Source organism: Cyrtonyx montezumae, unplaced genomic scaffold (assembly GCF_038088225.1).
Source record: "Cyrtonyx montezumae isolate F1298 unplaced genomic scaffold, pur_monq_1.0 scaffold_10, whole genome shotgun sequence".
NCBI classification, from domain to species: Eukaryota; Metazoa; Chordata; class Aves; order Galliformes; family Odontophoridae; genus Cyrtonyx; species Cyrtonyx montezumae.
Window position 1 is genome coordinate 52,664,682 of NW_027071826.1, and position 576,716 is coordinate 53,241,397.

Here is a 576,716-nt window from a genome sequence, read left to right on the forward strand (position 1 = left end):
AAGGGCTTCCTCTCTGGGAGAGGCAAACAGTCACTTGCATGACCAGCTGCTACCTTGTGTAGTTTCCTCAAGTTCCCACAAGGTCATAGGCAGCCTGCCTAGTTCCCCTCCATCCAAGGGTGCATGGCAGCAGAAGTGAGAAGCGTAGCAGCAGAGCTGCCATTCCTGTTGGGATTTTAGGGGTTCTAAGTGAGTTAATTGTGCCTGTCCTCATCCCCTTAACGGTGTAGGGAAGGAAGACGCAGAGTTACTGTTCTCACAGCCATGAGCTGCTTCATCAGGGCAGCTCGCAGCCTGCTGAAGGTACTAATGAAGCCCACATAACAGGTACAGGATCAGGGACTAAATGTTGGACTGCCTCTTCTTTAAACATTCAGCTTTGGCAGTAGTAAGGAAGACTGTAGTCTCCTTGCTTTGCAAAGTGCAGGTGAAAGGAAACACATGACCACAGTGTAATAACTCAAAAATTGCAGTTAAAATGCTTTCAATTAAGTTGTTCATAAGTGGTGAGATTGAAATGCTGCTTACTAAATAGGGCCTGTGTCATTCCAGTTCCTTGCTGATAAAACTGTGTGAGGAGGTATTGGTGTAGCACAACAACAAATCACTCAGTATTCTGTAATGCTGCACTGCCGCCCTGCTTTTGGCTGCTCTCAGATCAGTTCGTTGCTAAGGGCCCAATTATTTTCTGTTTTCTCATATCTAAATAAAGGAACTTTTACTTTCTCTCATTTTGTGGTTATCTGCTACTGCTTAGGATAAAAACGCTAACTAAAGAGACTTTGTGCAGGGAAGCTAGATTTTACTGCCAGAATCCTAGAAGGTTTATTTAACAGAATGACAGTGTTAAGAACAATGTATTCTTTAGATGTTCTTTCAGTTATTGTATCTGAGTACTCCCATCTTTCCTGTGCCCTGCACCTTCCCTTACCCAGTGCTTTTTCAAATGTTAAGCTGACTGGATCAGAGGAGAGCAAGCTGTTGATGGAGTGACACGATCATGATGGAAAATATTACCCCCAGCACACGGTGTTTCTGATCAGTGCCCGCTGTGTGCAACTTGTAGCTTTGCATTCTGTTCAGACTGCCTTTGGTGTTGCGCTTTTTGGAGCTGCCCGGTGCATTTTCTCATTGCTGTCGCCGAAGTTGCATTGTTGGCACTCTGGGAGAGAGAGTCTTGCATTTATTCTATCTTGCATCATCAGTCACACAGAGTGATTACTCCAGCTGTACAAATAATGTAGGAAATGGATTTTTTTTGCTTTGGAATTAAGCAAGCCCAGCAAATACTCTCAACAATTGCTTCTTAAGTCAGTGAAATTTAAAGCCATTCAGTTTTCTTGTAAGGAGCTCTCGGCCTCTTTGATGATGAGGTTTGTTAAGACCAAATGTAGAGAACTAATAAAATAATAAAAAGGCTCCAGAGGTGTTTATAGATTCCAATTATCTCCCGCTTTCTCTCCCAGGGTTGGGCTGGGCAGGATTGTGCTGCCCTCAAGTAGTACTTGAGCCCAGGCTGCATTTTCTGCGGGCTGTCGCCGAGGTTTCTTCTTTGTGGCTGAATCGCCTTAGTGCGGGCAGTGTACAGAGGTGCTAAGGGCTCACGCAGACAAAGCAGGCATGCTTCACAAAGGCGAAGGAGCAAAAGGAAGCAAAATTGAATCTCTAGCACCCAGCTCCTGGGCAAACAGACAAAACTAATGGATCCACTCTTGCTCCTCCCATCCAATTACTGTGATCCAGTAGAGAGAATATGACAACATCGGTTCACACAAACTCTAATGCTCTTAATCCCTTCCATACACATAAACCTCACATTCACCACCATTACTTCATTATCAAGCCACCCAGGCAGACGGAGTGTCGGAATGGACCCACCGGCTGCAAAGACCTGCCTCCTTCAGGTTTTAATCAGCTAATGAGGGGTATGCAAATGGCAAGCTTATGGGATTACGGCTGGTCTAACAGCAGTCCTCCCCACCGCGATACAGTACTAATACAGGTGTTAGTAAACTGGTTATTAGGCGCTGGCTAATGTCGGGCCATTCGCGCTGTGATTGTGCTCCCGGCCCTGCCATTTGTAGCGGTGTTTGTGGCCCAGCAGGAGATCTCTTAGTGCTGCGGTGGGTCTGACACAAACGCCTTGCTCTTAGGTATGAAGTTAATAAATCCGTTGGTTTGGTGTTTAGCCATACGTGGCAGCGCATGACTGAAATGGGGATTGCTCCTCCGCCCCTAGTGCCTGGGAAATTGCTGTGGGAGGGCAAAGGGGGAGTTTAATTAACAGCTGCTTAACATTTATATGGACCGATGGCATACTTTTGAAGGAAGCGCAGAGCACAGCGATATGATTAACATATATTTTCTCTTGGTCACAACTAGCCCACTGTCATTCGTGAAAGAATGGGCAGCCTCAAAGTTTGCAGCGAGAACAAAATCTGCTGATTCTAGGGATGAGCAGTCTTTGGGGCTCTGGGTGGTTCAGTGCCACTCTCTGCTTTTTCATTTTCCTCGTCTTGTAGTTTTTCTTCAGAGCGTCCTTTTATTGCGCAAGGAATTCCACTTCACAATCCATTTGTTCCCTATGTCAACTATGGCAAAATTTTCTAGCATCGGGTGCTCTGCTTAAAGCGTAGTGACATCAGTAAGGTGATCACATACGAGAGCATGCCGTGCTCTCAAGTTCTATAGCAATTTTCAGTATTTTCTCAGAGGACTTTGGTGCCATTTTACACAAGTCTACAGTTAAAATAAAGGTAGGATCAGCACGTAATTTCAAAGATCTAGGCATCATGGACAATGAGATACAGAAGCACAGATGTTTCCATGCATGGGGGACCCAGAGCAGTAGAAATTTCCAAGTGCATCACTTGAGGAGTGCCAAAATCGATTAAAAAGAGGATGTCCAATGAATGAGAGCTTTCATTTTCTCCTGTCAGCTGATGAAAATAGGTATCTTTAAGGTATCTTAAGATTTTGTCAGAAATCTTACAGCAGTACCTGTAATTGCTCCTCACTTGATTTAAACATTCCCTAAAACTCAGGGACCTTGCTAGGCTGTTGAGCTGTCCTAGGAGAAGCTTGATATTCAGGTAGCCTTTAATGAGTGAGTAACTTGGAGTTCATCTTCAAAACTACCAAGTTGGAATTATCATCATACGCAGGGATATCGAGACAAAGGTTTAAAGAAGGCATTAAGAAGTGAGTCTGTGAATGTAAATACACAAAGTCTCTTAAATTTCATGCATACATATCTATTGTTCCTCTGTTTGCTCTGGCTCACCATCCCTCAATGTGTATCTTTAGAAGAAGGTTCTGCATCTGCACTATGTGTGTCCTTTTACACATTAAGACATTTCAAAATCAGGCAAATTTTGACTTGTCCAAAATCTGTAGATTTTGATCTGCCTCTTGAACCCGAGGCTTTTGGATGACTGAGGCTGGCTCATCTGCTTACATGGCACCAAATGAGGTAGATAAAAGGAGGTTTGATATAGTGCAGAGATTTAATTGCTTGTCTTTTATGCAAGGTTTCTTATATGCCTGTAGCTTTAACGTTTGGTGCATTTGTTCTAGATGTTTGTTTTGTATCGCATAAAAACGTAACGGTGCCTATCCATGTTACTTGGGCTGCTTTTCGGTTGCATGCCTGAAGCAGGACTACTCCTGACTCTTCACCTCTCCCAGTCATCTATTCTGGCCACTTGGGATAACTCTATTATCTCTAAGTTCTGTTGTCATAGAGAGTTTGCCCTCTGTCCTAGGGAAAGTAAATATGGCTTCTTTCTTAGGCACTTGTGAATCCTAATTTTTTTTTTTGTTACTTCGTATTTTTTGAAGGAATTCTCAGTTGTCTCATGGCTAAATGGGAACACAACATGGAAAACAAATGTACCATGACAAGTTGTTGAAAGAATTATTTGTAATTGCAAAAAGATGTGAGAAAGTTCCATGCAGAAGTTACCTTCAGAAAACTCCGAGGTCAAATAGCAGTAATGCTACTTCTTGTGTATCTTTACAATGAGAATTTTAAGCGGATTCCTCCTGCCTGGCGATACACAGGGTTAAAGGTTAACAACTGACCAATTCCTCGGACAAGGTGTTATTCAAAATCAGGTACTTAAGACATTTGCTGGAGGACTTAGCCATTATGGTTGTTTGGAATCAGTGCATTTTCCAGCAGGGAAACTATTTAGGGGAACAAAAAGGATGTGGAGATGTGGAATTCCAGAAAGCCTGTCAACACATAAACTAAAAACCACTGTTAGGAGATGAGTTTTCTTTGCAGAAATCTGACAGTATCCAAATAGGTTGTGTGGAAATCGTGGTTGCTAGAAGAGATGAGAGCTTTCTCTGCAAATAGTTCAGCTTGGCTGTATTTAAGCTTTGTCTTCCATGTACACACTGGTTCTCTCTTCCCATGTTGCTTGCCTTTGATGTAGTTCTGCATCTTGAAATGTTGGGGGGCTTTTTGTTATTTTTTTTAGAGCTCGTAAATTTATTGGTAATTTGACCATCAGATCTGACTCAAAGGAAGAAAACTTATTGGAAGCTTGTGATTTCACATTATTTGTAGCAGTGTCTCATCCAGCATTGGAAGTCTTCTGGAAGAACCCTGAATTAACAGAAATTACCTGGATTATATTGTCCCATTTTGAAGAAAAGGTTATAAAGTGGGGGGCCAGAAAATAGTCGCATTGTTTAGTCAGAGAGTTCAGCTGCTGGATCTCCTTTCTGGTCTGGGCTGAGTTTTCTCTTTTGTTCTTGTATGCGCTTCTGAATCTTCTGAGTCTTGAGGTGGTTGGGCATTACAGCATGGCCAGCTCCCTTGCTGGGTAGGAAAACATGCACAGTGATTCTGGGCAGGATTCAGAGCTGAAAAGATGGATGCTTTATGCATTCTTAAAGAAGTAACAAAACTATCAGGACTAAGCCATTGCATAAGGATGAGCGTCTTGGATTCCCATAAAGTGTACGCAGGAATATAGTTACTGTTTGGATAAAAACTGAAATACGAATAAGTAATAGTAATAGAAGTCAAGTACACATCTGAGAACTGAATGGTAACTAAACAGGTTCTTACTGTGCTTGCTTTAACATACTTTCATACTTGGAGGAATTTGAAAGCACAATCATGCGTCTAATGCCAGGATTAAAATTTGTTCCCTTTGTTTGCACATTTATCATCTAAATACCTGCTCCACTGATGAAGCAGATGCGTTGTTCTTCAACTGTTCTTTCACAAAGTAACACTGTCACTGCTCCGTGTGTATGATCACAGACAGGCAGGACACTAATAGTTTTGTGTGCTTAGAACAGAAACTAATCAAAACTAAATATTATGTTACTGTTCTCATTTGAGTGAGATTCAGTTAAGACCTGGTTCAATAGAAGTCTCCAGAGCTTTGGTCTGTGGAGTTTGAACTGGGTGATCTGTGAGATCCCTTCCAGCCAAAGCTGATCTCTTGAGTCTGTGAATATCCTCCAGGATTTAACTCTCATTTAGGTTATTCCTGGCAATCATATTAATCTTTCACACATAACGAGGGTAAAAACTGTGTGGTACACCAGCTCTATTCAGAGCTGGTGTATACTGACCTCAGTAGGATCTGTCTCCCAGAATAAGGCACAAGACTGGGACTTCTCTCACTGTGTTTAATTTAAGTAAGAAGAAATAAGCATTACATTCACTTGCAGGGATGATTTTAAGCATGTAAAACTATTTCAGCATACAGCTGTGAAGATAACACATACAGCCCAAACTTCTGCACAATGGAGATGGGCAACCCCAGTCAACATCCAGATCCTTCTGTATTTTCTCCTAAACCCCCATCAGCCAGATCCTCCTGACCCTGTGCTTGTGGCCGTGGTCATTGATTTCAAAAGTCTACTTGTGCGAGTGCATTGGTGATGTCTTTGGTTCAGGTAGAGCTGAATGTTGGGATGGTTGGGCTGGGTGTAACCTGCAGCCGGAGCACAGTGTGCATTTAGATGCTGTCTTTGCCCACAAAACAAAAGGAAAGTTTTCTGCTTGTAGTCATCATCAGTGTTATAACAAAACGTGTGAGAAAGTGGCTGTGGTTGGGTTGTGGCTTGGCAGTGCGCTAAGAGCACTTCCCCATTTGGGTCTTGCTGGTATTGTGCCTGCATTCAGTATTGTTCTTCCCCATTATTAAAGGTATTTAAATAAGTTGGTGATTTTTTTTACTCCTGCAGCTCCCCTACTTCCTGCCAGAGCTGCTAAAATTATGTATTCTTTACTGCTCGCTAAGAAGATTACCGAGCCAGCTGACCCAAACAGCAGTGGCACCAATTAGACATCATTCAAAATTAATAACCACTATGATGATAACAAATAAAAAGATTGATTCTTCTGATGCAAGAATCATTTTAATTAATTTAATCCGTGTTGAAAGATCAGCTGTGCCCAATCCGGCTCACCAGCGGGGCCCATTTGTCCCTGTCTGTCCCCGTCACCTAAAGCCAGTGAATATGATCAGTAGCCAGCACTTAGGGAACAATAAGAAGCAGATTGTACTGTCAGGCTTCATTAAAGATCATCATTAGTATTCCAATTTGGAAACAGTCAATCTATCGCAACCTTTTACCAATTCTTTTCGGCCGCTTTTGTGAAGTTTGGTTCAGCTGCTACATGTAGGAGTGCAGCGCAGGGCCCTTTTTAAAGAGCAGGCTGGTTCTGGCTGATGCCTGTCAGCCTGCAGCTTAAGGACAAAGCTCGGGGGAAACGCGCGTTACGCAACCGCGCTCTAAATGATATCATGTGCAGCTGCTTATGATTTGAGCATTTATGGGCAATGAAACTTTCTTAAAGTGCAGCTTAACAATGATGAATGGCAATGAAATGGATACGGCACTCGCTTTCATGCCCTGGCTGGGGCTGTGTTCGCAGAGAGAGTGCTCACCGCTGTCCCAAGCAGGACACAGAGGGCATTCCAAGCATGCTGCTGAGGGAGGGGGGGATGCTGGAGCTGTTTGCAGTTCAATTTATCTTTTCCGTGAAGGTCAGATTGCTTTGTTTGTTTGCTCTCTCAATTCTGACGACTGGAAATAGTTATGGACAAATGGATTATAGGATTTCAGGGTGTATTTCTGTATGGCCATCCCTTGATCTTGGCCATATCTTCTGGTTGTGTATCTCGGATCTTAGTTTTCAAAACAGTCTGCCTGCCAGGTAGTGATCTCATTACTTCAATATTCTTAACGTTTATTGGTTGCAAACCATCCCAGTTGTACACACAGTTGAAGGTGGTGGGAGAGCATGGCTGCTTCAGCATTGTTCTTCCTAAAAGCACCATGTATCATGTTGTTTAAATTCACTCTAACAAGGTGGCTTTAGTCAAAATTGAAAGGAATTAGAGAGTTCATAGGTTAATACTTATTAACTGTGAAGGTGTAGGCTATGCAAGTAGCTGCTGTAGTTCATTAATGAGCAGCACAGAATGCAGTGGCAAATAGCATGGATAGTGGTGTGAATGCAGAGTGAAGACTTGTAGCATCCCACTGAGGAGTAATGATCTTCCTCCTGGTTTGGATAACTACCTGGATAGCTACTCTGTTTATTTGTATTTCTGTAATGTTGCTTTGGGCTGGAAACCAGGAGCCATGTGTTGGTGTGATTTCTTGGCAGCCCTTCAGCCTAAATACTTAGTAAGCTGAAATTAGAAATACATGCAAGGTAAATGCAGAAGTATGCATTAAGTTATAACATAGCTTACGTCAATATTAGCTCACAAAACAACGATTAAAACTGCAAGTATCACTGATCATTTCTGTGCTGATGTGGCTTGAGAGAGCACGTGGGCATTGTACAGCAGCACAGCGTGCCAGGTGCTGTGCTGTTAATAGCATACCACACATCCACGGAGGCCTCCAAGTGTTTCCCAGCACTGTGGGATGTGGCAGGACCCGGGCCAGGAGCAGCAGTGTGGAGTTTTGAAACCCACTGCATTCCTCAGGTTCTGCAGTCCGTCAGTGGGGTCTCCCACAGAGCCTGGTTCAAGTCAATATCCTGTGAACAACAGACTTTTGTTAGCAGTAAGCAGTTAACTTTGCTGCAGTGTTCTTGGGGAAAAAAAAAGAGTGCTTAGCACTGATTTTTTCTTTTGCACCAAATGGGACAATCTTCATTGCCCCAATCCACCCACCCAGTTGCTTCAGTAACTGTGTTGTTTGGGTAGCGTTAGTCATTTACTTTGCAAAGTGCCTTTTCACCAAAGAGTTTGGTTGGAAGGAAAGTGGACGAACTAAAATAAATGTGACAAAAGATAGTTCAATATCTTTTACAGGGGAAATGTGAACTCTCCAGCTGGCCCAGCAGAGCAGAACGAATCTGCCCAAAGCACTACTAGGAAAAAGCACTTTGGTTTTTCAGATGGTCATCCCCTTTCCTTATGCCATACTTCAGAGCCTTTCAGACTGGCCGTTGTTGATCTGTTCCTCTTTTTTGGCCTGATTTGCATTGTATCTGTCCAACCTGCTGGTTTTATGTTTTTTTTGTTGCCCTCTTTATTTTGTTGCTGCTGTAATTAAAAATACATATTTTAAAAGAAGTTTTGATACCAATATACATTAACTGTATTATCTGTGTTATACGTGGCCCACGACAGTTTCTCCTCACTCAGTGTGGGAAGCTCTGCCTATCGTGAGTTATGCAATAGTGTTTAAGATATTGAAAAAGACCAATGTGAGCAAAGGAGCCGATGGTTTTCCCTGTCACCTCACCAAGCTGCAGGTCTAAGGCCCCTGCAATGCCTCTGTTGCTGTAGTCCAAGGGAAGCCTAAAGAGCTTCATCCTGCAGAGCTGCTACTAGGAACTGCTGAGATGGATTTCGGGCACACTTGGTCTGCTCTGGGGCTGAGCATGTGCGATGTGGCACTGCAGAGCAGTTGTGTATGATCAGCACACACAAGGCTGCCCTTGTGGTTTTCTTCCATTCCTTCTTCCTTTTTTGTCCTCTTCTTTTTTTCCCCTTTGGCATTATAGATACTTGATGCTGGAGGCGTCAGAGGAAGACATCTCTGATTTGAAGTGTGTGACTGCAGGTGGGTTGCTGTGTGCAATAAGGAGGGAAATGGTAGAAATTAAAGCGTTCTCTCCCTTGTGCAGATCATCTGCCCGATGGCTTCTGGATCCAAATTAGAGCTGCACTGCCCCCCGGTGTCCTCTGCTGACAAAGGTTTTGTGTGGAATGGAAAAGGATTCACCCAAGAAACGCTTTCATGTTGCAGAGGAAGAGACTAGTTTTGCACAAGGTATGCTAGTAATAAGTACACGAGGCTGAGGAGGAGAGATACATAGTGGACATGATGGTGATTTGGTTGGATTTGATGATCTTAAAGGTCTTTTCCAACCTTTCTGATTCTATATAACCAAACCCATTTAGTCTGCTGTGGGTAGACCATGCTCTCCGTGTTACACACACCGCACAGGAGATGAAAAGAATCAAACCTGACTGTTAGGAGTGCTAGCTCCAAATCTTGTTTTCCAGTTCTGAATTCACTGCCTAAGCAATGTGTAAGTTTTTCAAGATGCCCTGCTTTTACGGGCAGCAAATTCAGGCTGCTATAGTCAAGTCCCATGTGAAGACTTGAGGTATCTAGACAACTCCGTACAATTTGTCAGATTCAGAGTTTTCCGAAAAGCAGTAAAAGTTCAGGTTGAAACTTCAGAAACACAGAATGTCCAGCACAAAAGTGGGTGCCCACAAAGCATCTATGCCACCTTTGCCAGAGCTGACAAAGCATGAGGTCTGGCCAAAGCAGGAGCGTTCACAGAGTCGGGTGTGGCTGCTTTAAGCGGCCCCGAGGCTAATTGTGTCACTAGTTCTAGCTCTGGGCAGAACTGCGTGAGGTTGTGAAATGCTGGTGGCACAGTGTGTCTCTGGGTTGTGGCAGCTAGGTGTGCTAGCAGCCCCTTCCCCTGTCCTCCCCTCTGCTCTGTGTGCATACAGCTGCCTGCTGGGCAAGGAGTCAAACAGTTTGAGACAGAACAGGAAGATCTGTGCCCATACACGGAAGACTGTTGCTTGTTATCTAGTGCCCTCTGCTGCTGTATACAAATCAGGGGTTCACTGGAGGGTCACTCCCATTCTCCATTAAGCAGCTCAAGCTGCATATTGAGCAGGGCTCTCCTCCCTCCTCCAGTATATTTTGATAGCACCTATCAAAATATTTATCAAAATACCAAAAGAGGAGTTATACCTAGAAGGTAAGCACAGAGATTTGTATGTAGCAAAATAGAAATAAGTAAGCAGTGAAAGCAGGGAACAGGAGATAGAACGCATAGCTTTAGTAAGGGGCGAACAGAGCAGGCTGCTGGGATGGAGGGGCACAGAACTGGAATAAGATAGCCAAGTATTGGCAGCTAAATAGCACTATACCCACTTTACTGTAATGGTTACATTAAGTGGCAGTTCTCGTTCTGCTGTTTTTTAAAGGCAGAATCTTTTGTGCTTTTGCAATCACAGATTTTTCTCTAGGAGACAAAAGGGAAAAAAGCATCAATAGAATTATCAAAGCATGGAAGCTGAAGGGCAAAATAAGCCACTGCTTTTAAAGTCACTGAGACTCAGTTTTAGTTGTATTGGATTACTTTGCATCCTGGGAATTGCATTTGCTGCTGGCTCAGTGTAATTCTGCCCTGGGTCCGGGTCTGCATTTGGTCTTCAGCTTCTCTGAGTGTCACATTGTGCATTTTTGGACATTTAAAGTTCAGGAGGCAGAACTTTGGCACACAAATCACGTGGCCATTAAACAAACCAAGTAGCATCTACCCAAAACCGTGGTTGAGAAACAAAAGTATCTGGTCAATTAATAGGAAAACTGTATAGCTGCAGTATGCTCTGTGCTCTGAATATAGCCAAGCGAACCAGGGGGCTGGACAGCCTGAGTAAAGCAGGCTCCTTCCTGCCTCTGTAACTTGGACAACATCTGCTGAGCATCTTTCTTGGCTTCCGGATGCATGACTTGGCTACCAGTCAGGTTTCCAGTAAACATGCAGGATGACCTGGATTTGTACTGGTGTGAGCATCCATGAACACCAATGGTTGGTTTGTGGAGGCAGGCAACCCCTAGCACCAAGAGGTGAATCAGCAGTGACAGTTCACAGGTATTATTTCTCTGTGGAAGAACTCCTGAGGAGCAGTGTTCTCAGCCTAGCACCAGAAAATGTGATGTTTACATTAGTAAGTAATTTGTTAGGGATGGATCAATAAACAGAACTGAGATGCATAAGGCCTTACCTCTGTGTCACACTGAGTTACCCGCCAGATAAGATTTCAGGCTGCTTCCCTGGATTTACCATCTGTACCACATAAGTGGTCTGAGGCTGTCTGAGGAAGCTGTTGTTGGTTCAGAGCCTGGCTACTGCTTCTGGAATGTATTTGCTGTGCACCTGGATTAGTGGCTCTCATTTAGCTGCTTCTTTTTGTCCTCCAAATAGTCTGCGTTTTGTTTTTTTCAGTCCAGTCTTTCAAGTCATGCAAGAGGACGACTCAACTTCTACTGGTTTTCTTGCACTGAAGAGTAAAGTCTGCCTGTTCCAGGATTTATTTTGGGTGAGGTATGCACAGTCATGCATACAGTTGTAGAATCAGGCTGGCTCAAATTGGAAGTGATCTTAAAGCCCCCCAAGCATAACCCTTGCTTGTGGGCTGGTGGTTCCAGCAAGTCAGGCTGCCCAGGGGCTCGTCCAGCCTGGTCTTGGGCATCGCCAGGGATGGGGCACCCACAATCTGAGCAGTCTGTTTTGGTGGCTGTCCACCCTCTGGGTGAAGAATTTCTGCCTAACATCTAAGCTGAATGTCTCCTGTTTTAGTTTAAAACCATTTTCCATGTCCTGTCATTATCAGACTGCATAAAAAGCCAGTCTCCCTCCTGCTTATAAACTTTCTGTAAGTACTGGAAGGTGGTAATGAGATCCCCTCCAGAGCCTTCTCTCATCCAGGCTCCAGGTTCCTCAGCGTTTCTTCGTAGGGCAGATGCTCCAGCTCCCTGATCCTTGCGTCCTTCCTCTGGACCCACCGAGGTGTCATTACTGAGGTGCTGTCTTGCAGTGGTTCCTCTTTTCCTGTTGTCACAGGGAGCATGTCCTACAGAAACAACAGAAACGTGCAGAGGATAAACCAAATGTGCCAAAGTCCCCAGGCTTTGAAACTCAGAGTCTGTTTCCAGGAGCTTTGTGTGCTCAGCGTGTGCCTCCCAGCAGAGCCCACCTGCCTCAGCCTGGTGATTTCCACCACAGTCAGTGGGCCATCGTTATGTGACCAGCTGTCACGATCAGCGTTTCTGGGGTGAAGACAGGGAATAGTAGGCACAAGCAAGGATGGGTAAATCCAAGAGGAAATGTGTTTGTGATGCTGCTCCCCTCGTGCCTCACAGAAGACACATCCAAATGCAAACAAAGGATTGGTCGGAGTACATCAGGCCTACCCAAGCGTCCTGTCCAACTTGGACGTGTGCACTGTTCAGTGCATCGTTCGGTGGTGCAGTGTTCAGCTTTGCTACCATTTTATATATTGTAAGCTGAAGAAGCTTAGTTCCCTCTCTCATTTCTTGTTCCATCAGCCCACAGACTAAGCCAGAATTTGCTGTGTTGCTGTGAAAGCGAAAGGAAGGCTCAGCAGCTCTCTTATTGAGTTTCAAACAAACGGCCAGAAAGCAGAGGAGCAAGGAAATCTGTTGATCACCACCACAAGACATAGTTTTGATCAAATTTAAGCTGCAAGAAACTTTGACAAAACTTTGTAAATGTTCAGTGAAAGGCGTCATTAAAACAACAAACCCTTTTTTTTCTTTTTTTTTTGTGTGGCTTTACTTACCAGCTACAATGTCCCATATCAGAGCGGGAGGGTCAGGAGGAGAGGAGAAAATCCATCTGAAATTTAGCAGCTTAAAAAAAGAAAAAAAAAAAACCAAAAAACCCCAAACGTTTCTAATCAGCTTGGGAGCTCAGTGGATTTGTGAAATCGTTTGGGATTAACAGGCTATTGATTGCTAATAAAACAATATTTAGCTTTGTCTGATGAACAGCAATGGAAAAAGGTGTGGGCACCTTGTCAAACAAGACCCATTGAGGACGGATGATGGGTTAAGTGTGGGGGTCTGAGTGGCAGCGTGGGTGCCCGTTCTTCAAGGAGGACTTGTCAGTTGTTAGTGAGGCTGGTGAAAGGAAGGACGCCAGCGCCTGATGGCTGGGGTGGTATTGATGCAAGTTAGCTGACTAATCAGATTGAAAAAGTCCCATGGTATTTATGTCACTTTAATTTTCATCAAACAATTGGAGACGACAGCACTCTATTAAGGAGAGGTTGATCCAGAACTAAAGCTAAATAAATTAGGGTCTCAGTTTAATCAAATTATCCCTCTCCTGGCCTCCTCCTAGCCGGGGGAGACAGCGTCAGTCTAGGCACTTCTGATTGGCTGATTTATTTTTTTTTAAAAGAAGCTGGTGCGAAGAATGGGAGATTTAACACACATAGCTACTACTCATAATACCTCAAACAAGCACCTTTTTTAAGAAAGTGGAAATTAATATTTATCAGAAGAACTTGCAGTTTTACTGAGGGATATTTCCATTTTCCTGTTAGTTTTGTTTGGTGAACTGAAAATGAGGCCGAAATCCATCAAAAGACAATCTAAAACTTGGAAAAAGATGGCAGAAAAGCCTGAGTACTGGATTAATGCCTCTTAATATCTTCGATCAGCAGCAGATACCTTAGTTGCCCTGCTTTGTTTTGATTTGTTAGCTCTTTTGGTAGCCTAGTTCCCCTAAGGTGTATTGTGAAAACACTGCAGAAGTCATTGCTGTTTTCCTAGATATGGAAGCACAATTGAAACAGTATATTCCTTGCTGCAGTTAACTAACTGGATTCAGGCTGGTTTGCTGTGAAACCTGTTCATAAAAAATGCAGTATGATCTATCTCGTTGAATAAGCAAAAATGATTTTGCAAGAAAAACAGCGTCAGTGGGTCTAATCCTACACTTGATTCTACTTTCTGATTTTGTTCTCTTTCTCTGACATTTAAGCCCCTGTCGGTCATCGAGATTGCTCCCCACACTGCTGGGCTAGCCACAAATTAGGGAGGGTGGAACTGGAGAAAGAAATAATTGTATTTTTGGAGCATCCACCACAACAGAGAGAAGGATCTGAGCTGTAATCTACCACACCTTAAAGACAAATCACTTGCACAGCCTAAGTAGAAGACTTGAGAAATGCAACTGTATTGCATTGCTCCCTGTTACTTACTTTGTAACCTACAAAATTTCACATTCTTCATCTTCTTGCCTCTCAGGTGAGCTTTTAAGGATGTGGAAATCTAGGCACTAAGCTCTAGGTTTTCTTAGTGTCAGTATGTACCAGTGCTCTTTTAATGTATTATTTCTGTTCTTTAATTTCCTTCTTCAGTACTGTAGGTTTGCCCCTCAATGCAGCAACTGTGTATGAGGGGAGTGCTGCCCCTTTGCAAGCACAGGTGTGTAGGTGCAAACACGACTGGCTTTCTGACAAGTTAGAAAGACTTATGATCCCCCTTTCAATACTGCTGGCTTTCCCTGAGGATAAAGAGTGTATTTTTTTTATCTTGTTTCTCACTGTATTCTAACTGGCACTGAAGTGTTCTGTTTTGTGCTTCATTTCGATCTTTTTTTGTTCTTAATTAACGGAGTCTAAACTCACTCTTCAGCTGAGAGGCAATAAAGGTGTAAGGAGTTCACTGGCACTAATGATGCTTTACTTGCAGTGATGCCTCTCTGCAACACGTGTTGGCTGTGCCTCTTTTTGTTGCATTGATTGCTGCTGTGCTTTACGTTGCTGTGTAGTGTTGGGCAGTGACAGAGTTGTAGGAGCCTCCTTGTTGCTAGACATCATAAAGTCACGTTGGAAAAGCCAGTATCTGCTTAGAGATCAAAGGCTGCTTGCTCCGAGGAGTTTCTGTTTTTAATCAGAAGTGCAACAAACTGGAATGGGAGGGCTGAATATAAAACTGATCGTCATGGTACATGTGATTTTGGGAGTACCATCCTTAGCACGTACACGTAGCTGGGTGGGTTTGGTATCAAAGCAGTGTGCGATAACTTCCTGTTGTTTGGGCCTTTCCAGAGAGGCAGTGCTTCCCGTTATTTCCAGTCCTGAGCTTCGTGGTTCTGTGTAGTTGTCTGTCTGTTGACATACTTTCTGTGCTTTTGGGTAATTGCAAGCATGGTGGTGGCACAGGTAGAGAATAAATGTACGTGGCCTACATTGCAGTATGCTGACACTGCATCTGGTGTGTGAACGCCCTCGGACAGCCTCCCCAGAGCTGTCTTTCTAGAGCTGAAAAACAGTTTGAAATGCAGTCCAAAAAAAAAAACGGTAAATATTTGAAGTTTCTTCCCCTTGGCCCGGATTATGGAATAGTAATCCATTACATTGTAAATCTTCCTGTACCATGCAAATCCCTTTAGAAGGATTAGGAGATGGTAACAAAGATGATCATATTCCAGGGGGCTCTGGCGTAAGCCGCGTACTTCAGCTGCAGGCCTTCACCCAATGACTTACAGACATTGTTCCGGATGAACAGGTGCTTTACATTTATTGAGAATCCTACTTCAAGCAATTAAAAAACTAAAAAAAAAAAAGAAAAAAGAAAAAAGATTCAGTTGCAAGGCTGGGCAGCACATTCAGCCTGTTGCTCTCCCCGAGTGGGCTCAACAATAGCTGGGGGTGTGCAGTGAAGCAAAGACTATGCAATCAGTGACCCCTCGCCCCTTCAGTGGGGGAGAATTGCAGGGAAGCACAAAGAAGCTGCTGTTCCTGCCCTGCTGCTATCAGCCAGGGACTGCTTGCACTGCAGTGGCTACAGGGTCTGTTTCTGTGTTGAGCTGCTTGAGTGAGAGGAGAGGAGAAGTGTGTTTTATCGCTCTGCATCCGTTTTTATGCTAGGATCAGGAGTAAAGGTGGCAGTGTCCGGCTTGCTGAGGTTTCTTCTGTGCTTTGGGGGCAGGCAGTGCTTTTTAACAGCACTTTGTGCTGCTTTCCAATCAAGGAGCAGTGATGAATCACTTTGTAAGGAAAACGCTATCAGGAGCAGCTTTACACCCCATGCAGACTCAGTGCCACATACGTTGCCCTGCCCAAGCTGCGTGCACACGGAATTTTAGAAGCAGGGTTTGTGAAGGCGGCAGATTCCAAACTCTGTCATTCCGGTCACATCCGCAATCGAGTTCTGTGTTTGGGTTTTCTCCCGTAGTAGCGCTGCCTGTTATTTTTATGCCCGCTCCTTGCTGCTCGCTTCAGGCGCTTCCCATTTCTTCCCGCCAGGTGGCGCCTGGCGGCGGGAAGGCGTTTCCGCGGCCTCCCCGCTCCCGGAGGTCGCCGCTAGGGGGCGCACTCATCTCTCGGTGGCGCTGAGGCCCGGAAGCGGCGCACGTGGGGCCGGCACTCCTCCACGGGAATCATGGAAGCTCACTGCTCCGTGCCCTCGCGGGACGCCGAGATGGCTGAACTGCCCGACGGCGAGGAGGTCTGGGAGGAGGACGAGGAGGACGGCGACGAGGAGGAGCAGGGTGTCAGCGAAGGGCTGCGAGCGCGCTGCCTTTTCTGCGATAGGTAGGCCGCACCCGGGGCCGGGCTCACTGTGAGGGAAGGGGCGGGCATGTAGGAGTGCGGCTGCGGCCCTTCAGTGCCGCGTATCTGCAGGCGTGGCTGCGAGCTCTGCGCCCCACGGCTCCGTGTGCTCAGTCGCTGTCTACTTGCAGGTGGTTCCGATCACCCGAAGAGGTGTTCTGTCACTGTAACACGGAGCATCGCTTTGACATTCGCCATGTGCTCAGTAAGCACGGTACGTTCATCTTCTGATGTTCCTGTGGTGCCCGGGGCTTGCTCTGAGTCTCGGCTGTCTGCTCCTTCTCCCTGGCGCTGCGTGCTGGAGTAGGAGTGTGTGGGCATAAATAGAGTTGAGCTGTTTCCCTGCCTTGAATGGTGACTGTGTGATACTCTGAGCTTGCCATAGCAGAGCTCTTTGACACTTGGTTCCTTCTTCCTGACTGAAGTTTAAGGTTTCTCAAGACCCTAGAGTATTCATGGTAAGCTGATGACAGAAGCAAGGAGCATTGAGGAGGATGCACGTGAAGCTACGGGGCAGTGCTTTGTGTTCAAGTGCTGAACTGCTGAATTCCTGTCCTGCTGCTGGTAGAGGAAAACTGGATCACAGAGGAAAGGGAAAGAGGGTCAGAGGAATGCTGTTTTGGGAGTGTGTAATTAAAAGTGGGAGAGAGAGGTGAGGGGGTGGGAACTGCCTGAAATGCTTAGAAATCTGCATGTAAAATTCTAACATCTGGTCTGTTTTCAGTCTAAAACCTAATAGAAGATATTTTGGGTTTACGTGGTATTCTCTCTGTCCTTGAGGAAGGTACATAGCTGTAGTAAGTTGATCTTTTGTAGTTAGATGGCAGTTTTAAATCAATATAAGCATGTGTTCTTGATAAGTGGGATCAGTTTACCTGTTTGTATGCTTGTTTTGTTTTGTTTTGTTTTAAGCAGATAGCTGAACATTTTAGGAGCACAGCAGCTGAAAATATCAGCAGGGTGGTCTTGTAGGAGGCATATATGGCTGATCTGATGTTCAGCTGCTTGCTAAACAAAGGAAATACTTGTTAGTGAGATGAGCGTGCATGTTTTCTGTTTTGACACGTGATAGGAGTATCTGCACCAAACATGAGAATGTTATGGTTTGGTCCTAAAAAGAGCAGAGTTGTAGGTGGCAAATCTAAGATAGAAAGGCTGTACTAGGTAATGATGTATGTACACCCTAAGGGGAAGCTGGCTGACTGAACAAGTAATTTCTAATCACATCACTATAAAACGTGTGGATTTTCAGTAACACAAGCTGTCTCTGTTTTTCTTCTTTCCAGGACTTGATTTTTATGGATACGTTAAACTAATAAATTTTGTCAGGCTGAAGGTAAGTGTACCGTGTAATATTTCTGTAGTTGAAAATGGGAAATTAAGATACCATGCCTTCCGTATTCCTGTCAAAATAACTGTGTGGAACCTAGGATGCTATTTCTATAAATAAGAACTCCACAGCTATTGATTAGTTTACTTAGGTGTGAGCATTTTAACTGTGAAGTTGTTTTAACTTTAAAGGTGTATGTTAGGCTCAGCTAGCTTCTGTGTTTGTAGTGACTTGAACGTCCTTCTTGTCCTTTTTAAAGGCTGGAGTAACATTGGCTATCCTCCAGTCTTTAGGCACCTCTCCCATTTTCCAGGACCTTTCACAGATAATAAAGAGCTGTTCAGCGATCACCTCTGCCAGCTTCCTCAGCGAATGTGGATGCATCCCATCAGGGCCCATGGATTTGCATACATTCATGTTGCATAGATGCTCTTGGAGCATCTCCTCACTTACCAAGGGGGAGTCTTCCATTCCCCATGCCCTCTCACTTACCTCCGCAGTCCAGGAGTCCTGAGGTGGCATTCCCTCAGTGAATACAGAAGCAAAGAAGGTGTTCAGCATTTCTGCCTTCTCTGCGTCCTCCATTATTAGAACATCCCCCTCATTTAGTAGGGGACCCACATTTTCCCAGTTTTTTTTTTTTTTTTAAGTAGGTTAACAGTAAAAAAAAAAAAAAAAGTTTCCTAATTGTCCTTAATCTCCTTTGCCAGATCCAGTTCCAGGTTGGCTTTGGCCTTCCTCATCACATCCCTGCAGACCGTGACAACATTGCTATATTCTTCCCAAGTGGTCAGACCCTTTTTCTACATTTCATGGACCCTTCTCTTTGAGTTTATGCATGAGATCCTTGCTCATTCACACAGGTTTCCTGCCACCCTTGTCTGATTTCTTATTCACATGGATGCACTGATCCTGAGCTTGGAAGAAGTGCTGTTTAAACGCTGACAGCTCTCACAGGCCCCCTTACTTTCTAACACCCTCGACTGTGGGATAGTTCCAAGAATATCCCAGAAGAGACAGAAGTTGGCTCTCCTGAAGTCCAGAGTAGCAATCCTGCTTTTTGGTTTGCTTCTTCCACTCATGATCTTCAACTCCATCATCTTGTGATTGCTGCATCCCAATCTGCCCCCAACCTTCACTTCCCTAACAAGCCCATCCTAGTTAGTAAGAACAAGGTCCAGCGACACCCCGCTCCTCGTTGGCTCCTCCACCACCTGTATCAGAAAGATGCAGGGTTGAACCAGAACTGGGAATTTTTTGATGATGTCCCTAACCCAGGTCTCAGGAAGGCAGCACATCTCACTACAGGTCTGGTCTACAGAGGGTGAGGCATTCCATTTCTCTGAGAAGTGAATTGCCTATCACAATTACCCTTTTGTCTTTCCTGGCAGAGGCAGTCTGGCATGGGGATAACTGCCTCACCCTGGTGCCCCTAATAGGTGGATCCTCCCTGTTCTCCCCACTCACCTCCTATTCAGTTTCCAGCACCCCACACCTGTTACTTAGGGGGACTGCTGCCTGCTGCTGCAGTGCTGTATAGGCAGTGTGGGCTGTGCTCACACTGACTTCCCGCCCCCCTGGAGGAAGGAGGAGCACTACAGGCAACAGTCGTTTCTCACTGGATGTTCTAGCTTCTACCCTCCCTGTGGCTTTTGATAGCTTAAATGCTGTTCTCCTTTCCTCTAGAAACCCATGCCAGCATATTTGAACTCAGTCAGCAGCCCTCTGCCTTGGGATGGAGAGGAATATCTGAAACCAGAGCTAGAAGATGATCTGCTGCTTCAGTTTGGTAAATAATCTCATTTCAGCATGACTGTATACAGTGTTGTGGGGTGAATGTGATATTCACAGAATTTGCATCATACAAAGTGGCCGTTGCTGTACTGAAATGAACCTGGGCACGTTTAAGGAAGTCCAAGTCAGGATGTTACTTCATTCTCTGAACACTGTCTGTTAGTTTCTAATGGGTGGGATTTCTGTAGCCTTGTTTGTTGTCTGCATTTGCTTACCACAGCTACATTCATAGTTGAGATGCAGTCTGTAGTAATTAAGCAGATCAAAGGAGTATTCCACCTAAATTTCAGTGGGACTCCCATGAGATTTTTAAACTTTCTAAATGTAGATACTTAAAACTAAGTGGCTTGAATAAAATATCCACAGGAGAATAAAGGAACAAGCAGTTGGTTGTGTTGAAAGGATCTTCATCCTTCTGTATGGATTATCTTTGGACAGAGGAAGTGTAGGATAAGAGCTGTGCTTTCTAGTGGTTCTAGCAATGTGTTTGATAGAAACCTTGAAGGAATTCAGTTTCACTTTTGAACTTGCTTTTGCAGCCTGCGATCCTCCTTACTCTCCTTATTTGGCGCTTGATTGTGCATCTTTCTTTTACCTAATCTAGAAGATATTTAAATTCTCCTGGAGTTTTCCCACTCCATGCAGTCTGTCTGTTTCTAAACAAGTCCTGCTGCTTGATAGCACAGATACAAAGTCCTCTAGCATATATTTAGTTTGCATTTCACTGGTTATGCTCCTTCCCATGTGTGCTCTTTACCCAAGTTACGGACTTCAGAGCTGCGTGGTTCTTTCAACTTCATTTGTAATTGCTAGGACTCTTGGATTAAGTGAGTGTCTCCAAATTGCATTTGTAGTATCTGTTTGTCCTTGAGGAACAAATAGTTGTTGTGCTATCATTAGATGAAATAAACACAGACGTGATTTATTTCTTTTTGTTAATGAAGTCTTTTTTCTAACAAGCTGGCAATTGCTCCTTCCTACATCCAGAAATGCAGTAGAAGCATTAAGAAAAGTAGTAGCTTTTCTTAAGCTCTGACAGCTGTTTCAAGAAGTCCCAGTTCAGAGAACTTGTTTACTTGTTCTGCTAACTTAGAGCTGACTTTTAGCATCTTGCTTTTACTGTGTTTCTGCAGTTAGTGCTGTCAAATTCAGCGGTGTTCCTTGCAGAAGGTGGCTACACTTACAAATTGTCCGAAGGTAGAAGTAGCAAAACTGATAACATGTGAAGTTTGTGAGCAGGTTGTTGTTTATTCTTCTCTCTGCTTCGACAGATACAGAAGATCTGTGTGAACCTACAAACACCTTGTGTTCTAATGGTTTAAATGATACCACAGTGCTCCTTAAACAATTAAAACAAGCGGAACACAGAGCAGAACTTGCAGAAGCAGCCTTGGCCAGAGCACACGAGGATCTTCAGAAAATGAAGTACGTGCTTGAGCTGAGGCGCTTTTTTTCTGATGTGTTTTAGAAAAGATGAAACTTTGGTTTCTAGGGCCATCAGAAAGGAGTGGTAGAAAATAACTGGAATAAAACTCCTATCTTGTGTGGGGAATATTGGTTTAGTTTTTCTCTTGTTGACGGTCAGTAAAATTCTGAAAAGAGCATAAAGGAAATCTGCTGAGGAAGGCTGTATGAACAGGCAGCTTAAAAACAGCTTGGCTTCAGAGCCCTGTTTTTCAAACACTTTCCCACTGGCCCTTTAAATCTGAATTGAAGTGTTGAAGATGTATGCAGTGGAGAAGAGGGAGGTATTTGGTTTTTTTTACATGGGATCCAGTTCCTTCAATAGCTGTACATGATGCTTATAAATCTTGAGGCCTTCAAACTGTAGGTTAAGAATGCACGTGCATAAAAACAGGACTTTGTTTCTTTTGAGATCACACAAGATTAACTGCTGTATGGAAATGTTATTTCAAGATAACTACTATGATCAAGAACTGAAAAAACTGTGTTGACCAAACTTAATCCCAACTGCTGTGACAAAATAGACGGTTTTGTTTTAAGCTGGATTTAATTTTTGCAAGTGGTACTTGGCAGCATACAGCACTTTTCTGATAGATTTCTATTTGTTACACACTAGTTCATCGTAAAACATGAGAATGAGAGCAATTTTTGGCAGACTTGTTTGTTTTGGCTGTAGGTTTTCCTGCCTTACTCTTGTTCCCTTCTTTCTTTTACGTTCAAAGGAAAGAAGATCAATTTCAGATTTTCACTTGCAATTTTATTTCAGCTCGCTAAGCTTCATTCAGCCTTACATATTCCTCTTGAGGTTTGTTTATCAAACTCTCTGTTGGTATGAGAGGGTGCTTTAATCTCTTTCAGTGCGGGCTTTGCAGTTCAGTGTGGATGTGACAAAGCAGCCTGCTTTGAAATTAAAGATGGGTGAACCAGTTGCATCACTGTAGCCTACTTTCTATGTCATTCATAGTTTGTGGTGTCAGTTATGACCGCGTACAAGTGTTTCAGATACATAATGTAAAGCTTCCCCCAGTGCTGTTAAAATAGCCCGGAAGTCAAATGTGGTGTGGAATTAGCATAAGGAACCTTAAGCTACAGCAGCCTGTTTTTCCTCTTGTCTTTGGTCACTGAAATTGTTTAGCAGTGTTTAGAAGTCTGGTTCACTGACTTGAACTCCTGGAATAAAAAAGCAAGTTAGAGGGGCTTCCTCATGCTTTACCTGTCTGCAGACACTTCCTGGGAAATGAAGCGGCTATAATGTGCCTGAGTTGCAACGTGATTGTATTATACAGATTTTGCTGTCTAAAATTGGGGTAAAAAGTGTTAGGTGTTTTAATGCCTGGCAGTTCTGGATCAGTCACGTAACTCCCCAGAAACTGTTGCCTTCTGAGCATGAGAATACAGAATGCCTGTTAAGTATGAAGTAATATCTGTGGACATGTTTTTCCAAGCTTGCCAGGCTCTGCAGTCGTTCATGATGAAATTGGTTCCACCCTTGTACTTCAGTTTTAAAATGTTTTCTTCAGCTATCCACGAGTTATTCAGCGATGTATGCTGTGTAGTTCTAAAGTGTTGTTTGTTTACTGACTCCATATGTACGTGATGTGACCTGTGTTGTTGCCCTGTACCACTATGGTACTGTCTTTTGTGCTAGACTAGCAAGCACAGAGCAGATAATTCCTACATAAAAATAGAAATGAAATATGAACTGTGGCTGGCACGTACATAAATACAACGTGTGTTTCAGTGCTGATATTTACTGTTTGAAGTGAGAGACAAATGTTGATGGGTAATGCACCGTGGTGGATCATCGTGCAGCAGCCTCCAGGCGCCAGCAGAGGGAGATTGTGCACACTGAAAGCCTGTGCCAGGCCCATTGTTGCAGAAGCCCCCGTGCAGTCTGGTTTCCTTATCTCTTTCAAGCCCCTGACCCCGCCTCCCATTCCTAGTCTCATAAGCATGTCTCAAGAGTGTATTTCAAATTGATTCCAGACAATTTGCACAGGATTTCGTGATGAACGCTGATGTCGGAAGCAGCTCGTCATCCATCACCATTGCAGACCTTCATGAGGATGAGGATGGCGTTTACTTCAGCTCCTATGGGCATTATGGGATACATGAAGAGATGCTAAAGGTTAGAAAGTGATCTCGACTGCATCTTAGTGGGACTAAAGAGGAAAGGCAGAATGAAGTGGGCTGTGTGCCTGTAAATATACTGCAGAGCAGCTGCATTTTTAACCCTTTCCATGCGTGATAGTTTTTTCCCTAGGAGATTGGTTGAGTTCCCTTTATCAGTTTTATTCCCTTTGTATAAATTCTGTTTACTGTACAGGAGGCACTAGGTACATAAAATCATTCGCTACGGAGACGTGATTTGAAGTGTTGCAGTTTCCATACCACAACTCTTATCTTGGCAGACAGCTTTTCATGTAGGCTTAAAAGGTGAATGAAACAATGTGATACATAAAATGGTGTTGGGTTTTTTTGAGTTTCTATTTTCCAAACAATTGGAATTTGTAAGGCAAACTCAATTATGAAATATTGTAGTTTTCTGTTGCAGTAAGTAAACTGAAATTGTAGCTATTTGTGCACCATCCCAATGTACTGATAATACATGAACATAATATTACATACGTAACACTGAACAGCTGGAAATATTGTGTGCATCTTTTATGTAATAAAGATGATGGAAAGCAGTCTGAATTGTTCAAAGGGAAACCTGTATATGCCCTTTTAACTTCAGAAACGAGAAGAGAAAGTTATAATCAGCAGGCAAATCAAAGTCCCTTAATTCTTCCTTGCAGAGAAGAGGTCGTAGTTATGAGCGTTGTAGGCAGATTTATCATCTTAGGGCAGAAATAAATTAAATTCTTGCCTATCTGTATAGATAGAATATGAAGTTGTGGATTAACTTGGTTCATATGGGGAGTATATGTATCCTGCTGTGTTGTAGACCAGTTAGTGGCCCCACTGTAGAAACACTCATGAGTCTGTATCAGCAATAGTATAAGCACGAGGTAGATGTTAAGGGGGATGGAATGTTGTGGAAGAACAAACCACTTCTGCAGAGGAAATGTTCTCCAAAATATGTAAGCTAGGGAAATGTGTTCAGAATCTTGAAGATAAAGAATAAAAGTTGGGTTTGGCAGTCAGTTGTATTAAAAATTATAGTGTTAGAGATGTCACAGGGAATGGATGAGGAAGCTTTTGTTCGCTACTAAAGTTCTCAGCAATTCTGCATCTTTGCAGAAGATTGGTTTAAAAATCATACTGTGTTGATTTGGGGGAACATTTGTCAGAATGCCTTTGAGAAGACTGACTTCTTTTCTAAACAGGAAAACATTGATTTTTAGCATGTATCAATGGGATGTTCTGGTGTGTGCCTGACGTTTACTTTGACTTCTGTGCATCAACCTTATTTATTTAAATCAGTGAGTTACTTGCTACGTTTCAAGTTTCAAGAATGGGGGCTGTCTGCATTTTGTGTCTGGCAGCATTCTGTGCTGAAACCTCTTCTTCTGTATGCCTTCTAGTGACAGCATAAAGCATGTTTGTTACTTTTACTGCATGTATTTCAAATACGGGGAAGATAACTGCTGCATTACAGCAGTGAAATGGCTACTTGTTTCTTTATTTCTTTTATTTTTTTTTTCTTGAGAAAGTCTTTAAGATCATCTTAGTAACATTTTTAAACAAAACAAAAAAGCAGGGCCTGGATGCCTACCTGTGCAACCTGGGCTAGGGGACTGCTTTGGCAGGGGGGTTGGATCAGATGATCTCTGGAGGTCCCTTCCAGCCCCTACAGTTCTGTGCTGACATGGCAATGGCAAGTGAAAAAACACAATTCCTAAGCAGAAAGACCTGAAAGTGAATGGCTGTGGCTTACTCAAGCAGCAGTGCACATAGGAGAGACAGGAGCTAGCGTTGTATTGATTAAGCTGGGGCAGTGCTGAGGCAATGTGAGTGTGCAGGACAGGATGTGAGGCTGAAAGCTTTCCAGCTGACTGCATTACTGACTGATGCTGAACCTTTTCTTTTTTTTTTTTTTTTGTAACCTTATTTTGGTTGTTTCAGCAAATACTGTGATAGAAGTGAACTACTGAAAGCAGTTGCTCTTGATATATAATGTTATAGTAATCAAAAATAATTTTGAAGGATTCACTTTTTTATTCATAGTTATACGTACTTTTAAAGCACAATTTTCTGAACCGGGCCATACGTGTGATGATCCTTTTAAGCTTTACCTGGATTTTACGGTTTTCAGGACTGAGAATAGCTGAGTGATCTTTGTCATTTTTATGAATGCATCCTTTGTTCTCAGCCTGATCTTTTTTTCCCAATAAAACACTTTATCTTCATCACTAGAGGAAATATAATTGCTGCATTTTTTTTAATTATCTGCCATAGTACAAGAATGTAATCTTGATTATTTTTCTACTTATGTCTTATTTGTAGGCCATATTTCCTGGGTAAAGGTGACTTTTGTGAGGTTTTCTTTGCGTTGCTCTAACATTTGACTTACAGCAGCAATTCCGGATCTGACTCCTAGCTGTAAATTTGTGTACTGGCTGATGCATATTGAACGGATTCCTATATCACCATGCTGTGCCACTAGCTTTCATACACTAAGATAATATAAATGCTTAGTTAGACGCCTATTGAGAAGTTTAAAGCATCCAAAAATCAAACACAGAAGGTCAGAATGGTGTTAGCTGTCTTTTTTTTGGTTTTTTTTTTCTGTTTTTTATCTATTTTTCATCCACTTCTAGAGGTTCAGCTGACTTGATTTGCTTTGGGAATCCATTTTAAAGAGTGGCTGTAGAGAACTCAGAGTCCTCATAGATGCAGTAGTCACAAAACATCTTTATTAAGCCAGTTGCTCAGCATTTTTCAACAGTATCTCGTATACATATAAGCCAAGTAAACATTATGTTGTTTTTTTGCTTTAAATCACAGGATAAAGTGCGTACAGAAAGCTATCGTGACTTCATATATCAAAATCCACATATCTTCAAGGACAAGGTAGGTAAAACAGTTCAGATAATTCAGTGATTTCTTGTTGTTTTCTTTTGTTTTTGTTCCTTGAAGTGGTAGAAGCAGTACCAGACCAGCTACTTTGTGGCTTTGGAAATGGAGTATTGCACTGACAAGATTTGATTTAATGTACTCAGCCTTTATTAGACAATAGAATGTTATTCAGCTGCTGGGAGTGGATAGTACTGATAACAGAAGTGTTGATTGCTGTTGTCAGTGTTGTGTGTGCCATGTCAGGATGTTCATTAATTATTTTGGCAGGGTTGGGCTGAGCCTTTCTTGGCTAGTATATTAAGCAGAATCAACCCTAGAAGGGCTCGACCAGAATTTAAGTGTATTTCAATCTGTGCATCACTTCCTTGCTGAAGTGATGCACAGATCCTAGGAACACTGAGTAATTAGAACTGGGGAATAATTCACATGCATCTGACTTGTGGAATTGTTGTTTAATGTATCCAGACTAGGGTATTACTAAGGGACTTAGAACCAGCAGCTAGTATTTCACTTGCAGAGAGGAGGAAAAAAGAGACCTACCTTCATGATCCTACTGTGTTTCTGACCTCAATGCAGTTGTAACCTGCTTGTCTTCTGTGTTTCGCTTGGCTGTTTCTGATGAGTTTGAAGTCTTCTGAGTTATGCTACACAGGCTCCTGTTCTGGAGTAGCTTTCATCTCCTTACTGCTTAACTTTTTCAGCTGGCAAGTTTATGGAAGCACGTGACTTCCAATTTTTATTTGAATTTTGATTGATGTTTTGTTAATTAGCAACACTTGAAAGCAGCTGTGGGGGAAATGACAGCATGTCCATCTGATAGCTGCTCCTCATATTTCTTACATCATGTTTCTTTTAGGAAATTTAGGGTTAGGATTTTTGGTTCAGCTCATATTGTAAGCCTGTGCTTACTAAATATGGCTAAGCTTCTCATTATGATGACAAAGGTAGAAGTGTCTCTAAAGCATGATGCTGCCAGTTTGTTAAAAGATATTGGATTAGCTGTCAAGCTACCTGATCATTCTCAAAGCAGAAAAATTCAATAAAGAAACAAGACTTACTTCTTCGTAGCTAAGTTCACAGATGAACCCTGAACTGATAACTGGATTTTCACAGAGGATGGCTGGTTTTTGAGTTCCCAGTTGATTTGTATCCAGCTGAACAGTGTCCCACTCTGCATCTGACTAAATGCTGATGTAGTTATCACTTGGTATAATGTTATGGAAAACATAGCGGTTTTCTTTTTACAGACAAAAATCTGTTGCAGGTTTTTGCTTAAGGAAGCGTTCATGTGCTTTGTCTGATTTGTGTCATATGATGCCCTCAGGATCATATTACCGAGTGAAACTTCCAACTTGAGAAGATAGGTTGATTTTTCTTAAAAGTTCATTTACAGTTATTAAAGAAGTGATAGCGACAGTCTGATACTGTGTTTCCAAGACTCCTGGAATATCTGTAGAAATCCCCTATGGCATTTCTCTTTAGAAATTACGTGGCAATGCTTTTTGTTGTTTCCAAAAGGACAGCTGTGGGAGTGGTTGGGGACGTTTATTAGAGGAGTTTATTTAAGCTCTTATTGCCTATATTTATTAATGCACCCTAAGAGGTGTGTTTGTGTGGGTTGGGTGAAAATGGAGTGTATATATGTGTCATTAGTGTTCTACTGAGGAGAAAAAAATGAGGTTTTTAAACATCCTTTCTGCTGAAAGTTCATCAGTGGAACTTGTTTTTCTGTTTTTTTGGAATTTGAAGTACCTTTTTCTGATAAGAAAACAAGAATATCAGTTCTGCTTCAGCTGCAGAGAAGAAAGTGATGCTGCAGTGTGTTGTGGTATAGTCAGTTCACCAGTCCAGCTGTTCCAGATCCCTGGTGAGAGGCCATATGTGATCACTGCAAGAATGTGTTGGCTGCAGACCCTTGTCCTTAGGCTAATTGGTGATCATTCTGCTTGTCTTTCCCTTCCTCAGATGTGTTCCAGCTTGTACATATTCTCTCCCTTGCCTTTTTCTCCATCCCTGTCCCTAGCCTAAGGCTAGATGAGTTCCATCTGGGTTTTTAAGTGACCAGGGCAGCTGTCCAAATGTTGTCTGTTTTGATTTTTTCCCCATTTGTAGTGATTGCTCTCTTTTCATGCAACTGCATGTCAGGAGCGTTCTTCTGCAGTGGTTTATTTTTGGCTCTGACTTCCAGCTATCATGGCTCAGCAGTTCTGTTAACTACCATGGTCAAGTACTAGAACAGATGATTCTGGGGGCATGAGATTTCAGCAGCTGCAGGAACATTGTTTTTTTTTTTACTTTTTATAACTGTCTCCAGAAGATTTCAGCCTGGGCACTTCTGTAGCCTGTGCTACTCGTGCGTAACCTGTCACAGATAGGTCGCAGCATAGATTCCCTTTGGAAGAAGCTGCAGAGTTCAAGAACAACTAGCTCTGTCTGCTGCTTTTGTTGCCAGCCTCCAACCTAGTGCTGTGATGCTGATGGTTCTCCAGGCTGTTTCCAGAAAGGAAGTTTGTTTATGAAGACAGGTGGCCTTCATTATATCAGTTACTGCTTCTGAGTACACTGCAACAGAATCCAACTTTACACTTGGTTGCCAAGGATAAAAAGCTACTTTAATTCCTGTTGTCTCCAGTGTTGCTACTCTATATCCACCATCAAAATGTGTGGGTTGTATTACACAGTGCTAGACAAGTGTACTGTTACTAGTAGTCCTGGTAGGTAAGACACACTTGTGTTATAAATGACTAGGGGTATTCTTCTTTTGAAGCCTATGTACCTCTTAAGTATCATATTGAGTTTTTGTAGTTGAAGAAACTCAGAAGCATGGAATTATGATTTGAAGCCAGAAGTATCAGACAGGAGTCGTTGTGTGAATTCACTTTGGAATGAGAAGGACTTAGCCAATGAAGAAGATAAATATTGATATAGTAAGAACGTTGACAAAACGTATCTCACTGAAGTAGAAGAGCATGTAGAAAAATCAGAGGAAAAGAAATAAAAGGAAGCAAAAATACATTGCTTACTCTCACTCTGCAGGTTGTTTTGGATGTTGGCTGCGGAACTGGGATACTGTCCATGTTTGCTGCCAGAGCGGGTGCAAAGCAAGTGATTGGAGTAGACCAGTCTGAAATCATTTATCAAGCCATGGACATCATTAGGTACGAAAGCACTGAGAAACATGTATGCTAAGTATTGCTGTAAAAAGTTCTTATTGTTCCTAATTAATGATCACATATCACTTGGTTCATGTCTTACTGAGGTCCTTCTTTGATCTCACGTTAGGCAGGGGCACAGTCATCAGATACCCACCTATTATCCTTCCTTTCTTAAAGCTAAGGAAGCCCTCTTCTAAGCCGCTCCTTGAGTGTCATGTGCTCCAGCCCCTGCTTATCCTGGTGGCCCATTACAAGTGTTGCTGCAGTCTGTCACTGTCCTGTACTGCAGGTCTCCTGTCTGTGTACTCCAGATGCACATTCACAAGAGTTGAGTAGTAGGAAGCAGCCCCTCCTTGACCTGCTGCTGCCATCTTGTGTCTATGACATAGCTGGTTGCTTATGTTCAACTTTGTTCATCAGCATCCCTCTTTAGAACAGGTGGAAAAAAGCAAGCAGAGTTAATTTCTAATCCTCAAGAACTTGTTCTGTGGGATTATTCCATCTGGGGTGGTTTTCACCTTCGCCAAGCTGAGGTTCCTGTCAGTTCATTTCTACAGTCTCTACCCCCTAATTTATCAAAATTCTTTCTTCAATTGAGGGCCACCATAAATTTTATAGGGGTGCATTCTGTCTCATCATCCGGGTCGCTCACTAATAAGTGCTAATTGATATCAGATCCATCTCTGAATTTAGAGGGACACCTCTGATACCTGGCTATCACTTAGACTTTGTATTGCTTATTTATTTGGAGCATCTGTTTGTGGGATTTTAATGGTACTAAAATATTGTTCTCGGGGTGTAATGCTGGGGGCACAACTGTCACACTTGGATGCTATAACCTTTTTCTGCTAAATAAATACCTGCTTAAGAGAAGTGCTATATTAAGCATTGGTTGCAACATCAAGTGCAGTGCTTTTATGGCACAATAACTTGTATTCAAAAGAAAACTTTTCCCAGGAATCCTTGACATCTTCAAAATGATTACACATAAGAAATGATTTCCTATTCCTAAGGTACTCTGCAGCAAGCCCAGGACTGTTCATCACTTGCAACAAGTGCACAGAAAGTCTTTTACACATTAGTTATACTCGGAGAATGATAGAAGTATCTGTTACATGTGTATTTCCTTTGGTGAGGGAAGGGGCGAGCCTTTTAAAAAGAGAACACATCAAAACTCCTATGAGCGATGAACGATGTCTTGAAACACACAGCAAATCACAACTACAGCTATGCATTTATAGGTAGCTTCTGCTGTAAAAGGTTCCGTTCACTTTAAAGCCTTCAGTCCACATCGGCACAATTTACATTTGCCTTGTTAAACCTCCTTTTCCTAAAGGAATAAAACTGACAGACTTGCAGTGGAATACCAACTACTTATTGGTTGTTCTTCCTCTTATCTGTAAACCCTTTATACTTACTTTCAATTGTAATGTATGCAGTAAACCAGTATTTTTCCTCAGTGTTTTTTGATCACGTCCTTGTACAGGATCATTAACGATGTTATTTTTGCATCCCATTTGCTCTTAGAATATTGATATGGGTGGTAGCTCTTGAACATTTTATTTTTCCCTTTGAACTTCCGTTTTGACTTCTGTTCACAAAACAAAGTATGATATTAGTGGTGGACTGCTACCCTTCTGAGGGAAGGCTGTCACATGCAGAGTATTTAATTGATGTTTCCAGCAGCCCACATGTTCAAGCAGCCCTTTGACCCTTTCTCTCTTTTTTTCCTGATCTTTCTCCTATTGTCTTTGAGATGGGATTTTTAATGTGATTACCGATCTGCATTGAGAGTCAGACAGCATGAGAGAGTAAGATGTCAGGCCATGGGGGGAAGGGGCAGAGATGGGAACTGCAGTGGATAGATGCATTTTTGGGGGAATACTTTTTTGCTCTCTGTAACAATAGCTATGGGTATCTAACAATTTATCAGTCATGCAGTTTTTGTTTCAGAGGTACCTTCCTCCTTATACAGGATGCTGGTGTCATTCCTTGCATGTGAGGTAATACTGGCCATGCAGTTACTGAACATTGCAGATTTTGACAAAAATCACAGGGAAAACAGTGCCTGCATTGTGGAATAACTGATATTCTCAGTGACTTTACAGCTGGTTTCCTCAAATTAAGGAAAAAGAAAAAAACCAAAACCAAACCATAACACAGTTGTGCAGAAGAGCTTTGTATGAAGTTTGATTTCTGTCCTAGTGTTATGAGTAGGCTCTTATTGCTCCACCCTACAAGTGTCAAAGGAGGAGAGCTAGAAACAAGCAACTCTAAATAGAAAGGAGTATCATTTTAAATTGGCTTCTTTATCCTCCTGGGTTGTGAAGTCTGCACGTTTGCATGCAGAAGGCATTGGAGGTACACAGTTCTACTGTCAGCCACCTTTGCCTGACACAGTCTCCTGAGATTACTGGAAACCTAGTAACGTTCCCTCTGAAGTATGCCTAACAAGTATAATATTGCCTCTTAGTCCTTCTATGATTTGTTAAAAGATAAGAAATGATTTGGGGGAGGAGGGAAAAAATGCAAAGCAGAGACATCAGTGTATCTCTCTTGACAGCATCAAATGGAAATGTAAACTAACTGGCTTATGTTCTGACTTGCAGATTAAATCAACTTGAAAATACCATTACATTAGTCAAAGGAAGAATTGAAGAAGTAGATCTGCCTTTGGAGAAAGTGGATGTAATTATATCGGAATGGATGGTAAGGTATATGAACATTTTTTTCAAAGCATTGTTATTTTTCAGAAAAAAAAATGCATTGTTTCAATGTAAAAGTCTGAGATATTATTCTTAAAGGAATACTTTTTAAACCAACAAGACCTTGTGCTTACAGCAGTGTTTTTCATGACCTGGGAGGTGGGGTGACAGTCTGGATTACATGGTGTTCAAATAAAATTGTTCTCCTCTCTTCTTTGTGCTCTTTCAGGTTCTCTAAGTACAGCTAAGCTGTTCTGGGTATAGCCAGTTAGTTGGTGTTATGTAGTGTGTGTGCAAATCTACACGAGTGTTCTGTATTCATGAATAATAATATTACAGCTGCTCTTATGGTAATAGTTGAGCCATTTTGTATCAGTCATGTAGCCTAGATCATTTTGATAAATAAAATACCTGTAAGTCCATGAAGACAGTTCAAGATTGTCCTGACATTGCAGGAAAAGCGACTTAGAAAAGTGTATTGTGCTGGGAAATCTGCAAATAGAGAGAACTTGAAAACAGCATTGCTACTGATTGCAGAGTTCTTAGTGCAAGAGTGAAATAACTGCTAGTAAAAGCCCATAACGATGATAACAGCTCGTTTATATGCTGCTTAGAGCATTTCCCGTTGGTTATTTCCTGAAATGTTTTGTTTCAGGTGTTGGACTGCTATCGTGTGCTTTCTTTCGAGCACGATTGTGCTTGCTGCCTTCCATCGATACTAGTAAAGAAATCTATTTGACAAGGCCTAGGGTCAGGCTGATTTACGTAGTGGCTTAGTCTGTTCAGTGGCAGAGGTGTGGTAGGAAACACCTTTTGAATTTTTTTGTGGACTCCTGCAATTCAGACTCCAATGTCACAGACCTTGAAAGAGCTCTTAAAATATGTAATTTTTTTCTGTATCGATTGCCACCGTTTGGATTTAAAGAAGAGCTTTTCTTTAAGATCAGTAACAGAACCTTATGTTCTTTTTTGTTGCTGTGGACAAATGGTTCTATGTGCAGAGAGGCCTTTGGGCATGCTCACTATGCAGCCTTAAATATTTCAACATAAGGGTGAAAACAAATCATTCTTTTATTTGTGTTTTTCTTAAGACTGTTTTCATATGCTGACAAACTGTGTTTTTCACTCCACTGCTGTGAAGAGTGTTATGTAAAGTGTGAGCTGAATCTAATGCTGTTTCAAAGCAGATTTAAGCTACTGGTAGTAGTGGATTAAAACGTAGTGTGCTGTTGATTGGTGATTTCTGGCAGCATAGTGACTTCACTAGATAGCTGATAATAATAATATCTTTTCCAAGGAAACTTCTCTTTAGTTTCCTATTTGTGTGCTAGAATCATATTCCCAAAATCACATCTATTGGAGGCCAAGATTTGATTTTTGAAAGTGATTTGGGCACTTCAGAACCTAAGGGTTGTAAATGCGTTCAGCTCTAAGGTGAAATAGAGGACTATGTAAAGCACTTCATGTAAGAAATCAAGTAATGAATGTTCTATGTTTCCTGTTCTGGTGCTAATTTACCTTTTAATGTTAGGATTATATAAATGTGCACTTGACTTAATGAGGTATTCTAAACATCTGGGGATGTTAGCATTTTTATAGGTTGCTGCAATACAGAGATAAAGAGGACAATGCTGTGGGAGTAAGATTGATAGCTGGACAGAGCAAAGACAGTTCCAACACTGTCCAGAGAGGAGTATTGTGCTGCCTAGATGCAAATGAAGATCCCTCTTTGTCTGGCTTTCTCACGTTCCCTGTTTTCTCAACTGTGTGAACTGGCTTTTCCTTTTCATCCTCCCATAGTGAGCATTGTGAGATACTTTGTGTCAACAGGAGAACAGAAATGCTTAAAAAGTGGCTGACCACGTGCTTGAAGATCTTGCACATGCTAAGTAGGGAAGCAAAGAGGATCTCAGTATGTTGTTTTCAGTTCTTTATGGAAAACTTCAATGGGAACAGTATTTTTGCTTTGCAACTAAAATTGGGGCAAATTGTTGTTTCTTGCCCTCCCTTGGTTTTGCTTGTCAGAGAACAATACTGAAGACCAGTCCTGTGCAAGCATTTTAGAGCTATACATCGGGCATCAGAAAGCTATAAACAGTTATGCAGCAAGACAGCAGAGGCTGAAGATAGGAGAAGATGCCGCGTCCAGCAGAAATGTTTCTAGAACATTCTTTCTGAGGAAATTGTGTGTGTTATCAGAAGTACAGTACTGCTTTACGAGTGCCTGCAGCGTAGTGGTTTCTGGCAATCATTCCACTTGTGTAAGTGACCAGTGGCTTTCACACACTGCTATTCCTACCTCTTTCGTCTTTACATTTACTCCCTTAAAATATGCAGAAACAGGAGAACCATCTTAAATATTGTCCAGCGAGTAGGCTGGGTTTGTGTATCAAGTATAGATAAATCCAAACTATATTTCAAACCTGTACTTGTCATCTTCCAAAATAATGTTTTTCAGTTGAAAATTTGCTTGGATCCAGTTTTATTTGTTCAAGTTGAAGAGAATGAACGATGAGCAACTGTCTCTGGTGTCTTCTCCAGCCCATGAAAGAAATCAGTGGACAGGAAATGGTGATCTTAGTTTTGATGTAATGACTAAATGATTTCTTTGTGGCTACTGAAGTATGCATCTTAGAATCAAAGTCAGGCAGTAAGGACATCTGTGTAATTGTGATTTACTAAAACCAGCATGCAAACTGTTTGGCAAGACAATGGAAGGTGTTTTAAGATATGAGCTCTTCTGATGTATGAAAGAAAGATTGCTGAGGATTGAGGGCCTCTTGGAATACTGAATACTTGGACAAATCCACCTATTTAGACATCTGCATTCCAGAGGCCACTCACTATGGATTCCTTTCAGCAGAGCACTGGTGAGCTATCGACAGCCACACTCATGTAGTGTCTGTAGGCCAGGAGGACCAAAAAGACAGTTGATCTGATGAACATCTTACAGATAAGAATGGCTAAGTCACATTCTGTTCTGCTAGCCAAAGTGATTCTATTAGACCAAGGTCTTCTGGTTGGTGGGGAGAAACTGTTTGAATGTACAAATAGGTGAATTTTGTACCAGATCTCACTGCTGGCCTTGTTTGTACAGGTAAGGATTGCCCAATGGTCTGTCCCAGGTCTGTAAGCTTCTGGTGCTCCATCCTGCTTAATTGCCTGGAGCTCACATGTGTGAAAGCTTGGGAAGCCTTAAGCTATGAAACCACCAGTTGTGTTTTACTGGTTACATTTTTGCTTAACTGCTTTTAGCTTAGGGAACCTACGAACAAATCTCTTACCCTCTTAAGCAAATTGTAGGTTTGCATGAGTTACACTTCTAGGCAAAGATGCAAATAAAAGTATAAATAAGTTTGAATGAGGAGCTGCTGTGCAGAGTGGAAAGGTGGAAGTACCGGAGCCAGAATGTTGCCCCACAGCATCGTGGGGACAAAATGGGTATAGTTGTCTCTTTTCAGGTGGCACCCCTACAGGTGAGGCAGCAGCCTGTGAAATTACATTCTAAATTACACTGCAGGTGAACACTGCACACAGAGCAAAATGTTTTGGTGTAAGGTAATAAATGACTTGATTCAGTACCACTGATAGTTTTTGCAGTTTGCAAGAGTGCTCTGCGGAACTGGAGGTGAGAGGGGGGGAAGCAACAGCTATGGCAGAGTGGGAAAAGGACTGTGTGAATTTAATTGTATTGCTGGTTAGAAGATGCATCTTCTGGGCGTTGCAAAGAACAGGCATTTCAGGGAGGACAAAATAAGTGAAGAGTTTATCTGCAAAGTCCAACTAGCAATCCGTGTTAACTTATTCATCAGATATGTCCTTAAAAGCATCTGGAAAGAATATCTATGAACCAAATGCATCGTATTTTTAGCAGTGCAAGAATAAAGGGAGGGATGTGTGGTTCCAGTCTGTACTTTCAGCTTGCTGGAAGCACGAAATCATCTGATGCAGTAGGAGCTCCTGGCATTTTCAGGATAGGATATTAAAAAGCAGAGTGGATATTGAAAAACAAATCGGGTGCTGCTGAGCGACGGCAGTCATTCAGAGAACCTGTGACTTCTCAGTGTGATTCATTTCCACCTGTCTCTGTGAGCACTGTCCAGTCTGTCACGGGGTACCACTAGGTTGTGAATGTCAAGAAGCAGAGATACATTCCTTCTGTGTTTCAGTGATTTCCTAGGTAGCAATAATTTTAATGCTGCTTGCAGTTCTCAATAGGAAAGGATTTTCTTGTTGCGAGTTATTACTGTAAAATAATACTTAGAGCTTTTCACTTGGGATTTAAGGCGAATCTGGTGTTTTGGAACTCAGATAATTGGTGTAGGTGGATATTTATTGTCTACTAATTTATTAGATGTTAAGGTATGTGTAGTGTGGGGATGCTTATCTGATGAGTTTTGAAGTAGCAATGCTATTGAGAAATTCTCTAGGTGCTGGTTCTTAGTAGGGAGCGTGGATGTGTAAAGCTATTAAATTGTGCTGGTAAGTCTGTCTGTATACTTGTTTAATATGCTACATAAGAACTGTAATGACTTTTAAATTCTTTCCCTTGTGTACAAACAGGGTTATTTCCTTCTCTTTGAGTCTATGCTGGATTCTGTCATCTATGCAAAGGACAAGTACCTGGCAGAGGGAGGCTCAGGTTGGTGTGCATAATTCTTTTAATAAATTTAGCTCTGAGGGAAAACTAAATTAACTCAGAGACTTGGAATAAGCTATGCATGAATGAGAAAGTTGCCAGTCTAAATGAAAAATGTTTCCATTAGCACGAGCTTCGAGGCATTCATTTACTGTGTGGATAGGAGAAGAGCATTAGATGGGGTATCAAGGTCTCAGATGCTAATGGTGTTTTTAAGAATAGAAGGGGTTATTTATTCTTAAGCCCAACCTATGTTTTTCCTCCCTACTTCTTTCCACACATACCCCTGCAGATGAGGAAGAAAAAACCACAATTGCAAATAAATAAACTTCATTTTAAGGGTATGTTTTATGTTTTAAGACATTATTTTCCTTAATTGAAGGATTAAAGCTGCTACACGTAAATGAGGAATGCTGTATTTTTTTCCTCAGATCCTCTGCTTTGAAGAATAAGTGTTGCCTATCTGGGCAAATACAGACATATGAAAGTCTTCTAATCAGATTAATTACATAGGGTTTAAAACTATTAAATAGGGTTTAAAACATTTCAAAAGCTGAATAGCAGCAATCAGAAAAGCTTGCATTTGGTTTCCTTTCTCTAAATATCACTTCCCGCAAAACTACAGAGGAAGAGGAGTTTTATTCTTTAAGATGTCGTAGTGCTGTTCAAGTAAGGTACATCTGAGATGAAGAATTCATAATGATGAATTAGAGGAAAAGTGGATAGAAGTGCTTTCTTAGGACAAAGGAAGTTGTCTGGAGAAGACATAATTGCTAGCATAAGAAACCATATGCATTAACTACTGGAATTCCTTTGTTTCTGTTCAAAATGTTTATCCTGTGCCAGTAGGAATATACTTTTTTTGGTTGGAGAGGTGGGGAAATATCCTTTAAGTAGATTAGCAATGTCTGAATGCCTGTAAATATTCATTTTGCATGTGATGCAATCTTGTGCTCTGCGTATGCTTTATTCCCTTCAGTGGATTCCTTTGTCTGTATTGTATTTCACATTGACCTTTTCAATTGTAATCATCAGTCTGGTTTTTATTCCCCCTATTGTGCTAACCATGCACATAGTTAGTTTCGCTACACTGCCTTAATGATTGGATTAATGACTATGTAACAGTGCTCACTGCAGTGCTTTGCTTTGATTGCAGTGAGCTTTTGTATGCTACAGAGCGCCGAAGAAAAGAAGCATTTTTATGCAGTTGTTCAACATTTGGTTGAGATTACTGTTCATGTGTTAAAATAGGAGCCACTTGAACAGCTTGACACAGAAGCAAGATCTGGAGCGGGTTGTTATGTGCTCTGTATAGGTATATGCTAATCATTTCACATCACAGTGTAATTATTAAGTTTGATGGCATCTAAGATGGCATGGAGTCATTTTATGCTTAGCTGGTACTTCCACAGACTTCTGAATAGAGACAGAAATTGACCTCTGTGGAAACTGCAATAGCATCTTGTTCTCTAGGATCATTCTATATTGTCCACATATTTGTCCAGTGGCTTGAGCTTCACCAATTGGACTTTGAGGGAGAAGGTGTGGTGGTTTTGCAGTACACTTAACCTTTGTGCTCTCAGAATGATTTTGTGTTCTTAGTTTCTTGACTTGTTTCTTAGTTGACTTTGCTAGGTGTGCTATATTCCATTACCAGATTGGCTCTGCCAGGTTTTAGACAGAACACAGTTACTGATTTGCCAGCTTGCATAGCAGGTAAATGGCTGTGCCCAGGGTGTGTGCCAGAATTGCTTAGTGTGGATGTACAGCAGCAGCAGTGTGGACACATCCACATTCAAACGAGCTGCAAGTGAAAGGTCAACCTGAGCTTAACATCTTAACAGAGAAACTCCTGAGTTCTGCCATAAAGGTTAATTCTGTCTGAATCCTCTTAGTGTTGTTGAACCCAAAGTGCTTATTTATAGGGGCTGTTTTTAGCTGAGAAAAGCCATAGGAGCAGCTGTGATTTGACCGAAGTGATTGAGGCAGGAAGAGAATCCAAATTCCCAGATATGTGTTCAGTCAGTCATATCGTGGTTACTTTAATTTAGCCTACTGGCATACTGAGGAGGATTATGCCAATCTGTCTAGGGTAATGTGTACAGTATAGCTTTATTTGGGATCATAAAATTCTTGCTGCCTGCGACCCATCTGTTCTTTGAAGCTGTTATTTGCTTGAGTGTGTATTTTAACACGTGCTCGAGTGCTGTGCACATCAGTTAGGAGTGACATAGGTAAGGAAGGCAGAGTTCAAAAAGTAATACTGTTCTCTCATTCACGTTGGAAAGGTGGTGTATTCACTTGGAATTATTTCTGCATAGCCAGGGGAATACTGTCTTACCCTTCAGTGTCCTGGAGTTTGTGAGGCATTGCTGAGGGATAAAGGATTTCCCATTGTGTACTGTTCACCACGTGAGCTGCTGCTAGTGACAGATGACTTTGAGGCACTGAGTCGAGAAGGACACAGATGTCAAAGCAATGAATCTGAGAGCGTTGTGGAGCATGTGCTTTTGTCCAGTCAGCATTTTGGTCATTTCATCTGAGAGAAGGAATAATTATTGAATCATAGCCTTCATTAGAAAAAAAAAAAAAAGACAAGTCTGTCAGTAGTGCACAGGAAGGTGTTAGGAAGCTGCAGAAAAAGCAGAGGGCTTTTGGAGGATCAGGGCTAACGTTTGGGATGCAGGTTGAAGCAGGTGCTTTTAAACCTTGACAGAACTCCACTGCTTTTGCCTGATTTAGGCTGATACTTGGATAACGTGCCTTCGTTTCCAGTCAAACTTGAATACAGTGTATGCTTCTGGATGTGACTGGCTTTGCAAATTGAGCAGTGAATGTATCACTGTAACCCTTTTGCCCGTGTGTTGTTTATGGAGCTCAGATTTATTTTTCTGTAGTTGGGAACAGGCTTACTCTGCTGTTTTTTCTTCTGTTGGTGGAATAAACAAGAACTGTAAATTAGGCTTGGGCAGTAGTTCTGCTTGTTTTGAAGCACTTTGTGTGATCAAGCGAGTTCCACTGCTGATTGAAGGATTTGCTGTGTGGATGAAGAGATTTTATCAAATCTAATCATGGTTCCACTGAAATATTTCACACTCGAAAGGCTTAGTAAACCTTTTCCCTTAACTGAATATGCCAGAAATGTGAGCTAGTCTAAGGAAGAAATGTTAGAGTGGTTTTCACTTTTCGCTGTCATTTTTGTATGTGGTTTCTCTACGTTTCTGTATTTCCTGGTTTCTTTTGAGAAGTTGTCTTTAGAGATTATTAGGTTAAACACACTCTTGCTGGATGATTCCAGTTTACTGTTTCTACCCTCAGTATTTTACAAAGCAAAAAACTACAGCCTTTCTGACCAGTGCTTTCCCTGTGCTCATTTGGATAAGCTACAATTTCAAGCAGAGCTGAAGACGAAATTAATTTTACAGTTCACTAGATTTTGGGGAGGAAAAGAGAAACTTCGCTTTAGTTTTATTAACACTGTCACGTTGATGTATCAGTAAAAAGTAAAATCAAGTGCTTAATAGGAAGCTTCTTGCTCTAAAGCTGGATTTAAAAAAAAATAGCTTGTGTGACTTGAAAACCTTTAAAGCTCTAATGGAAAATGGGAATTTTCTTTGTGGAAAGAAGCCTAACTTACTACAAGCTTTAAAACAAGCTCCTTTTAGTATTTGGTAACAGTGTAGACAACCATATTTATAGCAGCTGTTCTGTCTGTCTTTTCCAATCAGGAGTGGATAAGGAATTGATTAGCTTTCCTGTAGGAAGCTCTTAGAAAGGCAAATGTCAGCTTTCCACTACTATGTGGATAAACTGTGAATAGATGGCTGTTCTGAAAACATTCTTGCAAGATGTGATGATAATGCACGAATCATAGGTATCAACCTAGAATTGTGGGAAAGGATTGATGAGAATAGAATGTCGTTTGGGTTCCCATCCTGGGGTTTGGATGCAGGCAGAAGTTTCTCATACTTTTGGGTACCTGGAAATCATTTTCAGATTGTAAAGCATATATCAGCTAAACACAGTAGGAAACAGGAACCAAAGACCCGAATGAGAATATTTGCTCTTCTCAGAAAATAAGGTCTTTTCTTGTTACTGCAGGTTCCTCACTTGAATTATCCTTCGGGTATCTATCTGGATATTATTAGATATGCTTCAGGGCAGGCTCTGTATAAAAGCTTGAAAAGGATGTTCCAGAAGATTTTCACCAAATGTGAAAATTAACAGTCATGGAAAGTGGGGTTCAACTAAAAGAGATCTTCTCGTGAGCAGTAAATACTTTTACCAGAACTGAATCGTCTGTCTTTTTAATCGTTAATCACTTAGAAAGAAAGGAATTATGCATGCCTAAAGATAAAATTTAACTCATTTGTTTGTTGTTACAGTTTATCCTGACGTTTGCACCATTAGTCTAGTAGCTGTAGGAGATATGAATAGACGCACAGAGAAGCTGCTTTTCTGGGAAGATGTGTATGGCTTTGATATGTCTTGCATGAAGAAAGCTGTAATTCCAGAAGCTGTTGTGGAGGTGTTGGATCCAAGCACACTTATATCTGAAAGCAGCATCATTAAGGTACCGTACCAGACCCTTCTTAATATCACTAGTCAGACTAGAAGTTTCATTTTATTGTTTGTGGGGAAGAAAACAGAAATACAACCATGCGTTGTCATATCCAAGATAGTATAATGCTATAAGATTCTTGATGTTAAGACTGTAAGACTCACATTTATTGCTTTCTTGCTGAGTTTAAACAAGATCATAAAATGGTCGTGTAGGACAGAACCATCTAAATGACATTTTTTTCTATCAAAACCAAAATGTACCGGCATTTCAGTAAGTTAAAAGTTGCAATGCTCAAGTGGAAACTATTTAAAAGCAAACAGTAAAAAGCCCCAGATTTGTATTCTCCTTTTCTTCCCTCTTCACCGTAGTTACTGCATGGAGTTACAGGATGGCTCCTTAGCTGTGTTTGTGAATGGTTAGCTGGCTTTGAACATCTTGAATTGCAGCACTGTTCACTGTCACCTATGGCTTTCTTCAGCGAAAGGAGCAGTGCTGAGACAGATAACCCCCCTAACATGAGTAACTAATTTGACCTTCTTCTGCATCTCTATGTTTATTTATTGTTTTTAACTTCAGGATTCTTTCTTTGCACATGTTAGCTGTTAAGAAAGCTTGGATTTTGTTAACTGAGCTTGTTTTTACCAAACTACCTTTGCAGTCTGGATGCGTGTTATTTTTAATGTATGTGTAATACTGAGCAGTGGCCAGCACAGTTGCATAGGCTTAGCAAACTTTCTCATTGTGCAGCATTTAACCTAACAGTTCTGCTTAATGACTTTGTGCTTACTTACCTCAGTAACATTGTGGTTTTTAAAATAGACTAAAGTCAATATATGAGCATGTTTGCTGTAATTCCTGTACAGAATAGTAAAATTAATGAGTTGAGCAACAGTGGCATTATAGGTAAATTGCTTTTAATCAATAGCCATTGCACAAAACAAATAGATTGTATTTTTGAGGGAAAGTTTAAAAATGTTCCAATTCATCATGTGATTATTACAGACAGTATCTTCATGTGCTTGCTCATACTAGCGAGATCTTGTTTTGTATAGTTCATCATGTAGTTTTCAGGAAGGAAAATGTTCCCTAAAGAAAGACAAAGTAACACAAATTAAAACTGACTAATAGTGTATGAAATGCTTCATGTCAGCAAGATATGACATTCTTGGATAAAGCGTTTTAGTTGATTATGTAAACTAACGAACTTCTTACAATGAGGGATTTTTTTATTAACTAAAAACTGACATTTTTTTAACTAATAATGTATGATAGATATTTGATATATATTTAAAATGAGAAAAAAATGAGGACTTGGAAATGCAGGTTGCAATTGGATCTGACAATATCATCGTTACCTTGGGTGCTGTTGTTTTGTGAATATTTGGAAGCAGGGATGCTGTTCTCTGCCTCCTGTGCTCCTTCTCCTCTATCACACCTGCTTCATATCCTGATGCTCCCATGCTAGTGCTGTTGTTTTGCAGGACCTTCACAGACTGCAGGAAGGAGCCAATGGGAGTTCTGTGCAGTTCACCAAAGGACCATGCAAAGTCCTGCAGTGGGGAGGAGTGACCCCTACAGCAGTACAGACTGGGACTTACTGGCTGGAAATGAGCTTTGTAGAAAAACAGTTGTGTGTCTTGATCCCAAGCTGGTCAGCACCACACCCTCTTGCAGCAAAGGCAGCCAGACAGCCTTGCAGTCTGCACTAGAAGGCTGCTGGCAGCAAGTTGAGGGGAGGGAAGCCTACTCTTCTCTTCAGTCCTAGGGAGCTCACTGGTGAAGCACCAGCCCCAGTCCCAGCTCCTCAGCATGCAGGCACACTGGGTGTACTTGAGGAAGTCTAATGATGGGCTACCAAGAGGATGAAGTTGGCTGGAGCTGAGTCTGTCACAGAGGGATGCAATTCCATGTAAATATAAGGGAATTATTTATTTGTTTTTACTGAGAGGACAATTGAATGTTGGCCCAAATAGCCCAGGTGCTGCTCAGGATACCCATGTGTGCACTGAGCTAGAGTATCTAGTGCCAAACTATCACTCCACTTGTCTCTTGAATTTGACGTTTTTGGAGAAGGGATCTTTAGATGCTTGGACAGCATGCATGTATGATAGGTCGCATTTAAGTTTTTTCCCATTTTTAAAGAGCTGTGTTAATGTTACCCACAGAGGTCACCTTTATATGGGAAGTAGTTGAACAACCTGTAAAGATCATCCAAAGAGGTGTCTCAGTTTCCATAAAGCACTGTTACTGACAGAATTGTTTTATTCCTTTCAACAGCATATCGACTGTAATACTGCATCTACTCCTGATTTAGAATTCTCATCAGAGTTCACCCTAACAATTAGAACCAACACGAAGTGTACAGTAAGACAGTTTTAATTTTTTTCATATATGGAACTGTTAACATGCTGTCTGAAATTAAGCTTCACTTTTCACCGTTCCTTCCCTTGAACCTTTAATTTCTGCATTAGAGAGGTGTGATGTGAGCCTGCTTCTTAAAAGGAGTTGAAACTCCTATAGTATGATGATATAGTACAGTACGAAGAAGAGAAGTATAATGGGTCTTAGCATTGTTCTTGCTGTTTTCTAAGCCATTCATTTACTGAAACAAGTTTTCTGTTCAGATTGTTACCATTATACTGAAGAATTATGTGGTCACTCTTCACTGAAGAGCTTTTCTGAGTTTAATAAAAATAGTAAAAATAAAATAGATAAACTACGTACATTGAACTACTTAAGTTCATTTTTTGAGTTCTTTTCTTGTCCATTCAGTATCTGTTAATGAGTGTTTCTGTTTTCTCATTATTTTTTTTTATTATTTGGAAGCATCCCATATTTCCTTCTGGAAGTGCACTTGCAGGTTTTGTTTCGTGTTCTCTGTTCCATTTTTGAAATGAAGGAAAATATTTAGATATGTTTATTCAACAAATTTTTTGCATGCATCTGAGTGACTTTACATCTGAAGACACTGCGAATGTGCTTAAAACAAATTAGGTATTCCAACCATAATTCCAACTGGTTCACAGTCTGAACCAGCGAATGAGCATCTGAGTGACCTGAGTGGAGGAGCCCAGGTCCATGGGTCCTCCCCCTCTCTCCCTCTCCGTGGTGCTTCCGGAAGCACAGATACGCTCAGAGCCTGCGCGGGTTGCCCCCCTCCCCGGCTCCCATCCTTCCGGCGCGCCTGTGTTCAAAGGAGAGGCGGCTGGTTCCTTCTCTAAACGTTCGCCGGGAGGGGTGAGTTCATTCCCCTTATCTCTGATATCTCTTTCTGTAGCGCCTCTACCTCAAATAAAGGCTCTGTCACCGCCTTTGCTTGCTTTACAAACATCTTTCTTCCAAGAGCTAGGATAGAGTGAAGTTGACTGGGAATTTCTTGGGGAACCTGACCAGCAACAAGAAAGAGTAGAAGTTTTGGCACTGAAGTGACTCTAATTCTCTTTGTTTCTGAGATTGGGTCTTGTTACGAAGGAGTGGTTATAAGGGTGCAGAGTTTTACTGATTCTTCTACCGTCCTCCCTGTCCTGTAAGACTAAAATAGACTCCAATTACTTCGTTTTATATTGTACATTTGGAATTAATTGGGTTAATTTACTTAACTTGGCCACTTCTTGAATATGTGGTCAGCAAACGGAAATTGACCCAAATCTTTGGTCTTTAATGCTTGGATACAGTGAAATAGTTTATTTCTTAAAAAATCATTTTCCCTAGCTGTAGACGTTCACAAAAACTTACACTTTTGTTCTTCTGACAGATGTATTGCTAACGTGTAAAGCAGATACATGTGTACCTGCATTTTGCCACTTCTGGGGAGCAGGTGAGGGAGTAGGTGGAAGAATGGCATGCTTGAAGTTTTGCACTGAATGCAGGTTCTAAAAAATGATCAGAACTCTGTAAAGTATTCTGCACTTCATCATTTAAGTTTATTGACGCTTAGAGAGAAATTTCCACTCTTTCTATGATGAATTGTACAAGTTTAGTTGGGGGCTGACAGTTCATCCATCATATCAGGCTGCCTAACCTTGCAGCAAATGAACAATAAAAGTCCATTATTTATCTTGAGAATTTTGGGGGAGATGCTTTAGGATTGCAATTTGTCCTTTGAAAATAACATTTGATGTTTTTCTTGTTTGCATCTGCTTTTTATTTCTTTACAGAAAGAGAAAGCTGTTTATAATTCCCCACATCCTAGCTTTTTTAACTCGACTGGGCTGGGGTTTCTTTGTTTTTTTTTTCTTTCCATTTTTTAAATACAGATGTTTAAAGCATTTTAACCCTTGTTTACAGAACAAATTTCACGAAAATACTTGGTTAATTTGTCATCATACAGCAGAGAAATACACCAAGCAGACGTGTGAAAACACATTTGATTGTCCTTTGATTGTCCCAGTGCTGCTATCAGCAACAGTGCAGAATTCAGACGGGCTTTACTGTGTAGACTTGGACTCCTACTTTAGCTTGTCTTTAAAAACCAAATGCATGAAAAGGTTAGGTGCACTGGTATGCATTAATGTTTTGGGAATCCTCCAGCTACTAGTTTGCACTGTCATCTGGGCTATGGGGACTGAGTTTTCATGTTGCACTGTTCCAAGGTATACTACAGTGGGTGCGCAATATTATTCTATAGAAGAGTCTACACATTATTCTATAGATATGTATCAGCAGCATGGAAAGCATTGTTGCTTTTGCTAAAATTGTTTTTGCAGAAGCGTACACCAATGAGAGGTAATTTAGCAAGCATACAGGACAAGGAATTGTAGCCTCACTCAGTTGCAGCTTGAAACATAATGCTAGTCATTGAAGAAGTGAACTTTTAGCTGGCAGTCTGCTGCTTCTTTCCCTCAACCTGTTTCCATTTCTGCAGTAACAGATAGTAAGTAGTAAAAAATTGACATGAATCAAACTAATAAGTCTTTTTACCAACTAATTAGCACATTTACTTTCATTATGTCTTGAAACGCCCTAAGGACCATAAGGAGAGACTGCCATTCTAATTTCAGTGGTAAGGTGTAAGATCTCTGAACTCTAACCTTAGTTTCTTCTAAGGTTTTTTTCCCTATTAGTATGGGGAAAGAGTGGAAATTTCTCTCTAAGTGTCAATAAACCTAAATGATGAAATGCAAAACACTTTATAGAGTACCATATTTTCTTTTTTTCCTCCTACGGTTTGCCATTTAATGCTATCTTCTTAGTAGTGGTGTCCTAGAGGTAGTAAGATTTCAAAGACTGAAGATAATCAAAGCATGAATCGGTTGCTTGGAGTCATTGTATTTGATAGACTCAAAGCACTTTTAAGTGCGTGTTGGCTTTATTTCAGTCTCACAAAGATTATGGCCAAAAATAAATTTAATTAGCCTGCAAAAGTGTATTTTCGTGCTAAAGAATTAGCGTTTGTCACTGCTGATTTTAATGAGACATCTGGCTAACATCAGTTAGTAGACGCCACTAGGAAAATACTGCATGAATTGTATTCTGAGTTGATCACTGTGTGTGCTTTTGAGATAAAATATAATGGTGATTACCCTCAGTGTAGAAATCAATTTACAAACTTACTCTTTTGTTTGTGAGTGTCTCCCCTATGAGTCCATCATAGTTGATCTTTCCTAGCTGAATAATGATATCCCTTGGGAGGAAAATGGCAGTGTCTCTTCATTGCTCCCGGGAGATGTTGTCAAAGAGCAGGCGATGTGTAAAAGAAGTGGGAGGGAGGAAGGGGGTGAAAGAAGGGTAATGAACCACGGGACGTGACTGATGTGTTAAAACCTTCAGGAGAAAAAGGAAATTTAGCTGCTTTGAAAACTGTTTTGAGTTAGATATGTTTACATTTAGGTCTGTGTTAGACAGTTGAGTCCCATTATGTCTTGAACTTGGGAGCCAGAGATGGGCATTAGCATCTACCTCATAAGCAAGGGAAGAAGTTTTTTAGTTGAGAGTTGGAAGGCTGGTTTTGGGTACTGCTGCAAAACACACCTTGAATGTCTGATGCCTATTTCAAGAGAGGACTACGAGATCCTGTTCCAAAGCAGGATTTGGCCTTGTGATCTGTTCAGTTATTGTTAATCTCTTCAGTGAGGTCCAGATTTGTGTGCTTTTTAAAACAACCAAAAAATATTTTTAATAGTGGTTTTATTATTTTTACTGTGATAAAAAGGCAGCAACTCTGCCGCGTGGATTACGAATGTTCCATCTCCATGCTTGAATAAACTCCATCAAAAGCACATTATCTCCCACTTCTGTGGCCAGCTGTCTAATTGTATTTGTTGTAGCCACTCACTGTTGGAACATGATACTAGTGAAGAGCAAGAATGATAAATTACTCACTGTAGGTGATAGCGATGATGATAATTTTTAATTTCCTTGTTCCTAAGTGAATTGGTAAGGTTGCCATTGAGTTCCCATAAGGAGTCAAGTGATCTCATTTGTTTTATCCTGTTAAAAAGCTGCACAAAGCAGACAGCCGTTATGGAAAAAACCTACTGTTCAGATATATCTGAATTAAAATTTGGTCTCGTCTTCCCATTACAGCTGAGGGCTGTAAACTGAGGAGTATAAGTGAAGAATATGGACTAATATTCACCTATTACAGCTTTTAAAGCTTTTATGATTTTAATATATTTTGTACATCTTACATGAATAAAGGAAAAATAAAGCTCAGGATAAATCATCTGTGAGGGGAGAAAATCTGTTGAAGAAATGAGTCACACTGAGTGGAAGTGCTTCGTTTACAGTTCTTATACTTGCATGAACACCTTGGAATCCCTCGGTGATGGATGAAGCCCTTAAGTTATTCTGAGAATTCTTTGTCAAAATCTGGATTGGATGAAACTGAGGACAGGTTTCTGGTTACTGTAATAATTTCAGGAACACTTTTTAAAAATGGAGTAAACTTCTGCCAGCCTTTGCCATCTCAGGAATGCAAATCTGTTCCTAATTTTTTTCTTAAGCTCTATAGTTAACCTTCTTAGTTCCCTGGCTAATTGTGGAGAATTTGTTCTGAGCTTGAGGTTTTTGTCCTCATGGCTCTGCTGTCTTTGTGGCAATATATTTGAAAACAGGAAGAATAACATTTCTTCATATTAATATTTAGCATCCTTTGAGGCTAGAACATGTGTAAGGGTAGAGTTTCAGTTACTTACTACCAGTTTAAAAGTCATCATTTTTATTGCATGATATTCAAGAGACTGGTCTAAGTGTCACCTGATGTTTAGAGGGGCATTATTATCTTGTTCCATTTTGTTAACTTGACTGCTGATCTTTTTTTAAATTGAAATTTTAAAAATATTTTTGCACTTTTCATTAAAATCTCACCAGCCCTTTATTTCATTTTAATATGCCCTTGTCAGAGAGATTACTGTCTGTGCCACTTTTACGTGATTTTTTTCCTTGCCTTTTTGCTACTTAGCTCCATGTGCTTAAATTTTACTACAAAAAGGGAGGACTTACTCTTCCTTCAATCTGTAGGCACTGAACATTGCTTTCTTTGTAGTAAGTGCATATTTAATAGAGGCTTATGATTAACTGTTGTAGCTACTGCAATTTATGGTAATGATTTAAAGTAAAATCACCTGAAAGTGTTTTGAACTTTGTATTTTGAATTATTTCAGTGAAATGCACTTAAATGCAGAATGTATTTATTGTGCATTTCAGTAGCAGAGTGCCAACCTCTACTAATAAATAATATAAATTAAAATGTGAGAGAAGATATGTTAGTGCCTAAAAAGATGGTCATCAAAATCACAGTTAGTTTTGCATTAGTGGCTATTTTGACTTGGTGGTCTCTGCTCTGGCTACCAGGTTATTGAGGTACTTATCAGAAGCATGAAGTGAATTTGGAAGTGAATTTCCAGGACTTTGACTTTGCTGTGAGGAACAAATTGAGAGGAAAATGGGAGAAAATAGATCAAGTAGTATTTTAAATACAGTGTCGTTGTTTATGAAAATGCAGTAAGGGGAAATGTTTCTCTATAAGCAAAGACAAAAGGTGTTTTGATAAAGCCTGCTTTAGAAGTTAATACTTTTATTAGTAGTAATGTAATTTTATGGACAAATGAGTGCAGGTTTGAGAAGATGCCATTAGTGATGATAATTCATTTTGAGCTATTTTCCGTCATAGATCAGTGACTTATTTAATAAAAATAATGAAAGTGCCATCATACGGTTTCATATAATGGATTTGTATTCTTGTTCTCAGTTTGTTCTCTGAAGTGATTTTTTTTTTTTCTCCAGACGATTTTGATAGAGTTACTAATTCTAAGACCAATGATAACAAACATTGGTTTGTAACACATATACAAGTTCTAATCCATGGAAAATAAACCAAGAAACGAAATGTTACTTTGAGTCTGGCTCAGTAGTTGCAGGAAAATTCAAGATGGAAGCTGTTAAGCATTTGAGAAAAGAATATTATCTATTTTGCTACTTATCAAACCTACATACTCAAATGCTCTGCGTACTCCTTTTTTTGGTATGAGGCCAAGTGATTTCCGTGAAGTGCAAAATTAAATTATTCTGCAAGTTGGATATTAAAGTTGGTTTCACAGTGTTAAACACACACTTTCTAGATCAATGGCTTTGTATTCCCAACCAAAGCCTTATGTAAAAACTGCCTAAGAAATTTATAACGCTTGAAAGCTAAGTTTTAAGATAAATTTTAGTATGTATGTTACTACGACAAATGTGCTTAAATTTTTCTCACACAAACTTAAAATGTTTAAGACATTCAGAACAATTAAGTTTCAGAATCTCAAAGAAACCAAAAGGTTTGCTGCTTGTTGGCATCCAGAGAGTTGTTACTTGTTAAAAGCATACTCATGAAATTTCTGAATTATAGTATCTGCTCTTCAAGTTCTTCTTTTAATGTGATTGGGATTCTCTCTGTATATTTAAGCATACAGTTACTATTTAACTGTGCAGGACTGGGATCTCTGTCATGCCTGTTGACATAAAATGACAATGAGGTCATTGGTGTTTATTTTTGTTTAGTTTCTTCCTGGAGGCAGTGCCTTAAAATGGAAGGATATGGAAGAATCCCTGGAGCTGTTTGCTAGAACATATCTCTAGAAACTCAAGGAATTAGTTTTGGTAGAATATTGATCTGTTTGGGTTTTTTTTCTTTTTTCCTGGCTCAACAATTTTTCAGTTTCAATATTGAAGGAAACTGATCCATTTTAGAATGCTGCAAAACAAACTAAGTGAATCAATGTAGAAAACTAGTGCAGAATCCCTGAAACTCTGTACATGGTAGTTTTTGTAATGTCTAATCATACCGCTTGATTTTGGTAGTCAAAGTCAGTATTCCGGGTTTTTTAGTTTGGGAGCACATTAATAATGCAAGGAATTTAGCTGTTATTTGTCCTGATTTTTTACAGAAGGTGTACAGAGTCCTCTGTCCCTGAGCACAGGAGACAGGCAGGTTGCAAGGGAATGGTTTCTTTGCTTATGACTGAACTCTCCTTTCAGACTGAACGCCCTAAAAATGTTTTTCTGGGGATATTTTTGTAGAGTAGCATGTCAGATGTGACTTCTTACTGCCAAGTGCCTAGCTGTTTGCATCCACCCTAGCTGTGATACGTCAGCTTGGAGGGAGTTGGAGGCAGTGTTTTTGCTTTCTGTTCAAAAAATTAACTTGATAGTATCATTTCCTCTGTAAACCAGTTTGTTTGTTTGTTTTTCCCTTCAGTTCTTAATGTATTTTTGTTATGTCAGCCTTCATCTTCTTTTATCCAGTAATTACCTCCTAAGTTTTATTTGCAAGCATCCCAACAGTGTTGATATAATGATCAAGAGGTATTTTTATGGCTTAGATGTCTGACCAGTATCCAAAAAAGATTCTGCATCAGTAAAAGCAGTCTTGATGAGTCAATAAAACTTCATCAAAACTTCTCAATCTTCGCTGAAAAAGGCATATTAGAGACATGGATATAATTCAACTGAGAATGAGATTCTCAGCGTTGGATGAGTGATAGCACCTTTTCCTTAAGGGATGGAAGAGTCAAGTCACCAGTTCCAGTGTCTGGTAGTCATTTGTCATGAAGGTCTCATAGCATCTCCTTGGTTCATTTTTGAGCTGTCCAAACTTCTCCAGAGTGACATTAGTTGAAAAGGTGAGGCAGGTGATTTAACATAAATGTTTTTTTGCTTTAAGATATATTTGCCACCATGTTGTCTGTTCTGCATTTAGACTAGAAAGAAAAAAATACAAGAATGTGTTAGCTATCATTCAGATTAGCCATCCATATTTTTAATATGTTTATGATAGGTTTTCTTTGACTGTTATTCCTTATCTCATTCATGTTTTCTTTACTACAGGCAATTGCAGGTTATTTCGATATATTTTTTGAGAAGAACTGTCACAACAAGGTATGTGGTGGTATGTGTTGTAAAAATAACTTCAACAGAAAATCCTTTTTGTACTCTTTCTACATCAAAGTGTTTGGCTGCAAGTCTGTTTTGCTGTAGCAAAAACTCATATGCATGTGTGTTTGGTAATTGATTGATGTAGTCTGATATTAAAAATGTTGTTCTCTAATCAAACTCTTGAACTCTTCCAATGCAGGTCTTGTTTTCAACTGGTCCCCTGTGTACCAAAACACACTGGAAGCAAACAGTTTTTCTTCTGGAGAAACCAATTCCTGTAGAAGCAGGTATATTTAAATTCAGTCCATGTGCAGCAGCGGTTGTGCTACACTGGTATTGTCATTAAATGTAAATCTAAAGCATTTCAAGAATTATGGAAGCATTGAAAAGGATTAGTAATAGTCTTTCAGCTACTCCCTATGTTCATTTTTTTTTCTTAAGCAAAGCAGTGGGCCATATCTATATATTCCACAAAATTAATGGCAAATGTGTACATAAATGGGCATATGTCCAGTACTTTCTGAGTACCATACAGTGCTTTTAATGAGAAATCTTACTTGTGTTTCAAGTGATTTTTTTCTCTGACACAGGAAAAATTTATGACCAGAGCACTGCTGTTAATGTTCTCTTAATTTTAATGTTAGTTGAGTTCATATGTATCAGTGATTGCATAGAATTTCTTGTACCACTCATAAACTTTGCTGTTCTTGTTTACATTAATCATGAGTACGTGGATGAGTCCTGTACCTGGAGCTGTGACATTATTCTTTAAGTAGAAAATGTTTTTAGAGAACTCACAGGCAAGAGTATGATCCATTGAAATATGGAGGATGTCATTTGGATATGCTGAGCGTTGTATTTATAAACTTTTGAAAGTAACTTTCTATGCAAGTAGTCAAATATTCTTTGCTTTATAAGCACAACTGTGTTCATGACCATCAAAGAATAGTTATGCAGCAGAGAAACATGCATCAGAACAGTATTACTCATGTTGAAGGCCATGTTTTCTTACAGGCTGTCAGGGGAGAGAGGAACTGGCAGTGGGGTAAACTCATGGTGATACACAGCCTCAAACTGAAGTTTATAAACAGACCAGACATATTGAGGGAGAACTATGCAGAAACTTACGTGGATTCTGCAAAATTAACTGAAGTCAAGAGGCTTAGGAATGATTTGGAAGAGTACTGGTAGCTTGTTACCATCAGAGCTTTTTACCGGGTGCTCCATTCCTAAAGGCACAGTGATCTGTGTTACATGGCAAGTCATTTTTGTCATGCTTGGATTTATGTTCTTAAATAATTTACCTTTGGATATTCTTAAATCCTTTTGCTACTTGAGATGTACAAGTACTTGGGTGCTTTTGTACTTGGCTTGTGTTCTGTTCAGCTTCTCTTTCTAGAAGAGGATGGATAAGGTCTCTGTGCTGCAATTCATTACATTTCAGTGTCATAGAGTGTGAAGGGAATTTTTTAAAAGTGCAATGACATTTGTTGGAATATGCTCATAAATTAATATTACATAGATCATTTGACATTTACAAAACTTCTGAAATGACTGGGAGGTGTGTCTGGTTCCAGAATTCTCATCTACTTGCCGTGACTTTCTCAAGACAACTGCAGAAATGAAGCATTGAACGCAACCTGGTTGACCTTCAAGATCACTTTTGTCATAACTTTTTCCTTTGTCTTTATTAGGTCGTATTTCTTTAAGTTATTCCAGTAACTAACCTTGCTACTGCCATGTTTCTCTTCTCTTTCTGCTTGCTTCCTTCTCTTTATTGCTAAAGCCCCCTTTCCCCTTTATTCATTCCTTCTAGTTTTATATCTTTAGAATTACCAGCTTTGCTTATGGAGCTGTCATTTTTAGTACAAGTTTCTGAGAGAAACTTGGACATAACCTCCTTCTCCTTTGTAATGCTGTTATTAATTTCTGTGGGAAATTTGTTGGTCATGGAGGATGCAAGTCCAGCAGGGCAGAGAATGTTCCCTTATACTTAGCAAAGAATGTTGCTTTATTTGGAAGATTTCTAAATAACTGTTGTCTTCTCCTTTAGCATTCCAAAAATGTTCTCTTCTTTTTGCAAGTCATGTTTACTTTAAGAGCCTACTTAAAAAATAGCCAAGTGTAGTCCTTTCTCAAGGAAGGCAGAAGGGGTAAACCAACACATGGAATATGCCAGGTGGTCTTAATCTCAAATTTTGTTCAATCTTTAAAGCTGTTTTAAAGACGGAGTTGCTTACTTAAATATTTGGTCTAAATACTGATTTACTTTGATGCAGTGGTGACGCTTGCAGTATTTTAATGGGCTATGAAAGAGAGATCTGTTGGTATAAGATACATGTTAAATGTTCTCCTGTTTGATAAATGTGTCTTTTAGGCATCGTGGTTTTGTTTTGTTGTTTTTTTCTTTTCCAGTAAAGAAAAATGGTTCCTTCAGATTTCCAAATCTGAACAAAACACTAAAGTTGACTTTAGTTCTGTCAAATGCTTTACAGCTTCTGGGGATAAGCCTGAAGTAGTTGTAAAACACTGTGCTTGGATTTGCCCTGCAAAATTGCCTGAGTTTACAGGTATCTGGAGCTGTTGGTGTTTATCAGAGAAATGCTGCTTCATGCCGAGGCACAATTCTTTTGTTCTGCAGTGTTAACCATCTTAATTTTTTTTTCAGTTCTTTGACACCAGGTTATTTGTTCTATAAGTAGATCTATTTTCTCAGCCTTAAAAACATCTGAATATTTTGGTATTGATCCTAATGGTAACAGAGTCAAGCCATTACAAGCCAAATGATGGGGCTTGTAATTAACCCTCCCTCCCCCCTCCCCTGCTATGCTGCTCCTGCTGCAGCCTGTGCTAGGTGTGCAGTGTTTGCATATCCTCTGAGAGGGGAATAAGAGGGGCTTAACCTAGATCCAAAGGCATGGAGACAGGAGAAAAAAAAATTAATTCTAATAAATCTGTTTTGCTGCTGAATTACAGCTTGATAAGTAAATATGATGAGTGTTTTGTGTATAGTTTTAATGGATAATTTCTGCTGATTTGATTTAGTTTAGGAGTGGGGGCAGTTTCTTTCTAGTCACGTATTCGAAGAGCTAGTTTTCCTCCTCTCATAGCAGCTTTGAAAGACTTGGAGCTGATGTATGATGAATTAAAAGAAAAAAAAAGCATCAGCTGATTGGATAGACTTTAACTGCTTAGCGTGCAGTTGAAATAAAGAAGCCACGTGATATTTTATTGCCAGAAAACTGTTTTTTTTTTCCTCAGACAGGAGTATTGTATTGTGGACTCCCTGCAGAGTACAAGGCTTCACTTAGCAGCTGTTTTAATAGCTTGAAGAAGTCTTTATTATCAAAATGGAAATTCAGATGGCACAGCGTCGTTCAGATGCCTTCTCTTACCAATGTTCCAAACGTGAATCTTGTCCTTTCATTGCTTGTTGAGATATTCCTACTACGTCTTAGAAGCAGAAAATGATGTACAGGATATCATTTTCATTTGGTTATCCCAAGCATTTACAAATAAAAACCATTTTTGTAAGCTTTTTATTTAAAGGGGCAACAGTGCATCCAGTAACAGTGCACTGAGTTAAAACCCATGTCTGTATGCAGGCTAATTCTATTAGCAGTAAAACAGCATATTGTCGGCATGTTGTGTTCTTGATATTGGCTTGCAGTGCAAATAAAGCCTTGATTTGTTTATCAGTGGAGCTAGAAGGGGCTAGCACAGCAAAATAGAAGGGCCTGCATGACCAAGCCCCTGTAAAATCTTTGATTGTCTTTAGCTCCCCAGTCTCTGTAACTGTTTAGCTGTTCGTACATTTACAAACTGCAATACATAAAAAGAAGCACGAAACCAACACTGGCACAGTTTGTCTGATGTTTAGATGTTATACTGAAATACTTCAATATTATGTATCCCAGTTGAGTAATTTGGTTCTTAATTGGCACTTCATTGTTTGTTTTGCCTGTCTCCGGTTTCAGTGTGGTGTCTTTAGAACAGTCGCTTGTTTACTTATGGGTAATATCTCCAGAAATGATGTTTGCTTTTGATATCTAGCAATTGTTAAAGCTTGCATCTTGAGACCAGCCTAGGTGTTCCATGTCTTACAATGTAACTCATGAAATCTGCTGCTTAAAATCATCCTGCTGACTTGTCAGAAGAGTCTGTAATGATGTATGTCAGGCACAAAGTGGACAGAATCTCTTCTCACGGAGTGATAATAGAAGTTCTGTATCTGTATGAGAAAAGTTGCACAGACTTCTTGTGTCACACTGTGTTTCCTTTTGCAGTGTGAGATTGCAAGGTGATGTAGTGAGCTGGGACTAGTTCTAGGTGAGGTTGGCTCCTACAGCTCCACTTTTTGGTGAACTATGTGCGTGGTGTTCACAGTTCTTTGTGGCAGAGTTTTTCTCGTGCCTGATCTACATTGGCAGTCTCTCCTCAGCCAGATGTGGGTGTGAGACATTAGGCGATCGTACTAGCATGTCTTAAATTACTCAGCAACTTCTTTAGAGCTGCCTAGTTTCTAAACTAAGCAGACCATGTGAGAAGGGTTTCACAGAGGGGATGAATAACACTGGAAGTCAGTGATTACTGCTCAGTTTAGAAACTGCTCATTGGAGGTGGAGTTGGTGATTCAGTGAGTGACCAAATGGGAAGGTGAGAGTTCATCTACAGCCATAGGTGCCTGTGAATGAATTGGATGAATGGGGAGATAAAGGACAAGTTATTGAGCTTAAGGGAAGTGCTCTTGGTTCTGCAACAGATGCTTTCTGCCTTTCGTTGTTCCTGTTTGTTTTCAAAAGATGGATGATATGTGGAAGCTGCTTTCTAGCCAGATCTTCCGAAGTAATACTTTTAAAACTTGCTTTTTTCAGTTATTTGCTTAGACCTTAGTGTTGCTTAATGTAGTGATTCCAGTCTGTTTAAATTAGAGTGGAAAACTTGATTGTGTTTAAAATACACGTCTTGTTTGAGACCTCATCTCTAAGAGAGGTGTCAGAGCTCACTGATCTGCAACTGTTAATGCATATATGGCTACCACTTACAAGCCTGTGGTTATTGCTCTGTAGGGGATCATCACAGCCTTAGAGCAGGGATTTCTAGAGATATTTCTCAATGGCAATTGGGTTGATAAGGTGTCTTTAGCACAAGTCTACTGCAGAACTCATGCTTTAACAGGGGGTCAGAATCAAGAATGCTTTGAGAACTACTGTGTTCATACTTGCCTCACCATTAAGCTCTTCCACAGGAAGAAAAGAAAGAAGCCTTGAAAGATGTTGATTGCTGCCTGCCTTCATGAACTCATTCCATCTTCTCTGTAATCAAAAAGTGAGAGGATACCAAGCTTTATTAAGAGACAGGGAGGATCTTCACATTGCAAGCTCATTGCTTGTGGATTGTTTAAGCTTTATGTAGGTATTGTGGATATGAATGCAGAGGATTGCATGAAATCTGGTTGCTTGGCCTAAGTAATGGTAGAGAATCTTGCACTGAGAAGTAGCTTACCTCACAGAATTGCTGTATAGGTGGTTTTGTTCCACAGACATGATTAAAAGTCAAGATTGTTTATGATTTCACTGGTGATGGAAGTCAGAACCAGAATAAACGATTAGCAGTGTTATGAGTTAGTGTGTGTACAGAGTGTTCTGTGGAGCATGTAATGAGATGTGTTACTTGGTAGTGGGTCAGTACAAAAGTAGGGATGCATTTGTTTTTTCTGTTCTTGTGCTAGCAAGCTTGTACGGCAGCTCTGCTGAATTCTTTTATTTCTTTTTGGACAAATCTCAGGACTTAGCAAAGGCTAATAAAAATGCTGGGAGGGGATCATAATGCATTCAGCTTTGTCCTAATCACACTGCAGTGGCACTGTGTAGTTTACTTGCATTCAGCTAAGCATGATAAGAGCAAGGTAATGCAGCTGAGTCCCACGGACAGCTTCCTCCAGGCAGCCTGTAGGAGGGCACAGTGGTGAAAATACATCAGTCATCTTATATCTGTGTGACATTGATTAATTGTTCAGAACTACCTTTCCGTTACTTGGTTGCACTGCTGCTGCTTGGTTCAGCCCTCAGAAAGGATGGTTTAGAAAGGCAAATTTAGTGTGGTTACTCCATAAAAGATGGCTGAGAAAAATGTTTTGTTTCAGGAATTGCTGTATAAACAGAATCTGAGAGTTCTGTCCTGTGAAGCAGGTTTTAGTTTTGGAAATTATACTTAGACGTTTACTTCATCTGTTGTATTGCTTTGTATTAAAATGTTTTATGTGATAGGACTGCAGTGTGGGATGATTTAAGTCATAGAACTGTAGTTCTGCTTGTAGGGATTCTTTACTTCATTCTGTACAGTTTCAAAAACATTCAATATCAGAGAATGCTAACGTGGAGTGATTCATTTTGCAGTGCATTAATTGAAATGTTTTTGTGTTCAAACTAGGTTAGACTTTCCCACTGAAGAGCTACTAATGCATTTTTTCTCTGACTTGCCCTTCTACCTGGCAGATCTGTCTGTGCAAACTATGAAACCATTTTTGCAATTCTTTTTGCAGCTTGTTAGCAGGTCACAAACGAGCTTTTAAAGTCACGTTAAGAAAGTAACCATAAGTGTGGTGGGTGTGAGGCACAGAAGTGAATGGAGCGAGGCATAAGAGTAGCAGAGAATTTAATGCTGTAGACCTTGAGCATTTCTTCTGTCCTGTATTGAGTGCAGTCATAAGCTTAAATGCAGCTCTTGAGTTTTACAGATCACAGTGTGAAATGTGAAATGTCTGAGTGGATTTCCTACATGCTTGCTAACATAACTGAAATTACATTCCTTGTTAAGCACCAAAAATAAATCAGGATTAGTTTTTACTAATATCCAGAAGCAGCAATCTTCACAAAAGTATTGTGAAATGGAGGTATCTGCTTGGTAAGCAGCAACTTCTCATGCAGCTTAAACATACTTAATGCACCTGTCCTGTTAGTGTACCTGATTCAGTAATGCAAGCATGTTAATTGAATTATTTGTTTTTACTCTTGCAGGACAGGCCTTGAGAGGAAAGATAACAGTCTGCAAAAACAGAAAAGATCCCCGGTCCCTCTTTATAACCCTCAAGGTCAAGGACATAAAGCAGACCTACAGTCTTCAGTAAAAGTTCTATGTGTACAGCTATGGAAAATGTCTGATTTTACTGTTAGATTGAACTGTTGGTATCTGTTTCTGAAAGCCAAAAACAGTAAACTCCTGGAACTTTTCATACTCTTGTGTGCACGTACATACAAAGTGTACCTAGAACTGAGAGAGAGAGAGAGATTGAGTATAACTGGGATGCTCTTGCACTTGCATGTGGCAACTAATGACAAAATGAGATTCTGCTGTGTTTCACATAATGTGGGGAAAAGAAGAAGTTGGGTTTGAGTTAGATGAGACAGCTGAGGGGGAAAAACCAGTTTAAAGTCTTTCTGTGAAGAAAAGTAAGTACAATCTCTGAGTATTACTTTATTCTCCAGCTGGCAACATTCATGTTACAGAATAAGAAAAATCTTTGTGCTTTTTTCTTTTTTTTTAAATAGGGGAAAAAGAAGTTAAATGATGTAAAATCCCAATGGGAATAAATTTGGAATTATTGGAATCTTGAAAATTATTTGGAATTATTGGAATCTGGAAAATCCCAATGGGAATAAATTTGGAATTCCAACTGCAGGCTTGCAGCAACAAAGTTTTTATTTTTATTACAACTCTGTAATTAAAAAGTTTTATGGCATTTCAGTTTCATTAATCGAAATAAATGATGCGATTGTGTTTTTTAATGTGGTTGCCCATTTCCTGTTTATCCCCTTTAATTGGATATTCTTTTATCTGTCCATTGATGGCTCATTTATCTGTGACTAAGGTTTTTTTTCTGTATTAGCCTACTGGAACATGGGTGTGTGGAATTGTATACAGTAGCAGCTTTAGGAAAAATGCTAAAAACAAATAGTAGCAGTTGCTGCAACAGTACATTCAGTTTGGCTGGTTACAGAGACTGAATGTGAAGTCAAAGATTGATGTGTGTGTCATGATGTTTAAACACACTTGGTTCAAACTTTAATGTAGCTTAAGCTGTTAATGTGCTTGTATTGTACATCTATATTGATACTGAATGTTGATTCAAAAACCATTTCAAGAAGCAGGGTGACTGCTAGTCATCCTAGTCATCTCTGAACTGCTGTTAAAAAGTGCTTGTTTTATTTTTATTTTATTTTTTCTGTTTCTTAGTCCTTAAAGTTCTTCACCTTGGACTCTGCTCCACACAGTTTGAGTAATTAGATACTGTAGTATGGGGAATTTTTTTTCTTTTTGCCTGTAACTAAGGATTAGTAGAATGTTATCAGCAATTGTGCCAATTTGGCAAGAGAGTAGAAGGTGGTCTTACAAAAGCTGAAATTCTTTTGCAATGCAGCTCTTTTTTTCACACAGTGAAATGTGCTTTGGGAGGAAACCACAACTATTACAGTGCTGCCACACTGTTAATTGTAAACAGACTTGTAGATTTCTGAGTCATCTTAATGCTGTTTTGATCTCTCTTGGGGAAACACACAGCTTACTCATTTGCATCCAAATCATTTTGTTTGCTTGGGAGGACTGCGGACTTTTTCCTGTGTGAAAACTGATGAATTACTGTTAAGCCTTTAAATGTCCTCACTTAGATGTTCAAGATCTCAGTTTGTGTATGCAGTGTAATGGGGGTGTTCAGTATGTTCACTTAGTCTGGTTAATTAATTTTAATGGCCTAAATAAGGGCTTGACCACAAAGGATTTAAACCCATATTGACACCGTGGTTATTGTGTTCATCTAGTAATGAATGCATTACTTCCACTGATGTTTAGATCTCTGTTTTATGAGATGAGATGGCACACAACGGACAAATTGTTTGTACTTTCAGAGTTTTGTTTTCAAGATAGGCTTTTCTGTAAAAATAAATGAGACAATTGAATAGAAAATAAAGATGGATGGTTTACTTCACAGTAGTATTTGACAAGTGTGAACACACAACAGTGATATAGTTGATACATAGGTTTCTGTGACCTGACAGCATTTTTCTAGCTTGGTAGCATATATTCCTTTCAAATATAAGTTGTTTATCTTTGTTAAAATGTTTATCTTTCTTGAAATGAAACTCACGCTGTTCAATTATGCATAAAAGTTGACCTTGCAGAGGAAATTTTAGCAGTTAGCTTTGAACTGATGGAGTTTGTGACATATTTACTGCTTAACACTGATAACTGTGAGGGGTAGAAGGTGCTGATTTTGTCCTTTGCTGCAAGGCACTGTAGAAATGCAATGTATTGATAGACTACATGAAACTGTTGTAGGGTGGGTGTTCACAGCACTGTGGCCATCAAGCTGGAAGTATCTGCATGTGCATTAGTTTGTCTGATACATGATTGACTGTGAGAGTTTCACGTACTTTAACTGCATTTTGAGATACTGGACTCCAACTTTATGAGGTTCCTTCCAACTTTAATTTTTCGGTGAGTCTCCAGATGTTATAGAAATGTAGATTGTGTTTGTATAAATGTTGAGATAGAGGGCAAGAAAGAAAAGGCATGGAAATGGAGAGCAGTATGAAGGCCTCTGAAGAGCTGGCGGTCTTTGGTAGCAGGTGAGCATAAGTGAAAAAGTGGTTGAAAACTTTTAAAAGGAAAGAGAAAATGCTAGCTGTGATTTAAAAATAAATAAAAGAATAAAAAGCATCAAGATGAGATTTGGTCCTTAAGTCTTCCAGGAGCAGAGTGGGAGATGAACCAAAGAGGAGTTAGAGTGATGATACAGGGTGACCGGCGCGTGTCTAGATAGCCAGCAGAAGCAGATAAAGCTGGATGCAAATCACTTGGAATGCAGAGATGGAAGACTTAAGTGGTAATAAGTGTTAAGAATTAGGGCGCTATTTAGTATTTAGATTTGAAAAACTCAGATCTGAAAGGTAGTCTTCTCGTACCATTGTTTCTTGTCAAATTTGGGGCAGGATGGAAGGAAGAGGTAAGTGATGTTAATGAACGTAGCATGACTAAAAGGAGGAATGATGCTACTGTGATAAATGCATGGTTGTTTCAAAGAGCTTCCAGTGCATGTGGGTGAAAATTGATCCAATAGGCAGTGTCTTGCATCTTGTGGAAAGAGCCAATCAATTATAAGTGGCTTTTCTCAACTTGGGAATTGGGTACTACAGGATTTATCTGAGAGCACAGGTATTTATCTTATCTAATTGTAATTCTGAGAATTCAATCATTTAGGAAATAGGATCAGAAAACGCTCTTCTGAAGAGACTAATACACAAATCAGAGACATGAAAGTGAAAACTAACTGCTGAGAGCAGAATTCATGCAGCCCAAGATGATAATGTTTCATGCAAGATGTCCTTTATCCCCAGGAGTATGGTCCAAGGTGCAAATAAAGGTGTTGCTCCTTGTCATAGATTTGTCTTTTTCTGGCAAGACTGCTTCCATTCTCACTGTACCCTCTTACATACTGAAGGGTCAAATGGGCTAAACTGCCAGAGAGATGCAAAGAAACTGTGTACAAACATAAGCTTTGCTTTAGTGTTCAGCAGTACTGATTCCATCAGTACAGACTGTTAGATTTGCAGCCACGACAGAAACAGAATCCCAGTGCAAAAGTCAGGTACAGACAAGGGTTGTTGGTACAGGTTTTGGCCCTGGAGCATATGAATTATTGTTGGTGAAATGTGCTGAAATGCAGTAGTGATTTGGTCTGTGATGTGCGGGTAGGAGGATATCAAGAAAAAAGACAGTACGAAGATCCGTAATTTCAGCTCAGTGATCAGACGTATGAGGTGATAGGAAAGAGTGTCATACTTGTTTCAGCACTGGCATACAGTGAGGGGCAGGCAAATGCATGATGGTGATAGCACATCTGTTTTCCAACAGGATGAAAGTTGGCCTTTCCCTGTCAGTGGCTGTTGTTTGGCAAACAAACCATCTTTTCCAATTTAGTTTCCTCTAGGAAGGGCAAGTGTCAGTCATGAAGCTGTTTACATGTATAAGCGTAATATACATGAATATACTCTTAGTGTTCTGAAACCTTCAAGCTTGCACTATGTGTTTTCAAAATACTATATACTAATAACAGTGTTTAATAAACAAGTGCCCTATTCAGTGAATGTTTTGAAGTTAAGATAACTTGTATCAAGGGAAGCCTGTAATGAGGAAAGCAGGATTTACACGTGTCAATGGTTTACGGGCAGGTTCGGCCCGGTTCCGTGACGATTGGTGCAGGGGACCCACAGACCCACGCCCCAGGAAAGGGGAAGGGGAAAAGGGAGATGGGCCTAGAAACAAAACAGCGGCAACGATCTGAGGAGGAAAGCTAATTTACTAAATAGATATCGGAAAGCAAAATAATATAATACAATATAATTGGAATTAAAGCTAATAAATCAAATAAAATGAGCAAGAGTGTCCGACAAACCGAAGGCCTTACGCTAACGCTGAAGGCGGACGGCAGCGAGCACCCACTGCTGAGTCCATCCCAAAGGAAAGAAAGTGTCCCGTGACCGCAGACAGTTTTTATCTTTCCCTCTGAGCGTAAACACGTAAGAACGCAAAGCATCACAAAGTCCTCTGGGGAATGGAGTTCTTCTCTTCTGAGACAGGTGTACCTGGAACTATCGATGATCCACGGAGCTGGAGCATTATCTCTTTAACTCTAAATGCACTACATGATGTTATGATGTGGAATACCAGTACCAAAAATCATAAAACCATGACAACATGTTAGGGAATGCTTTGTTCTGTGTTAATTAGTGTGCAGCTGTTGCATTTACCTTGAGATCCCCTACCACCAAGAAGATAAGGGAGAGGTGTGTATATCTGGAGAATTGTAATGGATTGTTCTTAGTGTTGTGAACAAGTAGACGGTAACTGAGATCATAACCTCTCAGCACTCTGATCTGCTGACTGAACAATTAAGTTCACAATTCATCTTGCTTATTTCGTGTTTTCCTGTGGTTAATACTGAACATCAATAGTTGTAATAATGCTTTAGTGTTTTAGTTGTTGTCACGGTGTTATCCGTGACAGTGACCCAAGGGAAAGAAAGAAGGGATTGAGGAGAGGAAAAAAGAAAAAAAGAACTGTGCCCGAGCAGAGCCGCGCTCCGGGGGGAGGGGGAAACAGCGGGAAGAGATGGGTCTACAAGAGAACAACGGCACGATCTGAGAAGGAACGGTAACTTTACTAAATCTAATAAAATTGAACAATTGAAAGAGAGAGAAAAATTTCCAACCCAAAAGCTGTGAGCTTACGTTAAAGAGGACCTGCAGGGGAAGCACACGTGCTGAACCTCCACGGCAGCCCAGAGCAACGCGCCCAGACCGAGCGCCGCCTGCATCCGGTGCGGAGCTCCGCCCCTCTGCTGCTCCCACACCATTAACTCCTTCACTGCTGCGTGATGCTCTGATGTGGAATACCGGCATCAAAACCACAAAACCACAACAGTTGTGTATTTGCCTTTTTAAAAGTTGGCTGTACCTTTTTTTCTTCAGCTGATCAACACACAATCAGTGTCTGTGAATGGTTCGTGTTTTTGTCCACTGTTAGATGAGTGTTAACATTCAAGGAGAGTAGTCTAGCATTTTAAGCAAGATTCCTGAAAAATTGATCATTTCTGATATTTAACGATCAGTTTGCAAGTTAATAACTCAAGAAGTGCTTTGGGCTATTTTAGCTTGCTGGTAGGCACCGATATTGAGGGAAATATCACCCTGTTGGAACAGCTGTAATAACCCATAGTTATTCTTGTGCTTACTCTACTGAATGGGAAATTACTTGGGGCGTGGGGGTGGAAGCTTGTTTGGCTATCAGTAGCAGAGGTGGGATTTGTTTTAGGTCAGAGAAGTATGTTTTCATCCTGTTTTTGTAATGAAGTCCAGGAGCCCTGAAGAGCATTGAGGACAATGAATCCGACATTTAACCTTTTTCCCCAGTAAAAAAAACCCTCAACTATCAATCTTTATTTATGCTTTAGAAGTTTGTTATACTTAGCCCAAGGTCAGACGTGTTAAATTGACCGGTGATTTTTAAGTTCTTTTAATATTCAAATGAAACTGAAGGTTGACTTACCTTCTCTTGCCTATCTGTGCCCTGAAACGTAAATAGTAAATAACTCCATCTGAAAGCACTGTGGATGCTAATGGCTCCATTTCACATGTAGATGCCAAACTACAGGTCTTTCCCATTTTGTTGATTTGTAGTTTATTTAATGTTCCTTGTTTTCTGTAATGCTTCTAAGTGTTTATTTAGCTACAGTGTAAAGCTCATTCTGTTTGTACCTGTCAGAGAGCAGGTAAGCAAGAAAGATGATCTTGAAAGCTCCTGGTCCTTAGGTACTGAATGTCTCCTCTGTGTGCTTTAGTTTGACCCTCTAAATCCTCTTTGATGGAGCATACTATAATGCAATAGTTCCAGCTTCTGTGATCCAGATAAAAGCAAAACTTAAACTGCAAGTAGATAAAGGTCTACAGAGGATTTTGAGAGCTGATTTGGGAGATATACCTGCCAACTTAAAAAGCTGTTAGTTTTCAAGACTTTTTTTCTTCCTGTAAGTTTTCTATGATCTATTTAATAGTGCCTGAAGTTTCCTGTTATTACTTCTAACATTTCTTTCTCCTTGATTTAATTTTTTTTTTTTCAAGAGAAAAAAGAAGTGTACTTATCAAGCTTACTGGAATGTTACAAACCTAAGTATGACTTTCTGGAAAGTTCATAAGTTCATAAGTTCATAAGGTTGGAAAGGACCTATAAGATCATCTAGTCCAACCATCCTCCTATCACTATCTCTACCCAACTACTAAATTAAGTCCTTTAGCACCTCATCTAGACGCTTCTTGAACAGCGCTAGGGATGGTGCCTCAACCACCTCCCTAGGCAGGCCATTCCAGTGCCTGACCACTCTTTCAGAAAAGAAATGCTTCCTGAGGTCTAATCTAAATCTTCCCTGGCGCAACTTGTGGCCATTCCCTCTCGTCCTGTCATTACTTATCAGGGAGAAGAGGCCTACCCCCTCCTCACCACAACCCCCCTTCAGGAAGTGGTAGAGTGCAATAAGGTCTCCTCTGAGCCTCCTCTTCTCCAGACTAAACAATCCCAGCTCCCTCAGCCGCTCCTCATAAGACTTGTGCTCCAGGCCCCTCACCAGTTTTGTTGCCCTTCTCTGAACACGCTCCAGGGCCTCAATGTCCTTCTTGTAGTGAGGGGCCCTAAACTGAACACAGTACTCGAGGTGCGGCCGTACCAGAGCTGAGTACAGGGGGATGATCACCTCCCTGCTCCTGCTGGCTACACTATTTCTAATACAGGCCAGGATGCTGTTGGCCTTCTTGGCCACCTGGGCACACTGCCGGCTCATGTTGAGCCGAGCATCAACCAACACCCCCAGGTCCTTTTCCTCTCTACATTCTTCAAGCCATTCTGCCCCAAGCCTATAGCATTGCATGGGGTTATTGTGGCCAAAGTGCAGGACCTGGCACTTGGTCTTATTGAACCTCATCCCATTTTGCTCAGCCCAGCTGTTCAGCCTATCCAAATCCCTCTGAAGGGCCTCCCTACCCTCAGGCAGTTTGACACATCCTCCCAGCTTTGTGTCATCTGCAAACTTACTGAGGGTACACTCAATTCCCTCATCTAGGTCATCAATAAAGATATTAAACAAGATGGGCCCCAAAACTGACCCTTGGGGGACACCACTCGTTACAGGACGCCAGCTGGACTTAACTCCATTAACCACTACCCTCTGGGCACGGCCCTCCAGCCAGTTCTCCACCCAGAGAAGAGTGAACCTGTCCACACCACGGGCTGCTAGTTTCCTTAGGAGAATACTGTGGGAGACCGTGTCAAAGGCCTTGCTGAAGTCCAGGTAGACTACATCAACAGCCTTTCCCTCATCTACCTGTCTGGTCACCCAGTCATAGAAGGAGATGAGGTTGGACAAGCACGACCTGCCCCTGGTGAACCCGTGCTGGCTGGGTCTGATCCCTTTATTGCCATGCACGTGTCGTGTGATCTCCCTCAATATCATCTGTTCCATAACTTTCCCTGATACCGAGGTCAGGCTGACAGGCCTGTAGTTCCCTGGGTCTTCCTTACGGCCTTTCTTGAAGATGGGAGTCACATCGGCAAGCCTCCAATCTTGTGGGACCTCTCCAGATAACCAGGAATGCTGATAGATGGCAGAAAGTGGCTCGGCAATCACCTCTGCTAGCTCCCTCAGCACCCTTGGGTGGATCCCATCTGGCCCCATGGACTTGTGGCAGTTCAGATGGAGGAGAAGATCTCTGACCGTCTCTGCTTGAATCACAGGGGGTGCATTATGCACCCCGTCCCGGACTTCCAGGTCAGGGCAAGTACCATTTGGATAACTGTCCTGTCTATTAAAGACAGATGTGAAGAAGGCATTGAGAACCTCAGCCTTTTCCTTATCATCTGTGGTTATATTGCCTGCCTCGTTGAGTAAAGGAGGGAAATTTTCCTTAGTTTTTCTCCTGCTGTTAATATATTTGTAAAAGGGTTTCCTGTTCTCCTTTACAGCATTAGCCAGCCTAATTTCAAGCTGGGCTTTAGCATTTCTAATTTTCTGCCTGCAGATCTTGGCCAGTTCTCTGTAGTCACCCCAAGTAGCCTGACCCATCTTCCAGAGGACATAGACTCTCCTTTTCTCTCGGAGTCTCAACAAAAGATCCCGGTTCATCCACACTGGTCTTTTGCTCCTCCGGCTTGACTTACAGGACTCCGGGACTGCCTGCTCCTGTGCCTTTAAGATTTCCATCTTGAAGAGCATCCAGGCTTCCTGAACCCCTTTACCCTTCAGGAGCAAGTCCCAAGGGACCCTTGCAACAAGTGTCCTGAACAGGTCAAAGTCTGCCCTCTGGAAGTCCAAGGTAATAGTTTTGCTAGTCACCCTCTTGACGGCACCCAGAATAGCAAACTCCACCATTTCATGGTCACTCTGGCCAAGACAATCTCCAACCTTCACATCCCCTACTAGTCCTTCCCTGCTAGTGAAAAGTAGGTCAAGCAAGGCATCTCCCCTGGTAGGCTCTTGCACCAGCTGAGTCAGGAAGCAATCATCCACACATTCTAGAAATCTCAAGGACTGCTTCCTCTGCGCAGTATTGTATTTCCAGCATATATCAGGGAAGTTGAAGTCCCCCATGAGAACGAGTGCTGGCCATCGTGCAACATCTACGAGTTGTTTATAGAACATCTCATCTATTTCTTCATCCTGACTAGGTGGTCTGTAACAGACCCCCACCACGATGTCACTCCTAAGGACTATCCCCCTGATCCTTATCCATAGACACTCTACTTTGTCATTTCCAACCACTAGTTCTTCAACATCAAAACACTCTTTGATATAGAGAGCTATGCCACCACCCTTTCTTCCCTGTCTATCCCTTCTGAAGAGCTTGTAGCCATCAATCCCAGTATTCCAGTCATGGGAGAGGTCCCACCATGTTTCTGTAATAGATACAAGGTCATAGTTAGCCTGCCTCACAATGGCTTCAAGCTCTTCTTGTTTATTGCCCATGCTGCGTGCATTGGTATAGATGCACTTCAGCTGAGATATCTGCCTCACCCCTTTTTTCAGCACAGCCTCCTTAGGCTTTTTACTGGAGAGCCCTGTTTTATCCCCTTCCCCCGTCACAGCTAGTTTAAAGCTCTCTCAATGAGTCCAGCTAGCTCCTGTGCTAGGATTCGTTTCCCCCTTTGGGATAGGTGTGTCCCATCAACAGATAACAGGCCAGGAGCCGAGTAAACTGTCCCATGGTCAAAAAACCCAAAGTGTCTATCTCTACACCAACCTCTCAGCCAGTTATTCATCACTTGTGTTTTCCTAGCCCATTCTGTGTCCTTCACCGCCCCAGAAGGTATGGAAGCAAACACCACTTGTGCTCCCACCCCTTGAACTAATCGCCCTAATCCCCTAAAATCTCTTTTCATAGTTCGCAGACTTCTCTGAGATATTTCATTGCAGTCTGCCTGAACTACTAGTAATGGGTAGTAGTCGGTGGGGCGTATCAAGTCCGGGAGTCTTCTAGTAATGTCCCTGATTCGAGCCCCAGGGAGACAGCACACTTCCCTGCGGTTTGGGTCTGGTCTGCAAATGGGGCCCTCAGTTCCCTTTAGAAGGGAGCCACCCACTACGATCACCTTCCTTTCTTTCTTAGTAGCAGCAGTCTCAATGCACGGAGGTGACTGCCTTGCCATTGGTGACCTCCTGCGGGAATCTTCCTGCACTTCACCCCTTATCACCTCTTCAACTTCCAATGCTGCAAATCTATTGCTTAGGGGTATCTGGGGGCACTGGGGAGGCAGAGGGGGAGTTCGCCCACGGCACCGAGTAGGGACTCTCTGCCAGCCCTCCCTATCCCTCAGATATCCCCCTTCTGCCCTACGGGGACAGGTCAGGGAGTCCACCAGAAACTGTGGGGGATCTCCCTGGTACCTTTCTCTCTGGCACTCTAGGGAGTTACTCCACCAGTCAATCTCCCTCTCACAGTCCCTGATGGCCCTCAGTCTCTCAACCTCCTCCTTCAATTCAACCACCATGTTAAGCAGATCTTCCACCTGCTCACACCTTGCACAGGAGAACTGCTTAGCACCCTCATCTAGTAGTAGCAGGCTCTGACACTCCTTGCAACCAGAGACCTGTGTAGCCACACTTCTAGGTAGACCTTCTGTCTGGGTCGCCACAGCCTTCTTAAGGCAAGCCCTCTGTCTTGTAGAGACCATGACAGAAAAAATAAAAACAAAGAAACGAAAAAAAATTGAGAGTAAATAAATAAATAATGGTTTATAATAATATATATATAGATATGAATTGTAATGTGATACTTCGCGGCCCTCCCTGAGCCCTTCAGGGATATACCCCTTCAGCCCTAATCAGCTGAGGAGTGTGGGCGAGGGCGCTGAAACCTTGGCAACGCCTATGCCTCGTTAACACCTACCTCGTTAACACCTGCGCCTCGTTAACGCTTCGTTAACCTCTCGCGAGAACAGCCGTTGGGACTGCCTGCTCTCACTCGGTTCCCGAGAGACTGGAACCTCCCGAAAACCCACCCTGTACCTCAATCAGCCACTGCAGCTCCGGCTGTGCCGACTCCAAAGCAGTTGATCACGAGGACTGAGCGGTACTTCCGGGTTCTGATCGTTTTAAATCCCCCGCCGTTTCCCTGGCAACGCCTACGCCACGTCAGCCTCTCGCGAGAGAGAGCTGCCAGGGTCTGCCGGGACTAGCTGCTCTCACTCGGTTCCCGAGAGACTGGAACCTCCCGAAAACCCACCCTGTACCTCAATCAGCCACTGCAGCTCCGGCTGTGCCGACTCCAAAGCAGTTGATCACGAGGACTCGTGTAAAAGTAGGAAGAGCCCACAGCTGTACTGGAAAGGAAGTTGGAGATGAAAAGTTGAAACTAAAGGCTTGCATGAAGATGAAGGTGATGATGAACTGCTCTTTAGAAATTCAGATTTTGTGTGTGGTTTGTTCCTGTTTTTACAACACAGATGGCATAGCAATGCAATTTAAGGGTTTTTGAAGGCATCCGAAAATAAATTCCAGTCCTGTGCACATCTCCTGGTATACAGGCTTTGAAAGAAGCATCACAAAGATGCTTTTCTCTTCTGTTTCTGCAGGCTTTAATAGGTGTTAGGACCAGTAAAGGGCAATACCTAGTTAAAACACAAACACTGTATTACATGATAAGACATAGGAAATAGTTCATGTTCAGTGCTATGACCTTGAAAGAGTTGGCAGAAGGATTTATGTGGTTAAAAGGTTTAAAAAGCTTATTTAATTGGTCTGAAGAAGAACCTGAGTATGGTTCAGTTTCCAGGTTCTTTAAGAATTTTGAGTATTTAGTATTTGATATATTATTTGACCTTGTATAAAAGTCACAGGTAGATGATTAACTTTGCAATTAAAACCAATGTTTTTAATGGTGTTATTTACCATCATAGACAGGAGAGGCAAAGAGCACATGTCCTGTTAACATGGAGATTGAGTTCAGTTAGTGGAATATTTCAGAAGTTTCTCCGTGTGCGAATCTGTAAGTAGTGATCTGTTACTTGGTGAGCACCAACAGGTTCCTAATTTTTATTTACTTGGCTACCTCTCATATATCAAGATAGAATCAGATTTTGCTTATATTTATTTCTAAATTGCAAGGGTGTTACTCAGTTTCCTTGACTTCAGTATGCCTGTAGGTTCCAGTACTCCCCAGAGTCCACCAATAAATGAAAGACTCACCCAATGAAAAAATTGTACTGTATAGCAATCAACTTACAGATTTATAACATTTCTATTCTCTTCCTGTAACAATTAGCTGAACTAAAATAAAAGACTCCTAATGACAGCAATTACAAATTAAAGAGGAATAAAGCTTACTCAACACGTTAATTCTATTTTCCACTTGGGTACTACTCAAAACATATTTGCTAACACAGTTTCCACTTATGTCCCATGGAAAGTGAGCAAAGTGAAGTTATCTTTCCACAAGTGAGAGCTACGACCCAAATAAAACAATTCTCCTTGGATTCAGTTGGCAGATGCCAAAATAATCCTGCTTTACAAAGTGGTTTGGAGACTATTCCAAGTTCTTCCTCCCTCCCTCCCTCCCTCCCAAGAAAGCTTGGCAGAACTGAGGATGCACATTTTTGTTTACCACGCTAGCATCTTGAGATGTGTTGCAACATACATGAAATGATTGACGCATTTTTCAAAAGCAGCTTGCATTAACTGAGAGATTGCATCTTTATGCTATAGTAATCTGCAGTGAATAATAGAAGATGATGATATGGGTGATTCAAGTACCTAGAGGATGCCCATATTTGGGTAATTTCCATGGGTGAAAACACATCTTGTATTTAGTGTAGTGTTACAGAATGTGGGCTGTGCTATGTAGGCTTCTCTTTGTATCTTCCAGCCTGGCTTTAAATTGTATCCATGTCAGTGGGTGATTTTCACACTATATAAAATATTATATGACCTATTAATATGTGAGATTTAAAAACATATCTATAAAATGGGGTCAGTGCCTTTGGTACTGTCTGAACCTATTATGAATTTGCAGTATCTCTTTAGTACCATCGCTCTCTGGTACTCCTGTTAGCAATAGTTCTCATTAAATTTTAGTTTAGTGAAGAACTGTTTTTAATTATCTAGTGTGTTGAAGTGTGCTTGGGTGAAAGGTGTTGGAGGTATGCAAGATATGCTGGTGAGAGGCACGCTGCATCTGCACGCCTTGGGTGGCACGTACCAATGAGAGCTCCCTTAAAGTAGTGTTGCTCCGGTCTGGATAATGATGGCTTAGATAATTAAGCCTGAAATACAAGTAGGATTCACTAAGTAGAATTGAACTTTGATTAAACCATCTGATGGGTTATGCAAAGAGAGGAGCAGTGCAGAGAGGGAATTTCCTAATAATATTGACTTCTGTCACAACACTGGACATTGTTGAAACAAAGTCTGCTCGACTGGAAAATTGGATGTGAGGAGAAGGACTTCTCTGCAACTCACATATTACAGTGGCACTGTGCTTGCCTGCTTGAGTTAATATGAAGCCTGAGAAGGCAGTAGGAGACACTCATGCATTGCTATTCATTTTGAAATCTGTATTTGGAGCATTCGCAACTGTTTCATCTATTTGAGCCCTAAAGTATATTTAGTTTAGATGGTAATAAATACCGTGCAGTGTCCCCAGGGGGAAAAATAATGCTCTTGGAAATAGATTTGAATGTAATTTTGGTAAATTCACCTTCACATTTCAGATAGCAGTGTCATCAGACTTTGCAACCTAGTTGGTACTTGATGGCCTCTTTGTTTCTTTTTCCCCTCTGTTACCTAGAGCAGATGAGGATCTCTTGGCAGTGATAGCAAGGAGCAGCAGACAATGCTGCCATCTGAGGAAAATGGAAGGAGAATGGTTTCATGAGAGTATGCATGTGCCAGGAAAGTTAATGATGTCAGAAGTAAAGAATATTAAAGAAAAAAAATAAATCTCTTTTACTATCAAACTGTTCAGCTGACCTAGTTAATATGGCTGGTGATTTTCATTTTTTTTATTGCTCTGCTGAAACAGTTTTTTTTCAAGAGTTTGTCTTTCTGAAATGCCTAAAGGAAAACCCCATTGTGGTGCCTTAAGTGAAAAACAATGATCAATCTCTTTTGAGATACAAGGTAAATAATTTTCAATATTTTTTATTGGTTTTGGACTCTTCTGCTTCTCTGATATCTTTGTATGACAACAGTTTGCTATTGTTATGAAGCTGACGACAGCTTTAAAAAGAAAGAATGAGGTGAGAACAGCTGCAATTTGTGGGGTAAAATAGTTATTTTTTGTTATTCTTCCAAGAATATTGAAAAGGGAAGCCTTTATTTTTATATACCCTTTAAGATTGTTTTCTCTAAAATAGATTTTCTGAAAATTATTTCTTAAGAGTAACTCGATCTGTGCTTCAATCATTCAAGGCATCGTGCTGTTGCTCATCTCCCTTTATTAAAATAAATACATAAATACAGACAAGGTGAGAGGTGATGTAATAGCTATACTAACATCTGAATTTGTATTGCCTTTTACAGCGCGTTTTGGTTTCAGTCATCGCTTTTGAGTTGAAGGTTAGGTGCAATGTCTGGCAGAGGAATCTGTCGTGGAGTAAGGGTTGTGGTTCAGACCCTGCTTTGGTGGAATTTGGTTGTTCACACACAGGTTTTTGTTTTGCTTCTTTTTTTTTTTCCAAATCAGACGTTTCGTGCCTGATTTAGTCACCCATATGACAGTTAATTATTCCTGAAGTAATTGAGATGTTACTGAGGGCAGAGAGCTGTCGACAGAAAAATCTTAACGAAATCAAGCCTGTAAGACCATCTTATGATCAGTTTATTTGTTTGCAATCTGAAATCTCTGCTTCATTTACTGGAAAAATTAAGCAGTATTATGACCATCTCATTGTTTCCCTGTGCCACTTGAATTTATTACTAGCGAGAAGTTGTCTTTGTAGCCTGCAGAGTTGGGAAAAGGCATTTAATAAGTTTGTAGGAGAGTTTAATGAGGTTTGGATAAAATTTACTCTTTCATATGCCTGCCACAATCTGGCTGTTATTCCTGAGTTCAGCCATTGATCCTCTGAGACCACTCTGTGCTTGAATGTTTTCAGTAACTTCATGTGTTTATACATCTTGTTATAGCACTGCAAACAAAATGGAAGTCATTCCCATTAGTCAGTGTGCCCAGCTAATAGATTACCAGTACTGAAAGCCTTTCTTTATAATAAGCCATTGCCTATCAATCTGTTTTTCAGCAGGTTTGGTCATTGCCAGAGGTATTTTCAGAGCACTGGGGCGTGCAGATCTTCTAGAAAAGGACAAGTACATATTTTCAAATGATCTTCCTCATCAGAATTCACTCTGCTTGATATGTGCAGCTTTACACTGTTTGAGGAAGAAGAGGCAGTTGTCTGTAGTCATACTGTTTGATTTATTGGCTGGGCATTTATTCTGTGTTAGGAAATATTTAATCAATCTATTCGAAAACATAGTGGAAGGAATTCCCTTGTTACCCTGGCTTGGCTGCTGAATTTGGGATTAGGAGAAGCCAGACCCATTCCTGAGAGCAAGTGAGCAAGCCCAGGTTGCTGTATTTTGAGGAAATTGGTGCATAATGATGAGGCAGCAGGGCATAGAGAGAGTTGTCCCTGCCTACAGCAGGGGGTTGGAACATGGTGGTCTTAAAGGTCTCTTCCAACCCAAACCATTCTATGATATGATGGGAAGCAGAGGACCTTCCAGTCCATACAGGACTAGCTTTGTTACTACTGAGGGTGGGCTTTTAAGAAACACTTTGCTCTATGTGGTAGGTGTTGAGGTAGGACTTTGCAGGCATCTTTCTTTTAACAGTGGAGTCAATTTAAATTCTACTGCTGGATCTAAGCATCTTCCCTTTCAGGATTGCTTATGTATGCATAATACTACAGAAGAGCCTCAAGCAGTTCAGGAGTTTCTCAGCATATAGAAATTTGAGCTTATGAAATGTTTTACAGTAGAACCTTCTGCTCTGCAACTGACATAAAAAAGTGTGAGAAAGCTATAACAATCTATCTGAAATTATAGGGGCATATCAGTTTCAGTAACTCAACTTTAGCTGTGATCTGAGCGTTAAGCTGAGACAGAGACACAGTAACCGAGATGAGTATTTAGAGTCTAATGCACTGCAGAAAAATTCAGAGGCATCAAGAGTGGAAGTGTGGTGAGATTCACCGAAACAAGCAGTTGTATGGTCTGGAACTTACAGATCTGTATGAGATGAGGGCAGGCTGCCACAAGTGGCCTTTACTCACAGCAAAGCCTAGTGCAGAAGTATGGAATCAGAGTTGCTGATACTAAATTATATAGTACAGCAAGGGTCAGAATTTTTTCTTAAATCTGTACGTCGCTTCTCATCCTCATCAGTGTGTCTAAACATTGATCATAAGAAGATACTTGATCGTAAGAATATAATGAAATGAGAGGTGGAAAAGGCCAAAAGCACACTAATCAATCAACAGGAACAGTGATAAAACTGGTTCTTGAATGATGAAAGGATTGGTAGGGTGATGAAAGGACTGTGTGTAGCGAAAGAACAAGGTTGGGGGACTAAGTGGATTTGTTGCATTGTTTAGTGTGTGATATATTTTCAGTAGATGGCCTATGTCCAGAGCACCTCTCCTCTGCTTTCTTCTCCCTGCTTTATGTATAGAATAAAATCCTGAGTCAAGTTGGTCAAGCGCAATTTAGCTTTTCTATTGAATTGAAGTTGAATTAAGGAAAGGGGTCCAGAAGCCAAGCTGGTAGCAAGAGCATAGATAGTAGGGAAAGTTAACGGGAAGGAAAAGCAAGCAAACAAACAAAAAACAAACAAACAAAATCTACAACAGAAACTCTCTGCTGGAATTTGGTATAGTAATTTTCTCAACTTAGAACTCAACAGACCCTATTACATTATCCACTCCTTCACAGATGCCTCTACAAGTCTAATTTCTTTCCACTCCCCTGCAGCTTCATGAAGAAGCTATTTTTCATGATCAATAGCACAGAAACAGAAGAGAAAGTATGAGCTATCACCTGAAGGATTTCTACAGGGAGTTCACATGCATCTGATGAAAGGCCAGCTGTAGATTGTATGGATCACACTTAATCTTTGTAGTACCCTTTCTGGACTGAGGTTTGCACTAATGTGTTTTCTTCTCCCTTTCTTCTAGTTTTACGGGATTTGAAAGGGATATAAATAGTTGCCTTAGGTGTTAGTAGTTTCCTGGTTCTGCTTGTAAGCTCTCTAAACTCAATGTTCAGTGAAAGTACCAAGCAGATATATGTCACTTTCTTGCTATGTGTTGTGTCCTGTTGCCTCCTGTCACAAGGTCTGAGGTTTGCAGCCGTTCATTATTACCTCACTAAGTTAAAAATCAGCTTAGGAGATCCTGGATGCCCTGATTGAACACTGCTGACCGCTAGCTGACATAGTGGGCTGGTGGTAGTTTCTAGAACATCTGTTCAGATAAGAACAATGTTGTCTTACAAATCTTTTTGCTCCTCCTCCTCCTTGCACAGCACATTTGTTTCCAGCCTGTATTGTTGCTCTGGCTTTTTTTTCCCCCTGTATCTGACATGTGCTCCCAGGCTTGTCTCCATCAAAATTGCATTGAATTGTGTGCTTTGTGTGTGCCTTCACTTTCTTCAGAGGTTCTTTGTTCTTCCTCAGCAGCAGGGCTGTGTGATACATCGAATTTGCCTCTGTCTGCTACAGACCAAATGTTTCTTGATCTGAAGTGAAACCAGTAATAGTTGTCACTCCCAGCAGGAAGCTGGAGGAAGAAATGTCTGGTCAAGTTCTGTGAAATTCTCCAGGTTCAAGTCTTCAGACATCAAAATCAATTTTGTCTGTCTAGATGTTATTGCTCAAAGTTGAGTAATGATGTGTTTCCTGAGGCTGAGCAAATTGAGTGGAAGGAGATGGGAGTCTCGCTCTAGATCTGAGAAGTCTCTGTTTATTTTGTTTCAATTATAAAGTAACAGCTATTCCTCTGAAAAATTTCCTCTGACATAGCAGAGATGAGAATAATGACACTGAAGTAATTGGTTTGTCCAGGTGGATATATTGCATACGTCTGTACAGGCATGAACAGTCTCTGGTCTGTGACCAAATAGCTCAGTACAGCGCAGTACTCAAGCTTGAGTGGCCCTGTGGCCATTTTGGATTTGTCGATGGGAATTGTGACAGCAAAAGAGAGTCAGTAGCCCATCTCTATCTCCTCACCTAGCCAGATCCCACACCTATGTTGAGGTGACAGAACTAGCACACCTTGACAAAAAAAAAAAAAAAGCATCAATTTCCATTGTCAAAATGTCTCTTCCAAGTATATAAAATGAGTAAGTGCAGAGTTTCTGTTAGTTTGCCCAACTGCAATTAGGAGAACAGGGGGATTAGTATAAAGCTAGCAGAGAAATAAATAGTATATTGGGAGGGGACGAGTTGGGGGGAAAGTCTTTACAGTATTACTTAATGAACCACTATCATTGAAGTCTGTCATCCAGAAAGTTCCAATTCTGTAGTAAGAATATCTGGACGTGTTTAGACGCTAACATTTAGCATATGTTCTTAATGTACGCAGTCTCCATCCAGCAAAGCATAATTTAATGTGGTAGCTTGTTTGCTTAGAAACTGCACAAGAGTGGCTGAAAGTAATCATAACCTCTTTATTATGCAATGAGTATGTTAAATTAGGCTGTTGAGTTGACACTTGTAGAAGTCAGAGGGTTGTCTCTTATCAGAATAGTTCAGCTGAAATATCTAAACCATTTTAAAATCTGTTGCACATTAAAAAGAAAAAGGCATTTATAAGCATCTACTTCTGTCTTTCATGAGTAATGTGATTTTGGTTTTCTTTCATGGACGTTTGAAGTGGAAAAATATACATATGCAGAGGTATGAAACAAAAATCAGTGATATGGTGATTGTTTTTTTTTGTAATTGGGGTACATCAAGAAAAAAAATGGAAAGAGGGAAACAACAGTGTCTGTTAGCTCTTTATGGAAGTTCTAAAAGTAGTAAGCTCTTTCATTTGGGGAAAAAAAAAAGAAACACAATGAAAACTACCTATAGCTTGGTGTTATTTTCCACTGCTGCTGTTAGAATAAAATGCCACTTTAAAGGAAAAAAATAAAAGTAAAAATGGAGAAGCAAACAAAGAACGTAGCAAAAACACCCACAGGGGGAGGGAAACAAGCCACGAGCAAAGATTTTCAGGGCAACTTCTTTATCTTCTGCTGATTCATGTCTGCAGTCTTAGCACTGATGGCATGGACCAGTATGCTGTCATGCATACTCTGACATGGAAAATATCAAGTGTCTTAGATAGTGTCCCTTTCAGCTGCCTTTCTGTGCATGGCAGTGGTCTACCAGCCAAGCCTGAGTCAGTGGGCCAGGTGTTTCAGAAGAGGATAGCAAAATACATAGGGAAACAAGAAATGTGTAAGAATGCAGTCTGTATCTGGTGGCTTAAGCTGCTGTTCAGACACTTAATGACTGGCAGAGTAATTGTCAAGCCTTTGTGAAAGTGGCTTGCAGTGTGTCAGGTAGCGAAGAAAGCAAGAGAACTATACAAAACAATACAGAAAATACTGTCAGACAACAACAAAAAAAAAAAGCCACACCAAGTTGCTTTGCTCAAGCTGCTGGAGCTGAACTTGTTGCCTAGATCTGTCCTCTCTATCTAGGACATAACTTCCCATTCCAGACGAAGATCTGAGGCTCTAGGTTATGGAGACACTAGTTGCTGTGATGCTGTCTTACTCTTGTGATCCCATTTCTCTCACCCTGATGTCACTCAACTGAGTAGGCAATTAAAGGCCACAAGCAGAAGTGGATGGCAAATGATTCTTTGACTGCTAAGATCTAATATCCAGTATGACAATTTCTCCATTAATTCCTAGTAGGTTTCTAGGATGAATTCTGTCCTTCAGCTGAAGAACACTGTTCACTTGAAAGTAAGTGCATGTAACAGGTCAATTTAGGCAACTATTACCTTGAACAAACTTCAAGGGTTTTTCTGTCTGGGAGTGCTTTGCACTCAAGATGACTCATAACCTGATCTTGGGATCTGTACAGAATTGGCTCTTGGAATATCAGATACTTGGGGTTATTTTATCCCCTGCAGCTCTGATGAATCTGACTGTATTGATTCTGATTGCTTCCTAATAAGGTCCATCTATTTTTGGATCAAGTGTTAATCTCTGATGTCATTGTAAAATGGTACAGTGAAGGGAGAATGCCAATAAAGTCAGGTCAGCTGATGTTCTGAACAAGGGACAAGAAGTAAATGAATTACCAGTTTGGAACAGAGGTGTTCAATGCCAATGTGCTAAAAGAAAGCTGAAGTTTTGAGGAAGGTTTTCTAGCCCTGTGATGCAGTTTGAAAACCATAGTGTGGATTAACCATTGCATGGTGGCCTCTAGACAATCATTTGCCTTGCAGTGTTGTCATTTCTAGAGGCATGAGGGTATGTAATAAGAACTGATTCATACATGGGTTTAATGCCTATTTTTGTTAAGGCTTGAAAGAAGATTTTCTTTGGAGCAAGTGGAGAGGGTTGAACTTGCTTCATTAAACTTGTGAAACCTTATCCTGGTCGTTGGCGTAACAATAGCTTTTACTCACGCATTTGCCACAAGATGACTAATACCTTTAAAAATTGCTTGCATAAATTTTTGTTTGTTTGTTTGTTTGTTTGTTTGTTTTGTAAGAAGAGGAGGAGAGAGAGCAGAGAGTACTGCCCATGTTCACTCGGATTGAGGCTTGTGGCAGAGCTCATCTCCAAATTCATGCTGCCCTTAACTTTTTCTCTGGTTTTATCTATCTGCTGCATATACTAGGCCCGTTTTGTCTGCTTCTTTGGTTGGAGGAGAGAAACGATGGTACATATGTTTTAAGTTCCTTGCAGTGTGGTGTAGAAACATCAATAGAATGGACATGTGAGTCTGGCTTCTGGATGCCATCCTTCTAGATAGTGGAACACTTTGAATTTTGTGTATGACCAAGGCATTCAGTATGTTTGGAGCTCAGCGCTGAAGCTGTCCAGAATTCTGGATGGATGTTGTCTCTGTTTTAAATCAAATTCCCTAAATTTAATGAGCAGATTATCTTAGGGGATGAATACTAACAACTTTTTTATGGCATATTTTTGGAGTCGTCACCTCAGAATTGAAGCTGAAGGTATGTTGCAATTCAAGCCTAGTTCAGCATGACCAGAAAAAAAACACTGCCGTTAGAGAACATGGATCTGCTCTTGGTGAAGTGCAGATGCGATGGGCTTACGTAGCTTTGACTAACAGCTGAGAAGCCTGTGAGTAACAGCCGCATGTGTACAAGCTGTAAGCCAGATTCTCTGCTGCGATGCCAGCCCCTTTGAGCCATCTGACAGTGTAATGAAGCTGAAAAGTGGTTGTGTAATATATCCCTATCTTCTGTTCCTCAGTTGTAGGGCAGTTCCTAACTGCCACTGCGCTGGCATACCTGTCTCTCATCCAAGGCTTACCCCCAAACTGGCTCTGTCTGACCTTACACTGGCAGCCTACTAAGGAGGTTGTGATTAGGAAAGTGTTACCACCAGTATATTCCTGTAGAGCTGTTTCAAGTAGTTCAGGACAGGGAGTTTTTACTACATCCTTTTAATGGAGTAGCTCTGTGTGAAAATCTGCCCCTAATTTTTATTCTTCCTTCAAATTGAAGGGAAACTAGATTTAACTTGCAGCCTTGGAAAATCACTGCTCTCAGCAGAGTCTTACGGACTACTTGCTGATTCACACTTACATCCCAACGTGGTGTAAATCTGGCTGTAAGTCAGCATGGTGAACAGATGGATTTCTTCATTTGGTACCCCTAGAGATGCCAAGTGTAGGGTTTTTTTCCCCCTGACATACAGGGATCACAGTTGACTCATTATCTCTGTGTGAAAATTGCTGTGATCCAAATCACTGTGAATTGGGGGATTTCTCTTGCGGTCAAACAAAACTTTTGAGAGCTCCACATTGTGTCTCTTTCTGGGTTGGTTATATTTCTGGGTTATTTTTTTCCCCTGCAGCTTTCCCAGCACGGAGCTAGAAGGATATTTCAGAGGTCTGTTCTCTGCACTTAACCCTACTTAATGTGCATTTTGCAATTAACAGAAGCTTCTGATCCCAGGTGTTAAGCACCATTAGTTCCAACAGAGGTGTTTTTATCTTCTTTGTCATGCAAGTGAGGGTTGTTCTTACCTGGCCAGGCTAGGGATGAGCCTGGAGGCCACTGCTGGCACTACAACAACTTGATTGCACTTAGGTGGAATCAAGGGTGGAATGTATTTAGAGCTCTAAACAATGTCTGCTCGTTAGTTTCCATTAAATACATGTTTGTCTCTTTTCTTCTTTCCGTGATCTTAGTGTTTTCATTAGTCCTTTTCGTTTTGTTTGTATATTTTTATGTTTTAATAGGAGATTGGTGGGCTCAAAATAGCGTTTGTTATGCCCTAGAGTGTGATGATGCCCCGTGGTTAGGGAGAGTGTCTGGACAAATGAAGAAACGTGCACATACGGGTTAAATAGCTGTTAGGAGCGTCAATGCCTGGCCAGTGGTGCAGAAATTTCCTCCAGATGCTTCTGTTACCCCCCCCCCCTTCCTCGCCCCCCACCTGATCCCCCTTTCTCTTCACATCGATTATATACAGTGATCGCAGTTGAAGGAGCGAAATCTCTCTGGAAGCTGATTCCTTGTCGCAGTGAGGATGCCCGACTTTGACAATGTGCTGAAAACCCGAGGGCCATCCGCTGAGTTACCCGGGTTAAAGCGAATGGAGAGGAGCGCATCACAAAGTGTACAGTAGAGCCGGTAAGCAGCAGGATGAGCCCAAGGCATATCGCAGGAGAAAATTAACAGGTAATTATCGCCTTAAAGATTTTTACAGTCTCTTCATTATTTGTATGTAATTAACTGAGAAAGGGGAAATATTGCAGCCTGATAAGGTTCTTTGGTTTGAGGAAGGGTTCATGGGAAGGGTTCTGCATAGAGGACGGTGTTCAGCTGAATTAAGGCTATAAAAATGATCTACATCTGGTTAGAACTGAAAAAGAGGACATTGGCAATATATCACTTCACAGAACCCGGCAAAGTGGTTTGTTTGTTTTCTTTCTGGATTTCATTGCTCACAGCTGCAGGAATGCAATGCCATTTTGGCTTTGCATTACGCATCGTCATAGTTAAATCATTGTAATGGTTACGACCACTGCTGTTAAATGTTCGTGTGTATATATACATATAACGCACTCAGACACATCAGCATCGTCACGTTGCCCAGAGAGGGGGAACATCTCAAGATTTGGGTACAAGAAGGCAGGTTAACTTGCAAGGGATGGGTGCCAAGGAGCGGGTGCACGCACACGGGCGCGCTTGGCACTGCGGCTGCTGCCGTTCGACGGCTGCAAACTTAGCAGCGGGCAGGAGGGGGGAGGAGGCAGAGGGCTGCAGCAGGAGGGGGCTCAGAGCGGAGCTGGGAGCTGTTTGTTGTCCGCCCGGTTGAGGAGGAGGGGACCGAGGGGGGTGGGTTTTGCCTCCGGCTTTCAGTGGGACTCTGTAAAGGAGTACGCAGGGAGCATCTTCCCTTCGTTTGCGCGTTCGTTTATCTTTAAAGGATGGGGGAAAAACAGTCAATCGCTGTTCTTCTGTCCTGACAAAGTGAGACGGAGTTGAGACGGAGGCACTCCGTCGGGACGAGGTGGGGAAGGGGTTGCACTGCGGGTTTCCCCCTCCAAACCTTCGCTGCAGAGCTCGGTGGGAGCATCCCGGCGTCCCCACCGAGCGAGGGAGGAGGTGGAAAGTGAGTGAGGGGGCTGGGGCCTCCTAACGGGAGCGGGACCGCCATCTCTCGTTGCAATGCAGATCATCGAGAAGGGAAAAAAATGTCGTTTAGAAGAGTGTGGATCAATTACATCAAACCGTCTGAAAAACAAACAACTCAGACTTGTGCTTTTAGCAGAAGTTTGGAGCTGCTGCCTTGTCTGTTCGAGTTGGCTCCGTGCCTTTAGAGATGCGAAGGGCAGCATCACTCCGTTCCCCTCCCTAACAACGAGATGCTCCCCCTGCCCAGCACAGCTGCTAGCTGTGTGCCCCTAGTGCCTCCTGCATCTGGGGGAGGGGAGGGTACAGGAAAACGGAGAGGCAGGTGAAGAGAGCAGCAGAAAGCAATGCGTGAAAGTGTATATGCATAAAAATACCTCTAGATACGTGTTACGCTTTTTATTTACTTATTTTTCTCCCGGGAAGCACAGTGCTCCTCCTTACAATAAACAATGTTGTCACGTTCTGCTTTGCTTGCCCCGGTCTCCTTCGCCTTCCTGGCTCTTGGAAGAACAGGGCACAGGTAAGCTCTTGCTGCCATCCGCAGTGGCCAGGTGCTGCCCCTCAGCCCATGGCGGTGAGCCATGGGACAGAGGGATGCGTTTTGGTACAGGGGAGCGCCTTGTTTTTGTCATGCTGAAAAGGCAGATAAGAGTCGGCAGAAGCTGACGCTAGCACAGTGCGTGCGGAGGGATGGCAGCTCTCCCTCTGACGTTAAAACAATTGAGAAGGTGGCTCAGGGAGTGTCCTGATTTGCCTACGCTTTTTTATTTCTCCAGTGTGAGCAAATAACACGAGAGATGGTTACGGGTGGATTACTTCGTTGGGAGAATGATTGCGGCTGAATTCCTGGCTTAGAACGATGAGCAATCATCCCCCAGTACTCAAACTCAAAATGCTTTGATGGGTGCGGAAGAACACCGCCCACCTGACTGCAGTTGCTTTCACCTTGGCTCCCGCTTAAGTCTGATCAGGACAGTTTTGATGAAGGAGAATGTGAATACAGTGTGAATTGTTTTCATTTATTTAGGGGTGAGGGCTTCCCCCCCGATGTGTGGTAACAAAAAAAAAAAAGAGGCAATTCAGTGCTGTGTGATGGTGCAAAGAGTCCAGGGAGGACAATCAAAATGTTTATATGCTACATACACAGTGAACACCTCTCTCTATAAATAGATATGTGGCTATATATATAACTTCCATATTTGTAAGATATTTTGATTTCAACAAATGGAAGAAAAAAAGGAAGAGAATGGTGGATAGGAGGAGAGGTGTAGTAATAGATGGGTTTTCCCCCTTCCTTCACACTTCTGGGTGCAGTACTGCGTGTTTCTCATGTTTCCCCTAATTACCAGAAAGAAAGTTCTTCCGTGCTCTTGCTGCTGGATTTGGTTTGGTGATCAGCCCCCATATGAGTCACACGGAGCACGCAATCCCACTGCCGCATGAGTGACAGCTAGCCGACGCTCTGGCTTCTCGTTGTCCCTTTAAAACCTGAATCCAAGGGTAATGATTTATCAAACTCTTATTATCACGAAAATGTCAAACGAAGGGCACCTTGCTATGCACTGACGCAAACCCAGTCTTTCCCACGGAAGTATAGAAGCTTTGCTCTGGACTGGGCAAAATCCAGTCCGTCAATTGCCTGTACTGCAGCTTTTACCTCTACCAAGTCGACCCGTTGCTATTTAAGACATGGTAAGCGCTCGATTTCTCGTCTTTGAAATTTAGAAGGACCGGAGGGGAGGGTTCGTGGTTGAATTTGGTGCTCGTGTTGGTTCTCCTCTGCAGTCTTCCTCGTCCGTTGTAGCCAAGGAGCGGTGCCGCGGGAGCTGTCCGCGGTGCTGTCCGCCGAGCCGCCGCGGGGTGAAGGCTGCTGCGGGGCGGTGGGTGGGCAGGGGGGATAGGGGGAACCGTCGGTGCCGTGCTGGGGCAGGGAACGAGCCCTCACCCGCCCTGCCCTGTCGCTGTGTGTCGGGAGATGGGATTACGGCGTGGAGAACTTGTGACAGAAAAGGCGGTGGGTAGCTCCGTGAGAACTCGCTGCGAGAAGGTCCGAAAAGAGGGTGCGTTTTTTAAAGATAATTGTTAACAAAGGGAAAAGGGAGGGACTGTCTGCGGGCCCGATGAGCTAAAGGAAGAGATGGCATGTTTTTAAGTGTAATTGTAGTCTGATGGGGAAGGCAGGTGGATGGGAATGTCAGCTTAGAAGGATCATTTAAAAATAACCTTTAGAGATGTGTGAGTAGAAAATGTAAGAAAAATAAGAAGGAAAGACAGCTGTTGCTGGTCATAATTCCTGTGTGCTGGGGCAGTTATTTCCCTGTACCACTGCTTTGCTGTTGGCTTTTGGAAGGTGGCAGCCGGCTCAGCAACACTCACTAGCACTATTTCACCCTTTTTTTTTCTAGCATCCCTGTCTGCCTACAGGGCAGCTTGCCTATTGCCTGTATAAAAAAAATAAAGGGGGTCGAGAAAAGCCAATGTGCATTGTTGAATGACAGAAAGGAAATGGGGCGTAAAATTAAAGAATCTTTCTACACTGGTGATAGGGAAGGGAGCATCCTACACTCGTGATATGAAACCTAACGAGGTCTGGTGGTGCAGTGCTGTAGAAACATTTATCTAAAACTCGAATTGCGGGTTTCCTGCTGCTGTTTTTCGTTTTGTTATCATTTCTATTTTCTTCCCCAGAGTGTTAACGTTGAATGAGAGGGCAAGCAGGGGAGCTGGGGCACCTCAAAATTCGCCAAGGCTTTACAGATTTTCTAGTGGACACATTTTGTGCACGAGGAGAGAAATCAGTAAAATCTCTTCCATCTGAACTTCCTTTTTTTTCTTTTTAGTAAAATATGTGCCGTTGTTATTTCAGGATAACACCAGCCACAGGGATATGAACAGGCAGGTTGTGAACAGTCCTGAAACAGTTCCTCCTGGACCAAATGAAGGTGCAGGAGTTGCAAGGATCAGCCCCGAAAACGAGCCACAGAACGCCCTGCTGCAACCCCCTGCCGCCATGGCCAGGCTCCCACGGTCACTCTCCAACGACTACAAAACACTTCTCTCCGAAGAAGCCAAGCCAAATGATTTGGAGAGGACCAAAGTCGGGATCTGCAAGCTCAGCAGCACCCCGGTGCAAGCCAACTCCACGCTCCGGAGGGAATCTGTCGAGACCTTTCCGTACAAACAAGCGGCCGGGGCAGGGGCCGCTGGGCAAGCTGCAATCCCTCACTGCAAAATTGCCGCGTTGCAAAGCACGGATGGGGACGCTAACCCAGCCCTGGGTAAGAGCACGCTGGAGCAAAACAATGCCAAAAGCACCTGGGTGACCTTGAACCAGAGCACCGTGGTACTGGGTACAGATGGCAACACCTCTGTTCTTTCTGGCAGAGTGGAGGGGGTAAGTTCCTTCTTACGGGGTTTCTCGCCTCCCTGTGGGAGTAAGAGATCCTTTGGGGCTGAAGCACTAATGGGAGCAGTCCTGACAAGTGGGGGATGGGGCTGCGATGCGGGGAGGGGGAGGAAGAAAGGGGAGAGAGGCTGTGCTGCTGGCGGTCTCTTATAAACGAGGTATCAGTATAAACACCAATCAATAGCTTCCGGCTCTTTCCCGTGTGCTCCGTGAGCCGTGCCCTCCAGGCACCGATGCGCCCTGGGACCAGTGGGAAAGAAGGTCCACATGTTTGTGCCTGAGAAAATGAGTGGAGAAGGACATTTGGGATCCTTGGGTACCCCTTGGCTCTCTCAGTAGGTTCTGCAGCCTTCATGGGCTGTGCTTTCTGCGCACGAGGTGCCCCCACCTGTGTCCCTGGTGGCTGAAAACCCCGGAGGCAAAAATAGGGCCAAATCAATCAACTGTGCTCCCAAAGTGTCAGACTCTGCCCCTGCACTCTGAGGGGGTTGACATTGGCAGGATGGGATGCTGGAAAGGAGCACCCCACACCCATTCTCCCTACCGACCCACGATTACCAGCTTTATGCTGAAAGGAGGAGAGGTAGGGAAGATTCGTTCTGTAAAAAAACATTTTTAGTTCTCTTGGGGAAAAAAGGACTGAGCCTGTGGAGATGAGCACGGACCCCTTTGAGTGCCCCAGGGCATCCGGGAACTGCAGCCGTGGGGGTTTACCCCCCCCACCCCCGCCTCCACCAGGGCTGGAGATGCGCATTGCAGGGGTTGGGGCTTCAGGAAGGGAAATGTTGGGCTGAGACCTGCTCCCTTTGCCCGAGGGAGGGCACAGGGGGTGGGGTGGGGGGCGACCGGGCAGGGGACACACACACAGATGCAGCCCGACACCCACCACTCCCTTCCCCTGGGGGCAGCCGTTAATTAAAAGCCCACGGCTAATTGTGATGGTTGTTTGCCGATGTGGCTGTTGTCCGATCTGCCCCCTTCGTTTTGCTTTTTTTTTTTTCCCTTTAGGAAGACGATGTAGGGGATGAAAACAAAGCCCGAGGGAACTGGTCCAGCAAGCTGGATTTCATCCTCTCCATGGTGGGTTATGCAGTGGGGCTGGGCAATGTCTGGAGGTTCCCGTACCTGGCCTTTAAGAATGGGGGAGGTAGGATGGCTTTTTCCTGTCTTTCTTCCTGCAGTACCGTGCATGGCTTAGCTGGGAGCTGCCCCCGTCCCTCAGTGGGGAGAAACCTGGCGGGGGAACAGAGGTTGGGGCCAGGCAGCCCCATACGTATCCCCCAGCAGCAGATTGAGCCAAAGTGCTTTCAGTTTGGTTGGTTTTTCTATTGTTGTTATTCTGATCAAAAAACCGTTGGAACTTCCCTGCTGACCAGCAACATTTCGTTTGCATGTGGTGTTTCTCTTTAGAAATAATAAAAACGAGCAAACAAAACAAAGCCGAGTGGGTGAGTGAGGGGAACGAGGAGCAGACAGGTCGCTCCTACTGCATCCTTCACCCCGTGGTCCCTGATGGGAAGGATGGGAAAGCAGCCGGGGAGGGGGGCGGAGGAGGATTCCAGGACGCAGTTGGAAGCGGTGTCGGTGTTCGTCTTGTTTTGAGCTGTCTGAGAACTGGTCTTAACACGACACGGGTTGGAAAATAATCCTCGGAAATGCTGCTCAGCCGAATGCAATCCTAGGATGTGATTGTAGGGTAGAAGAAGATTTGGAAAGAGGGGTTAATGGTTCGAGAAAGGTAGGAGCCGATGAGCAGGAGCTGTGTGAAGTGGCGGCAGGCGTTCACGTTGCACACCCTCTGCAGCTAGCTGCAGCGCTATGGCACGGGGCTCTTGGTGCTGCAGCGGGGGTATTAAACAGCTGCATCGCCCCCGTGAGGGCTGCGTTGTGCCTGAGGTCGCAGCTTAGAGAAGATGAATCTTTAAAATGTAGATATACTAAGAAAAACCCTCCCGGTGCTGTGCACTGCCCGGGTTGGTGCTGCCTCCCCGTGACTCACGCTGTGCTCTGCTATCCCCCTCTTTCCCCCAAGGTGCGTTCCTCATCCCCTACCTGATGATGCTGGCTCTCGCTGGCATCCCCATCTTCTTCCTGGAGGTCTCCCTGGGGCAGTTCGCTAGCCAGGGCCCTGTCTCTGTGTGGAAAGCCATCCCTGCCCTGCAAGGTGAGCGGGGCATTTCCCCCCCCAGCTGCTTTTGGGGAGCCCTCCCACTTGTACCCGTTGGTTATGATGATGATTATTTTTTCTCTCTCTCAGGCTGTGGCATTGCAATGCTGATCATCTCTGTTCTGATAGCCATATATTACAATATTATTCTGTGCTACACTCTTTTCTACCTTTTCGCCTCCTTTGTACCTGTGCTCCCTTGGGCTTCCTGCAACAACCCCTGGAACACGCCGGACTGTAAAGACAAAAACAAACTTTTATTGGGTAAGTGGGGGCTGACGGGACTTTCTTGGTCCAAAATCCACATCAAGCAGCAATGGATTTCACCTTTTCCCGTGCTCTGTTGCTGGCACTGTGTCCTTGTGAATACATGTGGTGCAGGGGTAAATCTGAGCCCATCCTGCTGCCAGTAACATGCTTCCCTCTTGGGGAGCAGAGCTCCTGAGCTTGTCTCCATCAGTGCATGAAGGAAGACGCTACGCTGGACAGGCCTGTGATGAGCTTGATGCAAGCCTTCCCTTCAAATTTCCTTTGGTTCAGACCCTTTTTATCCTTTGGGCTATTGGCTGTAAGGGGGAAAATCATCAGAGATATTGAGACCTTCTGCCCTTAGACCCTTCTGCAAGCAAAGTGTTACAGAAACCAAATGCGACTGAATTTCGAGTATTGTTTTTATTGTCGTTTTACACTCAGATGATAAAACAGTCCAAGCAACTTTTCTTCTTTTCCTTTTTCTTCTCCCCCACACCCCAGATTCGTGCATCATTGGTGACCACCCAAAAATACAAATCAAGAACTCCACTTTCTGTATGAGTGCCTATCCAAACTTGACTATGGTTAACTTCACCAGTGAAGGAAATAAAACGTTTGTCAGTGGAAGTGAAGAGTACTTCAAGTAAGAGCTTTCCTTAGAAATGTTATGTTGCTTACTTTAAAATCTGCAGCAGTACAGATAGTCCTCAGTAATGCAGGGATGAACTGTTTGGAAGACTGGAAATGTCATCTTTAAGGACGATAAATGATACCCGCTTTTATGTGTAATAACAACAGAAGCTCATTTGTAGAGATTGTATCATTTTTGTCCTGTTCCTGCGGTGCTTAGCACAGCTGGGGTGTTGGCCTGCGCTTGGCATTTTTATCTCCTACTGCAATGCAGATACATAAAATAATACGTGGTGAGATTCACTGGAACCTTCTAGAGAAACCACTGAGGACGCAAAAGCAGAATAAAATACTGTAGGATTTTGCACTGAATTACTTTATGCAGTTACATTTGTTTTTCTATTTTATTTAAATTTCCTTTTTTTTTTTTTTAATTATTATTTTAGGTACTTCGTGTTGAAGATTTCAGCAGGGATTGAATACCCTGGTGAGATTAGGTGGCCCTTGGCTCTGTCCCTTTTCCTGGCCTGGGTGATTGTGTATGCCTCCCTCGCTAAAGGAATCAAGTCGTCAGGAAAAGTAAGAACATTACCTGCAATCACACACTTCCAGGAAATCAGTGCACTGCTTTGGTGGAATCATTCCCCTCTGTAGGGCTCTGCAAGCTGATTTCAGCAAATGTCTAAGTACTAATGAAGTGCCTTTTCCTTTCCAAGTTTTCTTGTCTGGCCATGGTATTAAAAAGGGAATTCTGGGTTAGCCTTTGTTCTCTAATCTGCACTAAATGTAGAATGAGCCCTTTTGCTGCATGTAGCACTTGCATGGCAAAAACAATGCCTTCCCTTGTTCTGTGTGTGGTGTTCATCAGACCTTCTGCAGTCGCCTCAACTGTCCCTATAATTAGGGAAACTGTGATGTAAGTGAAGATGGTATGCAGCGTGTTTTAAACCAGTACTTGGACCTGAATTGTTGTGTGGTGGATGTGAGCAGTAGCAGTATGTATCTATTGTCCTGAGTGTTGGTGGCACCTTTCTAACACCTCTCCTTAACCCAGTGTGATCTGCCTTTAAAAGCCAAGTGCAATTATGTTCATGTTGCTGTTTCCCAGGAACAGTGCTTAGATAGAAGCAGATTTTATCACTCGCTACAGTTAAATGAAATTGCATTCACCACACAAGGTGCAACTTCTTGAAACACCCCTGGAAACAGCAGAGTGAAAGCTGGAAAAGCAGTTTCTAAAGTCACCTCAGCTCAGAGGATTCCAGTCCCTGTGGGATCCAGAGGTTAAAGTGTAAAAGGGTTTTAAATGCTTTTGGGTAGAGAGTACAGCCTAACGGGTTGTAACTTCACCATTTTATTTGACTGGGGAGGGCTCTGCTCTGTACTAGATAATTATGAAGACATTAAGTGTACAACCTCTGCTGTGTGTTTAGACCCAGTGATTATTATGTCTATCTGGATCATTCTACTGATGTGTGGTTTTTTTTTTTGTTTGTTTGTTTTTTGCTGTGAGCACATGAATATTTTCATGCTGATAGGTAATTATTAAGAGGTACCAATTGATAGGATATTTTTTAGGCTTAATTAAATAAGGAGAAATGCAAAATACATAGCAAAAAGCTCGGATTTTTAGGTAGTATTGGTTGACATTGCTCATTTGAATTCCAGTGAGCTGTATTAGTTTTCTCTGGGTAGGAATCAAACATGGTGTTTCCACTTAGCTTTAAATTACTGTTGCTCTCCAGGCTTTCTCCTTTTTCTTCTCCTCTGGAATCCCAATTGTTACCATTGATGTTATTCCTGTTTCCAGAAGTAAGAAAGGATGTAAATAAAATAAAATAAAATCACAACTCTGTGAGATTTCCTGAGAAATAACTCTTTTGCCTTCCTAGTCTTATCCCTTGGTTGTTGTCTCTGATCCCCAGTAATTACTTCTTTAAGGCAATAGCATCTTCTTTTAAGGCCTCCTCTTCTCTTAGATCCAAAGAATCCCTTCTAACAGTCTTTTTGGTCTGTTCAGGTGGTGTACTTCACAGCGACGTTCCCCTACGTGGTTCTCATCATCCTCCTTATACGAGGTGTGACACTGCCTGGGGCTGGAGCTGGGATCTGGTACTTCATCACGCCCAAGTGGGAGAAGCTCATTGATGCTATGGTGGGCCTCTTGCTGCACTTGTAACTGATAAGGATGAATAATCCATGCAGATTTCTTTCTTAATGGCTGTTGCAAACATTTTGTGTGTGTGCAGAGGCAGTATTGTCATCTGGGTTATTGTTTTCTTTGTATGGGAGCATTTTACTGTGGATATTTGTGATTTGCGTGCACCTAACTTATATAATATTTATAGGTATATACAGAGGGTGTTTATTTGACATTGGATGTTTCACTCAAATCTCAAAGTAGGTACATTTAAAATGGGGAATTAAAAAGCAGGTAGAGAGTTTTGTATGCTGCTATCCGAGCAGGTGCTGCGTTGACTTGAACAAACACGTGAAGCTTTAATAGGTAACGCATACTGCATTTCTCTCTTAATGTCTTTAGAAATTCTGAGAACACTTGCCTTTTTCTCACTGGACAAATAAAATGGTTCTGAAAAATGAACCTGAGACATGAAACAAATCATACTGCTTACTCTAACACTCAACAGCATTTATGCTTACACACAACAACTCTGATGATTGCAGTAGTTAATTTATAAGAAATAATGTTATTTTCCATCAAGCACAGGACAGAAAAAAAGGACTCAGTACCTGGCTTTGCTCTTTAGAAAAGTCGGGCAGATCTGAATGCTTCAGCTCTGCTTTCTCACTTCAATTTCAGCTGACCTCTGTGATGCTGTGTGCTGCTAACTAAACCAGTAAAACATGCTGCAAAAATACACCTACTCTGTATTTGTGCAGTCATGAACCCACACGTGGATTTGGATTGCTTGAAATGGCACGTGAGCACCTCCTTCTGTCAATAGCAGTGTGACTTTGGCAGGTCTTCATGTCTTTATAAACAATGAGTATTGCAGTCCTTTGGTGATGGTTGCATTAGTGTCTTTCACAAACCTACATGATCACATTGCTTTCATTAAGAAGGTAACAGTCACAGCAGTGCCCAGTGCAGATTTTTTTCCCCTTGATTTGTGTTTCTTTTGCTGAACATGTTTAGTTTGACACACACCCGGCAACATAGTGTGCTGAATACTTGTGCCTTTCATCCATGGCAAAGATGTTATATTATTGTTTCGGTTGGGCTGAACAAGAAGAGTACTCCTAATAAAATGAACACTGTATTTCAGGGCAGGATTTAATTTGTAAATACTGTTTTATTCGCATCCACTGCTCTGAAGGTTATTGGAACTACTTGCTTGTTAATCCCCTGCAGTACTTCTTAGTGTTACTGATCTCACTAATTCTTTCCTGAAGCCAATGTGATTTCCTCTCCTGTCTGTTTTGTTTAGGTTTGGAAGGATGCTGCCACTCAGATTTTCTTCTCCTTATCTGCAGCATGGGGTGGTCTAATCACTCTCTCTTCTTACAACAAATTCCATAACAACTGCTACAGGTACGTGAGAGTGAAATCCATCAGACAACCCAGATGTAGAAGAAGCTGAAGTTTGCTACTGTTCATATGAGTTCACTGTGCAATTTCTGTGTGTGCTTCTCACCTCTCTGAAGTATTTTTTTCCCTAATTACATTTATTGTGTAGTTATTTCATCTTCCAACACTTAAAATTACTTTTGCGAGGGGAGTAGTTGTTTTAGCAATGTAGTATAGCTTTGTCATTAGGAAGTGTGCAAGATAAATACCTGCAGACAGGAAAAGAACAAAAGCAAGAGGAATTAGCAGAAAGCTTCACTGATGCTTTATGTTGTCTTCAGGATCAGTCTTGTTTTCCTTGAAGCAAACCCACCCTGATCCCTGTTTTTTGGGTCCTGCTTTTGAATAAATTTGTCCCGTGCTTTAGTTTTTTGATGATGAATATGTTAAGAGAGTAAGGGAAAAAAATAGGTTCAGGTGTCATACTGTTTTTCTACACTAATTTAGCAGTGTTTTGCAGCAATTGAAAATATTAATGAAAAAAATTGAGTGTAATAATGAAAAAAAAATGTGTAGCTCTTATGCATGATTAACATATGCTAGGGATGGGGAGAGTGAAGGAAAAATAACAAGAAAGACTTAGTTCAAATCTGGTTAATTTTACGGTACATCTTGAGTACTGAAATGAAGCTTGACAATTCTTTCATTTTTTACACCTGTTATAATGCAGATGGAATTCTAGTTTTGATTTAAATATACAATTAAAACATTATTAGATCATTATTAAATCTAGGATTGAAGCTAATTTACATAAATTAACTTGGTGGTACGTACATAAAATGTTTGCTTAAAGCTTACCTGGCTTTAGGAAGATTATTCCATTATGGTTAAAAAAAAAAAGACTTTTTTTTTCTATAAGCCCAAATAATTAACCTAACCCTCCCTCCTAGTGATACTCTTTCAGCATTTCCAAGCATGTGTCAACTCACTGAAGTTCTTTGCACCTTTTCAGTTTGTATTTCATTCTGTTCCTGACAAAGAAATAGCAGTAAATCAAAGCAATTAAAGCAATTATAGCCACATTTGGAAGACATTCAAAGAGAAAGACTTGTTTCTTTTTCAGTCTTAGTAGTTTAAGGGGAAATATTTCAAACTCTTACCATGAAGATGAAATAAAGATCCTATAAGGAACATGCTAATTGTGGACAGAGATGGCTTGTTTCCTGCCAGACCACACGTACTTAGCCAGCATAGCATGGAACTCAGGTATGGATTTCTCCAGATTCCCATTACAACACCAAAAAATGAGGACAGGATTGGAGAATCCTCCACAGATGGGTATGTTGTATGTAGTAATATTTAGGACACAAATGGTCTTGTTCTGGCTGTGCTGAAATAGTCATGTAAGAATCTTGAAATGCATACAGAACCTTGCCTTTCTGTGCTTTCTTTCCAGGGACACACTGATAGTCACATGTACCAACAGTGCCACAAGTATATTTGCGGGCTTTGTCATCTTCTCAGTTATTGGCTTCATGGCAAACGAGCTCAAAGTGAATATTGAAGCTGTGGCAGACCAAGGTATGATACACTGCTGATTTGTGAATTAGACCCAATTCTGGTGACACCTTCATCTCTACTGTTGGTGATGATGTTGGCAGTGAAGGTGGGAATCGCTGTCTTATTTTCTGCCGCTTTGTTACATCCTGGTCAGTGTATAACTTGTTCTTGATAGTGGGGATCGTGAATGGGAAGCAGTGAGTTTTGCAGTGTGGAGATGGAAGAAATACAGCTTGAGAGGTGGATTGAGCTTCTGAACTGTGGGGAGTAAGGAAATGCTTCTACAGCAAAATGAAAAAATTAGTCTGGAATGTATGATAGTGATACAGATTAAGAAAGACACAAATAATGAAGAGAGATGACTAGAAATGGGTGTCTGTGACATCTTAATTGTCAGAGCTGAATGTGAATGAGAAGAGTGTGACTGACAGAGGTATCGGTGCTGTCATGTATGATTTGATATGAAGTAGCATGATGGAAGAATTGTTAAGAATCATGATTTGGAAATTGAATCAGTGAGTTGATAAGGGATAGAAACCAAGAAGAGTTTCCCTCATTTATGTATGGTTACATTAATATGCATTTGATAATGTTATCAGAGCTGAATGGGAAACAGAAATCCTGTAGTTGACTGAACAAGCGACGGTAAAATGGATTGTTAATTTTTTCTTGACTAATACCTTTTCTCAGAGCCCTAATATTTCTCACTGCCTGTTAGGAAACTGCTACTGAAGGTGGAAGGAGAGGGACAACACTGAAGGGAACAAGGTGCTTTGCCAATTTAGAAAAATAAAAGGGTCTTAGTTTCCTTCTATTTCTTCCTACTTGAAACTGAAATACTTATAATCACACAGACTTTGCAGTACTTCTGACCTGACCAAAGAGGATGACCAACTGGCAAACTGGTAGGAAGTAGTAGGGGTTAGAACTCTTGCAGGCTATTGCCATGTCAATTAATTCTTTGGTGCTTCATCTCTTCTTTTTTGTTTACCCCTCAGCTAAGTAGGAATGGAAAAGTTTCATTGTAGTTCCCATCTTCTGGATGGATTAGACCTTTGTATATGGGGAAAAACCATATGAATTTAGCTGAGGGTAAGTCTTCATCTCCAAGCTGTACTAAACTTGTCTTGGCTAAGTGTCATTTGAGTCCAGTCTAGTGACGGGGCAGTAAGACAGGTTTTATCACTGTATGTGATCATACGTGCCTTCTGGATAACACATCTGCATTACGTAGTCCTTGTATAAAGGTTCTGATTGTAAGATGAAGAACTTCTTTATGGGAGTAAATTCTGTCATTTCAGTGGTGAGCTAAGAAAAGGACATAACGTAAGAGCAAATATATCCATCTCTGTTGTGTATATTGCTGTTGGTTAGGAAGAATTCAAGGGCAACCATTGGATTTTCATCCAGCTTTTTATTTTAGACCAAGACCAGGCACCCTGCAATCCAAACCACAGAGCAATCAGATTACTGTAAGGAGCACCGTCTTTAGGTGAAGCTGCAGTGGAAGCTCTGAAGGGACAGCTGAGGAGAAAACAAGAGGATCTGGGTGGCAGGAATGGTAGAGGAATCACTTGGTTCAGCTGGTTCATCTCCCTAGAGATGACATAATACTTAGCACAGTAAATATCCGGCCCCTTCCTGCAGTGTGCTTGTTGGTGGTCTTTCAGTGAGTGACTAGTCACAGGCTTGAGCTCTCTGTTCCTGGTGGTACAGCAGATGTTAAAAGGAATGTGGAAAAAGCTGTGGCAAGACAATCTTATTGTCATGTTGTCGTGGCATTTGTAAAACCTCACTTAGGCCATTTAAAACTCTTTCAGAATGGCAAGGTGCCTCTACTCTCCATGATACACAAAGCAAATTTTCATCTCAGAATGGAAGATTGCACAGTGGGAAGGCAATGAAGATAGGGAAAGATGGAGGACTGAGCACGCTGAAATAGCAGAATTAAAAAGCGGAGTCAGCAAGTAGGATAGGAGCCACCCCTTGTCCTTGCCTATTTTTTCTTCTATTGTAAATTTGTATTTCTTTTTGTGGCGAAGAAGAAAATAGCAAAAATGATGGATGGTGCTGCATAATCTGTCTTCAAAGCATCCAATAACCTGAATGCAAATGGTTGATGGGAATGGGAAGGAGCCTGTATTTTGCTAAGATATAATTCTGAACTGCTATGTATTTTCAGTTAGAATCTGTCTTTCTGGAAAAAACTTCTGTTCCTCATGAGAAAGTAAAAGACTCTTCACAAAGGGAGAGGCAATCTGTTTTGGTTCTACTCTCATGGTTTTAGTAAGAGCATACCACCGCTACTGAAAGGCTTTTGCAATTTAAAATGGAAAGTTCAAGGTCATTTGACTTCTTTCATTTCAAGACATGCAAAACCTTTGGAGTGTTCCTGGCTTTAACAGCCAGCATAAGTATCCACCTATATTCCTGAAGGGGGATGGGATGGGATGGGATGGGATGGGATGGAATGGGATGGGATGGGATGGGATGGGATTGGATGGGAGCATGTCTCCCTCTGATTCTTCACTTGTGCTTGGCTGCTGCCAGGCACGCAATATCTTGGGAAGTTATATATTCACATACTAAATCATTTTTCCTAGAAGTGTGATCAGTGGGAAACTGTTACTCCAAAACTCAATTTGGATTGGTAAATGCAGGAAGCTAGCATGAGCAGATCTCTTATCTCTAAAAGGCAAGAAGAAATATTTAATCAAAAGACCAAAATTATTTGTGAATACTTGATTTTTCTATGTGCTCCATCCTATTCCAAAAAGCCATCTTTTTGCAGCACATTCTAAAGGCAGTGCTTACTGAGTCAAGCACAGTGTTTCTTTTTTATGCTGCCCTTTCAATTTCGTCTGTCCTTTGTTCAGAAGGAATGTGAAATGCTTTGTGAGTTACCTGTGTAGGTTATTTCATGTGCTGCTAAAACAGAACATCTTTTCCAATATGTGAGAAAGAAACAGCCTTAGTAGATGGGTTTGTTTATTCTTATTTGGATCAGTGTGTCAGCATAGTGGTTACAAGTGTGTTCTGCAGCTTGGGACATAGGAGCACGTAAGTGTCTTGAACCTTAGAGCTAAAATGGAAGTGAATCGTGTGAGGCTGAATCTTGCAGTGGTGAAATCTTTTTGTATACAGCAGAGACTGACTTGGATCTCTTTTACTTTTATCAAGTACAGTAACATAGAATCGTAACTTGGAAACATTATTTTTTGCTTCTTCCCTTTTCTCCATTGAGTCAACAAAGTTAGTGCTATGAGTTTGATCACAGACTTTATTTTTATAATTTCCAGGTCCTGGGATTGCTTTTGTTGTGTACCCAGAAGCCTTAACTAGGCTTCCCCTCTCTCCGTTCTGGGCTATCATATTCTTTTTGATGCTTCTGACACTTGGATTGGATACTATGGTAAACTGCTTTCATTTTCTGTTCTTTTCTTGGTGCTTTTCCTATCTGTGTTCTGAGGGCCAGGATGTTGCTTGCTGTTTTCTGTGTTGTCTGTGTATTGCCTTACAAAGAGAAAGAAGAATTCAGGCCAGCAGTGCTGAAATGATTTGTGCAAAACTTTGGCATTGGGATCCAAGTGTTTAACACCAAGGGTTCGCAATATTCTGTCTCACTTCATAGTATATCAGCTGGACCATTTTATGTACGCTATGTGTATGAAAATGAATCTCTTCCTTTTGTCTTTCAGTTTGCCACTATTGAGACTATAGTGACCTCGGTTTCAGATGAATTCCCCAAATACTTACGTACACACAAGGCACTGTTCACTCTTGGGTGCTGCATTTCCTTTTTCATCATGGGATTTCCTATGATCACTCAGGTAATGATACTGTCTTTGAACATTACTCTCTGCCCCCAGTCCCCCTCTGGTGGCCGTTCTCTGTTCTTGCAAGAAACAGTTGCAAAATAGGAAGCAGAATTCTCAGTGTCTCAGAGTCGAGACACCAGATGAGACTGAAAGTTTTGTGTGGATGCTCTGGCTGAGATGCATTTGAGAGAATGGGTTGCTCAAATCTTCCTGAAAATCTGACTCTCCTAATTCCCAACCAATCATCTCCAAATGTAAGTTTGGTATTTACTTAAAAATTATCAGTGCAAAACAAAAAGCCCCAACCATTACTATGCCATCTAAACCTTTGCATTAGTTTGGGTGCCTTCCCTTGTGTGGATAGAACAGATACGTGCTGATAGTCCTGGCAAGCAGGGATGTTAATAATGAAATTCTCATCTAGCACAGACAAAATCCTCACTGTTTGTTTTCCACTGGTTCCTCCAGCCTCCTCCATCTGAAACTGAGCAGTTTCAAAGGTGGTGTGCGGACTCTATGTTACTCTGTTACCCTTATCCTCTCTCTTTGCCTCACTTCACCAGCTACCAGCACAACTCTGTGATGGTGACCTGTGGAGAGGCACGTGTGCCATGTGTTACTGCTTTTTCTTTTTCAGGGTGGAATGTACATGTTACAACTTGTTGACACTTATGCAGCTTCTTACTCTCTTGTCATCATTGCCATATTTGAGCTGGTTGGAGTGTCCTACATTTACGGTAAGAATACTGTTGCTGGACAGCCTGTGTCAAAGCAGTGTTTCAGTACGTGGCAAAGCTTGTCTTCAACAATCCTGAGGTTTTCTTTTGGAGACGTGTACACAGCAGGATGATCTTATGTCCTAGTGTTGTGCACTGGATACTTAGATCTACTTAGGTTATGGAGTCCACTCTAAAATAATCATGTGAAAAATCAGGCCTAACTCAAAAATCTTGCTTGAGAATTGGATGCTATAGAAAGGACAGGCAATCCATCCTGCTCTGTTCTCTCTCATTTCATGGAAATAGAGCAGTGTATTTCAGCTCGAACGATGCCCACTCCAGTGAGCAGTGAGCTCTAGTGGTTGTAAACTAAGTCAGGTATGGTCTATTGGAATCTTACTGAGCATGAAAAATATCAAAAACAACAGGTAAAAAGGTTTTGATTGCTCAGAATGCTTTTATTTTTATATTAGTGTCCCTGAAATGTAAGCATGTTGATAGAGCTGGTTTAGAAGTGTATCTCAGAGTGAGATGATAATGGTAGCTGCTGTCAGCTTTGCATGCAAACAGTCTTCTCAAAGGACTTGACAGTAATGCTTTGAGATACTCCCTGAGGTCAGTCGAGAGATGGATTTGGGGAACTCCAACATATAGCAGAACTCCATGTCTGAAAATCAGTGCTGGCAAACAGTCATTTCGCCATGCATCAGTTTCCACGAAGGCATGCATGGTTTGCACATTCTGTCCTCCCAGTTAGCACTGTGTTTAGCACTTGGTTTTGTTTCCCCTTCCTCCTTGTCTATTTGCTGAGGGCAGTGCCATGCTGAAAGCACTTTGATGTTGCTCTTGTTTGCCAGCATTATGACTAGTGTCACTTGGTCTGTGCCATGATTGCACCCTCTAAGTCATTGCCATCAGTGCACAAGAGAAAAATTCATTGCACAGAATATTTTTCAAGAGCTCAAAAGCTACTTCAGTCTGTGGAATTCCTTTGCTCTGCATGTTCTGAAGTAGACATGAAGTTAAATAGGAAGGAAATAACTCTATCTCTCCTTTGAACACTGAGTGGCAGAAGAACTACAAGCCTGCCTTCATGGTACGTTTCATTAGATTTGCTTGGCTTTACTCAATACATCCAGTATCCCTTAAAATAATAGTTTGTATAAACAATGTAAATTAATACAGAATAGCTACAGTGCTGCTAAGGAAGGATTTTGGTAGAGGAGGTCTTTTGGTTCCTTATTTCTTTCAAGTAATCAAATGTGCAAAGATCTGACAAGTGGTGAATCGTCTGCTCTGTGCTTTCCATACCAACTGCCTGGTAATCAACAGATGTTAGTCATGTATTTCATGTTACAATTTCAAAAATGATTACCTGGAATTGAACTTGTTTTTACACTGAAAATCTTCCACTCTCAGCACGAAAAAGAAAGGATTTATTTTACAGTCATCATTCACTCCACTAATGCACCATAACTACTTGTGCTGCATTAAATCTAAATATGGCTTGTATCTTTGTGATTTGTGTCTTGCAAACACAAGTGAGGCTGCTGCCCATGTTAAATTCCTTCAAGCAGTGCTTAAAATTGGCGTAATATATTTTCAAGCTCTGACAATTACTTGTTTTACACTCTACTGACACCTTTCTCTGTACACTTGTACTCTTCATGGCAAGTGGGCTGGCAGAACAGTGGCAGGTGCTTTTATGATGAAATAAATCTCTCTTTAGTTCTTGTTACATGTTCTGCTTGCTGAGCTTGTTGAGATTTTTAATTTAAAAAGAGGCACACTTGGTTATTTCCTTGCAATCACTGATTTTTTTTCAGGAGAGCCTATGTTATCCTGTCAGGTGCAGGTTTTTATTTCACTTGCCAGCACAGATGTTTGCTCCCCTCTCGTCTAGATGACGATGCATGACTGGTGAAGAATAACTTAAAGCTGTGGGTGTTAACTTAGTCATCAGTATTATTCCCACTGTAGTGTATTGTAATGCAAAGCTAAGCACAAAGATCTTTGTGATTGAGCGAAATGCTGTAGGAAATTGCTTGGAATTGAACATGCATTACCTTAACTTGATTCAAGCTCCTTCTAGACCCTTTATTTTTTTTTTTTGGCAAGGTGTTGTGAGGAAGTTTCATCATCAGAGCGATGTGTGTGTTGGTAGGAAGTATGTTGCTCTTTCCAAACATTTTACCTGCTGAAGTTTGAAACAGACTGTCGTTAGCTTGACTGCACTTTGTAATGGATTTTATGCCTGCAGCACTTTGAATACAGCATTCTACTTTAGAGGGTGGAAACTGAAATACAGAATATGATATACTGTTTATTTCCCAAAGTCATGCAGCAGGCCTGATTGATCTGAGAGAGAAACCAGGTGCAGTAAGATCGAATCAGTGCTTTACTAACTACAGCATCCTTTACCTATTTTCTATGATTCATTGAGATGCCTTCTGTCATCTCTGCATCTGTTTACATGCATTGGCTCCTGAACTGTAAGTACTTCAAAGCACCTGAAACTGAATTTTTGCCAACCGTTCCAAGAGGAAGCTCATCTTTATTTATTTATTCAATTTTATATTGAAGTTTTAAACAAACCTGTTGAAATCTGCGTGAAGCTTGCTTAGATTTTGGAGGCAGAATCCTATGGTAGCTGTGTCATGAGGCAAACCTCCGTTGCAGTTCCGAGTGTGGCCGAAGTAGGGATGCTCGGACTAGCTCTAAATTGCATGGACACTTCAGCCTATACTTCCTGTTGGTGCAACCAGTTTAACCAGCTCAGCTCTAGGGGTGCTGGAGCAGCCCTGGAGGCGCATCAGAAGATGCTGAACAGTTGAGCCATTGCTACTTTTTATATGCTGGGCCATCCATTCTTAATTGTTAGAAGTCAAGTAGATAGATTAATTTCTCCTTGATATCAGCAGAAAAGCTTCAAAATTAGAGGGATAAAACCTGGGGATTATCCCTTCTTATGTCAGCAGCTGCAGTGGCTGGCTATAAGGGCATTAAGAACATAAAGCAATTCATTGCTCTTCTGAGAATTTCCTCCTTTGCTGAGCTCCCATCCCTGTCTCCATGTCACAGAAATGAGACTAAATGGTGTAGAATAATGCTTTCTACAATGTAAATGGCAGAGACAGTCATCTGCTTATCAAATCAAACTGGCCCAGGTTTGAAACTTAGAGGAGGACCCCAGACTTCCTTCTTCTCATCACCATTAGACAAGGTGGAATGTGTTTCAATCTTGATTTTTTTTTTTTAATTAATTGTGGTCAAGTCTTAAACAGCTGTGGAAGTAAGGAGAAACCATTGATGTGAACAGCGGTGCAGAGCCAGGCTGAGATGCAGACTGGCTTTGATTGGGTGGCATGGCCAAAGTGTGGAAATGACTCGAATGGCATTTCCCAATCTTCTGCATTTTATTAACTCAACCATATAAATGCAGTCAATACAATAACCTGAAGGCTCAACATGTCACTCACTCTGTTCAATTGAGTGACACTGAACAGAATTTTAAGGGTTTACTGGTGCTGTCTAATAGTTCTAAGCATTGCCAATGTATCAGTTGAGAAAAAACAGGTGGTGATTGGTGTCAAAGTTCAGTGATTACATCACACATGAGCAGCACAGTAGGTACACACAGGCTCAGATATTATCTGTACAGATACAGGTATGCAGCTGACTGGTTTCACTGGCTGCATGTCATGCCTTACCTAAAGACATGTCCTAACTAAAGTAGTTTATTGTATTATTTTTATTAATAAGATATTATTTTTCACAGAGTTGAACAGATAGGCACAGAACTGCAGTCGGTCAGCATGTGCTCATTGTGTCTCCCTCTGGAAGGTTCTAACCTCAACACTTCATCTCTGCCTGAAAGCTCCAGTCTTGTTTTTAATCCTTAGGAATCGAGTTGTTCATTGGAACTGGTGTCTCTTCTGACTTTGTGGTTATGGTCCTTCAGCTACAGATTTCAGCTAACATGTCACCATTCATTACTGTCGTAAAGAGGATCACAAAAGCTGTACTGCCAATTGCAGTTGGTTTCTTTCAGCCTTAATTGCATTTACCTTGCAGGATTGCAGAGGTTTTGTGAAGACATAGAAATGATGATTGGATTCCAGCCAAGTAAATTCTGGCGAGTCTGTTGGGCCTTTGTGACCCCAACTATCTTAACAGTAAGCAAGAACTGCTTGTGCCTTTTCCTCTGGTTTTGTGTTGCTGCTTCTCGTGCTGGTGGGTCTCCCAGTGATGTTGTTGAAGCCTTTCCCTGCTTATACCAAATGCTGGCACAACATGCCATGGCATAGATGCATGGTTTGGTTATTCTGGGCATGTGTATTTGGGGATGTGTGTGTGTGTTTATACATATATATATACAGAGAGAATGACATAATCCCTTTCTCTTCTCAGGCCGTGTTGGGGAAAAACGTTTTCAGCATGTTGCATGCTTTGGGAAGAGTTTCATGGAGAGTTCAGTGACAGCTGCTCTGCAAAGATGCAGCTATTTTTGCAGAGGCTGAAATATGCATGCCCTTAGTATCAAATATAACCTCCTTTGATGTTTCCCCCCTCTCTAAGACAAGGATCTCTGGCTCCCCTAAGGCACGCCGTGCAGGTGGCAGTGCAGAACAGCAGGTGGCAGCAATGCCCTGCAGGAGTGCATCCTCCTCCAGGCTCCTCCACCTCCTCCTCTTCCTCCTCCCCCAGGCCGCTGGTGCTGCTGCCCACCCCCCTGTAACAGTGTTTCAAGATGGAACATTGCCACACCAATACCTAGAAAAGGCCTTACTTCAAAGTAGCATCTCCACTTAGTTTAAACGAGGATGTGTCCTTCATTGTACTATTAGAAGTATGGTTTTTTGGCCTTTTTTTCAAGTCCAGGGCTCAACGTATAGCAGCTCTGATGTCTGTCTGACACAGTGTCTCTAACACAGTAACTTTTATATTTTCCTTAAATACAATAACACCTTTTGAGAGCATGCACCAGAAGTTTTGGCACCAGAATGAAATCACACTCAGCTGTTTCACAAACCTCAGTACCTTCTGGCGGAGCTAAGTATTCTGTACAAGGATTCATAGATTTATATTATAATTCCTGAAAGGGCTCATGTTGGGAAACATCTACTGCATGATGCAGGGAGGCAGAGTGGTGCCTTGAGAGTCATGTGGGAATGAGAGTGTGAAGGGACTGGTTGGCTTTAGTTAACTCAGCAGAACCCTGAGTTGTGAGATGAGGAAACATTCTACACTGAGAACCATCTTTCCACTGGGCACATCGCAGGTGTTCATGGTATCAGTTGAGGTGGAGGTGTTCTGCCCTCACATGTAGGTTTTCTTGACTGTCTTCACCCAAGCACAGGGTTGTCGTACCTCAAGAACACATAGATCTGGCTCACCTGCCTGGGGGCAGCTGTGCTTCAGCTGTAGCAGTGTATGGACATACTTTGGACTTTCATGTTTGAAAAGTTTGAGAGCATAGCCCAGTTCAGTTAACAGTATCAGTGTGAACATACGTTTCCTCTGGGTGTTATTAAAAAAGATGTGCACACGTTTTCTTTTCTTTTTTGCCTATTTCTTCCACTGGCTGTTCTCAAGATCCTGCTTTAGAACCATTATTATGCTTCTGAAGGGAACTACGAGGCAATTTCTGCAAATTGCTTGGTTGCTTTACTGGTCAGACTTGCAGGCTTAGCTGCTGCCAGTAATAACAACAAGGGAATAGGAAATTGTGTTGTCTCTAACGAAAAGCAAATTTGGAAAGCAGGTGAGGTCAGTTGAGGCTTTCACGTTCTGCTGCGGTTCCCTCCAGCTGTAATGTTTAGTGAATTCAGAGTGAGAAATAATTGGAGACTGATCAGTCATCCTTCAGTTTTTGTGCTGTGGAAATAGAAAAAGCAAAAACAAGGTTTTTTTTTGTTTGTTTTATTTTTTTCCTATTATGGCTTCTTTAAAACTCATATTTGATGCATTTGAATAGTCTAATATTAGGCTTTCAGCTCCTCCACATCTCTGGAAATAAAACCAGTCGTTTTATATGCGTCCTCACTTAGTTATGCTGCTATAAATCTTCTGTGTGCAATTATTGTAAGCACAGGCATTTCCCAAAAGTTACTGAATTATGCACAAATGTAAGCAGACGTATTGCTATTCATACCATAAATGAAATGGAGTAACTTAGCATAATCACATTAGGTAAAACTGCCAATAGAGCATGTAATAAAGACTGTTACTATTGGGGCAAGATTCTAATTTCAATTCTCCTGGCATAAATACAGAGATTTCTGTGGGATTTTGCGTGATTTCCATGAAACTCATTAGATTCAGGCTCTGACCTGTTTGTTATGTTTTGTGTGAGCCCTCTGCTTGGCAGCACATACTTGTATCTGTATCCTGTGCAGACCAACTGTGTGCACAGATACCTGCCTTTGGCTGCATAGCAGGCTCGTTTTACTTATTCAAACCTTTTCCTCCCTTGTTTCCAGTTTATCCTTTGCTTCAGTTTTTACCAATGGGAACCAATGACTTACGGAGCTTACCACTACCCCGGCTGGTCTATGGTGCTTGGGTGGCTGATGCTGGCCTGCTCAGTTATTTGGATCCCAGTGATGTTTGTGATAAAAATGCACCTAGCCCCAGGCAAATTTATTGAGGTAACTCTGCTGTCTTTTTGCTGCTTAAAAATTTGATTGCTGTGATATTGAATGGCTGATGTTGCTAAGATTTACTTGTTGGTAAGCCAGTCATTGTATTACAAAGAGACTAAAATGTAGACCTTCTATTCCTCATTCCTCAACAAAATGCTCCTAAACTGTTAAGTGGTGGCTTTCATGGGAAGTAGAAGGTGTTACACATTTCATAAGCCCTCGACATGGTGTCAGTGGAAGGAAGTTGTTTGTGGTGCATCAAAGCAGTAAGCTTTGCCCAACCACTGGTACGTGCAGCATTGCAGAGAGCCCCATGGCCTCTGAGACATGAAATCACAACATACCAGGTTGTGGAGTGATAGGCTGTGGTACCCGAGTCCCACAGGAGGGAGTGTTCTAGAAGGTTGTGCCCATCCCTGAAGGCTAAACGTAAGAGACAAAAAGACTTCATGCTCTACAGCTCAACTAACTTTGTGTAAACCTTAGCTAACTGAATAGATTCTTCCACTGTGGCATCTGAGCTTAAAAAACACCAGGTGGAACTTGATTTCTAGGCTGGTTTTTTAGGCTTTATTTTGTAAATCAAATAGCTGCTGCTTCCCCGTATCGCTCTGGAAATGTGGTGGTTCCCTTCTGTTCTGTGTCTTTCTCAGTTCTGCCCTTTCCTCGCTGTTACTGCTTGTGCCATTCTCTCCTTGGGGAAGTAACTCATCTCCCCTTTTTATAGCAGCTTTGTCAGTTTGGCTGTCCTGCAAAATCCATCAGGTCTGTTATGCACCTAAAAAAAAAAAATGAAGAAGCAAAATTTATTGAGGTAAAATATTCACTTGGTCTCTCAATATGCTACACTATATGTGGCCGAGGGAAAAGATCACGTTTTTACATTTCTTAAAGAGCCAAGGAATTTAAGATGAAGAGGCAGGACACCCCAGGGAGAGCATCTGAGTACACAGCTGGCACTAGGCAGCACAGCCACTTGTCTAAAGGGCTGTTCAGCCCTTGTGCAGCGCATGTTCGAGCACAGAGGTCAGGATAGAGAACTACTCCTACTGGGGATGAGCTAACATAAAATTAGATTTGCTTGTTCATTGCTTTTCAAGTTTCTCTTGAGACAAATAGCTATGCTTCTTCTCTTCTAACTCACCTGTGTTGTACTAGAGTACATGGCCTGAAAAAAGTAGGGTGCTACCCTTGCTGTCCTTCAGGTAGCATGCCCAAAGAAACATCAAAAAGTTGGATCCGTTCTGAAGTTATTCCATCCCTAGCCCAGTATTTTGTGAACATTGGGTCTGCATAAAATTATTATGGTTGATCTGGGAGGTAAGTGTTGCAAACTGGTAATTAAGCAGATATTAAAATAACTGATATATAGGTCTGATTCACTTTATTGGGTAATAAACATGTAATTGCTCCCTCTAAAGGCATCAGAAATATGTTTTCTTTCCTTTTTATCTGTAAATAGCCAATCATATTATATATTCAATAAGGAAATCAGCAGAGAGAAAAGTTTGTTGTTTGCCATGTTAACGTTCTCCTCTTTCTTTTCACTGCGGATTGAAGTGAAATATTTTGTCATCTCCAAATGAGAATCTTGGTTCATTCGTAGCAATGTACTTCTTTTTGGTCATTTGTATGCTTTGGGGAAATATGCTAAACAGAAATCCAATTATTTTAATGCAGTTATCCACTGCTTAGATGATTGGGCTTAAGTAATTGTGCACATGTCCTTCAGTAAGTGAGCCTGGTGATCTGTAGCAGTAGGTCTGAGCTCCCCTCATATGGTACAAGGGAGAATGTATAATTAAAATCCAAGAACTTTATCCTCTATTAATCTTGCAAACCTTGTGCAAAACTAACACTGAACAGTGAAGCATCACCAGGCCACTGACAATAACCTCAAATGATCCTGCTCTTCTTTCTTCTGCACTGTGTTCTGCTCCATAACTCCAACTGAGACTCTTCTTTTCTCTCCCCTGCATTGCAGCGACTCAAGTTGGTGTGCTCTCCACAGCCAGACTGGGGTCCGTTTTTGGCCAAGCACCGTGGTGAACGTTACATGAATATGATTGATCCGCTGGGAACCTCTTCCCTGGGACTTAAACTGCCAGTGAAGGATATAGAACTGGGGACCCAATGCTAATGGTTCTTACCTTGGTGACAGTGACATTGTCAGCCTTGTCAGCTATTTTTTTCAGTTTTGTTTCCCCATATTTTTTTTCCTCCCTGCAGTGCCTGAAAGTGGTTGCTTAGAGAAGTAGGATTTACTGTTGCATGCCATAGGGGAGACTGAGCTAGGCCATTTCCAGGGGTAGGTGATGCCCATGATGTTTCGGCTGAGACAGCAAAAGCATGTTGCACAGTGGGTTACATCCCAGGGTTTGTTAGGTTGTGTGGGAATAAAGAAAAGTTCCCTTGTAACAACCAGAGATGGGACTAGGATTTTGTTAGCAATGTAATCAAAGGGAAGGATGGAAGTGAGCGTAGGAGGGGACCTCCTGCAGCCCTGCTATCAGTCCGGCGTGAGGCTCTCGTGATTTGTGGAGTCATGTTGTCTACACTGACAGCGGTCTCACCTCGTCACACAGTTCTTGTATGAGTATGAAGTATGCTAACTTTGAGGACTTGCTATCAAAGCAAGCAGGGACCCTTGGAGGATCAGAGCAGAAACACCGATCTGTGTTCATCTGATGTTTTCAAGTAGAAGCAAAGTTGAGGAAAAAAATATATATATGTATCATTTGAGATTGGAGCTAAATAGTGTTTGAGTCAAGAGGTGGTTTGGGAGTAGTGCTGGATTGAGAAGCATGGGCATCCCAATGAGAGTGCTGTCATGCATTTCTTTGTGTAATTTGCTCTCTTGTCATTTCTGTTGGAAATAACTCAGTTACACCATGCATCTGAAACCTGGCTGCTCTGGCCAAGTGCATATCCGTTCCTCCTGACTGCGGTTCTGCTCTCTTCAGTACTCTGAACACAGCTTCCTTGTTTCTCTGCTTTTGTTTACAGTATCTCCTTGAGAAGCCATCATATAATTTGTGCCTAACTTTGTATTCTTATGGTGGTAAGCGTAGTCTTGTTATCACTCAACAACAGTTATTAGAAGTTAGATGTGCTGCTCAGCCTATTGGGTCCCCCTTCGTTCTCCTTCTTTATAACAACTTGCAGATGTATTCTTCTCTTTCAGCCAATGGGGAACAGCAAAACCCCAGTTGTCTATATATTATATATATAGCACATCAATACTTCACAGTGGTATTCTCTGGAATGTACATAGTTTACATGGTTTTCTTCTCTCTTCTTTTTTTTTCCCCTCCTGTTTAGAACGTTATCATGACAGAGAAACGAAACAAAAAAAGCAACAATTAACCACTGCAGTCATCCTCAGGGATGCAACAACAGATGTACAAAACATGAGGGCTGGGGGTAGGGGGAGTGATAGGACATTCTAAATCATTACGTTTTAGGCATCAATTTTGTGTGGCAATATGAGTGCTAGACTTAAATAATTGTTAACTTATTGAGCAGAGTAAAAGTAGAGCTTTTTAGGAGTACATTTATTTAACTGAATAGAAAATTAGCCAATTTTATTGTAAATGCACTAGAATGAGGGAGAAAAATATATCTTCACTAATTGGCAAAAACATAATAACCTTTATGATCTTGTTAATATCCTATACATACTTAGATGATATTTTTTAAGAGTGACCAGTGTTCATGTAATGTGAGCTAGTGATGTTTTATGTCCCTATAAATATCTTATCGACCAGTGTAGAGGTGTGAGCTTAGAGTAGTTTAGCCTGTTTTTCCCTCCCCACACACACTCCTGTAGTAGCCAGTGAATGTTCTTTCCTTTCAGGGGACCGTTTCTCTCCGGTTCTTTGTCAGCCTGTCTTCATATTACAGGGTCTCAGGTAAATCCTCAGTTACTGCGTGTCTGTAGATCAGTAGACATGTCTTTCCATTCCTGTAGAAGAAAACAAGGCAAAACCTAAACCTTGACGTAACACTTCTACGTGTTAACTTGTTTTCTTTGTGTGTGTATATATATATGTATATGAAATATATTAATCATTTTGCTGAACTTCCTCTTCCATGGGGCAGTTAGTGTTGCTAATTGTAGGCACTGCTGGAGACCCTTAATCCTTGTGCAGGACAAGCAAAACGCCATCAGTGTTGTCACTGAGGATGGATTTAGCTACAATCTGTGCTGGCCCCTGAATCTCTGCTCCACAGGCTCTGCTGGTCCCCATCTCATGGGGCAGAAGGATGGGACCCCGCTGTGAGCTTCTCTGCCTTAAAGCTGTGCCCCTCCTTTTCAGCTTCTCCGGCTATTCCTTAAGGGAGTTTCTATTCTTACTTCTTGCTTTCATTGTCTTGGCAGAGGCGGGTGTGAGAAGCCACGCTGATGCAATGGAAATTTAGCCCCTACGTCTGCTTGGGGCTGAGAGCATTTTTCTGGGTGAAGAAAGGAAGCTAAGTCACTGAGACTTAGGCTTTTTGGTCAGGATATAGCTCTAGGCCTCTCTTTACCAATAATATCTAGCTTCTTGGTTTGATTTTTGGAGTCTAGTCCAGTTTGCTTTTGTTACTGTTGCGATAAAAATTAATAAATCTATAGGCTTGTTCCTCTTAAGGAAAAAACAAACAGCTCTCCAAACACGTAATAGTTCTGAATCCTTTCACATCCTGTCTTTCTCTCAGGACATGCATTGGAACTGGAATTAACTAATTGCAATAAAATTGTCTTGGTATGAGGAAGTCAGTTGCTGTCTGCCTTAAGAACAAAAGAGATATCATTTGAAGGAGTATTGCGAGGTGATGATATCTGTCCTTCGGCTTGGGTTGCCAAAATGAAATACATACGAAAAATTGCCTTCCATGCATTCTGTGATTAATCTGTGTGATTTTAATTTGTGCTGTTCCTGTGCTGGTCAAGTCCTTATCACAGGATTAGGCCTGACTTTGAAACTGAAGGCAGAGTGATGTCCTTTGAGTTGATTTTTGTCTTTGGGTTTGACCTTCAATAGTAGGTGTGCAAAAACACGAGGAGAGGGTAGAGGAAAGAGGTCGCCAAAGACAGGAAATTTTCAGTGTATATTAAAGGCAGAAGTTTGTCATACTAGGCTTCTAAAAGAAGGTATTTCACTGCCCAAATCTGAATGTTGAGATTAAATTGACCAGCAGTGTCCTCTTTAAATGAGAAGTAACCTTGCAGTTTGGGAATGCACTTTGTTTAGTATGTTCTAGAAAAGTTTGCATGTACTTTGATAATTTTCTAAAAGTAAATTTAGTAACTAATTAGTACCAGTAAAGATCTTTAAAAGAAAAAAAAAACAAAACAAAAAACAAAAAAAAGAGGGGAAAAAGCCATATTAGTAAAAATGCGTTGTACGTACTTGCAGATCTATTTATCTTGTGAGTAAAAATGTTCAAATCTGACGGGAATTAGTTTTGTTGCATATATTTTCTTTGAAATGAAATCAAACTTCTAAATGAGCCGAAATGCACTGTTGTACGCATTAAAGATCACAACGCCATCTTCAAATTCTTTGGGGTCTTCCTACTAGCATTTTCAATATGCAACGTTCAGAACTCGTGTTTCAGCTAGCCGTGGCAGCACTTTGCTCCCGAGAAAAGGGTTTAACAAAATGACCTTTAATTGAGAGGCTTGGATTGTCTTCACGTGACGCTCAATTGGGTTGAAATATTTTTTTTTTGTTAGGTTCTGCTCCGTTTTGATCCCTGCATTAGATGTGCCTCGGCACTGAAGGTCATTGCTTCTGATGCACTGTGGCTGGCTGTGGAATTCAAAATGCTGGTTTATTTCAGTTGCCTTTTGGTCTTTTTTTGATTATACGTAGAGTTACGTGGATAATACGATTTCTTGCTGCCTGCGACAAAAGCGATTGCATATTTATGACTGAGATTGATTTCCTGTTGTTTTCTTCTTCTGCAACTCCACTTTTTCTTGCAATCAGAGAAAGACTGGTATGGAGCGTGGGTTGCAGGCTGCAGAGCTTTTGGCAAGAGGCCTCCCAGAAGGCGTCTCCGTTTCGCCACGAGCACTGCTGTGTGTGGTGTGGTGACCAGGCCTGTGTTTGTTCGCTGGGAGTTAAGCTGTTTGCACATCAGATACTCGTAAAATGGCAGGTCTTGGTATTCCAGAGGGAATCGGGTTAATGACTTTGAGGGAGAGTGGGTGGGTTATTTATGGTTTCTGCCTTCAGGCAGCCTATCACCAAAGAGGGAAGGTTTTCCCTGATGGGTTTAACTTAAGGGGAGAACCGGGCTGGACCTTATCGCTTGCAATATTATTATTTGCCCATAATACCTAAATGCATCTTCAGGTAACCATTTGCCTTATCGCTACCTTCCATTCTTAGGGAAATTATAGATTGACTAAAACATATTATCTGTCATTTATATTATGTAGTAGTACCTTGTGAGGTGGATGCTTAGGTGGTATAAATTGTCACAGCTTTGTTTGGAGCTGTGACACTTTACACCAGCTGAGAATTTGCTCCCTGTGTCCTATGGCACTTTACTACAGACCCATCACTGATGGGTTAAATCTTAATTACTTGCGTAATGTCATATATAAATATATATATATATATATATTTACAGGCGTTCTATGGGGTACTACTGCCTATGGATAAAGATATGTACCCTAACCAGGTCGTTGATTTATTTTGTTTTATTTTTTTCATTGCTGTACGTGGAGAAAATGTATTATGTTACTAAGGTTGCATCACACGTTTCTCATGTAGCGCATAATATAGTGCTGTATGTTATTCGTTAAAGAAGTCATTATTCTTGAGGCCCTACCTCAGATTTTGTATTTATGTCTACAAATGCAATTTATTGTATTATATATTTGCCTATTATATTTGGATGTGATGAATTAAAATTATTCCATAATGTATGGGCTCTAAAGACTCTAAATAAATATCAAGTGTTTAAAACAAAAAATTACTTATCATTTTCTGGTGAATAGATTTTCTTGTCTGCTCTCTTTCTCCACCCAACACACACTACAGACATCATTCTTACTTAACGCACAGCCTTAAGGTATCTGCAGAATTGATCCATTTGATTGTTAGAAACCTTGAGCAGCAACTGGAAACAGCCCTCTTGGGAAAGGGAGATATTGCACAGCTGCAGAAACAAGAATCAATTAAATGGCTGGGTTTGTAACTGTGTGCGTGCTCGGGGGCCTGTAGAATAATTGATTGCTTATCAGAGGACCAACTGGCTTTGTTTAAATCCTTTTTATCCCATCAATTAAGTCACCCCAAAGATTGTTGAATTGTTGCAAACCGTGGAGGTTCTATCAGATGGAGGCATAAAGGGAAGGTGAAAGGGGACAGAGTCAAGAGCAGAGTGAAGGTGTAAGCCCGTGTTTCCCGATGCTATCGCACCTTTTGTTTAAAGCTGAATCCCTGCAGTGTGCTGAGTGCAGTGCCAAGCGGCGTGCGCCACAGCGCTGCCCTACTAATGATACTTAATGACATTAATGATACTAATCTGACCTATTCCTCTGCTGGGAAACAAGAGCTTTTAATAAGCATTACAAAAATACAAGAGCTGAAGTGTGATATCTGATGGTAACGTGGGCATCAGATATGGTGGCCAATGATACACGATTGCTCTGCTGAGAATGTGGTGGCAGTTCCAAGCAAAGTCTCATCCTGAGGGTGATTCAATGGCACTGTGGACTGCTCCAGCTGTTCTGGTAGTCAGTTTCCCTCAGTAAAGCATTATTTTTTTGTTTGTTCGATTTTTTTTTTTTTTTTTACCTATAAACTTACCTTTCTCCGAGTAGTGTGTGTGAAGACAGAGGAGGTGGCAGGACCTAATGACTGAGGACTGCAGGAATTCTTGGTGCATGTAGGACAGATTTCATCTTGGAGATAGCTGCAGTTACCAGCAAGCAGTGCAGGAGCCCTGAGTGGCAGGTGAGTGTCATTGCTCTCCTGTTAGAAGGAAAAACTGAGGCACGAAGAGTGGCTATTGTACATTGTTGCCCCCTACTGCCTGCCAGGTTAACTTTGTCCATATGAATCGCCAGGCTTCTGAGGAGCATGAGCCTTAGCACTAGTGAAACTGGGGGAGGTTTCCTGCTCAGTGAGGTAGGAGGTGATTCTCCAGGTGCAGACACTGTCATCTCTCCAGTGTCTGCACATCCGCTGGCAATTGAGCCCACGCTTGGCAGTGCTGTAGGCAGAACTTAGCACTTGCATGTGTCTGCTGTCCGAGGGCTGCAAACTGCATTAAAGAAAGGCCAGGCTTAGTCAGGAATGCTCCGTCAAACGACAGAGTGCCACTAGCTTTGTAGCTGGAAGAAGTAGCAGCTTAACACCTCACAGCTAGCAGTGTCACAGTAATTTAGGTCAAAATCAAGAAGCATTCGGTGTCCAAGTGGCAGTGCAAGAACTGTCTTTCACAGGAATATTATCTGAGCTGATATCCAGCTAGCTTGCCAGGAATAACACTTCATTCTTGCTGAAGTGCCATGACATCAGATATTTTTTTTTAATTGCTACGAATGTTCAGGAACACAGCTCTAAGTCTTATTTGAATGTCACGCTTTGTGGCTATTTATATATATTTCCAAGTAGATCATACCAGAACATCAGCTTTTTTTGTGATGATGAAGGAGGGGAATTTGGTGCCGAGTAGGTGTGGGGAACAGTGTTGGTGGGGACAAAGCTGTTTTTATTTTTGGCCTTCTTTGCTACTCTTCTTCAGTGTAAAAAAGTAGGAGTGTGTGCGAGATAACCAGTGCTCAGCCAGTGTGTGCTCTCTGAGTGTAGGGCTGGGAGAGGATCCATGTGAATCTCCCTGCTCTTTTCAGAGATCTTCTGCCCACTGTTTGCTGTACTGCTCCGGCCAGCTGAACAACCCAGTGGTGGTGAGAAGGGAAGTGGTGGAGTCACTGTCCCTGGAGGTGGTTAAGGAACGTGGGGATGTGGCACTGGGGCAGTGGGCACGGCGGGGTGGGCTGCAGTTGGACGTGGGGATCTTAGAAGTCTTCTCCAATCTGTATGTTTCCATGGCCATCTGCTCACAACAGAGATGAGAATGTTCCAGGGCAAATTAGATTTGATTTTGTGCATAGCTAAACCCTGATTTTGTTATTTTGTGAGCACACATGTAGCTGAGCTACCATGAATTGGATGTATGGCTGCATTTCTTAGAAAGAAATCTCTTAAATTGTGAGTATCCGGATGGGATAGAAAGGTGTGTCTTCACCTGAAGGTGTGCCATTGCCTTGGTTTCTTTGTTGCTATGGCTACGTAACATATACACATCTGCATATACAGTGTACACCTCTCCATGCCTCAGGGCTAGGAGCAGTGCTGATAACACGCTAAATAAAAGCAAGAATGTACAGAGCTACATTTGAGCAAAGGCTGTTTGCTGGCACTGGAGGTGAACGGCTGAGGTGGGGTGACCAGCCCGAGGTTTCCTGGAGAGCACACCCTGCTAGCAGCCACGAACAGCTGCTTGCAGTGATCTTACTAAATTATCTGTTCAGCAGCCACACTGCATTCTGATCGTGCTGTTGTAAAGGTGCATGAGCACAACTGCCCCCTAAGATAAGAATAGGTTTATTATTTCTTTTTCATAGAATCGTTAGAAAGGACCCATAAAGGCCTCCACGTCCAGACAGTGATCGGGGGCACCCACAGCTCTGTCAGGTGTGCAGAGCCCCGTGCACCGTGGTGAAATGGCAGTGACGAGGGCCCAGACGGGGCTTGATTGGATCTGCAACGAAGCTGGGGCAGCTGGGCCGGCACTGGATGAGGCGGGGGCTCCAGCTGCGGCTCCTCATCTCTAACACAGCTTTAAATCAGGCGTGCAGGGGTGGGGCTGGGAGCTAGAACGGCTTTATTCTCCAAGAGTGACCCAACTTCAAGGCCTGAGGGGGATAAAATGCGGGCGAAGCGATGCTTTAAAAACAGCAGCTTCGAGCAGCTTCTGCGCTGCCTTGAGAACGCGCTGAAGCGCTTTCCCCTTTCTGCGCTTGGCAGGCGCGGAGCAAAGGAGAGCAGCGAGGCGGCTCGAGCGAGGACAGCAGCAAGGTACGCGTCGCGCGGGGATGCTCGCGCTCGGCTGCCGGGCGGCGGCGCTGGAGAGGCCCGGGGGGGCCGCGCGTCACGGCGGGGGGCGGGCGGGGAGCCCCCGCCGCGGGGGCGTCGGGGCCGCGCCTGGGCAGCGGGCGGAGCCGCCGCTGCCGGAGCCGCTCCGCGCTTCGGAGGCTGCGCTCGGCTCGGCTCCGCTCCGCAGCAGCCGCCGCCGCCGGGGAAGGGAGGGAGGCGGCCGCCGCCCGCGCCGCGCCGATGGGTCCGCTCGTGTTCCTCTGGGCGTGTGCGGCCGGGGCAGGTAAGGGATGGGATGGGGCCGCCTCCCCGGGGAGAGCGGGGCCGGAGCACGGCGGGGGGAAACTTTGCGGGGAGCTCAGGGGGAGGGAAAGTTGAGGGGTGGGGATGAGAGGCTGCGGTGGCTTTGTTCTCTCGGCCCGGAGGATGTTGTGCTCGCGGAGAGATGCGGCGGCGCGATTAGTGAGGAGAAAGCGGTGCTCTGATAACGGTTCTTAGGGTTTTCCCGTTGAAACTGGTGGGGTGTGGGATAGTTGGGAGAGCGCGCCGCTTGTCCTTACAGCGTTCCCCTCCCTCCCCCCCCCCCCGGCAGTGCACACAGACGCTTGCGGTGGACCCCGAACGCTCCCACTCGGGATGGCGAAGCCGCTCGGAAAGTTCTTTGTGTGCAAAGAGCAGCGGCAGGGCCGAGCAGAACGGTTCGGGTGGAGGTTCCCAGCAGCACCTGGATGACGGCGTGTGGGTGCAGCTGTGCTATGCCCTGAAAGTTTTCCGTCCCCAGGCAGCGCACGGGCAGGCGGGGTGGGGAGCAGCGAGGAGCGTGCTGCGCGCGGCAGGTGGGACGCATCAGCCAGCAGGAGAGTGCCTCGATTGCCGGGGCTCGAGTGCAGCTGATAGCGGCTTAGGCAGAGCGTACGAGCTGTCGGAGCTGTGAGGGGGAATTAATCTCTTTTCGGGATTTCCTCGTGACATCATTCGTAATTATATGGCTTAATCCTCTAATCTTACCGTTGCGCCTTCAATTTGCGTTGGGCCAAATCCGCCGAGTACTGAGACGCTTCCCGTGCCAACCCTCTGAGTGAATTAGTTGGGAGTTTCGCTTGTGTAAGCCGCTGATGGGAGGGAAATGGCCCAATTACTTTAAATAGGAACTGTAAGCTCCGTCGGTGGGGATGGAGCCCGAGCTTTGCACGACTCTCCAATATGGGCTCATGGGTCGATGGTTAATTTTCACTTCCAAAAAGAAGTAGCGTTTGCAGCCTTCCCCCTGCTGGAGGGAGGCAGCAGAACATGCTAGATGTGGTCAGTATGCCTGTGGAATCCTTCCTATAGAGCCTGAGAGACCATGGGGGGAAAAGGAGACTTAGTTATGATACCGAAACTGCTGATTTGTTGTTTATTAATTATTAACCAGGCTTCTGAGTGCTTGCTGCGGGCTGGGGAAGGTGACTTAAAAATGACTGTGTGTTTAAAGCAGCTTTCGGCAGTGTCTGTGGCATGAGGAGGAATCTCCTTTATTTTTGTAAGCATTTGGAAAGCTGGGAGGGGGCACGCTGAAGTTGTCACGCAGGATCCTTCCCTGGCATAAATTGAAGCCTGCGGAGCTGCAGCGATCTGTACTTGTTGAGCCCTGGGTACTCAGGCTGGAATAAACAAGCTTAACAGAGCAGTGGAGCTCCTGTGATTTATGGGAGTGTCTATACGTGCTCGATGTGGTTTCTTGTCCTCCCCCTCTTGATGTCAGTGGCAGAGCTTTCGCTGGCTTGAACATGGTCAGGATTTGTCTTGCTGGATGTGGTTTGTCTTTTCTATTGGGCAAGTTTTAGTCTCTGCCCTGTCTGCCCTCGTAGCGGTAGATTCTCGTGGCTCCAGACACATCTAACCTTATTCCAATAAGGAACAGTGTACTCTGCTCTCGGTAGGGAAAGCGGAGATGGTCTGATCAGTTAGCTTATGCAATCCGTAGTGTGTGGCTTTTCTCCCGAATAAAATCCTTTAGAAGAAGTTATAATTCTGTTTTTCTTCCTGAATAACCTTTGCTATTATGGTTTTGTCCAGAGAGGCTTCTCCCTCTAATAATATTGTATTACCTGTGTTTGTGCCTGGGGTTCTCTGGTTGCAGCCTTCACGCTGGTAGAGTTGCAGTAGGTTGGGAATGGATAGGTAGAGAAGTTCTCCCTTGATTGGAGGCAGGTGTGCTAAGTGCAACTAGTCACTGGCTGATGCTGCCTATAGCAGGACCCCAGCTTGGCTTCAGGAGCACCTTGACTGCTGTGTGAGAGGGGTTTGGGAGCAGAAGAGCGGGCTGACCGTGTTTCCCATGCCTGGGTTTCTCTCAGAAGATGTTTGTGGTCTCCCAATATGCACAGCATCAGTTGTAGTCCTGTAGTGTCTGAGCATCTGGGGCGGGTGAAGGCACAGATAGTCCCAAAACCTGAGGGTGCTGCAGACTACCTGTGAAGCTTTACTTGTGGATAAGTTTACCTGGGTTCGTATTCCCTGGTTTCAGCTTCCTACCAAGTGGTATTTATCCCCATGTCCTCATGAGAGCACTGTGTCCGTACGCAACATTGGTACGTTGGCACTTGTGGAGGTTCAGTTCTGCCGATGCCTCTGGATCTTGGATCTCATTGTAGAGTAAGGTCGTTAGAGACCTTTTAAGAGCTGTCTTCCTGAAGTTTTTTATTGCTCAGCTCACTGTGCAATAGCATCCTCTGTGTTAGCGCAGCATGTTATCAAGGGAAGTTTTAATATCCCAGTAAGAGAAAGGAGAAAGTACTGTGGTACAGATGATTTATGAGTAGAATATGTAACTTGTTCATTCTGAATACCTCAGTAATTTTTTAGAGCCGTTCAAAGAACCAGATGAGGGGATTAGCTGCTTAAATGATCCAGCAGCACGGTCCTGGAATGCTAAATAAATCAATTTAGACTTGAACGTGGAGTCCACTCAGAGGAAATCCATCTGGATGTGTTTCACAGCTAATGTTCTTGCCCCATGGAAGTCAGTGGCAGTTTTACCACTGACTTTGGCTGCATCAGGCTTTCATTCTCAGAGCCTGTTTCCATTACTAATGACGTTAGCAAAGATTTTCATTAGGAAAGTGCTTGAATCTTGCGTGAGGTCATTTGACCTGTGTCTCGGGCACAGGTCTTGTGCTATATTTATTGCTTTGTTGAGGAATTTACTGAGATGAGGCTGGCTTCTTGCCATCCCTCGAGAAAGGAGATAGGTTTAGAAATCTGCTGTGCCGTAGCTGTTAGGTTGCCCTGAACTTTTGAACGCAGTAACTTCGAACTACTTGAATGTGCATCTTTTCTGCCCCTCCCTATCAATCAGAGGGGTGATCAACCTTTTTCTCGGGTGTGAGCCTGTCTAAATCTTAGGTCTGGATTCATCCTTCTATCTTCAGGAGGCACTTCTGCAGGTTTAGATTTCAGTAAACGAATGTTTCTACTTTGTAGGTTGGCTTTGGTGTGCTCTATGGGAACTGACTGAGCTTAAATACAGAAGACAAGCTCCATAAGCTTTATGAACCCAGGGCTCTGTGATCATGGCATCTTTCATCCTGGTACCGTATCTCCTCTAGGGTCATTCTGTCCATTTGGGAAAATAGTTTATATTTAGACTGATCTGTAGGGCCTGATCTGTTGGTGTAAGCCAGGTATGAAACGTGAGAGGAATTTCCAGCCCGTGTGTCTCCTTGAGAATTCTGAAGCCAGTAGTTGTATGCTGTGAATCTCTTTCATCCTTTTGTGCAGGTGCTTACACTTTTATTTATTACTTTTCAGCCTTAAAAGAATGCTGGACGAACGTATCAGTTTTGTGATGTTTAAAGTTGTGCATAATAAAAGCTGTGGAAAGGAAACAGCTTGACTGAAAGAATTGGGGAAGAATATCTTCATTTTGCAGCAGAATTACTGCGTCTTCTAAGTAATGACCATATACCTTGTGTGTCTGTGAGGATACTGGAAGTACCTACACTAGATATTCTACTCTGTTCTTTTCATTATCTGGTTTGAAATAAAAATTGATCTAACTCTCAGTCTCTCTCCCTCTTTTCCAACAGCTGTAGGATTTGGAATGGACCCTGACTTACAAATTGATATCATCACAGAACTGGATCTTGTGAATACAACTGTTGGGGTAACACAGGTCTCAGGACTGCACAATGCCAGCAAAGCATTTTTATTTCAAGGTAAGACGCATGTTCTTGACTCTCATTTTCCAGTTCTGCCTGCGTGAGCTTTGATGCTGGATTCCCTGCAATGATGGGCTTACCTGTCACTTTCTTTAGCTGAAATACCAAATAGTTTGGGTTGTTTTTTTTCTATTTTTGTGCGTGTGCTGCCAGGTCACTGAGGTTAGCAGTCTCTAGGGAAGTTTTTTTTTGTTAGGTTTATGATACTCCCCAGTATTTTTTCCAATTAAACATGTCAATATGGTTCCTAGACATAGGCTGTTGTATTCTTGGGTGCTTTTTCTCTGTTATTGGACACATAAAAGAGACTTGCAGAACTGAAGCTGTGTAGTTAGGAGAAGGCAGTTAATGTCTTGACACTGGTTGGTAGCATATAGCAAGTCTTTCATCAAATCTGAGAACTGCTAAAGTAAGAAAGTCAAACTGCATTGTGTTCAAGTGTCAGAGCTGAGTACCAGGAAAAGAATAAATGGCTTGAGTTGTAATGAAATTTTTCATGCAATATTCTCAGATAATGCTTGAAATGTTTTATTATTTTCTTTTTAAGTGAGTGAAATGTAGGATGAATGGGTAAGCTTTACCATCAGCCCAGATTAAAAGAGAAAGTCTCATGGGAAAGGCATTTATATCACTTGAGATGAACAAATATTAAAGCATGGGTAGCAGCACTTCAATTGTGGAGGCTCTCTCTGTTTGTTTCTTCCTCACTATGCTTTTACTATGCATTAAAGTGGGTATATTAGGGTCTTAATTTTGATATCTTTCTCTCTCCCCTCTGTAGATAATCCTTAGAGGCAAAAGATGATGATCCCATTTAGTTTTTCCTCTGGATCTGCGCTACTGTGGACTTTCTTGCAAATAATAAAAGAAGCAGATCTGTGATCTTAGTTCATTTGTGCCTGGTCAAGGCCAGTTTGGGTGGTGTAGCTGACACTTCAGGAGACTTTCTTGGGTCTTGTTAGTCATATTTCCAGTCTTCTATGCTACATTGAGCAGTGAATTCTCACTGTTTGCCAGATCAGTGCTCAGAAGACGGGTGTTAATTTAATCGTTTGAAGTTATCAGTAGTTTTTCATCTGATACACTTGACTATGGGTTTGTGTGTTACGGATGAATAATACTGAAGTATTACTATGATGTTCCTCTGAAGATAGCAGTGGCCTGTCTGACTTAAATGGTTTGGTAATTTCCAGTTGCTGTTCTGCGCAGCACCTGTGCTGATGAACCCTCCTGGTGATATTTTGCAGACTGGTAGTGGGAGCTGCAGGGGAGGTGGTTCAGATGTGTTTTTCTGGGACACCGCTGGAGTCCCTTGATGCTGGAAGTTTGAAAGACTAATGGTGAAAATCTTAGGTGTATTCATTCCTTTTTCCCTTGGCTGTAGTTTTCAAATGTAGAGAAGACTGATGTAGATAATGTACAGTTTGTAAAGTTCACATGAGCAGACATAACAAAAAATAGATGTTCTGCAAAGCCTTGAACAGAAGTTCACGATATGAAGTGAATATACAACTCAGAGTCTGTAATTAGCTAAATAAAGCTTTTTCAATTCCCCCAACAAAAAAATCTTCTTTTAAATATACACACACAGGAGTAGTCTTGTTTTTGCATATTGCTTGTAGCATGAAACTTCTAGGAAGATGGCGTGGGAAGTTAGTGTCTTCAGTTAAGCTCGTCAGCCCTGGAGCTAGGAGAGGACTCAAGACCTTTGGAGTGTTGCTCCTTCCTGAGAGAGGTCTGTGAGGGCTCTTCTGCTGCTGTTGTCAGATAGGATGGAAGTCTGAGGCCGCCCGCTGGCTGCTTCCCTTCTGATTCCTATCTGTTATTTGTTAAATGTCAGCAGCTGTATGAAGTCTCATTTAGCAATGGAAGTGACTGACTTTACAGCTACAGTTAGGCTATTTGCCAGGTCCTTTGGCTGGAGCCAGAAGATACTTAATTTTGATTTTTATCATGCCATGTGCTAAAACTAGTACAGAACCCGTGGGAATGTATGGGCAACTGCTGTGTCAAAGTTGGAAGGAATTGTACTTTCTTTCCCCACAGTTTCACAAAAATCCAGCCAACGTGACAGTCCTGGGGGAGAGAAAAGATTTGAAAATTAGTGCTTAGCTGAGAAATGTCTGTATCCTGTTGGACTTGCTGCTCTCTTTCAGCAGAGCTTTGCTTTGATTAGCTCTTATCGGGTGCCAGTAGCTGGCGTGTGCTGTGCCTTGCTGCACTCCAGGCAGGAGAGATCCCACCACACCTAGCAGGCTGATTGCTGATCAGGGAGCCTTGTTAGGAGACCACTTCTGTGCTTTCACCACTCAGAATCCCCTAGTTTGGGGAAAAAGCATGTAATTTTGTGAGCTTGTTTTTTGGCGTGTGGTTTTCACAGGGGAGGTTTTGTCTGCTCCCTGCCTCCACCCCCACTTTGCCTGTGTCCCTACAGCAATATAATAGGACTCTGAGCTTAAATAAATGTTCCCCTGGGAATGTTTTCTGTCTCGTAAGATTCCTGAAATGATTTCACTAGAGCTATTCAAACTGGAGGTGTTACTTTGTGCATCCCTGAAAGTCTACATCGGTGAGGTATAGAAGTAGTAATTTTGCCCCAAACCAGAATGCATACCACTGTAGTAAAAATGTAAATCATTTTCCCTAGCAAGATTCTTTTTGTGTAAATTAAGCTCTTTGATGCTGAAGGCTTTATGAGTTTTGGACACTCAGTTATATTTAGAAGCAAAAAGATTTAAAAAACGAACAAGTAATAGCAGTGATAGGAAGATAAAACTACTATTTTTAGTGGGACTTCTTTCATCAGTGACATTAGCTCTCTTACAGAGTGACTGTTATGAAATTTCTGGGGATTAACATCATGATTTGATGTATTGCAAAGGAAATGTGGAAGGACTTTTTCCCTGAAGTCCAGAACGTCCTCAATTGAAGCCAGTACAGTATCCTGATTTTATAATATTGGTAGTAAGAGCTGAAACTTGGGTTGCTGTGTGAAACGGTTTTACAGGCAAAGAATGTAACTCCAGTCCAAATTGTGTGACAGTGTGATAGAACCAATGCGGCAATTGAGAGATGCGGGTTGCCTTTGGATGAGTAAATCTGTTCCTAATTCAGAAAAGCATAGAAATCTGTAATTAAGTGCAGTCATCTGAGCAGTCCTGTTGGGATTTTTCTTTAATTATTGGAGTATTTCAGCTTGAATCTTTTTTTTTTGATTGATCAGTCCCAATTCTTGGATGTTTCAGTCCCGTTATCTGTGAAATAGGGATGAGGGAATCAGAAAAGTGGTGTAAGTGCTGACAGCAAGAATTAGATGAAATTTACTCATGTATTAGGCTGTTTGCATAATTCCAACTGTCAGATATTATCCCTAACACTGTGGTGTCTTATTTTATCATTAATAATTGAAAGAGGAGGGGGATTAACTGTTGCATCCAGACTGTTCATTCCAGCAGGAAAGGACAAGAAGAAGGTGAGGGTAAACTCGTGAGTAGGGTGCTCTTGGAGAGTGGGATCCCATGGTCCTGGTGTCCAACCCCATGTCTCTTTGCCTCCAGCCATGAGCCCAGAGAATTCAGGGAATCAGTTAGGGGAGCATGTGGGAAGCCTAACTCAAAGGAGTGTATTGGAAGCATCGTTCGTCCAATTAACGTATTACAACATCTTACAAAAATTGCATGAGACATGTTTGTGAATCCTATCTGAACACCATGAGAAAATGATACTGGAGTTCCTGGAAGAGGATTATGGTATACATTTCACTATGTTAAGAAGCTTTGAGCAGCAAATGTCCTGCTCTATGGAGTTCAGTCCCATCCTGTACTTCAGACAACAGAGAAGCGGGGCTTATTATGGCCCTGTAGGCAGAAACCTCAACCTGCCTGAGGAGGCACTTATTTGGTCAGCATTTTTCTAGGCAGAGTGGGCCTGTTTAGGCCTTTAACCTGTTACCTTATGCGATTACCTTAAACAGTGACTTTTGTTCAGCACTCAGTTCTCATTGTGGAAGGAAAATTTTACTCCTTTTATGACCCATCAGCTATGCTCATTTCTTTCTAATTCCTTTTCCCTCAACATATCTCTTGAAGAGAGGCTTTAAGCCTTTAGCTGCAAAGCAATTCCCACAAGAAGTTGATTCAGGACTTGTCATTCCTCTTCCTACCAATCTGGCAGTTATTTTTTCAAGTTTGCCCTTAAATTAGGAATTATCCTAATTTCACCCTGTGTACTACCTACAGCCTGCGTGAGGGTGATGAAGGAAAGAGCAGCTTCTCCAGTTCGTGTCTGTCAGCATGATGGGGAGCAGGGACTCTGTCTCTTTATGAGATTGTGGTTGTTCTCATGCTTTCCACCCCAACACCAGTTGGATGAGATGAACTGTGATAGGCAGGGCAAGAAAACTGGGACTCCCAGGGAGATAGATGGAGGGGAGAGAAGAGAAGCAGCTGTGGTGAGGAGGTTGAGGCCAAGGAAGTGGTGGCTGGGCAGAAAGCAGGGTGCAGACACAGGAGTGCAAGGGTGTTGAGATGGGCATGGGGATAAGGGTGGTCACTGGAGCTGCAGGGACAAGCAGTCTGGACAGAGAGGGGAGCAGCTGGTATGGAGTGAGAAACTTGGGCTCTGTGGTCTTCCACTGGGTGGGGAGGGCTCAGGTGAAGGTTTGGTTGCAGTAGGATCTGCAAAATAGGGAAAAAAGCACTGGTAGCTCAGGTTTAGCCGTGCTGTAGGGTGTCTGTGCTGTGTGCTAATTTTTAACATGCTTTTGGAGGATAAAAACTTGGATCGTGTGTATTTAATTAGTGACTTGGAACCTTAATTTTCTCTGCTTAGGTTGTTCACCTGTAAAGCTGAGGTACTAATACACGTTCCTCTAACAGCAGTGGTGTGCAAAAAACTAATTAATTGTGGAGTCTCAGATATAATTAACTTGGTCATGGTTTTGTCTTCAGAGAAGGATTTGAATACGGTAGATTTACTGTTTGAGGCGCACCTTGAACAATTAAAATAAGACCTAAAATCCTTGTTTGTTAACAGATGTTGTTTGCTCTTTGCATGCTGACTGAGGCAGGGGCCCTCTGGAAAGCAGTGTACATTGCTGCCATGGAGGACAGTGTTGTAACACGTGTCCATGCAGGGCTGGGGCTGGGTTTCCTCTGGGGCTTCAACACTGATGCCTGCCTAACTTCTTATTTATATTTGTCCTTTCAGTGTAGCTCATGTTTTAGTGTGCTTTGTGGTAAGCGATGCAGTGGTTTCTTTTGTTGCTGTTTTCTTTTTGTGGAGATGAAGAGATGAGCCTGAGGGGTTTTTATTCCTGCAGAACTGACCATTTGCAGCAGAGGGAGATGATGTGGAATCAGTTATGAGCTGGGTGGGGATGAGTGAAGTGAGTCATCAAGAAATAAGTGATGACTTGAGTGCTCTCCTGCTCTGAAGATAGGCATACTGCTATTCCCTGTGCCAGAGCCCAGAGCTGGTTTTTAAGACACTTGTCTATACTCAGCTAGCGTTGGCTGTTTCTGCTCCTGTCTCCATTTGAATTACCCAGGAGCCCTAAGGCTAAAATGCATCCCACATACTCATGTAATTTGTGAACCCTCACGGATTTTCTCTTTAATTTGTATACCCTTTTTACCCTGCTCATCCTTCTAAAAAGTAAAAGTTAAGCATAGATTAAAATAGAAATGTGGCCGTACAAAACTACGGTGACTAATTTCCAGGTTTTTTTTCCATCCTGGAGGTTGTTCGTGCTGCCTTCTGTTATACTTGACACTTCTTGGGTTTCCCATCATGTCTTTAATGACAAGGAAAGAATTCTGAGAATTCGAATTCTGTTGCCTCTGCTCTTGGCAGTTACTTTTGCTTTGCTGGGAGACAATAATTGTTCTCCTTGTCTGTCTTCATTGTTGCTGTGACAAGTACAGAGAGATGTGGGAGAAGCACTTGGGTATTTCTGTAGTATGCTAAAAGCCTGGAATGCTTCCAGCAACCTGTTGGCAAAGTCCTGTAATGAAGATAAGCAGGAAGAAAGCAAAAGGTCTCTACTCTTCATTGGGTGGGGAGGGAGAGTGGAGGAATTAGTTTCTGATGTTACTGGTAAATGTAACACGCTTCCCATACTACATGAGCAACTAGGTCCTTAAAATGAGGGGAAATGAGTTTAGATAAAATGAGAACAGCAGTTGGAGTTTCTTGTTTCTTCATCAGAGCAGAAACACAACAAAAATGTCTTTTTTCCCCACAGACAATGTTAGTGACCTGTTACTCTCAAGTCTTATTATACTGCATGTGATCACGTTTTATTAACTCCTTATTTAGAAGGAGAATTACAGAATGATACTCTTACTTCTGTCTAATATCTCACAGAGCAGGTGTGTGTGCTAGTGCGAGCCCTGGGACATTGAAGCAGTGCAGTTGTGCCTCTGTCCTGGGGTGTGAGTCCCCTGGGTGGAGAGCTCTGTGCCCGGTGCTGTAGGTCTGGCTTATGGGATGAGTGCTGGGATAAAAGGGAGCAGAATGGGAGCACTGCTTGGTAAAATGGTTCGCAGAGCAGAAGCACTGGGTTCTCACTGTAGACAGTGAAGCCAGGTAGCCCTTTATGGGTGCTCTGAACCCCAAGAGGGGACTTTAGGTTTTCAAAACTGTTCTGATGGAAACATGTTAATGTCTGATCAGAATATTTCTGTATGTTCTGCATAATTAAATGAAGAAAGACACATGATAATGTTTATTTTTTACGGTTTCATACCTTTGGAAGGTACACAAAGGCAGATACCGACTTAATGCAAGAGGCGGGCATGGAAAACTTCCTGCAGTGAAGAGCCCTGCTGCCTTCAACTACCTATCAAGAATAAAAATTAGATGCTACTCGAGACCTCAGCCTACTTCTTCTATGCCAAACTCTAGATTAGTCTTGCCACCTGCAGTGTGGGTGTATAAATGACATGAGGAGGATGTTTTTTCCCTTCATTTTTCATTTTTGCCACATAAATGGTGAGAAGTAATCATGTCATACTGTGCTGGTTTATGGCATTATATCATGTGATTGCCTTTCCTTTTGTGACCTATTCAGTGATACAAAATGCAGAGTATTTTTTCCCTCTTTTCTTTTTTGTCCATTTACTAAAAAAAAAAAAAGGTTTTGACACCTGGTGTCCACTGAAACATTCAATCAGTAGTTACGTAGCCTGCATACCTGCTGGAATCGGCAAGTTGATTCCGTAATTGTGAGTACAGAGGGGTCTGTGAATCACTGATTTGACACAGTCAGTACTCCAGCTGGGTGCTGGCGTTCTGGCTTCCTGAAATCTCTCATTACAGTCTTCCCATTCCCCATCCTCCTACCCTCTCTGCTGATGTTTCTGGATATCCCACTGATCCTCTCTATCTTAAACAGGAAAACAATAAAAAGTAGTACGGTGTGGCTGCAGCTGCGGGGTTTGCTTTATGGGGTTCGTGCCCCCCTCCTGTGTACTGGTGGCTCCTGTTTGAAGCTGGAAGCTCTCCAGTTGGCAGCAGTGGGAGCAGATGGTTCCTACGTCGGATGAGTCGGTGGTGTTAAGGCAGCTGTGCTTCTCACTGCTCCTCCTTCCTCTGACTTCTATGTTTTGTAACCTGTGAGGTTGCACAGATGCCCTGAGAGCACAACAAGCATGAAACTGGTCCTTGCAGGTTAAATACTCATTGCTTCTCTGATGAAAGGCTGCCTACAGTTGGCACGCAGACCTGCCTCTGCTCCTCTCTGCTCATTGCGTGTGTGCCAGTGTTGGAATTTCAGAGCCTGTTCTCGGGACTAGGGAAAACAAGCAAGCCAAGGTGTGTGGGAGGAGTGTGGGCTTGATGCGTGTGTCATGGCTTTTTGTGGTCTATGGAGATATTTGTCATGCTGTTTAGAAGATGAAGCAGCGTAGCCTTAGAATGTGACATTAGTAGAATAAATTGGGAGATGCTGGTGATTCAGAAACCTCATGCACCGGCCTTTTTCTCCAGCCTTCCTTTTAAAGGAGTTTGACTGAGGAGTTGTTGATGCAGGACTGCAGTATTAGTTACAGCAGCCTTCTTAGCGAAGCAGGGGAAGTTGCTTAGGTTCACTTCACTATAATTAGTCTCAAAACCAGAGCAGAACAAAGTTTCTTTTTTGTGATAGCATTGCTCACGTGTTTAAAAGTTGCAGGCCTCTCTGTGAGTTAGCCCTTTGTTCTCTGAAGCTGGCAGTGCTTTTAATGGTTTTTGATGTTTTGTGAGCACCAGCTTTCAAATGGTATATTCCACTCCTCTAGCTTTATGCCATCCTAATTGTTTCAAAACGTAGTCATTAAAACAAAAAGTAAACATGATTGCTGGTGTTATTGCTAACGGCAAGAAATGCAAAAAAGAGGGACACGTGCGGTGGTTCTGTTTAAATAAAAGCATGTTTTTCTGAAACAAAAGCTTGTGGAGTGAGAGGGAGCGCTTAGTACCCCAAGCACGTTTGCTGTTACGGATGAACCCACAGCATTGGATGCTATCAAAGTTGTCATATTTTATTCATGAGTTGTGGCGTGCTTGGATGAAATAAGAAAAGCGATGCTCCAAATCATAATTACGGTGTAAAAAGATAAAGCAGTTATTATTGTGGCATTTTAGAAAATGGTTAGGTCTCTCCAATAATTGGTTTAAAAGTTGCAGGGAATGGCTCGGCATGCTGGCCTTGCTCGTGCCTCTTTACTGGGGCTCAGCGCTTCACAGAGGTGAAATTGATACAGATTTGGGTATAAATGTGCTCACGTGTGTTCCACAGAGCAAAGGCAGCCAGAATCTTGACTATAAATATAACTGTGAAGAAGCTGACAGCAGAATTGGTTCTTCAGCAGAGAGAGGCCTTGACGAATACATCATGCCCTGTGCCTTTATCACACGTTCCATAAATAAAACAGACAGCTAGGAGTTAATTTTCTTCAGGAGCGATGTGTGAGTGTTTTTTCCTGAGGTGAAGAAAACAGAAGGGAGAATGAATCTGTGGCATGTGTTTGTTTACAAATTGCATAAAGAAAATGAAGGAAAAACACAAGGTTTTTAGTAGTAAACAAGTGAAATGCTTTAAAAGTAATTAAGTAACTGAGTGCTACCGTTGGAGCTTCTGACTGCGACAGCATGTTGGCATATACTTACTTTGAACTTGTGGGATAATTCCACTGCCTTTAGTTGGATTATTCCTATGATGAAAAGGCTTTGCTGGAGATCAAAACCTCTGTGTGGGTGTAGGCAGGTCTGTTTGCTGCCAGAAGTAGCACTGGGCACTGTAATCTCTCTGCGAGTGAAGAAATTGAGCCAGATTCCTCTGTTTTAAGGAACAGCTATCAGCTGCTGAGTCCTGGTGCTCAGATGTGCATGTAAAGGATGCAGGCCTTCACTGAGGAGATGAGAGCTGCTGTCTGCGTGGCCCTGCTGGGGTGAGGCTGGGGTTCTTTACACAGTTGGTGTTTTTGGCCTCTTCTGCTTTGCTGGGATCTTGGTATTACTCTGAAATTCTGGCTTATGGGCTATCTCTGTCAATGAGAAATCAGAATTTGAGGTGGTTTGTTGTCCTGTGTGGCACTGGCACTTAACATTCTCTGAAGCAGAGCCCTGGAGTTGGACTGTGTCAGTTGTGAGGCCTGGAAATGAGTGCTGCTCACCAGAGCTGCTGGCTCTGTTCAGACTGCTCCTTGGGACCGTGCTGCTCGTGCAGTCCATACTCTTTTGAACTGCTGTTATTTTCCAAGTTGGCTGACAGCAGCCTTTATCTCGGTCTCAGTGATGGGGTACGTTAGCTGATGTAGATCAACAGCGGAGAAGAAGTTATAATCAGTGACTCTTGCACTAATTAACTAACAAGGCATGTAATTCGATTAACTCACATGATTTAAGAACAGATGATGCACTGTTAGCGGTGGCGTAACTTCTGGAGCATTTTTCCCAGCTCCAGAGTAAGCAGTTAATTTAAGGGATCATCCACTTGTAAATAGCGTTCATTTCAGCTTGAGTCCCTCGAGGACAGAGCTAAGCCTACTTGCAGATGAGGAAAAGGAGCTGCCTGAGCAGCAGGCAGTGCACAGCAAGGTGAGCACTGCTCTCAGCAGCGAGCTTGTTGCAAAGCTCTTGGGCTCACTCAAGTTTCCTGCTGGTGCTACATACCCACCAAATGCCTGCAAGACGGTGTCATCACTGCGTTGTGCACGCACTCAGACCTGCTACTCGTGCTTCTGTCATGGGAGGAATGATTCTGGTGCTTGCCTTCAGTGTTCTGTCTGTCTGAGGGGAAACCAGAAGGGCTCTGGAGATGGGAAGCCCAGCTGTAGGAATGTAGGTGAATTGATCAGCAGTGGTTTCATTTCAGTGGCTCAATTCCACTCTCCCTGGTACTCTCCCGGAATTTTAGGATTGAGTTTGCAATAGCTTCCCAAAAGGAATAATACATATCTATGATTTTGAATGCTAGGTAAATTCTATTAGGTGAAACTTAGTTGTAAACTAATTGACAAACATACATCAGAACGACAGCAATATCTGCGCGTTTACTGCCAGGGTGGTTTTACGTCGCACAAAAGAAGAGTTTACATTGCATTATACTGTTTCTCCACCTTCTTTAGCAGTACTGCCTTCACTGTATAGTCATGGGAACTTACCTTTGTAACATTAGCTATTCACCCTGATAATTGCTCCTTCCTCTAATTTAATGAAAACCCATTAAAGCGAAAGAATAATTAAAATGAGACATCATCTCTGTAGGAGGTTTGCATATTAAACTCACCAAGCATTTCACTGCAGATGGATCTTATTCTTGAGGAACGTTGTTTGAAGCAACATGTAAAAAGTGATTTATAATGAATAATCATAATTTAGAAAGCTGTGCTGTTGAACAAGATTTCCTACTGTTTATTACTTGGAGCTAGCAAGGCAAGAGCGAATAAAGCAATTAGAATGTCTTTTTTGTGCTGGTGAGAATACCTCGCAGCGGAGACATAATTGAGCAAAAACATCACGACTTTAGCTGAAGGAGAAGGGAGGTGTTCTGACACCCTCTTGTCTGGACTGAGGAATGGTTGTAGAGGAGCAGGAGTGGATGGGCAGCAGGGGCACCTGGCACCAGCGCTGTTTGGTACTGTTATTCTTTGTAAGGTGGTCTGTGGGACCAATGTGGAGAAAGCAGTCTGTGCACTTGGACACAGAGGTTTTGGTGATCACTTGCCTTCCTTGAGAAGGGTTTTGAGGCACTGCCTTCTGTTTCCATCCCAGGCAGCTCCTGGTTGCTGCCACATCTACTCTTGATTCTGTTTTGGAAAGATGGTGTCTTAAATAAATAAATAACTCAGCACTCCTTTCTTATGTATTTTCCTCTAAAGAGAGATATAGGTCTTATTGGATTTTGCCCGTAGCAAGGTAAAAGCCAATGTGCTGCAACATTCGATTCTTTAATTGCTGTCACTGAGATCCAGACTCTCTCTTGTGGGATTAATTTCTACGTGCTTGTCTGGCATGATTGTGCAAAGGGTGTCCTGAAAGCACATTTAAACAAATAGCTTTGCAATGATTGATGTTACCAATAAATGCTCTGCGTTCCCTGCTGAAGTAAGGAAGTAAAACAAGAAAGACCTAAGCAAAGTACTGAGTGACTAAGCATATCTTTTACAGAAGACCCAGTTTGGTTTAGTCCTGTATTTTTAGTAAGTTTTTCTGATGGGAGTATTTAAGTGAAGAGGAAGAGTGAAGATTTCCCAGATGGTTTGGAATTCATCCCATAAGGCCAATTGTGTGATCTTCATGGCTTCAAACTCCAGTCCAAACGGTCATGTAGTTCCCTTCCCTTTCGTACCGTGGGTTATTGACTCTGAGAGCTTTGCCTTTTTAATGTAGTGGTATCTAGTGTATCTTGTGCTTCTCTGTTTGGCTGAAGGAAGAAAATTCGCTTAACACTCCAAGATGATTTCTATCTGTTGCACTTTCAGACTTGTGTGAGCTTCTTTTTTCTTTTAGAAGCATTCTAGTATATTTAAAAAGCCCTCCAGACAGTCAGCATTTCACGTTAAGAAAATATCTTCACATAGAAGGACATATGAAAGTTGCATCTGCACTTATTTATTTCACTTATTGCTGAGATTGCATTATCATTCAGGCATGGAGCGATGTTTCACTGAAGATTACTGTATAGGCCTATATTGCTGTATATTATGTAGAAAATATGGCATTTCATTACAAGCAGGCAGTTATTTTTATAGAGAGCATAAAAAATATTTTCCCTTCAGGCACCTGCAGTGAGGGGGTGTATATATGTTCAGGGTGTTTATTATTATTATATTTTTTTGGAGTGAAAATCAGCTTGCAAATGGAAAGCTCTTACTCCAAGTGGATTGTACTCCCATTTCATTAGTATGGTACTTCCTGCAGAAGTGATGCAGAATGTGAATTGATGCCTCCACAAACATGGAGTTCTTGTAGCTCTGCCATGCCCCGTGTGCCTCCTTCCTGTGAGCCCCCAGCAGGCACATCATCATTTTTTGCATCCATTTAGGTGTTTCTACACCTGCAGGTTTGTCTTGGGCTGTGCAGCGAGAGGATGTTCCTGTGCACTGGTACCTCTTGGCCTGGAATTGAGCAGGTCTATGCTGAACAAGTTGCAACATCCTTAGAAGTGTGTTGACAGAAACTGAGTAACTTCCCTGTTAGGGGTTACTTTAGAATAGGGTTGCAAAGCACTACCTAAATAATGTTTGTTATCTTGCAGTTTTGAAACCACATCTCTGCAACTTCAGGATTTTCTATCTATGGCAGGTATTGCTTTTAAGCAACAGAATTAATATGAGGTGCTGTGTGTGTTAGTGTTTTTATGTAATGAGAGACATAATGAAATCTTGTAGGTAAACACAAAACCCACTCCTCTTCTGTGCTCTGTGCTTTCTTCTTTTGTTCTCCTTTGGGTTGGCTGTGGAAGCTGCTTCTATTCTTTGAAGCTTTGTTCTCTTATGATGGAAGTGGCATTGGACAGACAAATAGCTTGATGCTGTAAAGCAGGCCTTATATTTAACAGGTGAATTTGAGCCTCTGGCAACGATTTTTAAGTGATGAGTTGATTTTTGATGTCTAATTTGCAATGCTTTTCAGAGGTGAGCTTTTCAAAGTGCGAGTGTGTTATGCATTCTGAGTGTGTAGGCTCATTTGGAGGGCTTTAGGCTGTACAGGAGAAGTTGAGACATCCAATTACAAAACATGCTTGAATACCTCTTCCTTAGAGTTCCGTTTCAGTCTGTGGCGTTCCCTCTATAGTGGATGTTTCTGAGTTTCAGGTTGTTTTCAAGCCAGCCTCTTCTCTTTCAGTTAGCGAAGCCTCAGTTAATGATGCTTTTTTTTCCTTCTTCTTTTACAATTTAGAATTTCACTGCAAGAAAATCTCATCACTCCTTTGTGTATTACAGCACTCATGCTGGGCCAGATTCTCAGGATTCAGTAGAGCTATATGGTTTTCTATCAGCTGAGAATTTGTGTTGGCATTTTTGGCTTCAAAGTAAATGGTTTCTAAAGGACGCTCGCCAGGCTTCTAATTGGTTGTGACACCCAGGAACCACAAGCAGCACAGGTCTCACAAATGTGTGACAAAGCCCCATTGTGAGCAACATGACAAGGGGTGGGAAGGTGAAATGCCACAATTTCTCCGTTTTGACATTTAATCATCTGTGGGAGTGATGATGTATTGCGAGTACAAGGATGAAACAAAAATGAATGTGTTGAGAGATGATGCGCTTGTATCTTAGAAGATGAAATAGGGGAAGATGTGCTGCTGCTTGGGTGTGGACAGGATTAGTGAGGCTGAAATATTTCTGGATCTGCCTGGTCACACTGTAGTAGAATAAATATTGCATGAGCTGTCATGCTTTGCTTGCTTAAACTGAGGAATCCCTGAAACGATAGCATATTGCAAGTATGTCTTGTATTTATTTCTAGGGCAGAAGTGCAGCCATATAGCATTATTAGCAATAATACATCTCTGCCTTACGCAGTGCAAAGACAGGTTCCCTCTGATGTACAATAGGAAGGCTGTAACAGAGCCGATGGTAAAAGCTGAAATTGGAGCTTGGTGAATTGTGCTGGGAGAGGCAGCGCTTGAGATTCCTCAGAATTTAGGAGCCTATTTATCTGACTGCAGCACACCTTATTTACAGCAGCTTAATCTGCTCACAGCAGACACAAATGGCTCGGCATCCTATTAAAAATTGTCAGAAAATCAGTAGCTGGCCACTTGTGAACTTGTCAATGTGACAAGTGGGCATGCTGACAAGGTGCCGTTCCTTTGGGGTTTTTTTTTGTTTCCACTGAAGAAATGCAGTGACAGCATGTGGTAGGTGTCCCTTGAAAATGATAAGTATCCATGGGGTAATGAAAAATGAAATCTGAATCTTTCTGACAGCATTTTTACTGTACCGTTGTTCCTCTTCCTCCCTCCTTTTTTTTTTTTTTAATAACATTCTTAGATGTAGAAAGAGAAATCCATGCAGCACCTCATGTAAGTGAGAAGTTGGTTCAGCTCTTTCGGAATAAAAGTGAGTTCACGTTTTTGGCTACCCTTCAACAGAAGGCATCGACTTCAGGAGTTATACTGTCCATCCGGGAGTTAGAGCACAGGTAAGAGGCAATTTTCTCTCTTGTAGTCATACTGGCATGAAAAGTCCTGAGTGCTCAGTGGCCCATTGTGACAATGTGTTGAAATGGTAGCTGTAAAATCTTTCGTGTAAGTTAAAGCCTCTCGACGTAGTTTGCAATTGCAAGTTTGTGCTGTTCTTTATTTAAAAAGGAGGAGTGCATTGTTACGTGTCCTGCTCCATAAAGTAACTTCATTTAGCTTTGTTTTTTTATCCTCTTGTTTCTAATGAGGCATAGACAAAATGTGTTTTTGGAAGTTGTAAAGCAGTTTCTGCTATTAATCATGTGCACTTGGAGTTTGCTTTTTCAGGGAAGTTAAACTCAAGTTTTCTGCTTTGCTGTGTTTTAAAATATCTTAAAATAATACACTTGCTTGTTTGAGATTCAGCAGTTAAGCTGTTCTTGAGAGGTGTGCTTGCATCCTGCCATGTTTGTTTATTTTTTCCTGGCATTAATATAGTGTATTCCCATTTCTTGCCTGCGTTTCTTGGCTGTGTAGGAGGTAATGAGGAGGTCTCTTTCATTAGCTGCTACAGTAGCAAATAGCAGTTTATGTAAAAAAAAAAAAAAAAAAAAAGCAACAAAAGCACCTTGTGGTATTAACAGTATGAATTTCAGTGATGTTGTAAGGAATGTACTGTGCCACACAGTGTCTTGCAAACTTGAACTATTTGTAACTTAAGGTGGACGTGTATATATCTCTTAGAGCTTGAAGGCTCTCTGCAGCTGCTTTGACTTTCTGTTGTAATACAGGTAATACCATGTATTTTTCGTTTACTCCTGTTTCACATTGAGTTTGCCGTGTTTCTTTTAAGTTCCTATTGGTATTTAATTTTGCTAATGATATATGTATATGGCACAGAACTAGTCCCATTTGTTCCCTTAGGTGAGGCAGTCTATGCAGGAGAAGGCAGTGACTTTTTTTTGACCAGTGATGACTTTTTGCCTGTTCAGCAGCAGATGTCTGAACAAGGATAACCAAAAGGAGGACTCTAATTCTTCCTTATTTGATCATAATACTGTTCCATCACTTCAGCTTTCATACTGATCTCTTACTTTATTCCTTCTTTCATTTTCGGGGCTGTTCTCTCTCTATAAGAATATTATTTCATCGGATACAGAAATCCATCTCTCTGTCTCTTCTTTTTTACCTCCTCTCACCCCATCATTCGTTTTGTCATTACGTTTTATTTCCTCCAAGCTTTTTCAGGCAATTGTAGCTCTCTGGAGTTGTGGTTAACAAGATCAGCTTGCTATATTAAGGGATTTATTTTACTTTTCATTTTTTATTTGAGAGAGAGGATGTGGAGGACAGACACTGACACGGGAACATCGTCACATTTAGGGACACATGCATGTACTCAGTAATCCAAGGTCAAACCAGACAGGCTGTAATGATTATTATGAAAGACACGTGGGGTTTTCGATACAGCCTCTACTGAATTTAGCTACTTCTCTCTCTTGGCGGTCAGAGGCAGCAGCTGGTAGAGAGATGTACTGTGCAGGAGTAATCTTGATTGAATGAAATGTACTGCTGCTGTCCTTGGCCCTGAAGTTATCTCCAGTACTCTGAATTAATACGCACCTGTTTAAAACGATGTGTAGTTGAAGGATTGGATGCTAGCCTCCCTTAAAGCTTTGTACTTTTGTGCAAAAGCCAAAGTAGTTTGTCTGCCTAGTTCTGTGTAATAGCCAAAACAGACACGTCCAGTGTTGCTAATGAGTTCTTCTACATTCTGCAATTCAGATGGATTACTGCAATTATCCCTCTTTTCCAGATGTATTGTGTATCTGATAAAATAGACTCTGTTTCTTTCCCTAATGTCTTAAGTTGCTACATGGACCTTGGTAAGGATAATGCTTTAAGACCTTTAGGTCTACGATGATAGAAACAAATAATGTGGATGAGAATGGGGAAACACTTTGTAATGCTGGTGTACTGCTCAAGAGTACCCTGGTTAGATTATAACGAGAGAAACAGCAGAATGTTCAGCTTGATATTGTTGTTTTGTTTGTTTGTTTTTGTTGGATGTTATACCAGCTGCTCAGACTGCTACTTTTAGCTTGATATGTGAACAGAAAATATGCCACAGGTCCTTGACGCACCAGTAAGGCCTTGTAAAAGTTGTTGCTCCTGACAAGCCTTTGGTACTTAATATGGTTCTGTTTCTGTTTTTATTTCATTAAGCTATTTTCAACTTTAACATGTCTATGAAAACAGACAATACAAAGATATTAGTAAGAAACGTTGTTGAATTTGTGTGATTAAGACAAGTCTTAGGGGCATCTTATTACCTACCACTATAGCTTTTGACTGTGGAAAAGCCAGTAACTTCCTCTTTATGTAGAATATAGGAAATAGTGTACTTATGGCATAGTGTTTTTGACTTGTCAGCAAACCAATATTGTTCAAAATGGAAAATTTGACGCTTCAGAATGTGCGGGTCAACAATGAAATAATAAAAGCAGCATCTGTATTGGTTACTGGTAGAGGAGTTTATATCTTTGTTGGAGACCTTTTGTTCCGTGCTTGTTTAGTAGATGAGAAATAGATCTTGTTCTAAGTTACATGTGTGAGCATAGCTAGTACAAGAGGCTGCTTTGCATAACGTCATGTAGCAGAGACAGTGTGTGGAAGGTACAAGTGAAAATGTATGAGGTAGTAACACATTGATTGATGGTTTATATTGCCTTTCTCTAGCATGTTATTTGCAGGAGTTTGTTCTTGGTTAACAACATGGAACTCTGAAACCAGGAGATCTATAATGTCTTAGAAATACGTAGGTAAATGGATCTTAAGTCTGTATCAGCAAACAGAAATTGAATACCAAAGGTACTAAACTAACATGAATACGACTTTCCCTGAAGTCAGTTGTTCAGAAATGCTGCTTTGTTATACAAAATGGATATCTCACAGCGTTTAGAGATTAGTCACTAATTTATATCAACATTTGACAGACAGGATTTATACTGCAGAGAAGGCGATAAATCCATCTTTGTTAATATTTTATCTTGTTGAATCAACTTGATGATGATAAAGATTCTGTTTTCATGATCCAAAAGTATTAATACACAGCTTGGAAAATTGGAAGATTAATTAGCACAGATTAAATCTAAGTGAACAGTTTGGTGCGTGCAGACTACGTGCAAGTTACTTGTAATACAAAGGTGAATCTGCAGATTGATTTTTTTTTTTCTGATCTTTAGAGGACAAAATAGAATGAGGGATGGATGAACGTGGAACTGGTGGATGCAGAGCTGAGGAAACTATTTTCTTTGTTGGAGAATTATGCTAGCCCCTTTCATCTAGATCTTTGTAAGGTGTTCATAGCTTTTGAGTCTTTCAGCCATGAGGAGGCTTGGAGAAGGCCATCGAAATGCTTGAAAACCCGCCCAGAATGAGATTTTATTTCAAAAGTGATTTAGTAGAGCTTCACTTGGAGTTGTCTGCTCCTTACCTGCTTTGGCCTTTTATGATCCAAAGCCCCTTAATGTAAATTTAATGGGAGTCAGCACTGCCTTTTTCTCTTCTCTCCTTGAGTTGGAGTTATACTGCTAGCTCCTTCCCAGTACTGGCCAAGATCAGCCTCTGGAGAAGTCTGCCAAGGATGCTCAGGTACCCAGGCTGGAGTTAGAAATAGTGACTGTCACCAGAGGAGCCGACTTTGACTGCCTGACCACTGGAGGGCACTGTTTATAAACAACTGACATCAATAAGGCTGTTTTTGCTTGAGGTGGATACTTGTCCCCAGATCAGCCATAAACTCTTCCTACAGTACTGTAGTATTATGACTGTGAGTGGGGGAGGAAAGCATGTATTTTCTTAGCATGTATTAAAAAACGTACAGAACGTAGGGTTGTGTTGCTTGGGAAGGATGGGTAAGGCACCTGGAAGAACAGTGAGGGGTACACTACTACTGGCACACCACTGACTCACACATTTATTTACTGAAATAGCTACTTTTGATTTACTACTCATATTGCAGTGTAGGTCTGTTTGGTGTAAGATGTCACAAAGCATTCAGTCCAGGAAGGAACCTGAAAGGCAAAAAAGGAATCAGGGTTTTTATGTTATGGGTAGGCTCACCATCTGTGGAGGTGCGCAAGAAAGGTTTGAATGTAATATGGGATATGGTTAGTGGGTATGGTGGGGATGGGTAAACCATGGAACTCAGTGGCCCTAGAGCTTTTCCAACCCTTATGATTCTATAATTCTACGATACAAGGAGGCAGATGGCAGACAAGCTGTTGTCTGGTTAGGATGTGGGAGTTAACAGCTTCGACTCAGGTTTTCTCACTTCTCATCGTGCAAAATTCCCTTTGATCTTTTGAAAGTAACCTGTTGGTTATTTACTTGCTCTGCAACAAGTTGCCCCCTATGCAAGACTTAATTGATAACTGGTTATTTTTTGGGACAGCAGAGAAATTAAGCATTGTAATGCCGAACGAGTGAAAACGAACTAGTAAACAGAAGAGATATTATCCAGAAGTTACTCCTGAGAAATAAAATTAAACCTTCTGACCTTCTCTTCAGGGTCTCATTATATGCCTTTTTCAAAGCTGCTGGAAATGGCATCTGGTGCCATTCTATGTTTTGTTCTGTTGGGCTATTTGTGTGTGAGTCCTGAATTTGTCCTCTGTGCTAAATGCTTATTAACACTAACCTTCTACCCATGTGTTGTCATTCTTTCTGAAGAGTATTTAGAAGTGGAAGATCCCACCGGGACAGAACTAAAAAGAGATGAAATTAATATTTCTAAGGTTGTCTTACAGGAAGCACTAAAAACTATTTTTGAGGTTTTTTAAATTTTTTGAATGTTTTTATTCTTTTAGCATTTAGCCCTGACCTGTGTCTAGGACCTGTCCTTTGTCATGCCTGGTAGTTGGAAGCTTGCAAGCTAATTTGCACTGCTGTGGTAGAGTAGATTTATTTTATTCAACTTGTCCCTTTGCTCTGCAGCAGCGAGCTGTGTTGGTAGAAATATTCAGAAAGATGTTGATCAATGTTAGGCTGGTAGTGAAAGTGAGTCAGTGAGTTTAGGATGGGGAGAGGGGACCTGGCTGGAACTCTATAGGAAGCTGAATACTTTTCCAGGCTACCCACAAACAGGGTAAAGGTCTACATATAAATTAATATAAATTAATATTTATATGTGGAACTGCTAAACTGACAAGCTGTTTAGAGAATGTAAAGATGCAGCCTTACTTCTGTCTCTCTGCACCAGATGAAATATGAGAGGCATTGAGACGTCTTCTCCTCCCTTGACCCTCTGCCTCCTGTACGCTTTTCCAAAATGCTTTTAGATGTGCAAGCCAAAATAGAGTTCTGCCCTCCTGCTTTCCAACCTTTTGATTCAGATATGCGGAAGATGAAAACAAAGCAGAAGTGTTATATTCCATCTCCCACTGGTTTAAATGCTCTGAAAAACGAGTTATTGGTCCAAGAGCATGCCTTCCATTTTGTCTCCCCACTGAGACCAGGTGTTTTATGTACACTAGGTTGGCAATTGTTGTCTCTCTGAAGCATTAACATGCTGCTGGTTGGTTTTATGGATTGGATTTGGGGAGTCCACTGAGCTGCAGTGGTTATTGTGAGGGATGGGGTGAGACTGGATGGGATTATGCTCTGCATTGGTTATAGCTATGCTGGGGGCAATGAACTGCACATGATCCATTGGTGCACCCGGGGAGGTAACCCTTGTTCATGGTTTTTTTGGTGATGAGCTCTTTGAGGAACACTTGAGTAATCCAGAGTTCAGCTGTAGTTTGTGTTCCTTGCTATAGAGACAGTAATGAGTACAGGATGGTTCAGAGGAAGCATCTGAGAAGTGGTGTCATCCTTCCTTCAAATAATGGGCTCTTTTCTAGGTTCCCTGTGCATCGGGAGGCTACACATCTTTTATCTTTTTTGAGCAGTTGGGTAGCATCCACAGTGAAGACAGATGTTTAGACATGAAATAGAAGCACGTAAGCTCAGCCATTACAGCATGTGACCATGAAAACAAGTAGCTGCTTTGTACCAGCTCTGACTCAAGCTGTATTTCAGCCAGCAGGCAGATTCTGGGGTCACATTTTGTTATTAATATCATCAAGGAAGAAAGAAAATTTGTATGTGGATGACCTTTGCCTTGTTGCAGGTACACAAATACATGTTTTGAGCATCGTAAGTGCTTTAAAGCCTTGCAGCTTGCATGCCCAGTTGCCTAATAGAAGATTTGTAGAACCGAAGATAAATGTTTATTATAGAAAATGTCACTTGTGGGTGGTGATTGCTATGTGTTTCAAGGTAGGAAGACACTGGCTTGAGTAGGCATTGTCCTCTAAGTCATCAGAACAGAGAAGAGAAAGATGTTAATTGATTAGGTTTAGTTCCTGTAGTTTGAGGTGAAACGATTCAAGCGTTTGAAAGAATTACGTTTAGGTAGACGGTGGCACACTGAAATTGAACTCCTGGGCACTGATTTTGAAGATATGAAAGAATTTAGTATTTTAAGTTTTTCCTTGCTTTGCATTTGTATAGGAGGAATATTTTGGAGTTGCAGTTTATCCTAGAGAGGAGCGTGTGGGATTCGGCTTTTGCATTTGCTTTTGTAGGAAGTTAATCTGATTTTTTTTTCAGCAAGATACCTTCAGTGTTACAGATGATCCTTCTTCTAGTCACTGTACCTTTTGTGCTACCAGATGTCAGTCTGATTTTGCTCAGAGCCTTTGATATCAGTGTGTAATCTCTGCAATGTCAGGAAGTCTTTAATGCCATGTAAGTGAAAATTTGCTATGTATGGTTTTGCTGTGCAGCTGTTCAGTCTGTCCATATTTAAAGTAGCTGCAGAAGGTAGCTCTGCATGGTTTGTAAGTATGCTCATGTGGCGGAGAGCTGGATCTGCACACTTGAGCACATAAGAGCAGTTCTTCAAAATGTGGTGCTTGACGATGTTTCAAAACTTGGAATCTTTATCCTGTCACTCTCTCATAGCTCGGGGTACAAGAATAGCTCCTGGGGAAGCAGCTGAGATATTTACCTTGTCAGCTGTAACTTGTTCCAGTTTTGCATCCTCACAGAACTCTGGTAACAACTGCAAAGTGAGTGTTTACTTTGGTTTGAAGTCAGTTGCCTCTTGTTTCAGAGGCATCACTTTTGTTCCATTTGGCTTCAGTGAGCACGGTGATGATGGTTGTGAGTACAGGCCTACCAGTTCAGCTGCAGAATTTAGCTTAGTGTTCCCAATGTACGCTCACAGCCTGACTTACTTTCCATCAGGAGAGCATTAGAACACAGTCTCAGTTTCTTTTCTGTTGTTGTCCAGGCTAAACCACTTGGCAGAACCAAGGCAACAGTGTGCTGTGTGTACCACTGTGCACACAGATTCAGTCAGTGGTGAGGAACAGCATTAGGCTGAGAGCATAATGATCTGTGATTTGTCACGGAACCTGTGCAGATTGAATGTGCTGCAGTTTGCATGGTAATGGCCTCAGCTGCCTTGGCTCTTGTTTCTGAATACATCCAGTAGTGTTTTTGAAGTAGATTTTTTTCATTAACATCTTTGAATGATACTCTGCTTGATGTGATGCTATTAAATGAAATCTGTCTGTAAACATGTGCAAAGAGACAAATGTGTATAGAAGCTTTCTGAATTTCTAGTTGATAAGATCCAGTGGTCATAGAAGTTTCCTTGAACTTGTTTCACTCTTTAAAAACAAACAAGTGCCTTGACCAGGCTGACAACTTTCCAGAATCTTGTGTTCAACGCCCTTGTTGAACAAGTCTGATTCTTACTGTGGCAATTATTTTTTTCTAGTCAAGCGATCTGCTGTTGTAGTGTTGCTACAGCTTGTGCATGGTGAACAGTGCTTCCATTCTTGAACTCATTGTGACCTTAACTTCATATGGGGTAAGCAGATGAATGAGTGTTTTGACTAGATGGCAACCCCAAGTTTGTACATGTTCCCAGGGATGCCATCTGTGCCTGCTGCCTTGCCCTGGGACATCTGTTTAGTAGCTCTACAAACATCTGCCAAAAGTGTTGATGCTGCTTCTTGAAAGAGGCTGTAGGGCTTTATTTGGCACTTGATCAGGGATCAGAATTTGTCAGGTCAGAATGGTTACTCTGCTTTATTTATGGTTAGATGTGATAAAGGGGATGATATCTTGAACAAAGTGCAAAGTGTAGTTATGCCTTAGTTCTCTGGACTCTTATCGAAGCCTTTAATTGGGACTGTCCTTACCAGATGGTGCTCTGTCATTGTGTAGTGTTTTAGTGTCTCATAATAGGTGTTAGCATAGTTAAAATGAGGAACAGGAAGTGCTGTACACACAGATCGTGTTCACAAGAACGTTTATCCCAGAACTGTGCCAGAGATTGTGGCTTGTTGTGTGATCCCTCCCTCTGGCCACTTTCACAGTATCTGAGCAGTAATTCCTCTGAATGAAATGTGCCATTTTGTCCCATGTTAAGATCACTGCTGCGTGAGCTATTGTGAGTGCATGAATATGTTTCTTTAATGCAAACATGGATTAAGCCAATTCATCTTAGAAAAACACTTTGGTCTTTCAACTTCAGGCGTCTCGTTTTTATTCCATGTTGATGCTGACTTCTCTATTTTTGGGGGTCATAAAATCCATAACACCCATATTTCCCGCTTACAGTATGCTTTCAGGAACTTGAAGAGTAAATGCCAGTAAGCCAGTCATTATGCTTTCACAACTGTACCCTTACAGGTGGTAGATGTGAGTTGTCAAAAAGAATAGTAAAGTTAATTGTGGTGTAGTACAGTCCATCTGTAAAGGATATTCCTCAATCTTAAAACAACACAACTTCTTTGCTGTGCATAACATTAATCTGAATTTAGAAACACTTTTTTGCTTTTCTCTCTTTTATGCATAGGGATTTGAATGAGAGGGACAGCTGTCACGTACATAGAAAACGTATTTGAATTCAGTATCTGTGAATGAAGCCAGTAGCAACTTATATGCTTAGCAAATATGGAAATTATAGCAGTGGAATAATTTCAGCCAAGGTCATGTAATGCTTTTTATTTATGTTCTGTGAACAGCATGCTTTCTTAATGCATGTGTTCTAAGAACTTAGTCTGTCAAAATGATCTTGTCTGTCTAAAAAGAAAAAAAAGCTTACTAATTGAGAAAGAAATAAAACAGGAAAGCATCAGTTTGTGCTAACAAGTTGACAAATATGCAACTGACATGTCTCTTGGAAGAAGTGATGAGGAGGACAGCAGAGGGCTAACTGTAGCAAGGAGCTGATGCATGTGTATCTGAGATCCGTTCCAGTCAGAATTCATGCAGCTGTAATGTAGCAGCAGAACTGGTTGTAGTACTCAGCAGCCTCCCTTGGGCTATTGATGTGGATCTCATAGCAAGATTGAAAGTTCACGCTTGCTGTTGATGCATTTATTCAGGCAGTACAAGTGCGGGAGGCCGGCTCATTTTTAGCAGATGCTGTAGTACTTTAAGGAACCCTGTCTTGTTCTGTTCAAGTGTTTTATTCTTCTTAAAATATTGGAAAGAGCATATTAAAAAGATATTCATGTTGGAGACCAGTTGATTCTCATTCCTTTTGCACAGAAGCTTTTGTTAATTTCCCCCCTTGTTTACCTGTAAAATTGCAGTAGATAAAAGCCTGTGCAGTGCCATGTGAACTCAAAGGCGAGTTGCTTTCAAAGAAGCTTTCCCCTACAGTCTAGTTGGAGGAGGAGAGAAAAGATGTTTGCTACCAACAAAGCTACTTGCGAATGAATTATGCTCTGGTTGAGAAAAGACAGCTGTACCTTCTGAGCTGTGAACACAGCCCTGTGTATGTGCTTATCTAGACAAGGTGTCTGAATGTGCAAATCTTGAAAGGAATTAAAACATTATGCAGATGTGCCGGTTTAAACTACCGTGCCATGTTTAAGTATGGGAGATGTGAGTTGGGCTTAACCAGCCAGTTTCCACTGTTGGAATTCTGTTGACTGCTGTTTGCTTATGTCTGAGTGTAACCACCTCTGATTGGCACTCATTGAAAGGTGGTGAGAAATAGGTGCAGAATTTGTTTGCTGTTGTCCTCTTTTCAGCTAACAGAAGAGGTGAAACGTTGTGTACAGTCCTGTGGCTCTTGGCAGTGCAGCAGGTATATGTATATAGTTAGTGCTGTCTGTCACAGTAAGTTTTAACAAATCACTTCTGCTTTTTTATGAAATTAGTCAGGGGACAGACTGCAAGCTGTTTTTAGTTCAGAAATAAGAACTGAAGCTAAAGCTTATCAGATGGAAACTGCTGCTTTGCCGCTCCCTATGCTGTTCTAATAATGCGGCATAAATGTGAGTAAGCGTGATATCTGACTGCCATTCCCAGAGCTGGAATATTGCCTTTTTCAGTACCGAACAAAACATTGTGTAGTAAGCGATTAGCTCCATAGCAGCAGGGCATTGTGAACAGTGACAGCAGTAGCTTGACCTAGAATCATAGAATGGCTTAGGTTGGAAGGAGCCTGGAAGATCGTTGGGCCCAACCCCTCTGCCATGAGCAGGGTGCCAACCTCTAGACTGGCTGGCCCAGGCCCCATCCAATTTGACTTTGAGTGCCTTCGGGGATGGGCTTCCACAGCTTCTTTGGACAACTTGCTCTGGTCCTTCACCACCTTCTGAGTAAAGAATTCCTCACTGACATTTAAATTTCCACTCTTAATTTAAAGCCTTTCTCCCTTGTCCTGTCACCATTAGACTGTGTAAGAAGCAGATCCATCTCCTGATTGTAAGCTCCCTTTGCGTACTGGAAGGCTGCAATGAGGTCTCCCCAAAGCTAAACAAGTCCAGCTTTCTTCAACCCCTTCTTCATAGGAGAGGTCTGCCAGCCCTTTGATGACCCTCCTCTGGATCCATTCCAACAGCTCCACATCCTTTCTGTCCTAGGGGCTCCAGACCTGGACTCGGTGTTCCAGATGGGGCCTCAGAAGGACTAAGTAGAGGGGGATACTCACCTTGCTTCTTCCTGCTGCCACCTCTCTTCTGATGCAGCTTGGGGTTCAGTTAGCCTTGCTATCAGGCTCTTCTGTGATCAACCATGAAAATATATCTATATATGTTTATCTATATATATATGTTAGATATTATATATAGATTATATTTCCCACACACAAGGTGTGTGGGAAAGATGCATCACTCTTTTTCTATTCTTTGGTATTTTTTGGATGTATTTTTTTTTCCTCTTTGCTGCTTATCTCATAAAGAGTGGGAGTTTCTTTAGTGACTTCCTATTGAGCTTTGACAGAAGATGGCAGTTATGAAACCTTTCAGTTCTCTGATTGTACTTGCCATAGTACTTTCCATTGTCTTCTGTAGGTTGACTGCGTTTTTACCAAGTATCAGAATAAAATAATAAAAACTTCCTCCCCGGATTTCTTATGAGAGTTAAGGTATTTAAAGGGGGTGGTGATGGTAGTTAGTCAAGATTCTGCCCTTCTGTTTAGAGAAGCCTTGTTCCTTTGCCCTCCTCGTGCTTTTGTGTGTGTGAAACTGGGCCGTTTCATTACAGTACCAACCTGTCTTAATTTTTCCTCTGTACTGTGTGTCTTTTATTCGTATGTATGTCTGTTCTGTTTTCATTTAGTTTTAGTTTTGCCTCTCTGCTTTGTTCTTGATTATTTCTTTCGGGTAACCTGATGATGTTTGTGTTCTACCTGGAATACAGTCTTGTGACTGTCTGAACCACAAGGCACTGTCAGTATGAAGGAGGGTTGGAGTTTCTTTTTGTCAGGCACTGCCTTGCTGTTCCCCTTCTCAGTCTGTTGTTTTATCTTACAACATAAAATCTCAAAAATTGAGTTGTTTGAGAAGGGACTTGGTTCTGAGTAGCCTCTGCTTCACTGATGAGAGTAATTCCTACACACACCTTGCCCATACTTGTCCACACCAGATGATGAGGTCTGTGCGCAGACTTTGGTTAAAATAAAAATGGATACCTAGATATTTATTATTTCATCTTGGATTTTTACTTTTACTTTTTGGAAAGAGTCTTTATTACTGTCTCTTTGGTTGTTTTGTTTTTACACTCCAGATCATCCATATTTCAGCTGCAGTGTTACACTGGTATTACCTAGCTGGGAGAACGTGACATTGCAGAGGCAGACAGGGGTAGGGACTAGCTATAAAACCTAACATCTGCTCTTAGTTGAAGGAGTTTTTCTGCTGAAAACAGAGGTCTGTGTCACCTTTCTACAAGCAGGCCATTGTTTTACAAGAAAAAAAGACCAACTTGATTTGATATGCTGTAAATACTCTTTGTGATCTGAGGTCTGAGATGAGGTGTATAATTTATGCTGCCAATGCATTGCTACTGGTAAGGTCTAAATTCATCCTAGAAAAAGATCTGGCTCCTCTTGACAGTGTGGTGCCAATTAATAGCTTTACTTTGTTAACAAGGCAGTACTGCCCAAAGACTTGTCTCTGTGATTGCTTAAGCCAGATGTTGAGACACCTAATCTAGCCAGGAGGCTTTGTTCCCTTGTAAAATTGAACAATTACAACTGTAAAAATAAAACTGAGAAAATGAATTACGTGCAATCACATGTAAGGGAGTCCTAAAAGTAAACAAATTTTAAACTACATTTGCAAATAGTGAATATGAATTCAATGATTACCTGAAGCTTTCTTACCTTAATGGCTTTTTGTTTGTTCATTGGTAATGATACATGTGGTACTTTATTTTGGCGTTGCCTACAAATCCTGCATTTATGGAAAGCATCTCGGTGAGTAGAATAGGGATTGTTTTCTTGTTGTAGAGCCTGTTCTATGGATAACAAGAGGACTTCAGTGTCTAGGACAATGAAATGGTTTTGAGCATGAGCTGTTTTTGTGTAAATGGTACTCCTTTTTTTTTGTAATGCAATGAGCGTGTACTACTTGTATCTCTACCTCTTTTTAGAAAATGAACTTGTAGCTGAACTATAATGAGTAACATCCTCAATTGGTGACCTTCCATCTAGTGTTTGCCTAAGGAGTTCTGTGAATTAAGAAAGTGACAGAAGCTTTGAATAGACCAGAAATGGAACTGATTCTTCTTCATATTCTAAATACAGCTATTTCGAACTGGAGAGCAGCGGCTTACGGGATGAGATTAGATACCACTACAGGTTTAATGGGAAGTCAAGGACAGAAGTGTTCCCCTACCGTCTGGCAGACGGACAGTGGCACAGGATTGCAGTGTCGCTTAGTGCATCCCACCTTCTGCTCCATGTGGACTGCAACAGGTAAGAAAATACATTCAGTGTTTTATTTCTTTAAAAACGCTCTCTGCTTACTGCCCGAGAATAACATTGCAAAAAGGAGATCTAAAAAAAAATACTTAGTTTTTCAAGTACAGCGAACTGCAGTAGAATAAGAGAAGGGAAAATAAAGCATTCAGCTGAAACAATACATTGTAATTATGAACGAATGTGGAAATGGTTGATTGCTGACTGGAGAGTATTAAATGCATCTCTGTAGTTTAGGCACTTGCTGATGTTGTTTGACTATGATTGCTTTTAAATGTGATAGATGAGTGTGAGATCTGAACAGCTTCAGAGTACCTGAAAACTTGAAGAGCAGAGAGATGTGTCAGAGGCTTTTTAATTTCCTTTTAAATAATCAAGCAGTGTACATTTTATTTTGATTTCCACCCACTGCTCCACTTGGAAACTTCTGAGAGACGTGAAAGCTGCTTTTTGCATGTGTGGAACTGGATGCTGTTTATTTTCTGAGGAGTGTTCTGTCCATCATTTTACTTGTTTGCTGAAGAAGCTGTGAAGAATGCAGTATGGCAGATTGTCAGGATTTCAAGGAATAGAAAAGCAACAAACCTAGAATCTCTCTTCCCCAGAATCTCTTCCTCTGGGTTATGATCTCACAACACATTGAAGGCTGGCCTTTGCTAATGTGGTGATTGATGGGGAAACTCAAAAAAGTCAAAATTGGGACCTTAATAAGTCTTCAGGAATGAGGAAAACAAAGTATTCCTTTCAGTTATTCTGGTGCTGGAATGAGTATCAAAATAATGTTTTCCTTCAGTGAGAAGATCTGCCACAGCTCCAAAACCCATGTGCTGGACACTTGAATGGATGGAGTGACAGCTGATATATATTTCTAAAATCCTTGGTCCATGCAGGTGGAGAGAATAAAGTTATGGGGCTATTGTGGGGAATAATGAGTCACTGGAACATCTGGAAAAGCTTCAGTACTGACTGAAGTAACTATAAGGTACTGTTCTGACAAGAAAGTTGCAACCATTTTCTGCAACTGCATTAGTTATTGACAGTAAGAACTTGATGTCAAGCAAGCTTGTTTATTAAATCCTTTTGTCTGGAACCTAAAAGCAATTATATGCTTAAAGCAGTTTTAATTTAATTTAGGCATGGAATGATTGTCTTCATTTCAGCCTTTTGATTTACTTAATACTGTTATTTGTTCATCTGTTATATTATTTCTTGGCTTACCGCAATGTACTTTTCTGTTGATGTAATAGGTTTTGGGATGGATTACTCATCATGTCCTATGTTGTGTGTTTTGTTTTCGTTATGAATAGAAAGTGTGTTCTTGGAAGACCCCCTTATGAGGTTTTTTTTTTTGTTGTTTTGCTGTCTGCCTTCATGGCTGGAAGACAATGCAAAAAGCATGTCTTGTACAGAAGTGTATCCAGGGACGAGAGAGCTGCAGAGAATCGTGGTTGATTTTCTTTACAGTAGCAGGCAGCAGTAGATAATGAAGGTTATGGAATAAGGTATGCTGTCATATGAGGAGATAAAAGTGCATAGATATGTCTACCAGGTAGCCCTGAACAGGGCTCATGCATCTGTGAGTGTCCTTTAGACAACTTCTAGCACAGATCCATACCTAGATGCCATTTGGCTATGCGTTTGTGCTTGTTTATAACTACTCGTGAATAATGTGTTGAGAATAGTTTTCAAAGCTTGACTTGAGGGCAGATGATAGTAGAAGCTTAAATGGAAAAACAAAAGTGGGTTCCTGACTCAGCTGTGATGCCTCAGTTTAGTTATTTAGGGATCTTTGTGCATGCTGCTGTTGTAACTTGCTTTACATTTTAACCCCCTGCATCTTTGTGCTCAAAGAAAGAATCCCCATCTTTTTCATCTTGGCATCAGCATTTCTGTCTGACGCTGCAATAAGTGTTGGAAGAAGTTAAAATGAACTGCTTAGCCTAAAGAAGGGGAAGTCAGTGAGGACTAATTCTGAGCTCTACCAAAACCCCGAGGCTTTCCTAATACTAGTCAGGAAAGCTGTAGCGGAAGGTATGCACAGAATCCAGTTTTAAAGACTGTAGACTTCACGTGTAAATGTCACAATTTTAGGCTAGTGTGGTGCTTTGGCTTTTGGCAAAGTTCAGGTTGCCTATTGAGAATTGATGCTTTGGCAGACTTCATTCAAGGCCACAGGGAAGGAGGATACAATTGCTTCACCTGTCCCACATCCTGCTGTGATGGACTCTTAAGAGAGTTCACTATAACAAGAGTTTAGGTTGAAGAGTATCTATCTAGAGAGAGGTCTGTGCTTTGTTTCTTACTACTCCCTGCCCCTCGTTTGTTTTTTAAGAAAAAGAAAAAATTGACAAAGAAAATTCACCCCTTGGATTACTGCTGAATTTCATCAATGGAGCTGCAACTTTATGTTCTTTCCAATGTGCGTGGATTTGTGTAAGAGCATTACTCCTTTTTGGCTACTGGAACGCACTATACATTTGGAAAACCATTCTTGAAGAGTGTTATGTGAATGTAGTGCTGTTAAACTTAGCATGTATGTGAGATTGCTTTGAAGGTATTTAATTGGGAAAAATATCCAGTCTCCTCATAGTTTTGCGACAGGATTTGCTTTGATACTGAAATGTAGGCTTTGGCCTCTAAAAACTGAGGTGAATCAGAAAGCATTGGAGAAGAAACCTTTAAGCTGTAAACAGATAGTTCTACATTTATTCTTCACAGCCCTACCACCCACATCAATCTGATTTGTAAAATTGCTTTGCAATTTGGTGTGTGATTGCCTTCTGGATTCAACTCAAAGCTGATTTCTGTTTTTCAGACCTGTCAGGGTTAGGGAAAGCTACCTGAGACTGGTGAAAGAGCTAAGAGACCAGTAAGAGTCATCTGTAATTGCTGCTACTGTAATGATGATGTATGTGAGGTGGTGGGGAAGGCATACATATTGAGGGAGGTATATTTGTGTACAAGTACAATATTGGTATTTTGAAATTAGTCCCTACTGTGCCTCACTCCTTTTGGTGCTTCTTCATGAAAACAGAGAGCAGGAGTTGTTGCTGAGTTTGGTGCTGGAGCTTAGAGCTGCTGACACAGGAAGATAATGAAAGTCCAGACTAAAAACTCGTAAATGTCACTGGATTTGGAATGTTTTGAAAAGGTTCAGAAAGTTCTGTAAAAATGAGAAGACTATATTCATTATGAATGTCCAGCTGATGCATAAGTAAAACCTATGCTGAAAGCAATGTGCAGATTAATTACAGTGCTGTTCAGCTCCTTCCATCCCCAGTGCTGAGTCCACTAGTGGCATACAAATTATGTTTTAAAAGATTTGTTCTGCTTAGGATCTGCACCTCCCCTACTGTAGGGAAAAGGAAGTTGTCAGGGGCTGCCTTTTTGATGAGTACTTGGGCTAACCTAGAGTGACTGTCAGAAGATTGTTAAATAAACTGGCCCTAAAGAGTTACTCTGTAATGAAATAGGCTCAGTCAGGCACCTTCCCAGATTTGTGCTCTTTGGAGAGCAGAGGTAAAGGATCCTGCAGTGCATGGCTGCGTTGTCAGGAGATTTTCAACCCCAGGAGATTGTCAGTGCCTGTAATAGCTGGCATTTGCTTTCAGTTTGATGGGAATTAGTTTCAGCTGCACAGAGTCTGTAATGTCACCAGTGACTGAAGTAGCAGTGCTGGGTCTATGGTTTTAAGAGGTGGTATTAACTGTATTAAAATGCTTTTACTGACAACTTAAGAAATATAAATTCAAAATTGTTTTCTGTGCATTTAATTGCTCTAGGGAGGTAAGCTGAAGGCTGCTTGCTTTTAATTTGTATTGTTTTATTTCTCACCAGCCATTTTGCTGCAAAGGTACTCACTTGTGCAGAGAATACTGGGGCTCTTTTCTTTGAACTCTGTCTGCAGGTGTAAAAGGGAGAAGGCAATTTTCTGAGAAAATTAATGCTTTCCAATAAAAACATGTTAGAGTGTCTTCTATTATGAATCTGGGCTATGGTTTTGATGGATACTCTTAGCTGTTTGATGGGGGAGGTGGTGAAGTACAAGAGAATAGGTAATAAAACTGGGGACAGCTGAAGCATTTTTCATCTGAAAAATGTGTATTTGGCATCTTTTATGTTTCCCCTGTTAGAACAGAACTTTAAGGAATAAAATACGCATGAGCAGTGAGATCTTATTAATTGGAAAAATAAATAAATTAAAGCAACATAATCCAGATGAGGGAACACAGTACCCCTGAGTCCTTACTGCCAGCCTGAAGTTTTCAACTTCTCCAAACCGAATCCAATGGCTTTGATTGAAGTAGGCATGTCCAACTTGCAGTCCATTGGGCCAGGCAGCGTGAAGCTGCCTCACAATGTGGCTGCCCCTTGTGCCATATTGTCACTGAGCAATGACTAAACATTGACACGCTATTAACCCTAGCTGAGCTGAAAGCAGAGCCAGGAAGGAGGGCTCAGTGCATTGCCGGCTCAAGGTAGGGCAGGAAATTGCATGTGTTTCTGTACATTAAATATGCAGCTTTGCTTTCTGATGTGGTAAAGGTTTCAAGATTGTAAAAACAATTGCCAATATTTTGTTATGCTTGTGATTCTGTTTTCAGTCAACATAAAAACATGACCTGCAAAAATTCAACTGGAGTACATGGAGATCTATGATTCCATGAATTGCAATCAGGTATTCAACTCAAAAATCTGATCATGTCTCTTTACCAGGCTTCTATTTAGCAGAGAGAAATATCCCTTACCTGGCAACCACACTGTGTTTGTATCATCGTTTTTTAGCAGCACACACATTTGTGAACAGTTATTGCCAAGGATGAAGCTCAGGAGAAATATTTCATTAAGCATCTCTGACAAACACATTGAGAACTCTAAGAATTGCCCTCTGCTGCCAGATGAGTCTGATGCAGTAGGAATTTGCTCTATCAAACAGTGCTGCCGGTGCTCACTGTATCAGTTGTAGTTTCCATGGAAATAAATAGGAGGCATTACTTTCAGAGCTACCTGTGTGCCTCCCAAGGCCATTCCTTTTCACTCTGCGCAGCCTGGGCCAGCCGAAAGATCAGGCACCCATGGATTATGCTGTTCTTTTGAGTGCCAGGGGTTAATACTTGCAAGTATTTCTGCTACACCTAAATAAACCAGAAGTGGAGATTGTGCCAAAATGCAACTTGTAGAAATAGCTGTTCAAATATAAATATTGGAAAATGAATAATACTATGTAAGTATAGCAGTTTGCCTATACCAATACAGTCCTCTACAGATTCATTCACCCAGGCAAAATACATAAGTAGTTATACTAATGTCAAAATACTTAGTAGTTATACTAACGCCCAGACGCCTACCTGTGTGACCTGGTGTAGGGAACCTGCTTTTGCAGGGGGATTGGACTCTATGATCTCTTGAGGTCCCTTCCAACCCTTATGATTCTATGATTCTATACTACGTATAATAAATTACTGAAACATAAGAGATCCATTTCAAGAGAGAATTATTGCTTGACTTTTGACACACTTTCCCTTGTCCCTTGGAGGGGGAGATGGCATGCTGGTAGTGTTATGGAGCTAGGCTCTTTGCTCTCAAATCTTCTGGTGTCTCAGGTTGATTCTCCATTCTTTAAACTGTAACAAAAACTGGCACAGAACCAATTGCTTAGGCAGGGTGCTCTAATTGTGCATTACAGGTGCACACAACTTGTGATGTGTGGTATTCTGGGTTGGGAGTTAATTTTCACCTACTGATTGTTCCTTCTGGTTGACAGAAAAGCAATAACCTCTTTAGCATAAGAGAGATCTCCAACTGGCTTTGTGTCAGCTGCTGTCCATCTGGTATTGTTAAGAGTTAGCCTAGTTAAGCTGCAAGGAAATGCTAGGATGCAATTAGTTTGACTCATTTTTTTTCTATTGTTTTTAATTTTTTTTCTTAATAGCTGGGGTATTTCATTAGTAGAATGATAGTATGGATGTGACTGCTGGCATGTCTTAACCTGCTCTACATTGAGAATTTATTTTAATTCTAGATGAACTGGTTTAGTTTTTCCTTTTGTTTACTGCATTGATAGTGTGGGGAGAAGGTTGGAAGTATTTATGCAGCTGGCTGCCTGGCGAGGGGCAGTGCTGCAGCAGGGAGGCTGTGTTGCTCCTGCTCTGAACAGACTGTGCAGCCCCTTTGGTTGCCCTTAGGAGTTGAACCAGGTCCTGCTGATGCCAGTTAGTGAGGAGCAGAAGGTGACCTCCAAGAGTCCAGTTAAGGGCCTTGAATGGGATCTGCGGAGCCAACATTGGGTAGCTGCAAGCTATTGCTGAATGTGGACTTAATGATGTTTCTAAGTTTTTATCACTATTTTTTTTTTAATTTAATTTAGGCTTGTGAAGTGCCTTCGGTCCCCAGTGAGTTGAAGTTGGTGACAGGCAGGTTTGTGGCTTCAGCAGAATGGGAATAATGTGTTATACTTCACTACTAGCATCTTGTATTCATTATGTCTGTATGCTATGGATGTGTCAGAGGGGCTGGAGAATGGTAGACAAATGACATTAAGTCAAGACTGGCAAGTTTCAGCTGAGTTTGTCATTTCATAACACGCGTGAATTCTCAGGTTTTTTTTTTTAAATGTTTTCTAGGTATATGCTTTGATTTCTTTTTTAAGTAATAAAGTAGGAATCACTTAAATTGGGATGATTATTTACAGGAGCAGACCCTGAAACATTTAGCATGCATGATTTGAAATGTATGTGGAGATTAGTTTCAGTGGATCATTTTCATGAGAGCTCTGCTGTTGCTTGTTTAGGTTTTCATTTGCTGGAGTGCTAATGGGTCATGTGGACAGAGATAGTCGTAATTGGAGAATCAGCTACATGAAGCAAATAGTTTGGGATCTTCCTTTCAGATTGCAAAGCCAGTTATCTCCCAGCAATGGAAAGGAGCTCTCCCTTGTGAAATGGTTAGCTGAAAGATGTCTGAGTTTAGAACTGGATGTCATGCAGAGTAATACTGGAGCTGAACTGAAAAAAAAAACATAGTATAGTTTTAGCTGAAACTTTTATGGAGTGCCTTGGGCTTGTGCCAAACTGCAAATGAGAACTCTCTGCGCTATTCAGAAGCAGACTTGAGATCTGAATCTCCATTCAGCAAATAATCCAGAGTCTTTGCAAATGATTTGAAACCTCCTGAGCGCTGTGGGGTGTGAGAATGACCAAGGAAGTGCAGCAAGGCTCCTGAAGGCTGCAAAACCAGCTGAGAGTTTTTTGAAGTGCTCTAGTTAATGGGAAATCTTTCTTTGATGGCTTTAAATAGGAATGATTCCTGAAAAGTACTTGGAAATCAGGCAAGATATGGAGGCTGCTTGAATCATTTATTGTTACCCAAAATCTGACGTTGCCCATCCTAGCACTACTTTGTGTCCAAGCAAAATGAAAGTAGGTAGCGGTGCAGGAGTGATGGCCTTTGTTCCCTGGTTGTGGGGAGCTGACAGGTGCTCGGGGTGGAAGGTGTCAAGGTTTGGTGACAGTGTGTGCAGCAGCAAGGTTCCTGCTGCTGTGGTGATGTGTTGTTCTCTCTCACTTCATGCTTCGTGCAGAGCCCCCTGGTTTGCAGACTACCTGTGTGTGAGAGAGCCCTGTCAGTCCTCTGGTATATTTGAACAGTTCTGCTGGGTGTTGGGGTGCAAGTTGGCCCAGTACCCAGCATGTGGGGACAACAGAGTGCCTGCAGGGTGAGAGCTGCCTTAGAAAAGGGCTGAGGGAATAGTAAAGGAAATCCTGTGTCATATTTCAGGTAGTGAAGGTTTTCTGACAGTTCAGGAAATACTCAATTTTTTTATGGGCTTACTGAGGTGTATTTTTTTTTTCTTAATCAGTAGGTATTGACTACTGTCTAGTTTTTAGTGATGTGAAGAACCATTGGAATGGGTAGTAGTAGCAGCAGAATGATACTTTGAAGGGGCAGTACCCAGCATAGCAGTAAGGTCATGAACCACTTCTAGTTCTATAATATTTTTTGTACCTGAGACCAGTCACTAATGAAAGAATCAGTGGAAGCTGCATTATATAATTATGCTGCAACGCTAGCAGCTTTCACATCAGCACCACAAGAATGAAAGCACATCACTGTGCCAACTAATGCAACCAAACTTCCTCAGCCCTAGTTGACTTCTTCTGTGTAACTCCAGCCACTTACCTTCAACTTGTCTGAAGGATGTGCTGTACAGCATCTCCAGGGTGAAATTCTGGCCCCATTGAAGTCTGCAGTGAAAAGTCTTGTTGACTTCAGCTGAGCCACGCTTTCACCTCTAGAGCATGTCAGATGCCAAGAGAAATGAGCTCCAAACCTGAGTGCTGTCCCTGGGTAGTGCTTTTCTGTCTGCTAGCCAGGCAGTTTCCATCAAAACTTAATTTCAGAACCAATACAATGGCTTGTTCTGTGTTTTCTGTATGTTTCATTCTCAGTTGTACCCAATTAGTTATTATGAGCTTAATGGTGGTTTTGAAAGACAACAGGGCTAAAATGGGCTGTTGACAAATACTGTGGGAAAACCAATGAGGGTCCCCAGTGAGAACTGGGGGATGTGGAATTGAGTCATCCTTGTGCCGGGTTACTGAAGCAGCAGCTAACAGGGAGCACTGGCAGCTCTGGGGAGTGCTATGTGCCATTGTGTGGTGCTGAGACAACTAATAGTGGGGCTCTGGTGGGAGCCTCACAAATGCCCCATTTGTGGCTGTACAGAAAGGACTAGGAGTTGAGGGCCTGAGTCTTCTCCAAGTCACATCTGTCTTACCCGCACTAGGTAAACTGACCTTGGGGTTTAGAGTGGCCTGAAACAGAAAAGAGGTTGTTCCATGTGCTTTGTGAAGATGGGTTGTTTCTGGGCTGTAAACTGCAAACTGTGGAGTCCTGTATGCTGCAGTGTTGTGGTTTTGTGGTTTTGATGCCGGTATTCCACATCAGAGCATCATGCAGCAGTGAAGGAGTTAATGGTGTGGGAGCAGCAGAGGGGCGGAGCTCCGCACCGGATGCCAGGCGGTGCTCGGTCTGGGCGCGTTGCTCTGGGCTGCCGTGGAGGTTCAGCACGTGTGCTTCCCCTGCAGTTTCCTCCTTAACGTAAGCTCACAGCTTTTGGGTTGGAAATTTTTATCTCTCTCTCAGTTGTTCAATTTTATTAGATTTAGTAAAGTTACCGTTCCTTCTCAGATCGTGCCGTTGTTTTCTTGTAGACCCATCTCTTCCCGCTGTTTCCCCCTCCCCCTCCCGGAGCGCGGCTCTGCTCGGGCGGCCGCGCGGCCACTGACGCAGTTTCTTTTTCTCTCCCCTCTCCCTTCTCGGTTTCCCTTGAGTCACTGTCACGGACAACACCGTGACATGGAGTTCTTGGGCCAGGGACCAGCATGGCCCTGCATAATGCAGGTAGGCGTAATGGAAGCCAAGTTTCTGCGCTGCCAGTTTTCACTTAACAAATGTTTTATGTAGAACACCAGCAGTAGTCTGAACATTGTGTGACAAAATGGAGATAAGCCACATAACCAAGGTTTTGCTTCTTTGTTATAATAGAATGTTATTTAAGGGTTGATATTGCTGTAAAATCTGAAGTAACAGTGATGTTTTGTGCCATGGTGATGAGCATTTCTACCTTTGCTTTCCGATGCTAGGTAGACTTAATCATTTACTACTCTTTTAATGGATACTTTAATAGAGTTTTTTTTTTTTAATGTATGTAGGGTAAATAACTCCTAATGACGATACTCCACCAGGGAATAGTATAGAAGATGGTATATTTTAAGTAGTTCTATATAAACAGTTATACAGGTAATACAAAAGAGAAGATGGCTCACCTTTAAGATGACAAGGCTCGCAGAGGACTCCACATGGGAGGGATCTCCAAGAAGAGATCCTTCCCTGGTGGTGGTCAGCCCTTAAATGGGGTTTGAGAGAGGAGGAACTAGGCTCCACCCCTTCCACCCACACAGGTATATCACCTTCACCTGTGCCCCCATGGCTGACTTGGTGCTCACCTCAGGTGACCAATCAGTGGTTCAGGCCGTGATTCAGCAGTTCCCATACAATGTATCTCTGTTAATTTATCTACAGGCTTTTTATTTAGTTTGTGGTAGAGTTTTTCATGTTATTATCTCTTGGAAGAACCTGTTGAATTCATTTCTCCCTCTTAGGATCCTGTAGGATCTTTTTGATTGTGCAGTCCTGGTTTACTGATGCTCAGCATCTAGGATGTGCAAGAATTACTGGAATGGTAGCAAGTGAGAGCTATGTGCTTTTGGCCTTGTTAGCAGTCTACTTGAATCAGTGTTCTGGTTTAGAGCCTGTTTCAAAGCTTGCTGATGTTAAAGGGTGTCTTTTATTGAACCTGAGAGCTTCAGTCTTGTAATATAAGTGGAGTTGTCTCTTGTCTAGTAGATATTTGTGTGTATTATATAAACCCCCTAATGTTTTATGCTCTGGAGCTCAGCTGTAGTTGCAAGTGGTAAAATGACAGCCAAGGTATCTCTGGCAAGTTGGATAATTTGATAAGTTCTATTTGAGCGATGTGGCTCTCCACTCCTGTATTGAGATGTTTGGAGATAATTAGCTAAATTTGCATGAGTTTGAGTTGGCCTTGATTTTTCTAAGAAAAGTATGTATGATATCTTCTGCACTCAAGGCTTTTTTTTTCTTTTTTCTTTTTTTTTAACCCAGACACTGCCTGTAGCTCTGCTGTGGCAAAACAGGCTGAATATGGTAAAAACTGGTATCTTCACCAGTCAAAGTGATGTGTGTTTATCTTCTACTTCTGCTACCTGCAGATTACATGCCAATGTTATGCTCAAAGCCTGGATCAGAGCCTCAAAATGTTTACCTCAGATGAAACAGATCAGAATAGACTTTAAGCTATAAGAAGTCCAAGTTTAGATGTGCACTAACCACTTGGGTATGGAGCCCAACTGGCTTGATGCTGAGAACCTTATAATTTTATCTGGGGGAAAAAATAAAGCCAACCCCAAAAAAACAAAAAACACAAATAGCGCATGTATTATGAGGTGATCAAGTGCTCTGATTACATCATACGTAAAGTAGTTGACCTTGATGTTTGTCCTGTTATTTTTTTCCCCGACTCTTGAAAATTCAGATCAAATGGCCAACTTGCTATTTCTGACTGGGGTGAACTTGTGGAGAACGAATGTACTTGCAGTCTCAGTGGAGGGTTTGCTTTCTTTATGCATTGCAGGCATTGGCACATTTTTGCTATGCTCTGCCTGACTAGCTGTTTTCTGAGTTTCTCATACTTTCAGGAGTGCTATATGAAAACAGGTAAACACTGCAGCCTTCTAGACACGCTGTTAGCCTCCCACAAGGTATTCTGGAGGCTATCAACAGGAGCCAATTTGATCTTTTTGTTCCTTTCAAATCAAAGTTAATTATATTGATCTCGTTTATAAAGGTGTTTGAATGCTCCTCGGGGTTTTCAGCTAAAAGACACCCTATAGTGTTCTGAGAAAGATGGCTTTCTGCCCTCTGTGGGGCTAATGTCCCATCATTTACTGGGTCTGGCTCTCTACTTTGAATCAATAACAATGATTGGTTTTAGTTGAATGCCCAAGGAAAGCTGCTGTAAGTCATCAGTAGTCCTGTTATAGTTTTGTAGGAAACTGAAAAGCTTGAACAGCCTAGTCTTCTTCTCTTTCTATTTTTTTTTTCTGTTAAAGAAAGCCCCGCAAGGATAGAAAACATCTGTGAAGTTTTGTGTGGAGAATCAGTCCCCAAAACCAGACAGCGAAATGTGCTCTTCTGTTTTTCCTTACATTTGTTTCATTGCTTCCTGTTGCAGCACCAAATTAAAAGTTAATTTGCACGTCTTGAATGAAAAGAGAGGTTGCTTATAGAGGTTTAGTTAAGTACACTTTTTAGCTCTGCATTTAGATTTAATAGTTGAAGTAATTAAGCTGAAAAGTAGAATACATTCACCTCATCTTGGTGATTATGCAGAAGATCAGTGAAGTCCTTTGTGTGACAGAATTTGAAAAGATTTTAACTGAGCGGGCAATCTTGATTGAGTCTTTACCTAACAATATACAGTTACTGTATAGCTATTATTTTTTCTCCTAGGAGTTGAGCAGTTACTTTTGATTAAATAGTTTGTGGTTACTGTTGTACATTCAAAATTTAATAACCAAAAGCTTCCCTCAAAACTTGAAATTTTAATCTAGATTGTTTTCCTGTTTTGGGTGGCTGTGAACTCCTGTGACAAATGAGATAACTTGAGAAATCAGAATTTCCCTCAGGAAGATTATTTTTCTGAAGCAAAATGTTGGAAATGAATAATTCAGTTGAAGTTGCTCTAGAACTGAATGTCTGTCTAATAGTGCATGCTATTTGTAAATGCTATTAAAAAAAATGTTTGTATTGGCACATTTGCGTGGGGAAATAAATAGAAAATGGGTTGAAACAAAGGCGTACGATGTCTTGGTATTTCTTTTCAAGATTGATTCTTAATCCCTTCAGAAGAACAGACTCCTAAGATAGCACACCAGTGTCTTAAAGATAAAGATTGATATGATCATCAGTTTCTTCATGTAGCTGGGTTGCAGAATCATGTTGGACAAACTTGTAAATGCGGCCTGTGCAGTGGGCTGTGTTACGAGGCCTGATGCCTGCTATTTCAGATGTACTGAGCTGTTTGCAGCCTCTGTTGGAGATGGTAGCAATAGTCAATGAGGTCAGCATTCCTCTGAAATAGATCAGGGAAAAACTGATGCAAAACATGGGAGGAACTTCCCCCCCTCTCCTGATCGATTTACTTTTTTCAAATTAAAAACAGTTTAGGGTGCTATAACATTGCATTACTTTGTAGGACTTATCCATACCCTTTGTTTTTTAAGGGATCTGAGAATACAGGTATGTATAAGGTAAGGAATGGTCGCAAGAGAACATCAGTTTTGAGGATCAGGTTTTGAATTACAAAAATCTGTTTTGATAGCTCACCCTGGTGTCAGAAAGTGCTCCTGTGCAGTCATTGGAGAGGCCTGCAGAGAGTGATTAATTTACTGGAAGATGAATCATAGAATCATATCCTAGAAATGCTTATGACTCTTCATTAACAAGAGTTTGGAGGACTAGCTTCTCTGTAGGTGTAAAGTTTTGAGACGTTTAACATTGGATATGATGAATTCAACTCCTGGTTGCTACATGAGAATTTATAGCTTCATAAGAGTAAGTGTGGCATCCAGATCACGTAGGCCTGTTCTTTGATTAAGGGAGATAAGGACTGAGAAATGAGGTTCTCTCCATGCCTCAGCCACAGCAATGTTAGACTGCAGCTCTTAGTTTCCTAATTATACTAAATGTCTCTAGTTCGAATCTAACCTGCAAATATGAAGACAATTATTTGTATTTTAGTAACCTACTTTCACTTTAGACCTGAAAGAATTTGGAACTTTCTTGATGTGACGTGCTACTTGTTAACTAACTGTTGCAGTTACAGCGTATTTTATATTGCAGAATTTTAAGCAGTTGCATGTTGGTTTGTGCATTCCACAAACTATTACAAAGGTGATTTTCTTGTTCTAGTAAGTGTTTCAGCTACTTCCTAAGCTGCTACTAACATGGCAAATATTATATGCCTAGAGCTGCTTCAGAACAGAATTGGACCTACTGTCCAAGTGTTAGCTTTGTCATGTTAGTTTTGTGTAAGAAATGATGCTGGTTCAAGAGTTAGTCTTCCTATCTTTCAGTTAGCTCATGTGTGAAATGAGGGAAACAAGATTTCCCTGTTCTACTGGAGCATGACTAGGATTGTAAAAATAGTTTCAAGTGAATTGTGTGGAAAGGAACTGTCTCCTTGTCCAGAGGTGGATTTTTAGAGAGGGCCTTTCCCTATGCAGTAAAAAGCATGTGCCTGCCTGTTTGCATGCGGAGGTTTTTTTAGAAAGGACTCCTTTTACTGATTCTGTAAGAATCCACTGATGCTTTTATGTATTTGCTGTATTACTGTGTTCTACTGAGTATACTAACAGTCACAGATGCCTTTGAGTGTATCCTTGAAAAATGTGTTTGTTTCTAAGGATTGGTTAAGAGTACTTCATAATTCAGTGAGTGCAGATAGGGCAGATATGTAGATTAAAGCAAACAAAAGACCTGAAAAAGAAAATAACCATGAGAACATCATAGGTCTTCCTGAATTAGCGGGTCTTTTTCTTACACTGTTTAGCTAAATGGGTCAGTGGTTAATGAGTGTGTTGTGAGCATGAGTATTTCATGAAAGATTGGTTCACAGTTGTATTATTTTGAGTTTATGGTGTAGCTCCTTTAAAATATGTTGGCATAAATTAGATACAAATCAAGCTTTCTCATGGAAAGTGAACACAGTAGTCATAAATCTGAAAGTCTGAGGCATGGAGTAGAGCTTCCATTAGCCTGTAGACCTGGTCTGCCAGTGCTGGAGGGGCTATTAAACGTGCAGCGGTTTTAAAGACCACTGTTCCCTGGAGTTCTCTTTCCAAGCATTCCTATTCTTGCAAAGCATACTGTGCTCTGTTTGGCCATCAAAGCAAAATGTTGGCTATCAAAGCAACTGATCTCCAAGGAGCTTTACAGAGCTGTACTTCATAAAGTTGGAAGTCTGGTAGATACAGCTTAGCTCCTCAAATTCTAAACACCAAGTGCACTCAGATGTGGATAAAGCTGTGAAAGAAGGTCCAGAAAAACTGAGCAAGGAAATGTGAATGAAGTAGAATCTTTATGTGCCACTGTAGCTGGGAAACAAAACAAAACACAACAATGGAAAAAAAACTTTTGAGTCTATTCAGTAACATTTTTCAACCTGAAGAACTCTTCCTTTCTTCCACAAGAAAATCAACGCAGGGAGGAGGAGAAGAGCAAAGGCCTTTCCCAATTTAACAAACAATAGTTAGAATAGAATTTCACCTTTAGAGAGTAACTTTTGTCATTTCATCTTGAGATAGGTTACAAAATATTCACGCTCTACAGGTTTTTTTCAGTGTAGAAAATAACCTGAATAATCAGTAGCTCTTGTTAGGTTTGTAAGTGGTATATGCATGTGGGTAATCTAAATGTCTGGGTGAAACACTGTTCCTTGCAGCTGTGGGTGGTGTTTTTTTTTCTGTAGCCTGCAACAGGTTTGTTGCTATTCTCATAAATTCATGTGTACTTTTGACCTTTTCATTTGCCAAGAGTGTGAAGAGTATTACAGTGGTAGCATTAGGCTGACTGCATGCTTGCTGATGTTTAACAGCAAGCAATAGGAAAGTACATTAACTTTGCTCCTGAACCAAATAACAGTATCCAGCATATCTTATTGCACAGGGAAGTACCAACCTACTTCTTATGCCTTCTTTTGAATCCCAACTTACTTAACAGGCAGAACCATGGAGATTAGTTGTTTTCTATACAGCCATAACAGACAGATGTTGATATTGTTCACATCAATACCATGCTTTGCTACAAGCTTGGGGCAGAGTGGCTGGAAAAACTGTGTGGAGGGAAAGGACCTGGGGGTGTTGATTGATACTTGGCTGAATGTGAGCCAGCAGTGTGCCCAGGTGGCCAAGAAGGCTAATGGCATCCTTGCTTGCCTCAGAAGTAATGCAGCCAGCAGGAGGTGTTTGATTATCCCCACCCTTGAGTGTTGGGCTCCTTGCTACAGGAAAGGCAGTGAGGCCCTGGCGTGTGTCTGGAGAAGGGTAACGAAGCTGTGAGGGGTCTGGAGCACAAATCTTATGGAGAGTAGCTGAGGAAACTGGGATCCTTCAGTCTGGAGAAGAGGAGGTTCAGGGGGAGACCTTAACCTTCCATACTGCTGCCTGACAGGAAATTGTGGCAAGGTGGGAATTGGCCTCTTTTCGTATGTAACAGCCATAATTTGAGAGGTAATGTCCTTAAGTTGTGCAAGGGGAGGCTCAGGTTGGATGTTAGGAAGAATTTCTTCTCAGGAAGATTAGGATTTGGATCAGGCTGCCCAGGCAGGTGGTAGAGTCACTATCCCTGGAGGTGTTTAAGGAAAGGGCAGGTGTTGTACTTAAAGGCATGGTTCAGTGGGCAACATGAGTGGTAGGTGGACAGTTGGACTAAGTGATCTTAGAGGTCTTTTCCAACTTCAATGACCCTATGGTTCTATTCTTTGGTATTGTACAGTTACTCTGTAACCTATGACTTGTCCAAGTAAATGAAAATAAATTATTATTGAATACTCAGAAATTAAGAGGAGGTGCTATACTGAAGAGAAATTCCCACTGTAGTAGTGTATCTCGGTGACAGGCTTTCTTGAGAACCTCAGTTCTTTGTTTCTCGTTCAGTATTTTACAGCAGTTTTGCATTTGAGTAGATCTTTAATTTTACATGAAGCTTGGCAGAAAGGTTCTGCTTATGCTTTAAAATATTGATAAAGATAGCACTTGTCAGATTCCTATAATTCTCAGAGCGTTATTTAAAAGAATACTGTCTTGTTTTGTTGTTTGAGCAGATAAAACAACTTAGCATAGGCCGTAAGGCTTTGCCAAATACATGAAGTTCCCATTCTTGATCAGATCTGTGCCACTGATGTGGGTAAGTTGGCTGTGCAGTAGTGGCAGGACACGTAGAGAATACATGTGCAAGCCAAATGAATTCTGTGACAGCAGCGAATGGGAGAAGTGGATAAACTGAAAGGTCCAGGCACAAGGATGGATAAAATGGATGTAGAACCTTAAAAGCTTTGGGAGTACGAGGTGGAATAAATGGTCTTTGCAAAGTCCATTCAAAAATTGAAACTGTGGAAATCCTGAGATGTAATTTCTCTGGTTGGATTTAGTTTGTCTGCTCTTTTTCCTCAGAACTGGTAGCTGAGTTTGAAGTACACTCCTAAGATAAGATGGTTCCCCATGTTATTGTTTTTCTGTGCAGGGTGGGTTCTGGCATTGTGCTCCTTGGACTTAGCACTGCATGGTTGCACAAGGGAAACTGGATTTTCTCAAGTCTTCACGTGTTAATGATTTTCATAGTTCTTCATTCTATTTACTTCTTGCTTTTAAGGTTATATTAGACCTGCTAAACCATCAGTGATAAACATTAAGTGTTTAATAGAGGGATTAGTTTTTGTTCTGCTTTGTATCTTTTATTGCCAATTGAATCTTACTAGGAATTTTTTAAGAGGAAAAATTATATTTGAGTAATGACAATGCTTTTCCCTCTGCAGGATTTATGAACGCATTGTTGATCCCCCAGAAACAAGTCTGACACCTCAAAGTAATTTATGGCTTGGACAGAGAAACAGGAAGCATGGTTTCTTTAAGGTAAGCAGATATGAAATAGCACACAAAGAAGGAAACTGGGTAGGCAACGAAATACTTCAGATGAGTTATCTTACACTCCTGAAATGTGATTTGTATGAATTACAGTTGAAACCACAGGCCTGGGATTTGAGAGAGGTCCAACACAGAGAAGAATCTGTTTGTATAAGGTAGAATGTTGGCTGAGACTGTGTAGGCAGCATCGGAGAACGATGGCTTTAGTCTTCCAACCTTCCCGAAGCAAAGGCTGTAGTTTCCAGTTCAGGCAGTAGTGACCTTAATTGCTTTTGGAGACTTGTCTCTCCTTGATTTTGCTAGCAGAATCTTCTCACATGATGCTATTTGCCTGAGGTGGCTCTTCTTTGTTGCCTTTTTCAGTATTGACTTTGAGGTTAGGGGATGTCTTCTAGGCTGTGTTCCTGCGGATACTTGCTGTTGTGTGCAATGTGCGTGCCTTGCTGTAGAACAGTAGATTTTCTGTTTCTGGAAACAATATCCTTTCTCTATATTTTTCTCAGATAATCACGTCACATTTCTCATTAGAGTGGATAATGGGTGACTGGATTTTGTTCATAAGCTTCTTTGTCCTTTTGGAGCTTCTATTGCATCTAAATAGCCTAGGCTACTTGAAAGGCTGACTAGCTTCCCATTTATAACTCTTCCCAAGATACTGTCCTTGAGTATGCCAGTGTGTGCGTGTGAAATAAAGATTTGCTAAGGAAAGATAAATGACTAAAGGCTTGAAAAATTCTCTCGTGTGTGTGTATTTTTTTTTGGCTCTTGGTGATCCTCTGTAATTTTGATTGATTTTCAATAGCAGAACAAACCAAAAAACACCTCATCTGCCCTAAAATTAATACTTTCACTCCAAAAGCAATCTACAGAAAAGCTGACAATATTTTGTCAGGTTTTGGTTAACAAACCATGGAATACCTATCAGTAGAAGAGCCTATATAGTGTATTGATAGGCCAATCTGACTGTCCTTGATATTGGCATGGATTTGTTGCCAAGGCAATTTACTGCCCACTCAGTTCACTTTGAAGCAGTCAGTTCCTAAGGTAATTCCACAAGTCACTGCATTTTTGGGGACCTTATGTCAAAGTCTCTACCCTTGGAGAAGCTAGGAATTTATTTTTTTATGCTTAAATTATTTAGGGTAGGATTATTGTAGCAAACAATGCTTTTAATTGTGACACAGAGATTAAAGCTAACTTTTCTTTTGAGTTAAATTACAGTCCAAGAGTTGCTCTGAACCTGGAGTTAATTTCATCTTTGAGCAGCTCAGCTGTCACTGTAAAGTGAAATTGATAGCATTATTTTATTTTACAGCTGTTGGTTTTTTACCTCATCTGCTTCCCATAATTCCACAGATGGTAAACATATGTTTATAGGTACATAGCAAAAAAAAAATTGTATTGGATTTGCTCGCCTTAAATTCTCCTTTTATGCAGATGTTCAATGCCTCAGAACTCTGGGATATTATATGTTTGTAAATTAATATTTCCATGCATTAACACTTTGGAAACAGCAGGGTAGCTAATGATATGCTAATGAGCTGACAGTTTTTATTGATCATAATGAAACTCGACAAGTGCCTTGCTTTGCTTCATGCCTGCTTGAATATTTCTCTAACTTTCTTCGGGGCAGAATTATAATTGGTTGTATTTTTTTTAATCCTGCTTGAGAGTTTCAGAAATCTTGCTTTTGTGTGTTACCCATACCAGGAACTTGGGATTTTGCCAGTTTGTGAGGAGTACACATCCCTTTCTGTATATTTACATGCTCAGCAGGACCTCCAATTCTTTTTTGGAGCAATTTGTTTCACTGTTTTAGCATATAAATAAATAGATCTGTTTTCCCTAGTGTAAACAGTGATCTGCAGGGAAATAAGAGCATTAAAGAAGAATTAGTATTTTGTGTGCATGTTGGAGCTATGGCAATATGTGTCTGTATGGAAAAGCACTGGATACTGTTCTGAGCATCATCTTTGCTGTTGCAAAAATACTCTTTTAATGGTAGCTAGTTAATTACTTTTTATTTCTTTCACTGTAAATGGTGTTAGAGCACATGTTCTCATGTTAATTTCAAATAACGACTCTTCAGTATATCGGAAGAGAAAGAGGAAGGATACGGTATTCTAATACAGTACTTTTAAGGCACAGCTGCTGGTCTGTGGCTGCCATTTTCCTTCTGTCCAGTTTTGTTCCCCATCCTTACTCTCCATGATTGTTCCTCAAGTAAGCTTGCTGGGGAATCAAGTGCAGTATGGCATAACCAAGGGAGCGGAGGTCTCAACCCTTACAATTAGGATCTCTTACCATGTATCCTGCCTGTTACAGCCAAACATTTGGAATTCAGACAAGGCTGAATAGCTGTAGCATAGCACTGATGGGAGCTCATGCAGACGAGATAGCTTGATCTGTTTGGTTTGAAGGGAAGCTCAAGAATTACTTCCTTTAGAAAATACACGCAAACCTTTCGGGCTTCTTTGTGTGGCCCAAAAGCAGGGTGTTAAAGAATACTCTTATAATGAGATTGGGAAATCAAAGGAAAGTGGGGTTTGCTGTAGCACTGCCCAGACATGGGACTTAGGGAACAGCTGCTGGGACATCTGTGCAGAGTCTATTACCAACTTTAGCCAATGCACTTTACACATCTGTGAGGCATACATCGTCTGAGTCTGAAATAGGTTTTAAAGAGGGTGAAAAGCAATGGGGGGGAAATGAAAATGTAGAAATGAAGAACTTGTGCAATATGTGGCTCTTTTCACAGTATGTGGGAGAAGTCCTCTATATAACACAGATGTGACAAGTGCAGTAAACAGGGTTTTTTGTATTTGTAAATCCTCATGGAGGGGTCTTGGTGTTTAGTGCTGCAAGCCTGAATTTAGTCTTAAAGCTGGTAATCAGTGCAGATGGAGGATCATCACATCTAGTGCATCCTGAAGCTTTGACTGTAGTTAGTCAGTCAAAAAAGTCATAGTGTGAAAGATAAATGATGATGTCTCCTTGGGAAAAGAAAAAAGAAGATTATGACACCTGACATCTCCCTGTCAAGGCCAAATCCTTCTGTCTTTCCACAGAATATGGATTGAGAAACTGAGTGCTAAACTAAACCGGGGATCTGGACTTGCCTGCTGGGATCTGTGCATGCCTAACTCTTCTGGCTGCAGCCATAGAAAGCTTTAAGCAGCCTAGACTTAATACAGAAGGAGGAATAGTCGAAGTTTCTTCATGTGTGTTGCAGTAATTATGGCTGTAATAAGTATTTGCCTGCAATGAAGTCTTCGTATTAAAAATATACATCAGCAAAATCTGTGCTTGTTCAAATTTAAGGTTCACTTCTGTATTTGATTGTGGCAATTGTCTGTTTCAGGAGGCATCTGTCCTGGTAAATTGGTGCATCAATCCACAGTAACGTGGTTTCACATAGCCAGAAAAAGACTCAAGTAGACATGTTTTCTCTTCAGGTTGTTTGCACTGTTGGGGCTGCCAATGAATGCAGAAGACACATAGCCTCCTCTCCCCTCCTTTTACCTGTACTTAAATGTATATCTATCCAAATGACAGTGGAGCAGAGGAGTTGTACTGCAATAAACATAATGAAAATTGCATATGCACTTACTGAAGGGGAAAAAAAAAAAGAAAAAGCATCACTGTTCTCCGGATGATGTCTTGTTAGGTTTGTGTTGTGGTACAGTGGGACTTTGTAAACTCATTTATTTGTGGTTAAGCCTTTCAGTGGAGAGTCTTGAGCGCTGAAATGTGTTTTTGTACCTCAGCTTCTAATTTCTCACTAATAACTACTAGCAGAAAGCAGAAAAAATGACTTTCAGGATGTTTCCTGTGACAGCGCTGCTTCTTGTTACTATGATGGTTTAATTATTCTCATAGTTGAGAAGGTTAATAAATGTATACACATTTTTTAGAAAGACTGTGATCTGATTAAGTCTATTAATATTTTCAGTTAATATTTCTTCATAAAGCGGTAAGTGGGGAGCAGGGCTGCTGATTACCTTCTGCTCTTTTAGAAAGTAAATATGTAAATGTGAGATGCTGCATTTGCAAGACTTCAAGCATGAAGGCCTGTATTTTATTTATTGATTGAAATGAGCATTTTGAGCGAGGGACTGCCCTTAGTCTGCAGAATTTGCTTCACTGTGATCTGACCAAAAAACTATAGTGATCTTACGAGTAAGTAATTTAGTTAGATAATAACTGCTGTGGTTTTTAATTTGAAAGGGAATGTCTTAAATTCTGTGTCTGGGAGGAGACAGTCATGTCACTCAGATGAACAGCCAGGGTAAAGCAAATTGCAGTGCTTGCAGTCCCTTGTGTGCCCCTACTTAATGACCATGTATTTATTAAAGGTAGCAGATGTGGGGAAGTAAGCAGGCTAAACACGAAACAAATGCAGCAAGAGCTTTGCACTGAGTGAATGTGAGCTGAAATATTTTAGGCTACTGGATGAATTTAAGGTTCCTCAAGGCAGAGGTGTGCAGGGAATACTGTGTGGCCCTGTGAGTCCCCTGCTTCTGCTTTGCAACTTGCAGGGTGGTACTGGACCTTCTGGTACTTTCTCTCTCCTTTCCTGCTTGGTCTGATCTCTGAGCCTCACATGACATGCACAGTCTGTTCCTGACCTTAGAGTCCTGATTTCCTCTAGCCCTGCACAGGGGATCTCTCCATCTGCCTGGGTTAGAGAACGGATTTAATTCTAACTGATGGTGTGATTACATGAACTGCTTGCTGAGATACAAAGCCAGCAGGTTGCACTAAAGCAAACAAAATATAGATGCTTGCCTCTTACCCTTTGTACTGTTCTTTGCATGGTGATAGATTTCACAGTCTTGTTCGTCTAAATCACTAGAGTAGTGCTGCGGTGGTGGTTCTTTTTCTTCTTGTCATGGGGTATCTCATGTAATGGGTGTTACTTAATACGTTTTCTCTTGTTCAGTTTCATTTTGAGATGTTTAAGCAGCTTACATTTGTTGATTGCAAGAGATGAAACTAAAAATAGCATGGTATGATAATGACACAGGAAGTTAGGGAGGAAGAGTTGCTGCATCTGCATCATCTTAAGTTATATTCCACACATGAGCAGACTGAACTGTCACTCCTTTGTACACCATCAACAACTGACTTATGAAACAGGTCAGTGTGAATGTGTTCTGTATTACCAGTTCTCTCTTCTTTTACAAAGGGTGTTATTCAAGATGTGAAAGTGGTCTTCTTACCTAATGGATATATAGTGCAGTGCCCTAACCTGAATCGCAGTAAGTACTGTTTTCTCAATCAGGCTTGGTTTTTAAATATGTATGATTTCTTTGTTTTGAAAATAATGTTTTCAGGATTGTCATTCTCGCATGTGCTGACATAGCGTATATAAACAGATTGCATTTTAAGTTCAGATAAGTGGCACGTGACATTTTAGCTGTCTGACAGACTTGATTTATTTATGGGTTATAATGTCTTTCCCTCTCTTCCTTTCCTTTTCTTTTTCAAATTCTGTTATTGAGCGTGCCCAACCTGCAGTGATTTCTTAAGCCTGGTGCAAGGAATAATGGATTTACAAGAACTCCTGGCAAAAATGACTGCAAAAGTAGGTTCCTAATCTTCTTTGTCAGTTCCCTGTTTCCTTCTGGGCTCCGACCATCATAGAAGTATTTACTCCTTTTGCAATTATTTTATGTTTTCACGGTAGAGACATTTTTTTTTTCCTTCCTCCTGCCAGCAGCCCTATCTGCAGTGGACTGAAGGAGGTAGTTTCATGGATGTCACTTAATTCTCATACAGCTTCTATTGTCTGGCTCACCATTTTCTAGATAGTGACAAATGCCCAGGGTTTGATTTCTGTAAGAAGCCTTAGCTTGATTTTCCTTTCCATGCTGAGGGATAAATGCGGAAACAAAGGAGCAAAATCCCTCAACAATTTCCTCACCATGTGGTTCTGTCAGACAGTGTGTTTTTGCCTGTGGGGAGTCCTGTGAAATCTTCACAACTGGCATTGTTTCTCCTTGGGAACTGAAATGAGGAAATGCCTTATAAAGCTGCTGGCTGTGCTGATCTCAGCGCCTTTGATCAATGATTTTTTTTCACAGTGTAAAAGCGAATCTAGCTGCAGGTTAGGTGGTGCAGTGTTTGTTTTTCCCTTCTGATTTGGATTGGGAGTATGGTGAATGGGAAGCTATAGCGATTTTTGTTGGGGGATTTTCTTTAGGCTCTGCTCCCACACTGTGCTGTCAACCTCTGTCTTAGCTGAAGACTTTCAGCTCAGGCTGTGGTCAAGATCCAGGTAAGGAAGCTCTGTTTTTAAGGTGGATGATCCCCTGGATTGTGTTATAGGGTACTCTGGGAACACTTCTTAAGGTTGATGTCAGTGAATCATCTGTTCTTGGTAAGAATTGCTTCTTCACGTGTTAATTATTTGTAGATTTAAGCACAAAAAACCCCATCCCATAGATCCTTTCAATCTCAGTATTTTTACTGAAAAGGAATTTCAAAACCGAGATCCCCATAGCAGTGCCACTAGCAGAAAAACATTGCTGTGATACTTTTTACTCTGCTGCTTCTAAATGCTCTGTCCTTCCTAACGGGAAAGGGGGAACTTCTTAAAGACAGTGTGCATGTTATACTGACAGTCCGCTTACCAGCTGACATGCTTTGGACAAGCTGACTGAATAAGAAATGTGAAGCTTTTAGTTGAGTTTGCTGCTCATAGTGTGAAACAGAGGCGATTATTTTGAGCCCTGCTGTTGGCTTGAGCAAGTTCCATTTATGCACTGTACTAAGTAACTTGCTTTCTCTGCTGTTAATTATATTTTTGCTTGCTAGTACTTTACAAGAGGAAGCAAATAACGCAGCATTTGTATTGCAAATTCTCCATACTTCCACAACACGCTGCTGAGATAATCCTTCATTATGAGTTCCTTTTCAGTTACAGTAGTGCTCAGACTTTTTTGTAGCAGTGTGTGCGGGAATACTGTTAAGGAAAAATACATGCAGCAGAAAAGGAAATGATTTCGGTACACAAATGCAAATCAGAAATATCGGAATGTGAGAGAAGCATTAATATTTGCATCTCTCTTTCTAGTCCTGGAGGTCCATAGCCACAATTAAATACTAGAGCAGGTGCAGGTAATATCATATGGGGTGTCTGGCAGGCGAAGAGCAGGACTTGGATGGATGTGCAACATCCTGCAGAGATCCTATTTGTCAGGGCAGGTGGTCAGAGGACGGCCTGCTAACATGCGTTAGCAGTGACACCTGGCTTCTGGCCCTGCACAAGGAGGTGCAGAGAACGAGCACGATGATTTGGAAAAGCAGGCCCTGTGGTTCCAGGTTCAGCTGTAGCTTTTAGGATGGCTAGGATTTCCCTTACTCCCTCAGTCTGTAATTGGTTACAGATGAATTACAGCACCAGATAACCCACTGAATGTTGTTTGCAGTGAACGTGTGTGTGCTGTTTATATAACACGAAACTGAAGATGCAGAGGGATGGATTTGTGGGAAGAAAGCATCAGATTTAGTGACTTTGGGGCCCTGTAACTCTGGTAGCACTGCAAATTGTGCAGTGGATGGGAGAGGAGCTATGAGAAAGCTCTCTTTTGAGCTTTATTTCAGGGCTCCATGAATCTTATGCTGGCACAGAGGCAAAGCACTGTCTACAGCAAGTTGTTTTGTAGACAGTTGTATGATGACCTGCAGCAAGCTTACTGCCATTGTCCTCTTCATATCAACGCTTGTGAAGGCATAGTTTTTAAAGCCTATGCTTATTTTGTCATCATTTGGATTGTCTGAATCTTTCCAGTAAATAAGTTTAAGTAATTTAATCTTCTGTCTGCACTGTAGACCAGTGTATTAGAAATCCAGCTAACATGTTTATTTGCTGCAGGTGAAAAGGTATGTGCTGAATTTCAGCACTCCCAACTGACATGCTGAAATACTGCTAGCTTGTCTTTAAATATAGGTAAAGAAGTTTGGGCAACTTTAACACTCCACTGAAATTCATGTGGACATCGCCTGCACTCATTAGAATGGAATACGTATTTCTGTAAATTATGTGAGGGTGTGCTTGTTACTCATTTATTTGTCGCTGGGGCTGGAAGGAGATTCTGAAGATTTCCAGTGCAAAACGTTCCAGTGAGTCCTTCCTTCACTGAGGTCAGAAAGGCTTCAGCATGGGTATGATACTGGCAAACAAAACCAAAACAAAAGAACAAACTCTTGAGTTCATGGAACAGTTAATGTGATTTGTTAGTATCATGAATTTATATGGCCATGGATAATTCTGGGAACGATTTTTTCCTGGTTACATTTGGTAGGTTGTTTTGTGAGACACTTTTTTATTAACTTGCCCCAAAATAATATGCTTTAAACAGAAATCTGTCCATTCAAGTAATTGAAAAGGCAGAATTGAAGCATGGAAAGTAATCAATGTGAATAGCAAATAGCCAAACATTCCTGAATGTTAAGAACTCAGGATTTGGTTAGTGTATGGAAAAATGTTTGGTAAGGTATGGGCTGCTTCTTCAGTAGTATGTTCCCATTCATTTCCTAGAAAATATATTTGAGGATCCATTATTTAAATGTCTAACAGATGTTGTCAAATGCACAGAACTGTATTTGATAGGATATTTTAGCTAATTTCATGGAATAGCAGGTAGACAGTAGTTGAACGAATAAAGCTTACAAAGCAAGATAATACAAACAATATAAAAATCTAATAGGCAGGAAATATTTATTTTCTAAGCACTTTCGTCTCCTCCTGGAGTTATTAATAGTACTGACAAAGGATGATACTACATACCATTTATAAAAGATATATTCCAAAAATAAATAAATCAAATAAAAGCATGTGAGTAGCAAAATTGTATGGGAACATTCATTTTTAATTTGTTAAAAAAAAAAATACAGGATAGATCAAACACCTTTTAAACACAACTAAATATGGCATTTACTATTAAATATACTGACTAAACAGAATAATTAGAAAAGAGGATCTGATGAAAACAAGTGATGTAGAAACAAGACCATCCATTTAATAAAGTGTGAATAGCAGTTTTGAAATGACCAGATTTGAGTTTCAGGGAGATGAGTATCAATCCCAACATTACACCAGATCAACAATTTAAGTTCAGAGCTTTTTCTCTTGAAGACTGCAGAGAAAAAGACCACAGGAACTTGCCTGCTATTTTTTCTTCTTTTTTCCCCTAAGAATCTTGCTCATTTTCTGGTAGAAATGAAAAAAAGACTTCTTAGAATATTTTCATGTAAAGTGGATGGAGTTTTAGAGGATGAGAATGTGCGAATATCACATGCATGCCATTATTTAAAGAAGTCCATAGTGCTGCATGTTTGTCTTTATCAAGCCTATAATGCAGAATTATAGTACTTTTGACATCCTGGTTCAGTGTTTCAAATGTTGTAAACTTGGTTCAGACAAAAATACATGTAATGTTTTACTGTATTTGCTTTTTAAAAAACATGTGTTGGAAGAGATCTCATCAAGTTACTTTCATTTACAGCTAAATTATGCAGAAACAAGGCTGAGTCAATTGGAAGACTGTCACTGTGAGAAGACTTGTCAAGTAAATGGATTGATCTACAGAGACAAGGATTCATGGGTTGAAGATGATCACTGCAGGAATTGCACATGCAAAGTAAGAATTTCTTGAGACTTTAAGAAGTAGGACCTAATTAAAATGTGAAAATGGTCCTTGAATACATAATGTGAATGCCAAGAATTGTTACGTTTTTAGCATGCATCTAGTGGCAGAGTGAACAATAGGGAAGAAGATGGTAAAATAAATGAAAATCCCACCTATCTTATGTAGAAGCTTTAAAAATAAAATCTGCCTTCCCTTGACAATCACATCTTATTTGTATTCATTATATTTGTAAGGACTTTATGGTTTTGGGGTGAATACAGATCTTGTTGGTATTTGATTTGGAATTGTTTTCACAGTGGGTTATTTTTTTTTTAATGGAGGTGCTATCTTAATAGTATTCATAGTTGCATCTTGAATGGTAACAACATGCAGATCTTGTTTTCTGCATTTATCACTTTGGAAAACAAAGGAACAGAAGAGTATTAATATGTAAATCTTGTCTTGAATTTATTTGATAAACATCTGAAGAGAATCTGTGTTTGCTCAAGAAAATAGAAAACTGATTGTTAAAAATCTCAGAAATGATTGGCACGGCTTACAGAAAGTGGTGCTTATGTTGTTGTAAAGGTGAGCTTGTGTTCTCTCCTTGATGTGTTTTACTCAGGGAAAGTGGAGTAAAACCAGTACTAAGTACTGACACGGGAATGGTTCACCTTCAGTTGTGTTTGGATTCAGAATTGTAGCTGGACAGAATTAAACCTGTTAATGAAAGATGGGTGTATAATGCACAGTGCTGACTTCTTTTACCATAATAGTATTCTGCGTTATCTGTTTTGTGTATAACATTCACTAATTAATGATTGAATTTGTTCTTAAAAACGCTTTAAGAGTGGAGTTGTGGAATGCCGAAGGATGTCCTGTCCTCCTCTTGATTGTCCTCCTGATGCTCTCCCAGTGCACGTGGATAGCCAGTGCTGTAAAGTATGCAAGGGTAAGTAGATCATAAAGATGTTTTTCTTTCACCCTTCCTTTAGCAGTTAAACTTGTCCTAAATGCGGGTGCATTTTACAACTTTAGTAGCTCCTGATAATTCAGGTAAGGTGAGTCACAGCAGCTAATTTGATTTTCTCAATAATTTTCTTCTTCTAAACGAACAAGCCTGGCAAATTTTTAAGGTTCTCTTGCTACATATTGTCAGTATAAAAATTTTGTGAAAAAAAACAATAATTAAAAATATCCTTCAGCTTGTACCTCCTGCTGATGAAACCTTTGGTCTGAACTTCTCATAATGACAAGTAATAAACCCAGGTGTTATCTTTTTGTCTATCTTTTATATCAGTTTGGAAGATTTTCATTAAACGTAACAATTTCAGACCTTGAGTGAACATTGCTGTGTAAAACAAGTGTTTGTTTTCACTCATTTCAAAATAAGTTCACGAAAAGAAAGGAGTAAATTTAGTGGTTAGTCTTCTGGAAATGAAAGCTGTAAGTAGCATTCTTGGTAGAAATGGTCAATATTTGGTACCTTAATGGTACTGCAAGGGACAAAGACAAATTACATATGGGAATTTTCGCTGAGTACTGATGCCAGTCTTTCCTTAGGAAGCAGAAAAAAAATGTTTTGGCCTCTTTCTTCTTGTAGAACGTCAAATTTATTGCATGATTTTTTTTCTAAAAGTTATAAGACAAAGCTGTTAAATTATAAGATTTATTAGAAGATGAACATTCTTCTAGATTCTTCTGGCTTGCTGTAGTCACTGAATTTATTAGTCCCATACAAAAATCTCTCCGAGGTCACTTGCTTTTATCTTGTACTCACTTGCTTACTCATGCTGTCTCGTTTCTGTCTGTCATATTTTGTCCTGAGCATTCTACTTACCAAAAGACTCCTATGAACAGGGTACTCAGGTGAGAAGGTGGTCTTGCCTGAATTATGTTTTTTGTGTCTCGGAATTATTTTTTTTATTTGCAACAGTGAGAGTCTAGAAAGTTCCTTCATGAGCCTGTGGTACAGGATGCTTCTCTTGACGTGTGTTTGCTGACACACATGTATGTGCAGTTAAAATTGGACATGAAGTAATTGCAAGGCACCAAACTGTAGATTCAGCTTATATCCCCATGAAAAACTGCTCCTAAGATTTGTAATGGGAAGCTGAACAATCAAACTTGTCTTTTGTCAGTGATTGGCACAAACTTGACTTGCTATTCTGACAAGAACTCAGCTTGTCAGTCAGTGGTAAGGGATGTGTGGAGGTTGATTGAAATTGATTGCAAATGCCAGCTCCTTGACAGAATGATATACTAGGGCCACAGTCAGTCACTTTTGGGTATATAGTAGTAATTGCAGGAGAATTCCAAGGGGCTGCACCACAGGTGTTAATTTCTTTGTGCTTTTCTTATTTAGCTCTGATAGAATCAGCGCTTGTAATTTACTGTTTCTAGGGATTATTGAGTAGCTGGATTATTGAAGATTCCTGTCTCAGCTGTGGGTTAACTAACAAAGTAGTTCTGGTGTCTGATATGTTAAGGGTTTTAAAAGTGAGGTGATTCTGTTTTGATCCCTGCCATCTTGTGTTGGCTTTAGATTACTATCTGACAGAAGACTATAATTGTGTTGAAAATCTCATCGTTTTTCTCAGTCGTGGTTTAACTTGACTTGCTGTCAGGTGTGTCTATTTTTGAGTATATTTATTTATTTATTTTATTGAAAGCAACTACATCAGGAGGAAAAAAAGAACAAAAATATTTACTAGAATTAGTCATGTAAATCAAACTTCCTGACCTGAAGTTTTTTCTCGTGAGATTGCAAATTAGCTGTAGAAATGGGGGCAATTTTAGAAAAAAAAAAACACAAGAAAACTGAGAAACCAAAAGAAAGAAATGTGATTTCCAAATACATAATGGAAGGGAAAACAGATTTTTTTTTATTGCTTTTATTGAAAAGAGCATTTATACACAAGTTTAAACTAAGGATCCTTAGAAGCACATTTATGCAAGAAAGATTATGATGACTGATCTAGTATTTCTTTAGTTTTAAGTTGTTTGTAATCAAATTGGCTATGACAGTTGCTGTTGTGGAAAACTGCCTGTTGGCATCAACCTAAGAGTTGTGCACTCAGAGCTGTATGTGCCTGGGAGAGAAAGTGGGATAAAACAAGTTATTAGGTGGCTTCTGATTTATTCTCTGAGATGAGTGCTTTGAATGCTACCACTTTCATGGTGCTCTTGCTGCAATTGAAGAAATGTTTAAAGCCCTGTTCACTTACATCTTATAGCTTTCCTTTCTGTGTAATTGGCCAATCTGTTACTGGTCAAGCACAGAGATAGCAGAAAAATTGCAAGAAAAAGTTGTGATATCAGTGTTCAGCATTGAATTGTTAGTAATATAGAGCACCTTTATGATGGATACTTGATTTATGGAAAGTAATAATAGACCAGTTGTTTAGTTAGTGTACTTGCTGTCCTTTGATGGAACTTGAATGTAGATATTTAGTTCCAAAACTGCTGTGAATAGTTATGGTAATATGTGACCAAGCTGTTGACTGCCATAGCTTTGCTTGAGTTTGTTTTCTTTGTAGTGGTGGTAATTCTAAGCCAAGCTAGTTGAGTTTTCATTGATTGAGGTAAGATAATCTCTTGGTTTGATTGTGGAGATGGTAGTCTTTAGCACAAGGGTCAAAACTTAAGGCAATCATTATTTTAGTAGGACCTTTCAGTTTCCTGGGAAATCTGTTTCTTTCATGTGCACTTTAAGAATATTTTTTCTGAAATGGATTTCTTCAGTTCACTGATTTAGTAGAGTCATTTGCTACATCAGATTCATTTGCCGATACTCCAGCAAGCTGAAGAGTTCACCTTTGTGCCTGAAAAAAATTTGAAGATTTAATTGAATACTGTGCTTATATTATTCTTTTGATGTCCACTAATAAACATGTCCATCTTCTTGAAACAAGTAATGAAGACTTCTAGTAACATATATAGTAGCTAATCGATGTGTCAGTAATGAAAATATTTTCTAATGAATACTAATGAATTGGGCTCTATTATTTATTCTTAGGCTCTTATTCTTCTTCAGTTGAGGTAAAAGTGCTACTTGCTCTTAATGAGTTTACTGTTAGTTACTCTATTTGATATTATGTATCAAACTGACTTCTAATGAAAGAAAAATGTGTAGTATTTTTAATGTAATTTGAGTGTGATTACTAGTTTTAGTTTAGTGTTATACTTTTGCTTTTATTTATTACTTAAATGCTGGTTTTATTTATATGTTTTTTTCCCTCACCACCTTCTCTCAAATTACAGCAAGGTGCATCTACGGAGGCAAAGTGCTAGCAGAAGGTCAACGAGTACTAGCTAAGAGCTGCAGGGAATGTCAAGTAAGTTTAAGTTGTATAAACTTTACCCAATTTTAACTATGTATGGTGTTCAAATGCAGTGATGATATGGTGTATTTTTCAAGTCTCTCTTCATGCAAATGTGGTGTCCGTTGTCTTGAAAAATTGACCTTGAAGCTAATGAAAGCCACAAACTTGTAAATAAAGCAGGAATATGATCTTTGCAGTGTAATAAAAATGTGTGAAGTGACTTGGAAGGATGTTTCCTCTCTCATGTCTTGATTTTATAAGGCTGACAAAGGCAGTAGCATCTTGAGCCAGTTGCAAATTCAAGCCACATGTGCTAAAATTAGTAGCAACTTAGCTTTTATTGTTTGAACTACTCTAAATTTGCCCTAGTGTTACTTAATTAGTAGTGGGGCTAGATAGTTTAAGGTAAATTTTGAAGAAATGGGCCGAGGTCTTTCTCTGTCAAGTTCATAACTCTTAGGCAACTAGGGATACAGAGAAGGCTGAAGTGCAAAGTGACTTCTTTGCCTCAGTCTTCACTGGCAAGAGCTCTAGCCACACCACCCAAGCTGCTGAAAGCAAAGGTAAGACTTGGAGAAGGAAGGAGATCTGCCTGTTGTAAGTGAAGATCAGGTTTAAGACCATCTAAAGAACTTGAAGGTGCAGAAGTCCATGGGACCTGATGAGATTCATCCGTGGGTTCTGAGGGAAGTGGCAGATGAAGTTGCCAAGACGTTATCCATCTCATTTGAAAGTTCATGGTAGTCTGGTGACGTTCCCACTCATAGGAAAAGGGGAAACATAACCCCATTTTCAAGAACTTTTCCGTTCTTGAAGACCCAGGGAACTACAAGCCAGTCAGTTTCACCTCTGTGCCTGGTGAGATCATGGAGGAGATCCTACTAAGGGATGTGGAAAATAAAGATGAAGTGATTGGTGGTAACTAACTTGGCTTCACAAAGGGCAAGTCATGCTTGATGATCTTGGTGGCCTTTTAGATGGACTTACAGCAACAGTGGATAAAGGAAGAGCAACTGATGTCATCTACCTGTACTTAAGCAAAGCGTTCAACACTGTCCCGCACCACATCCTGGTCACCAAATGGGAGAGAAATGAATCTGATGGATGGATGGATCACTCACTGGATAAGGAATTGGTAGGATGCTTGCACTCAGAGAGTTGTGGTCAGCAGCTCAGTGTCCAAGTAGAGACCTGTGAGAGTGACGTTCCTCAGGGAATTTCCACCACTGTAGAAATAACATCTTCATAGAAGACATGAACAGTGGGATCGAGTGCACCCTCAGCAGCTTTGCAGACAATACCAAGCTGAATGGTGTAGTTGATGTGTTAGAGGGGAAGCAATGCTATCCAGAGGAACCTGGACAGGATTGAGAGGTGGGCCCATGCCAACCTCATGAAGTTCAACAAGGCCAAGTGCATGGTCCTGCACCTAGGTCAGGGCAATCCCAAGCACCAATACAGGTTGGTTGGAGAGTGGCTTGAGAGCTGCCCTGAGGAGAAGGATTTGGCAGCATCAGCTGATGAAAGATTAAATGTGAGTTGCAGTGAACTCTTACAGACTAGAAGGCCAACTACAGGTAAATGGAGGCTGTGTTAGATGAAAGCATTCATAACAGGAAATGTTAATGAATATGTGAGTGCTGCTCATTGTGTGTAAGTGTAGCAGAAACCAGTCCTCGTCAAGACTTGCCTTAGGAGAAGGAAGCAGTAGATGATTATAAAAGGCCATTTCTCTGCTGAGGAGTGCATTTGTTGTAACTAGAATACGCTTATGCATTTAGTACAAGTTATCACTTCAGAAAGGCATGGCTATTTGAAACACATTTGCTCCCACATGTAATTTTCAAGTATTTTTGATTTGTATGTTTTGTTGAATTTATGGAAGGGAAGGTGATACAGGGAAACATTATATGTGTTATTAATAGATCGGTGTGTTGGAGCAGTTATGAAAAACATTTAGAAAAAAATGACAGTGAGCTGGTAATTTGTGCTTATGGCTGACTGTATGGAGCAGCAATTTTGTGTTCACTAATGGAAATGGACAATAACTGGTTGTAGATGTGAAAGCAGCTTGGTGTGCAAAATTACTTTGCTGTTGTTAGTGTTTGGCTGCATGGGGGTGCTCAACACTGTATGTTAAAATGCATGGGCAAGGTCCTTGCCTTGAAGATGAAGGTGCCTGCTATATTTATTAGAATAGATTTAGAATGTTTATCTGGGAGGGAAAGTGACTGTATGCATGAAGATGAGGAGAATGGGAGGATTTTCACATTAAAGTGAGCACTAAGTGATCTGAACTACCTCTGGAACTCCTCTTGCTCTAAATAAGTATATTCATTATTACGAATATGATAATATGTTTGTAAAGTTGAAAAGCACATACCGACTGTAAAACATTTCTCATATTAAGAAGGATGGAAATAATAATGAAAAGAGCTTTTGCCTTTTATTTACTGTTAAAGGAAGTGGGTAAGTCGGTGTTTGTTGCAATTTGTATTACTTCCACCTGAATGAAGAGTATTAATACGTTCATAGGTTCATAGGTACATTAGGTTGGAAAGGACCTACAAGATCATCTAGTCCAACCATCCTCCTATCACCATCCCTACCCACTAAGCTACTCAATCAAATCCCTTAGCACCTCATCTAAACGCTTGAACAGTGCTAGGGATGGTGCCTCAACCACCTCCCTAGGCAGGCCATTCCAGTGCCTGACCACTCTTTCAGAGAAAAAACGTTTCCTCAGGTCTAATCTAGATCTTCCCTGGCGCAACTTGTGGCCATTCCCTCTCATCCTGTCATTATTTATCAGGGAGAAGAGGCCCACCCCCTCCTCACCACAGCCTCCCTTCAGGAAGTGGTAGAGTGTAATAAGGTCTCCTCTGAGCCTCCTCTTCTCCAGACTAAACAATCCCAGAATCTGTTAATGTGATACCATGAAAAAATGAGCCTAAAAAATAGGGGGGAGGGTGGCTTTCCACAGCTGTGTTTCAAGATGTCAAACCTCGCTGGCAAAATTTGTTATTCTGACTCTGCAGAGTATTTAAGTGGGTGCCTACCTCTGTTTCTACAAGGGAAAGTATCTGCTGATGGGGATTTCATTCACTGTGTCTCAAGCATGACCTTGAGTGAAACACTAGCTTACTGACTGCCTCAACTAGCAACGCTTGCTAGATAAAGTTGGAAGAGTCACAAGTTGAACTGTTGCTATAAATGATCATTTTCTATTCCATGCAGGCCTGCTGGTGGACAAGGTGAGGAGGTAGTTGCTGCTTTTGCCACTTGTGTTATATGACTAAAACAGGAAGGACTTTGTGTTTAGGGAAATGACTCCATAGGAAAATAAAAAATACTGTGTGTGGTTTGATTCCCAGACTGAAAAACAGATTTTGAGTTTGAAGAGCTGTTGATCCGTGAAAGGCATGCAGTAGGAGGTATGGGTCAGCTGCCAGTTTGTTAATGTAGAATGATTTAAAAATACTGAGGGGAAATAAGTCTTGGGGAGTAGCTCCTGTGTCTGTAAAGGAAATGTGTTTGTAGGTGTGTTAATGTCAAGAAGTTGAAGTTAAGATTTGATGTTTCAATTTTTACTTTATTTCTTGCCTAAGAACTGTTTTAAGCTTATGAGGCTTTTACCTTAGATTTATTTAATCTTGCAAAAGTTATAATACTGATGGATCCATATGGACCGAAGGTTTTCTCGATTGGTCTGCCAACAGTTTTTATTTCTGAAAACTAATCCAGACTAAAAAAAGTATTTATGTTGCACATCCTCTTAACCATAAGCACAGATGTTACTGATAGACAGCCATTCACTCATCTCCAGCTGGAATCCTGCCTGCAAACACTCTCTAGATTAATCTACAAAGAGAAAATGGCAAAGTCAGTGCACAGGCTGGTTGAGATTGCAGGTGACCTTGGGAGGTCACCTGGTTCAGCCTCCCAGGTGAAGCAGGGGTGCCCAGGACCACATCAAAGTGGCTTTTGAAAATGCCCAAGGCCAAAACTTTGCAGCATCTGGGCAGCCAGTGTGTTCTGTTACCCTAACAATAAAAATAGTTTAAAAAAGGAAAGTTTCCTGATGTTCAGAGAGATACTTTTGTGTTTCCTTTCTGTGTTTCCTTTTTGTGTTGCCTGTTGTCACTTGTTCTGTCATGAGGCACCACTGGAAAGAGCCTAGCTCTGTCTTCTTCTGCCCCCCACCCCACCTTGTTTTCTGTAGTCTAAGTAGTCCCAAATCTCAGACTTTTCTCATATGAGAGATGTTCCAGTCCCTTAATTATCCTAGTGACCCTTTACTGGTCACTCATTAGTTCTTCTATTTCTCTTATGCACTGGGGAGCCCCCAGCTGAAATTCCAGGTATGGTCATCAGTGCTGAGCAGAGAGTCAGCTCTTCCTACCTGTTATTAATACTTTCCCTCCTGTTAGCTTTCTGTGCAGAGTAGATGCGTGCCCGGCTTGTGTTGGACTTGGTGTCCAGCAGCATCCCCAGGTCCTGTTCTGCCTCGCTGCTTTGCAGCCGGGTATGCACGTTACTGGTGCCGGGATGGAACCGTTGGGTCACAGCTCGAGCTGCTGATTGAGCACCTGGTGAAGGGCTGTGGTTGGCCCAGGGAGCACGGGCACATTGTTTGCAGCTGTGCTGCTCGTGTGATCAGAAGGGTAGAAGCCAGGGTGAAGCCACCTGGGCTCATAGGAGGGCTGGCCAGCGAAGGGTAAAGCATCTTTTGGACCTGGGCTGTTTTCAGAGAGAAGTGCTGCACAACCGGAACTTTCCTCCAGAAGTTGGGTGAGTTGTGTTCTTCTTGTTGTGTATGGCTGTTGGCTTACCCGTGAGTGCTGTGCCTGGTATCGCAGGAGCCTGTCACAAGTAATGTCACTGCTTCGTGAGCAGGACGCTGGGGTTGTTCCTTCTCAGATGCAGGACTTGGCAGCTGTTCCTGAGGTTCCTGTCTTCAGAAAATGCAAATGCGGCTGTGGTTCTGGAAGCTTTTACTGTGTGCGTTCAGTGTTTGTCGTGAGAACTGGGCTCATTTGAAGACAATAGAAAGAGATCTGTAGCTTTTGTTGGAGTTTACTGCTGATCGGCTGTGTTCTGGGTTAATGCTTGTGATTGACTTGAGTTAAATAACACAAGGTACAAGAGGACATTAATCCCTGGTAGGAGTGGGGAGTCAGAGTGCCATTGTAGTTCCAGGGAGCTCAGTAAGGCTTTGTTAACTTTCCAAAAGCTTGACCTACAAGTTCCTTGTAAAAATGAGGAGTAATGTATTATCTGTAGTATTAACTGAGGACTCCATGTGGAACTGAAAGGCTTATCAGGAAGAAAAGGGATAGCTCTCTTTCAGTAAAAACAGCAAGAAACAACCCAAATAATCCAGACACCTTGCTGTTGTTTTCTGAAGTTAGTTACTGGACAGGAGCTGCCTGTAGTTCACATTTCCATTGCGTGTCACTGATCAGGGTTACACCCGATTCTTTTTTTCTTTTTAATGTACTTAGCTTTGTAATTAAAGAGACTTCATTATCTTGTAAGGATATTATTTATTCCAGAGAAAAACGAGGGCTTTTTGACATCTGTGTCCATCCAGACTGTGTGACTGTATGTGAATTGAGCATAAAAAGTCAGTTATTTGCCTAAGGCAGCCTGAAGCAGTAATTCTGGAGGGTGAACTATTCTTACTTATCCAAGTCGATAAAATCTGAAATCTAATGATGATAATTCTTATAATGGGATCTGTACTAGCTCATACCAAATTGATCGTAATCCCAGAATACTCAATGAAAAAAGATCTTTACTTTTTAAAGCCTCTGAATGACATTTGTTTCTCCCAGAAGCAGATTTTGAAGCAAATTGGAAACTTTGGGAAAATAGGGTCTTAATGACAATGAAGTTAGTAGAAATCTCATTTATTTTTGCTTTTTATCTCCTTCTGATTCATTAAGGCAGTGTGTTTTTTGGAGTGGATTTTTTTCTGTTTTTGATTCATCCTATTATCTGATTTGACTTTAACGTTGTTCTTAATGATTTCTTACTGCTTGAATGGATCGATTGTCAGCACTTTTTGTTCATATGATGAGACACTGCACCCCTTCTGCAATCGTCTTGTCTGAGCTTTAGTTAGTGATGGGTAATAGCAAGAGCTTTTCCAGCTGGTAATTTGATAACATGATGGTGACTGATGGCTCACTGTGTCTGGTTCTTTTATCACCTTTGTTACTGCAGTTGCACAGGCAATTGTGAGGGATTCCTGTCTTTCACTTACGGAAGTCAGAGCAGGAAATCTCATACTTCCACTTCCATTAATGTTTCTGCTCCTGTGGGTGCTTTCTTTGGTGATGCGTGCTCTATGATTCTGTAGGGAGATTTTTTTTTTTTAATCAAAACCATGACACATGCAAAACCAAAGAAAAATGAATATCTGTTTTCATTTGGTTTATTTTTCTTGACATCAAGTGATGCACCTTGTGGTAAGGACAGCAGGGAAGCGAGAGAAGTGGCTTGACTTTGCTTACAGGGAAGATTGCTAGTTTCACTAGCAGTGTGTGTAGAATAGTCACTCCCTTTGTTTCCTGAAGTTGCTGGGTGCCTTGTGCATGGTTTGCACCTTGCAGAACCAGTAGGCATTTCCATGTGCATAACTGCAGAACAGCTTGATGCTGTGAGAGCTAATTCTAGAGTCTGAAGAGATGCAGCTGAAGCAGTGTGGCCTCGGTGATGTTAATTAACAGCAACAAGTTCCACCTGCACTGTTTCTGACACCTGAACTGGTCCTTCAGCATGCTAGCTTTGGCTAGCAAGAGTGTCTTGCTTCATACTGAATGGGCAAATAGGTACTGCCAATATGTTGTGGTCTACGTTGTCCCTTGGATTATGGTATTGTTGGTTTCAGTAATATGTTTTCTTTCTATAGGGTTTTCCTTTGCTTTCCTAGCTCTAGATGCATGTAGGTAATATTTGATGTATTCCCTGTGACTGTGATTTTAAAACCATCTTTTTGTTCTATTATGTAAAGCACTGTGGAAAACGTTTTGAGAGGAGTGGGGCTAGGTTCATGTTAAAAAGGTGTTGGCAATATAGTAGGCCATCTGCTTTGTTAGTGGAGACTTGAGTCGTTTGGAGAATGAGATTTCTTGAGAGTAAACAGTTTTGTGGGATCGCTGGTGTTCATACTACCAAGCAAGGCTAAGTGTGCTTGCCAGTACACCTGGTAGTGTGGCTGTAGAAGGCATGCTGTGAAGTAAATGAAGACACAGAGAAGGATGGAGTGGAAGAAGAAAAGGCTGCTTTGGGACAGGACTATAGAGTTGGGTCTGTGGAAATGATCAGGCTGATGATTTTGAATGGAAAGAAGATGGAGTAAAATTATGCTGCAAAATCTTCCCACATCTATTTAATGTCAAGTATTTCAGAATGTTCCTACCAGCAACCGCATCCCTTGTGTAGTCTTACTCCAAATACTCCAAATCTAGTAGAAATCACAACCGCGGGACTATCTTAACCTCGATTAACATTTTATATGGGTATTTCTGTATGGTCCCTCAAGATGAGATTACTGCTTTGTCACACCTTTGAAGGAAGTTTTGGAAATTGTGTGGTCGGTATTTCTACAGAACAAGCCCTTTTAGTTGGACGCAGCAGAGCACTGCTTGGCACCTGAAAGTGTTGATCCTCTGTAGTCTGTGAGCACTCAAGTTGAGTAACTTAGCAGTGAGCATGTGGATATATGGATGAGGAGGAGTAAAACTGTCACGGTGTTATCCGTGACAGTGACCCAAGGGAAACCGAGAAGGGAGAGAGGAGAGAAAAAGAAAGAAAGAAAAAAACTGCGTCAGTGGCCATGCGGCCGCCGGAGCAGAGCCGCGCTCCGGGGGGAGGGGAAGCAGCGGGAAGAGATGGGTCTACAAAAAACAGCGGCACGATCTGAGAAGGAACGGGAACTTTACTAAATCTATTAAAATTGAACAATTGAGAGAGAGAGAAAATTTCCAAACCAAAAGGTATGAGCTTACGTTAAGGAGGACCTGCAGGGGAAGCACACGTGCTGCACCTCCACGGCAGCCCAGAGCAACGCGCCCAGACCGAGCGCCGCCTGCATCCGGTGCGGAGCTCCGCCCCTCTGCTGCTCCCACACCATTAACTCCTTCACTGCTGCGTGATGCTCTGATGTGGAATACCGGCATCAACACCACAACAAGAACATGGACTGTTGTGAAGCTGGAAGATTGTCTTTAGCAAATACCTACAGTGAAGCTCTTTAATTCCTTCGAGTACTTAAGTGTCGAGTCTGTGTTTTTTTTTTTTTTTTTTTTTAATTTCAGTTGTGGGCAAAGAAATGATCAACTGGATTGCTTTAGATTCTGTGTTAGACTTAAATACTTATATGGTTTGCCCCCTGCTAGTTTGCTGTAGTTACTAGAGATTGCCAGAATTGTACATGGAACACTGTGATCCTTCCAGTTGTGTGGGTTTTTTTTCCTATTTTCATTTCTTTAATCGTTCTTTTAAAACTATTATTTATTTTCAGAATGGAGTTTTAGTAAAAGTAACAGAGACTTGTCCACCACTGAACTGCTCAGAGAAGGATCACGTTCTTCCAGAGAACCAGTGTTGCAGTGTTTGCAGAGGTAAGTGAGCAACTGCGTGTACTTTGATGCAGTGTGTGTCCCTGATTCAGTAAGGGGGATCCATGGGTGGGAACAATTCCTTTGTAATGACATACTGGGTACCTCTATAAACTGAGTCTGTAATTAGCCTTTGTATAATGCAAATTGTGATGTTCCTTTGGGTAGAAGACTTATGGGATACATGGCTGTAGTTGCTGTGAATTAGAGAGGGAGAAGAAGGAAAGGAAGAGTTGAGGGAGGAAAGTTTATCTCTTAAGAATTCCCATTAGGAAGGAACTGTTTTAAAAGGAGGCCTTTATGTTGTGTGAACTTGGACCTGTACTGAATGCACAGGACTATAAGCTTCTGGGGAGTGATGTTTTGAGCTCTTTCTGTGTCCAGTGACAGTCATGGTAGGATTTGAGTTTGATGCGTGCTTTGAGGCTGATGTAGTTCTGAACTCCGTGAGGACTCATTTATGAGATGAGCTGAACAGTTATGAGTTCAAAATGTGAAAATAACCCTAGAGTGCAGAATGCCCCAAAACACAAGTTGCACGAGGCTAGAGAACTCAAATAACTTCTTCTTCAGGAGTGTTGTAAGCAGCGACCTGCTGGGTGCAAGGTGTCAGAATAATAATTCCTTGGATGTGTCTGTATGCTACCTCTGTTTCACACCTCATCTTTGGCACTGAGACTCAGCTCAGCTTAAGGGAATCTGGTCTCTGAGGGCAGGACTTAGTGATGCGCATCTGAAGTGCTGAAGCAAGAGGTGTGCCAAGTGAAGATGAAATATTTCCAGGCTTGGATGATTATCAGGGCCTTCTGGGCTACTTTCTCACCTGTGTGTACATTCCTCCAGCGTGCCATCCTAGATGTCAATGGAGGAGTTCGGAATCTGCCCCTTAGTCACTAAAAAGTAATTATAAAAAAATTGTAGTTAATTATTTACTATGGCTTTGAACTTACAAGTTTATGCATGCGCTTGCAGGGGCCTGCTGGTGGGAGACAGCTCTCTGAATGATGGACTAAGAAAATACACTTTAACTTTTTAAAGTACTTTTTAGACACATCTGTAACTACTTGAGCACTGAATGTTTCTTCTCCGCCCCTCAGAGGGCTCAGTGTCATAATGATGCTTCTTAACAGATGGCCCAGCTTGATGTAATGTAGCACTGAAAGAATTAGCTTTGGTGCTTTTAGAAGTGCTGCAAATCTGTAAGCTTCAAAGTTGATGAAAGATGAGTTCTAGAGTTATTCAATTCTATATATATTACTGCTAATGATAGGTACTCCTTCTAGATATTCATCTCCAGACTTTTTTTTTATTATTTATAAAATAACATGAATGTCTGTTCTTGTGGGATGGTCTCCAGAAGCAGAGGACGGAATCGTACTTTTGTTTCTTCTGAATTCTGGTAGACAGTGCTTTCAGAATGATTTATCCATCTTCCACACAGGTTCTACTTGAGCTGACTACTAAAGCAAATCCTTACTTTTCATTTCCTCTTTGCTTTGTGAAGTTCTTTTCCAAATTATGCTTAAAGATCAGATTAACTTTGCCAATTTTATAAAGCAATGAATCTAACTTAGCACTCCTAAGTGGGTTTTTGATATAAATATATACATATATATATAGTGTTAGAATATGTGCTTGACATTTTTATCTCTGTTCCATGTGATCCACATTGGTAGTAAATGATTTTATTATATGTAGGGCATGGAGATCTATATGGAATTTTTTTCTTTTTTTCTGAGTGTATTTTCATAGAAACAAACGTACCCTGATATGGCAAACAGGGCAGAGTTGAGAAAGAGTAGAAAGCTTCTTAGTTTGGGAATAGTGACTTCCTTAAGAGATAATATTTGTCTTTTACTGCCCAAGGAAAAGTAGCGAGGAAGAATTGCAGTGGTAAATATAGCAATGAGCAGTGAGTGCTGCTTGGAGCATTTGCAGTTAACGTGCAGATTTCACTTTGTGTGAGTGATGACAGAGGTAATACTTTGTATTGGCATTTAGTGATAACAGTCAGCAGGTGATGAACAAATCTTTACTAGTAATGGTGAGTTACACGACTAATAATTCTGTAGATAATTCATCAGTTCACACTATTTTCTGGCAGGCTTTGTTTTGTATCCTTTCTTTGTATCAGATTCTGCTCTCTAATCATTCAGTTGTTGAGAAGTGGAAAGCTTCTTCTGAGATTGTGTTCTGTTACAAAGTACCTTTGCTGAATGGAATTTGGGCAAGAGTAGGGAGCAGAGGCATTTCCATTTAATGGGAGAAAAAATATAGAGGACCAACAGAAGGAAAAAACAAGAAACAAATATGGGACCTCACAATGCTGTGGTGTAAGACTACAGTCTTCAGAGATCTCTAATATCAACTACAGTAATGGCTGAGTGCTTAAAATAGAGTATACAAGAAAAAAAACAAGTGAACAAACCCAGTATAAAAGCCTGTGATGGTTATGGTGGTGGAAGTCATAAATCAACAAAGGACTGAGTGGTGTTCTGTAAGTAGATGCTTAAAATATGTGGGTGCTTCATACTTCTTAGCAAGACAGTGTGGCATTATGAAGCTCTGTTTCAGGGTAACAGGTTAGTTAATTGTAACACTTTAAAAAGTGTATTTGTGTGCTAAAATGTGATTTTTTTTTTACTACTTTTTTTTGCGAATCACTTTTTTTTTTCCTTATAGCATGCCAACTGTGTTTTTTATGGCCCAGGGACAAATGTAATACCAAAAATAGTGTCATAAACATGTTTTATTGTTCCCTTCAGCTGTTTTTTTCCTTGTGAAAGAGTGTGTAATTCTGAAAGTGTTTTGTTTTTTTCTCCATTGAATGAATGATTCAAATAAATTTCATGATATTTTTTCTGTTCTTGTGCTCATGGTTTTGATATGTTAGAACAGCCTCAGTAATAGCCCTGTCTCCTTCAGTCAGACTCCCTAAATGAGAGGGTGTGAGGAAATAATGAAGCAGCGAGAGCTGTTTGGTTTCCTGGAGGAAGGAATGCTTCTTTACTGTTCTGTAATATGCTGTGGCTGGTAGATTTAGATTGACTGCTGCCACTGATGAGCAGGAGGTGGAGAATCCTCCAGGTGAGCTGAAGTGTGTGTTGTACTTCAGAAACAGAACTGTGCTCTAAAACTGGGGGCTTCTGCCATCCTCGCTTTGTTTTAAGGGGATTTCAGTTCTTTCATTTCAGGCATGAGAGGACTCTTCAATGAACACATTCCTTACTTCTCTCTGTCTAGCTGCAAGCTTGGGTTTTGCTTTTTCAGAAATCAAATGTTTCTGTTGCACTGCTGTGAGGTCTGTGTTATTTCCAGGTTTTATTTTTAGGAAGGTTTAATGGAGGTTGTTAAATATGAATTAGTTACTTCCTTTACATAATTATGACAGTATTTGGCATTTAAAAGACCATTGTGTTTGCAAAAGAGGAAAAAGATTTAGTCTTGCTAGGATATGCAGTACAATTATTCTAATGCAGAGAAATAAGCAGTGCTCAATAAGATCTGCAGTCATACTGCAGCTTGAAAAAATTTATGAAGTTGCTCTTTCATGTCAGACCACTGAGTTCTGGGACCTCAGACTCTGAAGGCATAGAAACTGCTGTTCAAAGTGCTTCCTTGCTCAGGACTTGTTTGAAAACCGTTTCAGAGTGGGAAGGGATGTAATAGCTACTGCATATTTTATGGCACTTCCTATGAGGTGTCTCCCGGATTTACTTTACATATTTACATAGCAACTCTGTGACTAAATCATAAGAATTGAAAAGATTTTGAGGGTAAAATGACTTTGGATCTTTTAAATGTAGCTAATGCTATTAATGGAGGCAAGTCTGTTCTTTTTAGAGCAGCACGAGGGCAGAGGATTGCAGTTTGTCAAGTGAACAGCTAGGGGAACTGGAAGGAGCGCGGAAAGTGTTACAGATGTTACAGGGAATCCCTCAGAAATCTGAGATGCTCATCAATGGGAGGATATGTGGATAGGGTATGTTTATTTTTTTGCAATGCTTCTGAATGAATTCTCATATTCTTCAGTCAACAATTAAACCAAATCACCAAACAGGTTTGGTACGTAGGAAGACAAGCAAACCTTGATGTCGACACGGAGCAGTTTAGCATACTGCTTTGGAAAAGCAGGTTTTGGGAATTGGGATGTGAAGATGTTGATATGCCTGGAAAAATCAGAGCAATGTTTGGTGGCCCCGGAATGGAATTAATGTCCCATTGTAGATAATCTGACTTGGGAGCAGTAAATTGTGCAATTTCTGGTGGTGCACGAGTGATAAATTTGTCAGGCATTGTGAAAACTCACCTCTTTCACACTTGTTTTTAGTACATTTCTGCAGTCAAATATTGCAAGTGAAAAGCTGTAAATGATGTTCTTAAGAAAAATGAGTGCAAACATTTCTGCAGCCTTGATAAGGAGGAGAGTGATGTTATTAGAAATGTTTGGGAAGGGAACAGGTCATAGTGCCCATAAAAAAAAATCTCAATGTGCTCTTCAATGTTTAATTCCCTTGTTGGTAGTTTTTGAATGTTTTTGAAGGGCTGTTGTGAACATTTATGACTGTGTAGGGGGTGGGAATGGTTTCTGGCATCTGCTCTGGATGCGTTGATCTGTAATTTTAATTGGTGCTTGTTTGTCTTGTCAACTGTGTTGGGCTGAAATTAATTTAGATTATCAGAACTATTTTAGATTTTCTGTGCTTCTGTCAAATCCTCTCTAATTGCCTGCTTGCTCACATGTGATAGTTGTACTGTAAGGCTTTTCTTGTATTTAGAGAGGGGCTGACTGTCTCAGATAAGAGTTGGCTGAGTATTCTGCAGTCTCAGTAGTTCAGTTGTTTTCACCTGGGCTATAGCAACGTGTGCCCTCTGCTAGCTGCCATCCACTACCGGTTGGCATTCAGACATCCTACTGCAGTACTGTTGGGTGCTTTTACTGTTGATGTAGGTGTTACAAAGGAACTGTATAGTTCATGTCCTGGCTGAGAACTAATAAATATCAGATGTTGGCATTCTTTTGCATTCTGCTTGCTTGAGGGTGAGTCGTTGCTCCCATCAATAGATTAACATTTCAGTCAGTGCTTAGTCAGGAGTATAAGCACGGTGTTAGCCAGTCAGCAGCCCTAGACACGTTCCAGACAGTTTTGCTGGATATGAATGAGTTTACCTGAATTAGACATTGAACTGGGATTGCTAAAGGTGTGAATGAGATGAATGGCTTATATATTTTCACATTAGAGTCCAAGTACAATGTGGTCTTTATTTACTAGAAAAGCAGGACAGACACTCAGACCCAATATAAGCTGCCAGGAATAGAGATCATTTTATTCCTTCATTGCCTTTGAAACTCGAGTTGGGGAGAATGCAGAGCAGGGTCTAAGAAATAGGACAACGCTTCCTGGGTGTGTGCCTCTCAGATCTTTTGAAGTGCAAAATGTGTCTTCACTGTGGGGAAAAAGCACTGCAAGAGCCTCTGATTCAAGGGTATGTGTGTTATGTTGGAGGCAAGGTGGAACTTTACAATTCTATACCATCGTGTACATTTTTCTGCTGGTTAACCTTAAATGACATTTGTTTTGTAAAAGCTTGAGAGCATGTAGCATCGAAGCACCGTGCGTGCTTGTAGAAGAAAAGGTTTGCTGCTTTCTTTTTCACGGAGTGAAAAGTTTCTTAGAGCCTCTAGTCACACAACTTATGTGTAGAACTCTGGAGTATTAGTTTTTTTTTTTTCCTTGTGTGTTCTTTAAACATAAATCTTGTATCTTGAAAACAAAAGGAGTCGTCTCACTCTGAGTGGAGAATCAGACTCCAGACTGAGACAGTTAATCTCAAAGCAGAACCAGATTCTCTAGAGAGTTGGTATCTTTGTTTTTAAGGAAAAAAAAAAAAAGGTGGTAGATCTATGGAAACTGGATGGGTAGTTAAAGTAATGCCATGTTCTGCTGAATTTCAAAGGTGGTAGATGAGCAATGAGGAATTCTCAGGAGTACGATGTGGTATTGTAAACTAAACAGGAAACTGTACCTGAGAGAATGTCCCGTCAGGAATGAGTGGTTGATCTGGGACTTGGAACTTGTGATGAAAACTTAACAGGAGATCATCCCGTTGGCTACTTACAAATGTTCAAATGTTGAAGTTGACAAGAAATTGTCACATGATTAAAGATAGGGATAAAGAGAGCCCAGAATCTTCTTTTTTTTTTTTTCGGTGCAGGAAATGACAAAAGGACAATTTTAATGAAAACACACTGAGAAAAACTAAATCCTTTTTAGAGGTTTGGATGAGAAGGAAGGAGGTAGCTGTGTGTATTTTTATCATGGTTTAGCATTGTCTGAAGTTGATTAGCTACATCTCAAATCCCAGCCACAGTAGTAATAATCCAGGCTAAATTGAAATGTGGTATGTTATAGTGACTAGTCTGACTCAATGATGTGTTATATAGGCTCTTAGTTGAAGTATGTACTACTAATAATTAAACGTGTTCATACTGTATGTGAGTTCAAAGGATGATTATTATTCAAACAGAGTGGAAAATAGACTGGGAAGTGTGGTGTCATGGTGTCAGTGGAAGTGGTGACAAAGTAAGCATATATTAAAAAAAAAAAAAGCCAACTTGTTTCTTTGGTAATATCCAGTATGTGAACAGAATGGAAATCTTGCTTAGAGAGGATAAACTGGATGCTGAATAGAGAAGTTTGGGAAGATGGGTTCCAGTTGTCCATTTTGATTATGAAGGCAAAAGGAGAAGTTGGATACTGTGTTAGCATAAATGGCCAAAGAAGGGTGTAACTGCATCTTAATTTTTAAATTAATTTCATGTAATATTTTCATACATGTTAGATTGAGGTAAAAAGTGCATAGATTCTGTAACTGAGTACAGTATTGCCATGGCTACCTCGTTCATAGTTGTCTTCTTTTCTTACTGAAGCCAGCCAGGCAACTGCCTGCTTGGAAAGAAGATCATCTTTGAGTACAAATTGATGGAGGAATCCAAGAAGCCTGAGTGTACCAAATTGTATTATTGAGGGGGTTTCTAACATACAGCATGCCAAAGCTTTTGAGAGATTGATATGGTTGATGCAATTATTAAAACCTAATAGCTGACATAAGCATGTTTCAATACCTGTTTGTGTGTTCCTTGTATTTCAGGCCATAACTTTTGTGCAGAAGGACACAGATGCGGTGAAAATTCAGAGTGCAAAAACTGGAACACAAAAGCTACCTGTGAGTGCAAGAATGGCTACCTGTCTGTGCAAGGGGACTCCACATACTGTGAAGGTAAACCAAATGATCTACCCCTTTAACAATGTACTCAGAAAAAGAATAATATTAATGGGTGATAGAAGAATGAATTCCATTGCAAGGTTTAATTTCGCGATAATGAATATCACTTTTCAGATGGGACTTTTTCTGAGTGTATGAATGTGAGGTAACCAAAAAAAGGTGGTACTGATGCTGGGCTGTTCAGATTACCCACCCATGGTTCTTCGCTGGTGCATTCTTGTTCTGGCGTGCTATGGTTACGCTGTCATTACAACTTCCAATGCACCATTTTTCAAATGCTATCACCTACTCTGTAAAATGTTCTTGAGAGAGTGACATCTGTGTAAGAGGTATTAAACTTGAGAAGTATGTACTCTGCTGGCAATCGTGAGAAAGGTAAGTGTGAAGGGATGTTGAGACTTGAGTACAGAAATAGTGATCTGCAGTACCTCCTGTCGTACTTCTGTGGGCCAGATACTTGTCTTCCTGTGATACAGGAGGTTGCTGTTTCTGAGAGGACTGCAGATGAGATACTGTTGGCATATTATTACATCGCATGACAGGATGCAATGGGGCTTTATTCTCCTTTTTGTTTTGTTGAGTTTTCTGTAGCTTTCTGTTATTTTTAGCTATGATGTACATAAAAGATAAATTGATGAATCTATACCACATTTCTAACTGCCTTTGCCTAGAAGGCTTCTTTGTGATGCTCTTGTATATTAGACTGTGATATTTAATGTTTCGGTCACCATAGGAAGTTTTAGAGCTACTTAGTTAAAAACAATACTCTCCTGGGTTTTTCCTTTAGAGGTGCAAGTTTTGGGCTGGACACTTTTGACAAGCTATTAAAATCAAGCTATTAAAATAAGTGAAGGACTGAGAGACAGGATGAAAGGATTAAAGAGGCATGCATGGACTAGGTTCAAATAATCTTATGTTGTTGAAAATTAACCTAGTAGCATATTGTCCATTTTCCCTTTTCCTCTATAGTAGAAGTTTAAAAAGGTTGAGCCAACTAACTTTGGGGTTGCTGACAGTACATTAGTAGTGTTGTTGGTGGAGTAAGAAATGAGCTTTCTGTGGAACTTAGCTTGAGTTTGTGTGTGGTCTGTGCTGCATTGAATTTTGGAGGGGCAAATGAAATCCCTGACTTGTGTATGTATGAGTGAAGTGCAATGAAACCAAAGAAATCCAGCTTTCTTTGCCGTCTGAGACAGTGATAGAGGAAAGAGAGGATTTCTGGGTGTTGCAAAATGGTAAATTTGCTAGATGAAGAGCAGTTCTTAGAAGACAATATCTGGAAGAGAAGGGTCTTCAACGAGGGCAGCTACAGAGTGACAAGCTGGTTAGCCGAGAGCTAACTTCTTCCAGCTGTGCCTTTCACTCCTTAGCATGGTTCTCAGTAAAACTGCTTTATATGCCCCTCTAATTTCACTTATCTGTGTTTAATCTGCTAAACAGAATATTTCATAGTTGGCTGTATAATATTCTCCTAGACACAGTGAAGCTGTTACTTCTGTCAGAGTGTTGGTGCAGCACAGGTTTGCTTGTGGAGCAGTGGATTTGTGTGTGTACTGTGTAAGAACTGAATGCACAGATCACCTGAACAAGAAGTAAAACATGTAGAAACCATCTGTGGAAGGAAGATAATGCTCTTCCATAATTCTGGTTTTGTTTTTGTCATTCTTATGCCCCTTTTAATTTTAAGGGCATGAGATGTCCGTTTCCTTTGAGATGATGAGAGTTAACTAGTTTGTGCTTTCAGTGTATCTCAGAATGCTCTGGGTCTTAAAATGTTCCAAGTTTCTTGTATTTTCTTTTGTACTTGGAGCACTCGTTCCTGTGAATTCTAATGTCTGGTGTTATTGTATAGTTATTCCTGCTTGCTGTTACTAAGTTTCATCCTGGTGTACTGTTGAATCTTATGGCACTATTTTGATCTTGCATGAACTCTGTCGACTTGCATTTGAGTTAGCTTTGCTTTTATTTATTTATTTGGAAAATAAATTATAAAAGTAATCCTGAGACACTCTTACTGTCCATTCCTAGTAACTGCTCTTCAAGCAGTTATCAGCTCTTCATGTCAAAGCATGCAGGTGAATGGTTATTCACTGTTAGAAATAATAAAAGTATTTTTAAGGAAGGTAGTTTCTGAAAATGAATGCAGGAAGCTTGTAGAGAACAAAGGTGCAGGGTGGAGACTGTACTCTATATAAGCAGTGCATTTAAAAACAGGAAATTTGTTTTTCTTGATCTGCTTGCGTGTGTTGTATACCTGAGATGTAATTAGAGCATTTGCCTTTTGTAGAAAGATGTATAGAGGTATTTTTATTAACTCTTTTGGCTGAGATTTAACTGCAGATGAGATACTTAAGCACACTTGTTAAACCAGTGTTCTTTTACTTCAGCTACATGAATAAATTCTGGTAACTGTGCAGGTGAGCAGAGCCCCTGGTGACTGCTCTGAATTCTCAGTGCACCATGTGGGTCTGTGTCACTTTGGTTCTTTTAGACATCATATGCGACGTGTAAAGGAGATGAGCAAATAAACTTCTTCATAGCCTGGGACTGCTTCACACATACCTGCAGGACTGTCCTGGAAGTGTGAAGTAAGAGATGGGAAAGTGTTGGTAAATGAGGAGTCTGGAAGCTCAGGGAAAAAACAGGGAAGATCAAGCCACGTCAGTTGAAGTTCTTGTTTGTAACTAGCATGGCTGTCCTTACCTTCTAGATGCTGAGAAACCAAGAGTCATGTCTTCTGAAAAGAATTTGCTGAGATTCTGTTACATGTTTCCCAGTGAAGAGCAAAAGCAAGGATTGCTTTTTACTCCCTCAGTGTTTCAGTTTTGTGTTCTTTACTATCTTCTAGCTTGAAATGCTGACAACCCTTTTCTGCCTGCAAAGTTAGGCTGGTACAGGAGTGACTATTACCTAATTGTGGTTGAGCTCTGATTCATTGTGAGAGCTGCTTAAATCTTAAGTGGGTTGAATCTCCTAGTTAGGATAAGGGCGTGTCTATTCTTGCTGACCAGAGTGATACAGTAACCACAAGATGTCTCCTCATGATATGAAGAAGTATTTTTCCCCTTTCTAGCTCACCAGTGTCACCCCATAACATTCTTGTTGTAATGGATACAATATAGAGAGGGATCTATTGACTGAAGTGAGCCTATAAGATTAATATTCTCAGTGTGATATTGTAGTGCTTTATCTCCCTGTATGCTGTAGTAGGATTACACGTGCTCTCTAGGATATTTTCCAGTTGTTGGTGTGATGAGTATAAACAGGCTGTGTCAATCTGAGTTGATCTTTTAGGAGCAGCTGACAAAATAAATCTGTTTTACAAGAAAGTAAGGACAACTTACATGTCAGAAGCAGCCTTGTAGGTGGTGCTTAGGACAAAAAAATCTTGGGTAAGGCTGCTTGGTCCCTTAAAGAGGCCGAAAATTCTGAGGCCAGATATACTGTACTTTAGTGTAAAGAGTTAGCAAGGTAAATGCCTCGGTGTTTGTGAGAACTGTTCTTGTTTTTTGTCCTGATAATATGCTCTAGGATCTCTCTTGACCTTTATTTGGAAGGAACTTAAGACTTAGTTATTCATTCCCTTCCTCTGTCTCAAACATTTTTGTCTTAATTTGTCATTGCAAAAAGATTGAACGTTATTGCTCTTTTCAACAATCTCTTGTAAGCTTTGAAATCTTATCTGCAGACTAAGTACGTCACTGAAAACGCATTCATTTTGTAGCCACAGGGATGTCATTGGGCCAACAGGTTTTGATGAGATGATATGAAGGTGAATAAAATAGCTTTGATAGTCTTCATCAAAGAAATCTTACTCTATTAAAGGAGTGGCAACCCAGAGTATTACTTGACTGATATGTATTATACAACAGAAGGTAAAAACTATGTTCTTATCAGCTTCTCCACCAATCCAGTCTGGCTGGTACGTTCTAACAGTAACTGGCAGAATCCTAGGAGAATGATGCAAATTGGGAAATAGGAAAAAAATATGTATATACAGTATGTTTCATTTTTAATTTATAAGCGTTTAGTACATTAAGATCACTTATCTACCTGTGCAGTGAATCATTAAATATTTAATTTTGAAAATTGAGGATTGTCTGTACTTAAGTATACGTTGTGTTCTGACTGCACATCACGTCTTTTGTGATTAGTGTGTTCTTCTATATGTGAGTTCATAAGGTTAGGTGTAAATAAAAAATTTACCCTACTCTTAATGTGTAATGAATCATTGTTATTGTTAGGTTGATTAGTCCATTGTGACTCACTGCATACAGTAGCATTTCCAAAGTGCTAATCCTTTCACTCCTGTCTTTCTCCCTTTTTGTGAGCAGGCAGACCAGAATTAGAGGATGAGTGAGAAACTTCTGTCCTCCTTCATTCTTGTTGGCTCAACTCAGTTTCACAGTAACTTGTTAACTTTTGATTTTCAGCAGTGCTTATTGTACAAGAGGAATGAATCCTACCCACTTAACTTGGTCAAAATTTGAAAAATTTACTTAGAATTATTGGCCTAGAAACCACAGTTGTGTAGTTAATAAGATAATGTCATGAAACAGTCTAAATGTCCCGAGGTTAGTTTGTTAGCATTTCCATGTATGATCATTTTAGCAAAATATTACTGATTTGGCTGTACTTTCTATGATCAGATATAGCAATTCTTTGTTTGTTTTTATCTGTTTCAACTTCACCGACTGCAACATTAGTAGCAGTGCCCATTATGTATTGCTGGGTCTGAGAGGTTGACAGAGGAGGATGAACTGAGGTCATCAACTCCTCGTTCTTCTTTTCCCATTTGACATCAGAGTAACAGAACTCCCAGTCTCGTTTGAAGTTCATTCAGCTTGAAATGAAAACAGTTGAAATAAATTACTATTTAATAATATTATTTACCTTATTAAATAATTTAAGTCTATCCAGGTTTGTGGTAAATGAAAAAGATGGAAACTGACAGTGATCTTGAGTCCTACTTGTGAAACCCAAAACTGGATGGTATAAAGCTCTCTTCAGACAGAGTGGTTGATAGAGGTCAGGTGTTTGGGGTCTTATAGCACAGCCAGAACAAAAGCTGCTCCAGTGTATTAACAGGCAGGGGTTCTTGCCCAGCACAGGCACAATAGTTAAGTCTGTGTCCAATGTCTACCATTGTATTGAGAAAGGCTGTATTTCAATTTTATGGCTAAGCAAAAGTTTTGGAGTCAGTAGACCCTCAAAAACATGAGTGAATGTCTGAATTTAATTTGCTATTCTGGATTTACATCTGTGAATGAGAACAGGAAGCGCTTCTGGGGCTTCTAAATCTTTCAGAACTTATCACGTAAAGCAAGACAATCCCACTGACAAAATATATCCAGTAAAGACTAGATCAGTCTACTCTTAGTTGTGCTAACTTGCAAATAACATTTTTCAAGGGAATATGATTGTTTTTATGACAGTTCAAGTCTTAAAAAATGACTGGAAGTGACTAATGAAGTATGGCTGTTCCTGGAGTTTCTAACAACCTAAATTGCTGAAGACCTTTCTTATTTTATACTGCAGTCTCATCAAAATGAGAGTGCTATATATTGCAGTTTTAATTTGTCCTGCAATAAGAACACATTGCTGTAATCCCATTATTCTTGTCAGTGTTGTGTTTAAACTCATATCTGAGTACAATTTTATGAAGATTGAAGTAAATATAAGAGAAATATGAAAGCTTTGGAACCAATCATGAAATCCTTTCCAGAAGGGTAAATATGTTGAAAAATTCAATTCCAAGATACTTATATTTGTGTAGGTTTGGCCGGAAAACGCCTGCTTTCTGAAAGCTATGTAGAAAGAAAAGCAAAATGTAGAAGGCAAATGCTAGCTTTATTTTTTTTTCCCACCTATCCTCACAGAAGTCAGGAGTAAGTAGCCGTATAAATTCCTGGTTTAGTTCCAGAGGTAAAGACCAAATGATCAGCACGCTTCGTATGCAAAACAAAAAGAATTCTGTTGCTATACAGCCAGAAAGGAGAAAATATTTACCTTAGAGTGTGACTTCTGTTAATTGAACTCTCTCATCCTAAGTACAATAAGGTTACCTCTTACTAAACTTGTGATCATTTATATCTTATCTGTAGGTGACTATTTGGTGTACAGAACTTCTCACAAGCAGTTTAAACCGAGTTAGAAGCAAAACCAGTCCTGTACATGGTCTTTAAAGAGCAAATCAACCAGCAATCCTTAGCTGATGTGCTTCTTGCTGTGTGAAGTAAATTCATGGATAGTGAAATTCTCCTCCTTTGATACCACTTTCAGAATTTTAGTTGCATGCGTCTTAATTTCACTGCATTGTTGTTTGGGGAGAGTCATTATGTAGTAAAGAACAGAGCTTCTGTGTGGTGGTGATATGACTGTGGTTTTGGATAGTCCCCGTTGGCTTGACTTCTGGATCAACCTGTGATGATTACCCTTTTGTTTGTTGTCTACTCAAAAAAACCAAACAAACCAACCAACCAAAAAAAAAAAAAAAAAAAAAACCCAAACAAAAAAAAAAAAACAAAACAGAAAACCAAGACCTTCCTCACAAGAGGTCACTTTTTCCTGCAGTCATTAACCACTGCATGTCATAATAAACTTACATTCTGTACCTCATTGGTGTGCTTATATGCTTAACTGTATGCGCTGGATACTTCAGCAAAATCAGTGACTGTTAAGAAGGTGGACAGCTGTTGGTAGGAAAGAATTGGGCTCATTGCAGATGCACTGAAATTCTCTGTTGAAAACTTAACAAAGAGAGAAGTGGGGGAAGAAGATAGAACTGTTCTAGGCAAGTACACTATATCTGTTTCAAAGTCTCACTCAGTGGCAGTTTTTCAACCAGAATCTAGTCCTCTCATGGCAACTTAAAGATAAAAATGAATAAAATATAACAGTGAAAAAACCTATCCTCATTTCATAAACACATGACTCTACCATTTTTTGAAATATTTTTTTCACAATTTTTTTGAAAGGTGCCTATTGACTTACTGTTCGTGACTTGAGTTACTTGGCAGTGGCAGCTTCCAACTTCCACTCAAGTACGTTTATCAGTGAAAGTCCTTTCTCTTGTTAATTTAACCCAAATAATGCATTTGTACGTTGTTTCTGGGCTTTATTGAATGAGACTGCTCTTTCCTTGTACTATGACTTGTTAGTGGAGGAGATAGAATTAAAAATAAAACAGACCTCCTTCCTGGAAGTAATTACCTGGATTGAAAGATGGGGATGATGTGCTTGCTAGTGGGCAGAAAGTTTTCACATCGAAGATTTTTTTGTCTGTTTCAGGGCAAACTGTCCTGGTTTTATTAAGAGGCACTGAGCTTTTGACATAATACAGATGTAGTCAACTTAACACTGGTACAATCTTAATACATCTGTTTCTCTTCACAACTGAAGGTTGAGACATATGTTTGTATTATATATGTGCATGAAGTGGTGTTCTCAAGTGAGCAGTTCTCTGCTTTTCCAGTGTAATTAATTGTTGGAAGTGTGTAATTTTAATGAAGAGAAAACCCAATGTGTTACTGTATCATTGTATTACGTGAGAAGCTGTATTGGAGTTGAAATTGAAAATGAGATCACTTTGTTGGACTGCGCTGTCCTGCAGAGAAAAGGAAGTTGGAGTTTTCAAAGATGTAGGATCTGCCTGTTTCTCAGTATATCTGTGCAGGTTTTTCTGTTTGGGTTTGCTGTCTGGAAGCTCTGAGAATGGTGTTAACAAAATCTTCCTTTGTCTTGCTGGGGTGCTGTGGGACTTAGTGGCTGAAGGTGATTGATAAGGAACAGCATGATGGTGCAAGAAAATAGACTGAAGCAGGTATGGAAGAGTAAGCAAGCTGCTTATACAATAAATAGTATTTTTTATATTTGTTTTTATTTCTTTAATGCTACTGTTAGCTGAGGCAAGGTATTCAATGTGCATATTTAATTTCTAGAAAGATAATTCCTCTTTCTGCCAGAAATCTTACAGAGTAAGGAGTCAGTTTGATTTGGGTGTTATGGAAAATCTCTCAGGTGTGGTTTTTGAAGACACCTGCATCTATTTAATAATCAACTTCTTTCAACCTGGGGAAGAAAAAGGTCAAAAGAGAGACATTGATTCAAGTAATTTGTTGCAACACACTTGACCAGAGTACCTGCTAATAAGTGTAGGGAAGCACAACCACTCAGTGTGAGTGAAGCAGCTTCAAATTTATTCAAGTGGTTTATATATGGTTTATATATACAGGTTTATATATGTTATGCAGTAGTCTAATTTTAACTAGTAAGATACAACAAGTTAATCAATCATATCTCCCCACTCCACATGACACTACAGAGATCAAAAGAATACATATGCTAAGGAACACAGATCAAAGGATATAGTTAAATCATCTTATGTACAATGGTAATTGTTATCTTCCCACGAGACTTAAGGCAATGCTTGGTTACTGAATCATCTTATACGTGACCAATTACTGGGGCAGAGGCCCTATTGTCCTATTGTTTTCCTACATAATTGAAGTGAGCACAAAAATGTGTGCAGCATCTATGAAGATGACTTGCACTGATGCTAGTTTCCTATCAAATTGGTGACTCTTATGGTTGGTTTTGTTTCAATGCTCAGAAGTTTTTCCAATAAGACACCCTGCTGCTCTTCCCAGTGAGCATAACTGTTCTTCAGATCTGAATGGTAAACTTCAGAATACCCTTTGGTTATCCTAGGAACTGCTTCTCTGACTGCTCTCCTAAGTTACCTTTCTTGTCTTCATTTTGTCCTGCATTTTCTAGTTCAGACATCACCGCTTTCCTTCTTGGTCTTTCTGATTGATTCTAGGTGTTGTTTTGCTTTCTTCTGTTGAAGATTTTGCTGTTTTTGTGTTATCCTCAAATCCCTCACTGAAGCTGTATATCTCGTATGTCAATTGTCGTTGTAGAGATTACTGTGCTTCTATAGTAGAAATTGGATTTTCTGTCTACTTACAGGCTTAAGAAAGCTCTTGGAAATTATTAGGATGAACTTGGTTGTATTAAATGCATGTTAGGTTTACATATTCTCAGTTCTAATTGCTTTGTTTCCTTGCTTGGATTCCTTTAAAGATGTTCTTGTTTTGCTTCATGTGCTCTAAAACGAACAAACAGAAACCTTTCCCCTGACACGCTAACTCCTTTATCTTTCTCATCTTCCTTAGGACTGTTTAACTGTCATCTTTGTCTTCATTATTTTGTTAGCCTACTTCTTAAGGCTTGTATTTTTCCCTCAAGCTTTCACTAGAGAATGCATGTGTACATACTGGTAGCTTTATGTGGACACCAAATAACATCTTCAGATGTGAATGTGAGTTGGTGTTAGCTCAGAAACGCACTACTGATATTCAGGCTGAATCACTCTCTTCTGATGCCAACCTTAGAGAGGCCAGATTTATGCACATGGATTTTCCACTAAAAAATGACTTCTGGAATTATAATCTCTGTGCAGGAACAACTGCATTGGCAATAAAAAGTTTCCTTCATTTCCTTGGGCACCACTGACACCAACCTTTGAAGGTGGTGCCTTCTGCTCTGTCCTGCAGCTTGCTTTAACCCGTTACCCCTTAAGTGACTGTGTTTGCTGTTTGGCTTCCAGTCTAGCTGGCTGAATCAATGCTGCTGTGAAAAGGTCAGCAGTAATCTGAAGTGCAGCTGGTTTGTGAAGGAATGTAAAGCATAATTTCTAGTCTTACTTTGCTATGGGGATAAGTTCAGAACCTGGCACTACAGCTGTGTGATTTTCATGTATTTATTTTTCTGTTTGAACAGTAATATTTAAAGTTGGGTAGAATGTGTCGTATCTTTTTGTCTCCTAGAGCAGCTGATGTCTGTCAGTGCAAGCACTGCACCAGCAAGACTTAATTATTAGCACCTTGCTGGGTTTGTTTTACTGTCAGTGCTGTCCCTCCTAAAAGGCAGTGAAATATTGGGTTGTAGAAAGATGTACAACTGTCGTCGGTATAGGAAACCACATACTCTGTGCAGTCAGCTCGAACACTTCTGTGCTGCAAATATGCAGTGGAAGGAGCAACTTGCCTCTGTCAGAGTGCTAACAGATTCTGGCAGCTGTTTCTCAGTTAGTATTGACATTACTGGATATTCATTGATGTGCAACAGATGATGAATGTGGAGGCAGAGTGAACATCATCTCCCATTAAACACAAGAAAACAAATGAATTTCCATTTCAGGTAAGTAGAATTATTTTTTTGCTTAGTTTACACAAAATAAATAACTGGAACTAGTTACATCTATTTTGCAATTCTCATAAATCTTGAAGTGAACTAATAAGAAGATGGGAAAGAGAAATGGGTCTTGGACTTTATGGGAATCTAATCATTGTGTATTCCCCTGAGCTGTATCTGTTTGGAGCTAGGGTGCCATTGATTTTGTAAACATTTCAGTGTTAGCTGTAATCCCATTTGAATATAAATAATTCCCTGGTAGTTTCTTCTGTATTTGAATTAATTCTAAAATGTCTGACTTCAGAACTCTTTCTTTGGTATTATTACTAAAGGAGAGAAGTTCTTACTTGTTTTCCCAGCCCTAATCTTTGATTAAATCTGTGAAATTAATCTAAAAAATCTACTTCTGTGAAATCAGGAAGCATATGGATTCTGAGCAGTTGGTGGTGCTGAGAAAGCCTCAGAAGCTAGAAGGTGTCCAAGTTGGACACTGCAAGAAAAGCAGAAATCTGGAGGGAAAACCAATGCATTTGGAGTGAGATATTTATTTTATTAATTAGTACGTTGGTTACAGTTGGTAATTCCCTGAAGAAAGACATAAAGGAGTCTGAAATCAGTCATCTAGTCCCATCTGAGACTGGAGAACTGAGGTGTGGGCGCTATACCTGTCTAATTTAGGATTGCAAGGGTCTTGAGCTCTCTCCTGATCTAGCTGAAAGATGTTTTGGAATCTATAAGCTGCTTGATTGGTGCGATTTCTTTGACTTCAATGTCTTCAAAAATATTATTATTTAAGTTGAAGACACAATACTGAAATTGTTTTGTTGAGGCAGGAAAAGCAAGCATCCAACAGCTAACCGAAGTTGTTGGTGCCGTTATTGCTTGCAGTATATATATGGCAGTAGGCAGTATTTTGACCTGTAGGTAGAAGAGCTTTCTAATCTGTTAAATAGTTTGGAGCTACAAGGGATAAAATGAGTTAGGGATGATGCAGCAGTGTTAGATGGTATTCTTTGATATTCTTGATTGGGGCATGTTTAAACTCTGGGGGAAATGTGTTTTATCATGTTAGTTTTATGTCTTATCATGGGAAGTTGGGTTTATGTAGTAGAGCATATCAGATGAATGTGTGACTGTACCAAGAGAAAATCCTCACTTCTCTGAAAAATTGGGAATATGTTTCAGTTTGAGTTGTTTAACCAACAGCGGAACTGAACTGATGTGTAATGCTTAGCTGAATTGTTGGGATAATGTGACGTTTTGGTAAACATATAGGCAGGAAACAGCATATATGTATGAATCTGCATATTATTTGACATGGTCCATCACCACATCCGTATCTGTAAATAGGAGATGTATGGGTTTTTGAAGGCTGGATATTTGGTGGATAAGGAATTGGCTGGAAGGACGCAGCCATAGGGTTGTGATCAGTGGCTGTCTCGTGGTGGATGTTGGCCACGAGTGGTGTTCCCCAGGGGTGTGTCTTGAATCTGGTACTCTTTGACATCTTTATCGGTGACACATAGATGATGGGATTGAGTGATGAGTGTTCTGTTCTCATGTTCCTGTGCACTCAGGGGTCAGTTCTTCTAATATTTAACTGTCACAGCTCGATTGAATGATGTCTGAATGGAGAGATGTGAGAGTGAGGATAAATGTCAGTGTATGATCAAACTGTTATGTACTTATCAGTTATCGTGTTGCTTGCTTCCATGTAATGAGTGCAAGTGTCTCACACCAAGTTTCACGTGTCTATCACCTCCCCACTCTACAAACAGACAAACAAAAGGTTACTGATGTTTTTCTGTTATCTTAAAGTCACTTTCCTGTGAATGGAACAGTTCTGAAGGAAGTTTGTTTGCAAGCTAAATGTGAAGGTACAGGAAATGGTGTTTACGACAGAGTTCTGAGCTTTGACTCTAGGAGTCCCTTATTTATGAAAGGGAGCAACATCTGTAGCTGCGTGTACTCATACATTTGAAGACTAGTGTTTTTAAGATGTTAGATACATCTATACCTTGTTTTGTCTCTTACAATCACATTGCAGAAATTAAAACATCAGCGGAACAAGCAAACGCTCGTTTTAGCACCACAGAGGTTAGGATAGCTATCAGAAAGAACTGTTATGTGAAAAGCATATGATAGAAGTGCAGTCAGAACTGATGTAACTGAACTGTGCTGAGGTGGTGCTAAATACACTTGGACTGCTTGGAACTTACTGGTACGGGGCACGTTTGACTTGTGTGTTCCTTTCCAGTGCTGTGTTGTGCTAAGGGGGCTGTCTTCGGCACTCTGGGCAAAGCTTAATACTGAAGCTGAGAAGTGTGACAAAGGAACTTGATAGCTTTGTGATGGACTGCTATTTGTTTGATCAAATTACCTGTTAGATTTCCCATAATTCTGTGTATGTGTATATATAAAAATATCTATTTATTGGCTGCTTGATTCGGAGATCCTGTTGCTCTCTACAACTACCTGACAGGAGGTTGTGGTGAGGAGGGGGTCGACCTTTTTTTCCCATGTAGCTAGTGACAGGGCGGGAGGGAATGGCTTCAAGTTGTGCCGAGGGAGGTTCAGGTTTGATCGTAGGAAAGTTGCTCTGAAAGAGTGGTCAGGTGCTGGCATGGGTTGCCCAGGTGGTCACTGTCCCTGGAGGCATTCAGAAAGGTGTGGATGTGGTACTAAAGGCCATGGTTTAGTGGGAAATGGTGGTGACAGGTAGTTGGCTGGACTAGATGTTCCTGGAGGTGTTTTCCAACATTATTTTGCTCTTCCTCCTCATTGTCTGTGCGTTCACATTATTTAATGTCTGATTTATTTGTTTTTGTTTTTATTTTTTTTTTTACTGAAAAGACCTCATAGTTTCCTATGGGTTCCTTAAATTCCACTGAAAGTGGAAAGGGAACTTGGTGTGTTCTAACAAAAGCAGCAGCTGATTTCCAGGGCTTGGTGGTGTTGTGTTGCCACACTTCACCTCATAGTGGATCCCAAGAACATGTCTCCCCAGATACGTGGAGCTGTTTTTGGGGAGCAGTAATGGTGCAGATACATACTGATTGCCACAGGGACAGGGGCAGTGCTCCCAGCCAGCGGCTTTAAAAAACACAAACTAAAAAGTCTCTGCTGTTTGCAGGGCAGATGAATACATTAAATAGATTCAGACTAAATGGTACATTCTCACAAAGCAAAAGCTGTGCTTAGGAGTACAATGGGCAATTGCAGGCACGGTATTTTTTCTGGTGGAAACTTTAGGCAACGTTTCATGAGCTATTTGGCATGGATAAAAAAAACCCAGCATGGTTCTTCTGAGTCAGTAAGGCAGACTTGGATCAAGTTCTCCGAGCTTTATTATGATGCTTTAAATGACCATAATCTACATGTCTTGAGTAGGTGACAGCCTGGGTCGTCAAGTGTTGCTCTGTTGATTGAACTTAAAAATCACATGAGGTACTGTTGTTGAGGTCAGGAACTAAAGCTTCATCAGGACTAAGAAACAATTATTTGTTAAATACTTAGTAAATACTTGTTTTAACAAGTATTTACTAAGAAACAATTATTAAACTCATAACAGGGCTTGTGTGTTGAGAATTTCCTGATGTGGCAACTGAAACAATGTCATTCTCAGTTTCATAATGTTTCTTACTCTCTTATCATCTCTACCTTATTCTAGTATTTTCTGAATGTGGGTCTGGATTTTTAAAAGAACTTCAATGGGAGATTTCCAGGGGTGCTCAGCTAGGCAATCTCTGCTTTTGTCTCTGAAACTGATGAAAATTAATATGAATGCTCATAGCCCTCTTAGGACCAAACTTTTTGTATCCAGAATACGTTGTATCATATGGAGGAAATGGTGGAGATATGTACACAGATAGTGTATGGGTTACAGCATGAGTGCAGCATGAAGAGACTGTACAGTCCTCATGCTAGACAACAGCTGTCAGCGCTTTTCTCTTGCCTTGGTTAAGAACCTGGCCATTAGCCCTACAAGGGAAATTTCATTCTCTCCTGATTAATTTTTTTTTGAGGAAGCGTAAAACAACTTCAGGTTCACCGGAAAATGAGTTTATTCTGATTTTTGGGATGGTGACCAGGGAAACAGTGGTGTAAATCCTCTGAAGCGTAGGAGTGACCCGGACTTTCAGTGTGTCTGAAAACATTTAATGACCAGAGTGCTACAAAAATAAGCTGCTGCTTTTCCCAATGAAAAGAGGAGGGGAGAGAGAAGGTTGTCTCTGTTTGGAGAGAGAGAGAGAGGAGGGAAAGAAGGATCAAATCCTAAAGATATTTCAGATCTTAATCTTCTATTTAAATCCTTAAATTCTTATGACTTTAATGGGTGTTCTAAGTGCTTTAGGAGGAATAAGAAGGAATTAAGAGCCTACACCTTTGCCCCTTTTGCTTATATTCTTGGGAAAATGTGGAGCATCCCCTGTGGAATGGAGGGGGGGCCTTCTAAGCCTTTAACAGGGGTGGGATTTAAGCCAAATTCCTGCTGTTGTGGTGGGTGATGGTTGTTTTTTTTTTTTTTGTCAGCTAATACAAGCAGCTTCCTACTTAGTAATCTGAATCCTGCACCATTAATCACCTGTGTATTATGTATGGATACCTGGGTACCTGTTTCAAGGCTGTAATTTTGATTTAGGAAACAGACACCCCGTGGATCTTGGGGAGCTAGTAATAGTTAAGTGACCACTTTCTGTCTGGACATAAGCATGTCTACCTCTGTTATTTGACTCAGCAACATTGAAATTTGGAAAGATTGCGTGTGTGCATCGAGTTGGGAAAGGTTGTGTTTATTAATACTCCAAGGAGAGAACGCTTGCAATAATTATCTCAAGTGTCAGTTGGGCAGTGCTGTTGGTAAGTTTAACATAAAGATGAAAATTAGGGCAGCGAGTTAGATAAGTGTGCATTTTTTCCCATCCTTAAATATAAGGGAAATTAAGTAGAAACAAGCCAAGTTCTTCTGAGATGTGTTGGCTTCTCGAATAAGTCACTCAGTCCAACAAAAAGGATTTGATTTAGATATCTCAATTAGTACAATTAATAGGTGTAATTGATGCTTGTGTTCTCCTTAATTGACTGTGCATCAGTTTCTTTCCCAAAATGAATGAGAAAGGTAAATGTCATAGCTGAAGACCTTAAATTTAATGCACAGTATGAGATCCTTAAGTTCTGGGAGATATGGTGTACATGACTGTAGAATTTGGTGTCATGTGGAATGATGTTAAGGAGATGTGGGAGACTTCTGCATTACATTTGAGCAATGGTTGATGTAGCTGAGTGAATAATGTACTTGAAACCTGTGTAACCCGTCATCTGTACTGAGTGGAGTGAGAGAAAGAGGACAGGAAAGAAAACCACAAAGAATAAGCAAGTGTTTAGGTGAGTGCCCTGTGCAGTGCTTGACTGCTGTCCTTAATAGTTGTACTTAATTGCTCATAATAGTGATGCCACACCCGGAAAAAATGCCACAGCAACACAAAAAAGCCAGCAGAAAGCCTGTAGTGAAAGAAAACTAGAGAGGTACCTGTAGGAGTGCTGGCATTTCTTGTCTGAAGGGGTGTGATGTTTCAGTAATCTCCACTGATGGTGTGAACGTTAGTTGAGCTTTCTGACTGGTAGCAGTAGAAGCAGCAAATGAGAGAAAGTAGGAAATTAGTTTTGAAACATAAGCGAGAGGAATCTGTTGTCTGTTCAAATTCCAACTCCAAAGTCTCTAATATTCAGCTGTTTTGTGTCCTGTGTTTCATTTACTGCCTTCATTTAAAGGCTGAGTAAATTTGTATCCAAACTTGAAAAAATTCACAGAAATAAAAACAAAGTTTTTTGGCTTGGAGTGTTTAGAAGCTTGATTGTCTGAGTTCTTCTATTCCCTTTGAGTAAAGAGTACTCTCTTCTTAATGCCAAGTTTCATGAGCTGGATTTAAACGTGCTCTCCTTTACCACCTACAGAGATCCAAGGACCTTTAGAAGTCCTTCCAGATTTTTGTTTTTGTTTTGCACATCATTTGAAATATTCTATTTCTGTTTTCTGATCATCGTCAGGGGAAATTTACAGAGAATCTTGTGTAGGAGAGGCAAAAACACTATTTGCCAGTATTTTATAAAAATATATTGCCTTTTCTGGTCTGTGCTAGCATAGACCCTCTTTGCTTATCTTTTAAATGTTGATGAATCATACAAGCTTTCAGGAGTTGATTGTATGAACATCCCCTCTTCATGCTGTGAATTCTCATGTGCACTGGCAGAGTCTTATAGCCATGAAGAGCAAACAAAAATATTCATCAGCCTCCCTTATAATTTCTTTCACATTTTTGTACCTCCCTTTACAGATAAGCCAGTGCAGAAAGTTAGGGAACTGATCTAAGAGATCACTATTAATGTGCTTTGCTTGCTTGACAATGGAGAGCTGGATAAAAACATTTTCTGACGTATGTTTATCCAACCTTGTCTTCAAACACCCCTGGAAATTGAAACTATACAGTTCCTCTATTACACTGCTTTTGATCTATTAGCATTTGGAAACCTTTTCTAATAACTAACCTGTGATGCAGTATCAATCCCCTAATCATCATGGATGCTTAAAATTGACTGTTTAGTGAGTAGGAGCAGCACATAAAAGTTGTTAGGATGATTTCTCTTCATGGCCTAACATCCCAAGTAAATAGCAACTGAGTGTCAGGGTAAACCCCGTGTAAACTGTTTTTAATATCAAGATTTATTAGTAAATCAAACACAAACCTCCCAAACTGATATTAGAACCAAGTGTATGTCACAAGAAATCCTTAGCCTGTTAGTTCCCAGTTATTTCAAGACACTTCAGTGGCAAATAAAAGAATAAAAGGCCCCAAATGTCTTGGCTTGGGGGTTCCCTGTGCTGTGGTGTTGATGTAATGAGAAATTAATAAAGAAAGTAATAAAAATGCTTACAAAGCACTTCATTCAGACATCAAGGGCTTTGCTCCAGCTCAGTGTTCAATCTTGTGTACTGCTTAAGCTTTTCTCATTTATGAATTAAATGAAAAAAATTCAAAGCCTTGATCAATACCTGATTCAAGAATTATGTACTAACATCTATTTGGAATGATGCATTTGATTTAACTGCAAGTTTTTGACCAATGATAGGATAATTGTCAACATGTTTATTGTGTGTATTACTCATCTTTCATGCGTGGTACCTGCTAATAGTGAATGTCTGATGATGTGTCACTCTGTGGTTTTTATGTAAGCTGAAAAAAGAGACGGAAAAAAAACCCAACAAACAGAAAGAAATACTTTTCCCATTAGGAGTAAATGTTATTCTAGTCAGTGAAGTCAGTGACTTCCACGAATTGCAAGTTAAAAGCACTGGAAGCTTCTCTGGTATCAGAAACATAAAATAATCGGTGTCTGCCATTGCCAGCAGTATTATTTACTTGCAGTAGTTTCCTTTTTTTTTTGCTTGAGATAATCAGTGTAATTTCTTTCTTCCCTTAGCCTTGAGAATGGAGAACATAAGGAAAGCCAGAAGAACAAGGGAAGGGAAGCTTTCTTTGAGCGGTGTTATGACTCAGTGGTGGTGCTTAATATAATGTTTCAGAAAATGGGAGTTGAGATGGCATGTACTCAAGAGTCATGCATTATAAAAACTTAGTTTGCAGGATGATGTGAATCTTGAATTGCCTCAGAAGATGTCTCGATCACTACATGCAGTCATCTGTAGAGAAGAGCTGAGCTGAAGCCTGTGCAATGTTTGTGCTGTTAGTCAGTGCTGCAGAAAAAAACCCCTCTATTTACAACTGTTTTTATCATTGCAGGAGGATAATCTTCCACTCACAACGATCTGTAGATGAGTTTTTCCTTTCCTTCCTCTGTCCCTCACTAACTCCATTAAGTTAGGCTGTTTCTGGGTATGGATCTTTGAAATGAGATCGGAGTGTCATTATTTCAATAGCGACTGCACTGACAGCGAGGAAGTGAGGCATTAACTTCCATGTGCATTTGAAGGAGTGTTCGCCTCAGTGCCATGGTTAGGAACTGGGTTTGGCATCTGGTGGTGGCCCGACTCAGTTCTGCTTTTGAAATGGAAGCAGCATCTAGTATGACTGAATTCTTTCCAGAAAGCATTAGGTTGTCATAGTGTTGTGTCATTCTGAATGAAATTAAATATGGAAGAGGAGGATGATGTTTGATGGTTAAAGCATTTGTTCATGCATGTGGAGGTGTCCCTGCCTGTAGCAGGGCCATTGGAACTAGCTGGTCTTAAATGTCCCTTCTAACCCAAACCACTCTATGATTCTGCTGTGCTGTGTAATTGTAGCTGAGTTTGATCTGGATATTATTGGATAAAGAAACAGAGTTGAGGAGCTCGGTCCTGGAGTATGGGTGACTGTAATGGAGTTCCTTATCTTGTTCAAAACTTGTTTTTCTCTTGCACCTTTGCAAAATGTTTGATTTCTCAAGAGAAGGTGTTTTCTTCCTTGGGAGAACTATGTACCCCAGGTGCTGTTGTGGTTGCCATGGCAGTTTGCTGGGAAGCATCCTCTTAAATACATTACTGTGAGTGAAGAAATAGTGTCTTTTTTGATTGCTTTGACAGATACTCAATGCTTATTTCATAAAATATTTTCAGCTGTGTAGTTTGATTTTTGGGGGGATAAAATAGCCTTTCTTTTTTTCCTAAAAAATACTTACTTTTGGATAAATTAGTTTTGGAGTTGGCTTTCACATGCTTTTATTCAATAAAGATAGAAACCTCTTATTCCCTCTTTCCTGGTCTTTGTAATTTTAGAAGCTGTTTTAATAACTGGTATACAAGTGTGTGATTGAGCCAAGCTGGCTTCACTTGCATAATCTGACTGGGAAATGAGATTTCACACCTGTGACTTGCTTTGCCGTGAATACCTGCTTCATTTTTTCCCTTCTTCCAATCTGCCCTCCTTCCCTGGTTAAGTTTGGGGATGCACAGCAGCCTCTGTGTGTATGTATATGTGTCTGTGGGAGGCGGTCGGGGGTGAGGAGGAGGAGGTGAGCTGCTGCCTGTTTTACAACTGAGACAGTTCTTTTTCTCTATTGAGCTGCTTGAAAACAAAAAAAGAAAAAAAAAAGAAAAAAAAAAGTTTTCTTCAGACCAGAGTCATAGGATTGTATCTTAATAGGCAAAGAAAGAAATGTGGGTATTTGTGGGTATTTTATTTGTCATGCCTAAGCATCCAAGGTAATAGAATTAAAAGGAAAGGACTTAAGGCTGAACTGTTCCTTTTGACACTTGCCTGAACAAGCGTGGCTTAAACTGAATAGGTAAAGGTTATGGCAGAAGGTGTTGTGACCCAGGAACCTCTCTCCCCCCGAGACCCTGTTCACATGTTGAAGGTTTTGCAAGGAACAGAGAGGTGGTGGTACACCTGCAGCAGATTGTGAGGGTTGTGCTGGCTCATATGTGAAAAGACAAGGACGTGGGATATTGTCTCTGTGCCTTCTTCACATTTATAGTCCACCTGCTGTAGTTGGGGAGGCATTGGCATCTCCTGCAAGAGTGGATTTATTCTGCTATATAGCGTGAGTCGAAGTCACAGTGAAGCCCTTAAGCAAGCTTTGATTTAGCTGGTCATGGTTTTTTATGAGGGCTCTAGTGAAACTTATTCAGAAGGTTATTGTAATCCTGTTCCACCAGCTGAAAAGAGAAGCATAATTTAAAACAAATGGCTTGCCAGACGCTGAATGCCTGGTGAACTTGTGCTGGTCCCTTGTACGGGAGGTCATCAAATCAAATATTGTAGCTGAATTTTTGAAAGGCTCAGATAATTTTGTGAGCAGTAGTAGCATTTGTAGTTATGGAAGGTAAGATAAAGATCATCAGCTCTCGTGCTCCATGGGATAAGGCAATCACCGTGGTGTTATGGGAGGGATATTTCCCTGCTGAGCTGTATTACACAGTTGGTTGTGTACATAGTGATGTGTGCCCTTTTTTTTCCAGCTAAGCCATTAGCCAATGAGGTGACACCTGATGTGTGAGCAGGTCGCTCTGACAAATCTTCTGTTTGCCATAGAAGGGATATGTTTTCATATGAAAGGCTTCTGTTCCATTCCGTCATTCAAGCCATTGCTTATGGGAATGTTGGCTCACTGGAGATCTTACAGTGACAAGGGGTTCCCATTTTGGGCTCAGTGATGCTGTAGCTGCTGTGACATGCTTACTGTTATGATATATATAGGTGCCTTGGCTTGTTGTCTGAGTTGGTACTCTTTCCTGTCCTACCCCCCACCTGAAGCCAGCTTCAGATCGCAGTCTGCAGGCGTTCAGTTGTTGAGTTCCTGGTAATGGGCAGGCAGTCTTTAGGTGAGCCTGAGAGCAAAACCCAATCCTGACTCTGCGTGTGGCCATTGACAGGGTTATCAGGTGCTGCAGGGTCCTGCCTGAGGTCTTCTCTGCCCTCACAGATTAGAGCTGGCTTACAAATGTAATCCTTTTGCATTCTGCTTATATTTAGAGTCAGTCATTTTTGAATCTAAATCATAGACTAAAATGTGTAGTAGCTCAGGGACTGGGACTCTAGGCTTCCTCTTGCTAGCATTTGGCTTACAGTTTTTACCTAAACTTTGCTCACTGCTCAGGTATCGCCGTCCCTTTCGTAGTTCATGCAGAAATTTCGACCGTTTGATTATGTGCTGGAATGACCCTTTGACTGTCAGTACTTCTCTTATTCCTGTTTTCCTCAGAATTTATCCTTAGGCACAATAATAACAAAGAATAATTGTATCTGAGTCTTTGTTTAAGTGGGCTACCAGGGTCAAGGTTTCACTGATTGTTTTCCTGAAAGTTACTTTGCTGTTGTTGCAGTTTCCTTAGAAGCCCTTTCTAGGCACATATACAGTAATTGTTATTTATTACAGTTACTATTACCTAATGGTAGTAAATAATAGTGTAATTACAAAACAGGTGATGAGAATCTCCACTCTGTATGAGAGCTGATCAGTCCTTCTCAGCTGCCTGAAAATGTCTTACACATCCCAGGATTTCATTTGCAGCTGCAACACATCGGTACCTGAAAATCATTCAATTAATCAGCTTACTTCTTCTCCATCCCTTAACGTTTATGAAGCTACGGTTTAAAGCAGCAATTCTTGTTTGTTAGTTTGAGTTGTGGTGATGTTGCATTTTTTTGCTTTTCATTTCTGTCCTATTCGACTTTCTAGACCACCAGGTCATCTCATTTGTTCTGTGTGATGATTGTGTCCTCTTCTGTGCTGATAACTTTATCGTCTTTGCACTTCATAATGTAGTCCTTGAAGCAAGGTTACTCTGGAATGTATTGGGCAGGATCAATCCCAAGAGCGATTCCTGAGAAATGCTGTTAAGTTTTGTCCTTCCTGAGACCTGCTTTGACAGTGTGGACCATTGCAGTGCCTCACATCGATGATTTTCTATCTGTATTATGATGTATTACAATTATTACATCATTTCCAATAACCTGCATTTTCAATAGTAATTTCTTATGGGACACTATCAGATGCCCGGTTTAAAATTGGATGTGTTAGATTCCCTTGATTGCTGTCTTTCCTAATCGCTGCCACATTGTGTCAAAACTCATGTGCATTTACCAAGATCACTTTTTTTTGTCCTTGAAATGTAGGTCCTGTATTTGGTTTTCTCCAGTGTTACTGTTGCTTTAGAAATGATGATCTGGGATGTACAAAGTGTTCAAGTGAAGGTTTGTGAGTCTAACTGGAATGATGGGAAAGCTTCAAACCTTCTCGGTTTTCATAAAAGCATTCTACTTAACTGGAATTCTCATAGTCTGAGAATGCTCCCTTCTAATATTATCTTTAGAGAAGCTGAGATATTCACGCAGGTTATAAGCAGAACAGAGATAGGTTTTAACTGGATCTATCTCTTGCTAAATAGTTGTCCTGTTTATTTTCCTCATTTTTTTTCTCCTTGAGTGAAAAACAGCCTTTTCACCGTTAGTTGTGTTTCCCCTTGAAAGGTCCAACTCAAGTACTGCTTGTACCCTGTGGCTAATTTAGGAGGCATGGCATACCTTTTAGTCATTCTTTCCTGTTCCGGTATGTTTTTTGTGTACTCCTGAAGTTGTCTTTCAAGTACATTTGTAATCCTTTTTTTTTTTTCCCCTCACTTTTATTCCAGATAATTGTAGACTTTTATTGAAGTCATTTAATTATATTGTCCTTGTTCAAATTCTTGACCTCATTGCACTCCAATCAGTTGTGTTAACTTTCTTAGGCCCTCAGTTAAATCCCCAATTTTTTTTTTTGCTTTGCAGACAAGTTTTTATTTACAGAACCAGAGAATGGTTGGGTTGAAAGGGATCTTAAAGCTCCCTCAGCTCCAGCTCCTTCTGTGGGCTGGCTGCCTCCCAGCTCATCAGGCTGCCCAGGGCCCCATCCAACCTCTCTAGGCAGCTCAGGCCGGACTCTAGTCACCTTCATAGTGAAGAACTTATTCCTCATCTTTGATCTGTATCTACTCTATTATTATATTTTAAATAAAAATAAAAAGTAGTTGGTATGAAGTCAGTCAATCGATTTCTTTCCTGTGGTAGCTTGCTTAAATTTTCAAGCAGTGTTCCTATACGTGGTTTGAGCAAGAAAGTGAAGAGTAGAAGGTTCAGATTGCCTTTGCAGAGAGGTTCAGCTTGAAATGAAGTCGGAGGCAGTTAGGAATACATCAAAGACTGACTGAAAGTAATAGCTAAAATAAGTAAAAATAAACAAAAAACCCCACAAATTAATAATGCACTGTAATGCATAGGTTCGGTTATTGGAGATAGGAATGCTAGGGGAGTCTGTGGGTTTTGTGAGAGTAGTCATTAAAACATGACCTGGATGCTGTGTGTTTTACAAGGCTTAAAGTTTGATGTCACAAGAAGGCCAAATTACCAATTCCTTGAGTCAGAGCAGTGGTTTTTTTTTAGTATTTAATTGATTTTTGTTAACTCGTATTAAAAACTGCTTTGACACCCTATATTTATGTATAGACATACACAGGAGGCATGAATAGCTCAGGTATATGTATCAGAATATTTGTCTGAAACCGTTATTCTTCAGGTTATGCTGCAGAATCAGTGGTGATTCAGTGGTTTCCAGAGTGATGAACCAATATGGGAGTGTTAAAAAAGCATAGCAACAGGGTTAGGAATTACAGTTGTTTGGGGTATGTTACAAACCAACCAACCACAAGTCCCCAAGGGGGAAACCTCACAACCCCAAACAAGATGACCTTTAGATATTACCTCCGTACTTCTCCGACTGTGGTGGGATGATGTGCTGGTGGGAGAGGCTCTTGTTCAAACCTCTCTACATCCTTGTCTGTGTATCACTTATTCCCTTGAAAGCCTAAAGATGTTTGCTCAGAAATATCACACCCTTCAGAAAGTATTTTATTTCTGTTACTGAGCTCTACTTTCTTAATTTGTTCTGAATTCCTGAATGACTTCAGGTGAGCTGAAACTTGTTTTTGGCATGCAACAAGTTTACTAAAAATAAAAGCCATCCAGCCCTGCCAAATACCTCCCTGAAATGTAGTAAATAATTACTAGCACTGGATTTCTTTTCTCTTCTTGATTTCATAGTGATTAATCCAGGCTCTGGGAGCTCTGTTCCTGAAAAGCTGCTATTGTGCATTCCGTCTACAGACAGTCTGTATTTATACCTTGCTGCTGCTTGTACCAAATTTGTCTGCTTCCATTCCTCCGGGAGAAACTTGGGGTTGTGTCTGTGGTCTTTGGAAAGCTCTCTAAAATATGTAGGAGTCTGAAAATGACTGACAGCCTCTCTGCTGCTGATGGCAGCAGCTGGGGTTATTAGATTGGTAGGGAGGCACCATCACGCTTTCTTTTTGTGTCTGTGATTAGTTTGTACAGGTAAAGTTTTAAAGGTGCTCTTGGCATAACTAGCTAGTAAGGAGAAACAGATGTGGAATACTGAACATTTCGTACTTAGTTGCTGTAGCTGTGACAACATGTGCTACAGGAGACTGTGAGACTTACTGTTACTGAAAAAGATACATGCAAAAGTAGCTGGAGAAATAAAGTAAAATTTTGCTGCTGCCTGATCATGTCACTTGAATGTGTGAGTGTACTGATATTTGTAAAGCAGGTGGCGTGATCAGGATCCGAGACTACATCTGCTTTTTAAATACACCCAGCTATTAGCTCAAAGAACTGAGAGCTTGCCAGATGTGGGAAAAATCCCCCATCTGCCTTTGCTTACTGTAAAAAAGCAGTAATGGCAGTGAGCTGAAGTGAAGGACTGAACAGTGCTGACTAATTCCATCCTTACCTCCATCTTTTTCTATTAATTGAGAGGTCTTTTTCTTTCATTCAGAGTCTTGGTGAAAATGACCTCTGAACAGAGGCAAACATGCTTTCAGGCTTTTTCATGCTTTCATTGTTTTCAAATCATGCTTTTTTCAAAACTTCAGGGTTTTTAAGTATGAATGTATGCTTGTATTTAAGATGAGCATGGCCCCTTCTGTGTTCGCCTGGGGAATTGAGGGCTGCTTTAATGGAGATCAGTTTGAATGTGTATGTACATGGGTTATTTAAATAGTACATATGACAGTTGTTTATTTTATTAGCTGAAGGTGAGTGAGGTACATGTGCCCTGTGATCAGTGTATCGTCCTTTTACTGAGGAGTACATCCTGTCTGTCATCCTTGGGATGCTACATCTTCCTTCTGTTTTAAGTGATTACAGATTTATGGAAGAGTCGTAAGGATCTGGTATCTAGTTTGAAAACAGGAAGATTTGTGTAACCATGAGTCTGCATAGTTATTGTAGTATTTGCTACATAATTGTATTTGTAAGACTTGTTTTTCTCTTCCTTTGGTTAGGAGGTCTTTATGACACAGCCTCCTTTGTGTTACTTATAGAGTTGCCTTATCAGAGTTGGATCCTGGGGTATTTTTCCCAAGTTCGAAGCTGCGTCTAATTTTACCCTTCCAGAATCTTCACGATGTTTTAGAAGCAGAGTTTAGAGCATATGACAAGTAGAGGCAAATAGCACACACAGTTAAGTCTTTTAAAATTAGTAAATAGAAATCCATTTAGAGAGGACTGTAAAATGACCTCCTGGTGCATTTTTTTTCCCTTTTTACTGCTCTTGTTTTGCTCACCTCAGGTTATGCCTAAGGAATGCACTATTTTTGCACTCACCCAAGCAGAAATGTCTATTTCAGGAACTTTTGCTTTAAATTACGTTATCATGTTTACTCTGATGAGATCTTGCATTTTTCAGTTATGTCAAGTAAGGTTATGTTTATAAGGAAAGAATAGTTTATAATACCTAAAATTAAGATTTATTCTCGTGCTGATATCTGCTTGTTTATTTTCACATTATAAGTTAAATTTTGACATAATAATAAGGCTCTAGATTGTGTAACAAGGGCATAGAACAGAGAAAATGATGTAACATGGCTTACCAGAAAAAAAAAACTGTTTTGCAGCTGTCTATGATTTTCTTACATGTACAAGACATTTGGCTCTCGCCTTTTGCAGGACCTAGTTAAGATGAAATAGTCTGGAACCACAAAAATAAAGTCAGTAAGCTTTCTGTCATGTGAGGCTACCTGGTTTAGCTTCTGCACCATTGAAGTACCATGGCTGCCAACTTAAAAACGGTGACAAGTTCAGTATTTCCACGTGTATTTTTTCTGATGAGCTGGGCAGAGGAAAAAAGGGATGATGGAAATAATTGGTTACAAAGATATTCAGAGAACATTTAGGAAAGTACAGATAGTGTTGTGAGGGCCACAAATAGAGAAGACATGGCAATGTGTGTATTTACCTACATGGGAGAGTATTTTTCTATTACTTGCGTGCTGTCTTGCATTGCAGAATTGATCACAGAGTAAGCAAATTACTCTAGTGTGAACATAGCCAAGTATTAATTATGTATGAAATGCTGTTGTTAACATGCCACAAGTCTCATTTACTATAGCAGGATCTATTAAAAGTCATTATAGGATGCGGGGTCATTTCTCGAGGAACTTCAGATATTTTGGGGCATGGTAAAGAAGCACAAAAATCATGGCAGTTTTCATCAGCCTTTAATTTTTCTGAGAGATTCAGTGTCCTTTGAAGTGCACAGTGAAAGGTTGCTCTGGGCACCGAGATTCTAGATCAGTTATACGGGCAGCCTTCTCTAATTTATCATTTGAAGATAACATCTTGGTGGATTTGAAAGAGGAAGCCAGTCAATATTGCAGGACACAGATAGGAGGAGGCAAACTGGGTGAGAGTATTAGGGGTCAACATAGAGCAGTGAGGCAAAAATAGTGGATGGTGGTGTAAGATGAGTGCTGACAGAACAGGTATTTAATGTAAGTGCTCTCAGTATAGCACTGTGAGGAATGGATTTGTTTTGTTTTTATGTAGTAATCCACTGCTCACCCTTTTCTATTTTCCTAATGGCTTAGAAGGGATTGAGAAGGCCAGGTATTAGGTAAATGAAAAAGGGACAATTATTTCAATATATCTTATTGCTTGGCTACTGTGATTGAATGGACGATTACAGTAAAACAGTGTTTTTCCCCTTCCCAATATGACATCTACCAGTATTGCTAAGCATGTTTGGGAAGATTTAAAGCATAGCAGTAAGTAAGGAGATGTGTATTCCAAAGAAATCTGACATTGCTTTTCTAACAGCAGTACTTAATTTATCAGTGTGTACTGAGATCCAGAGAAGTTCCTTTTGTAGGTGAAATCAAAGCTAAAGCAACCAGGACTTTGGGAGTATACGTATTTAATTAGTAAGCTGGAGGCAATCTTCCAAGGGGACTGAACTGCTTTCATAAGAATGAGGTGATTATATTGCTTTTGTTTTCTAATGTGTTGTAATAAACTTTTGGTCGTTAGTAGCATAACTTTTTAGTTGATGTAGACTTATCTAATGGTAACTTTTACAGCCTAGTGTGCAGCAGTTAGATTTAGAATGAAATCTTGTGTATTAAGAACCTTTGAAGAAGAAAAATGAGTAAAGATTGTTACTAAATACTAAGGGAGAATAGTCTAGTTAGATTTATTAGTTTTAAGTCTTCCTTCTTTTGACCGTGTGGTAGTTTGTTGAGGCTTCTGTCATGAGTTCTAGCCCTGGAAAGCGATTAACTCCATGTCCCAAGCAGGCAAACTGTTGCACTGCTAAGTACCATTTATGTAAGCGAATAGAATTTCAGACTATTTGTGTTGATCTGCATAGGCTCTTTGGAGGTTCATGTTGTGGATCAGATCTTTGTTGTCATATCTAGGATTTTAGCAAGAGAGTGAGGAAAAACAATATTGAATTGTTGATTCTGAACTGGAGAACTTGCTGTTGACACGGGCTGTGCCATGCTGACACTCTGTGACAGTACAGCTATAATCTGCAGGCAGGATTATAGAAGCAATTGTGGTGAACCTTGCTTTTTTCACCATCTTCTCCTCAACAGCTCAGAGATACCCCAAACATTTCCCACTTTAGAGAAAGGTATCTAGTAGGCCTGGGGAGAAATAGCATCATTTTTTCCTTTAATCTTCTGTTGCTTGCTACAAGACGGAAAAGCAAGAAGCTTTTCATGTTTGGTGTGCTGTTTCATTTTTGGTGAACTGCCAAGCACTGCCATGTGGAAGTAGAGCAATACTTTCTTTTCTGGGATACATGTCACTGTAGCCATGCAGGTCATTTACAAGGCCAAGGATGAACCTTGGGGATCCCAACATCTGGCTTATCATGTGTAGCAATTATTTATTTCTGTACTAGCACTTGCACTAAAGTTTATGAAAACTTCTATTCTGAATGAAGTGTGTGCAAATGTAATTGCATGCTAACTTTGTAAGCGTGAATGAGGAATGAATAAAGTTAGAGCGTGAACTGCAGGACATACCCTCTCTAAAAGAAAGAACAGGAAGCGGTTTCTCAGCTGAAAGATCAAACTGACACCGTCATAGGATTTAGAGACACGTGAGTGTATCATGCTTTTGTAACAAAGGAGTTCAAAATGCATCGTACTTGAATTGCATCCTTTTTTGTGTTGCTTTTATCTTTCTCTGAATTTATTGCTTACCTGTTGCAGTACCCTTGGTAATGCTCTCAGGGAGATTGCTTTGACGGCAGAGGTGGTGTTTCATTACATAGTCCTATTCTCGAGCGATACAGAGAGATTTCTGCATACTATGAAATTCCATGCTCACTCCCACCAAAGGGTGGACAACTTTGGCTTTAGCTTTGCTTCTGTGAAATTCTGAGACCAAACTATTCCTGTGGGGCCGGTGGGTTTATGGGATTAATCCCATTGTAGTTGAGGTTGTTGCATTATAGCCAGAGGCAGTGACATCCCACTCTTTACTCTTCAGAGTGTTTGAGGGAATGCGTTTTCTACTTTTTCTCCAGATAGAGACCGGGTCATTTCCCTGAAATAGAGACATTTTTCCTAAAGTGTCTGCTGGTATTCCTGAGTTTGTTTAAAATACCTTTGGGTAATGAACCTTTCTGTTTGCCATGATGTCTGTGAGAGGACATTATGAATGTTCTGCAGAATCCACATATTCCTTAAGGCAGAGTTTCCCTTGAAGACATTGATCCACTCTGATTGAATCCAAGAGGTCAGACAGTAGCTGGAAGGATACACTAACTTAGGTAAAAGCTAGGAATCCTCCTGGCATACTGACTCTAAATTGAAAAGTAGCTTGCCTGCTGCATTACAGTTACACCCCAGACCCATTCAGGTGCAACACTTTGTAATCCATTGTGTTGCCCTGTAGTATAAAAGCAAGTATCAGTAGATCAGAAAAGAACTAGGAAGGAAAAAAAAAAAAAGTATTAATAATCTTCAGCCAAGCTCTCTGGATTTCTGTCTGTTCAAAACCTCAGAGTAGCTGCTGTTAAACAAGAAGAATCTTGACTTGTACTTGCTATTTTCATTGGCATGTTCGAGCAGATGAGTGAGATGCTGCTGTTGGCCAAAACCTGTTTCCCCAAATGTTCTATTCTGCTTTTTGTAGTTATTTTTAACCTGTGTTCTCTAAACTGTATTATCATATTTGAATTCTGGCTGCATGTTTTTAAAAATAATTTATTTTCAGTCGTCAGAGATGCCTTCTGAATAAGTTATCAACTATCTACTCCTAAAAGCTATAGCAGCATGTAGTTTTTTAAGAATAACACAAGACAATGAACATTTCTGTTAATGTCTTTGTCAAAGACATTTTTTGGGGGGAGAGCTTAGTTCTCTCTTTCCCACCATTACTAGTGTTTTACAGTGATAAATCATCAATCAGGGATTGGAGATTTCTTTCTGCAAAGCTGTCTTTTCATTCGTCTTTCATTTTCTGTCTGTGCTCTTCTACTAGGCACTTGGAAAAATTAGAATTAAGTAAAAATTGCTCCCCAGCCAGAAAGCAGGTTAACTATGAGAGAGTTGAAACTGAAGTGGTTTATTCTGATACCTATGCTTCACCTGTTGGTGCTCTGGAGGACTGTCAGTTTGAATATTAGGGCCTTCCATTACTGAAACTGTGAAGCCCCAAATAATGGATGATGACAATGCTGGTGTCCAAATGCATTGCTAGTAAAAGTATGGGAGCAGTGATCTGCCATTACAGATGCAGAGTGTTCTGTTTCAGGATGGCTCACTTGTGGTTATTACAGGATTAACAGCTTAAAAATAGCAGCTCATTCTCACCTCATGGGTAAAGGGATATATCTCTTACTATTATGAAGAATGGTGTTCTCTTAACAGCAGAGATTAATTTGGCGTGATATGACTTTTTTTTTTGGAGGGGACAAATATTAAAAAAAAAAAGATAAAAAGTTGTGATTTGGTTTCTCATTCATAAGTTTATAAGTTCATAAGGTTGGAAAGGACCTATAAGATCATCTAGTCCAACCATCTTCCTATCACTATCTCTACCCAACTACTAAATTAAGTCCTTTAGCACCTCATCTAAACGCTTCTTGAACAGCACTAGGGATGGTGCCTCAACCACCTCCCTAGGCAGGCCATTCCAGTGCCTGACCACTCTTTCAGAAAAAAAATGCTTCCTCAGGTCTAATCTAAATCTTCCCCGGCGCAACTTGTGACCATTCCCTCTCGTCCTGTCATTACTTATCAGGGAGAAGAGGCCTACCCCCTCCTCACCACAACCCCCCTTCAGGAAGTGGTAGAGTGCAATAAGGTCTCCTCTGAGCCTCCTCTTCTCCAGACTGAACAATCCCAGCTCCCTCAGCCGCTCCTCATAAGACTTGTGCTCCAGGCCCCTCACCAGTTTTGTTGCCCTTCTCTGAACACGCTCCAGGGCCTCAATGTCCTTCTTGTAGTGAGGGGCCCAAAACTGAACACAGTACTCGAGGTGCGGCCGTACCAGAGCTGAGTACAGGGGGATGATCACCTCCCTGCTCCTGCTGGCTACACTATTTCTAATACAGGCCAGGATGCTGTTGGCCTTCTTGGCCACCTGGGCACACTGCCGGCTCATATTGAGCCGAGCATCAACCAACACCCCCAGGTCCTTTTCCTCTCTACATTCTTGAAGCCATTCTGCCCCAAGCCTATAGCATTGCATGGGGTTATTGTGGCCAAAGTGCAGGACCCGGCACTTGGTCTTATTGAACCTCATCCCATTTAGCTCAGCCCAGCTGTTCAGCCTATCCAAATCCCTCTGAAGGGCCTCCCTACCCTCAGGCAGTTTGACACATCCTCCCAGCTTTGTGTCATCTGCAAACTTATTGTAATGTGCTTAAATATTTAGCAGTAGAATTCCGGATGGGAAACAAAAAGGTGTAAATGGTTTGTAGGGTTTCTAAAGTACATTTTTAGATGTGAAAAACTCTTTAACAGTTGTTTGGTTTAGCTTTATACTGAGATGTCTACATCTGAAGTGTTCATTTTTGCAGTTTACTTTTTTTTTTGGCATGCAGCAAGGATTGAATTTAATTTCTCCTTCTTTGTCCTGTACAGAGTGTATATGCACCAAATGTGTTTTGTTGTGTTTTGCAGTTTAATAAGCCAATTGGTTTAAATACATTAATCAAAAGTGTTTATATTAATTTAGTTAGATTTTCTTCGGAAATAAAGTTGCTTTTGCTAATATCTTTTGACCTCAATTATACGTCAGAGAGAGGCAGTACCAGTGCATATCAAAGAACAGCACAACTTCTGGCATCTGCATCTTGCCTTGTTTCAGTTGGTGTGAGATGATGAGTGCCTGTGGTGTAACAGAAAGCATACCAGGTGCTAAGCATGTAGCTCCCCTGAGGTACTTTCCCTGTGCACTGTCCCAGTGTACTCAGAGTTACTGGGTGTACTGGTACCGATAGCAGAAGGTAATGCACATATATATCCCTTTGAATTAATGAACACTATTTAGAACTGTAAGGGAGTAATGGTGATACCTGATGAGATGTAGAGTAGGTGAGTACTGCAGTAGGGAGAGCTCTGTACGTGCAGTGTTCCCTATTTTGCTAACTGTTCAGGAAGCTTGAAGCCACAGAACAGCACTCACCACACCTACCACCCTGCAACATAACAGTCCTCACAGAGGAACTGAGGCCCAAATAAATGCCTTTGTTGCTGCTAAGAACTAGCTTCTGTAGATGGAAGCTGGTGATATGTGAGTCATTGTGGTGTGTCAAGCCTCATTTTGAAGACTATAAGTTTACCTTTTTAGAAGAAAAACAAACTACTTCACCTGTCTGGAGAGAAACATTAATATGTATTTTTATCACCTCCAAAGACCAAAAGAAGATGAGCTGTAATATTTCAAATGCAACAAGCGATCCATACACATGAATCACAATTTGTGTTCCATTACAGCTGAGCTGATATATACCACTGTGTGCTTTATGGATTTTTCTCTAACAGTATTAAGTAAAAACCCATAGCTTTTTGTGATGAATACCAAACCTTTTCCAGGAATGTGTAAAAGAGTGGCCCAAAGCAGCAGTTTCAGCATTGCCCTACGGACTGTAATAAGAAAGCACTACTGCTGGTTGTTCCCTTTCAGTGTTATTCCTTGTAAAGGAAACGTGTATGAGCTGAAGCTAAGGTAGAAGAAAATATGAAATACCAAAAGGTTATTTAGAAAATGCACAAAAAAACATTTAGAAAAGAGTGACATAAATGAGCAAATTTTAAAGAGAAGAATCTCTTGCTCCTTCTGCTTCTTTCAGGCCTAAAGTGCTCCTGGACTCGAGGACTTGTGCCACCCAGTGCAGTTCTCAGTTGCCGTATTTGTCATCAAGTTGTCCGTTCAAGTTAGTCATCTCTTTTTGAGAAATTGTTGCATAGTGACATTTTCAGATAGGCTGTGGATTGCCTTTTTGTGCCTGTGAGTTCTCATATTTTGTGTTACAGTAACATGGGTCTTGCTTGCAGTGAGCCAAAGTTCAAATTCCTTCACCTTTGCAAGTTACAATCCTCTCACTCCTCCCAGGGGAAAAAAGAGGACGATTGTTGTTCAGTGAGCAAGCTTGAGATGGCAGACCATCAGGTTAATTTCCAAGTGCGTTTGTTGCAGTGAAGATGTTACAGCTTTCTTTTCAGGTATCTTTCTGTTCCTCTCATCCCTTGCATAGCAGCAGGATTATTAGATATGCAAGAACAAAACTCCACAAAGCTGTATTCCAGAAACCTATTATAAAGTGTGCAAGCAGAACAGTGCGAACACACACCAACACCTGAGTGCTTCCCATGCGGCTGTAGCACTCGGTGGTGTGATAACAAGACACATGGGAGGATTTCCCTTGGCTTTTATCTTCTTTGTGCTGATGCTCCTGACTTCTTAAAATTAATTGAATGCAATGGTACTGCAAGAGGAACAACAGAACTGCAGGAGCGAGGTGGTTCAAGGTGTTTGCAGTGGTATATAAAGTCTTTTGCCTTCAGACCATCATTTCTGGTTCAGCCAGGGTTGGTAAGAGTCAGAGATGACTACCAGCTGTTGTTGACCAACATGAAGTGATTTAGCTCGTAGTTCTTGCTGGATACTGATGTCTGTGACATGGAAAGTATAAGCAGAGTTGTCACGTGTTTCATTTTCAGAGGCTGAAAAATGTGGTTGCATCTCAACTGCAGCTACTGCTGCGTAGGGCGCTTAAGTGGGAAATGTTAATGACCACCCCCCTTCTGGTGTTCAGTGTGGAAGCAGCATTGCCTTTGCATCTCCATGGGAATGTTGTGAGGAGGGAAGTGGGAGGCTGTAGCTTGGTATGCGTGTGACGTTGTAGAGGGATGTGTTAGGAGAGTGCTGTGGGTTGACCAGCTCCTCTGAACCCCACCAACTAAGGAAGCCCTTCAGCTGTGTTGTCATTTAGTGTCTGAGTGTGAGGGATCATTGTCAAGGAGAAAGCAACAGGGGAAAGATGAGTCTGATTCTTTTTCTTTTGTGTGAACATATGTACTAGTTGAATTAATCTTTTGAAAGCCATGAATTACTTGGTTTAAAATCTGTGCTGCTAAGTAGAAAATCTGTCCTGCTGAGAAAAAAATAGAAAACTTCTTCAGTATAATATCTGGTTCTGTGGGAAAAGAAGGGGGAGATTTTACTGCTTCTCTATGGGATATTTAGACAGGCTAGTAAACGGTAGGTTTGATTCACTATTGTGAAAATAATAATTTTGAATTTTGTATTTACAATAGAGATCATTCAAGCAAACAGGTCTGGAGCACAAGCCTTATGAGGAGCAGCTGAGGGAGTTGGGATTGTTTAGTCTGGAGAAAAGGAGGCTCAGAGGAGACCTTATCGTGCTCCACCACTTCCTGAAGGGGGGTTGTGGTGAAGAGTGGGTCAGCCTCTTCTCCCAGATAACTGATGACAGGACGAGAGGGAATGGCCACAAGTTGCACCGGGGAAGATTTAGATTAGACCTGAGGAAACGTTTTTTCTCTGAAAGAGTGGTCAGGCACTGGAATGGCCTGCCTAGGGAGGTGGTTGAGGCACCATCCCTAGCGCTGCTCAAGAAGCGTTTAGATGAGGTGCTAAGGGATTTGATTGAGTAGCTTAGTGGGTAGGGATGGTGATAGGAGGATGGTTGGACTAGATGATCTTGTAGGTCCTTTCCAATCTAATGTATCTATGAATCTATGACACCTGGAGTACTCACTGATCAATTCCCTGTTTGAAATTCTCTTCTTACCCTTACAAACATCACCATGCCTTATCTGTTCAGCACTAAAACCAGTAACAGGTTGAACAAGGTTACCACGCCTTAATGATTTAGGTTACCTATTAGACAGAGTTAACATGTTCAGTGTTGCATATTTGTGATACTGTTTTATCCAATTAAATTTGCATCAGTGCTTTTTTTATATATAGTTAATAGTAATAATCAGTATGTGTTACTTTTCTAATTGGATTAACAATGTTTATTCTTTTAATTAAATTGGCGAAGAGCAGTAGAAGGATCTCAGTACTCAGATGCAGGAACTGTAGCTTATTTTAAGGAATGGTTTTCAACTAAACATGCTCTTTAATGCTGGAGTTAAATCAGTATGCCTTTGGAGCTGTAAGCGAAATGTATTATGCCTTATTGTAATATTGTCATCTTATTAACTTGACAGAGCTTGAGTGTGGCTTCCCCTGTTTTCTTGCTGCAGATATTGATGAGTGTGCTGCCAAGATGCATTACTGCCACGCCAACACTGTGTGTGTTAACTTGCCTGGATCCTATCGCTGTGACTGTGCCATGGGCTATGTGCGAGTGGATGATTTCTCATGTACAGGTGAGTTCTTACACACATATCAATGGTGTTATCATGCTTGGTATGTTGGTGTATAGTACTCAGTTCCTGTTTAGTCTCTCGGACGTGCCAAAGTCCATATTCTACTTTGCCTTTTGCACAAATGAGATGGAAGTGATGTGAAGTCCGTTTCCTCCCCACAGTAGGTGTAACTGAGTGCTTTTGTCATCCAGGACGTGGTCCCTCTGTGTCCTACCACCTGACTGTGAGGTGGCCAGCTGCAGTTCAGATCAAATCAGGTTCTAGCACTGATGTACCTGTGAAGGGGGGTTTGTGTGCATAGCAAGAAGTAATGTTATAGTACCTGTAGTTTAAACTGGGCAATGAATTGAAGCAGAAAATTATCCAGGTGGAGAAGTTTTAATGTCAAAGTTGATATAAATATATATGGGCAAAACTTGTTAGTTGTTGTAAAGATGGTTGATGCTGAGAAATATCTTTGGGACAACAGCATGTTATTTATAAAGGAAGTGGTGCAGTGTAGTTCTTTCTGTGACAGTAATAAGTGCAGTGATACCTTTTTAATATATCAAAATTGAGTTGTAAAAACTCTTAGGGGAAGGTAGTTGGATCTCATGGCCATCTACATCTGGCAACTTTTAAGAAACAAGTGAGGAACTCCTGGAATGCTTTGGCTTTAACTATTCTTAAGTGGATGGCATCTTTCAGTCACAACCCTCAAAAAAAGGCCGATCTCAGGATTATTGTGGTGGTGCACCTGTCTCCCAAAGAAGGGAAATATCAGACAGATTTACTGAAATGGAAATAAGCCAACTCGACACAATATCAGGTTTAGAATTGCGCTGGGTGAGCTGTTCATTCACGTGGAGAGATGGCACAGGAGTATTCAATACAAGAAGGATTTCCAGCCTGGAGTAATTACATCGTAATGCATATATATCACAAGTCCTCTTTAGGGAATTTGTAGGAAACGTAGACTTTTGGGATGATAGCATGTTGAGTAGCTATGATTGTGTAGTTTAGAAAACTTCAGGAAGTTCATGCTCACCTCTTGAGAGATGCTGATTCTTAATAGCTGTATGTTACTCCTTGGAGTTTTTCTTGATCTTTTGTATACCAGGAAAGTTTCAGAACTTAAATTTTACTCTTGAAGTGTGTGTTGTGTGAGATAGTGATCTTCACAGAGATGGGAAAAGTGTTTTTGACAGTTGACACTTGCTTTCCATATATGTGTTACTAATTTTCTGGCATTCCTTTCCTTCCATCAAGGTGATATCATTAAGCATGCAGATGGTTTAGGAAGTAGGATATTTGTGATTTACTGCAAACCAGTGAGGAGGAGTAAGACAAGTTGCTTGGCAGTAATCAGTGGACGTGAAATGAATGTGCTGCAAAAATCCAGAATGGATATGAGTGAGGAGTAGTGGAATGAATGAGATAAATATTTCTTGCAGCTTTTATTATCTGTCTAAAATGACTTCTTTTTTGACAGCACAGATAAAAAGCACAGCAAGTGTGTAATGTAACTGAGCAGAAGCTTGGTTCATTGCCTGTTGTATCTAGAAATAATAGTATGTTACAATAATAAATGTTATTTTAAAGATGTGTGCACTAGAAGACAAAGCAGGTGGATAATAGTTAACTAGTTTCCCCTCGTGCTGGCACCAATGTACAGCAGGCATGAGCAAACTGGCTTATTGCTGGCCAGCCCCACGCTCGCTGGCCATTGTGGTCTGGTGGCTTGTTGTCAACAGTCAAATAGCAGTGATATGTGGAAGCCATTTATTTTTAAGTGAATGAGAAATTTCAATTTGATATTGGGAGGTTTATCTTTTCAAGAAGAAATTAAGGGAATTTTGAAACACTAGGTCAGTTTGAATGGAGCAAAATGAAATTTTTAATTGGCCTGTTGCTGAATTTTAGGTATTTAGCTTCCTGTGTTTTTTATCGTAGTCCTTCATGTTTCTCATTGACATCAAAACAGTAAAAATTTGAAACTTTTCTTTTTTCCCAAACATTTGTTGTTAGCCCTGACTGTGAGAACTGTGGAGCAGAAACTTCTGTCTGTTATCAGCAAACAGCTCCTGTATTGGAAGCTGTGCTTAGTGCATAGGAAATGCTGTTACAGAGACAGAGATGTAACCAAAAAGAAAAGAAAATACTCTGAATGAATTCAGAGTTGTGTTAAAATCTGAAATATGATTTAAAATGGGGTAATGAATATTTCTGTAAATAATTAATATTAGTGTCGCATCAGCAGACGACCTGGTGAGCAGAGGTTCACCCCGTGGCATTTTGTGATAGGTTAGTCAGCCTAGCAATAGCTTTGACCTACATTCACCAGGAAGATACATTAATAATATTTTTGTGCTTTCCTGTCCCTTGAGCTTTGAGCTCTGAATGTTAATTGTTTGGTGAAAGACAGTTTTATTAAGTAAGTCACCCTTGAATAGGAAACTTCTTTCAGTCTCTTCCCATGACACTGACAGGTTGTTTATCTGTTCTCCGGTAAATCACAGTTGTGCTCTTTCTGAAAATGGCAGCAAGATTTGCTGCTCCAGATGCTTTCATTTACTGGAAACTACTGATTGAAAGCATCTAATTAACTACCTCAGGCTTATACCTTGCTTGCTTGCTGAAAAATAAGTTTTTGGATTGCTTTCTTCTAATATAAGAGTTGGGGCGTTTGTTTCAAATGTGTGCTTTGGTTAATGATTTTTGAAGCATTATACATTCTGTATTAAGAATTTGATATTCTGTTTCGGGTGGGCTGCATCAGTTCTCTGGTGTGGTTTTGGAACTGTGCATGTAGTTCTGTTCTTCTGTAGCTCGAAACAACCATGTGTAGTTTCTTTACCCCACTGTCATTGAATCAAGTTAGAAAATGCTGTGGTATATGAATAAGCTCTGAGTTATCCGTATTAACTAGATGTATTGTGCTGAAAGAATGGAATATGTAGAGTCCTGTAAAATACACATTTGAAGGGGAAAAAACGCGGCAGCCCTGTTTTCCTGCTCTTCTCTTCTTCCCTCCTTCATCCAAGAAAGATAACTTAACTGCAGAAATTTCCTGCTTCGGTTAAGGCAAAAATTGTTCCAATTGTTTGCTATCACTAAAATTGCTGCCTTGAGAATTCTGTTGCTGGAGTTTTCCTGTCAGGTTCAAGCTGGTGTATTTGACTCCATAATAATACAAATAATGGTGCAAGCTTCAGAATGGTGAAGTGGCAGTCAGAAAGGGCAGGTTGCTGGCTTCTCATCCAGAACCACTGCATGTGTCTGAAAAAGGCTGCTAGGCAGCTTGGTTAATCTGAATGAAAGTGCTCTTCCTGCAATCCAGTGTACTGACCCTCTTTTCCACCTTTTTCTTTTTGGTGAACTAAATTAGCAGTCAAGTAAGAAACTTGGTGTGTGTGTGTGTGGCACTTGGACTCTGCAAAGTCTTGTGTGCTCTCAGAGATCAGTAAAGAGATGTTAGCTCAGGTCATGTGATGGCCAGAACAGACTCATCTGCTGGCTGTGAACATGAAATCGGGGTCAGTAGGCAGACGAGATAGGTCTGTAGTGGAATAGCTTTCTTAGTCGTTCAAGGTGAGCACCTTCTGTAGGTGTTGTAAAGTATCATGCCTTTCACTAGGTTATTTTTAAAGAAACATTATAAAAATACAAATTGTATTGAGGTCAATGTGACGTGTCACCATTTATAGATGAGATAGCAGATGTTTAGCATAATGAGTGTTACTGGGAGTAAGATCTGCAGTTCATTGAGGCACAATGGGCACAGGCCTTGAGTAACCACGTGTCCCTCATGTCATAGATCTTCCTTTTTCCATGCAGTTCTGTAATGCCTTTTATTACTTGGGAGTTGAATTATTCCCCTGTCTTCCACTTTTAAAATGCTGTGTTACGTTCTGTTGTTACCAACATCACCTGCTTTTACTGGATTTAACTCCAGCGTTCTTACAGTTCTTTCCCTTAAGCAATGACACCTGAGAACTGTGTATTATCTGCTCCTGAGTGCTTTCAATCTGAAGAAAAGATGCACAGAAAATGTGATACTTAAAGTGATTTAAATTCCTCATTGGTAAATAGTTTATTAAAGATCTTCGTGTTTTTGCTCAAGGCATGGACGTGTTTGTAATTTGTCCACAAGAGCTGGTAATCCTTTCAAGTCCTTCTGACACATCAATTTTCTGTAACTTTATTAATAGTAAAATTAATTAAACAACTGTCTACAAATTTTGCTGACAGTTATATTTCTTGACTTAGGACAATTCGCATTTTTACACAAGTTCTTAGGAGAGATCATTTATGCCAGTATATATGCTATCACATTCATCCAGTTTTTATATTTTATTTTTAATTTTCCCTGTGCTTATTCAGCCATTTGGGAAGGTTTGCTTGAAGACTAACTTAAATCTCCATAATTTAAGCCTGTCACCTTCTGTCACATTCTCAGTGAATGTGGAGGACATTTTGACCTTTCTATTTGCAGGTCTTTTTAATATTTAAAATCTCTTTTCATGAATACGCTTTCTTCTTCTCATCATTAAAGTCTATTTTTAGGGTAATGTATGGACTGTACAGAAGTGCTCCTGGGGGTTTCTTGGTAATTTAATGTTTTCCCCACAGAAAGATCTGGGTCTGCGCCTCCCAGACTTGTGGTGTCTCACAAGGTTTTTTCACGTCCAGCTGCGAGATAGTTGATGTGTGTCAAGGAAGGAGCTAAAAAGCATGATGCCCAGGTAAGGGGCACAGTGAGCATGAGGACAGTGGATCAAGTGGAGGACACAACCTGGGACCCTGAGAATTTGTATGGGTGCACCTGCTGCCAAAGGCAGTTAGCTGAGCACAGTGCCAATCTGGCTGGATAGGAATTGACTGTTTTTCCTGCTATAACTTTTTTTTATATCTCCAGTCTGCCTAAGCCGATGGTTCAGATACAGACAGAAGGAATTTCAGAAGGATGACTAATGACCAGGGAGATTCTATATAGTGTTTGCTTTTGCTGCACGAAGAGGTTTTCTGACTGGTTTGCTTGCAATAAAGACTAGCATGGTTGGGATACAAGGCTCAAATGCTCCACTGTTATGCTTATGTGTATCTTGTGATGTGTGGCATCAGCAGTCTGGTGTGACCAAAATCTATATGTGCATGTTCATATAGCATGTGCATATAGATCTCTTATAAAGAAATTACATACAGAGGAAGAATAGCCCTGTGGGGTGGATAGTAGGTGTGCCAAATTCTCACTGCTGTGATTGAAGAAGTGACGGATAGATCAGGGGTTTCATTGCTGGAGCTCTAGAAAGGCCAGGCACTTGCAGTCTATTACTTTGGATTTGACAAATTGTGACTTGGGGGTTTCCTCGTGAGAGGCAGTGTGCCATGGTAGGTGAGAGCAGTGTGCCAAGGAGCAACTGGCATAGCTGTGACATGTGTAGCACTTAGCAAATACAAGTTCCAGCAGCAGATGAGCTATTTAGATTTAAGATGTGCAGAATGAGGCCTTTATTTCTGCAACAAAGGCATTATATTAGGCTTTTTTTTTCCTATTAATTTCTGGTGAAGAAAAGTTTCCAAACCAGAAAATGTTTCCAGGATCGTAGGGATTTGTTTTGGTCTGCTTTGTGCTTCTCACAATGAAGGTCCTCTTTCACAAAATGTGAAATTGTAAATAAACTTTGTCATTCACTTTTTACATGCTTTTAGGAACTATATGCAAATCCTGTACTGCATTTTGAGAATCATCAGTTTTAAGTGATTGATGAACAGAAAAAGCAAATAGTTCTCCCACATGGCTTTGCAGTGTCCAGATGTGTTTCCCAATAGAACAGGGAGAAGCAAGAAGGTAGAATGCATCCATTCTTGCAGTACTTTGTATGTTCTTTTCTGTGGCTGTCTACTCATAGCCCTCAGTGCATCTTCAGGGCTCTTTTCACCTTTGGAAATGAGCTTGCAGATGCAGAGATCTGCCAAGGAAGTAACCTTGCAGGTGTTCTGTGACCTAAGGGAGCAGAGATGCTGGCTGGCACCCATGTGAGCCCTGCTCTGCACGAGGGCTACGGGATGTATGATCTTCATCAGCAGTGCAGGGAATGTGGAGGCTTTGGGACCATGGCAAAATCTCAGAGGAAATTGTGTTTATGATCTGAGTGTGGATCAGAGCTTGGCTCTTGAGCCAGGTGGTGCTGTGATGTGGAGTCAATGGGCCAAAGGCTTTTAATTACCAGCATGGCCCACCCAACTTGAGGTTCAGCTTTAGGCACAAGGGTTAATTCTTCCTGTTGAGGAACAAGTGTAGCTGTTCCTCTGTCTGGCATGCAAAATGGGTTATAATTATCTTTTGATTACTTGACACGTAGGAAATGAGGCTTATTTTACTCATTAGTGAAGATGCAAAATCCACACTCCAAGTGACGCTTCTCTGCCCTCCCAGAAGATCTGTTCTCATTCACTGTTAAAATCTGTGTGGCACCTGATGATGTGGGCTCCTTTGTATTCTTTTGTTTCGCTGCTGTTAGAACTGAACCACAGACTGAGATTATTAAAATGAAAAAGTTTCCACCCCCATCTGTAAAGTGTTTTTAAGGGCAACAGAACAGCTCCGTCCTGTCTGGCATTGCTAAAACCTATGACCAGTTTTGAGTGATGGAGTATCCAAAGCTGAACAATATTGATATCTGTTGAGACAGCAGGAGGGTTCTTTACTGCACAGGTACTGAAGAAGTTGTATAAAAAGTCAGCTGTAAAGACTTAATCCGAGTCAGGTAGCAGTCAGCACGGTGCTGCTGAAAATGAGGTCACCTAGAAATCTGCAAAATCCAGAGGCTGGCTTTAGAGATGATGGGAATCCTGCTATCCGTGCTTATTTAAGTCTACTGTCAAACTGGACTTGGAGAAAAAGTCTCACTTAAAACGGCAGCTGCTTTTGATTTGTTGCTTTGAGACTGTTGATTTATGAGAAATCATCTGAGCCATTAGACTACCTGACAGGATCCACAAATTGGATTGGGAACCAAGGGCAGTTATTTCTCTGTGCGGATTTTATTTTTGTGCTGGAGGAAAGTGGCCAATTAATTCCCCCCAAAAAATGAATTCTTACTACTTTTGAAATATGAAGCTCTCACCTGGAATTTTTTTTTCAGAAGCTCTTCGAGGTATTTGTTTTTCTTACATCATTTCAATGGGTTAATTGCCTTCATGGTCCACGCTTCTGTTCTAATGAAAAGCGGAGTGTGCTTAACACAGTTAATGTGAGATGCTGATTAAAACCGATTAGCAAAGTACAGTGAACTTGAGGAACTAATGTTATGTGAAGGTGAAGTGCTTATTGTGCTTGGTGAATTCAGGCAGCTCTTGAACATTAACAGATCAATGTTGAATCCTGTTCCATAGATGATCCCTATTATGAAAGATTTTGAGCAACAGTTGGTATAAGAATAAATCATTACTAAAATGAAAAGCTGTTATTTTTGTTTTACTAGCATGGTGCAACTCATGAACTGTTTTGTGTACTAAGTAAATCAAGGCAATATGTAGCAGTGCCTCATAGAAACTTAAGGCTAATTAGACTTAAGAACTAATTAATTTATAGGTGAGACTTTTGTAAGGTGCTGAGCTGTCAGTCGCTACCAGATGCTACATTGGCTCTCCAGTCAACAGCAATACTCTTTAGGCTGAATGTGATCTTACTGTGTTAAACATCTGCTGCAAATCTTTTAGTTCCTTCCCTTTTTGAACATCACTCTGGGTAGTGAGTTGACAGCAAATCTCAGACTATGAATTCTGGACTTTGTCTTGCTTTGAACTCTCTCTCTCCTTTCTCTGTATTGTGTGGGAATAGAAAGCAAGTTTCAAGCAGTAATTAAGGACGTGAACTCTGCACGCATCTAGAACTAAAACAGTTAATATTTTAGTCTTTTAGTATCTCAGATTATCAAAAAGCAAGAAAAAATAAAAGCACAACAAACAAAAATACAAAAAAACAGTGTCTGTGTTTAATCAAGCTAGAAACCTTGTAATAGGTTTTTTGCTGTAAGGAATTGCATGAGGAGAAGTTTTTGGGTGTTTTGACAAATCAAAGACATATTTGAGCACTGCAAAAAAGAAACTGCTAGCATGGGGAGTGTTTCTAATAATTTGTTTAATTACTACTGCTTGTGTTTCTCATCCGGTAACTCTGTAGGTGCTGTGCAGAGAAGGTCTTCTGACTTCTCAGATCATCTGTGAATGTTTTATTTATTTATGTTTGTTACATCAGCCTTCACTGGGGACTATACAGCTGCAGTCACTTATTTGAGCAATTCATAGTGGATGAGATTTCTTTTTATGAAGGTGGTGTTTTTTTTACTGTACTTTTATTCATCCTAATCATTTTTATGATCTCCTAGTATTAGATTTTTTCACAAATGAGATTTGCCATAGGAGCAATGTTTGTCTTAAGATCCTGTGATAGATTTTTCACTCTGATTTCGTCAGAATTCGAGATGTTGCTCCATGAGTTAATTTGAGTACTCCTGTAGTACTGCGTGAGGTGTTTCAGGTAGCCTCAGATGAAGGTGAGATGATCACCCAACCCAAGCATGAACTTGGTATTCTGTTGGCCTAACATCAGAAGCCAGTAGTTGAAGACTGAATGAATATGAACTGGAAGGCCAGTGGCTGGCTGAGCTAATCCTGGATTTTGTCTTACCCCCAGTTTCTTCAGATGGCAGCCTAATATCTATGATGGTTTATTTTTTTTAATAGATATTGTATTTTCTTGTTATTAGGAACTGTCACCTTGAACTGCTGTTCATCTAATATTAATTCTTTGACAACAAACTCTCCTCAGAGAAAGCGTTGGCCTCCATGCAAGTGTATCATTGAAGGGATCTTTCCATCCATCTAATGACCATTTTGTGCCTGGAACCACAACGATCAGTAGTTTCATAATTAAATTCTAGCTGATGAAACTACTCATGTTACTCATGAGCTTCTGTTTTGAGTGTAATTGGACTCAGTATCATCAGAAGACTTCTGTAAGTTAGGCATGTTCTGTAAAAGGACTATTTCTGTCTGTCCGCTCTAATTTTCGACTTCTAATTTTTATTTCACTAAGCAAGATTTTTTTTAAAATATTTTAGCACTGGAAAAAAATATTTTTTTCCTGACTTCTCTCATTCAATTTATACATCTTGCTGTTGCTGCTATTCATTCAAGTACTGAATACTCACAATCTTTCAAATATTCTTATTCATTTATTTAAAGAAAACAAGTTTGACCTTCCAAGAAAGATAGTTAAGTAGGTACATGAATATTGTAAAGATCTCAGAAAAATAATCATTTTGATCATTTTTATCCTTCACAAAGAGGAGAATAATTGGTGCTTTCTGTTTAAATCATTCAAACGCTCTTTGTTGGTATAATTTCTACTGGTCACAATACCTTACTTTCTATGTCTCCTCATTGTAAGCTCTAATGTAAAAATATGATCATTTAACATGATAAATTCAAACAATTTCTGGAAGCACAGACAGATGATTATGAAATATCTGATGTCATTAGTTGAGGTGTACTTGGTGAGACTTAAACCAATCAGTTAGAAGCAAAATGTCAAAGGAAAACAGCAGCCAGAGAGTGCTCAAGAAGAGCTGCAGCAGTAAGAATAATAATTGTATTCCTATGGCTTTTCCATATGAATCCTTCAAGATAGTTCAGAAAGGAAGTACATTTTAATATTTTTGTGAATTATTTATCTTTTATCTTTGCTTTATGGTAAAGCACAAATAGTACACAAAATTCTGTTGCAGGGAGTTTTTGACTCCTATAAATATCTCTTCTTTTATTCTCTGTCTGTAAGTGTTCAAATGATAACTGCACTGTATATAACTTCGGTCTGGGGCAGGAAAGTTTAGCCTTTGTAAGATGTTAATTTCAGACACTGTATAATGATGATGCCCACGCTTTTTCCTGTAGTTTCTTGATATTTATGCATCAGTGCAGGTGTGGTTTTGTTTTACACAACAGAAAATACTGTTAAATATTCTGATGTGCTCCGTTTGGATTCATTTTCATTTGAGATTTTCTTTCCTGGTACTCAGTATTATCTCATTTCTTTTTTTCAGTATGGGGTTGTATTTGTAACTCGTTAGCTCCTTTTCTGAATATGAATTTATTTGTATTCTCTTTTATTGATTCCATGGCTTTGTCATCCTGTGTTTATTGACATTATTATTGTGTATTATTGTGAGAAGGAAATAATTAATATCTTATTCCTCTGCTGTTCTATCTTTGTGTGAAGCTGATTGAAATTGGAGTTACAAAGCTTCTTCCATTGTACATATTATTCAGAGGGACCCTGTTTTCAGATATAGTTGTTCTGTTTTCCTTTACTGTTACTTATCATCTTTAAATCTTGTTATATCTTAGCACCTGGGCCAATGGTTATCATCCCAGCACTGATTTGAGAAAGTGGTGATTGCTTTCAGCCCAGATGGAAAGTGAGAAAACCCATCCCAAAATGTGGTGGTAATCCTTCTGTAGTTAATGGTCTTCTTTTGATGGCTGTATTATCATTACACAGCTTACACTGTGCCTTTTCAAGCAACCAATGGCACTCAGCAAGTATCAGAGAATAATAACCATTTCTTTTTGAGAGGGTTTTTGAAAACCTTACAAAACAAAGTCATGGGCTGTAATAATGTCAAGTATTCCAAACGGAATAAACAAAATATCAGTCTTCCCTGTGAATTGCTCAGAAAGAAGATGCAAAATAGGGCCGTATTTTAGCAGCATGTCACTATTCTTTGGGTTAGAAACAAAAAACTACACTTGGGTTGCAGAATGAACCATTGTTTCACCCGGTCAAACATACTGCTTCCTATAGCTGCTTGAGTCTCTGTTTCAGAGAGACACTGAGTGCCTTATATGGCTGACTCTTCCTTGTCAGATGACACAACCTCAATTGAAGCCATCATTTGTCTGTACTAAACTCATTTTTTAAATGTTTTTCTCCTTCATCATACTACAGTTACTTATTGGTTGGTTTATTTGTTTATTTAGAAAAACAAAGCAGATCTCTCCTGACGCTTTGGTTCTCTTTATGTTCCCTCCTTGTCACTCCTCCAGCAGAAAACTGCTGAGCTGTACTGGACTGTTTTGAGCACTTCACACCTTAACATGGTTCTCATTGAAAGTAAGAGTCAAATACTGGGCTGCGTTGTCGTTCGTATCTCTCATAGGGTTGACTCAAGTGAACTTCCTACTTTGCACATCTGCCTTTGCAAGCTCTTTGAAGACACAGCAATTTTGCCAGTGTTGGTGTGGCTGCTGGTGACAGGGCTAGTGACACATTGTTCATCTGAGACAGTGTAAACACTTTTTAGGATGTCAAATATGTACCAATTATAAAGCTTTTTCTGATAAAAAACAATGCCATTTCTCTCGTTACAAGAGAATTCAAAGAATTGGTATTGTTTATGTACAGACTTTCAGCTGAAAAATTATTCGTGGTTGCCCTTACCTTGCCTCTTGTTAAATATAATAATAAAAACACATTTTTATCCTATTAAGTGCATGCAAATGCACTGAGATATACCCCACAAAGTGAACTTCCTTGGGTTACAGTGGCATGAGGTATCCCATTGCAATTCAGTTTGTGGTTCCATTTGATTGTTTTCTTACACTACCTTGTTTCACCTGCAGTGATCACAGTTCTGTCAGTTAGCATGAGGGACCAACTTAGTATCAAAATAAATCCTTTTTTTCTTCTAAATTAAGCTGTTAATATTTATCTTTTCAAATTGCTGTTCATTTTTAACATATTAATTCACGGATCTTTTCCAGCAGCATTGGTGTTCTTGTCAGTGCTGTGTATAGGGATGCTGCTTCTGTTGCTGTAAAATGGAGATGAGATGGAGGTGCTGGCTGACAATCCAGTGTGTATGTATGGGAGCTCGTGGCACGAGGCTTCCTCCAGGGAATGCATCCCCGTTATGCCGCAGGCCCGCCCTGTCTGTGTGTTCGGGTTTTGTAAGGAGTGATCAAAATGAAAAGTTCTGTTGTCTTCTGTGGGAAGAGTTGCTTAATTTCTGTAATGCTAATTTAGTGCTGATTGCAGCACTTATACGCCCTTTGGAAAGACATATTCCTCTTCTCTGCAACAGTATTCTTTGTTCACAGGCAGCTATCACCTGTGTCACAGAATGACAAACACTGATCATTATCACTGCAATTGGGTTTGAGCCCCTTTAAATGGAAATGTTAAAGCACTGAAATAATAGCTTTTATCCAAACTATGTTCCAGGTGTAATTGTATCTCTGCCTTTTCTCCTGCCTGCCCCATAAGACACCAGTGGGAGCTGGAGGTGGAGGGACTTGGGGGATCTTTGTCTCTTGTTCTCTGTATAGGGATGAATTCCCCTGGGCAACAGGCAGTGAAGGCATCAGATGTTTTTGTGAGGGTTCAAGAAGGATGGTGTCTAAAGCAGGATTATTATTTGTTATACAAAACATGTCTTCATTTAAATAAGAAAAACATTTGATCACTGAGTTTCTTTTTGATACTGGAAGCGTAGGAAGCTCATGCTGGGGTGTATGACACCTTGCTCCCAACAGTTTTACTGCCGTTATCTGGCTCGTGCTTAACCTCTAACTCCCATGGACGTATATCAGGTTTCTTGTGCACTCTTCTTACCTTTGTGTTTCAAGTGTTTCAAAGATGGGAATGCTACTCTCTGTCCCATCTTGTCTGTTGGTAGAAAGTTTCTGTATATTAGATGAGTTTTGCACTGTCATAGCACCTTTCTAAACATGGCTTTACAAAATGGGTGGCAAAAGAGTCCTAGTGACCAAGTGATGCAGTCACTTAATGGAGAGGAGCAAAATTCACATTGTGCCAGGTGTGCTTGCTGCTGGATTGTGATTTCTACAGGTCTAGGCATGCAGTGCATGGAGGTCTGTGCTCAGTTTATCTAACAGCATCATTGCTTCTCTTTCTGCACTGAAGTGCTCTGTAATCCTGCTTTTCTTCCCTGGAATATACCTTGTAATTAGATTCAAAGCAGCACAGCAGCAAGTGGTATGAAGGATACATGTATTTTGTGGAGGTTGTTTTCCCTTGTTTTCTTTCTGTTATTTTTAATCCATTTTAGGATAATTACATTGTGGATTTTAATTTAACCTTATTCCAGATGAGTTGCAACCGTTTTCTCACAACTTTTCCTTTGTCAAGTATGATCCTCTTACTAGGGAGTACCTTTTAACTGAGATCATTAGTATGTGGGTGCTGTTTGCAAAGAGTTTAGCAAACTGTAGTTGTAAGCTTTTTATTCCTATCAACATTCATCTTCAGTTTTAATGCAGAGACTTCTTTATGCTTGTACACTTTCCACTGGAAGGAATAAGCTTTTGTGGAGGGTTGCCTGTAGTGTTGCTGTACTGTTCTGGAGATGCAGCAAGGGGTTGGGCTGCAGGTGAGAGATAGCTCAGGCTGGACAGCTTGCATCAGAGCCTGCTACCACTGCACAGCCCAGGGCTGGCTAGAGCCAGTGAAGAAGCCTGCTGGAAGAAATCTGTTGTTAAAGATGATGTAAAACATTGGTGTGTCAGAGGATCAGAAGGGAGAGTACTGGGGAAATACTTGATGCCATAGAATGGTAAGAGTTTGAAATACTTGGTACTCAGGGCCTGTGCTTTTATGCAGTGCTAACGAGTTAAGTGTGGCATCATTCAGAAAGAATAAAGCGTTTCAGATGAATAAAAGTGTAGGCCTTTGATATGTGTTGATCTTGAAACATTTACACACCAATATTTACATTACATAACTTCCTTGCTGACATTTCATCTTGATATTAAATAGAGGGGACATTGTTTTTTGACATAGGATTTGACTCAGATTAAAATAGTCTTTTGCGTAAGACCATGAGCAGAAATTACAGGAGTGTCAGAAAATACATGCTGCTTCATGCAACATGCTCTGTAGACACAAGACCATTGTGGAAAAGTTACCTGTAAAACAAAATGCTTTCCACTGACTTTGCCCATCTGTATCTATATATCTATATCTATTCATATTTATATGCAACCTGGTCTAGGGAGCTGCTTTGGCAGAAGGGTTGGACTTTGTGATCTCTAGAGGTCCCTTCCAGCCCCTACAGTTTCTCTGCTTCTGTGATATTATTCTAAGGTATATAGTATAAAAACATAAAAAATACAGATAGTGGTTAAAAAAGAAAAAAAAAAAGCCAAGAAGGTTATGCTTTTACTATTTTTATTTTACCTGGGGCTTCTGAACACTCATTTACAATCTCTGGCTATGCAATGTTGATGTTGCTATTTGTTGGAAAGAGAAGGCATTTCTTTCTAAGTTCACCATTGCTTGATTCTCATATCCCATTTTATTTCTCTTGTTTGACACGTGTCTGGCTTTTTGTAGTGAAATGTTCTAACCCTTCTCCTGGATTTTTCATGTTTCCTTCATGGTTTGTGGTCATTTGATGCCACTTTCTCTTGTTTCACTGGTGTACATTTGTATGGACTTGTTCTGTCAGTATTAGGTACTCAAGTTAAGGATGGAGTTTCATTTTGCCTTCTGTAAATTGATTTTTGAATACATCCCTCACACCTGGTGTCTTGTTTTTCTTCCTAATTATTTTGTGTTTTGCCAAAGGCTGAGCACAGCAAGGAGACTTGAGATAGCACTTAGTGAGCCAGCCTGGTTAATGCTGGAAAGGGAGCCAGAAAACGTGTGCCACTTCAATCCCTAGGGGCCCTTGTGTGGGATCTCCAGTGTATTTCTTCAGTGCTTTCCATGTTGTTCAGTGATTTTAGGTAGCTGAGGTTACTGGCTCTGTTCTCCCTGAAATTCTGTGCTCATTTTTGTTGGAGAAAAGATGCCTTTCTTACATCTTCACTTCTTACACATAATCCTCCACTTGAATTCCTGTTTGTCTTCGATTGCAGTACATTCTGTTTGTAGCCAGTTTCCTACGTCTGCCAGTGACTTTTCTTGTGTGTGTATTAGAGGTCTTATAGAGAAGAATATTCTCTTTGAATAAACCTCCATCAACCATGCTTTTTCAGTCTCACGAGTGCTATGTTTGCATGGCTAAGTAATTTTTGTTACTTTTTACTGAAGTGAGTGAAAATGAGGTTGTACAGTGGTTATCCTGTAGGTAGTTACAAGAGGCTGAACAGTGCACAGCTCAGGAATTCTATTTGATCTGTCTTTTGTCTCAGCAGTGGCATCTTCACACTGTGCAATGCTTTGCTATTATAAGAAGGAATAGCTGCAGACAAAGAAACTAAGGTTGGAACGTCAGGTCTCATAGGATGGGAACAGCCTGGTGTGTTCACTGTTACAGTAGAGTATCTCCAGGAAGAAGCATATGTGCCTCAGGAAACACTGCATCACTAGCTGCCATTCCTGTCTACAAACCAAAATTGGTTCCATGTGTTGAGAGTAAACATAATGCTGAAGTTGTGCTCTTCGAGGGGTGAAATGATTTGCTCGCTTCCTTCCAGTTTCAGATTCTGTGGCGTGTTTGGGATGCCATAGGAGTAACCTGAAGTCCGATACCCAAGAGTGACATAAACAGAGTTCTTCTTGTTTTGGGAGTGCTGAGAGCCTGTTTGCCCCAGTGAAACACGTTGGGGGAAGTTAGGTTCTGAGAAAACCATCTGGTAGTTCAGGTCCTTAAATGCTGCGTTAGAAGGCAGTTTTTAAAACTGCATTTTTAATAACCTCAGTACTCTCTGACTTACTTAGGGGAGCTGCAGTGAGGGAAATATGGTTTACTTGCAGTAAGCACTCTGTCACAAGCTTAAAGCGTACTGGAGCTCCATCAGTTCTGCAGCACTTGCATAACGAGGAACTCCTGGATCAAACAGAAAGGTGCTATGTTTGCAGGGTAAACCTGACAGCTTGACTCTGACTTCTTAACCACCAAGTTGAGAAAAGTGCTGCAAGTCTTTGTGACTTCTGTATCAGTGGTAAAGTGCATCCCAATGTTCTGCAGGCCTTTCCTTGCATCTCTCATGGGGTCAGAGAAATAATCCATGTCCTTAGCTGTGATTTTGTGTTCTTGTGTCAGCAGATTGATGCTTCTCTCACACACGTGCTTGCATTAAGAAATGATTCCACCTTAATACGTTGCAAGAGGTTTATGTGCAGGCTTGAACTAAGCTTTGTACTGCTTTTATAATGCTGTGTGTGTGTGTAATTTCAAGTGTCCTGGAATGGTGCCATAAAAAAAATCTTCTGAACTTAGGTCAGTGATACAAAGTTAATCAAATCATGTTGAAAAACTGCATTAACAGGTAAAGTTGCTATGTTTTGTTATTGGTGATGTTGAGAGCTCTGCAGAGTGAAGCGTGCAGCTATTCTTGAACCAAAACTAGCAGGAAGATGAGATCCTGATATCAACTTGATAAAATATGCTGCTTCCACAATTTTCTGGGTGAAAAGCAGCCTGTACTTTTAGATTGCCATATTGCAATTATAAATAAATGAGTACTGTATTTCTTTAGGGTGCATTTTTTGACACTATGCAGGTGTTTGGACTCAGTTCAGCTTTGAGCAAAACAGAGGCAAAATCTGTATCTTCAGATATAATGTTAACAGGCACCTCTCCTGCAAACTGTAATTTAGGCAGTGGCAACTGCTAGGCAGTCTGAGATGCTGTCATTGTTTGTGATTTCTTTATTTCCCTAAGCGAACGTCCTATGGTTTAGAGAAGCTGAGAACTTCATAGAATCGTTCTTACCATTCCTCTGTCAATATTCATCACTCACCGCTCCAGTCTTGCTGGAGCTGTACAGTCTTTCTGCACAGTACATCACAACAAGTTCCAAGGCTTTATTTTCTCTCTGTATGAGAGCTCATTTGTTCTCTGTATGAAATCCTCTGCTTCATAGCTATGATAAGAAAAGCAATAACTACTAGAAGGTATTTGGAGCAGTTTATGGTTTATAGATATACAAGTTGACATACAGAACTTGTGCATCTAGGCGTGGTCTTTGTGGATGTAGCAAAACTGTAATTTTGTGAGCCGTTTCTATTGCCACTGCAGCTTCAGTTACACCACTCATATTACTTTGTATTTAAATAACTTTGTGCTGTGCGTCATGAAGAATACACTGTGTTCCCTTCACCCCCTGTGCAAAAGTTTTCTTAATGAGAGATTCATTCAGAGCTGTAGGACTGTAAAGGGAGCTCCTAAGCTGTCTGTTACCATTAAATGTAGGAATTACTCTGGGTTTTGAAGATAGAAACCAAGCAGTCCTTGCTACTTAGTTTTAGTTCTACAGATGTTTTTATTTACGTGGGGTTGAGCCTCAGTGCTGTGAAGCTGAAGGCTCTGAGCATTTTGCTCAGTGAATGTACATGCAGAAGAGTTCCTTCTTTGGTGGAATGAAGCTACCTGCTCTTGAAAGCCTGAGTATAACAGAAATATAACAAGAGCTGCTGCTGCTTCTTCTTTGCATTCCTTTTTTTTTTTTTTCCTTTCTTGTTTTTCTTTTTTTTTCCTGTCAGTAAAGTGGAGTTTCTTTCATAATGGATTTCTTGTTTTAATATTTGCACCTGTTAATTTGAAAAAGGCACTCCTTCCCAAACTGTTGTAATCGGTTTTGTCTCCAAATCTGATCTGCATTGAATTTTTGGAGAGGGTGCAGAGGAGCACATTGAAGACAGTGCAAGGACTGGAACACCTCTCCTGTGAAATCAGGCTGAAGGAACAGAGCTGCTTCAGCCTGGGAAAGAGAAGGCTGTGAGGAGCCCTCATTGCATCCTTCCCATATTGAAGGGAGTTTATAAACAAGGAGGGAAATCAACTTTTTACACAGTCTGATAGTGCTAGGTCGAGGAGGAATGGTTTAAACTGAAGGAAGGGAGATGTAGGTGAGATGTCATGGGGAAGTTTTTTACTGCAAGCAGTGGGGTGTTGACACAGTCTGCCCACAGGGGTTGTGGATGCTCTTTCCCTGGAGGTACTTAAGGCCAGGTTGGATTGGGCCCTGGGCAATCTGACCCAGTACCAAACCTGGGGTTGGCAGCCCTGCCTGTGGCAGGGCCTTTGGAACCTGATGGTGCTTGGGGTCCCTTCCAACCGAAGCCATTCTGTGGTTGATGCCTGCCTCTAAAATTGCACTCCGAGTTTGGAAGCTAATTTTAGAAAGAGAGATCCACATCTCTGATGTAACAGTTGCTTAAGATTTTTATTATATAAAAAATACTTTGAGACTAAAGGTTTGAAAACTTCAAGGGATGATCTTCTTGCACAGTCACACCAGCTGCCCTAGTGTGAAGTGTTTTCAGATGGGTCTGTAATGCTTTTCAGCATTAGAAAACAAGACAGTGCTGCATCCAAACAGGACTGAGCTGACTTCACTAAGAACACCAGAAAATCTGTTTAAATGGAACGTGTTACAGCTGCATTGTTTTCTAATCAACCTGCCTGTTTGTTAAGGATGCATCATTCTGGAATGTCTGTACATGTCCATGTGTGTAATATTTCCATCACTGATATGTATGACATAGGAATTCAGTGTCAAAGACCCCTTTATACCGTGGCTCTTCACACAAATCAGCTAGTAGCAGAGCTTTTATATTAATAACATTATTTTTGTGTTCTTTATTAATGTGACACATCTATTCATCTCAGATGCACTCTCAAAAAGTAGGAAATGAAATTTAAATGCAGGAGGAGCAATGGTGCATGCTTCTAATGATTCTTGAGTTCTTCGACATTTGATCTAGTTTCCTATTTGATTGCTCAATGCTGTTTTTCTTTAACCTTGGGCAGCTTCTTATCAGAGCCTAGGTTTCAAAAGTGCTTTTATCATTCCAGTGTTGATTTCTTTTAATGTTTTCCTTTATCCTTATTTTCTTTATTAATGCTGTATTCAGAAACCATGAAAACAAACACTTCTCCTCTTCCAAAGAGATGCAATACAGCCATTTATTATGTATCTGCAAATTTATATGGTTCTAGCAAGTGATCTTCCTTTTTTCTTCAGATCTGCTTTCCAAGAGCTGTGTTTTGGATGGAACTCCTGGACTGGTGTTGCAATAACATCTCTCTGACACTGAAAGACATCAATAACATTGCGTTGCAAAGGGCTTTATGATGGGTTTCTTTTTGTGACCACCTCTGGCGCAGATATTAGATGGGTCCCTTGGTTTGTTTCCCCAATTTACTTGGAAAGTTGGAAACACCATAGTGGAGTTACAGTGCAAATCATAATCAGTTAGATAAAAAGGGGTGGAAGAAGGGGTCAAAAGGAATGACATCACTGTGCAGGGAGTAGCCAGTAAGCCAGCACAGCCTGTGACAGCTCTGAACCCAAGTGGGAAGTTTAACAGATCTAAAGACAACCCCCACACCCACCACAACCTGAAACATGACATTACACAACCAAAATACATGATGTGATCAAGAGGTATGTTCAGCATTCTAGCGTGATTGAATCTTCAATATTTGTCACAAAAATGATTCAAGTCAGCTGTCTGCCTTTCTGTGTTCAGTCAAGGTCCCCCGGGGGTCTTCAGTTAAAGAAAACAAGACCTGGTCGTGCCCTTTTTGGCCTTGTTAATATGGTTAAAATGAGGGAATAATCCAGCGAGTGTTAATTTTATATTCCTTTTGTTGTGAGCTGTCTGGTGTGCATCCAACCTTTGCTTGCCCGCTCGCTTGAGAGGAGCGAAGGCATTAGTTTTCCTGTGGTCCTCGGTGCCCGTGCTGATGCTAAAGGGGGACACTCGGAAGTGGAGTGTCACTCTTTTTGAGCTTCTGTTTCATCCACCCATTAACTTCTCTAACACTTCTCTAACCTGTCTGTAGGTGGTCCATCCATCAGTTTTCATGGAATGCCCTTCTGTTGGCCCAGTGTCCAAAAACTATTACATATGGTCTATATTTTAGCCCACTTGGTTTCAGTGAAAATGAGAACCTTTTAGTTCTGTTGTGCTCCTTATTGGATGGGGTGGGATCAAATTGGCCACTGTGCATCTCACTCTCCTTGTCTCAAATTTACTAGTGGAAGAAATTGTTGGTCTGTATGTTAATGGTTCTTGGGCAGTCTCCCCCCACATCCATACTTTGTATCGTGACTGCAGATGGTTAGAGGTTACAGTTCCTTCTAATTCTGCCTGAGCTCTTTCTCCTTAATATTCATGAGGGTCTAGATCCTCACTGTTATCGCATGTGTATTCAGTTTTGATCAAAGGATGCAATTGAACTGGGGACGCCTCTGATTTGTCTAGCCTTGCCTTTCTTCCTTCCAGTCTTCCTAGAGGATAGATTTGTTTTCTTAAGGCAAACTATGGATAACAGTGTTGCTGGTATCCTTACACATTAACTGTCCCCTCAGAGTAAGAGAGCTGCTTCTTGTTTTACATGTTCAAATTGCCCTTTAAGTTCCTCAGTCTGTTTCTGGAGAATCTTAAGCAATTCCTGCAGTGACTCAGTAGTTTGGTTCTCTGTATTAAGCTGCTGGTCTCAGAGTTCTATGGTTGCAACCAGAGCAGAACCCAACACTGAGCAAATAAATGCCTTTCCTTTTCCAGTCTGGGTGTGAGCATTCTTCTGTAGAACATTAATACAGTCTGAAACACTCTGCAAGTTGTGCCAGTTCTGTTGTGCCCAGTCCACCCCTGTTAATGAGGGCTGAGCACCATGCCTTTCTAAGAGGTCAAGTAATACATCTTCACTTTTCATTGTGACTGCACTGTCACTCATTTCTCAATGTGCAGATGGGTCTACACGGAGGGAGGGGGAGGTTACAGGTATACAAAATCTCAAGTCAAACATGCAAATGCTCACATCACTCCTTCATTTGCTGAGAGGATCACGCAAAAGACAGAGAAGCTCAATCAAACCCTTCAGGTTTCAATATGCAGAGTGTTCTTCACAGGGAGGTCTATATCAAAGGAACTGATAATATGTAAATCACTCCTCACAGCCACACGGAAAGACTTCGAGTACCACACATGAATTAGGAGGCACCCTTACGATTCAAAACGTGCAGTGATTTTCACAGGGAAGAACATGTGTACTGAACCAACAGAAATACAATTACTTTAATAGGTCCCTGAGAGGTATACACATAAAAAGTTCCAAAAACACAGTTAAGTTTCAATGTGGTGGTCTTCCTGGAGAGGTGCTCACATTTAAGTTATCAAAATTATCACTCCTTGTGACTTCAGGAGGTGCGCACAGAAAAAGTTTCAAACAATGTTTCAGTATGTGGAGTGATCTTTGAGGGGTACGCATGTTTAAACTAGAAAAAATATCACTCCTCAGCTCCAAGAGGCGCACGCAGGAAAAAGGTTCAGATTTCACACTTAAGATTCAGTAGGTGGAGTGATCTTTCTGGAGAGGTGTTCACATCTATATTATCAAAAATATCACTCTAGGCCACTCCAGAAGGTACACACACACCATCTATGTTTGGAAGGGCAACACTCTCACTGTCAGGTGTCATGTCTGTGATGCCACTTAAAAATGTCTCTCTCCGATTTATAGGAGAGAGAAGAGTTTCTTTTTACTATATACCCAGTGGTGAGTTTAAGACACAAGAGGTGAAATGCTAGCCCAACCAGTTTACTATGAATCGTAGTTGCTTAGGGATATTGTGAAGGGAAGATGAGTTATAGAAAAGAGATAAGAAATAAAAAGGTGTCTTTGTAGAAAGCAAGAGAGAGTGTCCACCGTGGTTCCAGTGAGGTTTGTAGTTCAGACACTGATCTCCAGTAGTGATGCATTGTTGGAGGTTTTGTTGATTGGTTTATGATGAGTTCTTTTTCCTCTATTTTCTTAACGAAGGTACAAACTTCTTAAGTCCAAAGTGGTCGAGTCAGCTTTTTACGGAAAGCCTGCTCCTGGCCTTTGGATCTCCACAGGAACTCCTTTGTTCCCATCTTCTGGGCCTTGCCAGCAGATAAGAGGGAACAGGGAGACATCAAATTGTATCTTGCCTTCATAGGATACAATGGTATCATTCCCCCATTCTCCCATTCCGGTGATCTTCGGTCAGTAAACACTCCTGAGCTCTCTCTTTCAAAGTCAAACTCCTCCCAAGAAGTGCTTTCAAATGTAAAACTGTACATAAAGTGTTGCCGGCTTTACCACGCCTCCTAGAGGACCCAGAGAGTGCAAAAAGTGCCCCAGAAAGCGAGCTTTAGGACATGAAAACAAACGATTGTTGTCTTTCAGGATATGTAAGCTAACAGTGGACCTGGTGGGCCTCATAGGAGTGGGGCTCATCACTAAGGTGAACACCATAGCAGTGAATAGTAGTTTCTACGTACAGAATAGAAACCTTCACATTTACCTCTGCTTTCAGCTTCTTACTGAGGGGAAACAAGGAAGGCTTGGTGTTTTGCTGCAGAAATCCTCGATTCTCAAGATGTCACCTGCTGAGTGCTGGAATCATACAAACTGATGTTACAGGTGTTGTTAATTCTCATGTTTGCACTCTGGTCTCTTTAGAACATGGTAGTGTTAGTCTGTTTTCCACTACAAATTTTCCTATCATGTTAGGTGTGTGAATAAGATTGCAGTAGTTTTCTTTATGATCTTTGAATATGCGACCATAAGGTTTCATTGTGGAGTTTCTTAACTATAGCAGATAATTACTGAAGTTGTTGAGGAACAGGGAACTGCCGGACAGATCTCAGTATTCTCTCTGAATACCATTTTGGGAACGCATCTCATGGTAGATACACCAGTTTCTGGACAGTTCTAGGCAGGCTGGCTTAATGGACTGAATCAACATAAAGCAATAAAAAGCATATGTGTAGTTTACATTGGTGTTGCATTTTGTTAAGCTTGATTTTGGACAGCAAAATGTGACCAAAATCTAACTATGTGCCAGGAGAAAAAGGGAAGAGTTTTAATTTATTCCTCTAAAGTAAACATTCAAGAGGTGTTCTTCAGGTAGTGAATATGTGAACGTTCAAAACTTTGTATTCAAGTTAAATCTCACTATTTCTTCTTAATTACCCAAAGGTAGCATACATCTGCTCTTTTAGAGTGCAGTCTAAATAATTCGGCATCAAACACCAGAAGCTGTTCATTGTGTCTTAAATCACAATAGCATTATAGTTTCCTATTAAAAGAACTGCAAATCAGATGTTTCTACCAGAACTTTTTATATTTAACTGCTCATAAGGATCAAATTGCAGTGTATCCTTACGTTAAGGAAATGGGACTTGTGTTCATAGCATGGTTTTGGTTGGAGAGGACTTTGAAGCTCTTCTAGTACCACTAGATATTGGAGGAGAATCACCCCGGTGACTGTCATGGTTATGGCAGGGAGTTGCTCCAGCAGTCTGACTCCTGCTCACAGTCCCTCCACCTCTCCACCTTCTCCTTGAGCTCTGCCACCATACTGAGCAGATCATCCACCTGTTCACATCTCACATGGGTGTCATCTCCTCTGCCCTCAGTGGCAGCAGCAGACTCAGGGACTCCCTGCAGCCAGAGACTCAAGGCACCTCATTTCTGGGCGGGTGCTGGAGCTTTCTGCCTAGTGCAGACCCTGGCTGGATTTGTAGTCTGGGAGGCAGCTGAAGGTTTTCCATGTTCTCTATGTCTTTCACCAACTTGCCACCTACATCATGATTTCTTGTACGTAACCTGTTTGATGTACGCATCTTGTTCCTAATTGCCTTTGTTTTCTGAGCAAAGTTTCTTTTCATTCATCCGGTTTCAAAGCTATCCTTTTTGTTTCATCAGAATTTCTTGTGAGCTGAAGTCCCAATGCTGCTAAGTCCACAGTATTTCCTGAATTCCATTTTTTATCTCTCATTTTTCTAAGCTTTAATAATTAAACAGGTGTTTGAACCTTCGTGCCGGTGCAGCAAATCTCTGTTTGTTCTTTTAAAAGTATTCATAGAGGTGGCATTCTCCTTTCAAAGTTTTAAAAGGCTGTTGCTTAAGTGTATACAGGCAGCAAATTAATTTTACACAAGGGGATGTATTCTATACAAATGGTCTTCGTATGAATAAGCAATGGTAGCATCTGATGACCTTGCTGTTCTTTAGGAGAGTTGTGTCTCTATTAAACGTCTCTTGGTATATAGCAGTGATTATTGCATTTGTGCTTACGTACCCCAGAAGCAGTTGTCCTCTCTCAATTTAAAGATCAACACAGATTTCCTTTCAGTGTTGTAAAAGTAAGAATAAATAGAAACAGTCAGAATCTTTTCACAGTTTTTCCCAGAGATGAATGTTTTCTATTAAGTGTGAAGGCTTTGGGTAACTAATGGACAGAAATCCTTACAGTAAGAAAATTGTTCCCATTTTCTGAGCCAGTGTAAATTGAGGCCTTTTCTTGTAATGAGAACTGAAAGCAGCTGTGGGGAAGGACCATTCTATGGGATGTGTCTCCAGTAATTGCATTCCATTGCCTGTCCTTTTTAGAAGTGTTTTCTCCTAATAATTAAGATAGAAAGGTCAGCACTCTTCTGAGAAAATAAATCCTAACTCAAATATCCTTTCTAGAATGGGCTTTTGAACTCTGTAAGGGGAAGCTGTTCTGATGCTACAATTACCCATGACTCTTGACTGAAAGGTGTTTAGCTTTGCTATGTCTGTATATTTTGGACAAACTGCACCAACACAACTAGTTGATTTATTCCCAAGTATGCACAGAGAGAAAAAAGAAGAAGCCAAATGAAAGTGCACCTTTGGAGTCCATACCAACCCAGTAAGCATACTGGTGGTGTCTCTTTCAGTGCAGGAAAACAGAAGCATCCTGAGAGTGATAAAGTGCTCTGAAGAATGCTTTTTAAAAATGACACATACAAGATGCTATCTTCCTCTTGTGTAATGGGTATAAAAATCATTTATTTCAAATATGTTTTCAGTGAAAAAGTAGATGATATTTTAATGTCCCAAACTTTAAGAGTTCGGCAGTAATCCATTTTTTAGTCCTAGTACTTGAGGCAGCCCAAATCTTGGTGTGGTACTGTGCCTCCCCAGCACATTCCCTGTTGCATTCTTCTACTTCACTGCAGCCCAGAACAGAGAGCTGGTTCTGAAGTATTACTGAAGCATAGTGATGTGATCCCTCAGTAAGATCAGGCTGGAGAAATATGCAGATGGAATCGTTGGCAGAAAAATGAGTGCCTGAAGGTTGCTGACTTCTTTGTTGTTTGGCTGTACCTGTTTATGCCTCATAGTGGAGAGACTGGAGACTGACTGTCAGCAGAGTTATGTACTGACGGTGCAGCAGCTGTTATGTGTGCTCGTTTGAGGTATGCCACACACAGGCTGCTACGGCCTGTAGGTGCTTTACCTTTATGAGCCACACTGCTTAACTGTGCTTTGAAGAAAAGTGGAGGTCTGTTAAGGAAGTGGCTATTTCCTATAATAAGATAAGTAACCAAATATCTGCTTGAAACTATTTTCTGGCGAATTAACTTTGTTTTTGATGTGATTGTTACCTTTGTAAGACCATGTAATATTGATACACTACCCATGTATAGGCATCAGTGTCCCCAGCTCCTAGTGGACTTCAGCTCAAGCAAATGCAATTTGAATGACAAACACTCAAAAATTGCCTTGTAATGTTTTCATTGTAGAGGGAAAATGAGTCACAAAAACCAAATTGATCCTTATTGCCTAGTGGCAATAGCCAAACATTTGAATAACAGAAATTGCAATTTGAATGACCAAACAGAAAAAGCGTGCTGAGTTTTTATAGGTAAATTGTTGGTGGCAAGGAATGATGTTACAATTGTAACTGTTCTTCTGAGATGGTACCTGTTTCTTGAGGTGAGTATTAATAATCCAAGGGCAAGAGTTGTTTTTGTTTGTTGTAACTGCCTCATACAATAGCATCCTTCTCAGGAAGCCTGGAAGCTCTTTCCATCTTTGATCACAACCTCCTCTTGTGCTCTGTAGTTGTGGAGTAAATAACTCCCAAGGATGGTACTCCGTAAAGAAAGAATATAGGTGATGGTATATTTTAAGTAGTTCTATATAAACAGTATATAAATAATACAAAAGAGAAGATGGCTCACCTTCAGGTTGACAAGGCTTGCAGGGGACTCCACGTGGGAGGGATCTCCAAGAAGAGATCCTTCCCTGGTGGTGGTCAGCCCTTAAATGGGGTTTGGGAGAGGTGGAGCCAGGCTCCACCCCTTCCAATCACACAGGTATATCACCTTCACCTGTGGCCCCATGGCTGACTGGTGCTCACCTCAGGTGACCAATCAGTGGTTCAGGCTGTGATTCAGCAGTTCCCGTACAGTAGTGCAACAAATAAAAGTCACGTGGAGATGGATTAATTCAGTCAAAGTTTATGATGCTGTAATTCCTGAGCTATCATTTCATGGCAGTATGTTGATATATATATATATATATACACGTATATATATATTCATACGTGTATTTTTTATAAAAAGAAAAAGATTTTTTTTTTTCAGCTTATTTTCAGCCGAAAGTGAAATCGTCAAAATGACTGTGACCTCAAGACTTTTTCCCAGCGATCTCCTTTATTGTTTTAGAGTGGTATAGTTTGTGACTCCTTGCATTTACTTTTTCAGTGTCCTTTCCTTCTGTCTTTGTTATCTGTTTAGGCAGTTTTAACTGTAACATGAAAGTCAAGGCACTTGACTGGGAGATAGTGGAAAGTGATGTTCTTTGCAAATTACTTGTAGTCTCTTTTGAGTTTAAAACGTGATCCCACCTTCAACCCTCACTTTCCACTGTGAATACCAAGTGTTCCAAAGGATGAGGGAGGATGAAACCAAAAATAACTTGCTACTGACAGGCTCTTAAGGGCTTGTCCCATTTGGAATAAAAGATTTTTGTAAGTTGATAGAAAATCAAAGCTCTCTCATTCTTATTAATGCTGTAGCAACATGATCTATAGACGTCTCTACACCAGGGAAAATTTCATTTGAAGTTCCTATCATTGCAGCCAGAGTGCTGCTAAGAAATGTTGGGATTCCTCGTGCGGATGAGATTCTCTTAGTGTTCCTTGTGGTTCTGCAGTGGGCAGATTCCCAGGGCCAACTCTTCAAACCAAGTGCTTATTTTTTTTTACAGGATGTGTTCCCTTGTCTGATGTATTTATGCTTATTAGGCTTGGTGATAGACAATGATATAATTTGTTGCCTTCACAACAAATATTATTCTGTGATCTTCTCCACAGGTTTTTGTCTTAGCAGTGCTTTGCCTCCTCACTGATTGTTTTTTCCTGCTCTTGAACCTAAACAATCACCATGCAGGTGTTGCTGAATCTTGTAATTAAAGCAGACCCATTGCTGACTTCCAGACCAAACTCCCAATAATCAGCTGCTGTGACACTCTTGTTATTCTACTTGGTTTTCAGGTGCGATGTCTTCAAGCTGAAAAGCTCACTGTCTCTTGTACTTTTTTTTCCCATGTAGAGCACGATGAGTGTGGCAGTGGGCAGCACAACTGTGATGAGAATGCAATCTGTACCAACACTGTCAGGGGACATAGTTGCACCTGCAAACCCGGATATGTGGGGAATGGGACCATCTGCCGAGGTAAGTCTGTTACTCCAGAAGCATTCTAAAAGTGGCAGACTCTATTAATATTTTCTGACAGTCACCCACGTTCTGTTAACTTGTGATGATGGCTGGGTTCTGTCAATGATTCACTGTGAGATTTATTGTCTTTGAGCACTTATTTTGAAGTAATGAAGTGAGCCAGAAATATCTGGAGTTGGCTATGCTTTCTGTGAAGTGGTAGGTCAACTTGTTAGGAAGGTTTTTGTTTCCATGGAGGACAAGCAATGATGTATTTAAAGGCAGGGGTGTGACTCTGTGTGCCAGTTGTCTTAGTGAGGGCTGTATCTTGAAAGTCTAATTCTCAGATCTGCCTCTTATGTATTTAAGAATTATTGTGTTTCATAAAAAGCTGTCTCTGCGTTGTCTGGAGCTGCATAATTTCTGACTTTCTAAACTGAATTGTAATAACTGGAAAATAAGGGTGTTGTTTTTTTTTCTTTTCCTTCTTTCTTTTTTTTTTTTTTTGTAAAGGACAGCTATTGAAACTGAGAAAATATTCTGTACTTTAGTCTGTTATGGACTTCTGAGGAGTTCTTTAAAGGAGAAGTAGGATTGATGTCATTCTTGTTTCAAGCTAAAGTTCTTTACTAAGCCACTGAATTAGCATATGCCATCTGATTGCTGCACGAGAGGAACACTATATTGAAAATAATAAAATGGTTTGCAGTGTTTTAAGGAGGATCACAGAAACATTATGAAAATGGTGGCCAAGTTAAACCTTCTGTCCGTATTGAAGTTCAGGAGGTGATACTGGGGAGAAACTCATTCCAGTTAGATTTACTAGATTACAGTGAATGTAAATTATGGCATAGACAAAGAGTTTCAGGGAAGTCTCTGGGAACAGCCTGGCTGTGCTTGACTGTGATTTTTTTTTTTCTTTCTGAGGCTAATACAAAGTGAATACTTATGACATTTCTTTGAAACAGGGATGCCTGGATCAGCTCATACAAACCATCTTTTCACACTGATGATCTTTGTTTGCGCACCTGATGTTGAGTTAAGTGTGCCAAAACCTCAAAGCCAAACTCTCATTGCATATTTGTCTAGCAACCTTGAAATAACTAAATATTCTAGTAATGAAATTACACTTGAGAAACGCAAACGTGTTGTCAAACTCAAAAAAAACCAAGCTGAGTTGTGATTAGATATATTTAATATGCCTTGAATTGCAGAAGTGAGTGTACCTAGAGTTCCCTTTTTGAGATAAATGTACATGGAAACAGAGGAAACAAAGTGAGTTCTTATGTTCTGAGCAGGAAGCATGAACTGAGGGGAAAACTGGAGATGGTAGGAAAGCATCTTGCAGCCTAATAATTACTGTATTTATTAGGGCTGAGAATGAACTGTGGCTCCATGGAATAGTTGTTACTGCAAGGCAGATAATAGTAGAATGCTGTACTGTTTGAGCACCAGTACAACATGCCGTGTCAAGAAGTAGTCTGAGTTTCTCAACCTGTGCTTCTGTGGTCACTTGAGGTTTTTACAGTTTGGGTAGCTAATTTAAAAGACATTCACATTTTAGCCATTAATTGTGATGTGTGCAATCTGGCTGAAAAGAAAGAAAAACCAGAACAGTGATCATTTACTAGATATGTCGGTTTGCTTGCACAAGTTCTAGACTCGGCACAGGAAAAGAGTTATGGACTTGTCATATAAATAGCATAGGCTGTCTTTTAGCAATTCTGGAGCTTCATCTTTAGGCAATATAACTTGGAAAAAATACATCCAAAGCAAGGCAATAAGTTCAATGTAATACCATCTGAAGGTGATAAACGTTCTCCTTGAGTCACCTGTAAGTGTTCTGTGTTTATGTTATAGATGTTTATGTGCAGAAAACATTTGTTTTCAACTCCTCCTCAAGTAACATCTCTCTAGTTCTGTTACAAATCTTATTCATATTGTCCAGGAACACCCTAAGTAGAACAATAATTTCATAGTCAGAGAGTTGGACTGACTTTTGGGTCTGATCGTACAATATATTTCAACCTTATCTTTGTGATATTGTAAATTCAGAGTAACACTGCCTTTTCACTTTGTGACCAACGCTGTGAGAACATCTCTATAAGAAAACAAAATACCAGTAGCTCTGGTTTAGAAAATGTTTGAGCCTTTAAATGAAAGTGCATAGTGAAATACTGGAAAATACAATGCAATTGTTTTGTCAGACAAGTTTGTGACATCTGCACTTAGAGACAGACAGGTTTTCTCTGTTTTCCTGTAAGAAATGGACTTCAGTAACTCAGAAAGATACTGAAATTCTGGAGATAGATCAGAAAAAGAGTGAGACTGAGTTGAGATGAAATGACAAAGGACTCTGATGCTGTGCCATCACTGTTAGTGAATTTGACAGAGCTCTCAACCCAGAACAGGAAGGATTTATATCTGAATACTTTTTGAAAAAGTGAGAAGTACAATAAGAAAGTCTATTCTAGAAGAAACTATGACATCAAAGGCAGAGGTAAAACCAGTTGAATGGAATATTTGTCAAAGCAGAAGCAGAAACTGTGGTCCTACAGTAGAGCAGATTATTGCAGAGTTTTATACATGGTACCAGTGTCTAAAGTCATAGAAAGAAGCAAAGATACACTGAAACATCAGCAGGCTTCCCAAATTAATTGGTGACATTTGGAGTTTGATGTCTGTCTAATAAATAAATAAGCCCTACAGACTCTTCTGAAGTTGTAGATCAGTCTTTGCAACTTGAGCGGAGCACGAGTCACCATTGACATTTCATTGCAGTGAGTTGTTTTCTTGTTTCATACAAAGAGACCTGGAAGTAGTGTATGATCCTTGTCCTAATGATTGTTTTAAAAGGTGAATTCTGCCATAGAACTAGAGCATTGGCCTTTTTAATGTACTCATGGTAGAACAGCAGACCATCTCCTGCACTGTAGACAAGATGTGTTGGCTGGTTATTTCTGTGTTTGTCGCTTGTGGGGAATGACCAAAAGTCTAAAGCTTAAGCAAGCGTGAACATCTTTCATTTTATTTATGAGTTTTACTTGTGTAGTTAACCTAACAGATTTCCTTGGTGCACTATTAATTCCTCATTTGGTGGTTTCTACTGAGACGTAGATTTATTACAATGATTAAATGAAATAGATGGAGTTACAGTTATCAACATTAATGCAAGAGTGTGCAATATGACTGATACCTGGGAAGTGAGAAATCAGGTATTGTGACATAAAAATCAAAACAATGTGTATTCTGATTAGTTTTCAGGTTGTAGAATCGTTTATTTCTGAGTATGAAATAGGATTTTTTTTCCTACAACGTTTCTTAGAAAACCTTCAGGGGATTGCAACTCAGTGTGTGATGGAGTCTTCAAGGAGGTGGCTGTTATTTTAATGTGAGCTAGTCTCTGTTCTTCTGGTTTAAAGTTCAGATCAGTGTCTTGGTGGTACTGTGGTGTTCATATGTACTTATGTTGGAAATTGTGTTTTGTAGTGTGGTTGTTACTTAAGAGCTTATTGGTCACCTTGTGAACAACTTCTTGGACCCTGGTATGGACAAATGTCCAGATTTTGAATGATAGCTATTTTCTTTCCCAAGGTAATGGGAATAATGATATGGAGTCATTATTCAGTAAATATTTTGAATGGACTGTGATGGCTAGAATAAATCACAGGCTTGAAAATTAATTTTGAGAATTATTTTGAGAATGAGAATTAGTAATTCAGACTATTTTTCGCTGCCTTAATCACAAATTGCAATTGGATGGATGTATTTTTTTTCTTAACAAACGACAGTTGACAGCTGTACTCCATTGCAGTTTCCTCCTTTGAGCAGGAATTTTTTTTAGTAATGTAATTCTTAGCCTGAAGTTTACTTAATAAGCTGAAATACATGCAAGTGAAAGAAACTGTATACCTCCCAGTATGTAGATGTTTTCTCAGTGTAATAAACAGACAACTAAAGACAAATTCTCATCACTTTTTATGAAAAATAATCAACCAGTAAACTAGTGTTCAGCTCTTATTATTCTTAATCCTTTTCTCTGTTCTCTACTTCTATTGGCGTACCTTTTACACTGACACCAGCAATACTAGGATCGGATAAGTGCCAGCAACGTGAGACTCTTTGATGTGCTGATATAATTTTGTAAAGGCATATCTGGTCACTGTGAGACATCTAACTGCCATGCTATTCATAGATGCTCTGTGTGTGTGTGTTTGTTGGATGTGGAGCTGAATGCCTTCATGGAGTGCTGGGATGTGTTAGGAATTACGTGGAGGTGAGCACAGTTGTGGGACAGAATGAAAACATCTTTCCCCTCAGGATCAAAGCAGGATGATTCAAGCTACGTCATTTTTCACAGTCCTAAGTTCACTTTATGAATAAAAGTGAAAAAATTGGATTTTCAGTGTGGGGATCTTTATGGCTTTGTTCATGGTCAGGCAGTTATCAATGTGTCATATTTTCCATAATTGCATTTGTGTATTTGTTTTGAAGCTGTATGAACACACAGTATTTTTACCACATACTTTTAAAGCTGCTTCAGTTCTAGTGTTGTTGCTTTGGTTTTGGAACATAAAGATTTAAAATAATTTTGATGAAGTTAAGATGACTTAGGATAATTTTCTTGCGTCCTTAAAATGTAACATCATCATCTAGATTTAGTGAAATTTTGGAATTCCGACAGAATTATTTTTGTATGAAGAGCAAAACTAAACGCATTTACCGTTACGCAGTCCAACGTTGCAGCCTTTCCAAGGGCAAAATATTTCCTGCTGATGAGATCCTGTTCTGTGTGGGAGACTGTTCACATGATTTAGAATGCACATCAATTATGAAAATAGACCAACTAAAAGCCATGATTAATGTGTCCTGTCAGAGTCCTCTGATCTCTGTGCTGTCACAGATTGTCTCAGTGCTCTAGATTTACAGCCCATGTAAAAGGAGCGTAACACTGATTTATGTTTGCTGAGTAAGTGGTCCAGTCCAGAGCAACTACAGTTATCTACAAAAATGCTGCATCTATATGTAAGTGAAATAAGGCTTATTTGCTTGCATGTGTACATGAAGAGTCCTCAGCAAAGGGCTATGCTTGAGTATTGGGAGGTTTTCCAGGTTTATCTTCTGAAATGGAGATCCTCTCATTGACTCCTTTGCTTATTGTCTCCAATTGCTTTTGTTAACATTGGGTCTCTCAGAATGAGCAGTTCACTCTGGGATCAGCATCCTGTGCAGTACGTGCAAAATAATTGAAGCTAATTCCAGAAGTCAATGGCAGTGTTCCCTGTGAATTCCTGGGCACTAAACCCGGTTGTATTGGAAGGTGATTTTGCAAGATGTTCTCCTTGGGTCCTTTTCACATCCTCATTTTGTCCTTTGCCTTTTGAGTAGTTCCAGGAGTGACTTGCAAAGTCATTAAATAATAGAAAGATGGTTTTTGATGTTACAAGGTTGAGAGTCTCTCTCTGCATTTTTTTATTTTTTATTTTTTAATTTTAAAGTTTAAAATGAAAAAGTCTAAGAAAATGCTGTTATTATTTAAAAGATAGGGAAATAATTTCGTCTTTCATACTGAACTGTGTTGATCCGTAACCTTTTTGGCTTGGAAGCAGTTCTGGGAGGAAAAAAAAAAAAGAGCTTTAAAAAGTTTCTCTCTCCTTCTGCCTCTTGTTTTACATAGATTGTTCATTTTAATTAAGTCCAAACGCTGCAATTTTGTGTAATAAGTTGTGGGCCTATATCTACAAAGAGGCCTGATACATAACGTTCCTTACTTAAATAGGGGTTGGAGGATACATTTCATTTAGCTTTTGGGACTATTGCTATATTAATTGTTTAATTAAGGGATACATCAAAACAAAAATGCCAAGCCTTTACACCTAATGTCCACATCATCATTAATTTTCCCTGCTTTTTAAGTCTGTCCTGATCAGTAGCTCCTTCAGATTGCAACAGGTGTATCACCTCCTAGGTCTCTGCTGCAGAACACCTTGAGGAACCCAGTCCTGAGATCCCTGATGTCAAAGCAAAGCTTTTTAATTTTCCTGGAGTAGTTCATTCATATACTTCTTTTCTTTTTAGAACCTAAACTTTGAACAGAAATGTTTAGTCATTAACTCCTCCCATACGCTCTTCTTTCAAAGAACTGAACTTTCAAAAAGCAACAGTGCAAGTTGGGGGAAAAATCCCAGCAGGGGAAAATCCCAACCCGTGGGAGCACAGTCTTATGTTTGAGGAAGGCCATGGGGGAACCCTTGAGAAGCGCCAGCGTATCTTAGCTATGATCCTTCCCTTGACATTCCTTATGGGGTACTGACAGAAAGAGGATACGAACCAGCAGGTCCCTGGAATTGTAATATTAGTTTTATTTTGGTGTTATGCTGGTCAAGATTATTTGTAGAGCAGTCTCTTTTACATAAAGGTAGTGTTATTTATTTATTTATGTCATTATTCTAAGTTGCACAGAGGTCACTGAGTTTTTTAAAGGAGGCTTGTACGTCTGTCAGTTACCATAGCAGAGGAATGGACTCCAGCAGGAAAGCTTTCTGCCTCCTATTTCTCTGAGTTTCCCACACTACAATAAACCAAGGTAAAAAACCTTGTAGTTTGTAAAATGTGACAGAGCTAGTAGCTGATCCAGGATTCAAACTCTGTTCCTAAACCACTCAACTGTGTTTTCTCACCAAAGCCATTGAAAGTATTTTGAAATACCAAAGAAATCAAACCAAAAGAAATATTGAGACTTCAAAATCAATCATGTTAAACTCTGGGGCTGTTTAATATTTAGGTCACGGATTCCATCTTAAGTCACTCACATCCACTGCAGTTATTTGGTCTTTACTGACAAAGTTGCTGATCTTTTGCTTTTTTTTTCTCACCCTCTGTCTCATTCAGAGTGTGTGGTATTGACCATCAGTAGGTGACAGTGATGAAATCTTGAAACATTCACTGATAATTCTTTTTGTCTTTTATGGTGTGACTCTGTTTCTATTAGCTGCTGTCCCATGTTTACACTGAATGTAGGATGCTCCCAGCTCCTACAGAAACCAGTCTGTATTGTTTTTATGAGATGATTGCAGTGCAGTGACGATGTGCCTTAGCTGACTTTGTTAGCTCTCAGATCTCAGTGCAGTGGAGGCTGTGATTTGGTGGTTTAAGTCCATCTTGGCAGGAAGGGCCTGTAATTCTTTCTCATTTATATTTTTTCCATAACTTGGGAAGAAGGATTTTCTCTCCTTGTGCTCTTCTGTTGGAGGAGGATATGGAAAAAGGGTTTCTATCCGTGTTGGTGGATGTGGCAGCTGACTTCTCTCTGCAGCTCCATCCTCTTAGTGTTTCCCATCTGTGTTTTCCCTCTGTGTCTTGTCCTCTATTGTCTTCTGCCTGGCTCTGGCTGCTGCACTGCTGTGAAATGTGGTGAATGCTGGAAGAACATTCGATGGCTGTGATAAATGTTTGCAAACTGGGATGACTTCACCAAACATGGCTGGATTTTCATAGTGGTGTAGTGGTGTGGCGTTATGAGAGTGCTTGTAGAGTTTCAGAGGAATGGTAGAAGGTGTATCCCCCAAATCTCTGCCTCAGAATAAGACCTGGCAACTTCGGGGAATTGCAACAACCCCTGCCAACTCACTACTAGTTTTGAAGATGGTGCTTTATTTCTTGAGTACTGGGAATAGCAAAATTTTGAGGCTGTTTGTTGGTACAATTTGCATATTTCAATCCAAAAAGGTTCTCCAATTGGCAGCTTTTTCACAGTGGTGCTGGTGTTTTAGGCTCTGCAACATGCTGACAGGTTGAGGCACCCCTGTGTGTGTGTAGAGCTCTCACCTGAAGTGTTCAACAATAATAAGTGTTGCTGTGCTAAGTGAGCATGTGCTAAGTACAAGACTAATGGCAAACTGTAACAGTGCACTGTGAATGTTACCTGAAAGAAATGTTGCAGTGAAAAGGAATCTATTCCAGAACCCACTGCAAAAACCACAAATGGTGCTTTGAAGGTTGCATCATCAGCGTGAGTTACTGGGTGAATTCGGTACATGAAATACAAGAAGAATGTGAATTAAAATGGTTTAGAACACATCGAGTGCAGAGGGGAATAGAATTTAAAGTAAACTGAGAAGAGGTGGGAGTTGAAGGGATCTCACTACTCTACATGATTTGAAATTCAATCATCCAAGAGTAAAAATGAGCAAGCTGTATGTCACAGAGACTAGGAGGGGTTTTTTTTTTTTGGTATTCCTGAAGGGGCAGAGCTGCGTGACTTATGTTATTGTTCTGCTCATAAATACTCAAGCATCTTAGTGTGTCACCTTGATGGTACTTGCTATTCTCTCTCTTTCTTCAGATGTGTGCCTAAAACTGGGAATTGTCAGGCTGGTTTTCTGAAGCTAAGCTTCAAAATGAACTGTTTATTTGATGGCTACATGGCACACAGGCATATCGAGTAGGGTCTGAAATTTGAAGATGATGTCACCTTCACAGATCTACCTTCATTGTTTAAAAAAGTAAAAGCAATACTGGGCCATACCTTTGTGCACATCCATCTGATCCATCTTCCTCCATAGGCTGTTAATGATGTTGTGGCCTCAAGGGTATAATGTGTGTATGGCTCATGTAGGTTACAGGATGCCGCTGCTGCCACCGATGAAGACCGCATGGCTGTTCTCAGCCATTGCATGTGCTATTGAAATGTAGCCACCCATTCCCTTCAGCACATGATGTCAGTCTGTGGTGGTTTTGCAAAGGAGCTGCTGTGAGCAGAAAGATCTGAGATGGAGTAAAATGGCAGTTGCGTGTGGAGCCACAAGGATGCTGGCAGAGTTTAAGTAGGCAATATCCATTCCTTTGCGTTAATTATTATGGTTTAGGGATGCTCATTAATATGCCACTTTTATTACTGAGACACATGGTTGTACTGCTTTCCTGACACCTATTGTTTCCTCCCTCTGAACAGAGCAAAGGAAACCATAGCTGTGTGACATTGCCATGACATAGGTTATTTCCCAAGAAAAGATGGAAGCAATCAAATCAGTCCTGCATGTGCAGAGCCATTTTCTCTTAGCCTTAGGAGAGAGGTGAGTGAGAGAATCCTTACTGTGGTAATTTTAGAACTGACTGGGCAAGGAATGTGCCTAAATCCAAGAATGGATACAGTTCTGTAGGAAGCAAGCATGCAGCAAAACATTATGAGATCACCAGACTTTAAGACTGCTTTTCAGTGACATCCCAGAGAAGGAGTCAGAGCTCAGATAAAAAAGAGTGGGAATCCATAAGTGGCTGCTAATGGTTATTGGTCGAGTGGTTTCTGAGTGCTCTGTTGTTTACTTATTCTTCTACTCGTATAAAAGCAGTGACATTTAGAAGTAGATCAGGTGGTGAGGTCTGACCTACTGAGGGTGAATGTGCTGAATGGTGTTTCCAAACCTCATTGTTGTGGTTTAACTCTGGTTGGCAGCTCAGCACCATGTGGCTGCTGTCTCACTCTTCGTGTGTGGGACGATGTAGAGAATTGGAAAGGAAAAAGTGTGAGGACTTGCAGGCTGAAATAAAGCAAAAGTAAACAAGGAGTTCATTTGCTGCTTCCCATCATCAGGCAGATGTGCAGGCACTCTCTGGAGAGCAGAGCTCATCATGCCCAATGGTTTCTTGGGCAGACAAATGCCGTCACTCCCCGTATCCCTCCCTTCCTCCTTGTTTTGCCCAGTTGTTATTGCTGAGCGTGACACCACACGGGATGGGACATCACTTGGCCAGTGTGGGCCAGCTGTCCTTGCCAGCTCCTTGTGCCCCCCCAGGTCCTTGCACAGGAAGCAGAAAAGTCCTTGGCTCTTGCAAGCACTGCTCTGCAATGGCTGAAACACTGGTGTTTTATCAGCACTATTTTCATCAAAAATCCAAAGCACAGCATCACACAAACCTCTAGGAAGTAAATGAACTCTGCCAGGCCAAACCATGACCATGTTGTAAGTGGAATTGTGACCACGTTGAGTGCTTTTAATGATCTTTCCCTGTTTGTTTTTTCCCATATGTATTGTTATTCTGGTTCTGTTTGTCTGAATGCCTCCTGGGAGGGTTACACACGGGTACAGTAAATTACACCTAACACATGAGATGTAATGCATGACAAGAAGTTTAATTAACTGATACTGATAAAAGATGTTAGAGATTCGCAAGCAGTGTCTCTTTATGCTGAGTGCTTAAGACAAAAAAATTGCACATTAAAAAGAAGCATGATATATGTCTGGGAGCATAATTTCAGATGTTTTCATGGTGTGTTACTGAGCCCCAAACTGTGCTTTTATATAAGCTTCAAAAGTTTTTATATTACTGTATTCCAGCAGTTGCTGAAAAATATGCTGGCCTCCAGTATAAGTAAACTGTGCTGTGGAAGGCAGCTGAGCTCAGAGTCATCAAACCTGGTGCATGATGTATTTGCCTCTGAAAATAGTTAGCTAATTGTTATTTAAACCTTTATGATCTTTCTGATACTGCACCGTGATAAACCCTGTAAGCCGTGTCTCCTAGGTCACACTGGGCAGGTGCAGTCTGGCTCCCATCTGTTCCAGGCAGATATCCTGGCCACATGTTGATGAGGTGATGTGTAAGAGGAGAGGTACTCTGCTCTTGTTGTGAACATTATGCTTGTGTCACGCTCCAATACAAAGGAGGGACACAAGGTTCTTAGATTATGTGTATACCCAGCGTGAGATTAAGAAACAACGGTTCAAATGTTGGTCTGACCAGTTTATTACCAATACTGACCAGGGAGATGGGGAAGGCGGACACTGTTAAGGGTGATGGGGAAGGGAAGGTGAGTGATAGGAAAGATAGGAAAGAAGCAAGGATTTGTACATCGCAGGGAAAGTCACCAGCCAGGATCCTAGGGGCAGTCCGGTTGCAAGTGGCTCCAACAGTCTGAGGCAGAAGAGCAGGGGTGGCAGAAGCGGGGAGAACAGCAGCAGTGATGGGCAGCCCTGAGCAGCAAGCAGCTGTCCTGGAGAAGCGGCACTGGGTCAGCACAGGTGAAGCAGTGTGTGGAAAGTCCAGGAACAGCGTCAGCCAGCACCAGAGAAGCAGCAAAAAGTAATCAGCTCATGAGGGTTCAGATGGTAGAACACCTCGAAGGAGTGACGAAGTCCAGGAGAAAGCAGCATGTCTCAGGCAGCAGGCCCAGGAGGGTGTTCAGCAGCAAGGATCAGCTCATGAGGTTTCAGATGGAAGAACAACACAACAACAACAGTCTCATGGTGGTCGGATCCCTCTTTTATCCTCCATTTCTCTTGCCTATGTACCAAATCCCGTGCTAGAGTGCCAGGCAAGCATCTCCTGTGATGGCTATTTCCCCACGGAGATGAGTACTACACAAAAGAGCGTTAAGCGGCCATTGAGCTGCAGCTTATCTCTCTTTCATTACCTCAGGACATGCCCATCTTCTTGTCCTGTAGATAAAGGATTTCACAACCCTTGCCCAGGACTAGCTTGGACATGTTCGGACATGTTCATCAGCAAACTGTGAGGCAATGGTATAAAATAATAGTCTCTTACAGCTTGGTAGAAGTAGTACATGAGCTTGACCTGTTACTGCTCATAAAGTAGTGTAGGTATCATGAGGAGAAGCATCTTCATCAGGAATTTGTTCATACCACTTAGGGTATGGCTCAGCAGTGAGCAACAGAAGGAACTGGAACACAAGAAGTTCTGTACTGACACACAGAAGAACTTCTTCCCTGTCAGAGTGATGGAGCACTGGCACAGGCTGCACAGAGGGGCTGTGGAGTCTCCTTCTATGGCGATATTTGAGACTCAGCTGGACACCAACCTGTGCAACCTACTGTAGGGTACCTGCTTTGGCAGGGGGTTGGACTCGATGATCTCTTGAGTTCCAACCCCCACATTTCTTTGATTTAAAGGACTAACAGCTTGCCCTCTGTCATAGGTTGTGTTCATGTTTGTCTGTGAGGACTGTTGAGCACACGTTCAGATGCATTAATGCAGTGTTAGATGGCTGTCAGTGTAGATAAAGCAGAAAAGCAAGCAAGTTTACTGGCAGTAAGTGGAAACTTTGATGCAGTTATATTGCAGATCTGCTTGCAGTTAGACCAAGAGCATCTCCACAATGGGCAGTGGAGCGTGGCCCCTTGTCGCTGCCGGCTCCAGCTGTGCTGTGATGGCCAGGGCAGGCAAAGGCCCTGGGTGCAGAGTGCTGGGGGCTTTTGACTCGGTGCCATACCTTGCTCCTTGCTCACTGTCACCTCAGCCTTGCTGTGCAAGGTGCATTTTCCCTTTGTTCTTCATAACCTGGAATCACGTTAATATTTTCTGTCAGGATTCCACTATTATTTGTATGTAATTAGGATGCTAACATAATTACAAGATTTTCTATTCAGCCCAGCCTACCTGCCTTCTCATGAAAGTCACCAGTTGGATAACCAACCTTATTCCGTATTCTGTCTTGTTAGGTGTTTCTCATTAAACTATAATGATTTGAAGAACCTTCCTGTAAGTTGGGTGAGACTTTCTTATGAATGCATGGTAATTACATTGGTGGTAGATGACATTAAAATATTTTCTGCTGGCGGGGTATTTGCATTTCACTAGTGATGTCAACTCACTGACATGAAATCTCTTTTCTTTGTATTGCATTATTTCGAGTATGCAGGGAAGTGACTGTTGGGTATGAAACAACGTGGCCTTGTTAAACAACTCTCAAGTCTGAGCTGAGACCAAGCTTAGCATCCTTTTTATTTTCCAAGCCAATAGAAAAAAGCAGATACTTGGGAGGTTCAAATCTGATCCTCAGCAATAAGAGATCGTACGTGTTAATATCAGCTGTGCGTTCACATGATGCCCATGGAAGCATTTCTGCAACGTAACTGCAGTACTCTCGTGATGTTTGAATTGTGACCACTGGGCTGCCAAAGTGTGGCTCCATTGGAAGTTTGTTTCTTCAGAAGTGTTTGTTAGAAGCCAGGCTTACTGTCCCTACATGAATTGTAGGGAGTTCAGGTATGCTTCAGTGCAAAACAGTAATGTTTTGTTGAGCTGGCCAATTATTTTAAAAGGAACAGGAATGATATAATTCACAAAGCAAAAGTTGACTGTAGCTACTTTAGGTGTGATGCTGCTTTCACCGTGTAATTAAATACATACCGAGATAAATTTTTAAGATGTGGAGCAGTTGTGTGTGATTTTGACAGCAATAACTTTGGGATGAGGTAAAATAATGATTTAGTAATGTTTTCTGTTTGTCTGGATCATTTGCCATGCTGCGTGATCTGCTGATGAGATATTCTCTGGAATTTTTACACCAGGAGAGATTTTCTGGATCTGCCGTCAGCTTTGTGTGCGGTTCCCTGTGGTTCTGGCGTTCAGATGAAGGCTTGCTGAATGCTGGCTGTGAGTGGGCTGCCTTTGCCTTCAGTCAGCCTTTCTCGTGTGCTTCCTTCACTTCCAGGTTGGGTAGGCTGTGCATTCCTGTGGCGCGCTGCTGACTTGTTCCAGGAGAGCCCTGTGTGCTTTCATCTAATGGGATCAGTACTGACTTGACAAATACATAGGGAGAGGGAAAGTCGAGTGAGCTCAGCAGCTGTGTGACACATGCAGAAGCCTCATCCACGCTCTGTTCAGCACATGCACGCGTGCTCATTGAGTCAGGCAGATCCATCAGGTCAAAGCTGCCTCCTCTCCCCTGCAGGAGCCCCGGCTTCACCCAGTTGTTCACTGCCTCTGTACGCAGAACAAATTGAGACTGCGTTTTGTGAATGTTACTGTTGGTGTCTCAGAACACAAGTTAATAAGGGCAGGGAAACAAGTCTATTACTGACATCTGTCACTGCCCGCAGCCACCGCTGCAGCACGTGGACTGGCAAGAAACAAGAGGAGAATCCAAGGAAGCAACACATGTAATTGCCTGTATCCCTTCTTGTCTCATATTTCCCTTTCTGATTTTAACAATACAGCCACTGGACAGCCTCTGTCTTGCCCTTGGAGTTATTTCAGATGGCTTTTGATTTTTCTTTCCTTTCTTCCTCATGTCCAAATTGCTGCTGTCATTGCCCAGGAGGCGTTGCTGAAAGGGCAGGACCTGTGGCCTGTGCTGGGGGTCTCCTTTCTATTGGTTCATTCTGCACACCGAGACCTTGTGCAGAGGCTTTACGGTAGCTCTTCTCTGGGATGAAGCACATTAACTGTTTCCATGAATTTGTTTTCCACTAGCTTCAATAAAGGAGTATATTAAGGTCACTTCTTTTCCTGAATCTCCCAGCTGGCAACATGAAAAGTTGCTTTACTACCTGGGCAGCATTTCTTCTGCTGTCATCTGGTTCTGGGGTTAGTCTTGCTTTCTACCTGATCAGGTAGAAGGATACCTTTGTGGATTGGAGTTACTGATTGTGAAAATACATGCTGTGCAATTGAATGAATAGTAAAATATTAAATTGATAGGAAGAAGTGCCCCTTTAGAGTTTTTTAGGTTGTCATTTTTCAAGAGAAATATTTCCCAAATTCAGCAAGCCACCATGGACCAAGCATACAATTATTTTTAAATAGATTTTTCTTTGCTAGTTTTATTTAGTGTGAATGAGTTCTAGATTGACAGTCTTAAAGGCAGAAGTGTTCAACTCAATCTATATGTCGTGTGACACAGGCAGTCAGAACAGAAAGTGCTATTCCCAAGTGAGGGGAGAGCTATGAACTCCAGGAGGTGCAGTATTTAATGACTGGCAGGCAAACTGGCAAAGTAAGTTATTCTTATTATGCTTTGTTACTTGGATGCCACTAAAAGAATTACTTTGTTCTACGATCTGTTTCAGTGTTGGAATCTTTATTTTCCTACCGTATCTTTGTATCTGCGTGAACCTTTGTCTTTCTTCATTTGTCTTTTGATTCCTCTTCCTAAGTAAGATAACTTGTAAATTTCCCGATTGGAAATGTGCATCTCTAAGTTCATTTCCACAGAACATTGGTCACAGAATGTCAATTTTACACATTTCAAGAAAGAGATTTTTTTTCATACTCTGATTATTTCTCTTCCAAAATTAGAAGCATCTCTAATTGTGAACTTTAAATAGGAGTACAAGGGTGACCAGCTCCGTACAGGGTGAAAATGTTTAATTTCCAATTAGGTTTTGGGGGCAACGGTGCCTTGGGGCAGAAGGGGAAGTGGGTGATGGAAATACCAGAAGGTATTTGCTTCCTGGGTGATTATGAGCGATAGGAGATGCTGAAAATTAATGAGAGTTACTGATCTGGAACGGTTTATTAGGTTTAATTACATCTGGAAGTGTAGTATTTTACACTTTCTTTTAATTAAAACATGAATTTAAGAAGAAAAACTTCTAAATCTTACAGTCTGAGCAGAGAAAAAGTGATAGGAAACTATCTGCATTATGCCATATGTATCTTAAAATTGTTAGAAACGACAGAAGATGGAAAGAAGAAGGACATAAGTATCTGACCTGTGAGAAATGATAATAATGAGGTCTGCCCTCTGCCTCCTCTTCTTAAGACTGAACAGCCCCAATTCCATCAGCCGCCCCTCATAAGTAGTGGTTAATCCTGTTCCATGCTGTCACCGGGTCACAGTGTGCTGCTGATTGTCCCATTTTGATATGAAATGTAAATATCAAAGATCTGAGAGCACTTAGAGTCATGCAGATGCAATCTCTGAGTTTCCATGGAAAATTCGAGTTGCTGTTCAGTGTTGATGGACTCTGGAGATGTATGTCTCAGCAGTGGGTAAGAAAATTCCTCCCATAGGTTTTTACAGCATGGTTTCAGGTTTAGGAGTGCTACTGAGTAAGATGCTATCTGAGATAAAGCGTGCAAATTAAAGTTAAAAGGATGAAGGAATGTAGCATACTTATGCTGATGAAAGTACTACTAAGGTTACTCTAATTACTCCAAACAAAGAAGTAGAGGGATAAAAATGATACCTAGTACTGCATAATCTTAAACTATCACACTCTGAGTTACTCTGTACATGTTAATCTGTCCTGAAAGGGAGTGATGCATGGCTAAGTCGTAGCTGATGGAGGTGATAAATGCAGACCATTCTAGCAATTGTCTGTGTCTTGACAGCTCTACTCACTCACCTGCAGTGTGTGGACTGCTGGGATATATCACCCTGGGGTTTGTTTTGTAGCAGGAATTCTCTCTCAACTGCTGATTTTATTTCACATTGTGAGAGACCGCGTTTCTTCCTCCTTGGAGCCTGGATAGAAAAGCACAAATGTAGTAACTTCTCCCATAAACCAAATTCAGCTTGTTCTTTTTTCTGTTTCCGACCTTAACTTCAGGTGATGGAAGGTGTTTGTTTAGCACAGGTCAGGGTTTTATACTGAACGTAGGTTCTAATATGAATTCTATTCACCAGAAAAACCCAGACACAAGGCACCAAGTGGGGTGTAAATATTTTAGCTGTATCAGTGTTCCATGTGGAATGGAACAGGCAGCTGTGAAGCATGGGGGAGTCAAGTAAATACGAGCTAAGTTTGGGAGAAGTGGTTGATGTGCTTGTAGGGTTGAATGTGGAGAGAGCTGTGCAGTACTGGGCCAAACTGTTAAGCCGTGATGCTCTAATGTATTCCAGGGAGCTCTGCTCTACCACTGAAATGTCCACGCTATTATTTTGGTGAAATCCTCTTCCTGGGGTCATGAAATTTGAGTTTTATTTGCATGTACCTAGGAGGAATGTAATATACTCCACAGAAGCGATATGCTGATAAAGTGTGCTGGATGAAGTGCCTTTTGAACTGCAACACTCTACATGTTATAGCAAGGAAGTGAAAGAAAATGAATGCGGGAGCACAAAAGTAAAATTCTCCTGGGTGACAGTGAATTGGTAGTTTTGTTCTGTTCATTCTCTCTCAGGGTTTGGCGTAGGCATGGGCAGTCTGCTTGTGGATGTCTGGAGAGCAGGGCAAGCATGTGGAAACGAGCTCATTGTCTGGAAGAGGAGGCACTGAAAAAATGAAAACGGTCTTGAAAAATAAGTAGAGCCAAGACTGTGAATTGTAGGTTTTAGGAATGATGACATAGCTGTAACTGTAAGATCTGATGTTTCCTGCATAGTCATTGTTTAAATCACACAGTTGAGTACCACAGGACAGTGTACAGCAGTCCATTATGTTGAAATTGAAGAGCTATAAAAACCCAATTTAGTTTATGGCTGCGACTTGATTAGAGTGTACACTGGCTTCTATATCCACCTGCGTTACGAATCACCAGTAGAGAAGGGCCTTGGGAATCACAGAAAATGGAGCTGGAGAAGGTTTTTAAACCAGAGGTCTGCAGTCATTTCTGCATTTTCAGAGATCCAGGTTCAGGTTCAGTTTCCTTCTTTTCTTCTTTACCAGTGCAGGATGTATTTCTTGCATACCTGAACAGGAGATAAATAATAATTGCTTGTGTTACGTAACAAAATTTTCTGTTGAGCTTTAAAATTGGTAGAAAAGCTTACAAATGGTTGTGGCAGCACCACCCACTGTAGTACAACAGATGGTTCTGGATCATTGGATCCCACAGGGACTGAAGTGAGTTACAGCAAGGTTAAAACTTTGTCCTCTATGATGTCTGTAATTGAGCAGTTTTTTGTAATAATCTCTCTCTGGAGAGTTGGCTCCCATTTGTAGCATCTGAGTCTTGAACGTGTTTACGGATCTCCTTTCTCTTTCCCTATTCCAGTCTGACTTTTTGATATAAACCAATACCTTATATGAGGATATTGTTGATGAATTAATTCTATGATGAGCATAAAGATAGATCTAGTAGCTATATGTGTAGGGCAGGAAAGTAGCTGTTTTATATTACCTTTTTTCTTGACTACAAGAATTTGTCAGTGTGTTGGAAAATGAAATCTTTCAGGTTGAACTATTCCTTTTCTCAGTTGTGTTGCAGTACAGTTCTGCTTTGCAATGCCTGCTTTGCATGGCACCCGTTATGATGTCTTTACATGTAGCTAGCTGTGTTCATTGAGGGTTATAAAATCCAACAAATTGAATATTTGTTTAATTTCTCTACAAGCACTTTTTTGCCTTAGGTATTGCCGCATGCATGAAATGAAAAGATTGATTTTTGAAAGACCAGCAGGTTTTTTGGTGATGGTAAATAGCATGTGGAATTGAAAAGAATGGCAGGCTTCTGCTGTCTATTGGCAGCATGACAGTAATCTTAAAAAGCAATCTATGTCAAGAAATAATGAGATAGGAAGAGAACTTTGCACTCCGTTGGCTCCCTCATTACTGTGCAACTTCTGCATAAAATAAACGAGTGCAGGAAGCTTTGTTTTGAAAGCTCACACTCTCCTGGACTTGGAGGACTTGCAACATCAAAGTGTACTGCCTTTTGCAATGGTTATAGCTTCCCTGTATAAAATCTCTTTACATTTGCCATTGGAATAACACTCATGCTCAGTATTGGCTGCTTACATTTAGCAGTCTGTTTCCAACAAGATTTTACACCACCTTGATTTCTGCCATTTGCTGCTGTGTCTTTGGGTAAAGGTCTTTATTGTGCATAGAGAGATCTTTGTGCATTGTCTTTGGAGATGTATGGAACTGCTGACCCTTGTAGGTTTAAGTCATTCTCAAATGCAAAATGCTCATTGGAAATGTTGGTACTTCTGTGTACTGAAACAGAGGGTGCTTCTTTCAGCATTGTGAACTGTATCACAGCCTCTGTGGACCTTCTTCAGTCCTGTGAAATTCGGGTGGGTGTTTCTGTAGGGTTAGTGAGGGACATGCTCCATTACAGGACACTGTTGAAAGCATGGTGTGAATGCTGTTAAACAGCACTGTAGGTCACCAGTAAACATAATAACAATAATAATAATAATAATAAAGCCTGATTAATCTTAACAATTAGCATATTAATGATGACTTGTGGGCTTTTTCTGAAGGCTTTTACCCCAAGTTCTCCTCCAGGTAGAATTCTAATCCACAAGGTCATATAACAATCATCCACTTTTAATACTATAATAACCACAGAACTCTTAGGAGCTGATTACAGGGAATTTTGTGGCATGACTGGGGCTTCTCAGTCTAAAGTAACTCAGGAAGTGAACTATATCATTCTCATATTTGACTGGGAGGTATATGGGAGCTGCCACTGCAGTGCAGCTGAGAGAAAGGCCAGGTATTTTTTGTAGATATAAAGAAGCTTTTATATCATAGCACCAGAAATCGTGCAAGACCTCATTGGCTGTACTGTGTACAGTTCTGTCATGTCTGATCCCAAAAGATGGTTTTAAACTGGAAATGTGTTTGTGAGAATGGAGATGTCCTTTGATAATATGGATTAAGAGAAAACTTCTTTTTTAACGTAGCTAAGCAGAGCTTGCAGGGAGTTCTTACCATGTACAAATTCAGAGAGAGGCCAGTATCAAGGAAGACTTTGATCAAAGATTTTAAAGGAGGCTACTGAAACAAGAGCAAGTGATATGAAATAGTTAAGAAGCTTTCTGGTCACTTAAGAAGTAAAGAGAATTTTTGTAGTGAATGATTCCACATGGAGTTATTGATTTGGTTATTTCTGATGTTTGCATGCTTTGGAGCAAAGGTTCAATATATGGAATGCTTTTGTTAAGGAGGAGGTGCAAAATTACCAGTGTTTTTTAGGTGAACTGCTCTGCTTTAAGGGGTTAAAAAGTTGGGGGAAACAGAAGGTTTCGCTGTTATTTTGTGTGTGTGTGGATGAGGTATCAAGAAAATTCAGTAACAAATTTCATTTTCTCCTCTTAATATGTTCCATGTATTAACTCAGTTGTTAGCAGGATGGTTATTGCTACTTTATTTAACTACTTAACATAGCTGCTGTCACTCTTGTATGTACAGTACAAACATGAATCTCAGTATCTTGGTAGATATGTGAAAGATCTAAGTGGAAGAAAATGTTTGTCCTATTTTTTCACTGAAAGAAAATTCAGTGTAAGAAGCTTTGCTTCATATACTGATGAAGTGCAGCTCTTATATGCAGTGGTCAAATGCAAAAGTATTCAAAGCAAGAAATGAGAACAAGTGCCCAACTGACCTTGAGCTTAAAGAAATGACTGAATAAAACATCCACCCCACACCCATCTTGAATTTAGATGGAAAAAAACACTGATAGTATAGATGAAATTGCTGCCTGTCCAGGGCTACTCTTATTCTGAACTAAGTAGGGAAATGGTAAAAACCTAAATCAAAATGAGTAACCTGACTGGACTGAGGAAAAATGAAATTCATTTCATAAAAGTTACTGAGAAAAAGAATTCAGATCTCACCAGCACTATACGCAAATGTTTAGGAATCAATACAACCCAAGCCAGAGCATTAAATAAAGATGAGCGCTGCAGTCAGCTCTTGTATCATTATAGCATCTGGTCTACTACAGTTAATGTCAAATTTAGTTCATGTAAAATAGATGTAAATGAATGTGTGTTGCAAAGGAGACTAAAGAGTGAATATCTGCTAAATGAAATGTTGCTGTGGTAGAGCGACAAGAAAAGAGATTTCAGAGTTATTGTGCAGAAATCCCACAAGCCAACAGCATTTTCTGCAGCTGCAATTGAGATAACAAAGAGGATCCAGCATCATTTTGGAAGAAATTCAGTCAATGTTTCTGGCAAATACTTTTCTTTCTCTCTTCTTTTGTAACCATTTAAGAGACTGTTAAGCTGTGTCAATTATATTTTGTCTAGTTCTGTTTGTAATCTAAGTAAGCAGTTTCTCTTCCAGAGTGAAGAGCGAGCTAGCACAGATCTATGTCAGTGAAAGATTTCCCTTTCTGCTGCATGCAATGCCATGTGAGCTCTGACATCGATCTGGAAAGAAGGGATACGAGTGCTTGAGAGCATGGTGCTCTTGAACAGATGGGCAAGCTAAGAGCAGAAAAGCCAGGGTTGAGCCAGGAGGCAAAAGGGAGCCAGTAAAGACTGTAGAATTTCCTCCTGTCCTCTCCTTTCTGCCCTGCTGCAGCCTTGAAAAGAGGTTGCAAGTTTGGAGCTGAAACAGTCACGTTTTCTCCCTGCAATTTCTCCTTGGGCCATGGGGAAAGGCCAGTTTGTCTCAGGTCTAGGAGTTCTGGAAGTGACAAATGCCCCTTTGCAATATGAGCAGGAGTAATTTATGATGAAAATGATTTATTTGGGTTAACTTGTTGCTGTTGTGTGGTTTGTAACCATAGCCTTTGCAGTGTTCCAGTTTTGTCTGGGCTCACTGGGGTTTGCAGCTTTGTTAGGCAACTTAAAAAGAATTGCTTCTCTTTTGCTTCCCTGGCTGTCCACCCCCAATCAATTTTCAGAATTTCAAAGGAAGAATGATTTATGCTATTCAGAAGTGCTGCCGTGCGTATGGACTGAAAGAGTCTTCTTCCTCACTGTTTTCTTATGTGTTCAGTGGGGTTTTGGCTTTTAGGTGATCCTTTGCAAGCACAGTATTTGTCATTGATGGAGGAGTAGTACCTTGTCCTGTGGTCTCAGCTATCAAGTTGAAAGTTAGTTATGCAAGATAATTTTTTGACTGTAGTAAACTGAGCAGCAAAACATGATGTGTGAAAGCTAAGTTGCATAGCTTGCTTACTGGCTTTAAACTTCCCACTCAGAGGTTTAGTACCTCTCTGTCAGAAGTGCAGAAACTCTCAGTGATCCAGTGGAGCACTTTGTAGTGAGAGCACTGCAGTGATGCCCTTAAGATTTTCCTCCTGATCAAACCGTCCGTGGCTGACCTTGTGGTTCCGAGTGAGCAGTGCAGAGTAGATCAGAGTGCACCTCTGCATGAGGGATCAATTGTGGAGGCTGCCTGTACACAATTAGCTTCTGTTTCCAGGTGTCATTTTTCTCTAAAGCTCCAAACAGACAAACCAAAACCATGAAATAGAGAAGTTCTCCAGGCACCTGTTCAGTAAGAGCATCACAAGAAGATATTAGAAACTCAGCAAGATTCTTTTTCCCCCTTGTATTCCATGGCAGCAAGATGAAGCTTTACATCCATCTGACTGTTCCTGAAACCTGTGTGCTTCCTCTATTAAAGTTGTAAAGAGAAGAAAATGCAGATGTCTAAGAGGTTTCAGGGCACCTCATGAGTAGGAACCTCACAAGAAATCATAATTCCATTGTTGGATCTTGTGTTTGATCTGCTTGTTGATAGTCTTGGTCATTTCGAAACTGAAGGGTTGCGTTGGAGCTCTGAGGAGGCAGCAGTTTGAGGGGATATTTTGTTCCTGGAGATGAACTCAGGTATTTCATCAGTGCCCTTGCTGCTTCTCATTTATTCCCCTTACTTTCTTAGTGGCCGGTAACATTGACAGGAACATCAACAAGACAGTTGGTTCCAAATGTTTTCGAATTTTCCCAATTAACAAGTGTCCCAGAGATGCCCCTTTCTGCCTCTGCTCAATTCCTGTGTCTTCCAGGTTTGGAAGCTCTATTGCATTTTGTTCTTCTGACAGTGAATGACGGATGGGTTCAGACAGCAGCTGTGTCCTCAAAGAGAGGAAATCCTGTTTTAAATATGGGTAGTTCCTCATTGAAAAGCCATACCACTCAAAGAAAGGTCCTGACTGGGAGCAGTGGGAGAGGTTCTGAGTGCTGATAGCCAAGAAGAGGTAGAACTGGGCTGACCTGTGATTTGTGACTACTTTACAATTTTTAAAAGGCTGTGTCAGAGTACCAGCCTGGATATGCTGTTCTGTACCCTGCATTATTTTCATTGAGCCTTCTCTTCAGCTTCATTGAAATTAATCTTGTATTGTTTTCTTTTCTGAAAGGGAGGGGTGTTATTGCAGTATATTATAAGAAATTTTATATCATCCAGCACTAAGAGAGCTTGCTTCTGTTTAATCCCTGGGTTTACATCTTCAGAGGCTGATGTATTCTAGCAGTGGACAGGCTCTGAGCAGTCACCATACAGCAGGTACCGTGTTCTGCATCTCCTCCCCAGGGCTGCCTGTGTGCTCCCTGTACGCAGTGACCTCCTGGTTACAGACAGTTGTGTGGATGTGTTGTTCAGGTGAGCAAGGCACATCTTGAGCACGATTTTAAAAGGCCTTGGGAAACATTTTTCTGAGCAAGCATTTTTTGTCCTGCTTCTGAAGACTCCTCTGTATAGCTAGTGGTTTTTATTTGTAGCTTTTAGAAGAGATTAAGTAAGTGGGATTTCAGGTTACAGTATGTAATTTGTACTAAAAAGTACTCTTCAACTTGTTTATTTTTGCATCCATTTCTCACTGGGAATTTAATTTGGAGGTTAAATTCTGTCCGTCAGTGACAGTCTACTTACCAAAGCTGCAGGGAAAAGATATGATGTATATTAGAAATATATGTTAGCTTTATGACAGGACAATACCACTCAAATTGCCACCTGTGGCCATCATTAAATGTGCAGAAGGCCAAGCTGTAACTAAACGGTGTTCTCTCTGATGTCACTGGCATGCTCGCAGCACAATGTGCAAGACAACAGCATGCAGTATCCTTCTGGACTCAAAAGCATTGTGCCTAGATTGAGCTGCCAACTCAAGATGCTTATTTGGGAGAGCAGTCACTGCAATTGCAGTCACTGGAGCTATTTCTTATTCTCACCAGACTTACAGAGCACTCTTTTTTTGTCACTTATAGTGGTGTTGGTGCTGACAGTTGATAAAGCACTTGTACGTGTACAGTCTTTGCTACAGAATGTCTTGAAGAGCTGTAATCACTGGAGTGAATGATCAGTTTGCATATGCTTGAGGTACTGGAGCAAGATTTTTACCCTTAATTTTACAGGTGAAGTATTTTTCTACTACAAAGAGCTGAGGATTAAAATTCTAAGCAGTCAGGACCATTGTTTTGTGTCTGTTGCAGTCACTTTTTAGTCATAATATTTGTAGAAGCTTCTCTTTCAGTGACTTTGTCCTTGGTGCCTTTTCTGAAGATAACTGCTTTTTCTTTTCAGTTCTGCACAGTTTTAGGTGTTGCAGGTTTGTTCTATGTCTGGGACTCTTCTGTCTTCCCAAGTCAGCTTTCACCCACTTATAATTTTAAAAAATGAGGTGAAAGGTGTGGTCAGAACTTCTGTGTAGACAAAATATTCCTTTTTTGTTGTTTTTCTTTTTTTTTTTCTGGTGGTTGCAGAGTCTGAGCAAGAGCAGAGCTTGCTGCTGGAGATGCTCTCTCTCGAAGCCCAGCTGACATTTCTGCTCTTTAGAAAGCAGCTCAAGGAAACTGTATTAGGAATGCTATTCAAAGAGGCCCTTCAGCCATTTCTCTCTTGTGTTTCTGGTGCTTTGTCCCATCACATCCAATTTAGAGTGTGCTCACCAAGGAAATCTCTGTGTGACCCCATGCACTGCCAGTCACCTGCCATGGGTGATGATGATGGGCCCTTTCCTGCAATGGAGCAAAAAGGTGGGATCAGTGCCTTGCTGCCAGCCAAAGACTTCCACCAGCCATCTAGAGAGGAAAATCTTCCTGAGGAGGATTGACTGTCCTCTTCCTTTAGGTAGGCTCTTCCTTTTGTGTTCAGTAGCTCGCTGTCTGGAATATGGATCAGAAGCTTCCATTTTGGGGGATAAAAGGTTTAGATTGAATTTACAGCTTGATATCGCAGCTTGCTTGCTCTCAGGGTGTTATTAGTACTTTGCCACAGTTATAGTTCTTATATGGATTGGCAACAGCTTTTACAGGCAGGCTGAACTTCACAGAAACCTAACTTAAAATGCACAGAATGAGAAAAATGCCTCTCTTGTAAAGGCTCTTGCTGTGCTGATAACAGTCTACAGGAAGACATCTATTTAAACAGAAATAAACATGCCTTGGGATGCTTGGATCCTATTTTCAGCTTTATTAAGAATGCTGTGTTTCATTTTTCAGGCCCATTAATTTAGTTTACACTGCATTTGGATCAATTAGTGCACTTGATGATTATGCACTATATTTGCCTCTGATGATTTAAAACAAGAGAAACAAGGGGATGGATTTTCAGCATGTTAAAAGAATTTGGAGTTTGTCCAAAGATTCTGATTAGTACGAATGGTAAATCTCAGGGCCTGGCCAAACAGGAACAGCATTTCCATGTTGGGTGACTGTCCAGTGGATCTATTTTCTCACCCCAGTGACTTCTCAAACCCATTCTTCTAGCAAAACCACGGCTTCAAGGTGTTTGATCCCCAGTAGGCATATTCTTATCGAGAGTGTACTTAACAGGAATAGAATCAAGTTCATAATAACAGAGGTAGGTTCATAAGGTTGGAAAGGACCTATGAGATCATCTAGTCCAACCATCCTCCTATCACTATCCCTACCCAACTACTACTAAATCAAATCCCTTAGGTAGAGCCACGGAATGTTCAGGGAGGGGAGGGAAAAGGAACCAAAGAGACCACTTTGAAATGGCAGATTTGGAAAGACATTCTAATGCAATTGCAATGCTTTTAGAAACCAGTTGAGCTGGCATTTGGCTTTCCTTTTGTCAGTAGGATCTACATGTATTTTCTTTGTGGAGATTAAAGAACACAGAACACAACCACAGGGAAGCAAACTCTCCAAACAAGCAAGGCATGATCTTATTTGTTGCATAATGAGAATGCTAATAAGTTAGATTTCCCTGTCTGCTGATCTTCCCTGTCTGATCTCTGAAGCCTACCAGATGGCATAAAAGTGGGGTCAAAGCAATTGTATGTTTTCATGTTTCATTTTTGGTTTAGAGAAATACCTGCTATAAAAAGCAAAGGTAAGAAGTGAATTTTATTACACTTATTGAATACAATAGAGATGTATTTAGTATCACTTCAGATCCTACTAACAACTGTTCATACCCTCTCTTTAAAAGAGTACTGATAACATTGAATTGTGGTTATATTGTAAAGTGATGCTCGCTACCGAATAATCAAAGAGCAATATGTGATTTTATTTTACTTTTTTTTTTTCTGCCAGAAAACATGACTCAACTTGGAAAAACTACCTGTATGTACTTTTGCTATAGAATGATTTTGGAAGTTTTACCATTGGTTTATTCTTTTCCCTTTCCATGAGCAAATAGCATCACATTTTGCTTGAATCTTTTAAGCATTTTGTGTTGCCATGGGGTATCTTGTTTGTTTGTCTTGCTGCTGCTCCACCACAATGTTTTTTCAGTTTGATGAGATTATATACAAATTTGCCCACGACAAGCTTTGTAATCTCATTTGCTTCACCAAACTTCATATGCAGCTCTTGGAAATGTTCCCATTTCACTGAAGCACTTTCTCAGTGGTGTAATGCAGATAAATACAGATATAAGTGTAGGGTGAATACCCTGAATGAATAGTACCCACACAGTATAACAAAGGAGGACAGTATATTTGTGGACAGATTATCCAGATGGTATAAAGACACACAATAAATTAAGGACTCACCTGTCAGTGAAGGTCAAGGCTTGCCTGGAACTCCACACAGGAGGGATCTTCAACAAGAGAACCTTCCCCAGTGGTGGTCAGCCCTTAAATGAGATCTGGGAGAGGTGGAGCCAGACTCCACCCCTTCAGGTCACACAGGTGAATTGCCTTAACCTGTGCTCCTGTGGCTGACTCAGGTGCTCACCTCAGGTGATGAATCAGTGGTTTAGGCAGTGATTCAATAGTTCCCATACAATAAGTCACTGTAAAAATTGTATTGTGGTGCTGCATTTGTTGATTTATTCAATGATAACAAAACACAAAACAGTAGGTAAATGGCCTAGCCTGAATTCCCCCAAGTGTCTAAATGATAAAGAAATGCCAAGAATCAGAGCTCTTCTAAGTGTAAGCACTCAGCTTCTTACAGGTTTAAATGCGTATTTCAGTATCAATTGAGTAAATGTGGCTGTGGATCTTGAGAAAGGAAATTGCAAAAAGAAACCCACTGAAACAAAACATCAGGGCAGTATTGTTGGTATGTGATACTCTAGTGGAATACTTGCTCTGTCTTTATCTCACCCCCATAGTTTTAATGCTCTGCCAGCCCCCGAAAGCTTGAGAAATCCTGTGCTGGCTGACATGCCATACAGACCACAGTTGAAAAGGTTTCTTTTAGACAGATACAGGAGTCTGCAGCAGTACACTGTGGGCATGGCAGTCTGAGGAATTTTGCCTGGCTGCAGGCACTCACAATTCTGTGGATAACTAGATGACTTCAGACTCCAGGTTGCTGTTCAGAAGTGAGAAAACACACAGCCATTAGGCTGTGCACTCCTGTGCAGTGGATTTCTCTGTGTAAAGGATCAGGTTGGCTGTCTATTACTTTCCTTAAGCCTCTTTGGTGCCTGTACAAGTACCAGAGCTCTGGCTTTGTAATGACATGTCAGCTCAGGGAATCTTGGCATGCCAGCTGCAATGAGCACCAGAATGATGCTCAGGTTAGCTAGAAGCTTGCTTTCTGTCTAGTGTATATTTTATTTAATCTTTTCCATTTATATAACAACAGGATTTCATTATTTTGGTTCTATCCAGCAGCAGTTTTTGTTTGCTGCTCGTGACTGATTATATATGCTGCAAGAGATGTATTTCTTTTTGCTGTGCAATATTTTTGTGGTGTAGAACGAACCTGGTAATTTTACTGAGACTTTCTGAAATCCCACAAACCAACAGCAATGTAACAATAGCAGGCATAAAGGTTCACCGTGCTCTTCAGAGAGCTGCTTTTCCCCACAGTTTGACTGCCCTTGTCAGCGCAGGTTAGAGTGGACCAGTTGATTCCTGCTCAGCGGAATCATGCCTTTTTTAAAAGATCGAACCTCATTTCACTCAAAAAACATCTTTAAACAGAAGTGGCTTTTGTTCTCGGCCAACTGTGTGAGAGAATTCTTAGTCTAAGGTTTCAGAATTTGTACCTTATTTTCTCTTGAAGGAAGATGGAACAATTTCATGAGGTTTCTTTCTTCTGCTGGAGCTGATGTTAGTGAAGCTGCAGAATATTTGCATTGTTAGTAGATGTGTTTTCAGCTCAGCACATGTATAATAACAAACACAAATGTCTTCACAATAAACAAAACCATGTTGTCTGAAGTATGCCTTGATGCTACAAATACAGAGTTCATTGGCTTGAGTGATATGCCTTGGTGTTAAGCTAACTGTCATTGATGGTTATGCTCAGGGTGCACTGATTTCCATCAAGAGCCGTGGTGTAGCGCTGCTATATTTTCATCCCTGATGAGTGACATTTTAATATGGAAGTTAGTAGCAAAGTATTGCACCATTGCTTTGCTCAACACATTCTCCTTTTCTGTTGTTTACACTGGAGAGTTAAAATAAATGTCACCTGAAGTAGTTTCCTTTCCTGTCCAAATTGTGGACAATTTGGTGCTCCTAATGATGTCAGGATATTTGAAGGTGCCTTTGCATCGGCATATTTTTTGTTTGCATCTGCAAGTATTTTTTCTTTGTCTGCCTGCTGATTGTTGAAGCACACTATTATTTTAAACCAGCTAATTCTCCCAGAAGTAACTCCTGCTATCTGTGACTTGCTTCAAAGCTTTGTGGGGCTCATTTGCTCGTTCTTTTCAGACAATGCTTGAGATTCAAAACATATATTTTCTGAAAACATTAGTTAGAACACAGACTTCAGCAAAACCAATATGAGCTCCAGTAGGCTGCCTACAGGTGCAAAGGGGCCAGGGGTTCAGGTTGTTTGTGTTTTGCGGAAAAGCTAACAGTTCAATGAGCCTTACCTTCTTTAAATCACAACTCACATGGAGAACTTGGGTAAGTCAGCCACATGGCACACTGCTTTGTCTTCGTGCAGATGACTTCTTCAGCCTGACTGTTGGCACGATGCTGCCAGAGCCTGTGCAGCGGCTCTTGTCATTCTTCTGTGCTTTAGGTTGCAAACCTGGGATGTCTTTGTGTGCATACCTGCCAGCTGTAGGAAGAACACATACAGCGTGCACACAATCGAGTCTGCTTAGAGCAGGCTTAGCTGCTTGTTGTTATTCAGAGAAGCAAGATGTTATGAGCAGCAGAAGTGTATGCTGCAACAACAAAACGAAAAGCCATACCCTTGCTAGTTCCTCACACAGCATTTAATGTGCATGAGGCAGTTTAGTCATGATACTGGGAAACTGATGCATCTGTTAAGAGAAAATGCATTCTGTGCACCATAAAATTAAATGCTGCATTGCCAACCAATACACCGAGTGTTCTTTTAGTCAGTTTTTGCAAACTAAATATTGTGAAAAGATGTCATAAGAAGACAGTGCTGGAAATGTCTTTTAAAAATATATTCTGTTGGGAGCACACACTACTTGAAAGGAGGATATCAGCTGCCATTTAAGCTGCTTTGTTTTTTTCTATATTAAAAATATACTGTGTGCTATTTGCAGGCTGTAGCATAGAAGGATATTTCACATTTATGTTGAACCTTATTGTTCTAAATGAATCCCAAGTACTAAAAATGCCTATAGAGCATATGCTCTGTGGCACTACTGAAGCTCTGTTGACAAGCTGTGAGGCAAACATGCATGATCTGGAGTGTTCTGGGTATGTCAGGGAGGAAAACTTTGGCCAGGCACACTAACCTTCAACTACTGTGCACCTTTGAAAAGTTCCAGCACATTTAAGGAACACCCATAGCAATCAGAGATTATCTCATTACTTTGACATTTTGGAAGCACACAACACTGTGCTCATGCCCATACAGCAAAATACAGAGCAGCTGATGCTGACTCACTGCAATTAATTGTGTGCCCACAGTGGCTTTTCTCTCTAAGAGGCAATCAAGGATCTGTATTTAATCTTCATCGCCCTTTGCAGTTCTCCTATCTTTGACTTCCCAAAGAGTTTCTTCATGGAGAAATATCAGAGAGAGGGAGCAGGTGGCAACAACTTCAGTCAGCACTGCACATCTCTTCCCAGCCATCAGCTAGAACATTGGTGTGATAGTGTGTCTGTAGGAATGCAAGCCAACAATGTGATCCTATAAAGTGCCCAAGAAACGTACTCCTCAGAATTTTGGAGCTTAAGAATTTTGGGGGTAAATTCTCAGTTGCTATGTAAATGCATTTTTATTAACTGACACAAGCAGCACGCATGGCCCCATGGGTTTCTACAATGCTCTTGGCTCAGCCAAAGATTATCCAAGCAAGGTCTGTATTTGCTTTTCTGCTCTTACTTGTTTAAAAGTACTCTTTATTAAATGATACTTCTGTAGTTAAGAGTTAAAAAAAAAAAAAAGTGCCCAGGTTCTTAATGCATTGGCCCAACTGGGGGATTATAAGGCTTAGTTGTTTCTAATGTGAAAAAGCTTGAGATGAAAAGAATCATGTAGTAGCAATGTAATATGATGATTATAAGGCTGATGGCAATGCATATCACACCTGCTGTCACACCAGCTTGAGCAAATGCAATCTAAACCTTTATGCTGAAGTTTCTGTGTAGCAGTGAGAACAATATGTTTTTTCAGTGATTTCTCAGTGAAGTTCCAGTTTTAATTGCTTTTTTCCCATTGAAAAATCTGGTGGCTCTCTCAGATAGCTGAGACTATCTAAATACATTCTCCTTTCTCTTATTTCTCTAACTCTCAGGGCAAAATGTACCTGATCAGATTATCCCAGGTAAACCCATGGCCATATGAACATATGGCAAGATGGCCATATGAACAGGTCTTTTGCCACTGGGAAAGTGAAAAGAACTGCTAAGAAAATACATTTTTTTTTCTCTTCCCATGAAAACTCTGCTTTTGTGGTGATGTTTTCACTACTGAAAAGCCTTCTAATTGAAAATGCAGATAAGCACTGGCATTAATAGCGTGGAATTAATAGTTATTTGCATTCTCTTTTTAATCCAAGGGATGCAAAGGTCAGAAGTAGAGTAAAAGAGTGCACAAGTCATCCAGTCCTGAGTGCTGTGGCATGCCTTAGCAATGTAATTGAATCTGTTGTTTTTTCCCTTCATTGTTTTCTTTGTCATTCTTACTTTCCCTTATATAAACTTGATATCATTGAGACAGAATATCCCAGGACATTACTAATGTGATACAGAGCTTTTCATCTCAGCGAATACAGACCTTTTTCTGTTAGAGGCTGCAAGGTAAGCTAGATATTTTCAAACGAAGATTAACTCTTACTTCATTTCCTTGATGGTAAAATGTCTACATCTAACACAGCATCTCCCTTGATAAGGAGTGGAGATTGGACAGGTGCTGTGCACGAGCTCTGAATGCTTCATACCAAAGGAAAACAAACAGGCTAAGCGAGTCCTTCTTGTAGCCAGAGGATTCTGATCTTTGGAACTGACAATTCCCATCTTTCATGTGTTGTTCAATAAAATGCAGTCATCCTTTGAAAAAAGGCATTTTATTTCAGGTAGAATGGCTTGGCAGAATGGATGTGATTTAAAAGATGATGCAAAAACCCATTAAAAAAATGTTTTCAGAGATGCCACTGAAAACTCTCCCTGCAGAACATCAGAAGTACAATGTTAATACAATGAGAGGCAACACCTAAATTCTAATGTGCTTGTTTAAAGTTACTGCTCCGTGTCTAGTAATGTCTTCATAAGATGTCTTTATACATCCATAATCCACCAGGAGAGCCATTGTTTTATTTCACATTTTCTTCTTCCTTACAGTATTGTTGTTGTCAGATAGCTGTACAGAAAATGCAGTCAAGGAATGATTCATGGGGTTTAGCTATCAAAACAAGTATTTGCTTTCAGGTTCAACTGTTGGGCTTGAGAGATTCCAGCAGCCTTCATAGTAATACTGCTGAGTCTAACACTGTAAAGTAACATGCTTACTTCCAGCCACAATTGAAAATGCTCTTCCTGATGTTCCTTTGCAATTTCAAAACATAATGCTCTTCATAAAAATGTATAACACAAGATGTTTCATAGATTCTAGGTGTGTTTGTTTTTGTTTTAATGGCTCTTCAATGTTCTAGTCTCTTTAATAACATTCTTTTGAGGCTGATTTTCTTGAGGTTGCTTTTTCTTAAGATACCTAGCAATCTCTTCGTTAAATTATACGTTTTGATACTGAAAGGCAGCTCTCAGGTCTCAGAGCCTTGTCCTCCAGGCTGAACATCCCCAGCTCTCTCAGCCTGTCCTCACAGGAGAGTTGATCCATCCCTACATCATTTTTGATGCTTTCCTCTGTATGTGCTCCAACAGGTCCATGTCTCTTTTACACATATGACTTCCATAGTCTCCACACGTGTGTAAAGGTTGTAAAAGCAAAGAGACCAGCACAAACAAGAAGGTGTCACAAAAGAAGGAAAATGAATGCGCACCTGTCTCTGAAGGTCTAAGCTCACAGTGAAAAAACTCCAAAAAGGAGAGATCTCTAAGAAAAGGTCCTTGGTGGCAGTCAGCCCTTAAATGAGGTCTCAGAGGGGTTGAGCCTGACTCCACCCCTTTTAGTTGTGCAGGTGAATCCCCTTCACCTGTGCTCCCAGGGCTGACCAGGTCTTTCCTTCAGGTGCTCCATCAGTGGTTCAGGTTGTGACTCAGCAGTTCCCATACAATGTGGATGCAGTACTCTAGGTGAGATCTCACTAGCACAGAGCAGAGGGGCAGGACCACCTCCTTTCACGTGCTGGCCACACTTCTTTTGATGCAGCCTTAGATACCGTTGGCTTTCTGGGCTGCGAGGGCACATTGCTGGCTCATGTGTAGCTTTCCATGCACCACAACACCCAGGTCTTTTTTACGAGGGTTGCCTCTTCCCAAGAGCAAGATCTTGCATTTGGATTTGTTGTACTGCATGAGGTTCACCTGGGCCCACTGCTCAAGCATGTTTAGATCTCTCTGGTGTGTTGACTGCACCCCACAGCTTGGTCTCATCAGCAGACTTGCTGAGAGTGCACTCGACCCCACTTTCAGTGTCGTACTGATGATGTTAAAGAATATCAGCCATAGCACTGATCCCTGTGGGGCACCATTTGTCACCAATCTCCATCCAGGCATGGAGCCATTGACCACCACTCTCTGGACTCAGTCTTGCAGCCAGTTCTTCATCTGTTGAACAGTCCACTCATAAAATTCGTATCTTTCCAATTTGGAGAGGAGGATGCTGTGAGATACTGTGTCAAAGGCCTTCCTCAACTCCAGAGAAGTGACATTGGTGGCTCTTCCCTTGTCCATTGATGCAGTGACATCATTGTAAAATGCCACAAGGTTGATCAAATAGAATTTGCCCTTGGTGAAGCCATGCTGGCTCTCCCTATCTTCCATGTTCCTTAGCATAGTTTTCAGGAGGATCTGCTGCATGGTCTTTCCTGGCACAGAGCTGAGACTGATAGGACAGTGGTTCCAAGGATCGTCCTTTTTTGTTGTCTTTTTTCTAGTCACCAGGGACTTCTCTTGGTTGCCACAAGTTTTTCAGCGTCATTGAGTGCCTTGTCAACTGCGTCAGCAAGTTGACTCCAGGCTCTGGAATATCTCTCATCAGGACCCATAGACTTGTGGATGTTCAGGCTGCTCTGGTGGTCACAAACCTGATTTTTGCTTACAATGGAAAGGGTGTTTCTTCCCCAGTCCCCTCCTACCAAACCCAACATTTGAAGGCTGCGTGGTAAGAAGTCATCAGAGAAGACCGAGGCAAAGAAGTTAAGTACCTCAGCCTTATCCTTGTCTGTTGTTACCAGCCTGCCTGTGCCACTCACTGGGGGGGAAAGGTACACCCTCCTTGACTTTCCTGTTCTGTTTGAGATTCCACTTCTGTGGAAACCTTTCTTGTTCTTCTTGGCATCCTTTGCCAAGTTCAGTTCAAGGTGGGCCTGTAGTCTATACACATGTGATATTTGGGTAGAATCCTGTTACTTTTGGGCTGAAAGAATGTGGAGCCGAGTGCTAAGATCCAGAGAACTGAATACACACAGAGAACGTAATGTGCATAGCTCAAAAAACATTTTTCAGTGGTCTGACAGTTCCATATTCTGCCCCAGGATTTAACAGACCTAAGATTGCCTGTACTGTGTACTGAATTATGAGTTTTTTCAGGGAATTCAGTGGGATTTGCATCAGGGTATCAATACGGCTGTGATAATCAGACTATGCAAGGGAAAATGCTTATGTTGTGTTTCTCGAACATGTTCCTTTACCTTTCAACTGGGACTGATTGAGTATGACTGATTTCCAAAGAGACTGAGAGCAAATGTATCATGGCCAAAATGGAAGCAGGTTAGAAGCTTCACATCTTCTCTTTCTTCTGCTGCTGTATGTTGGGACAAACAGAACCACACCATGTTGTGATAATTGGTTGTCTTCAGTGTTCCCAGTTAGGTTTTGCCAAAGAGTAATACATTTCTGTAAGATTTGCAGTTCTTAGAAAAGAAAGAAAGAAAATAGGAGTGTAAGCATCACATTGATGTGCTACATGGGGAAAGTCCAGATGTCATATCTTGTTCATTAGAAAACATATTAGGTGAAAATTATGGATGGATAATAATGATGGATAACTTTCACATTCAAAAGGAAGTTCCATTATTGTATTAATACAAAGGAGATATTTACCACCGTGATTCATTGTACTGATTTTAAGGAGTTGATGTTTCATTCTTCAGAAAAACCAGCACAAAATCCACCAGCATCCGCAGCCAGTAGCACCCGAGCCCACCCTGCAAGCACTCAGATGAACAGGTTACTTCTTCAGTACAAATGCCACAACTCGATTGCATATCAGTCAATCAGAACACCAGCACCAAGAGAATTTAACAGCTTTTAACAGCAAAGGCAGGGGCTGCATCTAAGAGTTCAGTGCCTTTTGAGAGAAACGCTCAGGCTTCCAAATTCACTTCAATATTAATTTTGAAAGCTCTGTGTGATGAAGCAGTGAGTACTTGAGAAGATTGAGAGTCAAAGTGGCTAAAATAGCCTCATGTCAATCTTTACCACTTTAGTTTACCACTTTGGTAAATGCTATATAATCAAATACAGAAGCAGATAAAGCCATGCATGTACACAGACTACAATATTGTCCCATCATTCCTTCCTGACGTATTCATTATTACTTAAAGTCCTTCCAGATACTCTTCTGTTTTTGCCCATTTCTTTTTCCCTTAATGTTGCCTCAAATTTGAAAGACCCCCTTTATGTTTTTCTGAGTGCTTTGATCAAACGCTTTTGCGAACCCAAATTACAAGTTCATTGATCTGTGTTCATACTGAGTTCTGTACTTCCAGGATTTGACTAAGTGGGTAGGCATTACACTAATTACATTTACATATATAACATACCTCTTACATGTGCAGTCTCCATAAACGTAAATCAGGAATAAGAGCTTTACAATCAACTGTCAGTGGCCTGAGATTCATCAGGTCTTCCTCAGCTGTGCTAACCCCCATACATACCACATGCAAAATCTGATGTGTAAATCAGGTTGGGAGTCACTGACAAAGGTGATGAACCGCCCTGCAGAGGAGCTGTCTTCCAGGATCAGACACATTCTCGTGCTGAATTGCCAGGCTGCTTTCCTTTCTACTCCAACTCACAGGATGAAAATTTTCCACGTGGTTCTTTTCCCCAAGGTATTTTTCTGCCAGATACATCCTTCTCTGACTGCAGCCATCTGGAAAAGGGCTCCAGTGGCATTTGGCAGACTGTGTGTTAAATAAGTTGCACCCTACATCCAGTGGTTGTAGTTCACTGAACCGAGGAGAGTTTTGTGCTTTTATAAATGATACCATCACACTTGAGTACAGGGAAAAAGAGCAGAAACTCCTCTGTGCCCTTATTTTGTTGCATGCTTTCTCCTTATTCCTCAGCTGTCCTCTAAACCTACTTCAGCAACTGGTATCTTCTGATTATTCTGATATTGGGCTAACACAGTTAGACTGTTATCAGCTACGACTTTGTGTGTACTTGGCTGAGTAAATTCAATCAGCTAATGAAATGGTGGTCTTTCCATCAATTGATTATCAAATTGCTTGTGTGGCTCAGCTGGGCCATCTCTTCCCAATGTCAGCAGGCTTTTTTTTAAATCTATGCAGTCTGTGCCTGACCCCTTCCTCACCTTTTCTGACCATCCCTTTCTTCATTTGACATACATGTAGACTTGGAATTTGGACAAACACCACCATTCTATAGACAACCTCATTGAAAGTCAATCAGTAAAGCAGCATTTCAGATGTACTTGAGAAGTCAGTATGACTTGCTCTATCACAGAGCCCAATGCAGCAGACCTCAGACTTCTGGGGATTTACAAGGAAAACAGATGATGTCAAGAGAGGATCAATGCTTGCTGAGGCAGTGACTGGGAAGGAGCTGTGCTCTACCTTTCAGGCGGGGAATGTAGCACTGAGCAGTGGCCTGCACTGGGAACCTGACAAGGATGTGTTTGCTGATATGTTTTGTTCCATAAATCCCCGTAAGAGTCCATAATCTTTGAATAAGTGACAGTGTGAGACTAAAGTTCTTTGAATTGAAGTCTTCTAGAAAATGGCTGCAGGTTTCACTGTAGGGCAGTGCTGGCATTATACCTGGGTTTGTGAAGTACAATTCCCTCCCTTTGCTGTAGGTTTCCACGTACTAAAGGGGTCAGCTACAGTTCTGGATGAATGTGAGCACCTAGTACTCTGTGGTCAAAAATGCAAATAGGATGACATTTTATGTGCTGGATAGAGGGCACGATCTCACCTTTAGCTGTGTTGCAATCGTTGCTACTGACTGAGAATCCACTGCTAAGGCACTCGCTACTGAACTTCTCTTATCCTTTGTGTGGTCAAAGAGAAGAGGACTGCTGCTTAGTAAACACGTGGTTCAGTTGTTCTCAGAACAGTGGCCCTCGTTACTTCTTGGTGCGCTGAGATGAAGAGAAAACAAGGACTACCCATTCTAGACAGTTAACTTGTGAGTTCAAATACTTGCTCACGCTCAAGTGGAAGAAGAGAGACCCCAAATAAATGAGGTGCTTCTATTTTAATGGAATTTCCTGTTTTGAAAATTAGTTGGCAGGTAGGGTAAAGGAAAAGGAAGGCAGTACAATAAGTAAGACATACTTGCAATATATTAGGTTGTGCCTATATTAGGTATATGCCCATGGCACACTGTAGTGGCTGATGTATTTAGCTGTAGATGTGTGGATTGTGCAAAGCAAAGCAATGCTGAGAAACAGCATAAAAGGTACGTTTAGTAGAAGTATCTCAATACATGAAATTCAATAGAACTAATTTTGTGGTAAAATTAATTCTGTGATATCTTATTGTTACTTTATAGAAAAGTTAATTTTGGTGTAGATCATGGGTTTTGATCATTCTTAACATTCGGAGTTGCGCTGTCAGCACTGCCTGGACTCTTTTTTTGACAGTTAAGAAAAGAAGCCTTCACACAAACGTGCTCATTTTGTAACTGTGTTCACAGATTTGTGGTTTTGATGTTCTCACTTCCTGCAAACCTACAATACAGGATTTAGAGGGTTTGTAGAAGAGTCATTTGAGGAACAGCAGGGTAATTGTGGATGTCTTCCTTAGCACTTCCTTTTCTAGCAGAAAAAGAAAGAAACAACCTCCTCCTCCAAAGCCTGAGCAACCAAAATAAGCATTCAGAACAGCTGGTCTGGATTGCAGTGACATTTCAGCTTCTACAGAGATTAAAAAGAAGCATTAAATTCTTTCCTTCTGCAGCCATTACCCAGCTTCTTCCACAGCTGCATCCTCCCTTCCTCTAACATCCCTATGACAGGCTAGTTACCTGAGTCACTCCTCTGTACTGGGCAAGAAAGGAACTTGTTGTGCTGTGATCCCTATAGCTTTGTTGTTGTTGGATGTTTGTGTGCTTGTGCTTTTGTTTTATTAAGTTAAAATCACTACACTATATGGTACCTAAAGGAGGGATGAATTTCAAAATGCTTAACAACTGCTATCGTATTTGCATACGCACTCAGGAGATGCGCTTGGGTATGGATAAGCAGAAAAAACCAGGAGAACCCATGACAGGCATCCCAGCCTCTCTTCCAGATGTCAACATCATGCCTGGCTGTGCCTGTGGGTGCCAAGACTCCCCTGCTGCAGGTAGAGCATAAGTCTTGCACTTAAAAGATCTCTAATCCCATCTCAGAAACCCTTTTTCTCCTAGTTTTCTTAAAAAGAGAACAGAACAAAACACCGTGAGCACACTGTGCATACCTCAGAATGAGTGCATTGTAAAAAAGCAAACATTTCACAACATTGGTTGTGCTTGGTGAGGTGTGAGCACTCTTACTCAAGGCCCATCAGTGAATGCATCTCTCCCCAGCTTCAATGACTTCCAGTGCACATGTGATTGTTATAGACCAAAAACATTGATCTTTTTATGACCCTTAATACTTCTATTTTAAGAAGCTAGTTCTCCCAGTGGACATACATGACTGTAATAGAAAATAAACTTTTTTTAAGATCTTTATTGCTTTTCTTTTGCCGATCTTGTATAGCTCTTTCCTGGTTTAATGCAGTACATATTGTGCAGAAACTATTCACTTTTCTTTTTCTGTCAGGGAGGCAGACAATATTTTTTGCCCCTTTTGTCTGCTCTGCCAAAAGTTCCAATTCTTTTGTTGCCATGGAGAAACTTATCACTAATTCAAGACAATCTCTGCTCCCTCTTGTTTTCAAACAAACAAAAAAATTTATATATATATATGTAACTGGCACCTTTTCTGAGGGTGCCGAGCCTAGAAGTGTCCAAACTCTCAAAAGCTACAGAAGGCACTATTTACATCTCATCGTGTATTTCATGTCTTCTTTCATACTACTAATTTCAGCTTCCTGCAGAATCATACTTTTCTTCAAGTACTCACGTGAGAAAAAATCACAGAGCACTGTTCTTAATCCTTATGTCCTTTTTAAGTGGCTTAAAAAATATATATTTCAGCAGATTCAAAGGTCGATGTGGGTCAATGGGCAGGAAGCATTATGGACAAGAACAGTGCTTTCTCCACACCACTGCCTTGTGCCAGTCATCAGAGAGCTTACATCATCTTCTCTAAACCACTTCAGCATTCCTCTCCCCCTGTTATCTTCCATAAAACGGTATGGCATGCTACACATTTGTCACGGTGTTATAAGTGACAGTGACCCGAGGGAAACCGAGAGGGGAGAGAGGAGGAGAAAAAAAAACTGCATCAGTGGCCGTGCGGCCGAGCAGAGCCGCGCTCCGGGAGAGGGAGGGGGAAACAGCGGGAAGAGATGGGTCTACAAAAAACAACGGCACGATCTGAGAAGGAACGGTAACTTTACTAAATCTAATAAAATTGAACAATTGAGAGACAGAGAAAATTTCCAAGCCAAAAGCCGTGAGCTTACGTTAAGGAGAAACGTGCAGGGGAAGCACACGTGCTGGACCTCCACGGCAGCCCAGAGCAACGCGTCCAGGCAGAGCGCCGCCTGGCATCCGGTGCGGAGCTCCCCCAGCATTAACTCCTTCACTGCTGCATGATGCTCTGATGTGGAATACCGGCATCAAAACCACAAAACCACAACATTCCACCCCTTATTCTACATCATCACATCATACTTAACACACATCTATACATAACCAAAACAGTAATAACATAAGTTACATACAAGCATATATATATACATACATATATACATGAAATCACAAACTGCTCTCCCCCAGCATCAAATTCCCTTGTGGGACACACTGGACATCCCCATTTTTATCCATTACCCACCAGGTGCACCCAGGTCCCTGTGAAAAAACGGTTCCACGGAGGGGTTTGCCCTTTCCAGAGGCTGGAAGGACCCACACCGCTTTTCCCAACATGCTCCTCACATGTACCACAGGGACCTTATCTCCCTCTATGGTCTGTAGGGAGCTGGACTGTGTAGGACCCTCTCGGTTGACTGATCTCCTAGTGTTGACCAACCAGGTGGCTTCTGCCAGATGCTTCTCCCAGTGCTTAAATGTACCATCACCCATTGCTCTCAATGTGGTTTTTAAGAACACGTTGTAGCGCTCGATCTTACCAGCAGCTGGTGCATGATAAGGGATAAGGTAGATCCATTCAATGCCGTGTTCTTTGGCCCAGATATCCACAAGAGAATTTTTGAAGTGAGTCCCATTATCGGACTCAATTCTCTCTGGAGTGCCGTGTCGCCATAGGACTTGTTCCTTGAGCCCTAAGATGGTGTTTCGGGCGGTAGCATGGGGTACTGCATATGTCTCAAGCCACCCAGTGGTCGCCTCCACCATGGTGAACACATAACGCTTACCATTGCGAGTTCGTGGCAAGGTGATATAATCAACCTGCCATGCCTCCCCATATTTGTACTTTTCCCATCGCCCTTCCTGCCAGAGAGGTTTCATCCTCTTGGCCTGTTTAATTATGGCACATGTGTCACAGTCATGGATAACCTGTGCAACGGCATCCATAGTTAAGTCCACCCCTCGGTCTCTAGCCCACTTGTAGGTCACTTCCCTTCCTTGATGGCCTGAGGTCTCATGGGCCCACCGAGCTAAAAATAGCTCTCCTTTGTTCTGCCAGTCCAAATCTATCTGAGACACCTCAATTTTGGCAGCTCGATCTACCTGATGGTTATTTTTCTGCTCTTCAGTAGCTCGATTCTTGGTCACATGAGCATCTACGTGACGCACCCAACCTTTTTGTTCGGGCAGCGATGTCTTTCCACAGTTCAGCAGCCCAAATAGGTTTACCCTTCCGTTGCCAGTTGTCCTGTTCCCACTGCTGCAACCACCCCCATAAAGCATTTGCCACCATCCATGAGTCAGTGTAAAGTTACAGCATTGGCCACCTCTCCCGTTCAGCCACATCTAAGGCCAGCTGGACAGCCTTTACCTCCGCAAATTGGCTTGATTCTCCTTCTCCTTCAGTGGCCTCTGCAACTCGTCATGTGGGGCTCCACACAGCAGCCTTCCATCTGCGGTGCTTCCCAACGATACGACACAATCCATCTGTGAACAGGGCATATGTATTTTCATTTCCTGTTAGTTCATTATATGGTGGGGCCTGTTCAGCACGTGGTATCTCCTCTGATGGTGATGTTTCAAATTTCTTGCCTTCAGACCAGTCCATGATCACCTCCAGGATTCCTGGACGGTTGAGGATCCCCATCCAAGCTTGCTGTGTAATCAGTGCAATCCACTTATTCCAGGTGGCATCGGTAGCATGATGGGTGGGGGGAACCTTTCCTTTGAACATCCAGTTCAGCACTGGCAACCGAGGTGCCAGGAGAAGCTGTGTCTCAGTGCCAGTTACTTCAGAGGCAGCCCGAACCCCCTCATATGTTGCCAAAATCTCCTTCTCAGTTGGAGTGTAGCACTCCTCTGAACCCCTGTACGCTCGGCTCCAAAATCCAAGGGGTCGGCCTCGGGTCTCCCCAGAGGCTCTTTGCCACAGACTCCAAGTGGGACCTTTCTCTCCAGCAGCAGTGTAGAGGATGTTTTTCACATCCTGTCCCAACCGAACTGGCCCCAGGGCCACAGCACGGGCTATCTCCTGCTTGATTTGCTCAAAGGCCTGCTGCTGTTCAGGACCCCATGCAAAATTATTATTTTTTCAGGTCACTTGATAGAGGGGGCTTACTATGAGGCTGTAGTTTGGGATGTGCATCCTCCAAAAACCTACTACACCCAGAAAAGAGTGTGTCTCTTTCTTGCTAGTGGGTGGTGACATACTGGTGATTTTGTCAATCACATCTGTTGGGACGTGACAACGTCCATCTTGCCATTTTACTCCTAGGAACTGCATTTCTTGGGCAGGTCCCTTCACTTTGTTCCGTTTAATAGCAAAACCAGCACCCAGAAGAATCTGGATTATTCGCTCTCCTTTTTTAAAAACTTCCTCTGCTGTATCACCCCACACAACAATGTCATCAATGTACTGGAGGTGCTCAGGTGCCCCGCCCTGTTCCAATGTGGTTTGAATCAGCCCATGGCAAATGGTTGGGCTGTGTTTCCACCCCTGGGGCAAACGGTTCCAGGTGTACTGAACGCCCCTCCAGGTGAAGGCAAACTGTGGTCTGCACTCTGTGGCCAAAGGAAAAGAATGCATTGGCAATGTCAATAGTGGCATACCACTTGGCTGCCTTTGACTCCAGTTCATATTGCAGCTCCAACGTATCTGGCACAGCAGCACTCAGTGGGGGTGTGACTTCATTCAGGCCACGGTAATCTACCGTCAGCCTCCATTCTCCACTGGCTTTACGCACCAGCCATATGGGGCTGTTAAAAGGTGAGTGAGTCTTGCTGATCACTCCCTGGCTCTCTAGCTGACGGATCAAGTTATGAATGGGGAACAAGGAATCCCTGTTGGTGCGGTACTGCCGTCTGTGCACTGTTTTTGTAGCAGTAGGTACCTGCTGCTCTTTCACTTTCAGTACCCCCACAACAGACGGATCTTCTGACAGGCCAGGTAAAATAGACAGCTGCTGAATGTTGTCTGCATCTACAGCAGCTATTCCAAAAGCCCATCGGTATCCCTTGGGGTCCTTGAAATGTCCCCTTCTGAGATAGTCAATACCGAGTATGCATGGAGCCCCCTGTCCAGTCACTATGGGATGCTTCTGCCAGGTTTTACCGGTGAGGCTTATTTCTGCCTCCAACACAGACAGTTCCTGAGAACCCCCAGTCACTCCAGAAATATGAATCAATTCTGTCCCTTTATAACTCGAGGGCATTAGAGTGCACTTGTGCACCAGTGTCCACCAGTGCCTTGTATCTCTGTGGCTCTAATGTGCCAGGCCATCTAATCCACACAATCCAATACACCCTATTATCACTTTCCCTCCCCTGGCTGAGGGCAGGGCCCCTCTATTGGTTACCTGCAGTGACGGGAGCAATTTCGTTGGTGGCTGATCTCTGCTGTAGTTCTCTCACCTGTGCTCGCAGTGCAGGACTGGGTTTTTTGTGCCACTTTCTCATGTCCTCTCCGTTTTCTCCTAAGAACCTCCACATGGCCACATGTGACATGGTGTTACTGCTGTCATTTGCTCGAGCAGAGAGGCGGTTGCCTTTGGTGGCTGAGACTTTCATCAATCGCTTCACCAGATTCTTTGGGTCATGCTCATCTTCATCAGGTGTTTCCAATATTGACACAGGTTCATCCCTATTCATCAGTAATGACAGTTCCTCCAGTATAGTTTTCTGTGTCTTCTTTATCTCACCTACTTCTGCTACTTCTGACGCAGCTGCAATGGAAGCACATGATGGCAGAAACCGTTGTTCAAAGTTTTGGAGTGAATAATAAGAAAATAATTTTGGAGAGAATAATCAATTCCTAAACTGGGAGTCTTCTGTCTTGACCCTCGTATCTATGGAATGTTGCTACCAGTGTACTTGGGTACCTCTCTGGGGCTGTTTTTGAGAGCTTATGATACACATCAGGTGTACACCTTACTCTATCAGGATCATGGTCCTGGTGTGGATTGTTAGGGACGAAATTGGGATCATACAGCATCTCTACTACGGCTGTTTCTCTCAAAAATTGGATGCCTTTCTCCACGGTGTTCCATCTTTCCACCTTAGGCTCCAGATCATCTTTGTAAGGATATCTCTCCTTTACAGTCACTAGTACTCGGTCCCAGAGGGTAGTGACTCCATTCAGACATCTACTAATTCCTCTGTCGATAGCTGGGTCTCAGGCAATGCTTGCCAGTTGGCGGGCTTCGCTGCCATCTAGGGACACGCTGCTGGCACCGTTGTCCCAACACTGCAGCAACCAGGTGACAATAGATTCACCCGAGCGCCGTACAAACTCCTTTCTTGAACCTTGTATTTCAGTCATCTTTAGGGGCCGACGAATAGTGGTAAACAGTGACTCCAACATCATCGCTGTCTTCTCCATGTCTCTCACTTTTCTTAGTGGCCTTTCTAGGTGGTGGTGGTGCTGAGGAGGGCCCCTCGCCTGGATCTTCCTCTTCTTTCTCTGCTTCTTCTTTCTGTTCTAGGCGTGAGGACACCCGTGTCCATTTCTGGCCTTCCACAGGGGCAACCGACACTGATGCCGGTGCTTCCTGTGATTGGTCAGGTCTAACTTCAAGCTTTCCATTTTTGCTTTGGACCTTGGTTTGGAAACCGTTTCTCTCCAGAATATCAATTATAGCTCAATAAGCACAAGCCAAACCCCAAACAATCCGTTCCTTCTCAGATCGTCCTGAGTCACATGACTCCTTACCTAAACACTCACTGAATTTCTCAGGATCCCACAGGTGGTCAAGATCAAAACTGCATAACACTGGGGTTCCCCACGCTTCTAATTTCTTTCCTAATTTTTCCCACCTTCCCTGCCATTCAACACTCTCTGGTTTTGAGGAAGGCTTCCTCCAAATGATGTAAATTACTGTTGCCAAGAGTGCATTCAGAAAAACAGATAACAGTTGCCAGGCAGGCATCCTGAACATTAGTAAAGACCTGAAAAGAGTACCTGGAAACCAATCCAAATGCCCTATAATCGGTCACATTAACCAGGGTGTTCAGGTAGGAGGCATGTAACCCCCTCAGCACACTAAAGTAGCTGTACACAGATATGAGGCCCGTGCTGAACATGAGGAGCTTAAAAAGATGCCAGCATGCTCTAAGGTATGTGAAAACCCTTAGTCCACTGAGCACCAGTTTTACAATGGAGTACCAATACTGCATTGCCCGCATTCTCCACCAATAATTGTCACGGTATTATACGTGACAGTGACCCAAGAACGCGGCCATCCGAGCAGAGCCGCGCTCCAGGGGGAGGGGGAAACAGCGGGAAGAGATGGATCTACAAAGAAACAACGGCACAATCTGAGAAGGAACGGTAACTTTACTAAATCTAATAAAATTGAACAATTGAGAGACAGAAAATTTCCAAACCAAAAGCTGTGAGCTTACGTTAAGGAGAAAACTGCAGGGGAAGCACATGTGCTGAACCTCCACACGCCCAGGCAGAGCACTGCCTGGCATCCGGTGCGGAGCTCCGCCCCTCTGCTGCTCCCACAGCATTAACTCCTTCACTGCTGCATGATGGTCTGGTGTGGAATACCGGCATCAAAACCACAAAACCACAACAACATTATATTAGAGCATATTGGTCTGTGAGTTCTGTGAAGATAACGTGATGTGCTCTTTTGCCTCTAAACAGTTAAAAATTACAAGAGATTCTTCCTGGTCCTTAGTACTTTCCTGTCTTTGTTTTTTTAGTGCAATGGAAAATAAATCTAAAACCTTTATTCTGTTACCTAGCACTGTAGGCTTTTTCATAGCATTTGTAACATCTTTTTGCCAACCCTCCATCTGTTATTTTAGCTTGCAGAAAACAGTTTTCAATTCTGTTATTAGCTTAACTGCAGAGAGCTGCTGTTTAAATATTAATTGTAACTTCCCTTCTAAGTGCAGTTAAGCCCACTAATTAACTTGTGAAGTTCAATATCTATCTAGGAGAGAGAGAGAGAGGATTGTGTTGGTGGGTTCAGGGCCCACTCTTAGCCTTAACCAAGTTCTTGCTGGAGTGAGCAGTGCCAAATGGACCCTGTCCTGATGCTTGCAGTTTCCTTCCTTCCCTCTTACCTCAGTCCATCTCCTTGCGTACACACACTCAACAAATGGGAAGGTAAAGGGTATCACTGAACTGCACAGTTAGTGAGTGCATCAGGCACTTCCTGCCAAACTTGTATGACTGAGGAACATCACAGTGCTCGATAGAAAAGCTGAGATCCATCCTTTGGTTCAAATCCTAGCTATCCATGTGCACAATTGTGAAGTACTTGGGTGCTTCTCTGTCAAGAATCACATTTCAGTAGAGGCCTTGTCCTGTGGTTGCCTCCTGTCTCTTCAGCCATGAACTTCTCCTTAACTCACTTTTGATTCCACAAAATGCGCTTCGCACCTACAAATAAAACAAAAGGAAAATACTGTGTTTACGGACCTTTCAACAAAATGAGTTTGATAAGCGTGAGAAACAAGCAGTTAACATCATCTAACCGGCCTGCTGTCTGTGGATCACCTGAGCATTGAAACTGTAATACTGGGAATAATTGAAAGACCAGTGCCATTAAAAATGTAAGCTGTATACTTCCCTCTCTTCTTCCAGACGGTTATTAATCTTTTATTGGTGGTTTGCTGACAGTGTAATCTGAGTTTTTCCTCATATCATTTAAATGAGTTACTTCTTGAATTTGAATATTTTTAATTCTGTTTAGAATCAGGATGCTTTTGTTAGTAGCTTGCCCAAGTATTGTAGATTTGAAAAAATATTAAGTAGTATCACCTATTCCTTTCATTTTTCAGCATTCTGTGAAGAAGGATGCAGATATGGTGGAACTTGCATAGCCCCAAACAAATGTGTCTGTCCTTCTGGATTCACAGGAAGTCATTGTGAGAAAGGTAAAGTTTGGCTGCAACCCAGTTTCTTTGGTAACAAGAAATAAGATATGCTGCATTTAGAAACAGTTGCTTCCCATTGTGTTGCTTTTGATTCCTTCTGATTGATATTTTCTTTTCAGTGAAGATCTGTCTTTTGTCTCTTCTGTAGCTGCTTTTCTCTAACTGAGTCCTGTATTAAAGTTTGACATTAAACAAGGGAAATGTTAAATGATCAGGGACGCGTTGGTTTTGGCTTTCACTGGGCACCTTAATTAATTACAGAGGATGGTAGATGAGAAAACATTTATTACACTTACATCTGTGATGCACGCTCAAGGTCACCTTCTGCTTCTTCTGAATCTGTTGGCATACTAGATCAGAATTTGGATGCTTGCTTTTCACTGGAATTCTTATTCAATGATTCTGCTTAAAATCTTGACGTCACAGAGGCCACAATTTTAATAGAATAATAAGCTATTGAAATACAACTTACCAGTGATGATTTCATTCCTTTCAGCCTCATCCTTGATGTTTACCATTTCAAGATTTGCTTCCATTGTGCTCCTCCGTAGGTCCACCTTTCTGTTTGTCTCACAGGTGTAAAGGGCTCCTTGCTCACCTTCAGTTAAAAGGAAAGGATCTAAGAGAATTCCATTTAGAACTCCATTTGGGTTCTTTAAACAGTTCATTTTGGATTTTGTTTTGGTCCATATGTGTTGCAGTTCAACTTCACTTTAATAACCCCGTGACAGAATTTCCTCTTTTGCATATTAATTAGTAAACCTTTTACACTTGCTCTTACTGGTGGAAATGAGGTGAATTGTTAATGCAGGCTGCATGATGCTCCTGTGGGAGATTAAAATTGACAAGTTGTTTGCTTGCTTGGTGTAATGTGAGTAATCTCAAAGATGATACTCAAAAAATAGTATAGATGATGGTATATTTGAACAGGTCTATATATAGATGGTACACAAATAATACAAAAAGGAAGATGGCTCACCTAAAAGATGACAAAGGCTCACGGTAGACTCCATGTAGGAGGGATCTCCAAGAAGAGATCCTTTCCTGGTGGTGGTCAGCCCTTAGATGGGGTTTGGGAGAGGTGGAGCCAGGCTCCACCCCTTCCAATCACACAGGTATATCACCTCCACCTGTGCCCCCATGGCTGACTCGGTGCTCACCTCAGGTGACCAGTCAGCGGTTCAGGCCGTGATTCAGCAGTTCCCATGCACTTGGTTTTTAATGGGCAAAAATACACATCAGTCTAGAAGTAACTGTCAAAAAGGCAGTTAAATCACTGGAACCACTTTTAACCTAGAGATTGTCCAGTAATTAACTAATTAGTGTATAACAGTGTCTGTTTAATTCATGTCTGTTCGACTGTAAAACAGAGTGATTTAAACCCAGTTGTCAACAAATCTGCTTTGAGTAGCTTCTGAAAACTCCTACAGCTTTTATGGAGGTACTTGAATGATTGAGCACTAAAATCCCATTGTTTTTATTTGTCAGTGTTTTTTTTTTTTGTTGATTTGAGAATTAAGTAGGCCATTAATATTTTCATATCATCTCGAATTAATTTTACTCCTGCATTTTCTTGCCTGTAGCCTTTGGATTATTTGTTTTAAATAGACCTAAGCTCCAAAGCTACTGACATTCAGCAATGAATGAAAAGAGCATGCATGCTCAAGCAGTGTTAAAAAAAAAAGAAAGAAAAACCTCCTCCAGAAGTCCATTCTAATTTTGCTAGCTACCTGCTCTCATATGCTGTTTGCCCATTCCTTTCCAAGATACCTGTTATTCAGAGGGCACAGTACAAGCAGAGTGGTGCTGGGCACCTGCTATTTGTCTTATCCACATGAAAATGTGGTCCTACTGAACCAGTATTCTGCAGTACCCAAGGGCTCCCAGCTGACCTAGGCAGCCAGTGGCTTTAGGCCAGCTTTCAGCTCAGCTGCCTATCCTTTCATCTGGGAATCTTAAAAGCATTTCTCTTCTTCTTCTTATGGCTGTAAAGGGACTCTCACAACTAGAATGCAGCCTTTAAACTGATGAAGTAATGGTTTAAAATTGACAAATGGATGACATAACTGCAATTGGAGGCTAAGTTTTTCTTGCTTTTGTATTGTTTTGATCTAAAATGTGAGTTAGCACACCAAGTAAAGGAAACACAGCAGGTACAGTACTCATGGTATATCAGTAAATTTAGAGATTTACATCAGAAGGAGTACAAAATCTAGAAGTCTGAAACCAGAAGGAAAGTTTTTTGTTCTCTGAAGACGTGTAGGATTCATCAGGATACTACTACTCAAGCAAACGATAACATTGAGAAATCCTACCAGCAAACTGATCTGAAAATGAGTGGGGTTGTGGATGTAAGAAGTTGTCACTTTTTAGTTGTAGTAGTGCTTTTGAAACCTTAGCAGATACACCTCGATCCTGTATTCATATTTCAGTGGCTAGGTGAATGTCACATTTCTGTGATAACAGCTTCAGCCATCTGAAGGCTCACATACTGAGAAAACTACAAAAACTACATGTTGCAAGGGGAAAGGTGATGAAACGCCTTTGGAGCAGGTGCCTTTGCTTTCCTGCTGACTCCTGGAAGGTATAATGGTATCAGGAACAGGAGGCACTTCAGTGAAGACTTCCTTCATAATCTCACTGAATTTTGCCGCAATTATTTCAAATGACATCAAAGGCATTAAAAATGTGTTGCCTTGTTTTTTCCTTCTGTTGCCTGTACTCTTAGAAATAAACACTTGGTGATATTCAGTGTATGGCAGCATTCCCTCACAGACATTGTCTGGAGTCTGTGAATGGGTGGGATCTCACTTGAAATCAAAGCTTAAATGTTCCTGGTAACATGTTGTCTAATGGAAGTTGATGCATGTCTGAAGTAAAATGATGTGTTTTGGTAATGCATTCTATTTGCCACGCTGCATTTAAATATGTCCTTCAGACCAACCACACAGCAATCCCTCATATGTTATTTGTGAGCAGAAAGGACTCCTCTATGGCTTGAAACTGTGTGACTCAAATTGCCTTTAACATCATCTCCTTTTTGCATCCAATGTGAACTGCAGACTGGTATCCAGAGATTCTGCCAAGTATCTCTTTTCATCTATTCCTTAAAATGATTTTTTTTCCATTGTAAGTGTGAGCTTGATGCTTTTTACAGAGCTTTTGTCATTTTCTATTTAGAATCTGATTCTATTTTCTGATTAAGCTTTTTGCTTGCCTGTTTTGTTTATCTGGCTATGTCTGAAATAACTGAGCTATGTGATCATTACCATTTGTGATATTTAACACAGTCAGGATACCTTTGCTGGAAAGTTTTGATGTTAGAATTTTTGCTGACATAGCTGTGCTATTTCAGCATGTACGTGTCTGACTGCTGAGCTGGAGATGTGGACCTTAGCTGTGTGTAACACTGCTGGCTAAAGCCCAGGTACACACCGGGCAGGGATCTGTTAAAGTCTTCTGAGAGACGTTTTGCTGTTCAGAGTGGAGTGCAGGAACAGTATTCTAAGAGTTGTTGACAGCATGGAGCCTAATGCCCTGGTTTCCTATCCAGGGGTGTTTTCTCTATCTCACGTTTTTGCAACATCAAAAGACAAACGAATCCACAGCATTATTCTTTGAGCTATTTTTCTCCATGTGTATGAGCCACAGGTGAGTGGAGAGGCATAGACTTTGGAGACAGGCTTCACTATTGTTCTGTTATTTCTGGAATGCTGGTCACTACTGTCAGTGGCAAAGCACTGAGAATGAAAAAGACAGCATAGTATGGGGTGGTATCCATAGGCAGGAGTAAACATCTGAGTGTGTGCTTAGAAATGCTAAGTATGCTGCAGGTATTCTATAAACAGCTTCACACATGTGGAGGAATCTTGCATGTGATCCTAAGAAAAACAGACTGACTTCTATACAGCTCCAGGATGCTGACCAGCAGGGGCAGAAATTTCAGTTAAGGGAGTGTATAGTTAACAGAATACGTAGCTCAAACTAGTATTGTAGTCAGAAAGTATAACTAGAAAGACTAATTATCACAGTGGAAAAGAATAATCAAATATAAACAAAATACTTACCTGTATCCCAGGCTTCCAGGGGAAAAATTCCAAAGGGAGCAATCTCCAGGAGGAAAACCTACCCCCATTGCACTCAGCCCTTAAATGAGGTCTAGGAGAGGAAGAGCCAGGCTCCACCCCTTCTGGTCACACAGGTGAACTGCCTTCACCTGTGCTCCTTTGGGCTCACCTCAGGTGATGAATCAGTGGTTCAGGCCATGATTCAACAGTTCCCATACAGAGAGTTATTGGAATCATGCAGCAAGTTCAGTGTGAATGTCCAGCACAGCAATGCAGGAGAACTGCCATGGGAAAGCAGGTGGTCATCCTGGGCTAGATGTGCTATGCTCCAGCACGCTGTCCTGGCAGTCAGTTTGGTGAGATCCAGTCCAATTGTTACTCAAATATAAGCTGTCTGTTTACCGTACCTTCAGCACAGCTTGTGACTTTGCACAATGAGAAGGAAACAGCAAAAGGGTTTAAAGCAATAGATACCTGTGCAACCTGGTCTAGGAAGCCTGCTTTGGAGGGGGGTTGGACTAGATGATCTCTGGAGGTCCCTTCCAACCTCTATGATTCTGTGATTCCCAGTGAGGGGCAAGTCAAGCAAAGGGCAGTTTTGTTTTGTTTTTCCCAAAAGCTGTAGGATGGCTTTTGTCAGTGTTGGAACATCATGTTCAAAAGAGATTTGAGTCAATTGCACCAAATCTTGTCTCCCATCTCTCTCAAAAGCTATTGTCTGCGTTGGTGCATATTTCATGCGGAATAAGATTGTCAGATTGGAAGGACTGTGTTTTGGCTGGAGTTCAGAGAGATAAATGTAGTTACATGTGTATTTGCAGTGTTTGTAAAGCAAACAGGACTGTTTTTCTCATAAAATGGGGGAATGGCATCAAAGAATTTCCAGCTGATTGTACACAGTGAGAAGCAAGGGTAAGACATGGCAGAGAAGCATCAGGATGTGATGATTACTGAGGTTGAACTTTTGTGTGCGGTTTCGGACCCTGTGTGGAAAAGATGTCCGATATTGAAGCGAGAGGTCATTTTTCAGTATGTGCCATGGCTGAGAAATGCGCTCTGAATCCTAATGGTTACGTTTGTGGATGAAAATCATCAACACTTGCAATGCTGTATTAGTTACGTGGAGACTCTTCAGTGCACTCATAGCTTCCACAGGTGGGCGATGAAATGTTGCTGTGTTTATACATTTAAGTTGGATAAGCCATGCATTTCTCAGGAAAATGTGGAGGCCTTAAGTTGCTTTATTCCATATCGATTTGCAGTATCTAGAGTTGTTTGTTGTCTATGCAACTGCATACTGCTTTGTGTACTCGTCTCTTAAATCGCTTCTTTTGGAATTTATTGTTTTCTCCAATCCTTTGGGTGAGACTCCATACGTTCTGTATTCCTTTGGGCCCTGAAAGTAGAAAGAAATGTGAGAATTCTATTTCAGTGTGCTGTCTTTGATTCCTGAGCTGGATCAATCCTTAGGCGTGTAACTATCAAAGGTGTTTCAGTTGAGAAACCTGGTTTTAAAATATAAGCAAACAAAACTCAAATCAAAACTGAGGAACTGAGATTTTCAGTGAGTACAGTAAGATAAATGTCAAAACTCCCTACCTTTCTCTACCCTGAGATATTTTGTAGAATATGAAGCAAGGTTTATTTTGGGAAACAAACCAGCTGTGGTGCTGTGGGCGTGAGGCTTTGCTTTAGACTCTTTCTGAAGCCTCTCATTTCAAGGTGAGGCAAAGCCAATACAGCACGATACAGAAGGGCCGAAGTGAGCAATACTTAACTTATTATGGGAAATGGTGGTTGTGGTTGATACAACACCCCTGAGGGCGTGACGGATCCGGAGAAGGCAGATGCTCCAGGTGGCTGAGGTTACCCTGCTTCATTTGTTGCCAAACTGTTCACAGTGTTTGCCCCAGTGGTGCGTATTGCAAAATGGCAAGAGGTGATATCTTAATGTGATAGAAGAAACAAAGCTGTCATTTGTAAAGATATCAGGGAACAGATGAAAGAATATCTGCTAGAAAAATCTGATGAAGATGGCCTCTGAGGATCAAGTGGACATCTGTCTGCAAATCAACAAATAATTCTCAGTAGAAGCAAAAAGATGTTTGTTCTTTATCATGCTGCCAGGCTGAGCCATGAAAAGTGAAGTCTCCTAGATCAAGAAGACCATTTATCCCCTTAGCTGACCAGAGCGTGAGGAGAGTGGGCTGTTTTCTGTAGTGCTTTCACTGCTCAGATACTGTAAAAGCTGAGGTTTACAAGCCAGGAGAAATATTAACCAGTCACTGGATTTGTTTTGTTGTTATTTTGTAAGGGATATTTTATGTTGCTGTGTAGTTTTTGTTATGTGCAGGTGTGTTTGGGTGTGTGCGTGTATATATATATATATATATATATATATATATGTATATATATGTATATATATTTAATTGACTTATTTATTGCTTTTAATGAAAGCAGTACCTGCTATATCAATCTCTACTGTTAGCTGAGATGATATCTTGACATGTCAGCTAAAAAATAGTTCTAATATTCTAATGTTTTCTTGTATGGCTTGTGGTCATGAAGTCTTCCTTTCTTAGTCTTCAGACTTGATGAGAGATATCTTTTCATAAGTCTCAGAAAATTGTTTTGTGTTTCCTTCGGTACACAGAACTTGTACTTAGGAATTACATAGTATTATTTAACTGATTCTGGTTGGAACAATGCATGCTATTCTAGGTTTCTACAATTTGAATTTCTCCACTCAAATTCTCCTTTCCTGCCCCACCATTGTCTAAATGCCAATTGTACATGTCAGGTATAACTGATGCAATTTTATTCCGAGAAAGGCAAGAGTTAGCAACTTGACATCTAATTTGCATTTGATTTAATACAGTACAGTGTAATCAAGAGGTAATTTCTGTTGATCTGACTTTACACTGCAGAGAAGATCCAAGCCGAGATTTTAATATCTTTCTTCTCTCCCTTTATGTTTCACAAAAATACCTTCAAATTGTGTCTTGGCAGGCCATCTTTCTTTGTGTCCCAGTTCCTCTTCAAGATGTTCTTGAATTAATATCTTGTGAAGACCATCTGTAGAACTTATATAGAGCTTATAAAAATAGCTGCTGTATTCAATTCTTCCTTAGTACCTTAGCTGTGAAATGAAAATACACGGGGTATTTAAGGAAATGAACAGATACAACTTTAGGATGTCAGTGGCTTTGTGTCTTCCTTTTGTAATGGAGCAATAGATTGGACTCCTTCATTGCATCCTTCTTCCTGATGAGCAGGCAGTGAAAAATCTAAGAAAATGACACAATATACATTTAGATTGGAAGAAAAAGATGTTTTGGCTCATCTAGCTCTTCAGTGGTTAAGATGCTGTTAACAGAAGGAAAAGCTCCAACCAAAATTATGCCATCTCCTTTAGACTAAGGTAGCAACCTGCATTCATTCTATTAGAAAGCTATTAGAAATTGTCTTGAAATTAAGAGAGAAGTTATCTTTATAGCAGCATGGATGGAACTGCACAACAACTTTATTTTTGATGTGATGAGAACTAAAAAGCACAGTATTTCTTAAAGTTTAGAGTACAGTGACTGGTTCTGACAAGTTCTATGTGAGAAACACCCTTGGCTTCGGTGAAGTTGAAGTTGCAGAAGGTCCTTCACAGAACAAGGCTGCATAAACTCTGTGAAGTCTTAAGAAAATGCCAGAGCCTCCGAGCTTGGTTCAGATGAATACTTAGATGTGCTATACTTTAGTGTTGCTGCAAGTGTCATTGCCTTGAACTCATCCAGTGAGCCCCCGTGTGCCTCATTCCCATTTCACTGGCCACATGTGATGAGCGGATGAGAGCCAAACATTGTCTGACCTGAGGTACCTTCCAAGCAGAATGATAGTCCTTGTGTTTCCCCAGGCCTGTGTGCGCTGCAGTGACTAACCAGTAGCAAAGTCCTAAGCTCCAAATAAAAGTTTTGTGTTCTTTCTGAGCTTTCTGCAGCCTACAGAGCCAAATTTTGTTCAAAAGCACTGCTCAGACTGAGGCTACGGGGTTTGTTTACCATTGCTTGGCTTGTTGCTTTGGCCTTTCAGCAGTGAGTATTGAAATCTGCCAATAAATGAGAGACGTGACTTGAAATGCACAGAGAGTGCTCAGAGAGGTACTTGTGTTTCTTAAGGCATTTCATCTCGGCTGTAGGGAGAATTTCACATGTGTTAAAGCATCAGGATCTGGCGCAGTTGAGTTGTGTGAAAAGAAAAATAAATTGCTTTACTGAAATAAAAGGACATTTAGGTTGCAGTTTTAAGTGAAACAAGCTGTGTTAGTTGCATTTATCAGTGATAAACATGCCACCTTTAACTCATTGATCTATGGTACAAATGTAACTAGTTAGTCTACAAGTAAGGTTCAATTTAAACTGGGTACAGCATTCAGTCTTAGAAAAATTGTGCAGCTCATAGGCTCACTATATAGAGCTGTATTTCTGCCAAAATTTAATACAATGAACACTAATGTATTTCATGAGTGATCTCTTTGAAGTTAATCAGGATGTAGTGAGAGAAGATGTAGCTCCGTGGTCAGAACCATCAGCATTACTTCTTTGAGAAATAATGTGACATGTGGAAGGAATAGAGCAAAACAACATGCCAATGTTGTAGATGTGCTGGATATTTAATTCAGCTCTCTTGTGTTTTTTCTTTTTTTATTTAATGTGGATTTGTGGGTTTTTGGTTTTTTTCCTGAAAAATGATGGCATGAGAATGGCACTTGGAGCTGCTAGAAGTGATAGAACAGAAAAGCAAGTCAGTTACCAGGATACCAGAGCAAACAGTGAGGTCTTTTCCCATACGGATAGGAATTTAACCCCACAAAAACAGGCATTGCAGCTTGATTTCACTGGTTTGCATTCAGAGGAAGGGATTGTGTCCACATTCATATATATTTGGAAAGCAAATGAAGTGCCATAGTTCTCTAGTCCTCTTACATGATTTACGTAGATTGTGCAATGAAGATAACTAATCCAATTATAGTGCTCTAAGAGTAGGTGCGAGAATGAGTTAAACTCTTGCTGAAGAGTGTTATCTTTTCTTTATTAACTGAAGTATCCTCTGTAACACCTATAATTAAGCTGAATTCCAGTCTTTCTGAGTAAGAGTAGCACCCTTTTTGAATGGTTTTCTCCTATCAGTGTTTCAGATTTGAGTTCTCATAGAAACACAGAATTGTTAAAATTGGAAAAGATTTCTAAGATCACCTAGTCCAACTGTCCACCTACCATCAATATTGCCCACACCACTCCAGTGAAAAAAAAGCCTACCGCAGAAGTAGAAGTCCTCGTGATCAACTGCTTTGAAATCGGCACAGCCGGAGCTGCAGTGGCTGATTGAGGTACAGGGTGGGTTTTCGGGAGGTTCCCGTCTCTCGGGAACCGAGTGAGAGCGGCTAGTCCTGACAGATCCCGGCAGCTCTCTCTCGAGAGAGGGTGACATGGCGTAGGCGTTGCCAGGGTTTCAGCACCCTCACCCACGCCCCTCAGCTGATTAGGGCTCAGGGAGGGCAGCGAAGTGTCACTACCCACTGTTTGTTTGTTTGTGTTTATTTTATATATATATTTTTTAATTATTATTATTATTTATTTATTTTTAAGTTATTACAATTCATATCTATATATATTACTATAAACTATTATTTATTTATCTATTTACTTTCAATTTTCATTTATTTGTTTTTATTCTTTTTTGTGCCATGGTCTCTACTAGACAGAGCGCTTGCCTTAAAAAGGCTGTGGCGACCCAGACAGAAGGTCTGCCTAGAAGCGTGGCTACACAGGTCTCTGGTTGCAAGGAGTGCCAGAGCCTGCTACTGCTGGATGAGGGTGCTAAGCAGTTCTCCTGTGCAAGGTGTGAGCAGGTGGAAGATCTGCTTAGCATGGTGGCTGAACTGAAAGAGGAGATTGAGAGACTGAGGGCCATCAGGGACTGTGAGTGGGAGATTGACTGGTGGAGTAGCTCCCTAGAGCGCCAGAGAGAAAGACGCTGGAGAGATCCCCCGCAATTGGTGGTGGACTCCCTGACCTGTCCCCGTAGGGCAGTTATAAGAAGTAGTTATTCTTTGCTGCTGAATTAAAATTAGTGTATGGACCCAAGAAAAAGACAGGCCCTTCTTTAGGATTATTCTCACATCTTTATACAGACAAGAAAAGAAATAGAAGGCTTTGTTGATTTGGAAGCTTGGAAACTTGTTTTTTCTCTCCCAGAGTTTTTTTCTGCATCAGATGAAACATTTTAATTGCCTGTAGCTTGTTTGATTGTGAAATGTCTGCTGTGCTTCAGAAAGTGCATGATGTATCCGAATATAGCTCTAAATTTTCTTCTGGATAATCGTACATATAATGGATGGTGAATTACAAAAAAATAAAATAAAAAAAATCAATAGAGTAATACCTACTGGATGTGAGAAAGGCCTACAAATCCATCTCTCCTAGCAAGCGTGGAATTAAAGTCTAGTCTAGATTCAGAGCTCACAAAATGTGCAGATACCCATTGCTTTTGTTAGGCTTTTTTTCAGTGACGGAGAAAGAATATGCAAAATGATGAAGTAACGCTGTGCTTAATGTAAGATAGGTGTGAAGCACAAAGGTGACATGAATTGTTCTGGTTGAATGTTTTCTTTTCTTGTTCCTTTATGATTGAGGTAGCTGTAAAATAACAGTCATACTCTACCTCAAGAAGTTGGGTGTCAAAGTTATTTTCCAATTTTTTAGTATGTTCTGATAAAAATCTATTCAGTCCTTCATATTTGCAGAAATAGAGTTCTTCCTCAGTGCATCAGTCTTTTTTTTTTTTTTTTTTTTTTTGCTTTTGAGAATGGAAGCTCTGATCTGGCAGCTCAGTTCAATAGCTGGAGTAGTTATACTACTTAAGCAGCGTACTGTCAGATTTATTTCTTTCAACATGTAATATCTACTAAGTAGATCAGTCATTTCAGATGCAAACATAAATGGCAGGGTTTTTATATGAAAGAGTAAAATCCACTTTATTTGATTTTTTTTCTGAAGAGGTGTTCTCCGTATGCTGGCAATCTAATCTTTGGAACAGCGTTCATTTATCTTTTGAGTAAAACATAAAATGAAAGCCCTAAACACTTCTGGTCATTAAAGATACAGTTGATCCTATGTCCTATTTCAGCTCAGGTAATTATGTTTTATGTTCTTTAGCAATGTCAGTCAGAGAACGCACTCCTTTGAAATAGCTGTCTGGTTAGCACGGGGTGGCACCCCATGCCGTAACTTTGTAGATGCTGTATTTTTGATAGCTTGCAGGCCCTTTCAGCTTTTAGTAGCAGTTACATCGTTTTAAATGGAAATTTTTCTTAGATGGAGTATAGATGTGTGAGGGTGAGCACACTCAACCACTGTCTTTCTCATTGCATTGTCCTGGAAGTAGCAATATCTCTAGCATGGATGGCAGAGTTTAACAGGAGCAGGTATAGGTACTCACACAGCTGCTAGGAGTTGAACTCTACAATCCTTGTGAGTCTCTTTTCACTTAGGAAAGTCTATGATTCTTCTGGGTCTTCTTGGTAGGCAGTCAACCTCTTTGATGAGCTGCAAATGAGGACAGACACTCAAACTCTGCTTAGGATCCCATGTATCCCCCTTGTGCGTACAGCAGCCACACAGCTTCTTTAAGAGTCTACTGGACAAGGAAACCATTGATGACTTTGGCAGTAGGTATTGCTCAGTTTAAGGGAGATTAAGTAGATTGTTCTAATTTCCAAGACAATTTTTGTTGTTTTATTTTTACTTGTTTTTTAATAAGTAGCCAAAATTGACAATATTCTGTCCTTTCTTTCGCAGTACCAATGAAAGATTTCAGGCTCAGAAGAACTTGGAGGAAAGTTCTCTCTTCTCTTGAGTGCTCACAAAATACTTAAATTGTTCTGCTGTTGAGAATCAGAAGGTGTGGCCAGTGCATTTACTTTACTTGTTTATATGACCAGTTATGAAGACTGAATTTCAGTTAAGAAATATTTTACGAAGAGCCCCTAGATTTCCATTTGGTGCTTTGGTGCACAGGGGATAGTACACTGGGCAGTGTTTAGGTAATGATTTATGTATGAAAAAAAGTACTTCGAGCAATTCTTTGTCTAAAAGTAATTGTACTTACATTTCCTAGAAAGATAAATAATGGTTCCTCTCTCTTTCTCTCTCTCTCTTTTCTTCTTTTTTTTTAACCATAGGCTGAATACAGGATGCCTGTGGACTAGCTCAGGCCTTGCAGAAAGTTAAGTTCAGTGTTGACAAGTCAGGTTTTTATTTGTTTGTGTCTGTTCTTCTGCTGAATGCTCACCCTGTGGCTTCCTACAGCAGCTGTCCTGGCTACCTCTTTTACCTACCGTAGCTCTGGAAAGCTTATCTGTGTGTCCAAAATAAATTGAGAAAAACAAACAAACATGCACCAAATCTCAGTATGCCACAAGGGCTTTATGTGTTGCATCTGTTTCAGCTAAGGCAGGTTGTAAATCCTATAGTTAATGGAAGCTGCCTTTTCTTTTGTCTGCTAAAGCCTCCCTTCCTGCTCCCCACCTTGAATTATTTTCTTACTCTAAGAATGTCCATTCCAGAATTCTTCACTAACTTTTTTTTTTAGCTGGTGGTGTAGAGAATACAGAGATGCAATTCACAGCTCAGAAATTTTTTTCATCTTCTTGTTTCTTCTCCAACTTTGTATATAGTGTTCAGAGCTGATGCAGTTTGTGAGATGTGTGTGCTGATAGCAATAATAACTCCCTCAGTGCCCCCATTACTCATTTATAGGCTATTGAGTCAGATACAGTGTTGTCACCGGTTTGCGGGACAGTTCGACCCGGTACCGTGACAATTGAGGCAGGGGACCCACGGGCCCACACCCCGGGGAAGGGGAAGGGGAAAGGGAAGAAGGAGAAGGGAGATGGGCCCAGGAACAAAACAGTGGCAACGATCTGAGGAGGAAAGCTAATTTACTAAATAAGATATCAGAAAGGAAAATAACACAATATAATATAATATAATTGGAATTGAGGCAAATGAATCAAATAAAATGAGCAAGAGAGAGAGTGTCCGATAAACCGAAGGCCTTACGCTAACGCTGAAGGCGGACGGCTGCAACAAACACCCACTGCCGAGCTCGGTCCCGAAGGGAAGAGAGAGTCCCGTGACTGCAGACAGTTTTTATCTTTCCCTCTGAGCGTAAACACGTAAGAACGCAAAGCATCGCAAAGTCCTCTGGGGAATGGAGTTCTTCTTCTCTTCTGAGACAGGCATACCTGGAACTATCGATGGTCCACGGAGCTGGAACATTAACTCTTTAACTCTAAATGCACTACATGATGTTATGATGTGGAATACCAGTACCAAAAATCATAAAACCATGACATTCCACCCCTTATTCAACATCATTACATCATGCTTAATATATATATATACATAAACAATGATTAACAAGCATTAAATACAAACACATACAACATACATATATACATATATACATATATACATAGTAATAGAATTACTGAGGGCGCTCTCCCCACATCAAATTCCCTTGTGGTACACACTGAACATCCCCATTCTTCTGCATCACCCACCAGGTAGACCCAGGTCCCTGAGCAAAAACAGTCCCACGGAGAGGTTTGCCCTCTCCAGAAGCTGGAAGAACCCAAACCGCTTTTCCCAACATGTTCTTCACATGTACTACAGGAACCTTATCTCCTTCTACAGTGGGTAGAGAACTGGATTGGGCAGGACCATCGCGATTGATGGATCCTCTGGTGTTGACCAACCAGGTGGCTTCTGACAAATTCTTCTCCCAGTGCTTAAATGTTCCACCACCCATTGCTTTCAACATTGTTTTTAACAACCCATTGTACCTTTCAATTTTACCAGAAGCTGGTGCATGATAGGGGATATGATAAATCCACTCGATGCCATGATCTTTGGCCCAAGTATTTACAAGAGAATTTTTGAAATGAGTTCCATTATCAGACTCAATTCTCTCTGGAGTGCCATGTCGCCATAGGACTTGTTTCTCAAGCCCTAAGATGGTGTTCCGGGCGGTAGCATGGGGTACTGCGTATGTTTCAAGCCACCCAGTAGTTGCCTCTACCATGGTGAGCACATAACGCTTACCACTGCGAGATCTTGGTAAGGTGATATAATCAACCTGCCACGCCTCTCCATATTTATACTTTTGCCATCGCCCTTCCTCCCAAAGAGGTTTCATCCTCTTGGCCTGTTTAATTGTGGCGCATGTGTCACAGTCATGGATAACCTGTGTAATAACATCCATAGTTAAGTCCACCCCTCGGTCTCTAGCCCACTTATATGTTGCATCTCTTCCTTGATGGCCTGAGGTCTCATGGGCCCACCGAGCTAGAAATAATTCACTTTTGTGTTGCCAGTCCAAGTCTACTTGAGCCACCTTAACTTTGGCAGCTCGATCTACCTGATGGTTATTTTGCTGCTCTTCAGTTGCCCGGCTCTTAGGAACATGAGCATCTACATGGCGCACCTTTACAACCATATTCTTTATTCGGGCAGCAATGTTTTTCCACAGTTCAGCAGCCCAAATAGGTTTACCTCTCCGTTGCCAACCATTTTGTTCCCACTGTTGTAACCACCCCCATAAAGCATTTGCCACCATCCATGAGTCAGTGTAAAGATAAAGCACTGGCCACCTCTCTCGTTCAGCAATATTTAAGGCCAGCTGGACAGCCTTTACCTCTGCAAATTGACTTGATTCTCCTTCTCCTTCAGTGGCCTCTGCAACTCGTCGTGTGGGGCTCCACACAGCAGATTTCCATCTGCGGTGCTTACCCACAATGCGACACGATCCATCTGTGAACAGGGCGTATCTCTTTTCATTGTCTGGTAGTTCATTATATGGTGGGGCTTCTTTAGCACGTGACACCTCCTCAGCTGGCGTTGTTCCAAACGTTTTACCTTCAGGCCAGTCCATGATCACCTCCAGGATTCCTGGACGGTTGAGGTTCCCCATCCGAGCTCGCTGTGTAATCAGTGCAGTCCACTTACTCCAAGTGGCATCAGTAGCATGATGGGTAGAGGGAGCTGTTCCTTTGAACATCCAGCTCAGCACTGGCAGTCGAGGTGCCAGGAGGAGCTGTGTTTCAGTACCGATTACTTCGGAAGCAGCTCGAACCCCCTCGTACGCGGCTAAGATCTCCTTCTCAGTTGGAGTGTAGCGCTCCTCAGACCCCCTGTACGCCCGACTCCAGAATCCAAGGGGTCGGCCTCGGGTCTCTCCAGGAGCTCTTTGCCACAAACTCCAAGTGGGACCTTCCTTTCCAGCAGCAGTGTAGAGGATGTTCTTTACACCCTGTCCCGTCCGCACTGGCCCCAGGGCCACGGCGTGGGCTATCTCCTGCTTAATTTGTTCAAAAGCCTGCTGCTGCTCAGGGCCCCACACAAAATCATTCTTCTTCCGCGTCACCCGATAGAGAGGGCTCACAATGAGACTGTAGTTTGGAACATGCATTCTCCAAAAGCCCACTACACCCAGAAAAGCTTGGGTTTCTGTCTTACTGGTGGGTGGAGACATGGCAGTAATTTTGTCAATCACATCTGTAGGGATGTGACGACGTCCATCTTGCCACTTTATACCTAGGAACTGAATTTCCTGTGCAGGCCCTTTCACTTTGCTTCGCTTGATAGCAAAGCCAGCTCGTAGGAGAATTTGGATAATCTGCTCTCCTTTCTCAAAGACTTCCTCTGCTGTATTGCCCCATACAACAATGTCATCAATGTATTGCAGATGCTCAGGAGCACCACCCTGCTCCAATGCAGTTTGGATCAACCCATGGCAAATGGTTGGACTGTGCTTCCACCCCTGGGGCAAACGGTTCCAGGTGTACTGAACGCCCCTCCAGGTGAAGGCAAACTGTGGCCTGCATTCTGTGGCCAGAGGAATTGAAAAGAAGGCATTAGCAATGTCAGTGGTGGCATACCACTTGGCTGCTTTTGACTCCAGTTCATACTGGAGTTGTAACATGTCCGGTACAGCAGCACTCAGTGGGGGTGTGACTTCATTCAGGCCACGGTAATCTACCGTCAGCCTCCATTCTCCACTGGCTTTACGCACCGGCCATATGGGGCTGTTAAAAGGTGAGTGAGTTTTGCTGATCACTCCCTGTCTCTCTAGCTGACGGATCAGGTTATGAATGGGGAGCAAGGAATCCCTGTTGGTGCGGTACTGCCGTCTGTGGACTGTTTTTGTAGCAATTGGTACCTGTTGCTCCTCCACTTGTAGCAACCCCACAACAGACGGATCTTCTGATAGGCCAGGTAAAACAGATAGCTGCTTAATGTTGTCTGTGTCCACAGCAGCTATTCCAAAAGCCCATCGGTACCCCTTGGGATCCTTAAAGTGCCCCCTTCTGAGATAGTCTATACCAAGTATGCATGGAGCCCCCTGTCCGGTCACTATAGGATGCTTCTGCCAGTCTTTACCAGTGAGGCTTATTTCTGCCTCCAACACAGACAATTCCTGAGAGCCCCCAGTCACTCCAGAGATATAAATCAGTTCTGCCCCTTTATAACTTGAAGGCATTAGAGTACACTGTGCACCAGTATCCACCAGTGCCTCATATTTTTGTGGTTCTGATGTGCCAGGCCACCGAATCCACACAGTCCAATAAACTCTATTATCCCTCTCCCTCCTCTGGCTGAGGGCAGGGCCCCTCTATTGGTTACCTGTAGTGACAGGAACATCTTCACTGGTCGTTGGTCTGTGTTGTAATTCTCTCACCCGTGCTCGCAGTGCAGGGGTGGGTTTTTGATGCCATTCCTTCATATCTTCTCCATTTTCACGTAAGTAACTCCACAGAGCCGCGCGTGACATGAAGTTAGTGCTGTCATTTGCTCGAGCAGGACGGCGTTTGCTTCTGAAAGCTGCAATCTTTTCAACCCTATCAATCAGTCGGGATACTTTCTCTAACACGTCTTCCATCTGTACTTCTAACCTTGATATGGCTGAAATGGAAGCGTGTGATGGTGGAAATTTTTGTTCAAAGTTTTGAAGTGTAAGAATCAGTTCAAAAACTGGGGGTTTTCTGTCTTGGTCCTCATATCTGTTGAACATTGTCACTAGTGTACCGGCGTACCTTTCTGGTGCTGTTTTTGAAAGCTTCTGACATATTTCGGGTGTACTCCTTACTTTCTCTGGATCATGGTCCCGATCTTCAGGATCAAACGTGGGATCATACAGCATTTCCGCCACAGCTGTTTCTCTCAAATACTGGATGCCTTCTTCAATAGTTTTCCATCTTTTCACTTTAGGTGCCAGGTCACTCTTGTAGGGATATCTTTCCCTCACAGCTACTAACATTCGTTGCCAGAGGCTGGCGATTCCATCCATATACCGGCTGATCCCTCTGTCGACAGCTGGGTCACGGGCAATGTTTCCTAGTTGGCGAGCTTCATTACTGTCGAGGGACACACTGTTGGCCCCGTTGTCCCAACACCGAAGCAACCAAGTGACAATACTCTCATCCGGACGTCGAATAAACTCTTTTCTTGAGCCTTGAATCTCAGACATTTTCATGGGTCGACGAAACGTGGTAACTTTGACTCTCTCATCATCCTCATCATCACTATGTCCATGCCTCTCACTTTTCTTTGTTGCCTTTCTTGGTGGTGGTGGTGTTGAGGACCCCCCCTCGCCTGGATCTTCCTCTTCTTTCGCCACCTCTTCTTTGCGTTCTAGGCGTGAGGACACACGTTTCCATTTCTGGCCTTCTACCGGGGCAACTGACTTTGATACTGGTGCTTCCTTTGGCTGGTCAGATGTGCCTGGGAGGTTTTCCTCTTTGGCCTGAGCCTCAGTTTGGACACTCTCTCTCTCTCTCTCCCGAACAGTATATATGCCTCGGTAAGCATAAGCCAAGCCCCAGATAAGCTGTTCCACCTCAGATCTTTCTGAGCCACAACACCCATTACTCAGATACAGGCCTAGCTCCTCAGGATCCTGCAAGTGTTCAGGAGTAAAATCCCATGGCACCGGGGGACCCCATGCTTCTAATTTCTTTCCTAAAACTCTCCACTTTCCCTGCCATTCAGCATTCTCTGTTTCTGGGAAAAGCTTCCTCCACATGGTGTAAAGTGCCATTATAAGGGATACATTCAGGAGGACCGATATCCCAATCGTTAACATAGTCCCTAAGCTGTAATCTTGAAAATTCATAAGGAACTGAGAGGAGAACCTGGACACCCATTCAAATGTTGTTTGGTTTGTTAACACGGTATCGTTTGTTACATTAGCCGGGGTGCCCAGGTATTTGGCAGGTGCCTCCATCACTGCTTTTAGTAGTATAGGGACTCATATAGGGACCAGGCTCCATAGATCAGACTGGCAAGCTTAACCAAGTTCCAGTACGTTTTGAGCATTAAAAGGGAAAAAGCAATGAAATACAATCCCTGTAAGGGCAGTTTTAACAGAAACAGTAAAAACATTTTTTTTTCTTTTACTCAAACAAGCTGGCAGCACCCGAAAAGTTTACAAATATTCCAGGAGAACTGGCAGTACGCCTGGACTTCAAGGTCGTGTTTTGCCGTACAGGACCTGCAGTACAGATAAGCTTCCAAACAAAAGACAGAGATTCACTCTAAAAATATGTCTCTGCCCGGCTAAGGTAGCTAGTCGAGCCCCACGTTGGGCGCCAAAATTGTCACCGGTTTGCGGGACAGTTCGACCCGGTACCGTGACAATTGAGGCAGGGGACCCACGGGCCCACACCCCGGGGAAGGGGAAGGGGAAAGGGAAGAAGGAGAAGGGAGATGGGCCCAGGAACAAAACAGTGGCAACGATCTGAGGAGGAAAGCTAATTTACTAAATAAGATATCAGAAAGGAAAATAACACAATATAATATAATATAATTGGAATTGAGGCAAATGAATCAAATAAAATGAGCAAGAGAGAGAGTGTCCGATAAACCGAAGGCCTTACGCTAACGCTGAAGGCGGACGGCTGCAACAAACACCCACTGCCGAGCTCGGTCCCGAAGGGAAGAGAGAGTCCCGTGACTGCAGACAGTTTTTATCTTTCCCTCTGAGCGTAAACACGTAAGAACGCAAAGCATCGCAAAGTCCTCTGGGGAATGGAGTTCTTCTTCTCTTCTGAGACAGGCATACCTGGAACTATCGATGGTCCACGGAGCTGGAACATTAACTCTTTAACTCTAAATGCACTACATGATGTTATGATGTGGAATACCAGTACCAAAAATCATAAAACCATGACAAGTGTGATAATGCCTAGCTGTTCCGACAGCCTCTCCTTTAAGATGACTGAGTCATATGGCTCTTTTGAAAGAGAGCTTTGATTTGTATTGCTTTTTTTTCAATCTTCTCACTGTCTTTTCTCACTTGGCTTTATTAAATATGTTCATTACTAAATAAGATGAAAGAAAGTTGCACGAATAGCTGGATGACAGTCGATCACTGAGACTGCAGAAGCTGATCAGTAATGACCAGAATTTTCTGATACTGGAGTCTGTCTGACTGGTTTCACTGTGGGGGGGTTGTTCAGATCCCTCCATGATGCAGAGTTCACAAGTGTAAAAAGAATAAAACTCAGAATTCTATGAGGAGCAGGTAGTCCACTAGTCACTTGTCCAGTGACAAAGAAGGGCGTGTATTTGTTGATGCTTTAGGTTGTCATAGTACTACCAACAGTTTCTGTACTGGGTGTTAACTAGCTAGCAGAATGAAACTGGTTAACTGTTAGCCCAATTGCTGAATAACTTTATCTTTCAACTTGAAAAAATAGTTCACAATAGCCTCTTTGGAGGATTTTTTTCCAGGGAGGAAACATGCAAATTGGGAAGTGTAATACTTTCGACACTGGTATTCTACTGACTCTGTATTGCACCACACTTGATTGCATTTCATTCAATATGTTTATGAAAATAACACCCAATCTAGCTGAAGAAATTTATAGATAGTATATTATCATTTATGGATTTCAGATCTTTTTCTTCTTCAAGTTGCTATTACCTGCTGGACTTACAGGACTTAGGCAAGATTTTCAGGCCAAATTGGGAAAGACCTGAAGGAAGGCTTCTGTGCACAGGAAAGCTAAAAAAAAAAAAATCACTTCCATTTTATGCCTTTTCTAGGAAACCACAAATTTAAGTTTTTCTCTGATGGAAAAATAATGTTTTTGAGACATAGAGAAAAAGATTCAATGAAATCAGAAAATAACTCCTTATTTTTTTTATCTTTCCCTCATTTGAATATCAGTTACAAATCAAATGCAGTATTTAGGCTGAGGTGCTTGGCCATATCTGAACCGTAATGTAAAACCCCCAATACTTTTGTCTGGGAAAATGTAGAACATTGCAGACTTTATGTTTTTAATCTTTTGGTCTATGCCAACCTCAATTGTACTTAAAAGGTTTGAGAATCTTGAACTTATCTCTTTAGTGATAAAGGTAATTATGAAAACTTAGGTTAGCTGTCAGAGTCATGCAACTCTTTGTCAGTCTTTATCCTACTCAGTTGTCTCATACGATGAGTAGTTAGAATGATCTCAATTGTCTAGTAGTGATGGAAAATACAGTTCACTGTAACGTAAGGTGGCAAAATCTGTTTGAAAATGATAGGCTACAGTAAATTGATTCAACAGAAATAGTAGAAGGAATTTAAAGGGTTAATATATGCTTGTAACAACATCCTTTAAGTAACATTCAGAATATGTGTTTCACTTATCTGACATTTTAAGCAGATATTGGAATATATTGTAAGGCTGTGGATTATTTATACATTTAAGAATGTTCATAAAGTTTAAGAATTGGACTCAGTTTATTTTCCTGTTAAGTAGATTATTCCAAACTTCTAGACTCAAGATAATGCTGTTGTTTGATCCCCAAATTCAAATTGTTCTAGTCTATGAAAAAGTACATGCTGAAACTAGGAATTATTGAGTTAGCATAGAACACGTTTCACAGAGTTGGTTGCATCAGATACGACAATATATTCTCTGTTTAATCTCATTTAATGACTATAAACAAAATTGTAATGACAGGTTAGGTATTTCAGCAGATTAACAATGCAATCTAAATTTGAGCAGGTCAGTCATTGTAATGCAACCCAGTCATCATGTTGTTCATGTAAAGCACAGCTCAGTTTTTGTTATATAAAATAGCAGTCAAATGAGGGACCACAGCACTTTGAGGACATAGAGTTTATTTCTGCTTTGGGAACAACTTAATGAATTTGTCATATGAAGGGGGTAGGTGTCATAGGATATCATCTGTGTTAGCAATCAGCTGTTTTATGAAATTGTCTAGAACTGTTGTTCTAAGGCACCAGGCAGGTGAGGCAGAGGGTGAAGAAAGAGCTGGTATAAAGTTTCGAGAAGTCTGGGTTCCCTTTCACAAGTAAAGGTCCCACAGCATTTGGCAAGGTTATAGACTAGGTCACTGAGGGCATTCCATCTTAACAGAGCCACACAGAAGATTGTCTTTGGGTTTTTAATAACCAAGGTCAAGTCTTGTTTGAGGATAACTTTATACTGGAAAGATGGATGGATTACACAGCTATAAAGGGCTGATTCAGCTGTCTGTGTTTCCTCCTGCTTCCGGGAGGAACATCACAAGCAACACATTGTTACACCTATATAGTTTGTGGATATGCATATGTAATACAGTTTGTATTTGATTGAAGTGACACAAGGAGTGCAAAAATTACATGTAAATGTTGTCAGATAATCACAGGACTCACAAATTCTCATTTATTTTTCTTATTCTTTCTTCTCAGAAACACCCAGTGTTGTTGTGAGCATTCTTTTACTTCCACAAGTAATTTGAAAGTGAGATAATCCAATCTAAATTCAGTGTAAATATAACTACTGCTAAAATATGCTTTCAAGATCAGCAGGTTAACATGTGCAGTGTGGGGTGTGGGTCATCCCTTGTTTTCAGAAAGCAAGGCTTGCTGTTTCTAAGCTCTGTGTCACTGGTTCTAACATATAATTTATCGTTGCTGTGTGTGCTTGCTCTGGAGATCAGTTCTCACAGAATAGTGTGTGTCCATTTCTCGTCTCGGTTTTATTTGCGCAATGTGTGTGTGTTCTGAAACATCACATCCTAAAACTGCAGAATGAACCAAGTGAACATTCGTCCTTATATAACAGCGAGGTGGAATAAAAGTCAGACATTTGCATTCTAATTCTGGGTTTCATCTTTGCTAGTTTTGTGCGTGTGTATCAATTTAGAGTGGCTTAGCGGGGAGGGAACGGCTGACAAAGGACATAAGAGCTGAACAGTCAAGAAGTGAGGAAAAAAGAACTTCAGGTCTTTTTCATCTGATCCTACTGTGCGCAGCACCATTAGTTGCAATGCTGGTGCCGTGATTTTTCCAAGACTTGAGACATTCTCCAAAAGTTTTCTCTGTCAGCACCTCCATAGCTATAAAAGCAGCTCTGCAGGAAAGCAGCATGCTTATGTTGTGCAAAGCAGTGGCTAGTGATCTATTTAACTTACTCTCCATTCTTTATTATCCAGATGTGGATGATGGTGATATGAAATACAGGGGCTGTAAGAGGTGCTCAATACTAATACTGGATAGGCTTACTTTAGGAAGGAGTCTGAATTCCTCTTCTGTAGAACTGCAGTGCTTGAAGGTTGTGAACTGAGTGGCAAAAAGTGTTATGATGCTCTTTAACAGAGGCTTTTTACATCTGCCTCCTTAGTTAGACAAATTACGTGGTCATGTGAATAGAGAATGCTGCACAGACCATCCTGTCCTGGTGCTGTTTCATAGATCAAGCTTTTGATTTCTGTGTTCATTGACTCTGAGTGTTTAGACATGAGAATTTCTACACAGTGTACTGCAAATTTGGTTTCAGCATATAACAAGAGGTATCAATGAATAATACAGTGAAAATATTTGGGATTAAAAAAACAAACAAACAAAGAAAAAACATGCAGGTGGTTGCCTAGCTCTATTTTCTTGTTTCTTCAGTACTCTGCAGACTTCTGTTTGACCGTTTTGAGTAGGTGTGAAGTTTCTGACAGCAGAGTGCTGGGAGCAATGGCTGGGACTGAATACGTGCACTCAAATGGCAGGTAAACATGGTACACGTGACTCTTGTTATTGCAGCCTGCAGGGGCACTCCCTCATGCCACTTTCTGTGCTGGCTGTTTTTGTTCGCTGGGGATAAGATTGACTGTGGCTCAGCCATGCAGTGTGACCTGTCTGGAGCGAGGCTGGAATAAATGTCCAAAAGGAGAGGAGTTTTATATGGCTGGCTGATGGAGGCTGGAGTGAGCCCTTGCTTAGGGACATAATGATTTTTAACATATCTCCAAAAGAAACCCCTTTGGTTGTCTTGTGACCTCTTGTTTTCACCAGAGTGGTAGGGAACTGCCATCATTTGCAGTCCAGTTAGTCTGACAGATCAGGTAGGCAAGTAATAGTGCACTAAGGGCAGTAACACTCAAATGGACTCCGTGTTACGTTTGCCAAGGCCTCTTATTAACAGGTGTGGGTTTGTGTGAGAGGGCGATACAGTGCAGATGAAAACAGAGATGCTCTCCACGTGGAACAGCTCAGCACAGAGTGCTGGGCTGTGCTCTTGAGATCGAGCGTGTGGAACATTTCTCACCAACAACATATGCTTCTTTCTGGGAGACTGATGGGCCTCATTTGACCACGTGAAAAACAGATTTTACTGTCAGGTTTGAAATTGCAGCTGAATGTCCTGAGGAAGGAAGTATGGGAGGTGGGAGAGCAGCGGTTTGACCGCTGGAAGTCTGAGCGAGAACTATTTGAAACTTCTCACAGTTTCAGCTCTTTGAAAAAAGATTGATTGCCTCCGTGAGGACTGTAGCAGCTACTCCTCCAAAATCATCATCTGTGTCTGCTATAAAAGTGATGTAAAGTGAGGAACTGTCATACCCCACATGCGATGTCTCCTCTCGTGGTTTCCAATTAAACTCGCTCAGCTTCACACATTTGGCTGCTGCATTGATTTTTTTGTGGGAAGTGGGATTCAAAGAAAATAATACTAAACCACGGATTACACAAAAACCTTTTATAGGAGCTATAAACTGTAACTGTTCTGTCTTATCCTCCTCCTCCTTTCCTACAAGTACGATATGAAAAACGTTGCATGATGGAAAAGACTTCAACCTGCATTGTCAGCCAAGGTCTCTCAACTCCTATCCATTTCTTCCCGCTGCAAACGTTGTTGTATTTTGCAGGTCATATCTGGAAATAGAGCATTTGGTAAATCTTTGGCAGTCTGCTTATGTGTGAGAGCGTGTTCTTGTGTCTGAAAATTGTGTATTTCTCGGCTATTGTTGGTTGAAATGATTCTTTCCACTAAAGGCAGACGTGGCTCCTCACAGTCCTGATGAGCTTGCTCAGCCTTCTTCATGCAGAGATTGACTTATTCAGAGTAGGAAGGAAATGCTTTCTCTGGGTTTAGAAAGAATGTGTTGGTACATAACTGGTAAAAGCCAGTCATAGTTTTAGTTGCTCTGTGACTAATAGCTTTCAGTGCAAGAGAGCCTGCTTGGTTCTGGATTAAGAAAGTTGTGCTATTTACTGATCTTTTCCCTTTCTTTTGTGCGCTCAGCTCTTGGTGATCCAAACCATTCAAACTATTTATTTACTCCCTTATCCATTTCCTCTGCCCTTTACCATCATTATTAATCTCTGCAGCTAAACTGGGTATTTCTGTGGTGTTTATGTTATCTTACAGAATCAAAACAGGAGAGAGTAGAAAAAAGGGAGGGAGACCTTCAGTATTTCAAGGAGCAGCTGAATTAGAGACTTAAATTGTTTTGAATCCATTTTATCCTCAGGGAATACTGCATTCGCCCCAACAAATACTAATTAGATAAGATGGATTTTTGTGCCTCTGTCCTTAAAATGCATTGAGCAGTCTCTGTAGGATGGGCAGAAGCTGCTTTGTGAACGCAGCTTCTTCCGCTCTGTGACTGAAATAAACGATATCTCTTTTTGGTTTGAGGTATACACTGTTTCTGTTGTTCATAGATCTCCCGCTGCTCTAGCATGCTGGGCAACAAATGCATTTCTTCTGTAAGAAAAGAAAACCCAGAGTTGGTTTTCTCAAAGCCTGTTTTGATCCTCAGCTGAAAATAAGATTATTGTCAGTTTCCTTGTCCGCTCCAGGATGTCTGCTGATCTCTCCTCAACTGCTATGAGAACACGTAGTAGAAATGATGAAAAAGGATAGCCGTATCAAGGAGATCTGTAAGTCCCGAATTTCAGAGAACGTTCTCCTTTTGATTAGCACCCCAGATAAACTACTTTCTTCCAAAGGAAAATGCATTTTGCCAAGCCAAATTACTTTATCACTGCCAATTATATCTTTTCAGGAAGGAGAAGAATCTCAGTTTTATGGCAGGCTGCAGCTTGAATCTCTCTTTGTACAAATACACGTGTATGTATGTGTCCTGTAAGGCACTGCTTATTTATCTCTCCCAACAGGGATGCAGAGAGAGCATCTTGGCTGTGCTCATCAACAGTCATACACAATGTGAGATAATTTCTTCTGGTGCTCTGAATTTGATTATTTAGACACTAAAATGTGGTTATTCAGTTATTACTGTTGCCCTTGTTTGTAGCAGGTGTGGCTGGAGTTCTTTTAGCATAGCTTTCTTAGCAGAACACATAGGGTGGTTTAATTGTCCTGCTTTTCTCCCATGCATCCCAGCGGTGCGATGGAACGCTGACTGGTAGCTCAGTTTGCTGCTCAGGAGATAACCCAGAAGGTCACGCATGGAGTGCGTTAATCAATAGTAGCTCTGGTTCAAACCAAAGTTACTCTGAACACTGCCACAAATACTCCCTTAGAAACTTACCAGCTGCAGTAGGAGTGTAGCTGGGGGAGAGAACATGGTGTCCTTAACAGCAGTGGAGACTTGGCAGGTAGATTTTGCTGCTGTTAGTAAAAGCTGCTTTCTGGACAGGTTGTAAGGCTTAGAGGTTTCACAGATGTTTTCCCTGAGAGCAGGCTGACCTGGTCTGAGGCACGGAAACAGAGTGCTAGTGGATGATTATTCTTGCTTTAATTACAAGCATTGTGTCAGTTCTGATTTTGTGTGTATTTCAGAACTGTCTCCCTTGAGCAATGTGTTAGCGCATTTTAGGTGTCAAGATGAGCAAGATCAGAATTGCTATTTATTCACAGTACAGAGGAATGCAGTGGTATCGTTACTGTTCTTAAAAATGGATACCTCAACAAGGTGTCCTACATCTGATTTGGCTCCCAGCTAAGTTTTAACCACAAGTTTTGGTAGTTGCAATCATGTAGTGTTTGTTCTTTCATAGGAGTGCCCCAAATGGTGGCTTACACTTCAGCTAGGTTTACACTGAATTTACTGGTGCCTCTGTAAGTCCTGCCCCACTGGGAGGACATCCCTCAGCTGGGTTGACCTCTTTGCTGTGGGGAGAGACCATCTGTGGGTCCGCTGTTCTCTGCGCTACTCCAGGGATGTGGGGGCAATCCCTCCATTGCTGCCCATTGCTGCGAGGATTTCCCAGCCAAGTGGGGCATCCCTGGCCCCTTGACGATGGGAGAGAGCCAGAGGGCTTCTGAATGTCTCTTGCCACAGCTCAGAGGAGGTAAATAGTAGTATAGAAGCAGAGAGAAGCATTTTGTCAGCCTCCTTAGAGAAGTGGCTGAACTCTTTAGACAGCCTAACACTGCTCAGAGAGGCACCTTACAGTGTAAATGCTTTGAGAAATGAGATGAGAAAGGGCATAAGCTCAGGCTTCACACAGCTCCCTGACAGTAATCACTCCACTCCAAAGACCAAAGTGCTTTCTAGCAATTGAAAAACATATTTGGAGGCATAGGAGTGGGTTTGTTCCCTGTATTTTTCCACCCTGTGCCTCAATGTCTGCTGGGTTTGTGGTTAAGCTTTATTCTTTTTGATTCTGATTCTTCTCTTCCATTGCTGATGATGTGAAGGAGCTTATATATGTATTTTTTTTTCAGCCACAGTATCACCTGTAGCTATATGCTGTAGCTGGCAAGCTCTGGGATGAAGTATTTTGGGAAAGTCAGAAAATGTAAACTGAATATGCTTGTGTTGAATTAAGAATGAGATGTTATGTAGGAGTTAACAGACACTGTTCTAGGCAATAAGAGAGCTGTCAAGTTCTTCAGTGAAAATGCCATGGTGACATCGTTCAATATCCTGTAATTTGATTTCTATATTCCATTTTGTGTGTGTGTGGTTGTGGCACTTGGTGTCTAACACTCTTAAAATGAATATTTACCAAATAAGGAATACAGTATCTACCCTAAACTATGATCAGATATATTGCTGCCTTTGAGGAAAAGCACAATATTCTGACTTGCACCAATTTCATACAATTGTAACTTTTGTTGAGCTAGTTGGTAGTAATGAATAATAGGGTGCAAAACTTTCTGGAAATCTCTCTCTTTTTTTTCATCTGTCAGTTGGCTTTTCTTTGACACAGTGTGTAATGCTTCAGCTGTGAACCTGGCTGAACAGAAATGTCATCCTCTGCTCTAGAGGTTGTTAGGTTCTACTTCTAGGAATATGGCACACTCCAATTCCTCAAGGTAAAGCTCTTAAATGGGAACATTCTTCATCAAGAGCCCAGTTAACTCTGTAATCGAATGCTATAGGAAAACCAAGGTAAAGATGTGAAACAGAAAAGAATCCTGTCCAGTTTGATTTGATGGGCTAGTCACAAAAGGAAAGTAGTTGGCAGGAGAAGGAGAAATAGGAGGGCTTTTACAAAACTGTGCTTAAGAGCTCTTCAGAGCAGAATATTTAGAAGCATCTCCTATAAAGATATCTAATAGGCTAGAAAGAATGTTATATACAGTAGCTGGGACATGCAGCTCATTCTTTGCTTTGGTGGCAGTATCTGAACTCGAGGAGCTGTGTTGCCCCTTATTCTTCCTTCCCCAGGAAGTGCATTCAGCAGAACACTGAAGTGATGATAGCTGCAGGGTTCTACCTGTGGTACCTGGTATTGTATCAAGAACAAAAAGTCCTGGCTTCTTCAGAATTTTATCATATATTAACAATTATTATTTACAAAGAAGCAAAACACTTAGCATAGTACACAGCATTAGAGGGCTTCCAGGTGATCTAATTTAGTTCCCACGTACCACAAGTGACTTTGTCACATAATCATCCTCACAACCTAAAAAAATGAAATGTATTGATAAAAGAACAGAAAACCTCAGCGTGCTGCTTAGCCCAGAATGCTCATGTAGACATTGCTAGGTTCCATGATTTGCAGCCTTGATTTGTTACTAGTGAGTAGTGCTTACACTGATGTTTTAACACTCTTTCATTGCAAATGGAATTGTTTTCATTATGTGTACCCTAATGAGCTTACACAAAAGAATCATATTTCCTGTTGGCGTTGAATGTACCAAGCCAAATAATCAAGGAACACTATGTTACATTTCATAAAATAAATTATTAATTCACCCGTACAACCTGTACATACACTCTTTGTTGACATTTGCATTGAAGTTTATTTGTTGTTTTTTTTTTAAGCAGAGGTGACAAAAATTGTATTGAGATGTGTCATTTGTCATTTTGCGACATTAAGACTTTTCTGTGTCTGTTACAAAATCTTCTGATAAATTCTAGAATAGCCTTTGCCTTTTTCAGTAAAAGTAGTCCTACTTTGTGATCCTGTGATTAATAGGTCTTTATCCAACCCAGGCATTTATCAATGATCATTTCCTATCTTTTTACAGATATACTCATTATGAGGCTCTCAAGAGGAACTGAAAAGCACCTTATATCATTACTTTTCATTACATTTCTATTAGTCAAGTCCTAATGACTTTTCTTTCTGAATGAAATCTCAGTATTCCCTGGCATTGGCAATGTTTTCCAAAGTTGTAGGGAGGTGGTTGAGGCACCATCCCTAGCGCTGTTCAAGAAGCGTTTAGATGAGGTGCTAAGGGATTTGATTTAGTAGTTGGGTAGGGATAGTGATAGGAGGATGGTTGGACTAGATGATCTTGTAGGTCCTTTCCAACCTTATGAACCTATGAACCTATGAACCAGCCCTGCACTGTATACATGCCAAATCATTGCAATTATCTCCCCAGTGAAGTTTGATTGAGGCAGCATACTAACACAGAGCATGGCAAGGACATGCCCCATGGTTGAGTTTGTGGCCTGTGACCCAGCAGAACAGTGGCACTGCTGGTACGAGGTCACAAGAACTGAAACGATTTCCCCTGTGCTCTTTCTGTTCTCTTAAAGAGCTAGCAAAATCCCACTGTATCAGGGAAGTGATACATCAGATATTTCTTGTTACTTCAGAGTATCCTCCTTCCTTTGTGGAAGGATTAACTTGCTGCTATTGGAACTGGAGGAGTGAGGCATGGGGTGAATTTTGAAGATGGTTTTGAAATAGGCTCATTTCAGAGTAAAAATTTCTTCCTTATTAGAAGTACTAATAATACATGGGAGTGTATCGTTATAAAATAGGCTGTCAGGTGGTCAGCTAGACCACTACTATTAATACCACTATTACTTTCTATATCTTCACCACTCGTGCTCACTTTTGTTCGTTCTGTTTTCTTTCTCTGGTCACTTTGTTTCCAAGTCTGCTTTTCAAAAGAGTAAAGGTCCAAAATGGGACACCCTAACGTACTTTCATTATTCACGGAAAGTGTCAGGTAGTTAAATTATAATGCAAATAGAAAGTGTTTTATTTCTAGAGGAGAAATTTAATTTAGTACTGTATAACAGAAATGGAAATTATTCTTTCATCTATGAAATTGTGCATTCTTTGTAGTACAGCAGATTTTGTTCAGGCTGCGTAATATAGTTTAAGGTTCTATATTAAACACTCGGTGATAATCCAAACTGTCACATTTAAGAAGTGTTGCTCTGTGTGGGGGTGTAATTTAGAATCTACAGTCAGAAATAAATCCATGGGCTGTAGATTTAATTCTTTTGCATTTGATGATCAGTGCTAGAGAACACAGATCAGATATTTTCTTATACAGTATTGGTGTGTTTTCCATAAGCTGTTGAAATGGACACTGTTTTGGAGTTGTCTTGCTAGTGCATATCAGCAAATAGTCCCTAATTATCCATACAGCCATTGATAGTTTATAAATCGTTAAGGCCACAAACTTCAGGCGGAAGCTAAACAGTAAGAGAGAAAAAAAAGAGAGGAAAAAAAGAGAAAAATAGAGGAAAAAAAGTAATATTATGCCTTTCAAGAGGCAGAAATGTGTGGATCTGTTGAGTTGAAAGGGAATTCTTAAAATCAAGGGAAAATACATTGTGTTCTCTTGCCAAGAAAAGTAGCATAGCCAAATAATAAGGGTAATTGATGTGAATCTGAGCAATCCAACTGGTTAATTGCACATGAAAATGTTTCCAGGTTTCCTGGAAATGATAAAGACCGTTCCAACATAAAAGGAGCAACTGGCAGCACGGTCTGTGCTTCTCAGCAGTTGCAGATTTGGGCCCTCTCTGGAGCTAAAATAGCAATGTGCTGTGTTCTCTCTCAGTTATAGTCTTTGTATTTTAACTACAGAGCAGCAGAGAAAAATAGAATTATTATGGGGTTATTCTTTTTCAATTTTAAATATTGAAATCTTAATATTTTTATTATTTAATTATTATTTAGTTTTCAATTTAAAACATTGAATATTTTAATTTTTTTAAAAATTTTAAGTTGTATTTATATAGCGCATGAAATTGGCTATTTTACACTTTAAAAAAAAAAAAAAAAGAAAGAAAGATTGCAAAGATCCTTGTCTGGAGGTGTTTGCTAATTGTTCTCTTTGGAGATGCAAGGGTGGCTGTTCAGGTGAACGTTTCCATTCCCCTTGCTGCATCCTGCTGCAGTGGGAGCCATGCTGTCCCTGCGTGATGCTGGGAGGGCTGGGAGGAAGTGCAGCACTGTGGGAGGGAGGTGCTCTCTCCCCCTGTGGGTGCTGGAGTAGAGGCTGTGCCCAGAGGCAGGATCTTGCTCTGCAGTGATGCAGATGGGGATCTGCGTTTTTTAGTGAGCTTTTGTTCAGTATGTATTTTGGAAGGGGATCAGATATGATTTGATGTTAACCTATGGAGATAATTTGCTGAGGACAGAAGATCCTATCATGGATTTGTTCCTGTGTGCACACCTGGGGACATGCTTTAGGCAAATTCTTTGTATGCTTCTTGTTTTCACAGATGTTCAAACTCAGGACGTTCATGTTCCATAGCTCTCATTTCACCAAAGGAAGCACCTGAGTGATAATCCTTAGACCTGTCACCGCTCCCTTGCACAATATTCTCTGGTGGAAGCACCAAATATCTGTTCCACAGGAAATGTCTCCATTTCAGAAGGTTGCTTTGGTATTCATCTCCATCCTGCTTATAACATGTCAGCAACACTAATATAATGATACAAGCTGCTTCCAGTGACATATCATAACATGAAATTACAGTTTGGGTAGTCTATTTATAACACATTATGGGTAGCTCCTGAGCAGTGACTAAAGTGGTTACATGCACATGCACGAATACACACATCAAAGCATCTCTTGTCAGTGTTGCAGTGAAACAGTTTGACACAACCATCTCAGTACGACACAGCCAAGAGATGCTTTGATCCGTGCCAAACTCCTTTGCAACAAATGGGGTGCACCTTGATGAAGTCAAAAAGGTGGAAGCTCTGTTCAAAATGAAGTTTTCAATGCTTGCTTTTTTGGTTACTATTTATTTTTCATTTTTCTTATTTCTTTTACTTTTATGAATCGAAATGTTTTGCTCCATTGATGGTGTAGAGTAGAATCTCCTCCCTGAAAGAACAGTCCCTGAAACTCGAGCGTTGTGCTGTACATTCAGCTTTGGGAACTGCTTCAGAGGATGTAGTACCTTTACAGCTGTTATGCTGAGGGGAAAGCACAGCAGATTTGAGGTGTGAAGCTGAACTTTATTGACCACAGTGCAGTCCAATGCTTTGGCACAGACTGGGAAGGGTTCTTGAAAAAGTTAATCTTTGGAAAATTGTATTTGACAAATTAGATCTAATTTCTGACTACATTCTCTTTGTCCTTGCCTGCATACCTGTGTGCCTTGATTAGCTGCTGTAGGTCGCTCCAGGGCTGGAAGTGACTGGTAAAGAAAGGGATTTCTTTTCATGATGTGTACTGTTTTTAATGGCTTGCAATAGAGTAAGCAAAATGTTTTCCTTTTCTTCTTTGTTTTTTGCTTTTTGAATGAAGAGTCACAGCCAGAAAAACAAATGAGTGCATATTTGGTTCTTCCCAGGATGTTCTGTTCTTATCTCCTTTTTTCTTTTATGTCTTTTGGTATAGTTCTACCAACTTAAAACAGTCATTTCTGACTTACAGCAATATTAATGAAGGTAAAAATTTAAACTTTGATGAGAAAGGTTATAAAATATGAAAGCTATTAAAGCAGTTCAGACGATTCCAGCCCTACCTTGGAAATGGATAAATTTATTTTAAAAGAGGACTGTTCTGTGAGTGCTTAAGCCAAAAAAAGTCTTTGTTGCAGATGTGTTTTTAACAGAATTCAAATGAGGTCTGGATGACGACTGGCATGTACAAACAGGCACGGAGCTTGCTCGTGCATTTGCCAGCAGAGCATGTATGGGTTGTTTAGCTTTGAAAGGCTAGGAATACTCTTCTGGAGCAGAGCAACAGAAAAGCACCCAGCCTAGAACAATGCTGCAAAGCTTGTCCAACAAAAAGGAAGCTGATTGTGTTAGTATGTCTGGAATTCTTCCTTGCAGTGGGATGAGTAGCTCTTGTTTGTTATGTCACCTGAGCCTTTCGTTTTGTAAGAGAAAAGGGGGAAGAAATCTATACAGAACAACAAAACAGTTATATAGGATGAGCAACAGGTGATTGTTCCCTGTTGGAAACTCAGATCCTAAGGAATCATTTCAAAACCATTGAGCAGATGTTCTGTGGTTCACAGAGGACAATAAGATGATGCCATTTTGTGCTAGGGTTTTGTTGTTGTTTTTGCTCTTGTTTTTCAAAAGCAAGAAGATCCGTGCATGCATTTTGGTGCCTGAATGCTAAGCCAAAGGCACTGCAGTAAAATAGGTAACTCTCAGTTAAATGTTCATTCTTCTTTGGGAGGAAAATATAATTAAAAAGTAGGGAGCAGTAGGCTATGCATGCAAGTGCTCCATTGTAATGTCAAAATCAAAGGGACAGAAAAAGAACTGTGGATTTGGTTAATTAGGCACCTGCAAGCTCCTTCTGCAATCCTTGTGTAACACACAAGACTGCGGTGCCATCCTGCCCTCACTCTGAATACATCTGTCACTAGCACTGCCTTCCTCCCCTGTGGTTGTTCTGCCCAACAAACGCTTTCAGCTTGGTACAGGTGAGGCTGCTGGTCTTTGTGAGCTAGCAGCTGGTGGCCCTTAGCCCTCATATTTCTCATTTTGTAAGTTAAAAGCTGAGCCACACTAATGAAATACACACAGTCTCTTATGAAACAAAGAGCTGTACTTAAAACGTGTTGGTTCAGTAATGCTGGTTCTTTCCCAGCTATGCTTCTGAGAGGAAGAGCTGGCAGAAGTGGTAGAGGACAGTAAATATTCTCTTCTTATTCCAATTCCTTCTTGCTTGCCATCAGCTTCCCTGATTCACCTGTCTTGGTACTCTGTGCTTACCACCCTGACAGGATGATTCTGCTTCTTGATAAAATGTGGATGTAAAAATTACAGTTTTGAACCAAATGAAGATAACATCTTAGCAGCAGTAACCTTTTATCAGCAGCTGAAGTGAACATATTGGATAGGATTATAATTTAGATGTACATTTGGATGCATTTCTGAAAGAGCTGTATGCAGGCTATAATGTTTGAACTACAGTTATTTTGATGACTGAAAATCTGTGAATCCGGAGACTGCATTTTCACTTAATGAAAAGGGTGGTAGTTTTACCAAGAAAATATCCCTAAGGAGAATAATAAATGGCCTCTGCTTTAAAAGAAAAAAAGAACGAAAGATTCTTTGAATTTATGTTGAAGAAAACAAGGCTCCTGTTCAAAAGGCTGGCTAATTTGGGGGTAATATATTCTTAATGGAAACACGTATTTATATATTTAATAAATGAGAAGATAGCCTGTAGGATTTCTGAACTGGAGGTAATAGGAATCTCACAGTTTGCCTTTTTCTCCCCACTGAATTTCACAAGCACTGTAGGTGTGACAAGCTTGTTTTGGAAAGCCGTATATCCTTTTTTGGCAGTCCCAGTTTTCTTGACAAGTGTGTGCAACATGCTTTACTGGGATTTAGTGTTCACCTGCTTTGGAATGACCCTTGGCCTAAGTCACCGCCAAGCAGGGAGCACTCACTTTCTCTGTGGGTTTTTAAGCAGCATACACCTTCAAGAGTGAGACATCAGGAGCTTTCACGTAGCCCTAAGAGTAATTTCCACTGCCCATCACCATTTATCGACTTGTCATTTATTTCCTACTGTGATAAAAGCAGCATATATTTTTACCATAATCCCCTATCTCCTCTTCTCTGGCGTTCATGGCTACAGTTGTTCACATCACGCGTCATTGTACGACAAGTAGTTGAGTTGAACAACTTGACTCAAACAGACTTTGATCTGGCTCTGATGCACAAGATGTTCAGTGACCATGGTTTTCATAGAAGAAACACGTGGTCTTTGTGTGAAAATGAACACTGCTTCCAGTCCTCCATTTACTCAGCTCCCTTGGTTCATTGACCAGGCACAGATATTAAGACCACGTGGCCATTTGAGATTCCACCAAGTTCAATGTGATTTTTCTTGTACATTTGAAATAGTAGTAGCGTGCCAGAAATCGGGGGATGGTTGTGCAGGGGCATTTTAAGGGAGTGGATCAGATGTCAGGGGGAAGCTTTTCACTGACAGAGAGGTGAAGTGAAGGATCAGGTTGCCCACAGAAGCTGTGGATGCTGTATCCCTGGAGGTGTTTCAGGCCAGGTTGGATGTGGCCCTGGGCAACCTGGTCAAGTACTTGATCTGGTGGTTGGAATGTGATGATCCCTGGTGTCCCTTCCAACCCAAGCCATTCTGTGATGCTGTGAAGATGTTGTGGTGTTCAATTAATGCTATCAATTAATGTGAGAAATTCCTAACTTTGGGAGCGCTGCTGAAAAGCAATTACATTCAACTCATGTATAATAAAACCTATTCAACTCAATGAAATTGAAGACACAGCACTAATTTTGATAACTGTGTTTTTTAAACTCACACAGTAAGCACTGGAAACTATTTTCATACTGAAGAAAATCAAAACCCTTTAAGATAATCACAAACAAAATTGTGTTATAATTTTATATTTTTCCCTCAAAGTATTGTAGTGTTACATAAGGCTTAGGAAATGTTTTGAGATCACAGGATGAAAGATGGTATAGAAGTGCAATGTATTTATGCTTATTATTAACATTTGATGAGTCCCCTGGCTTTTCTTTCAGGATTTTCTCCTTATTTCTTTATTGCACATTTTTAATTGTTTAGAGAAATGATGTAGTCATATCTCAGAGTTGGTTTAATTGGAATTATTGATGTCTGAAGCAGCACCCAGTCCGGGAAAACTGGGCCTGATCAAAGTCTGTGAGTAATGGCTTAGTGAAGTTATAAATTCAGTCTGTAATTAAAAAATGAAAGAGAGCGTGTGTCTTCAATGTGCAGTTTGTGTGAAGGAAACAGTCCCTTCTTTCTTGTTTGGAAATACTCATTGCAGTATTTACAAAGAGGGAAGTGGTACTAACTCAAGTTCTTAATCCCAAAGATTTGCTGGGTTTTTCACCTGGAAGATTTTACTCATTGTAGCACTGAGCCTTCATACTTGCTTTTATACTTCATTCTTTATTCAGTTGTGTTTAAGACTGAGCCTGACGTGGCCAGTTCAGTCAGGTGAGGCTATTCCTGGCCCTCTTTCTGCATGTTTGAGTGGGATGTGTGGGCTGTTCTGTTTGTTTAGAAAATTCCACTAGATTTCTTGCAACATTTTTACAGTGATTATTTAGTGCCATGAAATACAGTGCTGTCCAAATTGTCCAGGAAACGTTTCTTTCATGTGTCTCAGTATACTTAATGAACTGTGCATGGGAAATCACAACACAAACTGCTTCTTTTTTTATGATGCACGTGGCATGATGGAGCTAGGAAACTGGGTAAATTTAACTGCACTGGAGGTGGATGGATGCATGGATGGTGGCATGACTGGAGGAAGTCTGAGCAGACTAAAGTAGAGAATGACCTTTACTTGCATTATGAGCAAGAGGAGGTAGGCTGCACGGTGAAACAATTTTGCTTTCTCTTAAGCAATTCTTCTAATCTTTTGTTTGATGTCTCTAATGATCTTTCTTGTGTAAATATGTATATATTCCAGATAAATATATAAATAAATAGATAAATATAATGTATATTTACATTATAGATAAATAAATATGTATAATAATAGATAAATAAATATGTATATATTCCAGAGTGGACAGGCATCTTTCATTGTGTGACAGTAGTTTGGAACTCAGTGTGTTGTTTGGAATACCCACCACAAATTTCACCCTCTTTATGAAACTGTTGGTACTCTCCAAGAGTTTGCATTTTTACCATATGCTCTGTATTGATCAACCTCTCCTGAACCGTTTTCTCCCCTAATTAAGGATGCAGAGAGTTTTGCATTATTCCTTTTATGATCTCAAGAGCTCTTTTTACACTGCTTGTTTGGGGATTTGCTTCCTTGGGAGAGTTTATTGCCGTATGGATGAAAATGCTTTTCTGAAGCTGTTAATCATTCCATGATTGAAGAAAACTAATTGAGAATATTTCCCATTCTTACTAAAGTCTCAGGGGTGCTATAGGGCATACTCACTATTATAATCTAAACCTGTGCTTCAGCATTGCTCCTTGTGCCCACTGGCACAGTACTTGGAGAAGAATTTTAAGGGGAATGGCTGACACTCCCCCACCACAGCCACGGTGAAGAAAAAGTGCTTTTTATCATTTTCTCATCAGCTGCCACATCCTGTTAGCAGTGAGATTGTTTTTAAGAGTTACTGTACCCTTTGGTTAAGGAAGAGCTCAGAGTAATCAGAAGAACTTCCTAGTATTGCAGGCTACTGGGCCCGTAGATGATGGGTTGAGAATGCTGTTTGTCAGTGTCCTGTCTTATTAAAAGGTTCATCTTTCATAACTCTGATGAACAGGCCTGCAGCCTGCATCTAAATTATTGTAGTAATTTTATTTGGAGTGAGCATTCCTATTCAGATCGTCAGCTATTTTGTTTTAGCAGATATCCCCATAAGGTGATTCTTCTAAAATTCTGTGATGCTGGCAAGGAATCTCTAACTCTTTGGTTGCAGTATGCTAAAATCAATTGCCAAAAGAATTCAAATTCTGGTACGTAAATTAATCTTTTTATCAGATACAGTGTATTTTGCCATCCAGATTTACTGAAAGGCAATTCCACAATCTGCAATATGTTTTTAGTATGGTCTTACCAGTCACTGAAAATTAAACTAATCTGACTTAAATTAATCTGATTTTTTTTTGTTCCTTGAGCGAACTGTAAGAGGCTTTGTGCATAAATGTACTCTGCTATTAAGGACAGATTTGAATATATCTATTTTGAAGTCTCCATAATCCTAACTTTGTAGAAGCATTTCTGTGCATGCTGAGAGCTTCATTGATTATGGGCTACTGACATGAAATATCCCTCCTGTTGATACTGTTCTCTCATTGTATTCTAGTGTGCATATCTCATTTCCATAAAACTGCTTTGCATAGAGTAACTGCAGATACAGTTTCACTATGCTTACTTGAATTAGCAGTCAGGATAGTGACATTGAACAGTTCTTCAAACATTAATCCCATGAGGGGAGTGAAGGTTGGCCTTACCTCCACCTACTTATGTGAGAGATTCTTTCCGAGTGTAGAGAATGTTAACCTCAAAGCCAGGAGCCTGGACTGCAATTACAAACTGAGAAGCATCTCACATAGTGGCTCTGGGCTGTGGTCAGTTCAGTGTATCTCAGTCATCCGTAAATATGGAACAGTTGTTCACCCTGCCTGACTGCAGTTTATGTTTCCCATGTCACTTAGCAGTCCCTAAATATGGGAATCAAAATCTCCCGCTTCAGCTCTAGTGCTGTGAAGTGACATTTATTTGTGCCATTCAGGTCCGTTAAGTTGTAGACTCCAGGTGTGCTGCCTATTTAGCATACAAATAGACAAATAAGAGTGTGCAAGAGAGACATGCACTACAAACATCAGCTTGGAGCGGGTATTAAAAATGAGCATCAGTAAATTAGATGTTATATATTAAAAGAATTAATCTTAAAAATTGCTGGTACACTGGTCTGTGTTATTATTCTGATAGCAATTTCATTTCATTTTTTCTTGTTAAACTCATCGTGCTAAATTTGCACTTGTGTTTCAGATGATTGAAAGTCTTGATAACACCAATCTGGCATTACACAATAGAGCATATTACAGCTGTTCTTTAATTATAATGAGTGGTAGGCGCACCTTTAATCTCTGAAAGCTATTTTGTGCCATTAAATTGTTCTGGGAGAGTGATTATTCCCAAATATGAGTTGTGTTTACTATCTCAACAAATCCAAAGTGTTATAGTTCAGAGCTGTGTGCTCAAAATAGAAAAACAGACCTGAGCCTGTGTCATTTGCTCAAGCAACGCTGTTCCTGCCTGAGAAGGAACTGCAAAGGCCAATATAAATATAATGCAATTAAAATCAGTCTGTGAAAACAGCCAAGACTGCTGGGGAGAGATGAATATGTTATTTGGTGCTGTTCCTCCCCCAGTCTCTGTATTTTAAAATGAAAGTAATTAAAAATAAGCTAAATGTCAAGGATGGATTTCCTGAGCAGCCCATTCCTGGCTTCGGTCGGATAGAAGTGGAGTCTCTATCACCACAACGATGAGGCAAGATATTGCATATTGAAAGTATCAATAAGTAGGGCTCAGTTGTCCTTCTGTCTGTACTGATTGTGAGCATCTCTGTGGCCTTAATAATGAACTGGCCCCATGAGGCTGAGCAGCAGCCACGAGTCGTTAATAAATGCAACCAAATTATACAGTTATCTATGTTATTTTAAGTTGCCATTTGTTTAACAACTCAATTGCTACACCGTTGCTGAGTCATTGGTATTCCAGGCATGCTGGATTGTAAACCTGTGATGGGGTTGGAGTGCTGCAGCAGCTTTTACTGCTCACTGGGAAAGAGTAGCAGCCTCCTAGGATGGCCATTGTCAGTGTGTTTTCTGTGTTTTAAAATAAATGCAGTGCCTGCTTGGTGACTGCAGAGAACTCTCAAAACCCACGTGGAGTTAATCATATGGCCAATAGAAGAGTTAATAATAAAGCTCAGCCTTTAAATAGTTTCCTGTAGAACAGCACGATTAGGATTTGCTTGCATCAATTTAGGCACGTGGGAAATATTTTAGAGAGACTCCCATCTGTACTAGTGTGCAGTAGTTGACTCTGCTCTCAGGGCTGATTTGAAGCGTTGCAATGACTCTTTGCAGCAGTGACATCTCTTTCTTGCTGATGCCATCTCTTGGAACAGTGCATTGCGCTTGAGAACTTGTTGGCTGGGTGCATTTCTCTGGTGTTGTCTTGTTGAAGGAGCACACTGTAAAGTGGAACATGAAGCTGCAGTACCCTGTCAATAACAATTAACTGTCAGGATGTGGATTTCAGTTCAGGAAGCCTGAGACTTGTGTAACACTTCTTGTTCATACACGTCCTTCTGGCTTCGATCTCCTGATCAACAGTGAACCAAAGATAAGGACCGTGTATTTTTTTTTGCATGAAAAGGAGTACTGTAGAGTGTGATGAACAGATGCTCTTATTACAAATCTCTTCTGTCTCATGGAAACTGCAGATTCTGAGCTGTTGCGTCACACTGAGTAGTTTTCCTTTCAGTATTATCACAGAGTGACTTAAATCTGATGAAATATTAGATTAAAAAGAATCATTTTTATTTAAAATTTTCATAGGTCTGATACGACTGTGTTTTATTTGGAGGTAAATTATCTTGTTTATTTTGTACACATAAATACCTCTATGACTAATGCAAGAAGTTGGGATGGTAGAAGTACAAATTACAGAGCTGTCCTTAACAGGCTGGATTAACATCCTGTGAGAGCTTATTTAAAACCAACTGGTGCCTTTATTATACAATACAAAAATGTGCCATTTGGAGCTTTTGCAAAGCCATTCTAGTGGAGTGTTGCCAGATCCCTTAACAGTTCTGTAGTACTGACAGTTAAATAACAGAGATGGGGTGCAAGCAGGCAATGGAATGATCAGTATAAGATCTCTTTTACATGGATGTTGTAAGAAAACTTGATTTAAAAGATCTGCTGCCAAAACCATAGCACTTCTGGACTGCAATGAGCTATTAGGTGATCTAGTGCTATGGTATATGGCACGCCATTTGATTCTGTCCCTGGCACGGGTAAGGCACTGCTGGTGTATCTCCACTCATTTAAGGTACATAGGATTACACGGAGAATTAGTAGGACTGGAAGCCTGTCACCTTTTTCCATCTCTGCAGACTTAAGAAATTGCTTTGTGTCTCCCTAAAAATCAGTGACCAAAAGCTGTTGATGGCTAGAGTACTGTCATATGAAAGGCATGCAGCCTTGAGATTCTCGGGTATGTCATTTTTAATTTATGGACATGATCTACAGATACTTAAATGTGGATGCTGTTCTTTTCCCATTAAGCATGCTGCTGATCAGCTTTGGTATCCTGGCAGACTCTATGCAAAGCAATTTACCAACTGATTTCAGTTTCAGAAATGAACGTTTGGAAAGCTATAGATTTAGTGTGTTAAAAATGTAAAATTGAGTGGAAGGGGCCCACTGCAGGACTGCCTCGTGGCAGCAGAATTTGAGTGAGAACATGGTCGGATTTGACACTGAGGAAGAAAAGGAAGCAAGAAGGATTCATTTACAATTGACCTGCAATAGCAAAATCGTTCACTTTCCAAATAGGATTAAGCTTGTTCTGTCAGCCATGACATGTGAAAAGATCATGGTTACAAATACAATTTGCTGTAATGAATTGGAAGTGTCTGAGTTTGCAAGCAGCACTCGCCACTGATGGACAGCTAGATTTGTGCAGTGTTTTAACACCAAAATTAGCTTCTGCAAAATAGAGAATGAAGAAAAGGTTGTAGCACTGAGAGATTGTAAAACATGAAAAATAAAAGCCAAGAAGGAATTGTATTGAAAGATATTTCATTCAAATCAAATGTTTTGTGTGTCAGCATGACTGCCTGCAATCAATGAAACCATGTCGATGTATGTACTTTTTTATATTGAGATAAAAACTACACCCTGTGGTTACTCAGTAACCTTAACTCAGTCTTGCATCAGGATCAGACAGTATTTGTTTTTTAATGCTTTCAGAACTAAATTGAGATTGAGAATGTAATTTCACAAAATTTGTCTGCTCAGTTTAGGTCACTTTATTTGTATTTTCTGTGTGCCAGTTGACAAGGAAAAATCTCTTTGGCTGAAAGTGTATCTACTATTTAGGGATGACTGGAGATTCTTTTTAATTGATAAAGTACCAGCTGTATTATTTTACATTAAGTAAAATAATAATAATAAAAAGGCTGAGCTAAAAAGAGGTATCAAATATAATAGCTTCTTAAATTACCAGAAGGTTAACATATAATTAATTTGTTAATTTTAATCACTACCCTACAAAATGTGCAGGAAATATGCTCAAAGGGGGGAAGCAGCCAGGTGCCAGGCATGATTATCCAAGGTTACTAGCAATTAGGAGGTCTTTATTAACCATGTTATGGAATGTTTAAAAACACATCTATTGAAACTCAGCAGGGTTTTCAGCTTGCTCTGCATTTCCCCACTCTACACTTACTGTTGTGGTGTCACTGGCTTCATTCTCTTCCAGCTGGATGTCATATTGCAGATGCAGCACAGACTGCCTTTTCTTTGTGCCTGTTATACAAGCTCTAGGTATTTGTTTTGTTCGTATAAACACAAATGATTAACTCTAGTTTGCAAAGAGGAGTCTGGATGTCTTGGCACATCGAGTGCCAGGGAGCTGCAAAGTATTGGGAACGCCAGTCCCAAAGAGAACGTCGTTGCTTTCCAAGGTGCTCTGGGACATGCAGTCTGTAGGTCCAGCAGGAGTGCTGCTGAGTGGCCTTTTCATTCCAGAACCCGCTCTATGACGCCTTACATTTGCAATCTAACTTGTGATTTAAAGCCAACAAGCCAAGCCCACATCAACGACAGAAAGAGCAAAATTTCTCTGTTTGCTTTGCATTTTAAGTGAACCACGCTGTGAATGAATGTCTTACATTTATCAAATCCCAGAATGTACCGCTGTTCTGTTTTACTGCCACATCGGTCATGTTGAAGTGTCTGTTGTTTGGAAGCATGATAAACCGTGATCCATTCAAGGAAGACTTTAAAAAATGAAAGCAAAACTCAAAATGGAAAACAGAAACAAAAAACAACCTAAAGCATTGGTGTCGAAGGAAATTAATTTCCTGGATGGCTTGTGTTTTTCTCTGAGGCAGATATTGATGAGTGTGCAGAGGGGATCATTGAGTGTCACAACCATTCACGCTGTGTTAACCTCCCAGGGTGGTACCACTGTGAGTGCAGAAGCGGTTTCCATGACAATGGAAGCTATTCTCTTTCCGGGGAGTCCTGTGTTGGTAAGCAATGATCAGCATAGCGCTGCTTCTTTTCACCTTCTGCATGGTGTTATAAAGTGACTGCTGAGACACTGTCCTGAACAGTTTGTGTGTTCAAGGCTAAAAGTGGGGAAGCAAGCGTGCCTGCATTTGTCAGCATCCCCAGCCACGCAGTGCGGGCACTGGTTTAAGAGGCATCGCATTTCTGAGCGGTTATTACAGGAGGGAGGCACTGGGAGATCCAGAGTGTGACTTAGCGTGCTCTGCCGTTTATCATAATAAGCTGCTTTTCAGCCTGAAGGGAGGGAGGGCTTTCTGGGGAGCAGAACGGCCCAGGGAAGGCAAAGAGGTGCTCCTCAGCTTTCACACTTCAGTATGAGGTCACATTCAGTTTGTTTTACATTCTTCCATATCTTCATCATTTCATTTTTAGAGTTATGCAAATAGCGCCGTGCACTCTGTGCACTGTATTTGGAGCAAAACACCCTGAGAGCATGAAGGGAGAGGAGTTTCTAAAGGGTGCGGAGGAGTTCCTCAGTTCTTTCTTTGATCATTTGTTTCTGTGGGAGGACAGCGAGGCTCCGTGAGGGTTTATTTGGAGCTGGGTCTTGCAATCTGGTGCCCTGAGTGTCCGTAATGCTTTGTGTCCCAGCACAGAAGTGAGCAGTGATGAATGCATGGTGAAGGTAGCACTGTATTTTACCTCCACTTTGCAATGTTTCTAGCTGTTCAGTTATTCTCGGAAGTGTTGTACATCATTTCTGTATGATGTTACCAGATGTGTTTAAAACAATTTGCAAAGCATCCCACTGTAGCTGCTATTGAGACACAGACACCGTTCTCTTAATTCTCCATCCTTTCTGGGGAATTGCAGCTACTTCATCTCGGCTCAGTTCTCTGAATTTCCTATAAAAGCAGTTTTGCTTTTTCTGCTCCTTCTTTGGAAGACTTTCATTTAATGCATTAAATCGTGTTTATCATGCATAAGTGCAAAGGGCTCTCTCTGAGATTTAAAGTATATAATTAAAGTGAAAGTTAGAATTGCATTTTTCATATAAATTTATAAATTGTTGTAGCGTGCATTCTAATGTTCTACAAATTGTAGATATTAGAGGAAACGGGTCCTTGGGATGAGCTAGCACTGTGGTTTACAACAGAGAGGAGAAATACTTATTTTCAGAACCAGAATTTTGTAGATTACTCTGCCAGATTTTACTGTCTTATACTGTGCTAAGCTGACCAGGGACTGGGGGTGTGTGTTTAAAAGAAAGCAGAAAAAAGCGAGTTTTATGGCATTGTTGGACTTAAAAGCCATGTGAAAGTCACATATTCTTAACCAGGTTCTCAGATGTTAAGAATTCTGCTCTGGTTTATTTAAGCGTTGCAAAATGAGCGATGGGCAGAGCAATACTGAAAATACTTTATCAGAAATCAAAGCGACGTGAGATTGTCTTCGAAAAGCTCTGAGAAAATTGGAGATAAAGGGCATTTGCAGCATTCCTGGTGTCTGCTTGTCCTTGTGTTGCTGCCATGGTGATCTCCATCTCTTTTTGGGCCGACCTTAGGTAGCTGTGTTCTCACTCAGAAAACACAAGACTCAGATGGGTTGACATTGGACTTGGCGATCCTAGTGGTTCTTTGTCCAACCTTTATGTTTCTAAAAGACAGATGCACGGACATGGCTGTGGTTTTGAATGGCCCATAGGTAGGCTCAGTTGCTGAAGTCTGTGTTGCTATTAAAGTGAAGCACTCTTGGCTATCTCAGAGAAGGAAGGATCCCCAAATTCTCTATGAGTTTTGGTGACAATAAACCACCCTCACTTTGACCTGCACAGCATGCTGGAAGTTGGTTAGGTGAGGTGCTCTTCTTGCCACGTGCAAGTGATGAACAGAACGTGAAATGAGTGACATTAGTTAACTGAGTCACTTTTCTGAACTGCTGCAGGATAGCAGTAATGAAGAGAGTAAACCAGTTTCTGTTGTTTCGTTACACTGCTTCAGCAGTTAAAAATGAATTGAAAGGCTGTGCTAATCCGTATGAACAAAGAGATTTCAAAATGTAAAGTTTATTTAAAAACACAAGGAAGAATTGCTCAAAACAACAGCTAGGCTGTCGCTCACATTCTTGCTTCAACTTAGTTACTAGAACACTGGCTTTTGTCATGTTACTGAGCTTATTTGCACAGTGGAGTACTTAGGGTCAAGGCCAGAGTCTTTCTCTGCTTCAAATTAAAGGGTTCATTTGCTTAGCAACAGCATTCTGTCCTAGGATTGTATTTGACTGAAATTGTAGTGTGCATCTGAACTGGATTTGGCCTGTTGCCCTTCAGTACGTTTTGAAACATTTTTTCCTTCCTGAAGGACAGATCTGGGAGAACAATAAGCAGGCAAAGGAGAAAAGAAGAAGAAAGAAGTTAAAAGCTGCAACAATAATAATAAAAACAGATGAAAAATCATAAGGCAGTAAGAGGGAGTACTCAGCTCTGGTGCACAGCCCAAAGTCCAGGCAGATAGTGTGGGGTAGCTCTCCTTTCCCTCTGGAGATGGCTCTCATCGTTACTTGTAGGCACCTGGCAGTGTTTACAGGACATTAAAAATATATATATCTGTGTCTATCTGAGGAGCGTTGTGATACTTCAGGGGTTCTAAAAGCTTTACCTCGTTGCCTGTGAGATAACAGTAGATGTGGTGGGAAGGTCATAATGCTGTGCCAGAGCCTGGGCAAAAAGGGTGGGTGACTTGGGCAGGGCACTTCAAGCTTGACAAAATTCTTCATTGCTCAAAATAGCAACCATAGATGACTTTGAAAATGGAATGTATTTTTACAGCCATGCTTTAATAAAAGATGTCAGTTTAATAAGGAGATGGCGAGCAGACTCAAATTAAGAGAATGTAATTTAATTTCCACTGGCTTTATTTTTCTGAGGCACTGGCCTTTCGCAATATATTATTAAGAATACTGCTTGCAGACAAAAGACAGTTGCTGTGTTGCTACCAAAGTTTTCTTCACAATAAAAATACATAGGCTGTAGTTACTAGGTGCTTTTCTTTTCCTTTTCCCTTTCTTTTTCCTTCTTACCTTTTCCCCTTCTTCTCTACTTTTTTTTTTAATAGGAATTTTGTTACAATTTAAAAGAAAAAGCCAACAGCAATGAAAAGCTTTATAGAGAAGCATTTCTTGTCAAGATGCTCAGTATCCCAGAGCTAATTGCTGTTTGCTATAACCATGCCAATGCAACTGGCGTGCACTGCTGCTTCCCTGCACTAAGTGCCTGTTGGCAAATACTGCTAATGCAGCAGGTTATTACTGAATAAACCCCCAACACTGAATTTTCAGTGTCAGCCTTGATGATTACCAGAACAAAAAAAAAGGGAAAAACTGTCAGAGAAATGTCAGAGAAGAAAATAGTGTGCCACAAAGCTCGCTCCTATCTGCAGCTGAATACTAGAAGCAAATTAAAGTAAATTATACACATCTCTCTCCATATCCCTTCAAGAGAGTTGATTCTGGTCTGTAGAGAATTATTCAAGTCGCAGAGCACTGAATTTCTGTTTTCTTTTATATGGCGCAAGCTTTAATACACTACACAGTGTGCTGCAGAGTTCTCAATCAAGTGGGTTTGAAAGCAATAGAAAATCAGTTTTGCTTTCTGTTTGTTGTGCCTTCTTTCTCTGTTAAACAAAAAGCCAAACCCATCCCATCCATCAGAAATCTTCCTCTGCCTGAGAACTTTTTTGTACCATCACAGAAGTGAAACGTGGGCAGGAAGGTTTACATGTACAGAATATCCAGGATCAACTCTAGAACTTTATTCTGTTCACAGAGTTGAATAAAGCTCATGAAATTAGTCTCGATCTGTTGATGTTGTGCTGCAAGATAAAAATAATCTTGCTTACTTTCCACTTAGTAAATTCCAGTCCTTGTGTTCTGTGAGAAACTCGAGTTTCATGTATTTAAGATAATTGTGCTTTGTAGTTTCTACACTTCTAAAAAGCATTAGTAAACCCTACATTCTGAATCTGAATCACTGTACACTGTTCTTTAATAGACCATGATGTCTCTATAGAATACAAGTACCATCATAAAATATTTTTCAATGGAAAAAAAGCTCTGTTTAGTGATTTTTCAAAGATGAATCCAAGTCACTTTGTTTGATTTAGGAGGACAAATATATAATTTCATGACAAATTGCATGTGACAAATGTTTTGTCAAAACAATGTTTAGTTAACTGGTACGCACGTTAGTTTGGGAGCCAAGCATACATTTTTCACATCATATTGTATGTAATGGCTTAATGTACCGTAACAGTTAGAATTAGCACATTAGTAGGGTTCTTTCTTCTGCAGCAACTTATCATGATATTACAGAGCACCACGCTGCATGATGTGCTTGCACACATTTATTAAGGTGCTATAGAAAATCACACCATTAAAACCTGAAAGCTAAGAGATGGAGTGGCTGGGGATTGGTTTGAAATTTCAGGGAAGCCAAGTTAATTAACTTGTTGATATGTACAGTCATGCTTGTCTTCTGCCCATTCAAATACAGTGTCTGTGGGACCTCTCTTAAGATCTGAAGCAAATTACTTCTCGTTGCAGCCAAAAAAGGATGGAAAAAGGAAATTGCATCTCAGGGGATTATTCTATTCCATTTTGATTCTGCTTTCTTGCATGCCCACATTACCAAACTATATTTATGTACTTCAAAAGCATATTAAGAAATGAGCACATCTTGCATGGCTTGTTTGCTTTTTTTTTCCCATCTCCAAAAAGGGACGAGTTGTGTAGTAGCACAAATATCTGCCAGGTATTTCTGTCGTACACTCGTGTAGAGAAGCACACATTTAAAGGGTGTGAAGAGTGAAGATCTCCATCAGTTTTACAATGGCCCTGTACAGTGTTTGAGGTGGCAAGTGTTAGCAGCAGTCATTTTGCTGTTGGTGGCATACTGTTGATGTAAAATAGCAGGCTGGCTGTATAAACAAGTTTCTGATTATAGTCAGTGCTGTTCTGCTCTTGAACTCTTCACTCTTGAAAAGAATCTGGTCATTGGAGAAGTAAAGCTGCGCCCTGTTTACTCATGTTAATTAGTAGTTTATGCAACCAAATGATCTCAGTAATCTTGCAAATTCATACTCTAGATATGAATTAAAAGAGGAAAATGAAACTGTGTTCACTGCATGGAAGAACCGATTCCTGCAAAAGTCAACAAAGATGTCTTGTTCTTGAGTTACAGAGAAAAGGACTAGGGATTCTCCTTGCTGTTTTGTATATTTGCTTGTCTGTTCTTAAAAATTACTGAGTTTCATAGACGACCATCTCACCTTCTGCCTGGTGTTGTTACGATGAGCAGCACTATTGTGTACCATTCTGCCTTGTGCTTCGCTAAATGTTGCAGCTGTGGGCCAACATCTTCTGAGACCAGAAGTGGGAAAGCAGTTGGAACCTGATGGGAGCGTGGGGAATTTGAGCCGAGAAAGGATTTGAATAATATAAAAATAATCTGTATGCAAGAGCCTTATCATACAATCTTCATATTCATTAGAAGATTGTTTTGGACATGTTCAGGATTTTAAACTGTGCTGATTTCTCAACAGCTGCACATCAATTGCAATTGCTAAGAGAAATTTCACAGTAAATACGACTGTTTCCTTCCGTGTTTTACACAGCCATGTACATGCTGATCTCACATCAATGTCAGCAATTCCACATGAGCTCCATTAAGATGTATGACTCCTTTTCCACCAGTTCCTGGGAATGCTGGCTCTTTGTTCAGACTTTTAGAAATTTAATCAGTGACAGGAAAAAAAATGTCAGAGGGATGTTCTCAGAGAATTCTATTAAAAGTTCGGCTGGAAATGAGTGCAGTGTCCAAGCCTTTTTTTTTTTTTTTTTTTTTTTTTTTGATTAATAGCTAAAACTTTTAAATAATAAATGCCATAAAATAATAAGAAACCATCATTTGCATAAATAAAGAAAAAAAATAGCCAAAGGAGTAGAAATTAGGAATTTATGTTCATGCTATGTTACTCAGCTTTGCTTGATTGATTTCTTTGCCAAGAATGCCCCATTTACCAGGTTGGGCCTCTCTTAATACGGCATCCTTTTTATGTGTGCTAAACTGAAAGCAGCAGCAGTGTGTAAATCAGGCACTCCTCCCTTTTGGATACATATAACACATTAAGTTGTGCAGTATGAACAGGTCTGCACTACTGAGAATATGAATAATGTTAGTTTTGATAATTGCTAACATCTGGTTTTCCATAAATCTGTTAAATAATATAGAAGCAGAATTAGTTTTCTGTTACATAAGTAAAACAATTCCATGGAGCTTTGTAGGCAATATGGCTTTATGTTCATCTGTGAACTCCTTCCATTCTGAAAGATAACCTTTTAATCTGCACTGTTAATCCGCTGCATTCTGTATATAGGCAGCTCAAAAAGCCCTTAATATGGTGTGGAGAATATTGACAACTGATTATGGCCTGGTGATGTCAGCAAAGACCAAGTGAATGCTGCATCTATGCCTTTTTCTTTGACAAAAAATAAGTAGAAAATATTATAAGGCCAAGTCTATTGAAAGGAAAACAGGTTATTTTAGAAAGTATTTCAAGTCTTACTGTAGCTGTTTCAGTATAATTCCTTTCATACCACTTTATTGATAGATCTCTTTGTGTCACTTCATGGCTTTTACTTGTGTCATACTCTGGTGCTTGAAAAAGAGTGAACAAGTTTTGTTTACTCTTAGTGGAACCCCTGTTACACCACCACTAGTGGGCCTTTCAAACACTCAGTGGTGCTGTGGCATGAAAATATAGCAATAATGTTCTTTTATGGTTATTAATACCACTGGGGCAGCAGAAAACACCAATTTTAGGGAAGCCAGATTGTTGAGCAACTGAATCAAGCTATCAGGCCTTTGGGAACATTTCTGAAAAAGGACTGGCCCACAGCCCAGGAGTGAAGCCCTCTGGTGTAATTGCCTTCCTGCTTCCCTTTCAGTCTGTGAGCAGAGAGTGCAACAGCACTTTTCCTACAGCCTAACCCTCAGACTTGATTGTACTGATAGCTTTTGGTGAAATCCAAGTGCGCTAACACATCTCCAGTTGTTTCTGGAGTAATGATGAATCGAACAAGGAATTTTACTAACCAGATCAGGGGAAATTTAATTATCTGATTATTACAGTTAATTTCCTTCAGATGGTTCAGAGAATTCTTAACATCTCTTTTTAAGTTCTGGCTTTCTGAGGAGAGGACTAGTGATCCCATGGCACTTACCCAAGAAGCAGGGCAACTTGCCATCACATCCCCTTAATCAGACTTTAGGTAATTTTTCTTCTTAAATTTTCTTTTTTATTGCATTTTTAAGTTTGTTGCTTTAGTGAGGTATCAAAAATACTCTTGGATAATGTTGAACAGTTACAAATTTCACCTTAGCAATGAGGGCGTTTCAGGTGCTCTGAGGATTTTTCCTTGCAATTTCTGAATTCATGTAATAGTACTCAGAAATGTTCATGATGAAACACATCAGATGTTTCTACAGGATTTTCTCCAGTTTTCCTCCCCATGTCGTTTAGAGCTTTCACTGTTAAGGCTGAAACAAAAGAGACTTGCTGGTTTACTGGCTCTCCTCCAAAAGAAATTTTAATGGGATACTGTAGTTCACTTTTCTCCAGTGTATAATGATTTTCTGTTGTTATTTTCTTAATTGTGTCATTGCTAAATCATGCTATTCCTACATAGCTTTGTTTTAAGAATTTTTTGTGTGTGTGTGTCTAAGATGCCTCTGATTTCTTTGATTTTTGTTCTTATTGAAATTTACTTTGCCTTCCTGCTATGGGAAAAGGATGCAGTTCGTAGCTATGAGTATGGGAAACGTGGATCATGCTAGGAGCTCATGGAGAATAGTGCCCTCCTATTTTGGTGTAAAATCCAGAAAACAAAAGTCCAGTCCAGCATTGCCTAAAGGCAGATCAGTGTCCAGCAATAGGTCGCTCCTCCAGCTGTGTCAGTCTCAGCATTTACAGTTAAGCCTATTAGAGAGAGTTCTTTGTGGAATCAAACTGAACACTGATGAGTAAGTTGAAAAAAATCAGTGTTTACTGTCTAGCAAACACAAGTGGAAGATATCAGAAAGAAGTTATTCTTTTCCCCCAACAAGGAAGATGAGCAGTAATTACTTAATGTTGAAATAACATTTCCCTGTGGAAAAAACATGCCCAAAACATTATAAATCTTCTGTCTTGCAGATATCGATGAGTGTGCCTTAAAGACCCACACCTGTTGGAATGATTCAGCCTGTGTGAACCTGGCAGGAGGGTTTGACTGCCTTTGTCCCTCTGGACCATCTTGTACTGGAGACTGTCTCCATGAAGGCGGCTTCAAGCGGAACGGGCAGGTGTGGACCCTGAGGGAGGACAGATGCTCTGTTTGTTCCTGCAAGGTGAGATCCTGCTGTTCAGTTTCACAAGCTGTTTCATTCTCTGGGCTCATGTCAGAAAACTCGTATTGCAGTGCCACTAGAATGCTAACTCTGAGCCCAAGGTGCTGGGGCAGAAGGTAGGTTCTGCTGTGGGCACTGAAGCTGCCTTTGGGAAATTCTGGGTCTGACTTGTTTTTTCTTACTGTGCATCAGTTATGTTTCTGTCTGTCCAGAATACGTGTGAATTAACTGGGTAAGAAGGAAGTCTTTTGCATGACTAGAGGACTTCTCATTAGGCACTTAATTTTCTCACGTGGAGAGGGCAAGGCCAGCTTTCTCCTTTGCATCCCAGCTTGGCTGTATTGGCAGTTTTCCCACTTGAGCAATGCAGCACACTTTTTCACCTTTGGAGATGCCAGTCATGATATATACAAACTTCCTTTAAACCTACTTCAGGGTTAACATAACCTTTTCCTTTTCTTTTTCCCTCTGGAAATTGTCCATTCTTTTCTGAGCATGCTAATAAAGTTAAAACACTTCCTTCATTTCCACTGGTTGAAGAAATGCACCCTAACATGCAGTACAACTGTGCTGTCTGAGTCATGGTAAATCTTTCCTGGCCACTTTGACCCAATATGTTCATAGCCCTGGTGAAGTTGTGCTTAGATACTGCAGGAGCACAACTGGTCATTACATAATTAAAATAAAATTCTGGCTACTGTGTGACAAGCTGAACATAAAGAATGAGAAGTGGCCTATCTACCCTTGTGTCTTAATGCTTGTGAGCCACAGAGACACCACAGGGTTTGGAGGGGTACAGATGAAAAGTTATGTTGATGTTACAAGAAAGTGAAAGCTTCATCATTTCTATATTGCAGCCAAATACCAGAAGGGAAAATCAAGACTTCAGAGTGAATAGAACCCTCAAACTACTCTGCTGTTTTGGTCTCAGATGGGAATATATTCTTGTTAGTTGCTATATTTTTGACTTCAAGCTCCCTGCAACTCCTCCCTTCAGAAGCTGAAGTATACAGCTCCACTGAATACATATCAAGGTTTTATTGTAATCTTGGGGAACTGGCTGGCTTATGAAAGGATTTCTAGTCAATAGAGTAAACAGTTTAATACATGTGAAGACATCTGGTCTGCCTTTGCAGAATTATAACTATTAGTATTCCTATTTTAGATTGCATGTATTTTGTTTTCTTTGCCATTTCTCATTGCTCTTATTTCTTCTGTTGAATGCTGTTATTAGTATATGAAAATACACAAAATGATTGACTAGTGCATAGCCATTTGAAACAAAGCTTAGCAGTGGTTGTTGCTATGACTCTTTATATCTTCCTCATTTTCCCTTGTTTTTCCTCTGTGAATTAACATTTGCATTTTATTTCATGCCAGTAGCTGCCTTGTTTCAAGAGCCAAATTCTTGTCTATAGAACAGGGAGAGCTCCTTCTCCATTGCATCCAAAGCAGAAGGAAAAGTCTTCACTGAGCATTTATTGAGATCTGCTATTGAGACATACTTTATAATTTGTGATCGCTTCTGGTACACTGGCCACTCTCCAAACCTACTGCAGGGCTCTACCACTTTGATGCAGTTGCACAGAGAGCTGGCCCTGCTCGCCCTTTATGCAGCTTGCTCTGTTTTCAGTGAGGAAAAGGGCAGAGTATAAGTTGTTCCTTATACTTCCTACTCTGACTTGAAAATGATCCTACTCACCTGTTTTCTCTAGGAAACAAATCAGCGTTTCAGATTTAAAATAGCACGTTTTCTTTTGAGTTTTTTGTTGTTGAACTTACTGTAGAGAAGGATACATTTCATGCAGCAACTGGAATGCATGGGTCCTGTCTTGAAAATAATTTGACTCAGAGTGTAGTACAAAGGAAATGAGATAGCAAACTTAACTTTGAAGTTCGTTAAGTAAGGCGGAGTAGGATATACAAGAAGTTGTATTACTTCACTTGTATATTGAAGCACGAGGGATTATTCCAGTGTTTCATCAGACTCAGTCTCTTCACTCACCAGAACGAGATCAAAGTTTACAAAAACATAAGCACTTAATACTCAATAGTAGACTGTATAATTAATGTAGCACCCTAAGTGCATTTGATGCATCCTCTACAAATATTTTCCTGAACAACTGTAGATTGAATGCACAAAGACTGATAGAAATTTGAAGGGGGGTGGAAGGGAGTTCCCCTCTGCCATGAAGAAATAGAAGCCTGGTTGTGTGTCTGGCTCCATGTGAGCTTTTGCATCTTCCCCCTAATTCAGATAATCCTGCACTCCCAATGTGAAAGAAATAAGAGGGAGATAAGCACAGCACTGGGAACACTGCCCAGGTGAAGTGTATTCCTGGTGAAGTGTATTCCTGGTGGTCTGTTTCCTTTAGGTTCTGACTGCTGTCCCATTTGGCTCTGGGCTTCTGTGGAAACTTGAGTCACCCTTTACACTGACTCCTTTACAAGTCAGTTTTTCCTTTGTTAAGAGCAGTTTTGTGTTCCAAGCATTGACACTCATGAAGCCCGTAGAACTGTAAGGAAAGCAAAGAGGGAGAGAGATTAATAAGATGCTAAAGGTCATTATCCCATCAAAAGGAAATAAGTTATTTTCTGTATATTTCACTTCTTCCTATCAAAACCCGTAATGCTAATGCAGACCTGTGAAGGTGTAGGCATAGAACGAATGAGATGTTAGATAAAGCACAGATGCTTTAAGAATAAGGACAGTAGCAGTGTGTTATGATTACCAAAAGGTCTCTGGCAAAATTATCCAATCTTGTCAGTGCTGAGAAATACAGAGAGTGAAGGCAATGTGAAAGGTCAGCTGCTCCCCAGAGGTAGGAGCATGGGAACTCAGAGTAGCGGATAACTGCTGGTGCTGTCACCAGCTGAAAGCGGAACTTGAAAAATCATCTTGAAAATTTAGAAAGTAAATTGGGCTCAAGCAGACAGGTTGTTAACCATTACTAATCGGCACTCCATTACAGAGAGGAGAGAGAGTGCTGTTGTTGGCGGCACTGGGCTGCCAAGACACCTGGCACAGCTCACCTGCAGCTTGATGCCTGCTGTTGGCGAGAAGAGGTGGAGACAGTCCTTCTTTCCTAGCTGTGAGAACAGAGATTTGATCGTAACTCTCCACTAGAGAAGATTTTCAGTTCTCTTTCACCAGGGTGACTTCTTTTTTGAGGAGGAAAAGGTTAATTCCCCGTGTTGCATCAGGCCAGTATGTGCGGGCAGGGAATTGGGCCATGAACCGTATTCCTTACTTTGTGATTTACTCCGACTACTAGAACCAGCAGAAACAGAGTTTGTTAATTCCTTCTCTTGAGGCTCAAGTGACAAAGCATCTGCAAGCACAAAATTCTGCTACCTTAATTTGATGCAGAGCAGAAGATGGCTAATGGGGCAGCCTAGCCCTATGCCCTGTGGCTATCAAAAGCACTTCAGAACAAGTTCAGCTGGTATGTTTTCTACATGTCTGCAATCCTAAGTTCTCTCTATCTTTCCTTGATAGGCATAACAGATGGTTTCAATTCTTCTTACAACAGAAAGCAATATGCTAATCAATCCAAAAATACTATGGAACGTATTGGTGACACCGTCTGACGTGAGCATTCTAATGGAATCCTAATGCTCACATCATTACCTGGTGCACATTTTCTACATGTTTGTCATGGTTTTATGATTTTTGGTACTGGTATTCCACATCATAACATCATGTAGTGCATTTAGAGTTAAAGAGTTAATGCTCCAGCTCCGTGGATCATCAATAGTTCCAGGTATACCTGTCTCAGAAGAGAAGAACTCCATTCCCCAGAGGACTTTGCGATGCTTTGCGTTCTTACGTGTTTACGCTCAGAGGGAAAGATAAAAACTGTCTGCGGTCACGGGACACTCTCTTTCCTTTGGGATCGACTCAGCAGTGGGTGCTCGCTGCTGTCTCGCCTTCAGCGTTAGCGTAAGGCCTTTGGTTTATCGGACACTCTCTCTTGCTCATTTTACTTGATTTATTAGCTTTAATTCCAATTATATTGTATTATATTGTGTTATTTTGCTTTCCGATATCTATTTAGTAAATTAGCGTTCCTCCTCAGATCATTGCTGCCGTTTTGTTCCTAGGCCCATCTCCCTTTTCCCCTTCCCCTTTCCTGGGGTGTGGGTCTGTGGGTCCCCCGCACCAATCGTCACAGAACCGGGCCGAACCTGCCCATAAACCGTTGACAGTGTTGCATTGTGGCCAAGCCTGGATTTGCTTAAAAACATGATAGAAACAGATTCCTACAGGTCTGCTGAGCCTCTTCTCAGTAATCACTTCTGAAAAGCATCAAGAGAAAAAATGTTTCCTTACTTTGATGGATATCCCTTTATTTGATGGCAGTGAAAAATCATCTCCTGCTTACATCAGATACAGGTCTATGGACTCAGATCAAGGTTCTGATGACAGTATGGAAAAGCTCCAATGAAGTGAGTGCAGTTGTTTCACAAATGATACAGCCATGATTCAAAGCAGACTATAGTTTCATTCATCCCTCAGCACTGCCTTCAGATTGGCTGCAGGTGAGCTTTGCTTGAACCAGGAGTAATCCGAAAATCAGTATTAAACACAAAAGAGTTTGATGTCAAAACTTTTCAATAATCTCCTCATCGCTAACTATGATTTCAGCTCCAAGTCTACATGTGGCATATCAGTATGTTGGCTCACCTATAGTAAACAGTGTCATTTCAAACAAAGGAGTTCCTCCAATTTTCATTTTTAGAATCAAAATCAATTTGTTTTTCTCTGATGCAAAGAGAATATATCCTTTTATCTTTGGATGTGGAAGCAAATCTTCTGTTTATCTCAAACAGTTCTGTTTAATGATCTTTAACAAAATGTGCCATCCAATGTGTTTAGTAAATATTTAGCAAAATCATATTTTGGAGAGCCTGTGGAAAACAAGCTAGCTTTAATCCATGGAAAGAGTTACAATGGACGCTGGTAGTTTGTAGTGCTTTTAACTTGAAGCTTGTGGGTTCAGATGTGAAATAGAGCCAATTGTTAGTTCATAGTAAAGGATACTTAGAGCCACTGTGATTCCACTCTGCCGTATTCCTACAAGGTTAAAGGGACCACCTTCGTAGCTCTGGTATATTTATTATTTTTTTCACAATAATGCAGTAAGTCAAAGTAGCACTAACCGCATATTGTATGCACTAGAGGGGCAACTGGCTGCAGAGGTTGTTGATGTAACCAATGACTGTTTTGCAGTATTTCACCTGAGATATTGATTTACTTGTAAGTCTATTAGTGGCAGATAGAGGATAGCAGCATTCTCAGACTCGGGCAGCATTGAATCCAAGTGCTGATAGAAATGGATATTTCAGGTATTACAGCTTGCATGACTGAGCCCTCGTAGTAGTAACATCTCGTACATGAAGAACTTTGTATTTCCTGATATTCCCAAGACATATTGCTGTCTATTGTGTGACCTTTCCTGGGTCTCTGATGCGGGTTGCCATCTGGCGGTTTCTGGTTGACATCGGGGCAATGTGTCCTTACAGGATGGGAAGATTTTCTGCCGGAGAACAGCCTGTGACTGCAAGAACCCCAGTGCTGATCTCTTCTGCTGCCCCGAGTGTGACACCCGCGTCACCAGCCAGTGCCTGGACCAAACTGGGCACAAGCTGTACCGCAGTGGGGACAACTGGACCTACAGCTGTCAGCAGTGTCGTTGCCTGGTACGGGTAAAGCATTTTGGAGGGGAGCAAGAATAATGATTGGGGTTTGTAGCAAAGCCCGCTGTTATAAGGTCATCCGATCTTTACATGATTTTGAAAGTTATTTCACATGCAATGGATTTGGTTGGAGGAGTTTCAGCTTTTAATCACATCAGCTGGTCTGCTCGTCTGATCAGAATGAACAGTGCATTTTTAGCTCAGCAGATGCTAGAACAATGAAGTGCCAGTGCCACATGGTGAATGAGCAAAAAATTAACCAGGGAAAGAGGGAATAAAACAAAGCAAAATGACTAGACAAACATGGAAAATAAAGAACACTTCTTTTCTCATTAAGCACTGTAGAGTATTTCCCCAAAGCTTTATTTTTTTTGCACAGATACACTAATTGCAGCAGCAGTGAACTTCATTAAAATGATCAGTTCTCCATTTATAGCTGTCTGTATAACGTTGTCTTCACATGTGATATTAATCAAGAGGTGTCTGAGCATCAGGAAACAAATTAGATTCAAAGCTGAGTTACCATTAAGTGATAATCATCCATAATGTACAGCAGTAAGTATTCTGTTTTGTATTCTCCTAAGATATTTTAATGTTTGTAAAAGAACAGCTAGAAACATTTGGAGCCAGTAGCGATGGCAAATATTAAATGTGATATTTTACAGGGCTTACTGCGTTTGTGGTCAGCATTTCTTTGCCTAATTTTTATGTTAGGTTAACAAACATGCAGACCTGAAAGACAGTGATGCAGTATATTAGATTATGCGTGTTATATGATGTTATCAATATCTGAAGTGCTTGTGAAGGTTCTTAATGCAAGTCCCATTTAGTACAGACACATTAATGCTACAGCAATATCTGTTCCTTACAAAGCTGAATACTAACATAAAGTCACCTAGCGGAATGTACCAGTGCTATTGGTCTAACAGTTCTTTTAGCAGTTGACAGCAAATCCATTTTGGCTGTTGCTAGTTAGATCAATGTGCAGTGTTTCTCAAACATACTAACCTACATGTATCTGCAGAGTTAATTTCCCATTTGAACAGTTCCTGTGGTGTTTATTTGACCATGAGTAGAAAGAGGACGTCAGCGTGTACTGGAAAAATTATAGCTGATGTAAAATTATTGGAAAGCAGTATTTAATACTGCCTTTTCAACCCCCCTAAAAACTCACATTATCTTCCTATATCGATCACGTTTTTTAAGTCAGGAAACTTCCAAATGATGCATGATCAGCCACACTGAGAGCTGAGCCATTAAATCTATTTCAATTTTGGCAAAATAGCGCTTTTCCTTTTAACAGGATGGAAATCTAGCTAATAAATGGCAATGAATTGAATGAGCTTTCCTTCATTTTTGTACAGGAAGGAGAGGTGGATTGTTGGCCTCTTTTGTGTCCAAATCTGAACTGTGAGTACACGGCCATCTCAGAAGGAGAGTGCTGTCCTCACTGCGTCAGTGACCCCTGTCTGGCTGACAACATCACCTATGACATCAGGAAAACCTGTCTAGATGGCTATGGAATCACGAGACTTAGCGGTGCTGTATGGACAATGGTGGGATCTCCTTGTACAACCTGCAAATGCAAGGTATGATGAACAAGATACAGTGGGAGTGGAGGTAGATCAAAACAGGGTCACTTTCTGCCCTTGGAAGCACTCGTTCCAGCTGCAGAGTAGATAAGACCTGAGGGCAGGAGAACTGGCCCAGCAAAAGGCAGGGCCTTTTGTGGTCTGCAGGGTGGAAGCAGAACAGTCTGTGCTTGTTTCTCAGAAATGTTGAGCACAGATCAGTAATATCCTAGTGCAATTTTCAGGCATTCTGGTGGAGAGCCCTTGAGGCATTCTTAGTATGAATCCAGGCCAATATTTTAATAATTGCTTAATGTGAATGTTCGTGAAAATGTGGGTTTTTTTTGCAGAACTCTGGTAATCAGAGACAAAAACACTGATAAAAGTTTCACCAGCAGGCACAGAACTAGAAACTCATTGCAGCTCACAGATGAAAGTGCTCCCATAACAGAAGTTACTATCCTTGATCTTATGAGTTTCGTATGGCCTTCTCAACGGTGGGCCAGTGCTGAGAAGAGGAGGATGTGGGCATGGCTGCTTTGTTTGCTCCTCTGTGAGCAGGTCAGAGAGGTGGGCAATTAGTCCACCAGTGTGGGAATTACGGTCTCTGGATTTGACCACATTGCAGGGGATGCTGTAGCACAGAAGTGTACGCAATAAGGAACGCTGCCAGCAGTTTTTCAGAGAAGCGACCAAGGCAATTGTCTCTGTACTAGGTAGATGATGTAGAACAGCATGTGCCAGGAGGAGTTCTAAGATGGCAGGCTCAGCCCTGCCAAAGCTCTAAATTTGAGGCAGCCCAAATATAGGATTGTCTGACACTTTGGAAAAATTATTTTCCAGTGTTTTCTAAAAGTGCCCACACTTTTACCCCAACTGTTCTCCTACCGGAATGCAGCATTTCCCCATTTAAAGTTTTTAGAAGCTTAGGAGCTGTTTGAAGTTGTAATCCTTCTGGCATCTGGTCTGCTCTTTGCCATATCTTATAATGGAATCGTAGGTTGAATTGGAAGGGACCTCGAAGAAGACCTAGTTCCACTCCTCCCACTGGAGGCAGGGTTGCCAATCACTAAGTCAGACAGTAGATCTGGATCAGCTCCAGCTGAGATGACAGTATCCTATGCACTGCTTTTTTCATACTCCATAGTATGAAATTAAGCCTTGAATTCTGTGCTTTGTATCTCTCGTAATGAAAACTGATTGACGAAAATTACTGAACAGAGTTATGAAGATGTTGCTTTGCACTGCAGAAAACATTCTTGTGTTCACCGTGGCAAACTGAACTGTTGCTCAGGGTTTTAAATTATAGAAGTCAGCTTTTCTGCCATTCTTCAGAGTTTTCCCTGTTGCTTTGTGGTGGATCAAAATAAATAAACATAATGCTCATTTGGGGGTTTTGTGGTTTCCATAGATTTTCATAGGTATGATAGCACTGTAAATGACAGGATGCTGCAGAAAGATACTTAGCCATGGAGTAAAGCTCGAAAGCTACATGGTGTTTTTCTTTATATGTATCTACCATGATCCAAGAATGTGAGTTATCTTATTTCAGAAGGACAGAGAGCTTCCCTGTGTGGATAGGATCCAAACTTCTGCCACTGACTTTCTTGCATGGGAGAAAATGAATCCAGTCACCTTTGTTGTCACTGCTGTGTGCTGTGCTACACTGTGGAGGCCAGAATCTTTCACAACCAGGTTTCTAATTCACGTAGTTCAGGTCTGTCCTGGTGGTTCTTAAATGGAGTCAGAACAGGGAGAGAAAGAGCAGATAATTCTGTTGCTGTTTAGAACAGCAGCCTCCTCAAAAAGCCACTGCAGTTGAGACCTATGAGGACAGCTGAGGATGATGGCTGAAGCAGGTATTTTTGCATGCAGTAGATGTGTGTGCCTCTGCCAGCTCGTATTCCCTGTGCTTTTTGTGAGTTGTTCTGCGGCAGTGATTGACACCCACTTGTTTGTCTGTGCAGAACGGCAATGTCTGCTGCTCGGTGGATTTAGAGTGTCTCAACAATAACTGACGTCCTCAGACTGGACTGTGCTGGGGGAGGAAAACTGATGAAGTTAACATCTGAAATGAAGCCGTACGCGTTGATGTTTTGTACAACAGACAATTACCAAAGTCTCCACAAGAGGAAGACGTTTGGGAGTTGCCTTTGGGACCTCTCACTATGCTCATCCTTGCTAGCCTTGTCTGGGTGACTTACAGTACAGCGCATAGAAGTCAATGGTTGTTACAAGTTTTCCGTGTTGTAACTTACACACTTTTCCTGTCGAGACATTTGCAGATATGTTTAAATTATTTCACGACTATACTAATGCTGTATTTTTCTTTTAATTTGTGTATTGACAACATGCTAGAATTCAGCTCTTCTTACTTTGGACCTAACTTTTACAAATGAGACAGCCTGTTGTGATTTTGTCCCATGATATCACATACTTAGTTCCAAGGTCCCTGTCGGATGTATTTATGAAAATATGTATGTATGTACAGTCAGATTGCATAGTACTTATATTTCACAGCTGTCCAATGTTTTAAAGCATCAGAAGGTATATTTGATTGGACAGAATGGAAGTAATCAAACTGAGTCTGTCTTACAACTCAATGCCATGGCAAGAAGCACTTTCTTTTCCAAATGTGGGGAGCAGCAGCAAGACTCCCGTAGTGAGCAATGCTGCTGAAACGTCCCACCGCCATTTCAGTGCATATTCAGGAGAGAGTCACTAGTCCTTAGCTGTGTTCTGCTTTGCAAGAGAAACTGACAATGGAAAAGGGCATTACCCCTCTGAATGGTGCAGAGATAAAATGGTCAGCCTTAAGACGTCATTGATGAGTTGAGAGTGTTTTCTTCTTTGTATTTGCAGTGATAACTATGTCCCCCTTCTCAGTTACTGCTACTGTACTGGCACAGTGCAGGAGCTGCTGTGCCAGTGACATGTGGGACAGCAGACCTGAACTATTGGTAACTTTCATTACCCAGTTAATGGCTCACTAACAGCTTTTCTCTTTTTGATTTTTATGGCATAGAAAAAGTTTTCAGTTTACCACGCGCCCAGTGTCTTTTAGTACATAAGTTTAGGTGGAAATACAAATGAAAACTCTTAGCCCCGTGCTGAGCTGGGAGTTTAGTTTCTCTTCTGCTTATGCCTGTTTATTTTTTTTCCTAAGGCTGGAAAGTTTGTGACATTAGAGCAAGAATATATTTCTATGCTGGTGGCATCCTAAGCTTCAGTGTCACCTTTCAAGTGTGCTGTTGTGTTCTGTTCTGCTCATTTGTGCGGTGTTTTTTGCTTTTTATTCGATTAACTGAATGACGAGTGTATGGAAAAGAGTGCAGGAATAAGTGCAGTGACTTCGGTCTGGAACGTCAGCGTTTGTGAGGCTTTCATAGCTCCATGTGGAAAATGTGAAACTGCTGAAAGAGGAATGAAGTGCGACTGTGAAGTGAAAGAAGAGTCTTCAATGAAGTACTGTCATGTTTCTTATGAGGGGAAAAGTGGCAAAACAATATAAAAATGACTCGTGATCATTCAGACAATTCTCTTCCTTTTTTTTTCAAACATTATTTGTTTTTATCTAACAGGTTTGTGTGGTAAATTAAATTTATTTTCCTAAAGCACCCCGTCATTTCCAGCTACTGATGTACTGATGACATTGGCATTGCCATAATGATTGCATAATAAGGGAAATGGTTGTGTTTTGTACGATACTCCAAGGATGTTTGTAAATCACGTCAGCTCATTTTGTATATCACATTGTAAAACCCAATGGTAATTCAATTGGATGAGACATCCAGTGGGCTGAGATATAAAGGGGAATGATTGAAAGCTCGCAGGCATCTAAATAAACTCCTATATACAGATTGCTTTCCTTTATTAATGGGATTTTAAATCGCTGACCACTGTCCTTTCCAGGCTTGAGCTTGTGATGTTGCTTACAGGAGGAGTGTTTGCCTGGAGACTCAGTGTCAGAACTGCAAGAAATTCTTCATTTATACTTACTCAGACAAAATTGTATGTTCCAGTCTGCCACGTACACCGATTTGTGAAGCTCTGTGAATGGGATTAATGACAGCACAAGGTTTCCAAATTGTTCTTCTCCCGTTGAACTCACAGCAGTGAAGCCCTTCCCCAGGATGCTCTCTGAAAGCTCCTGACCTCGTTAAGAGCGCATTCAACAGAAGCACAGAACTTCATACTTTTGCACTGCATATACGGAATTTTCTTCCCAAATCCAATGCAGATTAATTCATCAGAACCCTTTCAGAGCATTTTGTACTGCATTATGTGTCATTATCTCCAAAGTTACACAGCTTGAATTGTTTACATAAAGTCAAAATATTGGCACAGACCTGCTTGTTTATGTTGCATTGTAAGCAGTTGCTCTATGATGAACTTTTCCATATGAAGCAATGTGATCACTAATCACATCACGTTTCCTATAAGAGTGCTCAGAAGTGACATCCTCAGCTCAGAGATCGGATTGAGGCACCAAATGTAATTCACCATGATTCTCTGTGACCGAGGTAAGAGCTTCCAAAACCTCTTTCGTTTGAGGGGCCTTGTTGGAGATCCCTAATCCCTACAAACCTTGGGTGCACTGAAGTAAAAATGCTGCAAAATAAAGATGTTTATTATAAGGGGAGATACAATGACAGGAAGCATAATTTCTGTAAATCTCTGTGTGAGGTGGTCCATCTCTGCCAAGAAAAGAAGAACAGTAATGTTAGTGTGAGGAAGATTGCTGATGTACCTTTTGTGAAGGGCAGTTTCCTGCCAGGTACGGGACTTAGTCCGAACTCTCACTATTGGTAAGTGGAATTTTGTGACTGTTTCTGCTTAAGATCTTGTAATTAAGTGAGAAACAGAAAATTCCAGGTCTTGTCAAACATCTTTGCTTTCTTTTGATAAAAATCTCAGCCTGTGTACTAGACCAGAACATCATGTGGCATGTGGTGCCACGTATTGCTTGTGAGGGAGGGGACTGCTCAGTGCTGCTCTTTGTGTATTTTCAGACTCACCTGCAGAGACAAAGCAAGTGCATCTCTGAGTTCAATTCTGGAGGCTCCTGGAGTCATAGACACAGTGAGCCACATAAGTACTCAGACCACAGAGTGTCTGAGCTATTGCCCACAAATACTAATACCTCCCTAATTCACTGGAACACGTGGCTGATTTGTTAATGTGTTTTCATTGCCTCAGAAACCTAAACAGCAATTGTCTTTCAGTAATTCATCTTCTCCTAAGAGCTAGCGGTAGTTTTCAAGTACAGCATTTAATTAAACACATCTTTCCAATCAGATTATAATGGCAAACAAAGCATTGTTGGGTTTGTTTTTGTTTTGCTGATAATGTTTTACAAAGCAAAAGGTAAAATGTCAGGAGTGATTGCACAAATGGCAGAATAGGCTGTAATGGAATTAATTCATAACTCCTACGAGCAGTATGGGAACATCTCAGTTCTAAAGGTGCTCACATAATTATCATCAGTGAAAGTAATTTAGAAGGGTCCCATGACGCAGTTTGATGGAAAGTTTTAAGTGAATGTTGTGATAGTAACTGTTCGAGAGACATCAGAAAGGTATACCTGGCAACAAGTTCATCTTAAGGTCAATCTTCAGAGCTCAGACAGATGTAAAGTGGTACAAGGGAGATAAAAGGCACCAAAATATCTCTTCCTGAACTGTGGAGATGTGGCACTGAGGGACGTGGTTGGTGGGTATGGTGGGGGTGGGTTGATGGTTAGATTTGGGGATCTTAGTGGTCTTCATCCTTGCTAATTCTGTGACTCTGTATTATGTTGTCATGCTAAAAATCAGCAAGAATTCAGTTTCAGCTGGTATTTCCTTGCAGAGATACGTTAGTGAAGAACTCATGTAGCTTATAATCTGCAAAAGTTACTTGTGGATGGTAGGAACATTATTGTTACTGGCTGACAGTGAACAGTCCCACAAAAGAAGATTCAGGTACACCTGGGAGGGTTGTGCCCCAATCAGATAACAAAAAGGGTCAGATTCAGGCTTCTAAGTGAAACAGTCACCAGGAAATTCACAGCACAAGGAAACAGAATGTGGCCTTCCCCAGGCAAAAAAAAAGGGATTAGAAAAGGCTTCAAAACCAGGTATGTGTCATTTACGTTATTGAGCGTTACTCAAGCTGCATGGTGCGAGGATGTATTGAGTTCTCGTGCGTGGATTTCTGGCCAGTGCTTTGCTAGCATTGTGATTTTATTGTGACGTATATGTGTGCTGTATGCACTCACAGGTGACACAGACTCTGCCAGGGGCTTTTGGTTGCTGTTCTCTGTTTTGTAGTTCCTTTCAAATGATGAGTCGTGTCATCCAGCCACTGTAACATAATTACCTGTCCCAAAGCTCTTCATTAGCAATGCCTCAGTGGTTCTTGTGTGTTTGCACACTGAGAGAACGCTTCAGTGCAGAGAGGCTTAGAGGTTCTGCAGCTGACCACACTATGGCCCAAACACAGAGCAGAGGGCAGGAAGCAGAGCTGGAAAATCCTGCTTCCTAAGAATGCAGTTGATTGATTGCTGGTTGATGGACTGTACGTCTACTTTTTCTGTCACAAGATATGCAAACGTGTTTGATTTCATCCAGTGCTTCTTTGTACTCCTTTGAACAGACTCTTTTTCAGTGTTAAATGCACAGATTTGTTTTGGTACCTGAATGTTATACGAAATGCTTTACCACCATTGGGTGTTTAGACTCAGAGCAGGCATGCCTTAACACAACTTCTCTGGTGATCCAATCATAGAACCACAGAGTTATGCTAATGCAGGCAGTAACTTTAAAGCTGAATGCTTCCCTGTCGTGTTAGGGGTTAAGGACACCTAAGCAGGTGGATTAAAAGTACATGTGCAGCTGTAATGGAGGTGGTTTTCTGTCTGAGCACATCTGGAGCCACTCATTCAGCCGATGAAATTCCCTCTTTGGCTGCACATGTTTGTTCTGTGAATTTTCAGGGTGGAAGGCAGCTTAGTAAGCAAGGTAAGTACTGCTCAGTTTATCCTTTCTTGAAATAGGGAATATTTGGAATTCCACTAAAACAAAACAACAAATGAAAGTGACTTATTTACAATTTGTTGGTTGCTCATCTCTCAGACTTCTACTGCTATAGTCCTCCAACCCAGACAGTGAACATGAGGACAGTGTGAATACTTAGCAAAATAAAGATTTACTTTCTTACCTGTATGGAAGGGAAATTTGGAGCCACAATTGATGTATTATTAATTTTTCTCATTCTAAGGTCTCATTTTCTGGTACCAGTCATATCAAGCTGGAATTAGCGTGTAGTCTGGATGTGTCTTAAAAAGACCAATAGTATGGATGGAAACAAGACTAAATCAGTTACCTAACTTGAAGCAAAAGGTTTTTTGTTTTTTTTTTTTCTATGTTGTATGAACTCATTTAAATTTTTACCCTTTTGAGCTCCAAAGGAACTGTACCTTTCCCATTTGAAAGAATGACCCCGGACCAACTGTGTCCATGATTTCCTCTGTACCTGGGGGTAATATTCAGCAATGGAGGCAAAAGAAATCATTATACCAAAGCTTGCAAGTGGAGAGAACCAAATGGAAAATAAAGCATTGTGTGGAAGAGAGCAGTAACTCCAGAATGAGATTTCTGCATTCTTTATGACCTGAGAACACTGCTGATAGCAAAAATAACTGGTTTATTGAGCTCAGACTATTGCCAGATGCAAACAAGGCAACAGTTTGCAAACTGGAAAGCCATTATCGAATATGTAATGGAACATCACTGAATATTTTAGGTTACAAACATCCTTCTGGCGTGCTGAATGAGAGAAAAGTAGAGCTGAAGTCAGGCAAATACAACTAATATTCTTTCATGTCAGATACCTGGGCACTGGGTGGCTGAAATTAGATAGGAGTGTGCAAGAGTCCTCGTGATCAACTGCTTTGAAATCGGCACAGCCGGAGCTGCAGTGGCTGAGGTACAGGGCGGGTTTTCGGGAGGTTCCTGTCTCTTGGGAACCGAGTGAGAGCAGCCAGACCATTAGGCTGTTCTTGCGAGAGGTTAACGAGGCATAGGCGTTGCCAGGGTTTCAGCGCCCTCGCCCACACCCCTCAGCTGATTAGGGCTCAGGGAGGGCAGCAAAGTGTCACTACCCACTGTTTGTTTGTTTGTGTTTATTTTATATATATATACTTTAATTATTATTATTTATTTATTTATTTTTAAGTTATTGCAATTCATATCTATATATATTATTATAAACTAATTTTTATTTATTTATTTACTTTCAATTTTCATTTATTTGTTTTTATTCTTTTTTGTGCCATGGTCTCTACTAGACAGAGGGCTTGCCTTAAAAAGGCTGTGGCGACCCAGACAGAAGGTCTGCCTAGAAGCGTGGCTACACAGGTCTCTGGTTGCAAGGAGTGCCAGAGCCTGCTACTGCTGGATGAGGGTGCTAAGCAGTTCTCCTGTGCAAGGTGTGAGCAGGTGGAAGATCTGCTTAGCATGGTGGCTGAACTGAAAGAGGAAGTTGAGAGACTGAGGGCCATCAGGGACTGTGAGCGGGAGATTGACTGGTGGAGTAGCTCCCTAGAGCGCCAGAGAGAAAGGCACTGGGGAGATCCCCCGCAATTGGTGGTGGACTCCCTGACCTGTCCCCGTAGGGCAGAATTGAGATATCTGAGGGATAGGGAGGGCTGGCAGAGAGTCCCTGCTCGGTACCGTGGGCAATCTCCCCCTCTGCATCCCCAGTGTCCCCAGATACCCCTAAGAAATAGATTTGCAGCATTGGATGTTGAAGAGGTGATAAGGGGTGAAGTGCAGGAAGATTCCTGCACGAGGTCACCAATGGCAAGGCAGTCAACTCCGTGCATTGAGACTGCTGCTACTGAGAAAGAAAGGAAGGTGATCGTAGTGGGTGGCTCCCTTCTAAAGGGAACTGAGGGCCCCATTTGCAGACCAGACCCAAACCGCAGGGAAGTGTGCTGTCTCCCTGGGGCTCGGATCAGGGACATTGCTAGAACACTCCCGGATTTGATACGCCCCACCGACTACTACCCATTACTCGTAGTTCAGGCAGACTGCAATGAAACACCTCAGAGAAGTCTGCAAACTATGAAAAGAGATTTCAAGGGATTAGGCCGATTAGTTCAGGGGGTGGGAGCACAAGTGGTGTTTGCTTCCATACCTTCTGGGGCGGTGAAGGACACCGTGTGGTGGGAGCAGTGGGCTGGAGTAAGCTGCTGCTGTGAGTTAATGTAGGTGTGTGGACAGGAGTTGGTTGCCGTTGGGAAGGTAGGGAGTTGGAGGAGATCCTGGGAGGTCATCTGGTCCAACTCAGATGATTCTGTGATAACATTTTTCTGATTAGAGTGACCCTCCTCAGGGAGCGGCAAGTTACTTCTTCCCACTGAATTTCTTTCCAGTGTAACCATTTCATTTAATTGAGAGGTTTAGGCAATTAGAAACCTTTTGATGTTGCTTTTGACTTATTAAAGTCAAGACTTGTTTGATGGAATGGCAATGAAGACTTTCCTGCAATGGGGCCTGCTTTGGAGGGATAGAAGCAGGTGGTTTATGGAGGTACTGAATAAGAACTGATTATTGATTTGCTGTCCTCTAACATCAGTGTTGAGTGATAATGTACTGTACCTCTTGTTACAGAGTAAATTTGTATGACTCACTTTCTTGCAAATTGGCTACAGGCAGGGAAAGTCAAATACATGGCTGTCTCATGTCAGGAAGCAGTGAACAAGTTGCACTGCGGGGGCACTTGAAGAAAAACAGTCTGGAAGGCTCAAAACGCAGCTAGGAGCAGGGCTGATATTACAACTCAAGGTAACTGGGTAGCACACTTAAACAAACAGGCAGTAAATATTTGGCCTCTTGTATCCTGGTAGCTTTTATTGGCTGCTCCGTTCAGGCTGGAGGAAGGGACACAGAGCATCAGCTCATGTTCACTTGGAGTGCTGTTCTAACAGCAACACACACCTGCCCTGAGTTACACACCTGAGCCCTGCTTAGACACGGGGACACTAGAACACTAGAACAGGAGGTACATGGACTCATCGAGAGAGCTTTAAACTAGCTGTGATGGGGGAAGGGGATAAAACAAGGCTCACCAGTAAAGAGCCTAAGGAGGCTGTGCTGGAGAAAGGGGTGAGGCAGATGTCTCAGCTGAAGTGCATCTACACCAATGCACGCAGCATGGGCAAAAAACAAGAGGAACTTGAAGCCATTGTAAGGCAGGCTAACTATGACCTTGTGGCTATTACAGAAACATGGTGGGACCTCTCCCATGACTGGAGTACTGGGATTGATGGCTACAAGCTCTTCAGAAGGGATAGACAGGGAAAAAAGAGTGGTGGCATAGCTGTCTACATCAAAGAGTGTTTTGATGTTGAAGAGCTTGAGGTTGGAAATGATAAAGTAGAGTGTCTGTGGATAAGGATCAGGGGGATAGTCTTTAGGGGTGACATCGTGGTGGGGGTCTGTTATAGGCTGCCTAGTCAAGATGAAGAAATAGATGAGGTGTTCTATAAGCAACTAGTAGATGTTGCACGATGGCCAGCACTTGTTCTCATGGGGGACTTCAACTTCTCTGACATATGCTGGAAATATAATACTGCGCAGAGGAAGCAGTCCATGAGATTTCTAGATTGTGTGGAAGATTACTTCCTGACACAGCTGGTGCAGGAGCCTACCAGGGGAGATGCCTTGCTAGACCTTCTTTTCACTAACAGGGAAGGACTAGTAGGAGATGTGAAGGTTGGGGATTGTCTTGGCCAGAGTGACCATGAAATGGTGGAGTTTGCTATTCTTGGTGATGTCAAGAGAGTGATAGCAAAACTGCTACCTTGGACTTCTGGAGGGCAGACTTTGACCTGTTCAGGATGCTTGTTTCAAGGGTCTGTTGGGACTTGCTCCTGAGGGGTAAAGGGGTCCAGGAAGCCCGGATGCTCCTCAAGATGGAAATCTTAAAGGCACAGGAGCCGGCTGTCCCGGAGTCCCGTAAGTCGAGCTGGAGGGGTAAAAGACCAGTGTGGATGAACCGGGAACTTTTGTTGAGACTCCGAGAGAAAAGAAAAGTCTATGTCCTCTGGAAGATGGGACAGGCTACTTGGGGTGACTACAGAGAACTGGCCAAGATTTGCAGGCAGAAAGTTAGAAATGCAAATGCCCAGCTCAAACTTAGACTGGCTACTGCAGTAAAGGAGAACAGGAAACCCTTTTACAAATATATTAACAGCAGGAGAAAAACTAAGGAAAATTTCCCTCCTTTACTCAACGAGGCAGGCAATATAACCACAGATGATAAGGAAAAGGCTGAGGTTCTCAATGCCTTCTTCACATCTGTCTTTAATAGACAGAGCAGTTATCCACAGGGTACTTGCCCTGACCTGGAAGTCCGGGACGGGGTGCATAATACACCTCCTGTGATTTAAGCTGAGACGGTCAGAGACCTGCTCCTCCATCTGAACTGCCACAAGTCCATGGGACCAGATGGGATCCACCCAAGGGTGCTGAGGGAGCTAGCAGAGGTGATTGCCAAGCCACTTTCTGCCATCTATCAGCATTCCTGGTTATCTGGAGAGGTCCCACAAGATTGGAGGCTTGCCGATGTGACTCCCATCTACAAGAAAGGCCGTAAGGAAGACCCGGGGAACTACAGGCCTGTCAGCCTGACCTCGGTATCAGGGAAAGTTATGGAGCAGATGATCTTGAGGGAGATCACACGACACGTGCATGGCAACCAGGGGATCAGACCCAGCCAGCACGGGTTCACAAAGGGCAGGTCGTGCTTGTCCAACCTCATCTCCTTCTATGACTGGGTGACCAGACAGGTAGATGAGGGAAAGGCTGTTGATGTAGTCTACCTGGACTTCAGCAAGGCCTTCGACACGGTCTCCCACAATATTCTCCTGGGGAAACTGGCAGCCCGTGGTGTGGACAGGTTCACTCTTTTCTGGGTGGAGAACTGGCTGGAGGGCCATGCCCAGAGGGTAGTGGTGAATGGAGTTAAGTCCAGCTGGCGTCCCGTTATGAGTGGTGTCCCCCAAGGGTCAGTTTTGGGGCCCATCTTGTTTAATATCTTTATTGATGACCTAGACTAGGGAATTGAGTGTACCCTCAGTAAGTTTGCAGATGACACAAAGTTGGGAGGATGTGTCAAACTGCCTGAGGGTAGGGAGGCCCTTCAGAGGTATCTGGATAGGCTGAACAGCTGGGCTGAGCTCAATAGGATGAGGTTCAATAAGACCAAGTGCCGGGTCCTGCACTTTGGCCACAATAACCCCATGCAATGCTATAGGCTTGGGGCAGAATGGCTTCAAGAATGTAGAGAGGAAAAGGACCTGGGGATGTTGGTTGATGCTCGGCTTAACATGAGCCGGCAGTGTGCCCAGGTGGCCAAGTAGGCCAACAGCATCCTGGCCTGTATTAGAAATAGTGTAGCCAGCAGGAGCAGGGAGGTGATCATCCCCCTGTACTCAGCTCTGGTACGGCCGCACCTCGAGTACTGTGTTCAGTTTTGGGCCCCTCACTACAAGAAGGACATTGAGGCCCTGGAGCGTGTTCAGAGAAGGGCAACAAAACTGGTGAGGGGTCTGGAGCACAAGTCTTACGAGGAGCGGCTGAGGGAGCTGGGATTGTTTAGTCTGGAGAAGAGGAGGCTCAGAGGAGACCTTATTGCACTCTACCACTTCCTGAAGGGGGGCTGTGGTGAGGAGGGGGTGGGCCTCTTCTCCCTGATAAATAATGACAGGACGAGAGGGAATGGCCACAAGTTGTGCCAGGGAAGATTTAGATTACATTTGAGGAAAATTTTTTTTTCTGAAAGAGTGGTCAGGCACTGGAATGGTCTGCCTAGGGAGGTGGTTGAGGCACCATCCCTAGGGCTGTGCAATAAGTGTTTAGATGAGGTGCTAAGGGATTTGATTGAGTAGTTTAGTGGGTAGGGATGATGATAGGAGGATGGTTGGACTAGATGATCCTGTAGGTCCTTTCCAACCTAATGTACCTATGAACCTATGAGAATTCTGACTCAGGAGCCAGAGAATATGCTCTGTCAGCATCTTTGTCCATTTCCCTATTCCCAGCCTGCAGAGTTACCACAAGTGGCCGCAGATGCAGCTACAGAGGCTCACAGCTGGTTCTGCCTGCTGCAGGCATTGCCAAGGGGCAAGGCGGCACTGACTGCATCACCGTGTGAAGAGAAAGTGTTTTTGCAGAAGAAAGGATCTGTCTTTTGTTGTTACTCATCTAGGATGAGGACCCAGCACCTTTTGATCTTGCTGTATTGTTTCTTTTCTGGTTTTTCTGTGCAGTGTTTTTATTTACAGCTTGCTTGGCAAGGCACTGTAACCTGGCTTCTCCTCATGCACCGAAGTGAATGCATACAAGTTATTAGAGAGTAATATACGTACTGATTAGTTAATAACATGGCAAGGCAAATAAAAGATTTTACGACAACTTTAAATAGCAGTGGATTAAAGTTAAGGGGACTGGGGATTAAGAAGAGGGACTCCATCTGTTGGAGGCAGATAGCGGCCATTAAACTGTCCCCTGGGAGATTTGCTCAGCCTTGAATAACAGGAGCGCATTTGTGTGCACATGAATCACCGTACCTTGTTTGTCTTAATGTGTGTGGTCTCAAGCAGTTCCAAAATTGTGCCTCTCTCTTGTGCCTGTCTCCCACCCCCCATTCCACTTGTTTATTTGAGCTGTTTATGGGCTTATAAGTGCGAAATATAACTTAATTGACTGTGCATGCTATATTTGACTTAGCAACATACTGAAACACAATCACACAGGGAAAAGCAATGACGACCAACTCATCAGTAAGGTTCCCTGTCACCAACATCCGTTCTTTTCTTTCCCTTTTTGTGTGTCTCCTACAATGACTGCAGTATATGAAGGTGAAGGGAAAACCACTCCATAATAAACACTGTACAGACACTTTGTCCTTAAGACCACGTCTCCCCATTTCTGGAAATCTGAACCATTCAAGTTCATACTGGTTGTCCTCATTAGGATGCTCCAGGAAAAACTCTTCTACTGGAACCACACTGATAACTCCCAGTGCAATTGAAAAAAGGAAGTGTTGATTCATTCCTTGAGTGCATCTTTTTTAATCCATGCAATTCTTTGAAAGTGCGCTGGGATTTCTTTTGAAGCACATCTTGACTTTTAATACATTTATTAAAGTGCTTTAAACCATATCATAGCTAATTTTGCTCTCCCACAAATCCATCACTTGGTGTTACTTTTAACTAACCTTTTCCCATGTGAGAGAGGAGATGGCTCAAGTCTCTCAATGCTATGTTTTCCTTTTATTTTTCCAGGTAGTCCATGTTTAAGGGAAAAACAAATAATACTCAGAAGCGTCTCCCAGTGTGTCAGCCCTAGAGGAGTAGTGCACAGAAACGTGTTCCTTCCTGGCAGCTTGAGCAAGCACGGTTGAATTTGGGGATCTTAGAGGTCTTCTCCAACCGTAATGATTCTGTGAAGTGGAGTTAAGGTACAAGGTGAAGCAGCTTGCTGTGCACAGTGTCAGTGTATGCAGCCCATCTCGCGTGGCTAGTGGATCCCTGTGATGAAGCGCTCCAGGACTGAGACGCCCTCTCTGAGATCAAATACAGGGTTTGTGTATCAGCCTCTTGTATTACTCCCGTTGCCTGGGGGCTCCCCAGTGCTGATTTCATACTTGTAGTTCCAGCTGAAATTCCTGGGGCTTTAACGGCCTCAGCTGGTGCTTGGTAGGTCTGATACAGTTATAGGCATCATCCTGATGTTAATCCTCTCTGGTATTAAGGGTTGTTGGGCAGGGACTGCAGGCAAGATGGAAAATTGCAACACTGGCATTTTATAGGCTGAAGGAGAGAAAGTGCAATTGCCTTAATTTCTGAAGGCTTTTTTTTTTACACAATCATGATATTCTGTGGCGTGCCACTGGATGCAGTTGTGATGGCTGTAAATGCATTCTTTCTTCAACTTACTAATAAAACATGGCAGAAACCGATACTTCTGGGCCTGTGGGCACATCAGGGATCACAAGTGCTTTCTGTCCTAAATGGGAAGGCAAAAAATGTCTTTTATGAACTGCAACACCATTTTTCACTGTTAGTTTCTAAATCTACTAACAGCGGTTTAGGCTTGCTGGTAGCAAAAAAGCCTGTGCTTTTTGCAGCATGATTACTAATTCATTTAAAAAGAACCAAATCAAGGCTGGCTGTGGTTTGGGTCTGATTCCACATTTATTTTTCATAGTTTGTTTGCTTAGTAGCTCTGCAGTGAGACAGTGATTAGTTAAATTGGTTATACATGAATTCAAAGACTTGTTCTTCATTTTAGATGTTCAGACTTAATTGGATTTAAATCAGATTAAAAAGTGACTTCTGAGTGAAGAATACCCCCAAGCATGAAAAGATGGCCTTTTTTTCTTAACTTATTGCTTAAATGGCAGTAGAGATTTCTATCTTTGCAACGTTTATTCCCTGTTACAGCTTACAATTCTATTTAACATTTTGAGAACTGTATATATTAAAATGTTAGCAGTACTGATTAGCAGGAAGCCACCAACTGATCTTACTTAGGATAAACTGTTTTCTAGTCCAGAGTATTTTCTTCAGATTGTAATGAATTTTCCACATTATGAAAGGAGGTTGTGCTACACATCTATTAGAATATATCAATGGCTGTGAAATTGTACAACACAAGCTGAATTCAAACCATAAAAGGGACTGCTCCTGCCAGGAGATGGCCAGGATCAGTCTGGGAGTGGAGCTGAGAGTTTCTTCATCGCATCATAAGAGACCATCAGGGGTTTGTTATGGGCTTGGGCTGCGTGTGTTGAGGTGAATTACTGGGTGATGAAAAGCAGGGTTAGAAAAGCTTGGAGGAAGATGGCATAGTTTTCAGCGCTACAGAAGTAACCATAGTTTGGGAATTCCCCATATGACATCAATGAACCCAGCAGAGGAAGATCCTTGTAGAGAAGAAGGGCACGACTCTGTGCTGACTGTCAGGGTACAGCGGTGCCGTATGGTGCTGCACTGTGCTGCTGGGCCTTTTGCCTAGCAGACCACCCAGAGCATTTGGATGTCTGGACAGAGAGCTGAGGTACAGTCTGTGGCTTCCCAGGTTCTTTGTGATGCAGAAGATAGAGGACTTGATGCAAAATCAGGTGTGTACGTGAGGCAAAGAGGACAGATTCTGGAAAGCAGATTTTGGGGAAGGAGCAGAGATTTGTATTCAGACAGCTCCAAATCTGTCTAATCTGAGGCTGAGCAGTTTGAGCTGTCTCCCCTTAAGACATGTGTTCTCTAGGCCTCTTGACAAAGAGTTGCACCATTGACGTCAAGTGTTCGTGTTCATCTTTCCCATCAATTATTTAGACAAGAAAGATTAACGTGAAAATTAATTGCTGCACTTTGAATTGCTTCTTTACATCAGTAATGAAATAGGTGCACAAACCAATAGAGAACAGGATAAGAAACCATCCTTAATACATAAAAGGAGAAGTAGTATTTTAATGAAACTATGAAGCTCATTACTGCTTTACAGTGAGGGTTGTTGTCCATGACCTAGAACAGAGAGCTCTAAGTGCTGAACATGAAACCTCAGTGCTGGTACATTTAACAATTTTGGGCTGGATTCTGCTGTGTGCCATAAAGCAGTACTTCCTGGTACCAAAACAATTTTCACAGTGTGCATACCCAGAAGTATCATGGAAGCCATGGCATTTCAACCTGATAACTTCTCTTTTTTAATTATTTTTTTTAGATTATTTCTTTTAACTGCTTTTCAGACTGAGAGTAAGTCACAAAATACAAGTTCTTTGGTGATTTCCAAACTAATGTCAATTGCTTTAATTGCACCATGAATCTAAACATGCTGGGAGAAGGGCTTGCTATGCATCCCAGTGTTCCGGCTGGAAGGCAGTTATCAGGACTTTAGCTTCTTTTGCCCCTGTGGTACATTTATGATGCTTCTGTCCAGAAAGAAAATAAAACATTTTGGAAGCGCCAAGAGCATACAACCTGTGAGCACAGGAACCTGTGAGTAAATGCAGTTGTGTTATTACTAATTGAAATAACATAATATTGGTGTTACCTTTAGGATTTTTGAACAGCAAATGAAGTTGGATGTGGCGCTGGCGTATAAAACACTGAGACCTTTAAGTATTTTTGGTAGGTACAAATGCTTTTCCAAATTCCGTTGCTTTTAACTTGCCAGGGGATCTTTTCAAAGCCTTGTGTGTGCTGGAATTGCTTCCAAAGGCATACTGTGCCCTACATTTGTGAACAGAAAACTCTGATGAACTGGTAAGCGCTGCTAGGACAAAGTAACTGACATAATCTGTAAGTGTGTAGGAGAGCACTGTGTGGTTATAAACCAGGTAACGCTAACGGTGCACACTGCGATGGTGTGAGCTCTGTTCAAACTAAAGCCACTGCATTAACACTTCTTCCCCACGTAGCCATGCTGCTTTGTTGTCACCACAGGCTGGAATAGCACGTGCAGCTGCAGTGCACCCATGAGCAACAAAGCAGGGAAGCTAGGAAGATGTGCACAGCTCCTTAACCTGCTCTGGCTCCTTGCTTTTATGCCGAATTCTGTTTTTTAATATGGCTTTGTCATGGCGTTTCTCTTCTGTCTTTCACCAGATTGGTACCTGTGTTGACTTATAGGGAAGGCAAGCATAAAGTCATACACTTGGTGTAATTTCCTAGGTCTTAAAAGGAAACCACATTTATTTAATTTGCTTTGCAACCTATGAGCTCATGAGGATCATTAATTTTGAAGGAAGTAAATAAGTTCCTGTTGTTTTGTTCTGGGATTTATCCCTTTTAGTCTGTTTCCATCTGAAGAGGTAATTCAGCCTCTGCATCTAGCTGGACGATGCCCTAGGCTTTTCAGCCTGGGAAACACTTGTGCAGAAAGCAGAGGTGTTTGTGTCCCAGTGGCTGTTGTAGTTGGTACCATGTGGATTCAGGAGCACAGGTTGCATTTGAGCACTGTGCTGACACAGGCCCATCTTCACCTTTTCCTAGTATTGGGGTGGGCTTCTTGGGCACGGATGCTAGTGGTCTTGCAATACTTGCATCTCTTCTTGAGGAGCATTAGAAGGGCTCACGGACACGCCAGGAAGAGAATGGACACGCCAGGAAGAGAAGACTGCAGCCTGCGTGTGTGCTGTCTTCTTGAAGGGAAGCGCAACTAGATGAGAAAGGTTCATTAAAGTGAACAGAAGTTCTCTCGAGGAGCTTTTGTGGGAAGAGTTGTTAGATTTAGAAGATAATCAGCCAGCGTTTTTATCTCTACTTAAAATGGTAGAATGGGAAATTATCCTATCTCCATTAACTGCAATTTTTCATCGAGTATATTGTTTTAGCACCCGAAGCAGATGCCACACAAAGAGCTGTGGTCACGAGGCACAGTTATTTCTCTTACTTGGTCAGAATGTCTCAGTTACAAAGCTATCAGTAGGAGATATTAATAAATACATATGGTGTTTGGCTAGATGAATACAAAACTGTGCTAAGTAGAACACATTCCAGAAAAGAATAATGGTAACTAATTAGAGATCTCCAGTTATGCTTAGAGTTGTAAGAAAGTGAAATCCAATTTAATTATGCAAGGTCCCAGTTGTGCCAAAGGTGTTATAAAGAATATGGAAACAGTCGGTATAAGAAATGGACTGGTGCTATTATTAGCATCCTCAGTTGCACACTTACTTTATATTGGTTTTAAGTTTTAACAATTGTAGAGCTAATTACCAAGAATGCAGAGCAGTCACTGGGGTATCCATACAAAATGCATCTCTTTTTTTGTGCTGATTGATAACTCCAAAGTGAGCTTTGTCTAAATTCTTTGCATTAAGTGCATGTACAAACGATGACAGTGTCAATATCGGTGTTCCCTTGCAAGTCTAAGCACTGATTGCTGTTCCTCCTCACTGGCACGTCCTCTGCTCAGCAGCACTGTGGGTGTCCCACTTCAGGACAGCGTGGTCTGCCATGGGGACAGCAGGTCTTACGTGACGCTACTTTCCTGTGCAGTCATGGGGGAGAAGTGACTGCTGAGAAACACGCTGGGATGTTGGAAGAACGCTGGAAGAGGATTTGATGAAAAACTGTTGTTCTTGGAATTGACACAGAAGTCAGGTATGGTTTCTGCTTAGGGCTGTGCTGTCCAAACTATTTTGCCATCCTCTCCAGGCTGCTCAACCACGGGTAATGAATTTCCTTCCCCCAGTGGCAGCCTCTGGGGGGATGCTAGCAATGTGGGTAAATGAAGCTTTCAAAACTGTACATGTCTTTCCACTGATATTGTTGAGCCCTGTGAGGGAAAGCCTTTTCTTCACAGTTACAAGAGCTTTTCTTTCAAAGAACCCTATGTGGTTCTCAGCCCCAGAGATGGCTATTTCCTGTCAGGAATAATCCCCGGGGCAGTTCTGCCTTTCCTGGCCTGGCTCAGAGGGACCTTGTCTCTACTTCGCCATTTCCCTTGGAGATGAAACAACCCCAAAGCACCCATCCTCTCACTCCACTCGTCTCCCCTGCTTGTACTCAAGCGAGAGAAATGCAGTAGAGCACAACACAGACATTTCTCCCAGCTGATCCTCAGGCTGTGCTGGAAAAGGAGGGTTGGGTCAGCTGGATCAAGGGGTCATTCCTTGGTCTGAGGGTTACTGCCAGGAACCTGAGGAGGGATTCACTCCTCGTCACTTCAGAAATTTGTGATGGATGTCTACAGCTGCATCAAGCTCTCTAAAGTTCCCTTATTACTTAATGGAGAGGATTGGGTATTTCCAGGCATGACTCACCTGGCCTATTTTAGTGTGTGATGAATACTACCGTGTCCATTAAGTTTAAAGAGAGGCTAATCCAAGTCGCTCAGATGTGGACCTGGTAATGGATATATTCAAATGAATTCTACCCCTGCTTGCCAAGGACTTTAAAGCATCAGTTGACTTCTGAGGCTAAAGCTGACACAAATAGATGCTGTGCAGAAAGCTGTTGTTTACTTTGCTATTTTCAGATAACAGCATCTCTTCAGGTACAATTTTTGGCAGCTGACCTGGGACAGTGATGTTTTCCATGTGTCCACTGACATTCCCAGAGTGAGATGACCCTTGAGGTATAGCTTCTTTAGAGACTGGGGAATGAGGCATTATTGATAGAATCAGGTGTCCGTTGAAGGATTTACATTTTTCCAGGCCTTCCTTGTCGCCTGAATGTTGGTGCATCTCATCCCTGTAATCTGGAGGATTTAGCTTTGTCTTTTCTCACATCATACAGTTACTAGTGGCTTAACACCCTACTTGTTATTTCTCTGATCTCATGGCCTATATGACCATGCCAGCTAATGATGGCATAATCATGAGATCTGAGAGCTGTTGCCCCTGAATTCATTAAATCCCATACCTGCTCTAAACTGCCAAATCCACGTACTTACACACAATGAGTTTCTGTTTCCTCTCATCCCAGCTAACAAAAGGAATCCTGGTTGGTTTGTCTCACTGTTTTACACTCTGTTTTCAGTTTGTTGTTCCAAGATAGCTGAAGAACTTGGCCTATACAGGCTCTGTCAAGGCTGGGGTCAGCATTTTGATGAATAGCAGAGCTCTTGAATAAAGAACAAGGATTGATCTGGATGGAAGAGATCTTACTCTACAGAAGTGTAGGTGTCTAAGGATCTGTAGGATGCAGAAAATTCACCTCATGCAGCTGATATTTTGTAAGAAAGAGCACAGCAACAGTGCAGCTCCCAGCAGGCAGTCTCTCTTCCCCTTGGAACATTCTACAAGAGGCACCTTCCTGCCATCACCTGAGGATTTTGTCATCTAAGTATCGCTCAGCGATAAAGTTCAAATCTATCTGTCTTCCTGAGTTAAAGCACTACAGAAATGTAAGCTATATGGGCTTAGAGTATGCACATATTATATATTCTACAGTCAAGAAAAGAGAAATTATCCCTGATGACCTTTTCACCTCTGTGTAGCCACCTCATTCCACGTCAGTATTATGTGAATTTGTTCGACAAATGATATGGCGGTCCCTGAAAATTCTCTTCTATCTGTGACAAAGCAAACTTGTCCAGTGTGAGTAATGCTACTTCAAGTGGATGTAAATGTATGCCATCTCTTTCTGCTCCCTATACAGCCCCCCTGACTTTCATGGCCAATCTCCATAGTCTCAGGCCTAAACCTAAATGAATGCATAAGCACACAAGCTGAAAGATTAAAATACACACTGTGGGGTGTAATAGGGTACTCAGTATCCCGATAGATGTAGGTGACTACCCTAACAAAACTTCCCACTAGTGATGGTCACCGTTTTTCTTAATGTGCTCAAATACTTTGTGCAGCTCCTCCAGGCCATGCTTTATAGTGAGGAGAGTTCTCTCACTCTGGACCTGTTGTCGCTGGATTATTTGGAGGAGCTCTGGCTGTTGTAATAGCTGCCTTATAACTGAGAGGTTCATTCCTATATGTATCTTTTCCAATTATCAGCTAGAGTATAATCCTCTGTAATATTCTCAATTATCATGTGGGGGAGGGAAAATTCAAAATAACTGCTGTTAATAGAGGTAAAATTACAGAGTTAGTTCCATCTGCTTCTAATTCATATGTAGTTTCGTGGTGCCAATACCGTATTGTAATGTTTTGATCGGAGGTTCTGAGGGCTACACATCCTTCCCCTAAATGTACTATCCTTGAATTCCAGGGACCCTTCTGAACTTTGAAATGTCACATCCCTTGTTGTGGATCTAGGTACAGGTCCTCTTGATCCAGAGTGTTTTCAGCACATACCCATCGTTAAAGACCCTCTAGTTTCACAGGAAGCCACATTTATTGTCTTCCAGGTCCTGATTCCTTCCTTTTCTTTCCTTGCCCAAGTCTGATGTTCAGCAGGGTAAAGGAGTGAGTTATTTGGCATTATTCCCAGAGCCACGACTGGGTAGACTTCTACCTCAGTAGCATTTCTAATGCAGTCATTATATTGGCCTTGTCATCATAGGTAAAATTAACTAGCTGTCGCCAAGAGTGATACCATTTTTCAAAGTCTGTTGTTTCAGATTGATTCAATATTACCTTGCATATTTCTCTAGGGAGGATGCCCTCTTTTCCTTCCCTAATGATCTGAGCTATTGCATACTGGATCCATAGGCCTGCCTGAGTACATGCAGTTGCCCTCCCAGTACTGTTAGTGACCGATTCTAAGGCATCAAGCAGCAATTCACCATCTTGAAGCATCGTCTGCATGAGCTTACGTGCAGTACTGCTAGCATAAAATTGCTGCCGGCCTAGGTTTGTAAGTGAAGCCTTGCAGACCCTGTATATCTCCTGCCATATCACTTAGTTTTCATAAGTACTTCAGTGTTAATACCATTTAATACTCCCAAGGCTGTTCTGGCCCATCCTTGGTAAGTCTCAGTGTGGCCTAGGAGTTCGTGGGAGCCTTTAGTGGTTAAGCCCATTTTCCCATCCTTTCTGAGAGGTACCTAAGAGTGGTAGACAGTGGTCCCAAATTTTATCACAGGCCACAGTTAGATTAAGATTTAAGGGACCACTCAGGTTGGACCAGGATTTTCTGCATGCCTACTTTCTTCACTGCATAGGCCCCAATGCCTTTAGTGATGGGACTAACTCCTGGGCGTGGGTGGGGGAAAGGGAGTTGTGGTGTTGTTTGAGATATTACTGTAATTCTAAAAATTGATACCTCCTTTTTTTCTGGATTCACAAATTACCACCCAGTCCAAGGTCAAGTGCTTCCTGGAGAAGCACTTAAAACTTGAGTGAAGTTCATCCAGCAATCTGAAATGTTATTGTTCTCATGGGGGAATATTTCTATCTCCTTATTGTTGACTATGGCGTTTAGAGCCATAACTCTGGTGCGGTCCTCACTTTCAGTGGCTACAAATAGTTTATGGGGGTATGAGTATACCTCAAGTTCCCATTTTTTGTGTGTATAATAAAGGTCTGGAAGCTTTGGGAGCACTTTCACTATTATTAGAGCCCCAATGGGGTCCTCATGCTAGGATCCTGGACTAGCAGGGTCTGTAGGACCCAAGAGACAAATTACTGTATGGATGCTACTAAAAATAGACCTTCCCATTTAGGTTCCAGTGTGTCCTGTAATACTTTAACATACACTCTATCCCTCAGGGTTTATCTGATGAACTGGACCATCTAACCCTCGTGCCTGTGTTCCAAAAGGGATTTGTGAGGCCCCTGTTTTATACTATATAGGGCTGACCAGCCCTAGGAGCACCAATCACTCCAATTAGGATCGTGCTGCTGGAGCAAAAATTGGAAGCATCTAGTAACTTACAAGGGATTGTCCCTATATTTCTTTGCCACCCTCTCCAGGACTCAATATCAGAAGAGGAGAAAGGGATCTTGATACGGAGAGGGTCCCCCTCCAGCCCCACCGCCTCCCATAAGGGGGCCTGGATTATTGTACTTCATCTAGTGCTGCTCGCGATGGGACTGCCGGGAGGTGGTGGCGAGATAACGGTGTCACTAGTGGGCTCCTCCCTCCTTCTGGGCACCCGATAAGAGATCTGGGATCTCTTCTTGTGTTCATTTCAAATATCTCTGCCAGATACTGCAAGAAGAACTGTGCAAATTCCCTTCCCTCCTCCCTCCTTCCAGTCCTTTTTTAAGGTTAGAACAAAGGAGTCGCTTGGAGTCCCTATATTACGCTGTTTTTGCCACTCAGGATGATCTCTTAAAGTGAAATAAACATTTCTATATACACTACTTCATCCCATTTTTCTTTCCTGCATAGGAACAACATTAACTGCAATACAGTGTTATATTTTAGAATACCATTCAAAACCCATTTTTCTCCATCCTTCAACTCATATAATAACCACCACTGATTGCAGTACTTTATCAAGGTTTTCTTACTTAGCACTCCTCCTGTTTCACTCACAACTTCTTTCCAATGGGACAGAATACATCCCAAAGGGGTCTGAGAGGGAAACATTGCCTGGCAAAGGCTTACTTGTCCTCTGCTCCATTTCTAGAACACATTACAAATGACAGACCAATACGTATAACAAGAGTCACAATACAATTCAGCACACGGGACTACCAATAAACTGGTCACTCTAATCCAGGGTGTTACCCCTGTAAGACACGATAGTGCCTCCAACTATTACAGCACATATAAGCCAAAGACAAGGAACCACAAGGGGCATCGTACTCCCATACAGCAGGGGCAGATGAGGCACTTTTGCACAGGTTTACAAAGTACACATATAAATACGAACACCAGAAATACCGTTCCCACAATTCCCCAAATTAAGGGTTGACTTTTCTGTTTTGTTTTGTTTCACTTTTTAAATTTTTTTTGTTCTGTTTTGTTTCTTCTTAAAGTGCTCTTTCGCTTTACCTGTTTCCAGCCACTTCCCCCACGGGAGAGTGAAATCCCATACTTGAGGCTCCACATTCGCTTCGCAGCAAGACTGCGTCTCTCTCATGCATCACTCAGCATCATGCTTGCCCACTCAGTCAAAGAAAGGGGTGTGTACACAATGTTTTAGCAACAATTAATCCAATCCCATAGGTATTGCAAGTATTGCCCAAATTATCAGATCTAAAACCCCATCATTTCCTTCAGTCATTCACAGAGGGCATACAGGCAGCAAGAATTCTTGGTTGTGGGGGCGTCCCCCTCATAATGGCGCTCTAGCCCGTAGTGGGACTCAAACCCACAACCCCAAAGCTGGGATTCATAGGGACTCGAGCCCCTCCCACCTTAGTCCACTACACAGGGCCGTGTCCATTGGGTCCAAGGTCGCCCGGAAGAGGAGATCCCCAGAGAAAGGATTCCAGTGCATGCAGGATGTCCAATGCCGGGACGACCTGGTCCTGGATGGGAAGTGTCCTGGCTGGCTTGTCTCAAGCTGACCTGCAGAACAGCGCTCAGACTCACAGAATGAAGGTGCTTTGTTAGTTTAAGGCACACATGGGCACATGGGACTAACACTGCCCTATTGCACAACCAGTAAGTTCTAAGTTTGACCCGTATTAATTCCAAAGGGATAAATTAGAACTCTGGTGACCACAAAGGGCTGAATTTGACCTTTAGTAACCCCAAAGGGCCAGATTTGAACTCTAGTCACCCCAAAGGGCTCATTGTGTGACCTGTAGTGATAAAGGAGGTTGGAAAATTTCAAAGTTTAACCTCTAATACACACAAAGGGCTCTTTGGGTGATCTGTGTCAATCCCAGAGAGCTGAAAAATTTCTAAGTTTGACCTGCATTAAGTCCAAAGGGCTAAATTAGAACTCTGGTGACCACAAAGGGCCGAATCAGACTTCTAGTAGGACCAGAAGGGTCAGATTTGACATCTAGTAGCCCCAAAGGGCCCATTGGGTAAACTGTGGAGATACCAGGAAGCTGAAAAATTTCTAAGTTTAACCTGTGGTGATTTCAAAGGACTGAAAAATATCTAAGTTTGAACCCTATTCACACAAAAGAGCTGAATTTGAACTCCTGTGACTACAAAGGGCCGGATTTCAACTCTAATACCTGCAAAGGGCTCTGTGGGTGACCCTGAGATGATCCCACAAGGCTGAAAAATTTCTAAGTTTGAACTGTGGTAGCCCCAAAGGGCCAAATTTGAAATCCAGTAACCCCATATGGCCAGATTTGAACTCTAGTGACCCCAAGGGGCTCACTGGGTGAACTTTAGTGACACGGGGACATTGAAAAATGTCTAAGTTTGACAATTAGTTATCCCAAAGGGCTCATTGGGTGACCAGTAGTGATCTAGAAGGCTAGAAAATTTTTAAGTTTGACATCCAACACCCACAAAGGCCTCTTGGGCTGAAAAATTTCTAAGTATGACATGTGGAAAACCCAAAGGGCTGAATTTGAACTCCAATAACTCCAATGGGGTAGATTTGAGCACTAGAAACAGCAAAGGGCTCATTGGGTGACCTGTACTGATCCAGGAGGCTAAAAAATTTCTATGTTTGACCTCTGTTACTCTATAAGGGCTCACTGGGTGACCTGTAGTGATACAGGTGGTTGACAGTGGTGCAGGTGGTGGCTTGGGATTCAAACTTAGATATTTTCCACCTCCTGAATTGCTATGGGTAACAAAACGAGCCCACTGAAGTCTCTAGAGTTCAAATCTGCCCTTTGGGGTTACCAGAGTTACATTTTGGCCATGTTTTTGTTAGCACAGGTCAAACTTAGAAATTTTTCAGCCTCCCGGGATATCAACAGGTGACCCAAATGGCCCTTATGATGTATCAGAGGTCAAACTTAGAAATTTTATAACCTCCTGGATCACCACAGGTGACCCAAATGGCCCTTATGATGTATCAGAGGTCAAACTACAGAAATATTTCAGCCTCCTGTGTCACAACAGGTCACCCAGTGAGCCCTTTGGGGTGACTGATGCTCAAATCTACCCCTATGACTTTAATAAGAGCTTAACAGCCCTTTTTTGTTACCACAGGTCAAACTTAGAATTTTTTCCACCTCCTGCATCATTACAGGTCACCCAATGAGCCCTTTGTGGTGACTAGGGGTCAAACTTTGTCATTTTTCCACCTCCTCAATTGCTACATGTCACTCAATGAGCCCCTTGAAGTATCTAGAGTTCAAATTGGCACTTTGGGGTTACTAGAGTACCAATTCAGCTCTTGTTTGTTGGCAGAGGTCAAACTTAGACATTTTTCAGCCTCCCAGGATCACTACAGGTGACCCAAATAGACCTTATGAGGTATCAGAGGTCAAACTACAGAAATATTTCAGCCTCCTGTGTCACTACAAGTCACCTAGTGACCCCTTTGGGGTGACTGATGCTCAAATCTACCCCTATGGGTTTAATAAGAGCTTAACAGCCCTTTTTTGTTACCACAGGTCAACCTTAGAATTTTTTCCACCTCCTGCATCACTACAGGTCACCCAATGAGCCCTTTGGGGTGACTAGTGCTCAAATCTACCCCTATGGGTTTAAAAAGAGTTCTACAGCCATTTTTTTATTTTTTATTTTTTTTACCACAGGTCAAACTTAGAAGTATTTCAGCCTCCCAGGATCACCACAGGTGACCCAAATGGCCCTTATGAGATATCAGAGGTCAAACTTTTCAACCTCTTGCATCACTACAGGTCATGCCATGAGCCCTTTGTAGTGACTAGGGGTCAAACTTTGTCATTTTTCCACCTCAATTGCTACATGTCACTCAATGAGCCCCTTGAAGTACCTAGAGATCAAATCTGGCACTTTAGGGTTACTAGAGTACCAATTCAGCCCTTGTTTGTTGGCACAGGTCAAACTTAGACATTTTTCAGCCTCCCAGGATCACCACAGGTGACCCAATGAGCCCTTATGAGGTATCAGAAGTCTAACTTAGAAATTTTTCCACCTCCTGGATCACTACAGGTAACCCGATAAGCCATCTGTGGTAACTAGGGGTCAAACTTAGACATTTTTTCAACGTCTCTGTGTCACTAAAGGTCACCCAGTGAGCCCCTTGGGGTCCCTAGACTTCAAATCTGGTTCTTTGGGGCTACTGGAGTTCAAATTTGGAACTTTAAAGTTTCCACAGTTCAAACTTAGAACATTTTCAGACTCCTGAAAAATTGGGGTCACCACAGTTCACCCAATGAGCCCTTTGGGGAGACTAGGGGTCAAACTTAGACATTTTCCAACCTCCTGCATCACTACAGGTTACCCAATGAGCCCCTTGGGGTAACTAGGTTTCAAATTCAGCCCTCTGGGGTTCCCACAGGTCAGACTTAGAAATTTTTCAGCCTCCTGGGGTAACTAAAGTTCACCCAATTAGCCCTTTGGGGTTACTATAGGTCAAATATGGCTTTTTGGGGTTACTAGAGGTCAAATTCAGCCTCCTGGGGTTTTCAGAGATCAAACTCCCACAATTTTCAGCCTTCAGGGGTAACTATAGTTCACCAATTTAAACCTTTGGTGTTACTAGAGGTCAAATTCAGCCCTCTGGAGTAACCAGAGTTTAAACTCCCAACATTTTCAGCCTCCAGGGGTTACTAGAGGTCAAAGCTAGCCCTCTTGGGGTGACTAGGGGTCAAATTCAGCACTTTGGGGTCATCAGAGTTCAAATTCAGCCCTTTGTTTTCAATAGTGGTCAAACTTAGAAATCTTTTCAGCCCTTTGGGATCACCACAGGTCACCCTAAGAGCCTTTTGGGGGTGACTAGGTGTCAAACTTAGCAATTTTTCAGCCTCCCAGGCTCACTACAGGTCACCCCAAGAGCCCTTTGAGGCTATTAGAGGTCAACCTTAGAAATGTTTCCACCTCCTGGATCACCACAGGTCACCCAGTGACCTTAAAGTCACTAGAGTTCAAGTGTGGACCTTTGGGAACTCTAGAGTTCAAATTTGGACCTTTTTTGTTACCACAGGTCAAACTCAGAAATTTTTCCACCTCCCAGGATCACTACAGGTCACCCAATGAGCCCTTATGTGGTATCTGAGGTCAAACTTGGAAATTTTTCAGCCTCCCAGGATCACCACAGGTGACCCAAATGGCCCTTATGAGGTATCAGAGGTCAAACTTAGAAATTTTTTATCCTCCTCGATCTATACCAGCCACCCAATGAGCCCTTACAATGTATCTGAGGTCAAACTTAGAAATTTTATAGTCTCCTGGATCACTACAGGTCACCCAATGAGCCCTTTGGGGTGACTAGTACTCAAATTCAGACCTCTGGGGTCCCTAGAGTTGATATTTGACCCTTTGGAGTTTCCACAGGTCCAACTTAAAAAATTTTCTGCTTCAGGTTCAACTTAGCAATTGGTGACTGGTGACTCCGTTTGGGCGTTGGATTTCTAGTAACCCCAAAGGGCTAATTGGGTGACATGTGGTGACCCCAAAGGGCCAGATTTGGCCTCTGGTGACCTGCGAGGATCAGGTGACTTGGAATGGCAAGGAGTCCCAGTGTGTCTGTGTTACAAGTGTACATACATTCCCTCACCCCTTCTAGCAATTGTTTGAAAGACATCAGCACAGTTTGAAGTGTTTTAAGTAACACTTCACTGAATTGATATTTATTAACAGCGCACATCACATCAGTGCACAATAGTCCACAACAAACTCATCCTAAATTGTCTGCTTGTATAAAATAGAGGAGTGCTGATGCTCTGTGGCTTGCACAGTATTCAGGGTACAGGGCTTGGGGCGGTGCTCGAGGCAGGAAGCCTGTGGTGTGGCCCCACTTTGTTTTTCTTCTGTCCATGTTGGTCTTTTCTTCTCCTCTTGAATGCAGTGGAGGACCCCCATCTGCTTCTTGTTCTTCCTTCCCATACATCATGCACGCAGCCATCTGTGCCTTCCTGCTTGCCCAGCTTCTGTGTGTTCATGCCATGCTGGTGTCTCAAGTGCCTTTTGCTCCTGGAGTTGTTACAGACCTACATCTCCACTTGGCTGTCTCCACTTAAGTCAAGCAGGGAGTTATGCTAGGTTACATGCCTGGGAGGTCTGTGTCCATCTGCTTTGCTGGACACAGACGTGCCCTTGGGACACAACAACCCCACATGTGGCTACAGGCTTGAGGCAGAGTGGCTGGAAAGCCGTGCAGAGGAATCAGACCTGGGGCTGTCAGTCAACATTTTCAGTAGTCGAGCTATTACAGTGGTTATATTGTCGGAAGAAATGGAATGACCTGTACTTCCTATATACCTGATTGTGCACTTTGAAATTAGGAAAGTCCTTTGGTGTGAGTGATCACACCACTCATAGCAAGACAAGTATGAATAGACACTCCTATGAGTCTTTGAAGATATCTGGGCTCCATAAGTGCCTATTACCTTATTAGTTACTTGATACAATGGCACTTTGCAAAACAACAGTCACAAAACTCAGGAAAGCGTGAGAAGCCTGCAGCTAATCAGAGAGCTGAACAGCATGCTTAGATTCTTGACAGTAAGGTGTATGGCAACTGCTGAGTGACTGCCTGAACCACTGACTAAGGACCTGAAAAGCTGGTCAGCCCTGGGAGTACAGGTGAAAGTGATTCACCTCCAACCTAAGAGGCTCCACCCCTCTAAGACCTCATTTAAGGGCTGACTGCCACCAAGGGGAGTTTCCTGTCAGAGATCTCTCCTTTGTAGAGTTTTTCCTGTGAGCCTTGATCCTGGGAGATAGGTGAGCATTCCATTTTCTTCTTTCTAACATCTTCTCATTGTGTTGGTCTTGTTACTATTACAAGAGATTACAAGTCAATACTATTTTCTAAAGAAGCCAACGTTTCCCAGCTGTCTTATATGTAGGTATGTTGCATTGCTGTGGGTGAAACAGTAGAGGATATGCACTTCCCATTGGGTTGCACATTTACACTTTGTGCTGGCTTTTTTGTTACTCCTGTGCGATACATGCATTAAGAAATCTGAGTATAGGGATGCTTTCACTGGGAATTTGGCTTTTAAGAGCAATATTTCCTGTGGATCTGTTTTTAATTGGGAAGTGATGTGAGAAGCTCTAAGTCTTCAGTGTGCTCCATTGTTTCTGTACCTTTTTTCACTCCTCTACAGCAGATTTCAAGAATTGGCTGCTGTCTTATTAGAGGTTATTCTGAGCAAAGCATCACAGGGGAATGGTGTTGGCACATCTGATCTTGACATGTTTCAAGATCATTATTATTGGCTACCAGGAGGTGCAAATGATGTTTTCACCAGCATTGCTTTAGTGCTCATTATAATTACCAGTTATATTTGAGGTGGAACCAACCTTTTCTACTCTCTCACTATTTTTTTTTTCCTTATTGCTCTCCCTGCACCCCTTCCTACTCACTGTCTGTGAGGTCTTTCAAAGCCCTCTCCAGATGTGATTTTCCAGCCTGTCTTCCATTCAGTTTTCTCTGTGAGTCAGCTGTGTGTTGCTGCTGGCAGAAGTATTTGGTGTTAGTTGCACACTGGAAAGCTGCATCTACCATATCATGGCAGTAACAACAGATAATTTCTATGGGTGCTCTATTAGTATCCTTTAAATGGTGTAGCTGGGCTCTACAGCTGGTCCTGCTGAGAGCTTCCTGCAAGCCACACAGTGAAATCTGAGAATATAACAAATGCCTGAGCCCCACTTCTCAAATGCGTGGGCAGCCAGAGCTGGTCACAGCCCCAAGATTAATAGCACATGAAAAGAGAAAGAACCCTGTCCTTCTCACCTCATGCAGATATGAAAGCTTTAGGGATGGGTGGAGTTTCTTTGCTACTGCATGTACATTCAGACCCCAATTTAAATTTAGCCCTTATGAGAACTGGCATCTGAACTGAACCCAAAGCTAAGAGGAGGCATTTCTTCTATGCAGGAGCAGCCAAGGTTGTAAGATATAATCACAGGGTGATGGCAGGCTCTCATAATTAGGAGGTCTCACTGGACTTCTAGTGAAGGTAGCAGAGTTTTTAGCAGGTTTAGCTGGTTTCCACAGTTCTAACAGCAAGATCTTACAGCAGCAGCTCAGAGCTGAATCTAGGAAGCTCCTTAACACTAACTTTTTTCCAAACAACTTTCTTTTTACCCTTTACACACAAACACACGTGTCCATATGGGGCAATGGGCAGCCCAGTAATGCTACAGTATGACTGCAATACCAAGTCTGCAAGACACTCAGCACCACTAAAACAGCAGTTCCAGTGCTAATCCATGCCCTACCCCACCTGAGCAGCCTGGCCTCTAATCTCCTCTGCCATTTCTCTCTACAGAAGTAGGCAGGGTTACCTGGATACCCCTTCTGCTTTAGGAAGCAAATATCAGTGTTAGAAATGGGCCACTGCCTCCCTGTGAGGCAGTCAGCAACTGAGCTGTTCTAGTGCAAGATTAGGTCTCTGGGGAGACCTTATTGTGCTCTTCCACTACTTGAGAGGAAGTTTATAAGAAGGAAGGGGAGAGACTTATGTACTATTGCCATTAGAGCACAAGGGGAATGGCTTTCTACTGAAAGGGGAGATTCTTTACTCAGAGGCCCTGGCATTGCAGCCCAGAGAGCTGTGGGTACTTCATCCCTGGAGGTACTCGAGGCCTGGCTGGATGGGGCCCTGGGCACCCTGAGCTGGTGGAGGACAATCAGTCCTTGGCCAGGTGGTTCTAGCTCAATGATATTTCAGGTCCCCTCCAACATGGGTCATACTATGGTTCTATGATCCTGTAAGACATCTGATGGCTTTGCATGGTATGTTTGTGTCTCAGGTTCTTGTTTCCCAATAATTTTCCTCCAGAGAAGATGAGAAGAGCACACATGGTAGGCTCTAGCTCTACCAGTTACCTCAAATCTGAAATATGACCAGGTACTAGAAGGCCTTCTGTAAGGCAGCATGAAATATATAACATAGCAATCATCTGGCATACACAGTCCTACAATTCTTTTTCCTTCTGCTTCTCTCATTGCTAATGAAACAGCTGCTCTTTGGTTTCAGGCTTTAAGCTATTTTTAGATTCCTTTCATGCTATTGGCCCTTTGAAATGCATGAACTGCTGTGGAAAAAAAAGCCATTGCTGTGAAGCAAGAGGAGGGCCTATAGGTGAAGTAATGTCTAGCAATAAGAGATGGAATCTCACCTATTCATCCTCACTTGCTTTGTTTCTGTCAAGTGACTCTGTTCCCTTGGGCACATGGTTTCATATCTTTTCTGCCATTATTTTAGCACTGCACTGTAATGCTAAAATGGGATGGGAAGTATCCCAATGATAGCAGGTGGTAAAATCTTCAGCTGCAGCAATGCAAGCTCAAATGCAGCAGCAGATGCAGAACTGAAAAGAGCTGCTTACCTTAGGAAGGCCTCCAGCAGGAAGGGATCTCCAGCAAGTGATACCCTTGCCTCCACTGCCAGCCCTTAAATGAGGGCTGGGAAGGGGTGGATCTTGGTTCCAGCCCTTCCAGTCACTCAGGTACACTGCAAGCACCTGAGCTGCCCTGGGTTGGCCCTGCCTTCCCACCAGGTGCTCACTCACTGGTTTATGCTAAGACTCAGCATTTCTGCTGCACTGCACCCCTTCATGGTGTGAACCAATGGTTGAGTAGGTTGAAGGTAAGCCCTTTCCATTATGGTGATCCAGTGCACTGCAATGATTTGTACAGTGTTGCCTATCTCAGTGTAGATTGACAAAATCTAAGGTGATTGGTTCTTGGCTGAGGTTCCTTTTCCTCTGTGGGCTGGTATTCCAAGTGAGCATTAGGGGAAGCTGTGAATGAACTGGTGCCAGTAGAAAGCAGGATTTATTTATTGTGTGAGCAGTAAGAGCCCATTTTCTTGAGCTGTTAGATTCCAACTGGGGTGTCAGATGTAGCACTCACACATTAGGGTTTCACATGAAGTGATGTGGGTGGGCAGATAGACTGTAATGATCTGTACAGTCAAGTTATCCCTATGGAAGGGATTGCTGATAGAGAACCAAACCCAGAACTGTGGAATCAGCATATGGAACTCGTTGTGTGCTGACATCTGACTGATATGACCATAAATTACTGTGATTTTTAATGTGATTACCACCCACAATTAATTAGTTCAGCATTAAACTACCTTAAGCAGCAGTTCCTTATGGGATTTTCAATTTGCAGGCTGAAGGCCCTTCTGTGTTTTAGCTGCCAATAGTGAACATGCTGTGGCTAATTGAAGTGGGAAGGATCACATTCAGTCTTATGGCTGCAGTGCTCAGTTGACTCACTCTCAGCAAGGTAGTAATCTCTTCAAAAACCCTATCCAGGCTCAGCATATTTGGCTCACTAAAAATATATATATTCGCATGTGCATGTTGTGGCTCCTGAAGAGTGTTTCTGAGCTGACAAACCTCTTGAATCTTTCCAGGCAGATCTGTCTTTCCCATTGCTGCAGCCATTTCTACCTGGAGGGGAAACAGGACTTCTGTTTGCTGTGCATCCCTACACTGACATGCAGTTCTACATCTTACTGGCATCTGAGTCATCCCCAGATGATGGGCTAAATCCTGGCTCAAGACAAGGAGATCTCTATGGAGCAGGGCTTGCTTTTATTTTTTACATGGTAGGTTATTCTATTATTTAATTCTAAGCTAAAGATCAAATCTAGCAGTAAAATACATTTCTGAGTGGTGATGTATCTACTACTGCAGTTTCATACTGGCTTGGTTGCAGATGGAGAAGTCTGTACACAGGAAATTGTGAACAGTTTAGAACACACTTGATTTCTTGTTGGCTCTGCATGGGTTCCTATACTGATTAAACTGATTATCAAGTAGAATTTTTCAGAATCTGTGCATGCAGCTTTGCACAGATTGCAGCTGACTGCCAAGATTTCTCCCATCTAGTATGAAACAATGACTCCTGTCTATGTGAGTATATATAACAGAATATGCAGTCTAGACAGACATAATTTATTGAATAAAGCCAAGTCTTGCATGTGAATTGCAACTCCCACTGTAAGTACAAGCTGGAGAACAAAAGGATGTAGCATGACCCTGCCAAAAGTACCAGGGGTACTGGTAGATGGGAAGCTGCACATGAGCCAGCAAGGTACCCTCGCAGCCCAGAAAGCCAACTGTGTCTTGGGCTGCATCAAAAGAAGCATGGCCAGCAGGTAAAAGGAGGTGGTCCTGCCCCTCTGCTCTGTGCTAGTGAGATCTCACCTGGATTACTGCGTCCACATGTGGTGTCCTTAGTGCAGGAGAGACACAGAGCTGTTGGAGAGCATCCAGAAGAGGGCCACAAAAATGACACAGGGGATGAAACACCTCTCCTACAAGGACAGGCTGAGAGAGCTGGGGATGTTCAGCCTGGAGAAGGCTTTGAGAAGATCTGAGAGCAGAATTTCAATATCGCACATGTGCTCTAAGAAAGAAGGGGACAGACTCTTTAGCAGTCTGTTGTGACAGGACAAGGGGAAGTGGTTTCAAACTCAAAGAGGGAAGATTTAGGTTGGATACAAGGAAAAAGTCTCTTGCAGTGAGGGTGGTGATGCACTGGAGCAGGTGTTGCACAGAGATGATGTGGATGACCAATCCTTGGAAGACATTCAGGCTGCATGGGGCTCTGAGCACCTGATGGAGCTGTAGGTCTCCCTGTTCATTGCAGGGGAGCTGGACTGGATGACCTTTAAAGGTCTCTTCTAGCTCATATGGTTCTGTGATTCTATGATGTTACAGACTTAGGAAGAATGATTTTCTCCAATCAAGACTATTAGTACTAATTCTTGTCTTCTTGTGGGGGGGATTGCTAAGTCATGGCCTGAACCAGTGGCTGAGTACCAGGAGAGAAGGTGTGGCTAACCCAGGGCACAGGGGTGCAAGCACTGCACTTGGGCAACCAGAACTCTCATTTAGGGACTGGGGCTGAGGGAGCAGGATCTCTATCCAGAGATGGTCCCTTCTGGAGAAGTCAGCAACCTTCAGAAAGGGTAAGCCACTTGTCCCTGCTCTGTCTTCTGAACTATATCTTACCTTGACAAATACCTTTACAAGTGTGTTTACACCCTGGTAGAAGGCAATAGGATTGCCTTCACTTGCTCCACACTGTTCTTTTCTTGCTTGTGGCCTTTAAAAAAAAACTGCTTGGCATTTGCTTTCACCCCACAGTGAGAATACACACACAGCACTGAAACAGAGTTGGGTGAGTGGAATGTAATAAAACTGATCAATGGGAGCAGCTGTGGAGCTTGTGAAGGTCTGATCATTATTTTTTAAATAACAGTGATACAAAATAAATCTGTGATTTTACAGTACTGTGTTTGACACACAGTACCTCCAGCACCAGGTCTGCTTTCTGACATTACATACCAGTGTGTACAGAGTGGTGTTGGTTTCCTCTGTTATCCTGAGCCACAGTACCAATGTCCAAGCATTTTAAGTAGTCAAGCCTCTAGGGAGTGGGAATTACATCCATAAAGCAAAAGCAAGATGGTAACGTGAACAGGCAAAAATAAAAGACAGACAGAAAAAAGGAGCACTTGTAAGGGGAGCAAGAGGCCAATAGACAGTGGAGGAAGCATTGCTCTTGCTCCTTCTGCACAGTGAGTGCAAGAAGACTGGCTTGGTGGATGGCTCTGGGGCTGAGTTGCTGACTGGATGCTTCAGGGAGAGAGGGGGGTTGAGAAACTGCCCACTGCAGTGAAGTACCACCAAATGCAAAGAAATGAGGAGCTGCAGAGAGATTTTAAGTAATAATAATGGCCTCATGTACTAATATAGGGAATCTAAGAGGACCTGTAAAGCAAGCCCAGAAATGTTTTTGAGCAGAGACCTCAAATGACCCAACCAACTCTCAGGGCAGCTGCCATATGTTTTCCCATACATGTAATTTTCAAAGCTTTGTTTTCCTCAGTAAGTGTACTTTGTTTTGATGTTCTAAGGATTCTTTGGTTTTCTGAGGCCTTCATTTTAGAGTGCAGCTTTCAGACAAGAGGAGAGAGAAGGGAGAGTGCTGCAGATTTTTCCCCCCACTGTCCTCTACTGAAAGAACAGTTAAACATAGAGATAAGGTCAGAAATGGAAAGCATCTCCAGCCCTTTTCTATTTCATGAGGGAATTATAGGTGGCTGCTTGTTTGGCAAGGGACACTGCTACAAGCTGAATAAAAGCATTTCCTATCTCCGCTGTTTCCTTATGTCATACAGTCTACAGAGATTTTACAGAGCACTGACCCCAACAACTCCAGTTTCACCCAGTCCATCAGTAGCAGGCTGCCTGTCTCACCATGGCACACATCTCCATGTGTCATGTAATGCTTTCCTTGAGTCCATTCAGCTTCTCTCATGTCAGCATTCACAGTTTTAGTTAATAAAAGTAGTTGATGCTTACTTACCTCAAGCCAAGCAGTAAACTGTTTATATGCTTTGCAATTATCACACTGATATTATAGTACAAGGCAAATGAGGTAGCAGGTTAATCCCTGCTTGAGAGAAAAGTGCATCACACCATGCTGGATGATATTACCCTGAGTGTAACACTGCACATTTGTTTGCCATCCAACCAGCACAGCTGAGCAAGCTGAGTGGTACACAGGGCAGAGGCACCTTGCTTAGAAGTTTCTTGTTAGGAGGAAGCCAGAAGGGGACTACATTTCCTGATATTAATGAACACTACTGGAGAAGCAGCAACAGCTGCTTGGAGGCTCTGTGCCTTTCACAACCATTTGGGCTCCCTGTGGTAGACCCCTGCAAGTTCTTTAAAGCTGGAATTAGCTTTGCTTCAAGCGTTTTGAGATAAATTGTGCCAGTTTTCAGTTAAAAAAAAAAAGGAAGACAATAAAAAAACTTCAGTGAGGGGACTGGATACAAGAAACATAAAGACCAAAAGTACATTATTCCAAGAGGGGAGGAGAGAGACTGGCTCCAAGGGAGAACAGTGAGACAATGCTAAGTCCATATGCTCATTTCCAAATGCTCATGCTGTTAACAGCTATTACTGAAGCCAAAAGAGCTTTATTTCCAACTTCCTCCTCCTTACTTTTCTGTGAGCAGCATCCTGCTGCCACAGCCTTTGTGTGTAGATGCATAAAAATGATACAGAACATCGTCTTTCCTTTAACAAAATCAGCAGAAATGAAACACAACCTTAGTAAAGACAGTGAACCATTATGCAGCCCATTTTAGGCACATCTTAGAGGAGGAACAGACGCCTGAATGGTACTACGCTTGGCAGTGTGCTGCTGTGAATGGTGCTACATCCTGGTCCCTTCACACCCATGGTAAAACACACACTAAGAGCAACTCAGCAGCTATGTGACTGTTTTGTAAAACATCATCAGCTTTGGTTTCAGTCTCTGCTATGTGGTTAAGGGGCCTGCTCATCCTGTTGGAATAAATAATGCTGGTGCCACTAAGCCAGTGGTCACTGTGGAGCACCACACTGGGTCTGTCACCTTCATGAGTTTGGCAGACACTAATTCAGAAAGCAATGTCCAGAAAAGCACAAGTCCCCATTCTCAGTTACACTGTTGGCAAGCCAGGTGATACCAGTGTTCCTTTGTTCTTTGGACCTGTCTTTACAGGTCTGTACAGAGCAGACTGTTTTCCTTACCATTTAAAATAGACATTACTGCTGGAATTAGTACCTTTCATGATATTTTTACCTTCCACCAAGACTACTATGTATCCTTAAATTCTAAACCTTCTGTTTTTCTCTGACATCTCAGTCACATCTATTTTTCAGAGCACTTGACAATAATACAGCCAGGATAACCACGTGCTTGTGAAGGAATGGAGCAGAAAATGGACTCCTACCTTGTAGCCAGAGATCGGGTACTGCTGGTCAGACTGGATCCGGGCAGCTGCACTAATTTCCCTCTGATGCTTCAAACCAGCTGAACTCTGCAGTCACGTCATGGGGCACACCTGCAATGTAACAGTTGCAGCATAAGCTTTCTTAACTGTTTGTATACCATGCATCCAAAAATAAATTTCACTTTGAATTGTCCCAGTGACTCACTAACACCCCACAGCAAAAAGCTCCTTGGCATTCTGGAGCTCACCAGGGCTTCTATGTTCACATCTTTACAGATGGACACCTACATAAGCTGAAAATTAAGTGTGAAAATAATAGATCCCCCAAGCATTGTATTTCCCTGCTGATTTGTGTTTATTCAACAGAAAGAGCCAAGTAGGGAATGTGACCTGCAAGCTCTGCTTAGTGAATTCTCACTTTACTGACATTTCATAGTTTGGGAATCTTAGCTGCTCCTTTCTGGAAAGCAGAAATCCTTTCTGACACAAAATGTATCAGTACAGAGAACTAATTCCTGGAGGAAACATTGGCAGCCCACTAACTGAACAGTACAAGAGTCTCATGGAGATTCTAGAATTCAGTGTGAGGCAGAAAAAATACTTGGTGAGCTAAAAAGAGCCTGCCACATGCATTCAACAACTAACACAACACGGTATGGACAGAAGCCACCAAGAACCCCCCCAAAACTGCAAAGGAGCTTGTCTGCTACTTAGCTCAGGAAGTGTGACTACTGACATTTTGTTCTGGGAAGCAAGTAATACCTTCTCCTGGAACGTACTATTTCACATAGGGCTGCTGGGGAGGATGCAAAGGTGTGAGGCAAGCAAGGCTTGTGTTGTAACTTATTCTTCACTGAAATTTAATTTAGTGACTGGCTGACATTTTCCAATCATGTGAAAGTAGATGTGTGCTGGATAGCAGTGTATGTTACAAACAGCACGCACACCTTAGTTGTGGTACAGACATACACCTGTTGGTGTTTTAGTAGAAATCCACACCTCTGGCAGCTTGAAACAAAGCCCCCCTGGTGGCTTCAGCAGCTGGAGATAAAGTTATTGTGCTTCTGAAGCAGGGTATGACATTTCTGACAGAGAGGAATTAGCGTTGTCAGACCTGCCTGGCACTTCTCCCACTTCAGGCACTTATCAGCACAACGAGGTTACAAGGTCTGAAATGCACTTCTTTTCCCTTAATTTGTTTTTCCTTTCGCCTTGGGATAAGCCCCCTGTTGAACACCATTCATTCCCAAAATGATCTCTGAAGGAAACTGAAAACAAACCAGTCACCTGCAACAACTTAGTACTATCTTAATGCAGTACTTATAGCCAATATGTGCTCCTAAAGGCTGGAGAAACAAGCCTTTACATTAGGCATCATTATTAGGCAATATCTGTTTAGAAATGAAAAAAGGGATGCTTTACGTAGACAGAGCCTCCCAAATCTGCTCCCCCTCTTTGGTTTATGAATCCTGTAACTGGGACTCACCTCCAGCCCCCAGAGTCACGCCATCCTGCCCAGCATTACCGCTGCCAGACTGTTCATGGGAAAGCTCCTGCACTCCTGGGAACATGAGCTGGGTCTCCCTCCACTTCTCCCCTTCCCCAAGACTCTGCTTTCTACTCTGTTAACCACGGCAAAAGTCTCTTACAGAAATAACAGGGATTTGATTACGATGTGTCACACAGAGCTAGGAACGTGAGCCAGCACAGTGCATCCAGCTTCGTCACAGCACCTCCTTATGAGCAACCACAAGGGGAGCAAGGATAGCAGCCCTATTTGGGGCTCCAAATAAGAGAAAGAATCTCCAAGGTTTGAGGAAGCTAGGGCTGAAATCTAGGCTTAACTAACCAGTGAGGCAATTTTGCAGGCAATAACAACAACTAGAAGTACATAACTAATTATAACTCGAAGAATAACAAAGCAGTATAAGAAATACAGGCACCTGTCAGATAGCTGTTTACTCTTAGTATTCTTCTCCCTCTAATGAGATTCTTATTTCAAGGTTGGCTCTTTGGTTCAGTGGTGTCAAGTGCCTCAGAAATGCCTCCAGCTGGCACACTGAGCAATAAAAATCAGCCCATTGCACTGAGCAGTTTGTGCAGTAGCTGCCTGTATTTGTGCCCTTCACTCACTTAAAAGATCACCACATTTCTACTTTATCCAATTTGAAAGAGAAATGAATTTCACATATTAGATTGATACCTGTGAGCAATTAAAATAAATACGAACCAAACACTGTTATCACTGTATTAGAAAACCAGAGTATCATTGCTTTGGTAACAGGGAAGAAGTAATGGTCCCACAATTGACACAGGACAGATGGCTGGAAAGGAAAATAATGAAGTTGCCCAGGGTGAATTTGAAGTGGCAAAGACTTTTAACTGAAGACAAAATAATTGGAAAGTTTTAGCTAAGAAATAATGGGAAAATGAACTGAATACTACCATAGAAATAGCTTGTGTAGGCTTAGGTAAAAAATAGAGCAATTGAGACTTGAAGACAGCATTGGCAGTGATCATAAAAGTAGAGACAGAAAATTAGAGACAATGACAAAATGTTATGCACAGATACTGCCCTCTTACAAGTCATGGTTTTCCATGGAGATGTTCAAGAACTGAAGTGTGAGTTGGGAGAGGGTGAAGAAATGAGACCACACCACTGCAGAGCAGTCTTCCTTTACCAAAGAGTAAATCATCTCTAGATTCATGCTTCCCTCTGGTACTGGATGCGTAACCAAATCAGGAAGAGAATTGTGTAAGCAAACTGTTGTTCTGTACTCCACAGCCATTTTGCAAACAGTTCACACAGCTGTCAGTGCCAAATGTAAAACTGATGTGTCTTGGCTGTAGTCACACTGGAAAATAGGGTCGCTTGGTCACAGGCCAGGTGCTTGGCTCTGCAACACCCACCATAAATGGGGTAAGGTGATATCATTCTCCCTATGAGCATTTCTTATTCGGGAGTAAATCATCATCTGCTGTAAGAAAACACAACCTCAGAGATTCTTCATTCCCTGTCTGCTTCCTAACAGGTTCTCCAGCTCGGCAGGAAGCTGCTCCCCACTCCAGGTACAGAGCAAAGTGGCCTCGGGCATTGGTGACAGCAACATGCCTAACTTCCTCTAAGAAATAGTTCCTTAATGGCAGTAAGATTTTTCATTAGCCCGTCCCACTGGTTCCAACTTGCTGCGGGTTGCCCGGTCTGTAGAGTAAATAACTCCTAATGACGATACTCCACCAGGGAATAGTATAGAAGATGGTATATTTCAAGTAGTTCTATACAAACAGTTATACAGGTAATACAAAAGAGAAGATGGCTCACCTTTAAGATGACAAGGCTCGCAGAGGACTCCACATGGGAGGGATCTCCAAGAAGAGATCCTTCCCTGGTGGTGGTCAGCCCTTAAATGGGGTTTGAGAGAGGAGGAACTAGGCTCCACCCCTTCCACCCACACAGGTATATCACCTTCACCTGTGCCCCCATGGCTGACTTGGTGCTCACCTCAGGTGACCAATCAGTGGTTCAGGCCGTGATTCAGCAGTTCCCATACACTCCACCCCTTCACAACATGAACCACTGATCAAGTAACCATAAGGTGAGTTCCCCTTGATACAGAGACCCAATACATCGCGACGCTTACATAATTGCCCGTCGCAACGCATGCTGATGTAATCTGATATGAGTGATGATCGGCGCATCCGTCGAACTCTTCTTTGGGCCAGTGCTCGGTGGTATCTACTGGAAGCATGTAATCATACAGTGCAGGTCCATCTTACGTGTCATCAGTCCCGGTTAGACCATCACCAGATGCTTCACATGGTCTTATAACAACTCTGGAACACTGCAGTATTGTTTTGATTCCTTCTGGTGATTCATAGACTTATGGGGAGTAATACAAGTGTTTTAGAGGTACCAAGAGGGGAAGATCCGCTTTCCAGGGCAAGATACAGGCCGTATTCCTGTCTTGGGTTAACACTTCAGCTTGTACAGGGGCACGCCCTGGTCGCCTGTACCAAACCCTTTGACCCGATGTCTGTGGCTGTACGACTATATCAGGCACCAAAGGGGGTGTCCTGATCTGCCACAGAGACATGATAGGGGTCCCCTTAGCAATGAAGACTGGAGTGTTAACCATTATTTCAGTAGGCCATGTACCTATAACCGGAGGAGCTACCGAACCCCCCACCTCCAATAATCTCCCCCAAGGTGCAAGTAGGCCGCACCATCGTGGTCCTACCTGCACCTTCCAGGGCCATTTTATTCTATTGGTACCTGGTTCTAGGTCCTCAGGGGCAGGGAGCAGAAGGTTGTTCTCATTGCCAATCTGAGGTTTCACTTCATTATCGGTGCCCGTAATTTGGATCCTAAGTGGGGAGGCCCATATTGTTTGTAACATTTTCAAGGCACTGGGTCTGCCATCTCTAGGTCTTTCATTCAGGTCCCGCAGGGTCTCATGGAGTCTCTTTGTCCACCCCTGCAGGGACTGAGAGTCTGTCTTCAGGGCAGCCTTGAGAATACCATTGTAACGTTCGATAAGGCCTGCCCCCGTTGGATTATATGGCAGGTGGAATCGCCACTCAATATTATTTTCTTCTGCCCAGCGTTGTATCACTGCACCCGTGAAATGACTTCCTTGGTCACTCTCGATGACTTGCGGTGTCCCGTAGGCAGCCATCAACCTTGTGAGTGCCTTTATAGTGTATGCCTGGTTGGCTTTTGGTACTGGATAGGCCTGCATTAGCCCACTCGCGGTGTCGACACAGGTTAGGGCATATCTCGCCCCCTCAGACCGAGGGAGAGGCCCAATATAATCAACCTGCCACCTCTGTAGAGGATTGTGTCCTCTAGCAAGATGGGCTGTAGTTTCAGGCAACGACCTCGGTCTTATCTTAGAGCAGGCGTCACAGTCTCGGCATGCTTGAGCGATGTCCGATAGTTGTACGGGCAGTCCCCACGCTTTAGCGGCTGCCCACATGGTCTTCTGCCCAGCATGCCGCAGCTTTTGATGTAGCCAGTAAGCGATATTCTCAGATGGAGAGTTCTCAACCCATCTAACTCGGGCCAGTGTGTCGGCTTCATCATTTCCTGGTGACTGTAGGGGTTGATGACCAGAAACATGGTAGACACACACAGTTCTGTGTTTGACTGTATTCCATATGTCTAACCACATATCTTTGCCCCAGATCGGTCGGGAGTGGATAGTCCAATCCTGGGTGGCCCACTGTGCGATCCAAAGAGTGAGCCCCCGATACACAGCCCAACTATCTGTGCAAATATTCAGGATACCATCACCAGGTTCTTTGGTTATAACCATCCACACCGCCCGCAGCTCTGCCCACTGGCTGCTTTGACCATCCCCCTCTTCGAACCAGATTGTGTCTGTGGCAGGATGGTACGCTACTGCTCTCCACTTACTTGGGTTGCCCTTGCTGGACCCATCCGTGTACCAGGCATCTTCAGGAATAGGATATTTTCCTTCCTGGACGGGACTCTTCTGTGGTGGAGCAACCGAAGTTTGTTTTGGTGCATCACTATGATACGTTACTGGGCCAAGAATCTTCTGAAGCTCTTCTTTCAACGGTGAGGAAGATAGACTACTCCTCTGACTGAGATAGGCAACCCATCGTGCCACCGTCTGCGCCTGGGCCACCCCCGTCTTAGGAAGGTGGGTCAGATCTCTTACCCACCCCTGGATTGGCAATGTAGTCTTGACTATAACTTCAGCCGTTTGGGTTATTGGCTCTACCGCTTGTAATGCAGAATAGGCAGCCAATAACTGTTTTTCAATCATACTATATCTTTCCTCTGCTCCATGCCACACCTGAGACCAAAATCCAATGGGGGTCCGAACAGAACTCTGACGCTGCCACAGGCCCCAGCCAAAGCCATCTTGAGTTACGTGAACATCTAGCTCAGCTGGAAGGGTAGGATCAAATATACCCAGTGCCTGGGCTTGTTTAACTGCCTGTTTCGCCTGTTGAAAAGCATCCTGTTCTGTTCTCCCCCAGTCCCATAATTGGCCCTTTTTGGTAAGTCTATATAAAGGTCTCAGCAGCTGCGCCAAATGAGGTATAAAGGAACGCCAATATCCCAATATACCCAGGAATTCCTGCAGCTGCTTTGGTGTTGTAGGGACTGGAAATGCCTGAACCTTATCTATGACGGCATCAGGTAATACTTTGGTCTTTCCTGACCAGACTACCCCTAGAAATTTTACGGACAGTCCTGGACCTTGCACTTTTTGAGGATTGATAGCCCATCCTCTTTCACTTAGGTAGGCAGTTAATGAATCTGCTGCCTCCCCTACTGCTTCCAGTGAGTCGGATGTTAACAGGAGGTCATCAATATAGTGGTATAGGTTCACACTGTTTGGTTTCCTCCAATCAGCCAGGTCACGTGCCACCAAATTATGACAGTATGTTGGTGAGTGCACGTACCCCTGTGGCAAGACCTGAAAGGTCCACTGCCTGCCTCCCCACGTAAATGCAAATTGATCTTGTGATTCTTTAGCAATAGGTATGCTAAAAAACGCATTCGCTAAATCCAGGACACAATGGTAGGTTTTAATTTCCCTACTAAGAGTGTCCATTAAGGAGGCAATATTGGGTACGGCCGCATGGATGGGCGGCGTGACCTTATTCAGTTCCCTATAATCCACCGTCATTCTCCATGTTCCATCCGACTTCCGTACTGGCCATATGGGGGAATTATATGGGCTGTGTGCAGGCCTTATAATACCTACTTTCTCTAATTCCTGCACTGTTTTTGATATTTCTTCTTGTCCACCCGGGAGTCTGTACTGTCTTACATTAGTAATCCGGCGTGGTTTTGGCAAACAAATGGGCTCATGTTTCGCATGGCCCCTCAATATTGTCCGTATTGCCCGGATACTAATGTACCTCTGCCGTAGTCTGAACTCTCCCACAGTTGTCTGGAGAGCCAGACCCCATAGAATGTCTATGCCCAAGATATATTCTGGAATTGGGGCAATCGACACCTTATACTCCCGGGGCGGGAGACGCCCAACCCCCAATTTCAACCACGTCTGGGTGACTGGAATAGTCTGTCCCCCAAACCCACCAATCATCACTCTATTACCCTTAAATTTCGTTGGGTCTCCATATATAATCGATGTTTCTGCGCCAGTATCCACTAGAGCCATCACCTTCTGCACATTTGTCCTGGACCAGAATATTGTTAGTTCTACATAGGGCCTCCGGTCACAGCTAGAGGCCCTATGGGGACCAGAATTTTCCGTTAATCCATGAATTTTGCCAGATCTAAATCTTTTGCCACAGGTGGCTCAGGCACTGTAGCCTGTGACACCTGCGGATTTTTTTTCCTTCTGTTCGGTATTATAAAGTCAGCCAAATTCCAGGTTGTTGTTGGTGTTTTTTCTATAATTCGTACTCCCGATTTTCTGGGAGCACTCTGAAATTTCTGATCATTTCTAAGCTGTTTCCACAGCTGTAACAAAACATGGTTGGGTTGCCCATCAATTTTGGTAAATGCAACCCCAGCCCGTATGAGATCATTAAACATAGTCCTCCGGGATACCCGTACGGGGCCTGATCGGGGCATCCGTGGAGCAGGCTTTTTAGTTCTAATAGGGAAGGCCTCAGCATCTTCCACTATACGAACATTACGCCTGGTTCTTACGCGCTCCGTCTCCCCTAAGTCTGCTACTAACTGGGCTGCCTGCTGTACGATGGCTTCTGATGCCACCAACGGATTTAATATGGAAACCAACATCCCATATAGGTGGGAGGGGGCCTGCTGTAGTATTAGATCTCTCATGCCCGCTGTAAATTTTTCCGTATCGGGGCTTTCAAAAGTGTCCGCATACAGAGCCTCCCTCATACCCAGTTCTCTGATATAGGTCTGGAGGTCCTCCATAGAGGACCACAAACCAGTATTAAGAGGGATATCGGTTTTATTGGGCCATGTTAAGCGGCATGCAGCCATCAACCAATCTATAATAGAATGGTTTTCCTCATTATAATGGACAGCTGCATATAATCTTTGTCTTAATGCCGGGTTTATCGTTATAGATGCTAATTTTGACATTTCTGTTCCATTTACTAAAACACTTTCAGCTCCTGCATCCCATAACCTTAGGAGCCATGATGGTATGCTTTCTCTTGGTTTCTGATGGAACCGTTGTACTAGGTCCATCAACTCATTAGCTGTATATGGACGAGCGGTCACATGGAGGCAGGTTTCTGCAGGGGGCCATTGATCAGGAGGCACCCCTGCTGGTCTATCTTGTACCTTCTTTGTTTTTTGAGTTATAATAGGCCGAATCTCGAATGGGTCCATCATAGATGGAGTTTCGAGATCTGCCTTAGAGATCTTTTCCCCTGTCATATCAGAGTCTCCTTCCTCTGATTTTGGGGTGTCTTCTACCAATATATTCCTTATTTGTCTTGTGGGGACATTTAGGCCAGGCTTTTTGGTTGTTAACGTACCCAGCTGTTGTTCCAGTTTCTCAATACGGTCTCGTAATAACTGATTTTCAGTCTCCATATTAACATTTGCGACATCTAACTTGAGTATGGCCATTACTAATGGCCAGGCTACTGCAGAGGCAGCTAACCGCCGCTCCTTGGTAATAAGTATGTCTTTATCTAATCCTACAAAGTAGTCAGTCAAATAAGATGGAGAAGGAGCGGCAGTCCCTGGAACCCGCATGGGTCCCCATTTCTCAATAACGGATGCCAATCCATAGTAGGGTGACCCCATGAATCCTGGAATTAGACCAGGGATTGTCTGTTCTAGGGGGGTAACGTTCTCCCCCTTGGCCCATTTAAATATACTCCAAATAAATGGCATTATGGATTTAGTTAGAGCTGCCTGGCTCGCCAAATGTAGAGTAAATAACTCCTAATGACGATACTCCACCAGGGAATAGTATAGAAGATGGTATATTTCAAGTAGTTCTATACAAACAGTTATACAGGTAATACAAAAGAGAAGATGGCTCACCTTTAAGATGACAAGGCTCGCAGAGGACTCCACATGGGAGGGATCTCCAAGAAGAGATCCTTCCCTGGTGGTGGTCAGCCCTTAAATGGGGTTTGAGAGAGGAGGAACTAGGCTCCACCCCTTCCACCCACACAGGTATATCACCTTCACCTGTGCCCCCATGGCTGACTTGGTGCTCACCTCAGGTGACCAATCAGTGGTTCAGGCCGTGATTCAGCAGTTCCCATACACCGGTCTTTGCTTACATTTTCGTTTGGGCCAAATTTGATTCTCTGTTAACAGGTGCAGATGTAATGTAATGTAACAACTAAACTCACAACTAAATAGTTGCCAGTGGTGCTATACTCTTTTTAACAGGTGATCCTCTCCTAAAAGATGAATTGAAAACCATTGGCAATACTCACAATCTAATGTATATCTAATACATGTGTGTAAGAGAAATATCCTTTCCTGCAACCATTAATGAAGATCTCAGATGAAAGATTCTGAACCTTTCACTCGATGATATACGTATCAGCATCCTACAGTATCTGTTCATTTAGTATTAAAGTGGATTGGAGATGATTACTAATAACCACATAATGTGCTCTTCCCTTTTCCCTCCACTCTTTTTAATACCCATTAAAATACTCCATATATCTGATTTTCTTCATCTGTTTCTGCCCCAAGGTTAAATCTTCCTATTTCCACCCAGGAGATGAGATGGAGTCTAGAAAGAAGTGATGCTGGTTGAAGGACTGCAGCAAGGTTGGATGGACAATTAAGATAATGGCTGGACTACTCAGCTGAATAATCATTTAGATAATGATTGCTGTCTTGGAACATTTTATGAAGTATGGAATAAAAGGAAAATCAAAAGGAATTCCCTTTGAATAGATTGGCATGCGGAGTGCTGCAGCAGTGTATCTGAATGATAAAGGCTGTTCTCTAAGACAAAAGCAGTGTTCTTCGGTAGAGAAGAGGAGGATTTAATTTCTTGCTTTCTTTCCCCCTCCAGATGTATATTTCAAATGCAGAGCATCACTTTCTTGGATGCTCAGATATTTTTTGAGAGAAAAAAGGTGCTTTCACCTTTTTTGTGCCAGAACACGGCAGCAGAAACAAGCTACAGAGAGGATGTACTTGGAAGTGTGTACAGAAGGAACCAACACTGGTGCTGATTCTCTCCAAGGCAACGAATGACAGCTTGAGGCAGAAAGAATAAGGGCTATAAGCTGTGTTAGACTACCTGGCTATCTGCGCACACAGACTTCCTAGGGCAGGTCTAACACTACTGTTATTACAGTGTTTTAATCAAACAGTCTTTCATTCTCTATATGTTTTTTTTTTTTTTTCCTTAGAGAGCCCAGTTTTAGCCTTTGTATTTCACTCACTGCTGCTCTCAGTTCACTTGGGTGTCATAGGCATGAATACACTGAAATCTTTTTAAGTATTTGTTACTGTGGAAACACCTTTTGCAGCCCATCAGATTTCTTAATTAAGTTCACAGATCTGTATCACTTAGCATAAGCTTTGATTGTTTGCTGAACAGGCCATAATTTGCTGGCTTTTTACAAAAGAGTATCTTACTAGTCAAATTCCTGGACTAGGCTTGTTAATACAGTAGGGTCAAATTCATCATACTTTAAAATTCTGTTATTTTGGACTGGAGAGAAAAAAAAATCCATTATTTTGCTTCAGTCTGCAGGAGAACCGAGACATCCCTTTCATTTAACCTTAACAAGGCAGCAGCCTACCCCCAAATGACATTTTTCTGGAATAGTTCGGGCAGAATGTATTGAATGTGCACCCTCTGCAATACAGTTATTAACCAAAGTAAATATTTCAAATGACCTTTACCAGGCCCCATGTTTACCAGGACTATTAATTAAACTACCAGAAAAGCGTCCATAAGGGATTACACAAGAACCAGGAATAAGCTCCCTCAGACAGACCTGGCCTGTTTCAGGTGTCATTTAACTGAGAGCTCAAGCTATTTGTGACCTGTCATCCTTTTCATTACTCAGTCTGAACACTCTCTGTTCTTGTCTTACAACTCCAGTTTAGCAGTAGCAGTTTTCTATTTCACTTAGAGTGATGCAAAGCATCAAATGCTGTGGAGGTGCTGAGACATCCTCTTTAGCTGGTCGACATTGCATTCCTTGTGGCCACGGAGAAGAGTAAAGGAAAGGAACACTTATGCCAAATGATAAATCTTAGCTCTATTAAGCTAAGATTGATTTTTTCACAGTTTCTTAAATCCATCCTTGAATACTTGTCTGTAACTTTATGATTTTGGATGAGAGAGTTAACTCCTCAAATGCCTGAAAGTATGCCATCATTTTGACTGCAAGAGGTGTATTCTATTCTACGCATCATTAATTTAGGCTATAAGATAAAAAGTGCTACCTTTATTATTTCAGTAGCACTGAAAAAGGAGAAGAGTGGCAACTATCTTTAGTCCTCATGCCTCAGGTTAGAAGATTTTAACACACACCTTTCTGTCATTGGAAAGCGGTATGAATTGCAAATGCTGAAAGTAAAGAAAGCCATATGACCAAATGAGTGAAATCTCTAGAAACAGTAAAACATACACAGCACAGTACAGCCTTCCTCGTGCCTTCCACTGAGGAGCTTCCCTTCCCTAGAAGGACCACTGATGGTCACTGAAGCAATGAGAGCTTGTTTTAGCTGAAGATAAATCCTGGAACTCTTGTAAAGAAGATCAGCTTGCAATGTGTGGACCAAGTCACATTTGTCTAGAGCGTTCACACTGCATGTTTGTCTACAGAATTTGAGGTTATATGGGAAAGGAAAGTATACTTCTGTCATCGCTGCACTCTTACGTGAGACTTGTCTTTGTGAATAGCTTGTCTCTTATCACATGGTAGAGTTTGCCCACTGGACATTACCGAGCAGTTTTAAGAAGAGACAGAGATGGATGATTCTGTGTAAACTGCATGAATACTTCGAAGTTTGCATTCCTAATAAAGTTTTAAGCTCAGATAGGAACAGTTTGTAAGCTGAACACTTCATCTAATTCATGAAACCAATGTTTTACGTTTTTATTTGAAAAGGAGTGCCAAAGCACACTAAAATCGGATGTAGAGAAAACAAAGAGTGAAAATAAAAACTTAGAGAAACAGATAAGCTACTCCAAGACAGGAAGAAATCAAACCTCCCATGAATACTCTGGAGAGAATAGCATACTGGAGAGTTTAAATGACTAACTGAACTTCGTTTCTTTGGTCACCACTCTCAGTAGACAGAGAGATTTTCTGTTTTTCTCTCCCTTTGCATATTTATGGAATACTATTTATGACAATGTAGAAATACTTAACTGTTCCTCTGAGAAGAACAAATCATTGGCCTTTTTACAGTTATCTCATTTATTAGAGAAGAGATTGAATCAGACCTCCACAGTAGTGAGTGACAAATGGAATTTTACCCTAAGATGATTCCTCGTTGGGTCTTGTTGCAATGACATTATGATTAAACCATGGCAACAAGGAAGTATATGTGTGTAGAGACCACTACTTCGCATAAACAGAACGATAGCTACATTTTTATTTTGATCACAACGAAAGGTGAGCTGCTGATGCTCATCCATGAATAATTGAAGGATGAAAAGGAAGATAAACTACCTTGCATTTACCAAATTTATTACACAAAAAGATTATGCATGTTGAAGGTTATCACAAAAGAGCTGCTTTAGCTCCATCAGCAGCAAGTTACCTCCCAGTAACTATTTGTATCTCAAAGCCTCACCTACTTTCCTGAGGGTTAAGCCACAGGCTCTTCTCCAGGTTTGCAGAGGCTATCTCAGAGATCTCTCTGCTCGATGCCATTGAGTTTTTTTATTACACATTCATCCCACATGCCACACCTACACAGAGACATTGGGTAACCTGCTCCTAAAATGCTCAGCGTAAATGTGTTGCATTAAGCAAAAGCAGAAAACAATGTTTTTGACAGGGCTTGGTTTGATCTTGGCTACTGCCTTGCCTAACAGATCTGGAGTGCATTGATAAGAGCAGCCTGTCCTTGGGCTGAGAACTGAAGACATGACATTCTTGCTAATGCTGTTAATCTCATTAGATATCTGCCCGGAAGTTTTTCCACAGCAAGATGAGTCAGAGAGCAGAATGGGTATGGATATTTTGTTAACTTGCAAGGCTTTTTTCCTCAGCTTCAGAACATTCACACACCAAAATGAAACTGCTTATACTCTGCAAGTCCCTGCAAGTCCAACATAGCTCACTACATAAGGCAATTCCAACCGATCCAATGAAATGAAGGCTACTCTCAATTTGTTACAATGGTGCACAGACCATTTTCTATAGAAGAATAGCTTGACAATTTAGGTTATTTCAATACACTATTCACATTTAACTAAGTTGACACCACCTGTTACACCTTACAATTACAAAAGCCAGAAAGCATTGTCTCACTTTTAGCAAGGGTATGTTCCTTGTCCCTCGTATTGCAAGCCATATACGTGTTTTCTGCTCAGCATTTAGGTACAGACTCAGGAATCTTTTCTCTTTAGGTACTACAAATTCTTTGGTAAGACCATAGCAGGATTTAGATCGAAGCACACTGTTTGTTAAAAGCTCTGTAGGAAGACAATGTATGTAATTACAGTTTGAGATTGCCAGTCCCCTTTTACATCCTTCCTCTATGTTTCTCAATCTACCCACGTGCCTGCTATACTATAAAATCCACTGGTGAGGAAAACAGCTGTAATGTAAAAAGCCTCAAAGGGGACACTGTGATATATTCTGCTTGTCTTTTCTATAGTATAAAGTTACACACACATGAAAATGAGTATTACCTGACCATGTTGAGAGGCTAAATAATGCTCACTCCTCTTGTGATAGTACAGTGCTTCAAGGAACTGACTCCAAAGGACCGGTCCAAGTAGATCTCAGCCCTTGTTTGGTTTTTTTTGGTTTGTTTTTTTTTTTCAAAAGTCAGCCTTGTAAAATGGTAGGTGTGGGTCACACAGTAGTTACTGAGCTGTCAATATTCAACTATTAATTAGTTATTAGTGGTACAATTTACCCTGAGAATATTTCTGCAAAAGAAAGTAGTGCTGTTTCAATATTCTGGACAATCTTTTTTTCTTGATAGATTAAGACCTGAGCAATGAAGTCTGTTATTATTTCTGTATTTCTTTCTTGACCCAAAGATTTCTGTTGAGACAGTGAGGTGATGGTTAGTGGGAGACACAGTCCCTTATCTGAAGGATTCCAGCTTGAATTCACACAGGGATGCTAGTAACCAGAAACCTATTATTTTCCATCACTGGATTTTAGTGCATCTTGCAGAACATAGGTATTTCTAGTAGAACAAGTTTAGCACAAGAAACACCATTGCAATTGCTGTCTATCCTAGACAGCTTGCTTATGCTAAGCTACAGAATATACAGCCTTGCCAGAATTGCAGGTTCCGTTCAAGGAAAGATTAGGAAGGCTCTTTTTCTGTTACACTTAGGCGTATTTCTAGAATTCATTAATTAAGCTAAGTTCCCTCTTGAACTGTGCTATTTTGATGGGAAAAGCTAGAATAGTATTCTGTGGCAGAGGTTTTGTTGGCTACATCGATCCCAGCTGCTTAATTAATTTAGGTTGGGTATAAGGAAGAAGTATTTTACAGTAAAGGCAGTGAAGCACTGGCACAAGTTGCCCAGAGAGGTGGTGGATGCCCTGTCCCTACAGACATTCAAGGTCAGGCTGGAGGGGCTCTGAGCACCTGATGGAGCTACAGGGGTCCCTGTTCATTGCAGGACCTTTAAAGGTCCCTTCCCACTCAAATGATTCTATGATGACAAAATTTGCATTGGAGGAAAAAAAAAACAAACAAACATTACATTTCAACTCACTAAGCATTTCCTATATGTTCTGTTTGAAACCTGGTTGGAAACTGGGGAGGTGAGAGACAGCATCATTCAGATCTGATAAAATCATCACTAGAGTTATCAGTGAATCAAAGTATCTCACGTTATCCAGTGGGACATCTCACGCATCTAGCAAAATTAGAAACACCCCTGCACAGACATACCAGTTCCTAGAGCAAAGAAGTTCTACACAGCTCTCCAGAGCTTATCAGAAAAGACCAAAACATCTGCGGGCACTTCAGTTTCTTGCAGTAGAATACAAAAAAAGCCTTAGACATCATCACAGGCTTCTGAAGCTACCAGCATGGATGAGCTCATGAATTAGGCTTTGTAGCAGTTATGTGAAATAGATAAGTATCATTAAATCTAAATTAGACAGGGATAAATGGCAGGGACAAATGTCCATGGCTTAGATCATGAGAATCTGTATTTCAAAACAGGGCCTTGATTCAGAGAGCAACTGGGTACACCAGATGCGACTGCAGAGAGTTAGGACCATGGAGGAGGTTGATATTTCTGCATGTTGATCAAATCTAAATATTATTAATTGTTGGACTTGTTATCTGATGCAACCGTGAAGGGCAGCAGGACTACAGCTGACCTTGGACCCTGTGGAAATAGTTCTGTCTTTGCCTATGAAACTCCAGAGGACTATTACAAAGAAAGAGGAAGAAGAAGGCCTTTGTAACAAGCACGCTTGCTAAACTGAGTCTCATTCAAATACCTATTTTTAATCTTAGTCAGCAAGTTAACAGAGCAACCAGGCAGGACTGGGTTCTCAATTCAAATAATGCTTAGGAATAAGATAGACTCTAATACAGACACCGTAACGTAACTGTAGCACAAGTTTTAAATAGAGTTGGTGTTTATACAGCAGTATTTGCTTGTTGGTTCCACTAAACAACATTTTATAAATCATGTGTATAAATAAGTGGAGCTTATCACCTTCAAATATCTTACATGTAATTACCGACTTCCTTAAAAGTTTTCCTTCTTTCTCCAGCTGACAAAGGAAATCAGCACGTAGTGTGAATGGATCTCTATGGTCCTGCTCTTCTCTGAGGCTGTCCCAGACACAAAGCTAGGCAGAAGTGAGCCATATCAACACTTCAGTTCAGGAGCTGCCTGTTCTTCTGTCTTAAACAGAACTGAAACGGGGAGCCTAAGGTCTACAGTAACAGCTACATCTTTTTGGATGAGATCACAAGCTGAAGACATCCTGATTTGTATGATCATGAGATACGAGTGGTGTCCCCCAAGGGTCAGTTCTGGGGCCCATCTTGTTTAATATCTTTATTGATGACCTAGACGAGGGGATTGAGTGTACCCTCAGTAAGTTTGCAGATGACACCAAGTTGGGAGGATGTGTCAAACTGCCTGAGGGTAGGGAGGCCCAGCAGAGGGATTTGGATAGGCTGAACAGCTGGGCTGAGCTCAATGGGATGAGGTTCAATAAGACCAAGTGCCGGGTCCTGCACTTTGGCCACAATAACCCCATGCAATGCTATAGGCTTGGGGCAGAATGGCTTCAAGAATGTAGAGAGGAAAAGGACCTGGGGATGTTGGTTGATGCTCGGCTTAACATGAGCCGGCAGTGTGCCCAGGTGGCCAAGAAGGCCAACAGCATCCTGGCATGTGTAGCCAGCTGTCACGCTCCAATATAAAGGAGTGAGGCGAGTCATGGACATTATCCTGCCGATTACGCCATTAAAAATGTCACGCTCCAATATATAGGAGGGAGACGAGGTTCTTTATATGTATATGTATACCCGATGGCGAGATTAAGACACAACGGGTCAAATGTTAGCCCAACCAGTTTATTACAAATACTAGTTGCTTAGGGATATGGGGAAGGGAAGGTGTGCGATAGAAAAGAGATGAAAAGCAAGGAGACTTGGCAGAAAGCAAGAGAGATATAATCACCACCGTGGATCCAGCGAGGTTCGTAGTAGGTTCGTTGATCTCAGGAACCTGTCTGGTCACCGCGGGGGATGGGAGATGGCAGCAAGCAGGCCTCAGGGTCCGTCCTAAGTCTCTTCGGGAGTTCTCCTCAAAGATTTCTTCTTTGGGAATTCTTCTCCAAAATCCTTAGTTCAGTGAAGGCCTTTTATCCCCCATTTCTCAGGAGTTTATTTGTGTGTGACATGTCTGGCCCAACAGATAAGCCAGCAGAGGATGTTGCCTTCATTGCCATGCAGGAGCATTGTCTTTGTGGTGGTAAGCTTCTCCAAGCCGTATTCCCACGGAAAAGAATATTTGCACCTATTTCTGCTTATCTTTACAACCATAAGCAGAGACAATGGCACCATAACACCCATCCAGATAACTGGCAGTTATCAGTCAGAGTCTTGTCACCAGAAAAGGCCTTACGAAGCAAGCTTTGAGACAAAGAAAAACAGTTTCTGTCTTTCACACCAGCAGGAGCAGGGAGATGATCATCCCCCTGTACTCAGCTCTGGTACCTGGAGTACTGTGTTCAGTTTTGGGCCCCTCACTACAAGAAGGACATTGAGGCCCTGGAGCATGTTCAGAGAAGGGCAACAAAACTGGTGAGGGGTCTGGAGCACAAGTCTTATGAGGAGCGGCTGAGGGAGCTGGGATTGTTTAGTCTGGAGAGGAGGAGGCTCAGAGGAGACCTTATTGCACTCTACCACTTCCTGAAGGGAGGTTGTGGTGAGGAGGGGGTGGGCCTCTTCTCCCTGATAAATAATGACAGGACGAGAGGGAATGGCCACAAGTTGCACCGGGGAAGATTTAGATTAGACCTGAGGAAACATTTTTTCTGTGAAAGAGTGGTCAGGCACTGGAATGGCCTGCCTAGGGAGGTGGTTGAGGCACCATCCCTAGCGCTGTTCAAGAAGCGTTTAGATGAGGTGCTAAGGGATTTGATTTAGTAGTTGGGTAGGGATAGTGATAGGAGGATGGTTGGACTAGATGATCTTGTAAGTCCTTTCCAACCTTATGAACCTATGAACCTACAGAATTAATGCAGGAATAGATGCTTTTTGTGAGCACTGAGCAGTTTTGTTTTGTATTTTTTTCACTCTCCTTCCACCTCTAATTTATACTGGAAACAATATTCCATACTTTCTGCTGTGGATTTTTACTTAAATTATATTTTTTGAGACAACAACTGAATTTTTTTACCCATAAGGGACTAAAACAGTCTCAGTGCCTAGGCTTACATAACACATCTAGGCACAGGTTCACCACACCTAAACCTAAACACTCTGCTACTGTCCATGCCATAATCTCCACCATACAAGAACTAAAATTATGTGAATCCAGAGGAAATGGCACTCTCAATTATCTACACTTTTTACAAGGAATCTGAAGGAGATGGGCTTAAGCTTCACCTCCTAAAAACGAAAGGGCTGTAGGAAGGCTTTGAAAGCAGAAATGTTCAGAACTTTATCTCAGAGAATGCAAGTGCGTGCTCCTAGAAGTAGATGCCTGCTTTAAGCAAACAAAAGGAGGATTTGAAGCAGCTCATTTTATCACACTTCAAGCAAAAAAACATCAGCACCAGGTTGCAAATAAAAGAGAAGGGAAATGCACAACATTCCTGTGTTCAGTATGAAATCTCACCTGGCATTCCACTCTAAGAGTGCTTATTTGATCAGTTTTTGGAGGTGCCAAGGGGAAGGGAAGTTTCCATTTCTGAATCCTGCTAGAGAGTAAGGACCGTGCTGCTCACTGAAGAAAAGACTTAGGTGTTGTCTGGGCAGACAACAACTGAGGTATCACAGTGGACAAGGAGGCCTGTGCAGTCTTAAGCAGTCACTGAGAAGACTTTTGGAAATCAGTATTTTGGACTTAACTGACAGAAAGGGACCAAAGATTACTCACTGATGGTTGCTCAGTAATTCTGTAGCACTGCCTGTTTTCACCCAACGACCTGTGAAGTACCGTGCACATCACAGAAGCTCTTTTCTCCATTAGCTCTACTGCTACTCTTTGCAAGCTGGTTTTGCAAAGACATCAAGGGATTTTCACACGGTGATTCCAGCAACCCCACTGGCATGCTTGTGCCCAGAAACAGATGAGAAATGTAGACATTTCAAAGACCGTCAAATAAATGGAGAAGTTAAAATCTGAATTTAAAATTTTCATTCACAAAACAGGAAGTCAATAGGTGACTGTCACATTCAGATGTCATTTTTTCTCTCTCTATACACAACAAGCTTCAGATACACCTCTGTCAGACATTTAAATTACAGGTATACATTTATGAAGTTTAATTTTTAAGAATGCATGCACAGTGTCAATGAACAGTAATTACCAGAATTTAACTACAAGCACAAACGCAATTAAATATAACATTTGAGTGTCTAAGTACTCTACTTACATATTCAGGAAGGGTTGCTCTAAACGTGAGCCAAATAGTGGCATATTTGTTTCACGAGTGCAATTATGTAATGAGCTTTTCCTCTCTGACTCATGAATAACCAGGTTTTGTTAAGTGTTACAAGCCAAATAACATTCATCTATGCTCTTGGTCTAACACTGAACATATGATTAACTGACATTCTTTAAAGCACCGAGGTATTAAATGACAACCTTTCCTTTTATTTCATTATCCCTTTGTTTGTACTAATTGTGTGAAAACTTGCCATCCCATATATTAGAGAACACATTAATTCAGTTCTGTTCTAGTTCACAGAAAAGCAAACTTTCTGCTGAACTCCAGCGAATAATACCTTCTGCTCTTCACAGTGAAGCCAATGTCCTCTGTACCTACGGAAGAGTGCTCAAGGGGTCAGGGTTTGCAGTGCTCTACACCAGTACTTGCAGTGTGCATACCGGGCTTTATAATGCCAACAGTGAAAAAGAATTCCAATAGCTTTTAATCTTCTGTATTTTCACTATGTTTCTGATTTCAGAAAGCTACAGACTGTAAAGCATTGCATTAAATCCAACTGAGCAGGTGTCATAATGCCATCATGTCAGGGAAGTTGTCATCATTTACAAAATATCAACACTTCCATCCCAAATGCAGTTGTTGAGGAGGAGGAGGAGGAAAAATTCTGCTTGGCATTAAGAGCTTTAGAAATGAAATTAGCTGCACGAGTACAACTCTTTTTTGCAAGCACACAGAATATTTTGTCATGTGAATATGAAATTAAGTTAGGAGTAGTTTAAAGAAACCTTTCCAGGAACTAATGAATTAGAGAAAACCTGTCCATCCTATGCCACAATAAGCTTAGAAAGGTCAAGAACTTTATTTGGACTGGATTCAGCCCTAATGTAAATTCAATTTGGAGGCATAGGATAATTTTAAATGAAAACTAGCTGAACTCAGCTCTCTTGTCATTGTTACAGCAAAACTGACACTTTGCTGCCTTCAGTCACTGGCTTAAATTGGAAGCCTGGGAAGAATAAATCATCTAAAATGGGGCCAGATGCAACTGTGAATCTACTTAAACAAATGGAGAATAGCACAAAGGCAACAGCTTCTATTTGCTCTCTCCCATCTCCCAAAAGGTTTTTTTGTTTGTTTGTTTTTTGTTTTTTTCCTTCTTTTTTCTTTCTTTAAATGAGCAAATAATGGCTGGTTAAGCTTTAGCAGTTCCCTGACCTTGAGAATCTCAGTGTCCTGCTTGTCACCTGGAAAAAAAGGTAATTTCTGCTGAAGAAAAAGATAACATAGCACACTGGGCAGGGCTGAAGTATCTTAAGGGCTTGCTGGCTTTAGCTTTCATTGTGGCCTTTTTTCACAGTGTCATAAACGCTCAGAGTCCAATCAGAGTTTTTGGAATATTTTATTACAATCAAAAGGTGAAAAGCAATAAGCAAGCAGCGCAGGGTGTGCCGGGGAGTCTCCGCTCCACCAACAACGCACACCCCGGGAAGATGGTTCCCTCTTCTTTTATACAGTATCTTATTTAAAATTCCCTGAAGTCCCCTCCTCCTTTTGGTCAATCATTTTATCCTTCTATGCTTGTGTGGCCAGTCGCTAGGGGGTTGCACGCTCCTTCAGGTGGTCTTTGGGATGAAGGCTGTTTGACTTTCGTAATTCCCTCTGATTCATCCCTCATTGTATTCCGGCTGGTCTTGCAAGGTCTGTGTTTGAAATGCTTATCTCTGTCACAGCTTGGTTTGAGGAAGGCGCCTTCTGGGCTCCATTTTGCAGGGTTAATGTTTGAGATGCAGATAGAGTTCTGTTCCTAGTTTATCCTTCCATGCCTTATAAGGAAATTTTACTCCTTTAATCAATTTTATCTGCTGATTGGATTTAAAGGTATTGTATCAGTATTTTTGACTCTCTATCTTTTGACACGAATCACATTCACATGTTTTACAACAGATACAAATAATTCCTCTGCACTTCAATCTTTTGCTACCAATGGGTTTGAGCAGAAGAATCAGAATTGATAATAAGACCTGAAGCTCATCTCATATCCATTTTAAAAAGAAACCTTCTGCATTCAGATTTATCAAATAGCTGTGAAATTACTGAAAGAAAGATCAGAACCAACTACTGCCTGGTTAAATACCCACGGCCAGTAACATCCAGCTACCACTTCCAGTTGTACCTCATTATTTTCTTGGTCTGGTCCTTCATAAATTCAAACATAAAACAATTCACTTCTTTCTTGCAAAATTTTGAGCACACTCAAAACCACCGAACCAATTTATGCCAGCAGAGGAAGAGTATTGCTCTTCTCCTTATGAGTTAACTTTTCATCTTCTTTGTCACAAAACATCTAGCTGAACTTGCCTTGAAAGTACATCTTTGTCTTCTGCTATCAGTGAGGATGACTCATAGACTTTTGGGAGAAGAAATAACATGTAACGCTTTGCACATCAAAGCAGAAAGTACAAGGATCACCCATTTGAAAGGATCAAGAAATTGGCTTTTCTGTCACAGTGGTTAGAATGGTCATTCCTTGTATACAAAGCCTTGATGGACAGAGTTGTGCTGTGAAGCAATGTACTGTGAAATGCAAACACCCTTCTAGTGACAGGGTACCTGTGCCTCTGTCCTCACTGCAGTTGAGGAACGTAAGCATCAGCAGAGTAAAGATTATTTTGTCAGATTCAGCTCAACAGGAAAACACAGAAGGCATGAAGGAGACTTTGAGATGTTTTAGAAAAGCCAGGGGAACAGAGTTATTGTGCTTCACAGGTATGTTTAAGTTGTACAGCAGTAAAATCAATTCCCATCTTAGAGTCTGTTGCACAGCTGCCACAAGAGTTGGAAATGCAGCCCCCGTGCCTGCCTTGTTCTGCCAGAGATCAGTCAGAATAATGAGTGGAAAAGGAAGAATCAGAACAGAGCCCTTCACCTGCTGACTGCTACTTCTCCCAGGCTGGTTCTCACTGAGCTCTTGTTCTTATCTTCTATGACTGCTTGAAAGAGAAAAGCAAGAGAAGCACCTTTCCAGTTAAATTCAAACATTTAACTTGCCCTAATATACAGCATGATGTAAGCGGTATTTAATCGATTGGGGAGACCTGACGAGTCCATCAAGAACAGAATAAGAACCTAACTTGGAAAGAGCAGAATAGTTGAGATGTAGTACAAAGGCAACCGAAGGAGCAAATACTCCATGGCACCCTGATACAGCAACCACGTCTCCTGGCTGTTTGAGCCTCACAACAATCATGTCCCTCAGGAGCCCCCACCACGACAACTATATATGATCTGAAGTCCAATAGCAGCAGCACACATGACTTCCAGCCCAGCATTTCAGCTGTGTGTTGCTGAGCTGTAACACAGCCAAAGACCCCAAATGGCAGTAGGAGCTCTGCAGAGTATCTTCCTTCACTGACAGCCTTCTATGAAATCCACTGATGTAACTGTAGCTTTTTGTTGCTATTTTTTTAACTTCAGATCAGCCATAGTAACAAGTGTTGAAACTAGGAGGACCTCGAGGAGACACATTTTGTCTCACTTAAACTTCCCCACTGCAGCCAGCTGTATTTTTGCTAGCTGAGTAAGTTCATAAAGGAGTCAGGAGAGATGAACATTTGTGTAGGACAACCCATCTGCTTTTCTTTGCATTTTCACTGCAAGAAGAAATGAATCATGCTCCATAAGTAGTTCTGCCTTTCCTCAGACTAGAAATGTATATAATTAGTTCAGATCTTGATACTAATAGATATATCAGCATTACATAGCACAGATCCTAATCCAAGCACTTTATTTTCACATCCTTTAACATTTAGGTCATTTTCTTCTCCCTCCAATTTTTTCTTTCTCCAAAATTCCTTCTTCTTAGCATTCATGTACTATACAGCAATGTACTACTTTGTTTTCCCATCACATACAGTTTCCCAGCCTGGTTGCTTCTACTCCCTGTTCACATTCCCTTGCACTTGTGTCCATCTCTCTCAGTGCTGAATCAGTTGGCTACCATCTCTGCAATAGTTTATCCCAAAGCAGTATGATTATGGGTGCTGCAGATACCAGGGTCCGAGTCGATTGCTCTCGTGTGGGGAAGCATGACAGGACTCAATATATGAGTGATCAGGCTTCAGTTTATTATCCGGACAGCCTTATTTTTACAGTGTTTAGGACACTTTCTGCTTTGATCACTAATCAAAGATAATTACACCACTGCCATTTGAAATGTTTATCAGGAGCTCTGTAGGAGGAAGAACAAGATGCGTACATTTTTCTCTTCAGTGACATGCTGTACTGATTGAAGCTGGGCCAATGTACTGTGATTTGGCTCTGCAAAGCTCATTTGTTTTGGCAGGGAAATAACAATTGCAGAGAAGTATTACTTTCTATCTGAATACAGAGCTATACCTAAAAACCACAAAGTGATATGAAATATTATGATATGAGATATTAATAAACCAATTAGCACTGTCTGTAAGATAAAGTACAGAAGTACTAAAAATTCCACTCACTGTGGAAACTGAGGCACAGAATAAAACAAGTTTCCAGACAAGTATAATCAACCACTGGCAAAGTCAGCATTCAGCTCTCCTGACTTTTATTCCTCAGATTTAGTCAGCTTTCAGAAAACGTGAATGAAAATCAACAGTAATTTCTGTTCTGTCCAAACCACCTTTCTCTCCTTCTACCGAGTATTTTCATTAGCCTCTTAGACCCTCTAATCCCCTTTGAGAAGGAAGACAGAAAGACTCAATTTTTTGCTTCATTTTCCCAGTGTTACCTGCGCTGTAGCAATGCAGTTTTTATTGTCATAGAACTCAGAATACACAGATGAACCTGGGGTCATACTTCTTGTATGCAATGGTACATTCACTAATATCGACTTTAGGATGATGCAAAGAACATTTACACAGTCTGAGTGCTTCACTTTCCTGAGACTTTTGGGATCAGGTTTGAGGGAGGAGGTGGGCAAGGGGGAGGTTTTGCAAGAGAAGTGGACAGGAGTCAAACACATTTCCTTTCTGTTCCCCAAAGCTATGGAATAGTGAGGTTGATTCAAGCATCTCGAGACCAGACTGCAAATAACATTTGTCTAGTAGAATTATCAAATGGCAAGTTATCATAAAAATATTACAAAATGACAAAATTAGTTAATTTATAGAGACAGGTGCAAAGCCTTACTGGGTTATGGGGCCAAAAAAAGCAACAAAAGATAGATGTTCTACTAGTTTTTTGCTGCTCTTTAAAGTCCCAGTTTCCCAGAAGTAACAGTTTATTCTTTCTACTGGGAAGATAAATTACATTTGCAGACTAATTGTTAGATCTGCTGAGCAACTTACTGCCATTAACTGAGTGGGAATCACCGGTAGCCAATAGTAACAAGAAACAGAATTGCCTCATATAACCCATTGTCACTCATAACCAGTGACTACTGACTCCCAAGTCCACTTCAGGTGTTGAGAGAGAATGCTGGAGTGCTGCTCAGAGCACAGAGCTTCCAGAATAAAAAAAATTCTATTGTATAAGTCAGTCATGGTGACATCATACAGTTTAGTTCTTTCAAAGGTTTTATGCTGGAAAGGTGGCTGCATGCTTGTGTATATATAGTTAACTTGGTTTACAAAATGATCTAAAACTTTGCTGTGTTTTGTTCAGCTATTAAAACTGGCAGCACAAATTTACTGTTTGTGCAGTGAATCTTGGAATGGGAATGTGTAATTGGCAAACTTTTATAAATATTGTATGTTATATTTAGAAATCTTAAATGTAGACTAGCATCTAGATGGTATATCCTTCCTCTGAAAAGATCCCTTCCCACTCATTACCACTGAGACACCTTTATCCCCTCGTAATCATCAGATCAGGAGCTATGCACAAGAACACAGTATTGAGGAGTATCTTTGTGGCTGTACTGGCACAGCCCTGGGGTGTGCGGTACCGGGGCCTCCACAAATTCCAGGTTCAAGTTGTGGCAGAATTGCCTCAATCCTTCACCTGCTGGAGTAGTACAATAAATTCCATGCAATTTACTCATGAAAGGTCATTTGAACCAGTCTCTAAAAGCATGACACTATCAACTGTCTGCAAATGGTAACGATCTTTTGGTACTTTTCAGATAAGTCCTGCTCACACTTCTAACTATAAAATCCATTTGTGAGAACTGTGCTGCAGCTCAAGTGCCTGACTTCACTTCCCATTTTGTGATTCCTCTTTTACTAGCAATTCAAACTCCAATAAAATACCAACGAAAGTCAAAGCTTGAATTTTCTTCTGAAGTCTACAGTGCTGCCTTCATTTTCTGTTCAGAGTTCTCATTTGCAGACCTCAGCTCTTTTTGTTTTGAGGATTAACAACAAGTGCAGAGTTAATGCATCACCTTGGAAATAACACCTACCCCTAGGTAAAAGCTCAAGGTCTTTTCACATGCACAGTGTGCTTCATGATCTGCCCAGTAGCCACGCAGATGGGTGCCTCAGAAACAGCTTGTGCTCTATCTGCTCTGATGGCAAAGGCAAGCTGCTGCCTCGTGTGCCAGGGCATGGACCCCACTCCATCTGTGTGCTGAAGAGACCTTCTGCCATCCATAGAGGTTATGCTACCAGAGGGACTCTGACAATTACAAAGTCTCATGCACCCAAATCCTGAACAGAACTGATGCTGACTCAACAGTGTCCAACATTCACTGGGAAATGAACGCAGCTGATGCATCAGAGAGTTAGTCAAGGGTTACGAGGGAGATAGCATAATCCCTCTTCTCTGTGCTTCACTGTGTTATTTTTTAGGAACAGTATCTTCTTTATCGCATTTATGAGAACACTTGGAGCTCCCTGCCAGGGATACAACTACATTATTTCCCAAAGAGAGTGCTAAATAAATGTCATCAGCAGTCACTCCCTGAAACAAAATAATCTCTAAATAAAGTTAAAATTCCATGACACAGTCCTTCAGACCTTAATATAAGGGCAGTGAGAGCTTGAAGAACTAGGAACAGAGACTTCTGAACAGCAGGTCAATATCTACCAATATCTAGGCACTAGGTTTCAGGGGTAAGGCCTCATTTTTGTTAGTCTGCAGCTATTCAGGTAGTAAAGAGTACTGAAAAAAGATATGAGAATCAGCACTGAACACAACTGGAAAGTAATGAACACATCAGCATGCCATTTTTTAGCAGAAATGACTGCAATCTCTGTGCTTGAAAATTAATGATGGGGGGAGGTGACACATGTACAGCATACACTGAAAGCAGTGTAGGCTTTTTATTGGCAGTATCCACCCATTTATTCTGGAAGTTAATGTCCCTCATATGCATGATAATTAGAGTCCATTACCTGGGAGGAGGAAAGAAGAAGAAGAATTTTCATGAATGATGACAGCATACAGAGGGGGAGGAGGGAGGAAAATACACAATTTATTTGTTTTCCAAGAACGAAATCTGTCATTTTGATGAAAATGGACTTAGCTTTTTTTTTTTTTTTTTTTTTTTTAAATCTATGTGTTTGGAGTCACACGATTCAAGATTTAATAGTACAGCTGCTCCCTGAATCTTCACATCTCAAAAAAGACTAACACAGTTGCCTATAAAGAGTGGGGCCATGACCCACAGATGGGAACGTGCCATCAAATAGCCTCTGAGCAGGCTGGCTCATCTCACAGAGAGCCCTGAGGTGGTTGCAGACAATGGAGAACTGTATTGCCTGGTGCTGTTTAACCTCAGAGTGAAGTATAAAGCAACAGGATGCTGTGTGGCATCCCATTGTGAAGGGGTAGAAGAAGAATGGTATGTAATATTTCAGGAATGTCGGGCTGAGAAATAGCACCTCTTGATTCCCAGGTATACCATAACTTGATCAGGTCAGTGCCCCAGCCCTTCCAACTTTAAACTGGGAGTAGTAAAACAGTGAGTTACATTAAGTGATTAACTGCACAATTATGTTAAATAATGCTGTATTATAAATTGAAAACTTGCTCCAAAGATTGTCACTTCACATCTAACTAGCTCGTGGTCAGTACATTGCTAATGTTTCAGTTCCTATTCTTATACATGGGTCCTAACTAATTAGTCAGAGCAGCAAAGCTTTTGTGTCTTTCTAGATTGCCAAAGGAGAAAAGAACGTGATGGGCTGGAAGAAGATCCAATCAATCATGCAAATGTTTCCACATCACTTCAATTTCTGGATAGGCCCCAATTAGGCAAAGATACATTTAATTTCTTTAAAATAATAACAATAAAAAGCTGAGAAGTGCAGGATCATATGCAAACAGCTAAAAGCAGTCGCAAACGAGGGAACAAAAAGCAGAACCAATCCAATCTGCTTGTAAACCAAAAAGATTTTAGCCAGATCTAATAAGGTCTTTATGATGATACACTGATGCAACTCTCATGTAATAATTACTGCTAATTTTACGCACCTCCTGGAGTAATTTAGATTGTACCATTATAGAACATTTCCAAAGTTTTTAGTCTCTTAGAAACTATACTTGCTGAAAGATTTCTGGTTAGCTTAGTATGCATTTCAAAGTGCAGTGAGCTGTTTCCACTTAGCCGTTTTAATTATGCAAGGCCATAAGCAGCTTTATGAATTACATTATAAAAAGCATTTTCATTCTTATATTGCAATTACACAGTGAATGGGAAATCAAATGAGAATGCTGCAGTTCGAAGTCAGATTAGCAGAAATACATACATCTTCAAGAGAGATACCATCACAGCCAGTGAACCAAAAGCTGCAACTGTGTGCAACTCCTTGGAGTTACCCAAATGCTAGTGGTAAAGAGTCTGTTTGAAAAGGCATTTATTCAAACCTGTTTATTTGAATTTGTAGCTGCTTCCTTACTCATACCACAGGGGAACCTTTGCTTTCCACCTCTTTCAAGTACAGACAAAGCAAAACCATGCCGTAGCCCTCTCCTGAACTAAGTTTCCTGCCTTGTGTGTCACACTGTCATCTGATCAAACTGGGGTGAGGAGAAAACTGAGATGAGGACAGAGCAGAAACTAGATGATCTTTAAGAAGAAGCAGAGCTTCACTTAAAAGACAGAAATAAGGAACATGAAGCAAAAACTACTTCAAAGATTTAGAGTATGTAACAATGACTTCTCTTACTCAAGATCATAAGATACGCAAGAACAGAGGTGCAGAAGTGAAAGAGGTATCAACAGGATTGTGGCTTTCCCCAGGTGAACTAATGGCAGTGGTTATTCCTGCAAGATTTGGTGGGTTATTGTAAATGTATAATCCTGTAGTAGATCATTGATTCTTGAAGAAAATGCAGTACTGGAATTCACAGAATCATAGAGTCACTCAGGTTGGAAAAGACCTCAAAGATCATTGAGTCCAACCACGACCTAACCATACCACTCTAAATCTTACAACCCTCCGCTAAATCATGTCCCCAAGCAAATTCACTGGTCTGACTGAAGTGACTCATGCTGGAGTCAGGTTCATCATGTTTAGTCAGTTTATCACGTCCAAAGTTTGCCAAAGCCCACGACTTACAGAACCATGGGTGGGTTCCATCTGCAGTAAAAGCTTTTCAGCATAAAACATAATGCAAGCTATGCTAAAACACATCAAATATAAATCTAATAAATCTTATAAGACTAAGTCTACGAAGGACTTATATTTAAGCTTCCTTTAACTCACTTATTCCCTGAGCATTCATTCTTCAATGTGCAGATTTCTCTAAAGACTGAAATCTATTTTCATACTATCAGGTGCCTTTGGAATGATTAAGGAAAAAAAGGAAAGAAAACAGTTCAAGATTGTACCCCATTTTGTCACCTCCCCGCTCACAGAGTATCAATAGAGAAATTAAAACTATTTGAAACTGTTGCCTGCATACGGATAATCTTTCTGTCTTGCTATTATCTACAGGTTACACTCTCAGTAGGAGCATGTTTTAATCAATAAAGCTTCAAAGTTATCAGCTAGGATGATAATAAGATTCTGTAGCATCTGTTCTTCAAGGCCCATGACCACATTAAAGAAAACCTCTCTGTGCAACTATACTGCCTCCACTTCTCATTCCCAAAACCTTTTGTGGTGCTGTGACTTTATTAAGATGCCAATGAATTCTTTAGGCTAGCAAGGTGTTCAAGTAGGGCTGAAGCTTCTTTGCAGAAGTTAATAGTTCAGATCATGCAAGCTAATAGTTCTTAGCAAATGGTATGTTAATATTGCTTAATTTTGGTAAACATTCTTACTGGAAAGTAGTCTCTCAATTGCAGCCCAACTAGAATAAGCTCATTTATGCTAATGTCTTTCTCCTTGACACTCAGTAATTTCTTCCTAATGCATTAATTATGACTGCAGATAGACCAATGATTATTTCAAATATGCTAATTAGGAATCATTTTATTCAGGCTGACACACACATCAGTAAACAAGTGGAATGAATTCCTCACAGATAGGATAAAAAGACAATGATTTTCTTTCAAATGCAGCTTGGAAAATTTACCCCACAATCAAGAAGTAATTAGAGAAGAAATGAGGAGCTAGAAAATGCATTTACAGGTGTGAGAGACAGCAAGAACAAATTCTTTCTCAATGACAGGATGAAAGCTGATAGTTTCTTAGCTAATTAGTTTTTACTACATATGATTAAGTAATACAATCTCTGTTTATAAAATAAATAAATAATATAATCAAAGTAGTTCCGATTATAGTAGAACAAATTAATATGAAAATATGTAAAAGCAGTTTTAGCCTTAGGTTTGGAAAAGATAGGAGGTTGAAGAAGGTTGTGTGATGCATTCTTACTTCTACTCACTAAGTAACAAGGTTAAAACATACGGGAGAGATTTTTTTCTTGATCAAATTTATGATACTTAGAGCCCTAAACTCTAAAACTTCATCATGAACACTTCTTGTCCCTGGTCAGGTCTGAACCCTGTGTATGCATTCAGGTTTTTACTTGGAGAAAAATGGTCTGTGGATACACAAATTCTTACTTTATTTTTCTCTTTATGTCTTTCAAATCAAATTAGCTCATTTTAAAAGTTTACACGCTCAGGGCCTAGAGTCCTGCTGAGAACTTTCTGCATACATGAATAAATAACACAGCAGACTGTGATCTGAATTCAGCTATCAGTTTGGATGTGTGAGCCAAACTACAGACTAATTATGTCTTCCAAAATCAGATATTTCAGTGTTTGTTCAGTGTTTGAAGGTCAACCATCTAAAATGGATGAATTTATCCAGCAGTAGCATGGATGCATGAAAGCATTACAGCATGAACTGGTCCAATGTGGTTCTGAATAGCAGAACTACTTTTAATGTCCGAACCTATTTTTGTATGGTCTCTCAGAATTGTTAAGTCTATGTTTAAAAATATCATAATTAAAGAAAGGCAGGCAAACAATTGTTTGCAATAGGCATCAAACTTATACCTAATACTATCCTGAAGCTTTATCACCACAGACATTGGATGAATGGATGCAAGCATATCTGTGTGCCTGCAACATCCTCAAAGGAACACATTATCATATGCATGGAAATAGAGCATGGCTTTTCACCTGAGTTATTGTAGCCCCGGAGCATTGAGATATAATCTAAACCAACTTCTGGAACCATAAGAATTGAATTCATTCCTAAAAAGATCCTAAAGAATACCGTTCTAGTTAATCCTGTCAGAAAGATTTTTGTGGCCAAAGAAAAGAAAATTTCTTTCCTTTAAGCAGATGTAAGTTCATAATGACTACAAATGAATGCCTTTCACATCCTGAAGAACACATAGGTCTGGATCTCATTTTCCATAGCTGTAATAAAAGCATGACAGCTTTTCAATTTATCTCACATATCGAACTGTAGGATACAATTTCTTTTTTAATTTGGAGACTCTGAGAAGCACTCTTAATCAGTTGTGAAACTGATAACACAGTACTGAAAATATCTCATTAAACACAAAAGTCTTTGTCTGAAGATCTCCCTCCACATTTACACTACCAGCATCATAGCCTTTTTTCCTAGATAGGCAACTCCTTGCCCTATAGGTTAGCAAGTATGCTGTATGGGAACTGCTGAATCACGACCTGAACCACTGATTGGTCACCTGAGGTGAGCTCCGAATCAGCCATGGGGCCACAGGTGAAGGTGATATACCTGTGTGATTAGAAGGGGTGGAGCCTGGCTCCACCTCTCCCAAACCCCATTTAAGGGCTGACCACCACCAGGGAAGGATCTCTTCTTGGAGATCCCTCCCACGTGGAGTTCCCTGCAAGCCTTGTCATCCTGAAGGTGAGCCATCTTCTCTTTTGTATTATTTGTATCCTATCTATATAGAACTACTTAAAATATATCATCATCTCTACTATTTTGTTGTGAAGTACCATCCTTGGGAGTTATTTACCCCACATATACACAATCATTTCAAATGGAGGGAAAAAAAGAAAAGATTGAGCTATGGTAATAACTCTCTGAAACAATAAGGAAAATAAGTCTAGGATTAATTGACAGGTGTCCCTGGTTAGGTAAGCAGCACACAAAGCACATTAATAACACTCATTCAAAAAGTCTTCTGAATGCAAGTTTTCTGAAGACTCAGCAGGGATAGAGGCTCCAGTCCCATATAGCTCTATAAAAACATAGACATCACAGCTCAGCTCTACACACAGAAGATAAATGGTGATATTGACTCTTCTCTGCTTGCGATTTGTATTGAGCACCTTTCTACATTCAATACATTTCATATAAACATAAACACAGAAGGAACTGATTTCTTGGACCAAAGTTGCTTTTATATTCTGACATTCAGATAAGTTTCATTTGTTTACACAAATTGTAGTTCACTGCTGCAAGCTTTGTCAAGAAAATACCACTGTGCTCTTTATATTACATATGGATGGAATCTCGGAAGCATTATCTGAAAATCCCTTGCTAAATTTCAAGCTATGATAGAAGAAAAGACTTCATTTTCAAGGTGCTTAGCTTTTGCATGCTTTCACTAGGAGAGGGCTGAAGAGGGAGAGGGTGCAGTATAAGCCAGAATATTATTCCCAGATTGGAAAGTGTCTTTTTCATTGGAGACAAAACCTACTCTCTGGACAAGATTAACATCAATCATGTGAGAATTTTCAGAGTACTCAGCATAATAGATCATACTTTTATTTACTTAAATACATAAAATGCCTAACAACTAATCCCAATCAAGATTTTTTTAAATTATTATCAGTAACAGACAAACTGAACATTCACACATAATTGTTTACTTAAAGAAACCACATACACCAACACATCTAAAAACAGAACAAAAATACCCCCAGCTAACTGTGCTTTATTGGAAATTGCATTGTGTCGTTGATGGAGAATTTTAAAACTACAAGAGCTTAAAAGATGTGGACTTAGCAGGGATTTGGCACAGTGAGGGCATCATAATTTATCAATTTTATGATATTAACTAAATCTGCTACTTACAGTAGTGCCCAGTTAAAGATGTTGAAACAAATGGAAGAGCATATGAAATTTTAGTTGAAAAAAGGAGAATCTCTCTTTCCTGGATTTTATTTCTGATAGAGAATCAATGCCATTCTCTGTTTCTTTCACCTTAAGTGTATTTGCTACATAGAACAACTGACGTTGGGCACCAGCATGTGCATTCCTCTTGGAATGAATTACACGGCTATATTCCACCTAGAGGATTACTTGAGTTATAAACAAATATTATCCTCAATTATTCTGCCCGAAATTGCACACTATTTCAACAACTAAGGACTTTGACACAATTTCTGCAGTCCTGATGTTGAGATGGTTTCCCATTGCTAGGGTGAACCAGGTGGAATGGGTTGCCATCTGGTTGGACCTTTGGGCTCCTGAGGCAGTGGTGAAATGTTTAAAATCTAACTGGACTTTGGCTTTGGGTGGCTTTACTCGGGGGTCATTGCTGACATTGCACAGAATTAGCCTCAGTAATGACTGCAACAGAAGAAAGCTCCCTCAGAAAGTTTGATGGTGATGCAAAGGAAGGCCGATCTACTGGTAAGCCCAGATGCAGCTCAGAGGAACTGCGACAAACTGGAGAAATAGACTGACAAGACCATCATGAAATTAAATAATGACAAAGCTCTGCATCTGAAAGAGAAACTCCAGGGGACAATATAGGATGGGATTGGACAGCCAAGAAACAGATGCACAGGAAAAGACCTCAGCATCTTGGTGAACAACACGAATCAGCATGTGCTCTTGCGCTAATGAATGGCTACTGCTGCTAGGCTACCAGCTGAAGTGTGCCTAGCAGATCAAGGGAAATAACTGTTTCCCTCTGTGCAACATGTGCCTATTTTTGAGTCTCCCAAAACAAACAAAACTTTGCCCAAAGAGAACAAATCCAGCAGAAGCCCATGAGGCTGGTTCTGTGGCTGGAGCACACGGAGTACAGTAAGGGCTTGCTGGGCATTAGGAATAAATACATAAAGATAAGATGGTACCTAATCACAGCCTTTTATTACCTGAATGAGTATTACAGTGAGACAAAAGTCTCTTTTTAGAAGTAAACAGTGAATGGTCAAGAAGCAATGGCCACAGTCTATAGCACAGGATATCCAACTAGACATAAAATATGAGAGCCAAAGACGTGAAGAATTGGTTGCTCACCCTGTCACTGGAGGTATTTAAAATCTGATCAAGGCTTGGCCCTGGGCAATCCAGCCTAACATCAATGCTTGTCCTGCTTTGACCAAGAGGTTGGACTGGACCACCCTCAGAGGTCCCGTCCAGCCTAAGTTATTTAATAATCAGTAAAGAAGTAAAAGAAATCATGAAATATTGCTATACACACTTAAATAATGTAGTAAGGAAATAAACAAACAAACAGTGACAGAAATATAATTACTTTTTTGCACCTATGTTCCATTAACTTCTGGGAAAGGCAGGATTAACAGCACTGGTCTTTGCACATCTGCCCAACACAACATGATACAGTTCAGTCAGCTAAACTCACTCCTAACATACTTCCTATGCTGAGGTGAGAGATGATCTTAAACTAAGGTGCCCTTTTGGCACTCTCGTCTGAGAGCTCCTGGCAGAATCCAAGCAAGCCTCTCTTCACTTACAATCTTTGGCACAGCATGAATAAGATTACATAAAAAGCACATGATGGCTCTGATCCAAAGTGAGAGCTTGACTTATGGATGTAGAAACATCACGTGTTCTCTTGAGAACATCTCCCTGTGGAAGGACTGTGGATCTTGAGAAATATTTAGAAATTGAAGTCACAGACTACAGTTCTATTATGTTAGGAGCTGTACGATCAAACAACAAAAAAACAAAATCATTCATTATTAAAAATAAATTAGAAAAGTCTATATAGGGGTAATACTAGAGAAAATTCAGTTCTGCAGCTTGTTTACAATGTCTCTAGATGTCTATAATGCATGACTTTCTAAGTAAAGCACTTTAAATTAATTCAGGAAAAGCTGTCAGAGGATGGAGAATGCAAAGAGACTGATGTAAGCAAAGGATTGTAGGAAAAATGAACACTTTATGTCCACACTTATAGCTGATTCTTCAGCAAACAACCACTAAGAAGGCCTAAACTGCTTAGAAATGGCCTGCAAACAGCAGGCTCACCCACTTAATACACTAATTTACTATATGTGTATTGGTGATCACATAGTGAGAGAAACTGTGCCCTGGAGCACAGCTACCCTGGCACCAGTTCCCACCCAATGGTGCAATGACATCCTCTCCTCCACACTGTTTGACACAGGGCCAGCGACCTACAAGTGTGTCTCAGCCTCTGAAAACATCCCATGTCAGGACCCTCCCATTTCACTGAGTTTCTAAAATATTTCTTCTCTTTATCACTTTTCTTTAACACAGTATCCACTGGCATTCTTTTGTCACATTTAATAGTTAGAAATTATTTTAAATTATGTTGTGGGAATTTGCTTTTGGATATTTTATTTTCTGCTAGGAACTGGCTTCCTCTCTTTTAATTGGAATTCCAGTAGGCATTGCTCACAAAAGTTCACGTTACTGATCAGTCTCACCAGAGAAGAAACTGAAGTGAACCTGGCATGATCAAAATTTGTAAGAATTAAGTCCCATGGTATCTATGTATGACATCGAGATCATTCACCCTTCTTACTGAAACATGAAAGTAAATAGTCAGCAAAATATTACGTACTGTGCAGAGCGAAATCAAAAGCACACTGATTAGAATGAGACTTTGCAGCAAACTGTAATCAAAGTTTTGATTTGGGCTTTTGCTTCTTTGGCTGTTTCAAAGGCCTCTTCATTCTCCAGCACAATATTAGAAAATGTAAAAAAAGAAAGCTGAATGAGCATGAAGAATTTTGGAGTTGCTCTTTACCTTCTCTATCATTACGGTTCCTAGAATTTCAGGGAAATGCACCCAGCTTGAATGCATCTTCAAATTGCTTAGCTGAAATGCTGTGTATCTACAAATCGCCAAAATCTGTACTGTGAACAGAGCAGCTTTGGAAAAAAAAAAAAAAAGTATAAATCCTCCTACATCCCATACAGATTGGAAAACCCAAAAGAATATTAGCATAAAATTGAGAACTAATTCTAGTCATTCATGTCTTTCATGCTTGTTAGTCAAGTGCTGCCTTTGCTCTACACCTGCCTTTATAATCACCACAAAGTATGACTGGAACATCAGACCGTGTTCTTCTGTGATTAGAAGGCAATTAGTTTTAATTTGTTGTTAATGATAAAAAGATGCAGTTATAGAGGATTGTTTAAAACTCTGAACCCTTTTTTGCTGTCATTTTCAGTGAGATCCATTTTCTATGATGATATAAGACTGCTATTCCTGATTACATTACCCTTCTCATTCATATGAACATTAATCTTTCACGGATAACATGTTTCTGATGAAAGCCTTAAGCCTTACACTAAAAGCACTTAATTTAGGTGCTTTAGGAATAATAATGCAATGCAACCACGTAGAATGCTGGTTATATACCTCGCTGTTCAAATGACTTGGGAAAACTAATGGACCACATGGAAGTAAAAACCTCTGTGTTCTCTTCTTGTAACAAACTAAGGACAACGTAAATGTAAAAAATTGCCAAGTAGATTATATAAGCAATCAGCTGCTAACAGTGCTTTTCTAAGTGAGCCAATATATCACCATTGTTCAGAATTCTGGCTTTCTTCAGGCTTCACTGGGAATAGCAATTATACCAGAGAAAAATACTAGGATTTTCTCTCTTGTTAATTAAAGGGTGGTAGTGGATTTTTGGAGGTTAGATATTAGTGAGATATTAAGACGATGTGTTTTCAGAACCAGAAATGAAAAACCACCAAAATGGAGAAACATTACTTCTGCATATCTCAAATACCTGGATGTTGGTTTCCAGAAAGGTGTAACACACTCAGCATCAGTTTCTGCACTCTGTTCTGCACGTTCAGCAAGTGTCTAAATATGTCTGTTGAGAAGATCGTTTCATTGCACTTCACACCGCACTCCGGCCAGAAAAGGCGCCCATCAGCTTACTGAGAGAGCACTGAAAAGCCATCAGGATAGTAAGCCCAGCTTACCTGATGTCTTCATTTAGACTTTCCTTACACTATGCACTTGGGGGAGCAAAACGTATTTGTATATTCATCATTCAGTATCTGACTGAACTGAGCTCTCTCTGAAATCCATTGATGCTACTGAACTATGAATTAGAAGTAAAAACCTTTGAATAGAGCTGTCAGTGAAGGTTGCTGGTTACTGAGAAAAGACTTCAATAATTTGGGCAGTATCTTCAGGAACTATATGATAAGCCCCATGCTCTTACAGATCTACACACAGGACAAACTGACAGCCCAAAAATGAAACGATTGAAATAACGGATTATTAATAATTTTGCTAGTGGCATTTCATGAAATTGCAGAGGAACACTCTGAAGTTCAAAAAGCTGAAAAAGAGGTAACACAAGAGTGTTTTATCATTAAACTCCTAGGTCCCTGAGGACCAGCAAAGAAACCTAAGACCAATCTGATGGTCTGGCTTTCATACAGAAGACAGCTGAGGCACAGGAAGTGCAGAGAGGAGCATGCTGTACTAGAGTCACTTTCCAAACTGAGCAGTCACAACATCCAACCTCCCCAGGTATGTTTTCCATTCTCCATCTGTAGCTAAGATTGAAAACCAGGCTCCCATGTCCACAGCTGAGCAAGTTGCTGTGTTTAAATGAAGTCCATTAATTTCAACAGTCAGAATCAGGACTCCAGGCAGCAGAAGAGCCTGTTTAACTTTCCAAATTTCATGAGAAAACAAAGAAATTTATCATTAAGTTTTCCTGTAATGAAACGTCATCAGAGAAAGTGTCTCTTAAGGAGTAACCTGATGTTTCAAAGTTTATTTCCTTTTGTAAATGAAAGCAGTGCTTCTTTTAAAATGTTACATCCTCTCCAACAGCACATCTCTAATGTGAAAATTAATGTGCCCGGCCTGATAACCTCTGCAGTAATATGGATGGCACTCAAAATGGCTGCTTCTGTTTGATACAGTCAGCTTTTACAGTTATAAAATGGCCATCCACAGTTGCTTTTTATTGATTCAGGATTTTAATTCCATTTTGCATAACAAAATTCATTTGCAAATGATTAGCTTGTTACCAAGCATTTCAGCTAATTACAAGATTAAAAAAAAATCTTTCATATGAAGTGAGATAGGAAAAAACTGAAAGAAGTTCAGAAGCAGCTTTCTGTTAGCTGACACAACTCTTCAAGCAGTGTGGAAATACGGATCAAGTCTAAAAGTCTCATCCAACTGCAAAGCATCAAATAGTTAAAATAAACATGCAAATCACTTTTATCACTCTTTATGATTAAAGAATATATTTTGGCTAAAATATGAGGACAGCCTTTATACATTTTCTGTAGAAATCAATGAAATATGCTGGCTGACTCATCCTGATTTTGTTCTAGCTTCTCAGGAGCAAAAGAAAATATATAAATAAAGAAAGGAGAAAAAATACTCATGTGAAAACATGAATAGCTAGAAGGTGTTGGGCAGAAGGGCAAACCTTCTCTCTACAAATACTTGTCTAAATCCTGTGAAATAACAATGCAAAACTGTGTGGAGCTAGATTGAGTCTTCTTTTAATTTGTTATAAGTAATTAGCACCGGAGTTAAGGCTGACAAAATCAGCCCTCATCCAGGGCTCCTTTTCTATTCCTTTCTTGGACTGAGGAAGTTTTCTAAGGTCTGCTGCTGAGCACAGGTTTAGGTCTGAGCTGCATGGGTGCACCTGGTATCTACAGAATGTGTTTGGATTTGAACACAGGCTCCAGATGGTACACAAATATAAACTAAACCAGACTTCAGAGGCGTAAATGAACTCTTCAACCGTACGTGGAGGAGATGCAATCAATCAGAATGTTCAGCAGCCGCTCACAGAATCAAATATCCAGAGAGGTTTGAAGTACAACATCTGAGAAGGTTTTGTAAATGAGAAGAGCACAACACATACATGGAAACATCAGTAAATCATTCCCATTCCTTTGATTACATCAGATACTCTAGGAATGTTTTAAGTCTGATTCTCACAGAAGTATTTCTGCTTTTTACAAGACAAATAATGTTATATTTGTCTGTGCTGTTCCAAACCATTTTAAAATGATGTGCTTCTTTTTCATGCTTAATCCTATCTGAATTTTCTTGCCCTTTGATTTATTCCAGCTAAATCAGCTCTGTGATAATACTGTGTAGGGCTTTTTGCTTTTGTAAGTCAGGCTTTAATGTATTCATTTACTTCAGAGCTTTACAAAGTGAATTACTAAACAAATTCAATCCCTCTCTCTCTGTGTCTGATCTACTCTGGAAGTGTCCATAGTATGACATTAAGTGAAGTGACCTATTTGAGAGATAATTCCTCATTAGCTGGTTATGAGGGAGAACAGCCTCCCTGCAGAATAAGAATAGTAGAGTCTTTGGAGGGTTTACCTTCCTGTTTGATGATCCAATTTACACTGTACTCATTCATGAGGTATACTGAGATTTTAAGGAGCATCCCCTATTGTTTAGAGTGCCAGAGCAAAGAGGTCTCAGGCATACTGTCCTCAGAGCTGGCAGATCTTCAGGGAAGATTTCCTTAGGGCAAAGTTGCTCTCCATCTCCAGGTGGAGGAAGTCATGAAAAGAAGGTAAGACCCCAGGCATGGCTGAAGCAGGACCTGCTGGTCAAACTGAAGAGCAAGAAGAAAACTGAATGCAGAGACAGATAACATGGGGGGAGAATAGGGATGCTGCTAGGCTGAGTAGGGATGGAGTCAGAAAGGTCAAGACCAAACTGCAACTGGACTTGGCAAGGGGTGCAAAGAACAAGGAAGGCTTCTATAGGCACATCAACCAGAAAATGAAAGCTCAGGAGGGTGTAACCTCCCTAGTGACCAACACAGGCAGGGTGGTAACAACAGACAAGGAGAACGATGAGGCATTCAGCAACTTTTTTCCTTTAAGTCTTCACTATCAACTGCTCTACACGAAGCCCTCAAGCGGATGGTTTAGAAGATGGGGGCTGGGGGAGCAATGTCCCTCCCTCTGTAAGCAAAAATGAAGTTTGCTACCATACGAAGAACCCGAATATCCATAAGTCTGCATGTCCCAGTGAGATGCATTCCAGAGTCCTGAGGGAATTGGCTGACATAGTTGTAGAACACCTTTCTTATGAGGACAGGCTGAGAGCTGAAGCGGTTCAGCCTGGAGAAGAGAAGGCTCCAGGGAGACCTGAGAATGGCCTTTCAATATCTGAATGGGGGCTATATAATACGAGGGAACAGACTCTTTAGTAGGGTCTGTGGCAATAGGACGAGGAGAAATGCTTTCAAGCTCTAAGAGGGGAGCTTTATGTTGAATATAAGAAAAGAACTCTGTTACAGTAAAGGTAATAAAGCACTGGGGCACAGGTTGCCCAGAGATGTGGCGGATGCCCCAACCCCAGAGACATCCAAGGTCAGGCTGGAAGGGGCTCTGAGCTGTAGGCGTTCCTGTTCATTGAAGGGGGGTTGGACCTGATGACCTTTAGGTGTCTCTTGCAGCTCAACCTATTCTATTATTCTGTGATATTCTAAGATTGGACTTTCTTGGAATATCGTGATATATTAAATCTGATTTCTTTTGGCATACATAACAAACAGATAAGACACAAATATTAGGCTCCTTCACTGCCAAGAAACACCCCCCGCAATGTTCAGAGGGTAGACTGACAAGAATTTACATGGCATGAGTCTATTTTGTAAGAGAAAAAAAATAGTACTCATTCAGATTGTCTAACTTATGCCTGATTCCATGTGCTTTGTGTTTATTAGACCAATCCTGAATCTTCTACAAACATCCAAAGACAGAAATAAGGAGTCATTCAGGCCTCCTATATTCAGATTAGATAATAAATGTAACAGAGCACAGTGCAGCAAGAATAAGAGGATAAGAGGGCTACATCCCCAGCAGTTCTTCCTTATACACCATTCACAAAGAGTAGAACAGAGCAGGGTTGGTACTAAAGATTGTTCAGAGATGACAGCCAGAAGAATCTCTACCTTGGCATTACTGAGATACTTAAACATATTGTTCCAAGAACATAAGCAACCAATCTTCTCAACAGACTGACCTAATATAACTGCTACTAGCCCCACTTCCAAGGAGGAGTTAACCTGTTGTGACCATGTGGCAGTATGATTGCTGAGGCAAACCAGAAGATATGACAAAGACAAGGTACCACCACACAGCCCACTGAGGCATCACAGGCTGCTAGACACCAAGGCTAGTGCAGGTTAGCAGGCACACACCCATTTACCCAAAAGATACACAAAGCAACAGCCAAAGACAGGGGTTCCAAGCACAGCATGACATTTTATGGCTGGATACAGACTTAGAGTGGCACTTAAGAGATGACTCAGTGCTGCTGCCCAAAGACAGATAACTAAATAGGAGCCCAAGCAAACTTCAAAAAACCTAGCCATCAAGTGGGTTAATAATAACAACAATCATACCATAAAACTGTGGCGCTCCATGGTTCTTATTCACAGGTAGGCTACATACTAGCTGCATGTCAGGGTCTGTTTTGCATTATTACTTACTCTGCATTAAAGGACTCTGGCTCATAAGCAGAAGGGATGTGCCAGGTCTGGGGATTAGCACTGCATGGTAATGTAGATGCAACCAGAGCAGACAGATGGAAAAACTCCTAAAGAAGAACCAGTTACAGTGCTGAGAAAATCCTTTTAGCAGTTTGAGAATACACATGGACACCTGCTCAGAAGTCAGCATGCTGGAAGGATAATGAAGCCAGGGAGGACACAGTTGTCCAGCAGCAGACTACACCTTTGCAATTCATTGCTCTAGAATCCTCCAGTTAAAGAAACCAAGCAGTTATTAATAACAAGAAAGCAAAAAAAATGTATTTAAAAGAAAAAAGAGGTCACAACTGAGTGGAAGCTGGAAGGGAATATGGAGGGAATATGGAGGGAACAGCACAGTAACGAAGAGTTTGGAATAGGTACCATGAAGTCCACCTGCTCACATTAAGCTTAAGAGCTAACTGCTGTTGGATAATTTATAAAAAGTTACACCATTAGCTAGTTTAGTTCTAGACACATGTGGTCCTCTCAGGTGGATCTAATGCGAAATGCATAAGCCAGATGAACAGAAATGCTGCGTTTCCTACAGTTCACAAAGTCAAATCTTCTCCAATTCCAGGCTTTAATCTACAGTATGGTGGTGGCAAGGCATAGATCCAACATACAGTATGGTTTGCCCCAGATGCTGGCACTCATGCAAGTCTAATGTTGGTAAGAAGGGGAAGAGAAAGGGCATGAGATGCTGTGGCAGACATTCTAGCTTTGGCTTGGTGCCACCATGAGAGAGCACGGCAGCATTCCATGCACATGACAGGCTGGATTCTTCTTGGATATTCTATGTTCTTCAGAGCAAGACAAGTCTCCAGCTGTTGCTGCTGTGAAGATGGGCAGTGATTTAGATGACAGTGGTGGTATTACAACTACAAATCTTTCTAATTTTGGCTTCTATTCAGTACAGTGTTAGGTCAAGATATAACTTGTACATTTTTGCAACAAAACTGAGATAAATAGCGCCATGAACTCCAAATTGCTGGCCTATCAAAGAAACCCCATGAAATGAAGCTCAAGTACTACTGATGTTTGAATTAGCAGCATCCTGCAAAAGCAGCTAGATTACAGGCTGAAGTGAACAAATTCAATTGCTAAGCACAGATCATATGCTGTTTTATTATTTGGCTATTCTCTCTTGAACAGCCTGGTTTGAATAGAGCAACTTCAATGCAGCAACTGCTGACATGAAGCCAAACAGTGCTCCACTGCTTACAAAAGGATGTAGAAAGAAAAAGAATGGTAAAATTAAACTCTGAACCAATGTTCCTCTAAACTGAAGTTGAGAGAGTGGATGAAAAATAATTAGGATTACCTGCTACACATGAAAGGTGCAGGGAATTAGAGAATTTTATTGACACTTGGTGAGGTCACTGGGCAAGGAAACAGTCTTGCCTTGGTTCTATCCTCCAGCAGCCCGAGGGAACATCCAGGTGATTTGCTGATCTCTTATGCATTTTGTTACCATAATCCTCACTGAAACTATTGCAAGTTTGTCCAGTCTCCATGGTAGATATAGCACATAACTCTGACAGAATAGTGTGAGAATTATTTCTTTAGAAAACAATCTGGAAGAGAATTAAGATGTTTTTCAGATTATGCTTCTAAAATCCCACTCCTAAAAGCCTGCTTCCAAGATTCTACTTCTTCATCTAACGAATCTCAGTCAGAATAGTGGACACTACTCTCTTACAAACATGCTGAAAGGATGATCAGTTGACAGGAGAGAGAGCAAGGGATCAAAGGATAAGAGGCAACAAGAAGTGTACTGTAGTTTTATTTAGCTTACTGATCATGGATTAATTATCTGAGGAGGAAAAAAGCTCTAAAAAAGAGATTATGCAGTGCTACTAACATCAGTTCCATTTCCTGCTGCCTCAGAAGAGCCTCAAATGAAGTCAGCAGTATGAGTCCATATTTATCCTGCTCAAGTTTAGAGCAGAAATTTGTATTTTTGGTTTTGTTACTGGGGAAACTACTTGAAAAGTAGTGCAATTTAGGATGAATATACTCAGCTGTGGACAATACAAGAACAATATTTAATACCAGAATAATTTGCATAGTTGATGCAGGTTAATAACATTCTCTGGAAAAAAACCACCTACTCAGTGCAATGACCTGTTTTGGAAATTACTGAGAAGACATTAACTATTTAACTGAGAGTTCTAGATGAGGAATTGTACAAATGAAGACACACAGCTTTATGAAGTCCTTAAAAAAACACCAGTACAAAAGTTGCCCTAAGCTTTATCTTATGTTGTATTCTTAACATATTTCAGAGAAGAACTCTAGGAAAAGTATTCAATACCTACTACTGATTGAAAAGTATGTCACACTTGAATACATTTTCTGCAATAAAGCATCATTTATCCATAAGAATGGATATTTTTAATAGGTCCCTGCACATCTAGCTATTTTGCTCTTAAGATTTTTACTTTACATGACCCCCAGAATCCTTCTAGGTAGTGTTGCCTGCAGAAACTTTTCTAATGGTGTTCCTACCTCATAGGAACAATTTCAAATGAGGTGTTGGTGGCAGGTTAAGAGCAGCATACATTCTTTTCATAACCTCCTCTGCTTTTTCTTTGCTGTTGATGTTGTGTCTGATAGGCACAGTATTCCTTGTATACAATAGGCTGGAACGTGTGACCCCAAATACCTGACCTGAACAGTCTTTCATAGTAGAGGTAATGAAAGCACATCTGTTGAACTGGTGAGAGTGTCATAAAAATCAGAAGCTTAAAGATGGTGCTCTAATAGCATCCAAGTAAACAACAAAAAATAATGGGTATTTTAAATCCTAGCTTCAAAGTACATGAAGATAAACATGATTTTCAATGTAGGCTTATCCAAACTGTCAGTTTCAGGGGTGCAGACACTAGTTTTTATTAACAAGTGTTATTAGAGCATGAGAGCAAGGATTTTTGAAGGAGACCAAGGGAAGGAGGAACTCTGGAGATTTGGCTATTAGGTCATCTAAAGCTGTTGAAGCTAATATTTGTAGCTGAATTAATCGTTCATTAAACTCGTTTGTTTTATACTTGGGAACTGTAAGCACAGAATGAAGTTAGGTTTTGAAACTCTGCTTCTCTTTTTAATACTTTGTGTTAGTTGTTTTTTCTAAGAGTGTATTAAAAAGGATTCTAGAGAGCACAGTGTTCCACTAAAATGTTTAGCACTGCTTTGTAAACAAGTAACATAAAAATAACAGAGCTTCAGCCTCAACACACTTTAAGAAAAGCAACAAGAAATAATTAAGTTCATGCCTGTACCCTGGAGCAGGGTTACATTTCCATGTGTGTATGTAAGCACACACCAGCAGAAACCTGAGTTTATTACATCTGCTGCACCAGTAAATTCTTTGTACCAGTGAGAATTACAGAAGACTTTGGCTTGTAATTCCAAGCAAGGAGGAAACAAATTAATTGTCAAGCCAGGTAATTAATTAATTAATTATCATTCTCCACATGCTGTTCTTTGCTTTCCATGATCATCATGCTGACGTCAGCCATTCAAAAAGGGAATATGCACATTGCACGAGGTAGAAATATGAAGAACACTCCACAGAAGACAAGTTATGAGCTGATGGCCTTCAGCCTACCCAAAAGTAATGGACACCTCCCACATCATTTTTTTGCAAATAAACCTGTCAACAATTGGCCTAGATGTATCCTCTTGGAATCAGTTCTCTAACATGAAAAACCAGGCTTTCACTTTTTTCCAATCTTCTCTGCACTAATAGTAATGTCTTGAGCTACAAATTTTTACGCTGACGAGGTCAAAGTTCCTTAAAGAACCTTGGACTCCAGATGTGGTGTTTTTAAGCCCTAGATGATGTCTGTAACAGATGCCAGAATAAGGTGCTAGGGAAGGATTTCAGAACAAGACGATCAGAATGCATTACTTTCCAAGTGCTTTTACTATTTCCAGATCAAGAGATCATTTTTTCTACCTATGTAGAAATTCTCTTCTCTGAACCTCTCCACTTTCCCCTGTGAAGTTTTAGCATCCTCAAACCCATCAGTCTGCCAGCTGCACTCTTCCGGCAGCCTATCAAAAGACATAAAAGAATTCAAGCCAATACTGCTAATGAAAAGGGCTAACAAACAGCAGCTCTTCAGCTGCTGAAAGAAGAGCATGAAGAGGTTGATTTAAGTAGATTTATATCACACGCAATTGCAAAGCAATCGAAGGTTCTTAAGAACAACAACAAACTTCATACTCTTAAAATAATGATTAATAGTCAGTCTCAACTTCAGCAGTCTAAAAGTTCTCTGTCTAACCTTAATTACTTCATTATGCTATACCTACTGTCTAAACATATAGGATGGCAACTTATTCCAGAGCACAACTCAAGTCCATCCTGTGATGTGTGGGAGTAACAGAGTATCTTGGATCAGGTTTTGCTCAGTTTTCATTCCTGATTACCTAAAATATACAATTTTTATAACTAAAAAGCAACATTGATCTCCACTAAAATATTCTTTAAAATACTGCTGTGGGAGCCTCCAAAGTGCTTTAAGATAAACTGCCTCAGGGGAAGGTGAAGTTCATGCAGAAACATAGTTAGCATTTATTTTGTTGCTAAAATAAATGTTTGAAATCAGAGTTTTTCTTTATAAGAAAGATGGCCTTTGGTTACTAGAGGCGAGATCATCTCTAGAAGCCAAGTGTTGGGTAATGTTTGTGGCTCCTTCACACTTAAATGAGTTTCCTGCAGTAATGCTACAGAGCACTTGGCTTTCCAGAGATACGATACAATCTCTTGTTATTTAATTGAGCACCTGAACCTGGTGAAACGTTCGGGATGGGCCACTCAGCTGCAGCTTATCTGGACTGTAGAATCTACATATGTGTTTAAGAAAATCCTTAGTGCTGCACTGGATTTTCTTAAACAAGCTTTTATTTTTTAGTTCAAATCTCTACATTTTTCTTGACAAACATTTCCAACTCTTATTACAGTAATTTTGCAGCAGGCCACAATACAGCTGAATGTAACTTGTCGCACAAAATCAGAACCCTGGTGCTTCATGCTAGAAAAATTATTTCATTTTATTTGACGGTTAGGTTAATACACTATAATTCTCAGCACTTTGTTGTTGTTTTTTCATATTTCAGAACTACAGCAACAACAAAAAAAAGTCTGACAAGAAATGTTTTCTTCAATATGTACAGTCATATCATCAGGCAGTGACAAATCTGTCCGTGTGAAACGCATGAATCACCTCAACATGTGAGAGACTCAAAAGCCTTTTGCTTTGTCATCATTCTTATGCAAAATTCAGCAAAGAGATTTTCAGATTAACACACAACTTAGATTCTTCTATGCTCTCTGTCCTATCGGGTGTTTACGTTTGCAGCAACACACTCATTGCCACGTATGTCTTAAATAATGTGTTGCTTTACACTAAGAAAACAGAAGTTGGAATGATGGTCTGTATGTATTCTTATTCTAAACATCATTGTTAAACTGTTTGTTCTGAAAGCAGACTACTTTATAAGGCAGCAGGAAAGCCACCATCAGTAAGAAATTAAATACAAGATTATATATCATTAGTGATATTCTATAAACTTACTATAATACGTAAATACACACAAACATGTATGGAAAAAGGCACACCTATACCCATCACAGCCATGAATGAAATTCAATTTGCAGTTGCACAATTTTAAATTAGTTATTTACTTCACTAAAGCCAGTGTAACTCTACTGCCCGACTAACGTGAGACTGAACTTCAGATGATGCCACAGCAGTTCTGTGTCCCTCCATACTGTCAGACCAGTTGGCCTCTAGTGCTCTTGTCCCATGGACAAGATTTGATGCGTGTATTTCAAATCACCTCCCAGGTGCCAAGTGGGAGCAAAGAAATCACTCGACATGCTGGGGATGGGGCATACCCTGGGCAAAGATGGCCTCAGGCCCTTCTCTTTCCTCAGAGCAGGTCCCTGGCAGCTGTTCCTCAGGTGCCAAACTGGAGAGAAACAACTGGTTCTCCCATCAAGTCCAGTCCTTGCCCCTACTCTTGTCTCATGAGTGAGATACCTCTCCCTGACAATTCTCCCACAAGGTCTCAGTATGCAGCAGCAGAAAAGATGCCCTAGGGGCCTCACTGCTCCTTCTAGGTCAGAAAGGTTGGGTAAGACCAGATGGCCCTTGTGCAACTACAGCTGGCTCTTCTCTTCTCCCACTCAATCAGTTACACTCACCACACTCTTGTACTAGGATCTCATGAGGGTTTCTCCCAGGATTTACTGTTTTACAGGATTCTTTTTTGGTTGCTGATTTTTTTTATTTTTTCAGGAAAGAGGTAGAAAGGTATTTTATTCATTTATATCAGCCTAACCCAGCACTGAACTTCATCAGCCATTCAAGACTTTTGTTTTGGCTGCACATTCAGCAACCTCACCAGATCAGATTCCTCTTTTTTCCTCATCTTTTAACACCTTGGATTCCTTAGTTCCACACTGTATCCCTAAAAATCTCACTGACTTCTCTTTCTCTTCTCTGATCCAAAATGGAGCTGCAGTGAGAACCACCTCTTCCATCCTTCCTTTTCCACACGAGTGTTTTTTCTTTCGAAATTAATGAGAAGTATTACCTGAAGATAGATTTCTTCACCTCTTTGCCCTGGGAATCTTTCAATTTTTAAAACTAAGTCAGATGCCTACCTCACCAGAATCAATACATTCTGAAATACTGAGAGAGATTTCAACTAAACAAAAAGACATTTCAAGGAACAGAAGTGCCATGAAATATATTAGGATGCTTTCAGTCTTAGAATTATTTATACACAAAGAAGTTGGGGAAGCTGAAAATCAAAAATACCTGCAAAACAATACTTGGCTTTAAAATCATCAATGCCTGTTTTATTTTCATATTCTATTACACAGCAGATCCAAAAGCTTTAGCTTATAGGTACATGATAAATATTTGCAAAGATACTTATTAGAGATATATTATTTGGTCATATGATAATCAAAATGACTTTGTAATTGTCACAACATGGAGAATGCACTAAGATTCAGAAAAAGAAATATGTATCTGTAATGATCCTAGTCATATAAGATATATCATCACCCAAGTAGGTACTGAGCAACTGTTTTCTATGAGTCCAAGTAGATGCCAGTGTAAGTCTAATCTTTTTATGAATAATTTTAATGTTAATTGTTTTTGTAATCTTAGATTATATTCTTCACAACAGATCTCACAGAAAAACATATGCACAGGAACTCTTCAAATGTAACATGTTTATAGCACAAAATAAATGCAGTTGAATCATAAATGCTGCTTCAAGATATGTAGTCGCTTAAAAGGAATTAGTTTATATTTTATCTTCTGGAAATTGCTTGTTTTTTACACCTCTAACACTAATTAGAAGTCATCTTACTTCTAATGACCAGTCACATTTGTTTTTTCCTCTTACAAAAATCTAGAAATACTACAAATATAAACTACTTCTTTCTCTTAGTGATAGCACTCAGAGATTCACTGTATTGCATCTGCATCTCTACGTGCTAGATGAATGTAGCATTTGAGCAATGCCTATCACACCTGGAAAGGTGGGGCAGGAGGGATTCTCCTCAAAGAGAAAATCAGAGTCATTTGAAATTTAAAAACTGTTAAAATGTTTTAGGTAAGAGGCTTAGAAATTTACTGCAGGGGATGTGACCAGTAACTGATTTAGCAGCAACTCACATAAACCTCTGCAACAATAGCAGATCCCAGATCTCAGTCCTGTAAAAAGCACGCAGTTATATGGCTTCTGCCTCAAATGGAAAATTTTTTTAGTTAATGAGAACTCCACACTGCTACCTTGGGGAATTGTAAAAGTCAACACTAAATGTTACATTTTATCTGTAATTCTGAAAGGATCAGTCAAGATTAAACTGTACTCATGACTTGTTATTAGATCAGTGTATTTCTGACCAATGCTTAGCAGTAGGAGCATTTATCATGGGTTCAGTTCCATCTAATGCTTTTCCACTTGGATTGCTCCCTGCAGAGCTAATTGGATCTCAATGGAAGTTTTCAGGAAATTCAGCCACTAAAGTGACTGATGTATTTTACCCTTAATAAATAAATAAATAAATAGATAAAACTTCTCTAAGGGATCCTCTTTTAGATTTACTTCTGCCACCAATTTTTGTACGTATTCATTTTCCTTTTCATCTCCTCTTCCTCTTTTTATTTCTGCTTTCATTGCTTCATTTTCTAAGCTAGCTAACTCAATGTAGCACAAAGCTGAGGCAGCTCAGGTGTACATGCAATTCCCAGAGGAGACATCTTTCATAACGACTCAAACCAGAGAAAATGAGATGCCTGGGAAGAAGGCCATCCTTTAGGGGACTATGATATACACATGCTCCCACAGCAAGCCAGAAAAGGAATCTGGAGCTGCTACTTTCTGAATTTATGGGTGGTGCAAACAACACTTAGAAAGTCCCTACGGAAAGACCAAGCAGGATAAAGGCTTAAAAATAACTGTCCTTACTGCACATATTTGGGTGTCCTCATATGTGTCAGTTGTCTACAGCTGAAGAAATGAATGAGCAGACACTGAGCTTAATTTTGTTCAATACTGCAATCTGCACAATCCTGAAAGTTTTATGGGCACTGCACATTCAGATAGACTTGAAAAATATAGGCATTTAGATGTGAGAGCCTCAATATTCTAAACACATTTGAAATATAGCTACACTTCTGCCTGTTGTAAATCACTGCCTACCTGCTATTTGAATTTAAGCTGTATTTCATGCAGCTGAGGATGGAAATCAGTCAGGTTACATGTTGTCCCAACGGATTGCTAGCAAGAGCCCTTAGTTACCAGGCTTGAAAAGCTGAATTATTAGGAACTAGAGCCTACTATTCTAGGATACTCATTCTTAATTACCAGCAAAACACTGAAGTTAAGAAAAAGTACCTCACTATGTAAGAATTTACCTGGTTCCTACTGAGAGTAGCTTACCACTTATGCTGTACATGGAAATATTCTCACTCTGCTGTGAATCTTCAAACATCAAAGATTAAATTTTAACAACTAGTCTTAATGGATGGAGAATATTCACCCTCCAATAACTAAAGGAACAAATATAGAAATGCTAGGCCACAACAAGAAAAAAAGTCGAAAGAAAGGGAGCAGCCCGCCATATGAGATCAGAGCACTAGTATTTGAAAGGCGATAGGAATATTGTGTAGTTCTTGCCTGTTCTTGTTTGGACAACAAGACGGAGGATGTGACAGACTGAGAGAGTCGATAGGTGAAGCATACATGTTAAGATGAGGTATTTTTTCTGGTAATGATAAAGAAAAGTGGACAAAAATTCCATCTCAGGGAGTAAAAAATGGAAGAAGCTGACTAAAGTAGGAAGTAATTAAGAACTCTTGCAAAACTGTAATTAGCAAGAAATGAAAAAATTTGCTGCTAAACCAAGACTGACAGTGTTTATTATAAACACTAGGAGCCTAGAAGGATCTAGTAAAAAGAAGAGTGACTAAATAAGGATGATGAACTTCTTAAATATGGAAAATAAACACATTGTGAGTTTGGTAGAACTATGATTAAAAGGGGTACAACATTAGGGTAAAAGTATAACTTGAAGCCCATACCACACTGGCAGAGGAGAAAAAAATACAGTCAAGTGATGTAAATCAGTAATTGTACTAAAACACACTACCAAACATAAGGTTTGACAATCAGGAAATTTTGTACTGATTAAATGTATAATCAGAACAGGACAGTAACAATTACTTCATTCAGGAAGTAGCTTACAAAAATCTCCTTAGAAATGTGGCTTAGATTTGAATACACTGATTTTTGCAGGAGAGAAATAGTCTTAAAAGCTGAGAGATGGCTTTCATAATGCTAGCTACATAAAAATGAGAGAAGTTACAGGAAAAACAAAAAGGATAAAAGGGTAAAATGCTTGTAAGAAGTATGGAGTTGGGGTTTCAACACTTCATGTTGAGTATACAAGATTTTAGAAATAATCAAAAATCATCAAAAATGAGATAAAACAAGCAAACAAAAAGCAACAACCAATCACCGCAAACAACAGAACAATGCTAAAATGAGAGATCGACAAGAAAAAAAGGTTTTGAGCAGTACCTCTTGAAATAGGAACATGAAATGAGTGATTACTGCAGTGAGAAAACATTCTAGTGATAGAAAATGACCAGAGATAACCTCATCTAGAGTCACAGCAAGGCCTCATTCTAAATGGCTCTTAATAAGATGAAATGGCTTGTCAGTAAATTCACAGTAGTAAATACTGGAAAATGTTGGAGGCTAAGCGCAGACATAGAATGACTGGATCTATTTCCTGTGTAAAAGAATTCCTGAAGATATTGTGAATGAATCTCTAGATACACAATGTGAATGTTCAGAGGAACAGGGAGATATCCTGAAAGGCAAACTGATTCTAACTTCTGGAAATCTTAAAAACTACTCAAAATCTAAACTTGCCAAGAAATGTGTTTATAGAGAGAATGCAGCAATTTGTAGAAGAACTGTATTGATCATGCAGAGCTATGGAGAGTGGCTATAAAATGTCACATTGAGCAAAATAAATAGAGCTGCTGAGTTCCTGCTAATCGCTTCACCCATACAACTAAGTTTCTGCTTTGTCACTTGCTTTTATCTCACACTTCTTCTCTGTTTTTCTTATTCAGCTTCACCAAGGCACATTACTGGAAAAGTAAAAAAAAAAAAATAATAATAATTAAAAATAAATTAAAAATAATAAAATAATAATAATAAATAAATAAAACTAATAAAAAATAAAATGAATAAAATATAATATAAAATGATACTAAAAATAATAAAGATATAAAATGAAAAGGTAAAAATAAAACTATATATTGAATAAATTATGAAATATGAAAATGAAATAAAAATAAAAAGTAATGAAAAGTAGAATAAATAAATAAAATAATAAATGAAAAAAAAATAAAAATGAAAACCGGAATAAAGTATTACAAATACTCCTTAAGACCAACAGCTTCTAGATCCAGAGCCTTCACTTTGACAATGAGGGCAAATCAGTAGTAGAGCAAATAAAGATTCTGCAAGTTTTCAGTAAGCTGAGGTTTGAAATTACTTATCATAAATTAGAGAAGCCTCAAAGCCACTGAATTCAGCAACTCAACATATGCCCTAATATAAGTGCCGTGCAACACAGAACGAGATCACAGTGCTATCTCTTGATCTAGAATATTAAGTGCTGTCCTTCCAGCAATTTAATTGTAGCAAGAAGAACATCCACATAAGGAAACCAGGAGAGCATTAGCAGCAACTGAAATCCCTGCTGGCAGCTTCAGTGCAAAAGCCATGAAGAGCTGAGGCCCACATAGACAGATTAAGGTATATCAGCAGAGCGACAGGAGGGAAACGAGCACTGCTGCTGCTGGTCTCACTAATTTCAGGGACCCACAATTTCAGACCAGAATCTGTAGCCCCAGAATTTTTAGCCAACAGTGATCGGTTTCACTTCCAAAGTAACTGCAGTCTTAGAAGTGAAAAAATGAACAGAGGATTCCTCAAGTAGCTTTTGTACATCATTTCCATCTTTGCCCTCTCTTCATAGAATCACCAGCACATGGATGCTTATGCAATTAACAAGCAGAAGGCACAGCACAGCACAGATGATAGAATATATGCATACAGAAATGCTGGGCACAATCACACATACTAGTTTCATCACTTCTGCTATTTTAAAAGAAAAAAACAAAACGTAATATAAATCAAGGCAGAAAATACTGGTACTACAGTTAAATTCTTCTTGAAACAAACTACTCTGAGGTCTTTGTCGATGCCATTATTTTTCACTGGATGAGGCACTGATGTTATCCAGAAGTTAATAGCGTGAATGTGTCTTTGTAACAAATACAAATGCAGTCTGAGCCCTGTAGTGGCTTATACCAGAAGTACTTTGCAGTACAATGCAAGCCTGACACACACAAATCACAAAATGGTACAAAATGTGTTATTGTGCTCTTTTCTTTATAGAACAAAACCACTATAATCTCTCTCTCTCTGTTGTGGTTTTGTGGTTTTGATGCCGGTATTCCACATCAGAGCATCATGCAGCAGTTAAGGAGTTAATGCTGGGGGAGCAGCAGAGGGGAGGGGCGGAGCTCCGCACCGGATGCGAGGCGGCGCTCGGTCTGGGCGCGTTGCTCTGGGCTGCCGTGGAGGTTCAGCACGTGTGCTTCCCCTGCAGGTCCTCCTTAACGTAAGCTCACAGCTTTTGGTTTAGAAATTTTTCTCTCTCTTTCAATTGTTCAATTTTATTAGATTTAGTAAAGTTACCGTTCCTTCTCAGATCGTGCCGTTGTTTTCTTGTAGACCCATCTCTTCCCGCTGTTTCCCCCTCCCCCTCCCGGAGCGCGGCTCTGCTCGGGCGGCCGCGCGGCCACTGACGCAGTTTCTTTTTCTCTCCCCTCTCCCTTCTCGGTTTTCCCTTGGGTCACTGTCACGGACAACACCGTGACAATTATTGGTGGAGGATGCGGGCATTGCAGTATTGGCACTCCATTGTAAATCTGGTGCAGAGTGGACTAAGGTTTTTCATGTACCTCATAGCATGCTGGCGTCTTTTTAAGCTCCTCGCGTTCAGCACCGGAGTAATGTGGCTATACAGCTACTTTAGTGTGCTGAGGGGGTTACATGCCTCCTACCTAAACACCCTGGCTAACGTGACAGATTATGCGGCATTTGGAACGGTTTCCAATTACTCTTTTCAGGTCTTTACCTATATTCAAGATGTCAGCCCGGCAACTGTGTTATCTGTTTTTCTGAATGCACTCTCTGCAATAGTAATTTACATCATGTGGAGGGAGCGTTCCTCAAAACCAGAGAGTGTTGAATGGCAGGGAAGGTGGAAAAAATTAGGAAAGAAATTAGAAGCGTGGGGACCCCCGGTGTTATGCAATTTTGATCTTGAGCACCTGTGGGACCCTGAGAAATTCAGTGAGTGTTTAGGTAAGGAGTCATGTGACTCAGAACGATCTGAGAAGGAATGTATTGTTTGGGGTCTGGCTTGTGCTTATCGAGCCATAATTGATGTTCTTGAGAGAAATGGTTTCCAAACCAAGGTCCAAAGCAAAAATGAAAACCTCGAAGTAAGACCTGACCAATCACAGGAAGCACCGGTATCAGTGTCGGTTGCCCCTGTGGAAGGCCAGAAATGGACACGGCCATCTTCGCGCCTAGAACGGAAAGAAGAAGAAGCAGAGAAAAAAAAGGAAGATCCAGACGAGGGGCCCTCCTCAGCACCACCACCACCACCACCACCTAAAAAGGCCACTAAGAAAAGTGAGAGACATGGAGAAGACAGCGATGATGATGGAGTCACTGTTACCACTACTTGTCGGCCCCTAAAGATGACTGAAATACAAGGTTCAAGAAAGGAGTTTGTACGGCGCTCGGGTGAATCTATTGTCACCTGGTTGCTGCGGTGTTGGGACAGCAGTGCCAGCAGTGTGTCCCTAGATGGCAGCGAAGCCCGCCAACTGGCAAGCATTGCCCGAGACCCAGCTATCAACAGAGGAATTGGCAGATGTCTGAATGGAGTCGCTACCCTCTGGGAACGAGTACTAGTGGCTGTAAAGGATAGATACCCTTACAAAGATGATCTGGAGCCTAAAGTGGAAAGATGGAACACCGTGGAGAAAGGCATCCAATTTTTGAGAGAAACAGCCGTAGTAGAGATGCTGTATGATCCCAATTTCGTCCCTAACAATCCACACCAAGACCGTGATCCTGATAGAGTAAGGTGCACACCTGATGTATATCGCAAGCTCTCAAAAACAGCACCAGAGAGGTACGCAAGTACACTGGTAGCAATGTTCCATAGATTCGAGGGTCAAGACAGGAGACTCCCAGTTTATGAATTGACTATTACTCTCCAAAACTTTGAACAACAGTTTCCACCATCACGTGCTTCCATTGCAGCCATAGTAGCAGAAGAAGTAGGTGAGATAAAGAAAACTATACTGGACGAACTGTCATTACTGATGAATAGGGATGAACCTGTGTCAGTATTGGAAACACCTGATGAAGACGAGCATGACCCAAAGGATCTGATGAAGCAATTGATCAAACTGTTGAAAGTCTCGGCCACCAAAGGCAACCGCCTCTCTGCACGAGCAAATGACAGCAGTAACATCATGTCACGTGTGGCCATGTGGAGCTTCTTACGAGAAAACGGAGAGGACATGAGGAAGTGGCATAAAAAGCCCACTCCTGCACTGCGAGCACGGGTGAGAGAACTACAGCAGAGATCAGCCACCAATGAAATTGCTCCCGTCACTGCAGGTAACCAATAGAGGGGCCCTGCCCTCAGCCAGGGGAGGGAAAGGGATAACAGAGTGTATTGGACTGTGTGGATTAGATGGCCTGGCACATTAGAGCCACAAAGATATAAGGCACTGGTGGACACTGGTGCACAGTGCACTCTGATGCCCTCGAGTTATAAAGGGACAGAATTGATTCATATTTCTGGAGTGACTGGGGGTTCTCAGGAACTGTCTGTGTTGGAGGCAGAAATAAGCCTCACTGGTAAAACCTGGCAGAAGCATCCCATAGTGACTGGACAGGGGGCTCCATGCGTACTCGGTATTGACTATCTCAGAAGGGGACATTTCAAGGATCCCAAGGGGTACCGATGGGCTTTTGGAATAGCTGCTGTAGATGCAGACAACATTCAGCAGCTGTCTGTTTTACCTGGCCTGTCAGAAGATCCGTCTGTTGTGGGGGTACTGAAAGTGAAAGAGCAGCAGGTACCTATCACTACAAAAACAGTGCACAGACGGCAGTACCGCACCAACAGGGATTCCTTGCTCCCCATTCCTAACTTGATCCGTCAGCTAGAGAGCCAGGGAGTGATCAGCAAGACTCACTCACCTTTTAACAGCCCCATATGGCCGGTGCGTAAAGCCAGTGGAGAATGGAGGCTGACGGTAGATTACCGTGGCCTGAATGAAGTCACACCCCCACTGAGTGCTGCTGTGCCAGATATGTTGGAGCTGCAGTATGAACTGGAGTCAAAAGCAGCCAAGTGGTATGCCACTATAGACATTGCCAATGCATTCTTTTCTATTCCTTTGGCCACAGAGTGCAGACCACAGTTTGCTTTCACCTGGAGGGGCGTTCAGTACACCTGGAACCGTTTGCCCCAGGGGTGGAAACACAGCCCAACCATTTGCCATGGGCTGATTCAAACCACACTGGAACAGGGTGGGGCACCTGAGCACCTCCAATATATTGATGACATTGTTGTGTGGGGTGATACAGCAGAGGAAGTTTTTAAAAAAGGAGAGCGAATAATCCAAATTCTTCTGGTTGCTGGTTTTGCTATTAAACGGAACAAAGTGAAGGGACCTGCCCAAGAAATTCAATTCCTAGGAGTAAAATGGCAAGATGGACGTCGTCACATTCCAGGAGATGTGATTGACAAAATCACCAGTATGTCACCACCCACTAGCAAGAAAGAGACACAGTCTTTTCTGGGTGTAGTAGGTTTTTGGAGGATGCACATCCCAAACTACAGCCTCATAGTAAGCCCCCTCTATCAAGTGACTCGGAAAAAGAATAATTTTGCATGGGGTCCTGAACAGCAGCAGGCCTTTGAGCAAATCAAGCAGGAGATAGCCCGTGCTGTGGCCCTGGGGCCAGTTCGGTTGGGACAGGATGTGAAAAACATCCTCTACACTGCTGCTGGAGAGAAAGGTCCCACTTGGAGTCTGTGGCAAAGAGCCTCTGGGGAGACCTGAGGCCGACCCCTTGGATTTTGGAGCAGAGCGTACAGGGGTTCAGAGGAGTGCTACACTCCAACTGAGAAGGAGATTTTGGCCGCATATGAGGGGGTTCGGGCTGCCTCTGAAGTAATTGGTACTGAGACACAGCTCCTCCTGGCACCTCGACTGCCAGTGCTGAATTGGATGTTCAAAGGAAAGGTTCCCCCCACCCATCATGCTACTGATGCCACCTGGAGTAAGTGGATTGCACTGATTACGCAGCGAGCTCGGATGGGGAACCTCAACCGTCCAGGAATCCTGGAGGTGATCATGGACTGGCCTGAAGGCAAGAAATTTGGAACATCACCATCAGAGGAGATACCACGTGCTAAAGAGGCCCCACCATATAACGAACTACTAGAGAATGAAAAGACGTATGCCCTCTTCACTGATGGATCATGTCGTATTGTTGGGAAGCATCGCAGATGGAAGGCTGCTGTGTGGAGCCCCACACGACGAGTTGCAGAGGCCACCGAAGGAGAAGGAGAATCAAGCCAATTTGCGGAGGTAAAGGCTGTCCAGCTGGCCTTAGATGTGGCTGAACGGGAGAGGTGGCCCATGCTATATCTTTATACTGACTCTTGGATGGTGGCAAATGCTTTATGGGTGTGGTTGCAGCAGTGGGAACAGGACAACTGGCAACGGAAGGGTAAACCTATTTGGGCTGCTGAACTGTGGAAAGACATTGCTGCCCGAACAAAAAGGTTGGGTGTAAAGGTGCGCCATGTAGATGCTCATGTGCCCAAGAATCGAGCTACTGAAGAGCAGAGAAATAACCATCAGGTAGATCGAGCTGCCAGAATTGAGGTGTCTCAGATCGATTTGGACTGGCAGAACAAAGGAGAGCTATTTTTAGCTCGGTGGGCCCATGAGACCTCAGGCCATCAAGGAAGGGATGCGACCTATAAGTGGGCTAGAGACCGAGGGGTGGACTTAACTATGGATGCCGTTGCACAGGTTATCCATGACTGTGACACATGTGCCATAATTAAACAGGCCAAGAGGATGAAACCCCTCTGGCAGGAAGGGCGATGGGAAAAGTATAAATATGGGGAGGCATGGCAGGTTGATTATATCACCTTGCCACGAACTCGCGATGGTAAGCGTTACGTGCTCACCATGGTGGAGGCGACCACTGGGTGGCTTGAGACATACGCAGTACCCCATGCTACCGCCCGAAACACCATCTTAGGGCTCGAGAGACAAGTCCTATGGCGACATGGCACTCCAGAGAGAATTGAGTCCGATAATGGGACTCATTTCAAAAATTCTCTTGTGGATATCTGGGCCAAAGAACACGGCATTGAATGGATCTACCATATCCCCTACCATGCACCAGCTGTTGGTAAGATCGAGCGCTACAATGGGTTGTTAAAAACCACGTTGAGAGCAATGGGTGGTGGGACATTCAAGCACTGGGAGAAGCATCTGTCAGAAGCCACCTGGCTGGTCAACACTAGGGGATCAGTCAACCGAGAGGGTCCTACACAGTCTGGCTCCCTACAGACCATAGAGGGAGATAAGGTCCCTGTGGTACATGTAAGGAGCATGTTGGGAAAAGCGGTGTGGGTCCTTCCAGCCTCTGGAAAGGGCAAACCCCTCCGTGGAACTGTTTTTGCGCAGGGACCTGGGTGCACCTGGTGGGTAATGGATAAAAATGGGGACGTCCAGTGTGTCCCACAAGGGAATTTGATGCTGGGGGAATGCAGTCTGTAATTACGTGTGTATGTATGTATATATATATATGTTTCTATGTAACTTATGTTATTACTGTTTGGTTATGTATAGATATGTGTTAAGCATGATGTGATGATGTGGAATAAGGGGTGGAATGTTGTGGTTTTGTGGTTTTGATGCCGGTATTCCACATCAGAGCATCATGCAGCAGTTAAGGAGTTAATGCTGGGGGAGCAGCAGAGGGGAGGGGCGGAGCTCCGCACCGGATGCGAGGCGGCGCTCGGTCTGGGCGCGTTGCTCTGGGCTGCCGTGGAGGTTCAGCACGTGTGCTTCCCCTGCAGGTCCTCCTTAACGTAAGCTCACAGCTTTTGGTTTGGAAATTTTTCTCTCTCTTTCAATTGTTCAATTTTATTAGATTTAGTAAAGTTCCCGTTCCTTCTCAGGTCGTGCCGTTGTTTTCTTGTAGACCCATCTCTTCCCGCTGTTTCCCCCTCCCCCTCCCGGAGCGCGGCTCTGCTCGGGCGGCCGCGCGGCCACTGACGCAGTTTCTTTTTCTCTCCCCTCTCCCTTCTCGGTTTTCCCTTGGGTCACTGTCACGGACAACACCGTGACACTCTCTCTCTCTCCAAATTAGATTTTGGCAAATAAATGGACGTTTCAGAACAAGTTTCAGAATAACAACAACAACAACCAACCTGCAGCAGGAGAATCATCATCATCAATCATTTTACTTACTAGCTTGTGTGACTGGTAAAGATGATAATATTACTGTGGTTTAAATTAGGCATAGGCTAAGTCTATTTAAAGTATCATCACTTTGCACGTTCCTTTTTCAATGCAGTATGTGTGGTTTAAATAGAACACCTGAAATCTGACAGGTACCTGAAATTAGGGGTAAAACTTTGCCTGTAAGCTACAGCTCTAAGCCCCACTGGCAGCTGTGGACACTGGTACAGCAAGCTGATGCAAGCTGTTGTCCCTGAGAAAAAGCTGCTCTCTCTGCTTGAGAGAACAGCTTCTATTTCTTCATATGTAGGTGATAACCAGGGATCATCTTAAGCAGCACTGGAGCTAGATCACTATTTTAAAGGATATATTAGAAATATTGTATGAGGTTTTTTAAGCGATTCTAAGTTCCACCAGCCCAAAACTCAGTGTACCATGATGCTTGTAGGTAATGGAGTCAAAATTCTGGTAACTCCTGACTTCCATGGATCGTGTTTCAGCACATCACAAAACCTCCCCTTGGCAGGACAGTAACAGTTACAGAGCAGGAGCTCATCACATGTGTCAGTGAGCATTAATTTGTATATATAATGTACACATGCTGTTTTCATCCCTTTCTCTTTAAAAGCAGCTTTTCCAATTGATTTAAATCATGTTTTCCCCAGCAAAGACTCACAAAATAGCTTCAACTTATCTTATATTGAAAAGCCTCACTCCAGACTGCATTCAAATTCATTTTTGAAAAAAAGAAAAAGAAAGAAGAAAAAAGTATCACAGAAAACCAGGAGGAAAGTGCTCATTTGTGAGGAAAAACATTAAACTCTACAAAGCTGATGTGCTTGAAGTGCCTTAGAGGGTCAGAGTGTTTCAGAAGTTATCAGCAGAGATATACTAGAGAACAGTGGAAAGCTGACCTATAGAAAGATGTATGGCAGTTACTTTTATCACATTGCTTCTGTTCTGTTGTAGAGCTCAGCTCTCGTAAGGATTTCATAAGTAAGTATAAACCCTTCAATAAAATAAGTATTTTCCCTTGCAAATATTTCAGTTCACAGATAGTAAATGACCCACATACTCAAGCAGAGCAATCATGCCAAAGACTGTGATGATAAAGCTATGGAACTCACAAAATGAAAAGCAATTAAAGATAAGAAATTATGAAGACTTTGAAAAGGCAAAAAAGAAGAATAGGATGAATATAAAGCTTTGGAACAAGAAGCAAGAACCTCTCTATGAATCCTGAGAAGTTTCTGGGTAAAAGAAAACAAGAACTGTTAAGCTCATAATTTTGCTTGAAATCTATTATATCTTGTAGTCACAATAAGTTCCCATTTGCTGCAAAACTGACTCTAGAAAGAGTCCACTGGAATGAGCTGAAGAGCAGAATATAGCATTTCTGGCTCCATGTCACATAGTGTTTTGTGACACAACACTGATTTTTAGATACATGGAGTAACTAATAAGGTCATATATACTTCTCTCTGTACGCTGCTGTACATACAAAGCAGTGTGCAGGGCCATTACACAGCTATCTTACAAATTAAAAATACTAGGACCTTAAGGTCATTCGTAGACCTTTAAGAAAACATCACCACTTCTCTATTGGAAAACAAAATAAATTTTGGGTTTTGTCATCTCACATTTCTCATCAGCTTGTGATCATGCTGTGACAGAAATGTAGAAGTTGTTACGGAAAAAAATATCTATCTATCTATCACCTCACATGCACTGTATATTTCCTATAGTACCCAAAGGTGTTAGTCAAGATTGAAAGCTAACTGCTCTTAGAGTTGTAAAAACATGAAATGAGAGTATTTCTGACAGTAATCTCAATAGGTGATTACACCCACGTCGCTTTGGGGCAGTTGGCAGAACCAAAATCTTAAGGAGATAAGATGAAATGGATACTGGTGAGTGGTGCAGTAATATAACACACTACTTCCAGGTCTGTGGCATATATGACAAAGAAGTAAAGGATGAAACAGGTTCAGGGTTAAATCTGATTAAGTTTTTCTGGTCCTTCACACTGAGGAATAAATAATACGAACCCACTAGTGTAAGTCTTCCATCAAGTAGGCTTACCTGAAAGAAGGCAGTGAAATAATGCAGAGGCAGAAGTATGAAGAGAGATTAAGAAAACTAGTTTAGTAGCTGAGTGACATTTCAAGATGATTACAAAGAAATAATAGGGTAAAAGTATAACCTACATCAGTTAGACAATAGTTTTCCTTCTAAAAATCTGGGCTTTGTACGCATGGCTACTGTCCAGATCTGCAGACTAAGTTTACGTCTTCCGATCTGTCTGAACCCAACACCTAGTAATTGGCCATAGAATTTAGAGGGCAGTTGGTTTATAACCCTAAATTAATATGGTTATTTAGAATAGAGAATGTCATCGTCCATGTCATCCTTAGGCATCATGCTTGGCTGCTATCTTTAATTAACAAAGTTAAGTACTATGCAACATCAGTCCAGGGCAAAATTAGTAAGTGAATTTGACAGAAGGGAAGTCTGTTATTTAAGAAACTTGAATAAGGAAAGGGCAATTGCAGCAATTAAAATCCACTGAAACTTCACTGTCATGAACATATACTTATTAGACTTATGAATACAGATGTACAGATTGCTTTCATCTTTCTTTGTATTTTAATGTTACTCACTTCTAGGCAGATTATAGCCAGCTGTATTATTCATATGCCTGGAAAACAGAGCCACAAAGGAAAAATAAATGTTTATGAGAGGTTTGACTCTTATAGAAAAGGGTCACTGTCAATGTCGTTAAGCTTCATTTTGAAACCACACCCAGCTCATATCTGCCATTCTGTAATACAAAAATGCCTAAGTCTTACCCCAAGACACTTGCCCTTACAAGGCTGAAGCATGCTTGCACTGTACACCTTGTACACTGGAATGACACAGAACAACTGTGGACTCCTGCTTTCATCTTTCAAATCTATGTAAAGGTTTTTAAAGGTTTTAAGTAGAAAAATCACAGATCTCTAGTCAATTTTGCATAGGCTGATGTTATTTGGCTCTCATGATATAGCTGGCTTTAACCCCAATAAAAATTCTGCATATGAGCCTACTGTATTATCTGGCATGAAATTATCAAGTACAATGTAAATATTGACCCTAAATATTAGTACAGAACTTGCCCTGTCTTCCAGATAGCAAATCAGTTTGTTTTAACTTGTTTTTCTCTTGCCTGTGGCAGTGGTTGTTGGTGTTTGCATAAGCATAATATCAGTGCAATAAAGGGTTTGTGGAACTTTTCTCAAAGCCTGTTTTACAAGTGGGCAAAAAGCAGCTAACGATGTCAGGGAGCCTTCTGGCAACAAAACCCATCTGACTGTCAACCACTGAACTTATCTGAAAGGATATGTCTTTTTGCAAAAAGGTTTAGAAGGCTGAGAAAGCAGCAATAATGGTGCATAAAAGAGCAGTGTAGCTGCTTTGCAGGCAGGGCTCATTTCCTTATGCCTTTTACCTATACAGAGGTAAGAAGTTTAATGAGGAAAAGCACAAGAGGTACTAAGTGAAAATCTTTTTTTTTCTGAAAAAATTGAGACCAGGAATGATCTTGAGATTGTGTTGATCAAAAGTGCTATGTGGCTCTGTCACATAATACATCCAGGTAAAAAAGTAATTCTAATACATATGCATCTGAAGAGAGATTGTCAACAATGTGAAGCTACAAAAGGTGCAAAGTGCACATTTCAGCATAGTAGGGTCAGTCTGGCTACCATCTGAGTACTGTGTGCACAATTCATGTATGTACTCTAATCAGAGCAGAGGTGAGCTGCTAAAACAATCAGAGGAATCGTGTTTGTCCTTCAAAGGATGATTAAAAACACTGCCAGCTGAGTGGGGGTCCGGTCTACACACACATCCAGACCTATGCAGCATCAGCACTGTAAACACACATTTCAGACTAAACAGGTTAGGGCTTAACCCCAGAATGCTCTGCAGGGAAAGTTGTAGCACACTCAACATCTCAACACATTCTCCAGTTCCCATTCACAAGGTTTGTACCCACAAAGATCAAGGCAGCTTAGTTTAACAGAGAGACCTGAAGTGTTCGGTTTCAAAGTAAAGTAAATTGACAGCATTTGTATGAAGCCTGAAGTCAAACGTTTAAAGCATGACAGGTTTTTGAAAGGAAGCAAAAATGAGGATTCCAAACATGAAATTCCCTGATGTTCCTTTAAATAGTCTAGCCTAATAACAACTATGCAAAATTAAAAATGAGTAAAATTAATTGAAACCTCCAGTGTTCAGCTACCAGACAATTTGGTCTAGTCATGCTTACTAGGAACATACATCTATGACACACTGAAGTACTACAATTAATTTAATCAAAAGTAATGTTAAATTCAGCATCAGGTTACTTTAATATGAAGATAATAGTTTTTGAAAAATGCCTCATCTTATTTTGGCTTTGCTTTCTAAGCATGAAGACATACAAACAACAGTCTAGCAATCTCAGCATCTCAGCTCCATATGGGAAAAAGTAAGTTCATTGCTGCACTAAATGGTTTATGTATAATTATGTCATAAAGGAAAGGATGAGTTCTCCAAGTGTGGACCTTTCTTATGTTGGATGTTAATAAGAAACTGCTAGTTTAAAACAGCAGTGATATATCGCACAGCACAGAATTACTCAGAAAAGGTGAGTCTGTGGAATGAGGTACAGAGCACAGGCACAACCCATTAAGAAGAGTTGTGGCAGTAATTCCATGAGTTTCAGCTGAGCTGAGTCTGCTTAATTTCAGTGGTATCTTTGAGAAAAAAATGGAAAGAAGAAAAAAATTGACATCTAGACTTCTCTGTTAGTCTTCAAGGATGGGGAAGAGGTTGAAAACTGGCTTCCTTGTAGAAAGGTTTGAGCTAAGCATTTTACAAGGAAGACTAAGCTACCATATTTGAGGATTTCACTTTCAACTACTTAACCATACTGAGCAATAGACAGAGGCCACTCAAATAAACCTGTACTTCCATTTACATCCTGTGCTCCTTGAACTAATTCTGTAGCTGAAACACACAGCTAGAAAACAAATATCACTGAGTCACCTGGTTACCATCCCTCAACAGCTGTACCTATTGTTGATAATTCATATAAAAGAAGCATTCATTTTAATAGTAACACCCCGGTCTGATTATTAAAAAGAATAACACTACCTCCAAAACCTCTGTGATAAAGATACTGAAGCTAAAAATCATGAATCAGGGTGTTAACTGTCCCAAAGTACTACTGTGTCCTAATACCAGTTCCATGACCTTGGAAATGTGTAATTTATGCAGTGTATCACTGCAGCTCTGTGTAGCTTACTCAAACACAGGTTACTTAGAGGTACATTACTCAAATGTCAAGAGTTCTCTGTTGTACTTGCATTAATTAAAGATACACAACAGTTTTAAATGGGAAAGTAGCATTTAAACACACAATAGAAACACTAATGATATAAGGCTACTAAGTGTCTAGAGGTTTAGATGAGGCAGTCTAAGTCCTTCAGTATTGAAAAGACAGGAAAAATGAAAAGAACCCTATCATTTTACCCACTGAGATGCCGCCTGGAGTCAACTGAAATAGCACAGCAATCTGCAAAGTGTTTCTTCCAGTGAATGCAGCCATTTCCACAGCTACAGCCTTCAAGTCTGCTCATACTCATTATTTTCTTAAATGAACCAGTATTTTTCTCAGGTATAATCTTAAAAAGCCAGCTGTAAGCAGCATCACGGAGCAACAGAGCAAAATAAATAAAAAAACTGAAGCCTTTAAGAAGAACAGAATCTAGAATGTGCCACAAAATATTTACCGTGAGAGCCACAAAGTATGATTAGCTGACATTTGCTCACGCCCAATGATGCACAGCATGGCTATTCAAAGACCGAAAAACCAGTGGATAAATCTTGCATGTGTGAACAGTTCTCTTTTCAGAGAGATGATTGCATTAGCACTACATGTACTACCAGACTTATAGGACTTGTATGAGAAATTTTGCCCTACTGAAATGGAATGATTACAGTGAAATGCAAAGTCCTCCCATAGTGCTCCTGCAGCTTGTTTACCCCACACACACTACCATTTCCTTGCCCTTCTGTTCCAGCCCAAACCGTCACCCGGCACCAATTGCACTACAAAAAATACACAGCCATGCTTTTCATTGTAATGAAGGAATTTGAGAACAGATTTAAGGACTACAAACAAAATCACAATTTTTATGACTTCGTTTTCAGTTGTTATAAATACATTACTTGCCAATTTTCCAATGGAACATATAGAAATGCAATCAAAACTCTGGTTACATCTCTTTATCAGACTTTTATAAACTCCATTTTACTAGAGAGAAAAATTCCTCTCCTCACAACCCCACCTAATTTCATGTCATCCCTTTCTGGCAGTACGCACATTTGTGAACAACTGTTTTCAAGGATGAAGCACAGGAAGAATAAAACTTCATAATCACACACCCTAACACTAAGAATCACATCCACTGCCACCAAACCAGTCTGATGCAGTAGGTTCACAAAAGCAAGGTCACATATCCCACTGGGTTTTGTTTTCTTAAATTGAAACATGTAAAATAAATAAATAAAGTTCTGTTACTTGTATACATGGATTATATTATATACTTTATGAGAGCTGCTCTGAAAGTAATGTCTTCTGTTTCATGATGTTGGAAGTATGAAGCACGGCAGTAGAGGATGAAGCATCCAAACACTAACGTGCTGCACGTTGTGGCTGTGTGACAGGTGGCAGCAGGGGGCACTCTGACAGAATGGCATCTGACACAGAAGCACACATGAAACAACGATGTCACTGAATTCCTCCATGTAGAAAAAATAGCACCCACTGATATGCATCAGCGCTTGCTGAGCCTTTCAGGAGACCAACCAGTGGATGCAAACACTGTGAGGTGGTGGGTGGAGCACTTCAGCAGTGGTTACAGTGGCACTAATGCACTTGCTTTTGTTTATACCTTTACTATTGGACTGTATGTTTCACTGGACTTCATTGTTTTGATTTCATTCTGAGTGTCTTAGTCACCAAGCAAGCACAAGCTTTTTGGAGAGGTCTAACAAGCTCCCAGATCTTCATGACATGAATAAAAGGTATTCTGAACTTTAAACAGGAAATCATGGGCAGTAAAACATCTGGACTGGAATTGTTAGGCACCTTATTCTCTCCTTTCAAGGGAAACTTGCACCGCTTTTGTAAGGGGAAGGGTTAGTGGCAGTCTGTGGCTACCAAACTCACTCTGCTTATTTCAACATTTCAAAGTTCATCCTGATTTTTCTGTAATCCTGAAAGGCAAAAGCCTGTGAATTTTTCATGCAGCATGAATATAAGTGTTTAAGTAGCTTGTAGATCTATTTCTGCAACCAAATAGATCATTTTCTCCTCTAGTAATCTCTTCAGTCCTCAGGTTCTGGAAGATCTCCTCCCCATACATCACTGGCATTGCAAGGCTCGCCTGAAATCCCAGGACACTTCACTATTCTGAAACATTCAATACCTTTTTCTTCAGTAGAACATGTTCCTGAGAAGAAAGAAAAAGCTGGTGCTAAAGCTGAAGAGAGAAAATGTAAGCAAGCCCACCTACTGATGCTCAAACTTCATTGCAAATTAGTCCCCATTTCACAGCTAGCTTACATTGACTGAGCTTTTGCCTTGGTCCATAAAGAGCACAGAAATGCAAATATTGCCAGTCCATTTGTGCTTCCTGTTCTCTCAGGTAAATGCTTCAGGAAGAAGACATGACATCCAATACCACTGGCAACAAACACCATATCTAACAGAAATATTGCTTTTATCAGTGTTTTATTTTCCCCCACTTTTTAGCATCTTGAATTAATGGACTTCAGTGTGCTTGATTTCTGCTACTCTACATTCATACAGTAATACACAAAAAACTTAATGGGCAGCTGTTCTGTCATTACATTCCCGCTGCTTCCCTTGAAGAGATGCTTTTAGACCACAAAATCCTGGATGAGATTTTCCTTTTACTTGAGTCAATCAGGGAAAAGAGAAGATAAATTCTACATTTCTTTACTCAGCACAAACCAAAGCTTCATCACGGACAGTTTACTTCCTTGAAATTGCTGTTCTCAGTTTTCATCCATTTACTATACATGAAAACTAAATGGTAAGTGGCAAAGAAGGAAAAAACATCTCATGCTTTCTTACAGGTGCAATTAAACAAGAGTTGTTTAAAAGCAGGAGAAACATTTACAGTTGCTTTCAAGAACACCATTTTCTCTGGTGTTCTAGTGCATTATAGAACTGATATCTATATTCACAGGAAATTAAATTTGGGAAACGTCATCGTTCACATCAGAATGCAGCGCTCCTCCAACTCTATTAAGACCACGGCATATTACAGCCAACAAAGTTAAGTTTCAAATATGCATAGACCATTTTCAATCAGAGAAAGATATTCAAATAGTCAACATTACATTCATATAATAAAGCTTTATATGTTTCTGAGAAATTCATAAGGAAATGATGAGAAGCAGAAATCACTGAGATTGCTATTCATTTTATATTTGACAACTACTTAGTTTGTATTCTTTAAAAGTTGGTCATGCCTCACTATAATCAATCTAAACAGATATACTCAACAGAACCTTTCACAACTACAACAGCAGTCAGTACACAGGATCCACATTCTCGCCATAATAGCGACAAATATAGACAAACAAAAGCTAGCTATAAAAAAAAGTTAACTTTCATCCAATGACTAGTCCATCACATTTTGAATCCATTTCTTTCACATTTTAGTGATGATTAAACTTTTTATTCCACTGAATTTCTCATGTAATCTGTCAAGAATTACATGGGCACTAATAACCTGTAATTGCATAGGTGCAGGAATTGAAGGCCTTGTTTTGACTGAGTTGTCACAGTGCTGGCACACCATGCAACAAAAGTGATGTCATGGTTTTATGATTTTTGGTACTGGTATTCCACATCATAACATCATGTAGTGCATTTAGAGTTAAAGAGTTAATGCTCCAGCTCCGTGGATCGTCGATAGTTCCAGGTATACCTGTCTCAGAAGAGAAGAAGAACTACATTCCCCAGAGGACTTTGCGATGCTTTGCGTTCTTACGTGTTTACGCTCAGAGGGAAAGATAAAAACTGTCTGCGGTCACGGGACACTCTCTTTCCTTTAGGATCGACTCAGCAGTGGGTGCTCGCTGCCGTCTTGCCTTCAGCGTTAGCGTAAGGCCTTCAGTTTATCAGACACTATGGATGCTATTGCACAGGTTATCCATGACTGTGATACATGCGCCACAATTAAACAAGCCAAGAGGATGAAACCTCTTTGGGGGGAAGGGCGATGGCAAAAGTATAAATACGGGGAGGCGTGGCAGGTTGATTATATCATCTTGCCACGATCTCGCAATGGTAAGCGTTACGTGCTCACCATGGTGGAAGCAACCACTGGGTGGCTTGAAACATATGCAGTACCCCATGCTACCTCCCGAAACACCATCTTAGGGCTCGAGAAACAAGTCCTCTGGCGACATGGCACTCCAGAGAGAATTGAGTTAGATAATGGGACTCATTTCAAAAATTCTCTTGTAAATACTTGGGCCAAAGATCATGGCATTGAATGGATTTATCATATCCCCTATCACGCACCAGCTTCTGGTAAAATTGAAAGGTACAATGGGTTGTGAAAAACCATGTTGAAAGCAATGGGTGGTGGAACATTTAAGCACTGGGAGAAGCATTTGTCAGAAGCCACCTGGTTGGTCAACACCAGAGGATCCACCAATCGTGATGGTCCTGCCCAATCCAGCTCAATACCTACTGTAGAGGGAGACAAGGTCCCTGTAGTACATGTAAAGAACATGTTGGGAAAAGCGGTTTGGGTCCTTCCTGCTTCTGGAAAGAGCAAACCTCTCCTTGGAACTTTTGCTCAGGTCTTTGCTCAGGGACCTGGGTCCACTTGGTGGGTGATGCAGAAGAATGGGGATGTTCAGTGTGTACCACACGGGAATTTAATGTTGGTGGAGTGCAGTCACTAATTCCATATATATACATATATATGTTGCGTGTGTGTATTTAATGCATGTTAATCATTATTCTTCTATATATATCAAACATGATGTAGTGATGTGGATTAAGGGGTGGAATGTCATGGTTTTATGATTTTTGGTACTGGTATTCCACATCATAACATCATGCAGTGCATTTAGAGTTAAAGAGTTAATGTTCCAGCTCCGTGGATCGTCGATAGTTCCAGGTATACCTGTCTCAGAAGAGAAGAAGAACTCCATTCTCCAGAGGACTTTGCGATGCTTTGCGTTCTTACATGTTTATGCTCAGAGGGAAAGATAAAAACTGTCTGCGGTCACGGGACTCTCTCTTTCCTTTGGGATTGACTCAGCAGTGGGTGCTCGCTGCCGTCTTGCCTTCAGCGTTAGCGTAAGGCCTTCTGTTTATTGGACACTCTCTCTCTTGCTCATTTTACTTGATTTATTAGCTTTAATTCCAATTATATTGTATTATATTGTGGCATTTTGCTTTCCGATATCTATTTAGTAAATTAGCTTTCCTCCTCAGATTGTTGCTGCTGTTTTGTTCCTAGGCCCATCTCCCTTTTCCCTTTTCCCCTTCCCTGGGGCGTGGGTCCATGGGTCCCCCGCACCAATTGTCACGGAACCGGGCCGAACCTGCCCGTAAACTGTTGACAAGTGAAAACAGCAAACTAGAACCTAAATATACTCAGACACATGGAGCTAGAAAACACGCCACTACTTTATTGTAAGGTGTAATTTCATAAGTATGTATAAGGGGAACACAGAAGAATTAATTTCTTCTCAGAGAGAAGAATAAAAGAAAACAAACAAAAAGAAAGATAGAAACAAGAAAAGCACAAGCATATTCCTACCTTGCCTGGGCTAAATTGTTGCTATTCAGGGTAAATAGATGCTGTTAGACACCTGGTGATTTATTCATCAGCATTACACAGTGAGGGCACATTCCATTAACAGAGGCAAAGTCAGCAAGACCTGCTAGGGTCACTGTTAGGCAGAGAAACGTATCAGAAGAGTCTTAATTTTTATATACTTAACCCAGATGGATGAGGGGTGGAGAGAATATGGGCATATTACTACATAGCAAGCTTGTGTGATTTCCAATATGAAATGAATATTGGAAATTCATGCAGTGAGTCTTGCAAGTTAAAATAGCACAAAATGTTTTTGGTTTTATTTCCACCCATATGTGGACTTTCCATTACTGCCAGACAGTGAATTCAGACTAATTTCTGAGATTATATTGTTCTGCCTCTTTGGTAATAATTTTTAACTTTTTATCTACACTTCAAGGCTTTATGCCTTCTTAGCTATGAAAAACAAAGTGAAAAACCAGTACAATCATATATACGCCAAGCTAGTGTCCAATTTACCAGACTGAACAACAAAAGATCATCTGAAACTTGTTCATTGGTTTTGTTTTATTTCCAGTCTATACAATGAAGCAGATACAATAAAATGTGCTGAGGAACATGGCTGAATGTCATGAAAGATTAAGAGTCTACAAATGAAGATGCAGTGTTTATTAAGGACTTCGGATAATAAATGCAATTATTTATAAGAAAAACAACTCATCAAAAGCATATAGAGTTGAAACTATGTTCCAGTTAAGACCAGCTCTTCTGTGTAATGCTGATGAATACAGCAAGAGATTCAATTTCGATTGCAGGTGGAATTGGAAGGTGTAATCTACGCTTGAAATGGGCTCAGCAGTTTGTAAAACACTGCTTTAAAGATTTGTTCTGGTTTCAGTTATTTAAGTGAAATTTGGTGTTTTAGGCTACTTATAAAAGGTGATATTGCATTACATAATGCAGAGTACGATTCTGCAAGTACTCTCCATCTAGTGCTACTGCTGCTTAAGTGAGAAATCTGCAGGTGGAAGACTTTCTGAGAAGGCCACGAAGGTCAATTTGAGACATTTGCGTGAAGTGCGTGGATGTAATTCTTCAGCAATTCTATTAGGTTCCCCCACATGAACAACACCGTGCCATAAGGAAGACAAAAGTAACCCCCAAGTGTTTAATAAACGAGTTCTAAAGAGATATGCTGACATCCTGCAGGTCCAAATCCTCTAGCTTGTTTTTTTGTTTGTTTTTTGTTTTTTGATTTTTTTTGCTTCAGCTTTACACACTCAAAATCCCAGGGGAAAACTGCTGAGCAAAAACTCATCCTTCTGTCAACGTTTCTCAAGGTAAATGGTAGAGCTCTTGGCTCTACCATTTACCTTGGCTTCTGTTGGAAAGCTAATAATGCCTCGCTAAGCAAAGATGGAAGTTGTCTACCAGAGAACTGTAGAGCCCTACAAGCTGTAATGCACCTGACAGGTTGGTCTCCAACGTGGAGAATTTGGGAAAGGATGAAAGAGAAAAACTTCTAAGTTGCAAGGGATGTGCTGTTCATTTCAGTGCAACTGAAACAGAGTGCCTTAAGATAAAGCTTGAATTTGGATAAACTCTCCTATTATGCAAGCACAGCGCCTGATAACACAAGAAAAATTCTAAACAGAAGATTGTTTTTAACTTACAGAAAAACATTAGAAAATCTCAAACCTGAAAAAAAGTACTAGCTTTTCTTAAATGGATTTTTTACATTTTTTCTGTTAAAAAAACCTCCCAACCAAGAAAATTTATACTTACTACTCTGCGTTCAACCATCACAATGGGGAGAAGTGCCAATAAACAGTGAAAATAAAATAGATATTTAGTTAAGACCTTCTGCAAAACAGAATATTTCACTGTTGAATCATCACTGTATATTTTTTATTTTCTTGTAATGCAATTATTAACTTACATTCGATGGTGGGAATTTACACTATATTGTCATGAAAGCTCACGTGTTTTGCATTTTAAGGGCGGGAAGTGGAATTATTGATAGCTCTGCAGAGGAAGGATGTGTCAGGTAGGGAAAAGTTGGGCTAAATAATCTTACTTTTGACTAGCAAGGTATGACACCACCTTGTGCCTCTCTACAATTTCATCACCAGTAACAAACTGCTAGGGCTGTGTAAATACCATCGATCAACAGGGTTTAGGTTCCCTGGTAAATCTGAAGGATTTGAGGTACGCAGTTTAACGTTAGTCATTTTTGTTGTATTTGTAAATCTTTGTGAAATCTTGAGGAAGTCATAGTACGCAAGCTGTCTTGTATTCACATATTTTCAGCAGTATTGTGACCAAGGAAAGCATAATTCTTCCAACAAAGCACAAAGAATTACAAAACAGTCCAACTAACCTTTCTACTCTATACACTGATAAAGCCTCACCTCAGGTTGTGGGTCAGGACTGGGACGTAAAACTTTAAAAGAAATGGGAATCTATTTGAGAAAATTCACGTGTAAGAAGCAAAAATAATAATTCTAGAAAACGTACTTAAGAAAAAAAAATGTTTAGGGGAGACCATAAACAAGTGAAGAGACAGCACACCAGACAGGAAAAAGTTCCCACAAAGACAAGGAAAATAGCTGTTCTTTGTGTTCAATCTGAAAAGGCAAAAAAAACCCAACAAAACACACCTTCCAACAAATAGTGGGCATAAATTGAAGCAGACACTTGGATTGTGCTAAAATGACGTCCTCTCCTACCTATGAATAGCAGCAGAAACTAAAGTATTTCAATGAGGAAGAAGATCTAGTCTACTACCAGAAGCTATTAAAAAAAAAGAGAGAGAAACAGCCATGAATAGTTTATTTAGAGCTGAATGAGGGTTAGCTTGCTTCTCATAGCCCCTTCTCAGTTATTTTCCTATGCTTATGACTTAAGAGAAACATTTACAATGAGGTTAGTCAGTCAAGTTGGACTTGAGACACAAAATACGTAAAGTTCAGCTTACTAGAGTAGAACAGGGGACTAACACAAAATTAAGAGATTTGGTTAACGGCACAAAAGCCAAGAAACGGGTTCTACTTTATTTAACTATTCATCACAAAGCAGCTTCTCTCTTATTAATACGACTGAATGCCCTGAACCAATAGATAATTTATCAAGTTACATATTTATGTTATTTGATGTATTTAATACCCAACGGCACTCGCAATAATCACTTCACATTAATGAAAGTACACTCATAAGCAGAAAAAACTGCTGCCAATTCTGGGCCCTACACGTGCAGTGGCAGTGAGAAGTGATCCTCCTCTCCCGAAAAAGAAATGCCCCAAACCAGAGTCACTTTCTTCTACCATTCCAGAGCCAGAGTAGAAGCCAGAAGAAACCCCTTACTTCAAAACTTCAAAAAATGATTTTCTAGAAAGAGGGTCGATAAATATTTTGATGTTCAGATAGATTAAACCTGCTGCATTTTTGAGAAAAGCAGATGGCATGCTTATAGCCATTTAATTATTCAGGTCTGTTACCTTTGCTCCATTCTGTACTCCTTTTTTCTTTATCTCTGTTTCTTTAATTAGAACTTATCTGGTACACATCCTTAGACCACAGCAATTATGTCTACCCTACAAATGCTCTCATTGTCTCTCCCTTCAAGAGCTGCTTCAAATCCTTGCATTCTGTTGAGGTCAGACAACTGACACTACAGTCATCCAGTCATCATTTAACAGCGCCACACGGGGTTAGACACGATATGGATTAGAAATCAAACTGAAACTAAACAAGATGAAATGCGCTGTGTAGAGCTGAAAAGGGAATATCAGGCTACAGTTCAAAACTAAGTACTGGATTTGTAAGGCTGTAAAGTTTTATTAATGGTTTATTAATGGCCCTGAAGCAAGAAGTAGGAACGTTCTATTGGAATTAGGAGACAATGAGCAGGGAAGAGGTATTGCCAATCTTCAACAGAATACATCAAAGCTGTAGAACTCTGAAATAGAAAAGGAATGAAGCTCAAGCACACACTGTGCAAGATCAACTTCAGGGTTTTTGTCCTGAACTTTTAAAACCTGGGAACTCAACTTAGGTTCATAGGTTCATAAGGTTGGAAAGGACCTACAAGATCATCTAGTCCAACCATCCTCCTATCACTATCCCTACCCAACTACTAAATCAAATCCCTTAGCACCTCATCTAAATGCTTCTTGAACAGCGCTAGGGATGGTGCCTCAACTTGGAATGACTGAGGAAAAGAAGGACTTCCAAAGTTAAACTACCAGGAAACAAAGGCAGCTGTAAAGCAGAAGAGATACTAGCCCTTTAGAATTGCATGTCCTTTTTATTACTTTTACACCACTGTTGTTGCTAGAGGACAACAGCAGCACTGTGATACATTAGTGTATCTATATCCTCCAGCAGCACTGGGAACATTAGTACAGCTTGAGCACTGATGACTTTTCACCTAGAATCCAGCTTTAAGTACAGACAAACTGAACTGAAAGCAGTAAAAAGGCCTACTTAAATGGGAAAAGGAATCAACAGTTTTGGAGAAACCTACAGGAGAATGATATGTTTAATCCAAAAACAGCAGCTGTGAAACAGTGGGTCACCTCCACTGGTGCAGATTTTTACAAGTGCACCATGCAGGCTGTTGCTCCTTGTTGAAGAAAATGCATAGCTAATTGGTGGTATGTTGAAAAACAGTGTTCCTTAGCTGAGCATTTGCTCTGTCAAATAGTACTATTGTGCTCATTGTACCTGTTGTTGTTTCCCTAGAAATAAATAGGAGGCAATTTCTACCAGTACAAATGTAAGTAGTAACAGATATGAAGACCTTGCAGCAAAAACATTACAAGTGTCTTAATTTTTGATAAACTCGATTATGACACAGCCTTCCAGTGGAAAGGGGTATGTGAGGCCCTGAGAAGAGGCTGATTTAAAAAGAAGAATGGTAGAAATCTTATTAAAATTGGAACAGTCAGCAGGGTAGGACTAAATTCAAAGGCAGATTTAGCATCACAATCTGATATTCACAAAGGAAATGAGAAGCCACAGGAGAATGACCAAGTCATCCTCACTAGAAGCACAACAGATGGTGTAGCAAGGAAGACAGCAGCAAAATCAAGGGAAACTTAAAAGAAAACTAATACAAATCCTTTATATTTATACAGTGGCTTTTCAGGTCCACTTGAAGAATATGTTGGTAACTCCTTGAAGGCACATTTCCCCTTGTGCAACGATTACTAAAGTTAGGCTACTCAGGTATTAGTTTCACTGCAATAACTGTCACAGACACAAGACCTTCCTACGCACTACAATGAAATAAATTTTAATTTGCACTTCAGTAAAAAGAGTTCGACTGCTAAGATAAATTTACTGCATTTTCTATTTTGCCTCCGTAACAACTTACTCTCTTTGTAGTATATTAAGATAATGAAACCACATAACAACTCAAGACCAGGTTTTAAAAGAGCTGGCAAGCAAGCATGTAAGACAGTATTGTCCTGTGTACAACTTCTGAAATAGATGAAGCCACCGAGGAAAAAGAGGCATAAGGAAAACACTGTAGAAAAGATGGAGATTTGAAATAGAAGTAACTGTGATCAAACCAAACATGGAGGAAGTTTGCTCCAGAAGGCATGTACAAGTAGTTGCTAGTATAAACAATTAGAAGACACCAAGAGAAGGGCACCATTTTAAGTGACCCTAAACAAAAAAAGGCATTCATTAAACAGCATGTTGAGAGACTTGAGTATAAACCGTATGTAGTAAGCTCCACAAGCATCTCAAAAAAGAATCCAGCATAATTCTGGTGCAATTGGTTATTCAGTTCCATCCTGTAGATTTTCCTACATTTTAAGTAGTAGAAATTAGAACACTGATAATTTTTACAGCACAATATACCTCTTTTAGTCTCAGCAAAGAGCCAGTCTATAATAAAAAACTGACTGATTTTATTTTCAGAATCCTGCACGTATGCACAATGTCCAAAAAGGGAAAAGGCTTCCCTTTTCTTGGCGATCCTCTGTCTTACACAGTACTGCAAACATTTAAGTCTGGCAAACTGATAGATTGCCCTGAAATGTAAAAGTAAATAAGAAATATTTCTTCAAATAGCTTAAACATCGAAATTGCTAGCAAAAGTGCTACTGTAAGTGCACATGATGGAAAAATAAGTGTTCAAGCACAGGTGCTACTAGACAACTCATATTACTGTTATGATTCATGCCCAAGACTAGATCTGGGGCAATTAAGTATGCTGAGCATGTTTAAACACTGTTCACAATACAGGTGAACAAACTGTTTACAGAAACAACCCAATACTAAATTACTGGGTACCCATCAGCACAGACCAAGTAGAGTTAGTGGGGGAACATCAATTTAAACACACAAAGAACCTAGACATCAGCTCTACCGATATCAAGGATATTTCCAAAGATAAGGACTGTGGAGCAGATAGCGATCACAAACACCATGCTTGTTTTTGTCAGATGAGTTTTCACCTTGTTCTCTTGAAAAAGCAAAGATAAAAATATTAACACTTTTAGTTACTGTTTCCACAGTAAAGATCAATTATTTCTGTAAAATGAGATTTCGGGTATTTAATGTTGCCATGCAAGAATGTGTTTTCATAGACAAACATTCTTACTGGAATCAAGTGAACTCAGATAATTGAGTGTTAGGATCATATTAACTTCATAACATCTGTTCCTTGCTCTTTTAATAAATACAAACACATTGAACTAAGAACAGCACACAAACTGATTCCTACGACCATTATTCAGAGAACACCCTATACACACACAAATATGACTTTATGATTATAGAAATGTACACACTTAACAGCATAACTATTCATCTTATCTTCTATGAGCAAATATGAATAATCATTGCAGATAAATATTGAGTACATATTTAGAAAAGATTTTTATGCATGGAAGAAAAATTACATGTACAAATTAAGAAAACATACATAATTTAAGAGGTAATTGACCAGCAAATGTTCTGTGCGATTCTGTTTAACCCAATTACACATGTCATTTATGAAGGGAGAATACAGCTAAAATAATCATTTGAAGAGGCAGCATAAACAGCAATTAAGACCAGCTTAGATGTTTTCCATCTCTCTTGTAATCTTCCCTTAAAAATGTCACTAAAAGAGAGGACCCCAATCTTTCTACAACTTCTAAGCATAAGCTTTCATTTTCAGGCACACACTTTTGAAGGAAGGAAGCTCAGAGCTCCGCCCAAGAAAGAGTCAGTTTAGGTAGGCAGGTCATAAGGGAACATCTTTCCAAGGAGAATCCAGGAACAACAAAACAGCCACTCATCCCTCAAGGCTAGATCAACTGCTCACAGTGCCAAGGTGCTCATCTTTCCAATGAGAAAGAAACACAAAGTCATACCAAATCTGGACACGAGGAATGTCACAGCATTTGGTCTGGTAACACAGTAGGCAGCATCAGCTTGCTTCACTGCTGCTGAGTATTTCAACCATCAAAACCTAGACTGTCTTAATATGCAAATACAGTTTTCTGTTTTGTGGCACAGCAGAACACTAAAAAGCCACTGCCCTCAGCTCCATTTCTGTGATAAGCAAAAATAATACAATAGACAGAGCCCTTTGTGCTTAACTTTTTGAAATACTCTAAAACCCATATGGTTACTAGGACTGTCCTGAAATCATGTGTATCTCAAGAATGCAGGAACAGAATGCTCATACATCACATCTTCTGCAAGTGCTCTTACCAATCTCTTGTGCTCTCTGGCCCAGTGAATATCAATTTGCAGTAAATGAAAGAGGTCCAAGAGGATGCATAAAAGCAGAAATGTATCAAAAGCCAAATTCAACTCCAGCTTGAACGTGGCTTTGCCTTTGGTTTCTGACATCACCAGCAAATGCCTTTCCTTCTCATTTCACACAGAAAGCTTTGAAGAGCCTTCACTTCAACCCACTGTAGTACAGAACAACTTCTGAAACTTAAGACAAGGCACCAGATATAGAAAACAGTTCCTCTACATAACATTGTGAGCTGCTAGATTCAATGCTGCATTTGCACACACAGCAGCCCTGGCATCATGCTTTCCCATCATTGGCAGCTGGGTGCATACAAGCACTGTTACCACCAGTGCTCCAAGCACTCCTCAGAGGGCAATTGTGTTTTAGTTACTTCTGCAGAAGGGAAAAGTACTTGAATGAATAGCTTGTGGTGCCACTCCATCTCTGTTCCTATCCAAAACTATTACAAGTAAATTCTCAGGAACTTCCCTGCGCTTCTAACTGGGTCAAGCAGCTCATCCCAGATTTGACTGGGCCTACATGCTGCACAGCAGCTGCACCTACAAGGTCTTCTACACAGCAGAAATGCCTATTGGTATCTAAATACTTTAACTAGATAGCTTTAACTTCCCTCATTTTGCCCCATCTTCTCGCTCAACTGATGAATAAACCTGCACTGAAGAGTAAAGAATGATCTGCCATAGGAGTGGAAAGAGGTAGAATAATTCAAGGAACCACAACTGGCAGAGGGGTACACCTTCAATACACATGGGAGAAACTCTTCAAGAGCTGAAGCAAAAGCATTTAAATTCATATGGAAAGGGAGAAATTCTGCAGGTGTACAGGAAGCAAAGTGTTCATGGAGTGTGAGCTTGATCAGAAGAAGTACTTGGCACAGCAGCATGTGCCAGCTTGATGAGAAATCCTCATTTATTTATTTCGAGATGCAAACTCTGCCCACATATTACCACTGCTTGCCAGTACATATCCCTATGAGGAAGACGCAAGGCTTCACTTAGGTCTGAATACCAATCCAGTTACAAAAAAAAAAGTCACATTTGGTGATATTTAAAATGTAATTGGTTTTGGAAAATGACAACCAATTAACCAAAAGCAAAATGCATACCAGGCATCCAAATAATTAAATGTCAATCAGTATAATAACAATGTCATTTTACCTTCTATGTTCAGAAACTGTTTTACTTAGTTTTACAGTGCATCTATCTGCATACACTGACACATGTATTTTCCCATTATGATCATTCACATGAAGTAAAACCTTAACAAAGTGTATTACTTCTACCCACAGACTTCCTTCCTATGTCCTACAGCTTCCCCTGCTATTTCTGAAGGTACAGATATCACTGCCACTATAAGTTGTTTCAGCCTGCATTTGTTTTCACATGCTCTGCCCATTATCTTGCTACATACCAAGGGGATTTCTATCCACTTCTGATCACTAGAACCATTATTTCACTGTGTTACAAATCTGTAAATCAGTCCTCATTACAGAGAGGAAATGAACTACGTTAGCATAAGCATCATGGAGCCTGAAAAGGTGGTCTGCCATGGAGCTGTGAGAACTACCCATCTGAAGGACGTGCTCTGTTTCCCCACCCAGTTCCAACCAGATGTGCTACAAAGCAAGATGAAAGAATTCTTTCTTACTCATATGATTTTCTTAACTTACATTTCTCCACTGTTTAAATTAGCAGTTAAGACTGCAGGGAGTGCTGTCTTCCCTAGATTCCTAGCTCTTCTCATCAGATTCTCCAACACCTCAGCCACTCATGAGACCAAGTTACACCCACAGTTACTCTAACAGATGCTGAAAGAACTGCCTTAAAGAGGGAATCACCTTCCAGTCAGCACCCCCTCGCTCCTGCTGTTAAATGTGGCCAAGACAGGAGCTGCTTGAGGCTTCCTCCTCATCTCCTTTTCATCCATGCAGGACAGAAAGGCTGCTTCTTTCCCCTGTAATTCATTTGGCATACACATTCGCTGTGGCAGAGAGGGGATGGAACTCGTGACACAATAGTCCACTTTAATATGTCAAAAACAAAAAAAGATCAAACCTGGCAGTGCAAAAAGTGAAACTAAGAACAGGTTCTGTGAATGATTTTGTCTCCTTTTTTTGCACCCCATTATAATTGCATATTTCAGACAGTTCTAGCTCTTCTGACAGGGGAGCAGGAATAAATACACTGAACTTGTACATCCACACATACCTGTACAGGTATTGAGGGACTCACAGAGAACTGCTAATTAAAAAAAAAAAGTATTTTCTAAGAACTATGAAGATGAGTAAGTGAATGTATGTACAGACATAATGTACATTTTCTATGAGGGTTCAGGCACAGCTCAGTGTCCACATACACATAAGAAAACAAAGCCCACAAATAGAAATAAGTTCATGCAGAGGAAATTAAATAGTCCTTGTCAAAGGTGGAAATAGAATTCCCAAACTATCAATGAAGATTTAAAGCAATCACAAGAAAGATTTGTCTTCATGAAAATTTATATGAAACTCCACCCAACATAAACAGACACTAAGGATGTGCCACTGGTACTATACTGCAACAATCTGTGAGACTGAAATAAAAGACACTGCATTATAACATACTGAGAAAAGCAGCCCTGTTCCAAACACACCCATTACTTCACCTGCACGTCATTCTTCTTGAGCACTGCCCTGCTTACCCACAGCACTGTAAGCAGGCATGAAAAGCATTTCTTCCACAAATTTACTATAAAAGTTGTCAGTAGCTACTGCAACTCAGGTTGGCAGATTGGTTCCACTAGAGACTTACTGCTTGGCCCAAACTCCTTCATTTTCTGTCTCCATTCCAAATTTTTTGTTTAATAATTTACTCCTGCCTGTTCTATAACTTCAGCAAGACATCTCACTTTTTAATTACGTGAGAAAAAGTATTTTCATTATAAGAGAAAGCAGAGATCTTCTGGGACAAGATTTTTATGTAAAGATTGAGAGTTCTGATTCATTATCATGATTCTCCCTCTTGAAAAGCAGGTACTGCATGGGGGGGGGGGGGGGGAGATTTGGATTTGACACTTATGTGCTTTTGAGAAATTCTGTGCAGAGGTCACGTTAGATTTCCTAAGTGGATAATGCACTGCATGCAGTTGTAGCTATCCAGTACACTGTATGTTTCACAAAGGCATTCCATTTTAGTCATGTTATATAAAACTCATTACTTTTCTTACTCTTCCATTACAGTAACTTTCCAGTCTTTTAAAACCCAAAGATTATGTCCCACTTCCACATATACTTGAGGGTTTGAACTTCTTTCTTTGGTCTGTAGCTTAAATAAATAAGGCCCAGGTGAAATTTTGGCCTGATTGATGACTTGCAAGAAAAAAAGACCCCTGTAGCCATGTGAAATTGGGAGTATAGGTTCACTTATGAGGCAGGCACTCAAAGGCAGAACGTCTTAATCTGCCTCAGATCTTCTAACATCATTGAGGCACTCTCCTCCATTCCCTTAGAGCCCATGTTTAATTCCAATGGACAGGGAAGTGCATCTCCTGATCTCATCAGCATAGCTACTGCTAAGTGATTATCTGAGGACCAGAGCTGTTACTGTGTATGCATACAGTTTATAGATCATACATACAGAAAGGTGTCATGAGGACAGGATTCAGAGTTGACTTCAACATCACAGAACACTTCAGTTTGTGGCCACTTCCCCTAGTCCTAAAACCACACACTGCAGAGAAGAGTTCAGCCTCATCCCTTTACCTCCCACTCCCTTAGATATTTATAGATGTGGATAAGATCCCCTCTGAGTCTTCTTTCCTCGAGGTTGAACAGCCCCAGTCTCTCAGCCTTTCCTCATAAGAGAGATGTTCCACATCCTTTGTAGCCCTCTGCTGCACTCTTTCCAGAAGATCCCTGTCTTTATTTTCCTGGTTTGTTTTACTGCTTAAAAAACACACTTCCTTCCTTGAAACACAGTTGAGATTGGGCAGATTCATCACATCGTTACTTTTTTGTTTTACTAATGGATAAGTTACTTCCAGAAAACATTCACAATAGGAAATCTCCTACTAGTACATGCTAATAACAAAGGCAAACAGTTTTGATGAGTATTGGTACCCACAATATGCAACAAGGCTAGAGACTGCTGCAGATAACATAGGGAGTGTAGAAATATGACCAGTTATGCTGTAAGACTTTTTTTAGATAGTAACCAACCTTTTTTGTGACGCAGTTTAAATAAGGTCAAGAACGGTTGGATAAACATATTCCCTATTGCTTCTACCAAAGATGATACACAACTTGTCCAGATTTCCAAAATCCCCACAGCAAATCCTTATGAAGATCTTGTGCTTGCCTGCTAGGTTGGTATGACCATGGCTGTCAGAATCATTTGCAAGGGAAGAGAAAGAGCAAGGAAGATGGTTGCAATATATACGTGAAAATGAGATGGAGGAGGAGACAGAACAGAAAAAGCAGACACTCTTATTGCACCTCCCTGTGTTTTGATAGTCATTCCTGGAGTTCAAGATATATAATAACGCTTTTTTAGAGATGAGTGAGCTGTGACTGATTCATCACAGGCATTTTCAGTAGATCAATTTTAATTTTTTACTCATACTAAGCAGCAAAATCATAAACAGAAGCAATCACTCTGTGAAGACAGCAGTGAATTTCTCGCAATTTCCTCTATCACAGTAAGAAAGTAGAAAATGCATCCAAATATTGTTTCCTTTTGCAGATTTATTATCACCAGATCATATTTTATTGCTATTATGTGAACAATGTATTCAGATATTGAGCTCAGAGAAATCCCCTTCCTTTTTATCAGTACCCTTTCAATCAACACTTCAATCCCAGCTAATTTCTGCTTCATCAACATAATTCCTCATTGATGACAATCTTAGAATAACAGACACGCTTTACAACATCAGTGCTTCTTCAGGAACAGAGAATGTAAAAATAACCATGAAAAGGAGCCCAGAAAAATGACAGGATTCAAAGCCTTAGTTTTTCTTAAGAAATGTCTTCACTTTTTCCACTGAGAAACTAAAAAGCACCGTACATTAAGAAACATTTTTAGTTAGGGAGGATCACACTGGGATTCACTTAGTTTTAATAGAACCACCAGCTCCTCTTGGGAATAAAAAACACAGGCCTGGAACACATGTTAAAACAAACACCATAGAAGAGACTTGATGGACTAGCTACATACTAGCCATAGTTCTGGTTTCAGATTTGAGAACTTCAGGTGTCACCAAAATCCTAAAATATACCCAAGGTAGAAAAATTAAAACCTCTGTATCCTAACATCTGAGCTGAAACCATTTCCAAACACCAGTCCTTCCCGATTCACACTACGCAGGTAATCCTTTCCTGCTATTTATACCCCTAACCTCATTTCATATTAAGCATCCTTAGCACTAAAAAGTCACGAGAAAGAACCAGTGAACAGTCAAGTACTTATTTCTCAAGAGGCTGCTTGCTTTGTATGGTATTATATTCACAGGGCACAGCTTTCAGATCCACCCTTCATCAGTTTCACAAGCACCTGCATCCGTCTCCCCAGGGTCAATAGCTGCTTGCAGCAAGATGGCTTTCCATCCACTCGGTGGGGGCTGAACTCTTAATTCTTACCTACAAGTAGCCTGGCAAAATTAGCTCAGCTGGAACTAAGTCACTACTTCTCTGCCTTTAAGAAATGCAATGTACTGAAGGTCTTATATTAAGCTCTTAAAGAGATATTGTAGTTTACTACACAGTACACAGGAAATACATCTAACAACTCTAACATCTCAATTAGTTGGAGTGTCAGGGATCACCAAATAGCAGCATGCTATTAATAACAGCTTCAGCACTGCCAGTTCCTAGCAGGAAACAAAAAAAAGCTAAGTAGGCTCTAGGAATGGGTCTGTCCAATAAGGGGCAGAGGAATTCTGCTAATCACAGACAAAATGGAATGCAGTTGTAACAGGTTACGGTGCCTGTTCAGGAACTCTGCACATGCATCAGATCTACAGATTTTTCAGCACTGTTAGCAAATGTCACCCTCAGGAGTTGCTAAGAACACGTGGATCCCCCAAGAGAGCACCTTCTTAAGATAACCACCACAAAGAAACACCTCTGGGTCTCACAATAAAGTATAATTGCTGAATTTCCTAGAGCTCTGTGAGCTGAATGTCCCCAGAGTTCAACTGTTGATCTCAGAGTAATAAGAAGAGAAAAAGAAGAGTCAGAAATATGTAATCATGTGTGTCACTCACTACAGAAAAATGGAATTGCTGGAAATACAATGACACAAGGTTATCCCAGGATGCTAGTCCTAGAAATGGAGGGAAGCCATCTTTTCTCTTGGTACTGGATTTACTCCCACTTCTACAAGTAGCCTAAAGCAAGTCAGATTCTAATCAATTGTGCTCTGTACCAGAGATTATGACCCCACTCACGTGCATGGCATTCCATCAGAGAGAAATAAAAAAGGCTACAGACACAAACCACAGAGAATAACTTCTCCAAATATGTCTGCAATTTTTTATATAAATGCTCTGAGTTTTTTCCTAGGAGCTTTCTTGTACTGTTTGTATTTGAACATGAAAACACTAGAAATTAGTCAGATGACAATCTGTAATAACCCCATAAAAATATGCTTAGATGATACCTTAAGAAGGAAATATGCCCACAGAATTAAATATAACCAATGAATCCATTTTGACACTGGTGTAGCAGGGAGCAAGAGTTTCCAAACAGACAAGGATTCAAACACAGCTAGTTTAATTCCAAAACAAATTTATATTAGTAGGCCTGAGAAAACTGCAGTAATATTGTAAATAAAACTCATTCTCTCAGAAGCATTAATAACCTCTACCTAGTTCCTCAATATTTGTCAACCGGCAATTGTTCGTTTTCTCACCCAACATACAAGTCAGTCATGACCGAGAACGGACATGGTGGTAAGTTTCTAGAAGGTGCTGATGGACACTCTCAAGTTTCTTTCATTCGTTGGAGTGAGTTCTTCCTCCACATTGTAAAGCAAGCAAAGGCGGTGACAGAGCCTTTATTTGAGGTAGAGGCGCTACAGAAAGAGATATTAGAGATAAGGGGAATGAACTCACCCCTCCCGGCGACCATTTAGTTAAGGAACGCAGCCGCCTCTCGTTCGAACACTGGCGGGCGGGAAGGACGGGAGCCGGGGAGGGGGTGGGGCAACCCGCGCAGGCTCTGAGGGTATCTGTGCTTCCGGAAGCACCACCGAGAGGGAGAGAGCGAGGGGATGGGTGGGGCTGGGCTCCTCTGCTCGGGTCACTCAGATGCTCATTCACTGGTTCAGGCTGTGACCAGGCAATCCCACTACACACATATTGCTTTATTTTTCCCCTTCTTATTTTTCAACTCAAGGACTGATTACAACAACAGATCTCAAAAGTATAGACACCAACAGATACAGCGGCCAACGACACAAAATTCACAGAAGACTCAAGCTTTTTTCACCAAATCCAAAAAACACCAGCGTCTGCCTTGGGTTTCAAGAATGAAGGTGTCTTCTGAAGCATAAGGGGAAGAAAGAGAACTTGGTTTGTTTTTTAGGTTCCCAACTACAAGTGTGCTCTTCCAAGAGTTACCAAGGCATTTTGCATACACAATACTGAGTGAGACATAATATTTGGTTTCCTGATTATTTCCACATGGTCAGTTCTGCACACTCAATCACTACTGCTTCACTGGTTAGGAGGCACCCGTAGAGTATCCAAAGTTTCATCAAATCTCTGTTGTTTGGTTCCAGTTGAACAGAAACTACAGATATATTTGTCAAAATGTCCCAGAGAAAGATGACGGTTTGAAGTTCTATACAACATCTGCTTTGATGCACTACTGGGCAAATATTGTATGTGCATATGCTACTGAGAAATGTTGCTCGTACCAGTCTCTCCCAGAAAGGAAAAAAATTAATCACTCTCATAGGTTTGTCCTCTCCTTGATGGAAGGTAAGGCAATATCAGAATCTGATGTGACCAAAGGTCTGTTTACCTATTTCACCTAGCACTGTTACGCATCACGAGATAAATGAAAAGGACAGCTTTTTTTTTTAAACAAGTGTGAAATATCAAGAATGAACTTGTAAACTAAAACAAAACAAACAAAAAACAAACAAACAAAAAAAAACCCAACAAAACAGAACAAAAAAACCAAATCATTTAACTCCTCCTATGTTATTAAGCTGTTAAGGTATCCATCAGTCTGGAATAATGACTCACTCATTTCTTTTGCCAGCAGGAGTAAGATCTCATTTCTGGGTGGATTATCACTAAGAGCCTGAGTTGAAAAGGAAAAGCATTTCCTTATGCAAAGTTAAGAAAGGATTGAGCTTACACATGGAAACAAAAGGTTTTCTTCAGATCTCACACTTTGAGAAGCCATTTGAATTAGGTGAGCTACTGATAATGCAGTGGGAAGTTGATTGGATCTGCTCTTAATCAGCCTTGCAAAGTTCCAGCAATCTGCAGTCACTAACATTTAACTTTTACTTTCTTGTTTGCTATTTTAATAAAGTCTTGGAACTTGAGCCTGTCACCTCAGGGCAGAGGCAATTTCACTGAGAAATCTGAGATAAACACCTAGCTCAATTTCTGATGCAATTCTTTTGTACTTAATAATGCAAAAAAAAAAAAAAATCCTACTCACATTAAAAATGACAGACCCATGGAGTGAAAAATCACCTTGTTCAAGCATCCATTCAAATTCCTATTTATTGCTGCAGGCTGGTGGATGGGTTTTACACTGACATTTACACTGTGAAATTCTACTCTTCTCAGCCCCGTGTGTAGTCTGTCTGGCTGTGTGACAGGAGAAGGAACGCAGACAGAGCCTAACATCTTGATAGTAAGCGTGGTCCCACATGCCTACACACTGCTGCAGATCCCTCACTTGTGACCATGGTTTTCAGCCCTTCAGCTGCAGCCAGACTAGCAGTCCAGGGTAGAAAGGACATCTCCAGTCCTCTGCAGCATACGTGAGCTAGACGTCACATCATAGAAGCATTATAGAAATGCTATTGGAATAAACATGAGCACTGACCTATTGGCCCATACAAATCTCACATATCAAACAAACTCTAGAGATGCATCATTTTGAGACATTTCATCCTTGGAGAAAGGTAGGCTAACACCAAGTTGGCTTACATCAGTAATGAAGCATAGATGTTAAACAGCGAAAAACACTCTGCAGTCCTGCATGCTCTCAAATGCAGGGACACCTGGAAGATTCCACAGCACTCCTCTCCAAGGAAACACACACTTGATAGGCATTTACCTAAAACACCTGGCCAGACCCCAATGAAGTTGTTTTCTTTTGTTTGTTTTTTAAAACACAAATCACAGTATGGTGGGAGAGGCCTAGCAGAAGGGGAGGCAATGGGCAGAAGACATTTTACAGCCATAGGAATCTCAAAATGCTTTCTCATGGTATCAACCCCAATTTCTGCAGGGCTCTGCTAAACCAGTAAGAGAAACTTGCTCTTTAACTCTAAAAAGCTCAATATGTTCTTTTGTTGGAGAAAGGGGAAAACAGCCCATTAGATTTCCCCATCAGCCAAGGTCAGCTCTTTTTGTGAGCCATGTTTTGTCCACTGACAATTCCTCACCATGGACATTTTTGGGAACTTGCATGCCTCAGGGCTAATAGTGGCAGCTGAGCATGTAGACCATGGCAGAATTGGATTCAATTATCTAACCTTTCAACCCTCGTAAGACAGAGCAGGCAGCAAAAACCCACATCTACATGTAACTTAATTCACACAATAAATGTACAAGTCTGGGACCTACTACTGGAGAAAAAGCAGTTCAGAGGCATAACAAAGAGCATAGCAAGTCACAGGTGTTCCAGTCAGTATAGCCCTTAGCCACAGAAAGGTTTGATCACACGCGAGCTAAGCCTTATTCTTAGGCAATCATCCATTCACATTCAGATTTATTTTACTATCTGTCAGCAACACATACTACTTTACTATATACTGTGCTTTATAGAACTACATTGACAAAATATAATACACTTATTAAATGGTAACAGAAAGAACAAGTTCCTCATTTCTCAGGCTGCACATCCTCACACCTGGCCCCAGTCAAAATACAAAGTAGCATATACATGTACTTGTCACTAGGAGTATGCTCCTGCATTAAGCCCAATCTTAAGAGGGAAAATATTTGTGTATACATTTCACTAGCATAAAGAGTGATAATAAAATAAGTAAGCCATCCTATCTCTCAACTTCATTACTCACAAGGGACTGATTAAAGTGATAGATAGGATAGCACCTCTACTACGTGTATAGTATATAAGCAAGTGATACAGGATACCACCTAATAACAGTTCAGCAGTCTAATGTGATTACTTGTACAGAGACAAGTGCATTTGAATTACAACCAGGAATCCTACCTCCAGACTGTTTCTACTTGTGCTCCACAAAACATTGTTTCTTATTTTAAAACAAATCAGTTCTAATATAAACCTTGTACATAAAAAGCTTGTTCACGTGAGCTGCTTATTTCTAGGGCACTTAGGTACAAGTGCTTTGAAACACTATGTAACACAACATTTTACTAAATAGAGATGTTTCAATTTGTGTTGAGTTCATATTCGACATAATACACGTACAGAACATTATCAGAAAATAAAGTGCTTTTTTTGCCTAAACATATAAACGCAATGGTGGATAGGGTAGAGCATTTCGACTAATCATTATGACAATTCACAGAAGCAGCTGGAAATAACTCACATTAGTATTATTTCTTTTTAATTTAAAAACTCACACAAAGTTCAGTCATTTGTGACAATCATCTTAGCATAATTGCTACACCAACACTATTTAGTATGCTCCTCTCTCTTTCTTGCTCTGACTGAAATATAGGTGAAGTAATTACATGCAATTAAACTTATTCTTTTCAGTGGTCTTGTTTCCTTTTCACATTTCACTTCAACTACTACAATTTCCTTTCACATATCAACTTGCACTTTTCAAACAACTATGTGTGCATTTTAGGTATCTGAAGGAACAGCTCAAAATTTGGTTGCTCTTTCAGAATAATCATCTCTGTCATCGCTCTACAATAGAGGCAAGCCAGTCAGAAAGCTGTTTCCATACTGATCTGCCAACTGTTTTATTTGTTCTAGAGAAAATTTGAATAAAATCTTCTCCTTAAGAGTTTCTTAAGTCCACCCTGACAGACAGCTGCTGCACATTAGAGATCCATCCTCTGCTCATTAAGGGTCTCACAATGGGATTCACACAGTCAAAAGAATGAAATAGTCAAACAACACTACAAAATGATTTCTTTTTCATTTGACTGCAGGTTAACATTTACATGAATCATTAATTACCACAAAGGAACCTCAGAAATTAAATCTCGTACAAGTTTAATCACTGGAGGCAGAAACATCTGAAAAAAAAGCCTGCATTCCCAAAAAGAACAGATTCTACCTCTACTACATTGACCTACTTAGTTTTGAGGCTTTCTGAGGTAAAGACCTTTTTTATATATCCTATGGTATAAAACCTGAATGCGTCTGAAGATCTGTTAATACACAGGTAACACTGCAACACAAACACGAACAAGAAAAGTCAGCATCAGTAGGTTGCCAAAGCTTTCATTGTCTACTGAATTTAAGTGCCTCAAGGGAAAAAACAAATCCACCTGTGTCACAGAGGTGAGCCAGGCTGGCTGCTTGGCAGTATGGATTTGAACAGGCTGCTGTGCAGTGGGTACACAAACTACAGTTACACCAAGTGGCCATTTCATTCTGTGCTGCGGGTAAGATGATGTAGATGTAGACATAGCTAATCAGCTAGGAAGTTCAGCAGATTTGCTGCCTGCACAATCAAACCTCTCAGGCAGGGCTGACTTTTGGGAAATGGACTCCTGAATCTGCTGTGTGGTTTCCTGAGACAGCTGTTTTCTGTGCCTTAATGTTGCTCCCCACCAGATGTACTCTGGCAGCTCTGAGTCTGTGGTGCCTGCTGCTGTTAGTGGATAAAGCACTCAACAGTATCTTCACACTTTGCCCTGGGTGAAACTGCAGAATGGGTGACTACAAATCCTGCTTTATACTTGGAGAAAATTATTCACCGATTCCCCTGTATTTTAGCCACTGAAAAGATTATTTCATGAATATTCTTTGACTGGATATGCATAACAATATCTTTCACAGGAAAATAAGAAAGATATATGATGAACTAATATGTGACTCACTTGAAAATTTAATTTAGGTTAGCTACTATTTCCTTTTTTTATGAGCTTGCATGCAACACTGATAAAGTAGTTTTTAATAAGTAGTCTCTAGTTCTCACTAATTCCCGAGTTTGACACATTTGAAAGTAAAGACAAACCACCTTTCTATGCAGACAATGCTGTGGGTGCACAGCAGTTCCCAGAGGCCACTGGGGGCTCTGTTTCATCTCTCCATTGTTGCCTCTAAGATCACTACTTCTGAGTCTTCCCAGTCTTTCACTCACAGAGGCTTCAACTCAAAACAATTGCTCTCACTTTGTATTTTGCTTTGGAAATCTATGATTTTATTCTGCATCTGAAATAGCTTCAGTAATATTCATGGGTGTAGGAAAACGCATTATTTTTCTCAACAAAACTAGGATACTGTTGAATAAGTTTATGAGGAAAAGTTTGTTCTGCCTTTCAAGCATCAGGCATTGGCAGAGTTCAAGGAAGCACATCCATCTGGATGAACAACAGGCTTGTTCCAGTACTAAGCAGCCAAATTCATCCCTGGAGTAATACCAATTAATATTTGAAAGGGTACACAGGAGGTAAGAATTTAGCCCATCAGAAGAGGCTAAATCGGTATGTCTTAAATATTCTGGCAGGATGTACCAGTAGGTTATGTTCTACAGAAAGCAGCTGTATGTAATCTGAGATACACAGGTTTCATTTACAAAAAATATTAAAAACAAAAAAAAGGCAATTTTGGCAGCCACGGCACAGCTAAGTGTGCATCTCCTTAAAACAAAATTGCTACAGTATATGCATTCAGCTTCTTTCCTCAACTCATTTCAGACAGAATAAGGATTGATATGTGCCACGAATATCTATATATATGATTCAGAAAGAAATCACTGAGCCTATCAGCCTTTCTTCAGCTGAGTATTTTAGACCACACGTCCATCAATAACTCTGCAGACACATACACTGAAGACTGAATCTCTGCCACTAAAGGCTGGATTCTTTATGGACACTTGTCTTGATTCGTTGGTGTCTGTCAGATGATGAAAAATACTGGGAAATCCCTGTGCTGGAGCTCAGCACCCCCCATGTAGGGGAAAGTGATCACACTGAGAAAACAAAACTGCAGTAAAGGAACATGCCATGAGAAGGAAAACACAATGTTGCAGGACTTGTGTCAAGGGGCTATTCCAGCTGCTCAAACACACAACATCCCTAAAATTCATCTGGATTTACCATCTGATTGACTTACCCTGAAAAGGATTGTAGAAGTTGATTATTCAGGCTTTCAGGGATACTTGGTCACAACCTTAATGTCATAAATAGATTTTTCACACTCGGTGGGGCAAATAGTTGGAAAATTACCACTTCCTTTGCCTTGCCATAGTGTAAAGAAATTTCAATAACAAGACACTGAAATCACATGCCCAAAAGATCAAAGAATTTGCACTGTACTTCATAAGCTGTGATGCAGTGAGGCGCAGTGAATTTCTGCATTGGACTGAAAATCACCTGCAATACCTTGGAGTCACGGGGACAGAACCTACAGTTATGTTTGCAGTCTGGAAAAGATAAGTAAAAATGAGAGCTTAGGTAAATATCATTCAGAAGCCCGCTGATGCTAAATAGGACTCTCATACGTACCCTTAGGATTTCAATAGAAATTCTGAAAAGGAAACTTGTTTGATGTGAGAGCCCATCTATGAGCTTCTCAGACATGAAAATTGTAAAGCTTTGATAATGACAAGAAACATATTACACTTGGTTCAATTACCTGGCATTCATTATTGCTGACTACTAGACCAGAAAATAACATACACAAAAAGCCAACATTATTGGTATCAAAAGAAACGAGGGATAATAGATACATTTTGCTGGGTCTGTTCAGCCTTGAGTAAAGAAGACTCATGACTCTGTATAGGAATTTTAAAGGGCAAGACAGCAGACATGGAAGGCCTAAGCTGAACTGTGTTTTTAATATGTTAAAAAGACTTTATTTTAGAGTCTGACAAGTCCTGTGTTTTAACTCAATACATGAAAACCACTACAAATATGGAAAACCTTAGAACCACAGAATCATATCCAGCTAAGTGGGGCTGAGATGTAAAAGAGAACAGAGAGAGGTTAGTGTAGAAAACATTGCTAAGTGGTGACTGAAAGTTGTCAGAAAATGAGAAAAGAATTGATTGGAGTAGAGCACAGGCCTATAAAATCTTGAACTAATAAAGAGAAAAAAAAAAAAGAATAGCTTAAACCTAAACAACACTAAAAAATTAAGAAAATTCTGATGGGCTTCAGCATGGAGTCTCACGCATCCAGTACTGTGTTCTTGCAGGAATAAACATCCATAGCATGTGAACTGAACAGGGTACACTAGACTGTTGTTATGTTGCTGTTTTCATTCTTGTTGCTGCTGCTTTTCCTATATGAACAGAAAGGAACAGAGAACAAGTCTCCTTTACTCTGTCCTCCAAACAGAATGATGACTGCAGCAGCGTTAGTGAGATGGAAACACAAGGTATGCCTGTTCCAAAATGGAAGCGCAAACTTGAACCCACAGTGCTATGAGCAATTCCAAAAGTGCTTTGCCTTGCACATGTCCTGCTATTTGAATGATGTGAAGAGTTGAGCTTTAATCTGATCCAGCAGCCTCCAAGGGCCATATGTAGGAAACAGATGAAATTGGAAACATTACATATCCCTTTAGTGCATAAACCTAAGAACAATCAAGAAACATGTCAAAAAAAAAAAAAAAAAAGAGTAATCTAAATTTCCAATTCCTTCTGAGCTTTTCTCTTCCAGTCTTCAAAGTTGAGAGCAAAGCTTACAGTAAACCTGGAAAATAATTTCTGAGCTGAATTCATAAGTTGACAACTCAGTGCAGCTTGTAGGCAGATTTCAATGACAAAAAATGCCTCTGAAAGGCTTTGAGCAACTATCCAACAGTGACAAACATCCATTATGGTTTCCTTTCAGAAGCTTACAAAGCCCTTTGACCCGTAGCCAGAAAGTTGAAACATTTTTAGTTATCTAGAGAAAAGGCTAAAGCAAAAAGACATGGATTTCTCCAGGTGACTAAATGATTTTTTTCTCAGCTACTTCTTAATACAAACTCAAAGAATCACACTATGCTCGACACATTGAGCCTCTGCATGAAGACAGTGAGCTTCCTATTCCAGTAGGATCATGCCTGCATCTGCTTTTAAAAACATGCTGAAGATTCAACAATACATGAACACTATGAAGTTATTTCTCACTTATAAAGGTTAATATCCATCTGTACAGAGCTAAATCCATTTATCATAATAAAAGATATTTTCTAAAGGCTTAGCCATGGACAGGACCATCCACAAGGACAAAGACACCTGAAGCAGTTCTCAAAAGAAGTTAAATATAAATCTCATCTGAGCTTTCTTTCTTCTCAATAGCCCAGGAGGTAGTAAGACATTCAGGACAAGGTCACTCAGCACAGAACTGCATTTCTGTAAGAAAAAAACTGCATTTCTATAAGAAAAGTGTTCTCCTGACTCAGATTCATAGAACACACTTCTCAACAGCATCTTCTATTTAAAATCACTGTTTCACTGGGAAGAACATCAGCATTTGAACACCTTGCCTTTTGTGAGGAAAAGGTAGTGCTGTTGGCAATGGTAGCTCCACAGACTCCTCATGCTCTTGTAAAGGGTCAAGTCACTGTGAGTTCTCTATACAGCTCTTTCAGGTCTTTCTGTAAGGTTAGAGCAACACAAGTCCACGTCACCCAACTTATCTCCTGGAAGACAGAAGCTAACCAACTTGGCTTTGAAGATGCATTGCTTATTATTTGGTAAACACTGCCTGGTGTCCCCTTAGCCACTATTGGTCTTGCTAACAGAAAAAGGCTTCCAAACTGATGGTGACATTTTCAAGACATTTCTGTTTATAAAAATGAATCCTAAGAAACTTAAAAGCCATTGGAGGTTGTGCCATCTTGGATTATGATCTGCTTTATACTCTTCACTAACACGTCTCTTTTTCATAGAATCATAGGGGTTGGAAGGGACCTCAAGAGATCGAGTCCAACTCCCCTGCCAAAGCAGGTTCCTTACACCAGGTAGCACATTACACTTCTGTATGCAACACTAAAGGATGGTAGCCATGTTTTTTCCTCTAAGCAGGAAAAAAGAAACTGATTTAGTGCATGAGTTTGATCATGGGTAAAGCTGTGAAATTAATTCCTGCCAATAAAAGTACCAGTGTGTCATTTTAGATGTTGCATGTGCCACTGGGTAACAAAAATACTGCTTTAACAATGCTGGGGCAGCCTTGTGAAAACATGTGGCATCTTTAGGCAAGTGATAAAACCATACTGCCCTTTCTCTCTTTCCATTTTTTGCAGTGTCAATTGCACTTTGCTTCTCTAAACACTCTGGAATTTCAGGTAGGCTGAAGTTAAAGAGAAACAATAGCATATACTTGGATGACTAAAGAGATACCACTGATGTGAGAGGTTTTCAGCTGAATCCTGATATCTGTTTTACTATTTGAAAAGGAAAAAGCAAAGGAGATATTTTCCCATGCTTAACTCTTGACAGTTCTTTTACACACTTCCATCTCAGTAAAACATACTTGCTAGAGATATAGTCATTAACAAGACCAGTCAGAAGGACCAGAATGCTACGAGCCAATTGTCAAGAGAACACGTCCTATCACTGCTCCACCTTCAGGATTTGTCCTGCTTCTACTGGGGATCCACCAGAGAGAAAAAGTGATTTCAGTGATACTTAACTAATCAAGAATAAAGCTTCAAGTTTTTTAAGACTCTAAACAAGAAAGAAATTAATGCTACCTTGCTCTTAGCACAACTTACTATATAATACACTAAATATTTTTTGTTCACTCATCAGAATTATTATTAATGAACTAATAGATATCAGGTACTATGAGTATACAGTGATGAATATACTTGATGATCTTAATGGATTCAGGAACAAACAGGAATAAAAATAGCTGCAGATGATGCCCATTCTTAGCTATAATCTTTGCTCCCCCCCCCCCCCCCCACCCAGACCAAAACACGATTCAAGGGTTAGATACAATCACTTTTTCACTACTGCATTGATCGTCCAATACAAATAATTCTCCTGAAAACTGGGCCGTTTTCCAGGCACTGTAAATTAATCCTCCAGCTACACAATTAAAGAGATCATGCTGATGAATGAGGTGACAATTTTAGGTAGCAGCTGATTTAGATTCAGCAGTTACACGACTCAAAGATACAATGTACAATATCTTTGCCTTCTCAGCAGAAGCAGCAGGCAGTCTGAAAGCCATTGTCCACCAGGTTTCTTTGTTACCACTCTCACTGAGAAAGCTGCAGTGCTTAAGATAGCAGGCAATTTGCTAACAGTAGAAATAGTTTCCTTCTTTATTACCTGTTATAAAAGCTAATGAAATGCTTATTTATGACATCAAACTCATGGTATTGAAGACAGATTATTTATTCTGCTCAGAGGACTGTCACACCACAGACAGAACCTGGATCAGTTTTCTTTCCCACTGCAGCAAATCAGCCTCATCCAGAAACAGCTAATCTGAAAATGATGGAGGATATTCATCTTCAGGCCTATTCAGTTCTGGGTCTCAGTACAAAAACTGCCAACAAACATGTTAATTAGAGGGAGTCTAATTCTGTAGGAGCTCCTGCCATTGGAACAGAGGCATTAGTTTCTGTATGGACTTGACAAGTGTCTGCCATGCGAGACAAAACCGTGGAAATGCTCCAAGAGGCACATGAGAACCCAGAATGAATGTATGAGAGCTTTCAGCTGTGACTTCTCCTTCTAGGTCATATCTCCTCATCATTTAGTGCAGAGATCTGCTGCTCTTTGAAAATCATCTGGCAATTTACAGATTTGAATCAGAGCAGGCTGGGGGTGGTAGGAAACAGGAAGAAGAGACTCTCATGTACTCAAGGTCAGATTGGGGATTTATCCAAGCCTAGCTGTGGAAGGATTTCTGAGAAAGAGGAAAATTAGGCAGATGTCACAGCATGGTGCTGGCAGGACATTATTTTCCCAGTTTCCCTTTACCTGGGGCCAAGAAAATCCAGATCCAAGCCTGTTAGAGTAGGAAAAGGAAAATGTTTCCAAGCCAGACTAACCCAGGAAGAACAGGCAATGAACTGAAGAATGAGTACAAATGAGTCCAGTTTTCACAGCAAGCTGTGCTTCTAACAGCTGGTTCACACAAAGGCACTGCAAACAGCCATAGGGAGGAGAACACTGCAAACTGAAGCAGGCATTTGATAATATACTGTATTACATTAAAGCATGTGGTGCATGATCTGACTATAGTTTACACTGTGACTGCTCACGTAATCTTTGTGCCAGATATTCAGCATCCATTTTTTGATAGCTATGTTGTGTGAATCATTATTGAAATCTATGGGCTTTGTATATTTATATTTGTATATTTTCTATATAAAACAGCCTCAAACTGTCTCAAAACTAGTGTGGAGCAGAGAAAAAAAATATGGATTAATCATTATGTATCATACGTGTGGAATTTGAACAGGTTACAAACATTTAAAGGGATTCCTCAGACCTAGAAGAAGTCACTATGTAACAAAATTGCAAGTGATGGATAACTCTGTGAGCTTCGCAGCATGAAACACTAACACTGGACCTTAGTATTTCCTGACATATTCAGTGCACCTTCTCTTACATCTTCAACTTCCTTCAAAAAAATTAAGGAAATAGAGAAGATTTAAGGATTACCAGCACTATAACACTAACATCATATTCAGATGATTAAACTTGCTCATTAGGGTTTTAGATCCTGCTGAATAGCTCATCACTTGTCTGTAGTTAATATACAAGGCAGCACACCAACATCAGTTTAGAAGGGATAAATGAAAAAATCAAAGAGGTTCATGCTTATGAAAAAGTATTAACATAATTGCACTAAAAAAATTTAAAAGAGATGAAGGTCACTTGTGTATGAGAACTGCTGAATCACAACCTGAACCACTGATTGGTCACCTGAGATGAGCACCAAGTCAGCCATAGGCGCACAGGTGAAGGTGATATATCTGTGTGAGTGGAAGGGGTGGAGCCTGGTTCCACCTCTCCCAAACCCCATTTAAGGGCTGACTACCACCAGGGAAAGGTCTCTTCTTGGAGATCCCTGCCACGTGGAGCCCTCTGTGAGCCTTGACATCCTGAAGGTGAGTCATCCTCTCTTTTGTATTATTTGTATACAATCTGTATAGAACTATTCAAATTATACTATCTTCTATGCTATTTCTTTGTGAAGTACTATTCTTGGGAGTTATTTACCCCACACTTGGCAAGCCAGGCAGCTCTATTAATAATAATCCATACTTACCCAACATGTCCTTTGTTTGGAATATGCTTAAATGGGCCAGGGGGGAGAATGTTACCCACCTAGACCAGACAATCCCTGGTCTAATTCCAGGGTTCATGGAGTCACCCTACTATGGGTTGGTATCCATTATTGAGAAATGGGGACCCATGCGGGTTCCAGGGACTGCCTCTCCCTCCCCAACTTATTTGTCTGACTACTTTCTAGGATTAGATAAGGACATACTCATTACCAAGGAGCAGCAGCTAGCTGCCTCTGCAGTAGCCTGGCCTTTAGTAATGGCCATACTTAAATTAGATGCTGCAAATTTTAACCTGGAAACTGAAAACCAATTATTAAGAGAGCATATTGAGAAACTTGAACAACAATTGGGTAGATTAGCAACCAAAAACCCTGGCCTAAATGTCCCCACAAGACAAATGTGGAGTATATTGGTAGAGGGCATCCAAAAATCAGAGGAGGCAGACTTAGATATGGCAGAAAAAAGGATCTCTAAGGCAGATCTCGAACTCCATCTATGATGGACACATTTGAGATTTGGCCTATTATAATGCAAAAAACAAAAAAGGTACAGGATAGACCAGCAGGGGTGCCTCCTGACCAATGGCCCCCTGCTGAAACCTGCCTACATGTGACCGCTCGTCCATATACAGCTAATGAGTTGATGGGCCTAGTACAGCGGTTCCATCAAAAACCAAGGGAAAGGATGCCATCATGGCTCCTAAGGTTGTGGGATGCAGGAGCTGAAAGTGTTTTAGTGAATGGGACAGAGATGTCAAAATTAGCGTCCATAACAATAAACCCAGCCTTGAGACAAAGGTTATATGCAGCTGTCCACTACAATGATGAAAACCATTCTATTATAGATTGGTTGATGGCAGCATGCCGCCTAACAAAAACGATATTCCCCTCAACACTGGTTTGTGGTGCTCTATGGAGGACCTCCAGACATACATCAGAGAACTAGGTATGAGGGAGCCTATGTATGCAGACACTTTTGAAAGCCTCAAAACAGAGAAATTTACAGCAGGCATGCAGCCCAGTTAGTGGCAGACTTAGGGGAGACGGAACGCATAAGAACCAGGCGCAGTGTTCATGTAGTGGAAGACGCTGAGGCCTTCCCTGTTAAAACTAAAAAGGCCCTTTACGGGTATCCTGGAAGACTATGTTCAATGACCTCATAAGGGCTGGAGTTGCGTTTACCAAAATTGATGGGCAACCCAACCATGTTTTGTTACAGCTGTGGAAACAGCTTAAGAATGATCAAAAATTTGAGTGCTCCCAGAAAATCGGGAATATGAATTATACAAGAAACACCGACAACCTGGAATCTGGCTGACTTTATAATACCAAACAGAAGGAAAAACATCCGCAGGTGTTGCGGGCTACAGTGCCTGAGCCACCTGTGGCAAAAGATTTGGATCTGGTAATGTTTATGGATTAACGAAAAGCACTGGTCCCCATAGGGCCTCCAGATGTGACCGGGGGCCCTATGTAGAACTGACAATATTCTGGTCTAAGACAAATGTGCAGAAGCTCTAGTGGATACCGGTGCAGAAACGTCAATTATCTATGGAGACCCAACAAAATTTAAGGGTAATAGAGTGATGATTGGTGGGTTTGGGGGACAGACTATTCCAGTCACCCAAACGTGGTTGAAACTGGGGGTTGGGCGTCTCCCGCCCTGGGAGTATAAGGTGTTGATTGCCCCAATTCCAGACAAAATCCTGGGCACAGACATTCTATGGGGTCTGGCTCTCCAGACAACTGTGGGAGAGTTCAGACTACGGCAGAGGTACATTAGTATCCGGGTAATACAGACAATATTGAGGGGCCATGTGAAACATGAGCCCATTTGTTTGCTGAAACCATGCTGGATTACTAATGTAAGACAGTATAGAGTCCCGGCGGGGCAAGAAGAAATATCAAAGATGGTGCAGGAATTAGAGAAAGTAGGTATTATCAGACCTGCACACAGCCCATATAATTCCCCCATATGGACAGTATGGAAGTCAGATGGAACATGGGGAATGACGGTGGATTATAGGGAACTGAATAAGGTCACACCACCCATCCATGTGGCTGTACAAAGCCCAGGCATTGGGTATATTTGATCCTACCCTCCCAGCTGAGCTAGATGTTCACGTAACTCAAGATGGCTTTGGCTGGGGCCTGTGATAACATCAGAGTTCTGTTCGGACCCCCATTGGATTTTTTTCTCGGGTGTGGCATGGAGCAGAGGAAAGATATAGTATGATTGAAAAACAGTTATTGGCTGCCTATTCTGCATTACAAGTGGTAGAGACAGTAATCCAAACGGCCGAAGTTATAGTCAAGACTACATTGCCAATCCAGGGGTGGGTAAGAGATCTGACCCACCTTCCTAAGACAGGGTTGGCCCAGGCACCGATGGTGGCATGATGGGTCACCTATCTCAGTCAGAGGAGTAGTCTGTCTTCCTCACCATTGAAAGAAGAGCTCCAGAATTCTTGGCCCAGTAACATATCCTAGTGATGCACCAAAACAAACTTTGGTTGCTCTACCACGGAAGAGTCCCGTCCAGGAAGGAAACTATCCCATTCCTGAAGATGCCTGGTACATGGATGGGTCCAGCAAGGGCAACCCAAGTAAGTGGAGAGCAGTAGCGTACCATCCTGCCACAGACACAATCTGGTTTGAAGAGGGGGATGGTCAAAGAAGCAGCCAGTGGGCAGAGCTGCGGGCAGTGTGGATGGTTATAAGCAAAGAACCTGGTGATGGTATCCTGAATATTTGCACAGATAGTTGGGCTGTGTATTGGGGGCTCACTCTTTGGATCGCACAGTGGGCCACCCAGGATTGGACTATCCACTCCTGACCGATCTGGGGCAAAGATATGTGGTTAGACATATGGAATGCAGTTAAACACAGAACTGTATGTGTCTACTATGTTTCTGGTCATCAACCCCTACAGTCACCAGGAAATGATGAAGCCGACACAGCAGCCTAAGTTAGATGGGTTGAGAACTCGCCATCTGAGAATATCGCTTACTGGCTACATCAAAAGCTGCGGCATGCTGGGCAGAAGACCATGTGGGCAGCCGCTAAAGCGTGGGGACTGCCCGTACAACTATCGGACATCACTCAAGCATGCCGAGACTGTGACACCTGCTCTAAGACCGAGGTTGTTGCCTGAAACTACAGCCCATCTTGCTAGAGGACACAATCCTCTACAGAGGTGGCAGGTTGATTATATTGGGCCCCTCCCTCGGTCTGAGGGGGTGAGATATGCCCTAACCTGTGTCGACACTGCGAGTGGGCTAATGCAGGCCTATCCAGTACCAAAAGCCAACCAGGCATACACTATAAAGGCTTTCACAAGGTTGATGGCTGCCTACGGGACACCACAAGTCATCGAGAGTGACCAAGGAAGTCACTTCATAGGTGCAGTGAAATGCAGTTCCTTTCACAGGTGCTGTGAAATGACTTCCACATCTCCCAAACCCCATTTAAGGGCTGACCACCACTAGGGAAGGATCTCTTCTTGGAGATCCCTCCCATGTGGAGTCCCCTGCGAGCCTTGACATCCTGAAGGTGAGCCATCTTCTCTTTTGTATTATTTGTATCCTATTTATATAGAACTACACAAAATATACCATCATCCATAATACTTCTTTAAGTACTATCCTTGGGAGTTTTTTACCCCACAACTTGCTGGCCCTTCATGCCTAAGAATTTATTGAAGTTGGCCTCTGTTTCTCGACAATAACCTGATCAGGACTCTGCAATATCCTGTCAGAATGCTGTCTGCCAATGCTCCTGCAGTTAAGGAAGGATTTTCTTTATCACTCACTGGATTTTCCTTATCATTCCTGGGTTTTGGAGATTTATTACTCCACTTGCTCATCCTTAATATTAACACAGTAGGTTTATCACCATGTAAAATGGGAGTTAATTACTAGCTTTTTTTTCCTCTTTTGGAGGGGACAAATCAGATTACTTTCAATTTTCAAAAAAATGCTACTTTTGTGCTTGAGGTCAGCATACAGACTTGTGCAGGTATCCAACACTCAGAATTACCAATCATTCTGCTTTCTTCTATATATGTTTTAGTTATCTCCACTGGACAGTTGTGACCACTCTTTCAGGGTGGAGAAAGAAATACTTTTCTGAGTGGGTTTCGTAACAGAAAACCCTTTTCAGATGCAGTCAGCAGAGCTGCCACATAATAGCCTAATGAAACAGAAATTTGTATAAACAAGGAGGTACCTTTTAGATAACGTTATTTTCTGTTGTAAGGGAAAGCAGGTCATGTTGCGTAACAGTTATTCTTTGCTTTGCATCTTGAAGTATTTCAGAAGCTAATTAATCCCCTGAAGTAATTAATATTAATCATTTAGTAGATAATTAGTTGAAAGCAGTAGGTGCAAATAATTAATTGTAAATATTTTAATGATGTACTATAATGTTTTATGTGCAACCATTATGGTCTGCTGGGTTATAATGCACATTTCATGATGCATGTAACAAAGTGGACACTGTGCATGTGTATGTCAGGTCACAGCTTTCAACAGCTGTCCAGATGCACAGGCTAAAGGACCACATTCACCCCACAACTCCTGCACTGGAAATGCTGAGCACAGAGTGAAATATTTAAGCCTCCTTACACAACACATGGAAACAGTAAGGACTCCAAAATGAGGGGCCTTCCTGGGATGCTTTTGGCAAAGGCTGTTCAACAGATTTCATCAAGTGTTTTCCTTGGTTGAGGTGTGTACTGCAATGCCTCATCTGTGAAACTCAGCAAGGCATAGGGATGAGAAAGGAGCAGAAGTGCTCAGCACCACCAGGATCAGTGAATGTCTAAGCTCACGCTGGAGACAGTGACATATTTCTGCCTTCAACTGCTTCTTTGGTGGCAAAGAGCTTAGTATCATTTGAATGGCAGTAGTACTTCACCACCACAAGAAATCAAGGTTTTAGCCTTAAAATACGTTTAGAGTAAGAAAAGTAATGTGTCAGAAAATACTTCATGAGGGTTCTGCCTTTCATTCTGCCCCCAGTGAATCCCCATCAGATCAGATAGCCTTGCAAAACAAATCATTTTTCTAAATATCATCTCTTGTATACAGAATCCCCAAGATCTGAAAGTCAGCCTGCATTCCTTGTACTTCTTGCACCATTACAAACAATTTTTTATTTCAAATCTGAAATGGCAATTTTTGACAAAATGAAATTTATCTCAGCTCTCTACAGAACTACTGTTTCAGTACCAGGTGTAAAAAATAATGTTGGATTCCCACTGCAGATTAATCCACTAGGCTACACTTCTTTTTTTCCTCAATGCAGACACACTGTTTAAGCATTCCTCTTCAAACACAAACTTTCACCACTTAACTTAATCCAGCATAAAAGAATCTTCATGAAAATAAATTACTGTGAGGCCAAGGCCAGAATCAGTTGCATATGTCCGTAGCTATAGGAGTACAAAGGGGATCGATTCACTGAGTTCACAGTCAGATCTTGCAATGCTTTCATACCTTACAGCATTTTAAGTCTAGAAAAGGCCATCTTAGCCACGCCCTCTAACCTTGTGTTTAGCTGTGGCTGATTTTCATGCACTAGTCCCAGCTTCTCAACATGTTTTAAGACTGAAACTTGTCTTTCTTATGCTGTTGAAGTGAAAGGCAACATCTTTGATGTTTCCTTTCAGAAGGATTTCAATAGGTTTTGATGTTATTTCCCAGGGATGAAAATGCACCAGAATTCTGCTTAAAGTGCTCCTATAATTAATTAGGCTTTACCTTTTGAAACATACATGTAATAATGTCCTAAAGTTCTCTCTAGTCTCTTTGCCTTTTGACTCTGCTGCACCTTCCTACCTGAATAAAATGAGTTCTCTTATCAAATTGTATGCTTTAGTTGCATTACTGTATTCATCATATCTATACACTAATATTGCTCAGAAACAATGCTTTGTGGAGATTCTTGGTTATGTTATTGCATTTCCAATAGACCTGTTTAATATTTTTTACCACTTATCAGTATGCATAACTCCATACCTAATCCGGAGCTATATCAGTGGACTTTGTCTTTCCAGAAAAAAATTTCGATCACCTTAGGTAGCTTATAAGGGGCTGTTTTTTTTTTTTTTTTTTTTTTTGCTAGATGTATGCACATTCTACCTCAGATTGACATTTTCTGGTAAGTATTTGTTTAAGCTCACAAATATTTGCATATTTAATTTTCCTGAGCACCCTTTGGCATTTCTGAAAATTTATCTTTGCCTACTTACTTTAATACACAGTTTTATTAATGCAGTTTCAATGGAATTGGAAGCTAAATTTAAACGTGACTTCAGTGCTTTCCTGTAAGCAGCAAATCAGACAAATATTTGGACCTTTTGGATCTGTTCTCCTAATAGAACACAAAGCACATGGTTACGTTGACTGTGTTGGCCTGAACTTCTAGTTCTCTGATGAACTGACACATCCTGGGGGTATCACTCAAAATGTGGAATTCCAGACTCATACTTCTGAATATCATTCTGTACTTTTTCAGACTGTTTAGTCTTCAGAGGATTGTGAAAAAGAAACTGTCATTTTCAAAACATCTCTATTGAAGAAACATATAGAGAAACTTGTTTTTCCTCTGCATCTTAACTGACAGTGGAACATAGCGGTCAACAAAGGCACAAAACCACGTGAAAGCAGATGAAAGAGCCTCTACAATAGGCAAACTTTCCTTTTCAATGAACAGATGAAAAACATTTCTCCAAGCAGAAGAAAACTTAGAGTAGTAGTGAATTAATAACTTTGAAGATTATATAAAAGAAGCTAACAGCAAAAGGCGCAGATGGGAATAACATTCCAAAAAAGAATTTGTTTTCCTTATTCTGAAAGGAAATTCATGCCTTCATATTTAAGGAGAGAGGGTTTTTACCAAGGCTCTTTCATGGTATCAAGTCTCCTGAATCTAATACTGATGAAGCCAGTCGGATGATAAACAGTTTTACAGTGTTTTGTATTTATTACTCAAAACCTCCTTTTGTTTCATATGGAACAATATGTTCCCTTGCTAGCTTTATTCCTGGCTTTAGAGTTCCACATTGATTAGTTCATTTTTGTTGGATGCTCAAATAGTGGTGGGAAGCCAAGAGCACGTTTCCTCTCTTATCTACAAAGAAAATTGAGACTGCCTTTCCAAAACAATCGTTCTGACAATAAACCACACTTTCTTTGTCGCAGCAAGATTAAAGCTATTGTGTTAATTCTACATAATGTATGGGGGAGATTTTTGGACACATTTTTCTGTTTGCAGTGAAATGTTGTCCTTGAATTTTACTTCCCACACATACTTTTTATTAAACTTTTTATTCTTCCTCTCAGTAGTTTTAAAATAGTTTCTTCCTTTTCTTCCATGGGCATAGTCTTAAACTACCTTTGTCATCTTATGCATGTAATGCAGAAGGTTCTTCCCTTTGCTAATTATTTCCTATATATAAATATATATATATATATACATACACACACATATATATATACACACACATATGTGTATAACTCAAGCCCTGAGCGGCAGTATCTCCTGTTTGTGCTTGTCAAGTTTGACAAGTCAATGACTTTTCATGTTTCAAGTGCCTTTAAATAAACTGCTTGCAAATGCCCCAACATCATACTAACTGGATCTATGCTATAAGTATTGGAGATTCATTTTTAATTTATTTCACATGTATTTGATCTTTAAAACACATTAGTGAATCACTGCAGAGGTAAAAATACAGATACTTATCAGCCAAGCCTTCTAAGCTTCTGCATGGGTTAAGCATACAATACAAAGATAGGGTAGGGGTACAAATTTTTAAAGCTTGACTTTGAAGGTTGGTCTTAATTCAAGATGCAGCTGTGCAGACTGGGGCAAGATAGAAGTGTAAATGCAATGGCACATCAGATTGTTGTTCCTTACGAGCTACAAGTGCAGAACTATGAAGAGGAGAGTCAGGATATCTTATTGAGACTAGAGGATATACACTCATATTGGGAATTAGAAAAAAAGATTAATCATGATCTAGAAGTAGTATTTGCAACTACTACCTCTACTACTTGAACCTGTAGTATATTAATAAACAGTAACTTTAAATATTTAGTGAAATTATACATAACAAATAGAAGTCTAATTTGTGCACAAGCCCCAAAAAGGCAAGCATCCATTGCCATGTGGAGAATATTCAAGAGAGTCTGAGTTAAATGTTTTTTATGTATTTACTTTCTTCTGTTCAGAATATATCTCGTCACTCCAAGAACTTGCAATGAGTCTTCCTAAATCAAGTCAGTAGAATTTGAAATATATTGCCTAAGATTGACTCAGATACACTATTGTTGGGAAATGGCTGCAGGAGCAGGGAAGTCACGGTGATATGTACGAGCACAGTTTGCACTGCAGCACAGACTATATGCTCATGGAAAGGTATTAGATGTTGATAGGAGGTCATGATGCTCCTGGGCCAAGTGACAAACAACTCAAAGCGGACATGAACTGCTTCAGCTGAGCAACCCAAGCTGCCAAGACATCTATGGGAAACTTCTGTGATTATGTTATTCACCCTGCTTTCAGTGAAGAAGGCTTCACAGGGTTGCTGATAATTGTAACTATAGGTATTTTTAGAATAAGCTGTCCTTGGTAGTCTTGTCTGTTCAGCTTTCCTTTGGGCTCTGTGTTATGCACTGGCCACGCTGATACGGCGCTCAGGGGAAAGTACACTGTGTGAACCTAGAGAAAAGCAGAAGCAGGAGATGGTCTTTGGCGAGTGGGGGAGGAAAAGTGCACTTTGAACAGGGGACGCCCTGCCAGCACTGCCTTTCACACCCACCGCCGACGCATTCCTGTTTGGGTTTCTTAGGATTAGGATGATAACAAGAGTTACCTCCCTCAGGATGGTTTCTCACTGCTGTTAATTGTTGGGAACTGCTTAAAGTTGTTTTTTCTTTGAGGCTCTCAGCCAATGACTGTGTGCCATTCTCTGTACGCCCCTGTCTTAAACACTATAAGAATAAGGCTGTCCGGGTAATAAAAAAAAGCCTGATCATTCATGTATTGAGTCCTGTCGTGCTCCCCGCCCGAGAGCAATCCACTCGGACCCTGATATCCGCAGCACACTATGTTACTGTTTGTACTGTAAGAGGGAAACAGGATAACACGGCTCTCTCATCTGCTAGCTAACATGCAGCATCGGGACATTTTTCAGGCTCTTACACAGAAAGAAAATTATCCATGTCCTCACATAACCTTTCTACCAAAAAATTTTATTTAAATAGGAGTATCCTCTGCAAATTCCCATCTTGCCTTAATATTCTTCTTACACTGATTTTTGTCTAGAAGAAAGCTTCAAGCCATTGTTCTTAATTCTTCAATTGTGATAGAGATGGAAATGGTGATTCATTACTTTCTCAGTTCCGTATCAGCACTTGGTTTTGGTCTTTTTCCAGTATTGCAGTGAAGTTAAAGGCAAGGGAAATCAAAGAAAGTCCTTAATCACATTCCAGAATATCACAGTTATTCTCTGCTTGACATTCATTGAAAAGTTACTGGCATGAATTCATTGCCTGAAGATGCAACTTACAAGTGGAAATGGGTCAAGGAAGACCCAACTCTTGATTTGCCAAAGGACTGCTTTGATGAAAAGACAGAAAATGCATTTGATTCATCTTTCATTTCCCTAAAGTCAGTTCAAGTCCATTACAAAGTTAAGTGATTAGAAAAAAGGAAAAAAGGCCTAACAGCTTTCAGTGCTTCTACCTAGCTAAGGAATGTCTGCACTCTACTTAACCGTACTAACTTCTGGAAACTTTCCAAATACTGAACACTGTTTCTAAAGCACTTTGATATTTATAACAGCTTCTCCTTCCACAGTTTGCTTCCATTCCTCAGGCAGACATCAGCTGTACTACAAAAGCACTGTCTACATTTAGGTTACACAAAACAAACAATATAATAACCAATGTGATTTTTTAAACACTAAGCAAATAGTTTTCTTGATCTCTGCAGCCAATGCCTATGCTATTAATATGGACTGCATCAGCTTCGAGTTACATAGATCATACTCTAATGGAGGAAGCATGAGGTTATTCTGATTTACGTGCACTCACCCAAATTGTATCGACTCAGCTATGTTGGTTAAACACAAAGCTTATTGTGAGAAGTGCTGGACTGGCATAACATGAACAGATAATACAGAACATGCTAAGCTTACATCTACTCAAATTGAGTGTCCATAACTGCTAACACATATTGGTTTTGAGGAACCAATACAGCCTCACCAGTTTATTCTTATTTTCCTTACCATACTTAAAAGGACATCGTTACCAAAATATTCAGAGGACTGGAATAATTGTCTCTGCAGCCCATGGCAGCAAAAAAGAACACATCTGCCAAACTACGAGCTTTAGATAGTTGAGTCACCTACAGCTATTTGGAATGTAACTTTAAACTGACAATCTGGGAAACTGATCTGGAAAAAGAGTCATGTACAGATATCAATAAATGGTAAGAACATAAGAAAACAGATTCAGTGAATAAACACAGATGGTAACATGACTGATCCAATTAAGATGTGTAATTCAATAGCACAACCTCCACCTCACCATAAATTTAAAAAGTATTTCCAGACATTTTTGAACTGCATGCAACAGATTATTGATGGTACACCTATAGCCACAACAATTAAAAATTCTTAAGAAATCAAGTCAGCGTAGAACAATTAATGTTCAAGAATTTTATGGCTAGTGATAACATTGCAAGAACTGTTCTCAGTGAGATCAATAACTGGTATGTCTAAGCACAAATAGCTAACCCAGAACCTTTACAGCACTGAGCTTTTTACGTTACCTTGTAACAAATAGTTTCTACAAAGCAAATTTTTTATGCTCATTTCTGTATTTTGAAACTAAACTGTTTCTTTTCCCCTGTATTTCAGCAACTCGGTTACCTCAAAACCTTAAATTACTAATTATTCAGATACTCAGAAGGCCTAGAAGCAATCAAGGACTCAGAATATCCCAAGCTGCAAGGGATCCAAAAGGATCACCATGCCTGACATAAAGTAACTGGAGATACATATCTAGTAAAAAAATACACACAACGTAAAAATAGCTAGAACTTCATATAAACAGAGTTCCTAAAATACAACATAAAATATAACTTTTTTTTGGAGCCTCCACTTGCTGCCTGTTATAACAATGGACAGCCAAAATATGACAAGTTTTCAGAGTCTACATACTCAGTAATCATTGAGCACGGTGGTTGTAAACACATGCAAACTTATCAAAAGAGCAAGCAGAATGGCACCACAGATAAGTTGTACTTAAAACTAATATGGTATAACTGAGAAAGAACTATGATTATATGCTTCCAGTCACAGAGTATTACAGATAAATAACCACAGATCATTAAATGAGAATGTATTAAGTATATTATTGTTGATGAAGAGCATGAGCAAAGTATTCCCCAAGGAAAAAAAATATAGGTTATAGGAAACTGGCTGCTACAACTGCTTCAAACACTATTAACTTAAAATGTTAGCATTCTGAAGTAAAGAGAGGGCACAAAAGGCAACTAAATCTAATAAGAAGTCTAATAGAGAAGAATGGTCAATAAAAACCAGGAGAGCAATCAAATTTGGAATGGCTTAATTTGACTTAAAGCATGGGCACACTAAGCAATTAAGCATTGAGAAATACAAGCTAATGAGCCTGTGGAGAAAGAAAATGAATGGGAATTTTACACATAATGGCCATATGTTCCAAAACTTTGAGCAGGAGTAGAATGTATGATAGTGGATAAAACTAAATATTCTTGGCACAGTGCTTGATACTGCTAAAATAAAATCAAAAGAATGAAAGATCCAACTTCAGAAGATGCTGGAACAAGTCTGGCCCTGGTGTGACAAGGTGAAATTCCTATAAGGGTGAGTACTCCAGTACAGCACAACATACTTGGCCTAAACATAGGCCAAGATACCTTAAGTGAAATTTCAGGACATCTGATTCTCTTGTTAAGCAATGCACCAACAATCCATGAGAAATACTTGCCGAATATATGAAACTCCTTAGCTTGACAGTCGCATATGTAGCACGCAGATGTTTCCATTCTCTGAGTAGAAAATTCTTTTTAATAACCTGATTACTCAAAACGTAATTTTGAGTCAACTTTTAATGTGCACTCTCTATTTCCAAAATTGCTTCTATGATTATAGAATCATAGCACATCACGAGTTGGAAGGGGCCCACAGGGATCACGGAGACCAACACTGGGCACCATGCAGGACCACCCAAAAATCCAACCCTACATCTAAGGGAATTGACCAAAAGCGCCTTGAGATTCAGCAGCTTGGTGCTATGACCACCGTCCTCTGATACAGAATCTTTTCCTAACAGCCAAGCTGATTCTCCTCTGACACAGCTCTGTGCTGTTCCCTCACGTCCTGTCATTGTCATCAGAGAGCAGAGATCAGCCTCTGCCATTTGTTCCCCTTTGAGCAAGCTGTAGACCATCAGGAGGCCTCCCTTCAGATTCTTAAAGGTTGAACAAACCAATTCACACCAGTATCTCTTCGTACACCTTACTCTCTAGACTTTAACCATCTTTGTAGCCTTCTGCAGGGTGCTTGATAATAGTTTTATAGCTTTGTTATTTTGTGGCAGGGTTTCTGTGCAGGTAATTTCTCTGTGGTTGCAACAATGATTTTGAGTGCGAAAGGTTTACAAGCACTCAAAAGAGAAAATGGGTTTCTGTTGCTTTTATTGTTATTTGGTAGCAATATCAGCCTTGATCTTCTTAAAAATATTCCTTTTCCACGACTGTTTGGATGCTGAGAGGTATAGGTATAAGCATGAAAAAGAATTAGGCATTTCCAGTAATCTCTAAGGCAGCAAAACAGCCATTTCACAGGGCAAGACAAAAAAAAAAAATCTCTATTTCTTAGGTACTATCTCTACGAAGTAACAAAGAGCCACCAGATGTAAATGAAACATGAGAGCTGCCCAAAATAATAATGACTTTCATTATAATGGAAGCATCAGGATAAATAAGATCCACTAATAAAATCAGTATTTCACATCTTATCATCCCATTCATATTTCCTTTCACTGACATGAAAACTCTGTAAAAAAAAAAAAAAAAATTGTGATCAGATATTGTGGAAGTGGTGTTTGATAAATAAGTTTCTATTGAATTTACTGGAACCTATTGAACACTAAAGATATACAGAATTCTCTTGGTCTTGTTCTGCATTTTCCTCAGTTTGATATGTGTATGGGAACTACTGAATCACAGCCTGAACCACTGATTAGTCACCTGAGGTGAGCACTGAGTCAGCCATGGGGCCACAGGTGAAGGTGATATACCTGTGTGAGTGGAAGGGGTGGAGCCTGGTTCCACCTCTCCCAAACCCCATTTAAGGGCTGACCACCACCAGGGAAGGATCTCTTCTTGGAGATTCCTCTCTCGTGGAGTCCCCTGCAAGCCTTGTCATCATAAAGGTGAGCCATCTTCTCTTTTGTATTATCTGTATACTGTTTATATAGAACTACTTAAAATATACCATCCTCCCTATACTATCCCTTTGCGGAGTGCCATCATTGGGAGTTATTTACCCCACAATATGTTGTAAAGTATCTGAACACAAATAGATTAACCTGAGTACAATAAAAAAAAAGAGAGTTCTGATTATCAATTGTTTCCAAGACTTGCTGTCACTTGGCTTAATTTCTATTCTGCTTTAGGGAAAGAGATGCTATCTCAGATTTCTTGTGAATACTGCTATAAAGTCACATCAAAGAAAAAGTTGACATTCTCTTTTGCTTTCGGTTTTCTTACACTTTTTGCAATCAAAGTTCTACATGTGAGCACAACACATCATACATTGGAGCACTCATAATATCTCAGAGCAATAAAAGGTATTATGCATTTTCTCATGAGGAATGGCATGCATCAAGTTGATAATGTAATAGCATTTACTGAACTCAGGTATAAATCCCAATATACAAGCTCTCAAGAAAAAGTCAGAGTTTTTTCGCCTGTGCTCCTATACTGAATAACACAGAATGTAATAGTATAATTTAAATGATAATTACTAAGGACAGATAGCAAGCCCCACATATTTTTTTTGTGATTTTATTTGTTTCTCAGATGTAGTCTGTAAAATTCTGAAATGTACAAACCTGTGACAGGTGAAAAGCAATAACTGCCCATGTCCCATGTGCTTCTCAATATAAGGAGCAATACCATAAGAAAAATGCAATATATATTCTTATATATATATATTGCTATATTGTTGCATGTATGCCCCATGTATATTATTCCTAATTCATCTGGAGAAATATACTGGAAGTGAACAAATCAGATTTATCAGTAACGTTGTATTGTATTTTTAAGAAGATGTATTTGCAGTCATTATCAGACATGGCTCCCTAACTTCTCTTTTATGCTCAGTTTTCTCTTTTACTCATTTTTCCCTGTTTTGATTCCTCATGCTACTTCTACTTATTTCCTTTCATTTCCTAAGCTTATGGTAATTCAGAGTCACAATTCAGTTTTATACATCTGCCACGACTGCGTTAATTGCAGCAATGTAGGAAAACAGACACTTATGGTTTCTTTTTACGATCATGATATTCTTGAATTAGCTGCAGGTTTTCTTTGAGATGAAGAACACATCAAATTAGATTGATAGCTCATTTAAATCACAGTGAATAGGTAAATAAGTGAAGAAGCTGTTATTAACTATAACTAATGCAGAATATTTGGGGCTACAGTACTTTTCTCACTAAATTGCATTCTCTCAAGGTGCAATTTTGTCTCAAGTTATTTGGACCTGCATCTTCAAATTGCTTTGCTCACACTTTGGACGCAACCTGAAGTGCTTTTGCACCAACTCTTAACACTAACTGGTACCAGTAGATCCACTCAAAGACAACGAAAACTGTGAGCACCCTCAGGACTGAATAATTTCTCCTCTAATCATGATCCAATAAAAAACTATGTCCAAAAATGTGCCTGCTTTCTGACTCTACCTTTTATTCTGATGAAAACACTCTTAAAACATATTGTACATTCTAAATCAGCTAATGTTAACTCAAGTAATGACCATGTAAGAAAGAGACCTTGAGCACTAAAATAAATGTCTCTATTCCCAGACATGAATTCCTGCACAGCAGTACACTGAACTAAATATATATATCTGCTCTTCAACAGTATAATTAAAGGGAAAAAATAAAGAAGTCAAACAGATTCAGTTCTAGAGATGAAGCAGCGCAGCTAGGTTATAGAGAAAGAAGCAACCAAGTCAACGTCCCAGCCCCTCCTCTGGGCACTGATTGTGAATTATTGTTACTGAATATACTCTAGGTAACAGCCACAATACAACATAATTAAAAACCATTCAGTTTCTTCCCTCAGATTAATTTTTGAGTTAAAGCATGAAACAGAGGAAGAACTGGCTGAATATGTGGAATCACTACATTTTGAAATGCTTTATTAAGCAGAGACATTCAATCTATTAATTAGTATGTTATTACAGGCAATTGGAAACCACAGTTCTTAATCCAAACAGGGTAAATTATAAATGAAGGAATACTGGATTATCATTCGCACAGACATTTTGATGGTGATTTACAGAATTGTTTCCTGAATTCAAGAATGTATGGGAAGAAATCAATATATGAAAATCAAAATGAAGATATTATAATATGATACAGATATTCTCTTTGACAGAGACATCATTGGTAATGACCTTGAGCCAATATCTGGCTGTTATCTTATTTGTACAAGGCTGCACTTGAAAATCAGGGACAATAACTGAGAATGCATTATTTTATTTAGTTCTACTACTTCTGTTCCTTCTTCAGCTTTGGATTTGTGCAGAGAATGCTCAATACACTTGATGAAAAATTTAGAGTCTGTACAACTTATATCCCATTAAAGCTTTAAATGGGACTTCAGTGGTGCATCAGCCCATGACACGTGAGTGACTTTCACCATAAGTTATGACCCTTTTGGAACAAGGTTTTCATCTCTCATTAGAAAGCATTTTAGTTACTCTCCAAGCAGAAAGCATTTTGGTATTTCAGCGGTCAATCTTCTTTCTCTGTCCAGGACTGCAGTGGCTCTGAAATATGAATGCCTGCCAATAGTAACAACATACAGAGAGATTGTGTAATAATTCTTAAGAAGTTATTAGATATTCACTTAAATAAGTGCATGTAATTTATCATTTGCATGGGAAATTTTCTTCTTAAATTTTAAATTATTATTATTATAATTTTCAGCCAGACAAAGTTGTCTACTGAGAAATATTATGCAGGTTGACTGATTTCACAGCATTTGCTTCCTGTGTTTTCAATTCCTAGTGGTACTCTCCACCTACTTTTCAGGCTGATCTCTATATTATTTCTCTCTTGCTTCAAATCCACTGACAAAAATAGATAGTTCAAGAAACCTGAAGCTTTACAGAGCTCTCTGACTGAATCAGATTGGCATTTTACATACACAGTCTCAGTGAAACCTGTGTAAGGTTCTCCCAGCAATGCTACACCCTTTCCAAGTCACACCATCCCATCTCTGCACAATTAACTCACATGAGACAGGGATGTTGTTGTTGCGGTGATCCCAGGAGGATGAACCACGGCCGCATCAGAATGATCATCTTAAGATGCCGATGCAAGGACTCAGAGAGACACCAATGATTATGCAGCTGAGCCAACTTTATTGCACAGGTTACATACTTTTATACCCCTTGAACACATGCTATTTTTAGAATAATTGTTAAGCAGTGGTTCTTGCTCTGTCCTTGTGAGATAAGCAGTGTCCAATTAGTTCTTCTTTTCCCACACATACCAGGGCCATCTGGTTCCACCGCAAACTTACTCCCTCCCCTTTATAGTATATGCCTGGTTGGCTTTTGGTACTGGATAGGCCTGCATTAGCCCACTCGCGGTGTTGACACAGGTTAGGGCATATCTCGCTCCCTCAGATCGAGGGAGGGGCCCAATATAATCAACCTGCTACCTCTGTAGAGGATTGTGTCCTCTAACAAGATGAGCTGTGGTTTCAGGCAACAACCTCAGTCTTATCTTAGAGCAGGCGTCACAGTCTCAGCATGCTTGAGCGATGTCCGATAGTTGTATGGGCAGTCCCCACGCTTTAGCGGCTGCCCACATGGTCTTCTGCCCAGCATGCCGCAGCTTTTGATGTAGCCAGTAAGCGATATTCTCAGATGGCGAGTTCTCAACCCATCTAACTCGGGCCGCTGTGTCGGCTTCATCATTTCCTGGTGACTGTAGGGGTTGATGACCAGAAACATAGTAGACATGTACAGTTCTGTGTTTAACTGCATTCCATATGTCTAACCACATATTTTTGCCCCAGATCGGTCAGGAGTGGATAGTCCAATCCCGGGTGACCCACTGTGCGATCCAAAGAGTGAGCCCCTGATACACAGCCCAACTATCTGTGCAAATATTCAGGATACCATCACCAGGTTCTTTGCTTACAACCATCCACACCATCCACAGCTCTACCTACTGTAGAGGGAGATAAGGTCCTTGTAGTACATGTAAAGAACATGTTGGTCAAAGCAGTTTGGGTCCTTCCTGCTTCTGGAAGGAGCAAACCTCTCCTTGGAACTGTCCTTGCTCAGGGACCTGGGTCCACTTGGAGGGTGATGCAGAAGAATGGGGATGTTCAGTGTGTACCATAAGGGAATTTGATGTTGGGGGAGTGCAGTCACTAATTCCATGTATATACATATATATGTTGTCTGTGTGTATTCAATGCATATATATATATGAGAACAATGATTAACATATCAAGCATGATGTAGTGATGTGGAATAAGGGATGGAATGTCATGGTTTTATGATTTTTGGTACTGGTATTCCACATCATAACATCATGTAGTGCATTTGGAGTTAAAGAGTTAATGCTCCAGCTCTGTGGATCATTGATAGTTCCAGGTATACCTGTCTCAGAAGAGAAGAGGAACTACATTCCCCAGAGGACTTTGTGATGCTTTGCGTCTTTATGTGTTTACGCTCAGAGGGAAAGATAAAAACTGTCTGCAGTCACGGGACTCTCTCTTTCCTTTGGGATCGACTCAGCAGTGGGTGCTCGCTGCCATCTTGCCTTCAGCGTTAGTGTAAGGCCTTCGGTTTATCAGACACACTCTCTTGCTCATTTTATTTATTAGATTTAATTCCAATTATATTGTATTATATTGTGGTATTTTGCTTTCCGGTATCTATTTAGTAAATTAACTTTCCTCCTCAGATTGTTGCTGCTGTTTTGTTCTTAGGCCCATCTCCCTTTTCCCTTTCCCCCTTCCCTGGGGCGTGGGTCCATGGGTCCCCCGCACCAATTGTCACGGAACCGGGCCGAACCTGCCCGTAAACTGTTGACACTCATCAAGTGCCATAATGAAATAAAGCAGCCAACTAATCTGTAAATTAAAACTAGTAAGGTATTCAGACATTCAATAAGAGGCATCATACAGGCAGGTATATAACATATAAAGCAACTGCATTAGCAATTGATTAAAAACCTCATCGTACCATTGGTACAATTGCCACAGTGGATGCTTTTTCCAGCTTGTTGGTGCTGGAATAGGGCTCTCCCCATGAGAAATCACTGCATTTTTTGATAGAAATTATCTAATAAGCAGTATATGTTACAGGACATGAACACCATGCACTACAAATTGGTTCTCTTTGTACCTGTTAATGTTCAACACAGAGCTAAGAAGCTCAGCATTTCTCTCTCCTCTGCTTTCACTCAGTATACTTCAATACAGTAGCTATCATAGGGAAAAGTTCAAAAAAAAGCAATATCTTTGTGTATGAAGCAGATGAAAATAACTGTTTATACTTTGAGATGCTTTTCTCATTTAGGTCTTCACATTTCAAATAGCCCTTTCAAACTCTGATCAGGGTTACATGATGTTTTCAAGAAGGGAACATGCTCACTGAGAAAGAAGGTAGGGAGCAGGATGAGCAGAATCAACCTAAATAATCTACTGATCTCATTTAACAGAGAGAGGGAGAGAATTACACTATTGCAATAAAAACATTTTACTCTATAAAATAAGGAGAGATTGTTGCCATGCTATCAGCAAATCTCGCCCTTCACATAAATGCACACATGAACCTATTTTGACAGAACGGAATTATAAATGTGTAAAGTAAAATCTTTTCTATTATGCTTCCTCACAGAATTTAGAATAGATATTTGCATTATACCTATCTGATGAAATCAGATAGCTAATTCTCTTGCAAATGTCATGCAAAGCAAAGCAACCAATAGCGTGTTGACACAGAAACGCACATCCTCAGAAGGCACTAGGTAACTCAAGGCACACAGAAAAGGATGAATTTCCGAGCTACTCTCCAACACAGACAGATTTCTCACACGAGAAACTCTCTCAACTTTGATAAGAATCATATTCAACAGATACTCAACGAGCTTAAAGCTGTTCCTGGGATGACTGAACAACTCAGAGTCATGTTCCAAGGCATGTGCTCTTCATATTCCTACTGGTATTATTATGCTTTCTTAGCCCAGACAGTAATCTCATGCTCCAGTCTATTTGTCTTTACAGTGCATATGGTATTGTGTGACAACCTCCCCAAGTGCTCCAAGTACTCAGCAGAAAAACTTTTATCAGAGAGTTCTGAGACCCACAGTCAGAGAGCTATTCAGGGGCCTGAAGTCAAAAGGCACTGCTAGATTTCCATTGCACTTCTCAGTGTCATGCACAGACATTTCACACTAGTCTTTAACATCAGTACAAGCATTGACTTTATAAGGAGGCACAATACCATTGTTTACCTAATATCAGTCCTTGCCGTTCTAGTCAGTATAAAGATAGACATTTAGAAGACAAGAAAAGGTGGTACTCAAATAACCCATGTTCTTGTACAACACATGGCAAACAAATGTTCATCATGCTAACTTAGGATTAAGTAATAAATGTGTACATTCAAAGAAGATCACTGATACTTTGCTGATCCCAAGTGACTAGAAAATTTCCAGTTGTTTAATAAGGCCTTTAATGTTGGGTTTTGGTTGTTTTTTACTGTTTCTTATACATACACACACTATAAACTCCTTAAATGAAAGCATAATTTCTAACTGCAATTTTTCTGACAGTAACTCCCAGCCATTAGACTGTGCTGCACTTTCAATCAGCTTAAGCATTCTACCTGTGTAATATACAGATGTGATTAAGCCACCTTGTCAAGTAGGCAGACTGGGCTCCTTTAGGAGGCAGAGTAACTCCTGTGCCTTTCTGGACAAGAGATCTGGAAATAACAGCCCTCAAGTAATTTCCACTAAAGCCACACATGCAGGCAGTATCACCTAATTCCTGAAGGAAAGTTCCTTCACCATAAAACTTCTGCACACATTAGTTCTCATAGCCAAAGCTCTGCACAGGGAGTTTACAGTTGGTTGATGATCCATTATGACCAGAAAGTCTTTTCCAGAGGCAAGACCATTTTAAACCACAGTCCCTCAGTCCTATTTGACCTATATTCACTGTTCCTACATGTGCGATGTTGCATTTAGTTACAGTGAAGTTAAAGCTGGACTTCCTGGATGAGGAAGCCAAAATGTTCAGATGATGCTGTATAATTAGCTTGTCTTTGAGTGGATGAAATTTGAAACTTTACATTCTCTCTGCAGGATCTGTAGCCTTTTTCTATAAAGATAAGACTTTACCCTCCAGCACTCTCTACTTCAGTTTCTACCAGCATGACACTCTTGGAAAATATAAGGAGGAAAAAAAAGTCCGCAACTTTGTACAGTGATGTCTTTAACTCTTCATTTTGTTAGCTATCAGCCCACATCCAACCAGTTCGTATCCTCAGTGCTAAAGCCACCCACTCATAGCAACTTTGCTGCATAGATCTAGCACATGCTTTTGCACTGACCCATCAGTTCTCCCCTTCCTTCAGTACAGCACAGTGAAAGCAGATGTGCTTTGCTGCATTCTAACATGCTGTGTGCTACAGACTGACAAGAAAGATTATAAATAATACAGAGCTTCATTCTCATTACAGTTATTGTAATGACAATGGTAAATGGATTCAAATAAAACCATTCAGACTCCAGTGATAAGATCACTCTCTCTTCTGAACGCGTATCTAACCCAATTTCATGATATCATTATCTTCCCTGAAATGTAATGGAATAGATGGCAATTTAGAGGATCAATCTTCATATTTTATATATGCTATGTGTTCTCTGGCACAGAAAAGGTCCCTTGGTCTTCATTATGACACTAAGTACCTCTGCTCACAAACCATAAAACAGATCACCACAAATTAACACCTACACTGATCTGTGCACAACACAATTGCCTCTTGGTTGGCTTATTCCTAAAAGATCAAACATCTTCTGTTAAGACTTATTCTGAGTTGAGTAATGTAATTAAACCACACTCAGGAAAGAGAAAAATTGGAAATGCCTGAAGAAATAAATGCTTTTTAGATTTTTTATTTTTCAAGTCTGCCAAACTCACTACCTCAGAAAAAGGACAACAGCCATCAACACAGAACCTACATATGAAGAACAGACAGGTAATTGTTAAGCTTTGTCATGACAGTGTTTCTATCTGAAAGTTAGAGAAGGGTGGAAGACCGCTAGTTATATAATCAGTACAGAGAAGGTGTAAGCCAAGGTCAAAGCAAAGAGGGCTTTCATTTCAGTGATGAGAAGGTCAAGGCAAGGATTTGTGGAACACTAGGACTAAAAGCTATTGCTCCCTTCTATCTAACCTTAGTTGTTTAATGCTAGTACCACTCATTAGCCAAAATACACAAAGACATAATTAATACGCAGATATTTTGCCTGAACTTGGACTGAATATTACTTAAGTTCTCACCAAAACATAAGCCTGAATGTTTACCACAACTTTACACAGCTTTTTGTTCTCTGCAAATTTAAGTCTTTACTGTACACTGATATTTGGATGAGATTTCCCCCTATTGACTCAACTAAATATAAAGTAAGAAAACAGACAGCATGAACTAAGCCCACTGATTTGAATCCCATTAAGCACTAGGTTCTCAAAAGCAATTCCTTCACATCAAAACCATCAGAGTTTTCTCACTAAGGCTGATATTACAGAATGAACATAGCTCCTTTTCTCTGAGCTGCAGAGAAGCCCTAAATCAACTCTTCTTTCCAGAAATGCCCAATAACTCTTGCATGCATCTTGTGTATGCATGAAAGTGCCTCAGGACAGAAGCTGCTGTATAAATGTAAGCTGCTATTAATTATGGCACTCAAAGGAACATTCAGATAGCTTAGTTTTCAAACTGAGCCTACATTAATGTTTCTACGTGTTCTAAATCTCCTTTTCCCCACACCTTTCAATTAGCCATTCTGTCAGAGAAGTGTAAATTTATTATTCCTACACACCTCTAACCATAGGTACACACTCCCTGCTGATTCAGCTGCAACAATTGACTGATATATAATTTCTGGAGATCAGCTGAGGCTATTGTGAAGCAAAGACAAGAAGAAAGAGTATGTACATACACAAGTATACATAAAGCAGGAGAATAAGAGTGAAGCTGCTCTACAGAGATCTTCAGATTTCCAATTGATTACATGAAAATGTGGCAAGTAAGAGAGGTAAAAGATAAGGATTATAATCAAATTTATTACTTTAGGACACCTTCAAAGCACTTCATTAAAGAATCAAATCTTACACGACATGAGTGTGCTATGGGTCTAAAAAGCACTTACATCCACCACCAGAACAATTGCCTGGTAAATAAACACTCAAACAACTAGGGAATAATGAAAAGGAGAAGTCAATCTTCAAAACAGATTAAGGCAAGAATGCACGAGCAGGATTGAGCTGGGCAAGGCAGCAGCCCTAACATCTCTAGTGCTGCAGTAAGCACCATGCGACTCTGGCCAAAATGCACTGTTAGGCTTTTCTAATGCAGGTGAGCATGGAACTGATCGATTTCTATGATCCTCGGCAAAGATGTGATTTTGACTACCAGATACTTTGTGATGATCATAGCACAGCAGTCATTTCAACATCTGAGGGTTTGTAATCCCCTTCACAACTGTGAGCAATCCCTTTGCACGCAACCCTTATTAGTTAACAAAATTGGCTTTGAATTACACATATTTAGGATGGGGATGTCCTTTAAACCCTGTACAGATAGAGGTAGAAAACCCATTTTATTAAACTTCATCATCATACTAGAAACACAGTACCAAGTAATATCTTTAGTATAACATACAGTCATACTGAGAGGCAATAGTTTTCCATGCGAAGTTCCTGTTTGCGAGGAAACCTGTCTGGACCTTTAGTTATCTGTCTGGACCTTTCATGGTCCAGACATCTGATAACTAGCCTTTAGTCCAGACATTAGATGGTCCAGACATTAGATAACTAACCTTTAGTTATCTGTCTGGACCTTTCATGCCACTAGCAGAGGACTGTTGGCAGAACATTTCCTGCAGTCTCGTTCCCTTTTTGATCTTGGCCATTACATCAGGTTAGAAGGATTTCAAACTGAGTAGATATTTTTCACACACAGAAGCAAGAGATAATTCTGCCTGTGATCATATGATCGATTAACTGAAGTTTTCATAGTTTAAAGCTGCATTGTTAACGTGCATCACAGTACTCTGGAACCCAGGCAGAGGAATGTCTTCTGACTACAGATAAGATAAATTAAGAAACTATTTCACCCACAATTCATCTCAGAGAAGCAAGGAAGACCTTTATTACCTCCCTTCTTTTACACTTCTCTTCAGGAAAGCAGTGCATGCAGCCGCAAGGTTTACTTTGTGATATTTATCCAAACAAGGACAAAGAATAGAAAATCACTTCTAATCTCTTATCAGCTCCATGGAATCTCATTGTTTTGCTTGCTGCGGCTGCTTTAATTCTTTTTCTTTTATTTTTCACCTGCTGTCTTACATGCCACACTTGGTTTTAGACTGATGGCTATTTCAGAACAGCCAATCATCAGAACCTTCAGTTCTACACATCAGGGAAGGAATGGTGGCAGACTCAGAATAAGAGAACTGTGATCTGTGATGAAGCCCAGGACGCCAAGATGGCAGAAGGACAGGTCTGTGAACTGTTTACTTCTCTAGTGCACTTGCATGGGGATGAGAATTTCCTCCTCCTCCTTCGATTTCTCTGCTAGCAAACTGGTTTAATAACACTATACTGAGTCACACTGCTCTGTAAGGTTACCTAATCATGCTTACAGAATGTGCATTTCACCTTCTCATTTTCCTACTGTATCTTTGCCTTTACAGTTCATATCACAGGTGTTCACTCAGGAGGAAGAATAAAACCAGGACATTCTAGTTCTCCTTGAAGAGACTATCCAAAATCTAACCTGTTTTTTCTTGATTTAATTGCTTACTCTGTGAGGAAAGCTCTCACACCAGTTCTGTTACTGCTGTTTTGCTTGGGTTGCTACTTGAGGCCATAGTAGAGCCTGCATCAGATACACCTCCAGGCTGTTTTGGCCTGCTGAGATCTTTTTTTGACACCCTGAGGGCTACTGATGAGTTTTCACACCCCTGAAGCAACACAACCTGTCTCCTTGGCAGCTACAAATGATGCTGCACTGGTTGGACTGCTCTCCAGCACAGTTCATGTATTCTTTTCTTGGCACTCAATTGTCAGCAGGTGTAACCATGCTCTAAGAGGCCCATGGTAGCAGCCCATACTACAGTAATTGCTTAAAGGAGCTGCTCTTAAAGAAGAAATGATGCCTGCATTGTCATGCTGGCTGCTGGTCATTGTCTGGCACCTCTGCCCCGAGGGCAGGAGTCCAAACAACTTGTGAGAAGGCACTTTGCCATTGCAGCAGATGGACACAAGCAGAAGCAGCTCAGGGACTATGTCTGCGCATCAAGCATGGGCACTGAGGGCACGATTCCTAGCCAAGAATGCTGCAACTGCTGTTTATCTTCTGCTTACCAACCAAGAGTTTGGGGAATGTGTCACTGCTAATGAAGACCCAGGCTGGCCTCACATTCAACAGCATAAAACGTGACCGTGCAAAACAAGTGTCTGACTGGTGAGAGTCAGGCAGCAAGTCCTAATAGGGAACTAGGGAGTTATCAGGATAAATCTGCCCTGGAGCTGACCAAAACGGTCTGTGCAGGAAGCAACACCCCAAAACACTGCCACATCACCAGATTCAGGAACAAGAGTAAAACAAGGATGAGCAGCAATATCAATGCTAAGATGTAGGTAATAGTTTTACTCACATGAATGCTAATACTGAATAATGCTATTATACTCCCTCACATGAAGAAGTAAAATCTGGGCACCCAAGGACATGCCACTGAAATGGCTAAAAACAGACTCAGTTTATGAAAAAAAACCCCTGTCAGTAAAAGTCATGAATACATGGAAAAATCTAGGTCAACAGCATTGTTTAACAGCTGTAATACTCAAAGAAAAAATCCTGTATATCGGAAGACTAAACTGCGTTCACCAGCAGAAAACCCAAACAACCTAACTGAACTTTTCCTCTCTGTTCCACAAGTCAGATAAGACACTGACGGAGGTGCAGTGGGACCACAAGTCCCAGAGAAGTGAAAACCTGGGGAGCAAACCTGAAGGAAAGGCAAGGCTCACACAAGCTCCCCTGTGGGTTTCTTTATCTTATAACAGAGGGCATTGAAAGGAAGCACACTGAGAAAGGAAGCTAGACATTTCTAACTGTCATGGTTTTATGATTTTTGGTTCTGGTATTCTACATCATAACATCATGTCAGGCATTTGGAGTTAAAGAGTTAATGCTCCAGCTCCATGGATCATTGATAGTTCCAGGTATAGCTGTCTCAGAAGAGAAGAGGAACTACATTCCCCAGAGGCCTTTGCGATGCTTTGCGTTCTTACGTGTTTACGCTCAGAGGGAAAGATAAAAACTGTCTGCGGTCACGGGACTCTCTCTTTCCTTTGGGATTGACTCAGCAGTGAGTGCTCACTGCCATCTTGCCTTCAGTGTTAGCGTAAGGCCTTCGGTTTATCAGACACACTCTCTTGCTCATTTTATTTATTAGATTTAATTCCAATTATATTGTATTATATTGTGGTATTTTGCTTTCCGATATCTATTTAGTAAATTAGCTTTCCTCCTCAGATCGTTGCTGCTGTTTTGTTCCTAGGCCCATCTCCCTTTTCCCCTTCCCTGGGGCGTGGGTCCATGGGTCCCCCGCACCAATTGTCATGGAACTGGGCTGAACCTGCCCGTAAACTGTTGACACTGACAGAGTGCTCACATACAACATAGGAAGCATACAGCCTGTAGAAAGTTGGATGTGTGAATGCAATGAGTTGGAGAACAGCCTGAAGTAGTAAAAATAAGTTGTTTCTCTGAGGACGTTGAATCATGCTGCTTGCTCTCCAGCTCTACCCAAGAAGACAGACAATATTTAATCTTCACTAAAAAAAAAAGTCTTCACTAAAAAGTCTTGGCACTGCTCTGAATTTTCAGGAACAGTGTATTCCTACAGCTACTTCCCTTATCACTGCATTTGTATCTCTATCAATATTTGAATTTATATTCAATATCTCTGCAGGAGGACCTACAGACAAAAGAAAGTCTATCAGAAGGTATTTTGATAGTCAGAAACTAGGATAGACAGGAATGCTGCAAAGCCATCACACTCCCTTGAATTATCTCTGTGACAATGTATAGATTTTAGGATGCAAAGTAAATTAGGAGACATCTGCAGTTCTCCCTTTCAGTGCGTGGTACTGTGCATTTTCTCCTACCATGAATGTTTACAATCCAGCTCAAAGCCATCAAGTGGGAACCTGCTCAATGAAATAACCTCTTATGTAGCACTCTTCAAGCCACTTACCAATTACTCCGGTACCAATTACCGGAGGGGCTACTGAACCCCACACCTCCAATAATCTCCCCCAAGGTACAAGTAGGCTGCACCATCGTGGTCCTACCTGCACTTCCAGGGCCATTTTATTCTATTGGTACCTGGTTTTAGGTCCTCAGGGGCAGGGAGCAGAAGACTGTACTCACAGCCAATCTGAGGTCTCACCTCATTATCAGTGCCCATAATTTGGATCCTAAGTGGGGAGGCCCATGTTGTCTGTAACATTTTCAAGGCACTGGGTCTGCCGTCTCTAGGTCTTTCATTCAGGTCCCGCAGGGTCTCGTGGAGTCTCTTTGTCCACCCCTGCAGGGACTGAGAGTCTGTCTTCAGGGCAGCCTTGAGAATACCATTGTAACGTTCGATAAGGCCTGCCCCCGTTGGATTATATGGCAGGTGGAATCGCCACTCAATGTTATTTTCTTCTGCCCAGCGTTGTATCACTGCACCCGTTAAATGACTTCCTTGGTCACTCTCGATGACTTGCGGTGTCCCGTAGGCAGCCATCAACCTTGTGAGTGCCTTTATAGTGTATGCCTGGTTGGCTTTTGGTACTGGATAGGCCTGCATTAGCCCACTCGCGGTGTCGACACAGGTTAGGGCATATCTCGCCCCCTCAGACCGAGGGAGGGGCCCAATATAATCAACCTGCAGTCTCTGTAGAGGATTGTGTCCTCTAGCAAGATGGGCTGTAGTTTCAGGCAACGACCTCGGTCTTAGAGCAGGCGTCACAGTCTCGGCACGCTTGAGCGATGTCCGATAGTTGTCCGGGCAATCACCACGATTCAGCGGCTGCCCACATGGTCTTCTGCCCAGCATGCCGCAGCTTTTGATGTGGCCAGTAAGCGATATTCTCAGATGGCGAGTTCTCAACCCATCTAACTCGGGCCAGTGTGTCGGCTTCATCATTTCCTGGTGACTGTAGGGGTTGATGACCAGAAACATGGTAGACACGTACAGTTCTGTGTTTAACTGCATTCCATATGTCTAACCACATATCTTTGCCCCAGATTGGTCGGGAGTGGATAGACCAATCCTGGGTGGCTGTATGGGAACTGCTGAATCACGGCCTGAACCACTGATTGGTCACCTGAGGTGAGCACCAAGTCAGCCATGGGGGCACAGGTGAAGGTGATATACCTGTGTGGGTGGAAGGGGTGGAGCCTAGTTCCTCCTCTCTCAAACCCCATTTAAGGGCTGACCACCACCAGGGAAGGATCTCTTCTTGGAGATCCCTCCCATGTGGAGTCCTCTGCGAGCCTTGTCATCTTAAAGGTGAGCCATCTTTTCTTTTGTATTACCTGTATAATTGTTTATATAGAACTACTTAAAATATACCATCTTCTATACTATTCCCTGGTGGAGTATCGTCATTAGGAGTTATTTACCCTACATTTGGCGAGCCAGGCAGCTCTAACTAAATCCATAATGTCCTTTATTTGGAGTATGTTTAAATGGGCCAAGGGGGAGAACGTTACCCCCCTAGAACAGACAATCCCTGGTCTAATTCCAGGATTCATGGGGTCACCCTACTATGGATTGGCATCCGTTATTGAGAAATGGGGACCCATGCGGGTTCCAGGGACTGCCGCTCCTTCTCCATCTTATTTGACTGACTACTTCGTAGGATTAGATAAAGACATACTTGTTACCAAGGAGCGGCGGTTAGCTGCCTCTGCAGTAGCCTGGCCATTAGTAATGGCCATACTCAAGTTAGGTGTTGCAAATGTTAATATGGAGACTGAAAATCAGTTATTACGAGACCGTATTGAGAAACTGGAACAACAGCTGGGTACGTTAACAACCAAAAAGCCTGGCCTAAATGTCCCCACAAGACAAATACGGAATATATTGGTAGAAGACACCCCAAAATCAGAGGAAGAAGACTCTGATATGACAGGGGAAAAGATCTCTAAGGCAGATCTCGAAACTCCATCTATGATGGACCCATTCGAGATTCGGCCTATTATAACTCAAAAAACAAAAAAGGTACAGGATAGACCAGCAGGGGTGCCTCCTGACCAATGGCCCCCTGCAGAAACCTGCCTCCATGTGACCGCTCGTCCGTATACAGCTAATGAGTTGATGGACCTAGTACAACGGTTCCATCAGAAACCAAGGGAAAGCATACCATCATGGCTCCTAAGGTTATGGGATGCAGGAGCTGAAAGTGTTTTAGTAAATGGAACAGAAATGTCAAAATTAGCATCTATAACGATAAACCCGGCCTTAAGACAAAGATTATATGCAGCTGTCCATTATAATGAGGAAAACCATTCTATTATAGATTGGTTGATGGCTGCATGCCGCTTAACATGGCCTAACAAAACCGATATCCCTCTTAATACTGGTTTGTGGTCCTCTATGGAGGACCTCCAGACCTATATCAGAGAACTGGGTATGAGGGAGGCTCTGTATGCGGACACTTTTGAAAGCCCCGATACGGAAAAATTTACAGCGGGCATGAGAGATCTAATACTACAGCAGGCCCCCTCCCACCTATATGGGATGTTGGTTTCCATATTAAATCCGTTGGTGGCATCAGAAGCCATCGTACAGCAGGCAGCCCAGTTAGTAGCAGACTTAGGGGAGACAGAGCGCGTAAGAACCAGGCGTAATGTTCGTATAGTGGAAGATGCTGAGGCCTTCCCTATTAGAACTAAAAAGCCTGCTCCACGGATGCCCCGATCAGGCCCCGTACGGGTATCCCGGAGGACTATGTTTAATGATCTCATACGGGCTGGGGTTGCATTTACCAAAATTGATGGGCAACCCAACCATGTTTTGTTACAGCTGTGGAAACAGCTTAGAAATGATCAGAAATTTCAGAGTGCTCCCAGAAAATCGGGAGTACGAATTATAGAAAAAACACCAACAACAACCTGGAATTTGGCTGACTTTATAATACCGAACAGAAGGAAAAAATATCCGCAGGTGTCACAGGCTACAGTGCCTGAGCCACCTGTGGCAAAAGATTTAGATCTGGCAAAATTCATGGATTAACGGAAAATTCTGGTCCCCATAGGGCCTCTAGCTGTGACCGGAGGCCCTATGTAGAACTAACAATATTCTGGTCCAGGACAAATGTGCAGAAGGTGATGGCTCTAGTGGATACTGGCGCAGAAACATCGATTATATATGGAGACCCAACGAAATTTAAGGGTAATAGAGTGATGATTGGTGGGTTTGGGGGACAGACTATTCCAGTCACCCAGACGTGGTTGAAACTGGGGGTTGGGCGTCTCCCGCCCCGGGAGTATAAGGTGTCGATTGCCCCAATTCCAGAATATATCTTGGGCATAGACATTCTATGGGGTCTGGCTCTCCAGACAACTGTGGGAGAGTTCAGACTACGGCAGAGGTACATTAGTATCCGGGCAATACGGACAATATTGAGGGGCCATGCGAAACATGAGCCCATTTGTTTGCCAAAACCACGCCGGATTACTAATGTAAGACAGTACAGACTCCCGGGTGGACAAGAAGAAATATCAAAAACAGTGCAGGAATTAGAGAAAGTAGGTATTATAAGGCCTGCACACAGCCCATATAATTCCCCCATATGGCCAGTACGGAAGTCGGATGGAACATGGAGAATGACGGTGGATTATAGGGAACTGAATAAGGTCACGCCGCCCATCCATGCGGCCGTACCCAATATTGCCTCCTTAATGGACACTCTTAGTAGGGAAATTAAAACCTACCATTGTGTCCTGGATTTAGCGAATGCGTTTTTTAGCATACCTATTGCTAAAGAATCACAAGATCAATTTGCATTTACGTGGGGAGGCAGGCAGTGGACCTTTCAGGTCTTGCCACAGGGGTACGTGCACTCACCAACATACTGTCATAATTGGGTGGCACGTGACCTGGCTGATTGGAGGAAACCAAACAGTGTGAACCTATACCACTATATTGATGACCTCCTGTTAACATCCGACTCACTGGAAGCAGTAGGGGAGGCAGCAGATTCATTAACTGCCTACCTAAGTGAAAGAGGATGGGCTATCAATCCTCAAAAAGTGCAAGGTCCAGGACTGTCCGTAAAATTTCTAGGGGTAGTCTGGTCAGGAAAGACCAAAGTGTTACCTGATGCCGTCATAGATAAGGTTCAGGCATTTCCAGTCCCTACAACACCAAAGCAGCTGCAGGAATTCCTGGGTATATTGGGATATTGGCGTTCCTTTATACCTCATTTGGCGCAGCTGCTGAGACCTTTATATAGACTTACCAAAAAGGGCCAATTATGGGACTGGGGGAGAACAGAACAGGATGCTTTTCAACAGGCGAAACAGGCAGTTAAACAAGCCCAGGCACTGGGTATATTTGATCCTACCCTTCCAGCTAAGCTAGATGTTCACGTAACTCAAGATGGCTTTGGCTGGGGCCTGTGGCAACGTCAGAGTTCTGTTCGGACCCCCATTGGATTTTGGTCTCAGGTGTGGCATGGAGCAGAGGAAAGATATAGTATGATTGAAAAACAGTTATTGGCTGCCTATTCTGCATTACAAGCGGTAGAGCCAATAACCCAAACGGCCGAAGTTATAGTCAAGACTACATTGCCAATCCAGGGGTGGGTAAGAGATCTGATCCACCTTCCTAAGACGGGGGTGGCCCAGGCGCAGACGGTGGCACGATGGGTTGCCTATCTCAGTCAGAGGAGTAGTCTATCTTCCTCACCGTTGAAAGAAGAGCTTCAGAAGATTCTTGGCCCAGTAACGTATCATAGTGATGCACCAAAACAAACTTTGGTTGCTCCACCACAGAAGAGTCCTGTCCAGGAAGGAAAATATCCTATTCCTGAAGATGCCTGGTACACGGATGGGTCCAGCAAGGGCAACCCAAGTAAGTGGAGAGCAGTAGCGTACCATCCTGCCACAGACACAATCTGGTTCGAAGAGGGGGATGGTCAAAGCAGCCAGTGGGCAGAGCTGCGGGCGGTGTGGATGGTTATAACCAAAGAACCTGGTGATGGTATCCTGAATATTTGCACAGATAGTTGGGCTGTGTATCGGGGGCTCACTCTTTGGATCGCACAGTGGGCCACCCAGGATTGGACTATCCACTCCCGACCGATCTGGGGCAAAGATATGTGGTTAGACATATGGAGTACAGTCAAACACAGAACTGTGTGTGTCTACCATGTTTCTGGTCATCAACCCCTACAGTCACCAGGAAATGATGAAGCCGACACACTGGCCCGAGTTAGATGGGTTGAGAACTCTCCATCTGAGAATATCGCTTACTGGCTACATCAAAAGCTGCGGCATGCTGGGCAGAAGACCATGTGGGCAGCCGCTAAAGCGTGGGGACTGCCCGTACAACTATCGGACATCGCTCAAGCATGCCGAGACTGTGACGCCTGCTCTAAGATAAGACCGAGGTCGTTGCCTGAAACTACAGCCCATCTTGCTAGAGGACACAATCCTCTACAGAGGTGGCAGGTTGATTATATTGGGCCTCTCCCTCGGTCTGAGGGGGCGAGATATGCCCTAACCTGTGTCGACACCGCGAGTGGGCTAATGCAGGCCTATCCAGTACCAAAAGCCAACCAGGCATACACTATAAAGGCACTCACAAGGTTGATGGCTGCCTACGGGACACCGCAAGTCATCGAGAGTGACCAAGGAAGTCATTTCACGGGTGCAGTGATACAACGCTGGGCAGAAGAAAATAATATTGAGTGGCGATTCCACCTGCCATATAATCCAACGGGGGCAGGCCTTATCGAACGTTACAATGGTATTCTCAAGGCTGCCCTGAAGACAGACTCTCAGTCCCTGCAGGGGTGGACAAAGAGACTCCATGAGACCCTGCGGGACCTGAATGAAAGACCTAGAGATGGCAGACCCAGTGCCTTGAAAATGTTACAAACAATATGGGCCTCCCCACTTAGGATCCAAATTACGGGCACCGATAATGAAGTGAAACCTCAGATTGGCAATGAGAACAACCTTCTGCTCCCTGCCCCTGAGGACCTAGAACCAGGTACCAATAGAATAAAATGGCCCTGGAAGGTGCAGGTAGGACCACGATGGTGCGGCCTACTTGCACCTTGGGGGAGATTATTGGAGGTGGGGGGTTCGGTAGCTCCTCCGGTTATAGGTACATGGCCTACTGAAATAATGGTTAACACTCCAGTCTTCATTGCTAAGGGGACCCCTATCATGTCTCTGTGGCAGATCAGGACACCCCCTTTGGTGCCTGATATAGTCGTACAGCCACAGACATCGGGTCAAAGGGTTTGGTACAGGCGACCAGGGCGTGCCCCTGTACAAGCTGAAGTGTTAACCCAAGACAGGAATACGGCCTGTATCTTGCCCTGGAAAGCGGATCTTCCCCTCTTGGTACCTCTAAAACACTTGTATTACTCCCCATAAGTCTATGAATCACCAGAAGGAATCAAAACAATACTGCAGTGTTCCAGAGTTGTTATAAGACCATGTGAAGCATCTGGTGATGGTCTAACCGGGACTGATGACACGTAAGATGGACCTGCACTGTATGATTACATGCTTCCAGTAGATACCACCGAGCACTGGCCCAAAGAAGAGTTCGACGGATGCGCCGATCATCACTCATATCAGATTACATCAGCATGCGTTGCGACGGGCAATTATGTAAGCGTCGCGATGTATTGGGTCTCTGTATCAAGGGGAACTCACCTTATGGTTACTTGATCAGTGGTTCATGTCGTGAAGGGGTGGAGTGTATGGGAACTGCTGAATCACGGCCTGAACCACTGATTGGTCACCTGAGGTGAGCACCAAGTCAGCCATGGGGGCACAGGTGAAGGTGATATACCTGTGTGGGTGGAAGGGGTGGAGCCTAGTTCCTCCTCTCTCAAACCCCATTTAAGGGCTGACCACCACCAGGGAAGGATCTCTTCTTGGAGATCCCTCCCATGTGGAGTCCTCTGCGAGCCTTGTCATCTTAAAGGTGAGCCATCTTTTCTTTTGTATTACCTGTATAATTGTTTATATAGAACTACTTAAGATATACCATCTTCTATACTATTCCCTGGTGGAGTATCGTCATTAGGAGTTATTTACCCTACATTGGCCCACTGTGCGATCCAAAGAGTGAGCCCCTGATACACAGCCCAACTATCTGTGCAAATATTCAGGATACCATCACCAGGTTCTTCGGTTATAACCATCCACACTGCCCGGAGCTCTGCCCACTGGCTGCTTCTTTGACCATCCCCCTCTTCAAACCAGATTGTGTCTGTGGCAGGATGATACACTACTGCTCTCCACTTACTTGGGTTGCCCTGGCTGGACACATCCGTGTACCAGGCATCTTCAGGGATAGGATATTTTCCTTCCTGGACGGGACTCTTCTGTGGTAGAGCAACCAAAGTTTGTTTCAGTGCATCACTGAGATACATTACGGGGCCAAGAATCTTCTGAAGCTCTTCATTCAATGGTTAGGAACACAGACTACTCCTCTGTCTGAGATAAGTGATCCATCATGCCACCGTCTGTGCCTGGGCCAACCCTGTCTTAGGAAGGTGGGTCAGATCTCTTACCCACCCCTGGATTGGCAATGTAGTCTTGACTATAACTTCGGCCGTTTGGGTTACTGGCTCTACCGCCTGTAATGCAGAAAAGGCAGCCAATAACTGTTTTTCAATCATACTATATCTTTCCTCTGCTCCATGCCACACCCGAGACCAAAATCCAATGAGGCTCCGAACAGAACTCTCACGTTGCCACAGGCCCCAGCCAAAGCCATCTTGAATTACGTGAACATCTAGCTCAGCTGGGAGGGTAGGATCAAATATACCCAATGCCTGGGCTTGTTTAACCGTCTGTTTTGCCTGTTGAAAAGCATCCTGTTCTGTTCTCCCCCAATCCCATAATTGGCCCTTTTTTGTAAGTCCATATAAAGGTCTCAGCAGCTGCACCAAATAAGGTATAAAGAAATGCCAATATCCCAATATACGTAGGAATTCCTGCAGCTGCTTTGGTGTTGTAGGGACTGGAAATGCCTGAACCTTATCTACGATGGCATTAGATAACACTTTGGTCTTTCCTGACCAGACTACCCCTAGAAATTTTAGAGACAGTCCTGGACCTTGCACTTTTTGAGGATTGATAGCCCATCCTCTTTCACTTAGGTAGGCAGTTAATGAATCTGCTGCCTCCCCTACTGCTTCCAGTGAGTCAGATATTAACAGGAGGTCACCAAAATATTGGTATAGGTTCACATCATTCAGTTTTCTCCAATCAGCCAGGTCACCTGCCACCAAATTAAGATGCATGTTGGTGAGTGCACGTACCCCTGCAGCAAGAACTGAAAGGTCCACTGCCTGCCTCCCCACATAAATGCAAATTGATCTTGTGATTCTTTAGCAATAGGTATGCTAAAAAACGCATTTTCTAAATCCAGGACACAATGGTAGGTTGTAATTTCCCTACTAAGAGCCTCCATTAAGGAGGCAATATTGGGTACGGCCGCATGGATGGGCGGCGTGACCTTATTCAGTTCCCTATAATCCACCATCATTCTCCATGTTCCATCCGACTTCCATACTGGCCATATGGGGGAATTATATGGGCTGCGTGCAGGTCTGATAATACCTACTTTCTCTAATTCCTGCACCATCTTTGATATTTCTTCTTGCCCCCCCAGGAGCCTATACTGTCTTACATTAGTGATCCAGCGTGGTTTTGGCAAACAAAAAGGGCTCATGTTTCACATGGCCCCTCAATATTGTCTGTATTACCCGGATACTAATGTACCTCTGCCGTAGTCTGAACTCTCCCACAGTCATCTGGAGAGCCAGACCCCATAGAATGTCTGTGCCCAGGATTTTGTCTGGAATTGGGGCAATCGACACCTTATACTCCTGGGGCGGGAGACGCCCAACCCCCAGTTTCAACCACGTTTGGGTGACTGGAATAGTCTGTCCCCCAAACCCACCAATCATCACTCTATTACCATTAAATTTTGTTGGGTCTCCATAGATAATTGACGTTTCTGCACCAGTACCCACTAGAGCCATCACCTTCTGCACATTTGTCTTAGACCAGAATATTGTCAGTTCTACATAGGGCCCCCGGTCACATCTGGAGGCCCTATGGGGACCAGTGTTTTTGTTGTTAATCCATAAACATTACCAGATCCAAATCTTTTGCCACAGGTGGCTCAGGCACCATAGCCCACGACACCTGCGGATGTTTTTTCCTTCTGTTTAGTATTATGAAGTCGGCCAGATTCCAGGTTGTTGGTGTTTCTTGTATAATTCATACTCCCGATTTTCAGGGAGCACTCTGAAATTTTGGATCATTCCTAAGCTGTTTCCACAGCTGTAACAAAACATGGTTGGGTTGCCCATCAATTTTGGTAAACGCAACCCCAGCCCATATGAGGTCATTGAACATAGTCTTCCGGGATACCTGAACAGGGCCTGATCGGGGCATCTGTGGAGCAGGCTTTTTCGTTTTAATAGGGAAGGCCTCAGTGTATTCCACTGCTGAAACATTGCACCTGGTTCTTATGCGCTCCATCTCCCCTAAGTCTGCCACTAACTGGGCTGCCTGCTGTATGATGGCCTCTGATGTCACCAACGGATTTAGTATGGAAACTAACATCCCATATAGGTGGGAGGGGGCCTGCTGCAGTATTAGATCTCGCAAGCCCACTGTAAATTTATCTGAATCAGGGCTTTCAAGTATATCCAAGTACATAGCCTTCCTCTTACCTAACTCCCGAATGTATGTCTGGAGGTCCTCCATAGAGGACCACAAACCAGTGTTGAGGGGAATATCGGTTTTGTTAGGCCATGTTAGGCAGCATGCTGCCATCAACCAATCTATAATAGAATGGTTTTCATCATTGTAGTGGACGACTGCATATAACTTTTGCCTCAAGGCCGGGTGTATGGTTATGGATGCTAATATTGACATCTCTGTCCCATTCACTAAAACACTTTCAGCTCCTGCATCCCATAACCTTAGGAGCCATGATGGTATGCTTTCCCTTGGTTTTTGATAGAACTGCTGTACTAGGTCCATCAACTCATTAGCTGTATATGACAAGCTGTCAAATGGAGGCAGGTTTCATCAGGGGGCCATTGGTCAGGAGGCACCCCTGCTGGTCTATCCTGTACCTTTTTTGTTTTTTGAGTTATAATAGGCCAAATCTCAAATGGGTCCATCATAGATGGAATTTTGAGATCTGCCTTAGAGATCTTTTTTCCTGTCATATCTAATTCTGCCTCCTCTGATTTTTGGTTGTCATCTACCGATATACTCTGTATTTGTCTTGTGGGCACATTTAGGCCAGGCTTTGTGGTTGTTAATCTACCCAACTGTTGCTCAAGTTTCTCAATACACTCTCTTAATAACTGGTTTTCAGTTTCCGTGTTAACATTTGCAGCATCTAATTTAAGTATGGTCATTACTAAAGGCCAGGCTACTGCAGAGGCAGCTAGCTGCTGCTCCTTTGTAGTGAGTATGTCCCTATCTAATCCTAGAAAGTAGTCAATCAAATAAGTTGGGGAGAGAGAGGCAGTCCCTGGAACCTGCATGGGTCCCCATTTCTCAATAACGGATGCCATCCGATAGTAGGGTGACCCCATGAGCCCTGGAATTAGAGCAGGGATTGTCTGGTCTATGGGTGTAACATTCTCCCCCTGGCCCATTTAAGCATATTCCAAATAAAGGACATGTTGGGTAAGTATGGATTATTATCACTATATCTGTCTGGCTCACCAAGTATGGGGTAAATAACTCTTAAGGATGGTACTTCACAAAGAAATAGTATAGATGATAGTATAATTTGAATAGTTCTATATAGATTGTATACAAATAATACAAGAGAGAGGATGGCTCACCTTCAGGATATCAAGGCTTGCAGGGAACCTTTTGTGGGAGGGATCTCCAAGAAGAGACCCTTCCCTGGTGGTTGTCAGCCCTTAAATGGGGTTTGGGAGAGGTGGAGCCAGGCTCCACCCCTTCCAATCACACAGGTATATCACCTTCACCTGTGCATCCATGGCTGACTTGGTGTTCACCTCAGGTGACCAATCAGTGGTTCAGGTCGTGATTCAGCAGTTCCCATACAAGTACGTTACATTCCTCCACTACCTATTGGTTCTTGGTGCAAAATATGCACCAATCCTTTCTTTGGAGATCGAGAGCCTTTTTGATAGCAGCGATACAATTTATGACTCTAACAGCTAAATCTAAAATGGTGGTTTTAACTGATTATGGTAGCTAGTAAGCAATGTTGGTAGCAGGTAAACTTGGTGCACTTGTGCCTTTCTGAAAGTGCTTTTCAGCAGTGTAGCAGAAGGAGCATATGTCTTCATATATGTTTCTATAAATGTTTGTGTGCCCTGATGAATTCATCGCGCTCTTGGTCTCTCCTTTCTCCACTTCAGATCCCTCAGAGAAAATATTTCCTGTGTCATCAGTGTTCTGGGTTCTGTTACTTGTGTTTTATGTTTTAGTACCAAGAACACCTCTGAGACCACGACTCTAAATTCACCCTGTATTTGTATTGTTCCAATAGCCCGATTACACAAGAGTGTTTCATGATTTCTTCATGCTTTTTGCTGGAAGAAAAATATTCCTGAGCCCTAAGGTGTCAGAAATCTCCCTCTCTTGTCTTTTGTTCTCTCCCTACCTTACGTCTGCTGTAACATGTTGGAGTGATTCTGTGAATAGCAAATGTAGAAGTTTTAGTTTCAGCCCTTGTCCTTCCTCTCCATAGTACTCCAACTCTACACAGCTGTCTTACCAAAATGTATTGCTTCATCGGGGATCAAGAGCTGTGCTCTGTGAGACAAGGAGCTTTAGTAGCAGCCCTACACAGACTCCTTTGTGTATACACTTCATACGGTTACTATTCATTCTATGAATCAATCTGTGGTTTTATAACTTTAACAATGGAAATGAAATGCATCGTGCTAAAATCAAATCAATATCCTCCATATCAGACACCAGGGGTCCCTTGATTTCTCCCGAGCAAGGATTGTGTTATTCAGATGTTCCACACCAGCTGTCAAATGGTCCAACTCAATAACAACCAATAAAGCAAGCACCCCTTAAAAATTTCCCCAGGGAATCTTCTTAAATTAACAGGGAGCAATAAATCTTGTAGTGTCAGTAATGGTGACAATGTTAATTCAGTTGAGTCTACTATATGCTCCTCAAGCGAAGATTCTGATGCTGTTCTGGGAAGATGGCCGCTGCTTGAATTCAGACTGCTCTTCTGTGCCCACAGCACCAGCATCCCATCTCTGGAAAGGGCCATCTGACACTGGATGTGTGACACATCAGTGTGATTGGATTTCCTTTTGAACCTTCTAAATCTCAGCTACTGACTTTAGTCATGCCCTCAAGATGGAGTTTACGTGACAGGAGAAACATGCTGATAAGATGGGGCTAACCCATATAGTCCCCAATGGGCAGCAGAAACACATCCATCTGCTTCGCATAGCACAGCTATGAGTTACTATACTGCACGGAGCCTTCTAAAAACATCACTGCTCAATCTGCTAATTACTCTGGAGCAGTCAGACCACAGCCTGGTTATTTCCTAACACAGATTTATGACCGTCCTGAAACATAATCTAGAAATCCTCTGTACAGATGTACAGACATTGTGCTTCTGAAAAAGTATGCCCTATCAGTGAGATGAAGGCTTTTCGATGTTTTCAAAGTCAGAAGAAGGAGACAGTCAGTCATGTTTTTAGAAGTGGGATCGCTTTAGAAGTGCTGTTCCCAATTATACTGACCAGCAAATATCACTTGGTCCTGTCAACCTGCAGTTAGAGATCAGTTTTCTTTCTTTCTTTGGCAATGGCAATTTCTATTGGCAAAAACATCAATGTTATGATGATATTTTGTTCTGTAGAATGACCTGAGCTGTGCCTGTCCTCAGGCAGCATATAACTGAGGCACTGAGGGTGGACTCTCAAGTGAATTTCTGTTGCTGCAGTACTAAGTTACGTGTATGGGCACTACTAAGTCACAGCCAAACCACTAATTGAGCACCTGAAGGAAAGACCCGGTCAGCCCTGGGAGCACAGGTGAAGGCGATTCATTTAAGGGCTGACTGTCACTGAGGAAGGATTTATTGCTGGAGATCTCTCCAGCAGCTCTCTTGGAGTGCTTCCTCTGCAACCCTTGACCTTGGAGACAGGTGAGTACTCATTTTCTTTCCTTTTGTAGCATGTCCTTGCTTGTGCCAGTCCCTTTGTCTTTATGCTATGCAATTCTGAACTTTTTTTATTTAGGCAGCTAGAGAAATTTGTAATTATGAGCTAAGTTTGTAGATTCTGTCATTGGTTGTAATGCTCACCTAAAAATCCAGCTGATGAAAGCATGCAGAAACTGTAGAGCAGCTGAATGGCACAGAAAGGCAAGTGGAGTGCAAGACATGGGTGTGAGTTCCTTCTCAGTGCCCTTGGAAGTGCTGTCTCTCTCAGGGTTCTTCTCAGCTTCCCTGGTGAAACTGCTCTACTTTGAAGAAACAAATACTGATTATCTCACAGGTTTGAATTCATTTTCTCTGTGTACCTTATGAATTCCAGGGGAATGAGTTTTTCTACGTCAAAAAAAAAAAAAGAGTTTCAGAAGGAAAGGGTGAGAACCAGTTCCTCTAATTTGTTAAGTTCATGTTTTATTCTGCTATGAAGCTTTTTGAACTCAGATTTTCAAGTACCCAAGTAAATCTAATGACTTTACAAAGGGGTCCTCCTTGCTCTTTTCTGGAGTTGAATGCATTGTTTAGTGATGGAAGAAGACTGGTATCTGTTATGAATCATAGCAGTTCTTAAACATGAAGGAGACAGACCTGGAGGTAGTAATATAGGAAGGAATTCCAGCCTCAAGGTGGCCTGGAGAGATCATTACCCACTGCTGTGAAGTGTAAATGGAGCCTGACTACTAGTTGTTGTGCATTTTTCCACCTGAGTGTTGCAGTGATTCAAAAATGTAACAGAATGCCAAGGCAAAGAATCTTCAGTTATTGTGTAAACCAAGAAAGATCAAATAGCATCTTGTTCAAGAAGTATCTTTCTAAATGCTACTTGAAGCCTAACTACTGCTGAAATTACTGGCACTTGGAGTTTTACTCATTGAAATGAGTTTAAGCCAGTTGTTGTTTCTTACTGTGACTGTTTCTACTCACTGATAGTTCATTTTGTTGGGGTGGTTATTTGAGTCTGACCTGTAACTGAGTTATGCTGGTTTAAGGACTTGCTTTGGAGGTTTCTGCTGAATGCACATGTCCATTATAGCTTCAGTCCCAAACCATTCACCATGGGAGACGTCTGAGAGTTGCTGAGTTCACCGGGAGGGATTTTAATTTGCTTTGTAGATAAAATGAGAAATCTGGATGAGATTTGTACCCTATCCTCATATTTTGAGGTCCTGAGATCCGGCCTCAAATTCAGGAGTTGAATCTCCTGAAATAAAGTCCTCTCTAAATTTGTGTTATATTGAAGGGCAATGACAATCCGTGGGCTGTTTCTGTGTGTTTCTCTCATGAATGTGTTTTCTGTGCTTTCTGCAGTGATTCCTGTGAAATGCCATTAACAGCAGGAGATGGCTCTGTAAAGTTTATGATGGCAGTCTTGCTGCTACAAGCAGGTGCTTCCTATTATGTTCATGTTCTGTTTCAATAACAGATTGCCAGCCACAAACTTCATGCATGTTATTACCCATACGGGTAATGTTTGGGTCTGTGGGTGTGGTTTTGTAGATTAATTTAGCACCTAATGCACTTTTAACGAAGGGTGGTTTTTTTTCAGCATCTCTTTGTAGGACTTGTGATGTAAGGAACTTTCATAGTGCTTCAGAGAGGAGATATTTCTGATTTCCACATTTTCCTGCAAAATGTGAAAGGCAGAGTAGGTCAGGGTCATGTTTTAATCATCCTCTTGCATCGTGTTGCCTGTAACAGCTGCTTTCAAATAGCTCCTACCCCACCTTCCTCCATAGCACTGAATTAATTCTTGAAACTCATCATCAGGAGTGTGACAAGGCCCAAGGCAAGTCCATCTGATCACTCTACATTGTTGTTTTTTTCTTCCAGCGTGCTCTCTGGTTGTGGCAGCAGCTAGGTGAGTACAAGCAGCCTCTCCTACTCCTCTGTGCACTGGCCACACCAGCACAGCTGGCAGATCTCTGTTCACAGGTTTAAGGTGAAACAGCAGTGGAGCTGGACTGTGAGAGAACAGTTTACATAAGAAAAAGACACACTTCCAAGGAATCTCTGAATGGGGACACAGGGCCTGAGGTGAGCAATGGGGAGAGGGCACACAAACCTTCCTTAGTGCAGGAGTTTAGATCTCTTGATTTCCAGGTGGAGTCCCAGGTGAGAGCTGGCATGCAACCCCTGCTTTGCTGGAGCTTGAGATGAATAACTCCAATTAGTCTCAGTAAATATATGAATTTGTGAGAGGATAGATGTGCAAACTTTTTCAAGGAAGCAGGAAAATGGAGGCTAGGAGGACCAAATAACCTTGGGAATAACCTGAATGCTAGTGTCTAGCCTTAGCATGCATTTGAAGCTTCTTTGGTTGCTCACCCTCATTGTGCACCGCTTGTGCAGCTGTGGTACATGATGCAAATGTCTGGAGACCTTTCAGAGAGTTGATGTCTGTGGAGTGCCTGACTTGCAGGTGTTTCCTCTCCTTGATAGCCCTGACTTTGGTGCTGTGGAGGGTGGTATGTGGTGAGTGAAGAGGGAGAAGCTAAAGATAAAAGTGCTGCTTTGGGATATGCATTTCACTGTCTGTATGGCATGTAGTGCTGGTTCTGTTCCACTGCTGGCTGCTTGCTTCAGGTTCTTGTTTGACCTGATGCTCTTCAAATACTGCCCCTCCTTTAAAATATTCCTTACCAAATGCCATCACACTGTCTTGTAGATGTGCTTTGTGATCAGAAGCAATCTTTCTCAGCATCTTTGAAAACCCTGCATGTGTTAGATGTTCTGCCAGCTAGTGGAGGGAATAAGGATAATCCATCATCTTCCACTTGGAGGCTGACCGATGTTCTATAAGCAAGTGAAGAATATCTATCGAATGGACTTCATGGATGTGTGGAGTGGTTCTGACTGCACTGCAAAGCAGTGTGGGAAGATGAATTACACCAGGTCTGACTGGTGTAAGGATATTGAAATGAGAATTAAGTGGCTTGAAGAGTGATACATAAGAGGTTATTTCATTGAGCAGGTTCCCACTTGATGGCTTTGAGCTGGATTGTAAACATTCATGGTAGGAGAAAATGCACAGTACCACGCACTGAAAGGGAGAACTGCAGATGTCTCCTAATTTACTTTGCATCCTAAAATCTATACATTGTCACAGAGATAATTCAAGGGAGTGTGATGGCTTTGCAGCATTCCTGTCTATCCTAGTTTCTGACTATCAAAATACCTTCTGATAGACTTTCTTTTGTCTGTAGGTCCTCCTGCAGAGATATTGAATATAAATTCAAATATTGATAGAGATACAAATGCAGTGATAAGGGAAGTAGCTGTAGGAATACACTGTTCCTGAAAATTCAGAGCAGTGCCAAGACTTTTTAGTGAAGACTTTTTTTTTTAGTGAAGACTAAATATTGTCTGTCTTCTTGGGTAGAGCTGGAGAGCAAGCAGCATGATTCAACGTCCTCAGAGAAACAACTTATTTTTACTACTTCAGGCTGTTCTCCAACTCATTGCATTCACACATCCAACTTTCTACAGGCTGTATGCTTCCTATGTTGTATGTGAGCACTCTGTCAGTGTCAACAGTTTACGGGCAGGTTCAGCCCAGTTCCGTGACAATTGGTGTGGGGGACCCATGGACCCACGCCCCGGGGAAGGGGAAAAGGGAGATGGGCCTAGGAACAAAACAGCGGCAACGGTCTGAGGAGGAAAGCTAATTTACTAAATAGATATCGGAAAGCAAAATACCACAATAAAATTTAATATAATTGGAATTGAGGCAAATGAATCAAATAAAATGAGCAAGAGAGAGAGTGTCCGATAAACCGAAGGCCTTATGCTAACTCTGAAGGTGGATGGCTGCAACTAACACCCACTGCTGAACTCGATCCCGAAGGGAAGAACGAGTCCCGTGACCACAGACAGTTTTTATCTTTCCCTCTGAGTGCAAACACGTAAAGACGCAAAGCATCACAAAGTCCTCTGGGGAATGTGGTTCTCTTCTGAGACAGGTACACCCAGAACTATAGATGATCCACAGAGCTGGAGCATTAACTCTTTAACTCCCAATACACCACATGATGTTATGATGTGGAATATCAACAATAAAACAAAAGTCATAAAACCATAACATTCCATCCCTTATTCAACATCATTACATCATGCTTAATATATATACACATAAAGAAACAATGATTAACAAGCATTAAATACAAACACATACAACATACATATATACATATTTACATAGTAATAGTATTACTGAGGGTGCTCTCCCCACATCAAATTCCCTTGTGGTACACATTGAACATCCCCATTCTTCTGCATCTCCCAACTGGTAGACCCAGATCCCTGAGCAAAAACAGTTCCATGGAGAGGTTTGCCCTCTCCAGAAGCTGGAAGAACCCAAACTGCTTTTCCCAACATGTTCTTCACATGTACTACAGGGACCTTGTCTCCCTCTACAGTAGGTATTGAGCTGGATTGGGCAGGACCATCGTGATTGATGGATCCTTGAGTGTTGACCAACCAGGTGGCTTCTGACAAATTCTTCTCCCAGTGCTTAAATGTTCCGCCACCCATTGCTTTCATTATTGTTTTTAACAACCCATTGTACCTTTCAATTTTAACAGAAGCTGGTGCATGATAGGGGATATGATAAATCCACTTGATGCCATGATCTTTGGCCCAAGTATTTACAAGAGAATTTTTGAAATGAGTTCCATTATTTGACTCAATTCTCTCTGGAGTGACATGTTGCCATTGGACTTGTTTCTCGAGCCCTAAGATGGTGTTTCAGGCGGTAGCATGGGGTACTGCATATGTTTCAAGCCAACCAGTAGTTGCCTCTACCATGGTGAGCACATAACGCTTACCATTGCGAGATTGTGGCAAGGTGATATAATCAACCTGCCATGCCTCCCCATATTTATGCTTTTCCCATCGCCCTTCCTCCCAAAGAGGTTTCATCCTCTTGGCTTGTTTAATTGTGGCGCACGTATCACAGTCATGGATAACCTGTGCAATAGCATCCATAGTTAAGTCCACCCCTCGGTCTCTAGCCCACTTATATGTTGCATCTCTTCCTTGATGGCCAGAGGTCTCATGGGCCCACCGAGCTAGAAATAATTCATGCTTGTGTTGCCAGTCCAAGTCTGCTTGAGCCACCTTAACTTTGGCAGCTCGATCTACCTGATGGTTATTTTGTTGTTCTTCAGTTGCCCGGCTCTTAGGAACATGAGCATCTACATGGCGCACCTTTACAACCATATTCTTTATTCGGGCAGCAGTGTTTTTCCACAGTTCAGCAGCCCAAAATAGGTTTACCTCTCCGTTGCCAACCATTTTGTTCCCACTGTTGTAACCACCCCCATAAAGCATTTGCCACCATCCATGGGTCAGTGTAAAGATAAAGCACAGGCCACCTCTCTCGTTCAGCAATATCTAAGGCCAGCTGGACAGCCTTTACCTCTGCAAATTGACTTGATTCTCCTTCTCCTTCAGTGGCCTCTGCAACTCATCATGTGGGGCTCCACACAGCAGATTTCCATCTGCGGTGCTTACCCACAATGCAACATGATCCATCTGTGAACAGGGCATATCTCTTTTCATTGTCTGGTAGTTCATTATATGGTGGGGCTTCTTTAGCACGTGACACCTCCTCTGCTGGTGTTGTTCCAAACTTTTTACCTTCAGGCCAGTCCATGATCACCTCCAGGATTCCTGGACGGTTGAGGTTCCCCATCTGAGCTCGCTGTGTAATCAGTGCAGTCCACTTACTCCAAGTGGCATCAGTAGCATGATGGGTAGAGGGAGCTGTCCCTTTGAACATCCAGCTCAGCACTGGCAGTCAAGGTGTCAGAAGGAGCTGTGTTTCAGTACCGATTACTTCTGAAGCAGCTCGAACCCCCTCGTACGTGGCTAAGATCTCCTTCTCAGTTGGAGTGTAGCACTCCTCAGACCCCCTGTATGCCTGACTCCAGAATCCAAGGGGTTGGCCTCGGGTCTCTCCAGGAGCTCTTTGCCACAAACTCCAAGTGGGACCTTCCTTTCCAGCAGCAGTGTAGAGGATGTTCTTTACATCCTGTCCCGTCCACACTGGCCCCAGGGCCACGGCACGGGCTATCTCCTGCTTAATTAGCTCAAAAGCCTGCTGCTGCTCAGGGCCCCACACAAAATCATTCTTCTTCTGCATCACCCGATAGAGAGGGCTCACAATGAGACTGTAGTTTGGAACATGCATTCTCCAGAAGCCCACTACACCCAAAAAAGCTTGGGTTTCTGTCTTACTGGTGGGTGGAGACATGGCAGTAATTTTGTCAATCACATTTGTTGGGATGTGACAACGTCCATCTTGCCACTTTATACCTAGGAACTGAATTTCTTGTGCAGGCCCTTTCACTTTGCTTCGCTTGATAGCAAATCCAGCTCGTAGGAGAATTTGGATAATCTGCTCTCCTTTCTCAAAGACTTCCTCTGCTGTATTGCCCCATACAACAGTGATATCAATGTATTGTAAGTGCTCAGGAGCACCACCCTGCTCCAATGCAGTTTGGATCAACCCATGGCAAATAGTTTGGCTGTGCTTCCACCCCTGGGGCAAACGGTTCCAGGTGTATTGGACGCCCCTCCAGGTGAAGGCAAACTGTGGCCTGCATTCTGTGGCCAGAGGAATTGAAAAGAAGGCATTAGCAATGTCAGTGGTGGCATACCACTTGGCTGCTTTTGACTCCAGTTTGTACTGGAGTTGTAGCATGCCTGGCACAGCAGCACTCAGTGGGGGTGTGACTTCATTCAGGCCACGGTAATCTACTGTCAGCCTCCACTCTCCACTGGCTTTATGCACTGGCCATATGGGGCTGTTAAAAGGTGAGTGAGTTTTGCTGATCACTCCCTGGCTCTCTAGCTGACGGATCAAGTTATGAATGGGGAGGAAGGAATCCCTGTTGGTGCGGTACTGCCGTCTGTGCACCATTTTTGTAGCAATTGGTACCTGTTGCTCCTCCACTTGTAGCAACCCCACAACAGATGGATCTTCTGACAGGCTAGGTAAAATAGATAGCTGCTTAATGTTGTCTGTGTCCACAGCAGCTATTCCAAAAGCCCATCGGTACCCCTTGGGATCCTGAAAGTGCCCCCTTCTGAGATAGAGATAGTCTATACCAAGTATGCATGGAGCCCCCTGTCCGGTCACTATAGGTTGCTTCTGCCAGTCTTTACCAGTGAGGCTTATTTCTGCCTCCAACACAGACAATTCCTGAGAGCCCCCAGTCACTCCAGAGATAAGGATCAGTTCTGTCCCTTTATAACTCAAAAGCATTAGAGTACACTGTGCACCAGTATCCATCAGTGCCTTATATTTTTGTGGTTCTGATGTGCCAGGCCATTGAATCCACACAGTCCAATACACTCTATTATCCCTCTCCCTCCTCTGGCTGAGGGCAGGGCCCCTCTATTAGTTACCTGTAGTGACAGGAACATCTTCACTGGTCGTTGGTCTGTGTTGTAATTCTCTCACCCGTGCTCGCAGTGCAGGAGTGGGGTTTTGATGCCATTCCTTCATATCTTCTCCATTTTCACGTAAGTAATTCCACAGAGCCGTGCGCGACATGAAGTGAATGCTGTCATTTGCTCGAGCAGGACGGCGTTTGCTTCTGATAGCTGCAATCTTTTCAACCCTATCAATCAGTCGGGATACTTTCTCTAACACGTCTTCCATCTGTCCTTCTAACCTTGATATGGCTGAAATGGAAACGTGTGATGGCGGAAATTTTTGTTCAAAATTTGAAGTGTAAGAATCAGTTAAAAAACTGGGAGTTTTCTGTCTCGGTCCTCATATCTGTTGAACGTTGCCACTAGTGTACCGGCGTACCTTTCTGGTGCTGTTTTTGAAAGCTTCTGACATATTTTGGGTGTACTCCTTACTTTCTCCAGATCATGGTCCCGATCATCAGGATCAAACATGGGATCATACAGCATTTCCGCCACAGCTGTTTCTCTCAAATACAGGATGCCTTCCTCAATAGTCTTCCATCTTTTCACTTTAGGTGCCAGGTCACTCTTGTAGGGATATCTTTCCCTCACAGCTACTAACATTCATTGCCAGAGGCTGGCGATTCCATCCATATACCTGCTGATCCCTCTGTCGACAGCCGGATCTCGGGCAATGTTTCCTAGTTGGCGAGCTTCGTTACAGTCAACGGACACGCTGTTGGCCCCGTTGTCCCAACACCGAAGCAACCAAGTGACAATACTCTCATCCGGATGTCGAATAAACTCCTTTCTTGAGCCTTGGATCTCAGACATTTTCATGGGTCGACGAAACGAATTTTGACTCTCTCATCATCCTCATCATAACTATGTCCATGCCTCTAACTTTTCTTTGTTGCCTTTCTTGGTCGTGGTGGTGTTGAGGCCTCCCCCTCGCCTGTATCTTCCTCTTCTTTCGCCACCTCTTCTTTGCGTTCTAGGCGTGAGGACACACGTTTCCATTTCTGGCCTTCCACTGGGGCAATTGACTTTGATACCAGTGCTTCCTTTGGCTGGTCAGATGTGCCTGGGAGGTTTTCCTCTTTGGCCTGAGCCTCAGTTTGGACACTCTCTCTCTCCAGAACAGTATAGATACCTCGGTAAGCATAAGCCAAGCCCCAGATAAGCTGTTCCACCTCAGATCTTTCTGAGCTGCAACACCCATTACTCAGATACAGGCCTAGCTCCTCAGGATCCTGCAAGTGCTCAGGAGTAAAATCCCATGGCACCGGGGGTCCCCATGCTTCTAATTTCTTTCCTAAAACTCTCCACTTTCCCTGCCTTTCAGCATTCTCTGTTTCTGGGAAAAGCTTCCTCCATGCAATGTAAAATCCTATTACAGAGAGTACATTCAGGAGGACTAATATCCCAAATGGTAACATACTCCCTAAGCTGTAATCTTGAAAATTCATAAAGAACTGAGAGGAGAACCTGGACACTGAAAAAGTTTAAAAGTTTACAAATATTCCAGAAGAACTGGCAGTACGCCTAGACTTCAAGGTCGTGTTTTGCTGTACAGGACCTGCAGTACAGATAAGCTTCCTAACGAAAGACAGAGATTCACTCTAAAAGTATGTCTCTGCCCGGCTAAGGCAGCTAGTCGAGCCCCACTTTGGGCGCCAAAAATGTCACTGTTTTGCGGGGCAGTTTGACCCGGTACCGTGACAATTGAGGCAGGGGACCCACAGGCCCACACCCCGGGGAAGGGGAAGGGGGAAAAGGGAAAAAGGAGAAGGGAGATGGGCCTAGGAACAAAACAGTGGCAACGATCTGAGGAGGAAAGCTAATTTACTAAATAAGATATCAGAAAGGAAAATAACACAATATAATTTAATATAATTGGAATTGAGGCAAATGAATCAAATAAAATGAGCAAGAGAGAGAGTGTCCGATAAACCGAAGGCCTTACGCTAATGCTGAAGGCGGACGGCTGCAACAAACACCCACTGCCGAGCTTGATCCCGAAGGGAAGAACGAGTCCCGTGACCACAGACAGTTTTTATCTTTCCCTCTGGGCGGAAATATGTAAAAAGGCAAAGCATCGCAAAGTCCTCTGGGGAATGTGGTTCTCTTCTGTGACAGGTACACCCAGAACTATCAACGATCCACAGAGCTGGAGCACTAACTCTTTAACTCCCAATACACCACATGATGTTATGATGTGGAATATCAACAATACAACAAAAATCATAAAACCGTAACAGTGATATACCTGTGTGATTGGAAGGGGTAGAGCCTGGCTCCACCTCTCCCAAACCCCATTTAAGTGCTGACCACCACCAGGGAAGGATCTCTTCTTGGAGATACCTCCCACAAGGTGTCCCCTTTGAGCCTTGTCATTCTTAAGGTGAGCCATCTTCTCTTTTGTATTATTTGTATCCCATCTATATAGAACTACTCAAAATATACTATCATCTATACTATTTCTTTGTGAAGTACCATCCTTGGGAGTTATTTACCCCACAGTACTCAAGGATGGTTGAAATCAACTGCACTGAAGGTTAAACTAAAAGTTGAAGATTTTTTTTAAAGGACTCAAAATGTATCTTTAAAAATGCTCTAGAATGTCTAGGCTGTTTCAAATTGAGGTGAACTCTCTGGTGGATGAGCAAGAGCTGCACAGATTCTAGATGAACAACAGGACTAAGGGACCCTTTTACAATGGTTTGAAGCTACGCAGAAATTCCTCAGCCTCGCATTTTTTCTCCCCAACTTCTACCACGGCAAATGTATAGTTGTAGCAACCTGGCTGAGCATCCTTACAGTCTAAACAACATGTTTAGACTGAAAAATTACCTTGTGAACAAAGCAAAGGACTTTATTCATTCTGTGAATATTCTGAGGCATATCAGCTCTGAATTTTCTAATCTTGCAGTTCATCTGATGCTTAATATGAATTGATCATTAACCCCAGATCTGTCCTCCATATTGTCTTTTAGCGAAAACAACCAACATAGTGTTCAAGGCTAGTATTCATATTCTACAAAACAAAGAAGGACGGGAATCTATTTCTCTAAGCATACCAGCATTACTCAGCAGGAATAGTTTTCGTCCTACTGTATGGGAACTGTCAAATCACAGCCTGAACCACTGATGGATCACCAGAGGCGAGCGCTGAGTCAGCCACAGGAGCACAGGTGTAGGCAATTCACCTATGTTACTGGAAAAGGTGGAGTCTGGCTCCACCTCTCCCAGACCCCATTTAAGGGCTGACCACCACTGAGGGGGAAAGATTTTTTGTTGGAGATTCTTTCTGTGATGGAGTTCCAGGCAAGCTTTGACCTTCAATGACAAGTGAGCCCTTCACAATTTACTGCTTGTCTTTATACTATCTGGAGAAGTAACACAAATATATTGTCCACCTTCATTTTATAGTGTGGGTACTTTTCTTTCAGAGTGTTTGCCCTATACCCACTCTTTTTCTACTACTGTATGCTTTGTTGTGTTTAGCTGTTGTAAATTTCCTTAAACCTCTCTGTGTTATGCATGCTCATAAAACTTCCTGTATTGTGTTTGTGCCATTCATAATTAACTCATGCTTTTCAGGGAGAAAGTTTTATGCCTGTGGGGTTGGAACATAAAGTTCGTTTCCCAGTATGACAGATGAATGCTCAGCCTAGTAGCTTAGAGTTAGTTTCTTTATCCTTGTCTCTATCACTAAAAAATCTACAAGGTGAAACCATTCTATGACCAAGAGTAGATCATCACAAATAATAGTCTACCTCATTATTTCTGCTGATCTAGTATCTATCTATTATCAGGCTTGTATCTTGATATTGGCCAACTCAACTTCCTTGTAGTAATTTTATTTTTTGTTTTGACCTCAGTATGTGATATCACTTTGTTTGAGAACAAACAAAATCTCAAATTTAAGTTTCTTTCTAAAAGCTTATCCTTTCAACATTTAGCATTTATTGTTGAAAATAAATGTTAAACTGAATAGGTATGGCTGTTGTATCATGTCTGAGATCAGACAAAGCCAGTGAGATGTTTTCAATCTCTAAATCCTAGAACAGACAGAAATATTGTTTTGTGTGACCTGAGTGAGATCTCTGCATATCTTCATTAGAAAACTGAGTTTGCCAGCAGAGCTGGTCTGTGGGGTGCTGCTGGACAATTCCAGTCATTACACACTGTCACATCACTGGAGAAAAGAGACAAAGCACGAGTACTTCTGAAAAAACATGTAACAACAAAGCCTAAGAAGAACACACTTCATGTTCAATGAAGTCAAAATGCTATGTACCTAGCCACAGGTGACTATAAGCACCAAACTGAGTGATCACATTATGAAAGATTACACCTGTGGATACCATGCAGCAAGTGGTATCCCAAAACCAAGGAGCAGCATGTAGGATCAGCATCACTGAGAAAATGTAAGACTTCCTGCTAGTGAAGGTAGTGAAGGAAACCTCTAGTAAAGGAAAGCATTAAACAGAATAGCTTTTCTGGGCACAGTGTTACTTTCTGTGTATCTTAAACGTGAATAAGAGCCTCTGGAAATTTAAGAAGCTAATTTTGAAGAAATGAAGACAAAATAAACAGGTGATACAGCAGTGTATCTTCAAGAATTAGAGCTCGATTTATGTAATTTTCACTCTATGTAGAAGGAACACGAACAAAACAAGAGCTGCAAAGGGTGAAAGTGGGGGTTGCATCTTGTTTTTCTTGGGTTATGCCTTCTGTGTGCAGATGACAACATTTCCATTCTGAACAATTGAGAAAAAGTGCTCATTAACGAGAGAATGTCACTCTAACCCTTGTATGTATGGGACCTGGAGAACTTAATGGAAACTAAACACAGGCTCTTCTGTTTATCATGCATGTGTTTCTCTCTACCCCTTAACTTTCTACTAGGAAGCATTTATAGAGTTCATAAATGTTCACAAATGGGGTATGAATCCTTTTGTTTGATTTTTTTGATGCTATGGGAAGAAATATACAGGCAAATACAAGTATAATACTGTACATCCCACACAGGTGCAGAAGCTTGACAATTTGGGGGGGAATTTGTGAAATACGCTTGTGAGCATCCATGCTGTGGTGAGTGAGTTTTATGTCTTGAACTTGATGGGGAATTACAAGTTAGAAGTTAGGTTAGCTCGTACGATGTTACAGATAAACATGTTCTTAACAAGTAAGAAAATGTTTCTCAAAGTAACTCAATAATTACAGGCCTGTACATGACTTCAGCTTGGATTCATGCTTTTCCAAAGTTAACCACCTAGAACACATATATCTTGCTCTGTGATTTGTTTTGCCGGTTATTTTCCTTCTCCTTACTAATCCCTCAGCATCTGTTGCACGCATCTGCTTAATGATCCCTAGCTACTAATGAGTATACTGGTCACACTTCAGAACCATCCAGGGCAATCTGAAAGTGAAGCTGCTATAGGGCAGAGCTGACTAGGCATCACCAAAGCTGTAAATTCATCCTCCTGAATTTTCACATGTGAAAAATGAGCAGGATGTAATGGAAATGCTGAGTTACAGCCTGAACCAGTGATTGAGCACCTGGTGGGAAGGCAGGGCTGACCCTGGGGAGCTCAGGACCACTCTTCCCCAGACCTCATTTAAGGGTTGTCAGTGGGGTAAAGGCATCTCTTGCTGGAGATCTCTGTCTGAGGCCTCCTAGAGGTAAGCAGCTTCTGTCCTTCATTTCTGTGGCTGCTGTGTTTGGGCTTGTTCTTGTTTGCTATACCCAAAGACTTTGTCACCCTGTTATTATTGCAGTGCTTTCTCATGGTAGGATTTTACAGGAGTATAGGTTTTTTTTGTTTGTTTCTGTTGTTTGTACCTAGAATCCTTTGTGTGTGGTCTGGTTTAGGTTTTAGGATAACCTACATGGGTCTGAGCTGGGAGAGACTGCTGTACCAACTCAAGTAGGACTGAAGAACTGGACTGTGGTTAGGTTACTCTGCCAGGAGCTAAACGTAACAGGAGTAAACGTAACACAGTTGCCAATCCCCAACCTCCTTGCAGATCCTGCTGTTACTTTGCTTTCTGAAACAGCAGAGTGGGGCTCCAGCCAAGCCACTTGTTCGCATGTGGCACGGATTTATTTATGCCCTGCTGAACCAACTGAGTCCACTGGCGATTTGACAGTAGTATGGAGTGTATCACTGGGAATTATTTGTTGCACAGAGCTGAGTTTGGTTGGCCAGGTTCCCAACAGATGTAGTAAAGCTGAGGGAAAGCTACCACATTTTCCATACAACTCAGGCAGGCTCCTATTGTGTGATGTTCCCCTTAACTGCTAGCTGGGTAACTTAGGAGCTGCTCGGTATGAAAGCATGGAGCAATGCTCCTGCTGTTCATGGTTTTATCATTCACACTGCAGTTGATAGATGATCACTGGGCAGTTTCCATAAAATACAATGGTCAGTAGTGACAAAGGGAACTGTTCTCGCTCAGCAGTTGATCACACTGCTTATCACTGTTTGAGACAGTTTTCTTGTCTGAATTAAAATCAGCAGTGAAATGGTCAGCATTAGGAATTTGCATAGGAAGAACTTGACATCTAGTTTCCCAAATGATCATTTCATTCTGTGTGCTATGTATTCCTGCAGCTACATGGCTGTGTTTTGGGGTTTCTTATGAGAGAAAAACAATAGGAACAACTGCAGCATTTTGTGCTCCAGCAGTAAAAGCAACAAATGACAGCAACAAGAAGCATAAGGGAATGTTGATGGGGGATACATGAAATGAGTCCCTCAAAACAAAGCAGAAGGGTTTGTGAATCAGCAGGGAATGCTGACTCTGGTGAGTTAGGTAAACTTCAGGACAGTGTTGTGTAAGATTTGCTGGTCTTTGGAAGAATCTCTCCTGTACAGTTTTAAACGTGAATCTTGGAACACTTAGATAGAAAGATGCTTTTATCCATTAGTATTTCCTAAGGGCTAAACAATAAGCAGACATTCAGAAAAAGCTTTCACAAATAGCACAGATGCTCTTAAGTGCAATGCAAAAGAGAAATGCTCTGCTTGCTTCAGTGTTTGTTTGGGCATAGCAGGAAGGCTGCTTTTTTTCCTACTGTATCTATTTTAAGCTCACACTGTCTTACTTTATTGGTTTCAACCTTTTGCTTGTGGTCTGATGCAAAAACTTACTTAACTCTAAACCTCTAAGACTTTCTTAAGCAATAGGTGTGTACAATACACATTTTCAGCAGCAGCAAGTTACTACACCTGAGTTTGTGATGGGGTTACATGCTCTGTGAGGAAATGGAGTCCTGAAAACATTTATTACCTCAATAACTTCTGGGTTCCCAGGTGGTAAAACCAAAACCTGTATGTATTATATTCGTTCCCAGTGGGTAGATGATAGACAATGAAAACTTTCAATGTATCTAACTGATATGTAAAAAAGCAACAAGTGAAATCCAGACCACTGAGTGCAGGAATACAGTGGCATTCCTGTTTTGTTGTGCTTTCTTTATTTTAGAAGTGCCTTTTGCTTGCAGTGACACAGAACTGAGAAGCTGGATTTAAAAATCTGTCAGCTTAACAGTTTGGCCTGAATCATTGCATATATGGCCTTATGGTCATCAGTGAAAACATGAGGAAGGGAGAGGAAAAAGAGCTGTGCCTTCTGGAGGAAGAATGGTCCTGCATTATGTAGGCATGCTCTGCAACCACCAAGTGAGACAGTGGTTGTTTAAGCTCAGAATAGACAAAATAAACCTAAATGCTGAGTATTGCACGTACCTCCTACATGCCTGCCACAGGCACAAGGTCTTTCATAACACAGATGTCTGCTCCTGACACAAGTTGCTGTTTAAATGACACAAGTTGGGTGCTTCCAGAAACTGTGCACTTGTCCAGTTACAGAATCCTGCAAAGAATCCCTGGAGTACTCAACAGGGGTTTAGAGAAGCTGCCCTATGTGCTGGGAGGAGTGTGTCTTTAACATAACAGGCCAAAACCAGCAATGGCCATTGAGAGCCTTCTTTGCTAAATATAGAGTTCTGATCTGACACGGGGCACGACAGCATTTCTGCTTTAGTTAAAGTGCTGATAAAATTAGAGCCTTGGAAAACCCAGCCTTTGAGTGGAGCACTGTGACCCGGTGAATAGAATGCTGCTGTGAGCTGTCCCGAAGCTCCCATCAGCGCACTTGAGCAATGCCACAAAGGCCCAGTGCTGCATGCAGAGAGGAGCAGTCACTGAGCAGCTCGACCTGCTCGGCTTAGTTAGCCCTGTGGTCAAGAAATCCTGCCTTGAAACTGCTGCTGTGTACCGGTTGTTCAAGGAACACCGTTCTGCACCGGTTTGTTGTGCAAAACCGTGACTGAAGTCGGGACAATGTGAATGCACAGAGAGCAGTGTGAGGAAAGGCCTCGAGATCTGCCCTGAGGTGAAACGAACACACCGAGCCGACCCAAAAGGCGGCGGTGCCGATGTATGCCGTGCCCGGCACCGCCCCGCCGTAATGTCCGGGTCCGAGGGAAGGAGCGAGGGAGCGAACGGGCGCCCCGTGGAGGGAGCCCCGGCTTTCCCCGCGCCCGCCCCGCGGCACTGCGCATGCATCGCCGCCCCCTGACTCACCGCGTTGGGCTGCGGGTGGGGAGCGGAGCGAGAGCGGCCGCGGGGGACGGCCACCATGAACTGCCTGAGCGAGAAGGATAAGGAGACGCTTATCGAGATGTCCCTGTCGGCGGACGGTAGGCTCGGGGCCGAGCGGGGATGCGAGGGGTGCGGGTGTGTGCTGTGCCGCGCTTGGGTGCGCTGCTGGGGAAAGAGCTGTCTGCAAATACGATGGGAGCCGCTTTCCCCTCCTCCCTTCTGCTCGCTCCTTAGTTCCTCTGTCTCTCTTACGCACTGGGGAGCTCCCAGCTGAAATTCCAGGTATGGTCTCAGCAGTGCTGAGCAGAGAATCAGCTCTTCCTACCTGTTATTAATACTTTCCCTACTGTTAGCTTTCTGTGCGGAGTAGACGCGTGCCCGGCTTGTGTTGGACTTGGTGTCCAGCAGCACCCCCAGGTCCTGTTCTGCCTCGCTGCTTTGCAGCCGGGTATGCACGTTACTGGTGCCGGGATGGAACCGTTGGGTCACAGCTCGAGCTGCTGATTGAGCACTGTGGGCTGTGGTTGGCCCAGGGAGCACGGGCACATTGTTTGCAGCTGTGCTGCTCGTGTGATCAGAAGGGTAGGAGCCAGGGTGAAGCCACCTGGGCTCATAGGAGGGCCGGCCAGCGAAGGGTAAAGCATCTTTTGGACCTGGGCTGTTCTCAGAGAGAAGTGCTGCACAACCAGAACTTTCCTCCAGAAGTTGGGTGAGTTGTGTTCTTCTTGTTGTGTATGGCTGTTGGCTTACCCGTGAGTGCTGTGCCTGGTATCGCAGGAGCCTGTCACAAGTGATGTCACTGCTTCGTGAGCAGGACGCTGGGGTTGTTCCTTCTCAGATGCAGGACTTGGCAGCTGTTCCTGAGGTCTTCGGAAAATGCTAATGCGGCTGTGGTTCTGGAAGCTTTTGCCGTGCGCGTTCAGTGTTTGTCGTGGATTTCACCATTGTGAGAACTAGGCTCATTTGAAGACAATAGAAAGAAATCTGTAGCTTTTGTTGTAGTTTACTGCTGATCAGCTGTGGTCTGGGTTAATGCTTGTGATTGACTTGAGTTAAATAACACAAGGTACAAGAGGACTGGGTTAATTGCTGGTAGGAGTGGGGAGTCAGAGTGCCATTGTAGTTCCAGGGAGCTCAGTAAGGCTTTCTTAACTTTCCAAAAGCTTGACCTAAAAGTTCTTCGTAAAAATGAGTGATATCTTACCTGTAGCGTTAAGTGAGGACTCCATGTGGAACTGAAAGGCTTGTCAGTAAGAGAAGGGATAGCTTCTTCCCTCAGTAAAAACATCAAGAAGCAACCCGAACAACTCTGATATTTTGCTGTTGTTTTCTGAAGTTAGTTATTGGACAGGAGCTGCCTGTAGCAGCGTGTCACTGATCAGGTTTACACCCGATTCTTTTTTTTTAATCTACTTAGCTTTGTAATTAAAGAAACTTGATTACCTTATAAAGATACTATTTATTCCAGAGAAAAATGAGGGCTTTCTGATGTCTGTGTCCATACAGATTTTGCAACTGTGTATGTGAATCGAGCATAAAAAGTCAGTTATTTTCCTAAGGCAGCCTGAAGCATTGTGAACTATTCTTATTTATGCAAGTTGATAAAATCTGAAATCTAATGGTGATAATTCTTATAATGGGATCTGTACTAGTTTATACCAACTTGGTTATAATCTCAGAATCCTCACTGAGAAAAGATTTTTCTAAACCAACCGAGTGACGTTTGTTTCTCCCAGAAGCAGATTTTGAAGCAAATTGGAAACTTTGGGGAAATGGGTTCTTAATGACAATGAAGTTGGTAGAAATCTCATTTATTTTTGTTTTTAATCTTCTGATTCATTAAGGCAGTGTGCTTTTTGGAGTGGATTTTTTTTGTGTGTTTTTGATTCATCCTGTTGGCTGATTTGACTTAACTTTGAGTTTAATGATTTATTGCTACTTGACTGGACTGATTGTCAGTCAACACTTTTTGCTCATGTGATGAGATACTGCACCCCTTCTGCAATCATCTTGTCTGAGCTTTAATAAGGGATGGGTTATAGCAAGAGCTATTCCAGCTGGTAGTTGGATAACATGATGCTGACTGATGGCTCACTGGTTCTTTTATCACCTTTGTTACTGCAGTTACACAGGCAGTTGTGAGGGATTCCTCCCTTTCACTTATGGAAGTCAGAGCAGGAAATCTCATTTCCATTAGCATCTCTGCTCCTGCGGGTGCTTGCTTTGGTGATCTGTTGTATGGGAACTGTTGAATCATGGCCTGAACCATTGATTGGTCACCTGAGGTGAGCACTGAGTCAGCCATGGGGGGCACAGGTGAAGGTGATATACCTGTGTGATTGAGAGGGGTGGAGCCTGGCTCCACCTCTCCCAAACCCCATTTAAGGGCTGACCACCACCAGGGAAGGATCTCTTCTCAGAGTTCCTTCCTACGTGGAGTCCCCTGCGAGCCTTGATATCCTGAAGGTGAGCCATCCTCTCTCTTGTATTATTCGTATACAATCTATATAGAACTATTCAAAATATACTATCATCTATACTATTTCTTTGTAGTACCATCCTTGGGAGTTATTCAGCCCGCACTTGGCGAGCCAGGCAGGCCTAGTGATAATAATTCATACATACCAAACATGTCCTTCATTTGGAACATGTTTAAATGGGCTAGGGGGCAGAACATTACCCCCTTAGACCAAAAAATCTCTGGTCTAATTCCAGGGTTCATGGGGTCACCCTACTATGGGTTGGCATCAGTCATTGAGAAATGGGGACCCATGCGGGTTCCAGGGATTGCCTCTCCCTCCCCAACTTATTTGTCTGACTACTTTCTAGGATTAGATAAAGATATACTCATTACAAAGGAGCATCGGCTAGCTGCCTCTGCAGTAGTCTGGCCTCTAGTAATGGCCATACATAAATTAGACACTGCAAATATTAACCTGGAAACCAATTATTAAGAGAACATATTGAAAAACTTGAGCAACTGCTGGGTAGATTAACAACCAAAAACCCTGACTTAAATATCCCAACAAGGCAAATACGAAGCATATCGGTAGAGGACATTCAGAAACCTGAAGCAGTAGACTTAGCTATTTCAGGAAATAAGATCTCTAAGGCAGATCTCGAAACTCCATTTATGATGGATCCGTTTGAGATCCGGCCTATTATAACTCAAAAAACAAAGAAAGTACAAGATAGACCAGCGAGGGTGCCTCCTGACCAATGGACCCCTGCTGAAACCTGCCTCCATGTGACAGCACGTCCATATACGGCTAATGAGTTGATGGACCTAGTACAGTGGTTCTATCAAAAACCGAGAGAAAGCGTACCATCATGGCTCCTAAGGTTATGGGATGCAGGAGCTGAAAGTGTTTTAGTGAATGGGACAGAAATGTCAAAATTAGCGTCCATAACCATACACCCGGCCTTGAGGCAAAGGTTATATGCAGCCGTCCACTACAATGATGAAAACCATTCTATTATAGATTGGTTGATGGCAGCATGCCGCCTAACAAAACCGACATTCCCCTCAACACTGGTTTGTGGTCCTCTATGGAGGACCTCCAGACATACATTCGGGAGTTAGGTAAGAGGGAGGCTATGTACTCGGATACATTTGAAAGCCCCGATTCAGATAAATTTACAGTGGGCATGCGAGATCTAATATTACAGCAGGCCTCCTCCCACATATACGGGACATTAGTTTCTGTATTAAATCCATTGGTGGCCTCAGAAGCCATGGTACAGCAGGCAGCCCAGTTGGTGGCAGATTTAGGGGAAACAGAGTGCATAAGAACCAAGTGCAACAACCGCATAATGGAAGAAGCTGAGGCCTTTCCCATTAAAACTAGAAAGCTGTTGGAGCAGCGGGAGACAAACAACGACCAAATGTAGATCAGAAAGTCTCAACTTTGTTCAGCAAAGTACAAATATTTATGTTAAAGCTCCTAATGAGGTTCACGCGTGTTATAAAACTTGAGCTCTGGATTGGCTGAGCCAACTTTATTGCGCAGGTTACATACTTTTATACCCCTTGAACACATGCTATTTTTAGAATAATTGTTAAGCAGTGATTCTTGCTCTGTCCTTGCAAGATAAACAGTGTCCAATTAGTTCTTTTCCTACACATACCAGGGTCATCTGGTTCTACCACAAACTTAGTCCATCATCGTTGCCTGGTCAACGGTGCACCGCTTCTCAAAATCCAGTGATCTGAATGTGCTGTTTTGTTCGCACTGCTACGAAGATAAGCACACACAACCTCTTTCCCTAAGCCAGTTCTCTACAGAAAGCCTGTTCCATGGATACCCTAATCAGGCCCTGTACAGGAATCCCGAAGGACCATGTTTAATGACCTTATATGGGCTGGGGTTGCATTTACCAAAATTGATGGGCAAGCCAACTATGTTTTGTTACAGCTGTGGAAACAGCTTAAAAATTATCAAAAATTTCAGAGTGCTCCCAGAAAATCAGGAGTACAAATAATAAGCACCAACAACAACCTGGAATCTGGCCGACTTCATAATACTAAACAGAAGGAAAAAACATCCGCAGGTGTCGTGGGCTATGGTGCCTGAGCCACCTACGGCAAAAACTTGGATCTGGCAAAGTTCATGGATTAACGAAAAACACTGGTCCCCATAGGGCCTCCAGATGTGACCGGGGGCCCTATGTAGAACTGACAATATTCTGGTCTAAGACAAATGTGCAGAAGGTGATGGCTCTAGTGGATACTGGTGCAGAAAAGTCAATTATCTATGGAGACCCAACAAAATTTAAGGGTATGATAGGCTATCAATCCTCAAAAAGTTCAAGGTCCAGGCCTGTCTCTAAAATTTCTAGGGGTAGTCTGGTCAGGAAAGACCAAAGTGTTACCTGATGCCATCATAGATAAGGTTCAGGCATTTCCAGTCCCTACAACACCAAAGCAGCTGCAGGAATTCCTATGTATATTGGGATATTGGCATTCCTTTATACCTCATTTGGTGCAGCTGCTGAGTCTTTTATATGGACTTACAAAAAAGGGCCAATTATGGGATTGGGGGAGAACAGAACAGGATGCTTTTCAACAGGCAAAACAGACGGTTAAACAAGCCCAGGTATTGGGTATATTTGATCCTACTCTCCCAGCTGAGCTAGATGTTCACGTAACTCAAGATGGCTTTGGCTGGGGCCTGTGGCAACGTCAGAGTTCTGTTTGGACCCCCATTGGATTTTGGTCTCAGGTGTGGCATGGAGCAGAGGAAAGATATAGTATGATTGAAAAGCAGTTATTGGCTGCCTATTCTGCATTACAAGCAGTAGAGCCAATAACCCAAACGGCCGAAGTCATAGTTAAGACTACGTTGCCAATTCAGGGATGGGTAAGAGATCTGACCCACCTTCCTAAGATGGGAGTGGCCCAGGCACAGTTGGTGGCACGATGGGTCGCCTATCTCAGTCAGAGGAGTATTCTGTCTTCCTCACCATTGAAAGAAGAGCTTCAGAAGATTCTAGGTCCAGTAACATATCACAATGATGCACTGAAACAAACTTTGGTTGCTCCACCATGGAAGAGTCCTGTCCAGGAAGGAAAATATCCCATTCCTAAAAATGCCTGGTACACGGATGGGTCCAGCAAGGGCAACCCAAGTAAGTGGAGAGCAGTAGCGTACCATCCTGCCACAGACACAATCTGGTTCAAAGAGGGGGATGGTCAAGTGGGCAGTGGGCAGAGCTGCGGGTGGTGTGGATGGTTATAAGCAAAGAACCTGGTGATGGTATCCTGAATATTTGCACAGATAGTTGGGCTGTGTATCGGGGGCTCACTCTTTGGATCGCACAGTGGGCCACCCAGGATTGGACTATCCACTCCAACCGATCTGTGGCAAAGATATGTGGTTAGACATATGGAATGCAGTTAAACACGGAACTGTATGTGTCTACCAAGTTTCTGGTCATCGACCCCTACAGTCACCAGGAAATGATGAAGCCGTCACACTGGCCAGATGGGTCAGATGGGTTGAGAACTCGCCATCTGAGAACATCGCTTACAAAAGCTACGGCATGCTGGGCAGAAGACCATGTGGGCAGCTGCTAAAGAGTGGGGACTGCTTGTACAACTATCGGACATCACTCAAGCATGCTGAGACTGTGACGCCTACTCTAAGATAAGACCAAGGTTGTTGCCTGAAACTGCAGCTCATCTTGCTAGAGGACACAATCCTCTACAGAGACCTGGGGGTGTTGGTTGATGCTCAGCTTAACATGAGCCATCAGTGTGCCCAGGCAGCCAAGAAGGCCAACAGCATCCTGGCCTGTATTAGAAATAATGTAGCCAGCAGGAGCATGGAGGTGATCATCCCCCTGTACTCAGCTCTGGTACGGCCGCACCTCGAGTACTTTGTTCAGTTTTGGGCCCCTCACTACAAGAAGGACATTGAGGCCCTGGAGCGTGTTCAGAGAAGGGCAACAAAACTGGTGAGGGGTCTGGAGCACAAGTCTTAAGAGGAGCGGCTGAGGGAGCTGGGATTGTTTAGTCTGGAGAAGAGGAGGCTCAGAGGAGACCTTATTGCACTCTACCACTTCCTGAAGGGAGGTTGTGGTGAGGAGGGGGTGGGCCTCTTCTCCCTGATAAATAACAACAGGGTGAGAGGGAATGGCCACAAGCTGTGCCGGGGAAGATTTAGATTAGATTTGAGGAAAATTTTTTTTTCTGAAAGAGTGGTCAGGCACTGGGATGGCCTGCCTAGGGAGGTGGTTGAGGCACTGTCCCTAGTGCTGTTCAAGAAGCGTTTAGATGAGGTGCTAAGGGATTTGATTTAATAGTTGGGTAGAGATAGTGATAGCAGAATGGTTGGATTGGATGATCTTGTAGGTCCTTTCCAGCCTTATGAACCTATGAACATGGGCCTCCCCACTTAGGATCCAAATTGTGGGCACCGATAATGAGGTGAGACCTCAGATTGGCCATGAGTACAGTCTTCTGCTCCCTGCCCCTGAGAACCTAAAACCAGGTACCAATAAAATAAAATGGCCCTGGAAGGTGCAGGTAAGACCACGATGGTTCGGCCTACTTGTACCTTGGGGGAGATTATTGGAGGTGGGGGGTTCAGTAGCTCCTCCGGTAATTGGTACATGGCCTACTGAAATAATGGTTAACACTCCAGCCTTTATTACTAAGGGGACCCCTATCATGTCTCTATGGCAGTTCAGGACACCCCCTTTGATGCCTGATATAGTCGTGCTGCCACAGACATCGGGTCAAAGGGTTTGGTACAGGCGGCCAGGGCATGCCCCTGTACAAACTGAAATGTTGACTCAAGACAGGAATACAGCCTGTATCTTACCCTGGAGGGCAGATCTTCCCCTCTTGGTTCCTCTAAAACCCTTATATTTCTCCCCGTAAGTCTATGAGTCACCAGAAGGAACCAAACAATGCTGCAGTGTTCCAGAGTTGCCATAAGACCATGTGTAGCATCTGGTGATGGTCTAACTGGGACTGTTGAAGCATAAGATGGACCTGCACTGTGTGATTGCATGCTTCCAGTAGATACCACTGAGCACTGGCCCAAAGAAGAGTTCAACTGATATGCCAATCATCACTCATCTCGGATTACATCAGTATGCACTGCGACAGGCAATTATGTAAGCGTCGTGATGTATTGGGTCTCTGTATCAAGGGGAGCTCACCTTATGGTTGCTTGATCAGCAGTTCCTGTCGTGAAGGGGTGGAGTGTATGGGAACTGCCGAATCATGGCCTGAACCACTGATTGGTCACCTGAGGTGAGCACCAAGTCAGCCATGGGGGCACAGGTGAAGGTGATATACCTGTGTGAGTGGAAGGGGTGGAGCCTGGTTCCACCTCTCCCAAACCCCATTTAAGGGTTGACCACCACCAGGGAAGGATCTCTTCTTGGTGATCACTCCTACATGGAGTCCCCTGAGAGCCTTGTCATTCTTAAGGTGAGCCATCTTCTTTTGTGTTTTATTTGTATGCTATCTATATAGACCTACTCAAGTATACCATCATCTATACTATTTCTTTGTGAAGTACCATCTTTGGGAGTTATTAAGCCCACATCTGTGCTTTATGCTTCTTTAGGGAGACTTTTTAATATCAGAAGTGTGAAACAAGCAAAACTAAAGAAAAATGAATATCCGTTTTTGGTTTATTTTTCTTGACAGCAAGTGGTGCCCCTTTGACAGCAGGGAAGCAAGAAAAATGTTTTGATCTTGCTTAGAGGGAAGATTGCAGTTTTGGGGGCAGTTACTAGTAATGTGTGTAGAATGGTCACTCCCTTTGTTTTCTGAAGTTGCTGGTTGTCTTGTGCATGGTTTGCACCTTGCAGACCCAGTAGGCATTTCCATGTGCATAACTGCAGAACAGCTTGATGCTGTGAAAGCTAATTCTGGAGTCTGAAGAGATACAGCTGAAGCAGTGTGGCCTCGGTGATGTTAATTAACAGCAACAAGTTCCACCTGCACTGTTTCTGACACATTTATTGGTCCTTCAGCATGCCAGCTTCTGGCTAGCAAGCATGTCTTGCTTCATACTGAATGGACAAATGGGTGTTGTTGATATGTTGTCTACGTTGTGTATGTAATCCTCGGATTATGGGATTGTTGGCTTTAGTAACGTATTTTCTCTTTATAAATATGTGCTTTCCTAGCCCTAGATGCATGTAGGTAATATTCAATATATTCTCTGTGATTGTGGTTCTAAAACCATCTTTTTGTTCTGCTACATGAAGCACTGTGGAAAATATTTTTGGGAGAAGTGGGGCTAGGTTCACATTAAAAAGGTGTTGGTAATATAGTAGGCCATCTGCTTTGTTAGTGGAGACTCGAGTCGTTTGGAGAATGAGATTTCTTGAGAGTAAACAGTTTTGTGGGATCGCTGGTATTCATACTACTAAGCAACGTTAAGTGTGCTTGCCAGTACACCTGGTAGTGTGGCTGTAGAAGGCATACTGATGAAGTAAGGGAGGGAGAAGGATGGAGTGGAAGAAGCAAGAAGAAAAGGCTGCTTTGGGACGGGACTGTAGGAGTTTGGACTGCGGAAATGATCGGGCTGATGATTCTGAATGGAGAGAAGATTGAGTAAAATTATGCTGTAAAATCTCTCCACATTTGTTTAATGTCAAGTATTTCAGAATGTTCCTACCAGCAACTGCATCCCTTGTGTAGTCTTGATATGGCAAACAGGGCAGAGTTGAGAAAGAATAGAAAGCTTCTCAGTTTTGGAATAACTTGCTTAAGAGACCGTATTTGTCTTTTACTGCCCAAGGTAAAGTAGCGAGGAAGAAATGCAGTGGTAAATATAGCAATGAGCAGTGAGTGCTGCTTGGAGCATTTGCAGGTAATGTGCAAATTTCGTGCATACACTTTGTGTGTGTGTGAGTGATGACAGAGATAATACTTCGTATTGGTATTTAGTGGTAACAGTCAGCAGGTGATGAATAAATCTTTACTAGTAACATTTAATTAGATGAATAATTCTGTAGGTAATTCATCACTTCACACTATTGTCTGGTAGGTTTTGTTTTCTATCCTTTCTTTGTATCAGATTCTTCTCTCTTATCATTCAGTTGTTGAGAAGTGGAAAGCTTCTACTGGGTTTTGTGTTCTGCAGAGTTACAAAATACCTTTGCTGAATTAAATTTGGGCAAGAGTAGGTTTGCAGCCTTTGCTTTCCTAGCGGGAGCAAAGGCGTTTCCATTTAATGGAAGAATAAGTATAGAGGGCCAACAGATGGAAAAATAAGAAATATGGGAACTCACAATGCTGTGGTGTAAGACTGTGCACTCTTCAGGGATTTCTAATATCTACCACAGTAATGGCTGAGTGCTTAAAATAGAGTATGCAAGAAAAAAACAAATGAACAAACCCAGTATAAAAAGCTGTGATGTTTATGGTGGTGGAAGTCATGAATCAACAAAGGACTGAGTGGTGTTCTGTAAGTAGATGCTTAAAATATGTGGATGCTTCATACCTCTTAGCAAGACAGTGTGGCATTATGAAGCTCTGTTTTCTGTAGTAGCTGAAAAAGCAATAAGGCGTAACCATAGTGACCACAGTAACTAACGACTACGCTTATACACTAACAGTTAAGCTTGACTATAACAATAGCAGCTGTAGAAGGAAGCAAAAGGAGAAAATGTGGTGATACGGGGTTGGTAGATAAGGTAGGGACAGACCCTAAGAGGTGTAGCCATGGAAGAAATAAGGAGATGTACGGGACAGTAAAAGTGGAAGTTTTGACACACCACATTGGTGCAGTTTCTTTACGTCAGGCAGCACCATATAGTTCCCAGGCTGGTTGGCGCGACGACAGTTTTCAGACTCATAGGAAGGTTAGTTAATTGTAACACTTTAGGAAGTGTATTTGTGTGTTAAAATGCATTTTTCTTTTTACTACTTATTTTGCAAATTGCTTTTTTCTTTTCTTATAGCATGTGTACTGTTTATGGCCCAGGGACAAATGTAATACAAAAAATTGTCATAAACGTGTTTTATTGTTCCCTTCAGCTGTTTTCCTCCTTGTCAAATATAGTGTGTAATTCTGGAAGTTTTTTTCTCCATTGAATGAATGATTCAAATAAATTTCATGAGAATTTTTCTGTTTCTGTGCTCATGGTTTTGATATGTTAGAACAGCCTCAGTAGTAGCCCTGTCTCCTTCAGTCAGACTCCCTAAATGAGAGGGTGTTGAGGAAATAATGAAGCAGCGAGAGCTGTTTGGTTTCCTGGAGGAAGTAATGTTTCTTTACTGTTCTGTAGTATGCTGTGGCTGGTAGATTTAGATTGACTGCTGCCACTGACGAGCAGGAGGTGGAGAATCCTCCAGGTGAGCTGAAGTGTGCGTTGTACTTCAGAAACAGAACTGTACTCTAAAACTCTGGGAGCTTCTGCCATCCTCACTTTGTTTTAAGGGGATTTCAGTTCTTTTAGTTCAGGCATGAGAGGGCTCTTCAGTGAACACATTCCTCATATCTCTCTGTCTATCTGCAAGCTTGGGCTTTGCTTTTTCAGAAATGAAATGTTTCTGTTGCATTGCTGTGTGGTCTATGATATTTCAAGGTTTTATTTTTAGGAAGACTTAATGGACGTTGATAAATATGAATTAGTTACTTCCTTTATGTAGTTGTAACAGTACTTGGCATTTAAAAGACCATTATGTTTGCAAAAGAGGAAAAAAATACTTGTTAGAATGTGCAGTATGATTATTCTATCGCAGAGAAATAGGCAGTGCTCAATAAGATTTGCAGTCATACTGCAGCTTGAAAGAATTTATGAAGTTGCTCCTTCATATCAGTCCACTGAGTTCTGGGACCTCAGACTCTGAAGGCATAAAAACTGCTGCTCAAAGTGTTTCCTTGCTCAGGACTTGTTTGAAAACTGATTCAGATTGTGAAGGGATGTAATTGCTACTGCGTATTTTATGGCACTTCCTACGAGGTGTCTCCTGAATTTACTACTTTGCATATTTACATAGAAAGTCTGTGACTAAATCATAAGAACTGAAATGATTTTGAGGGTAAAATGACTTTGGGCCTTTTAAATGTAGCTAATGCTATTAATGGAGGCAAGTCAGTGTTCTTTTTAGAGCAGCACGAGGGCAGAGGATTGCAGTTTGTCAAGTGAACAGCTAGGGGAACTGGAAGGAGCACAGAAAGCGTTACAGATGTTACAGGGAATCCCTCAGAAATCTGGGATGCTCATCAGTGGGAGGATATGTGGATAGGGTATGTTTATTTTTTATCAATGCTTCTGAATGCTTGCATTCTTCAGTCAACAATTAAACCACATTACCAAACAGGTTTGGTACCTAGAAAGATGAGCAAACCTCGGTGTTGGCATGGAGCAGTTTAGCATACTGCTTTGGAAAAGCAGGTTTTGGTAATTGGGATGTGAAAATGTTGATATGCCTGTGGAAAAATCAGAGCAATGTTTGGTGGTCCCGGAATGGAATTAATGTCCCATTGTAGATAATCTGACTTGGGAGCAGTAAACTGTGCAATTTCTGGTGGTGCATGAGTGATGAATTTGTCAGGCATTGTGAAAACTGACCTCTTTCACACTTGTTTTAGTACATTTCACTTGCAATATTTGATTGCAGAAAAGCTTTAAATAATGTTCTTAAGAAAAATGAGTGCAAACATTTCTACAGCCTTGATAAGGAGGAGAGTGATGTTATTAGAAATGTTTGGGAAGGGAACAGAGGTCATAGTGCTCATAAAAAAAATCTCAATGTGCTCTTCAATGTTTAATTCCCTTGTTGGTAGTTTTTTTTTAATGTTTTTGAAGGGCTGTTATGAACATTTATGACTGTGTAGGGGGTGGGAATGGTTTCTGACATCTGCTCTGGATGCGTTGATCTGTAATTTTAATTGGTGCTTGTTTGTCTTGTCAACTGTGTTGGGCTGAAATTAGTTTAAATTATCAGAACTATTTTAGATTTTCTGTGCTTCTGTCAAATCCTCTCTAATTGCCTGCTTGCTCACATGTGATAATTGTACTGTAAGGCTTTTTTTGTATTTAGAGAGGTGCTGACTGTCTCAGATAAGAGTTGGCTGAGTATTCTGCAGTCTTAGTGATTCAGTTGTTTTCACCTGGGCAATAGCAACGTGTGCCCTCTGCTAGCTGCCATCCACTACTGGTTGGCATTCAGACATCCTACTGCAGTACTGTTGGGTGCTTTTACTGTTGATGTAGGTGTTACAAAGGAACTGTATAGTTCATGTCATGGCTGAGAACTAATAAATATCAGATGTTGGCATTCTTTTGCATTCTGCTTGCTTGAGGGTGAGTCGTTGCTCCCATCAATAGATTAACATTTCAGTCAGTGCTTAGTCAGGAGTATAAGCACAGTGTTAGCCAGTCAGCAGCCCTAGACACGTTCCAGACAGTTCTGCTGGATATGAATGAGTTTACCTGAATTAGACATTGAACTGGGATTGCTAAAGGTGTGAATGAGATGAATAGCTTATATTTTTTCACATTAGAGTCCAAGTACAATGTGGTCTTTATTTACTAGAAAAGCAGGACAGACCCAATATAAGCTGCCAAGATAGAGATCATTTTATTCCTTCATTGCCTTTGAAACTCGAGTTGGGGACAATGCAGAGCAGGGTCTAAGAAATAGGACTACTCTTCCTGGGTGTGCGCCTCTCAGTTCTTTTGAAGTGCTAAATGTGTGTCTTCACTGCGGGGAAAAAGTACTGCAAGAGCCTCTGATTCAAGGGTATGTGTGCTCTGTTGGAGGCAAGGTGAGACTTTACAATTCTATACCATCATGTACATTTTTCTGCTGGTTAACCTTAAATGACATTTGTTTTGTAAAAGCTTGTGAGCATGCAGCATTGAAGCACTGTGCATGCTCGTAGAAGAAAAGGTTTGCTGCTTTCTGCTCACGGAGTGAAAAGTTTCTTAGAGCCTCTAGTCACACAACTTACATGTAGAACTGGAGTATTTTTTTCTTGTGTGTTCTTTTAACGTAATATTGTAGCTTGAAAACAAAAGGAGGAGTCTCACTCTGAGTGGAGAATCAGACTCCAGACTGAGACAATCTCAAAGCAGAACCAGATTCTCTAGAGAAGAGTTATTTTTATTTTTAAGGAAAAAAGATGGTAGATCTACGGATGGGTAGTTAAAGTAATGCCATGTTCTGCTGAATTTCAGAGGTGGTAGATTAGTAATGAGGAATTCTCAGGAGTATGCTGTGGTATTGAAAACTCAGCAGGGAACTGTACCTGAGAAAACGTCCCATCAGGAATTAGTGGTTCATCTGGGACTTGGAACTTGTGATGAAAACTTGCCTGGAGATCATTCCATTGGCTACTTACAAGTGTTGAAGTACTCAAGAAATTGTCACACGATTAAAGATAGGGCTAAAGAGAGTACAGAATCTTTTTGTTTGTTTGTATTTTATTTTATTTTTTTGCAGGAAATGATATAAGGACAATTGTAATGAAAACACGCTGAGAAGAGCTAAATTCTTTTTAAAGGTTTGGATGAGAAGGAGGTAGCTGTGTGTATTTTTATCATGGTTTAGCATTGTCTGAAGTTGATTAGCTATGTCTCAAATCCAGCCATAGTAGTAATAATCCCAGGCTAAATTGAAATGTGGTATGTTATAGTGACTAGTCTGACTCACTGATGTGTTATATAGGCTCTTAGTTGAAGTATGTACTACTAATAATTAAACGTGTTCATACTGTATGTGAGTTCAATGCGTAATTATTATCTAACAGAGTGGAAAATAGACTGGGAAGTGTGGTGTCATGGTGTCAGTGGAATTGGAGACAAAGTAGAAGTATATTTAAAAAAAAGCCAACTTGTTTCTTTGGTAATATCCAGTGTGTGAACAGAACGGAAATCTTGCTTAGAGAGGATAAACTGGATGCTGAATAGAGAAGTTTGGGAAGATGGGTTCCAGTTGTCCATTTTTCTTATGAAGGCAAAAGGAGAAGTTGGATACTGTGTTAGCATAAATGGCCAAAGAAGGGTGTAACTGCATCTTAATTTTTAAATTAATTTCAATTAATATTTTCATACATGTTAGATTGAGGTTTAAAAGTGCATAGATTCTGTAACTGAGTACTGTGTTGCCATGGCTTCCTCATTCCATAGTTGTCTTCTTTCCTTACTGAAGCCAGCCAGGCAACTACCAACTTGGAAAGGAGATCGTCTTTGAGTACAAATTGATGGAGGAATCCAAGAAGCCTGAGTGTACCAAATTGGGTTAGTGAGTGGATTTCTAACATACAGCATGCCAAAGCTTTTGAGAGATTAATATGGTTGATGCAATTATTAAAACCTAATAGCTGACATAAGCATGTTTCAATACCTGTTTGCATGTTCCTTGTGTTTCAGGCCATAACTTCTGTGCAGAAGGACACGGATGCGGTGAAAATTCAGAGTGCAAAAACTGGAACACAAAAGCTACCTGTGAGTGCAAGAATGGCTACCTGTCTGTGCAAGGGAACTCTGCATACTGTGAAGGTAAATCAAATGATCTGCCCCCTTAACAGTGTACTCAGAAAAAAAATATTAATGGGTGATGGAAGAATGAATTCCATTGCAAAGTTCAATTTCACAATAATGAATATTGCTTTTCAGAAGCATCTTTTTCTGAGTGTATGAATTTCAGGTAACCCAAAAAGGTGGAATTGATGCTGGGCTGTTCAGATTACCCACCCGTTGCTCTTCACTGGTGAGTTCTTGTTCTGGCGTGCTATGGTCTTGCTGTCATTACAACTTCCAATGCACTGTTTTTCAAATGCTATCACCTACTCTGTAAAATGTTCTTGAGAGAGTGACATCTGTGTAAGAGGTATTAAACTTAGGAAGTATGTACTCTGCTGGCAATCATGAGAAAGGTAAGTGTGAAGGGATGTTGAGACTTGAGCACAGAAATAGTGATCTGCAGTACCTCCTGTCGTACTTCTGTGGGCCAGATACTTGTCTTCCTGTGATACAGGAGGTTGCTGTTTCTGAGAAGACTGCAGATGAGGTAGTGTTGGTGTATTATTACATCGCATGACAGGATGCAATGGGACTTTATTCTTTTTGTTTTGCTGAGTTTTCTGTAGCTTTGTTATTTTTAGCTATGATCACAGAATCACAGAATTGTAGGGGTTGAAAGGGACCTCTAGTGATCCTTGAGTCCAACCCCCCTGCCAAAACAGCTCCTTAGCCCAGGTTGTACAGGTAGGTGTCCAGGCAGGTCTTGAATATCTCCAGAGGAGACTCCACAACCTCTTTGGACAGCATGTGCCAGTGCTTCATCATCCTCACTGTGAAAAACTTCTTATGCACATTTGTTCCTATTTCCTTGAATTTCACTTAACCTGGAACATAAGACATAAAGCTACACTACATATAAGCAACTTTCCTTGCTGCTTTCTGTGCCAACAGCAAGCAAGACAGAAATAGGAAAGTCAACTGAACTGCCATAGGCTGGAAAGGTCTTTATTCTTAAGTACTCTCTGCTTCTGAAGCAAGTGATCTATTTCCCAAAAAGTGATTCATGCCCCTGCAAATTTTGATTGTGTACTTCTTTATTGCATCAAGAGATGAATTCTAAAAAAAACAGAAAAATTCAAGGTATTTGTAATTTTAAGTACCACGCAAAGGTAGTCCTCATAAAGTACATGACTAAACTTCTTATCTGGTAAACGGAGAGAAACACCTTCAGATGCATCTGGAAGGAAGTCCTGTACACCAAAAAACACCTAGTTCCCACAGCTACTTATACTTAGCTGTTGTGTTGTGATTTCCTTTGCCTCCTCCTGAGATTCAGAAACCAACTTGCAGAAAAATGAACCTGACATATAAAACACTTAGATTTTCATCATCAGCAACGATTAAATTATGATGTATGTAGTAAACAAATTGATGAATCAACATGTACCACATTTCTTCCTGCCTTTGCCTAGAAGGCTTCTTTGTGATTCTCTTTTATATTAGACCACAATATTTAATGCTTGAATTTGTATGTGGTCTGTGCTGCATTGAATTTTGGAGGGGCAAATGAAATCCCTGACTTGTGTATGTATGAGTGAAGCACAATGGAACCAAATAAATTCAGCTTTCTTTGCTATCTGAGACAGTGCTAGAGGAATGAGAGGATTTCTGGGTGTTGCAAAATGGTAAATTTGCTAGATGGAGAGCAGTTCTTAGAAGACAATATCTGGAAGAGAAAGGTCTTCAACGAGGGCAGCTACAGAGTGACAAACTGGTTAGCCGAGAGCTAACTTCTTCCAGCTGTTTCACTCCTTAGCGTCGTTCTCTGTAAAACTGCTTTATATGCCCCTCTAATTTCATTTATCTGTGTTTAATCTGCTAAACAGAGTATTTAGTAGCTGGATGTATAGTATTCTCCAGACTCAGTGAAGCTGTTATTTCTGTCAGCGTTGGCACAGACTTGCTTGTGGAGCAGTGGATTTGCATGTGTACTATGTAAAAACCGAATGCACAGAACACCGTAAAATAAGTACAAACCATCTGTGGAAGTAAGATAATGCTCTTTCATAATTCTGGTTTTGTCTTTGTCGTTCTTATGCTCCTTTTAATTTTAAGGGTAAGAGATGTCTGTTTCCTTTGGTGCCAGTCAACTAGTTTGTGTTTGATCTATGTCAGAACACTCTGGGTCTTAAAATGTTCCAGGTTTCTCGTCTGTTCTGTTGTACTTGGGGCACTTGTCTGTGAATTCTAATGTCTGGTGTTATTGTACAGTTATTCTTGCTTGCTGTTAGTAAGTTTCATCCTGGTGTACTGTTGACACTTATGGCACTGTTTAGATCTTGCATGATCTCTGGTGACTTGCATTTGAGATAGATTTGCTTTTATTTATTTATTTATTTGGAAAATAAACTACAAAAGTAATCTGAAACATTTACTGTCCATTCTTAGTAACTGCTCTTCAAGCAGTTATCAGCTCTTCATATCAAAGCATGCAGGTAAATGGTTATTCACTGTTTAAAAAAAAAGAATTTTAAGGGAGTTTATGAAAATGAATGCAGGAAGTTTATAGAGAATGAAGGTGCAGAGTGGAGACTGTACTCTATGAGCAGTATGTTTAAAAACAGGAAATTTGTTTTTCTTGATCTGCTTGCATGTGTTGTATACCTAAGATGTAATTAGAGCGTTTGCCTTTTAGAAAGATGTATTTCTATCAACTCTTTTGGCTGAGGTTTACTACAGGTGAGATACTTAGGCACACGTGTTAAACCAGTGATCTTCTACTTCAGTCACATGGATAAATTCTGGTAACTGCACAGATTAGCAGAGCCCCCAGTGGCTGCTCTGTCTTCTCAGTGTGCCATGTGGATCTGTGTCACACTGGTTCTTTTAGACATTATATGTGATGTGTATAGGTAATGAGCGAATATGCTTCTTCAAAGCCAGGATGCTTCACAGCCTGAGACTGCTCCACAAATACCAGCAGGACTGTCCTGGAAGTGTGAAGTAAGAGATGGGAAAGTGTTGGCAAGTGAGGAGTCTGGAAGCTCAGGGAAAAAATGGGAAGGATCAAGCCACATCAATTGAAGTTCTTTTATGTCACTAGCACAGCTGTCTTTACCTTCTAGATGCTGAGAAACCAAGAGTCATGTCTTCTGAAAAGAATTTGGTGAGATTCTGTTATGTGTTCCCCAGTGAAGAGCAAAAGCAAGGGTTGCTTTTTACTCCCTCAGTGTTTCAGTTTTGTGTTCTTTACTATCTTCTAGCTTTAAATGCTGACAACCCTTTTCTGCCTGTGAAGTTATGGTGGTACAGGAATAGTCACTATTGCCTAATTGTGGTTGAGCTCTGATTCATTGTGAGAGCTGCTTAAATCTTAAGTGGGTTGAATCTCCCAGTTAGAATAAGAGCATGTCTATTCTTGCTGACCAGAGTGATACAGTAGCCACAAGATGTCTCCTCATGCTACAAAGAGGTATTTTTCCCCTTTCTATCTCACCAGTGTCACCCCATAACATTCTTGTTGTAATGGATACAATATAGAGAGGGATCTATTGACTGAAGTGAGCCTATAAGATTAATATTCTCAGTGTGATGTTGTAGCATTTAATCTCCCTGTATGCTGTAGTAGGGTTTCATGTGTTCTCGAGGATATTTTCCAGTTGTTGGTGTGATGAGTATAAACAGGCTGTGTCAATCTGAGTTGATCTTTTAGGAGCAGCTGACAAAATAAATCTGTTTTACAAGAAAGTAAAAACAACTTACATGTCAGAAGCAGCCTTGTAGGTGGTGCTTAGGACAAAAATCTTGGGTAAGGCCGCTTGGTCCTTAAAGAGGCCGAAAATTCTAAGGCCAGATATACTGTACTTCAGTGTAAAGAGTCAGCAAGAGAAATGCCTCAGTGTTTGTGAGAACTGTTCTGGTTTTCGTCCTGATAGCATGCTCTAAGATCCCTCTTGACCTTTATTTGGAAGGAACTTAGGACTTAGTTTCTCATTCCCTTCTTCTGTCCCAAACATTTTGTCTTAATTTGTCATTGCAAAAAGATTGTGTTATTACCCTTTTCAACAATCTCATGTATGCTTTGAAATCTTATCTGTAGACGAAGTACTTCTCAGAAAACATGTTCATTTTGCAGCCACAGGGATGTCATTGGGCCAACAGGTTTTGGGGAGATGACATAAAGGTGAATAAAATAGCTTTGATAGTCTTCATCAAGGAAATCTTACTCTATTTACTTAAATGAGTGGCAACAAAACTTCCCAGGAGTGTCACTTGACTGATATGAATTACACAATATCAGGTAAAAACTGTTCTTATCAGTATCTTCATCAGTTCAGTCTGGCTGGTACATACTAACAGTTATTGGCAGAATCCTGGGAGAATGATGCAAATTAGGAAGTAGGAAAAAAAATGTATATACAGTATGTTTTGTTTTTAATTGTGAAGCCTTTATTACATTTTAGATCACTTATCTACCTGTGCAGTGAATCATTAAATGTTTAATTTGAAAACTGAGGATTGTCTGTACTTAAGTATACGTTGTGTTCTGACTGCACATCACATCTTTTGTAATCAGTGTGTTCTTCTATATGTGAGTTCATATTTATAAGGTTAGATGTAAATAAAAAATTACCCTACTCTTAATGTGTAATGAATCATTGTTATTGTTAGGTTGATTAGTCCATTGCGACTCACTGCATACAGTAGCATTTCCAAAGTGCTAATCTTTCACTCCTGTCCTTCTGCATTTTTGTAAGTGGGCAGACCAAAATTAGAGGATGAAAGAGAAACTTCTGTCCTCCTTCATTCTTGTTGGCTCAACTCAGCTTCACAGTAACTCAGTGACTTTTGATTTTCAGCAGTGCTTATTGTACAAGAGGAACAATTCCTACCCATTTGACTTAATAAATTTTTCAGATGATGACCTGGAATTATTGGCTTAGATACTGTATTTGTGTAGTTAATAAGATAATGCCATGAAACAGTCTAGATGTCCCGAGGTTAGTTTGTTAGCATTTCCATGTATGATCAGTTTAGCAAAATATCACTGATTTGGCTGTACTTTCTATGATCAGAAATAGCAATTCTTTATGTTTATGTTTATCTATGTCAGTGTCAGCAATTGCAACATTAGTAGCAGTGCCCATTAGGTATTGCTGGGTCTGAGAGGTGACAGAGGAGGATGAACTGAGGTCGTCAACTCCTTGCTCTTCTTTTCTCATTTGACATCAGAGTAACAAAACTCCCAGTCTTGTCTGAAGTTCATTCAGCTGACATGAAAGCAGTTGAGATAATATTATAAAATAGTAAATTTACCTTATTATATAATTCTGTCCAGGTTTGTGGGAAATGAAAAAGATGGAAACTGACAGTGATCTTGAGTCCTACTTGTGAGACCCAAAACTGGATGGTATAAAGCTCTCTTCAGACTGAGTGGTTGTTATAGGTCAGGTGTTTGAGGTTTTATAGCACAGCCAGAACAAAAGCTGCTCCAATGCATTAACAGGCAGGGGTTCTTGCCCAGCACAGGCACAATAGTTAAGTCTGTTTTTAATGTCTAACATAGCATTGAGAAATGCTTAGCCATAAAATTGAAATACAGCCTAAAGTTTTGGAGTCAGTAGACCCTCAAAAACATGAGTGAATGTCTGAATTTAATTTGCTATTCTGGATTTACATCTGTGGATGAGAGCAGGAAACGTTTCTGGGGCTTCTAAATCTTTCAGAACTTATCACGTAAAGCAAGACAATCCCACTGACAAAATATATCCAGTAAAGACTAGATCTGTCTACTCTTAGTTGTGCTAACTTGCAAATAACATTTTTCAAGGGAATATGATTGTTTTTAAGACAGTTCAAGTCTTAAAAAATGACTGGAAGTGACTAATGAAGTATGGCTGTTCCTGGAGTTTCTAACAACCTAAATTGCTGAAGACCTTTCTTATTTTATACTGCAGTCTCATCAAAATGAGAGCGCTATATATTGCAGTTTTAACTTGTCCTGCAAAAAGAATGCATTGCTGTAATCCCATTATTCTTGTCAGTGTTGTTGTTAAACTCATATCTGAGTATTATTTTATGAAGATTAAAGTAAATATAAGAGAAATATGAAAGTCTTGAGAATACTGAGCTCTTACTTGCCTATTGCTTGGAACCAATCATGAAATTCTTTCCAGGAGGGTAAATATGTTGAAAAATTCAATTTCAAGGTACTTACGCTTGTGTAGGTTTGGCCAGAAAACGCCTGCTTTCTGAAAGCTATGTAGAAAGAAAAGCAAAATGTAAAGGATAGCTTTTTTTTTTTCCACCCATCCTCACAGAAGTCAGGAAGTAGCCGTATGAGTTACTGGTTTAGTTCCAGAGGTAAAGACCAAGTGCTCAGCACACATTGTATGCAAAACAAAAAGAATTCTGTTGCTATACAGCCAGAAAGGAGAAAATATTTACCTTAGAATGTGACTTCTGTTAATTGAACTCTCTCATCCTAAGTACAATAAGGTTACCTCTTACTAAACCTTTGGTCATTTACATCTTATCTGTAGGTGACTATTTGGTGTACAGAACTTCTCACAAGCAGTGTAAACTGAGTTAGAAGTAAAGCCAGTCCTGTGCATGGTCTCTAAAGGACAAGTCAACCAGCAACCCTTAGTTGATGTGCTTCTTGCTGTGTGAAGTAAATTCATGGATAGTGAAATTCTCCTCCTTTGATACCACCTTCAGAATTTTAGTTGCATGTGTCTTAATTTCACTGCATTGTTGTTTGGGGAGAGTCATTATGTAGTAAAGCACAGAGCTTCTGTGTGGTGGTGATATGACTGTGGTTTTGGATGGTTTCCATTGGCCTGACTTCTGGATCAACTTTTGACGATTACCCTTTTGTTTGTTGTCTACTCAAAAAAAAACAACAACCAAAACCTTCCTCACAGGATGTCACTTTTTCCTGCAGTCATTAACCACTGCATGTCATAATAAACTTATAATCTGTACTGCATAGATGTGCTTATATGCTTAACTGCATGCCCTGGATACTTAGCAAAATCAGTGACTGTTAAGGAAATGGGACAACTGTTGGCAGGAAAGAATTGTGCTCATTCCAAATGCACTGAAATTCTGTGTTGAAACCTTAACAAAGAGAGGAGTGGGGGAAGAAGGCAGAACTGTTGTAGGCAAGTGCACCATATCTGTTTCTAAGTCTCACTCAGTGGCAGTTTTTCAACCAGAATTGAGTCCTCACATGGCAACTTAAAGATAAAAATGAATAAAATAGTGAAAGAAGCTACCCCCATTTCATAAACACATCACTCAATCCCATATATTTTAAAATATTTTTCTTCACAATTTTTTTGAAAGGGGCCTATTGACTTACTGTTCATGACTTGAGTTACTTGACAGCGCCAGCTTCCACTCAAATATGTTTATCAGTGAAAGTCCTTTCTCTTGTTAATTCTAATAATGCATTTGTATGTTGTTTCTGGGCTTTAATGAATGAGACTGTTCTTTCTTTTTTTTTTTTCAAGTACTATGACTTGTTAGTGGAGGAGATGGAATTAAAAATAAAACAGACTTTCTTCCTGGAAGTAATTAGCTGGATTGAAAGATGGGGATGATGTGCTTGCTAGTGGACAGAAAGTTTTCAAATAGAAGATTTTTGTACTGAAGTAGGTTCAGCAGCTTGTTGGAAATGCCCTGTGTGATTCTAGATGGATTATTTATGTTATCAAAACTGCTTTTATACTTACAAGTAAATTAGTTTAAATTCCTATTTCAACTACCAAGCTCTGGAAAGAGTAGAAATGGAATTGCTTGCCATCCTCTGGAGTAATTTCAATTCTTCTGATGTAATGTCATGCTGAGATTTATATGAAAATGAATTTTAACTTCTAATAAGGTAACCATATGCTTTAGAGTTGTTGTAATAAGATGTCATAAATA

General features: G+C 41.2%; 3 protein-coding genes across 5 annotated transcripts; all 3 read left to right on the forward strand.

Annotated features, from left to right (window-relative positions):
• Window positions 1-16,451: 16,451 nt before the first annotated feature.
• Window positions 16,452-58,935, forward strand: PRMT3 (protein arginine methyltransferase 3). 3 transcript variants are annotated; one of them, XM_065755405.1, is made up of 15 exons: window positions 16,452-16,607; window positions 16,757-16,839; window positions 17,912-17,961; window positions 19,642-19,744; window positions 21,021-21,174; window positions 23,200-23,341; window positions 26,164-26,229; window positions 29,272-29,393; window positions 32,000-32,099; window positions 36,659-36,737; window positions 41,120-41,307; window positions 43,576-43,662; window positions 51,607-51,657; window positions 51,854-51,941; window positions 58,674-58,935. In XM_065755405.1, exons 1-15 carry the CDS (start codon window positions 16,456-16,458, stop codon window positions 58,781-58,783), a joined length of 1,575 nt encoding a protein of 524 aa, XP_065611477.1. In that variant the 5' UTR covers window positions 16,452-16,455; the 3' UTR covers window positions 58,784-58,935. The 3 variants fall into 3 exon arrangements, with proteins under 3 accessions (XP_065611477.1, XP_065611478.1, XP_065611479.1); XM_065755406.1 differs by having other exon boundaries at window positions 16,757-16,830; XM_065755407.1 differs by lacking the exon at window positions 43,576-43,662.
• Window positions 58,936-85,600: 26,665 nt separating this feature from the next.
• Window positions 85,601-107,455, forward strand: SLC6A5 (solute carrier family 6 member 5). The gene is made up of 15 exons (XM_065755760.1): window positions 85,601-85,984; window positions 87,005-87,143; window positions 88,029-88,160; window positions 88,254-88,427; window positions 88,917-89,058; window positions 89,492-89,624; window positions 91,066-91,200; window positions 92,495-92,598; window positions 94,031-94,155; window positions 97,434-97,546; window positions 97,833-97,964; window positions 98,590-98,689; window positions 102,746-102,846; window positions 105,154-105,321; window positions 107,300-107,455. Exons 1-15 carry the CDS (start codon window positions 85,601-85,603, stop codon window positions 107,453-107,455), a joined length of 2,238 nt encoding a protein of 745 aa, XP_065611832.1.
• A 7,799-nt stretch (window positions 107,456-115,254) lies between these two features.
• Window positions 115,255-364,589, forward strand: NELL1 (neural EGFL like 1). Its single transcript, XM_065755619.1, has 21 exons — window positions 115,255-115,704; window positions 116,014-116,257; window positions 119,492-119,620; window positions 134,107-134,257; window positions 147,346-147,516; window positions 164,696-164,792; window positions 169,993-170,065; window positions 170,309-170,391; window positions 174,317-174,451; window positions 175,289-175,391; window positions 178,703-178,776; window positions 187,295-187,394; window positions 194,544-194,672; window positions 229,447-229,572; window positions 256,940-257,062; window positions 303,137-303,232; window positions 345,898-346,038; window positions 354,268-354,461; window positions 359,988-360,164; window positions 361,526-361,750; window positions 363,700-364,589. The coding sequence occupies exons 1-21, from the start codon at window positions 115,255-115,257 to the stop codon at window positions 363,748-363,750; spliced, it is 3,072 nt and encodes a 1,023-aa protein (XP_065611691.1). The 3' UTR covers window positions 363,751-364,589.
• Window positions 364,590-576,716: the final 212,127 nt, after the last annotated feature.

Coding starts and splice junctions, on each gene's coding strand:
- PRMT3 (XM_065755405.1), top strand. CDS start 16,456: ATGGAAGCTCACTGCTCCGTGCCCTCGCGGGACGCCGAGATGGCTGAA. Junction 16,608..16,756: donor CGCTGCCTTTTCTGCGATAG/GTAGGCCGCACC, acceptor GTCTACTTGCAG/GTGGTTCCGATCACCCGAAG. Junction 51,942..58,673: donor ACCAATTCCTGTAGAAGCAG/GTATATTTAAAT, acceptor TTACTCTTGCAG/GACAGGCCTTGAGAGGAAAG.
- SLC6A5 (XM_065755760.1), top strand. CDS start 85,601: ATGGCCAGGCTCCCACGGTCACTCTCCAACGACTACAAAACACTTCTC. Junction 92,599..94,030: donor TTCCATAACAACTGCTACAG/GTACGTGAGAGT, acceptor CTTTCTTTCCAG/GGACACACTGATAGTCACAT. Junction 97,547..97,832: donor CACTTGGATTGGATACTATG/GTAAACTGCTTT, acceptor TTTGTCTTTCAG/TTTGCCACTATTGAGACTAT.
- NELL1 (XM_065755619.1), top strand. CDS start 115,255: ATGCGGGCGAAGCGATGCTTTAAAAACAGCAGCTTCGAGCAGCTTCTG. Junction 170,392..174,316: donor TGGCAAAAATGACTGCAAAA/GTAGGTTCCTAA, acceptor TTTCATTTACAG/CTAAATTATGCAGAAACAAG. Junction 194,673..229,446: donor GGACTCCACATACTGTGAAG/GTAAACCAAATG, acceptor TTCTTGCTGCAG/ATATTGATGAGTGTGCTGCC.